At 45.5% G+C, this 535,590-nt stretch overlaps 6 protein-coding genes, 3 long non-coding RNA genes and 3 other non-coding genes across 24 annotated transcripts; 4 read left to right on the top strand and 8 right to left on the bottom strand.

Moving 5' to 3' along the window:
* Positions 1–52,133: 52,133 nt before the first annotated feature.
* Positions 52,134–52,260, bottom strand: LOC112578598. The gene has a single exon (XR_003102937.1). It is a non-coding gene; the product is annotated as a small nucleolar RNA SNORA31 (small nucleolar RNA).
* A 754-nt stretch (positions 52,261–53,014) lies between these two features.
* TPT1 (tumor protein, translationally-controlled 1) lies at positions 53,015–56,564 on the bottom strand. Its single transcript, XM_006072535.4, has 6 exons — positions 56,405–56,564; positions 56,112–56,185; positions 55,365–55,555; positions 54,904–55,009; positions 54,004–54,120; positions 53,015–53,236 (listed from the first exon to the last, which is right to left on the bottom strand). The coding sequence occupies exons 1-6, from the start codon at positions 56,430–56,432 to the stop codon at positions 53,234–53,236; spliced, it is 519 nt and encodes a 172-aa protein (XP_006072597.2). The 5' UTR covers positions 56,433–56,564; the 3' UTR covers positions 53,015–53,233.
* LOC112578597 lies at positions 53,306–53,437 on the bottom strand. Its single transcript, XR_003102936.1, has one exon. It is a non-coding gene; the product is annotated as a small nucleolar RNA SNORA31 (small nucleolar RNA).
* A 47,423-nt stretch (positions 56,565–103,987) lies between the features above and the next one.
* LOC123328840 lies at positions 103,988–106,527 on the bottom strand. Of its 2 annotated transcripts, XR_006543833.1 has the most exons (3): positions 106,188–106,294; positions 105,940–106,103; positions 103,988–105,201 (listed from the first exon to the last, which is right to left on the bottom strand). It is a non-coding gene; the product is annotated as an uncharacterized LOC123328840 (long non-coding RNA). The 2 variants fall into 2 exon arrangements; XR_006543832.1 differs by having other exon boundaries at positions 105,940–106,527.
* Positions 106,528–123,102: 16,575 nt separating this feature from the next.
* On the top strand, positions 123,103–150,778 carry SLC25A30 (solute carrier family 25 member 30). 2 transcript variants are annotated; one of them, XM_006072536.3, is made up of 10 exons: positions 123,103–123,256; positions 133,312–133,426; positions 135,303–135,450; positions 137,545–137,639; positions 138,647–138,732; positions 140,543–140,638; positions 141,297–141,421; positions 143,202–143,340; positions 144,959–145,039; positions 146,028–148,956. In XM_006072536.3, the coding sequence occupies exons 2-10, from the start codon at positions 133,363–133,365 to the stop codon at positions 146,067–146,069; spliced, it is 876 nt and encodes a 291-aa protein (XP_006072598.1). In that variant the 5' UTR covers positions 123,103–123,256; positions 133,312–133,362; the 3' UTR covers positions 146,070–148,956. The 2 variants fall into 2 exon arrangements, with proteins under 2 accessions (XP_006072598.1, XP_044782761.1); XM_044926826.1 differs by lacking the exons at positions 144,959–145,039; positions 146,028–148,956 and adding an exon at positions 148,976–150,778.
* Positions 150,779–165,477: 14,699 nt separating this feature from the next.
* COG3 (component of oligomeric golgi complex 3) lies at positions 165,478–226,910 on the top strand. 4 transcript variants are annotated; one of them, XM_044926823.2, is made up of 23 exons: positions 165,483–165,831; positions 175,399–175,545; positions 177,060–177,121; positions 178,088–178,253; positions 179,017–179,091; positions 180,150–180,242; positions 180,936–181,061; positions 183,837–183,917; positions 185,568–185,611; positions 186,080–186,206; positions 186,800–186,891; positions 188,018–188,157; positions 189,834–189,994; positions 194,093–194,204; positions 197,753–197,877; positions 202,468–202,557; positions 205,797–205,917; positions 208,371–208,459; positions 208,566–208,700; positions 214,677–214,752; positions 219,495–219,622; positions 220,571–220,669; positions 224,670–224,943. In XM_044926823.2, exons 1-23 carry the CDS (start codon positions 165,655–165,657, stop codon positions 224,844–224,846), a joined length of 2,643 nt encoding a protein of 880 aa, XP_044782758.1. In that variant the 5' UTR covers positions 165,483–165,654; the 3' UTR covers positions 224,847–224,943. The 4 variants fall into 4 exon arrangements, with proteins under 4 accessions (XP_044782759.1, XP_044782758.1, XP_006072603.2 ...); XM_006072541.4 differs by lacking the exon at positions 224,670–224,943 and adding an exon at positions 224,950–226,910 and having other exon boundaries at positions 165,492–165,831; XM_044926825.2 differs by lacking the exon at positions 165,483–165,831 and adding an exon at positions 174,533–174,943.
* Positions 226,911–231,347: 4,437 nt separating this feature from the next.
* Positions 231,348–370,223, top strand: CBY2 (chibby family member 2). 5 transcript variants are annotated; one of them, XM_044926822.1, is made up of 4 exons: positions 356,427–356,586; positions 356,857–356,937; positions 368,816–369,640; positions 369,812–370,223. In XM_044926822.1, exons 1-4 carry the CDS (start codon positions 356,512–356,514, stop codon positions 370,025–370,027), a joined length of 1,197 nt encoding a protein of 398 aa, XP_044782757.1. In that variant the 5' UTR covers positions 356,427–356,511; the 3' UTR covers positions 370,028–370,223. The 5 variants fall into 5 exon arrangements, with proteins under 5 accessions (XP_044782756.1, XP_044782757.1, XP_006072599.1 ...); XM_006072537.3 differs by having other exon boundaries at positions 368,816–370,223; XM_044926821.1 differs by lacking the exons at positions 356,427–356,586; positions 356,857–356,937 and adding an exon at positions 231,348–231,973 and having other exon boundaries at positions 368,816–370,223.
* Positions 236,690–313,147, bottom strand: ERICH6B (glutamate rich 6B). Its single transcript, XM_044926992.1, has 12 exons — positions 313,100–313,147; positions 302,710–302,761; positions 290,288–290,665; positions 279,563–279,699; positions 259,464–259,600; positions 257,107–257,174; positions 254,041–254,044; positions 251,979–252,138; positions 244,667–244,752; positions 244,360–244,512; positions 237,753–237,978; positions 236,690–237,004 (listed from the first exon to the last, which is right to left on the bottom strand). Exons 3-12 carry the CDS (start codon positions 290,616–290,618, stop codon positions 236,690–236,692), a joined length of 1,617 nt encoding a protein of 538 aa, XP_044782927.1. The 5' UTR covers positions 290,619–290,665; positions 302,710–302,761; positions 313,100–313,147.
* An 861-nt stretch (positions 370,224–371,084) lies between the features above and the next one.
* On the bottom strand, positions 371,085–371,822 carry LOC123328839. The gene is made up of 2 exons (XR_006543831.1): positions 371,702–371,822; positions 371,085–371,581 (listed from the first exon to the last, which is right to left on the bottom strand). It is a non-coding gene; the product is annotated as an uncharacterized LOC123328839 (long non-coding RNA).
* A 140-nt stretch (positions 371,823–371,962) lies between these two features.
* Positions 371,963–432,951, top strand: LOC123328837. Of its 4 annotated transcripts, none has more exons than XR_006543827.1 (4): positions 371,970–372,097; positions 421,938–422,037; positions 424,967–425,100; positions 432,592–432,951. It is a non-coding gene; the product is annotated as an uncharacterized LOC123328837 (long non-coding RNA). The 4 variants fall into 4 exon arrangements; XR_006543826.1 differs by lacking the exon at positions 371,970–372,097 and adding an exon at positions 388,040–388,058; XR_006543828.1 differs by lacking the exon at positions 421,938–422,037 and having other exon boundaries at positions 371,963–372,097.
* Positions 432,952–433,045: 94 nt separating this feature from the next.
* On the bottom strand, positions 433,046–506,314 carry SIAH3 (siah E3 ubiquitin protein ligase family member 3). Its single transcript, XM_006072543.3, has 2 exons — positions 505,739–506,314; positions 433,046–434,469 (listed from the first exon to the last, which is right to left on the bottom strand). The coding sequence occupies exons 1-2, from the start codon at positions 505,871–505,873 to the stop codon at positions 433,786–433,788; spliced, it is 819 nt and encodes a 272-aa protein (XP_006072605.1). The 5' UTR covers positions 505,874–506,314; the 3' UTR covers positions 433,046–433,785.
* Positions 481,676–481,747, bottom strand: TRNAC-ACA. Its single transcript has one exon. It is a non-coding gene; the product is annotated as a tRNA-Cys (tRNA).
* Positions 506,315–535,590: the final 29,276 nt, after the last annotated feature.

The raw sequence follows: 535,590 nt of genomic DNA, 5'->3' as shown, positions 1-535,590 counted from the left end.
TAATGAAAGTATAGCATTTGGGTGTGTACTAAGGTAGCAGTTTGTTTTGTTTTTTTCTTTTTCAGGATAGCGGTTTTCATCATTAGCCTACTTTACCCTAGTGACAGTGACATGAGAAGTGGAAAAAGTGGTCAGTTCTTTCTTTCCTGTTTTCTTCTTTTAAGAAAGCCTTTTCTAATTCGGGATGTACATCCCCCATCATAAGCTTCTCAAAGATGTTTAGCGCGCACTCAGCGAGCCTGTATTGACGGGTGTGTGACAAGGCTGCCCAGCACCTGAGGCGGCTGGGGTAGGCTGATGTGTGTAGACAGGCGGGTTAGTGCCAGCTCCTGGGGGATGCACGTGCTTCTTTTGTCTTTCTTCTTAATTAGTTTTAAATAAAAACAATACCTGTCCGTGGTATTACATAGCACAAAATGTTATTATATATTAGGCAATCCAAAAGCATATCCACGAATAAGATCACCAAAATGAAAGAAGCTTTAGCAAACTAAACACAATTAAGAATTTATTTTTACTTGTTCATTTTGTCAGCTGTTTCTGTATGCTTACAACCAAGAAGCAGCAAATGCCAAAATTTTTTAATGTTATGTAATTAAATCATGGAAATAATCTGTCCACTGAGGTAAATATTTTCCTGTATTATTTGATTTTTTAGCAGCAGAATGCTGAAGCTGAGTACCAGTGCATTAGATTTTTTGTCCTGGGATTCCCAGTGAAATAAAACTAAGGAAGGTTGTCCCCTCCCCTCTCCCACCTCCAGTTGTCTTATCCTGCCTTATTTTGCTGCAGTAACCAAACATTGTATCTCCATTACCTTCCTTTTTTTTTTTTTAAAGGTGTTTTTTGTTTGTTTGTTTTTGATGTGGGCCATTTTTTAAGTCTTACTGAATTTGTTATAGTATAGCTTCTGTTTCATGTTTTGGTTTTTTGACTGCAAGGCATGTGGGATCTTAGGTCCCGAGTCAGGGATCGAACCCACACCCCCTGCATAGGAGCTGTAACCGCTGCACCACCAGGGACATCCCTCCGTTACCTTTCAATTCCCAGCTGCTTCAGGCTCAGTGTAAGCAAGCAGATGGGTAATGGTGTGACATATCTGTATATAGCTGAGGATTCTGGGCACCTGTTACTTGCTTTGTTCACAGTATATGCTGCTGCTGCTGCTGCTGCTAAGTCGCTTCAGTCGTGTCCGACTCTGTGCGACCCCAGAGACCGCAGCCCACCAGGCTCCCACGTCCCTGGGATTCTCCAGGCAAGAACACTGGAGTGAGTTGCCGTTCTTCCCCCTAACCTTGTCTTCTTGGATGTATGACACCGCTCTGAAACAGACTTGTGTCTCCTCCACCTGCCTCTTGTGTCTGCAGGGGCCGCACCTACCACAACGTGCTGCCGGTAGAGTCGCCAGGGCGGCTTTGTCTCATCTAAAGCTGCGCTGTGGTTATTTTCTGCCAACTTGGTTCTTAAGCTTGTTTTACTTACCTTGTACCTTATCACACTGACACTATCTTACCTCTTAAATATTTATTATCTATTCAGTAGAATAGGTGGTAGACTCGTGCCATTCCTGATTAATTTTTTGAAATTGCTTTCTCATTTAGTACAAAAAGACAGCTGTTGGTCAAGAAGGAGATTCTCTCTTCCACCTAGGTTCCCTTTTTCTTTTATTTCAGGACCCTCTTGCTCTGATAAACATGGTTTTGGCAGCCAAAAATCCTAAACCCTTATAACCACTGTGAGATGGTGAGAGAGGAAGGCTGATGAGGGAGATATACACCGGGTAAGATGTCCGATCGTAAGACAACAGGAAGGCCATATGTAATCAGTGAGATTGTTAAACTCAACCAGTGCACACACTTTGGGGATATTTTAGCTGACAAAATGTAGTAAAGATTGTGGTTGCTTGGCATTGGAAAGATTTGAAATCACATGTTACCAGTAGCATCCAAAGTGATACATCTTTAAAAAATGAACCAGTTTAGCTCTATGGTATCAGAAGCAGCTCTCCTGGATTTCAGCAGAGGTACAGTTGTTCCTGATGGTCTGTGGTCACATTTTCTTTGAAGCTGTTTTCATCACCATTGGTACATATTAATGAAAATAAGAGGAAACAGTGCCTGGCAATGTATCAAATGCTCTAAAATACTATCTCGTTTAAAGAATTAGTACTGAGAAGTAGATGATGTCCATTTTATAGAACCATTTCCTGCCCGACATATTATCATGAGTACCAGTCCTTCTTTAGGAGAATTCTGCCCTTTTGGGATAAAGTGAATGCTAGAGTATACCTTCCCAGAAGCCCATGTGTCTCCCGCACTCCCCCTCGTCTTACCTCCAAACCAGGAGAAAGGCGATCAAAGTGGCGACCAGTGGTCTTTGGCATCCCCTGCCTGAATCCAGACACCCAGCCCTTCCTGACCCACAGAAAACGGTTACATCATCTCCTTTAAAGTCAGGCTCCTCTTGCTAACTTATAATCCCTGTTACACTGCAAGTGCCCACGTAGGGTGTGCAGCGTTAGAGTGGACTCCTCGAGCTCCATGGGCGTCCAGGATGAAGTGGAATGTGACGGGAGGACACTAGCTATGGCACCAGCTGGAAGGTAGCTGCCTTCGTTCAGACGTCACTTGCTGAGAGCTTGCCATTCAGCTCACTGTATTGGCCATTTTCCGTGGCATTTGTGTGATGGTCCAAGAGGTGACAAGCTGAGTATCTTTTTGGTTAGGTTTTCATTGCTTTGACAGTTCAGCACATGCTCCTAAGCCTAATATCTTTTTCATAGTATGTAAGAGGAGGGATCAGAGATCACTTGGTAGCATTACTCTTCTTCTCGTGCTCCCATGCTTGCTTCTTTTGCTTCCTTTCCTTTGAGCAGGTGCCACCATTGATTACACAGTAGCATAATGTAACACCCGACAGACCGACGGTATAAGTCTTTGATGGTTTATCATAAAATTAACAGCTTCTCTCTGATTTTGTTGGAAATCATCTAAATTAGAAAAGGACTTTTTCAATGCTGTAGCTTCCACTTTAAACTGTTTACTGAACTCTTGTTGTGTGCCAGACACTCCGCTAGGCATTTGACTCCTATGACTCGTGTAATCCTGACAACAGCCCTACAAAATGCAATTCGGGAGACCCAGTTCCATCCCTGGATGGGGAAGATTCCCTGGAGGAGGGCATGGCAACCCCCTCCAGTATTTTTGCCTGGAGAAGCCCACGGACAGGGAGCCTGGTGGGCTACAGTCGATGGGGTTGCAAAGAGTGGGACACAACTGAGCAACTAACACTTTCACTTTCTTTCAACTCATGTAATCCTGACAACAACCCTACAACATGTGTGTGTGTGCGTGTGCTAAGGTGCTTCAGTCCAAACCAACTTTTAATGAATTGTGTGTTAGGGGTTTGAGGTCCCAGTCATTTGTCACCACTGCAAATGCTAATCAATAAAGAAGATAGGGAATAAGAAATAAATAGGGTCCAATGACTCCTTTTTTGAAGCCCAATTACTCCTAGTTGGCCTGGAGGGCCTCCCTAAGAGCTGAGGCTGAAGTAGAGCTTTCTCTATTTATCCTTTTCCTCACTTTGTGATGACTAGCCGCCACTAGTGGAGAAGGCAGTGGCACCCCACTCCAGTCCTCTTGCCTGGAAAATCCCATGGACGGAGGAGCCTGGTGGGCTGCAGTACATGGGGTCGCTAGGAGTCTGACACGACTGAGCGACTTCACTTTCACTTTTCACTTTCATGCATTGGAGAAGGAAGTGGCAGCCCACTCCAGTGTTCTTGCCTGGAGAATCCCAGGGACGGGGGAGCCTGGTGGGCTGCCGTCTGTGGGGTCGCACAGCGTTGGACACGACTGAAGCGACTTAGCAGCAGCAGCAGCCGCCACTAGTGGGTGTTTGGCCTGGCTTACCGTTTGCAGGTGAAAAATCTGGAGTGGCCGGAAGAAGACATGCAAATGGCCAACAGGTGCATGAAAAAATACTCAGCACCACTACTCATCAGGGAGATGGGGGCCAGAGCCACAGTGTGCTGTCAGCTCGCACCCGCTAGGGTGGCGTCCTGAAGAAAGGCAGGAGGTAAGTGTTGGTGAGAATGTGGAGACAAGGCACCTCTTGTGCACTGTTGGTGGAATATACGCTGGTTCAGCCCTTATGGGAAACAATGCTGAGGTTCCTCAAAAAGTTAAAAATAGAACTACTGTATGATCTAGAAATCCCACTTCTGGGCGTGTATATACCCAAAGGAAATGAAGACAGGAGTTCAAAGAAATATGCGCACTCCCATGTTTATTGCAACATGATTCCCGACAGCCAAGAGATGGCAACAGCATAAGTGGCCATCAGTGGGTGAATGGATAGAGAAGATGTAGTATACGTATGTTATGCGATGGGATAGTATTCAGCCATGAGAAGAAAGAAATCCTGCCATTTTCAACGTGGATGGACCATGAGAGCATTGTGCTAAATAAGTCAGAGAGAGACAAATGCATATGCTGTCACATACCTGTGGAAGGTAAAAAGGCTAAACTAGTGAAAACAGAAAAGTGGTGCTTTCCAGAGGTTAAGGATGGGATAGGAGAGATGTTGCTGAAGGACACAAACTTGGAACTAGTAGTAAATAAGTCCTGAGGAGCACAATGAGTAAAGACAACACTGCTGTATTATTAACAGTAATCATCAAACTTGCTCAGAGACTAGATCTCACTTAAACCACAACAGAAGAAGTCATTATATTATAGAAGAGCTAACTATACTTCATTGGCAATTATATCACAATATATAAATTATAAAATCATGTTGTATTCCTTGATAGTGTTTCTGTATCAGATATATTTCAATTAAAAATAGTAAAGTCAAAACACCTGAGATTTCCAGAGGCAAGCACAGCCTATCATGCTCGCCCATGAACAGTAAATATCGGGACTCGAGAACAGAGAATGGAAACAGGATGAATACAGCTGTGTCTGAGCTGTCTGTCAACACTGTTAAGGAATCTTTGTTAATTCAGTGGAAATAGAAAAGGTGAGCTTTGCAGAAGTCACATATGATGGGATGCTAGGCATCCAAAAGAGTTCTCAAATGAATCCCTTCCTTAAGTCAGCCTACTGCGCAGTTCCCCCTCTAGACCACTGATGACCTTCTCCTCACCCCCGGGACACAGCTGAGACATTAAGGAGCATTCATTCAGCCATGTGTTCTCTTAACATTGTCACATGTGCATCTCCAAAGAGACCAGTATAGCATGAAGCTGCCAATAGCACTTCAGAAATAAATACTGGTTTCTCATCAGTGATGTTGAAAGGGAGACAGAAAATTCTATAGACAGACTTCTTGATGGTCCAGCGGTTAAGAATCTACTTGCCAATGCAGGGGACATGCATTGGATCCCTGGTCTGGGAAGATTCCACATGCCTTGGGGCAACTAAGCCCATGCACAACAACTACTGAGCCCAAATGCTGCAGCCACTGAAGCCCACACATCACAATGAAGAGCCCCCGTCCCCCCCGCTTGCTGCACCCAGAGATCCCACACAGCAACAAGGACCAAGAGCAGCCAAAATTAAAAAATTCTGTAGAGGAGTATATATTTATAAAATACAAATAAAATACTTATATTTAGACTGTATAAAGGTCTCTCAATAACAAAACAACCCAATTTAAAAGTGAGCATTGACTATACACATACACTTCACCAAGAAGCTACAAAGAAGCCCTTGAAAAGCTGCTCAACCTTGTTGGTCATTCAGTTCAGTTCAGTTCAGTTCAGTCGCTCAGTCATGTCCGAATCTTTGCGACCCCATAAATTGCAGCACGCCAGGCCTCCCTGTCCATCACCAACTCCTGGAGTTCACCCAAACTCATGTGCATCGAGTTGGTGATTCCATCCAGCCATCTCATCCTCTGTCATCCCCTTCTCCTCCTGCCCCCGATCCCTCCCAGCATCAGAGTCTTTTCCAATGAGTCAACTGTTCGCATGAGGTGGCCAAAGTACTAGAGTTTCAGCTTCAGCATCAGTCCTTCCAGTGAACACCCAGGACTGGTCTTGTATCTCCTTGCAGTCCAAGGGACTCACAAGAGTCTTCTCCAACACCACAGTTCAAAAGCATCAATTCTTTGGGGCTCAGCTTTCTTCACAGTCCAACTCTGACATCCATACATGAACACTGGAAAAACCATAGCCTTGACTAGACGGACCTTTGTTGGCAAAGTAATATCTCTGCTTTTTAATATGCTATCTAGGTTGGTCATAACTTTCCTTCCAAGGAGTAAGCGTCTTTTAATTTCATGGCTGCACTCACCATCTGCTGTGATTTTGGAGCCCAAAAAAATAAAGTCTGACATCTGTTTCCACTGTTCCCCATCTATTTCCCATGAAGTGTTGGGACCAGATGCCATTATCTTAGTTTTCTGAATGTTGAGCTTTAAGCCAACCTTTTCACTCTCCTCTCTTACTTTCATCAAGAGGCTTTTGAGTTCCTTTTCACTTTCTACCATACGGGTGGTGTCACCTGCATATCTGAGGTTATTGATATTTCTCCTGGCAATCTTGATTCCAGCTGTGCTTCTTCCAGTCCAGCGTTTCTCATGATGTACTCTGCATATACATTAAATAAGCAGGGTGACAATATACAGCCTTGACATACTCCTTTTCCTATTTGGAACCAGTCTGTTACTTCATGTCCAGTTCTAACTGTTGCTTCCTGACCTGCATATAGGTTTCTCAAGAGGCAGGTCAGGTGGTCTGGTATTCCTGTCTCAGAATTTTCCACAGTTTCTTGTGATCCACACAGTCAAAGGCTTTGGCATAGTCAAGGGAAATGCAAATTAAAACCACCACAAAATAATGTTACAAACCTACCAAGACGGCTAAAATTCTGGAGACCTGACAGCACCAAGTACTGACATGCACAGCACCTGAAATTCTCACATGAGAATCCCTCATGGGAATACAGAAGTATTTAGGCATGCTGAAAAACAGTATGGCATTTTTTTGGCAAGTTAATCATACCACCATATAGCCCAGCAATCTCAGTCCTAAGTATTTACCCAGGAAAATAATATGTACATACAAAACACCTGTACACAAATGTTTAAACAGATTTGATCCTAATTGCCAAAAACTGGAAACCACCCAAATGTCCACCAGCTGGTGACTAGATAAACTAGTGTAGACAGTGAATGAATACAGCTCACTCAGCAATGAAAGTAAAGGACTGAATGATACAGCCATTTGGGTGAATCTCTGATCCCTTGTGCCAAGTGAAAGAAGGAGTTGGTAGGGGGGTGATATACTATATGCTTCCAACTGTATGACATTCTGGAAACAGGAAAACTAGGGAGATAAAAATGGGCCAGTATTTGCCTGGTATTGAGGGTACATGAGGTTTACTACAAAGAGACACAAGGGAACTTTTGCAGTCATGGAAATTATGATCATGGTGGTGGTTACATGACTCTTAAAACATAATCTGCACATTTAAAAGGATGGATTTTACTGCATATAAAATATCCCTCAATACCCCTGGTTTTGGAAAATTAAGCAGGATGAAAACTAGGGAAAATATCCATCAACAAAGGAAGGTTAAACTTTGACTCATCTGTATTATGGAGTGTCTGCAACAGTTAAACCATGAGACACATAAATGCAGTGCCCTGGAGATAGCTCAGTATTCTCGAGAGTGAAAAGCGAGTTTCATAACAGTCTTCATAGTAAGATCTGTTTCTATTAAAAACGGAGCAAAATATGTATTTCTGCATGAGCACAGGTATATAAAGTCAGAAAACGCACTAAACTATTTTAACGGGGCAACCTCTAGGGAAGAGGGCAAGGGGGATTCTCTTCACATGCATACAGTCAGACCTGTCTTATCAGTGTTCATTGTACCGCACCCTTGTTTATAAGGAACTTGAGCAGCTGCAGATTTTGGTATCCAAGGAGGCTCCTGGAACCAGTCCTCAGAGGTGCTGAGGGATGGCTTTCCATCATGAGAGGGATGGTATTTTTATAATGATAGTATATAATGACGAATATTTGAATGTGTGTGTGTATATATATATATATGCTCATGCTCAGTCATGTCTGACTCTATGTGACCCCATGGACTGTAGCCCGCTAGGCTTCTCTGTCCAAGGAATTTTCAAGGTAAGAATACTGGAGTGGGTTGCCATTTCCTACTCCAGGGGATCTTCCCGACCCAGGGATCAAACCCATGTCTCCTGCATCTCCTGTGTTGTTAGTTGGTTTCTTTACCACTGCGCCACCTTGGAAATTCCTTGCTACACTGCATATATTTTAAAAGGAGAGCATACCTTTTATGAAATAACTTAAAAGATACTCCATTTATACCCCATTGGGTGTAGGGGTCAGAGAATACCTCAAGTCTCCCCGTCAAGGAAGAACCTCTCCCTCGAGGACTAAATGTGGGAGAGAGCCTGGGCTTCATCAGACTCTTACTGAATGTCACTTGTTGCGTCCTAGGTGCCACCTGAGCAGCTGCAGGGGGGGGAGCCGAGTGCGGCTTCAACCTCATCCTGCATTGCAAGCCCCAGGTATCTGTGGATCACTTCTGTCAGGGAAGGACCTGAGAATTAGGACAGTACCATTTAGAGTATTGGAGAGAGGTCTGCCCTATTGCCTTCACCGGTTCTCCTAGGATTAACAGAGGTCAGTTCCATCCCCCAAAGGGAAGAAAGTGCCCATTATGTGCAACAATGAAGGCCTTGAATTCAGTCCACTGGGAGAGGACCCACAAAGTTACTTATGCTTGCATGTGCTTGTTCAGTCTTGTCTGACTCTCTATGACCCCCATGGACTGTAGCCCACCAGGCCCCTCTGTCCATGGGAATTCCCAGGTAAGAATATTGGGGCAGTTTGCCATTTCCTACTCCAGGGGATTGTCCTGACCCAGGGATCAAGCCCTCGTCTCCTGCATTGGCGGGCAAATTCTTTACCACTGAGCCATCTGGTGGAGAAGGCAATGGCACTCCACTCTAGTACTTTTGCCTGGAAAATCCCGTGGATGGAGGAGCCTGGTAGGCTGCAGTCCATGCGGTCGCTAGAGTCGGACATGACTGAGCAACTTCACTTTGACTTTTTACTTTGATGCATCGGAGAAGGAAATGGCAACCCACTCCAGTGTTCTTGCCTGGAGAATCCCAGGGATGGGGAAGCCTGGTGGGCTGCCGTCTCTGGGGTCACACACAGTTGGACACGACTGAAGCGACTTAGCAGCAGCAGCAGAGCCATCTGGGAAGCCCATATGCCCACAGTACATTGGGAAGATGAGTGTCACTGAACAAAGAGAAACCTATCACTTCTTTAATTTGCTGAATGTTATGAGAAAGCAACTTTGAATGATTACTTCCTACCGTAGTAGGGAAGGTAGGAGATCTGTTTGGAAAGCAGAGCGAACTAAAGTAGATTCTCGACTGTCTCCATGGGACTGTGGAAAAGCTGAGGCTAGAGTTCGAGGCAGCTTGAGCTGACGCTCCAGCTAATGTCAGCCCCACAATGTGCACTTTCTCATGCCTCGGGGTGAGGAGCCCGATCCCTGCATTGAGCCCACTGTCTGAGAGGAGATCAAAGGACTCCTGCCGTGCTGGGCAAGCCAGGCTTCCCATGAACACAGGCAAATGGACGCGTTCGGATGCAGTTTCTGGAGGTTGTGAGCCCTTATTACTCACCCAGCTATGTATCTTCTTAGAAAATAAAACTCTTAAGTCACCCTCAGCACTGCCAAGTGAAACCTCAACAGCATGTCAGCCAGCTCCAAGACTGCATCCTGTTAACCATCTACACACAGATTTGTCCGAAGCCCACAGACCCATGCCTGCAGGCCTGGTACACTGAAACGGGAACACCGCTGTATGTGGATGTATCGAGTCTAATGCTGTTGCAGGCAGAAACCCAGTAACCAACTGGGAAGGGACACGAAAGAACACTTAGCTGTTGGGCCCAACTAGTTTCATGATCTCATGAAAAAAAATTGAGTGTGTCAGTCAATGCTCGGGGATCATGTGTGTTAGGAACAAACTTGGAGAGAGGACAGGAAGTCAAACCAGAGTTCACCTTCTCCATCATGTCTGATTACTTATTCTTGCCAGGTGCTTTCAGGTGGTCATCACAAGTGTTCTGGGGTGGAGAAACTTGTGGTTTAGGGACGTGGCTGCATGGAGACTGCTCAGTGGAAGTGGGTGTCTGTACTTGGTGAGAAGCTGGTCAAGTTGATCTCCGACGTCATGTCTGGCTTTAAGACTCGGTGTTTCTAAACCATGGGCCTGGCCGAGCTGGCCTGTCAGTCTCACCTGTCGTGAGACTGGAGAAGAGTTTACTGTTCTCATTCTGAGCTTCTGCCCATAGCACAGACCAGCTACAACACACACGCTGAGTTGTGCACATCGCCATCCTGCTGTGAACAGATGGCAAGGCTCTAGACAGGCGTGTGTGTTCCAGGAAAAGACCACTCGCTACCTGGCTTCGCAGCATCACCGGCCCCCCACTGTGGGCCCACCTGTCTCTGCACATCCTGCCTGCTCCTGGAAAGACTCTTCCATCCCCCAGCCCTCACCAGACTCCTCCCTACCCTGTGCTCTTGGGTTGTAAGAGGGAGAAATCCACTCGAGTTGGCTCAGAGGAAGCAAGAACAGCCCTCAGGGAGCGGGGTGGGGCATGCCCTTCTTCCCTCCATCTTGGGCCACAAGGTCTCTGCCTTTGGTCTGCCTGCCTCCTGAGCTCTGTGGGCTGCCCTGGCTCCAGAGGTCTGTGTACCCCCGGAAGTGCTGCTTGTACTTTGCTTTATCCTCCACTCCAGCCTCACTTTCCCACTACTTTTCGGCTCAGCTTCTCACAGCTGACTGACTGAACTCTGGGTCCTCTCTGCAGATTTCCTACAGAAGTCGGATTGCTGCCCGCTTACCCCTCATCTGACCAGCAGACAGAAGCATGTGTGTCAACAGAGCCCCCTCCCGTGCAGGGACGGGGGGCTTCCCAAGGAGGCAGGTCCACTAGCTGAGCATCTGTGAAAGGTGCCCTCTGCAAAACACTCAGGAACCCTGGGTCCCCGCTCCAGGGCATTCCTCTCTGTGGAGGAGAGCCTGTGCCTGGAGTCCCAGCTGAAGAGAGGGCACTGGGGACCATCCACCAGTGAGCCTCAGGTAATAGTGGAAACTCTGAGGAAAGCACTTTACAGTTTAAAATTCCTATGACTCCCACGTAAAGACAAAAGAACAGAGACTGCTCAACCGACGGAAGAGAAGGTGATGTGCTTACATGAAGATCCAGCTAATAAAGGACCATTTCACTTGCACTATCAGCAACAATTTTAAAGTATTTGAGTACTAGTTCTGAGAAGGTTAAGGTAATCCTTGTGTTCACACAAGGTCAGTTTTCATGCCAATCCCAAAGAAGGGCAATTCCAAGGAATGTTCAAACTACTGTATGGTTGAACTCGTTTCACTTGCTGGCAAGGTTATGCTCAAAATCCTTCAAGCTAGGCTTCAGCAGTGCGTGCACCAAGAACTTCCAGGTGTACGAACTGGCTTTAGAAAAGGCAGAGGAACCAGAGATCAAATTGCTAACATCTGTTGTAGAAGGCAGGGGAATTCTAAAAAAGCATCTGCTTCATTGACTACGCTAAAGCCTTTGATTGTGTGGATCACAACGAACCGTGGAAAATTCTTCAAGAGATAGGAATACCACACCACCTTACCTGCCTCCTGAAAAAACCTGTATCCAGGTCAAGAAGCAACAGTTACAACTGGACATGGAACGACAGACTGGTTCAAAATTGGGAAAGGAGTATGACAAGGCTGTATGTTGTCACCCTGCTTATATAACTTATATGCAGAGTATATTGCTGGGCTGGGTGAATCACAAGCTGGAATCAAAGTTTCCAGGAGAAATACCAACAACCTCAGATATGCAAATGATACCATTCTAATGGCAGAAAGTAAAGAGGAACTAAAAAGCCTCTTGATGAGGCTGAAAGAGGAGAGTGAAAAAGCTGGCTTAAAACTCAACATTCAGAAAACTAAGATCATGGCATCCGGTCCCATCACTTCATGTCAAGTAGATGGGAAAACAATGGAAACAATGAGAGACTTTGTTGGGCTCCAAAATCACTGTGAATGGTGATTGCTGCCATGAAATAAAAGATGCTTACTCCTTGAAAGAAAAGCTATGATAAACCTAGACAGCGTATTAAAAAGCAGAGACATCATTTAGCTGACAAAAGTCTGTATAGTCAAAACTATGGTTTCTCCAGTAGTCCTGTGCAGATGTGAGAGTTGAACCATAAAAAAGGCTGAGCACCAAAGAAGTGATACTTTTGAATTGTGGCGTTGGAGAAGACTCTTGAGAGTCCCTTGGACTGCAAGGAGATCAAAACAGTCAATCTTAAAGGAAATCAACCCTGAATATTCATTGGAAGGACCGATGCTGAAGCTGGAGCTCCAGTACTTTGGCCACAAGATGGGAAGAGCTGACTCATTGGAAAAGACCCTGATGCTGGGAAAGATTGAAGGTGGGAGGAGAAAGGGACGACAGAAATTGAGATGGTTGGATGGCATCACGGACTCGATGGGCATGAGTTTGAGCAAGGTCTGGGAAATAGTGGGAGGACAGAGTATCCTGTCATGCTGTCATCCAGGAAGTCTCAAAGAGTCAGACACGGCTTAGGGACCAAACAAGTGTGCACCGAAAAGTGCTTTGAAATCTCAATGTAACGGCTCTTTCTGTCCCTGTTCTACAGACACAAGGCACAGAGGTGAACCATCCCCAGCCCCATGGCCTCTCCAGCCCTGGATTCTCAAACCCACCTAGTCATTGTAGCAGTCTGAGTACAGGCTGGAAAAGTCCAGACAGGGCGTTTCAGAAGGGAGTGGGTTTATTAAGGACAGAGAGCAGGGACAATGAAGGTGCTGCAAATGCAGTGGATCGACCTGACCAGGGAGAGTCACGGGATGCTGTTAGAACAGCAGGCCAGCTCAAGGGAGAGCTGACACCTTTCGTGGGCTAGTAGCCAATTTTTATAGCTTCAAGACAAAGAAATTCCTATTGGAGGATGGCATTGGTTAGAGCACTATAGGGTGAGTACCGGGAGGGGCATTTTTGCCTGATTTGGGGTCAGGAACCAGTGAAAACAGTGTCAGACTTTATTTTGGGGGGCTCCAAAATCACTGCAGATGGTGACTGCAGCCATGAAATTAAAAGACGCTTACTCATTGGAAGGAAAGTTATGACCAACCTAGATTACTTTGCCAACAAAGACATTACTTTGCCAACAAAGGTTCGTCTAGTCAAGGCTATGGTTTTTCCTGTGGTCATGTATAGACATGAGAGTTGGACTGTGAGGAAGGCTGAGCGCTGAAGAATTGATGCTTTTGACCTGTGGTGTTGGAGAAGACTCTTGAGAGTCCCTTGGACTGCAAGGAGATCCAACCAGTCCATTCTGAAGGAGATCAGCCCTGGGATTTCTTTGGAAGAAATGATGCTAAAGCTCAAACTCCAGTACTTTGGCCACCTCATGTGAAGAGTTAACTCATTGGCAAAGACTCTGATGCTGGGAGGGATTGGGGGCAGGAGGAGAAGGGGAAAACAGAGGATGAGATGGCTGGATGGCATCACTGACTCGATGGACATGAGTCTGGGTGAACTCCAGGAGTTGGTGATGGACAGGGAGGCCTGGCGTGCTGCGATTCATGGGGTTGCAAAGAGGACATGACTGAGCGACTGAACTGAACCTTGCTAGTGATGATCAAGGGGCTTTTGACAATGGTTACAAAGGGTCTCAGTCAGTTTCAGAGGTGATCTTGGTTCTGGGCTCCGTGTCTGTGGCCTTGGTTCAAGTCCTCACACCTGTGACCTTGGGCGGGGACTCCATAGTCCTCAGAATCATTGGGGATGGGGATGACATGCCAGGTGCAGACTGCCGGGGGCTACCGGAGAACTGAGACAGACCCCTTGCAGTGGGGATGTTGCTTCATATTTTAATGAAGTTCCACAGTTCCTTCTAATGATCAGCCAGATCTGGAAACAGTTGCAGTCGTCAGAGTTTTCAACCCAGAAACAAATAAGGGTGGTTGTGCTCTCCTGGCCATGGAGGGCTTGAAGAGAAGTTTCCAGCTTTCCTGAGAGACCGCAGTGTTGTCTGCTCTGTAGGCATCACAACCTACCCTGAGGACCAGAGGAGGAGGCCACACTGACCAGAAGCCTCCTACGCTCACCTGAGGCCCCAAGAAGAGAATAGCACCGCCCCCCCCCTCCGGGCGCAAGGGTTGGGTGAGAGCGTACACTGCTTGTGGTCCAGTGTCTGCCCTGTAACATGTGTTCAAAAGTGTTTGTTGTTGAATCTCTGCTGACGCAGATGGTCAAGAACCTGCCTGCAGTTCAGGAGACCTGGGTTCGTACCCTGTGTTGGAAAGATCTCCTGGGAAAACAGATGGCGACCCGCTCCAGTATCCTTGCCTGGGAATTCCATGGACAGAGGAGTCTGGTGGGCTAAAGTCCATGGGGTCTCAAAGAGTCGGGCATGGCTGAGTGACTAACGCTTTCACACTTCCTGTTTCCAGAGATAGTGTCGCTAAATGACAGAGGTAACCTGCACTTGGCAGCTTTCATTTGTAGCCATTTCTCAGGAAGTGGCCAAAACCGTGAACAAGGGTGAAGAGCAGAAGACCTAGGGAATCCAGTATTGGATCATGGCAATCGCTTTTATCAAACAGGCAGAAGAGTAACTCCAGTTTGAGGTAAAACAAAGGTAAATATTGACTGGCCCTCAAGCCTTGCAATCTGGTGTGGAACCCTGTGGGTGCAGGTACCCCAGGGCCATGTCTCCCCAACCCCCAGCAGGGCCTCTGGAGTGGGCGAGTCGGTCCCCCAAGTCACTCCTGGGGGTGAGGTAAACAGTGCGGGGAGGAAATGCTTGTCTCCCCACTGCCCAGTGGGCATAACCTTATCCTCCACACACCAGTCATCTGGGAGTTTAGGTCCTTCAGTTCCTTCAGTGTCGGCTCTGACTTCCTCTTGACTCACGCAGCTAGGAGATGTGAGTACTAAGAACAGGTGGAGAAAACGCCTTTTCTTGGTCACTCCTTGGAAGGCAGGCACTTCCAGTCATACCCTTAAGTCCTAGACACCTTGGGGTCCACAGTGGTGAAGAATGGAAGGGGTGTGATGCTCAGAGTTCTCACTGGGTTGGTGCCGTAGTTGGCATTCGTGACACACAAGGAGACTTGGACACCTCTGAGCTGGGCAGTCCCTCACCTCAGTGGGTAGCAAGGAGCCTGGACACGTGTTTGTTTTGGTGCACCAGTTGGCTTCTCACACCCTGAACGAGTTCCATATGAGAACATTTTCATGGATGAGGTTTATAACATAAACCTTAGCTGGAAAAGTTATGTGCCGCCTTCCATCTTCACCATGAACCGAGTGCACAGCTCTGTTATTTATCCATGCAGAGACTGCACACCTACACAATCCACTTTGGGTTTGGAGAGGGCGGTTATGCTCATGAGGGCTAACTTGCCAAATCAATGTAAATCAGGTTGAATAGCAAAGCCAGCAGGCGGGCTGAAAACACGCGGACTGACCTCGGAGCTCAAATGGTGGGAAAGAGCGGGATCCGGTTGAGAGCCAGCAGCGGGGTCAGCCCAGGGTAAAGCATCCATCGAGAGAAACTGCCGAAGGCAGTCTGCAAGCCCCATCACTCAGGCCTGCAGGAGCCTCCACTAGTTTTCCTGGCACCTGGCACCATCCCCTCACTTGGCTGCAAAGAGATGTGATAATGGGGGCAGAAATAGCTCCTTCCTCTCGAGTGGGGAAGGAGAGAGGAAGGGGGAGGGGGTGTGCTGGCTGAGAATTTAGCGATTTCCTGAAGGCTTGGACTAAACCTGTGTAAAGGGAAGTCTGTGTGTGTGTGCACAGTTGCTCAATCATGTCCAACTCCTGGCAACCCTTTGGCTTCTCTGTCCATGGGAATTTTCAGGCAAGAATACCGGAGTGGGTTGCCCTTTTCCTCTTCCAGAGGATCATCCCAACCCAAGGATCAAACCCATGTCTCCTGTGTCTTCTGCATCCTGGAGTCTTGAATTTTGCCATTTGGTTCAGGACCCATTGTCCAAAATTTGAAAGAAATTAGAAGGATATATATAAATCAGACTGTGGAAGTATTCAAATTAATGATTAATGAGAGCATAGCTTCTAATTGCACTGCTTCAGTTGATCATGTATAGGCAATATGAACCACACCCATCCTCAGAAAATGTGTGAGGTCACTTCCCGTACAGATGAGAAGGGGATTGGAGAAAAGAGAGAAGAGGTTCTGGGGCAGAAACTCTGGCTCAAATTGCAGCCGTTTGGAACCAGTCTCTATCTTGCATTTCTCCCTTATAAAGGGTGGGATGTCCCTGATGGCTCAGATGGTAAAGAATCTGCCTGCAATGCAGTAAACCCAGGTTTGATCCCCAGCTTGGGAACCTGGGTTCCCTGGAGAAGGGAATGGCAACCCACTCTACTGTTCTTGCCTAGAGAACTCCACGGACAGAGGAGCCTAGTGGGCTACTGTCCATGGGGTTGCAAAGAGCGACTAACACTTTCACTTTCTTACAAAGGGTGCAGCACAGTGCCTACCTTCCATTGCTTCCTGTAAAGGGTAAAACACTGTAGTCTGTCAAAGAATATCCATATGTTAATTATTTTATTAGTGTGGGCCGTTTGGGTTACAAATGACAGAAAGTCAAACCAGCTTAAGGAAAAAAATAGGCATCTGCCCCATGGGCCCAAATATTAAGGATGGAAAAGCAGCGGTGTAATGATGTAGTTTATAGGCCCATTTTTTTTTTTTCTCTTTCCTCTTTGGCTGCACCTTGTGGCATGCAGGATCTTAGTTCCCCGACGTGGGGTTGAACCCGTGCTCCCTGCAGTGGAAGCACAGAGTGCTAACCACGAGACCACCAGGGAGGTCCCTATAGGCCTGTTTCCTGAATACTCATTCCATGATGTTATAATTTATTGGAGGCTTATCAGTAAGGAACTTAGCTGGCATTCTCCAGATGACTGCATTCTGATAGTGCAAGTACTGAGCTTACAGAACCTGGCAGTTCTGTACAGGCTGGCGGTCAGCATGTCCCCTGTGTCTCCTTTCTCAAATCTCCATGCTTTTACAGCCCTGACCTCCTGCTCCCCAGCATCACTCTGTGGGCAAACATGCTTAAGAGGACTCAGGAGAATTCTTCTTGTCGCTGCATTGAATTGCCTTCTTCAAGAAATGGAGTAACAAGTTCCAGGGAGACGTGAGAATTGTGAAGCAGTGGCAGTGCTAAAACTCCTAGGCCCTGGGGAAGAATTTGTGTGAACATGACTTCAGGAGAAGCTCAGGCTGCCTGGCCTGGTGGATCAGTGGTGGGGAAGGTGGAGGAAGGAGACCCCCAGGAGGGAGACCCCCAGGCTGCCGGGCAAGAAGCCATAAGCAGATTGCCCCTCCTTCCAGGTTGGCGCTTGGAGTCAGTGTTGGGCCCTTGTCTGGCACACTGCTTGTCACATGTGAGACATTTCATAAGTACTTGTTAAATGAGTAAACTGATGAAGTTGAGAATTAAGATGGAAATGGACAAGAAGAGTAGATCAGAGAGGTTCTGAAGAAAGAAAGAACCAGAATTAGTAACCTATATGGAGGATGAGCAAATTAAAAAGCAGAAACATTACTTTGCCAACAAAGGTCTGTCTAGTCAAGGCTATGGTTTTTCTGGTGGTCATGTATGGATGTGAGAGTTGGACTATAAAGAAAGCTGAGTGCCAAAGAATTGATGCTTTTGAACTGTGGTGTTGGAGAAGACTCTTGACAGTCCCTTGGACTGCAAGGAGATCCAACCAGTCCATCCTAAAGGAGATCAGTCCTGGGTGTTCATTGGAAAGATTGATGTTGAAGCTGAAACTCCAATCCTTTGGCCACCTGATGCGGAGACCTGACTCATTGGAAAGGACCCTGATGCTGGGAAAGATTGAGGGCAGGAGGAGAAGGGGATGACAGAGGATGAGATGGTTGGATGGCATCACCGACTCAACGGACATGAGTAGGGAGTTGGTGATGGACAGGGAGGCCTGGTGTGCTACAGTCCATGGGGTCACAAAGAGTCGGACACAACTGAGCGACTGAACTGAGTTGATGGAGGATAAGGGAGAAGAAAGATCCAAAACGAAATGATGATTTGGGTATTTTTATTTGTTTACTGAGGATTGGTAGGGAAAGGGCTTCCCAGGTGGCACTCATGGTGAAGAATCCACCTACCTATGCTGGAGACATAAGAGACACGGGTTCGATCCCTGGGTCGGGAAGAGCCCCTGGAGGAGGGCATGGCAACCCACTACAGTATTCTTGCTTGGAGAATCCCATGGACAGAGGAGCCTCGTGGGCTACAGTCCATAGGGTCAGAAAGAGTGGGACACAAACTGAAGCGACTGAGCATGCAGGCATGCACAACAGAGAAAAGCATTGACAATTCCCATTTGGACGTGGAGATTCCACACTGCAGTCAGGGCGCCCAAGTTGAAGGTTTGGTACTGAAGGCTGGGGGTCTGCAAGCAGCAGTCAGTGACATGGAGGTGACAGTTGCTGGAAGTGGGGGAGGTGAGCAGAGAGAGATGGGAAGAGTTTGGCAGGAAACTGATGTCATCAGACAGATGGTGGTGTTTGATGGTGTTTTCATGGAGAGAGATGGGAAGCCTGGGCCAGGTGGGAAGGGAGGGGAAGAATTCCCTCATGCCCTTAAGAAATAGCCCCTTGCTTCATGCCACGTCCCAAGCTGTGCCCAGGGCTGGTGGGCACATTCAGATCCACATAACCCACTTCTGCTCCAGAGTATTTCTGAGGTTTCTGGGAAGGACAAACCCTTGTCTTCCTTAATTTGACTTGAGGGACTGAGGCTTCTGCGTGTCCTGGGTGAGAGGGTATTGGGAGCCTTGGGTGGGTAAAAACGTAGAAGTCCAGTTTCAGTATTGTCCTGGTGCCCAGGTGGAAGGTTAATGCTTCCCTCTGCTGGAAGAGACCGAGACCCTCCACAGGGCCTCAGTTGCCTGCCCATCAGTCCCTGACCCGAAGGGGTCCAGGCGCCCGTGAGCAGCCACAAGCTGTGATCCGACAAAAGCCGCTCCTCCCTCCCTTCCGTGCCCTTCCTGCTCCCTGTGTCCAGCTCATCAGTGCTTTCTCCTTCAGTGTCTGCCCCCAGCTTCTGCTTCTCACCTGGCCCAGTGTCCCGCAAAACCCAGCTCCTCCCCATCACATCACATGAGTCCCTGAGCTCAGCCGCCTGGAGACACCTCCTGCTCAGAACCCCTCCGATTGGAAGTTACTGGAAATAATTTGTTCCACTTTTAAATTGATTTCTCACCCCTGTCAGTTAGGAATGCATGACCCAGGAGAGGCAAGACAGGGATAGGGGATTAAGAGGAACAAACGACTATGTATAAAATAAGCTACAAGGATATATTGTAGAGCACAGGGAATATAGCCAATATTTTAGGTGCAGTATAATCTATAAAAATAGTGAATCTGTGCTATGCACTTGAAACTATTTTAAGTATTGTGAATCAACTATACTTTAATTAAAGAAAGCATGTCCCTCGTAGAAAGTTGAGAAAGTATAGAAACATGTAAAAGAGGCAGAAAAAAAGACTGTCTATGAAATAAATTGTTGTTGTTGCTTAGTCTGTAAGTCGCGTTCCACTCTTTGGGACCCCATGGACTGTAGCCCACCAAACTCCTCTGTCCAAGGGATTTCCCAGGCAAGAATACTAGAGTGTGTTGCCATTTCCTTCTGCAGGAGATATTCTCCACCCAAGGACTGAACCCACATCCCCTGCATTGCAAGGTGGATTCTTGACCACTGAGCCACCAGGGAAGACCCATCTGCCAGTTCTTCTTGGCTCACCCCCCAGCCCTTCCTGGCCTTTTCTTGCTTTTCCTCTCTGACCTTGAACCTGGCCTGCTTGCTTCCCTGACTCCCTCCTTCATGCAGAGAAATTGATGACAAAAGTGAGAGGCCTCAGGAAGTTTATTTTACTTTTTTTCAAATGTACTTACAAAAGTATACTTTGCAGTGTGTATGTATACATATATTATATGTATACATATATTATATACACAAATAGACTCATAGCATACATACTCTTCTGCAAGTTGCCTTTTTTTACTTAATATACAGTGGGCATCTTTCCCTATTAGCTTCTAAAGCTCAGCCTCCTTTTCACAGCCTCATAGGATTTATAAGGATGTATTTATGATAAGCCTCATAGGATTTATGATGTTATTTAAATATTTTGCCTTTTTAGGTGTTCCAGGCTTGTGTTTCATTTTTTAAAATATTTTATGGGTTGATTTATTTGGCTGTGCTGCGTCTTACCTGCAGCACACGGTATCTTCAGTGCATTTGGGTTTCCGCTTTGCTGTGTAAACAGTTCTTCACTGAACCTCCTAGCCCATGGATCCTCATGTTCTGTAGCCAAACCTCTTTTAGGAGGCATCATCCTTGAATAAGGGACTAGCGTCTTTAGGAGGAGGGCTTCTCAGTTGGTGCTAGTGGTAAGGAATCCACCTACCAGTGAAGGAGACTCAGGTTCGATCCCTGAGTTGGGAAGAAGGAAATGGCAACCTACTCCAGTATTCTTGCATGGAAAATTCCACGGACAGAAGAGCCTGGAAAGCTACAGTTCATGGGGTTACAAAGAGTCGAACATGACTTAGCAACTGAACAACAGTTGATGTCCAGCCGCTATGTGTGTGTGTTGCTAAGCAATCAGCTAGCACAGAGAAGTCACAAGGAAAGCAAGAAGTCCCTAGACCATCCCCACCTCCTCCTCAATCTCTTTTTATCTAGACCATGACTTCTACAGGTTTTTGTTTTCCTAGAATTTAAAATTTCCCTTTGTTCTCCTCTCTGTCTTTACCCTCAAGTGTTTTCAAGTTTTCAGTCATGCTGATAATTCCGTAGAGTTCCTCTTTCCCATCTAGAACCATCAGTCATCTTTCTCCAAACTAGATCATCCTGCTGCCCCCCTGGGAGTTCTCATCACTTTTTGTTGTTTTCATCCTCAAGTAGCTTCCTAACAAAGGATATAAAGGAAGTAACTGTTCTCAGTCTGAAATATCGGAAAATGTCTTCACCCCCTGCTTCATTGGCTGGGGATAGAAGTCCAGGTTGAAGTCATTTTCTTCAGAAACAGTAGCACATTGAGCCATTTCAGTTTAGCACCCAGTATTGCTGGAAAGGCTGCATATATTTCCTCATAGGTAAACGCTTGGTAGCAAACAGTACGCAGTGTGTGTGTAGACTAGGAGGGCACAGGGCTCCAGATCAAGACTGCCTGACTTCCAGCCCCAGCTCTGTTACCGTTTGCTGCCCGAGTGATCTCAGTGCCCTTGTCTGTGGAATAGGACCGATCATAATACCTACTCAGAGGGCTGTTGGAAGGATTGAAGAGGAAGAGTGCTTAGGAGAATCTCTGGCACATATTAGAGCTCCTGGGACTAATCGTCATATTTTTCCTTATTGAAGCTTTGTATTTTCCTTTATCTTCAGTTTTCTGACATTTCACTAAATGTGACCTGTACTAGAACACATCAGACAATTCATATCTGATATACTGAAATACTTGATGTGACCTAAGATGGGTTTTTTAAATTTTTTGATGTTTACTGAACTCAACACTTGATATTGCGTTCAGTTTGACGATATCCCTATAATATATCTGTTATATTTCTTTGCTAATTTCATTTCCTCCATTTTCTCTGTTCTCTCTTTTTTGATCTACTATTAGAGATTGATTCCTAGATTGATTCTTTTAAGGGTTTAACCATTTCTCTCAATGTCCTACATTGCCTTTTTATATATATACAATTATTCATTTGGCTGCGCTGGGTCTTAGCCTGTGGCACGCAGGATCTTTTAGTTGAAGACTGTGGGATCTAGCTCCCCAACCAGCGCTCCAACCCAGGCCCCTTTCACTGGGAGTGGGGGGTCTTAGCCACTGGACCACCTGGAAGATTTCCTTATCTTTATTTTACAATCCTACAGGATAAGATTTTTTAATCACAGTTTTTCCATCTCTAAAAATTCTGAATATTGTAATTAGCCTCCAATTAAAATAATTAATTAAAAAAAAACTCTGGTGATTTTTCATATTGCTTAGCATCTTCTTGTTTCACAGATGCTCCCCCTTTGTGGCTTTCTCTTAGGATGCTAATTAGAGGGTATTGTTGCTGTCGTTCTTGTCTGTCCCCTGAATTCTGTCTGTTTTCTGTTTGTTGTGAAGTACATCTTTCTCTTTTGTGCTAAAGGTTTTCCTAATGATGATTGCTTATTTGTTCACATTTTTTGAACAAGGGAATTGCATGTTTGATAGGAGCTCTGTGTGTGTGGGCAGGATCTTTGAACTAACAGACTTCCCTTTGTGGCAAGCAGGTGGAAACCTGGCCATGGTTCTGGAGATCCTGAAATGCCAGCATGTGGAGAACCTAAATATGGGGCATCACCTGTTCTCACTGCCCCGATGTTCCCCAGAGTTTATTCAGTTTTTTTTAAGAGAAAAAATCCTATATAATGTCATGTTATGTTTCAGACAGATAGATCACAACTACCCTGGAAAGTAAATATTATCTAGTGTTTCACAGGGATACATTTAGCCTTGCTGCTGCTACTGCTAAGTCACTTCAGTCGTGTCCAACTCTGTGTGACCCCATAGACGGCAGCCTACAAGGCTCTGCCGTCCCTGGGATTCTCCAGGCAAGAACACTGGAGTGGGTTGCCATTTCCTTCTCCAATGCATGAAAGTGAAAAGTGAAAGTGAAGTCACTCAGTTGTGTCTGACCCTGAGCGACCCCATGGACTGCAGCCTTCCAGGCTCCTCCATCCATGGGATTTTCCAGGCAGGAATACTGGAGTGGGGTGCCATTGCTTTCTCCGACATTTAGCTTTAGAGAGGTTAAATAAAACATCCAGGGTCTCGCAGCCAATGTGAAGTGAAGGGAGAATTAAACTCAAGTCTCTCTAACTCCAAAAGTCATATGCTCCTAACCACGAGAGGTGGGTGGTTTTGGTGCAGCTTGGCTTACATCCCTCCCCGACAGATCGATCTTTGTTCTGGTCTTATACAGATATTGGAGGATCTTAGTGTTGAGAGAGTCACTTTGCTTTTTAGCCTCTATTCAGCCTTAATCTTTATCCTCAAGAGAAACAGCCAGATGATTCCCTGGATGTTTGTTAAACTTGACTTTCTTGACAAAAAGAAAGGCTCTTGACTTGGCATTACCCTTTCAGGCCCTCTCCCACTGAAAATGCAAAGCGCATTGCACTTAGGCACATCCTCTGAAGCTGAGGACGACTCTGTCGGAATTGTGGCAGCGCCACAGTGCGCCGGGGCCCATGGCAGAGCTCTCTGATGCCTGGGCACTGCCTCTGCTCTGGACGGAAGTGGAGGTGTTCTGCTGCATGCCTGGCAGAGCCTTTCTCTCTTGACTTTTTAATCCAAAGTGAAAGTGAAAGTTGCTCAGTCGTGTCCGACTCTTTGTGACCCCATGGACCATAACAGTCCATGGAATTCTCCAGGGCAGAATACTGGAGTGGGTAGCCTTTCCCTTCTCTAGGGGATCTTCCCAACCCAGGGATCAAACCCAGGTCTCCCGCATTGCAGGCAGATTCTTTACCAGCTGAGTCGCAGGGAGAGCCCAATGACATCCAAGGTTACCGTGAATTAGAACTGAGTTCTCAGCCATCCTCCAATTCTGAGGTTGCTTAGACTCCCTCTGCCTTAGAGCCCTTGTCTGTGAAAACAGAAAATAAGACTCATTCCAGGAACCATTTAGGGATGACCAGTGTCAGGTCATACAAGAAAAGTCTTGGGATTGTTTATTATGAAGCGAAGTGAACCAGTAACTCCCTGAATGAGCTTATTGAATTTTATTGTTTAATGTAACTTGTCATTTTCTAGACAGTCTGCATGCAGAAATCGATGAGAGCATTCTCAACTAGAAGGTAGAAAAGTTCTCCCTAATATGTCAGTTTCTACAGTTGTGAGATATGTATATCCTGTGTTTCTGTGTATACAGAGATATATATCCTGTAGATATATATATCCTATGTATGTGTATACATATATGTGTGTCTATATATGTGTGTCTGTGTGACACACATACACACCCAACACACACCTGTCTAGAAACTGTTTTTTGATCCACAAAGGAGAGGTCTTTATTCTCATAGGAAAATAAACTTCCAGTTTACCTTTAAAAATTGATTTAAGCATACATCTTAAGAACATTGACATTAAACATGTAAATGTGCATTTGAAAAGCTGTGTAAATATGCATTTTGGAAACAAAGTGAGTGGTAGTCAGCCTCCAAGAGGCTCTCCTGTGACCTCTTGGTATTCACACCCTTGGGTAGGTAGTCAGGCCCCTCCCACACTTGTATAATCTTTAAAATGTTGAGGAAATAATAGTGTATGACTTCCAAAGCTCAACCACAAAACATATCGTGACTTCTCCCTTACTTTCTGCTGGATCTCACTGTGGGGAAAACTAGATGCCTATTGAAAGTGAAAGTTGCTCAGTCGTGTCCGACTCTTCATGACCCCATAGAGTATGCAGTCCATGGAATTCTCCAGGCCAGAATACTGGAGTGGGTAGCCTTTCCCCTCTCCAGGGGATCTTCCCAACCCAGAGATTGAACCCAGGTCTCCCGCATTGCACATAGATTCTTTACCATCTGAGCCACTGGGGAAGCCCAAAAGCCTATTGGGGCACTCAGATAGCCCTGTGACGAGGTCCACAGGCAAGGGATTAAGGCTTCCTACCCACAGCCAAGAGAGCAAGCTGCTTGGAAGTGCATCTTCCAGCCCAGCCAGACATTCAGATAATTGCTGACTCAGCTCATATCTTGACAACAACAGTCTCATGAGAGAGCCCCCAAGCTAAAACTGTCTCAGTCGAATCTGAATTCTTAACCTATAGAAACTGCAAGATAATAAACGTTTATTGTTGTTTTAAAACACTAAATTTGGGGGTTCTTTATAACAAAGCAGTAGATAATACCGTGAGTCACAGTAAACAAGATGAAGAAAATTCTGATATATATTTGAAAATAAAAGGAACCCTTGTATTTATTCAAAACTCTTAACTTTTAGAACATATGGCAAAGTTCTCCTGATTAGGTAGAGTTGGTTTCACTCATTGTTCTTCTCTGTGAATGTACACATCTCCTCATTCATACTTCTCTATTCACTAGGCTGTAATTACACCTTTCCTGGGATAGTCATTGTCCACCTTTGCTGTAAGACACCTTGGAGGTAGACAAGTGGAGAGGGAGGGGGGAGGGAAATTCCTACTGATTGACAGCAAACCATAGCTGAGAACAAGGTCCAGACATTCTCGTCCACCAGTGAGCCAAGTCATCTTCCAGTTCCTACTCATGGTCCTAGGGTTATCAGCCCTGCTTTTCCAAGCCACTTTCCAGGAAGGAGACCCTCAGTGTTCAACCATCATGGGCTGAAGCTGTGTTTTAAACTGCAGCTTGCAGTTTGGTAGGAAGCAAGCTTGGGCGCCCTCTGGTGGCCTTCTGTCAAACTGTACCACCCAGACTTTTCTGGGCCCTTTATTTCTATTTTTTAATATTTACTGATTTCTCTTTGGCTGCACTGGGTCTTCCTTGCTGTGCGTGGGCTTTCTTTAGTTGCAGAGAGTGGGGGCTCCTCTCACCCCACTGTGGGGAGACGTGTGGGCTTCTTGTTGCAGTGGCCTCTCGCTGCAGAGCACGGGCTCTAGGACGCCGAGGCTTCAGGAGTTGCAGTTCCCAGGCTCTAGACACAGGCTCAATAATTGTGGCGCAGGGGCTTAGTCGCCTCGTGGCATGTGGGATCTTCCCCAACCAGGGATTGAACCCTTGTCCCCTCCATTGCAAGGCAGGCTCTTAACCACAGGGCCACCGGGGAAGCCCCTGGGCCCTTTATTTTTAAGCACCTTGGCCACATAGGAGTGAATTTAACCCATTTTCTATACATATATTATGTATACAGCAGCTGGAAGTGTGATTTTACCACATAGATAAAAATCTTACCTCCATCCTTTTGTTTTTTTAAACCAGTTGCAGACATTTCTCATTCCTTCCCACATTTATCTATACCTTTGTGGTGAAACTAATGGGTTATGGTTATTGGCTGTACAAATTGTAATAAAATCATAACAATCCTATTGCCCAGTCTATCTCCTGGGAAGTCTTGGAGAAGTGGTTGCAAAATTGATTAAATTTTTCCTGAGTGCTAGAATAGCAATGGTTGACTCAATTCGATTTCTGGTTTCAGAAGCGCCTGGCACAAGATTTCAGATATTAACTATCAGTTTGTTTACCCTCCCACCCTACACCCTTCAGTTCAGTTCAGTTGCTCAGTCGTGTCTGACTCTTTGCGACCCCATGAATCACAGCACACCAGGCCTCCCTGTCCATCACCAACTCCCGGAGTCACTCAAACTCATGTCCATCAAGTCGGTGATGCCATCCAGCCATCTCATCCTCTGTCGTCCCCTTCTCCTCCTGCCCCCAATCCCTCCCAGAATCAGGGTCTTTTCCAATGAGTCAACTCTTCGCATGAGGTGGCCAAAGTCCTGGAGTTTAAGCTTTAGCATCATTCCTTCCAAAGAACACTCAGGACTGATCTCCTTTAGAATAGACTGGTTGGATCTCCTTGCAGTCCAAGGGACTCTCAAGAGTCTCCTCCAACACCACCCTTACCAAGTCATTATTTTTCCTGCTTTTGCCTTTTTTGATGAAAGGGTAGGAAAAATATGGGCAAAATATAGTCAGAAGATACAAAAGAGTGATAACAGATATTGGTATGAAGAGCTTTACATAAGTAAAGACAATTCCGTGGTGAGGAACATGTGCTTTGCACAGTGATACTTAATATGTTGGGAAAGAATAAATTCATAATAAACATGTTAACCACTTTGACCATCTTAGAATGCCCACACCATAAATTGAGAACAGAATTAGACTGAACTTAATGTACCACCAGCTCCATTCCCACTCATTTCCAAAGGAATGTTAGGTAGCTTTCTGCAAAGATGTATTTGGAAGCAAAAACTACTTCTCCCTTCACTTAGCCTTCAGGCCTTTCAATTATGAGATGAGCGGCATCCATTTACTGTGTACCACCTGCCTTTTGTAAATGTTCACCTTAATGGTTTTTTATTAACACTTTATAACGCTACTGTTGCTAAGCAACAGGCCAAGTCCGAGCTCTTCTCCACCAGGCCATAAAAATATCTGCTTAGTTTTGGTTCCGAAGGCAAATATATTTTGACTGTATCCAAAAGGTGCTCTTCATGGTGGTTTTTCTCCTGACCTTCTCCTCTTTATTACCCTGAACCGCTACCAGCAGGGACTCCGCGAAGCTTCAACCCATCTCAGAGCCGCCGCCGCGCAGCAGGCGCCCCCTCCAGGCCACATCTCCCAGCATCCGCGGACTCGGGAGAGGGGCGAGTCAGGCAGGGCGGTTCAACTGCACGGCCAATTGTCTGTTCATTTTCGTTCTCCTGAGCCAAAGAGAACAGCCGTTTGAATTATACAATGACTGCAGCTGCGGCGGCCCACACTCTGTTATCAGAGATGGCCACTGCTGGTCAGAGCGCCCGGGAAATGGGCTGGAGAAGGAAGAGAAGGCGGGTAATGCTGACGGCTGCCTTTTTAAAAATCTGGACAAGTTCGAATACATTCTGCTAGGAAAAGGCAGTATAGGAGAAGCTAAAAGATGGGGGCGTCTCCCGAGCAGCTTTTGTCTTCTTCTTAAAAGCAGTGGCGCAGAGCCAGCTGCTGTCCCCCGGGGACCGCGCCGCGCCCTCCGTCTCTGTCTCCACCTCCCTCCCCGACGTTTCTCAGCCGAGAAACGCGCATTCGGGACGAGGGTACGGCTCCGGAGTCTTCGGGCCCCAGCCCCTCTCCTTCCTGCCGAAGGGGCGCTGGCGTGGCATCGCGGGGCAGGGAGGAGGCAAAGGCCGGGGGGCGCGGATCGTGGGGTCTGTGGCAAAGGCATTTCCCACGGCCGCCCGGTCCTCGGACAGAAGCGGTGCTCTTCCAGCGCCGTGCGTGTGGTTCTGAGCCCCGGTCTTGGAACTTTCTCCAGGATGATCTGCGGGCAGAGGGGAGAGGGCTCCAAACCACAGGTTCCACGAATAGCTTCTTAAACCTTTGTGATTTCCTAAGAGATGAGAGCTTTAGGGGCAGCTTTTGTTCAACAGCTCTCAAAATAGCTCCAGAGGATACAGGTGAACTGCGTTTTGGGTTTTGTTGCTGTTGTTTTGGTCTTGGCCGCCCCGCAGGACTTGAGGGATCTTGGTTCCCCCACCAGATATTGAACCCGTGTCCTCAGCAGTGAAAGTGCGGGCCTCCTAACCACTGGACCAACAGGGAATTCCTGAACTGTGTTTCTGGTATTCATTCTAAGTCGATTTCAACCGCACCTGACTTTATAGTAATGGGAATGACTTCTGTAAAGTTCCACAGGATGGGGGCTAGTTGCACCGCAGGGAGGAGGGATAGGGGGGTGTTAGGAAGAGATGCAGTTAAGAGTGTTGGAACTTTCAGCCTGCCCCCACCCCCCAGAGCACCAAGAACCACCAGGGATAGAAGAGGGGCTGGACGTTGAGTTCAGTCACCAGTGGCCAGGGACACCATCCATTATGCCTATGTAGTAAAGCCTCCATAAAAGCCCCAAATGACAGAGATTCCAGAAGCTTCCAGGTTGGGAACACATCCACATGCGGGGAGGTGGTGGCCCTGGAAGACGGCATGGACGCTCTGTGCCCTTTCCCACATACCTTGCCTTAGGCGCCTCTTCCATCCAGCTGTTCCCAAATGACAGTCTTCCCTGGTATCGTAGGGGGATTGGTACCAGTATCTCCGTGAATACCACAAGCCATGGATGCTCGAGCCCCTTAGGTAAAAGGGCCTGTATTTGTATATAACCTACACACATCCTCCCATGTTTAATTTTTTGAAAGATATATATTTAAATATTTATTTACTTATTTATTTGGCCCCTGGGATCTTCAGATCTTCACTGTGGCACATGGGATCTTTAGTTCTGGCATGCAGACTCTTCTGTTGTGGCATGTGGGATCCGGTTCCACAACCCAGGCCTCTTGCACTGAAAGTGGAGAGTCTTAGCCACTGGACCACCAGGGATGGTCCCCTCCCATATACTTTGAACCACCTCTGGATCACTTGTAATACTTAAAACAATGTAAATGCCATGTAAATAGTAGCCAGCACGCCACAAATTCAAGTTTTACTTTTTGGAACTTTCTGGATTCTTTTTCCTTTCTTGCGTGCAGAAGCTGTGGTTATGGAGCACTGACTTTAGAACAAGCTGGTAATCTTGAGGGCAAAACATTCTCCCGAGGTCTGTGTGCTGCTCTAGCAAATTAATCAAACCCAAAGCTGGGTGGTGGTGGTGGAACCTCTGATTTCTAGCCAATCCGTGACCTGCAGCAGTGCTTGGCATCCGAAGTGCTGAGGGGAGCAACCTTGCAGGACTGAGCCCTTAATCTTTGGAATCTGAGGTTTTCTCCAGGTAGATAGTGTCAGAAATGGGTTGAATGGTAGGACAACCAACTGGTGTTGCAAAATTGCTTAGAGAGAGGAAAAACCTACACACATCTAGCAGCAAGAGTATCAGAAGTGAAGTAGAGTACTGAGTGTAAAAGAGACACAGGAGTGTTTTTCCTTTCGGTTTTTTAATTCACTTTTCTATGAATTCATGCTGATTATATTTTACAAAGTTACTGGTTTACGACAGATTGGAAATGTAAAGAAATCAGCCCTTAACCTGCGATAGTTTGGGCAGCACTGGACTAGAGTCAGAACAATGCAAACCAAGATTTTTGTTTGATAGTTTACACTAGATTATTGGGGAAAGGAGAGAGGGAGAGAGAGCATGCACACACACTGATTAAAAGTTGGCTATTATGAAAGTTGTGATTTGCCCAAGGTGTGGAAATGTGGAAGGAGTATGAGCAGCAAGGGTGAGCAGGACTTAAAGTGGCAATTTAATGATAGTATTATCGGCTTCAGACTCTTGCCATGCACCCAGGACCTGGTACTATATTCAGATTAAAGTCTCAGCTGCTATTAAATAAATGAAGAACAAAATAATGGGGGGGAGAATTGAAGTTTTGTTTTTCTAATGCTTTCTCCTATAACCTGGAAGGTTATAGCTACTTTCAGATTTTTAAAAGAAATTGTTTATACACAAGGAAATGTTTTAAAGAAATCTAAGAAAGAGAAGGAAAGGCTAATGTAACAAGATGCGGCAGGGGGGCGTCGCTGTGTGATAACTCGCATTGGGATGGGTGACAGGTTTTGGGCTGTGTGCCTGACAACGCACCATGTCGTTATGCAATAAAAGACACCCTCCTCCAGGCCTCTCTCCTTCACCGACATACACAGCTACTGTGACTGCACAGAGCACACGGAGACACAGGGGTCCAGACACATTCCCAAGGCAAGACGACATTCAGTTAAAAAAAAAGACAATCCTTGTAACACAGGGAGCAGATGATCTTCTTGAAGACTGGAAAACCATGACTCGGGTCTCCTAGCCTGCCCGGGTCCAGGCTCACCACTCTGTAAGGGCAGCTAAGATTCTGAGATTCTGACCCATGTTATGTGAAATTATAACACGTGTGTAAAAAACCATTTCAATCCATAAAAGATGGTACAAATATGAGAAAGGTATTGGATGCCCCCTAACTGATGCTGTAAAAAGCTTCTGTGTGCTTTTTTCACCCCTCGCCCCAGAGTTACCTGCGGACTCCCAACACCCAGCCACGTACTAACAAGGTGGTCTCTTCTCATTCGAGTCCTGAGTTAGATGCGCTGAGCTATGCGCATGTGCTGCTATCATGGCACAGCCAGCTGACACCTTGTATGCGAACTGGCTTCCTTGGTGGCACTGTTAGCTGTTGGGCATCAGATTATGCTAAATTTCAGCCCCCAAGAAGCATGCCCAGGAGATCTAACATTTGAATAATAAAAAATTCAGAAAGTGAGAACTGAGAAAGTGGAAGGAAAAACACTTTTTTTTTTTTTCAAGAAAATCCCTAAGAAATTAAAAACATATGCAAGTTAAAATGACTAAGTGTCAGTCATGTACAAAGACTGAGGAAATTCAGAACACCAAAAACAAAGAGAAGATCCTAAAAACTGCAAGAGAGGAGAAGCAGCAGTTGGCATGCAAAGAAGTGACGATTAGAATGGCGACTTCTCGGTTGCAACACTGGAATCTAGAAGACAGTGGTTTTCTGGACAATGTCAAAAATCTGACAGATGATTCTTCCCAGTCTAGAAGTCCATACTTAGCCAAATTATCAATCATCAAATGTGAGAGGAGAGTACCCTTTGAAATAAGGGTATTTTATACAAGTAAAGTCTCAAAAAAAAATGTAACCTCCCAATAAGCCGTAAGAGAGCTACTTCACCAAGACAGAATTTAGGTGCATAGTGAAGGGAATCCAGGCTGAGGGCAGAAGTCTCCACGTGACCACAGGCAGCAGGTGTGGACACTGGCCTGGACTGGAGCAGGAAGGAAACAGGCTCCACGAGGGAGCCCTCCCAGAAAAAAAAAAAAACAAAAAACAGTGGGCCTAGTAGGTCCTGGAACACTTTGAGTTTTGAGAGGAAGTTCGCATTTCTTGCAGAGAGCTTAAAGGATGGATTAGTGATGACCTCCTAGAAAGCAAAGCAGCAGGGAATATGAGAATTACTAACTCCAGCTGCGAAGAAGCCTGAGCGCTGAAGAACTGATGCTTTTCAACTGTGGTGTTGGAGAAGACTCTTGAGAGTCCCTTGGACTGCAAGGAGATCCAACCAGTCCATTCTGGAGGAGATCAGCCCTGGGATTTCTTTGGAGGGAATGATGCTGAAGCTGAAACTCTAGTACTTTGGCCACCTCATGCGAAGAGTTGACTCATTGGAAAAGACCCTGATGCTGGGAGGGATTGGGGGCAGGAGGAGAAGGGGACGACAGAGGATGAGATGGCTGGATGGCATGACTGACTCGATGGACGTGAGTCTGAGTGAACTCCGGGAGTTGGTGATGGACAGGGAGGCCTGGCGTGCTGAGATTCATGGGGTCGCAAAGAGTCCGACACAACTGAGTGACTGAACTAAACTGACTGAACTCCAGCAAAAATTAAAGAAATGTTATTATATGGCTCCATTTGGAAAAGATACATAGCCATATCATGATTTGTTTTTTGCTTTTTCTTTTTGGCTGCCCCAGATCTTAGTTGTGGCATGTGAGATCCGCTTCCTCAACTAGGAATCAAACCTGGGTCCCCTGCATGGAGTCTTAACCACTGGACCACCAGGGAAGCCCCTCATGATTGTTAACGTAACTAGATTGTGAGAATATTGTATGGGAGGGTGGAGAGGGAGTAAAGACAGAGGTCAGATGGGAGTCGGGGACAGCAAGAAAGCTCAATCCTCATCTTCCAAGAAGAAAGTCAGAAGATAGTATCTAAACTCTGAAACTAAAAAAATCAAGAAACAGTAGTTGAGTAGTTGGCTGTTCAGCGGTTAGGCATCCGTGTGTCCACTGTAGGGGGCGCAGGTTCGATCCCCGTCAGGGAACTAAGAGGCTACATGCCAAAAGAAAGAAAAGCTACTGAGGGAACAGCTCATGAAGGACTTCCTAGGACACTGGAAACACGTTGGCTCTTCACTCTGGGAGATTTGTGAAGCCACCAGAGGATTTTAAGCAAAGAGGAGATGATCCAAGTTGTTCTAGAAAGATCAGGTGTTAAGATTGAACTGTAGATTGGTCAGTTTGGAAGCAGGGAAGTCAGTTAGCAGGCTCCTACGGTTATCCAGTCAAGAGCTTGGATCAAGCTGGTAACCATGCAGGTAATGAAAAGCAGACAAGTTCCGGATATATTTTGAAGGTAGAGTCCCTAGGATTTGCTAATAAACTGGATGTAGAATGTGAAAGAAAGAAAAGTCAAAGATGAAGCCAAGGTTTCATGCTGAACCACTGGAAAGATGAAGTTGTTCATTTGTTGAGATAGGGAAGGCTGTGGCTACAGGAGGCTGTGGGGGTGCTATTGCTGGGTAGGTGGTTGGATATACGGGTCTGAAATTCAAGGCAGAAGACATGGCTGGTGGTATAAATGTGGGAATCGTAGTTCTAATGATCAGAACCATTTCTTTGTCTTCTCCTGAAAGTGATAGTGTTAGTCACTCAGCCGTGTCCAACTCTTTTCTGACCCCCATGGACTGTAACCAACCAGGCTCTTCTGTCCATGGGATTCTCCAGGCATGATTACTGGAATGGGTTGCCATGCCCTTCTCCAGTGGATCTTCCCGACCCAGGGATCGAACTTGGGTCTCCCACATTGCAGGCAGGTTCTTTATCATCTGAGCCACCAGGGAAGCCTTGTCTTCTCCTGAAACGGTAAACAGTTACCAAAATAAGGCTGCAGAATAAACTAACCCCAAACTTAGTGGCCTAAAGCAACCACCATCTGCTTAGCTTAAGCTTCTGCAGATCAGCAGTTTCGGCCGAGCTTAGCTGGGCGGTTCTGGTCTTGTTTCATTTTGGCCAGGCTTTCTTGTGCATCTGCGTCAGCTGGCTGGTCAGCTGGCAGTTCTGGGATGATCTCGGCTATAAGGACTCACCGCTCCTCTGCCTGGTCTCTCCTCCAGCAGCCAGCCCTGGATGGTTCTGGTGGAGGCAGAGCTCCCGGAGAATAGAAGTGCTTAAGGCCTCTGGAAGCCTAAACTTAGTCCTGCCACACTGACGCTTCTGCCAATCTCCTGGTCAAAGCAAATCACAAGGCTGGAGGTGGAGAGGCAGGCAATAGACTTCATCTCTTGATGGAAGGAGCTACCAAGTCACAGAGGCAGGGGTCCAGAAGGACCAGTGGGACCATCATTCATTCGATTTACCACATGTCTCAACTCTAAAATGTTTTAATACTGGGGTGGGTTGCCATTTCCTACTCCAGGAGATCTTCCCCCACCCAGGGATCGAACCCACATCTCTTTCATTGCCTGCGTTGACAGGCAGGTTCTTTACCATTGGTGCCACCTGGGAAGTTGTTTTCAACTCAACCAGGTATATATGTATATATATCTTGGCCTCACTGTGACGCATGCAGAATCCTGGTACCCTGACCAAGACTCGAACCTGTGCCCCCTGCAGTGGAAGTGTGGAGTCCTAACCGCTGGACCACCGGGGAAGCCTCCAACCAAGCCATATTGAAGTCTGGAGATGTCTTTTCTCTCTAAGAAGGACTTAAAAAGATCTGCCTATGACAGACAGGAAATAAGTGAAGTTGGTCCAGTTTTTGGCTCCAGCTAGAATCTCAGTGGGAGGGAGGCAGGGTCCAAGAATATCAGGACACAGTGAAGTGGGAACATCTATTTTGAGGACCCAAGCATGAAGAGGAGGGAAACGACACTCTGCAACCACATCACAAGGCTTGCAGGAGCCATCAACCGCAGGCTGGGACTTCCCTGGTGGTCCAGTGGTTCAGAATCCGCCTGGCAATGCGAGGGACATGGGTTCAGTCCCTCATCAGGCAACTAAGAGCCCACATGCCAAGGAGCAGCTAAGCCCATGAGCCGCAACTAGAGCCTGTGCGCTGCAACGAAAGACCCCACGTGCTGCAACTAAAACCCGACGCAGCCAAGTAAACGCTTAAAAAAAAAAGCACAGGCTGGAAGACCCCACATATTGTCCATACCCTCACACAGCCCTTGCCTCTAGGAAGGGATGTGTGAGAAACATTCCAAAATGGTATCCAGTTTTGCCACTTTAATCATCCCATAAAACCTTATTAGCAGGTCGTGTCAGTGCCTGATAACCTGGTGGAAATTCCTTGTTTTTCCTGTCAGAAACCCTTCTTCCTGCAGCAGTCTAAGCCTGGATCTTCTTTGATCGCAGATTCTCAGAAGGGAGAGGACGATAGTATTGGTTGCTTGGATATTTTCAGCATCGGCCAACTAGGTGTTCCTTCTCCGTGTAGACAAAAACACAATCAGTCGATCTAAGAAAGAATTGGAAAGTTTTATTGAAGCCAAATTTGAGGATTATAATCCAGGAAGAGATTCTCAGAAAGCTCCAAGAACCGCCCTGCTCATTAGAAGTCAAGATGCAGTTCACATAAGCTTTTTGAGACCGAGGACCGTGCATCAAAGCGACGCATTATTGACAGTTTACACGATCCAGGTCTAATCACCGTCGAGGTGGGTCATGTGACCCCTTGGAAGATCAGGAAAGAATGTTATCTTTTAAGGCGTTGTCTTGTGTTAATGCTACAACACGGTTCTCTACGGTTGAGCAGGTATTTCTGTGGATGGTAGAGGTTTGGTCCAGGCACAAGGCAGATGCACAGTGCACAGCAGGGGGAAGAGAGGGGGCCAAAGGGCAGGATCTTTTCTGTTTAAATTTTTCTTGTCTTGCCACAGAATATGAATTTTATTTCACATCCTAATGTCCTGTCAAAGAAAAAATTAATCAGTCAGTCTAAAAAGAAGTGGAAATTCATTTTACAAAAGCCAAACCGAGGATTAGGACAACAAAACAACCTCTCAGAAAGTTCTGAGGACTGTTCTGCCTGTTGGAGGTCAAGTTATACAAGTTTTTGAGACAGAAGGCTGTATGCGTTATAGACCATTTACACAATCCAGATCACACTACAGAGCGGACTGGGTCAGGGGTCCTCGTGGCCCCTTACAAGACTAAGAAAGAAGGTTATCCCCTAAGAAGTTGTGACTTTTGTTGAGATTAAGGAAGGTTATCGTCTGAGGAGGTCTGGTTAATGTAAATGCACACTCGCACAAAAGGAGAGGGAGGAGGCCAGAACAGGCAGAGAACGGTTTTATGCTTAAATTCTTCTCACCTTGCCATGAAATACGAATCTTATTCCATCAGTCCTTGGACACATTTTCCACCCTCCACTCCACGGCCAGGCATCTGCGGGAAGGGCTGTGACCTGGCATTTCCAGCCCCAGGTACAACAGCACAGCCTTTCAGGCACGTTTCCAGCATTTCCTCCAGAAACAGACCAAAAGCGAAGGCATCACCCTTCAAGACTAAAACCAGCTTTGCATGTTTAATGTTCTGTTTTGGAAATGAGAAGAACACGAACACGCAGAGGCAAGATTCATACAGTACAGGAAGATGCTTGGCTCACCAACCCCTTCCCTTTGGCGGCACAATGTAGCTTGTGAGATCTTAGATCCCCCACCAGGGATCAAACCCGCACCCAAGACAGTGAAAGTACCGAGTCCTAACCACTGGAATCCCCAGCTCACCCATTTTAGATTTTTTTTTTTTTTTTTGCCCTACCATGCAGCAGGTGGAAATTCCCTGACCAGGGATCGAACATTTGCCCCTTGCAATGAAAGCTCAGAGTCATAACCACTGGACCTAAGGACCAGACTGCCAAGGAAGTCCCAGCTCACCCATTTTAAAGTGACATCTAACGACTTGTTAACGCTGAACGAGAATCTTAGAGTGGCTCAGACAAGTTTGAATAAAGACTCAGTGGCCTAAGGGCTCAGGAAGTATAGATGTATAGAAGATGGGAAGACCTAACCAGTCCATTCTAAAGGAGATCAGTCCTGGGTATTCTTTGGAAGGATTGATGCTGAGGCTGAAGCTCCAATACTTTGGCCACCTCATGTGAAGAGCTGACTTATTGGAAAAGACTCATGCTGGGAGGGACTCGGGGCAGGAGGAGAAGGGGACGACAGAGGATGAGATGGCTGGATGGCATCACTGACTCGATGGACGTGAGTCTGAGTGAACTCCGGGAGTCGGTGATGGACAGGGAGACCTGGCGTGCTGTGATTCATGGGGTCGCAAAGAGTCGGACACGACTGAGCGACTGAACTGAACTGAACTGAACTGAATCATCTCATCTTGAACTGCTGCTCTGTGGCTTTGGGGATCTGGGCATGCACTGGAGTCAGGACTCAGGGCTCCCCGTCCAGGGTTGAGTCCACAGGCCTGTGTTGTCAGCCGTCTCTCAAACCGCTGAATGCGTGATGGCAAGGAGATTTTGAGTGAAAATAAGTTTTGAGGACAGTAGTAGGCAATGCCCATGAGCTAAAACATACTTTTGAAACATTTTATCAGGGCTGTGTAAAAGAGAATGTTGGGACTTCCCTGGCAGTCCAGTGGTTAAGACTTCACCTTCTAGTGCAGGGGTTGCAGGTTCAATCCCTGGCCCAGGAGCTAGGATCCCAGGTGCCTTGTGACCAAAAAAAAAAAAAAAACCCAAAACATAAAACAGAAGCAATATTGTAACAAACTCAATAAAGACTAAAAATTAAAAAAAAATTTTTAAAGAGAATGTGAACAGGCATCCCATATTTTGCACCTGATTCACAGTAGAGACCGGTGTATAAGAATTTCCTGGGACCTCCCAGGCGGTCGAGTGGCTAGGACTCCTTGCTTTAACTGCCAAGGGCACACGTTCAATCCCTAGTTGGGCCATTTGGCATAACGGAAAAAAAAATTTTTTTCTCATGGTAAAGAGATTCCTATGATATCCTCCATTTATTGAACCATTTATTGAACCAGAGTATTAGTCTGCATTTTCTAGAGGAAGATACTAAGGCCTGGAGAAGTTAAGATGTTGCAGTTCCCACAGTTAGTACAGGTTGGGGTTTCAGTTAGAACCCAGATTTCAAGACATCAGCTCCGTGCTGTGCTCATCCTATATGCTTTCTTCCAGAATTTGAAATAATGACTTTTTTCTTAGGTTTGCCAAATGAATGCAAAACGGTATCATCTTCCATGTACTTTAGCAGGCCTAAAATGGAATTTCAGAAAAAAGAAGAAGGAAGGAAACCACATACGGCACAAATCAGATGCTGAAACATCTGGTGTGCAAAGTGAGAGAACAGTGTCACGGTGTATTAATAAGTTTCCTGCGTATGCAGCAGCGCCCGCGTCTGTGGGGAGCACAGCTGAAAGACAGGAGTTTCAGCTAGTAGAAAGTCCAGCCCAACATGAGTTATGTGTGTACTATTGTAAACTGCCCCCTCCCCCAAAAAATGTAAGTTTAAGCGCATTAAAATGTTAACATAGCCTGTGGAAAATGAGGCCAAGCCACCTGCAGAAATGCAAGGCTCTCAGGGCACGTTGGTCAAGAGGACTGTAGGTTGAGGGCCCTGAGCACTGAAGGGGGGAGCATTGGTGACTTCTCTCTTATTTATTATTTATCATTTTTGGTTGCGCTGGGTTTTCGTTGCCGTGGGAGGGCTTTCTCTAGTTGCAGCAAGCAGGAGCTACTCTTCATTGCAGTGTTTGGCTTCTCCTTGCGGTGGCTGCTCTTGCTGCAGAGCACGGGGCTCTAGGCTAGCAGACTTCAGTAGCTGTGGCTACAGGCTTAGTTGCTCTGTGGCATGTGGAATCCTCCCAGACCAGGGATCGAACCCATGTCCCCTGAATTGGCAGGCAGATTCTTATCCACTGGACCACCAGGGAAATCCTCTTTTTTTTTAATATTAATTTTTTTCCTTGGCTCTCCAGGTGTTGGTTGTGACATGCAGGGTCTTTAGTTGTGACATGTGAACTCTTAGTTGCGGCACATGGGATCTAGTTCCAGGGATCTAACCCAGGCCCCCTGCCTTGGGAGGGAGGAGTCTTAGCCACTGGACCACCAGGGAAGTCCCCAGTCGTTGACTTTTGAGACTTCTTTCTACTCTGGTGCTTTGTATTTTGTTCCGGCAAGAGGGTGGGAACTGTGAACTAGCTATGCTGGTTGTCTGCTGTTTGGTTATCTAGTGAAGTCATTCCCTGCCCATAGCTCCTGTTATAAGACTGGTTCTTCAGCCCCAAGCTGGTGACAGAATCTCCAGAAGGACTTTTTAAATGTAGACATTCTGATTAAGTAGGTGTGGCGTGGGGCTCAGCTTGTAAAACATTGAATTCATTTAATGAATAACATTCACATGAATCAAGGTTACAAAAAGTCCACAGTGAAGAGTCTCCTTCCTGGAGTGTTTCCGGTTTCCTTCCAGAGATTTCCTATCTTTGTGTATCCTTTGTGTGCTAAGTCACTTCAGTTGTGTCTGACTCTTTGCGACCCTATGGATTGTAGCCCACCAAGTTCCTCTATTCATGGGATTCTCCAGGCAAGAACACTGGAGTGGGTTGCCATGCCCTTCTCCAGGGGATCTTCCCAACCCAGGGGTCGAACCCGTGTCTCTTAATAGTCTCCTGCATTGGCAGGCAGGTACTTTACCTCTAGCACCACCTGAGAAGTCCTTTGTATCCTTTAGAGACATTCTATGCCCATACTGGCAAATAAGCTTTTTTTTTTCCTGAACACACTGTTCTGTACTTTGCTTTTTCACACAAAAATATTTTTTGAAGATTATTTCATAGCAGTACATGAAGACTTCTTCATTCTTATGATTGCATATCATTTCAATAAACAAATATTTCAACCTGCACAACACCTGCTGTGGGTGTGCATTCCCAAAATTCATCTGTGGAAATTCTAACCTCCAATGTGATGCTATTAGGAATGGGGCCATTGAGAAGTGATTAGGTCATAAGGCTGGACCCCTCATGAATGGGATTAGTGTCCTTACGAGAGACCCCAGAAAGCTCCCTCACCATCTTCCACCACGTGAGGACGCAGTGAGAAGATGGCCATCTCCAAACCAGGAAGTGGGCCCTCACCAGAACCCGATTATGCTCCAGCCTCCAGAACTATCAGAAACAACTGTGGCGGTCAAGCCGCCCGGTTTATGGTACTTTGTTATAGGAGCCCATGTGGACTGAGACAATGCCATGATTTATTCAAACAGCCCTCCATCACGATCACAAATGATACCTCAAAGAACAGCTTTCTATATATGCTAGTTCATTTGCAGTGATTATATAAGTAGAATAAACTGCTAGAAAGGAAGGTCATGGTCAGTGGTTATGTGCATCTGTGATGTGATGTGTTAGTTTCGGGGCTGCTTATTTCTGTTGTGTGCAGCCTCCACAACAGAGGAATAGCAAAGTGTTCTATTTGCAATCTGATGGGTCAGAAAGAATTATTGTTGCTGTTTTTAGTCTCTAGGTTGTGTCCAACTCTTTTGTGCCCCCATGGACTGTAGCCCACCAGGCTCCTCTGTCCATGGGATTCTTCAGACAAGAATACTGGAGTGGGTTGCCATTTCCTTCTCCAGGGGATCTTCCTCACCCAGGAATCAAACCTGCATCTGTGCATTGGCAAGTGGGCTCTTTACTAAGCCACCAAGGAAGCCCATCAGAAATAATATCAGAGTGCAGTTTTTACTTGTATTGCTTGTATTCTGAGTGAGGAGGAGTCTCTCTTCTGTGAACTCTCTGATTATACTCCTTGCCCATTTTCCTATAGAGTTGCTGTTCTTTTTCTATGAGTTTGCATGTTGGAAAACAATTCTTCAAGAATTTCATATTCCAGTTTGGTCTGGGTCTTCTGAGAAAAAGGCATATTTGGGTGTTTTTTTTTTAATTGAAGTTTAGTTGATTTACAGTGTTATGTTAGTTTCAGGTGTACAGCAAAGTGATTCATATATATTTTGTTCTTTTTCATATTTTTCCATATGGTTTATTACAAAATACTGAATATAGTTGCTGTGCTATATAGTAGGACTTTGTGGTTTATCTGTTTTATGTATGGTACATTGTATCTGCTAATCCCAAACTCCCAATTTATCCCTCCTCCTCCCCTTTCCCCTTTGGTAACCGTAAGTTTGTTTACTATGTTTGTGAGCCTGTTTCTGTTTTGTATATAAATTCATTTGCATTATTTTTTAGATTCCTCATATAATTTATATCATACAATGTCTGTCTTTGTCTGACTTACTTCACTCAGTATTATAATCTCTAGGTCCATCCATGTTGCTGCAAATGGCATTATTTCATTCTTTTTATGACTGAGTAATATTCCACTGTGGAGAAGGAAATGGCAACCCACTCCAGTGTTCTTGCCTGGAGAATCCCAGGGATGGGGGAGCCTGGTGGCTGCCATCTGTGGGGTCGCACAGAGTCGGACACGACTGAAGTGACTTAGCATAGCCTAGCATAGCATAGTATTCCACTGTGTGTATGTGTGTGTGTGTCTCTCTGTGTATACATTACATGGATAGGTTGATAGATAGATAGACCACATCTTCTTTATCCATTTATCTGTCAATGGACTTTTACTTTGCTTCCATATCGTGGCTATTGTAAATAGTGCTACTATGAACATTGGAGTGCATGTAAGTTTTGAATTCAAGTTTTCTCCAATATATGCCCAGGAGTGGGATTCCTGGGTCATATAGTAACTCTACTGTTAGATTTCTAAGGAACCGCCATATGTGCTGTGTTGTGCTTAGTCGCTCAGTTATGTCCAACTCTTTGTGACCCTGTGGACTATAACCCCCCAGGCTCCTCTGTCCTTAGGGATTCTCCAGGCAAGAATACTGGAGTGGGTTGCCATGCCCTCCTCCAGGGGATCTTCTCAGCCCAGGGATCAAACCAAGGTCTCCCACATTGCAGGCAGTTTCTCTACCATCTGAGCCACCAGGGAAGGCCCAGGAAACTGCCATACTGTTCTCTGTATTAGCTGCACCAATTTACATTCCCCACCAGAAGTGTAGGAGGGTTCCTTTTTCTCAACATTCTCTCCAGCATTTATTATTTGTAGACTTTTTAATGATGGCCATTCTGACCAGTTTGAGGTGATACCTCATTATAGTTTTTATTTGCATTTCTATAATAATTAGTGATGTTGAGCACCTTTTCATGTGCCTATTGACCATATGTATGTCTTCTTTGGAGAAATGTCTATTTAGGTCTTCTGCCCATTTTTAAATTTATTTATTTTTAATTATTAAGCTATATGAGCTGTTTGTGTATTTTGGAAATTAATTCCTTATCTGTCATATTGTTTGCAAATATTTTCTTCCAGTCCATAGGTTGTTGTATTTTCATTTTGTTTATGGTTTCCTTTGTTGTGCAAAAGCTTTTAAGTTTGATTAAGTCTCATTTGTATATTTTTGCTTTTATTTTTATTGCCTTGGGAGACTGACCTAAGGAAACATCAGTGTAATTTATGTCAGAGAATAGTGTACCTATATTTTATTGTAGGAGTTTCATGGTGTCATGTCTTATATTTAAGTCTTTAAGCAATTTTGAGTTTATTTTTGTGTATCATGTGAGAGAGTGTTCTAACTTCACTGATTTACATGAGGCTGTCCAGCTTTCTGAACACCACTTGCTGATGAGACTGTCTTTTCTCCATTGTATATTCTTGCCTCCTTTGTTGGAGATAAACTGACCATAGGTGTGTGGGCTTATTGTTTTTGTTTTTTTTTCTAATTCTGTTCCACTGATCCATATGTGTTTTTGTGCCAGTTCAATGCTGTTTTGATTACTGTAGCTTTGTAATATTGTCTAGGAGGGTTATGCCTCCAGCTGTGTTCCTTTTGCTCATGATTACTTTGGCAATTCTGGGCCTTTTATGGTTCTATATAAATTTTAGGATTATATATTCTAGTTCTGTGAAAAATGTCATGTAATTTGATAGAGATCACACTAAATCTGTAGATTACTTTGGGTAGTATGACCATTTTAACACAATTAATTCTTCCAGTCTCCAAGTGCATGAGATAGCTTTCCATTTCTCTGAATCATCTTCAAATTTGCAAAGAATATGTTTAAATAATAGACATCCTTGGAATGTAGAGACACGGTATCCCTCTGAAGAGATTTGGAGATGTAGCTCCTCAGAGATACCTTAAACTAGAGATATCTTCCCATTTCCTGCAGAGACTTGCCTACATTCCAGGTATGTAAGTAATGTGCTTATCCAGAGGGAAGGATGGGCAGATATGTTAGTAGCCTTGTAAGCTCCTAATGCTGTAGTGCACCCCACTGCAAGCGCTGGGACCATCTGGCCCTCACCATGTCACTCTGTTGGGGGTGGGGGATGGGACCCAATCTAAGATGCTGCTGTGGCCACTGTTTTTGCTGTGAGTGGTAGACCATTATCTCTAACCTAGAGGTCTTGTGTCTTTTTAAGTATTTTACTTATTTATCTGGCTATGCTGAATCTTAGTTGCAGCATGCAAACTCTTAGTTGCAGCATGTGGAATCTATTTCCCGACCAGGGAGCAAACCCGGGCCCTTGCATTGTGAGTGCAGAGTCTTAGCCGCTGGACCCCCAGGGAAGTCTTTTCATAAAATGTACATGGAACTGTGGTAGGCTAACTTGTTAGCTTGAAAACAGGGAAAGTTTAAGATTCTCTTCAGTTTCCGACTTAATATATAGAAACCCCTCTGTCTGTTATGTGGCATGCAAAGAGTTCCATCTGTATTTTGAAAAATCATACCAGGTAATTCTGAAGCACCAGCAGGGATGAGACAAGGGTGCTACATTTTTCAAGATTCAGCAAAATGCACATCTCCCACTGTGGACTCACCCGTGGGACATAACTTGGGGATCCAGAATGGGATAAGAAAAAGCCCGTCATGCAGTAGCCAATACAAAGAGCATAATCGTTAATTCTAGACACTAGGGGAAGCTAAGCATTCACACACGTGAGGTGCTCTGAAAAAGAAATATTTCACCATTAAGACAGAAGAGAAGCATTTTGCATTCTTTGCAATCAGGTACCTTCACCTTTGACTCCATTAGGGACCGCTGGGGCCAGCGGCTTGTGACGCAAGCACTTCAGCAAGAAGATACTGCTCTCCTACAGACCACACATTCTGGTCTGGTTATCCACTTTCCCAGACTTAGAGACTGCATTTGAAAACAGGAGCCACACAGAGAAATGTGGCTCAGAACACTCAGACACTGGTGAAAGCTCACTATTTACCCCATCAGCAAATCTGTACGGAATGCCATCGGCAAAGAAGGGAGACTGACAAAACCCCCTCCTTGATTTCAGGAATAACAGTGAAGCAAAGACAAGGAATTCAGTGACTGCAGTAAAGTGGAAGACAGTTACCTCACTGGAGCACAGAGGGTGGATGGAATGGTTGGAGGAATCAGTAAACTCTTCCAAGATAAAATGCAGTGAAATCTTCGAGAAAAGAACAAGACTTCATGCAGCGGGTCAGAATCACGCTGCCTGCGCTCCCCCTCGCAGCGGAGAGCGGATGGTAAAAAGAGGCAGGGAAGCTTGAACAGGTAAGCAAGTGGCCCAGCTGTGAAGGGTTTTGTACAGAATTTCATTATAAGTTTATATTGAAGGAAATGGTGGGTGGCTTCCTTAAAAAAACAGCTTTCCATTGGCATCTTCCCAAGTTCTACACCTAGATGCAAAGTGCATGCGTGCATGCTGAGTCGCTTCCATCAGGTCTGACTCTGCAACTCTATGGATTGTAGCCCGCCAGGCTCCTCTGTCCATGGGATTCTCCAGGCAAGAATACTGGAGTGGGTTGTCATGCCCTTCTCCAGGGGATCTTCCCAAACAGGGATCAAACCCGCATCTCGTATGTTTCCTGCATTGGCAGGTGGGTTCTTCACCACTAGAGCCACCTGAGAAGCCCTAGATACAAAGCAGAAAGAGTAAATGCAGTCCCCAGCTAGCAGGGTGGTTTTTTTTTTTTTTTTTTTTTTTTTTTACTGTAGATAACATTTTGTTGAATAGTTGAAATTTGTTAAGAAGGTAGATCTTAAGTGTCCACACCACAAAAAAATATGGTGACTCACCTGGCAATTTGGACACACCCACTTGGTGAATAACCCTGTGGGAATTCTCTATCAGTCATTCCATCAAACGGGTCATTCTCACAGCCTTAGCTATGACTGAGAAAAAAAACAGAAGTTGGTCTGGAATGGGAAAACTGCTCAACCCCTAAAACCCTCCTGTTCTTTGTAGGCGTCCACAGCTTTTCTCCCATATTGGAGAAGAGCCAAATGTCAGACTCCATCTGGTCAAAGCTCACACTTGCACTTTTAGTATACATGAGTGAATCTGATTATATATTGGCCAGCTGCCTACTATCTGCACAAGAGAACAAAATTCACTGGGACCAATAAGCCCCCTCCACTTCTGGCCATCTTACCCGGCTCCACCTACCTGGTTACCAGCTTCCAACAGAGCACACTCACCTCTCCCATCCCCCCGAGGCGTGAATGCAGGCAGATGGGGAGGGGGTGGAGGAAAAGGCTTCAGGCACAGGCACCCTGAGGGGATAGGAGAGAACATCCAGCAAACTTACAACAGGATTTTTTTTGCCTTTTATTTTATATTGGAGCATGTGCGTGCGTGCTCAGTTGCTAAGTCGTGTCTGCCTCTTGTGACCCTATGGGCTGTAGCCCTCTGTCCATGGAGATTCTCCAGGCAAGAATACTGGAGTGAGTTGCCATGCCCTCCTCCAGGGGATCTTCCCTACCCAGGGATCAAACTCGAATCTCCTGCAGGTGGACTCTTCACCACTGAACCACCTGGGGAGACCCAGTTAACAATGTGACAGTTTCAGGTGCACAGCAGAGCAGCGCAGCCATACGTATACACGGATCCATTCTCCCCAGACTCCCCGCCCATCCAGGCTGCCACGTAACACTGAGCAGAGGTCCCTGTGCTCAACAGTAGGTCCTTGTTGATTATCCATTTTAAATTTATCAAAGTGTACACGTCAATCTCAAACTCACTAAGAAATAGCTAGGGCATTTGACACGTCCCACAGGATATTGAGAGAGGAAGCTTAGCAATAGCTGGAAGGGGTTTTGCACAACTCTCCGCTCCATAAACCATAGGGCTAAATAACTCCCTCAGAAACACAAGCCTCCAGGATGCTCTTGGGATGCTAAAATCTCCGCTGCTCCCACATTCACACTCAAGCCTCCTCCTCTCTTGTCTGTGGAGCAGAGAACAGGTGGCACATTACTTAACCAACTTTCAAAAGCTTAGTCACTTTTGCTTTTAATAGATGCCAGCAGTTGGTACTTGCCATCCTGCTATTACAGCAACAACCAAGGGTGCTGCCACCCAGCCCATGTTCCACCTGACAAAACCCAACCACGTGGCCTCAATACAATGGAGGCTTTGGCAGGATGGGGTGCCTGCGAGGTGATGGAGAAAAACATTATAACGCACCACACCAAGAATTGTTGACTGGGCTTCCAATTTTGTGCTTGCCATCTGCTGATACACGCCATTCCTCCTGTGTGAGGCGGCACGAGGTGTAGTTTCCTTTTAACTTCATCTGCAATAACTGTCACCCTTTCACCTGCCAGTTTCCGCCCCCCAGGTTGAATATTAGTTTAGATATCGGACTCAAACTATAAATTGGCAGTTCTTGAGGGAGACTTCCAAATTACTCAAGAAGGAAATTACACATTTAGCTCTGTTTTGAATAGATGTCCACAAAATACCAACTTTCTCTGTGATTTGCCAAATTTCTACCAGCTGCTCAGGGAATGGTAGATTATGCACTTGGTGGAGTAATTTGATAACCCTGTCCTGTTGTCAAGACCATAGGCAAGCTGTGTTTGATAATAAGCTAGGGTTCTCCCGCTATCTTTAAACATGAGGAAAATCACCAAGTACACAACTGGATTTCTGGTGTCAAACAAAATGACAGAAACTCGGGACTAAGTAACATCTACTTGCTCTATGAGACTATTTAAAATACTGTAAACTTAAAAAAAAAATTTGTTTTAAATTAATTTCTATTAGAAAGTGAAAGTTGCTCAGTCGAGTCAGACTCTTTGCAACCCCATGGATATACAGTCCATGGAATTCTCCAGGCCAGAATACTGGAGTGGGTAGCCTTTCCCTTCTCCAGGGGATCTTCCCAACCCAGGGGTCGAACCCAGGCCTCCCGCATTGCAGGCGATTCTTTATCAACTGAGCCACAAGGGAAACCCAAGAATACTGGAATGGGTAACCTATCCCTTCTCCATTGGATCTTCCTGACCCAGGAATCGGACCAGGGTCTCCTGCATCACAGGTGGATTTTTTACCAACTGAGCTACCAGGGAAGCTGCCGATTTCTATTAGAGTATAGTTGATTTACAGTGTTTTTTCTGCTATACAGCAAAGTGAGTCAGTTATACATATGGCTTCCCTTGTAGCTCAGTTGGTAAAGAATCTGCCGACAGTGAAGGAGACCCAGGTTCGATACCTGGGTCGGGAAAATCCCCTGGGGAAGGAAGTGGCAACCCACTCCAGTATTCTTGCCTGGATAATCCCATGGAGAGGAGCCTGGCAGGCTAGTCCATGGGGTCGCAAGAGTCAGACACGACTTGGTGACTAAACCACCACCACTCTTTTTTTAGATTCTGTCCCAACATGGGTAATTAGAATATTGAGTAGACTTCTCTGTGCTATACAGTAGGTTCTTAGTAGCTATTTGATGTCAATCCCAATCTCCCGATTTATTCCTCCTGGCCTTTCCCCCTGGTAACTGTAAGTTTGTTTTTTGCACCTGTGACTGTTTTGAAAATAAGTTCATTTACACCATTTTTAAAGATTCCACATATAAGCAACGTCATGGTATTTGTCTATTAGTTCATTCAGTGTGATCATCTCTAGGTCCGTTCCTGTTGCTGCAAATGGCATTTCATTCTTTTTATGACTAATATTCCATCATGTATGTATAGATACACACACATATACATATATTATGACATCTTCTTTGTCCATTCACCCATGGATGGACATTTAGTTTCCTTCCATGTCTTTGCTATTGTAAATAGTGCTGCACTGGGGTGAACTATCTTTCCAAATTAGTTTTCTCTAGATATATGCCCAGGAGTGATATTGCTGGATCATAAAGTGAAAGTGAAAGTGAAGTCGCTCAGTCATGTCCGACTCTCTGTGACCCCATAGATGGTAGCCTACCAGGCTCTGCGGTCCATGGGATTTTCCAGGCAAGAATACTGGAGTGGGCTGCCATTTCCTTCTCCAGGGGATCTTCCCAACCCAGGGATCGAATCCGGGTCTCCTGCATTGCAGAGATGCTTTACCGGCTGAGCCACTAGGGAAGCACTGGATCATAAGGTAGATCTAATTTTAGTTTTTTAAGAAATAGTGCAATTTTTTTTTAAATTGTCTTGGCCACAATGCATAGCAATGTGGGATTTTAGTTCCCCAACCAGGGATCAAACTCTTGCTCCCTGCATTGGAAGTAGTCTTAACCACTGAACCACCAGGTAAGTTATAGTACCGTAATCTCTCGACAGGTGATTGTGGCCTTAGCCTTCTCCCAGTGAGCTACTCCTTTGGATATTTGCTTCTTTCTATAACCTTAACACTGCACTATTCTAAAGGAAAAGTCCTGGAGTAAAGGAGTTCAACATACACAAGTGAGTCGCCTGGTATGAGTTCTCATTTCTCCTAAATGGTGAGTCATATATGCAAACGCACAGCTAACGGTGCTCCCCCTCCCTGCTCTACCTCAAAGCTCAGAAAAGAGCACCACGCATATATAAAGGAAAGCAGATGTCAGGTGTGCCCTGGAGCAGGAGTGGGGAGGTCATTGAAGGAAAAACCTTTGAGCAAGCAGTTACTTTGGAAAGAATCCCAACCCCTCGCCCAGGCTCATAGTTGGCATTTTTCTCACTTAGTTGTATGGACTCCTGCTAAAACCACATCCACTTGAGGCTTTCAGTGCATTTTTAGCAGCACAAATCCACAATGTGCTGTGCTTAGTCACTCAGTTGTGTCTGACTTTTTGTGACTCCATGGACTGTAGCCCCCCAGGCTCCTCTGTCCGTGGGGATTCTTCAGGTAAGAACACTGGAGTGGGTTGCCATTTCCTACTCCAGGGGATCTTCCCGATCCAGGGATTGAACCCAGGTCTCCTGCATTGCAGGCCGACTCTTTAGCATTTGAGACACCAGGGAAGCCCTCAATGTACAAGCTCTCAAAAAATAAACTGAAACTTGCTGGTAGTTGAAAACATGCCCCCACAGTATCGGAAACCTGCTTTGGACAGCCAACAAGCATGCAGTCCACCAAGCCACCACTGAACCAAAGGACGGCCCTGAAGGACTTCAGTGGGATGAGTACACACTGCCAGCACTAGAATCATTTTAAACTATCTGCAAAACCCATCAAGTGGCTGTCACAGCAGCTGCTTTAATTCAGTGAAAGGTGCAGAGCATCTTTTTCTTGTGTATGCTAACGTCCTTTAGTCAAGGACTTTTCCTTTGGAATAATACAATGTTAAAGGTTATAAAAAGAACCAAATATCCCAAGTAGTGCACATTTTTATACAGTATCAAAAGAAAACTTTTTCAATGCAGTGATTTTTAAGTATCCTCCACAACCCCAGAGGGTCATAAATCTAGCCCCAAAGCAGCAAGTTTGGCCCTCAGTTCTTACGGACAAAGTCTGTGGTAACAGGCGCCAATTGCCACAAAATGAGCTTTTGCAAGAAAAGGCTTGTGGCCCATGAGGGGGTCATTAGCCAGACTTTCCTCATAGAATTCAGAGTTGTATGGTATGACCTAAATGCAAGTCACCAGTCAGTAAGATGTCGTGTCAGTTAATTCAAGTCCCCTGGTTTAAATTCTGTTACTGAGAGGGTTCTGGCTGCTAGCCCAGGTCGCAGCTCCAAGCACATGCACGCAGATGGTCAGAACTTTACAAGGAGGCTCTGTTATCAGGACTTTTTTCAAGTTGGTCGCGATGTTTGCTGCTCTTCTTGCAGTTTTGCCAGTGCAGTTGTAGTTATTGGTTAAGCCCTAAACCCTGCAGTTCAGATGGGATTTACATCAATGCAATATTTACCAGTGACCTAATTAGGTTCTTTTTAATATTTATATGGCTGCTCTGGGTCTTAGTTTCAGCATGTGGGATCTTTAGTTGTGGCATTCGAACTCCCATAAGACGTCTGGGCCACCAGGGAAGCCCACAATGTACAAGCTCTCAAAAAATAAATTAGCATTTGCTGGTAGTTGAAAACCTGCCCTCACAGTAGTGCTGACGCCACTTGCGGGCTCACCCCGCCACGGGTTGCATCCAGGCCCCCGCTGGGAGTGGCTCTTAGCCCCTGGGCCACCAGAGACGTCCCCTAATTAGATGTTAAGAAAATCATGTCTAATGGCTTAAATGAGTTACTTACGTATCTATAGTTGAAGCAGATGCACACGTAATAAAAACATGTGCTTCTTGCACGCTTACATCTCACGGGCAACGTGCTGCCTGTGAGTTTGCTGTTCTCTTGAGCCAATCTCAGGTTTCCTTCCCTACAGCTGAAACCCACCCCCTGCCAAGTCTACCGTTCTCAGTCCTCTTACTTGACTCATTTACAACAGGCAACCCTGTGGACTTGCTCCTTCCTAAAATGCTGTCCACTGAGCCTCCAGGCGGCCTCTCCCTTGGTTTTCCTACATCAAAGGCAGTTCCCTCATAATCACTTTGTAGGTTCATCATGTTGACCAGTCTCCGCTTTGGAGGGCTGAGTCCAACCTGAGTCCATCTAGGTGACCTCACTCCGTGTTTTAGCTTCAAATGTCATGCATTTGTCCCAGCAGACATCCTTCTAGACAACTTTGCTTTTAGAAAAGACGTAGCTACACTAGTACCTGATTCCACAAATCAAACAAAATCCAGAGAAAATTTCTATAGAAAAAATAGGTCACAACTGAAAACAGCATTCAGCATTTCTTTTGCAGTGAGCCCTCAAGAGACAGCATGCACCCCACAACTACTCAGCATCTCTGTATCAAGCTGCCATAGCACTGAGATATGAGCATCTGTGCTTATCTCCATTTATTCTGTGCATCCATTAACAAGATGCATCTGCCCTGAGTTTACTGCTTTGCTTTATACCATTTCTGCTAAGAAAGGTTTCATAGGAAGGCCCTACTTCAGAGCATGGGAAACCTGTATCTCTGGACAAATTCTCCAGCTCTCTTCCTGATTCACCTGAGTCAGCATCCCAGTCTAGCCTGTTCAAAACTGAACTCTTGATTTCCTGTACTGTCTTCCCTGTGTTAACTCCTTTCTTCTAGATGATCAGGACAAGACACTTGCTATCCCCCTTGTATCTTTCACCTCATTCAACACCTTAGCAAATCCTCTTCTCTAACTTTGAATCACCTGTACAACTACCACCTTAGACTAAGCCACTCTCTCTCATACTGTTATCACTGTTCTCTTTGCTTTTGCCTGGCCACCCAGCACCCGAAATGACCCTTTAGATCAGATCACATCACCCTGCCACACAAAGCCCTCTTGGGGCTTCGGTGTGATTTGGTTTCCTCTTTTCCTGTGCACTTCCTTCTCTAGCTCAGGTCTTCCTGCTATCTAGGGCCCAGCATCCTGGCCACCTTGTCCCCTGAACCCGTCAACCACCCTCTACTTCAATTTGCTACTCTTTTGCCTGGCATGCTTTGCTCCCAGATACCAACATAATCTCCACCTTCCTTTTCAGCTTCCTCTTACTAGACAGTGACACAAAACACATGCCTTCTGATGCGTACAGGAAGTACCTACCACCTGTTATCCTCGCAGTTATCTTGACCCAGATGACACGAACTAGAAACGATCCAAAATAAGCCTTCCTAGGCAACTCCAGTATTCTTGCCTGGAAAGCCCCATGGACGGAGAGCCTGGTGGGCTACAGTCCACTGGGTCGCAAAGAGTTGGACACAACTGAGCTACTAATAGCAACCCACTCCAGTACTCTTGCCTGGAAAGTCCCATGGGTGGAGAAGCCTGGTAGGCTACAGTCCATGGGGTCGCGAAGAGTCAGACACAACTGAGAGACTTCACTTTCACAGGCAACTACTTGGCTTCTCTTCACTCCTAGTCTGTGTATTGCTATTCCTGTTCCTTCAGCAGTCTCCATGCAAGCTCACGCTATCAGGTCACAGCTTATGCTACTTCTACCACGACGACTGTCACCTTCATAGCCCTGACCCCTGCCTGAACACTCTCCCACTAGTACATTTCAGAGGTAAGTGGCCTCCTGTATCACTGGCATGCTGTCTACACTATTTACAATAGAATCTTTAAAACTGCCCTCAGCATGACTGTGGTTTCCAATCATTTGGATTGTCACCAGGGGGCACTACCAACCTGAGGCTCTGCACCATACCATAGACTCCTCGTGTCCCTTGCTTGTAGGGTTCCAAGTTTGGCCCTGTGTTCCCCCATTCAATCTGGGCTGCCACAATCAGACAGGCAGAAAGCGCGAGGATGTTTTTCTTGCATCTGTAGTGGAAACCTTAGCAGACAGTACTGCTTCAGGTCTGTCAAATAGATGCGTTTTCACATTCTGATGCCCACACCTTTTTACAGATAAAACAGAACATTTGCTTTTCTCTCTGCCCACCAACTACTCCACAGTCCATTTATAATTTCATCTTTTAAAACAATGGCCCATAAATCTTTCCTATAAAGGGCCATGTGGGTACCACAAGGCTTGCAGGAGGCCTTTAGATCTGTCATAGTATTTTCTAGCAATGTCAGAACCAGCCAATACCACCCAATACAGGGCATGGTAGTGTCCTAGTAAAACTGGACACAAACTTTATTTTTTTCATGTCCCATAAGCTATTGTGAACCACTTAAAAAATATAAGCACCACCTTAGCCACAAAACAGGTGGTGGGCGAGCCAGTCTGTCAACCCTGTTCCAAGGAGTTTGACCAAATATTCCAGACGTCTAGGTTTCTCTAGAACTCAGCTCTAAAATAAGCTCAGACAGTACTTGGCTTCCAACTGTTAGTCTCTCTTTATTCTTTTGTAAACTCTTCCAGATTAACCACTTCCATTTGTAGGTGATGAAATGTGTGAGCAATCCACTTCAAATGTTGGTTGGCACTGTCATGAGCATGGTCTTTCCCTTTACTCCAAACTCAGTTACTTCTGATTCTTGTATATTCCAAGTCCCGGAAGTGGTTTCACTGTAGACGTTATCTGAAGGTGCTTTCTAGTGGTAGGCTACAACCAGACTCTAGCTGCTCCAGGAAGGCTACAAGGATGGATTTAGATATGACATATTAAACTAAGAGGCATTCTTTCCAATGAGTTTAAATGCGTTTTATTTTTAGACAACCTACATGACACGTTTTCTCAAAAACAATGCCTCCGCTCCAAATAAATCAACGTTCAAAACAAATGAAGAGCTCGAGATGACATCAGTCCCATCTGTCTAAGTCCTGGTGTTGTGTGGATGAAAAGCAGTGGCCAGCCAGTTATGACGACAGGTGATTGATCCAAAGTAACTGCCAACTTTGTTACTAGGAAAACAAGGGAAGAGGCCATTAACACACCTTTCTGGCATGAAAGATTCTCAGTTTCTAGGCTTCAGATGTACTCCCCTATTCAATCCGAGCTGCCACACACACGGACAGACAGAAAGCGCAGGGATGTTGCTTTTGCATCCTAGTGCAAACCAAAGGAACAACTGCAGATTGTTCAAGGTCTATCAGTGGATGCAGAACCACCCTTACAAATCAGAGAAGCCATTCTGAGAAGGCCCACCCACCCTATTCCAACAGAAACCTCACACATTCTTTGAATAATCCCTTTGGCAAAATATCTGTACTGTCCTTTGACATTTCTGGTCACTGCTGCCCCTGATCCTGTTTAGGGTAGATTGTTTTTGCACCAAGCAGCTTGTGGATTTTAGTTTCCCAACCTGGGACTAAACCCCGGCCCTTTGCAGTGGCAGCCCAGAGTCCTAACCACTGGACCACCAGGGAATTCCCTAGTGTAGCCTTAAATTTATCTTACTCCTAATTTACATGGAAGCCACTGAAAGCCAAGATAAATGAGTGGCTTCATTTCTCCTTTAGCAGTTCCTTGCGCAGCAGACATTCATTTAATTTTACTAAAGCAACTGGCCATCAGGTCAGCAGCCTGCTCTAAATTGTATTTACTAAAAGCTAGTAACATCATGGCCTTTCCAACCAGCCCCCAATTATCATTAAGTGGTTTATTTGCTAAAAGGTTGTAATACCTCCATTTTTACATGACTGATTTCAACACACTTCTTTATACTTACACATTTTTCCATCTCTAAACCATCCTTAAAGAAAATCATATATGGGGTTACACCATCCTCACGGTAGTCCAGCAGAGCAACCATGCCATCTGGATTCATGTTTTCACCAATAAAGAACTTAGGAAGCAAACAAATACCCAGAATTAGATTATACAGGAATGCATTATATCAAAACACGCAAAAAATCAAAGGATTCAGAACACCAATATCTAATCAAGGCACTATTTAGTCAGCAACTAATGAGTTCTAATGAGGAGGAAAATGCTCACTAATCAAACTTCGGGTCATGCAAAGTACTAATAACCAAATGTTAAGAGTTCAGAGCAATCCAGGGACACTGAGCTCCCTGGAAACCTAACCCCACACATCTCAGTCTAAACCCTACAAACAAGGCTGTTTACATAGTCAAGCACAGAGAACACAAGGCCCCCAATGAGAAGAGCACATCACATGAGAAGTTATCGTATGGCCAGAGGATGTGTGAAAACTGGAAAATCAAGAGAGCCAGGTTGTGTCAGTAAAACAAAGTCACTGGAGCTTCTCAACAGGACAAGCTCAGATCAGAAAGAGCTTCAGTGGCAACAAGAGACACTGGTGTTGTAAAAAGAAAACCAGAAGACTACTTCGGAGTACACAAGTAATTCCAAACAACTGGGAAATGTTGAGTCGAATAAGATTTTGGAAGCAGAAGACAAGATCTGGAAACATGCTTGCTTAGGAGCAGAGAAGGCAACTCCCTACAGCCCAGACTGCTGAAGTAAAATCTGTCCAGTATTTAAACTGTTCAAAACACAGAAAAATAACTCCAACTTAATTACATCAGAGGCTCATCAAGTAACTCATGTTTTGCTCAGTTAAAATTATACAATCCTTTGATCCAAATATTTTAAAGTTATTTACCTGATAGTTTTTGAAATTAGCAAGGATGTGCTTGATTTGTTCTGCAGCCCCTGTCATAAAAGGTTTTACTCTTTCTGGTCTCTGTTCTTCAAGTTTCCCTTTGATTCTAAAACATATTGACATATTAATCAGTTCTGAGTGAAGTTTCCATTCAATAAAAATTCCAAACTGAAACCAGCAAAATATCACGGGGATTACTCACTCATAGGAGGGATGTTTTAAGACTTCCTAACTTTGAATTTCACCTCAGCTTATTCTGTACCAAAGGACTATTCTAAAAAAAGTAAAACCACACTGCACCCTCCAGTATCCTCGTATTTATAGAAAAGCAGCCCCCCTTCTGAGCTCATCAATCGAAAAAAGCCTTTGACAAGCACGCCTGCTGTTAAAAATCTCAAAGGAAGTCAACCCCTAAATCCTACAGGATTTTCAGACATCAATTGGGTGTCAGTATCACTTACGACTTCATGTAATCTTTGATGTACTTCTTGTAGGCTTCTTTTGTGAAGCTGGTTTCCTGCAAGTGATGGTTCATGACAATATCGACACCAGTGATTACTGTGCTTTCGGTACCTTCGCCCTCGGGGCCTTCAGCGGAGGCATTTCCACCAATGAGCGAGTCATCGATGTTACCCTCTGTCCTACTGACCATCTGCATTAAGAAAAAGTTTAGTTGCTAACACATCCTCGATCTTACCATAAACGCATCGAAAAATTTATGCTGGCAGCTCATCAGTCATCCCTCAGCACTTAATTCTCGTTGAAAACCATGAACACTACGGGCGGGGGGGGCGGAATCTATGCCCTTCGTTCTCCTGAAACATATCAGTTCAACAACTCTTCGTTGGCCCAAACGGAATAAGGGTCATTTACAACACAGTGCAAGTTTTGCATGGGCTGTCGGGTTGCTGAGCAAAGAAAAACCGGGCAGACGCTAAAACGCTTGGGTCGCCCAAACCGGAGATAACCTGTCTGTCCCGGACCGCCTGGGAGGATGGGCGTCGAAGTGGCGGACCTATTTCCAGGCTCAGCTCCGCCTCCAGTTTTCTAGAAAAACCCGAGCCCGGAAACTGAGTCTCCTCCGCCAGGAGGCAACGGGGAGGATTGCACAACCTCGGGCGGGGGAGCGGCGGAAACCCGAGCCAGCCCGGCCTCGCCTCCCCCCTGCGCCGCGGCCACGGCCCCGGCGCCGGCCCCGGCCGACTCACCTTCCCCTCCACCTCCAGACACAGCCCGTCCGCGACCTCCCGGATCTTATAGATGTCGGAGAACATCTCGTCATCTGCTCGGGGACACAGACCCGCCCGTCACGAGGCGCCCGAGGCCCGAGCGGGCGCCATTTCCCGCGCCGCGCCGCCCCTCCCCGGGCGCCCCGGGCCCCGGCGCGCGCCCGTCCTCAGACCCACGACAGCGGCGGCGGCGGCGGCCGGCCTCCCGCCTCCACCCATATGCCGCCGCGTGCCCTGCGCGCCGTGTGAGGGGCAGTGCAGTCCCGACTCACGGCTAATGAGGTCCCGGTAGATGATCATGATGGCGACTGGAGGGAGGCGACAGCGGCGCTGGCTTAGCAGGAGCCCGGAGCTCAGAGCGAGCGCAGTGCGGCCTGAGCGGCGCTCGGGGGGAGGGGGGAGCGGGCGGAAAAGGCCGACTCTGCCGCTCCCCGACCTCATATAGAGGGCACGTCCCCCTACGTCATCGCGCGCGGCGCCTCCGGAAGCGCCGCGAGCGGTGACGCATCACGCAGAGCTGCGCGAGGGGCGGGGCCGCAGCGCGGGCTGTGCGGGAGGGGAGGGGCGCATCCGGGGACTTGGCCCCGGGGCGCAAGGCCACGCGTTCTCCCCGGGCTCGCCGGGCGGTCCTGGGAAAGGGGAAGGCAGAGGACGGGGTGGGGCGGAGGGAAAATGCCTGTTGGCGCGAGGGAGAGGAATGGTAGGTGAGGAGCGCGCGGGAAGAGGGAGGAGGAAAGCGCTCCCCAGCCCTGAGTGGTGGAGGCGGCGCCTCAGGGTCGGCCCTGGTAGGTGCCAGGCCCGGGTGGGGCTTAGATGAAATCTCAAGTTTCCGCCCCAGGCCTAGTGCCGCGCAAGCTCCGGCTGTTTCTGGGAACTGACATCGTCAGCTGCTGTGAAGGACTTTGCGTTTACGGAGGGTTCCCTTGACGATGAGGGCTGAGGACTTGGCTTGTGACCAGCCCCTGTGATCTCCGAGGACCTTACAGAACTTTTCAGCGCTTGTCCCAGGGCTGCCCCACTTCGAGTTTCCGGATTCCTTTGTGGGGCGGAGCCAAGTCCGGTCTGTGGGACCCGCTTCGGCCTGCCAGCCCCCTGGGAGTGATCGTAGGGGGCGTAGAGTCTGGAAGGGGGCTTGAGAAGAAAGGAAACTGTCAAGGAAGTTTGCACAGCTTTCCTATCTCTCAGTTTGGTCGCGTATTTGAAAGCTTGTGGTTCCTAAGGCAGCTAAAGAAGCTTCGTGTTTCTGTTTTGGGCTTAGTCTAGAATTAAGGCCTTTGAAAAAAAAGGATGGTTGTCACATTAAAGTGTAGTTGAAATAAATTAATTAAAAAAAATAAAGTGTAGTTGAGATAATAACCCAGGAGCTAGAAGGTAAACATACAAAGAAGGAGCTTTCCACCTGCCCAAATTTTATTCAGTTACTCGGTACTAAAAAAAAAAACAAACCGGTTTAGTGACGTTTGTGCTCTGCTGTGTCCCTAGCACAGAGGCCCCAGTTGTGAACAAGTTAAATCCAGTTCAATCCTCACAGAAAACTTCATTCTTGTAAATAAAAAATCAGGTAGTTGTAATAACAAGCTTCCCCATATGCAACAATAAAGCATTCCACAGAATAAGGGAGGGCAACTGTTGCGAAAGAGTAGGGCACAAGTCAGTGATGGAGGAGTCAAAGGAGCTGGAAAAAGGGATCCTCCCTGGAAGAAGGGGTCTGGGGCTGTACTGGACACCCCCAGGGAACCCTGCAGATACCTGAAAAAAAGCTAAAACTGTAATGAAGGGGATTTGAAAACAAATGGACATCTTGTGATAAATGGTCCACTAAGGATCGCTGAAACCTCTTGATTATTTCTGAGATGTGTGAATGGAACATTATTATCCCAGGCATATCACAAGTTAATTATTTTCCTCAACTTTAACTTTTCAAGTTATTCAGAACCATTCCCATCACTCTTACAGTACCGTCAAACATTTTTCCCTCTACTCCTTTTCTGGTTTTATGTTCAATTAAAAACTTCCCCCCTCGAGTTTTGTAAGACAACCACAGTGAAAAAGAGAACTGAAGAGATTAGAATCAAAGCACCCTAGCCTGAAATCTTTGGTTTTTCTGGTACTTGTCCTGTGGCTTTGGGAAAGTCAGACTCCCTAAGTCTGAGCATAGAATGCAATTTCTGTGAGTTAAAAGAGTTTGGGGAAGTTAAGATAATGAAAAATGACTAGCATCCTCAATAGGTTATCAGTAAATATTGGTTGAACTTGGGTGCATAATTCTTTCCAATTTTATTACTTTTCAAAATACTCCTGAAACTATTCCATTAACCCTATTTTATTTGGAAATATCTGGAGGATTTAGTCGATGTATACTGTACTAAAAGGATTCCTAGGTGACTCTGTCAAGAATCTGCCTGCCAATGCAGGAGACACAGGATAGATTCCTGAGTTGGGAAGATCCCCTGGAGCAGGAAATTGCAACCAACTCCAGTATTTTTGCTGGAAAAATCCCATGGATAGAAAAATCCCTGGCAGTCCTCAGGGTCGCAGAGTCTGACACTACTGAGCGACTGAGCACACATACTGTGCTAAAGACATTCTTCTATTAACTCACAACAGTCATAGTGGATTCCTGAAAGAATTCAACTTGTGTCCATAAAAGATTTCAATCCCAGGGTCATATTTGGTCATATTTGGACTTCCCTCGTGGCTCAGATGGTAAAGCGTCTGCCTACAATGCGGGAGACCCTAGTTCAATCCCTGGGTCGGGAAGATCCCCTGGAGAAGGAAATGGCAACCCACGCCAGTATTCTTGCCTGGAAAATCCCATGAACGGAGGAGCTTGGTAAACTATAGTCAGTCTGTCGTGTGGCAAAGAGTCGGACACGACTGAGCGACTTCACTTTCACTTTCATATTTGGTTCAGTTCAGTTCAGTTCAGTCGCTCAGTCATGTCTGACTCTTTGGGACCCCATGAATCGCAGCACGCCAGGCCTCCCTGTCCAACACCAACTCCCGGAGTTCACTCAAACTCAACGTCCATCGAGTCAGTGATGCCATCCAGCCATCTCATCCTCTGTCGTCCCCTTCTCCTCCTGCCCCCAATCCCTCCCAGCATCAGTCTTTTCCAATGAGTCAACTCTTCTCATGAGGTGGCCAAAGTACTGGAGTTTCAGCTTTAGCATCATTCCCTCCAAAGAAATCCCAGGGCTGATCTCCTTCAGAATGGATTGGTTGGATCTCCTTGCAGTCCAAGGGACTCTCAAGAGTCTTCTCCAACACCACAGTTCAAAAGCATCAATTCTTCATATTTGGTAGGTGGTCATGTATGGATGTGAGAGTTGGACTGTGAAGAAGGCTGAGCGCTGAAGAATTGATGCTGATTTAAATTTCAGAATATTTTCTAAACTCCATCTTATGGTCTACAAAATCTGTGTTGTACTTTGAAAATATCTGCTTAGAACACCAATGATACCAATAGTTTCAAGAAGATTAGGCACCACTTACAAGCCACTGACAAAACTGCGAGGATCTGACTTTTATTCCAGCTAATTGGCTTTTACTTAGGCATCATTTGAATGTTCTTATTACATTTCATTCCTTACAGCAGTGATTTCTAACAAATCTAAGATTGTCCCAAATTTTATAGTTTGGCATCTCTTGCAATTAAAGATATTTCAAAGATAATGTCTTTTGACCTCTTTACACAAGTACTCATGTGAAAAAAGCGGCTCACAGGGTCCTCATTTTTTAGCTAGGGATTGACTACATGGCTTAAGCACATAAGAGTTGATTCTCTCTTATTAAAAAAAAAATCAAGGGTATTGACAAAAAAAAAAAAATGCAGAACCTGAAAGTTAAGAATTAGGTTTTACTTGGCGAACTAAAGTGAGAACTTAAGCCTGGGACACAACCTCTCATAGAGCTTTGACAGTCTGCTCCAAAGAAGTAAGGGAGAAGCCAGGATCAGTTCAGTTCAGTCGCTCAGTTGTGTCCGATTCTTCGCAACCCCATGGCCTGCAGCACGCCAGGCTTCCCTGTCCATCACCAACTCCTGGAGTTTGCTCAAACTCATGTCCATCGAGTCGGTGATGCCATTGAACCATCTCATCCTCCCGGCATTTCACGTGATGTATTCTGCATATAAGTTAAATAAGCAGGACACAGGATAGGTAGGAGTTCTTGCAACAAAGACCAGGTAGTGGGAATATCAAAAGATTAGTGTTAGCTAAAGATAACCAAGTATCTCAAGTTAAGGTACTCTGCATATAAGTTAAATAAGCAGGAGCCAGGATAGATAAGAGTTCTTGGAACAAAGACCAGGTAGTAGGAACATCAAAAGATTAATGTTAGCTAAAGATAACCAAGTATCTCAAGTTAAGGTACTCTGCATATAAGTTAAATAAGCAGGAGCCAGGATAGATAGGAATTCTTGGAACAAATACCAGGTAGTAGAAACATCAAAAGATTAATGTTAGCTAAAGATAACCAAGTATCTGAAGTTAAGGCAAGGAGCTTTTGTTTGTATGGGAAGATGCAGGAGTCTGGGTTCACTGAAATCATTCCTTTAATACATACCTCAGCTATCTGGGGCCAGTCGCCGGCTTTCTCATCCTGAGTCTCCGCGGGGTATATCACTGGGTGGGGCGGTGGTGGGGCGGCGGGGTGGTGCTGCCGCTGCAGTGGCTGAGGGCTTGACAGCTGTTTGTCTCCATTCTGAGTTCACTCCAGGTTCACTGTCCAAGGTGGCTCTAGTGGCTTGATGACTGCAGCATCCTTTGATTACTGATGTGGCAGGCAACATTGTTGAGGGGTGCAGTCAGACTGAAATTATGAGGCCATGGTGGCTTCATAGGCATCGCAGACCCAGGCTCTTCCTTTCTTCTCCATCATCCATATGGTCTATAATAGGTGCTGGAACTCCAGCCATCACATCCATCTTGCAGGCAGCCAGTAGACAGGAATGGCCACAGGAGCACATCCTAGCTTATGTTTCTTTGCTTTAGGGCGGAACTGTCCAAAAGAACTTTATGTAACAATGGAAATATTCTGTATCTGCTGTGTCCAACACCACAGCCACTAGACCACAAGTGCACTTGAACTGTGGCTTGTGTGACTATGCAACTGCATATTTCCTTCTGTTTCACTTTAATTAAGTGTAAGTATCCATGGCTAGTAACTTTATTGGGCCACAGAGTTCTATAGTGAAAGCTCTGTGAGGTGGGGGACATCATTTTGCTAACCCCACCTATCAGAACAGAGCCTCACTTGATAATTCTTGATGAATAAATGGATGAGATGAAGCTTTCTTCATTTCTCTCTCTCTTTTTATAAATCATTTGTTTATTTTTGGCTGTGCTGGGTCTTCGTGGCTGTGCACAGGCTTTCTCTAGTTGTAGCGATCGGGGGCTACTCTCTAGTTTTGGTTCATGGGTTTCTCGTTGCGATGGCTCTTCTCGTGGGGAAGCATCGGCCCTAGGTGTGCGGGCTTCAGTAGTTGTGGCCTGTGGGCTCAGTAGCTGTAGCTCACAGGCTCAGTTATTTGTGGTTCATGGGCTTAGTTGCTCCACAGCATGTGGCACCAGCGGTGGAACCAATATCCCCTGTGTTGCAGGGCGGATTCTTAACCACTGGACCACCAGGGAAACCCTTCTTCATTTCTCTTAATTAGATTACGGCTAATTCCATTTCAGTTAATTAATTGGATTTTGCATATGTCCAAAACCTGGTATCACAGTGCTTTTCAAACTGAGAATTGAGAAACAATTTAGTGAGTAGTGACCAACTTTATTAAAAATGAAATAAGATACAAAAGAAAAGAGAATCACATGTAGTAAAGACGAGCATTGTTTCATGGAACTTTTGGTTTAAATTTATACGTGTGTATATGTATTGGATCTCAACATAAGATGTATTTTTTCATGTGGGTCTAGGCCCAAGAGATTTGAAATCCTTTGATTTAGGCAAATTTTCTCTTCAAATATATTTCTTGGCAGCATCAACTGTGCAATTTTAGTGGTACATGTCCCAAGATTTGGTGAACACTTATTTTTGACTCTGGCACCCTTTTGGACAGGGATCTTGTCGCCTTCTATTTTGTGAGATTCTTTATGCTTAACAAGAGAATACCAAGGCCAGCTCCTAGCAACATCTAGGTCTAGCTGAGAGTACAGATTCCTGTCCTCGTAAGTGAAAGCAAGTGACATAACTAGTGTAACTTCTATTGTTTGGGGTTTTTTTTAACTTTTTATTTTGTGTTGGAGTACAGTCGATTAACAATGTTGTGACAGTTTCAGGTGAACAGCAAAGGGACTCAGCCACAATCCATTGGTGTTTTTGATGAATGTAAAATGATCACTAAAATTTAAGATATTTTTAGGCATTTGGATATTTCTTTTTGCCTTGAAAAACAGAACTTGGTTCTGATTATAAAAATAATAATACACATTATAGAGTATTTATAAACCACAGAAGAAGCCACCTATAGCTATTAGTGACATGATAATATTCTCAGTTTGTAGATTTATAAAAAGGAGGGGTGGGTGGGTGGGATCCTACTGATGTTAAAGCAAGTTCTCTATCAGACTTAGGGCATAAGTCTCTTTTGTTTTAGACCTGCTCTAAGAGAAGAGATCTGTTAACAAGCCAATTCAAAGATCTCCTGGTTGAAACTACTTTTAATTATTTTTAGACTGGATTTTTGAAAATATCTAGTAAAACATTATTGGGCAAATAAGTGAGCTAAGTGGGTAATTCCAACTTTCCCATTCTTAATCTCTCTTAGGTCTATCAGAAAATTGTTCAAGTATTTTTTATTTATTATGAATATTTCCCCATATCAGTAGCTATCTATCTAAAATGTCATCTAAAATTATTATAAATAGTCCATCTGATGAATGTACTATAATTTATTTTTAAATTATACATCTACAAATTGGAAAACACAGAGATGCACAAAGAATTTTTAAAAATATATATTCAGGTACCCACATAACCACAATGAATAGTGGCTAACATTTTTCATATTTACTTAAAGTTTTTTTTTAAATATTACAGGTAAACTGAAGTCTTCTTTATCCACCTTTATCTCATTCCAGAGGCTCATCCACCCTCCTCACCAATACCCATTCAGGTAAAAACATCATCTATATCCACATTACTGTAAGAAAGGGATAAACAGAAATTGGAGGGTCTACTCCTTCCGTCTAGGGCCTAACTCAGCAGTTGCACAAGTCACTTCACACTGGTTGGAAAATTGATTAGGAGTTGAAAGAATAAGCAGTCTCAATCATAGCCATATTGGCATTTCTGTGTTCGGTGGCATGAGTGTGTACTCAGTCGCCTCTGTGCGACCCCATGGACTATAGCCCACCAAGCTCCTCTGTCCATGGGAATTTTTAGACAAGAATACTGGAGTGGGTTGTCATTTCCTCCTGGGAGTGGAAGGAGGATATAGGGCACAGAATAACGTCAGAGGAATATTTAACGGCTGTGAAATAGTGGCTGACTTTTCCCTCAGTTTCTCCATTTTGCCTCACAGATGTGTAAGCCCTTTTTCATTATGAATGAATGAATGAACATGAACAAATCAATAGTAGAGTTATTCCCATACTTATTTTCGCCTCCCTTCCAGATTACTAATTTGTTGGCCATCTTACTTCTCTTTTCTATATGATCTTTCCTTACCTGGTGCATCTGGCCTGTCTGCCCACCCCTTCCCATAATAGTCATGGAATTCGGTACTTAGTAGGAAACCCAATACAATTTTAGAAGATCAAAGAAAATTTAGGATTTTAAAATAAAGGGCCTGAAAGCAGTAAAATCTCATCGCTAGGACAAATCATATTACAAAGTAGTAGTATCACTATCGCCTCTAGGAAATGAATATATACCTGTTTGCATAAATATAACAATTTTTCAGATGTTTCATATTAAGTTACTAATAGTGATTACTATGGAGACTGTGGTTGGGGTTATGTGGAGAAGATTTAGAGTTTTATTTTTAATTTTATACCCAGTAGTACTGTTTGAATCTTTAACACGTGTATGTTACTTTTACAATTAAAATATTATAGTGCAGTGCTTCCCAAACTTTGGGAGTTTATATACTAAGAACAATTACAAGGGATTCCTGGTGGTCCAGTTGTTAGAACTCTTTCACTGCTGTGGCCCAGGTTCAACCCCTGCTCGGGGAACTAAAATCCTGAAAGCTGCATGGCACTGCCAAAAAAAAAAATTTCCAAGAAATTTGAATCTCAATATAAGTTTGCCAATAAACCCATTAAAAATATAACCATGACGTGGCCTATGATTGCCATTTCATAAATGAAAGGGCATAATCTCTAAGTAATGGGTAATCCTCTAAACTGAATACATTTAATTCGGTGAAAAATTCATTACGTTGTCCTTATTTTTCTCATTTTTTGCTTTGGATCTTTTAAAAACTTTTTAGTCTGGGTTTCTTCCTGTATTTTTATACTTGGCACAGATAGGGTGAGTGACTTGCTCAAGGACACACAGCCAGTGGATAGCAGAGGGGAGGAATCCAGGTTTATGGACTTCTGACTCTCCAGGGGGTCCTTTTGGTTGAATAAGCAAATGAATGCAGCCAGATACTTGGAATTCTGACATCAGAATTCAAGCTTTTTTAGAATGAATTAACCCAACACTTATGTTTAGGATATAAGCAACAATGAAAAAAAAGTGAAAATCCAAAAGAGGATGTTTTGGAGGCAGTATTTAATTGATGTAAATCATTTTTGAAATTTCTTGCAGAGTTGAGACAAACAGGGAAGAAAACAACAGTAGACCTCTTCATTAAGCTGTTGGCATGGCAACAGTAATTTTTCAAGACTGCCTTAGATGGAGTCACTGGAACGTTAACAATGAAAAGAAATTAATTTTTTCTTTAGAGTTCTTAGAGCATACTAAGGCATAGTAATTTATGACTGCTTTTAGAGCAATTCTATTTGAAATATCAGATATGTAAAAATGTAGTCAGAAGCCCAAGAACTAAAATTATGGAAATATATATAGCCCTATATATGATATAAATAAACAAATAAAAATCTATAATTTCAATATGTAAACTGAAATATAACATAAAATATAAATGTGTGTAATGTAAAATAGAAATATTATAAAAACAAATATATCATGTATGTTTCTATCCATATATTTCATATACAATATAAACATATTTATAGAAACATGAATGAACATGAATAGATAATTTTGTATTGGCCCATTTTTGTCCTACCCTGTATTGTGGATCCTTTAGTATAGATAGAGATATTAGAGATGTTGCTACCATTCTCAAAAACTGTCCCAAAATGACGAGAATTAGGTTTGTAACAAATAGCTTTATGGCGATGAGGAAATCATCACACATGCTAGTAAAGTAATGCTCAAAATTCTCCAAGCCAGGCTTCAACAGTACAAGAATCATGAACTTCTAGACGTTCAAGCTGGTTTTAGAAAAGGCAGAGGAACCAGAGATTAAATTGCCAATATCCAACGGGTCATTGAAAAAGCAAGAGAGTTCCAGAAAAACATCTATTTATACTTTATTGACTATGTGACTGTGTGGATCACAATAAACTGTGGAAAATTCTGAAAGAGATGGGAATACCAGACCACCTAACCTGCCTCTTGAGAAATCCCTATGCACGTCAAGAAGCAACAGTTAGAACTAGAAATGGAACAACAGACTGGTTTCAAATAGGAAAAGGAGTACGTCAAGGCTGTATATTGTCACCCTGCTTATTTAACTTTTATGCAGAGTACATCATGAGAAACGCTGCGCTGGATGAAGCACAAGCTGGAATCAAGATTGCCAGGAGAAATACCAATAACCTCAGATATGCAGATGACACCACCCTTATGGCAGAAAGTGAAGAAGAACTAAAGAGCCTCTTGATGAAAGTGAAAGAGGAGAGTGAAGAAGTTGGCTTAAAACTCAACATTCAGAAAACTAAGATCATGGCATCTGGTCCTATCACTTCATGGCAAATAGATGGGGAAACAGTGGAAACAGCGAGAGACTTTATTTTCTTGGGCTCCAAAATCACTGCAGATGGTGATTGCAGCCCTGAAATTAAAAGACGCTTACTCCTTGGAAGAAAACCTATGACCAACCTAGGCAGCATATTGAAAAGCAGAGACATTACTTTGCCAACAAAGGTCCATCTAGTCAAGGCTATCATTTTTCCAGTTGTCATGTATAGATGTGAGAGGTGGACTGTAAAGAAAGCTGAGTGCTGAAGAATTGATGCTTTTGAACTGTGGTGTTGGAGAAGACTCTTGAGAGTCTGTTGGACTGCAAGGAGATACAACCAGTCCATCCTAAAGGAAATCAGTCCTGGGTGTTCATTGGAAGGACTGATGTTGAAGCTGAAACTCCAATACTTTGGTGACTTGATGTGAAAAACTGACTCCTTTGAAAAGACCCTGATGCTGGGAAAGATTGAGGGCAGGAGGAGAAGGGGAGGACAGAGGATGAGGTGGTTGGATGGCATCACTGACTCAGTGGGAATGAGTTTGAGTAAACTCGGGGTGTTGGTGATGGACAGGGAGGCCTGGCGTGCTGCAGTCCGTGGGGTCGCAAATAGTCGGACACGACTGAGCTACTGAACTGAACTGAACTGATGAGGAAATATACTTCCAAGTAGTCTTTCTTATCACAATTCTGGGAAGGTGTCTCAGGAAAACAGCCTTGTGTTCTCCTTTACCCTCACACACAGTACTTCTGACACCATCTGTGTCTTTTTTTTTCCCCATACCAACCAATTCTCCAACACCAGCTGGATGTCCAGCAATTCAGTTCAGTTCTGACACTAACGGCCAGAATCCCACATGTTAAGGACCACAAGATTCAGATGCACTCTGCTTCAGTTGCCTGTTGTAAGCAGTAGGTCCCCAAGTTACCCCAAACTTCTGTGCAACTTGACAACTCATCAAAGCTTCCCTACAAAGGACTACAAATGATCTGCTCCTTGGATTCAATCATTTGTGAGAACAGCTCACAAAACGCAGAACAGTTTACTTAATTCTTGCTGATTTACCTACTCTCAAGAAAAGTATGAGACCTCATTGTCATCTTTATGACTCTAGACTGCAATGAGGCTCTCTAATTAGTAGTAGTAGCAACTGGTTGATATAGGATATCCCAGTCTTACTTTCTGGCTGAACTGGCCTTCAGTTGGGAACCTGTGGTCATTTGTTAAACACTAGAGCCTGTAGGCTGTAAAACAGTAGTTTTCATCCCTGGCTGTACATTAGAACTGCTTGGAAAACTTTTAAAAAATCTCAGTGCCCAGGCCATTCTCCAGATCAATGAAATTCAGTTCTCTGTGAGTGGGACACAGGCATCAGAATTCTTTTTTTTTTTGCTGTGCCTTATGGCTTGGAGGGATCTTAGTTCCCCAACCAGGGAGTGAAACCGTGCCCTCTGCAGTAGAAGCGTGGTGTCTTAACCACTGGATCGCCAGGGAATTCCCTGAAGAGATTTCAATAAGGATTTTTCAAAATAATAGTCAAGAAAAGCAATTTGATTCCTTTTAAAAGTGCAAGTGCCCGATAAAGGAAGCCAGAAAGAGAAAACAGCTAAGTGGTTTGGGGGCGTGCTATCTGCAATGTGACCATCCTGACCCCTCAGAGGAGAATTGCTCAACAGTCAATTTGGGGAGGCTGAGCCAACTTGGGAGGGCTGAACGATGAGAAAGACTGTGCCTCACTTAACTCTTTTCTCTGTCTCTGAAAAAGAAGCTACTAACTGTACAAATTAAAGGCACAGTTGGGCTCAGATGGTCACTTTCTCCCCCGGGCTTCCATGGCCACTGTGTTTAAATCTGTAATCTCTGATCTCTTAGAAACCCCCATTCTTCTGTTCTCTCTAATTTTTCTCTGTAACATTTATCAATAACCAACATACTGTTTATTTTATTTATTTTTAATTTAAATTTATTTACTTTTAATTGGAGGATAGTTGCTTTACAATATTGTATTGGTTGCTGCCACACATCAACATGAATCAGTCATAGGTATATGTATGTCCCCTCCCTCTTGAACCTCCCTCCCACCTCCCATTTATTTTTTTATCTTCTGCCTCCCTTCAAGACACCAGAGAGGTAGAGATTGCCGTTTTTGGTCATGGATATATCCCCAGTGCCTGGAACAGTGTCTTGTAGACAGCCAATCAATAATTGTTCAAAGAATGGACCTCAGATCAAGACTACTAATAGTGGGACTTCCCTGGTGGTCCAGTGGCTAAGACTCTGCAGTCCCAATGCAGGGGACCCTGGTTTGATCCCTGGTCAGAGAAGTAGATCTCTGTAGCAACTAAGACCCAGTACAACCAAATAAATATTTTTTAAAGACTAATAAGAGTAACTAATAAAGAGGAACTAAAAAGCCTCTTGATGAAAGTGAAAGAGGAGAGTGAAAAAGTTGGCTTAAGCTCAACATTCAGAAAACTAAGATCATGGCATCTGGTCCCATCACTTCATGGCAAATAGATGGGGAAACAGTGTCAGACTTTATTTTCTTGGGCTCCAAAATCACTGCAGATGGTGACTGCAGCCCTGAAATTAAAAGACGCTTATTCCTTGGAAGGAAAGTTATGACCAACCTAGATAGCATATTCAAAAGCAGAGACATTACTTTGCCAACAAAGGTCTGTCTAGTCAAGGTTATGGTTTTTCCAGTGGTCATGTATGGATGTCAGAGTTGGACTGTGAAGAAAGCTGAGTGCCAAAGAATTGATGCTTTTGAACTGTGGTGTTGGAGAAGACTCTTGAGAGTCCCTTGGACTTCAAGGAGATCCAACCAGTCCATTCTAAAGGAGATAGTCCTGGGTGTTCTTTGGAAGGACTGATGCTAAAGCTGAAACTCCAGTACTTTGGCCACCTCATGCGAAGAGTTGACTCATTGGAAAAGACTCTGATGCTGGGAGGGATTGGGGGCAGGAGGAGAAGGGGACGACAGAGGATGAGATGGCTGGATGGCATCACCTACTCGATGGATGTGAGTTTGAGTGAACTCCGGGAGTTGGTGATGGACAGGGAGGCCTGGTGTGCTGCAATTCATGGAGTTGCAAAGAGTCGGACATGACTGAACGACTGAACTGAAGAGTAACTAATATAGATTTATTCTTATATTCCAGCACAGCAACCCTATGAGGTGGTCACATTCGTGTAAGCAGCTTTTCTGAATCCCATTATCACCTGAAGTCTAGGTTTTTGGCAGTGCCACTGACAAAAGATGAAGGTGGAAGAACAGCAGCTAGGGGCTAGAAGAGGCTGTTTGGATAAGTTAACCTAGAAACGAGCTCTTCCTCTGAAGCAGGAAAAATGCTCTAAGACATACTATTCAGGAAAAAATGCAAGAGGTAGAAGAGTAGAACATGTACAGCAGAAAGCAAATTTAACACCCAGATGCGCTTAATACAGCCAGCACGTTGCTATAGATACATGCATGTATTTGCAAAAGTATAGGTGACAGCCTAGAAGGCTATGCAGCACATTGTTAGCAGTGGCCAAGCCTGGGAGGCAGCGGAGTGGAGGAGAAGCATGGTTACGGGGAACTTCAGTGCTCACTGTCATGCTTCGATTATACTGTATCACAAGAATGTTTTCCTATATAATTTCACCTCTACTTTATAAGACATTCTTTGTCTCATAGATACCAACCATAAGACAACAAGCAAAGTAGGAGGGGAAGTACTTATATTATTTATAGACAATGTGTTACAAAAATGCACTGCAGAAATAAGAAGCATACACACCTAGAAGAGTTAAGGGCTTTCTATTTCTGAATCACGCAGCGGGAGGTAATGGATTTTCAGTTCATTTAATAAGCAGAGTATGTGAGTGTGTGTGTGTGTGTATGTGTGTGCGTGCATGCGCATGAATGCACACTAGCATGATTTTGATCCAAAACACTGCCCCATAAATTACTTTGCTAAAAACAGCAGCAAGTACTTATTAGGGAGCAGTGAAGGAGGGTTGGGTGGAGGCTTGTCAACACACTGCAGGAGGAAGATAGCTTATCTTCAGCTTTCCATTCTTTCAAGCGAAAAGCACACTGGCTTGGGAATTAGAGATAATATAACTTGGAGAGTAGATTCATTTCTTTTCCTTACACTTTGCCCTGCTTGAGAAATTACCGGTGGCAGCTTGTAGAGCTCTGTGTAGCACGCAGCACCTTTCAAAATGAATGAGGCAATTGTTGCAAAAGGAAAATGAGCGTAAGACAAGATGAAGCCAGAGGTAAGTATGCTGTCAAACTGAGGGTCATTAAGCTCTGCACAGGTGTCAGAGGTGGCCTCCAAATTTGCCCAGGAGCTTTTAGCAACCAACAGGGTGGTGGTGGATATAATCAGTTATCAGTTATAAGATTCACTGTCATTTTGTATTAAAAGATCATTCTTTCTAGAAGAAACTTTTTTTTTTTTTTGCTCCATCAGGTCTTAGTTGTGGCATGTGGAATCTAGTTCCTTGACCAGGGATCAAACCCGGGTCCCTTGATAGGGAGCTCAGAGTCTTAATCACTGGACCACCGGGGAAGTCCCTAGAAGAAAACTTTTTTTTTTTAAGTGTCCAATAGGGACTTCCCCGGTGGTCCAGTGGTTAAGAATCCACCCTGCAACACAGGGGACATGAGTTCAGTCCCTAGTCGGAGAATGAAGATCCCGCTATACCATGGGGCAACTTGCAACCTCGCTGCAAGTACTGAGCCTGTGAACCGCAACCAGGGAGTCTGCGTGCCCCAGTGAAAGAGCGCTCGTGCTGCGACCGAGACCTGACGCAATCAAGCGGTGTCCAGTGATGAGACGCACAGAGCGTTTCTCCCATGAGCCCCCATCAGGAAATACCCCTGCAGCAAATCAGAAAGCGTAGTAATGGGTTACACATACAGTTATTTTTGTTTGTTCGTCTTGCCACATCACACGGTCTGTGGGATCTTAGTTCCCTGACCAAGGATTGAACCCAGTTTGGCAGTGAAAGCGTGGAGTCCTAACCACCGGACCGCCAGGGAATTCGCTGTGGCTTATTTCTTACGGTCTCCTTCAAAGCAGCCCTAATGTTCCAGCTCAATTCCGTAGCAGTAATTCTGCTAGCAGGCCGATCAAAGGGATCCTGCCTCTCAGCTTTCCGAGGTCTGGATTGATTCAAAGATAAAATTATTTTATGATCTGGAATGGACAGAATATTCTTCAAGCAATTTACCACACGTTGTTGTTTCTGTAACACATATGTCTGCTGGGGTCTCCGGTCCCCAGGAAACCCAGATACGGTTGGCGTGTACTCTCTGAGGAAATCCAAGACCCGCCCTGAGATTCCTAGTAATGTGTTTATTCTCCCAGTCACTGACAAAATGGGGGGAAAAAGAGAGAACATGACCTCCTAGCACTGCAACTGTGGATGTCCCTATGTCTAAAGTATCCTCAGCCACCAGCTTCAACTTCCCTTATCCAGTAGCTCAGACCAGCTCCTGGCTGTCCCTCTCCTCCTCCCTGCTTCCCATCTTCCCCATTAGGAGAAAAAAGAGAGAGAGGCAGCTTAGCTTAGCTGTCTCTTCTCCTTCTGCCAAGGTCTCTCACTTCTATTACAAGCTGATTGGTTGAAGTCTTTTCCCAAAGGCAGTTCTTCCAAGAGGAAAAACAAAAGTTATTAGCATCCGAGCTTTGGGGGAGACAAGTAGTATTAGCTTTTTATTTGTTCATTCAGCACATGTATATGGAGCGATTACTGTGTGCCTGGCTAGGTGTACCACCTGAACAGAACGGAGTCTGCCCTGAAGGAAAAGGGGAGCAGAGAGGAGATTAAACATGCAAATTTCAGGAGTGTCCCAGCCCTCTCTGTAGGGGAGGTCAGAATACCACCGACAGCATTTAACTCAGATAAAAGTCAATCAAAATCAATTCATGGGCATTCCCTGGCAGTCCTGCCAAGGGCATGGGTTCAGTCCCTGCTCACGACCCTCAAGCCGTTAGGCACGGCCAAAAAAAAAAAAAAAAAATCATTACAGAATACCAAAAGTGTCTGAAGATAACACTGAAAGCAAAGTTTATAACTTTTAGACTACCTTGAATTTAATAAGTGTCTTTCATTTACTTTTGGCTGCACTGGGTCTTCCTGCAGTGTGCGGGCTTTCTCTAGGTGCAACAAGCGGGCACTTCTCTGTAGTTGCGGTACACGGGCTTTTCACTGCGGTGGCTTCTCTTGTTGGAGTTCACAGGCACTAGAGCACAGGCTCAGCTGCACCGCAGTGTGGAACCTTCCTGGACCAGGGATCGAACCCATGTCCCACCCAGTGCAAGTGAATTCTTAACCACTGGACCACGAGGGAAGTCCTACAATTGTTTTTTAGCAGTGATCTAGAATTACTAATACGTATTTGATCATGTTGGGTGTTTGAAGGGGCACGAGTAATGGTGCCCTTCTCCCCCACTGGGGTTCAGCAGCAGTTAAGATATCAAATCAAGGAGTTAGGGAGACGGGACCAAAATGTCACCTTTGTTGCTGACAAAGGCCCAGTTGGAGGTCAGAGATTCTATCAGTCCAAGACTTCCTAATACTTAACCCCCAAATGAGGCCTGTAAACCACACTGCGTAGAGGAGAGAGGTCAGTCATGTCCAGCTGACAGATCCCTGGAGGTAGGGAGGGTGTGGGGGCGGAGGGGGGAGGAAGGCATGAGACTACCTATGTCCAATGGGTTCTTCCAAACTCACCAAGTGAGAGGGAGAGGCTGGGGCTAGAGGATTTCCTTGCCTTTTGGTCCCTTATAGGGCGCTTCCCTGGTGGCTCAGACAGTAAAGTGTCTGCCTGTAATGCAGGAGACCCAGGTTCGATTCCTGAGTTGGGAAGATCCCCTGGAGAAGGAAATGGCAATCCACTCCAGCACTCTTGCCTGGAAAATCCCATGGACAGAGGAGCCTGATAGGCTACAGTCCATGGGGTTGGACACGACTGAGCGACTTCACTTTCACTTTCAGGATGTTGGAGAAGGCAATGGCAGCCCACTCTAGGACTCTTGCCTGGAAAATCCCATGGACGGAGGAGCCTGGAGGGCTGCAGTCCATGGGGTCACTAAGAGTCGGGCACGACTGAGCGACTTCACTTTCACATTTCACTTTCATGCATTGGAGAAGGAAATGGCAACCCACTCCAGTGTTCTTGTCTGGAGAATCCCAGGGAAGGGGGAGCCTGGTGGTCTATGGGGTCACACAGAGTCGGACATGACTGAAGCGACTTAGCAGCAGTAGCAGGATGTCAGTGAAGTTAGGGTATCTGGTGCCTTATGTCAGGAATTTGACTTGTGAATTTAATTTGAATTGGTTTGAATAAGAATGCATGTGGGTCCGATCCCTGCTCAGGGCACTAATAATAGATCCCACATGCCGCAACTAAAGTTCCCGCATGCCACAATAAAGGCTCAAGATCCCCCTGCTGCACCTAAGACTGACACAGCCAAATGAATAAGTAAATATTGACAGATAAATAACTTTGTAAAAAGTAGTCAGGGAGGTGGCCTCTCGGGTGACTGTGCTGCATATGCTGGGACCAGTCAGGGGGATGGGCATTCTCATCCTTAGGGACAAATCTGCTCCAAGTGGCTGTGTACCTGCCAGGTGTGAGCCTGGGGTGACAAGAGGGTGAAAACAAGCAGGGTTCAGCGTTTGAGATAGGGCATGGATTATCTTAGGCTTCCCAGGTGGCGCTAGAGCTAAAGAACTCGCCTGCCAATGCAGGAGACGTAAGAGACGCAGGTTCGATCCCTGGGTTGGGAAGATCCCCTGGAGGAGGAAATGGCAGCCCACTCCAGTGTTCTTACCTGGAGAATCCCGTGGACAGAGGAGCCTGGCGGGCTACAGTCCATGGGGTCACAAAGAGTTGGACGTGACTGAGCGACTTAGCACAGCACAGCACATGGGCTATCTTAGGTCAAATCTGTGACTCTTATCCTTTATTCTCTTGGTTACCTGCTTGTATTTCCAGCTGCTTAGAGACCTTTTCTTGGCTATAGAAGGAATGCGTCCTGTTCAGAGAAAATAGATCCTGTCCTTGGTGTGCTGGGGGAAGTATAAGAGGGTTATGGGAGCCTCAGCCACAGGCTCCCATAAAAATTCACATTTAATCCTTGCCCATAGGCCCAGAGTCTGAAAGACATTAGCCAGAGTAAGAAAAACAAGGCTCCGTACCTATGAACGTTTTTTCTTTTTTTTGCCGCGCTGGTTCTTTGCTGCTGTGCTCAGGCTTTTCTCTGACCGCACTGCTCAGGCTCTAGGCATGTAGGCTTAGTAGCTGCAGAGCTCGGCTTACTGGTCCTGCGGACCAGGGATCAAACCAGTGTCCTCCACACTGCCAGGCGGATTTCCAACCACCAGACCACCAGGCAGGTCCCACCTACGAACATTTTAATTAACATTCATTTTAAGCATGCTGTGTGTATACCACGCGCTTCCCTGGTGGCTCAGTGGTAAAGAACCCGCTGCAGTGCGGGGAGCTGCAGGAGACCTGGGTTCAATCCCTGGGTTGGGAAGTTCCCCAGGAGGAGGGCACAGCAACCCACTCCAGTATTCTTGCCTGGAGAATCCTGTGGACAGAGGAGCCTGGCGGGCTACAGTCCATAGGGTCGCACAGAGCTGGACATGGCTCGGCCCATGTATACCACTGTGGTTCACAAGGTCTGGTCCCCAAGATCTTTCCAGGAGTCTACTATACCAAAACCATTGGAAAATAGTTATTTTTGGAAAAATAGTTATTTTTCATAAAATGCTATTTATCTTAATGTGTGAGTGAGTGAAAGTCGCTCAGTCGTGTCTGACTCTGTAACCCCATGGAATAGTCCATGGAATTCTCCAGGCCAGAATGCTGGAGTGGGTAGCTGCTCCCTTCTCCAGGGGATCTTCCCAACCCAGGGGTTGAACCCAGGTCTCCCACATTGCAGGTGGATTCTTTACCAGCTGAGCCACCAGGGAAACCCAGCCACCAGGGAAGCCCATCTTAACATGTAGTGGGCTTATTATTGTTATTTTAAATAAATACAGATTTTAAAATTTAAGCATCTAATATGGCAAATATCCAAAGACATAATCCACATAAACAAAAGCACTGAGTCCTCAATACTTTTTTTAATTGAAATGCAGTTGATTTACAGTATCATCTTAGTTTCAAGCGAATAGCATAGTGATTCAGTATTTTTGCAGATTATACTCCACTATAGATTATCACAAGATAATGACTATAATTCCCTGGGCTACACAGTATATTCTAGTTGCTTATCTATTTTATATATATTAGTTTGTATCTGTTAATCCCATATCCCTAATTTGTCCCCTCCCTCCTCCCTCTCCTGTTTGGTGACCACAGGTTTGTTTTCCTCAGTAATATTAAAAGTGTACAGAATTAAATTCAATGCACATTGGATCTTGGAACAGAAAAAGAGTATTAGTGGGAAAATTGATGAAATCCAAACAAAGTCAGTAGTTTAGTTAATAGTATTGTATCAATTCAATTTCTTAGCTTTGGTCAATGTATTGTGGTTACATGAGATATGCACATTAGAGAAAGTCGGATGAAGGGTATATGAGAACTCTTTGTACTATCTTTCTATTCTTCTGGAAACCTCGAATTACTTCAAAGTAAAAAGTTTTTGTAAAAAAAAAAGTGTAAAAGTATCTAAAGACCAAAAGTTTGAGAACCACTGATTTACCATATGCCAAGCCCTGTGTTAGGATCTGGAAATATAAAAATAGGTTAGTGATTACACTCACTAGCTATGTGCATACAGCAGGGTTTAATACTATCTGACTTGTGAGCAACTAGTCTTTTGTGTATGGACATGGTCTCACAACTCTTCTCGTTTCCCTTTTCACTTTGACTTCTAGGAAGCTCAGAGCCAAATGCGGGCTCATTTCCAGCAACAGGATCTTTTGGAATGCTTTTATGTTCTAATTTGTTCCTGCTTACACCCCATTTCCCTACTTTGATTTTCACTTTGTCCTGATTCCCTCACTTTGTATTTTGAGGATTTTTCTCATATGTATTTTAGTTGATGTACTCCCATACACCCCTCTGTAAGCCACATCGAACCTCTTTTGAAACGAGGCAGGACACTAACAGTAAACACTTAGGGTTAGAGTTCATGGCATTTTAAATCTCCTAAAAATGTGTTTTGTTTTTTTTTTTCTAAAAATGTATTTTAAAATCTTGAGAATGTGTTAGAAACCATCCCCATGGTTGATGAGATGACAACCTATTGCCACATATGCAAACAGCTACTAGAAGCAACAGAATTTAGTAGGTTACAAAGGTGGTACAAGCAAAGTAGGGATTCAGGAGGAGAGGCCCATTTCTGGCTTTATGGGAAAGGCGCAGCCCCACTAGTCCTTGAAGTATGGGTGGTCTATCATTGAAAAGGTAGGAAGGAGGACTCTCTTGGAGCTCCACTGGTTAAGACTTCACCTTCCAATTCAGGGGTTGAGGGTTCAATCCCTGTTCTGGGAACTAAGAACCCGCATGCCTGGTGGCCAAAAATCCAAAACATAAACAGAAGCAATATTGTAACAAATTCAATAAAGACTTTAAAAATAATCCATATTTAAAAAAACAGAAGAGGTAGGAATGGTGGGCTTGTTTAGATGTATATGTGCAGTGTTTATACATATATGAAATTTGAATACTCAAACATATACATATATATGGTGGCAGAAAAACCATGGCTGGAATATAGTTTCCTAGCCTTTTTGGCATTCTCATTCACTTTAAAACCAGTTGAGCTGTGATTACATCATTTTGTTCTTTCAGCTACTGCTATATCTGGATTTTATCTCCCTTTGTAAAGTATTCCAGATTTATCCTGGTTATCCAGTAACCAGTAGAAATGTTAAATGGGCACCTAAATGAATTCTAACTTCCTCTTAGAGGAAAAAGTGTCTCTAATTCTAATTTTATGGCAAACTTAAATAGAAAACACTGATTGGCAAGTGGCTTGAAGACAAATTGAAAACTTCATATTATCAATTCTAAAGTGAAAGAAAGTGAAAGTCACTCAGTTGTGTAGTCCATGGAACTCTCCAGGCAGGAATACTGAAGTGGGTAGCCTTTCCCTTCTCCAGGGGATCTTCCCACCCCAAGGATTGAACCCAGGTCTCCCGCATTGCAGGTGGATTCTTTACCAGCTGAGCCACGAGGAAATTATCAATTCTAGTGATTATTTTTGTTGTGTTTTTTCTATTTTTTATTTTTTGTGGGTTCTTTTGGTTGTTTGGTTGGTTGGTTGGTATTGGAATGGAGATAGGTTTTTGCTTTTTTTTTCTTTACATTTTCTTTATTTTTTGTTTTATCTTTAGGGCATGCATCTTTTTTAGAAAACATTTCTGATATTGGGGTGCATTTTATGGTATGTCATGGTATTGGCAGTATTTTTTTTTCTTAATGATACGTAAAATAATGATGCTTTTCATGACTGATAATGAAAACCAGTATTAATTCAAAGTAAAAAATGGACAAGGAAATGGCAGCCCACTCTAGTATTCTTGCCTGGAAAGTTCCATGGACAGAGGAGCCTGGTGGGCTACAGTCTATGGGGTCACAAAGAGTCGGACATGACTGTGATGCTGAGCACGAAAACGGAGAAAACTGTGGGTAAATTACCCAGGGCTGGTCGGCTGAAGGAAGACCATCCCTCACTGAATGGAGAGTAGAGGGGGCCAGACTTACAGAAGGAAATTAATCCCTTCAACTTCCACTTCTGGGCTTCACACTCAGACTCCCACCACATCAAAGACTGTGCCCAGCCCAGGAACTGGGGCCACCCTGCTAACGCTTTCTCTGCCTCTATAAACATTCTCCCCTCCCAGGCTACCTTGGCTCAGATCTGAAGAAATCCCTTCCCCTTTCCTTCAGCAAGACAAAGATCAACATTTTAAAAAGTAACGTGCAGTGGTTACAACAACTAGCTCCCAATAGGGGTTCCATGCCTGGTTGGGGAGCTAAGATCTTGCAGACGCCTGAAAAAAAAAAAGTAACTTAACCAGAAAACACGGAGAAGGCAATGGCACCCCACTCCAATACTCTTGCTTGGCAAATCCCATGGATGGAGGAGCCTGGTAGGCTGCAATCCATGGGGTTGCTAGAGTCGGACACGACTGAGCGACTTCACTTTCACTTTTCACTTTCATGCATTGGAGAAGGAAATGGCAACCAACTCCAGTGTTCTTGCCTGGAGAATCCCAGGGATGGGGGAGCCTGGTGGGCTGCCATCTATGGGGTCACACAGAGTCGGCCATGACTGAGGCAACTTAGCAGCAGCAGCAGCAGCAGCAACCAGAAAACAAGGGAAAAACAAATACAAAGAAAATACCACAAGGTAGGAACATGAATTTCCAAACTGACTTTACAACTTCCTTAGCCTCAGGGACCATAGGTAGACCTAATAGAGCTTGCTGGCACCTGCCTGCTGTCAGGGAGGGAAGTGTGCAGAGCAAGTTGTGGGCTAAGGTGGCTTTGGGTTGGCACCCGAACAGGCGCACTGGCATTCTGGTCCGCGCCCAAACCATGTGAGGCCTCCGCAGGGTCTGTTGCCAGCATGGGTCAAGATGCCTGTGTGTGCGCTAAGTCACTTCAACCGCATCCGACTCCTCTGTATAAGGACTATAACCCGCCAGGCTCCTCTGTCCATGGAATTCTCCAGACAAGAATACTGGAGTGGGCTGCTATGCCCTCCTCCAAGGGATCTTCCCGACCCAGGGATTGAACCCACATCTCTTACATCCCCGCTGCCTTTGTTCTTGAGGCCCTGGAGGAGTCGTCAGCTCCCCTGCTAGCCCCCTACATACCTCCCTGGCTCCCAGCTTACCCCCTCCGATCACCCTCCTCCCCACAGGATGCGCTCTCGAAAGGCCCCTTTTCACCCACCACTGCTTCTCCTGTGTCTCACTCACTGGCTGAACAAATGTGCCATCGCCGTGTCTCCCCATGGGCGTGGCTGTGTTTCCTCACCGGCTCTTGTCAACCAGAAGCAGGGATGACCTTACTGGTACTCACGTGGCCCGTGGTGGCTGCTCCCTCGCCTGGAACATCTTGGGGCAGGCTGCACTCTGGAGGGGGTTAGCACAGGCCTCCTGGGGCAGGAAGTGTGTTCCAGTGGAAAGAAAATGGGCTTCGGAGCCAGCCAGTGTCCTTTCAGATCCTGGCTCAGCCACTTACTAGTCACCTGACCCACGAAGCCTGTCCAAACTGGAGTTTCCTCCCCTGTCATGTAGGATGTAACTTTCCGGGTGTTGTAGGGCATGAGTGGCATCAAGCATGTGAAAGCATCTGCTTAACACCCAATTGGATGGCCATGCTATTATCAAAACACTGAAAATACGTTGGTGGAGATGCAGAGAAATTAGAACTCCTGTGCATTGCCAGGTAGAACATACAGTACGGCAGCCTCCGTAGAAGTCAGTATGGCAGCTTCTCAAAAAAAAAAAAATGAAGCACAGAATCACCATATAATTCAGCAATTCTATTTCTGGATGTATATCCAAAAGAATTGAAGGCAGGGACTTGAACAGACATTTGTATATCAGTGTCCACTGCAGCATTATTCAGAGTAGCCAAAAAGTAGAAACAGCCCCCGTGCCCGTGGACAGATGGACAGATAAAGAAACTGCGGTCTATAGATATAAAGGGATGTTATTTAGTTTCCAGAAGGAAGGACATTCTGACACACAGTAGATACAACACGGATGAAACTTGAAACCCTTATACCAAGGGAAGTAAGCCAATCACAAAAGGACAAGCTACACGATTCCACTTTTTTTTTTTTTAAGGAACTTGGCAAATTCATAGAGACAGAAAATAGAATAGAGGTTACCAGGTGCCAGGGGTAAGAGGGAATGAGCAGGTATTGTTTAGTCAGTATGGAGTTTCAATTTGGGATGATGAAAAAGTTTTAAAGATAGACAGGGTTGGGGACCTCCCTGGTGGTCCAGTGGTTAAGACTCCAAGCTTCCAATGCAAGGGGCTAAGTTTCAATCACTAATTGGAGAATTAAGATTCCTGAATGCCTCATGGCATGTCCAAAAAAAAAAAAAGAGGGGGTTGATGGTCGCACAACAATGTGAATGTCCTTAATGCCACAGTATTGTACACTTTAAAGTGGTTAAAATGGTCAGTTTTATGTTTTCCATAATTTCACACATACTCAACTACACAGTGCCTAAAGTTGTTCTGTGCATTTATCAAATGGTAGTTCCCTCCCTGTTTTTGTAAGTGAATCTGTATCTTGGCATCATCCACTGTTTTGTTATTTTGACTAGCATACAAATGGAACATCATCCAAAGGTGCTTCAGTAAAACTCAACTGTAAAGTGACAGACCCTGAGGGATCTTGAGTCCTGTGCTTTTTCATGTCTTTCTCCTTTCAGCTCAGTTCAGTTACTCAGTCATGTCCGACTCTTTGCGACCCCATGAACCGCAGTACGCCAGGCCTTCCTGTCCATCACCAACTCCGGGAGTTTACCCGAACTCATGTCCATTGAGTCGGTGATGCCATCCAACCGTCTCTTCCTCTGTCGTCCCCTTCTCCTCCCACCTTCAATCTTTCCCAGCATCAGGATCTTTTCAAATGAGTCAGCTCTTCACATGAGGTGGCCAAAGTATTGGAGTTTCAGCTTCAACATCAGTCCTTCCAATGAACACCCAGGACTGATCTCCTTTTGGATGGACTGGCTGGATCTCCTTGCAGTCCAAGGGACTCTCAAGAGTTTTATCCAACACCCACAGTTCAAAAGCATCAATTCTTTGGTGGTCAGCTTTCTTTATAGTCCAACTCTCACATCCATACATGACCACTGGAAAAACCATAGCCTTGTTCATTGGAAGGACTGATGCTGAAGCTGAAACTCCAATACTTTGGCCACCTGATGTGAAGAACTGACTCACTGGAAAAGACCCTGATGCTGGGAAAGATTGAAGGCAAGAGGAGAAGGGGATGACAGAGCATGAGATGGTTGGATGGCATCACTAACTCAATGGGCATGAGTTTGGGTAAACTCCTGGAGTTGGTGATGGACAGGAAGGCCTGGTGTACTGCGGTTCACAGGGTCGCAAAGAGTTGTATACGACTGAGCAACTGAACTGAACTGAAACTGACTAGACGGACCTCTGTTGGCAAAGTAATATCTCTGCTTTTGAATATGCCATCTAGGTTGGTCATAACTTTTCTTCCAAGGAGTAAGCGTCTTTTAATTTCATGGCTGCAGTCACCATCTGCAGTGATTTTGGAGCCCAAGTAAATGAACTCTCTCAGTATTTCCACTGTTTCCCCATCTATTTCCCATGAAGTGATAGGACCGGATGCCATGATCTTTGTTTTCTGAATGCTGAGCTTTAAGCCAACTTTCCCCCTCTCCCCTTTCACTTTCATCAAGAGGCTCTTTAGTTCTTCTTCACTTTCTGCCATAAGGGTGGTGTCATCTGCATATCTGAGGTTATTGGTATTTCTCCTGGCAATCTTGATTCCAGCTTGTGCTTCATCCAGCCCAACGTTTCTCATGAGGTACTCTGCATATAAGTTAAATAAGCATGGTGACAGGGTGACTTTCTCCCTTTAAGTTACATCTAAAGATCCCAAGTACAGCCAAATAAATAAATAAACAAATAAATATTAAAAGGAAGAAGAAGAAGCATCGTCCTTTTCTTTCCAAGCAACCTGCTTCAGGCTTTAGGAATCAAGGATGTTAGTTGCAGCCAATCCCATTAGCTAAATACTTCTTCCAGAGCCTCTGTAATCTCAGAGTTAATAAGCTAAGAGCATTGAAGGGGAATTCCATTTAAGTGCTAGTTAACTTATATGCAGAGTACATCATGAGAAATGCTGGACTGGAAGAAACACAACCTGGAGTCAAGATTGCCAGGAGAAATATCAATAACCTCAGATATGCAGATGACACCACCCTTATGGCAGAAAGTGAAGAGGAATTCAAAAGCCTCTTGATGAAAGTGAAAGTGGAGAGTGAAAAAGTTGGCTTAAAGCTCAACATTCAGAAAACGAAGGTCATGGCATCTGGTCCTATCACTTCATTGGAAATAGATGGGGAAACAGTGGAAATACTGAGAGAGTTCATTTACTTGGGCTCCAAAATCACTGCAGATGGTGACTGCAGCCATGAAATTAAAAGACGCTTACTCCTTGGAAGGAAAGTTATGACCAACCTAGATAGCATATTCAAAAGCAGAGACATTACTCTGCCAACAAAGGTTCATCTAGTCAAGGCTATGGTTTTTCCAGTGGTCATGTATGGATGTGAGAGTTGGACTGTGAGGAAGGCTGAGCGCCGAAGAATTGATGCTTTTGAACTGTGGTGTTGGAGGAGACTCTTGAGAGTCCCTTGGACTGCAAGGAGATCCAACCAGTCCATTCTGAAGGAGATCAGCCCTGGGATTTCTTTGGAAGGAATGATGCTGAAGCTGAAACTCCAGTACTTTGGCCACCTCATGCGAAGAGTTGACTCATTGGCAAAGACTCTGATGCTGGGAGGGATTGGGGGCAGGAGGAGAAGGGGACGACACAGGATGAGATGGCTGGATGGCATCACTGATTCGATGGACGTGAGTCTGAGTGAACTCCGGGAGTTGGTGATGGACAGGGAGGCCTGGCATGCTGCGATTCATGGGGTCACAAAGAGTTGGACACCACTGAGCAACTGATCTGATCTGTTCTTTCCATTGGGCTTACCTGGTGGCTCAGATGGTAAAGAATCTGCCTGTAAAGCAGGAGACCTGGGTTCAGTTCCTGGGTCGGGAAGATCCCCTGGAGAAGCGAAAGGCTACCCCCTCCAGTATTCTTGCCTAGAGAATCCCCATGGACAGAGGAGCCTGGTGGATTACAGTCCATGAGATCACAAAGAGTCGGACACAGCTGAGTGGCTAGGCACACAGCCTTTCCTTTCTATTAGGTCAATAAAAGGTAGGGTGGTATATACTTCGTGGGAATATTGGAACCTATAGCTTAGAGATTATTAAAACAGGCAAGGGGTAGCTATCCTTTTATTTACATTCTCTACAGTCTCCTCTCTTCTTCCTCCCTCCGTTTCTTCTCAGAGCGTGCCGTGGGTGAGACTTCCTACAACTCCCATCTTGCACCCATTAATTAGAATCGACTCAGCACTCGGCAGCCATGGCTGTTCTTGGATTCCAGGCCCAACACCACACCGGTGGAGTCACCAGGTGGAGTCTCCCTCTTGCGTCAGCAACAGGGAAGTTGATGAGTCAGGTCTAATTTCCTTTCCTGGATAATTAATGAGTAGAAAGGACTAGGATTCCAGTTCTTCGTGTCAGTTATGCATTCTCTTAAACAACCTAAATAAGGATTGGGAATTTCCCTAATGTAGAATCTGAAGAGTAGAAGCAACTTTTAATTTTTTAGAAATCTTTTTGTTCAAGAAAACAAAACATGCAGAAAAGTGCCTATTTTGTAAGTGTACAACCTAATCATTTTTCACAGAGCACCCAGATCTATTGAGAGATTGTCACCAGCCCTGCAAAGCCCCCTTTGTATTCCCAGAAGGGCCTCTGAGAGGTTATTTTATAGGTTCAGTCTGTCTTTTAAGTAGGCCCATGCCTGAATCCACCTACATAGACAGGCAAATACCCTCCCTTTTTACTTTATTGATTTCTATGTATAAAACCACACCTAATTCACTTAGGAAGTCCATACATGTTACTGTATCACATGTGCTTTTTGTGGTAGCGTAATTTTTTCTTCTGGGCTCCCCACCCCCATGATAATCCTGCCACCCTGCAGACACCCTCCTGATCACTTCCCAGGACAGCAACTAGAACAGTTTTGAGCCACCCCCAAAGTTGGGCCTCGTGCCCCATCCCTGTCAAGCATTTATCCTGCTTTTCTCTGTGAACCCTCCCCTGGTAACCACATCAGAGATGTGGCGAAGTGTCTTTTTATCAAAGGGCTCCAGTGAACACATTTTTTTTTTTTTTTGCCATGCTGCATGTCATATGGGATCTTAGTTCCTCAACCATGGGTTGAACCCAGGCCCTCCGTAGTAGAAGGGCAGAGTCTTTACCACTGGACCACGAGGGAAGTCCCTTAATGAATACATTTTAAATAAGAAATGGTAGAGTTTCTGTTTGGGATGATATGAAAGTACAGAAATGGATAGTGGCATTGGTTGTACAGTATTGTGGATTACTTAAAGACACTAAATTGTACAAATAAAAATGGTTACAAAGGTGAATTTTATTCTACGACTATTTTTACTAACATAAAAAAAGTCACCATTTTCAGCCCTCAAATTAATCCTATCCTGTCTCACCCCTGCCTTTTCCTTAAAGTAACCACTCTCCTGATTTTGTAGTGATTACGTTCTTACATTTTTTTATAGCTTTATCAGCCAAATGGCATCCTTACACGTAATAGTGTAGTCTTGCTAAAAGATTTGATGGGTCTTCTAATTTTTTGTTTTAACCTGTAAGTTCCCCTCTGTTCCTTTCTTCTTTTGTCTAATTCATCTGTTGGTGAATTCAGATCATTTGACCTTTTTCCTTCTATAACAATGTCTCAAATCAGTTTTGCTAGGGGGCTTCCCTGGTGGCTCAGTGGTAAAGAATCTGCCTTCAAAGCAGGAGACCTGGGTTTGATCCCTGGGTTGGGAAGATCCCCTAGAGAAGGGAATGGCAACCCACTCCCGTATTCGTGCCTAGAAAATTCCATGGACAGAGGAGCCTGGCAGGCTACAGTCCATGGGGTGGCAAAGAGTCGGACACGACTGAGCCACTAAGCACAACACAGCACCCACCCTAATGTGGAAAGTCTTGGCAGAGAGGACTACAGTCCTGGATCAAGATCAGGGCTTTCCCTTAATCCTCCCAGGCAGTACTGAGAGTTGTAGGAAGAGGCTAGAATCTCCCATCCTCTCCCTGGAGGGGAGGGTAGAAAAGTGGATCCCCAGGTCTGATCAGTCCCTCTTGCTGACACGGCATTTCACCTAGGCCTGCCTCTGGCCCCGCATCAGTTTCCTTTGAACCTGAGGAGGTTCTGACTCACCTGATGAGGTGGCAAAGCATCAGTCGTCCCAAGCAGGACCACACTCCTTCCCCGACCACCCTCTCACGTCTGCACCCACAGTTCAAACTGCTTCCTGCCTCCTAGGGGCGTCTCACTGCCTGTCCCAATCTATTCCCTGTCTGGCTTCTTTGGGTGATGTTGAGGGGGTGGGGGGCTGGGAGTCCTGAGCTATCTCAGCATCAAGCTATGAATGGAGAGCAGAATGTCCTATTTCAGAGGACAAGTTCACAGTTGATTTGTGTTATCCTGGTTTTTTTTTTTTTTTTTGCTTGTTTGTGTGCTAAATCCTTGATATTCAAAATGTGGCTCATTTTCCAGGCATCTCAGCATCACCTGGGAGCTAGTTAGAAATGGTGCATCTCTGTGCCCACCCCGGACCTCCCAAATCAGAGGCTGCATGTTAACAAGATCCCCAGGTGATTGATCTGCTCATTAAAATTTGAGAAACCAGTTCTACAATGAAATATACTTTTAAAATTAAGAACATGATAGACTTTTAAAAAGAGGTAGACTTCCCCAGTGAATTATTTACCCGATTTCTGGACTGTCAGGCCAGAGGCTGGAGATGTCTCTGCATAGAATTGCATCTCCCTGTATGATTTTTTGGAACTGAGGGTGAAGATTTACTTTCCTCCATTTACTATGGAGACAAAAAAACCTCTTAAACATTTAAGTCAGCAATTCTCAAGTCCCCCCAAAGGGCTGTGAAAGAGAAAAATGTTGCCCCTCCCAAAGCATATTAATTAACAATGAGATGATTATTATCATGGGACAATGGTTTCTGGGGAAAGATAATAAAGTAAAAAGAGAAGGGGGTGAAATCAGGGGCAGTGGCAAGGAAAGATTTAAAAAAAAGGAAAACTGCTGCAGGAAATGACAGCAAGGCTGTGACTAATGTAAGGCCTCAGCCCCACCCTCTGTGGGCACTCGAACCTGAGCTGGCACCCTGCCCATGCCTGCGTGTACCCTTCCTTGACCCAACAGGAGACTGAGGAGTTACACGAAAGTGTTGAGACAGCCTTCTACTTCAGGGCATGCCTCCTATTTCCTGGTACAGAGTGATGGACAGGCTTAGACAAGCCTACGGTGCCGCACGAGCTAGCCTAGACTTGGCGCTGACCTGAGTCTGGACCGATTCCTGCCCTTGTGGAAGGAACCAGGAAGGAGGTGTCTTCCTTTCTCAGAGGACAGTGAGCTCCGGGATGCTTTTGTTTTGGAATTTCATCCTTCCAACGGGCTCTCCTCAGGCACTGGCACACTCTCTCTCTCCCACCTCACCCCTTTCTTTTCTCAGATCCGGCCTCCAAAGGCTGGCGTTTCTGAAAGTTTGGTCCTTGGAATGCTTCTCTCCCCAGGGAGCACCACCCATTTCTAAACAGCGCCGATGAGGCTAAAAACAACACATTCATTTCCATTTCTAGCCAGGATGTCTCCTCTGAATTTCAGAATGAGGTCAGCGAAGAGTTCACTTTTACAGACATTAAGTTTGAGATGCCTGTGATTTTTTTTTTGTACTTGACTGTTCGTTAGGGGTATCACCGGCATCTCACACTCAGTGTGCACAAAGCTGAGCCCTCCTCACTCTCCCAGACACTCTTCCCCTTCCGTCTCAGCCTGTGCTCCACAGTCCGGCGTCCTGAGCGTGGACTGCCCCGTTCACGGCTTCTTCTCCTGGGCCCCACCCCTAGTCTGTCCCCAGTCTGGCCACTTCTGTGTCGAGTTCTCCCCCATCCTCCCTGCCGAGCGCCTTCGTCTCTGCCTGAACAACTGAACGTGTCTTCCATTCCATCCTCCTCTTCTCTTGCCTCCCTATCGCCTATTATCCATTTACCACAATCTTGTTAAAACACAAGACATCACTCAGAGCCCCTGCTTAAAAGCTTACAGAGATGTCTCATTGTATACATTTAGACTGGGGCTTCCCTTGTAGCTCAGTTGGTAAAGAATCTGCCTACAATGCAGGAGACCCGGGTTCCATTCCTGGGTCAGGAAGATCCCCTGGAGAAAAAAGGAAATGGCAACCCGCTCCAGTTATTCTTGCCTGGAGAATCCCATGGACAGAGGAGCCTGGCAGGCTACAGTCCATGGGGTTGCAAAGAGTTGAACAAGACTTAGTGACTAAACTACTATATACTTAGATAATAAAACCCAAGCTCCTTATCAATGCCCCAAAGACACTGTAGAATATTGAGGCTGAGTGAAGCTGTACCACGGGAGTTTAAATTCTCGGTTTGCTACCCAGTATCCATGGAAATATATACCTCATCTCAATTCATTCGCCTACCCACACCATTACTCAGAATGCCCCTGATTTCCTTTGAGAGCCTCAGAAAAGAACTCCTTAAGCCACCTGGAATCCCCTCCCTGGCTTTCAAGACTCATTCCTTCTCAAATTTCAGATCTTAGCTTCCAGTAAGCTCCAGAGAGAAGACATCCTTGGCCATCCTTCCTAGAATAAGGAGCTCTAAAAACCTAGCTCTTTCCTTTAGAGCATCCACACCATTTATAAGTAGATATTTAAGATTGTTTATTTGCTTAATACCTGTCGCCATCACTAGACTATAAACTCCACAAGCAGAGAGTTTGCTGCTGTTATCTTTTTTTTTTTTTTGGTCTTGTTTTGAGCTAAGAAGAGTGCTTGGTATTTACTAGGCATCTAATACTTGTTGGGGGAAATGAGTGAGTAAATGAATCAAGTCTGGGCAACTATTAGGGAAGCAATTCTTTACCCAGTGGTTCCCCAAACCACTGAATAAGCCATGTCTGTACTCACCTCCTCCACCCAAATGCGTGTGGATGGTACTCCTGGTGACTCAGATGGTAACTCCCACCTGGAACGCGGGAGACCTGGGTTTGATTCCTGGGTTGGGAAGATCCCCCAGAGGAGGACATGGCAACCCACTCCAGTATTCTTGCCTGAAGAATCCTCATGGACAGAGGAGCCTGGGGGGCTACAGTCCATGGGGTTGCAAAGAGTCGGGCACGACTGAGCGGCTAAGCACAGAACTGTTCTAACTAAAAGCAAACTCTTGTTCATTCATAAATAGAATATGGTCATTATGCATTTTCTTGATCAACGGCTATTAGTAGTACTCCCTCCACATCACGGGAGGGGACTGCATAACATTTTGTGATATTACAGAGACTGGGGAGCACACCTTGAGGCCTGGTGCACATCCCCCTGAAAGGAGCTGGTTGCACTTTAGGTCTTTATCGCGTGTCCAGCAGAGGGCGCTGCGGAGACACCGCTGCCGCGGGCGCAATAGCAGCCCTGAGGGAGGGGCGAGACGAGAGGAATGACGTCCTAAATGACAACGGTGGGAAGTGTTAGCAAGGTCCCTGGAGGCTTTCTAACTGCCAGGCAGCCAGGATCATGCAGTGGGTTTGGAGGCCAGCTGAGTTATTGGGATCCTGAGAGATTTTGAAAAAAACTTGATTTCTGAATGGCTGGTTAAGTAGGACCTGGGCAGGCTTCGGACCCTCTTGAAGATGTTCCATATGATTTTGATGATCAAGAGATTTGGGACCCACTGGTGGGAATTCCCCAGGGCCAGCTCGGGGAGAGGAAGGGGTGGGGAGGAGACAAACCCTGTTGCTTTTTAGCTGTGACCTTTCTGAGTACTCCACCCCAACCTGTAAAATGGAGGTAATAAAGATGGAGCAATAATGCATACTTTGTAAGGTTATTTTAAGGACCAAAGGACATCCAGGTGTAAAACTGCTAACAATAAGTGTCCAAAGTAAGATAGTCTGTGCTCTGGATCAAAGGCAGAAGAGAAGTTGTGGTCCCTCTGTTGGGTCTTTACATCCTTAGGGAAGAGAAGACCTGTGCAACCTAATAATTTGGAAACTGACTTAATATTTATTCTAGAACCTCCAGGCCCCCTCTGTTTCTGCCAATCTTTAGTTCTTCCATTTGTCCTCCAGAAGGCAGGCAAGAACAACCAAATGAGATAAATGACAATGCTTCTAGAAATTAAAAGAGATCTTATGCAGCATTTAATGTCCCCCTATGTTGCTCAGATTTCTCAACAGGTGCAGAGAGGTTGAGAATCTTACCCAAGGTCACGCAGCTGCTGAGCACAAAACCTGGGAGCCCTGAGAGCTTTCACCAGTATTCAGTGCTTTCTCAGGAAGGTTTGTGGTGAATCTCTCTGGGCCTTGCCTCTGTCCTCCAGAGAAGAGAAATCAGTGCTTCCTACATTCCTATTTCAGAGATAATAATGTACGCTCATTCTTACTGCCTTATCCAACAGATCCAACTTGCAACAAAAGAGGAATGATAGCAATAGTGATAATAATGCCATTGCTAAGGTGCCTGGCACCCTCCAAAAGCTGAGGAACACCATCTCCTGTAATCCTCATCTTATCCTTTTCATGCATTTATCAACAATCGGTCAAGAGTTCCAAGGGTGGGACTCCCGTGGTCCAGTGGTTAAGAATCCGCCTTGCAATGCAGGGGACATGGGTTTGATCCCTGGTCGGGGAACTAAGATCTCATGTGCCATAGAGCAGCTAAGCCCTCACACCACAACTTGAGAGGCTGTGTACCACAACTAGAGAAACTGGACCCCAACGAGAGATGACACAATGAGGATATCTAGTGCCACCACTAAGACCCAATACAGCCAAATACATTTTTTAAAATTAAAAAAAAAAAAAAAAGACTTCAAAGTGTTCCAGGCACTGGGGGTACCACAATGAGCAAACAGCTCCCTGCTCTGGTGGAGCCTGCATTCTGCTGAGAAGTGAGGGGGCTGACAAAGACAATCACACATGTAAGGTGGTTTCAGAGAGTGTTAAGAGCCTTGAGAAAAACAGTGATGTGATGGAAAGTGCCTGAGAACAAGGGAACTGAAACTTAGCAGGACCCTTCAGGGGAGGGGCCTCCCCACCTCCTGATTGTTTGTAGAAAAAGTCTTAAGTCTCCTGGGCCTTCTGGGAGTTCCAAAGGGCAGACTCAAGCAGTTACTAATTAGAGCAGTGAGAGAATGCAGAAACAAAGGGCAAGTGGTCCGGAAGGACAGTTCAGGGGTAAAACCAGGGCCTAGTTCGTCCTCCAGGGATACACAGAACAATCTGATTCAAATCTCTGAGTTGCTTTTCGGGGACTAAGGCCCCACCCGGGTGGAGAATGGTAACTACCTGCTGAGACCCCAGACTTGTTGGAACCAGAAGACTGGTTGGAATTGAGATTCCTGGTCACCTCACCACCACCAGAAGGAAGTCAGGCATCCGCAGCCCTCACCCCATATTTCGCCTTTAACAACTCTTCCTTGAAGCCGTCAAGGAGTTCGGGTCTTCTGACCTCAAGCCCCCTGTTGTCCTTGCTTCAGTTCAGTTCAGTCACTCAGTCATGTCCGACACTCTGCGACCCCATGGGCTGCAGCACGCCAGGCCTCCCTGCTCATCACCAACTCCTGAAGTTTACTCAAACTCATGTCCATTGAGTCGGTGATGCCATTCCGCCATCTCACCCTCTGTCGTCCCCTTCTCCTCCTGCCCCCAATCCCTCCCAGCATCAGGGTCTTTTCAAATGAATCAGCTCTTCGCATCAGGTGGCCAAAGTATTGGAGTTTCAGCTTCTGCATCAGTCCTTTCAATGAATATTCAGGACTGATTTCCTTTAGGATGGACTGGTTGGGTCTCCTTGCAGTCCAAGGGACTCTCAAGAGTCTTCTCCAACGCCATAGTTCAAGAGGATCAATTCTTCAGTGCTCAGCTTTCCTTATAGTCCAACTCTCACATCCATACATGACTTGGCACTGAGATAAACCTTTCTCTACTCCAAGCTCTGATATTTTGGTTTATATGGCCTCACTGTGCTTTAGGTACATGGAGGACTTGGATTCAATAACAGGACCGAAGGCTGGTGAGTCCAGAAAGGCGTCCAGAGGAGGTGACATTTGAGCAGAGCCCTGAACAGTGAGAAAGAGTCAGCCTCACTGAGGTCTGGGAGGACAGCTTTCTGGGCAGTGAACAAGGCAAGTCATCAGAAGCCCTGTGAGCAAGTTTGATGTGATCCATGAACTGGAAGGAGGTTGGGGAGTGCGGACAGAAACCGACAACAGCTGGAGGGGAGACCCATCTGGAGAAGGCCGGGCGGGCCGCTCCATTCTTGTCCAGCCTGCCTGTCCAGACCCTGCCCCAGGACTTCCCCAAAAGGAGGTGGTTATTTCCCCTCCCTTGGGAAGAATGTCAGGGAGGCAGGGTGGGCTTTGGGGGAGGGGCAAGGGAAAGGCCTTTGGAAAATAGTTGCCTAGCTTTAATAAGAGGTGAGGGTTTTTTTAATTTATAATTTTAATATATAAAATTATGATTTATAATCTTATGATTGATTGATTTATTTTTGGCTGCACTGGGCCTTCATTGCTTTGCTCAGGCTTTCTCTAGCTATGGTGGCTTCTGTTGTGGAGCACAGGCTCTGGGCACACGGGCTGCAGTCGTCGTGGCCCTGAGGCCCAGTAGTTGAGGCACACGGGCTTCATTGCTCCGAGGCACGTGGAACCTTCCTGGACCAGGGATCGAACCTGTGTCCCTTCCACTGGCAGGCGGAGTCTTATCCACTGTGCCACCAGGGAAGTCCAGAAGTGAGTATTGTTTAACTCATTTCACACCTGAGCCAGTGCAGGTTGAATGGTGGCTTCTGTTTCCTTCCGAACCATGCCTCTCATTTCCAGCGTCCATGCCATTCCGTAAACAAGAGGCTGACCTTCCTCTCAGCCCAACCCTGCCCCTCCCCTCTGTCACTGGCCCTCCTCCTCTCCTGTCTCTCGTCTCTCCTAGCTCAGGGCTGAGCTCTCCAGGGGACTCTGGTTGCTGACCTCATTGTGAGGGCTCTGTTCCTATTGGAATTAAAACCTACTTCCTTTTCTTAAAAGGAAAAAAAAGAAAAGATTAATTAATTCATTTAGCTGCGCTGATCTTAGTTGCAGTATACGGGTCTTCAGTTGCAGCGTTTGGGCTGTTAGTTGCTATATGCAGGATCTAGTTTCCTGAACAGGGATTGAACCTGGGCCCCTGCCTCGGGAGCTCTGAGTCTTAGCCACTGGACCACCAGGGAAGTCATGAAGCCCACTTCCTTTTGTGTACGCATCTACTGCTAGTCTATGCGGGGTCCCTCTCTCCTCTCTGTGTCCTGAGCGTCACCACCCGGCTTCCCGGTTGCCTGGGCTCACGCTTCCCCTTGAAGGCTTCCCGAGGGGCTGCTGGGAGGTGAGGAGGAGGACTTCCGGGGCAACATATCTAATGACACTACCAATCAGGACTGTATTTCACTCTGAATTCTGCAAGGAAGTGACAGCAGCTTTGGTCTCTACAGGAAAGAAAGGCAGACACTTCCCTCTCAGACTTGGTTGAGTGGTCGTGTCCCTCACACAGCAACCTCAGCCGGGGAGAGCACTTCCTCATCCAGTCATAGACCTGCGTGTGCTGTGCTTAGTCAGTCGGGTCTGACTCCCTGTGGCCCCGTGGACTGCAGCCCGCCACAAGCCCTACGGCGTGCCAAGCCCCAGGACTAGAAGTCAGTCTTTGAACTTCAGGGAATCACAGCTGAATAATAATGTCAGGCACAGTATGACATCACATAACGTTCCCACATGTTCCCTCACTTGATGTTCATAAGCAACTTTGGAGACAGGCGGGGTGGGTGTGTGTATGATGGTCTCCTGTGTGTTGTCTGAGGTCATAGCAGGCTCCTGGAAGGAGTGGGCTTAACCCAGGCCCCTCAGCTCCGTTTGTATTCCTCTGGAATCTTAATTCTTTTGACTTTAGAGTGGGTGAATTCAGGACATTAGGGGCTAGATTTATTTTTGGTTGTGCTGGGTCCTCATCGCTGCTCTTGGGCTTCCTCTAGCTGTGGCCAGTGGGGGCTGCTCTTCCTGCTGGCGCTCGGGTGCTCCCTGCAGTGGCCTCTCTCACTGCAGAGCTCTCAGGCTTCAGGAGTTGTGGTGCTCAGGCTCCCGCAGGTGCAGCTTAGTTGCTCAGCAGCCTGCGGAATCTTGCCGGACCAGGGATCGAACCCATGTCTCCTGCATTGGTAGGTGGATTCTTAACCACTGGACCACCAGGGAAGCCCAGGCGTTAGGTTTTCACATGAATTTCAGGGGCACCGGCATTCCATCTGTACCATCTCCCATCACTCCATTTCCAGCCTCCGGTCCCCTTGCTGTTTTCTCAAACACTCAAGCACACTTACCTCAGGACCTTTGCACTTCCTGTTGCCCGTGTCTCGAGTTCTTCGATGTCTTGTTCCCTTTGATCTTCTCCCAGATGTGTGCGGGCTGTGCTCTCATCTCATCCGGCCTCCTCTCAGACGTGCCGGGCCAGCTCATCTTAACATGGCAGCCCACCATTGTTTTCTCTCTCTTTACCCTGCCTTCCTGTTCTTTGTGCCGTGTCTCTCCTGACATCATTTCCTGGCGTGTTCCTTTATCATCTGTCTCCTCCTAAGCATAGTGTTAACATCAGGTCTGAGAGGGTAAGGATTTTGATTTGCTCCATGCTGTGTGCACCATGCCCAGTAAAGTACCTGTCATGTCAACAAAATTAACGTGTGTCAACAGAACAGAGGAGCACATGCATCATCGGTCTGGAAGAGTGTTTCAAAAAATATGTATTTGTTTATTTGGCCGTTTTGGGTCTTAGCTGTGGCATGCGGGATCTTTTGTTTTGACACACGGACTCTCTAGCTATGGTGCATGGGCTCAGTAGTTGCGGCGCTCGGGCTTAGTCACCCCGTAGCAAGTGGGGTCTTAGTTCCCGGCCAGGGATCTATCAAACCCGTGTCGCCTGCATTGCGAGGCGGATTCTTAATTGCTGGACCACCAGGCAAGTCCCTGAAATAATATATTTTTTGAAACTACAACTACAATGATGTCTTAAAACCAGTCTGCCATCGCAAGTATTTTTTTTATCCCATTCTACATATATTTAAATGGTTTGAATCAAGACTAAGATTTTATGAGAATGAAGTATTGAGGAAACAAGAGGTAGACAATTGCTTATCTGCAAGCAATTCCTTTTCTCGGAGCCTAATGAATTTCCCATAAGTCATAAAAACAGGTCATAAAGGAGATTAAGCATAATATTGCTGTGTGCATTAAGCTCCAATTTCTAATTAGAAACCACAGAAAGTGATTGTTTCAGAACCAGGTGGGCCTAGCCAGCACAAAAGGAAGTAGAGTCTGGGTAGGATAAACATCCTATCTAGATAAAATCAGGGCATCCAACTCCAGATTGGTCAAATTATTTAGGGAATTGCCAAATGTCTGTTTCATGCTGTGACAAAGACAAGCTCTCAAAGACTTCATTAAAAAAAAAAAAGAGTTATTTATTTGGCTGAACTGGGCCTTGGGACTTCCCCAGTGACTCAGTGGTAAAGAATCCATCCGTAGTGCAGGAGACAGGGGTTTGATCCCAGGCGGGAAGATGCCCTGGAGAAGGAAATGGTAACCCACTCCAGTATTCTTGCCTGGGAAATCCCATGGCCTGGCAGGCCGAGGGGTTGCAAAGAGTTGGACACGACTTAGCGACTAAATAACAACAACTGGGTCTTGGTTTTGACGCCCAGGATCTTTAGTTGCAGCATGTGGGACCTTGTTCCCTGACCCAGGATTGGATCCCATGCCACCAGGAGGACCCACAGTCCTGCTGACACCTCGATTTCAGCTGGGTGGACCTGATTGTAGACTTCCAACCTCCAGAAGGGTCAGAGGACACCTTTTTGCTTTTGTCTTTCTTTTATAGAGAGATTTTTTAATATGGGCCATTCAAAAAGTCATTATTGAATTTGTTACAATATTACTTCTGTTTTATGTTTTGGTTTCCTGGCTGAAAGGCATGCGAAATCTTAGCCCCCTGACCAGGGATGGAACCTACACTCCCTGCACTGGAAGGAGAAGTCTTAACCACTGGATCACCTGGGAAGTCCCTAAATTCATGTTGTTTTAAGCCACTAAGTTCGGGACAGCTTGTTACAGCGGCAATAGGAAATGAACGCAAGTGCTTTCTGGGGATTCCTGGCTTCTGAGGAGTGGGAGCCAGGGCATCTGAATTAGAACTGAGCTTCCTTGATAAGGTGCTGTGTGCACACTGGCCGCTGCCTTAGCAAAAAGCAGAACTGGAAGTTATTAGGAGTGGAAGCTCGGCGCAGTGAGGAGGGTGAAGCAAGGAGAAAGAGGTGCAGACTCCTCACTCTGAGACAGACCTGGTACCACCTGGCCTCTGTTCGCCAGTGAGCTGTGAAGAGGCACAGCAGGTCGTTCAGTGGCTCATCTGCTCAGATGTTGTTGTTCAATCGCTCAGTCATGTCCAACTCTTTGCGACCCCATGAGCTGCAGCACACCAGGCTTCTCTGTCCCTCACCATCTCTCGGAATTGGCCCAAGTTTATTGTCCACTGAATCAGTAATGCCATCCAACCATCTCATCCTCTGTTGCCCCCTTCTCTTCTTGCCCTCAACCTTTCCCAGCATCAGAGTTTTTTCCAATGAGTTGGCTCTTCGCATCACGTGGCCAAAGTCCTGGGGCTATATCCTCAACATCAGTCCTTCCAATGAGTATTCAGGGTTGATTTTCTTTAAGATTGACTAGTTTGAGCTCTTTGAAATCCAAGGGACTCTCAGTCTGCTCAGATAGAGGGTTGCCAAGAGCAAGGATGCTTCCTCAGAGTGGCCCACGGAGAGAGGAAGGAGGGAAAATGAGTCTGGCGGGCTCCCTCCTGTTTCCCATTCCCAACTGGTCAGGGCTCATCCATGCTGGGGTCGGGGTGAGGTTAGTGCCCTGGAACCTGGAGTTGATTCCATCCAGCCCCCAGAGGCTGCCTAGGACATCCTGTCCCCAAGCCTCAGCTTCTGCTGGTTCATTTACATCCAAGGATGAAATTCAGGTTCACACTGTTGGTTGGGTAAGCAATCACGAGAGTGAACAAAAGCTGGCGGCCTCTGGAGGCCCGGGCTCGGAACCCCCACAGCACACTTCCAGAACATTCCATGGGGCAGGCAGCCACAGGCCGGTCCAGAATCAGTGTCTGTGAAAATCGACTCCCTCTCTATGGGAGAAGCTGCAGAGAGCCTGGCTAGCAAGAAAGGAAGGATTGGGGCAGTTTGGGAAAAACCTAACCACGGGGGGTTAGCGGAGAAAAGGAGTGGAGGGCGGCGGGGCGGAAGATTCCGGAGCAGGGAGACTGGGAGCCACAGGTGCCGAAGGTTTGACCAGACCGGCCGTGATGCGGCGGAAGGCGGGCTGAAGCCGGGATCCGCATCACCCTGAGGCCCGGCGCTGAGTCAGGGCTCTCGGATTTTGTTCTGAAAGCAGCCGGGAGGCGCGAAGCCAAGGCAGGCCTGCAGGCTATCTGTGCTGAAAGCCCTTCCGATGGGCCGCAGAGAGTAGGTCAGGCCATCCCGGCGGGCCTCGAGAGTGGAGCCCGCAGCGCAGGTAGGAGATGACGGTGGCCTGATGGCAGGGTGGTGGAGAGGGACACAGTGGATGTGCGTGGGGACACGGAGGAGAGAGACCCGCCCCGACGCGGTGATGGGAGTGGGGGCGCCCATGGAGGCCTGGCGGACGCAAAGCAACGGGACTGAGGGCACGACGCTGGGCTGAGAAATGGGTGCCACGCCGGAACTTAAGGAAAGGAAGTAGAGAGGAGGATATTCAGACAAAGGAAGGCGCCCCACGCTGATGTGGACCGGCTGAAGCATGCCCTTCCTAGTTCATCTGAACACCAGGCTGATGATCAGCACTTCATTATCCTGTATGATCCCGGCAGGGAACGGGGGTGATTCCAACCCCCAAGCCCTCAGAAACCCCTCGCTGATGTTCTTTTTTTTTTTTTTTTTAATTTTATTTTATTTTTAAACTTTACATAATTGTATTAGTTTTGCCAAATATCAAAATGAATCCGCCACAGGTATACATGATGTTCTTGATGCTCCTGAGCACAGTCCATTTCCTTGTGTATTTGTGTGGCTCTAACAGGTTCCAAATAGGAAAAGGAGTGCGTCAAGGCTGTATATTGTCACCCTGCTTATTTAACTTATATGCAGAGTACATCATGAGAAACGCTGGGCTGGAAGAAGCACAAGCTGGAATCAAGATTGCCAGGAGAAATATCAATAACCTCAGATATGCAGATGACACCACCCTTATGGCAGAAAGTAAAGAGGAACTAAAAAGCCTCTTGATGAAAGTGAAAGAGGAGAGTGAAAAAGTTGGCTTAAAGCTCAACCTTCAGAAAATGAAGATCATGGCATCTGGTCCCATCACTTCATGGCAAATAGATGGGGAGACAGTGTCAGACTTTATTTTTGGGGGCTCCAAAATCACTACAGATGGTGACTGCAGCCATGAAATTAAAAGATGCTTACTCCTTGGAAGGAAAGTTATGACCAACCTAGACAGCATATTCAAAATCAGAGACATTACTTTGCCAACAAAGGTCCATCTAGTCAAGGCTATGGTTTTTCCAGTGCTCATGTATGGATGTGAGAGTTGGACTCTGAAGAAGGCTGAGCGCTGAAGAATTGATGCCTTTGAACTGTGGTGTTGGAGAAGACTCTTGAGAGTCCCTTGGACTGCAAGGAGATCCAACCAGTCCATTCTAAAGGAGATCAGTCCTGGGTGTTCTTTGGAAGGACTGATGCTGAGGCTGAAACTCCAATACTTTGGCCACCTCATATGAAGAGTTGACTGATTGGAAAAGACTCTGATGCTGGGAGGGATTGGGGGCAGGAGGAGAGGGGACGACAGAGGATGAGATGGCTGGATGGCATCACCAACTCGATGGGCATGAGTTTGAGTAAACTCCAGGAGTTGGTGATGGACAGGGAAGCCTGGTGTGCTGCGATTCATGGGGTTGCAAAGAGTAGGACACAACTGAGCGACTGAACTGAACTGAACTGAACAGGCCTTTGAAGAAAAGGTGGGGTGGGGCTTGGAGCAGGGGCCTTTGATGTGGTTCCTGCTCTGTAAGGCTTGAAAACAAACTCACAGGAGCCGCATCTATTAAAAACTCAGAATATCACTTCATATATGTCCAGTGAAAAATACAGAGTAGATGGGAAACTTTTCCTCACTGCCCAGAACATTCTCTCCCCCAAAGCAAAGCTATGCAGGAAGTTAAGTGATTATCTGCTGCTGCTGCTAAGTTGCTTCAGTCATGTCTGACTCTGATTATCTGGGCGCTTGGTAAATCCATCTCCTGAGCCTCAATTTCTCTAGAAATTTGTCTAGAAAATGGGGGTAATGATTCCTACCTCCCATGGGTGGTTACAAGGATTAAATGTATAGACATTTTATACACCTCAAGTCCAAGGGTCAATTGTGGAAATAACATTTTAAAACGGACTATATATAATCTTATAATTAATAACAATGTGAACAGATCTTTTAATTTTTAAATTAATTTGTTTTTGGCTGCACTGCATCTTTGTTGCTGCTCATGGGCATTCTCTGGTTGTGGAGAGCTGGCTTCTCATTGCAGTGACTTCTCTTGTTGCAGACCACTGGCTCTAGCGTGCACACAGGCTTCCGTAGTTGCAGCTGGCCGGCTGTAGAGCACAGGCTCAGTAGTTGAGGTACTTGGGCTTAGTTACTTCAAGGTGTGTGGGATCATCCCCAACCAGGGATCAAACTGATGTCCCCTGAATTGGCAGGTGAATCCTTAACCGCTGGACTGCCAGGGAAGTCCTAACTGAATTCTTGATAATTGGATCTGTTTAGTTCAGAAGTTAGAAAAATCCGATCCTTACTGCAATGGACCACATGTTCATGCCCCCTTCAAATTCATATGTTGAAACCCTAACCTCAGTGTGATGGTGTTAAAAATAAAATAAAAACTTAAACATATACACACACACACAAAATCAATGTGGTGTTGTTAGCATGTGGGAATTGATCAGGTCATGAGGGTGGAGCCCTTCTGAATGGGATGAGCACCCCTATAAAAGGGACCCTACAGAGCTCTCTTACCCTCTTTCTGCCATGTGGGAACACAAGAGGAGCTGGCGGTCTGTAACCCAGAAGATGGCTTCACCAAAAGCATGATCTCAGAGTTCCAGCCTCCAGAACTAAAAGAAATAAACATTTATTGCTTATAAGCCACCCAGTCCATGGTATTCTGTTGTTTATTTGCTGAACCGTGTCCGACTCTTTTAGAATGCTGTGGACTGTAGCCTGCCAGGCTCCTCTGTTGGGAATTCCCAGGCAAGAATACAGGAGCAAGTTGTTATTCCTTTCCCAGGGGATCTTCCTGACCCAGGGACCAAACTTAGTGGTCTTGGTCGCCTGCATTGCAGGCAAATTCTTTGCTGACTGAGCCACCAGGGAAGCCCCTGGTATTCTTCTAGAGCTTCCCAGGTGGCGCTAGTGTTATTGCAGGAAATGTAAGAGATGCAGGTTCCATCCCTGGGTTGGGAAGATCTCCTGGAGAAGGGCATGGCAACCCACTCCAGTATTCTTGCCTGGAGAAACCTGCGGACAGAGGAGCCTGGCAGGCTACAGTTCACAGCGTCACACAAAGAGTCGGACACGACTGAAGCGACGAACACGTGCGCAGGCAAATGAAGACAGTTACCAAGATGACTTCTAAAGTATCTAAAGCACACACTTAAGATACAGGGTGGTAAATGCAGTCACTCAAAGCTGTCCTATAAAATTCCCCTCGAGGCAACATTTTGCTTGCTGCAATGTTTGTATTCCTGGTATCAAGGCCTTTAAAACTGCTCTCACTTTGCTTTCTACTAATTCCCTGGAAATCTTTAAAAGCATAGCTTCATGAGATGAATTTCCCTGTAGCTTTTGCATTTTACTGCCTTTGTCAGCTCTAACTCTGTCCTTTTTCAAGGTCACCTCCCAATGAATAGCATCTCATGATCCCGTTTACAGTCCAAAGTGGTTATTCGGCCTCAGGACTTTTTCAGTTTGGAAGAATTACGCTCAGCAGATGTTCTTCAGTCATCCAGAATATCAGCCCAGGGAACCTTAATTCCAGTCAATTGCCCTCCCTGAATCTTGCTGTTTTTTCTCGAGCGTTCTGAGTTTGTCATGAAATGAGAAAGTTTACTAGAGGAACGTGTTTAAAGTCAGAGGAAAAACAGGTGCAGAGTAAGGATGAGTCTGGAGGGAGTTGAGGGGGAGAAAATTCTTTGGTAAAATTCTAGATTCTCTGTAAAACAGCAAGCATCATGGAGCAGCAATTAGTACAGGACGCAGTGCTCACTGATGGTAAAGTAAAACATGGGGATGCAATGGCAGGGGCTTCCCTGGTGGCTGAGCGGTTAAGAATCTGCCTGCCAATGTAGGGGACTTGGGTTCGATCCCCGGCTGGAAAAGATTCCACATGCCTTGGAGCAACTAAACCCTTGCACCACAACCACTGAGCCCCTCCTCTGGAGCCCACATGCTGCAACTGATGGAGCCTGCATGCCCTAGAGGCAGTGCTCCGAAGCAAGAGGAGCCACTGCATGGGAAGCCTGCAACTGGAGAGCAGCCCCCGACTCCCTGCAACTAGAGAAAAGCCCTCCCAGCAACAAAGACCCAATACAGCCAAAAATCAATACATTATTTTAAAAAGATGTGACATCAACTGTAGATTTGAGAGAGAAGCTTTCAGCTTACGAAAAGTTAAATAATACAAGAGAAATACCAAGCTAGGCTGAAGGTTGTTGCTATTTATTAGTGAAGTAATAGTATCCACAGTCATTCTTTTTTTACTTTTAGTATTTGTTTGGTTGCGTTGGGTCTTAGCTGGGCACATGGGATCTTTGATTTTCATTACAGCATGCAGGATATTTAGTTGCTGCATGCGAACACTTAGTTATGGCATGTGGAATCTAGCTCTCCAATCAGGGATTGAACCCAAACCCCCTTGAATTGAGAGCATGGAGTCTTAGCCACTGGACCACAGGGAAGTCCCCGACAGAGTCATTCTTTCACAATGTACTTGGTCCCAGCCGCTTGTATGTAACGGTGAACAAGCCACTAGGTGAGGCATCCTGGAGGACCGGCCATCCATTCCAACTCAAGGGAGAAGAGAGGGAAATGATGGTGTGAACAGAGCCACTGAAATCCAGTATCGAGTCATGGGACCGTGAGTCCGTCACTTGAGTTGTTTCTCCCAAAGCAATCAGCTGGGCTTGGATCCCTTCCATAGCTCACTTGAGCTTGTTAGAAGGCTTACTTTTTGATAGAGCAGCTCTGAACTCTCCCCCAGTTAGGTCAGTCACTTTTGCTTTCTGGTCAGATGAGGCCCTGTTGTGCTGGAACTTGGCACCACGTGCAGAATAAAGGTCAGGACAAGCCTGGGGCATGGTTCTGAAAAGCTGGAGGAGCCTGGGAGCTGATGCACTTGTGCTTGACCTGGGGCAGACCTGGGGCCTGTGCCATCACCGTGTGACCCAGGCTCACCTCTTTGCTGAACGATGATTAAAGGCACAACATCACCCATCTGATTAGGGACCCAACCGGCCCACAGCTCCACCACGCTTCCCATCTTTTGTGGAACCATGATGTCTAGTGGCTCAGACAGTAAAGAATCTGCCTGCAATGTGGGAGACCTGGGTTTGATCCCTGGATTGGGACGATCCCTTGGAGGAAGGCATGGCAACTCCACTCCAGTATTCTTGCCTGGAGAATTCCCATGGACAGAGGAGCCTTGAGGGCTGCAGTCCATGGGGTCACAAAGAGTTGGACACGACTGAGCGACTAAGCACTGTGTCTTCAACTCCTGGGCTGTTCCAGGTGATCTCAACTTCCATATGTCTCCGTCACTATTACTTGCCTTTTTCTTCCTCTCGGAGTCATCTTTTTATTCTTCTTTGGTTCTTCACTTCTTTCTCAGAAGTTAAGACTTTCCTGATGTCCCAGTGGGTAAGACTCTGAGCTCCCAATGCAGGGGGCCTGGGTTTGAACCTGCATGCCGCGACTAAGACCCAGTGCAGCCAAATAAGTAAATAGTGATAATTTTAAAAATAGGTAGGGCAAAAAAGAAGATAAGGCAGTGTCCTCCACCCCAGAGTTCCTCTCATTTGTCCTTTGGTAGGTGATGTGCTGGCCACTTGCTCCCAGGGCACTGGCCCCTCGCCGGCTCTCCAGCCTGTGTCAGCTGCCCCTGAGGCGAGTCCTTAACCACGGCTCATCTCCGTGTCCCTGGGAGCCCTCAGTCAGAACTAAGGACTTCGCTGCTGCTTGTGTAACTTCGGTTAGTCTACGTTCGTTTCTAGCCCTCACTTATTTCCTGAGTGCTGGTTCCATATGGGCTTCCCAGGTGGCGCTAACAGTAAAGAACCCGCCTACCAATTCAGGGGACAGAAGAGATGCAGGTTCGATCCCTGGGTGGGGAAGATCCCCTGGAGGAGGAAATGGCAACCCACTCCAGTATTCTTGCCTGGAGAATCCCATGGACGGAGCAGCGTGGTGGTCAGACACAAGGGAACCGACTTTGCATGCAGGTGGCATACATGCAGATCCACACAGCAAATTGACTCAGACACTTCAGGTGAAGTCTGTCAGGCAGCTCAGCATATCTCAAATGGAAGCATCTCCTTTGCCTCTAACCTCCCTCTTCCCCAGTCTCTGCTCTGAGTGGCACCACCAATTGGACACGAGCCAGGAACCCAAGAGTCTGTCTCACTTACCTCCCCTCCACCTCCATGGTGGGGCAGTCAAGTTCCAGGCCCTCTGCCTCCTTCACCTCCCCTATCCCACCATTGCTGTCTTAATTTAGCTTTTCAGCTGGGAAACCTGCATTGACCCTTCAGGACTCGGGCAGTTCAAGTGTCATCTCCCCCAGGAAGCTTTCCAAAAGCCAGTTCAGACTATTATGTAATTGTTAGGTTCTTTTTTTTTTCTTTCATCAGACCATAAATCTCTAAAGGCAAAGGCATTTTTCTTCCCCCTTGTACCCAGCATGGCATTTAGGGATGGCTCAGTACATGAATACGTGAGTATATAAATGACCAAGATGAGGAAATAATACTTATTTTCCATAGCTGCCCACAGGATTCATGGTCAAATAAGGACGTTTCCATTTTTACCTACCACTCTCCACAGGTTTTATAGTTATTTTCTTTTTCCCTAGGCATATTTTCTCTTGTTCTGTTTCATTCTCTGCTCTACTAAATACAAAGGGAAATAAGACTCAAGACTCAGGATATAAAGCAACTATATACTCCAATAAAAATTTAATTAAAAAAAGACTCAAAATAACACGCTAGTGACTGGAAATTCAATTCTAGTTTCCTGGACCAGAGAATTAAGTGAATATAAATCTTCAATGGAAGTTAAATTTGCAAACCACAATTAGACCAAATTAGCAATCAGAAGCCTCATTGTTCTCTACAGGAGAGTCTCTTTACATCCTCTCGGGGCTAGCTGTTTAAACACCACCTGTAGACGATATACCCTAATCCCTTCTTGTGGGATAGTTGGCTGTTATGGCTCATTTTAAGGTAAACTGTTGTTAGTGGGTGAGAGCAGATAATAAAATGTGAGCTTGGGAGACATTGATTATAGACAAGCCCTGATGGGATTCTTGTGATATCCTCACAGAAAATGGAGGCCGGAAAACAACTGTCAGCCTACTCTCGCGAATTTCCAGGTTGGCGTCACCAATTATAATTTACCTGTGTGTGTGTATTAGTCAGTCATGTCCAACACTTATTAATTACTCACATCACACCGTGTATCACATAGTCACAACTGGGAAAACCACCTAGCCATCACCAACATTTTTTCAAATGGAAAAAGAACAGTGGACATCACACACACACACACACACACACACACACCATCCTTAGTTTTTATTTTTCCATGAATTCTGATTAAAGGAAATATATTTGGGAAAAGGGCCATCCTGTTTGTTTATGTAGGACTTTTTTTTTTAAATTTGGAAAAGAGATGCTGAGTCAAAGTGTGCAGGTCATTCTCTTGGACAGATCAATGTGCTTCAGCCAAGGTCTAGTTATCCTCTTTAGGTAAGTAGGTGAAAGGGTCACAGTGGTAATATGGGTGCTTGTAGCTTTGGCTGTAGAATTTTCTCCAGGCTGCTGCAAAATCTAAATTAAGGCCAGGGGTTCCTGATTACTTCCCTGGTGGCTCAGACGGTAAAGCATCTGCTTGCAATGTAGGAGACCCAGGTTCAATCCCTGGGTCGGGAAGATCCCCTGGAGAAGGACATGGCAACCCACGCCAGTATTCTTGCTTGGAAAATCCCACGGAGGAGCCTGGTAGGCTACAGTCCATGGGGTCGAAAACAGTCGGACATGAATGAGCGACTTCACTTTCACTTTCCTGATCATATATTTAGAGGCTGCTGTCAATTTAAAACCCTTCTATGGTGCTAGTAGACAAGTCTGGCCTTTATCCAATCTGAAAGGAAGGCAGGTTCATGTGACTCAAACCATCAAGTGAGAACCGGCCTTGACCTGCGGGGAAGGACGGTAATGATGACAGAAACCCAACAGGACTCGTCAGTTTCAACAGAAGCCTGGGTGGGAGGCGTGGCTGCTGCTTGTTCTGCCTTCTGCAGAGGAATTTGTTAGTTAACCAGCATTGGTTGAGGGTCTGCTCCATTTAGAGCTCATGCTATGCGGACTGCGGAAACATGTGCTCTTCAGCTTATAAATACATTGAGCGTTTCAAAAAGGCAGTGTGTCTTAAAGCCTTTGTATCATTCTAGGAACCATCCACTAATTATTTTATGTAGGGTGCATTGGTTCTGTGATGGTTCTCTGTCACATTAGCAATGATAAAGTGTGCTTAACTGTGTTGACAATTCAGTTCTTTGCGTTCTGACTGCGTGAAACCACATCCAACAGCCGACACGAGCAGTGTCTGTGTAAGAGGCACAATCAGACATAAATTGTTCCGTTTCAGATGGTTCCGTTGAGCCTGGGCACTGACCTGTGCAGCGGCTGGGTCTCTGTCGCGCGTCTTCTTAGCAAAATCCAAAGTGATGTTTAAAACTGGAGACTATAGAATTTGTTAGAACTGGATGTATCTGTGGAATAAATAATGTGCAATTTTGAAAAGTTTACTTAAGGAAAATATAAATCTATAAGACATATTTTGTTACTCATTCTATATATATACTAGTAGGTACATTAGTGTTATCAGGTAGGAAATCTGCAAGTAACAGTATCTGCTCATAGGGGAGTTTCCCAGTGGTCCAGGGGTTAGGACTAGGGGCTTTCACTTCAGGGGCCCAGGTGTGATCCCTGGTCAGGGAATTAAGATCCCATAAGCTGCATGGGCTTCCCTGGTGGCTCAGATGGTGAAGAATCTGCCTGTGATGTGGGAGACCCAGGTTCCATCCCTGGGCCGGGAACATTCCCTGGAGAAGGGAATGGCTACCCACTCCAGTATTCTAGCTGGAGAATTCCACGGAGAGAATAGCCTGGTGGGCTGTAGCCCATGGGGTCACAAAGAGTTGGACAGGACTGAACGACTAACACTTTCACTTTTTCACTTCAAGCTACATGGAGCAGCCCTGAATAAATAAATCTTAATTAAAAAAAACACAGCTGTGTTCTTAACAATGATATTTTTCTCGTAGAACAAGAAGTCTGGAGATAAGAAGCTGCAGGCACTGGCATAGCTTCCCAACAATGCTAATAAGGACTCTGACTCTCTGTCTTCCTGTCCTGCTCCTCTTGGCCACATGGTCTTTTGTTTCCGAACTTGTCCCTTTGTGATCGTAAGATGACTGCCATAGCTCCGGGTACCGCGTCTGTCTTACCGGCGGGAACGTGGAGGAGGGCAGTCCTGTGGCCACTCTTCTTGGGCCTGGCCCTTTTGTAAAGAAGTAAAAGCTTCCTCAGACACTCTCCCTTCCCCGCAAGAGTGCCAGCTTTGTCTTGGCAGTTGGAACTTGGAACTTGGCCATGCTTGGCTGCAGAGGGCCTGGGAGAGGAAGTATTGACATTTTTTAGCTTCTGTAGCGGAGGGCTGGCAGTGCAGAGGAGGGGTAGGAAGAAGTGATCTTACCAGCAGTATCAGAGCTTTTTTATCAGAGCAGCTACCAGCTTTCCTTAGGGAAGCAGGGAGTGGCCAGGATCCTTTCAGTTGCTTCCTTTTGTGGCACTTAAATTGAATTCTACCCAGTTTGGGGCTTCCCAGGTGGCTCAGTGGAAGGTCTGGATCCCTAGTTCTAGTCTGCTTACTAAGCTGTGTCAAACTGGCCTTTTTGTGGGTGCAGGTGGGGATTGGAGCTGTTTTACTATTTATAAAGAATTATCTACCTTTCTACCTTCATTTGCTCAAAGCTAAAGCCCTACAAGTTTTCTACTTTGACTACCCACGAGTGGCTTTTAGGATCTTAGTTCCCCAACCAGCGATCGAACCTGGGCCCTTGGCAGTGGAAGCGTGGAGTCCTAACCACTGGACTGCCGGGGAATTCCCTTGATTTGACTTTTAGAAGCAGTATGTTTCAAATTTAGAATAAATTAATAAAACAGCAACAAATCCCACCCCCCTCCTATATTTTCATTGCTTTGATGGTATATATTCTAATCTTTTTTCCATTGAAGAAATTTTGGGTGAAATTCACCATATGTCCATAAGGTGATGGACAGGGAGGCGTGGCGTGCTGCAGTTCATGGGGTCGCAGAGTCAGACACGACTGAGCGACTGAACTGAACCATTTAAAAAGTGTATTTAGTGGCATTTAGTGCATTGGAGAAGGAAATGGCAACCCACTCCAGTGTTCTTGCCTGGAGAATCCCAGGGACGGGGAGCCTGGTAGGCTGCCGTCTATGGGGTCGCACAGAGTCGGACACGACTGAAGCGACTTAGCAGCAGCAGCAGTGTATTTAGAGTGCTGTGTAACCGTCACCTCTATTGAGACCCAGATGTGTTTCTGAACAAGTGAGCCCAAATGCTGGGGAAGATGTGGTCCTCTGTGCTGAAAAGACTGCCGATGCTGCCTGCAAGACACCCGCCACCCCTCCTACCCCCTGACCTGGGGGCTCTGGGCTCACAGACTTAACTTCACTATAGGCTTCACGTGCGAAAAAACAGTTGCTGGACTCCTGTCCCAGTTCTCAGAACCCTCTTGGCCTTGCCCTTTCACATGTCAAAGGTTGCAGTGAGAAGCTCTTTGTTTGCTGAGGATTGCTGTTTATGGCGGCTTAGATAACAGTTCAGTTCACACGAAAACAAACAAACGATGACCAACCCGAGTCGGGTACAAGGCCACGAATGGACTCGGGAGGGTGACCTGAAAGTAGAATCTCTCCTTTGACTCACCTGCTGGGAGAGGAATTTTCCAGGTTCAGTCCTTAAGATGAGTTATCAGAGGGCCAGGTCACAATTTATTTGTAGAGCCCCGTACCCTTCCTTGGCACCGTCACAGAATCAGCTCGTTGGATCCTTGCAGCAGTCGGATGGAGGAGGCTGGGCAGGTGTTGGCCTCTTACAGCATTGCCCTCTTCTGAGCACTTAGCTCCTCTAACTGTAGAGATAGAAAAGGAGGGCCACAGAGGCCCCTCTAATTACAGAATAACTCGGCAAGAGTAAGATTTGATTTGAATTTTTTTTGGCTGCACCATGCAGCTTGTGGGATCTTAGTTCCCTGATCAGGGATCGAACCTGCAGTGGAAATGCAGAGTCCTAACCACTGGACCACCGGGAATTCCCTGATTTGACTTTTATAACCAGTGTTTTTCAAACTGTTGAGTTTTCCATGTAGCGGATTATGAAAAAAAATGAAAGAAAATAGAATAATAAATGTCAGAGTGCATAATAATAATAAATAATAATAATAATAATAAATAATAATATAATAATAATAATAAATGTCGGAGTGCATTGCAGTCATAGTAAGTATTTTTTCCTGAAATGTTTGCCTCGCTGGTGTGTGTGTGTGTGTGTGTGTGTGTGTGTGTGTACTGGGTGATGATGCAAAATGTGTTTCCTGATGTGGGTTACAGTTTAACCAGAATGAAAGCCCTGGGCAGGAATGGCTGTGGTCCCTTCAGCACCACTCAGATTTGAACACTGCCAGCCTCAGGCCTTGCTCGCTGCCCTGACCCTCCAGGTCAGGATAGTGATGTCACGTGTGTGTGTTCAGAGTCCTGTGCTCTTTATCAAAAGCAAAAAGTGAGTGTCTGCCTCAAAGGCAAGTTCCAAGAACTGAAAACATGACTCTCACTGGTTGTACAACGTTTCGACTTTCCAGTGGTAAGAACAATGTCAGTCCCGGCTTTGCTGTCTCCATTTATTTTTTGAGTGTTCTTGAATATTTTAGGGCATTTCTACAGCTGCAGGCCAGCCTCCTGGCCCCAAGAAGCACACCGCAGGGAGCTCTGGCTAAAATTACCCCACGGAGGTCACCTGTTAACTTCCTTTATCCTGTGCCTCTCAGCATCAGGCAGCCTGGATCACTTACAATTCCTCAATTTCTTTTTCATGGAAAAAGCCATTTATTCCATCTGTTGGAGATTGCATTTGGTCCCTTTATCTTGCTTCTGGTACACTTAAGTCTGATAGTTTTCTTAGGCAGTGTCTACATGAAGGCACCCAGAAAGTTAGAGAGTAAAATATTTAGCTGAATAATTGGCTTAAACAATGCAGATAATTCCAAATTAAAGCCCACTGATTTTTTTTTTTTGCATGTTGCATTAGCTAGTTTCCATAATGTCCCATAGATATAACTTACCATAAAAGCAAATAAAAAGCCATTTTGGTTTCTGTTCCCATGTGTTTTTGAAACTGTATCATTCAAAAATTAATTGGAAGTACTGAGTATAAATCTTGCAGACAAAACCACTAAGAAATATGAGAAGCTTTAACTTTAGGGTCTTAGCTAGTTAGCTATACTGGTTTTATGGTGTGGTTTTTTTTTTTTTTTTTTTTTTTGGTAAATTTTCTGGCCACACTGCGAGGCTTACAGGATCTTAGTTGCCCCACCAGGGACTGAACCTGTGCCCCCTGCAGTGGAAGCATGGAGTCTTAACCACTGGACCGCCAGGGAAGTCTGGGCCCTTTGTGTATAACCTGAGTCATTTGTAATGATGGTCATAATAACAAGGGCAACAGTGATGTTGATTATATGTAGGGCACTGTGCTCACGATTTCATTTATTTCCTTTACTTCTTACAAAAACCCTCTGAAGAGAGTTTGTGCTTTTACTTCTAAGAGAACTGAGACTTATAAAAAGGATAAATGACTTTTCAAGTTCTCCCGAGTTGGATGCCAAATCCCCAAGCTGGATCTTTGTGGAGGGAGAGGAATTAGCCAGGAATGTGAACCCTTTCAGCTGTTTTCATAGAGATGTTCATCTGTTTTCTGTTCCCCCTGCTCCCTGTTCTGCCTGTCAACTCACCAGGTGCAGAAACTGGAGGGGAAAAACCTCAACACATTCCTGAGTGTTTATGGGGAGACTGGGAGAATGAAGGTCATTTCCCAAGGAGCAGACCCCAGAGACCCAGGCATGGACCTGCCTGAGATCCAGACCTGTGAGGGAAGAACAGAGGGCTTACTGGGGAGAGAGATTAGATGCAAATCCAGTTGACAGGGCTGGAAGATAGGGTGGTCAGGGAGTCAGCGAGCGTGGATGAGTGTCATATTGCTGCTATGACAAGTTACCACAAGCTTGGTACTATAAAACAATAAACAATTATTATCTTTTGTTCTAGAGGGCAGAAGTCTGGAATGGAACTCAGAAGGCAAAAATCAATTGATTGTCAGGGCTGTATGCTTTCTGATGACTCCAGGGGAAAAATCTGTTTTCTCGACTTTTCCAGCTTCTAGAGGCTGCCCACATTCCTTGGTTTAGGACTCCTTTTCATCTTCAGAGCCAACAATGGCAGGTTGAGTTCTTCTCATCAGATCACTCCAGCCTACATCCACAGTCGTATTATGTCTCTGACTTCTCTGCTTCCCTCCTTCACTTAGAAGGATACATGTGATTATGCTGCACCCATTCATTATCTTGGGTAATCCAAGATAACCTCCCCACCAAAAAGTCAGCTGATTAACAACCTTAATTCTATCTGTAATCTTAATGCTCCTTTGCCATGTACCTAACATAGTCACAGTTTCCAGGGATTAGGACACGGAGTTCTCTAGGGCTATTATGACTATCACGGTAGCCTCTTACATAAAAGCAACATTTGACCTGAAACTAAAAAAAAATGAGTTAATGTCAGGTTGTGAAAAGAGGGAGCAGGGCAGGTAGTAGTCCAAGCAGAGGTGACAGTCTGCGCAGATGAAAAAGAGCTTGGCGCCTCGGAAGAACCAGCATCATGCTGGCCTCCAAGGCCAGGGTAAAGACTTGGGGGGCTTGTGCTAAGGACGGTGGAGAGCTTTTAAAGGCTTTTGGGCAGCAGGAAGGCTTGATCCAGATCACTGTGCTCTATGGAGATAGATGAAGGAGGCAAGAGAGGACAGGAGAGGCTAGTGATTATCAAATACCTTCCTTCCTGGAAGATCATTCTGTTACGTAGGTAGAATAGGGAAGAGGAGTCCAAAATGGCGGTGGCTAAAAGACAAGGAAGGTCAAAGGAAGGTCCGAGGACCAGAGTGAAGACTTCAGGCAGAACAAACAACACTCCTGGCTAAGCCCAGTTTGCATAGGGCAGGCCCAGGTAGAGGAAAAAACATATAAAAAGAGGAGCCAAAGCGCTTTCTCACGGATTCTCTCTTTCCCGGGTGCGTGCGCGCGCTCTCTCTCTCTCTCTCCCCCTCCCCGCATACTCCTCCACTCTCTTCTCTTTGAGTCTTTGGGTTGACATGCCCTCACACTTCGAAGATGGATTCTCCTGCTATCTTCTAAATAAAATAGAGCTGTAACACTGATTTGCTTAAGAGCTATAACACGGTTTGTCCAAGACCTAAGAGCTGTGACGTGCTGAGGGCTTTAATGTCTGTCGCTCCAAATCTTTGTTGTGACAAGACAAAGAACCGAGGAACATACACTCGTGTGACAATTCCACCTAATTTGGACAGAGATTCACCAAAATCCATTTTGTTTTCCTGTGCTAAGTTGCTTTAGTCATGTCGGACTCTTTGTGACCCTATGAACTGTAGCCCACCAGGCTCCTCTGTCCGTGGGATTCTCCCGGCAAGAATACTGGAGCAGGTTGCCATTTCCTTTTCCAGTTTGTTTTCCTAGATGTACAGTTAAAGCACACTTCTCAGCATCCTGGTATTATTGGTGAGGCTTTGAGACTAATTCTTGCCCATAGACTGTGACCAGAGAGAGTAAGAGCAGGTGGGCCCCCTCTCTCTTCCTTTTCTACAGAGATCTTGGATGCCATCTATGAAGAGGGTTGCTTTGGGAGAAGGGAGGATCCTGGGTTCCTGAATGACACTATGTAGCACAGCCCCGTTATTATTCTGACTGTTGTATGTGAGAGGAAGCAATACTCTTCACTCTGTTACAGCACTGAGATACGGAATTATCTTTTGCAATAGTTAGCTAAGTCCAGCTAATAGACAACCCCTGCATGCTCAGTCACTCAGTCATGTCCAACTTTTTGGAACCCCATGGACTATAACCCACCTGCACCTCTGTCCATGGATTTTTCCAGCCAAGAATAATACTGGAGTGGGTTTCCATTTCCTCCTCCAGCGGATCTTCCTCACCCAGGGATCGAACCTGCATCACCTGGCATTGGTAGGTGGATTCTTTACCACTGAGTAAATGGTAGACTGCAAGTCCAGTAGACAACCAGACAGACAGACCAATAAATTAAGCAAAATAATTTTGAGTTTTAACAAGAGCTCTGAAGGAAATTAACGTGTGAAGTGATGGCGAATAATTAGGTGTTGCTCCCTCAGAAAGGATGGTCATGAGAAGCGTTTCTAATGAGGTGGCATTTGATCAGAAGCTTAGAAGATGAGAAACAGCGGCTCTGAACAGAGGGAGTGGAGATCTTTGTGGACAAAGAAATTAATAAATGTGATGACCCTGAATGAGGAGACACCGGCTGTGTTGCTAGGAGGAAAAAGGTGGCTACTGTGGCTGGAAGTCAAAGCACGGTCAGAAGCTCCCTGGGAAAGGATCCATGAAAAGGCTCCAGCCTTGGTGCCCCTCCCACAAGGGTCAGAGTGCTAGAAGCATGTCTCTGCTGGACCGTGTACTCACAGAGATAGTTCTCTCTTCCTAGCTATTGCCACCGGAGAAGGCAATGGCACCCCACTCCAGTATTCTTGCCTGGAGAATCCCAGGGACAGAGGAGCCTAGTGGGCTGCCGTCTATGGGGTTGCACAGAGTCGGACACAACTGAAGCGACTTAGCAGCAGCAGCAGCAGCAGCAGCAGCAGCTATTGCCACTGGCTGGAGCATAAGTAAGTTTGGTCAGAGGGAAAGCAGGGAGACTAGTTAAAGCAGAAGTCTCGATAAGACATTTTGGTGACTTTGACTAGGTTGCTGGCAGTGCCGATGGGGAGAAGTGACTAGATTTGAGATACGTTTTCTCACTTTTTTTAAGTTTTTTTTCTTGTGATGGAACTTTCTAAAAAATTAATTTCTCTTTGACTGCGCTGAGCCTTTGTTGCTGTGCTTGGGCTTTCTCTAGTTGCAGCGAGCGGGGGCTCCTCTCTACCTGTCGTGCGTGGGTTCTCTTTGCAGTGGCTTCTCTTGCAGAGCATGGGCTCTAGGGTGCTCAGGCATCAGTAGTTACGGTTCGCGGGCTCAGTAGTCTCAGCTCTCGGGTTCTAGAGTGTAGGTTCAGTAGTTGTAGTGCATGGGCTTAGCTGCCCTGCGGCATGCGGAATCTTTCCAGACCAGGGATGGAACCCACATCCCCTGCACTGGCAGCACAGATTCCTAACCACTGGACCACCAGGAAAGTCCGAGATGCATTTTAAAGACAGAGGTGACAGGAATTACAAAGCGGATGCTGCAAGTGAGAGCAAAGGAAAAATCGAGGATGACGTCTGGGTTTTCGGATAGATCTTGAATAGACAATGGTGACTTTTAATAAGAGAAAGACTAAAGAAGGGACAGGCTTCAGGGACAAAATTAAGAGAGCTCTTTGATTTTGTGATGGTTGATCATCTGCGTCAACTTGACTAGTCCTTGGGGTGCCAGATATTTGATTATTTATTGTGCTAGGTGTGTCTATGAGAGTGTTTCTGGATGCAGCTAACATTTGAAGCAGTCGACTGAGTGAAGGGAATTGCCCTCCTCAATGTAGGTGGGTTTCACCTAATCAGCTGAAGATTTGAAAAGAACAAAAAGCCTGAGTGAGAGAGAACTCTTTCTGCTTAACTGCTGTGTTTCCTTTTCCTGTCTTTGAGCTCGGACTGAAACATCGGCCCTTCTTGGATCTGCTGCTGCTGCTAAGTCACTTCAGTCGTGTTCGACTCTGTGCGACCCCATAGATGGCAGCCCACTAGGCTCCTCAAGTCAAGAACACTGGAGTGGGTTGCCATTTCCTTCTCCAGTGCAGGAAAGTAAAAAGTGAAAGTGAAGTCACTCAGTTGTGTCTGACTCTTCACGACCCCATGGACTGCAGCCCACCAGGGTCCTCCGTCCATGGGATTTTCCAGGCAAGAGTACTGGAGTGGGGTGCCATTGCCTTCTCCCTTCTTGGATCTAGAGCTTGTTAACTGCAGATCTTGGGACTTAGTCTTCATTAACTGTGTGAGCCAATTCCTTATAACAGATTTCTTTAGCTATCAATATATCTGTTTCTGAATCTCTACCTCCTGGTGGTCTTTTCTTTGGCGAACACTAATATAGATTTGATAGGTTTGAGGTGGCTATTTCCATCCGAGAGAAGGTATCCCATTGGTAGTTGGATATATGAGTCTGGAGTAGCAAATAAAGCAGGGCTAGAAATACAAACTTGGGATCATTGGTGGAATTTGGAGCCTCTGCTCAAGATGAGATCATTAGAGAGAGGGTTTGGTACGAGAAGAAAAGAGGCTCAGGATAGAGCCCAGATGCATTCTCATTCTTAGAGAGCTGGTAGAGAGAAGGAGCCAGTGAAGGAGATGGGGAATGGTTGGCCAATGAGGATGGATGAACCTTAGGAGTAGATTTCTTTCATTCAAAAGATTTTTTAATTTTTAAAATCAAAGTTGTACATTGTCATGGTTTTCAAAGCCAAGTTGTTCTACAAGAATTGCCATGAAAAATAATAGTGAGCAGCCCCATTACTGACCCCTCTTTCCCAGAAGCAACTACCTTCAACTGTTTCTTCTGGCATTTACTGCCTTCATTTCTCACAAGCTGGTTTATCTGCCATTTCTTAATTTTTCTGCTTGGATATGTATAGACTTCCTTCTTCTAAAGATTTACTCTCTACGCCCACCTACAGTCACCCTCACTCCCACTCACACACAGGTACTCACGTAGACACACAGGGTTCTTCACTATCCTCTAATTACAATTATACTGCTTGTTTTAGTTAAACCAATATATAGTGTTTTAATTATTCTGACTTTGTAAATGTTATTCATAGCTGAGCCATGTAGTATACTATGATTCAGTTCAGTTCAGTTCGCTCAGTTGTGTCCGACTCTTGCGACCCCATGGACTGCAGCACGTCTGGCCTCCATGTACATCATCAACTCCTGGAGCTTGCTCAAACTCATGTCCATTGAGTCGGTGATGCCATCCAACCATCTCATCCTCTGTCGTCCCTTTCTCCTCCTGCCTTCAATCTTTCCCAGCATCAGGGTCTTTTCCAAAGAGTCAGTTCTTCGCATCAGGTGGCCAAAGTGCTGGAATTTCAGCTTCAGCATCAGTCCTTCCAATGAATATTCAGGAATCATTTCCTATGATTATGTTTCCTTTTTTAAATATGACCTCTGGTTTTCCCTGGGATTAGTAATTGTCTACATTTAAGGGCTTCCCTGGCAGTCGTGTGGTTAGGACGCTGCGCTTCCACTGCCGGGGACAAGGGTTCAATCCCTGGAACTAAGATCCCACATACTGCTTGGCACACCTCCCCCCACCCCACTTCCAGAAAAAGAGAAAAGAAATAATTGTCTTCATTTAAAAGGTTTGGGGGGACTTCTGCCTATTTCTAATTCATCCCTAGACTCTCAGTTAGAAGTTAAAGCCTCCTATCAGTTTCACAAATGTCCGGTGACTAGCAGCCTCAGTTTTCCTCTGCAGCGTATTTCCAGGGTCTCCATGTATTCCTGCCCTAATCTAGGCTGGTTGCTGTTGTCCTGAGATTGATTTTCATGGTCATCTTAGGAAGCCCTTTCCCCACCTTCCTGTGTTAGAGCCCCTATTTCTTGGCCCACGTATTTTCCTTTATTAAACGTTTATTCCTTAGTTTTGAGGAAATATATCCTCTCTTAACTTTTCTGAAGACACATACATGAGAGGCCAGTTCTTTGAGACCTTTTGTGTCTGTAGCTTTAAAAGTTTTTTTGTTAGATATGATGTTACAGTTTGGCAATAATTTTCCCTCAAATTTAAGGCCTTGCTCCTGTTGTTTTCTAGTTTCCTGTACTGTTGTTGAGAAGTTATGATTATTCTCTTTAAATGTCACTTGCTTCTCTCTTTGTCTGTCTGTTTCTCTCTCTCTCCACCTAATCAGTCCCTAAAAGTTGAAATAGAGCACAAACAAATTGGGTTTGTTGGGGGACAGTGAGGAGGGATGAAGGTAGAGAAACTAAATTCCCAAAGAAAGACTTAGACTTGAAGTCCCTGCTACAAATCAGACACAGCTGCTCTATAAAAAGGGAACACGTAGCTGGAGTGTAGCTCACAGCTCTTCAAGATAATATTATCAAGGTCCTGATTCTTTTCATTATGCCATTATTCAGTTGACCTGAGCTAGTAAACCTGCTATTAGTTGGGCACCTTATATGATTACATAACCCCAAGAAGGTTTAGAATTAAATATAGCGATGGTGAACTAAATCAAACCCATAGTACTAATATTTTTAGTACCAACCTTAAAGTGTAAGACAATCTGCATGTGTCTGTTATTTATGCACCATGTCCATAATAAAAATAGCAGCTATACTCTAGGCAATCTGACAGATTACCTCTTGATTTCAATTTGACATGTGTAATTAATTTTATATTTATGATTTTAAAGTGACAGTGCAAGAGAATTTGTTCAAGTGTGTAAGCTGCATTGATTGTATTAAGAGAACTGTGGTATAGGCCTGTCCTCTGAGGTGGCAGGGGTCTTTGTGAGGGTCTCATGATAGTTCCTTCTGCTGCCATCAGCTGTTATGGGCTGTGCTCCTGTCCCTTTACCAAATGAACCCTGACAGGCTAAGGGCACAATAGCCAAAGCACAGTGGAGAATTGTGGAGAATGAAATATTTAAACGCAAATGTGCTAAAGGCTGGGGTAGAGATCAATCAGCACACTTCTTCTGTGAAGAATCAGGTTATAAATATTTTACTCTTTGCAGTCCAGGAGGCAAAACTGAGGCTGCTGCTGCTAAGTCGCTTCAGTTGTGTCCGACTCTGTGTGACCCCATAGATGGCAGCCCACCAGGCCCCGTCGTCGCTGGGATTCTCCAGGCAAGAACACTGGAGTGGGTTGCCATTTCCTCTTCCAATGCATGAAAGTGAAAAGTGAAAGTGAAGTCGCTCAGTCATGTCCAGCTCTTCGCGGCCCCATGGACTGCAGCCCACCAGGCTCCTCCGTCCATGGGATTTTCCAGGCAAGAGTACTGGAGTGGGTTGCCATTGCCTTCTCCAAAACTGAGGCTATAGCTATGAAAAAGGTAACCACTAAAAAGTGTAACAACTATTATTAGCTTGGCTGCTACTGCTAAGTCGCTTCAGTCGTGTCCGACTCTGTGCGACCCCAGAGACGGCAGCCCACCAGGCTCCCCTGTCCCCGGGATTTTCCAGACAAGAACACTGGAGTAGGTTGCCATTTCCTTCTCCAATGCATGAAAGTGAAAAGTGAAAGTGAAGTCACTCGGTCGTGTCCGACTCTTAACGACCCCATGGACTGCAGCCTACCAGGCTCCTCCGTCCATGGGATTTTCCAGGCAAGAGTCTTGGAGTGGGGTGCCATTGCCTTCTCCGATTATTAGCTCTAGGACTGTATAAAAACAGGCAACTTTCTGGATTTGGCCTACAAACCATACTTTGGAAATTTCTGGGCATAAAAATTAAAAGGATAATAAAAAGGAAATAGCAAATAGTTAAATACCTGAGATTCCTGGTATAACTCACTGGAATTCATATGAGATTCCTTGTACTGGAAGTATTTTTTCTACTGAATACTGAAACACAACTAGGGAAGCTTTGATCAAAGCCCACAACTGATACCAACTTGAGGAAGATGGGTGGACCATTTGAAAAAGGTATTTATCTTTCAGCCAGATCCCCAATTATACAAACTCTTCAAATGTATGTATATTCACTACCTACCGTTTCATGTGCTGTGCTGAGTACTAGAAATACAGCAGTGAGCAAGACTGGGTCCCTGCTAGAAGGAGCTCTGCGCTCTGGTTGGGAGAACTGGGACACGGGCACAAGCTATTGCTGCTGAAGTGCAGTACCTGTTGTGGTAGGCATGTGCATGGGGGCCTCTACTGTGTCTAGCGTTTAGGGATCAGGAGAGACTTCCTGGTGGAGCTTATGCCCAAAACTGAAGCCTGAAGGATGAGAGCATAGGAGCAAGAGAGGGAACTTGGCGGGTGCAGCTTAGCAAAGTTCGAGGCTCCAGAGGCGTGGGGAGCAACAGCACTCTCAGGGAGCCGCAGCTCATTCATATAAACACGCGGAGCCTTACGCAAAAGACGGGCTTTCCAAAGAGGACCTGTGGGACTTCCCCGGTGATCCAGTGGTTAAGACTCTGCGCTCCCAACACAGCGGGTGCAGTTCAGCTGCTGGTTGGGGAACTAAGAGCCCACCTGCCACCCTGTATGACCACCCCCCACCAGTCAATAAAAGAGCGCCTGTAACCAAGAAAAACATATGCCAAAAGCCACATTTCCAGGAACATAATTTCTCAAACCTCAGCACTATTGCCATTTTTGATAATTCTTTGTTGTGGGAGGCCTTTTCTGGGCATTGTACGGTGTTTCGCAGCATGGCTGGCCCCTACCCCATAGATGCCTGTAGTATCACTCAGTTGTGACAATCAAAAAACATCTCCAGACATTGCCTGTCTCCTGGGGGACAGATCTGCTGGTTAATAACCACTGCTGTGAGATATAAGGATAAAGAATTTTACCAGCTCATTCCAAGCATACCAGTTGGGAACACTGCCCATCCAGCTGATGTTGTTAGGAGTAGGTATGACTCATTACTGCTCCACTTTGCCAGGGGGCAAGGTGACCAAATGTCTCTGATGCAACCTCTTCCTCCTCCTCCTCCCACCACCAATCACTGAAGTCCACCCTGAAAGTGGTCTGATTCAGGCCTTTCATTCTGCATGGCACCAAGCATCTAAAAAACCCAAAGAGACTCCTTCCTGACAAGATGTAGGGTCACATGACAATGTATCAATATCGTTCCTGTAGTTTAAGGTCGTCTCACACACATTTATCAAATTCTAGCTGATTCCAAAGCATTTGTTCTTCCTTGTTACTACAGCAGTACAAGTGCGGCTGCCAAGGTGATGAAGGAAACCACGATGTGAGTGAGGAATGGCCCTTGCTGCCCAGCTCTTCATGGAGTCTGGCATAGCCCAAGTTACAGACTGTGGTGCTGGCTTGTTGAGGACCGTACTCTTCTCAACGGCGGCTAATAAAGGCCTGAATGGAAGTACAGCAAAGAGTCCAGCTACTTGAGGTGGACAGGCTTTAGAATGCAGGGTTGAGAGGCAGATGAAGAGGGGAGGACGGGGAACAGGAGTCCTGTGACTGGAAGCTCTAAGGACCACAAGGGAAAGGGCTTCTCTGTTAGGTTAAGAGGCTGTCCTTAATCCTGAAGACCCTGGGAAGCCAAGGAAGAATCTTAAGCTCACAAGTGACAGAGCCAGATAAATGTATTTATTTATTTTTATTTTTAAAGATTTATGTAATTTTGGCTGTGCTGAGTCTTCATTGCTGCAAGAGGACTTTCTCTAGTTGTGGCGAGTGGGGGCCACTCTTTGTTGGCGCGGTCGAGCTTCTCACTGCGGTGGCTTCTTTTATGGTGGAGCACCAGGTAGGCACGCGGGCTTCAGCAGTTGTGGCTCAAGGGCTTAGTTGCTCTGCGGCACGTGGCATCTTCCCAGACCAGGGGTCAAACTCGTGTCCCCTGTGTCGACAGGTGGATTCTCAATCACTAGACCACTAGGGAGGCCCCGCCAGATGAATTTAGAAGATGTTTCTACATCATTTACATTTTACAGAGTACATTTTTGCATGTCACTTAAGATTCTGTAAGGTAGGTGTTGTTTGTATTTGGCAGCTGAGGACTTAAAGTTGATTAATCAAGGTCAGAGAGCTAAAACAGTTGTGGCCAGGACTGAATAGAATTCAGGTCTCCATTTCCGCGTTGCCATCTCGTATTTTGACGGTAGTCAGATAAAACACACACACGAAGGGCCGTTATAGGGCAAATGTGAAAGCAAAGAATAGGTGGAAAATCTAGTTGTGTTTAGCAGTGACTGGCACTGAGTAGTTAGTACATTTGTTCCTAGACTTATTATAACTCATTTGTTATTCTTGTTTTTTTCTAAACTGGTTATGATGATGTCACCATGTTAGTATTCCCTAGAGCAATAATTTCCAACATGGGGATCCAGACCCTTGGGGGAACCCAAGGTTATTCAGAGGGTCCTCAATTCAATGTGAATTTTCTTGATAGATGCTGAAAATACTACCATTCATTTCATAGGGATTCCAGTATTTTTTTAAAATTTAGTTTACATTACAAAAGGATCTTTATACTTGAGAGGGATCTTCATGCTAAATATAAACGATATTATGTGTTATTACTAAAGATGATGTGCATATTAGCAGAGGCTGGTGGGGCATAGGGAAATAGTAGAGTTTGGCTATCTAAAAAATCTATAGGAAAGGGTGTGTCACACAATCGTGAGACTGGAAAGGACTTGGTGAGATGACAGTGGAGGTAGAAGAAGTCTCAGGAGAATGTGGTCCAGCTGACACTTCGAGTTTGAACTTCTAGCCTCAGAACTGTGAGAGAGTAAACCCCTGTGTTTTTTTTTTTTAAACTATATTGTTTGTGGTAATTTATTAAGGCAGCTCCAAGAAACGAATTCAGTGGCTCACAACCAGTGGGGACCAGAGATATGCCAACAGCCCTGTGAGGGAGCTTGAAAGAGGATATTCCTACAGCCGGTTGAGTTTGGAGGCAGATCTTCCCTCAGTCCAGTCTTGAGAGGACTGCAGTCCTTCCATAGTAAATACATTCTTGTGGGAAACCTGGAGCCAGACCTACCTACCTAAGCCCTTCTTGGATTTCTGATGCACAGAAACTGTGAAGTAATATATGTTTGTCGTTTAAAGCTGCAAAACGTAACCCTACAGCAATAGATAACAAATGAATGTATATTCTTAATTTTGGGGGAAGTGGGAGAATAAACAGGAAACTAAGGACAGTGGTTAGTGATAGGCAGTGAGTGGGAACAGAGTACAGGGAACAGGAAGCGGGTGTTCCTCTTCTGAAAACATTTGGAAGATTTGATTTTGAACCAAGCAAACGCTTTATACATTCAAAAATGAAAGCTAGATAAGAAAGATGAAAAAAGCAAACTAAAATTATGCAAATAAAAATAACAAACTTAACACTATATCACGGAGAAGGCAATGGTACCCCACTCCAGTACTCTTGCCTGGAAAATCCCATGGACGGAGGAGCCTGGTAGGCTGCAGTCCATGGGGTCCCTAAGAGTCAGACACGACTGAGCGACTTCACTTTCAGTTTTCACTTTCATGCATTGGAGAGGGAAAAGGCAACCCACTCCAGTGTTCTTGCCTGGAGAATCCCAGGGACGGGGGAGCCTGGTGGGCTGCCGTCTATGGGGTTGCACAGAGTCGGACACGACTAAAGCAACTTAGCAGCAGCAGCAGCAACACTATATCACAGTGTATCACACAGATAACACAACTATATTGCAAAGCAGATGAATTCAAGTAACTTTTGATCACCATCCTCTCACGGCACACCTTTGGAAAGAGATGTATTTACAAAGATAGAAAAAGTGCAAAGAAATCTTAAACTTAGGTTTGCTACTGGTGTTAGTATCAAAGTCACAGCTCTTTTGTCTCTATTGTAGGATAGAAGAAACCAGTAAATATATTGATGCTGACAAGAACCAGAGTTTTCCTGCATTTTTACATCTCCCCACCATGTTTACTGTTTTTGACATCATATTTTACATCTTTTTCTTAGTAACCAGGGTTTTTCACTGTGGGAGAAGAAAAATATAAAATGGAAAGAGGAAGGCTAGAATGAACCTCGAGATGCTGACTGTTTAATTGGAGGTAACAATATGAACTCATGATTTTAAAATATATCTGGGTAAAGAGTATACTGTTTAGTGTTTTATAGCTCTATGAATATATATGCACTTGGTCCACTGAAAGGGCCTAAAAGAAATAACATCTCAATAGCAATGAGCACCCTGGACACTAAGATCTGATTTTCCGAGTACCATTTCCTACTAAAAGGAACTAAAATTTCTCTGCATCAGGCAGAGAAAATGCAAGGAGAGCTAGGAGGTCCTATGTCAGAAAGCAAGATAGTGTTCAAAGATAGATTGATCGATAGGATGGGGACTTCCCTGGTTTCCAGGGACTAAGACTTGGCTGATCCCAATGCAGGGGGTCTGGGTTCTATTCCTGGTCAGGGAACTAGATCCCATAGGCTGCAACTGCAACCCAGCACAGCCAAATAAATAAATATTAAAAAATAAAAGAAAAAGATAACAGGATATACATAAGGAGGGGCTTTCACAGGTCACAAAAGGGAAATTCAAACACCACAAATAATATTGGTAGTTGGTTATAATAACTGGATTAAATTGAATTTTAAAGAACGCCAGAGTTCATGCTGTTATTCAAAAGAAGAGGAGACTTGTGAAGGGGAAGAGAAGGAGGAGAAAACAAAATACAGGTATCATCTGTTGTAGAGGGAGAGAGGATCTTTGTGGAGGACTGCCAGACCACCCTTGACCAAGTGATCAGGCTTGACATGGACACAGAAGGATACCGTGTCTCTGGATGGAAACAGACAGCATCACCTCTCACTTCTCTTACTAAAAAGTTTGACTTGCATCTAATTATAAACAATTCAATAACCCCATACTCTTAGAGTCTAATATTGGCCTGGACTTTTCAAATATGTCAAAGTAATGAAAGATTTTTTTCAGAGTACTGGAATTCCCTGGTTGCCTAGTGGTTAGGACTGGGTGTTTTCACTGTCGGCCTGCCAGGTTTGGATTCAGGGTTGGAATAACAAAGAACCGGCAAGCCAGCTTTAAAAAAAAAAAAAAAAAAGAATACTAGTGCTAGGGTAATCCTGGGTACATCTTGAACTGAAAAATAAAAAAAAAATGTGTGTGTGTTTGTGAGCTTTAGGGACAACAAAAGAAATTTAAATATTGACAGTATATTGGGTTTGACTGAAACGGTATTAAATTTCTTGCTTGTCCTGATGGTGAAGTATTTAGGGGGTGAAGCAGTGTTGTTGCAACATTCCAATAATTCAGGGTAAAAAAAAACCCTATACAGTGAAAGAGAACGCAAATATTGTGAAATGTTAGCATTAAATTTAGTGCAGAGTCTACTGTACAAGTCTTCGGTTGGTTTATAAATTTTACTTTAAAAAGCCGGGTTTTAAATAAAAAGGGAGCAAGTTTACTTCTCCTTGCAGAGGGCTCTTCCATGGCTCTTAAGTTTCTGTTTCCCTGCGGCGTCGATCTCGAGGCCGTAGGAGGCGTCACCACGACCGGGGCAGCTCCCACCCCTGCCAGATACGAGGCCCGGGGTCCAGCCTGTCTACAGCCTGGTGGCCCCCTGCTGCCTGAGACGCGGCCTGGGCGTGGCCTGTGCCGGGAGCGGCCAATAGGAGCCGAGCCGGCGGGCGGGGCCGCGCGCAGGCCTCTGGGCCGCCCCCGCCTCTTTGCTGCCTCTTTTCCAGCTCCCGCGCGGTCGCCGGTTCCGTCTGCTGCAGACCCCGGGACGGAGAAGTCGCAGGGCCGCCGCCGCCCGGTAAGTCCCTGGCCTTCCGGCCGCGGCAGCGCTGGTCACCCCTCCTCCGGCCCGCCCCCACCCACCGGCTCCGGACTCCCGGGCCCCTACGCGGCGGCGCTGCCTGGCCGGCCGCGGCCAGGAGGCTGGGGATCGGGGCCGGGTCCCGGAGAACCCCGGCGCGGGTGGGGCCTTCCCGGGGCTGCTTCTGCTCTCCGGCGCGCGTGCTGGGCTCGGCTTGGTGGGGCGCGAGGTTCCGGGGTGCGCCCCCCTCCTGGTGCTGCCGATGCTGCAGGAGGGCCGGTTCCTGGCTCTCATCACTCGGCGGCATGGGGGGTGATTTCTCTCCCAGTGTCACCGAGATCAGGTGTGACGCCCGTCTTGCATCCCGGCGTGTGCGCCCTTGCAGCCGCGGTGCGTTTCATCTGCTTCTGCATCGCTCACACCTGCGATTCATTCAGGAGCGTGCAACCGGGGCCGGGCGAGCTGCGTAGTCTGGGAAAGGGCCCTCTCCTTTGAGTTGCTCCTGGAACACGCCAAGTTGTTCACGTTTTCATGGACTGGTGGAAATTCATTTCCTCGGAAAGTTAATGTGGCTAAGGGTTTTAGCATAATTCTAGGTGTGATTAATTTCGGGTACAGCGGTTGCAGGGACATTGTTCCTGCGCAAGAATTGCTAAACGTGTCGTAGCCCTGCGAGAGTCTAGCTTCGTGCTCCTCCTGTTGCGAGAAAAGTTGAAAGGCGTAAAATTTGTTCTTGATTTTGCTGCTGCCAAGCTTTGTAACTCAGTTAATTCATATGAGATAAGATAGATTCCTAAGACTCTTAAAATCCCACGTTTCATGAATCTGATGAGCCTGTTTTTCGTCCTGTACCTTTAAAAAGAATGGGAAATAGGAAAAAACCGTGGAAGACAGCCCTGCGGGGAACAAAGATTTGTGAGCGCACCGAAGTTTAGAGACTGGATTGCGGTTGAAGATTGGGAACTGAAAAGGGAGCACTGTAATACTGAAAGAACTTACCCAGAGTTAATTATATAAGGGAAACTTGGAAAGCTTTCAGAAGTTCCGGCAGCAATTGCTGTATTTAATTACCTCTCTTTGCGGCTGTATAGATGCTGTAAGGGGAAGATAAATGCTAAAGTTATAGAAAATGTAATAGGTTATGTAACCTATCTTAAGTGTAGAGAGAATGCTTTGAATTCTTAATTTATATAGACATTTCCGCTCAGGAAACACTTTTGTTTATTAATAGTTAAGAAGTGTTTATATACCCCCTTAAGAAAATCATACATTTATTTTGAATATGTTGATTTCCTACCCTCCCACCCCCACCCCCACTTTTTATTGTATTCTTATTATTTGTGCCAATGTTTTTTTTAAACAGCCTTTGGAAAATAGTGTTTGGCTTTGTGGTACGTAGAGGAAGATCAGCTTTTCCCTCAGGGAGAGCTCAGTTTGAGTCCTTCATAGCTGTGTGACTTGGCAAAGTCACTTTCCCTCTCTGAGGCTGGCTGTCCTCAGTTGTGAAACGTGATGACCTATTGCATAAGGTCATGGAGATTAACCAAAACCTTTTATGTGGAAAACAGAGCAGTGCCTGACGTTAATACATGTCGTGTATTAATAATGACGGCCATTGTTAGTACTGTGTTCACAGCTCAGAGAAGTGGTCTCTGGCTTTTAGTTTAGCTAGAAGGCGCGGCCGGAAGAAGAGAGCAAAGTGATTAAGAGATCAACAGCCACTCCCCTTGCAGGACGCTAGAATTTTTGCAAGTTGTAAGTCCCTCCCTGAATCTCAGGCTGAACTACTGCTCAAACACTAGTGATTGCTAAGGGACACTTCAGTCTCCTTGACTGTGTTGGCCTTCAGTCTTGGCACTTGAGTAGAGTTGGGATTTCGCCAAAAATTGAACTAGCAAGTTAAGGAATGTGTGTGAGGAGAACCCCTCCAAAGAGAGCTCTAAAACAAAGAAATGGTTGAAATGCCGAACAGAGGTTTCCAGCCCCAGATAACTGAAGCCCAGTTAAAACTAGCCTTGGCCAGTATGCTTACTGGACCTACGGGCCCCTCTATTCCAATATTAACCAGAATCTCTTCTTGTTTGGATGCTTGCCCAATTACTGATGCTTTTGGTTGTTATTTAAGCCCAGTTATTCTTTCTTTGACTCTGCAAACAATAACCTGGGAAGGCACGGTAGTCTTAACTGCTCAGGCATGTACTTCTAGCTTTGGGAAAGGAAAAGAGAAGAGCCCAAAAGTTATTCTTACCCTACTTTTAGTTAACTTTTATTTTTTTATTTTTTGTGTAATAAAGTTTTATTAAAGGAGATAGAGAAAGCTTCTGACATAGGCATCAGAAGGGGGCAGAAAGAGTACCCTTAATTAACTTTTAAACATCTTATTAATAGTTGAATAGAAAGTACTTTCCTACAGTTTAACCAGAAACACCAGAGGAACTCTGGTTTGTGGAAGATAAGGTATTGTGAGGGTACATCTGAATGGGAACTCATGGGTGTGTGATCAAAACTGTGGGAGGCCACTCCACTGCAATGCGGCACCCTAGCTGAGTGTTTGCATATGAGTATAACCCAGAACCTCTGGGTTTTAACATTATAACTAAAAAACCTAAAACAACAACAACAACAACAACAACAACAAAAACCTAATATTAAAGCCGACAGAAAAAGAAAAGAGCCAAATCTCATTAAACTAGAAAACAAAAGTATTGACAGGAAACCAGAAGATTTAATGGGTGAGATGGCATGAAGTCATATACAATACAGTTTTTTAAAAGCATGTTTAATTAGAGATGAGAAGGTAAAATCCATCTCCCATACATTTTTGCTGACGTTTTAGAGGATATCTTTTGTACTTCTGTGTGTGTGTATATTTTGTATGTATGCATTTCTGCAAACACTGCTAAAAATCACCGCTAAGTAAGATGAATCAAAAGAACTGTCTGTAGTGTCATTGCTGCCTGATCCACTACATAAGTTATTTAAGTGAGAAGTATTCCAAGGCGTTATTTGCCATCACTGTTTGACTCACTGATGCATTGGGGATGCTCCTGAGGTCCTCATTCAGTGGGTGAGGCCCTAGTATCTGTACTTCTAAGAAGCTCCTCAGACAGGTTCAGTTCAGTTCAGTCACTCAGTTGTGTCCGATTCTTTGCGACCCCATGAACCGCAGCACGACAGGCCTCCCTGTCCATCACCAACTCCCGGAGTCCACCCAAACCCATGTGCATCGAGTCGGTGATGCCATCCAACCATCTCATCCTCTGTCGTCCCCTTCTCCTCCTGCCTTCAATCTTTCCCAGCATCAGGGTCTTTTCCAGTGAGTCCGTTCTTCACATCAGGTGGCCAAACTATTGGAGTTTCAGCTTCAGCATTAGTCCTTCCAATGAATATTCAGGACTGATCTCCTTCAGAATGGACTGGTTGGATCTCCTTGCAGTCCAACAGACTCTCAAGAGTCTTCTCCAACACCACAGTTCAAAAGCATCATTTCTTCGGTGCTCAGCTTTCTTTATAGTCCAACTCTCACATCCATACATGACCACTGGAAAAACCATAACTTGACTAGATGGACCTTTGTTGATAAAGTAATGTCTCTGCTTTTTAATATGCTGTCTAGGTTGGTCAAACTTTCCTTGCAAGGAGTAAGCATCTTTTAATTTCATGGCTGCAGTCACATCTGCAGTGATTTTGGAGCCCAGAAAAATAAAGTCAGCCACTGTTTCCACTGTTTCCCCATCTTTCTGCCCTGCAGTGATGGGACCGGATGCCATGATCTTCGTTTTCTGAATGTTGAGTTTTAAGCCAACCTTTTCACTCTCCTCTCTCACTTTCATCAAGAGGCTCTGTAGTTCTTCACTTTCTGCCATAAGGGTGGTGTCATCTGCATATCTGAGGTTATTAATATTTCCCCCAGCAGTTTTGATTCCAGCTTGTGCTTCCTCCAGCCCAGCATTTCTCATGATGTACTCTGCATAGAAGTTAAATAAGCAGGGTGACAATATACAGCCTTGCTGTACTCCTTTTCCTATTTGGAACCAGTCTGTTGTTCCATGTCCAGTTCTAAGTGTTGCTTCCTGACCTGCATACAGGTTTCTCAAGAGGTAGGTCAGGTGGTGGGATTCCCATCTCTTTCAGAATTTTCCACAGTTTGTTGTGATCCACACAATCAAAGGCTTTGGCATAGTCAATAAAGCAGAAATAGATGTTTTTCTGGAACTCTCTTGCTTTTTCCATGATCCATCGGATGTTGGCAATTTGATCTCTGGTTCCTCTGCCTTTTCTAAAACCAGCTTGAACATCTGGAAGTTCACAGTGCACGTATTGCTGACCTCAGACAGGTTGCTGCTGCTGCTGCTAAGTCACTTCAGTCGTGTCCAACTCTGTGCGACCCCATAGACGGCAGCCCACCAGGTTCCCCCATCCCCGGGATTCTCTAGGCAAGAACCCTGGAGTGGGTTGCCATTTCCTTCTCCAATGCATTAGGAGCTGCTAAAAAGGAGTCCTGTGTTCCACTTAGCACATATAGTGTCTGAGCCAAGAAAATAAGAATCATAGAGGCCGTGAGGGGTGGGGAATGGTTAATGATTTCCTTTTGGAGTTGTTAGTTACAGCAGGCAGGTAGTTAGGTGTGAGTAGAGAAATGGAGGCAGGGGCCAGGTGGCAGGAAATCAAGCATCTTGTTAACAGCGAGGGTCCCTAGGCAGATAAAGGAAAACAGGAACCTTTAGACTGACAGGAAACGACACCATTTTGGGTGATAAGGGTCGGAAAAGCAGACAAAGAAAGGTGGGAAAGATGGGAATCACCTGCATCCAAATGTAATCCTTTGCTCTCTGTGCTCTCTTTACAATAGGGCTTCCCTGTGGCTCAGTAGTTAAGAATCCGCCTGCCATTGCAGGAGATGCAGGTTCAATCCCAGGTGGGGAAGATCCCTTGGAGAAGGAAGTGGCAACCCACTCCAGTATTCCTGCCTGGAGAATTCCATGGACAGAGGAGCCTGGAGGGCTGCAGTCCATGGGGTCCCAAAGAGTCAGACATGACTGAGCAACTCAACAACAGCAAAGTCTTACAGTAAGAAGTACCCATCTTGCACTGATGCCATGACACTTCTGATCTGAGCTAAATCCCTAAGACAAAAATCCTTCTTCTCCTCAGGAAAATGGGGCTGGGATGAAAATCAGGGAATATGACCCCCAGGCTCGTCTTTCTCCAGTAAATATTGCGCTCCTTTATTTGTATGCTCCTCGTGACCAGCTTGCCAAAGAAACTGTGGGTGGTAGCTCTTCACCTGTAAGCCTACTCTCTCTCTTTGCTTAAATAAACTTTCACTTTACTTTCTTAATTTCTCTGCTTCATCTCCGAATTTTTTCGTTATGGAGAAAGAACCTCCAATTCACTGACCATGGGGTGATGGAATATTTTGGGACTAGATAGAGGCGCTGGTGGTGTAACTGTGAAGGTACTGAGTGCCACTGAGTTGTTTGCTCTGATGCTTTGTTTGTAGTATGTGAATTTTGCCTCAGTAAAAAAACTCTGGAAAAAAATAATACCATCTATATTGGAAAAATTAATTATCCCTATTCAGATGATCGAGAAATATCAATAACCTCAGATACACAGATGACACCACCCTTATGGCAGAAAGTGAAGAGGAACTGAAGAGCCTCTTGATGAAAGTGAAAGAGGAGAGTGAAAAAGCTTAAAGCTCAACATTCAGAAAACTAAGATCATGGCATCCGGTCCCATCACTTCATGGGAAATAGATGGGGAAACTGTGACAGACTTAATTTTCTTGGGCTCCAAAATCACTGCAGATGGTGACTGCAGCCATGAAATTAAAAGACGCTTGCTCCTTGGAAGAAAAGCTATGACCAACCTAGACAGCATATTAAAAAGCAGAGACATTACTTTGCTGACAGGTCTGTCTAGTCAAAGCTATGGTTTTTTCCAGTAGTCATGTATTGATGTGAGAGTTGGACCATAAAGAAAGCTGAGCGCCAAAGAATTGATGCTTTTGAACAGTGGTGCTGGAGAAGACTCTTGAGAGTTCCTTGGACTGCAAGGAAATCAAACCAGTCAATCCTAAAGGAAATCAGTCCTGAATATTCATTGGAAGACTGATGCCGAAGCTGAAACTCCAATACTTGTGTGGTCACCTGATGCAAAGAACTGACTCACTGGAAAAGACCCCAGTGCTGGGAATGATTGGGAGGATAAAGGCACGACAGGATGAGATGGTTGGATGGCATCACCGACTCAATGGACTTGAGTTTGAGCAAGCTCCAGGAGTTGGTGATGGACAGGGAAGCCTGATGTGCTACAGTCCATGGGGGGTTGCAAAGAGTTGCACACGACTGAGTGACTGAACTGTTTCAAATTGACTACCTTCTGAGTGTTGTTAGGAGCTTCCCTGCTGGCTCAGATGGTAAAAGCGTCTGCTTGCAGTACAGGAGACCCAGGTTTAATCCCTGGGTCGGGAAGATCCCCTGGAGAAGGAAATAGCAACCCACTCCAGTACTCTTGCCTGGAAAATTCCATGGATGGAGGAGCCTTGTAGGCTAGGGGTCTCAGAGTCGGACAAGTCTGTGCGACTTCACTTTCACTTGAGTATATATATTTCTAAGACTTTTCTCTTAAATTAAGCACATTTTTATTGTTTCTATGGTGTGTCTCATCAGTAGTATTCACAGCTGCTTAGTAGTATTTTCTCCTTAATTAAAACACCATCATTCCTTTTGATCATGTACAGCCTCAGGTAGTAGCAGAAAGAACATGAAACTTGGGATCAAGTTTGGGGGTTGTAGGTCCATTTCTGCCCCCTTGGCCATGTGGCTTTGGACAAGGAACATTCCTGAAACTGGCTTTCCTGGTCTGTTTTTCTGTCCTATCCCAAACTTCTTGTGGGGGGATCCATTGAAATCATTTATATTGAGCACTTTTGTAATGGCAATCTACAGTACTTCTGCATGTCATTGTTACGTGGTTATTGTTTTGTTTTTTAACTTGAAGCCAGCAAAATTCAAGAATGGGTTGAGGACAGTACATGGATTATTGGATTTATTATTAATGTGTTTTACAGTGTGTAACTTACAGTGTTAATCATTATCTTACTTATGACTTCAGTAAGGCTAAGAATTAGTTAAGTACAAATATAACTTTAAGGATGTTAGATGAGTTTTTGGGAGCAGTGCTTGTTCTTTGGTACAAAAATACATAAAACGTGTTTTGTTTTTGTTTTTTTAAAAACATGATGATTTTTAAGTTTCATGCTTAGGGAGCCTTCTACTTTACTCATCTCTTCAGTTCAGTTCAGTTCAGTCCGACTCTTTGCGACCCCGAGAATTGCAGCACTCCAGGCCTCCCTGTCCGTCACCAACTTCCGGAGTTCACTCAGACTCACGTCCATCGAGTCACTGATGCCATCCAGCCATCTCACCCTCTGTCGTCCCCTTCTCCTCCTGCCCCAAATCCCTCCCAGCATCAGAGTCTTTTCCAGTGAGTCAACTCTTCTCATGAGGTGGCCAAAGTACTGGAGTTTCAGCTTTAGCATCATTCCTTCCAAAGAAATCCCAGGGCTGATCTCCTTCAGAATGGACTGGTTGGATCTCCTTGCAGTCCAAGGGACTCTCAAGAGTCTTCTCCAACACCACAGTTCAAAAGCATCAATTCTTTGGTGCTCAGCCTTCTTCACAGTCCAACTCTCACATCCATACATGACCACAGGAAAAACCATAGCCTTGACTAGACGAACCTTTGTTGGTAAAGTAACATCTCTGCTTTTGCATATGCTATCTAGGTTGGTCATAACTTTCCTTCCAAGGAGTAAGAGTCTTTTAATTTCATGGCTGCAGTCACCATCTGCAGTGATTTTGGAGCCCCCCAAAATAAAGTCTGACACTGTTTCCACTGTGTCCCCATCTATTTCCCATGAAGTGATGGGACCAGATGCCATGATCTTTGTTTTCTGAATGTTGAGCTTTAAGCCAACTTTTTCACTCTCCTCTTTCACTTTCATCAAGAGGCTTTTTAGTTCCTCTTCACTCTCTGCCATAAGGGTGGTGTCATCTGCATATCTGAGGTTATTGGTATTTCTCCTGGCAATGTTGATTCCAGCTTGTGCTTCATCCAGCCCAGCATGTCTCATGATGTACTCTGCATATAAGTTAAATAAGCAGGGTGACAGTATACAGCCTTGCTGTACTCCTTTTCCTATTTGGAACCAGTTTGTTGTTCCATGTCCAGTTCTGACTGTTGCTTCCTGACCTGCATACAGATTTCTCAAGAGGCAGGTCAGGTGGTCTGGTATTCCCATCTCTTTCAGAATTTTCCACAGTTTATTGTGATCCACACAATCAAAGGCTTTGGCATAGTCAATAAAGCAGAAATAGATGTTTTTCTGGAACTCTCTTGCTTTTTCCATGATCCATCGGATGTTGGCAATTTGATCTCTGGTTCCTCTGCCTTTTCTAAAACCAGCTTGAACATCAGGAAGTTCACGGTTCACATATTGCTGAAGCCTGGCTTGGAGAATTTTGAGCATTACTTTACTAGCGTGTGAGATGAGAGCTAATGTCCATAAATGAGGAATAGATATCAGTTTATCAGTCTGCCAGGGTCCCCTTTGAGGTCCTGTGTTTTCTCTTGGTTTAAGCAAGCCGATTGGCCATCTTGTGAACTGACATTAGTAGTACTTGTGTTGGGTCTCCTGGGAAGTACAGACCTGGGGAAACTCCCTGGACCTACAAAGTAAAAACGTTGGGCATATTGCTTACCGATGACTATAGTAAATTACTGGCCAAAAAGGTCATTCCGGTTTTTCCATATCTTACGAGAAACGCCAATGAACTTTTTGGTCAACTGAATGCAATTTTACTTTAAACTGACAAGAATTAAAGTTGATAGCAGATACGCAGAAGTGGGGTAGTTTCCTTGTGTCTCCTTTTACTGGGCGCAAGCCCAGATTTGCCAGCTGAAATCCCATGAAGCTGCAGAACATATAATGAATGTGGGGGCTGGCTGTGGCAGGTGCGTGCGTGTAGCCTCAAAGCGGGGTGGAAGGCAGCCCTTGTGAGTGTCTGTTTTGTGTTAGTTTTTAAAAATATACTTAATTTTCACAATAGGCCTAAAAGCTGGGCATTTTATTTTGCTTAGCGAATAAAGGTATGGGCTCTACCTCTGACTGGTTGCCTTGGATGTTTCGACAATGAAGAGGATGGAGAATTGAAAAACCTAGAGGTTAATAACTGGAGCTTTATGAATGAGGAAGGAAGTGATGGGGCTCTCACCCCATAGTCGGCCTTGTTTCTTCATCCCAGGCCTCCTCACAGCTAGTAGCATAGTATGGGTAAGAGAAGAGAGGTAACTTTATAAACTGGAAGTATACTGTGGCCATGCTAGGTCAGGAATTATCATTTTAGCTTGTGACACTCACTGGGTTGCAACATCTCTCTACTTCTGTGAATCTGAAGGACTTCATTGCCTCCCAGGAGGGACTCACTAAGACAGTGGCAAGCCAATAGCAAATATTTATTGAGTGTTGAAGAACAGGTTGACGATAACACAGGCCACCCAGAAAATTGGCTTCATGTACCACACTATACACAGACATGCATTTCAAGGTATTATTTTATTGGATTATTTATGGCCTTGGTGAGAATTAAGGCCACGTATAAAGTGATTTGGGGTTCAGGAGATAGGGTGCTTTGCTTTATAAGGTGAGGATCACCTTGGGAATTGTGGGGGGTTTCCACAGTAGCATCTGGTGGCACCCTCATCTGACTCTGTGACCCCATGGACTGTAGCCCGCCAGGCTCCTCTGCCCATGGGATTCTCCAGGCAGGAATACTGGAGTGGGTTTCTGTGACCTCCTCCAGGGGACCTTCCCAACCCAGGGGTTGAACCTGGGTCTCCTGCATTTCAGGCAGATTTTTTTTTTTTTTTTTTTTTTAACCATCTGAGCTACCAGGAAAACCCATCTCCAAGTGAAACAGAAATTTAAAAAAGAAACTGCCTGTGTGAGAAGTTCTATTGAAACATCTTACTTTTGTGTCCAGGAAAAACCCCGTTGGAGGCTATGGTTCTGTGAACAACAGACAGCAGTGAGCATGTCGGCCCTGAACTGGAAGCCCTTCGTGTACGGAGGCCTGGCCTCCATCACCGCTGAGTGCGGTAAGTAAGGAGTGCGGTAAGTAAGGAGCCCAGAGTGGAGGCTGGCCAGCTGCCTGCTGCATACCACGAGGCTTAGACTTCTGGTCACGAAAATTGGATATTGAAAGACTTCTGGTGTGAATGTAGTTCAAGCACAGAATCTGAGATTTTGAAACACATCTTAGAATTTAAAATTTCTTTCTCCTCTTGGGAATCTTTTAAGACAAAATAGGGACTTTCTGGGTGGTCCACTGGTTGAGAACCCACCTTCCAATGCAGGGGACATCAGTTTGATCCTTGGTGTGGGGATTAAGATTCTATATGCCATGGGGCAGCTAAGCTCGCTTGTCACAAGGAAAGATCCGCATGACGCAACTGTGGTAAGACCCGATGTAGCCAAATAAATAAATACTAAAAAAAAAAAGTAAACAATGACTCTGACTGATTATTAGCAGTTTAGGGTTCAAAGTTCAGTGGGGAGAAGGTTGAACCAGTTGCCCTGACCGAAGCCTCATGAGTCATTGTTGACTGACATCTGTCCCCGTTCTCCTTGTCGTCCTTCCCACTCTGTCCCTGTGAACACATTTGACTATAAAGAGGTTTAGGGAGCCCCACCATCTTCCCAAGCCAGAGGTGAGCGACCGTCACCGCCTTGTCGTGTTCCCATCATGCTCATTGTCCACGTCCTGCTGATGACTTCATCAGCTCCATCTCCCAGCACATCCCGTTTGGTCCTTTGTTTATTCCTTGAATCATTCGTTCAATACATGGTGGTGATTGGTGAGAATTCCCTGGCGGTCCAGTGGTTAGGACTTCCTTCTTTCACTGTCTGCGGGACCTGGGTTGATCCCTGGTTAGGGAACTAAGATTCCACAAGCCTCCTGCTGTGGCCGAAAGAAAAACAAAACAGAATGAAACCCACATTGACTGAGATGCTGCTGTGTGCCAGGTTGCTAGGTGAGTCACTGCTGACCTGGGGTAGAGGCTGCACTTGAGGTGACCGCAGGAACTGGAGCCGATGGGTTGGGACACTGTAACCACTCACCCACCCACCCCTGCCTTCGGTTTCCTCGTGGACTCATTGACACAGTGACTCACAGTTACTGTGTTGGGGGTGTATATTTAGATGGACTCTCTCTTAGGTACCACACTAAACATTTTAGCCTATATTAAGAGTCACTTTTGGAGAAGGAAATGGCAACCCACTCCAGTCCTCTTGCCTGGAGAATCCCAGGGACGGAGGGGCCTGGCGGGCCATGGTCCATGGGGTCACAGAGGGTCGGACACAAATGAAGTGACCAAGCAGCAGCAGCAAGAATCACCTTTAGGCTGTAACACACAGTAAGAAACTCCTTTAGAAAAGCCATTTATCTCCATTCATATTGAACACAATATTAGCCTTCACATGTGTGAGAAATAGTAACTTTTATTTTGTTTTTATCATTTTATTATAATTATTTTTTGGCCATGCTGCACAGCTCGCGGGATCTTAGTTCCCCGACAGGGGTCTGAACCTGGGACGTAGCAGTGAAAGCACCGAGTCCTAACCACTGGACTGCCAGGGAATTCCCAGTAACTTAGATTTTAAAATGGATATCCTGTTTGTATAAAGCATTCCAAGTACCTACTTTAGACAGCAGTGCAGCCTCTTCACATCCTATGTAGAAAAAGATGGGAACATAAATACAAATATATGGAAAAGAAAAGAGTTAGGTGTTTTAAAAAAAAATCTTTTGATTCTTAATTTTTTTTTAAATAAGTGGAAGACTGCAAAGTATCAAATTCTTAATTCTGCTTCTTAGTCTGAATGTTTCCTCAGTAATAAGTCACTGTTTATCCTTTATTTAGTGGAATTTCTTTCTATTAAGTGAAATATTTCCTTCTGAAAAATTTTAAGGTACCTTTCCAATTGATTTAACCAAGACACGGCTCCAGATTCAAGGCCAGAAGAATGATGCAAACTTTAAAGAAATCAGGTATCGAGGAATGTTGCACGCATTAGTGAGGATAGGCAGAGAGGAAGGCCTGAAAGCGCTGTATTCAGGGTAAGTAGACGTTTCAAATGGACAGACTTCACACTGAGATTTCACAGAGAAAAAGTTCAAGTTCGGGGTGTATTTGAAAAGAGCAAGTAGCAATGGTTGATTTTTTTCGTTTCAGCTTTGCTTTCTACGTGTTTTGTATAGTGAATCTTGTGGTAAAACTTTTTACTGTAGTCAAATACAGATAATGGTACAAAAATTACGTTTGTTTTGAAACATTCTGTAGTTTATTTTTTTCCTCTTCCCCTTGGTTATTACCGAGCTTTTTACCATAACGAAAATGATGTTGTATTCTCCGTGGACAAGAATTGCAGTGAACAGCTTTTCTTTAGTCCAGCGTTTAGTGAACATTGTTCCGTAGGCTCTGGATAGGAAAGTGATTAAGAAGGGACCCTGCCTCTATCAGAGGCCCTGTAGGAGGTCATTCATTCGGATGATTTAAACGAAGGGAGATTTGATGAAAGGGGCTTCCCTGGTGGCTCAGCGGTAGAGGATCTGCCTGCAATGAAGGAGATCTGGGTTTGAATCCTGAGTCAGGAAGATCTCCTGGAGAAGGGATTGGCTACCCGGTGCAGTATTCTTGCCTGGAGAATCCCATGGACAGAGGAGCCTGGCAGGCTACAGTTCATGCGGTCACAAAGAGTTGGACACGACTGAGCGACTAACACTTTCACTTTAATAAAAGGGCTGCTTAAGGGTTAAGGGAACAATTGAAGGGTTACCTAGAAACGGGCAAAATGAGAAATTGTTACCCAGGCTGGGACCAAAGGAACAAAGAGAAAAGAATAGTGTTAGCAGAGCCTCCCAGAGCTGAAGCCTTGAAGGAGCCTGTAGGAGCAGTCGAGGGATGCTCTGCTAGTGCCTGGGGAGAGGAGGAAATCCTCTGCTTCTTCCTGTCCCTCCTGCCCTCCCTTCCACCTTCTACCTGCTGAGTCCTCCTGGAATCGGCTAGCAAGGGAGCCGGGTAGTAGTCCAGCAGCAGCTCCTGCCCTGAAGGAACTGTGTAGGGCAGAGCATCCACATAGCGTGTGACCTCACCCATGGAGGTGGTGGGAAAGGAGGAGACACGCTGATGTCTCTTCCGGTTCTGGCCAGTATGCAAATGGAGGTTCTGTTCCTTGGTCTAGGACCCAGAAGAGGAGAGCAGGTCGTTCGGAAGTGAGGGTAATTAGCTCAGTGTGAACTCTTGCTCTGGTGGTAGGTGTAGGGCGTGTGAGTTGAGAAATCTGGGAAGCAGGTGGAAATGCATCCTAGAATCAGGGTTGGAAACATGAGTTCAGGAGTCAGCAGTCTTTGGGCAGCTGAAGCCATGCGAGTAGATGAGCTCATCTGGTAAGTGTGTGGAGCCAGGAGAGAAGAGAGGAAGGACAGAATCCCTTGGCCCCCCAGAGGACAGAGGTAAGATGTGCAGAGAAAGGAAAGGAATGGAAGAGGCTTAGGGAGTAGATGATTGCAAGCAGGGCCAAGGGTGGACTGGAGCAGATACCACAAGGCGAAGGGGCTTCATAAGATGCTGATTGAAAACCATCATTTGATTTAGTAATTGAGATGTCCCCTGGGCCCATTTTGGTGGGGGTGGTATTGATGGAGAAGTTGGAGGGAAGCCCAATTGCAGCCTAAGAAGGAAGTGGTAAGTGTGGCAGGAGAGCCTGGGAGTGTGAATGCCAGGTGGTTCTGAGATTGGGGAGGGTCCCTGGAAGGAGAGGGAATAACTGGAATAGGGCCCCCAGGAAGGTGGGTGGTGAACTTCAGAGAAACCCTGGAGGGTGCTGACAGAGGCCAGATTTCATAGGGACTCTGTCCTGAGAAAGGAAAGCCCTCCACGATCAGGGAAACAGAACTCTGTGTTCACGTGTTCGTGATCGTTTTCACTGAGGATAAATGCAGTGCTGAGCTGTCACTTAGGGAGCTAATAACTTGCACACATTTGACTGAACCCGCTTGTGTTTTTGCTGGATTTTGAACTTTTAAGAGAAATCCATCTTCGTGTAGTTTGCAGAAGGCAGATAGCATGATTGTGTCTCTTGTGTGCATCCTCTAGAGGATTTTCAGTGACTCTTAAGAATTCCTATGTCCCTTTGTCCCTTGATTTGGCAGGATCGCCCCGGCAATGTTACGCCAGGCTTCCTATGGCACCATCAAGATAGGCACCTACCAGAGCTTGAAGCGGTTATTTGTCGAGCGTCCAGAAGGTGAGTGGGGAATCCTTTTTCCCCTTATGGACAGGAGGTGGGTTGTTTGTCTTTTTACTCAAGTGGTTTATGAACAGAGGAGAACTTTGGGCATAAAGTCTAAACAAATTCTGCCCAAAGCATGTCAGCATTAGCTGAATTTAGGAGGGTAACAGTTAAAAAGAGCAATTTACAAGCTTCTTAATGAGTTACTTCCACAACATCCAGACTAGGGAGTATGTCATTATAGTTCTAGCCTACTTAAAATTCTCTAAAATCCTAGGACTTATCACCTATTTTTCAGGAAAGCAGGCTATATTTCTTAGTGTTAAGAACTCTGATTTGATTTGATTTTATTGCTGGTTGATTCTTTGACTTTGTTTTAATCCATAGAAGTTCCTATATGTTTTCACAAAGGAATGAGCACCCGTCACTCTTGGGTGAGAGCAGTGAGCAGGAGCAAAGCCGCTTTAAAGTGCTTCAGTGTATTCCAAATAAGTATGGTGTGCTTGAAAGTTTTATCTCCACGTTATCTCATAGGGTATCTTCTGTTCTCTTACCATGGTGTACTACCTCATCTTATTTACAATAGTTACATTTACACACACGAGTGAATTGATGGGTGGTTACTCTTCCATGATAATTCACATTCCTTCTTAGGTATCAAGAAATTTTGCTATGGGACGTCCCTGGAGGTCCAGTAGTTACGACTTTCACTCATAGGACTTGGGTTCAGTCCCTAGTTGGACAAGTAGGATCCTGTAAGCCAAGTGGTGCAGCCAAAAAAAAAAACAAAAACAAAAACCCAGAATAAAAAGAAGTAATTAAAAAAAAATGAAGTTTTTCCTGAGAAAAATCTCTTCTGCCAACAAAATCCCAAATTCTTTTAAAATCACTTACTTTGTTAAGCATATATTTCTTTATTCTCCTAAGTGAACAAATGGTATGTAAGTGAATCTCGTTTGTATACACATTACTCACATGAAGAGTTCTGTATATGTGAAAAGTCGAATAATGTGTCTTTGCAGATGAAACCCTTCTGATAAATGTGATCTGTGGGATTCTCTCTGGAGTCATATCCTCAAGCATTGCTAATCCAACGGATGTTTTGAAGGTAGGCAGCCCTATATCTTGGGCTTCCCTCATAGCTCAGTTGGTAAAGAATCTGCCTGCAGTGCAGGAGACCTGGGTTTGATTCCTGGCTCGGGAAGATCCCCTGCAGAAGGAAATGGCCACCCACTCCAGTATTCTTGCCTGGAGAATTCCACGGACAGAGGAGCCTGGCATGCTACGGTCCGTAGGGTCGCAAGAGTCCGACACGACTTAGTGACTAAACCACCATCACAGCCCTATAACCTTCAGGCACACTCTGCTTTTTCTTAATGAGATCAACACTCAGATCATGAAAATTTGAGAATATAACACTGTGCATGTGCGAGTCTGTTTACAGTTTTAGTGCCGGGAAGCCTCTAACTTAGAAACCTGCATTAGGGGGTTTCCCACTGCTACAGGTGAGCTCACGAGTAGAGCCCCTTCTTGGAGACTGTGGTGATTTGGGAGGTTTTGGAGACTAACCGGAGAAAAACGTTTAGGCTTGGATGCATTTCACTTGTCACTGAAAATCTCCTGTGTTTTATTGGTTCATGAAAATAGGTGGACTGCAAGTTTTACACCAGTCGAGGCTACACACTGGTGACCCTTTCAGAAGGCGTTATGTTATCCATTAATCTGACTCCAGGAAATAATAAAGAAAATATTTACTTAACCATAAGTAGACATACCTTATTAGATGACCTTGCCAACAGTGCCAGGATACAGCCTTCTTAAATCCCTTGGGACTAATGAATTGAAATCAAAGTTAGGTGCGCGTCCTTGTTTGAACCGTCTCAAGTTTTCCCTTTCTTTCCCTCTGTCTCCTTCTCCCCGGTTATTGCAAGCAGCATTCATGGTGCTCCTGCTTTGTGCCAGTTGGTGCCCTGTGTGCTTAGAATCCAAGAATGACTAAGGCAAGGACCCCACCTGCAGTCTTCAGTCTAATAGAAGATTCTGATAACATCAAAGTTGTGCACGGCAGGGTTGCTGCAGTTACACAGGTGCAAAGAGAACTACCAGGCTCTGAGTTTACCCCGTGCTGGGGCTAGATCGCTAGAGAAAAGTTTCCGCACTCATTCACCTCTTACGTGTGCGGAGAGGCAGTTTCCTGCATTTTGTCTTATTTTCGAATGTTACCATGGCAGTAGCAATCACCATTAGAGTTAGAGGTAAATGTGTGTGCTCCCTCAGACAAAATAAGGTACCAGCTTTTAGTGAAAAGTCCCTCTTTATTTTTAAAAACGTGGAGAGCTACATCAAACGTTATTTTTATGTTGGCATCTCGGTCATGTGAATTCCATGGCTGTGGTAAAGTTCACTTGTAAGTTCAGAGTGTGATGGCGTCACATGGCTGTCCTTTGGCCGGCACGTCCGCATACCTTTCGGTTTGGCTGGAGGGAAATAATAGTGGCTTGGAGTAACTAATTTAAGAAGAGTGCTTGCCCATGCTTGATGCTGCCAGGCACACTGGATACTGATTAATTATGTGAAGTCTTTAGAATTAACACTCAGAGTCTCTCTTTCCTGCTTAATAACCTAGAGGAAAATATGCCATTTTCTTTCCATTTCAGAAGGCTATTAATAATAATAATTTTGTTTTGACATTTAATGAGCTACTACCTGCAATACTCTGGACTTTCCTCGATGCTTTTTGATGATTCCAAAGTGCCTAAGAACCAATCCACATAAACTTAAGCTAGCTTTATAGTAATATATATGGTACAGTTTTTTTCTTTTAATGGTTACTAAACAGCAGATTGATTTTTTTTTTTTTTTCTCCCTGAATTTGGGGAGAAACATGCTAGTTTCTCACATTAGTCTTTAATCTCTAGATACGGATGCAAGCTCAAAGCAGCACCCTTCAAGGAGGAATGATAGGCAACTTCATTAACATTTACCAGCAAGAGGGCACGAGAGGACTGTGGAAGGTGAGCTGACTTGGTTCTTCTTTAAAAAAAAAAAAGTTTTGTTTTCCCTATTTCCATTATTTTATCTAATCCAAATGGCATAATGCAGTAACTGAACAATGACATCTGCCCTTGAAGGGATCTTCTTCCTTAATTTCCTTAATTTGTAAAATGAAAACATGTCATGATTTTACATCAGGAATGTGTCATGATTTTATAGTAACTTTTGTGCAATTCACATGAAAGAAATGCTATGAAGGCTGAATTTTTGTTTTTTTTCTTTTTTAAGTTCTTAGGGAGAAGGGCTTACAGTTATCTTGGGTTTTTTCAGTGGTATGGTTTCATGGCTTCTCTGAAGACCGTTAATCAGGCGTTGGTATGGAATGCTATTTCCTAGTATTCTAGGGACTGTCAGTTCATAGAATGGATCCGAAAGGCGATCCAGTCCCATTCTCTCCGTACATCCGAGGAAACCGGAGGTGTTGAGCGGTGACTTGTCTTGGTGAAGGTCGTACAGTTAGTACCAGAATCAGAATTAGATTTTGGAGCTTCTGACTTCTTACCCTCTGCATTTTTCTACTCTGTCACTCTGCATTTCTACCCACCAGCAGGCAGACATAAAAACTGGCCATCGTTTGGGAGAGATGTCTGAATCTTCATTATTGATGTTTTTACCCAGGGCGTGTCCCTTACTGCTCAGAGGGCTGCTATTGTGGTCGGCGTGGAGCTGCCAGTCTACGACCTCACCAAGAAGCATCTGATTCTCTCAGGCCTGATGGGAGACACGGTGTATACCCATTTCCTGTATGTTTATGGATTTTTTTTTTTAATTAATGTTTTAGGTATGCATGACTTTAGAGTGGAAATTTGCTACAAATTTATAGACATTTTAAAGAAAGTTTATTATGAAAGTATTATATTCTCATATTTGAAAATTATGGTACAGAAGTAAAGCAGGAAAAGGTACAATAAGCCTTTATCCTTTTACTTAGGTAGCCATTGTTAACTGTTTGATATGTACCTTCAGGTTTTTCTATGCATGTGTAAGTACGTCTACAAAAATATATTGCTGTGTTGTGCTCAGGCGTGTCGACTTTTTACGACCATGTAGACTGTAGCCCGCCAGGCTCCTCTATCCATGGGATTCTCCGGGCAAGAATACTGGAGTGGGTTGCCATGCCCTACTCCAGGGGATCTTCCCAACCCAGGGATCTAACCTGAGTCTCCTGCATTGGCAGGTGGATTCTTTAGCACTGAGCCACCAGGAAAGCCCCACAAAAGTATTATTATATGTGCTTTATTATGCATCTATGATCGTATTTAGCATTCTTTTACTTTTATTTTTATATTTAAAGATTTTTTTCAACTTTATTGAGGTATAACTAGCAAGTAAAATTGTAAGATATTTAAAGTGCACAATGTGATTTGATACATATGTGAATTGTGAAATGATTACCCCCATCCAGTTAATTAACACATCCATCATTTTGTGTGTGAGAACAAAATTATTCTACTCTAGTAGCAAATTTAAATTATATATAATACTGTTATTCACCATAACCACCATATTATATATTAGACCCTCAGACCTTATTCATTTATTATTTTTAAAATTAATTATTTTGGAGTATAGTTGCTTTATAGGGCTTCCCAGGTGACTCAATGGTAAAGAATCCACCTGCCAATGCGGGAAACTCGGGTTCGATCCCTGGGTCAGAAAACTTCCCTGGAGAAGGAAATGACAACTCACTCCAGTACTCTTGCCTGGGAAATCCCATGGACAAAGGAGCCTGGGGTAGCAAAAGAGTCAGACCAGGACTGAATGACTAAACAACAGCAAGTTGCTTTATTAGACCCTCTTCATCTTAAAACTGAAAGTTTGTATGCCTTTCCCAACCTCTTCCCTATTTCCTCCAACCCCTAGCTCTCACAGTCACTTTTCCGCTGTTTCTATGACATTTGGCAACTTTGGAGACTGTTCTGATTCTTAAGCCTCAGCTGGACAGGGAGTGCCAATGACATCTCCTGGGTAAAGGCTAGTGAACCATGTACGTCTTACACTGCACAGGAAAGACCTTCACAACAAAGAATTATCTGTTCAGAGTGTTAGTAGCTGCGAAGCTGTGAAACCCGACTCTTGAGTTAGTTGATACCAGGACTGGTCTATGGTCCAGGTATCAGTTTAGTGGTACCATGGGCCCCCGGTGGGCATTATATTACAGTGAGGAAATCTTTTTCTCTGATCTCTTAGAACAGGGTAGTTATGATATGGCTAAAATTACTCTGATGTCTGTTTAGAGGTGAATAGATAGATACAATAGCTCATCCTTGGAAGATGTTCCTTGTATGTTTCTGTATTCCTTCCTGTTTCCATGACAGTCCAGAACCTCAAAGGTATTGTTAGCCGGGACTGGGATTTATAAGCCAGGATAAACAGTGCTGGTGTTTGGAAGTCTGTGTAGCGCTTTACATAGGGTCCTTATTCATGTGTATTCTGTCCAACGTTACCTGTTACACATTAACGTAATTGGGGGGAGGCTGTTTCCTGCCTTTGATATGCTTTTCTAATGGTCTCTTCTTACAGCTCAAGCTTCACCTGTGGGCTGGCGGGAGCCCTGGCCTCAAACCCTGTGGATGTGGTGAGAACGCGTATGATGAACCAGAGAGTCCTCCGAGATGGCAAATGCCCTGGCTACAAAGGTACCCTGGATTGCTTGTTACAGGTGAGTGGGGTTGTCTGTCTGTACCCTGTTGTGAGTTCTTTCTGTGGCGTCTTGGCTTCCATGTCATCCTCTGAAGAGTTTCTCTTCGTGATTTAAATACACAAGGGTTTGGAGCCCGATGAACCTCTGGTTCTGTCACTGGTAATCCTGTGACTCTGGTCCATGTACAGACAGTATGCACCTCAGTCTCCTCACAAGTGGCACAGTGATGCCACCCGTGTCACGGGATTATTATAAAAATCATTGCGCTAATACTGCCGAAATAGTTAGCATGGTGTCTGGAGTAATGTTAGGTAGAAATATTATATATGTTTATAATAAGTATAAGCATAATAATAAAGCCTTGTTCATAGAATATGATATATTAACATAAGGGACACTAGTGAGATAAGCACATTTACTTAGTCTTCAACATTCTGTGGATGGCTTCTGTCTGTGAAACTGCCCCCCAAATATGTGTATACATGTATGTATATTATTTTTTTTAATATATTTTATTTTTTAACTTTACAATATTGTATTGGTTTTGCCATATATCAACATGAATCCGCCACAGGTATACACGTGTTCCCCATCCTGAACCCTCCTCCCTCTTCCCTCCCCGTACCATCCCTCTGGGTCGTCCCAGTGCACCAGCCCCAAGCATCCAGTATCGTGCATCGAACCTGGACTGGCGATTCGTTTCATATATGATATTATACATGTTTTAATGCCATTCTGTATTATTTTCAAATTTATATTTATTTAATCAAAGAAGTATCTAAGTTTTGAGGGCTTAATATAACTAAGATGAGTGATGCCCTACAGCCTTGAGATGGTACAGAGTATTTGCCTAAAACAGGGGCTTTTATAAATACAAAATCTAAATGAATATTTAGAAATGAAAGTTCATTTTTCTTCTGTCTCTGCTCTGCTGTGAAGGGTGAGAAAATACTCATATTTTCTGTCATGGCAGTAGAACTGTGTCTGCTTCCAGAATATATCGCCTTCCTGTTGAGTCCAACTGGAATGAATATCCTTCATTCAGACATCTCTGAAAGGAACCCATGAATCTTCACCTTAATTCTCGGTTTAAATAACTGGGCCTACTGTTGATGAGTAGATGAAAGTTTGGGACTGTGTCTGCTACTGGACTGCCAGCAGCCAAAGATGAGGGACCACTTCTGTGGTTGCTGTTTTCCATCATGATGCTGGCATATGCCCCTAGACTTCAAAATGAAGCAAAGAAACTTAATGTTGTCCATCCAACCACGTGAAGTAAAGGTCCCCTGAATTATATCTTTATCACTGTCGCCTCCCTTTCTAATTTATGACCTGTTGTGAGTCCACATGGCAAGGAGGCAGTAGACTCTAGTTTGGAGTTAAATCTCACTTCTTCTTCATCCAGCTCCTGTTTGCTCTGGGTGTGGGATGGTTTGGTACAGAGCCCGAGTCCTCACCTAGGCAGGAAGCTTTAAAGAACAAAGAAAGGCAGTGGGCAATGATTTTGTAGATAGTCCTTCCAACAGAATTTTATTTTTAAGAAAAACAGACCAGTTCAGTTCAGTCTGGCTACTAATTAAGGCATATTTGACATAATTGGAAAGTTGGATGCTAACTTCTTTTTCCCTTCTAACAGACATGGAAGAATGAAGGGTTTTTTGCTCTATATAAAGGGTTTTGGCCAAATTGGTTGAGACTTGGTCCTTGGAATATTATTGTATCCTTTTCTGTTGCAGTAGATCTGAACAAAGATATACCTAAAGAGTGTTGTTTGCATAAACTATCGGGTTATTAATTATAATTAAAAGTAGATTTTTTTTCTCTTTTGAATTCTTCTCATTCAAGAAGTTAACTATTCAGTTTCTTTATACACAGGTAGAAAGTCTCTGTGCCAGCCTCTGTGAAACTTGGTTTAATGATGGTGTTCTTGAAAGCCAATGATATCAGTGAAAACCTTTATTTAGACTCTGCTCTAGGAGCTGAGTGTGTTTTTGATTTCAGAGAGAGAGAAGGACTTATTTATTTATTCTGTAAATCCCTGGCCACCCTTGGGCAGGATGTGGCTTGGCAGCTATGTTCTAGAATGCTCGAGAGTGCCCAATGATGGGAATTAGCTCCAGAATTATTTGCCTGATTAGCAGTTTGTCCTCCATGCCAAAGTGAGAGGCAGGAAAGAAACGACAGTTTATTAGGAATGAAAGGGCAGAATTATAAAGTAGGAGATGTTGGTTTCTACCACTTTTGTTCTACTTAAAAAAAAAAATGTTTATTTTTAACTGAAGGATAATTGCTTTACCACCCTTGTTCCTCATTATCTGTGCTTCCCTCGCATGGAAGCTTGCCTACCAGCCACCCTGGAGGAGAACTTCCCAGGGTTGCTGCCTTCTCTTACAGACTTCACTATTCTTATAGTCTTCCCCAACGTTAGAAAACTAGCAGTGTGGATGTACTCCCAGAGGCTGTTGCAGCTGATGCAAGGGATTTGTGTGCCTCCACTGCGGTCTGTCTCTTCCAGGCCGATCTTGGGAAGGTTCCCGGGGAACTCTTTTGGGGTGGTTGAGGATGGAGCCCTCGTGTTTCATCATGCCCCCGCACATGGTCTGCCCAGACATGTTTGTTAGGAGGCGTGTGCTATTCGTGGTTCTGTTTTGATACGTCAGGGTTAAGATGGCATAAAATGTCAGCCTTAACTAATACACCTGCAGTTCTTTGTGACCTATGAGCAGCTGAAGAAACTGGATTTATGACAAGTCAAGACTGCATGAGACATCCTCTGAAAACGCTCACTTCTGAAATAGCGAAGCCTCCTGTCTTTCCCACTGCTTCTCACTGCTTGGCCTGACACAGATTAAGGTGTGAGCAACAGGTGAGGGCTGGGTTAGCTTCGATCGCTGTGCCCCGGCATCGGACACTCTGCACCAAACGTTTAACGGCCTCGACTGTAACATCCAGACACTAGTCCTTACCATTCAAGTGCCCTTCGACATCAAAGATAACAGGAAATGCATGTTTCTTGCTAAAGAAAACTTGCATGAAGGTCAGGAACTGTGGACCGTTTCCTTCAGGCGAAGAATAACTCCTGGTGCACCTCAGCTCATAGCCAAGACTCCCAGACTGTTCTGAAGAAGCTCTTTGGAACTGTGGGATGGAACATTTCAGACGGTGTTACTGTTCCTGAGCTTTTGGGGGGCTTTGGCTTCGTGTCTGCTGAAGAAATTCACACATGGAGACGTGGTGTACCCCAAGTATAAACAGGGCAGGATAGAGATCGCTGGAACATTCACTGCTTTGTAACTTCCTATTTTGGCAGGATCTTTCACTTATAATAAGTGACTTTTAAGCCTTTGACCACTAGACCTTTGTGAGGAATTGTTACAAAGTATTACCATCTGAACTCATGATGGTGTGAGAGGTTGGCTTGGGAGGTAGCAAAGTCTGTGTTGTGGGAGGTGTGTTTAAGCAACTTGGGTTCTGTCCTAGTTAATGGTAGTACTGGGTTGGCCAGAACCTTTGCTCAGGTCGTAAGAGCGTGGGGAAAATCCGAACGAACTTTTTGGCCAAGCCAATAATTTGTGATATTAGCAAAGTTTCTATGTCCCAGTCTGTACAATGGGGATAATCACATGTATTGATACTGAGTGTCAGGTGAAGAAAAGAGTAGCTCCTACTACTGGCCTTGTAGCATAAGTGTCTTTACATCATGATGTCCTATAGCCATAATTCCAGAATAAATAGATCCTGTGTGTGAAGAGAGTCATTTTATTGTGGACTTCTCCCAAGGGAGGTCCTGTGATAAAACTCTTGTGAAAGAAAGAGGCTAACGTTCTATTGTTTCTCTTAGTGAAATGTAGCAAGTTAATCGAAAAGTTGATTTTTTCAGATTTCCCAGGTTTTACTTTAGTTTTGGTCATGTTTGTTAAAATATTTCCTGTCTTGGACTTCCTTATCAGTTTGGATGGAAAATCCTTGCTTGAAATTTGAAAAGCAATATTTTTGTATACCTAGAGTCTGATAAGAGGTATATAATAGCTTCCTTCTTTTCTTCTAAAGACAGGATATCATTCTTCTTTCTCGTCTTTTATCTTACTCTTTTCAAAATAAAAAATGACTCTGAGAGAGTCCCAGGACCTTTATACTTCTAGAAGACATCCCTAGGAAAGGAAATATATTCAGCATTCACTTGGGTAGCATTGGTTCTACCCTTAGAGTGTGCTCAGTTGTGTCTGACTCTTAACTACCCCATGGACTGTATCCCGCCAGGCTCCTCTGTCCATGGGATTCTCCAGGCAAGAATACTGGAGTGGGTTGCCATTTCCTCCTCCAGGGGATCCCCCCGACCCAGGGGTCGAACCTGTGTCTCTTGTGTCGGCAGGCAGATTCTTGACTGCTGCGCCACCTGGGAAGCCCTGTGAGAGTACCAGTAAATACGTACTCACTGGGGCTCCAGGACAGTCACCTCTGGGGTATATGTAGGTTCCCAGTCCGTCCAGCCCCTGGACTGCTTCCTCCTTCAAAGCAGAATAGAAGGCACGCAGATTTTTCTATGGGATTGGGCAGTTTTTCCTCCCTGTCTCTCTCACCTTGCCTTCTATATTAATGCTGACTTTGAAAATAAGATTTTGTGAAGCAGGATTTCTGTTCCAAAAGGAAGAGCTAAGGCAAGAAAGGAGGCGGTCAGAGGGGCAGGTAGGTGTTGATTGCTTCAAGATTCAGATGGAAGTCTAGTTCTCGCTGACCAGCTCTGGGTATGATACTAGAGAGCTGAGCCCCTTCAGGCCTCATCCCTCGTACTGAACCATATCTTTAGAGAGGAGACTTCTCTTCTTACCAGAACATTCCATTGATGTAAGGGCTTTCTATAGAAAGGCTTTCACTTTTGGGTTCCTTGAGTTTAAAGGATAACTTTTTATGAGCCACTCTTTGTTTTTCTCCCTTAATGTGGAAAACACTGTAAGTATACATATAATTCCTAAAACAGTAGAAGTGAGTTCATTTTGAAGACCATGAAAAGACTGAATGTCACGTAATATTCATTATATCAGTTTATTCAAATATGTACATGTTCATACCAGGATGAAAAGAAAACCAAATCCCTCTGTAAAAGGTAAGCACATTTTAAAGACATGTTGTATTTCTTCAGTGCAGACTTATTATAAATACCTTATAGAATAGTCTTAACCTGTTTTGATTTTTTTTTTTTTTCTGTTCCCTGAAAGAGTTATGCAGTTATTGAAGCTTCTAACCAAGGAAGAACTTGAAGGACTGGGAGACTTGGTCCCCTTGTCTCTGGGGCTATGACTATAAGTTCCCTCCCTCCACTCCCTTGGATATTGTTAAATGTAGCAAAGGGATTTTTAGCTTTTATAACCCAAATGAAGAAAGTGGATTTTTTTGTTTGTTTGCTTGTGGATTTGTGTAATCATTGATGGCTAAGTTTGGCTGATTGTGATATAAAGAATGGCTTCTGTTTTCTGTATTTATTCATGCACCAGAAATAGTGTATATTAGTATATAAAGACTATAAATGTTTTCATAAGCCTTTATATTTTGAGCTCTTTATTTAAACATTGTTGGAAAATGTGGCATAAACCTTGTCATTATTTAATAAACTGTGGTAATATGTGATAATAAAAATGATTTATGGTGATTTCAGATGCATAGAAACATTTGAACAAAAACAAGCTCTGAAACGTCCAGGAAGCTGGAGTAGATCTGGCGTCCGTGAAGCGGCTGCAGACATTTCTCTCTGCTTAGAGAAGTTGTCGAGATCATCTTACTAATTGCCTGGAGACGTGTGTGGCCTCCCAGTCTGCAGCTCCGCAGAGGCCAGTGAATTTGGCTCATTGGGTTTGCTGGGCAAGGCAGCTTTGAGATAATGGAACACAGGTGGGATGCCATCAGGGCCTTGAAATTTCAGGACCCCTCAGTCCTTCTTCCAATGCCTGGTGTTGGCAGGATCCTTGGTTAACTGTTGGCTAGACGGACACCTCTAGTTGGGTATAAAACAACCAGGGGATGAAATGCAAACCTGGTTCATTATTTTTTTTACTTGAAAATATTTTCTAGGTGCCTGTCTTAACATTTGAATTAAACACGGTGGTCTGTTGAAAAAACAGAATTGGCAAAAAAAGAGAGCCTTGTGGTCTCTGGTCCCCTACCTAAGAAATCAGATGACACACCTTTATGTGATCGAGTTCACATGAAGGTCAGCGGGAAGAGCTGGCTGCTGGTGAACCTTAAATGCTTGGAGAGTTCACATCCCACTGGATCCAGGCACCTGTTAGACACACTGGGCGTGGAATCCAGGCTATCTATTTTTAAAGGCACAGCTGATGCCTTATATAGGAAACAAGTTAAGATGTAGACTTCTATAGGTATATCATGAACTCAACACTTAGAGGAAAAAGCATAAACTTACGTCAGTAGGGAATGGTTGTAAAGGCTGTGGATTAGGCTTCTCCAGAGAAAAGTGGACCAGTGGGATGAGTGTGTGTGCCCGTGCGTGATTTATTTTAAGGAATATGCTTATGTAATTGTGGGAGGCTGGCAAGTCTAAAACCTGTAGGGCAGTTGCGCAGGACAGAAGACTGGAAACTCAGGCAGGGTTTCTATTTGTCTTTTTTTTTCCTTTGGCTGTGCCATGCAGCTTGAGGCAGTGAATACACTGGACTGCCAGGGACCTCCCTCTGTTTTAGTCTTGAGTTTCTCTGGGAAACCAGTTTTTCCCTCCTAAGATCTCTAACTGATTGAATGGGGCCCACCCATATTATGGAGTGTAATTCTTTTTTTACATGCTTTTAAAAAATTTAATTTTTTGGCTTTGTTCCTGTACGCAGGGTGTTTCTAGTCTCAATGAGGGGGAGCTTCTCGTTGTGGTGGTTTCTCCTGTTGCGAAGCACAGGCTCCAGGGCTTACGGGCTTCAATATTGTGAGTCCTGGGCTGTGGCGCTTGGGCCCAGTAGATGTAGAATACAGACTGAGCTACCCCTCGGCGTGTGAGATCTCTGAGCAGGAATAGAACCATGATCCCTGCATTGGCAGGCAGATTCCTGACCAGGGAAGGCCAATATGGAGTGTTATCTTAATGTCAACTGATTGTAGATATTATCCACAGCTGCACATAATTTCATGGCAACATCTAGACTAGCACTTGCCATACATCTGGGCACTGTAGCAAGGTCAAATTGACACAAAATTTAATCATCACAGGGTAGAAAATTACTGATATTTTCTTTATGCATAATTGTATTGGTTGGTTTGAAAACTCATGTTTTGCCATTTAAAGAAAAATCTTAAAAAGGACTAATTTGGAATACAAATGTTCAAAGTACATATACGTGAAGGGAATTGGGGGAAGTGAGAGTTGCAGTGTGTGTAGCAGACTATTTGCATTTTAACTGTGTTTGTAAAGTATACCTAATGTTTGTCAAACATAAAATTGAGCTGAAAGGTTAAATGGGAAACTTGTTTATTTCAGTTTTAACTACTTCTTATTCCTCAGTAAACTTAGTACTTTTGTAATTTAAAAGTTTTTTAACTTTTCTTTTTTGGACAGTGGGGAAAACCTAGAAGAGTGTATCATGTACATACTTAGTCTGTAAACACCAGAATATGTTAATACAATTTTTAGACTCCCCCTGACATAATGATTTTCATATTATATGCAGTTTCATTGTATTATATGGTAGAGCGACCACTACATTTTCATTTAAGAGGTTTTGCTTCATCAATTATAATCTTGCAAATAGATTTCTAAAACACCCCACAATTCTCTATGGAAACAGAAACTGACAAAATGTAAGCTGTTACCTTTCTCCACTGAATGTATGCGTGAGAATCCCAGTGATTCTCGACTTAAAAGTAGTCTGCATCTAACAGTTAATGCCAGGGTTATGAACATCCAAGAACTGCTTCATTTTGAATTGCGTCACTACTTTACCTCTTTTTTGGTGCAGGGGAGAGAGGGCTGTGTGACACGCAGGATCTTAGTTCCCTGACCAGGGATCAAACCCGTGCCACCTGCAATGGAAGTGTGGCATCCTAACCACTGGACCACCAGGGAATTCCTGCATCATTATTTTATTTAAATATTTATTTCATTTTTTATTTATATGGCTGCACCGGGCCTTAGTTATGGCATGGAAGATCTTTAGTAGCAGCATGAATGCATGCTTAATTGCTAAGTCTGTCCAACTCTTTGCGACTCTGTGGACCATAACCCACCAGGCTCCTCTGTCCAAGGGATTCTCCAGGCAAGAATACTGGAGTGGGTTGCTGTGCCCTCCTGCAGAGGATCTTCCCAACCCAGGGATCGATGCCATCTCTTGCGTCTCCTGCACTGTCAGGGGGGTTCTTTACCACGAGTGCCACCTGTCTTAACTGTGGCATGTGGAATCTAGTTCCCTGACCAAGGATGGAATCTGGCCCCCAGCATTGGGAGTGTGGGGTCTCAGCCACTGGACCACCAGAGAAGTCCCCCTGCATCACTATTTTAATTCGCTCTACTACTTGGTGCTGTTTTAACACAATAATTTGCAGAGTGTTTGCGTGCCTGTGTGCTCAGTCATGTCCACCTCTGCGACCCCATGGACTGTAGCCCACCAGTCCCCTCTGTCCATGGAATTTTCCAGGCATGAATACTGGAGTGGCTTGCCATTTCCTACTGCAAATTTGCAGAGTAGATCATACCAAAAATACTTGCCATGTTAAATGGAAGCAACCTGCGAAGGTTTGTTCATCACTTCTGGGACTCTTATGTGGTAAACATTATCTTAAGGTCGCCAAGGAGTCTGAGAATTGGGGTAAGAGCGTTGTGTGTGCTATTTCTTACTGAGCTCTTTATTTACCCAGTTTCTCTTATGACACAGATGAAATGTGTTAGTGTTCAGTTCAATTGCGGTAAAATATGCATTTAAAAACTTGCCATTTTAATCATTTTTAAGTGTATAGTTCTGTGGCATTAAGTGTACCATCATCCATCCCCATAACTGTCCCATCTGAACTCTGTACCCACTAAATAAGTCCGCATTTTCTCCCTTCCTCCCAAACCTGGGAACCCCTGTTCTATTTTCAGTCTCTAGGAGGTCTTCCATGTTTTTCAATTTTGCTTCCTTTTAAAAGCCGAGCAATTATTTTGTTATGCACATATGCCATGGTTTGCTTATTCATTGATCCATCAGTGAGTACTTGGGCTGTTTGCATGTTTGAGCTATTATAAATCATACTGCTATAAATATGAATGTAGTAATGTTTCTCTGAGACTCTGCTTTCAGTCCTTTTGATTTTATACCCAGAAGTGGAATTGCTGGATCATATGGTAATTGTATTTTTAATTTTTTTAAGAACTCCATACTGTTTGCCCTAAGGGCTGTACTATTTGACATTCTGACCAACAGTGCCAAAGGGTTCCACTTGATCCACATCCTTGCTAACACTTCTTGTTTTCTTTTCTTTTTTTTTTAATGGTAACTATCCTAATGGATGTGAGGTGTTATCTCATTGTAGTTTTGATTTGCATTTCCCTAATAATTAGTGGCGGAGAAGGCAATGGCACCCCACTCCAGTACTCTTGCCTGGAAAATCCCATGGATGGAGGAGCCTGCCAGTCCATGGGATCACTGAAAGTTGGACACGACTGAGTGACTTCACTTTCACTTTTCACTTTCATGCATTGGAGAAGGAAATGGCAATCCACTCCAGTGTTCTTGCCTGGAGAATCCCAGGGATGGTGGAGCCTAGTGGGCTGCCGCCTATGGGGTCGCACAGAGTCGGACACGACTGAAGCGACTTAGCAGCAGCAATAATTAGTGGTGTTGAGTATCTTTTTTTTGCTGTTCTTGTTGTCCATTTGTATATCTTTGGATAAATGTCTATTCAAGTTCTTTACTTGTGTTTGAATTGGATTGTTCAGTCTTTTTGTTGAGTTTTGGCAGTTCTCTATATGATTCTAGATATTAATCCCTTATGAGATATATGATATGCAAATCTTTTCTCCCATTCTGTGGGTTGCCTTTTTACTCTTTGATAGTGCCTTTTGCTACACATTATAAAACCTAATGAAGTCCAGTTTGCTTCTAAGGGCTTTATTGCTTTATGGTCTTACATTTAGGTCCTTGGTCTATTTTGAGATAATTTTTGTATATGGTGTTAGATAAGGGTCCAACTTCCTTTTTGTGTGTGTGGATATTCAGTTTCCCCAATACCATTGAAAAGACTGTCCTTTCTCCATTGAATAGTTTTGTCAAAAATCATTTCAGTATATATGTGAGGATATATTTCTGTATCTTCATGGGTCTATCTATGCCAGTTCCACAGTTTTGATTACTGTGGGTTTGTATTCAGATTTGAAATCAGGAAATGTGAATCCTGCAGTTTTATTGTTGTTTTTCAAGATTGTTTTGGCTTATTTGGGTCCTTTGAGGCTCCATATGAATTTTAGGATGGGTTTTTCTGTTTTGCAAAAACCATCATTGGGATTTTGATAAGATTGCATTGAACCTGTAGATTTCTTTGGGTAGTATTGATATTTTAATAATATTAAGACTTAAAAGCCATGAACATGGGATGTATTTCCATTTATTTGTGCTTTACTTTCATTTGTCTCTAAGTATTTCTCATTTCCCTTGTGACTTCTTTACTGATACATTGTTTGAGAGTGTGTTGTTTAATTTCCACAATTTTGTGAGTTTTCCAGTTTTCCTTTAGTTATGAATTTCTGACTTTATCTCATTGTGACCAGAGACCCTTCACAGAGACTCAAGCAAGAAGCAACCTGAAGTTCTTCTCTAAGAGTGATGAAAGAGGACTTCCTTGGTCCAGTGGTTAAGAATCTGCCTGCCAATGCAGGCGGCACGGGTTTGATTCCCGGTCAGGGAAGAGTCCACGTGCCACGGGGCAACTAAGCCAGTGCGCCACAACCCCTGTGCCTGAGCTCTAGAGCCCGCGAGCTGCAGCTCCTGAAGCCCTTGTGCCCAGAGCCTGTGCTCTGCAACTAAAGAAGCCGCTGAGTGAGAAGCCTGCCTGCCGCAACTAAAGAAAGCCCAGCTGGAGCAAGGAGGACCCAGCACAGCCAAAAATAAGAAATGCTTTTTTAAAAAGAGTGATAGAAGAGACTGTGGAGTTTGAATCAGGCCTGGAAAGGGTCCAGCAATTTGGTTATAACTACAAATGGCTGAGTGCTCCTCCATTCTCAACCAGGGAGGTCTGTCTTTTTTAGGGAGTTCTTTTCTGCATCCTGGGTGAGATCCAGCCTACCTTGTACTTCCCCTTGTTAAAGGATGATTTTCAGGAAAATGTAAAAGCATGATTCGTACAAATATAAATTAATGAAACGAAAAGAGTGAAGCAAACAGGGAAGAAATCTCAAAAAGTGCCCAAGCAAATTAAAAATATAACCAGATTTTTAGAAAATTACAATATTTTGGAAATCTTCATGACTGAAGAACATCATTAGACTTAAATAGGTAGGCAATTTGCCTTTAAATCCTGATGCGACTTCTTTCCCCCAGGGTTCCTAATTAAAAAAAATTTTAGCTAGTTTAAAAAAATTAATTCAATGAGAGGGAATTAGTTCAGTACTGAGAGTTTGAAGCCTATACTTGTATTGATTCATTTTTAAAGAGCAATAAAGTTTGTATAAGATTAAAAAATAGACAATTCTTTGAAGAGAGCAATGGTAAACTGTAAAACAGATCTTAAGAAATTTCTCTGTATACAGCTTGAGACAAGGAGATGGGAAATATGAAAGGTTAAGAGACTTGGGGGATAGAATGAAAAGGTTGTATTTGGACAAGTTCCCATCAAGAAGCAGACTTTATGTCAAGACTCGAATGAAGTTAAAGAGACTGACCATGGTTGTTAGAAAACCTAGATATGAGCAGTGGTGGGAAACGGTTACCACCCCTAAACTTGAAGAAGCAAGGCTGGGAAATCAAGTTATTTTTTAGCACCATAATGTAATAATGCTTTTTATTCCATTTCTTTAAATTTTATTACTAGTAAACATGCAGTTCATAGCTTTTTGAGGTTGAAATCTTGGCAAGTAGTTATGTCTTTATTCAAAATATGCCTTGATTCTAAATTGGAAGCTGGGGGACCGTATGTCTGATCTAAGAAAGCAATTCTGTTGTGAAATAAAGCCTAACTTACTATTTAAGTAAATTGTCCAGATTTAAAGTGATTTATACAGATCACTGATGTAAGAATGAGAAACTGATACAGTGAGTAAGCAAAGAAATAATTTGAAAAGGCAAACATCTTCAAATACTTGTTGAAGCTATAAAAACCAACACTAAGAGAAGTGATTCTCATAATAAATTAAGGATTGTGTAGGAAGAAATTCAACAGTTTCAAATTACCATGCTCTGAAAAATGCAAGAGGGAGTTGCAGACAGGCGGGTGCCATAAGAATATTTTCTTTCAAATGATCTCATCTTGTTACTTCATTGTAAGCCATGGAGTGAATGCATAAATCTGAGAAGCCTTATGTTTAATCCATGCTCCTCACCGATGCTATGATTTAATGTTTTGGCACTTAAGCTTCACCTACTGGGTAAAGTAAGGAGCAGATGAGAGGTGCCTGATGCTACAGCATCGGCTGTTTTTGCAATGTTACATTATTGGCTGGGATCTTTGGCAGTGGTCAGATTTTAGTCACCGAGTGGGGCTGACCGAGGCGAGACCTTGAGGTAGACCGGAAGGAGGTCTTGGGATCGGTATCTCCCATCTCCTCCACGTTCTCCTCCCATCCTTGATCTGGAACACCCGTGACTCTTGTCCCGTGGACAGTTTTCCATTTCCAGGGGTCTATTCTAAGACATTAACGCATGAAAAGTCTTAAGCAAAGATACAGCTTTAGAATGTTTAGTTCCAGACTTTTATAGCACGTAATAGGGACGTTCACCATTATCTATGTCTTTAGAGCAGCAGGATATAATGTGTGGCATTTTTTTTTTCTTCGATTTTTTGCTACGATGCCTGGCAAGCAGGATTTTAGTTGTGTGATCAGGGATCGAACACATGCCCCCTGCTATGAAAGTGTGGAGTCTAAGCCACTGGACCATCAGGGAAGTTGCTATGTGGTGTTTCTGGAACCAAAGCCTTTGATCAGTGTTTTTAGTGTGTTTTTGTTTCATATACATATATGTATATATTTTTTCTGAATCATCAGCATGATTGTCTTAGGATTGCCACATGATTTCAGCTTCTACCCCACCTCCCTCGCTATTTTAATTAAGCTATAGAAGAACAGGGATTGATTTATATGCAAATGGTATGTACAAGCTAGATTTAGAAAAGGCAGAGGAACCAGAGTTTGAATTGCCAACGTCTGCTGGATCATAGAAAAAGCTAGAGAATTCCAGAAAAACATCTGCTTCATTGACTGTGCTAAAGCCTTTGAGTGTGTGAATCACAACAAACTGGAAAATTCTTAAAGAGATGGGAATACCGGACCACCTTACCTGCCTCCTGAGAAATCTGTATTTCTCAGGAGGTCAAGAAGCAACAGAACCAGACATGGAACAACAGACTGGTTCCAAATTGGGAAAGGAGTACATCAAGGCTGTATATTGTCACTCTGTTTATTTAACTTATGTGCAGAGTACATCATGCGAAATGGCGGACTGGATGAACCACAAACCAGAGGCTTGTGGAACGAACCTTCCAAAGAGACCCCAGGCTGGGATGCTGATGCTCTCCGGCGGGGATCTGGGTCGTGGCCGCCTTGGATCCAGCTTCTGTGGCAAGGACGGGAGTATCCCCAGGCAGCCTGGTACAGATACATGCGGTCCTAGTCGCTGTTCCAGCCCAGAAAGGAGCGGGCCCTGCATGGCTGTTGCGGTGTTAGGGCGAGCCGGCCACTGGCGCTCGAGCCCCCGCAGCACCCGCCCACCTGCCGCGGCCACCCGGAGGCGCATGTGCAGACTTGGAGGAAGGGAAGGAAGGGAAGCCAGACCACAGAAACCACGGGCAGCCCTGGCTGGCCCTGGAGGCTCACCCACAGTTGTTCTTTAGCAAGCTCACAACCCAGTAAGGAAGTCGGGGCAGGGGGACATGAAGCAAAAGTGGCAAAATTTTTTTCTCCTCCTTCCCCTGTTTCAAGTTTACAGTTCGAGTCAACAAAATGCCAGTCACATTTAATAAAAATCTGCAGATGAAAATTTTAAAATGCAGGATCTAGGTTATTTCAGGTGAATATCTGCCTGTTATACCATGACATAATCATGAAGGTTATTTAATTTGAAAAAGAAGAGATGTGTTTTTGCTTTTTGGTTGTTTTGTTTTTAATCATCAAAAACAAACAAAACATCCCTCATTTACCAACAGGCTGTTCATTTTAAAACAGAAGGCTGGAGAGCGTATTTCCACCCAGGGGAGTCCTCCAAAGGTGACCAGTACCCCCTCTCTCCACATCCAGCGGAGAGGAGAAGGAAGGGATCTACTTTGGGAGGTGGGGACAACCACTTTAGACCTGTGTCAGGGTTCGGTTATTTTAGATTTACTGCTAGTACATATTTACATGTTTTACACCATAACCTACTGGTCCCTGGCAGGGAGTCACAAGCTGAATGAGCACCACATGGGGAATTAATACCAGCAGAGGCCAGTGGAGGTGGCTTCCAATTCTTGGTCAATCCCCTGAGGTCCAAGTCCCTCTAGCTTTCCTTTCTTTCCTCTACAGTTGGCCCAGCTATTGCTCAATTTCCAGGCTGCTATGGTGTTTATGCTCAGAGAAGGCAGTGGCAACCCACTCCAGTGTCCTTGCCTGGAGAATCCCAGGGACAGGGGAGCCTGGTGGGCTGCCGTCTGTGGGGTCGCACAGAGTCGGACACAACTGAAGCGACTTAGCAGCAGCGGCAGCAGTGGTGTTTATGCTCACGTTCTTAATTTCAGAAAACAGTCACACATCCCTTTCTGGAAACTTCCTTTCCTTTACTCTTTTCTGAAAGACTCCTCAAACCATGGCCACGCTGTGCCTTGTAGGAACCCCAAGGACTGAACTCGTGACCCCTGCAGTGGAAGCGTGGAGTCTTAGCCAGTGAACATCAGGGAATTCCCGGCAATATATATATCCCACAACCTAACTCGTCTCTGCTTCCTTATGGCAGGTCCCCAAATAGTTGCACATATGTGTAGAACTTTATGGGTTCTCAATGGAACACTAATTAGGGACTTCTCTGGTGGTCAAGTGATTAGGACTCCATGCTTTCACTGCCAAGAGCGTGGGTTCAATCCCTGGTCACGGAACTAAGATCCTACAGCACAACCAAAACAAAAAGACAAAAGACGCTGCCTGTTCTTAACTACTCCTCCCGTTAAGAAGGGGGTCAGTCCCTTCCTTGAATCTGGCCTGACTAAAGTGACTTGCTTGGCAGAGTGCAGCAGAAATGACCTTCTGTGACTTCTGATGCAAGGTCAGAAGAAGCTGGAACAATCTCTTCAAGCCTTGAGTCACATCCAAATACTCTGAGGTCTTCACATATGAGTGGCCTAATGGAGAGACCCTGTGGCTCCAGACATGGTGAACAGAGAGGAGTCTTTTCTGATATGCCCTCTAGAAATTCCTGACCTGCAAGATTATGAAAGATAATGAAGCAGTGGTTCATGTAGGGCATGATTTTGGGGTTAGTTTGTTAAGTAGCAATAGATAATAGGAACTAAACCATTCCCTCTGTTGAAAAATATTTAAACTGTGTCCATTTTTTTCCCACAAAATTATCTTATGTATGTACTTTTTGTGTTTAATATGTAAAAATTTCTCAGGATAGATTCTCTCATATAAAATTCCTGGATCAAAGGGCTGTCTTCTCTTTACATTTCTCTGGCCTGTGCTTTGATAGGAGTTGGCAAGTTTCCCTCTAGAAAAGAGTGTATAAAAGTGGCCTTTTCCTTCAACTTCCCAAATGTCTTTGAGGTCTCACCTCATCATCCTGTGTTTCATTTATTTACATCTAAATGGGAGAAAAACCTGCCTTCCTTACAGGGTTTCGATCAAGAGGTCAAAAGGGAAATTTGAATAACTTTATAAATGAAAATGTCATCTACAACGGTATGGGATCTTGGTCACTTGGGGATGAGACTCCCGTGATCTCATCTTTGTCATTTTCCCAAGATCAGTTCAGTTCAGTCATTCAGTCATGTCTGACTCTTTGCGACCCCATGGACTGCAGCATGCCAGGCTTCCCTCTCCATCACCAACTCCTGGAACTTGCTCAAACTCAGGTCCATTGAGTCAGTTTACCATCCAACCATCTCATCCTCTGTTGTCTCCTTCTCTTCCTGCCTTAAATCTTTCTCAGCATCAGGATCTTTTCTAATGAGCCAGTTTTTTGCATCAGGTGGCCAAAGTATTGGAGCTTCAGCTTCAGCATCGGTCCTTCCAATGAATATTCAGGACTGATTTCCTTTAGGATGGACTGGTTGGATCTCCTTGCAGTCCAAGGGACTCTCAAGAGTCTTCTCCAACACCAAGATAGCCTATGCAGCCCTGTCTTCTCATTTCTCTCTCATGCATGCACATTGTGTGAATACATAGTGTGTGCATGTGTGTGTGTTCAGTTGTGTCTGACTGTTTACAACCCCATGGACTGTAGCCCGCCAGGGTCCTCTGTCAATGAGATTTCCCAGGTAAGAATACTAGAGGCTGCCGTTTCCTTCTCCATGTGAATACATATGTGTGCTTTATACCTACATGCATATATACACATATATGGGATATAAGTTTATCAATTTGAGTGATTTTATGGGAACACTTATCAATACTTGAATCAAATAAATATATTGTTAAAAATTGCAGTAGAGAGAGTTCCCTGGTGGTCTAGTGGCTAGGATTTGGCTCTTTCACTATTGTGACTTGGGTTCAGTCCCTGGTTGGGCAACTGTGATCCTGCAAGCTGTGAGGTGAGGGGCGCCACCCCCCAAAAACAAAATTACGGTAGCAAAGCTTGTCATGGCATCTAGTAATTACGGTAGCAAAGCTTGTCATGGCATCTAGTGCATCTGGGAATAGGCTAATCATCAGTTGGAAATAGGAAGAAATTTGACTTGTGATATAGAGTATAAAAGTGGATCCATTATAGGAAATTTGTACTCTTTCTGGAGGTGGGGGGCCACTAGATAGTATTTGCTCATACAGAAAAGAACACTAGAGTATGAAGCAGAATTCAGCATATTGTATTCCACACTCTCCACTGAATTTTGAGCAACTAGTGCATTGTTCCGGAGAAGGCAATGGCACCCCACTCTAGTACTCTTGCCTGGAAAATCCCATGGATGCAGGAGCCTGGTAGGCTGCAGTCCGTGGGGTCGCTAGGAGTCGGACACGACTGAGCGGCTTCCCTTTCACTTTTCACTTTCATGCGTTGGAGAAGGAAATGGCAATCCACTTCAGTGTTCTTGCCTGGAGAATCCCAGGAATGGGGAAGCCTGGTGGGCTGCCGTCTCGGGGGTCGCACAGAGTCGGACACGACTGAAGCGACTTAGCTGCAGCAGCAGCAGTGCATTGTTCAAATGTATATACTGTGCCAGTGTTCTGCATTGAAAATACCCCAGGAACACTGCGGTTACTGTTGCATTGCCCTCGTCTCTCCCCCAGCCTGCAGGGCCAGCTGGTGACTGCTGGATCTCTGCTGTCTTCTCTTAGCTCCAGTTCTTCAATTCCAGAATAGTCCAGTCATTATTGTGTTGGATATCTACCCTTCTCGCCTCTCATTTGCTCTCACAGCAGCTGATTAAAGATTCAGCCCTTGTGTAAATCATTTCTTTTTTTTAATTTTTTTTAAATTTTTATTTTATTTTTAAACTTTACATAATTGTATTAGTTTTGCCAAATATCAAAATGAATCCGCCACAGGTATACATGTGTTCCCCATCCTGAACCCTCCTCCCTCCTCCCTCCCCATACCATCCGTCTGGGTCGTCCCAGTGCACCAGCCCCAAGCATCCAGTATCGTGCATCGAACCTGGACTGGCAACTCGTTTCATACATGATATTTTACATGTTTCAATGCCATTCTCCCAAATCTTCCCACCCTCTCCCTCTCCCACAGAGTCCATAAGACTGTTCTATACATCAGTGTCTCTTTTGCTGTCTCGTACACAGGATTATTGTTACCATCTTTCTAAATTCCATATATATGCATTAGTATACTGTATTGGTGTTTCTCTTTCTGGCTTACTTCACTCTGTATAATAGGCTCCAGTTTCATCCACCTCATTAGAACTGATTCAAATGTTTTCTTTTTAATGGCTGAGTAATACTCCATTGTGTATATGTACCATGGCTTTCTTATCCATTCATCTGCTGATGGACATCTAGGTTGCTTCCATGTCCTGGCTATCATAAACAGTGCTGCGATGAACATTGGGGTACACGTGTCTCTTACCTTTCTGGTTTCCTCAGTGTGTATGCCCAACAGTGGGATTGCTGGATCATAAGGCAGTTCTATTTCCAGTTTTTTAAGGAATCTCCACACTGTTCTCCATGTGTAAATCATTTCTGTGAGTACCAAAACATGCACTGCATTGCTGTAGCAATGTGAATCACCAGTTGGTAAATTATATTTTAAGAAATTTAGCATAATATTTAAATGAAAGTAGCATGATTATGGAGAAGGCAATGGCACCCCACTCCAGTACTCTTGCCTGGCAAATCCCATGGACGGAGGAGCCTGGTAGGCTGCAGTCCATGCGGTTGCGAAGAGTTGGACATGACTGAGCGACTTCCCTTTCACTTTTCACTTTCATGCATTGGAGAAGGAAATGGCAACCCACTCCAGTGTTCTTGCCTGGAGAATCCCAGGGACGGGGGAGCCTGGTGGACTGCCGTCTATGGGGTCTCACAGAGTCGGACACAACTGAAGTGACTTGGCAGCAGCAGCAGCATGATTATGGGGCTTCCCTGGTGGCTCAGCGGTAAAGAATCTACCTGCAGGAGGCTCGGGTTTGATCCCTGGGTTGGGAATGTCCCTTGGAGAAGGAAATTGCAACCCACTCCAGTATTCTTGCCTGGAGGATCCCATGGACAGAGGAGCCTGGTGGGCTACAGTCCACTGGGTCGCAAAGAGTCGGTCACAACTTAGTGACTAAACAACAACCACAATAACAAAGCATGATTATGGGTTTAGGAAAATCTGCAATATAAACACATTTGTGAGAGAAGATGCCTCTGAAGGAGGATTTGGCCTCTGAAGGATAATCCTTGGTGAAGAATTATCATTGCAAAACTCAACAGGATAAACTTCATTTCTGATATTTTTGAAATCAGCCTGGCCTGAAAAGGAGGAAGTGTGTTTTAGGTATACTAATTAAACAAACAAAAAACCCCTTAACTTAGATGTAAAACTCACTGAAAAAAAAAGGAAAAGAAAGTAATTATTAATAATTCTAACCATCTGTGAATATTTGGGGAGTGTTTCCTTTGGTCAACAGTATGATACACTGTTTCATTCTCAGTTTTATTATTTCTTCAAAGAGATACACATTTGCTACAACACAAGAATTTTAACTCTTTAAAATATTTATATATTTATTTGGCTGTAGTGGGTGTTAGCTGTGGCATGTAGGATATGCTAAGTGTGGAATCTTAACTACTAGACCACCAGGCAAGTTTTAACTCTTGACTTTGATATAATTTTCAATTTAGTTCAGTCACTCAGTCATGTCCGACTCTTTATGACCCCATGAACGGCAGCACACCAGGCCTCCCTGTCCACCACCAACTCCCGGAGTCCTCCCAAACCTATGTCCATTGTGTCAGTGATGCCATTTTAGACTTTAGAAAACTGCAAAAGTGCTACAGAGTTCAGATGTGCCCTTCATCCAGCTTCACCTTGTGTTACCATCTTATATAACCACATTATGTACAACAATCAAAGCTGGGAAATTACTTTGGTACACTACTGTTATCTAAACCATAGGGCTTATTTTTTTCTATAGTTTTCCCTTTTTTGTCCCAAGATCCAATCCAGGCTCCCACATTGCATCTACTTGTCAAGTCTCTCTCATCCCCTAAATGTAACAATTCCTCAGTCTTCCTTCTCATTTGTGACTTTGACTGTTTTTGTTGTTTTTTGATTTTGACACTTTTGAAGACTACTGGTGAGCAGTTTTGTAGGATGTCTGTCAATTTGAGTTTGATGTTTTCTCATAATGAGAATGTGGTTTTGCATTTCTGGCAAGAATATCACAAAAGTGATACTATGTCCTTCTTCATCTATCACATTAGGAGTTTCATGGTGATGATGTTGACCTTGATCACTTGGTTAAGGGGCTGTCTTCCAGGTTTCTCCACTGTAGTTTTTACAGCCACCCTCACCTCCCCCCATGAATAAATATCTTTGAGAGATCCTTTGATACTATGCAAATTTCTGTATCTCCTCAAACTTTGACCCACTAATTTTAGCATCCTTAGATTTTTCCCTGCTTTTTAATTATTGCTGTGATATCCTTAATGATTTTTCCCCTCGGTCTTTCTACATTTGTTGGTTGAAATTCTTTAGTAAAGTGGAATCTTTTCTCCCCTATTTATTTATATCAGTGTGAACTCTTAGGTATTTATTTTATTCTATAGGTTACGGTCAAATACTATCATTTATTTTGTTGCTGAAAATAAATGGCAGAACAGCTTTCCAATTACACATCTGTGTCGTGAATTATTGATCCAATTCTTCAATGCTGGATATTTGAGTGGTTATTTGATACTATTTATGATGTCTGATATGCAGATGACACCACCCTTAAGACAGAAAGTGAAGAGGAACTAAAAAGCCTCTTGATGAAAGTGAAAGAGGAGAGTTAAAAAGTTGGCTGAAAGCTCAACATTCAAAAAACGAAGATCATGGCATCTGGTCCCATCACTTCATGGCAAATAGATGGGGAAACAGTGGAAACAGTGTCAGACTTTATTTTTTGGGCTCCAAGATCACGGCAGATGGTGATTCCAGCCATGAAATTAAAAGACGCTTACTCCTTGGAAGGAAAGTTACGACCAACCTAGACAGCATATTCAAAAGCAGAGACATTACTTTGCCAACAAAGGTCCGTTTAGTTAAGGCTATGGTTTTTCCAGTAGTCATGTATGGATGTGAGAGTTGCACTGTGAAGAAAGCTGAGCGCCGAAGAATTGATGCTTTTGAACTGTGGTGTTGGAGAAGACTCGTGAGAGTCCCTTGGACTGCAAGGAGATCCAACCAGTCCATTCTAAAGGAGATCAGTCCTGGGTGTTCTTTGGAAGGAATGATGCTAAAGCTGAAACTCCAGTACTTTGGCCACCTCATGTGAAGAGTTGACTCGTTGGAAAAGACCCTGATGCTGGGAGGGATTGGGGGCAGGAGGAAAAAGGGACGACAGAGGATGAGATGGCTGGATACCATCACGGACTCCATGGACTTGAGTTTGAGTGAACTCCGGGAGTTGGTGTTGGACAGGGAGGCCTGGTGTGCTGCGATTCATGGGGTCACAAAGAGTTGGACATGACTGAGCGACTGAACTGAACTGAATGATGTCTGATCGGAGAAGGCAATGGCAACCCACTCCAGTATTCTTGGCCTGGAGAATCCCAGGGACGGGGAGCCTGATGGGCTGCCGTCTATGAGGTCACACAGAGTCAGACACGACTGAAGCGACTTAGCAGCAGCAGTAGCAGCATGATGTCTGATTTTGGAGGAGGACCCGGCAACCCACTCCAGTATTCTTGCCTGAAGAATCCCCATGGACAGAGGAGCCTGGCAGGCTACAGTCCATGGAGTTGTAAAGAGTCGGACACGACTGAAGCGACTTAGCGTGCATGATGTCTGATATACCTAAGCCTTTGAGTTTTTATGTTTTCATAAATTAGGTTTCTAACAGCGGAATTTTGAATGTTGGAAAAGTTGTGGTAACTCAACACGCCAACACGGAAATCATAATCCACAGTTTAAGGTGCTGTGAGCTGAGAGAGGTAGCAGATCCTGGAGCTCAGTAAGGCCCCTGCCAGCAGGGTCACGGAACACAGTTGTCAATAACGACACGTAACAATAAAGTTATTGATGTTGAGATAGGGACTTCCTGTAGGGGCAAGTCTATTTCCGTTAGGGCCTAGAGCCTTCGTCTTGTCGGTCTACATCCCAACCGGAAACACTTGTACCCCGTCGAAAGCCACGTCGGTCCTGGACTCAGTCCCGCCCACGCAGGGGAAGGAATCGCTTCCGGAGTCAGGGTGTTCTGGCTCGCCCCGCCCCGCCGCCGGTGCCGCGCTGGACGCCTCAGCGCTCCCGGAAGTGGCCCGGGCCTCTCTGTGTCTCTCTCGGGGTCCCCACCTCCCCGCTGCTGCTGCGGGCCACGGGGGAGGCGGCGATGGCGGAGGCGGCTCTGCTGCTGTCGCTGCCAGAGGCAGCGGCGGAGCGGGACGCTCGGGAGAAGCTGGCTCTGTGGGATGGGAGAGCGGACACGACGGCGCCGCTGACCGACCGGCAGACGGACTCGGTGCTGGCGTTGAAGGCGGCTGCCGAGGCCCTGCCCGTGCCGGCCGAGGTGAGGCGACGGCGGGAGCCGGGCTGGGTCAGCTCCGTGGGCGCGTCCGCCGACGCCCGCCCTGCAGACCCCCGCCCAGGGTCTCTGCCCTCCTTCCCGGGCGCGGGGACGGCTCCAGTGGGCGAGGCCGCTCCCCTTCCCGGGCTGTCAGGCCTCTCGCTGCCCGGGACCGCCGGCGCTGCCCCGCGGCGCGGGCCGGTTGGCCGGGAGCTTTGCCCCGGGTGTCCCTGGGGTCACCGAGCCCCAATCCTGCCGCCCACCCTCTCCCGGAAGGAGAGCGCGGTGAACCCGAAGTGTTTCGCTTTTAGGACAGCCTCCTGTTGGTGTTTGCCACCTTAATGAATAACCCGGCTTCCTTTTTCCCTAGGGGCGCCTGGGGAAGACCAGAGTTAGTCCGGGGTGACAGTTTTCATTCATCGCACGTTGATCTGTTGAGCTCTCGAATCAAGTGCAGGTCGTGTTTATATTTGACTTACAGCAGAGCAATAAAAATGTTTTTCTTTGGAAGCTAGGTCAGTACATTATTAGATAATGCTGATTTTCGGTTTTAGTGTCCACGTTTCTAATTCCAACTACCAGTTTGGGATGCTATGCATTTTACTTCCTGTGTGATTCAGTTCAATTAATTCTAATAGCAAGAACTACGTTTCGTGAGTTGGTCAGACGTTTGACAAACTTTTTCTGGTTTTGGGGGCCAGGTTCAGAAGGTCATTTTATTTGCACCCATAGTTACTTTTGATGTTGGAAGCCTTGTTTTCACACGTTGGTGTCCAAAGGCAGGTGGAGTTTAGCGATTTAAGCTTTTAGAGGGTAAGAACTTTGAAAGTTCTCACTTAAACTGCCTCATGCTTTGCAGTAAAATACAGGTGTTCTTTCTTGGGTTTCTCTGTCCACCTGTATAAGTCTGTGCTGAAAGTGGGTTTGAAATAAATGAAGAAGCAAGTAGAAATTTGCTTTGGCGTTGCCATCAAAGCCTTTTGTGCTCGGGGAATAGAAGTTTGCTCTGTAAATATTTCAGTCTGTTTATACTTGGATCTGGCCTGTTACCAAAGCAGTATGCTTGGACATCACAGTACCTTTGGCAGACTGTGTTCCATAAGAAAAGTGACCCAACTTGTTTCTGTTGTCTTGGGTCACAAAGTTTTATTCCCATTAAGCATGAGGGAGAGGGGTTGGAGAGAAGTAAATGGAATCTCTTCATTTTCATCCTGTTGTGTGATATTCTTGCAATATAATGCCTACTGTTAGTAGGCAGTCATTTAACATATATTATGTGCCTAACTGAGGGCCAGGAATTGAGGACGGAAAGGTAAGAAAGACAAGATCCCTGCCTCATGGAGCTTACATATTATGGTGATTATGAATATGTAAAAAAAGAGCGAAGAAGGTAAGTTCAAGTGGTGGTCCAGGATATAGAGGAAATAAAACAGGATGGTATGACACCAAGGAATGAGGTATGTATGCCCTTTCAGATAAGATGCCTTCCATCTTATCTGAAACTAAGTAGAGAACTCATGTTGGAAAACAAGAAGCCAGCGTTGTAAAGACAAGAAAAGTAATCTAGCTGGAGGAAAAGGCAATGTAAAGTCCTGGGTAGGTAGAGTCTGACAAGATCATAGGTTCAGTGAGGGTCTTCTGCTGTGTGCAGTCTTAGTGTTGGCTTCCTGTGAGAATCAGATACCACCTTGTCATTTACCCATCCTGAAACCTGTGAGGGGGATTTCTCATTGCTCGTCTGCTTTCAGCAGCCCTCTTTTCCCTTCATATGTCTGATGGGGACTCTTGTATGTGCATGTGTGTGCTCAGTCTCATCTGACTCTTTGGGACCCCGTGACTGTAGCCCGCCAGGCTCCTCTGTCCATGGGATTCTCCAGGCAAGAACACTGGAGTGGGCTGCCATATCCTCCTCCAGGGGATCTTCCTGACCCAGGGATTGAACCTGGGTCTCCTGCATTGGCAGGTAGATTCTTTACCACTGAACCACCAGGGAAGACTGAAATTGAATTTGTTAACCCTATTGTCACTCTTTTAACATTGGCAGTGAGAAAGAATGCCTCAGTTTTTATTTTGTCCAACCAGGGTATCTGTAAAGGATTTTCTGTAGTATTTTCCAGTTTTCAGAAAATAAATTGTTTCCTGAACAGCAGGAACTGAGCAAGTTAGTTGACTAGCAAGAGACCAGCTGCTGCTGCTAAGTCGCTTCAGTCGTGTCTGACTCTTAGTGACCCCATGGACTATAGCCTACCAGGCTCCTCCATCCATGGGATTTTCCAGGCAAGAGTACTGGAGTGGGTTGCCGTTGCCTTCTACGAAGAGACCAGCTAACTTTCAATAAATATCATAAAGCTGTTAATAACTTTCTTTTCTATGAAAGTGAACTAGTCTTTTCTTGGAAAGGAGTTACACTTTTTAAGTTGGTGTTAAATAAGAAAATTTGTGGTAGAGTGTTAGGTAGACTGGTTTCTTGTAGCTAGAGTGTATTTTTTAGTCATGAGAGCCTTTTTCTTTCTGCCGAGTTTAGTCATTCTGGATAAAATGCCGAGATGATTTACCCTAAAAGTTACCTGTAATTGACGGTTAGAGGTGTTTTCCTAAAGGTTTTGTGACCTTAGATTGATACTTCTCTGAAACTGTTTTCTTCTTTATAAAATGGGGATGACATGTGCCCCTCAGGGTATGTGAGAAGTAAATCATGTATGCGCATACAGCGAGCTGCCTGTCAGTATTGTATTATGTATGTGCTTTTCTCCCCAAATGATGTGTACCGTGGAAGAACAGGCTAGGGTCTTACGATCTTGAGCTGATGTAGTGTCACTCAGACCAGAGGTTAGAAAAGAAGGAGTTAGGTGCCTTGAGGAAGGTTCTGAGTCTCCATCTGTACCTCTTCAATGATTTGCTCCAAGCAGAGTTGATAATGTCAGGTTTCATTTAGGGAATAAATTCATTACATTGATTACAAAAGTGATTTTCTCTAGCCCAAAACTGCGCAAGAAAAGTTTGGAGAGAAAGGCATATTTGCTTATTTTTTCCTGGCCCCGCTCAGCTGGTCAGGCAAGGCTTGATAATTTGTAATTAGCATTTGATATGTCAGTGTCCCCGTTCACATACAGTAGCTCTCCTCCAGGCTCGTTCCTCTCTGGTGGTGGATGTCTTCTCCATCCGGACACTGGGACGGTGCATGCGGACCAGAGGTGTCCAGTCGTCTGCTCTCCAGGAGTGAAAGAGCGGCCAGAACAGGAGAGTCGGTGACGCCAGCACACCCTTCTTGATTTCCTCTTCTGTTCCAGGTGCTTTGAGGAGAGAAGACAGCTGGGCAGATGTACCTAATGAGGACATCTTTTGAGAACTTTTCTAAAAACGTATTTCTTCATTGTTTCTTTGGGTGCACCAGGTCTTAGCTGTGGCACGTGGGATCTAACTCCTTGACCAGGGCTTGACCCCCGGTCCCCTCCGTTGGGAGTCAGGAGTCTTAGTCAAGGGACCACCAGCGAAGTCCCTCATAACCTCTTAGAAAGCAACTAGTTTTGTGATTCTAAAAACTTCTTAGAAGTGGTTGCAATGCGGCTTCTAGCTTGTTTGGTTTGAGAGAAAATGGTTTTGTATTAGAACGAGGCAACAGGACAGGAAGGCACCTTCTGCTTCTGATATTTAAAAGTCCTTGTGGTTGGAAAGTAGTCATTTGTGCATGAAGTGATCGAGTAGAATGCTCCTTCATAATTCAGATTATCTCATTCACTCACAACGTCCAGATTACAGATTATATTTGGAGTAACTGTGTAGTACCTTCTCAAGTAGATAGAGTTTTCATATGATTTTATTTTCTAAAGTATATTAGAGGATGCATTCTTGTTCACAGTGGCAGCCAGAGCACACATGTATGATGCCACCGGGTCCTTTTGACACGACAGTGTTGAGGGCGTGGCACACCCAGAAAAAGTGGTTTCAGTAAACCTGCATCTAAGACTTAATTACCTGACAACACGAATTGTGACAGTCTATAAAAGAGATGGTATATAGGTAACAGAATTTGAGAGTAAATATAGAAGGAATATTAAGGGTATTAATCTCACTGTACACCGTGGGAGTCAGTAGATAAGACCTTAAATTGATGAATTCAAACACAGTGCTGTTAATCTGTGTTTTCGAGTTATGGAATAACCAACAAAAATACTGGAAACAGTGAACTTTTTAACTCTTCTGATGATCTGGAATAAAAATGTGAATAATTTTTATAAAAGAAAGTTGATACAAATTACAGATAATCTCTTTGGTTCCTTCTGCTTTTAAAAGTTCTCCATTTAACCCTCAAATTCCTTAGAAATATTTCTCAAATTATAAGCATTGGTATGTACCTCAGAGAAGAATTGAAAGGGCAGAGAAGGGAAGAGGGCAACTTGATTTTCATGTAATCATTCTAAACTGCTGGACTTGTAAAATAATGCCCTTGTTATAATTTAATGAAAAGAGTTGTGAATTTGAAGTAAGAAAATAAATTCCATCTTTTTCTTACACTCTGTTGAAAATGCTGCATATCAAATGAAAAAGGCAAAGATGTATATATTATACTGCTATTTGGGTTTTAAAAAAAAGGTAAAACTTAAAAAAAAAAAAAAAAGGTTTTAAAACTTCCTTTGTATATGCATGAACTGTCTTAGAAAAGCTTCATGAGAAGCTAGTTAACATTAGTAGCTCCTGGGGAGGGAACTGGGTGGCTGGGGAATGGGTCCTTGGGAAGAAGATGTTTCCTATCATTTTGAATTTTGTTTTCTTAACGTCCCCCTCAACCCTCAGCTGCTGGCGTGCCTGGAGGCGCCCTTCTTTTTCTGGATTTCTAGCTGCTTGATGACACTGGGACCTCGGCCCTCTGGTGGAATATAGTTCATAGATTGTGTTTTTCTTACTATAAGAGTGCAGCTGCGCTCTGTCTAGCCTTTTTATTTCAGCCTAGCCTTCATGTGCTTTCTTACTTTCTGCCTTTTTTTTTTTTTTTTCTCAAATCTGTGCCTGATCCACATCTCCCTCCCTTTACCTTCTTGTGTGTGTGTGCGTTGCTCAGTCGTGTCTGACTCTTTGCAACCCCATGGACTGTAGCTGCCAGGCTCCTCTGTCCATGGAATTCTCCAGGCAAGAATACTGGAGTGGATTGCCATTTCCTTCTCCAGGGGATCTTCCCGACCCATGGATCGAACCCAGGTCTCCTGCATAAGGTCTCCTGCATTGCAGGTAGATGTTTTACCAGTCTGAGCTTCTTAGATAACGTATAAACTGCTGGGAAAATTATGTGTTTGAATGTTGTCATGATCTGTTCATAAATAACTGATAAAGGTCATTTACAGACTATTCTGTTTCCGAGAAGCAGTTTAATTCTGATATATAAACGTACTTACTCCGTAAAGGGAACCCTCTTGCACTGTTGACGGGAATGCAAATTGGTGCAACCACTATGGACAACAGTATGGGGGTTTCTTAAAAGACTAAAAATAGAACTACCATATGATCCAGCAATCCCACTCCTGGGTATACACCAGCAAAAAACTCTTAATTTGAAAAGATACATGCACCCTGGTATTCATAGCACCACTACTTAATAACCAAGACACAGGAGCAACTTAAATGTCCATCAGCAGATGAATGAACTAAAGAGATTTGGCATATATACAATGGACTAGTATGTAGCCTGGAGAAGGCAATGGCACCCCACTCTTGCCTGGAAAATCCCATGGACGGAGGAGCCTGGTAGGCTGCAGTCCATGGGGTCGCTAAGAGTCAGACACAACTGAGCGACTTCACTTTGACTTTTCACTTTCATGCATTGGAGAAGGAAATGGCAACCCACTCCAGTGTTCTTGCCTGGAGAATCCCAGGGACGGGGAGCCTGGTGGGCTGCCATCTGTGGGGTCGCACAGAGTCGGACACGACTGAAGCGGCTTAGCAGCAGCAGCAGCAGCAGTATGTAGCCATAAAAAAGATTGAACTAATGCCATTTGCAGCAACATGGATGAACTAGAAATTATCATACTAAGTCAGGTGAGTCAGACAAAAACAAATACGACATATGTAGAGTCTAAAAAATGATACAAATACTTATTTACAAAACAGGCAGATTGACAAACATAGAAAACAAACTGGTTACCAAAGGCGGAAGGTGGGGAGGGGATAACTAAGGAGTTTGGGATTAACAGGTATTTACTACTGTATATAAAATAGATGAACAACAAGGTTCTTTGTATAGCACAGAGAACTATATTCAGTACCTTGTAATAGCCTGTAGCAGGAAAGAATCTGAAGAACAATTTGTGTTTGTATATAGCTGAACCACTTTGCTGTACATCAAAAGTTAACACAGCATTGTAAATCAACTGTACTTCAATACAAATTAATAAGTTTGTTTACTCTGTGCTCATCAGTAGCGGTGTTGATAATAGTAATGTGATAAGAGCAGCAGCTCCGATCGCTTGGTTCGCTGTCTGGCGGGCCTCGTGCCCCGTGCGTGGACTGCCGGCCCCGGTGGCGCCTCCCCGGGGAGGCAGCGGTTGTGGTGACTGGAGCGGCTGCACAGAGCGTGAGCAGGCGCTCTTAGCCCCCTCTGTCCTCAGAACCGCTGGTGGCAGCAGACAGCTGCTGGCCACACTTTAAACTCAAGGTAGAGTCTCAGCAGATTCCAGAAACTTAGTTCTTAGTCCTTTTATATGCAGAGATTGTGTCGCCATTCAGCATGAGTTTATATGAACAGGTGATGCACTTAATACATATTTACATACATCCAGGACCCTCCTGGCTCTTGAGTCAGACTCATTTGTGGGGAGATTGAGGATCAGTCTCCTTCCTGAACTTTTTTTTTTTTCCTCTGTGCAGCTTCCCAGGGATCCAAGAAGTCTGTTTTCTCACACTTGTGTTTTCTTGTTTTTGCAGTGGTCCCATACAGATAATTTAATTTCTATATTGAATGAATGAAAAATGCTCAGTTGTGTCTGACTCTTGGTAAGGACTGTAGCCGCCAGGCTCCTCTGTCCCTGGAATTTGCCAGGCAAGAATGCTGGAGTAGGTTGCCATTTCGTTCTCTAGGGGATCTTTACGACCCAGGAATCAAACGTGTGTCTCCTACATCTCCTTCATTCAGTTCAGTTCAGTTTAGTCACTCAGTCGTGACCGACTCTTTGCAACCCCATGAACCACAGCACTCCAGGCCTCCCTGTCCATCACCAACTCCTGGAGTCCACCTAAACCCATGTCCATTGAGTCGGTGATGCCATCCAACCATCTCATCCTCTGTCATCCCCTTCTCCTGCCCTCAGTCTTTCCCAGCATCAGGGTCTTTTCCAGTGAGTCAGCTCTTCGCATCAGGTGGCCAAAGTATTGGAGTTTCAGCTTCAGCATCAGTCCTTCCAGTGAACACCCAGGACTGATCTCCTTTAGGATGGACTGGTTGGCTCTCCTTGCAGTCCAACAGACTCTCTCAAGAGTCTTCTCCAACACCACAGTTCAGAAGCATCAATTCTTCAGCACTCAGCTTTCTTTATAGTCCAACTCTCACATCCATACATGACCACTGGAAAAACCATAACCTTGACTAGACGGACCTTTGTTGGCAAAGTAATGTCTCTGCTTTTTAATATGCTGTCTAGGTTGGCCATAACTTTCCTTCCAAGGAGTAAGCGTCTTTTAATTTCATGGCTACAGTCACCATCTGCAGTGATTTTGGAGCCCAGAAAAATAAAGTCAGCCACTGTTTACCCATCTGTCTGCCATGAAGTGATGAGACTGAATGCCATGATCTTAGTTTTCTGAATGTTGAGCTTTAAGCCAACTTTTTCACTTTCCTCTTTGACTTTCATTAAGAGGCTCTTTAGTTCTTCTTCTCTTTCTGCCATTAGGGTGGTGTCATCTGCGTATCTGAGGTTATTGATATTTCTGCCGGCAATCTTGATTCCAGCTTGTGCTTCCTCCAGCTGTGTTTCTCATGATGTACTCTGCATATAAGTTAAATAAGCAGGGTGACAATATACAACCTTGACGTACTCCTTTTCCTATTTGGAACCAGTCTGTTGTTCCATGTCCAGTTCTGCATTAGCAGGTGGATTTCTTGACCACTGCCACCTGGGAAGTCCGTCATTAACTTAGAAATACTTAGATATTAAGTAACTTGCCCATTGTAACACAGCTCATAAGTGAGCAGGAGCAGGGAATTCCCTAGTGGTCCAGTTATTAGGACTTCATGCTTTCACGGCTGAGGATGCGGGTTCGATCCCTGGTGGGAGACCTAGGCTTCCGAAAGCTGCATGGCTGGAAAAATAGGGAGCAGGAGCAGGGTTCAAGGCAGGCTGTGCTATAAAGTGCTTTATTTACCATGGCTGAGAGGACAGCCCCACATGAACCTGGGTACAAAATCCCCTACATTTAAAGGGTCATATTTCTAAATTAATGATGGTGCATTTTGTATCTCCCTTATTTTACTTTAGCTTTGAAAAGAAAATACTGCCTTCAGATGAAATTTCTGTATCTAGAGAAATAGGAAGCAATTTCCTAAAACCTTGGATTAAGGTCTTTTATTGCTAGACTTCAGATGTCATGCCCTAAGGGCTGAAAACTGGGGTTGAAAAGAAACAGTTGGGGCTTTTTTACCTTCCCCAGCAATCACACTCCATGCCCTCCCCGCCCCCCCCCCCCCGCCCCCCCCCCCAGGCCTTTTAGGTCTAAAAACAGCCTGCCTGTGTGACTCTAGGTAAATGAACACCGGGACTATCTTTAGTAATGGAGAACTAGACAGTATTCTGGGTCTGATGGCATCAAAGTGAGGCGCTCAGGACTCTGATGGGACACTCTGAAATTCTTTCTCTTCAGTTGTAATTTCAGAATCGGTCAGCCGGAAGATGTGGGTGAAGCCTGTCAGCTGTGTGGAGGTAGTGGCAGGAGGTGCAGCTGTGGCCCTTGATTTCTGGGTGCGCTTTGTCTTCTGCTGGTTGGGTTAAGGAGGTCAGTCTTTGGTGCTGATGCCTGAGAGGGCCTGCTGCTTTCGTTAGCACACAGGCTTTGCCTTTGGTGCTAGTTTACCAGAGGCTCCAGTAGGAGAATGTGTGCAAATTAGTACAGATTCACCACCAGTTTTCAAAAGGTAAGCCTAAAACTTTACTAGTGGGATATTGGTATCCTGTTGACATTTTGAGACTAGCATTTAATATGTGTGTGTGTGTGCTCAGTTGCTCAGTCGTGTCTGGCTCTTGGTGACCCCAAGGACTGTAGCCTGCCAGGGTCCTCTGTCCATGGAATTTTCCAGGCAAGAATTCTGGAGTGGGTTGCCATTTCCTCCTGCAGAGGATCTTTCCAACCCAGAGATTGAACACACATCTTTTGTGTCTCCTGTGTTGGGAGGCAGATTCTTTATGGCTATGTCACCATAGAGAGAGCCTAACTATAAGTGTTAGTATTATATGGCACTTACTAACCTTAGATGATTTAATGGAAAACATTTCTTCTCTTTCACACACACTGAGATGGACTACCAGTCTTGAGTTAAGTTCAGAGAATTTTCAGTTTATTTGAATCTCTTTGTGGCTCTTTTTTTTCAAGCTCCCTATTGAAGATTTATGCAGTTTAACCTCCCAGTCACTGCCCATTGCACAGACTTCAGTGGTGCCCGAATCTACAGAAGACATTCTTTTGAAGGGATTCATGTCCTTAGAAATGGAAGAAGAAAGAATCGAAACTGCACAGCAGGTGAATGGCAGCTTTTTCTTCTAAGAATATTGTTTTAAATGTTTCAAGAGAGGGCTAATAAAAAAAGGCCCTAATTAAAACTTTTGATCTTTTAAAATTGTAGGTAAAATCTTTCTAGAATTTTTGTGTGTGTGTGTGGGAGAAGGATGTATTATATGCAGCAAGTAAGTAAAACACCAGGGATCTTCCCCAAAGCAGTATCTCTTTCTAGAACAGTCTTGATTTTGTGATTTTTGTTAGTGGTGGCTATTTCTTAAGTGTCTTAAGTGAACCTGTTGCCCAGTTTTATTTGCAGTACAGATAAAAATACGATATTCCAAGTCTGGATGTTGATAGAGTATTATTATATTTATTAAGGTTTTGATATCTTATGCCTTTTTGACCTCCTCCCAGTGCGTGTCTGTATTAATGTGTGCCCCCCCACCCCAGCATGCGTGTGTGCTCACATGGACATACACAGACCTGCCCCCACTTGTTGCTAGGTAATTTCTTTCTTAAAAACCTCAGTATTCGCTTTAGATGGAAGCTTATGGTTATTTTTCAGTAATTTAACATATGTAATCTGTTGTTTTTTTGCTTATATTTACTTGTTCCCAACTATAAATTTAAATCAACTATAACTTCAGTTAAAAAAAAAAATCAAAGCTGAGGCGGTTACCAGGTGAAACATGGAGCGAACGTGCTGAGCTGCACACACTTAGTCTGGAAAGGCAGTGCTGCAGAGTGGTGAAAAGCTCTCGCTCTTGAGTTAGGCCAACTTGGATCTGAAAGTCACCTCCATCTCTTTATCATCAGGGTTCAGTGAACGAAAGCCAAGGTACTTGGCAAGTGTAATATCTTGGGAGAATAAAGCATACCTTTGACTTCAGATCCTACCTGACAACTATAGAAGATAATCTTGCACCATGTCTGTGAATTTATTTGGAGTATTTGAGAAAAAAATCTGGATTAAATTTGCACTTGCATATCTCTCTTTAAATTAAAAAAATCTAATACATTGAGTTATAATTTACATATAATGAAAATGTACTCATTTTAAGTATACAACTTGATGGTGGGCCCAGAATTCAAATCCAGGTTTAGTTGATGCAAAAGCTATGTTTTTAAACCACTCCTTTATATTATTTCTGAGCTTATATTCTCACAATTATTATTAGATAACATTAATATTAATATTTACCCAAAGCCTTATGTTACCTACTCATATTAGGCAAATTAACAGGTAGGCAATAGCCTCTTGGGAAGAAATATTTATTCCTGTTAACACATATTGTCTTGTTAATACTCTTTATTATTTGACTCTGAACGTGGCCAGTGTTTTTAAGATACTTTGCTTTCCCTCGCATATAGACACTGACCATGCAATTAAATTATCATCTCCTGGCTTAAAACTTTTAATGTCTGAGTCCCAAACAATACGACTTAGTGTCTGCCCTTCTGACTTGCTGTTTAGCGTGTAGCCACTCTTTATTTTGTTGTAGTTTTATTGACAGCGTAATACTCTATTTTTCCAGTTTTTCTCATGGTTTGCAAAGCTACAAACTCAGATGGATCAGGACGAAGGAACTAAATATAGGTATGTGGCTCTCATTTGTTGGCTATCCTGATTTTTAGATCATCTGAAGCGTTTCTGTGTCTTTAGATAAAATTAAGGTACAAAGAAAACTTGAACAGCCACATGTTCTTTAAGGATAGGTAGAGAAGATGTAGGTCATGACAACTGGTAGTGGGAGTTGCGTGATTAAAAGAAAAGTCAGTTAGCAGGTTAGAAGGGAGACACTGATTTTTAGAGAACTTGAAATGGAGTGGGAGTTGTCAGGAACCCTGCTGTCTTTTCTTCAGAGGCAGAGACCCAGGAGACTGGGGTGGCCGGCTGGGCTGCGCGGGTGCTGTGGTGTTTGTTTGTGTGTATTGGCGGCATGGAGGAAGTGACTTATGATCTCTAGCTGATTTGCCGGCTCTGAGTTGAACATTTGCATTCATTTAACATTAAGTGACAACTGTTGCTAGGCACTGTATTAGGCTCTTTTATGTATGATTCCATTTAGTCTTCATAGCAGCATTATCCCCATTTTACAAATAACTGAACTGGGGCCTGGAAATATTGAATCCTTGCGTAATGTTATGGAGACTTGGGCAGAGCTGGGACTTGGGCTCACGTCTTCCAAGTCCAGAATTCTTCCCTTGACTTTGTCCCTCAAAGGCAGACTTGACCTGAGGGATGGACCTGCTTGATGACTTTGGTGTCCCAGTCTTTGAGAGCTGAGCCCATGATTTATTGACCTGCATGTGAAAAGCCAGTTATGGCTGCAAGGCTGATGCCTTTTGTTGCTCATAGTTTCAGTCATTTTCCTCCTTAAGCATTGAAACAGTTTGTGACATAGTTTTTGCTACATTTCTGAATTAGTAAATGTTTGTGACTAGGTCAGACTTTCCTTCTGAAATGCAAGCATTTGGGGGAAAAACAAGATTTTGTTGTTTATTGTCTGTGCTTATTGGGGGAAAATATTATTGCCAATCCCCTTTTGGTTCTGTTTTCTAGACAGATGAGGGATTACTTGTCTGGGTTTCAGGAGCAGTGTGATGCTATATTGAATGATGTAAACAGTGCTCTTCAGCATCTGGAATCATTGCAGAAACAGTATCTTTTTGTGTCCAATAAGACAGGAACCCTACATGAAGCCTGTGAACAGCTCCTGAAAGAGCAGGTAATTTGGAAGAAGAGAGAATGTCAGTGACTGTATTTAATATTTTTAAATAGATGAATATAATTTAATTCTGATTTCCTTAATTTTGAACACTGCTCAGTAAGAGATTTGCATTTGTAAGCATACAAATGGTTACTTTGACAGCCTGCTTTTAAGCTTGTGGGAGCAGGGGCCCTGGCAAGCTCTCGTATGTTTTGAGCTGTTAGGTCTCAGTACAGTTTCAGAGTGAAGAGGATATATTTGTTTGCTCTGTCTGCTTTTTATTATTGACACTTTATTTTTGGCCACGCTGCGTGGCTTGCAAGATGTTCCCTGACCAGGGATTGAACCCCAGCCTTGGCAGTGAAAGCACTGAGTCCTAACCACTGGACCACCCGGGAATTCCCTGTTGACACTTGAAGCAAGGGGTAGTGATTGTAGTAATCGTGGGGTTTATGAAAGGATGGGCAGGTCTAGATTGCACTTAAACTTGTGACTTAAAGATAGAATATTTAAGGTACTATATTTATCTCAGATTTCTCTGTGTGTATTTTGTATGATTTTTAAAAGGCAGTGCTTTGTTATTTTGTAAAAAGGTCTTATATAATTTACTGTAAGAATCATTGCTTATTTTAGCCCATTATTGCAGAAATCTTTGGGCATTATATATATCTAATATAAACCTGTATGACTGATATAAACCTCTTCAATGTAATTTTGAAACTGGAGTGTTGATTCTTATATTCTTGTAGTAATTGATTTTTCTCTTTTAAAAAACTGCAAGTCGGAACTTGTTGATCTGGCAGAAAACATTCAACAAAAACTTTCCTATTTTAATGAATTGGAAACTATTAACACAGTAAGCATTGTTTTTTTATCTATTTCCCCCTCCTGAGTATAATCTTTAAGCTTATAAATTGGCTTGAGTGGTATTTTTAACTTAACAGTTTGCTTGTTGTTAAGGTATTCCTATTTGTGGCTGATAGACATACCATTACCAGTTCAGATTTTTTCCACATATGATTTAAATAATAGTCCTTTTTATATTGTATTATAGTTATTAAAATCTCTTTTTTGGTTAACTCTTAATAGTGTCTTATTTGCAAGCTGTGATGTTTATAAGAAGAAATATTCCATTTTAAATGTTTCTGTGGTTGTGTTTCTATAATATTAATTAAAGCATTTCTTAAACTAATCTCATGTTTAGTTTGAGGAAAAGTATAGCCCTCTTAAAGCATTCTTGTATCCCCAAGAGATCGTCATAATAAGGACTGCTGTGTAAATTATATTTTTCGGTGCTCTGGCTCATAAATTAATTATAATAATTGCATACACATCATGTTATTAAAATTATTAAAAGTAATCTTAATTATTAAAGTTCTTTGAGAGAGAAATAAAAACGGTAGCCAGTTAACAGTGGAATACATTGACAAACTATTTGTATATCAAGATTAGAAATAATTGATTTTATATTTTATATGTATTATATAGCTTTATATATTTTAATATATATTGTCTATTACATTAAATATTAAATATCATGTTTATATTATGTTACCTCTATTTATACTCATATTACTTGTATATGTTTACTTATATTTTACTTTCATAGTATGACTGCTAAACATAATGTTTTAACTTTAAGAAAATCACCACTCTTTGAAATGTGAAAATTTATGTTTTAAAGTACTAGAAAATGAAAAATCTAGGTTCTTGATGTATTACTTTAATTTAACTGTACAATGGAGGATAAAATGTTTGCTAATTCATGAAGAGCTCCATTAAAGCTCATTAGGAATAAACTGAATTCAATCCATATAATTTTTAATTTGTCCTCTATTGTATTGTTACACATGGGCTGCATTTGAGGCTATTTTTTGACTCTTAAAATGTAAAATATTTTTTTTTCCCTTAAAGAAATTGAATTCTCCCACGTTGTCTGTGAATAGTGAAGGATTTATACCTATGCTGGCCAAGTTAGATGATTGTATAACGTACATATCATCTCATGTAAGTCATGGTATTTCTGTATGTTCTAAAGAAATCTTGACATCTCTCTTACATCACTTCTTATGCAATAATTATTTCTTCCTAAGGGAAAATACATATCTGTAATATACTTGAAGTAAAATTGTGGTAAATTCTTATTCACTTTCCGTAGTGATGTAAAAAAGTGTTGTACTTTCAGCTGCTATGGAAGCCCCTGAAGTAGAAAAAGGGTCTGGCTGACACAGCTTTATCCCATCTAAGAGGGCTAGTGATTTGTTTAGACTGTTGACTTCCTGTTTTGCTAGGTACTTCATTGGAAACAAAATTATTACTTGGCAGGGGAAATGAAAGGACAAGCCCTTTGGTGTAATCACCATCTCTTTCTTTCCACTGAAGATTTATAACTGTATTTATTTCACCCAACTCCAATCCTTTTCCTAGTTGGGCCTCACATATTAGCCTTGAGTTCTGTGAGGTACTGAAAATATATTTTGCTAAAAATGGCTAATATTTATTGAGCCTTGCTTTGTGTCAGGCACAGGGAATTTGGCTATGACCAAGACAGTCATAGTATTTGTCTTCAAGGAGGGTATGACCTACATAAGACCTGCCTTTGAACTTTCCGTATAGCTTTGCATAAAGGTTGGTTTTCATTAAATGTTTGCTTTGTTAATGTTTCTTTCATATTTATAAATCTTTCCATTTCCTTTACAGCCGAATTTTAAAGATTATCCTGTATATTTACTGAAGTTTAAGCAGTGTCTTTCTAAAGCTTTGCACCTCATGAAGACATACACTGTGAACACACTACAGAACCTCACAAATCAGTTATTAAAAAGGGTGAGTTAACTGGTGAGGTTGGGGGGGTTTTTTTTGATTCGTTTATTTTCCATAACCTTAGTCTGAATACATAGAAGAACTATACAGAAAAGATCTTCATGACCCAGATAATCACAATGGTGATTAACCTGGAGTGCAAAGTCAAGTGGGCCTTAGGAAGCATCGCTATGAATAAAGCTAGTGGAGGTGATGGAATTTCAGTTGAGCTATTTCAAATCCTAAAAGATGATGCTGTGAAAGTGCTGTACTCAATATGCCAGCAAATTTGGAAAACTAAGCAGTGGCCACAGAACTGGAAAAGGTCAGTCTTCATTCTAACCCCAAAGAAAGGCAATGCCAAAGAATGCTCAAACTACTGCACAATTGCACTCATTGTATACGCTAGTAAAGTAATGCTCAAAATTCTTCAAGCCAGGCTTCAACAGTATGTGAACTTTGAACTTCCAGATGTTCAAGCTGGATTTAGAAAAGGCAGAGGAACCAGAGATCAAAGTGCCAACATCTGTTGAATCATTGGAAAAGCATGAGAGTTCCAGGAAAACATCTGCTTCTGCTTTATTGACTACACCAAACCTTTGACTGTGTGGATCACAACAAACTGGAAAATTCTGAAAGAGATGGGAATACCAGACCACCTGACCTGCCTCCTGAGACATCTGTATGCAGGTCAAGAAGCAACAGAATTGGACATGGAACAACAGACTGGTTCCAAATCGGGAAAGGAGTATGTCAAGGCTGTATATTGTCATCCTGCTTATTTAACTTATATGCAGAGTACATCATGAGAAATGCTGGGCTGGAGGAAGCACAAGCTGGAATCAAGATTGCCAGGAGAAATATCAGTAACCTCAGATATGCAGATGACACCACCCTTATGGCAGAAAGTGAAGAGGAACTAAAGAGTCTCTTGATGAAAGTGAAAGAGGAGAGTGAAAAAGTTGGCTTAAAACTCAACATTCAGAAAACGAAGATCATGGCATCCGGTCCCATCACTTCATGGCAAATAGGTGGGGAAGCAATGGAAATAGTGACAGAGTTTATTTTTTTGGGCTCCGCAGTCACTGCAGATGGTGACTGCAGCCTTGAAATTAAGACACTTGACCAACCTAGATAGCATATTAAAAAAGCAGGGACTTTAGTTTGCCAGCAAAGGTCCATCTAGTCAAAGCTATGGTCTGTCCAGTAGTCATGTATGGATGTGAGAGTTGGACTGTGAAGAAAGCTGAGCGCCGAAGAATTGATGCTTTTGAACTGTGGTGTTGGAGAAGACTCTTGAGAGTCCCTTGAACTACAAGGAGATTGGACTGGTCAATCCTAAAGGAAATCAGTCCTGAATGTTCATTGGAAGGACTGATGCTGAAGCTGAAACTCCAGTACTTTGGCTACATAATGGGAAGAACTGACTCATTGGAAAAGACCCTGATGCTGGGAAAGATTGAAGGCAGGAAGAGAAGGGGATAACGGAAGATGAGATGGTTGGATGGCATCACTGACTCAATGAACATGAGTTTGAGCAGGCTTCAGGAGTTGTTGAAGGACAGGGAGGCCTGGCGTGCTGCAGTCCATGGGGTTGCCAAGAGTCATACATGACTGAGCGACTGAACTGAACTGACTGAGTTCTGTTTTTTAATCTATTGTTAAATAAGAATATACATTGCAACTTCATTTATAACAAGAAAAATGGCCATATATATTTGTCTGTCACAGTTTTATTTTCAAAGAATACATGAGAGTGTGAGAAATAATTCAGTACTATATGATAAATAATAAAAAAGATTCAGACTATTTCTCACTTAAACTTTTTCTTTTTAAAGAAAATATTAGGAAATACATCAAAATGATAAAAGTGGTTCTGAGTGGTGGAATTATATACGATGGGTGATTTGAATATTTTTCTTTATAAATGATGGGTTATTTAATTTTCTCTATTTAGGAACTTTATGATTGTTGAATGCCTCCTAAATGCTTGGCATTGGACTGGGAACTGTACAGTAGTCAAAGGAGATGACAAGGTCCCTGCCCTCGTGGTGCTTATATTCAGGAGAAACAATCAGTAAAGGAATAAATTAATCAATTAAAGATTGTGGTAGATGCCAGGTGGAAAATTAGCTGAGTGTTAGGTTAGAAAATAAGAGTGGAGCTAGATAGGATGGTCATTGAGCACGTTTCTTTCCTAAAAAAAAAAAAAAACCTTAAAGGTAATACATTTTATTTTTTAAGCTTACTTTCTAAAAATATGGGATATTTTCTTGAGCTTTCAGTTCAGAGCTACTGATTTTTGTATTGCATTTCATCATTCACATTGCTCTTAGCTTACGGAACAGATTGTATGATTTTTCTATTTTGCAAAATTTTTAATTTTGAAAACTAATACGTCGTGGTACTTACAATGTGTTAGTGCTTTATATCTGAGCTCTGTAAAACGTTTGTGCATATGTTTTGTCTCCATTTAATGGATGTCCTGTATCTCAGAGAGGTTAAATAATTTGACCAATGTTCTACAGTCCGTAAATGGCTGTGAATCTGAATTCAGTCCTTTTTACCGCCAAAATTCTTGAAACATAGGATAAATTTTAATTATGAAAAGGAGAGAGATGGCAGCTCCACACAATTATTTTATATGTAGCAATAACAATATTTAGTCTTTCTCTCTGTAAGCTTTTGGTTGGTATATAGGCCAAGCAGGAGCCATATGACATGGTTTGTGTTATATTTTCTGAATAATTTTTTGTTTGCTAATTACCTGCCTTCTCTGTCTTCCACCTGTGTCTTTAGGATCCTTCATCTGTACCTAATGCAGACAATGCCTTTACACTATTTTATGTGAAATTTCGAGCTGCTGCCCCCAAAGTCAGAGTAAGTCTATTGACATAAAAAAGATACTGCTATGAAATTTATTTAGCCAGCCCTTTGGAAATGCTAATGTATGTTAGGTCCATTGCTTATACCAGGAAAATGAGCATGAGTGAATGGTAGGCTTTGTCCTTCCACATTACAGCAGTATATGTTGAGGGGCTTTAAGCCCGCAGAGCAGGAAACACCTAGCTCTTCTGTGATGCTCAGGGAAGGTTTCCAGATGAAGCTGATATTTGAGCTTAAAAAGCTTGAATATAGAGAGGACTTGGGGGATTGATAAGGATGTTTTTTTACAGAGAGAGCAACATGTACAAGGAAGGTACTAGAAGCATAAAAGACATGTCTTTGGGGAGAACCTCATGTAATTTGTTGATGCTAGAACACAGACTTTAGTCGAGTGTGATGAGAAGTGAGAATGGTGGCAGAGACCATCTCACGAAGGGTGTTCCATGTGATGCTAGTTCAGGAAAAGCAGAGAACCAGTACAATATTTTAAACCAGTGTCATCCCAGATACAGCTGACTGGAGCTAGGATGTGTATCTTTTTTTTATTGTTGTGAAGTTTCTAGAAAGAGTGGTCTACTTTTGCTGACTTTGACCCCACTCTCTTCCTTGTATCCATCTTGAAAGTAAGTGGAAAGGAGTTTTTGTTTCTCAAAGCAGGAACTTAGTCTTGTTTAGAGAAGATACAGCAGCTGTTGATAGTTTGAGGTTTAGATTGTGCCAGGGTGGTTGCTTGTTAGTCAATTAACAGTGACAGTTTTGATTAGAAAAAATGGTGTAGGCTTGAGGGCTCAGTGGTGAGTGGTATTTTTGGTCTGTTAGAAATTGACTAAGTAAGGTGCAGTAGTCAGTGTTTTTCAGAATTTGGTGAGACAGGTGATACTGCTGATGGAATGTATTAATACTTAATTTCTTCCTCAAAAACATTTTAGCAGAATGGAACAAAAGTCTCTAAAAATATTTATCTTTTCTGACCAGTGCTGGGAGTCCCCAACTGGGAATATTATTGTATCAGCTTTCCAAGGTCAGAAATGGAATCTCAGTGACGTGGGCTTGTTCTCCGGACTCAGACAGCTACTGGGAGTCAGCACTTAAACCCTCTAGTTTCACTTCAAGACCCAGAGCTCTTAACCACTGGGCTGATATTCTTAGAAAACAACCTTGATGACTAGCAATAGAAGAATGTCTGACTAAGAGTGCATCCACTCAGCAGGATATCAAGTAGCCATGTAAAGTAATGTTTTAAATAGTATTTATGATGATGACTCACGGGCTGTTTACTAAGTGCCAGGCGGGAGGCTAAGGCTTTTCAAACATTTTCATCTGATAACAGAAATTATTTAATAAAAGGAAAGTGTTTTAAAATATTAGTTTTTCAAAAGCAGATTGTAAAGCTGAATATATAGTATAATTCCAGTTTTGTTTAAAAAGGAAAATAACTGTGTACATACAAACACAGAAAGAGAATATTCTAAAATACTGTGATTTTTTTTTTTTTTAATTTTTGCGTTTTAGGTGATTTTTATGTTTCAGTTTTTTTGTATTCCCAGATTTTCTAACATGAGCTTCTGTTACTGTTACAATCAGAAAGTAATTAAAAGTATAACTAAAACAGATGAAGTTAGTGAGCTTTTCTTTCTTCCACAGACTCTCATCGAACAGATAGAACAACGATCTGAAAAAATACCTGAGTGAGTACCCACAGGTTCTTCAGTTTCCAAATTACCTTCCTTGAAGTGCTATTTTTCCAAGTTTGCTGTGTCCTTGATGTTTTCTTAGCAATTACCTGTGTGCTATACCAGCCTTTTCTTGTGGCACACAGCTCAGTTTGGGGAGCAAGGTCATAGACCTGACTTTATGAGTCTACAAAGCATTCTTTTCCCATATAGCCGGATTTTCTTCTCATTGAGGTAGATGTAGGACCACTACTCCTGGAAGATGAATCTTTCTTTAAAAGATAAAGGTTTTATTAGATCATTGTGATTTGTTTGCTTTTTCTTTATATACATAAATATTTCTAGTTTTTAAATGTGGGCAAGTGAGCAGCAACCATATATAACCTTGGAGGCTTGACACCCTATTTTGGGATTTAGAATCAGATTTAATTTACCTACCTGGAATCAGAAGTTTATGCTCCAGTCTCATTTGCTTTTCATCAGATACCAACAACTGCTAACTGACATCCACCAGTGTTACCTTGATCAGCGGGAACTCCTTTTGGGCCCCAGTATTACTTGTACTGTAACAGAGTTGACCAGCCAGAATAACAGGGACCACTGTGCCTTGGTAAGTTTCTGCTTGTTGTGGTTTAATGTTAAACCTTCTCTTAAGCTGTTCTGACACCCTAGAAACTACACGTGGGTAAATAAGTTTTGGTCCCCCCATCAACAACCTTACAGAATCTTTCAGTTATGACAAATCTCACTTAGTAATTAGCATTCATTTGGGCAAAATATTCTAATTTTGATCTATTTTTGAGCATGTGATGATTTACAAATAAGTATTGTTTTTTGAAAGATGAAGTTTCAGAGTTGGTGGATTTATGTAGACAGTTTAATCTTAGCTTTTGCTGCAGAAGTGCTTTTTTATTTAGTGTGATTTTAATTCAGACTGTAGGAAAGTACATAAAGATTCTTTTTTTAAATACCCCCCTTTGAACTGGAAGAGCACTTTTCATTGTCATAAGTTTAGAAAATGTAAGAAAATAAAAGTCATCCATATCCCCATTATGCCGAAAACCGTTTTCTGTTATTTAGGAAGTTGTTTTATGAATTATCTATGCATTGTCTCTTTGTAAATAAAAGTGTGCTTTACTTCATCGGTGCTGGCTGGAGTCGTCATGCGCCTTTAACCATAGGTGGTGTGTGCTTGTTCCACAGGTTCGCAGTGGCTGTGCCTTTATGGTTCACGTGTGCCAGGATGAGCACCAGCTGTACAATGAATTTTTCACAAAACCAACGTCAAAATTAGAGTACGTGGTACATAGACTCCAATTCTTGTTTTTAAGATTTAATTTGCTAATGGCTTATTACATTATAGTAGTACTCTAAAATTAACTAAGGCGTGTTTTAATTTTTGTGGGTATATGAACAGAATTGTTGGATGAGACAGTGGCTATTTACTTTGAAATAAATTTGCAGCTTAAAGGCCACTATGCTTTCATATTTTTATAATTATGGAAACAGTAAGTTACAAGAGTAAGAATCCTGTATAGGCAGCTATTTTGGTATATGGAGCCATTGATCTCCACTAAGTATAATAATTCTTTCTAGTTAAAAAAATTCTATGATTCTAACTCATGAGAGATGCTTAAAAATGTAGATACTATTTAAAATCCTTTTTCTTATTTTTCTCAAAGTGTCTTTCAAATCCACTGTTAGTCACTTCTGGGTTCTTCATATTGGCGATTTTGACTCATAAGAATCCCAAGATTATGACTGTCATAATGGGGAAGAACCAAACACATCTTACGGTTTTGGTGAAAGACTATATATATATAGAAGAGTATGGTTGACAATGTAAAGACTATAGACAGACTCACTTTTTTCTTTTCAAATGTTTAAAATTGTCAAAATACTTGGTGCATGTCCAGAACACTTTGAGTTTTGTTTATCTAAATCTGTATGTATTCAAGAGTTTTGAACCAGTCTTTCCTGGGAAAAATGTCACCATTTGATTCATAGTGGTGTAGGTTATTTTATAGTGTAGGAAAATTAAAAAATAATTATTTTATAGTGTAGGTTATTTATGGTGTAGGAAAATTAAGTCTACTGAAATATTTTATTGTTTTTGAAAGGACATGCACAAGATTATTGCTATATAAGTAAAAATTATAATAAATTGACTTTCAGCTGGGGCCAGCTAATTTGTTGACTGTGAGGATTGCTTATTCTGAGCTTTTTTATAGATTCTAGCAAAAACAGTTAAGAGGATTACTTTCAGCCCTTCACTTCTCATTATTTAATGTTCCCGCATATTATTTTCCAGTATATTTTCATTATTTTTATTGGCTGGAAGTAATTAAGGATGACTTTTAAACTATTAGAAAATACTGAAAGGATTACTATTGGTAACCATGTTTCATTCTTTCATTTTAGCGAACTTTTGGAGAAACTGTGTGTGTCCTTGTATGATGTCTTCAGGCCATTGATCATTCATGTTATTCACTTAGAAACTCTATCGGAACTTTGTGGGATTCTTAAAAATGAGGTGCTTGAAGATCATGTACAGAATAATGGTAAATGATAAGTAGAAATGATCATTTCAAAGATTATTTTTAAAAAATATTTATTTAGTTGCACTGGGTCTTTGTTGTGGCATGTGGGATCTAGTTCCCTGACCAGGGGTCAAGCTCAGGCCCCCTGCATTGGGAGCACAGAGTCTTAGCCACTGGACCACCAAGGAAGTGTCCTGAAAGTGAAGGTGAAGTCGCTCAGTTGTGTCCGACTCTTTGCGACCCTGTAGACTGTAGCCCGCTAGGCTCCTCTGTCCATGGGATTCTCCAGGCAAGAATACTGGAGTGGGTTGCCATTTCCTTCTCCAGGGTATCTTCCCAACCCAGGGATCGAACCCCAGTCTTCTGCATTGGAGGCAGACGCTTTATCCTCTGAGCCACCAGGGAAGCTGACCACCAAGGAAGTGTCCCGAAAGGTGGTTTTAAATTATATCTGTGACTCAGTGAATTTGAAAAAGATTATCCATTCCCCACCCCGTCACTGCTGCTGCTGCTAAGTCGCTTCAGTCGTGTCCAACTCTGTGCGACCCCATAGATGGCCGCCCACCAGGCTCCCCTGTCCCTGGGATTCTCCAGGCAAGAACACTGGAGTGGGCTGCCATTTCCTTCTCCAATGTGTGAAAGTGAAGTCGCTCAGTCGTGTCTGACTCCTAGCAACCCCATGGACTGCAGCCTACCAGGCTTCTCCATCCATGGGATTTTCCAGGCAAGAGTACTGGAGTGGGGTGCCATCGCCACCCCCCCACATCCCTATACAAATTTAATATATTTAAAACTTTGGTTGATTGATGCCTTGTCTCTTTTTGAACCACTTTATCCTGTGATTATAATAATAATGGGGAAATAATTTTAAAGTCTGTATAAAATTAGTAATAAAATAATTGCGGTTACTGTTCTTTCTGGCATCTGAAATCCAGAGAGAACCAACCATTAGTTTTGTTTGGGCATTTCTAGTACACTGTTGGGGCTTCCCAGGTGGCTCAGTGGTAAAGGATCTTCCTGCAATGCAGCAGGCCCGGGATCAGGAAGACCCCCTGGAGAAGGAAATGGCAACCCACTCCAGTATTCCTGCCTGGAAAATTCCATGGACAGAGGAGCCTGGCAGGCTACAGTCCACTCTGGGGTCACAAAAATTCGGACACGACTGAGCACACACGCCTGACTAGGGATTGAAGCTGGACCCTTGGTAGTGAGAGTGCAAGAGTCCTAACCACTGAGCCTCTGAGGAATTCCCTCATTTTATTTTTTAAACTCATTTTTCCTTGTAAGAATGTTAGCAAGTCGTTTAGTATCTGTGGAACTCAATTTATATGTAAAATGGGGATTAACTCAGTTAACAAGTTGCTTTAGCCATCTCTCAGGATTGGTATGAAGCTAAATGGTATAAAGCTATAGCTTTTAAAAATCAAAGAGCATTTTAAAACTTAGATTTTATTATTTATATTAATACTAGAAGTTATTTCACAGAGTCTCAGGAAGAAGATCTAAGGGCAAATTTATTTCCCAACTTTAAATCTGAGGAAATTGGAAGACAGTTATTTCAAAATAGAATATAACCAGTCCCTGAAGCAAGACTGGTTTTTCCTGTTGTAGACAATTTTGTAATGTTTTTGCGTGTTTAAAGAAAGTATTTTCTAAATCTAAAGGAATGGGTGATTGCACTTTTGTTTTTAAATCAGCTGAACAGCTGGGGGCATTTGCAGCTGGCGTAAAGCAGATGCTAGAAGATGTACAGGAGCGGCTTGTCTACCGGACCCACATCTACATTCAGACAGACATCACGGGCTACAAACCAGCTCCTGGAGATCTAGCGTATCCTGATAAGTTAGTTATGATGGAGGTGGGTCTTCATGTTGGATCTTTCACCCACCCCCACACATTTGGATATTTTATACCAAACATGGTGAAGATAGGATATTTCTTTTTAATTCTCATTCAGGATGCAAAATCAAGGGAAACTTGACGTGAAATCTTAGGAAATAATGTTTTAAAAAAACTGAACAGAAATGATTGGTTGGAGTGTTCTTTTTTTTGTCCTTCCTTTAAGTTGTATTTTATAAACATTCTGTTCAGTTATCTCTTCTTTTCCATTATGCATTCTGTTTTTAAGTTGAATTTGTGTTTTCTTTTTTTTTTTTGTAAGTGGCATCAGTTCAGTCACTCAGTTGTGTCCAACTCTTTGCGACTCCATGGACTGCAGCACACCAGGCTTCCCTGTCAGTCACCAACTCCCGGAGCTTACCCAAACTCATGTCCATTCAGTTGGTGATGACATCCAACCATCTCATCCTCTGTCATCCCCTTCTCTTGCCTTCAATCATTCCGAGCATCAGGGTCTTTTCCAATGAGTCAGTTCTTCCCATCAGGTGGCCATAGTATAGAAGCTTCAGCTTCAGCATCAGTCCTTCCAATGAATATTCAGGACTGATTTCCTTTAGGATGGACTGGTTGGAACTCCTTGCAGTCCAAGGGACTCTCAAGAGTCTTCTTCAACACCACAGTTCAAAAGCATCTTCCTCGGCGCTCAGCTTTCTTTGTAGTCCAACTCTCACATCCATACATGACTACTGGAAAAACCATAACTTTGACTAGACGAACCTTTATTGGTAAAGTAATGTCTCTGCTTTTTAATATGCTGTCTAGGTTTGTCATAGCTTTTCTTCCAAGGAGCAAGTGTCTTTTAATTTCATGGCTGCAGTCATCTCTGCAGTGATTTTGGAGCCCCCCAAAATAGTCTGTCACTGTTTCCATTGTTTCCCCCTCTATTTGCCATGAAGTGATGGGACTGGATGCCATGAACTTGGTTTTCTGCATGTTGAGTTTTAAGCCAACTTTTTCACTTTTCTCTTTCACTTTCATTAAGAGGCTCTTTAGTTCTTCTTCGCTTTGTGCCATAAGGGTGGTGTCATCTGCATATCTGAGGTTATTGATATTTCTCTCGGCAATCTTGATTTCATCCAGGCCAGCATGTTGCATGATGTACTCTGCATATAAGTTTAAATAAGCAGCGTGACAATATACAACTTTGATGTACTCCTTTGGAACCAGTCTGTTGTTCCATGTCTGATTCTAACTGTTGCTTCTTGACCTGCATACAGATTTCTCAGGAGGCAGGTCAGGTGCTCTGGTATTCCCTTCTTTTTAAGAAGTTTCCATAGTTGGCTCCTAAGCCCAGCCCGGTTGGTCAGGTCCCTGAACTCTTCCACCAGTTTTGGGCAGCTCCTGCTCCGCAGGGTCTGCACACTGCTCCCAGGTGTCCTGCAGCAGTTTTGTACCAAACTTCCTGGCTTCTCACCCTGGCCCTCCTGTGACAATGAGACTCTGCAGCTGCCAGCCAGGCCTGTTTCCAGACCCTCCTCGGGTCAGACCTCTGTGTTGACTGTGGCCTTGAAGGTGATTCCAGGTTAGCTACCCCGCTGGATGCAGTGACGGGAGCTTCTGACCCTCCTAGAGGAGGAGGCGCCCGTGTTCGGAGTAATGCACAATGAAGCAAAGTAGGTAAAAGCAGGAAGGCAAGGAAGCAAGCTTGCGGGCTGAGACCCCCTCAGCCTGACCGTGTTTCTCACCTTGTGCCTTTAGATCTGCCCGTTGTTTGTAAGTGACATAGAAGAGGATTAGTAACATATGAGCCACCAGAGTGGATGGTCATATAACCATGTGTCATGGTCTCTTAGTAAAAACCCTGGAGGTTGTGTCTACTCAAAACTACACAGTTGCTGCTGCTGCTGCTAAGTCGCTTCAGTCGTATCCGACTCTGTGCGACCCCATAGACGGCAACCCAGCAGGCTCCCTCGTCCCTGGGATTCTCCAGGCAAGGACACTGGAGTGGGTTGCCATTTCCTTCTCCAATGCATGAAAGTGAAAAGTGAAAGTGAAGTCACTCAGTCATGTCTGACTATTAGCAACCCCATGGACTGCAGCCTACCGGGCTCCTCTGTCCATGGGATTTGCCAGGCAAGAGTACTGGAGTGGGGTGCCATTGCCTTCTCCAAACTACACAGTACTCGTCTCCAATTTATGGTCTGAAGACTTAGGTACATCTCACTAATCTTTCAGTTACAAATGTATTTTCATTTCCTTTGAGTGCTGGACAGAGTTTAAATAATGCCTAGGGTATTAGTGCTAAAACAGAATTAGAACCTGGAGCTTCTTATTTTTATTGATTCATTTTTTTGAATGACAAAGTCAAGTATACTGCTGCAGGTTACAGCAGTGGAGACAGGACATGGGAAGGCGCAGGGTGGGCGAGTTGGTGGTGTCGCCAACTGTTCTGGGAAGTTAGTGACGGCAACCCTGGGCCTTGGCCTGTGCTGAGCTCTCAGCACGCTGGGAAGTCAGCCAGTCGGTGCACCTTGGACCTGCCGGTCACCCCCTCACGGGCCAGGCCCACAGTAAAGCTGGAGGCACAGCCCAAAGCTCTAGGCAGCATGTCCCTCCTGCCCATGGGGTCACCAGCACAGGTCAGAGCACAGAGGAGGGCACTGCGGAGATGACCTCTGCTGGGGCGCATAGCCTCAGGAAGGTGTCTACCTGGTGAAGGAGCAGCCTGTGCCTTCTTGGTGGGGACCTTCAGCAGTGCCAGCTTCTTGGGCAGACTGGTGTTAGTGGGTCTGCTTCTAAGCCTGATGCAGGGACTTGTGCTCGCTTTCTCCTTCCTCCCTTTCTTCCCTTGTCTCCTTGTGAATATCAGTTTTTGTTTTCTAGATAGAGTACCTGTTTTAATAATTCTGTCTGATAGGATTTCAGGTGATTAAGTTTACTATGTACTCCCCATGCCCCCACCTTGGACTTCCCAGGTGGCACTAGTGGTAAAGAACCCTCCTGCCAGTGCAGGAGATGTAAGCCATGTGGGTTCAGTTCCTGGGTCGGGAAGACCCCCTGGAAGAGCACGTAGCAGTCCACTCCAGTATTCTTGCATGGAGAATCCCATGGACAGAGGAGCCTGGTGGGCTACAGTCCATGGGGTCACAAAGAGCTTGACATGACTGAAGCGGCTTAGCACACACGTATAGCCCCTCCCAGTTTAATTTAGTGGTACATTTGATACGTTTATTCCGTAATCACATGGCCAGTGTCTTGAGTCTTTTCTTGTGTAGACCTCTTGGTTTAGACCTCTTGGATACCGCTTTCAGTGAATCTACTTGTTTTCTTTTGGTGAGGGTCCGGGGGTATAGCATGGTCTGGCTGTTACATCTCTGTGCCCTTTGGGGATTAGCTATACTTTTTTTTTTTTTTTTTAATACTTTCTGATTTGTGCATGCAGAATGAAAGGACAGGCCTGGTTGATTTGGAGCCTGTCTCCTGAATCTGGCCATTTCTTTTTTGTCAGTAGCTGAATGTCTTTCAGGCCTTCATTTCTGTGTATTTCTGCCTGTATAACCAATGTAACTTGGTAGGATTTTCACTGCCCCCTTAGTAGTTAGTGATGTGTATATTTGATGATATTTTTTAAGCAGTGAAGAAGAGCCAGATAGTTTCCAGTCCATAAGATAATTTTTAAAAATCTGTTAAAAAAAAGACCAAACTGTAGCTGTTCTCATGCACATAAAGAGAAAACCATGGTGTGAGTTAGCTAACACTTGATACAAGCATGTCTGACATCCACAGTGTATCCAATCTTAAATCTGAGTATTTTGTTTCTAAATATAAAGTTGAAAATTAAGCTTCTAATCTGAGCCTTGTATATTTGACTCTTTAGCACATACCTTGTAATGGTTCTGAAATTAGTGGTTCAGGAAAGTCTGTGTTTGCTTTTATGAAAATAGAGACACTGCCAGTTTAACTCTTCATTTCTATGTGCTGTTTTGGCATGGTTCTCTTAAGTAGTCCATTTATTCATCAATTAGGATATATATTTTTTACTTTATAGAAACATTGCGTTCGTGTTGCTAGACACAGCTAAAAACTACTTTTAATGTTCTCTGATTTCTTTATACAGCAAATTGCTCAGAGTTTAAAAGATGAACAGAAGAAGTTACCACCTTCAGAAGCTTCGTTTTCAGATGTTCGGTTAGAAGAAGCAGAGCCTCCTAATAGTCTAACAAAATCTGGTATGTTATGCTGTCTTTAACTTCCATTATTTAATTCATTCATTTAATAAACTTATATTGAGGACTTGCCGTGTCTCAGGCATGAAAAACTGTTTATGGCTTTGAGGAGCCCACACTTTAGTCGGGGGAGATGGGCATGCCACAGGCATTAAGCAAGAAGTTCCGGGGTGACAGGATAAAGATACGCACAGGACTCTCTAGGACCGTGGAAGGACCATGGAAGAATTGTGAAGGGGAATGAGCTTTGCATGCAGAAAGGCAGGTTCAGTCAGAGCTGTGGAATCTGAAAGCTGTCGTGTGGATGAGTATGAGAGAGCCAGGTGGAATAAGGTTGTTTAAGAAAGAGCAGCATGGAGGCCTGCAGACAGGAGTGGAACACCGTAGATGCTTGGAGAGGTCATGTGGTTTGGGGGGTTCGGCACCAGTTATTTATAGGGAAGGAGCAGCTGAAACGGGCCAGAGTGTGGTAGGTGTCAGGTGATACTCTCATGGACTTGGAAATTCCAGCTACTTGTACCATGACTTTTGCATTTTGTAAATGTGCCTGGACTGGGGTGAAAAATCGACAGAAATGTATGGGATAGCTTGAACTAGGGTGCATTGTATGCAAGGAGCAAAATTGTCTAGAGTCACCCTGGATAACTCATGAGTTATCCGTGCCCCCTATGTTGGCAGGTGGATTCTTAAACACTGGACCACCAGGGAAGTCCAGGGTGGCGTTTTAATGTGTCACATTTATGATTCACATAATAGTCCTCTTGGACTGCACTGCTCTAGAGCTATAAAGAGGAAGACTGGTTTAGAGATAAAGACTGAGGCGTCATTGACACTTTGGAATTGTATAAGATCACCCAGGACAGAGAGTAGCAGGATAGTGGTGGAAGTCTGGGGAGAGACTCGTAACAGGGGCTGACATTAGGAGCAGATGGAGGGAGTGGACCGGTACCAGGTTGGCAGGGAAAGAACAGCCAGAGGGGTGGGAAGCAGGAAGAGAGGGTGTGATGAAGTCAGAGAGGAGGGCTTGGCAGAGTGGTTTGAGTAAAGAGCTAAGAAATAAGAAATCTGAGGACATCGTGGCCAGAAAGTGGGATACCGAGTTTTAATAATTAAGAGGTAGAATAGTTCGGAGTAGTAAAGTCTGTAGAAATTAATAAGAAAGTAATTCTGAAAGAAAGTTCAACTATCTGGACTAGGGGTGCAGGAATGGAAGCAAAGGTCTTTGGAGTTGAGAAGGTCAGGGACAACCACGTGGGTTATCCATATGGTTACTGATGTTATTCAGAATGGAGGTGGAATTGGGAATGGAAACCGGGACTCTGAGTCTTGGCAAGGGGAGCAAAAGAAAAAGAGTAATACTTTCCCTGGTCTTCTGGTATGTCAGAAGTACATATGAGATGCCTCTAAAGTGAGGACTTTAAATGATGTGATGTTCGTGTAGTAGGAGTAGTGAAGAAGTGAAAATGTTAGTCGCTCAGTCGTGTCCGACTCTGACCCCACAGACTGTAGCCCTCCAGGCTCCTCTGTCCGTGGGATTCTCCGGGCAAGAATACTGGAGTGGCCTGCCTTTCCCTTCTCCAGGGGATCTTCCCGACCCAGGGATCGAACCCGGGTCTCCTGCATTGCGGGCAGATTCTTTGCCATCTGAGCCACCAGGGAAGCCCAGTAGGAGTAGATGTCAGGGCAAATTGGCAAATTGGCGGAGGGTCCATCCTGTGAAGAGGCTGATTATCAGTATCTTTAATAAGCGTAGCCCTTAATCGCCATGTCGAGCAAGTGAGGGCAACTGAGGCTCACGGAGGAGGAGACGAGCAGGCGCGGGAGCTGCCCTGCAGTTGGTTTGCGCTGCTCCTCAGAAGGGGCAGCCGGTAGGCCCTGGACTTGGCTGTATAAGGAACTTTCCCCATCCGCCGCTTCAACTATTAACTGTTCTCAGGAAAATGAAAAAAGGAACAAATAAATTGACTTCTGGCATTAAGCTACTTAAACACATTTATTTCACTAAACTTTAACTTGGGAGTACTTTTTGGGCTCTTTCATTTTGAAGGAGGAATCCTGCAGATAGCCTGATTCTCAGCAAAACTATGGATACTTAATCTCCTAAATATTCCATCATATAATTTGTCTAGTTCATTCTTTCTCCTTAAGAAATTTTATATAAAGTAGATATCCTAGTTTAAAGTAAGGCAGAGCTTTTTAAAATTTTATAAGTATCACATGTTTTTGAAAAAAAAAAAAAAAAAAAAATAAGCTTACAGAACAAAAGAGAAAGCACCCATCCTCAATGTTGCCCTCAGCCCTTTCCTGCATAAATCCACTCCACGGCTTCCTGGTCTCCTTTTGAGCATATGCGGATCTGGCTGTTTTAAAATGTTTTTTATTTTTTTGGCTGCACTGCATGGCTTGCGGGATCCTTAGTTCCCCAACCAGGGTTCAAACCCAGGCCCCCTGCAGTGGAAGCACAGAGTCCTAAGCACTGGACCGCCAGGGAATTCCCTATAGCTCTTTTTTAAAAAAATGAATTCTGTTTTGCTTGGCTATACTTTTACTTTTTTATTATTAAAAAAAATTCAAATACACAGAAACATGGAATGATACAATGAACACCTATGCCTGCCACCTGGATTTAAGACTTAACATTTTATCATGTTGTATCTATAGTTTTGCTAATTGTTTTAAAGTGAGTTATTGACATGATTGCAACTTTACCTTTGAGTATTTTAGCATCTCTCCCCCCACCCCCCAAAATGGGACATCTTTCATGTAACTATAAACCATTGTTGCAATGAAAATTTTGGTAATGTTTCCTGATGTGTTCTAATACGCAGCCCGCATTTCAGTCTGCCCTTCTTGTCTCAGAGGTCTCAGCTCCACTTTGACGGCTCATCCGAATTCTGGTCCCTCCACCTGGGTGACCGTGCTTCTCTCACAGAAGTGTTTCTGTGCAGCTGTGCAGCCACATTCCTCTCATTCTCCTCTTCACACTTGCTGGCAGCTCCCTTTTCTGACTTGGGGAGGGTGGGGTGGGGCGGGGGGCTGGACACACAGCTCTGGTCACTTGGGCACTGGATATACTGTGTGGGCCTGAAAGTGGTACAGTTCTGCACGTGGAAGGCTGTCAGGCAAACGAGCTTTGATTAATCTTCCTGTTTAAAGTGCTTTGTTTTCTTGTCACTCCCCTTCCACCCTGACTTGTGTCCACATGACTATGTTTAGATCTGTCTCCTTTTTATTGGGTGCGTGGTATTCTGTAATGTGTGTATACTGCTCATGTAGTTCATAAAGATAATTGATTCCAGTGTGGAGAAGGCAACTTGGGCTGCATGTGGGTGGCTGGAATGTACGGATGTGGGTATTCAAGTGTGTTCTCGGTCAGTGTGTTAAATCTCACTTGTCACTGATGGAGATTCTTTTGACATTCTCGATTAGAAACGAGGCTAGAGAAAATGGATGCCTCCAGCCTTTGATAGGTAACAAAAACTAACCGTGTATAATTGCTGTGCATGTAAGACAGACCTGTGAAATGTCTTCTTTTCCACTTGGGGTTTTAGGTTCATCTGAATCTCTCAATCCTAGACCGCAGACCACGATTTCTCCAGCAGATCTTCATGGAATGTGGTACCCTACAGTTCGACGAACTCTTGTCTGTCTCTCCAAATTGTACAGATGTATAGACGTATGTCTGTCAGTCAATCCTTGTATCTTTACTGTAAATTGCTTGCTCTGTGACGTAAAATATTTTTTAATTTAAATTTTATTTTAAGATCTGGATGCAATATATTTTGCTTGGTATTAGATGCAAATAATAAGATTTTTATATACAGAGGTAACTTTAAGATCAATTTAACTTAGAGATTCTTAACCTGAGTGTTTTGTAGGCCCTCAGAATCCTCTCATGGGCTTTGGGTAGTCTCTGAACACCTTGAAGTTGTGGGTAAAATTTCGTCTATATTTTTGTAGTTGTCTTTTTGAGAAAAAGACATATAACTTTTATTGTTTCTGAAAGCCTGTGGCTTTTATTGTTTCTCATGGCTAAAAACACATTTAAAACTGTTGATTAGTTCATCTGTCTTTAGTCTATAGATGAAGAAAAAGATGCAGGAAAGTTAATATGTCCAATGTCACATACATATATTTCGTATAATATACATTTAGTACTGAATGCAACTACTTTTGTACTCAGTTTAAATCAACTTCTTTAACAAGTGTTTCTTCTTACACAGATTACATGTGTTACTAACCATGGACTAATTATTTGCTGAAATTAGCAGTACCCTTTTAGTTTTTTTAGCCTCAACTTATACTGCACATTTATTTTAGGTGGCATTTATTTTAAGCATTTCAGTTTAACAGTTTGTCAATCACTGAATGACCAGTTGTCTACATTTATTTACTGTTAGTGTTAAAACCCAAAAAAATGGTTTATAAAATCAGTGACTTTAATTCACTTTTCAAAAATTAATTTGATCATTACAACTTAAATAGCATATGAAGAGAGAAGTGATCAAATACAGAAAGAAAAGAAAAGAAAGTGAAGTCACTCAGTCATGTCCAACTCTTTGCGACCCCATGGACTGTAACCTACCAGGCTCCTCTGTCCGTGGGATTTTCCAGGCAAGAGTACTGGAGTGGGGTGCCATTTCCTTCTCCAGGGGATCTTCCCAACCCAGGGATTGAACCCGGGTCTCTGTGTTGCAGGCAGATGCTTTACCATCTGAGCCATCAGGGAAGACTACAATGATCATGTAATTAATTGTTCAGAAACCACTGTATGTTAAGAGTGTGGTTTAGAAGGGAACGTGTGTATCCCCTGCCACTCTGGAGATCCTCTGTGCTCACCATCCTCTGGCCTGAGCGGGATTGCACAGCAGACTCATGGAATTTACTGGAGAGCTCACTACTTGGTATCTATGTTAAACTGCATCATTCCTGGAGTTTGTGCTCAGAGATTCTGGAATTGAACCAGAAAGCGCCTTTTACTCCATTCTGGGACTTCTAGGGGTGAGGCCAGGTCTCTTGTACAGAGTTGGATTCTCAGCCATTTTGCCCAGCTGCTGAGATATCTCCCAGAGGGAGACTTGGATATTGGCAGCCCTTCTTCCCCAGGTCCTCCCAGTAGATGTATTGAATGATAGTGTTAGGCTGGGATTCAGAAACTTCCTACAGTGGAGCCAGGATCCCAGGGGAAATACGTGGGGCCACATTGCACATAGACCCCATTGTCATCACAGACCCTGGGGAAGTCTCTTAGGTGCTTAGCGGGAATTTTAGGCAGACAGTAGGTAGGCCCACAAACGACACTGTGCCTGTTTTTATTTTATGCCCTAGGCCTGCCCATTACATTTTCACCTAGCTTGCATTCAAATCTTATCCCTCTCCATCTGACCAATCAAAGGTAAAGAAAGACATGAGTAGGAAGAAGAGAGGGTCTCAATCGAAGCTGTCTTCCTAAGGCAGGCAGGGTGAGTGACCTAGCAAGTTCAGTTCAGTCACTCAGTCGTGTCTGACTCTTTGCGACCCCGTGGACTGCAGCATGCCAGGCTTCCCTGTCCATCACCAACTCCTGGAGTTTACTCAAACTCATGTCCATTGAGTCAGTGATGCCATCCAACCATCTTATCCTCTGTCATCCCCTTCTCCTCCCACCTTCAATCTTGCCCAATATCAGGGTCTTTTCAAATGAGTCAGTTCTTCACATCAGATGGCCAAAGTATTGGAGTTTCAGCTTCAGCATCACTTCTTCCAATAAATATTCAGGACCGATTTCCTTTAGGATGTACTGATTGGATCTCCTTGGAGTCCAGGGGACTCTGAAGAGTCTTCTCCAACACCACAGTTCAAAAGCATCAATTCTTCGGCGCTCAGCCTTCTTTATAGTCCAACTCTCACATCCAGACATGACTACTGGAAAAACCATAGCTTTGACTAGATGTACCTTTGTTGGCAAAATAATGTCTACTTTTTAATATGCTGTCTAGGTTTATCATAACTTTTCTTCCAAGGAGCAAGTGTTTTTTAATTTCATTGGCTGCAGTTGCCATCTACAGTGATTTTGGAGCCCAGGAAAATAAAGTCTGTCACTGTTTCCATTGTTTCCCCATCTATTTGCCATGAAGTGATGGGACCAGATGCCGTGATCTTAGGTTTTTGAATGTTGAGTTTTAAGCCAACTTTTTCACTCTCCTCTTTCACTTTCATCAAGAGGCTTTTTAGTTCTTTGCTTCTGCCATAAGGGTGGTGTCATCTGCATATCTGAGGTTATTAATATTTCTCCCGGCAATCTTGATTCCAGCTTGTGCTTCATCCAGGCCAGCATTTCTCATTATGTACTCTGCATATAAGTTAAATAAACATGGTAACAATATACCTTGAGGTACTCCTTTTCCTATTTGGAACTAGTCTGTTGTTCTATGTCCAGTTCTAACTATTGCTTCTTGACCTGCATACAGATTTTTCAAGAGGCAGGTCAGGTGGTCTGTTATTCCCATCTCTTCAGAATTTTCCAGAGTTTGTTGTGGTCCACACAGTCAAAGGCTTTGGCATAGTCAATAAAGCAGAAGTAGATGTTTTCCTGGAACTCTCTTGCATTTTCTATGATCCAGCAGATGTTGGCAATTTGATCTCTGGTTACTCTGCCTTTTCTAAAACCAGCTTGAACATCAGGAAGTTCACGGTTCACATACTGTTGAAACCTGGCTTGGAGAATTTTGAACATTACTTTACTAGTGTGTGAGATGAGTGCAATTGTGTGGTAGTTTGAGCATTCTTTGGCGTTGCCTTTCTTTGGGATTGGAATGAAAACTACCTTTTCCTGTCCTGTGGCCACTGTTGAGTTTTCCAAATATGTTGGCATATTGAGTGCAGCACTTTCACAGCATCATCTTTCAGGATTTGAAATAGCTCAACTGGAATTCCATCAGCTCCCTAGCTTTGTTCGTAGTGATGCTTCCTAAGGCCCACTTGACTTTGCATTCCAGGATGTCTGGCTCTATGTGAGTGATCACACCATCGTGATTATCTGGGTCATGAAGATCTTTTTTGTACAGTTCTTCTGTGTAGTCTTGCCACCTCTTCTTAATATTTTCTGCTTCTGTTAGGTCCATACCATTTCTGTCCTTTATCGAGCCCATCTTTGCATGAAATGTGCCCTTGGTATCTCGAATTTTCTTGAAGAGATCTCTAGTCTTTCCCATTCTGTTGTTTTCCTCTATTTCTTTGCATTGATCACTGAGGAAAGGTTTCTTATCTCACCTTGCTATTCTTTGGAACTCTGCATTCAAATGGGTATATCTTGACCTAGCAAGAGACAGCCTTAATCTTGTCGCACTGTGCAGTAGCCTCATGAGAAACAGAAGAGAAGGTAGCAGTACAAAAAGAGAATAAATCATTACGCACGAGACTAGAGCCCAGGATGGTGGCCTGGTAATAAATATTTTGCTCAAACACATCCTTATCAGTTCCGTTTCAGGTGGAGTAGAGGCAGAGAGGAAGCAGGGGGGCTGACAGGAATCTGTGCACACACCTCACCTCTGGGAAGATACGGCAGTGGCAGAATTAAATTAATCCTACTTCACCTTCTGTTTTGTAACCTGATTTTGTTTTTAATTAATTATATTCTTGTACAAGAATTTTATCACTTCCTGTTCAGCATCCTTTGATTTCATGTACAGTGTTCCATAATTTAGATTTACTAGTATTTTGTCAGCTGCTTATCATTGAACATTTATTTCCAGATTTTTTGTTGTTGTTGTTGTTGCTTTAAATAATATTATGAAAAGAGCCATAAGTATGAATCTTAGAATACAGTACTGATATTACTTGGGATATGTTTTTAGAAGTGGATTTACTGAGGCTTTGTTTTAAAGTTGGTTTTGTATGTTTAAAAAACAGCCTATATCATGAGATCGTACTGGAGAGAGAGCTTCCCAAGGTCGGGTCGCATCTGCCTTGGGCACCTGCCACTGTGCTTCCAGGACCAGCACAGAGCCCGGCACGAAATAGGTGCTCAGGAAATAGTGTTGAATGGTCACGTGAGAGTTTCAAGAGGTGCAGATTAGGAAATTGTGCTGGTCTAGAAAGCTTGTGTGGCAATAGGAAAATCTGGGAGGAGTATCTGTTCAGTTCAGTTGCTCAGTCGTGTCCGACTCTTTGCAATTGGTAGTAATAAATTCATCAGATGAGGGCAAGCAAGCTGTACTCACAGCCTACAAATTTCTTTTGCTTTGTTTGAAGTGCTACAGGGGATGTTTCTCTTTTGTTTCACCAGAGGGCAGTGTTCCAAGGACTATCACAGGAAGCCTTGTCGGCCTGCATTCAGTCACTGCTTGGAGCGTCAGAGTCCATCAGCAAAACCAAGGTTTGATGAAGTGTTAGATGAAATCTGATCATCTATAATACTATTGTGGAATGCAGCGTTTATATACAGGCACAGAAATTTAAAGCCATTTTGGCAGTAGCATTTATTTTTTTAATGTGATTTAATTTTGAGGCCCTTTGAGAGGAGGTAGTACTTCATTTTAGTGCTAAAGACTACGCTATATAAGAGAGTGCCAGCTTTGCTGAAGTACCAAAGGTGATACTTAGGTTATAAATTCTGTGGGATAAAGGTTTCTTGTTCTAGCCTTAGTAGCAGGAAGGTACTGGACTGCTCTTTCCCTGGAATACCGAAACTGTTTTCAAGGAATGGTAGCAATCTGTCATCATCCCTACAATGACATTCCAAATAGTTGAATGGCCTCACTTGGAGGAATCAGTCAGTCAGTTTGGAAGATAAGAGTTGTGGCCCATGGATTATGTGACTAGAAGGAGTTGACATGATTTTGTAACTTACACTTTTTATTCAAGAAGAAGGGATCTGGTGCTGACGGCTGTTGGCATGTGCTTCTCCCACAACCCCTGAGATTTTTTTTTTTCCAGAAAGTATGGTTCAGGATGCTGCTCTGTTTAACTCTCCACCTAAAATACCTATTGCTCACCAACAGGGAGGAAGTTGTGGGACTGTTTCCAGCCGAAATTTCATAGCTCATGGGAGTTTTCAGACTTTGTGAACCTTTCTAGACTTCCAGATTTATAAACTTGGTTTCTAACTTAAAGGTTTTAGATAAACTAAAAACAGAAACCTCCTCACGGAAGAATGTGGGATCCTAGACAAGCTGGAAAAAGCTCTGCCTTTGTGACCACTGTATGTTCCCATTCATGGGATTGAGACTTGAAGGGAAATTCTGACACGGGAACTAGAAGAGAATGGAAAGTTAAGTTATAGACAGGCAGGTTGAAATTTAAAACATATTTCCCAGCCTGAGCTTTCATGTTCTTTTGTTACAGAGGGGATTAGGAACCACGTCTAACACTAGACACATGTTTAAGTAAATTGTGGTATATTCCATACAGTGGAATATACAGATGTTAAATTCCAGAAAAGGGAATGATAAAATTTAACATAAATATGTTAAGGTAAAAACAAGGCGCAGGATACGAAGCAGATGATAACTATGTAATTAATACATTCATTGAAGAAAGTAGTGATGAAAGGTTGGGGTGACTGCAGATGACTCTTGTTTCTTCTCACACTTGTCTGTATTTTCCACAGTTTATACAGTGAGCATGTATTTCTTAGATTATCAGAGGGAAAACAATGACATAATTTAAAAAATTCATGTGCTTATATCCTCTTGTACCTCTGTCCTCATTTTAAAGGGACGAATGAAAGCCCTTTTTTTTCATTATTTGGCCTTTTCCCCACACAACCTGTAAGGCCATCCTCACATAAGGCCATTGTCTAACTCTGTTTCCTTCATATTTTAAGGTGCTTAAATATATATGAGGAGACCTTCAATTTAGTAAGAATTAGCCAATTTATTTTCACAACTAAGTTAGTGTGCTTTTCATCTTTCAACTTTTGGAAAAGTGATCAATGAAAATGGCTTAATGTGTTGAGACTTTCTTAAGGAAAGAAATTTTCTTCCATACTAAAATTGAGCACCTAGTGTATCAGTACACTAACATGATACTATTTGCTGAATCACAGTAGCTTCAGCAAAGTAAATCTGATCTATATGGTACTGTTTTCTCCTTTGGAGCTGTTAGTTCTTTTGAAGATAGAGCAATTATTCAAAGCGGATAGCATTTCCTACTTACCCGGTACTCTGTGTCCCAGAGTGCAAAGTGAGTTTCCAGCAGATAAATCATACATGTTGATTTGTGTCTATTCAGGAGGGTGGGAAGGAGAGAGAGAACAGAGAGCAGTCACTTTAATAACCTCTTTAAAGCTTATACAGTGCACCTTGTTTTACTGTGCTTTGCTTTATTGTGCTTCACAGATAACTGGGGTTTTGTTTCTGTGTTTTTTTACAAACTGAAGATTTGTGGCAGCCCTGCGTCAAACACGTCTGTTGGCACCATGTTCCCAACAGCATTTGCTCACTTAGTGTGTTTGTATCACATTTTGGCAGTTCAGTGTTTCAAACTTTTTCATTATTATGTTTGTTGTGGTGATTGGTGATCAGGGATCTTTCTTATTACTGACTTGCTGTAGGCTCAAATGATGGTTATTTAAAAATACTTGATTGCTAAAGATGGTTAATATTTTTAGCAATAAGTATTTTAAAATTAAGGTATGTACTTTGTTTCTTTAAACATAATCCTGTTGGCCACATAATAGTATGGTGTAAATGTAACCAAAAAATTTGTGTGACTCGCTTTGTTGCGATAATCACTTTATTGCAGTGGTCTGGAACCAAACCCGGTGTGTCTCCAAGATGTGCCTGTATTAGTTACTGAAAGACATTATTCTTTTCCTAATGCAGAATAAGTTCATTGAAAATATTTTCAAAGTAAGTCTGTCTTGGGTAGCAGCAAGAAGGAGCAAACATAGCCTTGCTCTTCTTAATATACAGACTCTTCTGAAATGAGAGCTATGGTGATTCACTATTTGGGGAACTGGGTCAGAGCTTTGAGAACTGAGCTTGAATCACAAAACTCTTGAGGATGTGTCCTGAGAGGGTAAAAGGAAATGCGGGAGTGTCTGCACTTCCTGTGTGGGGTGTAGGTAGTCCGTTCTCCATTGCTGGAAGGGTAATCCAAAATGACCACCCCAAATCTTTTTATATTTGGAGGCTCCTTTTGTACTTTTATATAAATACCAATATTTCTGATATTCTGAATATTGAAACCACTTTGACCAAACAGTGAAAGCTATGTTACTGAGAGAAACTAGGAAGCTGTGAGAGATGGAACTCTGCTTCCTGTGCTGTGCTGATCTTGGGCCATATCGTCTCTTCTCTTTCTGCACCAGGTTAGAATAGACTTGACTTCTGTTTCTAACTGTGTTGTTACGACCTTTTGTCTGGTTTACTTCCTTGGGTTTGCTAAGTAGAGTAGATGATAGTAAAAGTTTGAAGTAAGATTTTTCCAGATAGTTTCAACCTGAAAATATGGTTGAGTTCATCGCACAACAGAGGAGTATTAGTACCATGTAGTTATGCTAAAGGCAAGTGACCTAGATGGATTAATGTCGAATTAGTAGCAAATGTGTTATATGTATTTCTATTTTTACTTAATCTGTGATAATATCCATTTTTCTGTCTTACAATTTAGACTCAGATTGATGGACAACTTTTCTTAATAAAGCACCTTTTGATTCTTCGTGAACAAATCGCTCCATTTCACACTGAATTCACCATTAAGGAAATTTCCCTGGACCTCAAGAAAACTAGAGGTACTTCATTGCCCTGGCTGGCACAGTTGGGTGTGTTTGACCTGTCCAAGTGTGGCAGCACAGGTTTATAGGTTTATTTTATGTTCATCTGCAATTTTTTATTTTGCATGCTGTGCTTGCTGAGCATGTTGCTTATTCATACTAAGCTAAGCTGACAACATCCTAGTTATATCTAACTTGCTGTGTTTTCTTTATGGAGAGAACTATATTTGAGCATTGCAACTTGCAGTGGAGCATGACTTCTCTTAGACTCTGCCACGTATTACCATAACCAGTTAAAAAATGAAAGATCATTGTAATAACTACTTAAGAGTGTCAGCTAACTGGAATTATTTTAGACATTGGGTTTGTCAATTCACAGAAACTCAGGAAGCCACCTGGGTAGAATCAGAAGAGTGAGTCAGGTTCTGTTCCTGGTCCATCATTTCCTGGTTCTTGTGATTTTAAACGTGTGTTTTAGCTTCCGTACCCTGCGTAAAATGAGCAGAATTAACCCATCATGATGCTTTCACCAGATTATCAAGATCATTAAGAGTGAAAGTGAATGAAAATATATATTAAAGTGTTTTTGTAAGCTTAAGGTGCTTAAATAAACTTGTTGTATTATTAAATCAGCTGGTTAAGTAATCGCATCGATAGAATCTTGAATTGGTAATAGACATTGAATCATCTTGAGATAGGTGCGTCATCCATACTAATGATTTGTTTCTGACTGAATTAGCAAGTGATGATTTCTAAAAGATTACAGTAGTTATTTTTTAAGATGCTGATCTTGAACAGTTAAAGGATATACCATCAATTTCCATCTCCCTTACTTACAAATTTATCTAAACTTTATCTTTTCTTAACCATTTCCAAGAGAATTAAGCTCTAATGCCTTAAGCCATCCATTTATGAAATGAATGGATTTCTCCCTTGTGCATTGGGAGAATTGAGAAAATTCATAGCCATTAAGATTACTTTTTGTATTCCATGGTTTAGAGGGTCTCCAAATATAGGATTTCCAAGAGGAACAAGTTACTTTCCTAATGACTGCTTATAAAATAGTGGACTTGCTGTAACATCACTTGGAATCAAAGTGAGTCATATTAAAACAGCTTATTCTTTTTCTTTTCCTAATGCACTTTCCTTTTCACTGTAGAGAATACCTTTTGGTTCTGGTGGAATCTGGATAGTAAGCCTGTATGTTATTCAACTGCTTTGTAAATTTTTTTTTTTCATAATAGCAGCCAGATTTCCTGACTTTTGCCTTTATAGAATGCATCATTTTTAAATTTTTTAATTTTAATTTCTTCTCATCAGAGGCTTCCATTACCCAAACATTCTGGTTGATTTCCTCCTTTCCTTTCAGTGTGACATGTGGGAATAGCACCCTAACCTTGAGGAATGCCAGGCACTGATTGTCCTTATTTTATTCTAAGGATGAGGTGAAGCAGGACTGATCTATTTTCTTTCATATTTTTTCTAATTCATAACCTGTTGCTACTTTGTTCTACTATAGATCCACTGAGGTGTGAGAAAATAAAGTGTTAATTTTGGCAAATTTTGGTTTAAAATATGTTTTCCCTACAACATAATGAAGGTTCTGTAATCCTGCTGTATGATCACCTACAGTTTTTCAGGTTTCCTGTAGAAAGGACAGCAGAAATGAAGAGTCATTTACTAAAGAATACTGAATTCAGAATATTGAATCTGATAGGGGATTTGTTTTCAGTTAAATCAGTTCACAGTCGAGGCCGGGAGTACAGTGTGGTGTGTGTATGTACTTTTAAATCCAGGCTAGAAGCACTTCATGCTGTGCTTTCTCCAGCCTGGCAAGGCAAAGCAAAGTAATGGGCTTTTCTGACTATCACTTAATACTTGCTGTCTGTACTTTTAAGCCTCTTAACCTCTCACTACTAACGTTATATCTTATTGCATTTGAACATCAATGAGACCTGTTAGTACTTTGCACAGATTCTAGTTAGTCTGGAGGTTAAGGGGTAAATATGTCCTTTTGGTGTTTTTTTTCCTTTTTTTCTGGCTGACATATTAATTTATTCTCTCTGCTTTGAATGAATAAATTTCTGTGCCAGCCAGATCTTAAACAAAAGAAGCTGGGTAAGTATATGAATCTTTTTTTTTTTTTTTTCCAAAGAAAATCTTATTTAGCATCATTAAAGCTGTGAAATTGTAAGGTGTTAATTACCATTTATCCTTTTTTCTTTCTTCCTAAAAATAAACAATTGCGGTTAATAGCCATTTTGCAATTCTGAGTTCTAGAAAATAATTATGCGTGAGTACTGTAGCTATCATGGGCACTGACCTCACCCACTCATGGAGGTGACTTGGAAATGAAAGCGCTTTTGCTCTGTGGTGATAGAGAACAAGTGTATGTTTACACACTAAAATAGTTACGTGACTTCTCTGTTGAAACTGTACATGTTCACTGGATGAGTAATTTTGTTCCACAGATGCAGCATTTAAAATCCTGAATCCTATGACTGTTCCAAGATTTTTTAGGCTGAATAGCAACAATGCCTTGATAGAGTTCTTGTTGGAGGTGAGGAGTCTGTTTTCTTGGTGGTGGGAGAGAAACGACATTCTTTGCATGTCTGGTAATTTCTAGGCACATAAAAACAGGAGGAAATTGTCATCTTCTTTTTAAGGGTACTCCTGAGATAAGAGAACATTACCTCGACTCTAAAAAAGACGTAGACCGCCACCTGAAATCAGCCTGTGAGCAGTTTATTCAGCAGCAGACCAGGCTGTTCATAGAGCCGCTGGAGGAGTTCCTGACAAAGGTACAGACCTTGCTGCATGTTTGGGAAAGTAACTTTGAATTCTTCCCTAGATTGCAATTTGAATTGCCTTCTTGTGAAATCCTTGACAGAAGGAAATAGTAAACCAAGGTCTTAACAATCCTAAGAAATCACCGTGTTTCCTCTTATGGAAGCTTTTTGGTTTGGACTTTTAGGTAGGCATGCAGAATTCTTCAGTTTTAAAAGGAGGTGTGAGGATTGGAAATCTAGTTACAGCAGGCTCTGGTTAGCTCTGTTCTCCACAGTGTAGATGTCTGCATGTGCTCTGGGACTCTCGCTTAGATTAGGACCTTCATGGCAGTAGTCCCAGACCTATGTATGAGGGTTTCCCATTACCTAAATGAGTTTTTTTCCTCTTGTTTTACATGCTGTTCCTACCTTTCATTTTGTATGGATAATTGAGAATTGAAGATTCTATATCATTGCATTGTTAATCACCAGATATATAGATTTACAATAATCTGTCTATCTCTCTGTCTCCCAGCTAAAATCCATAAACTGGCAAATGCCAGCAAAGAAAAAAATCAGATCATGGCAGTTTTGACTTTCTTTTTTCAATAATTGTTTGTAAAGATGTTTAAAAAGTCTTGAAATTAATTTATTAATCTCTACTATCTGTCCAGACTTGAATTTGCGGACATTTAAAAAAAAAAAAAAAATGACAGCCTTTTCTCTCAAATTTGCTTACCTAAGTCTTAAATGGGGAGACAGGGTGTATCTAGGAAATGACAGGAGGCAGCTCAGGAGATTGTTCGTTGGTAACGTGTTGCTGGGTCCTGTGATAAAGACAGAAGATACTAGTTTTTAAAAATAAGAAATGATACCAAAAAAAAAAAAAGGCAAATATAGAAAGGGTAAACTATTTTTTTTATGATTGGGGTATATTACTTGTTTGGTGGATTTTAGCCTGTTCAAGAATTTGGAATGTGTGCTTTTTTTTTCTCACTACATAAATTTAAAAGGAGTGTGGTGTAAATGTTTTCTACCAGCTTTTGATTTTTAAAAAATGGTGCTAGTATTGATATTTTGTAAGTTACAAATAAGTCATCATAGTTTTTACTAAAACTGCCCTCATGGACAACTAGTTTGTAGATTGTAGTATGTGTTTTGGGAGAGCATCCACATTAATACTGGTGGGAAATGCTAGAGATGAATATTTTACAGTAACAGAGCAACAGAACGAATCTTCTGATGTAAGCAAGTTGGTTATAATGAAATCTTGGCTTAAAGGGTTTTTTCCTAGAAAAACAGAGTTTTCCTAGAAGTCAAAAGAATGAAAATTTACTGATGGCAGTTGTCCAAGTTGACCTGAATATAAGTTTGGTATATTTAATATGTGCTAAGTCGCTTCAATTGTGTCCGACTCTCTGCGACCCTATGGACTGTAGTCTGCCAGGCTCCTCTGTCCATGGGATTCTCCAGGCAAGAATACTGGGGTGGGTTGCCATGCCCTCCTCCAGGGGGTCTTCCTGACCCAGGGATCGAACCCACGGCTGTTACATCTCCTACTTTGATAGGCTGGTTCTTTACCATTAGTGCCACCTGGGAATCTGGTTTAACTTTGTGCATTTTGGAAGATTCTGGACACTGAACATTCTTTAAAATTGAGACATTTAGGTAGAAAATATGTATCCAAGTCTGAATTATAGCATAGCTCTGCCTGGACATGCCACACACTGCAGCAGGGACCCCGTGCAGCTGGTCATGCAGCTCTGTTTATACTCCTCTCACTGTGGGGCGGGGGAGGCAGAGGTCTCCCTCACTCCCGCCACCAGCTCAGTCTGTGTTGCCCTTCCTTGGTTCATTCGCAGTTGTCTTGATTTTCCTTTTACAACCCTGGTCCCTCACTACTCTTCACTGTTTAGTGAGGCTCTTTAGTAGATACTTCAGCTTAGAGGACCCAGCATCCCTTCTACGTTATCTTATTCCAAATTGGAGAAGACTCTGATGTCGGTAAGATTGAGGACAGGAGGAGAAGGGGTGACAGAGGATGAGATGGTTGGATGGTATCATTGACTCAGTAGACATAAGACTGAGCAAACTCCTGGAGGTGGTGAAGGACTGGGAAGCCTGGTGAGCTGCAATCTATGGGGTTGCAAAGCATCTATGGGGTCGCAGAGAGTCAGACGTGTTCAGATGTGACTGAACAACTGAAAAACAACAAATTCCAAATTTAGGTTTCTTCCCTTGTCCTCTTGGCATAGAGTGGGTCAAAGGCGAAGATATATAGACACACAGGCAACTCACATGCACTGTGCACACTAGAGGTCATACAGACGCTTGTGATCATTTAAGACATTGTTTCTTAGAATTTGTGGACCAAACATTTTTCATGTTTCACCAAGTCAGCATTACTAGTACTCTGAATAGCAGAGACAGAGTAAATGATTTTAAAACTTTAAAAGGATTTTCTTTGAAAGTAATTCTGCAGGTGCAGAATCTTACACTTTACCCTTTTATTATAATTGCCATTGTAAGGCAGGCGGTTCTTGTGCCTTGATAAATGACTGCGAGAAAAACAGTACTCATCCATGTAGAAAGGAAACAGTATTTCACCTTTCATTTGGATGTATGCTTGTAGGTCTCAGTATTTACTATTTGGATGTAAGCCTCATTAGCAAGATGTCCTCAGCTTGTTTCTGAGTTTGGACTGATTTTAAAAATATATATGGATTTGCCATAAAACAAACTGTGAGAGTCTGTAGAAAACATTTTTAGGTTGTCAGAAGATTTTATTTTTTTGGACCTGAAGACTCCAGGTGTGATTCCGATCCCCTTCACCTGTTGTAAATTGGCTTGCTTTATTGTATATGTAGCTCTTTGCTTGAACTCTCTTTGTTGAAATGCTTTGTTTTCATTAACTCTCCTTACATCCCCTCTACCTAGAGTAGGTAAATCATCTTCATTTCAGACTGAGAAATTCAACCTTAGCAGTGTGACCCATTACACATGAGATGAACATTTCTATGGCATTTTTAATCTATCTGGTGTAAACATCCTTCCTGATTTTTTTTGGGTCACAATTAATAAAATTTTATTTTATAAAATAATGAAATTTCTTGAGAATGATAAAGTTCTAGAAGAACTTTGCCTTGTTTTCTGCTTCTTGAAAAATAGCCTTTTCTCTCAGCATCATTTGAGTGGTCCTAGGGAGTGCAGTGGGCTTCCCTGGAGGTCAGTCGGTAGAGAATCTGCCTGCAATGTAGGAGACTGCCTGCAATTCAGAAGACCTGGGTTTGATCCCTGGATTAGAAAGATCCTCTGGAGAAGGAAATGGCAACCCACCCCAGTATTCTTGCCTGGGAAATCCCATGGATAGAGGATCCTAGTGGGCTACAGTCCATGGGGTCACAAAGAGTCAGACATGAGTGAGTAACTGAGCATGCACGCAGGGAGTGTAAAACTGTTTCCAAGTTTTGAGGGGTAGAGGTTCATACAAAAACTTTTGGGTCAGATTTTTTCCAAAACTAAAACACTGTCCATACTTTTTCATTGTTCTTGAATTTCATCATGTTGAATATTGTTTGAAGCTGACTCCTAAGTAGGGCTTGGGGTAGTCATAAGGGCAGTTGAGAGAGCACAGCATTTCGAGGCGAGGACGCTGAGCTGCCAACCCGCATTCTGTGCCTCCTGACCAAGATGGGCGCATGCGCTCACCTTCTCCAAGCCTTGTTTCTGATCCCTACAGAAGAGCGCTGTCATATCCCTCCTTCTTACTTATAGTTGGTACGAGGACCCTGGTGGCTCAGATGATAAAAAATCTGCCTACAATGCTGGATACCTGGGTTTGATCCCTGTGTCAGTTTGGGAAGGGAAAGGCTGCCCCCTCCAGTATTCTTGCCTGGAGAATCCCATGGACAGAGGAGCCTGGCAGGCTACAGTCCTTGGGGTTGCAGAGTCAGACACGACTGAGCAACTTTCACTATACTCTATATAGTGATATATATATATACATATATCACTATATATATCAGGACCAGAAGATCAAAAATAGCAAAGTACTTTCTAAGTACTTGCAGAAATGTTAGTTTATGTGACAAATATGAAGTGAAGATTTTGCTTTTGCAAAAAAATCTGAATGAAAGTATTTTATAGGAAGTATAATTTCAAGGTTTATAGCTAAGCTGAAAAGTGTTTCCCGTGGTAGGACCAGTTTATGCTAAAAACTCAGACTTTAAGTTAGCAGATTTCATTTCCTCTCAAGCAATTTGCTAAAGTATTGCAAGTTTACTCTTAATGTTCCCTCTTAAGTATTATTAATTTCCTCAGTAACAGTATAAATTAAATTTTTTTCTGACATAATGTTGTAATAGAATTTGACCTATAAGTTTCATTTCTGTTCTTAAGGTGTTATAACCTAATGGGAAACCAAGATGGATATGATGTAAACATGAAGATGTGTACAGCAGTGTCATTATGAGACAGTGGGCCTGTCTTCATCCTGTGGGGTTTTAAAAAAGATGCGGCTATTGGGGAAGCTGTTTGAGGAAAATGCTCCTTGAGGTCTAACTTAAAGACAAGTGTTGGGTTGGCCAAAAAGTTCATTCAGGTTTTTCCGTAAGATGTTAATGGGAAAACCGAAACGAATTTTATGGCCAACCTAATTAATTATCTAGCTAGTAAATAGAGGTGAAATATACCAGTCTGTATTTGCTTTTAATATAAAAATAGTTCTGTGTAGTATATGTCGTTATGAAATTGGTTAAATTCTGGAACAGGCAGTGCACCAACAGGCTGGCATTACTATTGAAGTGTAAAAGTTGGATACAGAAGAATGTTCAGTCAGGACTTAGATTTAAGTGGAAAAAAACAGTTTTCAGAGCACTGTGTTCCTGCTTTTGTAAATGTAGACACATTAATATGTTTCTATTTACGTTGGGAAATATTGGGGATAATATACACTAAACACGAGCATGTTTTTCTTTTAGCATTGTCTGATCCCTAGACAGTGACTCACTTTTAAAAGCAGCGTTTCACAGTAAACATAAAGCCATATAGAGGAATTGAGTGACAGTGGAAAGGGGCGATTTTATACACATGACAGCATGAGCCAAGGACCTAGAAGTAGTTTCAGGAATGTGAACTTGGTAGAAACAGAGGGCTCAAGAGGCCTGGGTTAACGTTATATCCTGTCTGTGCTCATGCTCTGCCTGCATATTTATGTGGCCTTCTTTATGAGAAATCGAAAGAGTTGGTGTTGAAGTCTTTCTAATGAGACTGTCTACTGAGGCCAGGTCATGGCCTGGACCTTTGGCACTTAGCAGTCCATTTCTAAAAAGATGTTTTATGAATTTCTGTCTTTCACACTTCCCAGCTCCACCTTAGCCCCACTGTGGTCTGCCATCTTAAGAACATTCTTGTCCAAAATGCATGGTTTTGCTTCTCTGCACTGGTGCTGAGGAATGAGGAGAGAAGTGACTAGAGGGTGGGCATCCACTTCCATCCCTCTCACACTGGTTGGTCAAGGGTGCTTTTTGATGCTATCTGAAAACTCTTTTTTTTTTTTTAAATAACATTCTCTCTGCCTATAATGAAGGAAAGGACCCTGTAGATACATAAAGGGGATTTTGTCCAGCTCCTGTGACATTTTTCTGATAACATAGGAAAATAATTTAAAGTTACCTAACAGTCCACTTAAAGAGAGATCAGTTTTGTGTTGATGTTTCTCTCAGTCTTCATTCTTGTCTTCCTGAAATGTTTCAGGCAGAATGCCTCAGGACATTGGTGTGGTTTTCTTTTTGCAAAACAGTGGTATGCCTTGAAATCACGAAAGAAGTTTTGCTAAAATATTTTATTGGTTGTAAAGGACTATGGGAAATGATTCATTTTCTCTTAGAGCTGTACATTTGGTTATTGTTATTTTCATAGGTTTGAATTGTGTCACATCTTTTGAGAGCAGTTCTAGTTTAATTTGTCATCAGTGAAATGAAACTTTTTTCCTTTTGTCTCCTCTACTAGGTTTCAGCATTAAAAACAATGGCCAGTCAGGGAGGACCTAAGTATACGCTGTCTCAGCAGCCTTGGGCACAACCAGGTATCCGCATTTTACTATTTGGGATTTCCCTTTTAGGATGTCGGTTAATTTGCATTTATATAGTCATGCTCTGACAGCTTGGAGTTGGTTTCCTACTCCTGCTGTGGTTTAGGTTAATGCAAGATCCAGTTTGGAGTTGACAGGTCTTAATTTAGCCAACACTACTTGTATTTCAACAAGCATTCCAAGTCAAAGGAAGAATTAAAAAAAATACACACACATATTAAAATAAAAATATACACGCGCACACCCAGTTAAAAATAAAATGTGGCTTAAATGAGAATGCTTTGAGTGCGCTAGTTTTTGTATACCTGCTTTTCACTGTCTTAGAACTCGGATGAAAATACAGTGCTTGATAGTATGAAATTAATGGAGAGTATGCTACTGTTTCCAAGTATTATATGAAGAAATATTGGACATTATTACATTTTATACAAGTTACATTCTCTTTAACGTTTTAGAGTGTTTGAAAAAACATTGTAAAAGTTGTTTGGGAGTTGTCAGGCAATGTCATTGATTGGCAGAAATGCTTGAGATGTTTCCTGTCTTAACTCTTTCCTAAATGTAAATTTTTTTGTGCTAGAAGGTTTTTTCCCTTCTTTGGCATTAGATAGTAGACATTGAAAATCAAGACTAGTTTTGTGGGTTATTTTTAGTCCATTTTGTGACAGTTTAAGTTGTCATTCAACCAGAGTAAATCACTTTGTTAGATTATATATTTCTGGCCGTTCCTTGGCTCATGTTGTGATAGAGATCCCTTGAAAGAGAAGAGCACGATGGCGAAGCAATCAGTGTTTTAATTATGGGTAAGCTGTGTGCAAGTTGGTAGGAAGCGATTTGCTTATAGCGAGAAAGCCGAAGGATGATTCCATCTTAGCAGTTGTAAAAGATTGACTGTCTGTAGACACTTAAACTAGAATTAGGTCTTTAACACGATTGGCTTTCCATAGTGAAAGAATGTATGTCTGTCGGGTACTTATTTCTTTTGGGAAAAAGAATTGAGGCCATTCTGAAATTTTCAGTTATTCTTATTAGTGCCTCAGGTTAGTCTGAAGTTGAATTAGAACAGAGAAGAGTGAGAGTAGCTCTGTGTCTCTTAGGAAGATTTGTGAAGCATAGAGAATTATCACTTGTATTTGAACGAAAGGCAGGATTTTATGCCAAAAATTTGTCACGGGAACTTTTATAGGTTTGCATTGATTTGTTTTATTTTGCAAATAAACTTTGTGACACACTTTAGTCCTTTGTTCACTGCGGTAGAGACAGTGAGTGGTATACTGGGTTTATTATTTTAGACCTTGTGTTGTATATGAGATTGAAGTCTTCGCCATCTTACCAAAGGACAGAGAACATCCTTCGTGTAGTAGTACATTCTGTCAAGAGACAGAAAACCAACCTTTTACAGACAGTACTGGCAATTCTAACTATAGTCAGCCTGGTGGCAACCACTTGTTCTGACCCCTCAGGGTCAGCAGCAGGCTTGTCAATCTGTAACTCAGCACCAGTTCTAGAAGGAATTCTGATTGTCTTTGGATTAACTGGGCTTTTGTCTCAAGGTTTCAGTTACTTGCAGAGCTTATTTAGAAATAGGAGCTGATTTTATTTTGAATGTTAATGTAGATGAAACTCTTGGGTGCAATAAATTTTTCTTAAAATAGATAGAAACCAACAAATTGGCATGGGCATACTTAGTACAGCTAAGCCTAGGGGCTTGATGTATAATGAATGTGTTTTCTTTCTGCTCTGAAAAGCTTCTCTTTTGCTCCAAGTAGGGGCTGTCCTTGTTCAGGTGGAACCCTGGGGGAGTCTCGGTGCTGAGGGTGTGGCGCTCTTCAGCAGCACTACCGATGTCGTTAGTAACGCAGGGTAGAGGAAGGGAAAAGGAGCCAACAGGAGGACGAGATGAAGTCAGGCGTACTGTTTTTGTCATTTAATCACGTTTCTTTCTGTGTGAGGAGATGCTGGCCAGTGTTAGCAGTGATACCTCAGTTTGCCTAGTTGTATCTTCCGCCCCCTTTGGCCACAGGGAGCTATGGAGTTGCTGTCTCTTGATCTGTAACAGGAGAAACCCACACTGAAATGTCAAAGATTTTTGAGCCTTTGGGGAGGGAGCACCAAGAACAGTCTAGGAACTTGTCGTGGACCCCTGGAACCCAGGGTTAATGTGGTACATGCAGACTTGATCCCATTCTTGGGGTCAATTCATGATAAACTCATGAGATTGAGCTATAATTAGGATGCCAGTTTGTTATTTCACTCTGGGAGATAAACCTTCTTAAGAATTAGGGTACTTTATTTACTGAGCTCCACATATAACTGTAGTTGTCCAGGCCTCTGAAAACTGACCAGTGACCCCTCAAGTGTGTTAGTGATAAGAGGGCCAGAGCCTACGGAATTCACTGTCTTAAAGGAGTTTTCATCTGTTCATGAAAAACATGCAGTCCTTCGATTGTTGCTTCTTTCTTCTTGTGGGCACAGGCACTTTCTTGCCCTGCTCATCTATGACCCTCCTCAACTGAAAAACCTTTAATGTGGTATGAAAGTGGAAATGTGGAGAAGTATAAAATTAGAAGTAGTTCTGTTTTCCACCTCCAAACTAGTTCTCGCGAAGGTAACCGCTGTTCACAGCTGCTTCCCGAACATGTGTGTTCTAGCACATATGGACTTGAAACATGTTACACAAGTAAGATTATACTACTGTTACTTGAAAAACCTGGTAACCACTTTTTAGGTAACAAGTTTTAGCTCAACACTCACCAGGTTTCCCTTTTGGTAAGTGTTGAGCTAAAAGACACCAAAAAGGCAAAGATCAGGAGAAGGAAGGAGGTATTACTTGCAGCAAGAAAGAGCACCAGGGATCTTACCCCAGAGCACCATCTCCCCAGACAGCAAAATTGGGGAAGTTTTAAGCCAAGGGTACACGTATTCATGAAGGGGCTTGAGCAGAGGGGCTTCAGCATTGAACTGGGGCGGTGGTCTACAGAATCTAAGCTTTCATTGATTGAAGTCATGAGGGGCAGCATCATCATTCCAGCCTCCACCTGGTGTGGGCCTTACTTCCTGCAGACCTCAAAGACATGTATCAGATTGTTCTCTGTATCCCTTGAGGACAAGGCTAGTGTTTTGTCACTGAACCGTTGTTTTTTGACTGCTTCTCCTTTCCTCCTGCATTCCCTCACTTCCCCTAAGATCATCCATTACTGAGACCTGTTCAGGGACAAGCATTGTGGCTGGGCTTAGATCACAAAATGACTTAGGACAAAATGGCTTCCCTTATGTCAAGAAAACCATGCTTGGTTCTCTTTCTCCAGCGACCTCCTACCCAATCTGCTTACAAAATATCCCCTCCCTGCCCCTTTTTAAAAAAACACTTACTCGGTACCTTAGAGCCCCTTCTAGATCAGCGTATCCAGCTCTACCCATTTTAAGTAATGGACACATATATCACTAGAGCACAATTTCTTTAATAATTCTATTAATATTTAAATTACTTTTAGTTTTTCCTTACACTCTTTAATAAACACACATATCTTGGTGGTATTTTGTGAGCATGTCTATAAGGTAAATCTTCAGCAGTACAAACATTAAATATTAAAGAGTATGTGTATTTTCAGTTTTGCTAGACATTACCCAGTATCCCGTCCAAGAAGTTGAACCAATTCATACTGTACTCCCATCAACAGTGGATGAAGGGGAATTCCCTGGTGGTCCAGTAGTTAAAATGGGCTTCCCAGGTGGCTCAGTGGTAAAGAACCCACCTACCAATGCAAGAGACACAGATTTGATCCTGGGTTGGGAAGATCAACCCACTCCAGTGTTCTTGCCTAGAGAATCCCATGGAGAGAGGCACCTGGTGGGCTACATGGGGTCACGGAGAGTTGGACATGACTTAGCAACTAAAGCAGCAGCAGACATCCAGTAGTTAGGTCTCCACGGTCAGTGCCGCATGGCATGGCCAAAAATAATAGTGCATGGGGGGGCTGTTTCCCCACACCCCCGCCAAACGTGCATATGCACAGTCTTAGTGATTGTAACCAATCTGAAATATTTCAGTTGTTTTAATAGGCATTTCCTTAATTATGAGTGAGGTCAACCATCTTTGTAATGATTAATCAGTCTTTTCCTTTCTAGCTTTCTAGGTAATTTTCTCTTTTAAATACTTCATACAGATTACTGCTGTTCTTTTCCATTTGTACTTCTTTTGAGACACTACATCTGGGCTATTAACTATTTCAGTTACCATTTTCTGGAATTCTGTTCCTTTTCTGATAATATAGTATAAGAACATAACAAATGGATTTTTAGTTACCATTTAATACATGTGGGCATTTTCTGAATGATCTCATAAGACGGAGAGCATCTCTTACTGTGAGTCAGTAAGAGTCACAGTGAATAAGTCCATTCATTATGAAGTAACTCTTTCTCTGCAGATGACTTCCAATTTTACCTTACCTCTTGTCTCCAAATTCCAAAGGCACCATACTACCGTCCCTGTGAATGTCCTGAGCCGTGCTGGGGGAATTCTTTTCTGTTTAGCCTTTGCCGTTAGAATTTTATATATCTAAATACTTAATGAATGTTTATGGGCTTGTGATTAAACTGATAAATAAACAAAAGTGAAAAAAATTCTTTGAAGAAATAGCCGTCTTTTGCTGTTTTTCTCTCCTTTTATTATCTTCTGAATTAAAATGGAAGTACTTCTGTTTTTGTTTGTGATACTAAGGAGGCTAATTTCCTTCCAGCAAAGGTCAGCGACCTTGTGGCAAGTGCCTACAAGGCAATAAAAGCAAAGCTGCCCCTGACATTGAGGAGCATGTCCTTGTACCTATCCAACAAGGACACTGAGTTCATCCTGTTTAAACCAGTCAGGGTAAGTTTCACGATGATCTGTTTGAATGTTGGCTGGTCTTTTCAAGTATGCTTGCCTCGCCTAGCATTTTCCTCTTCCTGTAAACATTTGGAAATGTTGATCTACTATTCTAGTGCAGTCGATTAAAAAAACCACTGGGATTCTTGAAAGACTTAACAAAGCTTGCATCTGTCTGATTCTGCCCACCTCCCCGTCCCAGCCCTCATTTTGTCTTAATTTTTTGTGGTTACCTATGGCACAAAGATAATTTCTGCCAAAAAGTAGAAATTAGTAAATGAGTAAATAAGTAATCAGACCTCTGTGTGAGATGTGGCCCAACACTTGAGAGAACAGTATCTCAGGAACTATGCCCCATTTTACTGGTGAGTGGAGAAGGAAATGGCAACCCACTCCAGTGTTCTTGCCTGGAGAATCCCAGGGATGGGGGAGCCTGGTGGGCTGCCGTCTATGGGGTCGCACAGAGTCGGACATGACTGAAGCGACTTAGCAGCAGTAGCAGCAGCAGTGGAAATAAATGGCTTGCAGCGACCCCCAAGGGATTAAACGCCAGAGCAAATTTAGGTCACTGCTTCCAGCTCTGTGTTGAGCTCACATCTTTACCCAAGGCATTGGTTGATTTTTAAAGTATAATTTATGTGTCTGGGAACGTCATTATCTTTTGTGGAAGAAATTGCTGCTGAAGACTCTTATTATTCTCTGGAGGGGACAAGGCTGGCAAGAGTTTAGTTTTTTCCAGGCAATACTATCTGATAAGTCTTATTAGTTAGGTTGTGCTGGTATGTGAAATGTTAAGGACCAGTTACATGTCTTTGGTAATCCCCTGGAAGATACGTCTCCTCCACTTGTTTTGGCAAATAGTAGTATTTAACTTCCTTGGTTCTTCATGTTTAAGGAGGCTGAATCTGTTTTCAGCGACTCATAATACAATTGCCTTTTCTTCTTTCTAAGAATAATATTCAGCAAGTCTTCCAGAAGTTCCACGTCTTGTTAAAGGAAGAGTTTAGCCCTGAAGATGTTCAAATCATTGCTTGTCCTTCAATGGAACAGGTAGGTAATCTGTGTTACTTTTATAACCTTTTAGTTATCTTACTTGAGTAGATAGGATCCTTTGAGTTACCATATTTTGTTGTAATTTTTAAAATCGTACATTATTCTGATGAGCATTGCCAAATGTGCTCTCCCATGTTTGGCAGTGGTGTTCAAATTTTCAGTTGCTTCTTTTTTGTTTTTTGGCCACACTTTGTGGCACATGGGGTCTTAGTTCCCCAACCAGGGATCAAACCTGGCCCCTTGCCATGGAAGCATGGAGTCTTAACCACTGGACCGCCAGGGAAGTCCCCTCAGTTGCCTTTTAATGCTTTCTGATAATTGAAAGTTGCTCTGTTTAAGATAAACTCTTTGTGGAAGACTCAAATAGTGGTATTTAGGTTGCTGCGTAGTTTTGTTTGCAGTATGTATGATAAGAGGCCCATGTTTCAAAGATGTTAGAAAGAAGTCCTCTTTTTCTTTTCTTCCTAAATTAAAAAAAACTGAATAGAGAGCTCAGCCTGTGTTTACTGTCATCATTCTGTTCTGTCAGCAAACTTTTATTGAGTAGAAGTAGACTGGCGCCACAGAGGGTATTTTGTTTATGGTTTTAAGAATCATTGAGGAGTTGAGTATATGGTAAGGACTAGAGAGGAGAGCAGTAAGGTTGGTGAGCGTCTGATTGGTTTGCGTTGAACCTGCAGGGAGAGAGACTGGAGGCAGTGAGTGTGGTCAGTCTTTGAGGAGTTCTACTGTGCAGAGAGAGAAGAGATTGGGTGGTAACTGGAGGAGAAGTGGGGTCATTTTTAAATTGAGGTATAATTCATATACCATAAAATTCATCTTTTTAATTCAGAGTTTTTGGTATATCCACTAAGTCCTGGAACAATCACCGCTGTCTAATTTCAGAGCATCTTCATCCCACCCCAGAGAAACCCCTGTCCTTTAGCAGATTCTTCATTCTCCCCTCTTCTGCTGCTGCTGCTGCTGCTAAGTTGCTTCAGTTGTGTCCAACTCTGTGAGACCCCAAAGACGGCAGCCCACCAGGCTCCCCCATCCCTGGGATTCTCCAGGCAAGAACACTGGAGTGGGTTGCCATTTCCTTCTCCAATGCATGAAAGTGAAAAGTGAAAGTGAAGTCACTCAGCCGTGTCCAACTCTTAGCGACCCCATGGACTGCAGCCCACCAGGCTCCTCCGTCCATGGGATTTACCAGGCAAGAGTACTGGAGTGGGGTGCCATTGCCTTCTCCGCTCCCCTCTTCTAATCCACTTTTGTCTCTATGATTCGCCTAGTCTGGATAGTGCATTAAATGGAATCATGCAATTCATGGCCTTTGAAGACTGGCTTCTTTGTCTTAGCATCATGTTTTCAAGGCTCATCTATGCTGGCGCTTGCATCAGAACTTCATTCTTACGGCTGTATGAGTTTCTTATTTTTCAAAGATAAGGTGTCTTTGTAGTTCTAGGGTCGTGTACAATCAAGATACTTTTTTATACGTCATCTGAAGTAATTAGGGAGTGGCTGTAGTGGTTGCTGTGGAACATGGCAGACAAGGAGCAGGAGGAGCTGAGGGAAAGAGAGGGAGAAGGCGGGAGGAACCCGGGCTGTAGGTCCTGGTCGAGTCAGGATTGCGGAGCGGGCGGACGAGAGGGAAGACGAGCTGGAAGGTGGTTGTGGGGTCGCGGTGTGAGCTGTGACAGCAGGGAGCGGCTGCAGTGAGGGGTTACACGGAGCTGGCAGGTGCCCGCGGCCTGAGGAGCTGACGAGGTTGGCGAAAGAGGAGGGCGTTGGAGGAAAGGAGCGCAGAACTGAGAGGCCTCCACCCTGGAAGGTTAGCTGTCAGGGTGTTGAAATCACCAAGAATACTCGCAGGAGTAGTTTTAGAAAAAAATGACAGCGTTCTGAGACCTGCAAAAAGTGCCCGGCCAGGTGACAGCCGAGGAGTGGTTGGTGGAGGAGTGAAGCGTGGCCTGGTCTGAAAACCAGAGCTGGGGAGGGTGGCGGGAGAGGGAAGGAGAATGGTCCGGGAATGACAGTGAGGGGCAGAGGGGACTCTGGTCCCGCCTCCAGTCCCGGTGATCTTGGGCAAGCGGAAGAGAAGCAGCCATCACCCGAGAAGGCTGTGGAGGAGGCCTGTCCTGGTGAGGGGAGGGCGCCGGGCTGCCGGCCAGAGGGCTGGGCTGTGAGGTGGGAATGAGCCCCAGAGGGGTGACTTGGGCCTGGGCTGCCTGTGGTGGGTAAAGGTGTGAGGGGAGGAGGGTCTGGCGAGAACACGCAGAGCTCCTGGGTTCCCACGTAAGTCCTGCCCGTGAGCTGTGTGCTTTAGTGTGTGTGCGTGTGTCTGTAAATTCCAGGTTTTATCATGGTCACCCACACTGTGTGCGACTCAGTTGCTTTGCTCTTCTTCTCTCTTCTGTTGGTGAACCACTGAATTATTCTCACAACAGTGAACCAATGGGTTGCAACCAGTAGTTTGAAAAACACTAAGAGAACCCATCCTCCTCACTGTTCCTTGATCCTCTTTCAGAACCGTTTCATTTTCTAGATAATAATAACAGCTGCTATTAGTGACTGCTGATGACCCTATGTGCAAGACAGCAAAAGAGACACAGATGTAAAGAGCAGACTTTTGGACTCTGGGAGAAGGAAAGGGTGGGAAGATTTGAGAGAAGGGCATTGAAACATACATATTACCATATGTAAAATAGATGACCAGTGCAGGTTCAGTGCATGAAACAGACTCTCAAAGCCGGGGCTCTGGGACCACCCAGAGGGATGGGGTGGGGAGGGAGGTGGGAGGGGGGTTCAGGATGGGGGGTTCAGGATGGGGGGACACGTGCACCCATGGGTGATTCATGTCAATGAATGGCAAAACCACCACAATATTGTAATTAGCCTCCAATTAAATTAATTTGCTTTTTAAAAAAGGAAGGGACAGTTATAGTTGCCAGTAGATCTCATAAATGTGCAATGTGCATACTTAATAGTAAATAAAATGCAAAAAAAAACAAAAAAACAAAACCCAAAAAACACTTGCGTTTAGAAGGACGCACTGCCAGGCTCAGTCAGCCACAGGTCTCTCCAGGGCCAGGGCGGCAGACCTGCAGAGCTCAGGCTGCTGCGTTCCTGCCGGTAACAGGGGCGACTTCTCTGGTTTCCCCGGGCCGGCTCTGTGTCACGTTCTCCTTTACAGAGGGGGCAGGGGGCTCCCGAATCTGCCAGGCCTGTTCTTGTGCAGTGAAGAATCACTTAAAGAATTCCTAGCATACAACTCTCTGCACAGCACACTCTGCATAGAGAAAGATGAAGTTGGTTATTTACAGGGGTCCCCAACCTTTGGGATCTAATGCCTGATGATCTGAGGTGGAAGTGATGTAATAATAATACAAATAAAGTGCACAATAAATATAATTCAAGTGAATCATCCGCAAACTGTCCCCACCCCCAGTCCATGGAAAAATTATCTTCCACGAAATCAGTCCCTGGTGCCAAGAAGTTTGGGGACCTCTGAGAGCTATTTGCCAACAAGGGTCCATCTAGTCAAGGCTATGGTTTTTCCTGTGGTCATGTATGGAGGTGAGAGTTGGACTGTGAAGAAAGCTGAGCACCAAAGAATTGATGCTTTTGAACTGTGGTGTTGGAGAAGACTCTTGAGAGTCCCTTGGACTGCAAGGAGATCCAACCAGTCCATCCTAAAGGAGACCAGTCCTGGGATTTCTTTGGAAAGAATGATGCTAAAGCTGAAACTCCAGTACTTTGGTCACCTCATGTGAAGAGTTGACTCATTGGAAAAGACTCTGATGCTGGGAGGGATTGGGGGCAGGAGGAGCAGGGGACAACAGAGGATGGGATGGCTGGATGGCATCACTGACTCGATGGACATGAGTCTGAGTGAACTCCGGAAGTTGGTGATGGACAGGGAGGCCTGGCATGCTGCGATTCATGGGGTTGAAAAGAGTTGGACATGACTGAGCGACTGAACTGAACTGAACTGAGAGTTATTTCTGTTTTTTGTCAGTGTTGGTGTCTAGTTTTTTCCTGTCTTCCTCATCGGATTCTGAACGAGTTAAGGGTCCAGGTTTGGCCGTACCTCCTCACAGGACCCCACAATACACGGTGCCCCAGGGGCTGCTTCGGGAGTCAGACCATCACGGGTCCAGGTTCTACTTTACAGCCAGGTTTATTGGTCTCTTAAAAATTTTCGACTTGCCCTTTTCTGGTTGTGAGAACCTGAACACCTTTTCTTGAGTACGGTATTGCACAGCGGAACTAACACAGCCTTTCTCTTTGCTTTTCAGCTGAACCTCCTACTGTCTGTTTCTAAATAACTTGGCCCATTGGGCTGTGCGTATAGATGGCCGGCTGGCAGGAACGGGCTGCCAGGTCCGGAGGCTGCAGGACACCGGGGAATTGGACGAGGGACGTCCCCAGAACCACACGGCCGCCGCTCAGGGCTGATCACAGAACGAAATGGAAGCAAAGTGTGCAATGACTTGTGTTTCCCTTTTAAAAACATCAAAATGCCAAAGATAAGCTATATAGTCTATGAGTGCTGATAACTGCCTCACTTAAATGGTCGCAAGGAGTGTAAGTTTTTAAGAGGAGAAACTTACGGAGGGCACACAGGGAAATGGTTCTTAAGAAAAATTCAGTGAAAATAGGTTAAAGTAAATACCGCAAAGAGCTTTACGGAAATACAGCTAATTAGGAAACTTCTAAGAGTAAGGTTTGTTAGAGCAAGAAACACTGCAGTCCTTTTAACCACTGAGCATTCCACAGTGACTATTTTTTTTTTTTTTACTTCCAGAAATGTTATTTCTACACTTTATTTATAATGTTTCTCCTCTCGCTTTGAAGTTTAGTTTGGAGTAGATTGGCTGCTTCTGGCTGCTTTCCTGGGGATTCAGGGTGTTCTCTTCCTGCGTGTTTGATGTGAGGTAGTTTCAAGATGCAAGGGCCTCGTGTAAGGTCCCAGAACCTGTACTGTGAATGGCTTCAGTACAGAGCATTCAAAGCAGGCCGGGGCTGCAGCCTCCTCATGGTGGATACGTGCGTATCTTTAATGAGAATCTTCATGGTACAGTGGGCAGTGTTTGTGAAGGGGGGGTACCAATTAGGGCGTCTTCAGGCTGGCACACCGAGGCGGCCAGGAAGCCTGATGAATTAGCAGGTTGCATGCACGATGCTTAGGGTTACCAGCTTTCTGCACATCGCCTTCCATTTCCATAGTTCTTTGGAAAGCGAGCACTTTTTATGTCCGGAACGTTCACAGCGGCTGTGCCGCGGGTGGGCCTTGTGGATCGGCAGCCTGCGACAGCGGAATACAGTTTACTCACAAACTGGTGAAGACCGCCCATGCCTTGAAATGGACTGCCTGATATCAGGGATCATCAGATTAATCACGCACATCTCTTGAGTTTGCCTACAAATACCTGTTTCCTGATTGAATTGGTTTTGCCTCTGATGTTACAGTAAATGTCACCTGCTTTTTGGTTCACAGTGAATTTTGAGTTACTCAGACACTAGTTTAGAGATAGAACGCTAACAAGGGCTCTGGAACGCAGCCAGCAGACCGCACTCTGTGAGACTAGTATTCTTCATCCACTTCAAGTAGACTCCCGCCATGTGCGGGTAGTTTACACACCCTGATGTCTGTCATTTTAAAGGGTCACTTGCTTTTCACCTCAGTGTAACTTGGTGATGGATGTTGCTTGATAGACCTTAGTACTCTGTATATTTTGGGAAGGTAGAAGGTAAAGAGGGGCCATATTCATTCTTTGATAGGAAATGAATGAATTAGGAAGATTCTACTCACTTCTACTTACTATTTTAAATATGTTTAATGAAATAAACTGTAAAATATCCAGTTTTGTATATTATATGTACATTTGATTTTTAAATAGCCTTTCCAAAGAAATGAGGGCATGATTATTGTACAGTACTATGGCTGATTTCATTTGATGTACAGAGCAGAGGATGTTCTTAAGGATAAAAATATTCGATGGCACTCATTCTTGTGCTTTGAATCTTTTATTTCTGAAACACTCAAAGACCTTACTGAGTAGGTAATAGTGATCCAGCCTGTTTGCTAAATGACTGTTTGTTTAAATCTGTACAGTTTAAAGTGTTCACTTATACAAAGAGTGTACATACTTTCAAATAATTAATTTAAAATGCTTTATATTATTTGGCTAGAAATTGCTGTTTTTAATAAATGTGAATTTTTTCAGAAATAAAGATTTTTGCTTCCTACTTTGTCCTCATGAGTCTGTGTGTGGATCCTTTTAAAGGAATTTTTTTAACTAGGATTTTTATTGTTGATTCACACGCGGTTGTGAGAAGTCATATAGACCGAGCCTGTGTACCTGGTCTGGATTTCTCCCAGTGGTCCCTCTTGCAGAACGGTAACACATATCACAAGCTGAGTATTGACGGTGGTACTCTCCACCAGTGTAAATCCCATTTCCCCCATTTTACTGGTATTGCGTGGGTTCTTTTGGCAAGATGATTATTGTGGAAAGACATTTTTGAAACATTTAATGCCTCATTAGTTGAAAGATAATTTTTCTTCATTTGCAAAACTGCCAGTTTCCAGAGTACCGTCAGCACATATAGTTGTGTTGAACTTTAGCATTATTGAAGTCACAAGAAAAACAAGTCTTGTATTTTTACAACCCCGTATCTAAATTCTTCTCTGCTGTTAAGAAGGAACAAAGAGTAGTCAGCCTTAGTTTTTAAAAAGAGGCCATTTGTCAGAGGAGCCTGCGGGTATTGGTGGAGGGAAGGCTGCTTCTCAGAAAGCAGGAGCTTCATTGCTTCCTCTCGGGAGCACTTTTTTCTGGTGGTGGTTCTTCCACCAGCTTGTCTGTCTGCTGCCCCTCAGCCCCCTGGAAAGGAGGCAGCTGCTGGACACGTGGTAAAGGGGCATCCGCTACATAGGCATCCAATAAATACATATTTGGGATTTTAAAAACCATTCCTAGTTAAAATATGTTCACTATTAGACATTTCTACAGTGTTTGAATTTTAACATAAAATGTGAAAGTTTGGTAAATGAAACTTGAAAGGTAAACTGCTGTAAATGTTTGCATATTGCTTCCAGATTTTTTCTATGTATATTCTAAATATTTTTTCTTACAATATTGGGCTCTTTTATACTTTTTTAATCAGGTGAGTTTTACTTTTTGATATTGGTTGTGCTCTGTGGCTTGCAGAATCTTAGTTCCCTGAACAAGGATTGAACCTGGGCCCTGGCAGTGAAAGCACCTAACAGCTGAACCACCAGGGAATTCCAGTCAGGTAAGGTTTAATTATCAGTTATTAGTGGTGTTTGTTACTGTTCATTCACTGAGTCGGGTCCAACTCTTTGCGACCCCAGGAACTGCGGCACGCCAGGCTTCTCTGTTCACCATCTCCCGGAGCTTGCTCAAACTCATGTCCATTGAGTCACTGATGCCATCCAATCATCTCATCCTCTGTCGTCCCTATGCCTCCTGCCCTCAGTGTTTACAGATAGGCATAGTCTCATCTCAGTGTTTACAGATAAGATCCCTGGGTTGGGAAGATCCCCTGGAGAAGGGAAAGGCTACCCACTCCAGTATTCTGGCCTGGAGAATTCCATAGACTCTATAGTCCATGGGGTCAGGTCACAAAGAGTCAGACATGACTGGGCGACTTTCACGTTCATTTGCTGAACTATTTGAAAGTAAGTTGCGGGCATCATGACATTTTACCCCTAAATACTTAAGTATCCATCTCCAAACAGTTGGCACAGTCTCCTACATAACCCTAATACCAATATCACACTTTTAAAAAATCAGTAGTGTCTCCTATGTAGTCCATATTTCACTTTTCTCAGTTGTTACCCAAAATGTTTCATAGCTTTTTCTTACCCAAGTGCTTACATGTTACTTGGTTGTTACATCTCTTTAGTCTCTTTTAATGTAGAAATTCTTAAGGTTTCTGTTTGCTTGTTTTCATGGCATTGGCATTGACTTTTTTTTTTTTAATAAATCTATCTCAAGAGTTGGACACGACTTAGTGACTAAACCACCACCAGGTTAGTTATAGAATGGACCAGAGTTGATGTCCCTGCGCCTCCTCATTGCTTAATTCAGAATACCCAACCGTTGCAGAATACATTGTTCTCAAGTATGTGGGACATTTGCCAAGAAAGACATGTGCTGGGACATAAAACAACAAAACAGAAAACCCAAACACGATCTACAACAGTAGTTCTCAGTAAGATGACCCCTGCCCCTGCCACCAAGAACACATTGGGCAACATCGAAAGACGTTTTTGGTTGTCATGACTGGTGTGTATGTGTGCATAGGGGTAGAGGTTTAATTGGTTTCTATTAATAGCTGGAGAAGCAACTGCTGCGTCACTTCAGTGGTGTCCGACTCTGTGCAACCCCATAGACGGCAGCCCCTGTCCCTGGGATTCTCCAGGCAAGAACACTGGAGTGGGTTGCCATTTCCTCCTCCAATGCATGAAAGTGAAAAGTGAAAGTGAAGTCGCTCAGTTGTGTCCGACTCTAGCGACCCCATGGACTGCAGCCTACCAGGCTCCTCCGTCCATGGGATTTTCTAGGCAAAAGTACTGGAGTGGGGTGCTATTGAATGGCCAAATATTTTATAATGCATAGGCCAGCCTCCTACAACACACCGTTATCCAATGTGGAGAGCGGTGGAGTTGCAGAACCCTGGGATATACACAGCAGCCCCCAATCTCCAGCACTTGCTGTTCCCTCACCTGTTTTCATACCAACAAATGGTGTCTTTTGCTAGTTTATTGTCTGTCTTCCGCACTGCAGGTTGTAAGCTGCTCTGTTGTGTTGACGGCTTTGTACCTGGTGCCTAGAATAGATCCTGCAGTAGATGCTCAGTAAGTACCAGTTGAAAGAATCCCCGTGGACCCAAGTCACATAGCCTTCCCTTCCCCGTCCCATTCCTACCAAGTCCTGCCTGTCCTCTACCCCTCCTTCCTCCCTCCTTTATTCCCTCCCTTCCTCTATTTATCATGCCATTGCCCTGAGTCAAGACCCTCATTTTCAATATTCCTTGCTGGGAATATTGAGGTATTTTTACTACCAGAACCTAGGCTTACTAACGCTCTCCTTTCCCTTTGCGTACAACTCCTGACAGCACGCAGGCTGTTCAGACCCCTGCGCATCTATGTGTCCAGCCCCATCTCCTTACTGCTCATGCTCTGTATCCATCAGGGTCCTGGAGTGTAAGCATCAGAAGGCATCATGTCTGACTGGAGCAGGAGAGGGCTCTATTGGAAATGCGGGTGTGGGGGACAGACCAGAAGCCGGAGGACCAGAGGAATGAGAAGAGGAAGCTTTAGAGGTGCAGAGGTTTTGTTGTTTCCAAAGCAGGAAGTGTTGGTGCACTGCCTTGGCAGTGTCCTGGCCTTGGCGTGACTGCAGCTGCTTCCGTCTTGGCCAAGCTGACTCTGTGTGTGTGTGTGTGTGTGTGTGTGTGTGTGTGATTCTCCGTGCTTCATTAATCCTGGAGCAGGGAGAAGGAAGATCCTGTGTGTCAGTATCCATGGAGTGCCTCTCACCTCCAAATTCACCCCCTCTTGGCCCTGCTTTGCGATTCTGGAGCCGGGCCCAGAGAACATTTCTCCACCGCCAGCTGGTGCAGAGTGAGGCTCTGTAGCGTGCTGATGCTGTGCCGCCAGGCACAGGGGAAGGGGGTCTCTTTCCTTCCACACTGTCCTGGCAGTGGTGTGGGGCGGGGGTGGGGGGAGGTCAGGGGGCACTTGCTGTCTCGTGAGTTCTCCTGCTATCCAAGCAGCAAGTGTCTGCGAACCAGCTCGTTGTTGCAGATGTAGTTGCCTAAGACACTGTAAAGAGGCGGGTCCCTCATCCAGCATGACTGGTGTCCTTGTAAAAAGGGGAAATTAAACAAACATTTACTTGGCCGTGACGGCTCTTAGTTGCAGCACGCGGGCTCTCTAGTTGTGGCTCATAGGCTTATTAGTTGCTCCTTGGCATGTGGGATCTTAGTTCCCAGACCAGGGGTCGAACCCACATCCTGTGCGTTGCAAGGCCGATTCTTAACCAGTGGGCCATCAGGGAAGTCCCTGGAAAGGGGAAATTTGATCCAGAGGTGCACACATAGGGAGAAGGCCATATGAAGACTGCCAGAGACAAAGGAACTCCTAGAAGCTAGGAGATGGGCCTGGGCTACATTCTTTCCACACCCTTGATCTTGGACTTCTGACTTCCAGAACTGAGACGATCAGTTTCTGTTGTGTAAGCCACCCAGCGTGTGGTCCTTTGCCACAGCAGCTCTAGCAAGCTAACACAGAGGGTGGGGCTGGGTTTTTCTAGTTCCCGGTCACCTGGCTGCTTTCACTACATTCTTCATCGGTTAGGGGCCTCACTTTTCCTTATGAAGTAGTCCCTGGCTGCTGGGCTATTCTGTCTGGTCCATGATAACACTCACACAGAGCAACAGCTGCAAGAGAAGTCAGAAATGCAAAAAATCTCTGTGAAATATTGCATCTAAGTAAGTGCTGGCAACAAGATATTTTAATGGTTAAAGATTTTTTTAATATTTATTATTCATTTATTTGGCTGTTCTGGGTCTTAGTTGCAGCATGTTTGACCCAGTTCCCAGACCAGGGACTGAACCCAGGAACCCCAGCGTTGGGAGCTCAGAGTCCTAGCCACTGGACCACCCAGGGAAGTCCCTAAAGATTTTGAAGAAATATTTATTTATCTGTTGGGCTGTGCTGGGTCTTAGTTGTGGCACACGGGATCTTTAGTAGCAGCATGCGGGATCTTGTTCTCTGATCAGAGATAGAACCCGGGACTCCTGCATCGGGAGTGCAAAGTCTTAGCCACTGGACCACCAGGGAAGTCAGAATATTTTAAAACAGGGAGCTGACCAAGCCCAATGCCTCTTTGAGACCACCTGTTGACAATCTCTGCATTAATGGGGTGAGTCACGCTTTTGGGCTTCTTGGAAGGAGCAGGACCAGGGGAGGCACTGGCTGATGATCCTAAGCGCTCACAGCTGGGAAGCCCCACTCCGAGCACTTCCCCAACACCATCTGTTCTCATCCTCTAGCTGCGAGCTGTGTTCTGTGGTTGCCCTCCTGTTAGGAGGGAATGGAGTCCCAGAGGGGCTCCCTGCGTTGGTTGAGGTCACACAGCTGGCATGTGGTGGTGCTAAGACCCCCACCAGGACCATCGGCTTCCATGGCACATGTGGGAGAAACGTCGGGGCTTTGAGATGTGGGCAGGCCTGGAGGATTTATTTGCTGCTGAGACTCGACCCCAGAGCTTCTGTCTCCAGCGCCTGGTAAGAGAAGGGGCCCCTGCCCACACCCATCAAAGGTGTAAACCAACAAGCTCCGTAAATGTGGAGGTTGGACCGTGACGCTTCGCTCCCCACAGTGGTCACTGGCATTGTTTGTGGCTTACCGCCTGGCAGCAAAGTAACTGTAGTACTAGCTGGTGATGCTACGTGCCAATAAGATGTGAGAGTCAGAGGGGAAGTGACCGGTAGGGCCCGCTGCTACCAGCCCGACCACCCCGGACCCACCCCAGGCACACAGTTGTCTGGGTTTGGAGTGAGGATGGGACTTTGGTGAGGATTTGGAGGCAGGAGAGCCCAGCTGCAAAAGTAGGGTTTGTGTGTCTGTTCACAGCAGGGATTGGCTAGTTGCTAGGCTGAGCCAGGAAGAAGGGGTTTCCCACACTCTTTTGGTTCAGGCTGCAGTTGGGGTCATTCTGGAAAGTCTGCAGTGTCTCAGGGACGTAGAAAAGGCATGCTGTACAGGACCACCCAGCTCCCAAACCCCCCTTTTCTAGAAACGACTGCCTCTCCCCATCAGATCAGATCAGATCAGATCAGTTGCTCAGTCGTGTCCGACTCTTGGCAACCCCATGAATCGCAGCATGCCAGGCCTCCCTGTCCATGACCAACTCCTGGAGTTCACTGAGACTCACGTCCATCGAGTCAGTGATGCCATCCAGCCATCTCATCCTCTGTCGGCCCCTTCTCCTCTTGCCCCCAATCCCTCCCAGCATCAGAGTCTTTTCCAATGAGTCAACTCTTCACATGAGGTGGCCAAAGTACTGGAGTTTCAGCTTTAGCATCATTCCTTCCAAAGAAATCCCAGGGCTGATCTCCTTCAGAATGGACTGGTTGGATCTCCTTGCAGTCCAAGAGACTCTCAAGAGTCTTCTCCAACACCACAGTTCAAAAGCATCAAGTCTTCGGCGCTCAGCTTTCTTCACAGTCCAACTCTCACATCCATACATGACCACAGGAAAAACCATAGCCTGACTAGACGAACCTTTGTTGGCAAAGTCATGTCTCTGCTTTTGAATATGCTATCTAGGTTGGTCATAACTTTCCTTCTAAGGAGTAAGCGTCTTTTAATTTCATGGCTGCAGTCACCATCTGTAGTGATTTTGGAGCCCAGAAAAATAAAGTCTGGCACTGTTTCCACTGTTTACCCATCTATTTCCCATGAAGTGATGGGACCGGATGCCATGATCTTCGTTTTCTGAATGTTGAGCTTTAAGTCAACTTTTTCACTCTCCACTTTACTTTCATCAAGAGACTTTGAGTTCCTCTTCACTTTGTGCCATAAGGGTGGTGTCATCTGCATATCTGAAGTTATTGATATTTCTCCCGGCAATCTTGATTCCAGCTTGTGTTTCTTCCAGTCCAGCGTTTCTCATGATGTACTCTGCATAGAAGTTAAATAAGCAGGGTGACAATATACAGCCTTGACGTACTCCTTTTCCTATTTGGAACCAGTCTGTTGTTCCATGTCCAGTTCTAACTGTTGCTTCCTGACCTGCATACAAATTTCTCAAGAGGCAGATCAGGTGGTCTGGTATTCCCATCTCTTTCAGAATTTTCCACAGTTTATTATGATCCACACAGTCAAAGGCTTTGGCATAGTCAATAAAGCAGAAATAGATGTTTTTCTGGAACTCTCTTGCTTTTTCCATGATCCAGCGGATGTTGGCAATTTGATGTCTGGTTCCTCTGCCTTTTCTAAAACCAGCTTGAACATCAGGAAGTTCACGGTTCACATATTGCTGAAGCCTGGCTTGGAGAATTTTGAGCATTACTTTACTAGCATGTGAGATAAGTGCAATTGTGCGGTAGTTTGAGCATTCTTTGGCATTGCCTTTCTTTGGGATTGGAATGAAAACTGACCTTTTCCAGTCCTGTGGCCACTGCTGAGTTTTCCAAATTTGCTGGCATATTGAGTGCAGCACTTTCACAGCATCATCTTTCAGGATTTGGAATAGCTCAACTGGAATTCCATCACCTCCACTAGCTTTGTTCGTAGTGATGCTTTCTAAGGCCCACTTGACTTCACATTCCAGGATGTCTGGCTCTAGGTCAGTGATCACACCATCATGATTATCTGGGTCATGAAGATCTTTTTTGTACAGTTCTTCTGTGTATTCTTGCCATCTCTTCTTAATATCTTCTGCTTCTGTTAGGTCCATACCATTTCTGTCCTTTATCGAGCCCATCTTTGCATGAAATGTTCCTTTGGTATCTCTAATTTTCTTGAAGAGATCCCTAGTCTTTCCCATTCTGTTGTTTTCCTCTATTTCTTTGCATTGATAGCTGAAGAAGGCTTTCTTATCTCTTCTTGCTATTTTTTGGAATTCTGCACTCAGATGTTTATATCTTTCCTTTTCTCCTTTGCTTTTCACTTCTCTTCTTTTCACAGCTATTTGTAAGGCCTCCCCAGACAGCCATTTTGCTTTTTTGCATTTCTTTTCCATGGGGATGGTCTTGATCCCTGTCTCCTGTACGATGTCATGAACCTCATTCCATAGTTCATCAGGCACTCTATCTATCAGATCTAGGCCTTTAAATCTATTTCTCACTTCCACTGTATAATCATAAGGGATTTGATTTAGGTCATACCTGAATGGTCTAGTGGTTTTCCCTACTTTCTTCAATTTCAGTCTGAATTTGGCAATAAGGAGTTCATGGTCTGAGCCACAGTCAGCTCCTGGTCTTGTTTTGCTGACTGTATAGAGCTTCTCCATCTTTGGCTGCAAAGAATATAATCAATCTGATTTCGGTGTTGACCATCTGGTGATGTCCATGTATAGAGTCTTCTCTTGTGTTGTTGGAAGAGGGTGTTTGTTATGACCAGTGCATTTTCTTGGCAAAACTCTATTAGTCTTTGCCCTGCTTCATTCTGTATTCCAAGGCCAAATTTGCCTGTTACTCCAGGTGTTTCTTGACTTCCTACTTTTGCATTCCAGTCCCCTATAATGAAAAGGACATCTTTTTTGGGTGTTAGTTCTAAAAGGTCTTGTAGGTCTTCATAGAACTGTTCAGCTTCTTCAGTGTTACTGGTTGGGCATAGACTTGGATTACTGTGATATTGAATGGTTTGCCTTGGAAACGAACAGAGATCATTCTGTCATTTTTGAGATTGCATCCAAGTACTGCCTTTTGGACTCTTTTGTTGACCATGATGGCCACTCCATTTCTTCTGAGGGATTCCTGCCCGCAGTAGTAGATATAATGGTCATCTGAGTTAAATTCACCCATTCCAGTCCATTTCAGTTCGCTGATTCCTAGAATGTCGACATTCACTCTTGCCATCTCTTGTTTGATCACTTCCAATTTGCCTTGATTCATGGACCTGACATTCCAGGTTCCTATGCAATACTGCTCTTTACAGCGTGGGACCTTACTTCTATCACCAGTCACATCCACAGCTGGGTATTCTTTCTGCTTTGGCTCCATCCCTTCATTCTTTCTGGAGTTATTTCTCCACTGATCTCCAGTAGCATATTGGGCACCTACTGACCTGGGGAGTTTCTCTTTCAGTATCCTATCATTTTGCCTTTTCATACTGTTCATGGGGTTCTCAAGGCAAGAATACTGAAGTGGTTTGCCATTCCCTTCTCCAGTGGACCACATTCTGTCAGATCTCTCCACCATGACCCACCCATCTTGGGTTGCCCCACGGGCATGGCTTAGTTTCATTGAGTTAGACAAGGCTGTGGTCCTAGTGTGATTAGATTGACTAGTTTTCTGTGAGTATGGTTTCAGTGTGTTTGCCCTCTGATGCCCTCTTGCAACACCTACCATCTTACTTGGGTTTCTCTTACCTTGGGCGTGGGGTGTCTCTTCATGGCTGCTCCAGCAAAGTGCCCCTCCCCATGCTTGACATCAACTAGGAGCTATGGTTAGAAGACATAACCCCGCCCTCCCTAGCACACTGGATTGAACCAAGAGTGACCTAATCAAGCCAGGCCAATCGGAGACCACTGGAGTCTTTGAGAAAGATCAGGAGACAAAGCCACACAAACTGAGATGCCTAGAAAGCACGTCTTTGGAATAAGATGAGTGTCGCTGAGCTGAGAATGATAGTCCTGGCTCTGGAGGCCTCCCACACACCAGTCCTTTCTGGACCGGAGACCCACTGCACCTTCCACCCAGATCACACATTTCCCATTTTGCTTTACTTATTCGAGTTGGTAACTGTTACCAGTGACCAAAAGGGGCCCAGAGATTGAAGAGGCTTTGATTGTGGGTCCTTTTGGGCTTCCCCGCTCCCCCCCAGTTGAGGGACTGGCTGCAGGCTGGTACTGCTTTACTGAGTGAGTGTCCCTCTGACTTGGCAGGGGCGGAAGAGGGGGTGTTTGTGAGGCTACTGTTTCTAGACCCATTTTACAGGTGAGGAAACCGAGGGAGGAGACTACATGCCCAAGGTCACACAGTCAACAATGGGTGGAGCTAGGCTTTGAGATAGTCTGTGTCTTGAGTCAACCCAAGGACTAGGAAGAACTTCTGCATTCAAATGACCAGTAGAAGCCAGCGGGACAGGTGTTGACATGTATTCTCTGAAACAATTTGCCTCTGACACCCTCAGGGCACATTCTTAAGTCTTCTGTGCCCAGCCACAGATGCTGTCAGCCCTGTCTCTGCCCCCTACCCCCCCAAACTCTGCCCCACCAAACCAAGGAGCTGTGGTAGGTACCAAATTACAAACCAGCTCTCATGAGATACAGCCTAGGGCTTTGGGGGTTTCCTAGGGGCTTCTGACCACTCCACCTCCCCCAGACATTCAGCACCTGCCAAAGCCCATCTGGGACAACTGGGTGATGGCTTGAGCTTGGTGGGAGCAAGCTCCAGCTCGGACCTGTGTCGCCTTGTTGGCAACATCTTGACGCACCAAATGAAGTTTTCCAAGTCGGGGATGGTCAACAGCCTCAGGATCCTACTCATTTTCCCCAGAAGGATCTGGATCTTCTGAGCCGTGGGACTGACTTCCATCTCCAGGACTGATTTCTTTCTCATTTCGCTCAGCACCTCCAGGGTAATGTACTGGGGGAATTCACAGAAGGCTGGGTGAGGATTAATGTTGTCCAGATACCACGTGTCCCCCACGGCAGGACTGGGACCCTGTGGGCAGAGTCTTCTTGGACCCTTCCAGGACCGAGTCTCTCCAGGGTAAACCTGAGTGCCCAGTCCTGCCACCAGTGACGTTTCTTCTGCTTCCCCAAGACACTTGACCCGTGCCTCTGGACACACAGGCTACGGTGATTGGGCTGAGGCCACATGCCAACCTGACCCCAAACCAAAGGCTGTGCCCTCCTGGGGGCGTCTGGCTGCTCCCCACGGACTCCCTAGCGCAGCAGAAGACAGCCCTGCCACAGCCAGGGGGCCAATGTCTGCCCGTGAGCCCCACCTCCATCTGGGGCTCCCCTGGGGCCTGTCCAGGATGAGGATGTCAGCTTCCTCAGCTCTGAATCTCAGGGTGTTCGGATGTTAGCTGATTGCCTCTTTTTTGTTTACATACGTCATGTTGGTTTCTGCCATACAACGTGAATTGGCTGTCAGTGTCCCCTCCCTCTTGAACTTCCCTCCCACCCTCCGCATCCCACCCCTCTAGGAAATGATGGCCTTTGTACATGCTCACACGTCGGTCCCTGAAGCTGGCCTCGTTTCCCTTGGGGCCGGGCTGAGGCAGAACATTGCCCGGAGACCAGGGCGTGGACCACCCCCAGCCTGCAGTGGCCCAGGAGCAGGCGGTTCCCCGCCTGGCAGACAAGGTGGGGAGTTGGGACCGAACCTTGTACTTGGTGCCCAGGTTTAAGCAAATGTGCTTCTTGTGGTGGGTGAAGTGGAAGATGATCTTGTCCTGGCTCCTGATTTGCACCTCGACGTACTGGTTGATTTTCAGGGAGATAGGCTGGATGGGGGGCGCGTGCACGTGGAGGCTGAGATCCCACCAGTTCCAGGCCTTCTGGTACTCATCTTTGGCGAAGTAGTAGCCCAGGTTTTGGCTTAGGCTCAACCTAGACCAAGAAGGCATCAGGCAGCCATGGCGCTGGGCCCGGGGTGGGAGGGGCTGGCGGCGTGGCCTCCCCTGGCAATGCCGGCCTGCCCTTCCCCGTCTCCCGCCTGGCCCCACCCCCAGAACCAGGCTAGGTGGAGCCCTTCAGCCCCGGCCTGCCCCTAGCCCCTCACACCCAGTCGCTCTGGGTCATGTGTGCTTTTGACCTCCTCAAGGCTTTGCCATGCTGTTCCCTCTCCCTGGAGAAAGTGTTCCTTCCAGCCTGTGTGGTACAGTGGGTTCTAAGTCTCGGCTTAAATGTCACCTCCTCCGAGAAGCCCTTCTTGACCAGCCCCTCTGGGTCCCAGTATGACAATTCAGCCTTAGTTAGGTTTCTTCGTATAATTTACTAATACACATTAATTCTCATTATTTGCTATAATTAGATTCCATAAAGTTGCCTCAAACACAGAATTAGCAAATAGTAAACCATTGCTCCCCAGGGAAAGAGGTGTGTGTATATACATTATGGGGACTTCCCACGTGGCTCAGTGGTAAAGAACCCGCCTGCCAATGCAGGAGACGCAGCAGACGCGGGTTCCATCCGTGGGTCGGGAAGATCCCCTGGAGGAGGAAATGGCAACCCACGCCAGTATTCTTGCCTGGAGAGTCCCATGGACAGAAGAGCCTGGCGGGCTACATTTATGAGGTCGTAAAAGAGTCAGACATGACTGGGCAAGCGCCGCAGCACCACATACATGGATACGCTCACGTCCTAGACACACCCCATCCTGGATCCCCCCAGCCCCAGGGCTGGACTTCCCAGCACCACCTGCCCTTCCCCTCCCGGCTCCATCCTCTGTTTCCCGTGTTAAGAGCTGCATCAAGAAAGCAGAGCAGCTGGGAACGTGCGCACCAGGCAACTCAAATTCTGCCCTGTGCACATTTGTGACTCGATGTGACATGTGTATACAGGCATCCTTCCCCTGGAAGCAACGGTTCAGCGTTTGCTAGTTCATGTCCTGGAGACTTGACAGAACTGAACTATCTTGAATAATGAGAATTGGCCATCCTTGCTTATCATCCGTCCTTCCCACTAATATGGAAACATAATTGGAAGTCCGGAGTGCAGGGTCCCCATCCGTGTGGCTCCCGGGTGGATGCTGTCCTCGCACGGTGCCTGGTGCCCACGTAACCAGCCGTGGGTGAGTGTGGACTGGTGGGTTCCTCCCTCTCCCAGCCCAAGCCCTGCTCTCCTATGAGCATCCTCTCCTTGCATTTCAAGCCCATCATATATCTGTCTGCCCCAGCTTCTGCTTTTCACATCCCACCAGGTCTGTCCTGAGAACCGGTGCAGAAGGTTTTCTCGGGAACTGAACACAGAAGGGGAGAGAATCTGAGCCCTGGGCTAGTCAGGAGAAGGCGGGCTTTGGGGGAGCCTGGGTCACTCAGATCACCTGCCAGGCCTCATCCAAGCTGTCCAGGGACCTTTAAATTAGGCTCAGAGGGAGAGGCCGGCTCAGACCTGCTCAGGGCAGCCTCGGTCACCTTCTGGTCAGTCCCCAACACTAAGTCCTCCTGTTGCTTCCAACTCCCATTGAGCCAAGTGCAAACTATTAAGTCCTTTCACCGTTGAGCCCAGCCTGTCGACCACTCCCCTCTTCACCTAGCCGAGAAGCTGTGATGCGTGTAATGAATTAGAAAAAACCTAGACTTTTGTAAAGCAATTATCCTCCAATTAAAAAAACAACAGAAAAAGACAAAACAACCCGGACTCTTGAGTCAGACTTTCTAGGTTCATAGCCTGACTTGGTCACTTGCAAGCTGTGTGACTCTGGGCCAGTTACTTAAACTCTCTGTGCCTCAGCTTCAGTGGTAAAATGCAGATAATAACAGTATGTTGCTCATGGGGTATTTGTGAGGATGAAGCACCTGTACAGAGAAGGTCCCTCTCCAGCCCCGCCCCAGACAGACAGAATCTGAATCTTGAGGTAGTGGGCAGGGAACAGCCTTTCCCCAGCTCTCAGCGCCACCCTTCCCCCTGGGTTTGGGTGTGCTGCCCTAAGATGTGCTTTCTCTTGCAAACTTTATTTGATCATTGAAAATAATGCTTTAGTTCAAGCCGAGTCAAAAATTCCATAAAATCTCTTTCCTGTGACTTTATGTATGACTCGGGGCAAATGACTTATCATTTTTTCTCCACCTAAGTTAAAAAAATAAAGTCAGCCACTGTTTCAACTGTTTCCCCATCTATTTCCCATGAAGTGATGGGACCAGATGCCATGATCTTAGTTTTCTGAATGTTGAGCTTTAAGCCAACTTTTTCACCCTCCTCTTTCACTTTCATCAAGAGGCTTTTGAGTTCCTCTTCACTTTCTGCCATAAGGGTGGTGTCATCTGCATATCTGAGGCTATTGATATTTCTCCCCGCAATCTTGATTCCAGCTTGTGCTTCTTCCAGCCCAGCCTTTCTCATGATGTACTCTGCATAGAAGTTAAATAAGCAGGGTGACAATATACAGCCTTGACGTACTCCTTTTCCTATTTGGAACCAGTCTGTTGTTCCATGTCCAGTTCTAACTGTTGCTTCCTGACCTGCGTACAGGTTTCTCAAGAGGCAGGTCGGGTGGTCTGGTATTCATGGGAAATAGATGGGGAAACAGTGGAAACAGTGTCAGACTTTATTTTTGGGGGCTCCAAAATCACTGCAGATGGTGATTGCAGCCATGAAATTAAAAGATGCTTACTCCCTGGAAGGAAAGTTATGACTGACCTAGACAGCACATTAAAAAGCAGAGATATTACTTTGCCAACAAAGGTCTGTCTAGTCAAGGCTATGGTTTTTCCAGTGGTCATGTGTGGATGTGAGAGTTGGACTGTGAAGAAAGCTGAGTGCCAAAGAATTGATGCTTTTGAACCGTTGTGCTGGAGAAGACTCTTGCGAGTCCCTTGGACTGCAAGGAGATCCAACCAGTCCATCCTAAAGGAGACCGTCCCTGGTGTTCATTGGAAGGACTGATGCTAAGGCTGAAACTCCAGTACTTTGGCCACCTCATGCGAAGAGTTGACTCATTGGAAAAGACTCTGATGCTGGGAGGGATTGGGGGCAGGAGGAGAAGGGGACGACAGAGGATGAGATGGCTCGATGGCATCACTGACTTGATGGGCATGAGTTTGGGTGAACTCCAGGAGTTGGTGATGGACAGGGAGGCCTGGTGTGCTGCGATTCATGGGGTCGCAAAGAGTAGGACATGACTGAGCGACTGAACTCAAGTTTCCTTATCAAGAAAATAAAAGCAGATTTTCCTCACGGTCTCTTCTGTTTCCAAAATTTAATGATATTTAGGAGAAGAGCCCCTACTGTGTGTAGCAGATACTGCTGGAGATAAAGTTTCTTGCTCCCATTCCTTGGTGCTTCTTGTATGCAGTACTTTCTTCTCACTTTTAGACAGCAAAGTCTTTCTTTTAAAAACACTTTTCTTGTTGACATACCGTTGATTTAAAATATTTGTGTTACACTGAGGAAATCAGAATTGAAAGAGACACGTGTACCCCAGTGTTCATCACAGCACTGTTTATGATAGCCAGGACATGGAAGCAACCTAGATGTCCATCAGCAGACGAATGGATAAGGAAGCTGTGGTACATATACACAATGGAGTATTACTCAGCTAATAAAAAGAATACATTTGAATCAGTTTTAATGAGGTGGATGAAACTGGAGCCTATTATACAGAGTGAAGTAAGCCAGAAAGAAAAACACCAATACAGTATACTAACGCATATATATGGAATTTAGAAAGATGGTATTGATGACCCTATGTGTGAGACAGCAAAAGAGACACAGATGTATAGAACAGACTTTTGGACTCTGTGGGAGAAGGCGAGGGTGGGATGATTTGAGAGAATAGCATTGGAACATATATATTACCATATGTAAAACAGATTGCCAGTCCAGGTTCGATGCATGAGACAGGGTGCTTGGGGCTGATGCACTGGGATGACGCTGAGGGATGGGATGGGGAGGGAGGTGAGGGGGATTCAGGATGGGGAACATGGACACCCATGGCTGATTCATGTCAATGTGTGGCAAAACCCACTACAATATTGTAAAGTAATTAGCCTCCAATTAAAATAAATAAATTAAAAAAATATTGTGTTAGTTTCAGGTATATATATATAGCAAAGTGACTCAGTTTTATATACAGATTCTTCCATCATAGGTTATTACGAGATATTAAATACAGTTCCTTGTGCTATACAGTACGTCCTTGTTTATTTTATGTATGGCGGTGTGTATCTGTTACTACAAGAGTTGTAATTTGTCCTACCCTTTCCCCTTTGGCAACCATAAGTTTGTTCTCTTTGTCTGTGAGTATGTTTCTGTTTTGTACATAAATTCATTTGTATTATCTTTTTAGAATCCACATATAAGTGATATATAATATTTGTCTTTCTCTGACTTAGTATGATAATCTCTAGGTCCATCCACGTTGCTGCAAATGGAATTATTTCATTCTCTTCTATGGTTGAGTAATATTCCACTGTATATATATATATACATATATATATATACACATGTATATACACACACACACACACACACTACATCTTCTTTATCCATTCATCTGTTGATGGACTTCTTTTTGGATTAGGTTTTTCACCTTTTCTGGACATATGACCAGGAGTGGGACTGCTGGATCATACGGTAGCTCTATTTTTCATTTTTTAGGAACCTCCATACTGTTTTCCATCGTGGCTGCACCAGTTTATATCCCCACCGACAATGTAGGAGGTTCCCTTTTCTCCACACCCTCTCCAGCATTTATTATTTGTAGACTTTTTAATGATGGCTATTCTGACTGATGTTAGGTGATATCTCACTGTACTTTTGATTTGCATTTCTCTAATAATAAGTGATGTTGAGCATCTTTTCATGTGCCTGTTATCCTTCTGTAGATCTTCTTTGAAATGTCTGTTTAAGGCTTCTGCCCATTTTTTTTTTTTTTTTTTTGGTTAGGTTGTTTGTTTTTTTTATATTAAATTACATGAGCTGTTTGTATATTTTGGAAACTAAACTCTTGTTGGTTTTATCATTTGCAAATATTTTCTCCCAGTCCATGGATTGTCTTTTCATTTTGCTTATGATTTCCTTTGCTGTGTAAAAGCTTTCAAGTTTTATTAGGCCCCGTTTGTTAATTTTTGCTTTAATTTCTTTTGCCTTGGGAGACTGATCTAAGAAAATATTGTGGTGATTTATGTCAGAGAAGGTATTGCCTATGTTCTCTTCCAGGAATTTTGTGGTGTCATGTCTTATATTTAGGTCTTTAAGCCATTTCGAGTTTATTTTTGTATATGTTGTGATGTTGTGTTCTAACTTCGTTGATTAATATGAGGCTTGTCCAGCTTTTCCAACACCACTCGCTGAATAGACTGTCTTTTCTCCATTGTATAGTCTTGCCTCCCTTGTTGAAGATTAATTGTAGATGTGTGGGTTTATTTCTGGGCTCTCTGTTCAGTCCCAATGATCCATATGTCTGCTTTTGTGCCAGGACCACACCATTTTAATTACTGTAGCTTTGTAATATTATAGACATCAATTTCTATACAAATGGCCCTCTAGGAAGAGCAGATACACCTAAGAACAAAGTAGTCAACTAGCAAATGGTATTGAAAACTCATAACAGGGAAAATATTCCTAAAGACCAAGGCCTGGAAGGTGCAAATATTTCTTTGGAATTAAAATTTGGCCTTAACTATCAAGAAGTATAAAGTTGGCTCAAGAGAATAGGCATTCTCCACTTTGTGACCACTAGAACAGAAGGCAAGGGAGCAATCCTGAAAAGACAGAGTTCTTACACCAAAGAGATGGAGAAAAGTTCTAAAGTGACTGAATTACCTTGAATGGGTAAGATGAGGTTCCCTTCCATTACCAGAAACGGGAACATAACAGCCAAGTTAGTTACAATGAAATTTTTAGAAGTTATGTTTTTAAAATACAATACATGTACCTCCAGTGCACTAACCATACCTTTCTCTCTGCGGCACCTGGAACAGAGCGGGCACTGGGTCTTTCTAAGGTCATTCTCGTGAAGTTTGATTCTTAAGTGAGAGGAGACGAAACCCAAAGCTTACTCCAGCTTTTGAGTCTGTGACTGCTATGTCCTGGAGGGGAAGCAATGGTGCAGAAAGGCTGGGGCACCATCCGAGGTCAGGGACCAGTCTTACAGGCTCATCACGACACCCAGCTCCCCACGTATGGGTTGGATGGATGAATTCTAAGTGAATGAGTGAGAGAAAGGCTTACCCAGAAAGAGGATGGCTGTGCAGACTGGGAATCAAAACCTTAATCACAGTGCTTCTCCGCAGGGAGGGGTGTTTGGGACTCATGCCCCAGGCTTACCAGATGTCTCCATTATCATCATGGAAGGTGGCATGGCCAGAGTTGTTGATAAGGGCCCGGATGCACGTTTTTGCACTGTCTTCCAGAATGATGTACGTGAACTTGCCCTCTTTTATACTGAGGATGAGCATAGCCAGGTGTCCCGATGGGTAACTGGGAGATGGTTAAGGCACAAGTAGTCCCTTGGGGTCCCCTGCAGAAGGCAGAGAGCTCTGCAGAGCGATGCAGGCCCCAATAAAACCCATGCCCCGGCCCAGAAACACAAACTTTCCTGGCATCGTATTTGTCCCTGTGTTCCAGTGGATACTATATCTGGCCTGATCCATCAGGAAAGAGAATTTGGAAGATAATCTCATCGGGGTAGAGACTTATTTTTCCATCACCTTGAAGTACCTAGGGAGAAGAGAGAAGCCTGTGTTGTCACCAGAAGGCTTGACATGGGTCTATTTACTCTCTGATTCCTCCATGCCACCCACCCATCACTCCCCCACCCATCAGCACCACCAACTTGCTGGGGATTCCAGAAGGGAACCTTCGCAGGGGCCTGGTTTACCTGTCTCGGTGTTGAGGAAGCTGAAATGGACCACTCTGTGTTTGTGTGTGCAGGTTTTAAACTATCATTTCAATCTCATGGTTATCAGTTATATTAATTTCACAGGGCTACCACAGCAAAGTACTGGGAAATTTTAAATTGCAGAAATTTATTCTTTCACAGCCGTGGAGGCCAGAAGTCTAAAATCAAGAGGTCGGAAGGGTCAGTACTTTCTAGAGGCTCAGAGGAAGAATCTATTCCATGCTTTCTCCCAGCTTTGGTGATGACCTGCTGTCCTTACTCTTCTTGGTTTGTGTATGCAGTGTTCCGACATCCGACTCCATCTTCCCTGAGTCTCAGTCTTCACTGTCCTTCATAAGGACACCAGTCATACTGGGTTAGGGGCCCACCCCACTCCAGCATGACCTCATCTGAACTAATTACCAATTTCCCAACAATGTCATAATCTGCGTCAGTGGGGTTTAGGATTTAAACATATCTAGGGAGGCACAGTTTCACTGATAACATTAGTATATTCAGGTATTGTATCTCTGTTTGAATCAGTTTTAGTGAATTCTATTTTTCTGGGAAATTATTTATTTTATGTAAATTTTCAAATTTTTTGTCATAAAATTTCGTGATATAATATTTTCAAAACCCCTCTACTGTCTCTAAGTTGGGCTTCCCAGGTGGCTCAGTGGTAAAGAATCTGCCTGCCAATGCAGGAGATGTAGGAGACGTGGGTTTGATCTCTGGGTGGGGAAGATCCCCCGGAGGAGGAATTGGCAACCCACTCCAGTATTCTCTCCTGGAGAATCCCATGGACAGAGGAGCCTGAAGGGCTACAGTCCCAAGAGTCAGACACGACTGAGCATTCACACATGCACGTCTCTTAGTCATGCCCTTGTCTTCATTCTTTATAGCATGTATATGTTTTCTTTTTTCTTTTTTCCCGGATCATTTGCCTGGAGATTTGCTTATTTTACTCATTTTTTTCAAAGACCCAGCCTTTTGGTTTGCTCGTTCTAATATTTTTTTGTTTTCCAGTGTATCAATTTTTGTTCCCAGCATTATTTTCTACATACGGCTGCTTTCTGTGGGTTTTCTATGTTAGACTATGTATTTTTCTTCTAATTCCTTGAATTGAACGTTGAGCTCATTGATTTCCATCTTGCTGCTTCTTCACGACCCTCTTCTCCTCTTCTTTAAGACAGGCATTTACAGCTATAACATTTCTCTCAAAATTTTAGCTCTTTCCTCCAAGTGTAGATACTCACCCTTCATTTCATTCTGAGTATTTTAAATTGCCAGTATTCTTTCCTCTTTGACACACAGGTTATTTACAGGTGTGTTTTTGAGTTTGCAAATGTACGAGTTGCTTTTGGCTACGTTGTTAATATTACCAATTAAAATCCACAGGGTTGGGCCTTCCCAGGTGGTCCAGAGGTTAAGAACCCACCTTCCAATGCAGGGGAGGCAGGTTCGATCCCTGGTCGGGGAACTAGGATTCCACACGACTCAGGGCAATTAGGCCTGCAAACTGCAACCAAGACCCGACACAGCCAAAAATTTATACAGAAATACTAAAAAAAATCTGCAGGGGTAAGACAGCAGAGTACATATGGTATCAGCTTCCCACCCACACCTCCACCTTTGGCTATGCTGAGTCTCACTTGTGGCGTGTTGGATCCAGTTCCCCGACCAGGGATTGAACCCTGGTTCCCTGCATTGGCAGTGAGGAGGAGTCTTAGCCACAGGACCACCAGGAAAGTCCTGGTATCAGCTCTTCAGTGTTTGCAAAGTGTTCTGTGGTTAAATGCATCACCATTTTCTGTAGCTACTTCACTTGTGCCTGGGAAGGATGTGTGTCCTCCAGGGGCCTTGAGTCCCCGTCAGACATTAAAAGGCAAGCCTTTTTCTCCTGCTTCCCACACCCCACTCACTCTCACTATTCTCGTTTTCCAGTTTCTGTTTCCGGTATTACCTCCCTTACTTTCTCATATACCCTTCTATGTGTGTATGTGTGCTCAGTCGTGTCCGACTCTTTGCTACCCCATGGACTGTAGCCGGACTCTTTGCTACCCCATGGACTGTAGCCGGCCAGGCTCCTCTGTTTGCGGGATTTTCCAGGCAAGAATACTGGAGTGGATCGCCATTTCCTTCTCCAATATACTCTTACATACTGTAGATTTAAATACTGTACATATATACTTCTGCATTTAAATACTATACATTTAAAAGGACTTTTTTTTTCTTTTTACATTTTATTTGAATTCCCCAGGTGTTTGTAGCAGGATGCCTTTTCTGGCCATGTTTTATCCTGCATTACTCTAGCTAGGTGTGGCTCAGACAGTAAAAAGCCTGCTTACAATGCAGGAGACGTGGGTTCAATCCATGGGTTGAGAAGATCCCCTGGAGAAGGAAATGGCAACCCACGCCAGTATTCTTGCCTGGAAAATCCCATGGACCGAGGAGCCTGGTAGGCTACAGTCCATGGAGTCGCAAAGAGTTGGACACGACTGAGCGACTTCAGAGGAGAGGAGGTGTTAGATCAGTGGTTTCAAGCTCTGATTTTTAATGACTGAAGAATCCTTCACTCAAGAGAGCTCACTGCAGAGTGCCAAAATCTGAGACAATGAAAGAAAAAGGTGCAGCTGGTTGATGAGCTGCTGTGGACTCCGCAGGGCGTGGCCTTCAGTGCCCAGGAACCGCTTCACCAGGTGATGATGAAGATCCTGTAACTGACTGTCCCCACATCCAGCGTTTGCGCTCAGCACGTGACTTCCACAACACAGTGACCCTATAGGAGGCGCTATCATTTCCCCCGTTTAAGAGAGGCGCCTCCACTAGATGGCGCTAGTGGTAAAGAATCGGCCAGCCAATGCAGGAGACACAGGAGACTCCGGCCTGATCCCTAGGATGGGGAAGATCCCCTGGAATAAGAAATGGCAACCCGCTCCAGTATTCTTGCCAGGAAAATCCCACGAACAGAGGAGCCTGGCGGGCTACAGTCCATGGGGTTGCAAAGACTCAGACATGACTGAGTGACCTACACAAGGCTATCCAATGAAAGGGGAGCCAGACTCCCACAGTCTGTCCCTGCCACACCCCAGCCAGCAGGCTCATCCTTGCAAACGCACCCTCCAGCCATTAAGCTCCCAGCCACCTTGCGCATTTACTCTACAAATCACTGCTCTCTCTCTTTTTTTTACCCTAAAGAAAGCACTCTATAAGTACATCTGTGGTTGGTTTCTTCCTTAGACCTGGTAAGAAGCTTCTAGATTTTGCTCATGGGGGAGGATTTTATATTTTAGGTCTTATTTTCATAAAGCCACCCGAAGCCAGAATTTCTCGATACACTTTCTTCTCATCAAATTCACTTGTCATGGAATGACATTTTCCTAAAAACAAGAAGCCACGGGCAAAGAAAAATCCCTGACACAGAGATAGAGTCGTTCCATTTTCCCTCACTGGGAAATATACCACACAAAGCCAAAAGGAGGAATCTAAGAATTCTGGCCTGAGCAACTGAGAAAAAGCTGTATTATCACTTAGTAAATTGGAGAACACATGAGAAACTAACATTTATGTAACATCATGCAGGTTTTACAGCACCTCTGCATATAATGTAGACTTAGCTTTTTCCAACGATTTTGTGGGATAAGTATGGTCTTATTATCTTCAGTTTACAATTCAAGAGAGCAAGACCCAGAAAAACATACATGATGGTCTTAAGCACAGAAGTGTTATTAGTCAGGGCTACTTAAAAAATATGCCCAGTCAGACAGCTTCTCGCCACCTCTGCCACCAGCCTAGTAGAGATGCACGTCATCTCTTACCTGCATTAATACCTGGCTTCCAGCCAAACTTTCTGCCTTTACTCTTGCCCCCTTAAGCCTGTTCTCCATAGAGCAGCCAGAAAAATTCTTCTAGAGCTTAAGCCAGATGATGTTCCCCCTGCTGTAGCCCGTCCAGTGGCTCCACAGCATCCTTTGGATAAAACCAGGACCCACAAGGCTCTACCTGACCTAGACACCGAGCTCATTTCCCATCCCTTTCTCACTTGCTCACCACCGTCCTTGAGGCTAGGGGCCTCAGGGCCTTTGCGTGTGTTAGCTCTGCCTAGGACACTCCTCCTCCAAGTCTCTAGTGGCTCGCTTCCTCTTTTCGTGCCTGCCTAGGCTCAAATGGCACTTCTGTGATTGCACTAAAAGCATGACAGTTACTCCTTTCTCAGCCCAGCAACTCTAGAGCCCCTCATCCTGCTTGCCTTCCTGCGGCACCTAACAATACCTGCCTTGTCACTGAACAGAATTTTGTGCATTGACTGTTCAGTCACTCAGTCGTGTCCGACTCTCTGTGACCCCATGGACCGCAGCACACCAGGCCTCCCTGTCCATCACCAACTCCTGGAGTTTACCCAAACTCATGTCCATTGAGTCAGTGACGCCATCCAGCCATCTTATCCTCCGTCACGTTGGCTGTGTGCTCAACTAAAATGTAAGTTCCCTGGCTCCCAAGGCTTTGTTTGTTCACCCTTGTGGCTCCAGCACCTAGAAGAGGGCCTGGGGCACTGTACGTTCTCAGTATATATTTACAGAAAGCAGAGAGTCTATCACATCTTCCTACTTCCCCCTTGAGTGCCTTTTTTTTTGAACTCTGGACCTTACTAGCTCATGTGACTAATTGAGACTAGTTTTCACTCATGGCTTTATAGTGTCCATCTTTATAAATGTACCATGTGATTGACTTTTACAGATAGGCTTTATTTTTTAGAGCAGGTCCCAGCAAAATTGAGTAGAAAATACAGAGATTTCCCATAAATTCTCTGCACCCCCACACACATGCACAGCCTCCCCTCACTATCAGCATCCCACACCATGGTGTACATTTGTACAAAGAATCTACACTGCATATCACCATTACCCAGACTCCATAGTTTACACTGGGGTTCATTCCTGGTATTCTACATTCTGTGGGTTTATACAGATATATAATGACATATAGTCTTCCCTGGGGGCTCAGCTGTAAAGAATCCACCTGCAATGCAGGAGACACAGGTTCAATCCCTGTGTCGGGAAGATCCCCTGGAGAGGGAAATGGCAGCCCACTCCAGTATTCTTGCCTGGAGAATTCCATGGACAGAGGAGCCTGGTGGGCTACAGTCCATGGGGTCTCAAAGGGTCAGACATGGCTTAGTGACTAAATAATAATAATAATGACATATATCTACTGTTACAATACAGAATGTATGCATGGCCCTGAAAGCCCTCTATGCTCCTCCTGTTCATCCTTCTTCCCAAATACCTGCCAACCACTGGGTCTTTTTACTGCCGCCATGGTTTTGCCTTTCCCATACTGTCATTTAATTGGAATCATACAATATGTAGCCTTTTTGGATTGGCTTCCTAGACTTAGTGATACAAATTTAAGTTTCCTCCATGTCTTTTCATGGCTTGATAGTTCATTTCTTTTCGGCACTAATATTCCGTTGTATGGATGTACCACAGTTCACATACACATTCACCATGCAATTGCTTTTTGATATAGATTTTAAATTTGTTAAGGGAGGGACCTACATATTATAGATTTACTTTCCTCTACTCCCAATTCCAACCATTTGCTTACTGTAGGCCCTGCAAAGAGAAGTGTTTCAATGACAATGACCCCAGTTAAAGTCCTGGCCAATCTGTGATAAACCACACACTCAGCTGTGCCTTGTGTATATGGGACATATTTGTCTCATTTGTGTTCACATTGTGTATTGGTCCTGACAGCTCTCTGAGGATACGTGTATATGTCCCACCTGAACCACCCCCAGCCCCCACACCCCCAGTTCAGTTCAGTTGCTCAGTCGTGTCTGACTCTTTGTGACCCCATGGACTGTAGCATGCCAGACTTCCGTGTCTATCACCACCTCCCGGAGCTTGCGCAAACTCATGTCCTTTGAATCAGTGATGCCATCCAACCATCTCATTCTCTGTCATCCCCTTCTCCTCCTGCCTTCAATCTTTCCCAGCATCAAGGTCTTTTCCAATGAGTCAGTTCTTCACATCAAGTGGCCAAAGTATTGGAGTTTCAGCTTCAGCATCAGTTCTTCCAATGAATATTCAGGACTGATTTCCTTTAGGATGGACTGGTTGGATCTCCTTGCAGTCCAACGGACTCTCAAGAGTCTCCTCCAACACCACAGTTCAAAAGCATCAATTCTTTGGCACTCAGCATTCTTTATAGTCCAACTCTTACATCCATACATGACTACTGGAAAAACCATAGCTTTAACTAGATGGACCTTTGTCAGTAAACTAATATCTCTGCTTTTTAATATGCTGTTTAGGTTGGTCATAACTTTTCTTCCAAGGAGCAAGAGTCTTTTAATTTCATGGCTGCAGTCACCATCTGTGCAGATTTTGGAGCCCAAGAAAATAAAGTCTGTCACTGTTTCCACTGTTTTCCCATCTATTTGCCATGAAGTGATGGGACCGGATGCCATGATCTTAGTTTTCTGAATGTTGAGTTTTAAGCCAACTTTCTCACTCTCCTTCTTTCACTTTCATCAAGAGGCTCTGCAGTTCCTCTTCACTTTCTGCCATAAGGGTGGTGTCATCTGCATATCTGAGGTTATTGATGTTTCACCCAGCAATCTTGATTCCAGCTTGAGCTTCATCCAGCCCGGCATTTTGCATGATGTACTCTGCATATAAGTTAAATAAGCAGGGTGACAGTATACATCCTTGACATACTCCTTTCCCAATTTGGAACCAGTCTGTTGTTCTATGTCTGATTCTAACTGTTGTTTCTTGACCTGCATACAGATTTCTCAAGAGGCAGATCAGGTGGTCTGGTATTCCCATCTCTTTCAGAATTTTCCACAGTTTATTGTGATCCACACAGTCAAAGCCCATGGCATAGTCAATAAAGCAGAAGTAGATGTTTTTCTGGAACTCTTTTGCTGTTTTGATGATCCAATGGATGTTGGCAATTTGATCTTTGGTTCTTCTGCCTTTTCTAAATCCAGTAGATCCCCACCCCCAACGCCAAACAAACAAAAAAAACCCTGGACAAAATGCAAACACCAGGGCATTACCTTAATCTTGCTGTTGATCCAGTCCGTATCTAGTGCTAACGTCTTTGTACGGCGAACAACATGACGAGGTTTTTTGACTTCTTTCTCTGGCTCTACCTCCTCCTCCTCGTCTTGTGGTGGTATATTACATAAGTGAAACGTGAACGTGCTCTCTGCAGTCCTTTGGCTAAATATGGCTTTGGTAGAAAACAGAAAGAAAACTTAGATCTATTTCTCTCAAGGAACCCAAAGAGAGTTTGAGGAGTTGGGATATTGACCATATTTCCCCAAGCTCTCTCATTTTTTCCCATTCATTCTTTCATTCCGCACACAATTATTAAGGGCCTGTGAGGTGCCAGCTCAGTGTCAGATGCCTGACACCATGGTGAATGCCACCCAGTCCAGACTTGGGGATGCGAGGGGTGACACACCAGCCACGTGCCAGGAACAAGTGAGGCTGCTGAGTCTGGTAATTGAGAAAAACAGGCTAAAGTGGGAGTCATTAAAAAAAAAAGGAAACATGCCTTAAGCATGCTGCTACTGCTAAGTCGCTTCAGTTGTGTCCGACTCTGTGCGACCCCATAGACGGCAGCCCACCAGGCTCCCCCATCCCTGGGATTCTCCAGGCAAGAACACTGGAGTGGGTTGCCATTTCCTTCTCCAATGCATGAAAGTGAAAAGTGAAAGTGAAGTCGCTCAGTTGTGTCTGGCTCTTAGCGACCCCATGGACCGCAGCCCACCAGGCTCCTCCATCCATGGGATTTTCCAGGCAAGAGTACTGGAGTGGGGTGCCATTGCCTTAAGCATGCTATTTTAACTTAAAACACAAATGTATACTAACAGTATTTTAAAATTTTATTTTTAATTGGAGGACATTGCTTTCCAATGTTTGTTAGTTTCTGCTGTACAACAAAGTGAATCAGCTATATGTATACATATATTCCCTCCCTGTTGAGCCTCCCTCCCACACCCTCGTCCCACCACTCTAGGTCATCACAGAGCACTGAGCTGAGCTTGCTGTGCTGTATTAGCAGGCTCCCATTAGCTAGCTATTTTATACGTGGTAGCTAACACACCAATTTTAACTGCAGGACTCTGTGATCACGTTTGCTCAAACCCCATTCATAATTTATCATCTATCACTTTCAACTTCGGCAATTTCTACATAGTCTGAGTGCAGGATTGTAGACTTGAAAAAAAAAATCTGTATATCCCCCAGCCTTTTGTGTATGTTTGGTGCATGCCTAGTTCTAAGCAGTATTTGTAAAGCTACTTTCTTTTTTTTTTTCAAAGCTACTTTCTTATTGAATCTTCTCAAAAGTATTCCACTTAGTTTTCACAGCAGCAGCAGGTTTTTTTTTAGTCTTCATTTCGGTCCATTTTTATAACTATTGAATTTTGGAGTAAGCCAGCAAGGACTACTTGCCTGGAAAATCCCATGGGTGGAGGAGCCTGGTAGGCTGCAGTCCGTGGGGTCGCTAAGAGTCAGACACGACTGAGCGACTTCACTTTCACTTTTCACTTTCATGCATTGGAGAAGGAAACGGCAATCCATTCCAGTGTTCTTGCCTGGAGAATCCCAGGGACGGGGGAACCTGGTGAGCTGCCGTCTATGGGGTCACACAGAGTCAGACATGACTGAAGTGACTTAGCAGCAGCAGCAAGGACTCTTCCCCGGGGGTTGATCACCAGGGGGCGCCGCAGTGGGACGCGTGCAGTCGGTATCAGCCAGGATGCTCTTACCCGCAAGGGAGCCGCTCCCTCCGTAACTAGATTTGGGGGAAGGCAGTTAAGAGAGCCTGGTTGTCCCACCATTGGGTCCAGCCCAGCGTTGGAGGAGGTGTTGGAGAGGACATGACAGCTTGTTGACCCAGGAGCTGGACGGGGCATGGAAGTCTCCCCACCTGCTACCCGGTCCTTGGAATGTACGTTCTGCCCACTGTTCCCACACTGAGAACCCTTTGCAAGGATGCAGCTTCGCGGGCACTGTGTTGTTGAGCCCACCTGGATGGATGCATCCCTGAAGCCAGGTAAGGCCTCCATTTAAACTGTAAGAGTCTGGCCAGTGGAGGTGGAAATCTACAACTCTTGTGCCGCTGGAGACATGCACACGTCGGGTGTAAGTTCTCTTGCTTTTTAAACCTGCCGCCTACAGTTTGGAGGGGACTGCCTCTCAGGTCTTTCCTTGCCCTCTGCTTCTTGTTGTTCAGTTGCTCAGTCATGTCCAACTCTTTGCGACCTCATGGACTGCAGCACGCCCTGGCCTTCACTGTCTCCCGGAGTTTACTCAGATTCGTGTCCCTGGAGTCGGTATGCTATCTTACAGCGGCTGATTTAGAATTTCGCCCCAGGAACTCTGAGGTTGCCAACACAGAGGGCAAGATGCCATCGGAGCTCACAGGGACCCTATCCAGGCCTGGAGGTTGTGCACAGAGTGGAAATTGTCTCTAATTTGCCAGGTGGAATTCCTAGCATAAGTGCTGCGTGGTTGAAGGCTAACATGAGACCAGCTTAGTAATAATGGGTGACTCTGGAGAGATAGACAGCGCTAGGTCATTCCTTTATTCACTCACTCAGGAAATATCCATTGTGTTCACGTATGCCCAAAGCTGTCCTAGGTACCAGGGGTGGTACAGAGCCTGCTGCCCGGTCTAGTAGGGGCGATGGATGCTACACAAGTGAACAGGTGAAAACTTTACCTGCTGGTGGCTAGGCGTGCCCCAAAGAAATGGTAAGCAGATGAGAAGAATGGAAAATGATTGTGCGTGTGTGTGCACACTGGTTTGTAAAGGGTAGCCAAATAAACAGTTTCTAGAAGGTGACTTTTAAGCAGAGACCTGAATAAAGTGAGGGAGTAAGTCACAAGGATATTGGCGTGCAGAGTGCTCTAGCCAGAGGACTGCATGTTCAAAGGCCCTGTGGCAGGGAGGGCTGCTCATGTGATGAATAACAGAAAAGCCAGTGTGTCTGGAATGGACAAGAGCGAGGGCCTTTGAAGCCACGTGGGGAAAACGTGGAATTTCCCTGGAGGTGGTGGAGGGCCAGGGAAGTGTTTTGAAAAGATTTTGCTGGAAAGAATGTGAAGAAAGGACTGAGAAAGGAGAGGATGGAAGTCAGGGACACTGGGGCAATGAAGGTGTCTGAGGTGGTGTCGGTGATGTCGGAGAGGTGTGGTGGGGCTTGGGGAGAGGAGAACACGGCTGTGTGCCCCTGAGGAACGGGAGGAGGCTGCTCCTTGGAGTTCAGAGAGGAGCTTGTCCTCAGTGAGATGAGGAGAGAGGTGGGCGGGGGCAGAGTCGATGAGAGCGCTTTGTGAGAGGTTTGGACGCGGGCCTCAGTCTCCCTCGGAGGAGCCCTCCTCCGGTGCTTCCTTCCAGAGTGGAGGCGATTTGTGCGGGGGGAGGCGGATGTGAGCCCGGCTGCTCTTCCTGAGGGTCAGTCAGAAATGAACAGAGAGCGTTCCTGAAATGGTCATGGTAACAAGAGACATGGATATGCTCATTTTTTTCCTCTGTCAGAAGGCTAGAATCACGGATTTTTTGGTTTGTGCTGTATAACCAGCTCTGTCTTTAATGGGGGAGGTGTTAGGCTGCCTGTTTGAGCCTCAGTTTGCTTAAAGTGGGGTCAGGCTGGCTGCAGAGACCCATCAGGTTCCTCTGAAGTGATGTTGCTTGGAGGCTGCTGCCTGGAGACGGCTGCAGGCCTGTGTCCTTCACACGGGGAGCTTTGGGGCCTGGTGGCTCAAGACACGAGCTGTGTAGTATCTCCCACTTCTTTTCACGCACAGGAGAGGCTATATAATTTCAAAATGCAGGTATCCTTGTTTTAAAATTATTCAAGATTTCAGGGACTTCCCTGGTGGTGCAGTGGTTAAGACACTGCCCTCCCAGTGCAGGGGGCATGGGTTTGATCCTTGGTCAGGGAACTAGAACCCCGCATGTTAGGCAACCAAAATAAATTAATGAAGGATTTCAAGACAGTGGCAGCCGAGCATTAAAAGCAAGCACAGGGCCCTAAGTGTGGGGGCCTGTGTACCTGCGGGGCCTGCACAGCTCACATGCCTGTGAAGCCATCCTTGGCTTGGAAATAGGAGGGTTCAGAGACAAGGGGCTGCCCACAGCAGTCGTTCTATAGGAGTTAGGTCAGGGGCATATACTTACTGGTATGGAGATGGGCGCACTTCTTGAGAGGGAACCTGGGGCTTTGTCCTGGCTCAGCAAGAAAGAGCGCCGTGATGCCTTGAGGAGGTGTGTCAGCTCTGGCTGTCGTTGCCAATTCTATGTCAGTGGGATCTGGTCATCTGAAAGATGTTCCAGCTGGTGGTTTGGAGTTTCTGAATTAAGTAGCCTGGTAGCTTAGGCTCTTGGCTCAGAGTTTTTGATTAGACCCCCAAAGCTGGCAAAGTCCATGATTGGCAAGTCTTAACAGCTGGACCTCCAATGCCTTTCAGTCCAGTTCAGTTGCTCAGTTGTGTCCAACTCTTTGTGACCCCATGGACTGCAGCACGCCAGGCCTCCCTGTCCATCACCAACTCCCAGAGTTTACTCAAACCCATGTCCATTGAGTCGGTGATGCCATCCAACCATCTCATCCTCTGTGGTTGCCTTCTCCTCCCGCCTTCAATCTTTCCCAGAGTGAGGGTGTTTTCAGATGAGTCAGTTCTTCTCCTCAGGTGGCCAAAGTATTGGAGTTTCAGCTTCAGCATCAGTCCTTCCAGTAAATATTCAGGACTGATTTCCTTTAGGATGCCTTTAGTATCTGGTAAGGGGCTATTTCTTTCTTAAACTTTGTGTTAATGACTCTTAGAACCTCCCCCAGTACAGGTTAGACGCCTTCTTGTGTGGTCCCATAGTATCCCCTTCCCACCAAATCATTAACTATTTTATATGCAAATTGCCTGCTTTCCTGTTTATCTTTGCCTCCTGCCCTCCCTGCCACCCTCATCACAATCAAAGGATAAGCCCCTTGAAGTCCCACACCGTGTTTGGCTTGCTCAGTATTTTAATCCCTGGCAGCTGAGACTTTACTGGCCCAGTGGATGCTCAAGTGAGGGAACGAGCATTTCTGTCTCCTTGAAGGACACAGGGGAAGGTGGAAGGAGAAGCACCCAGGAGAACCAGGTGATGGGATGGAAAGTGGGGAGAGGAGCTCTTACTTTCACGTTTCCTCATAATCCAGAGGATCGTCTCCTTGTATTTTTCAAAATTTTTCTTCAACCTGGAAGGAAGGGGAATCGTCTTTAAAAGCTGAGACCGAATTCGTGTTTACATGTCATGCTACGCGACAGACAGAGCTGGGGCCGGCTCCATCGTTTCCTAGGTGGAGACTCGGTGGAAGGTTCTGCCTTTGCAGCCGGCTTTCTTCCAGTCTGTGCTCAGGAATAAAGGGCCAGCACTTGGTGCTGTGCGTCCCTCCTGGCCTTTAACTGGCTTTCAGCCTGGGCACCTGGGCTGACCCCAGATCTTTCCAAATGAATTCAGTGGGGTTCCTCTTGGGAATGAAGCCAGGGTCGGGAGATCCAAAGCCAGCCAAAGCTGACTCTATGAGTTCAGCTCATGCAGGCTGTTTGTTCTGTGGCTTGAGCACATTTCAGTAAAGCCTTATTCGGAAATAGCTTAGAGAAACAGTATTATTTGTGAACCTGAAACTCCTTTGCACTGAGTAGGAAAATTTCAGATAAACTCACTCAAAAATGACTCACCATTAAAGCCACATTAAGGCACAGCTCTTCAAAATGATCAAGCCTTCAACCCTCCTTTCATGTCAATATACAAAACGAGTCATCCTGGCATTTCAATGGCTGGGACTGTTTTCCTGCCAAATAAGGGTGGTCTCCGGAGAGACAGCAGCCTTTCCTGGTCCTCAGATCAGAGACCTTTTGAAAGGGAATCTGCCGGAAGGAGGGAGCTTCCAAGGCTTAATTGGATCTGAGCAGAGGGGCTTTGACACGGCAGATTTTAAGTTGTCGCTTCCGAGTCCTCGAAGAGAGTGTAATAATTTAACCCCGAGCAACCTCAGGAAGCAAATACTATCTGCTGGAAAGGGCTGGACTGTTTTGCCTGGAGGAAAGGAGGTTTAGTGTCTGTACTTTAGAAGCTATTTGCAAGTTGAGAATGAGCTCCTCGTGGCCCATTTGTGCCAAGGGTTCCTTGTTTTATTTGCAAGCACTGTGAATGGAATTGAAGCAGTTACCTCGCCTACCATCACTTGTAAAAGAACAAGGAGGAAGAGGGTGGGGTGAAGCCTGTCCAGGCTGACAGCAGGATGCCAGGTGCATGCAAGAGTTAGATTCCACTGGGGGGATCCCTCCAGAGGCACCCAGTGCCCTTTGGAGAAGGTTCTTTCCTTGGTTCTTTGCTCGGCTTTGCAAGCTAATGGAATCCTTACTAGCCTTGCTAGTAAGGGTATGCAGTATTGTACAGACCAGCACCCAATAGGTGCGTTCCCTGGGTGCAGTTAGGTTAGAATGAGCCTTGGTTATGGGCTTAAACGAGAAAGAAGTGGAGAAAATGTAACCTAGCATGTAGGATAACCTACAACGGTGTTATTTGGGATTTTTTTTTTTCTTGTTTTATGAGGATCTGAAAACTTGGGTGTTCTTTGTATTTTGCATTGTGTATTTAGCCTTCCCTTTTCCTAGAGAAGCCTTAAGGGTCTCTGGCCCCAGGACTCTATTGAGCCCAAAGCAGAAGTTGCTGGCAGTCAGTCTCTCCCTGATTTTTTGGGAGTCTTCATTCAGCAAGGAGGTTATGCATGGCACCCCATCCCCCACAGCCTGTTCCTTGGAGCCCCTGCCAGAGAGTGCCTCGGATGCCTGACCATGTACCTTGTTCACCAAGGCTTCTGACAGCTGGATAAGTGAAAATCCAGGCTTCCTTGTACCACAGGCTGGACGTACAGATGGGGTTCTGGAACATTTTGTGACTGGGGTCATGCCAACTAGAAAGATTTGGTGCCAGCAGCCATCTGCAATAACTTTATCGCTCCCCAAGCCCCTGCCATGAATCCCAGGTCAGTGATGCTTGGGGCTTATCCCCCTCAAGGAGCATGGAGAAGCAATGGCTAGCCTAGGATGAAGCTAAGGAATTTCTTGGGAAGATGCCCATGAGCTTGATCTCCCCACTGTCCCTTCTCGTCAAAGGCTCAGGGGTCTGAGCCTTGCCTCCCAGACTTCTGTACAAGTTCACAGTCCCTTCAAGACTTTTTCTTGCCTGGGATTTCCAGCCTGTGTCCCTGCTCACCTTTGATGCTATCTTGCACATCCCCTGTTCATAGATTTCTTTGCCTTTGAGTTTTGGTAGCCGGATCATCCTGTCCCCTGACCCCTACCCTTGTCCTGTGTCTGGCTGTGCCAGCTCTTTGACACAAGGAAGCTTCTAGACCCTGGCCTTCCTCGTGCTCTCGTGGCCCAGTTAATACTTTTCTCTGCCGCTAGCTTTGGTCTACCTCCACCCAGTGACCAGCACCTTCCCAGTGACTACCAGTTCCATCCCTCTTGTCACTTACAGAATTCCCAGTTTCCTTCTGGTTTCACCCTCCAGATGACCAGTCAGGGGAATGGTAATATCCTCCTCCAGTTCGTCGTGAACAGCCATTTCATTGAGCACGGTCCTGAACACCGACTGATAGGAGGTGGTCGAAACCTGCAAAAGAGTTAATCTTTAATGTATATAAATCTTCTTCATCTACCTCTATTTAACTTTGCATATTTCTTCTTGCTTTCTTTTCCTCTCAAAATATTTGTTAGTTTTGTTTTCATTGCTTTATTCCCCACTTGGCACCTTGCTTTCGTTTTATTTTCCAGTTTGTGCTTTAGTTAGTTTTGTTCTTAACTGGTAAATATAATTTTTGATTTCCTTTGTTTGCCAGGTCAATCTACTGTATTTTATTTTTGTTGGACTGCTTTAACTTTGCTTATGGGTGTATATATATGTGTGTATATATATGTGTGTATATTCCATTATTTTAATTATTATTTGCCTGATTTTGTGACTGCCATTTGTCTGGGGTTCATCTTTGGTTTCTTGGTTTTGGGTATTTGTTTTAATCTCACTTAATGCCATAACAAACCACTTGTGGAATCCTCTTTCCTGACCAGAGATCAAGCCCTGGGCCTTTGGAGTGGGAGCACTGACTCGAAGACCCTAGACCACCAGAGAACTAACCCTAGAGAGTATCAAATAGTGAGAACTCACGCAAAGGAAACCACTTGAAAACAAGTCCCGGCATCACCCAACCACCAGTAGCACCCTGTGCACCCTCATCTAAACAACAAACAAAACAAAAATACAAACCCAGTCATCAGCAGACAGGATTACCACCTCACTCAGCCTTGCCCATCAGAGGAAAAACAAACAAACAAAAAACAACACAAATTTCACCCTGTACGAAGCTTCAGATCAGATCAGATCAGATCAGCCACTCAGTCGTGTCCGACTCTTTGCGACCCCATGAATCGCAGCACACCAGGCCTCCCTGTCCATCACCAACTCCCAGAGTTCACTCAGACTCACGTTCATTGAGTCAGTGATGCCATCCAACCATCTCATCCTCTGTCGTCCCCTTCTCCTCCTGCCCCCAATCCCTCCCAGCATCAGAGTCTTTTCCAATGAGTCAACTCTTCACATGAGGTGGCCAAAGTACTGGAGTTTCAGCTTTAGCATCATTCCTTCCAAAGAAATCCCAGGGATGATCTCCTTCAGAATGGACTGGTTGCATCTCCTTGCAGTCCAAGGGACTCTCAAGAGTCTTCTCTAACACCATAGTTCAAAAGCATCAATTCTTCGGCGCTCAGCCTTCTTCACGGTCCAACTCTCACATCCATACATGACCACAGGAAAAACCATAGCCTTGACTAGACGAACCTCTGTTGGCAAAGTAATGTCTCTGCTTTTGAATATGCTATCTAGGTTGGTCATAAATTTCCTTCCAAGGAGTAAGTGTCTTTTAATTTCATGGCTGCAGTCACCATCTGCAGTGATTTTGGAGCCCAAGTAAATAAACTCTCTCACTATTTCCACTGTTTCCCCATCTATTTCCCATGAAGTGGTGGGACTGGATGCCATGATCTTCGTTTTCTGAATGTTGAGCTTTAAGCCAAGTTTTTCACTCTCCGCTTTCACTTTCATCAAGAGGCTTTTGAGTTCCTCTTCACTTTCTGCCATAAGGGTGGTGTCATCTGCATATCTGAGGTTATTGATATTTCTCCCGGCAATCTTGATTCCAGCTTGTGTTTCTTCCAGTCCAGCGTTTCTCATGATGTACTCTGCATAGAAGTTAAATAAACAGGGTGACAATATACAGCCTTGATGAACTCCTTTTCCTATTTGGAACCAGTCTGTTGTTCCATGTGCAGTTCTAACTGTTGCTTCCTGACCTGCATACAAATTTCTCAAGAGGCAGATCAGGTGGTCTGGTATTCCCATCTCTTTCAGAATTTTCCACAGTTTATTACACAACCACTGGACCAACCTTACAAGGGCAGAAACCAAAAAAAGAAAGAATTCAACCTTGAAGTCTGGGAAAAGGAGACCTCAAACACAATAAGTTAAAAAAAAATAATGAAAAGGGTGAGAAATACTACACAAATGAAGAAACAAATTAGAAACACAGAGGTCCAAATAAATGAAGAGGAAATAGGCAAACTACCTGAAAAAGAATTCAGAATAATGATAGTAAAGATGATCAAAAGCCTTGAAAACAAAATGGAGAAAATGCAAGAATCAATTATCAAAGACCTAGAAGAGTTAAAGAATAAACATACAGAGACAAACAACACAATTATTGAAATTAAAAATACTTTGGAAGGAATCAGTAACAGAATATCTGAAGCAGAAGAACAACTCACTGAGCTGGAAGATAAAGTGGTGGAAATAACTTCTGAAGAGCAGAATAAAGAAAAAAGAATGAAAAGAACTGAGGATAGTCTCAGAGACCTCTGGGACAATATCAAATGCACCAACATTCAAATTATAGGGGTCCCAGAAGAAGAAGGGAAAAAGAAAGGGTATGAGAAAATTTTTGAAGAGATTATAGTTGAAAATTTCCCCAACATGGAAAAGGAAATAGTCAAGTCCAAGAGGCACAAAGAGTCCCATACAGGATAAACCCAAGGAGAAACATGCCAAGACACATACTAAGTGAACTAACAAAGACTAAACACAAAGAAAGAATATTAAAAGCAGCAAGGGAAAAGCAACAAGTAACATACAAGGGAAACCCCATATATTATCTTTCAGCAGAAACTGCAGGCCAGAAGGGAAAGGCAGGATATATTTAAAGTACTGAAAGGGAAACATCTACAACCAAGATTATTGTACCCAGCAAGGATCTCATTCAGAATTGATGGAGAAATAAAAAGCATTTCAGACAAGCAAAAGTTAAGAGAATTCAGTATCACTAAACCAGCTTTACAACAATTGTTAAAGGGACTTATGTAGTCAAGAAATACAACAGAAGGAAAAAGATCTACAAAATCAGTTCAGTCGCTCAGTCGTGTCCGACTCTTTGTGACCCCATGAACTGCAGCACGCCAGGCCTCCCTGTCCATCACCAACTCCCAGAGTTTTCCCAAACCCATGTCCATTGAGTCGGTGATGCCATCCAACCATCTCATCCTCTGTCATCCCCTTCACATCCTGCCCTCAATCTTTCCCAGCATCAGGGTCTTTTCAAATGAGTCAGCTCTTCACATCAGGTGGCCAAAGTACTGGAGTTTCAGCTTCAATATCAGTCCTTCCAGTGAACACCAGGACTGATCTCCTTTAGAATAGACTGGTTGGATCTTCTTGCAGTCCAAGGGACTCTCAAGAGTCTTCTCCAACACCATAGTTCAAAAGCATCAATTCTTCGTCTTTCAGCTTTCTTCACTGTCCAACTCTCACATCAATACATGACTACTGGAAAAACCATAGCCTTGACTAGACGGACCTTTGTTGGCAAAGTAATGTCTCTGCTTTTCAATATGCTGTCTGGGTTGGTCATAACTTTCCTTCCAAGGAGTAAGCGTCTTTTAATTTCATGGTTGCAATCACCATCTGCAGTGATTCTGGAGCCCCCCCAAATTAACCCTAAACAATTAAGAAAATGGCAATAGGAACATCTATATCAATAATTACTTTAAATGTAAATGGATTAAATGCTCCAACCAGAAGACACAGACTGGCTGCTGCTGCTGCTAAGTCACTTCAGTCGTGTCCGACTCTGTGCAACCCCATAGACGGCAGCCCACCAGGCTCCCCCGTCCCTGGGATTCTCCATGCAAGAACACTGGAGTGGGTTGCCATTTCCTTCTCCAATGCATGAAAGTGAAAAGTGAAAGTGAAGTCGCTCAGTCGTGTCCGACTCTTTGCAACTCCATGGACTGCACCCTACCAGGCTCCTCTGCCCATGGGATTTTCCAGGTAAGAATACTGGAGTGGGTTGCCATTGCCTTCTCCGATAGACTGGCTGAATGGATACAAAAACAAGACCCATATATATGCTATCTACAAGAAACCCACTTCAGACCTAAAGACACATATAGACTGAAAGTGAGAGGATGGAAAAATATATTCCATGCAAATGGGAAGCAAAAGAAAGCTGGAGTAGCAACCCTCAGATCAGACAAAATAGACCTTAAAATAAAGAAGATTACAAGAGATAAGGAAGGGCACTACATAATGATCAGGAGATCAATCCAAGAGGAAACCTGCAAAGGGACCGCAGAATGAAATAGCCTGAAATCTGATTCCCTAATGTGCCAGATGAGATTTCAACATGTTATTGGAAGAAGACAGTGGGAACAGTAGGATGACTAGCAAGATTTGTTCTGAAGACTGTCTGCATATTGGTCACACCCTCTTCTCATTCCTTAGTTCCCTTAAGAATATTTTTTTTAATAGTAGCATACCAAGAAATCTTTTGAGAGCATAAAATTACCTCCTTCTTCCAAATGTAGAGAAGGCTCTAGAACCTAAAATTGCATCCATGGCTTGAGAGCATAAGGCTTTTTTAGTTCCTGGAATGACCAAGCTCTCAGTGGTTGGTTATTTATCATATCATAAATAACCGTGAAGGATTCGAGTCTTCAGGAAAACAGGGTAGTACCTAGCATTTTCTGGTAGTGCATAATTCTGTCTTTAAGGATTCTTCCAAAGTAATGACACTGCAAGCTACCTTTTCATTTTGTAGATTTGTTCATTCTATCTCAAGTCTGTGAGGTTAGCCTGGACTGACCCATAGGTTGGTCTTCACAAGAGTTTCTTTTTTCGGCTCCCTTTTGGTAGAAGGTGAAGCGTGACTTGGTGTCCAGAAGAACTGCAGGTTGTCACATCGCCCTGCTCACTACAGGTTGAGGTTGTTATGGAGGTTGTTCTGCGTCTGATAATGTACAGTCTGCCATTCACTTATAAGCCTCCTAAAGTAAGCAGTGGGGGCAAGGGGGGCAGCTTCCCTGGTGGCTCAGCAGTAAAGAAGCCACCTGCCAATGCAGGAGACGTGGGTTCGACCCCTGGGTTGGGAAGTTCCCTTGGAGAAGGAAGTGGCAACCCACTCCAGCATCCTTGCCTGGAAAATTCCATGGACAGAGGACCGTGGCAGTCTACAATTCATGGGGTTGCAAAAGAGGCAGACATGACTTAGCAACTAACAACTACACCAAAAGGAAGCAGGTGACCCACATATCCAAAGTTGCAGTGACCTGGGGCAGATACAAGAATGGAGCTTGCGTTGGCTGGTTTTTCCAGGTTGGGGAAAAGCTGGGGTGTCTCATGACTGACTTGCTTGATTTTCAGCCGCACCTCTTCTCATTGCTGCTGCTACTGCTACTGCTAAGTTGCTTCAGTCGTGTCTGACTCTGTGTGACCCCATAGACGGCAGCCCACCAGGCTCCCCCGTCCCTGGGATTCTCCAGGCAAGAACACTGGAGTGGGTTGCCATTTCCTTCTCCAATGCATGAAAGTGAAAAGTGAAGTTGCTCAGTTGTGTCCAACTCTTAGTGACCTCATGGACTGCAGCCTACCAGGTTCCTCCGTCCATGGGATTTTCCAGGCAATAGTACTTGAGTGGGGTGCCATTGCCTTCATTGCTGGTGTTCAATTAATTAAACACAGAGGCCGTCAGACTGAGGACTCACTAAGGCCATGGTGCCCCAAGTAAGCAAACAAAAACCTAAGCCTGTAAATGCCTCAAGCCTAAGAGATCAAAATCCAAGGACAACCACTCACAAGCAGCTTTAAGCTTTAAGCCAGTCAGTCAATGATTTCCTTGTTCTGCTTCTGCCTTTTCTGTCTCTCCTCAGCTCCTGTTGGCCGAGGGCTCTTAGCCACTTCCGGTCTGGTACTGCCTGATTCTAATCATGAAAGTGAAAGTGAACTTGCTCAGTCATGTCCGACTCTTTGCAACCCCATGGACTGTAGCCTACCAGGCTCCTCTGTCCATGGGATTTTCCAGGCCATACTACTGGAGGGGATTGCCATTTCCTTCTCCAGGGGATCTTCCCGACCCAGGGATCGAACTCAGGTCTCCCACATTGTAGACAGACTCTTTACTGTCTGAGCCACACACAGGCTCAGATAAACTCTTCAGATTTTTAATAGGCCTCAGTTTATCTTTTCACACTGGAGTGTATCAGTGCTTCAGGGCAGATTGAGGTGAAGGCTTGTGGTCCCAAAATTTCTGCCTCTTAATTCTTTATTGTGGACCATTCCTCCCTTGAGTTGGAGCAATGACCCAATTGCCCAGGCTGATCTTTCACGAGTCCTTTTTTTATTTTTTATTTTATTTTTGGCTGTGCTGGGTCTTTGTTGCTGCCTGAGGGCTTTCTCTAGTTTCTGCCAGCAGGGGCTACTCTCTAGTTGCTATGTGCAGGCTTCTCAGTGTGGTGGCTTTTCTTGTAGAGTGTGGGCTCAATCGTTGCAGCTTGGTAGTTGTCGCGCTTGGGCTGGGTTGCCCCGAGGCATGTGAGATCTGTCAGATGCCACCGTCAGAATAACCACGGTGTAGGTTGATGGCTGCCTCCAAGTCAAAGGACCTCAGCGACGTCTCTCCTGTGGGAACTTCAGTGGCTTCTGGTGCTCCCCCTCCCAAAGGCCTCGGAAGTCCACACAGACAAGTCTTTCAGCTGCAGGTATCCTGTGGCATTGACTCCATTCCTTCTGTCCTGCTCTGGCCCTGTTTGGGCACATCTGCCGCCTATGGGATTTCTTGGAGAAATGGTGCTTTTCAGGTTTTACTGTAGCTCGGCCACAAGTGCTGCCCCGTCACTCACCTAAGTGTCTGATCTTTGGAGGCCAGGTGGTGTAGACAGCAGGGGGTCGTGCCCCCCCTCTCTGTGCCATACTTTGTCACCTGAGCAAGTCCCTGAGATGGCAAGGCAAGGTGTTTGTGACTGGGGCTCACGTACACAGGCCGCGTGTCACCCAGAAGCCTCCCAGCATCCTCTCTCATCCAGAACCTCACACGGCTCCATGGGAGGTGTTCCCTTGGCTTACGGCTGCAGCCCCACCAGACACACAGAACCTCAGTTGACAGGTGCACTGAAGGTTTTTGAAAATTTTGCTTCTAGTTAAAACAATTCCTTTCGATTTCAATTCTTGCTAAAAAAATCTCTCTAAAATGCCTGAGTTTACATTCCTGTCTTAGTATATTCAGTGCCATGAATCTAAGTTCACGTAATCCCTTCTCCACCGTCTGACATGGTAGTTCAGTATTTGAAAAACCAGTAGGTTTTTTTCTTATTAAAACGGGCTTCTCTGGTGGCTCTGATGGTAAAGGATGTGCTGCAATGTAGGACACCTGGGTTCAATCCCTGGGTGGGGAAGATTCCCTGGAGGAGGGCATGGCAGCTCACTCCAGAATTCTTGCCTGGAGAATCGCCATGGACAAGGAGCCTGGTGGGCTATAGTCCATGGGGTTGCAAAGAGTTGGGCACGGCTGAGCAAAAATACTTTTGCTTCTTATTAATATAAGTGTATAGAAGCATGTCTGGAAAGTAAGGAATTTAGGGTTAAATAAGAACTGAAATCAGAGAATTTTTTTCAATTTAAAGTAAGAGCAAAAACTAAATGCCTCGGTTATTCCTCGCCGTCCCCCCCGCCTCCCCGCCCCCAGCCTTTTTAAGTTCAGGAAAATGTATCTGCTTAATTTTGAGTTTCAGAGACACAAGCTCTCACTTTTGTGATTGTAGTTAGTACCTACAATCCTGAGAAAATTTCTCAGCTATAGTGGAAAGGATATATAACTTGAATAAACAGGTGTTGGAAGCCTTGGAGGTAAGTTGACACAGGAAATTATAGCCACCAAGCTGCATTAGCAGGCAAAACATTTGTGCAGTAAAGACAGTACAAAACTTTCTGTAGATGTAAAACTATTCAAGTTTTTGGAGCTTCCCATGGTGTTTCTAGTTATTGGATACAGCTGGGAAAGGACTGCCATTAAACTTCCAGGGCTGGTTCTGTGCTGCTTTGAAAAGTGTGGGGGCAGGACTCAGATCTGTGGGCTATGCTCCATTGCTCTTTGTTGCGGGGTTTGCACTGAGGATGCTGTTGTCTGAAGTTTCCATCTTCTGGGCTGCTCCATGCCTGGTCCTTCAGTTGGAGATGGTAGGCTTTTTTGGGGGGCTTTGGTCTATGCTTTTTGGCGTTTCTGATTGTGGTCTTTTCAGGAGGAAGCAAACAGAAAACTCAGAAACTCACCGCCATGTTGTTCCTTGGATCTCACAGTCCCTTGACAGTCTGCCTTCTTTTCTCTGTCTTTTAAAAGCTCCTTGTGTTTGTTTATATATAATGTCTAGAATTTTAAGTGGTGTGTATATGTGTGTTAGTCGCTCGGTCGTGTCTGACTCTTTGCAATCTCATAGACTGCAGCCCACCAGGCTCCTCTGTCCATGGAATTCTCCAGGCAAGAACACTGGAGCAGGTTGCCATTCTCTTCTCCAGGGGATCTTCCCCACCCAGGGATCAAACCCAGATCTCCTGAATTGTGGGCAGATTCTTTACTGTCTGAGCCACCATTGCTTAGCAGGAAAATTACATCTAGTCCATGTTTCCAGGATCTAACCTCATTTTTACACAAGGTTTCTACAAAGAGCGGTTTGCCCTGATCTATTAATAAGTATCTGGGTAGCTTGTGTGTTTTGTTTTTAACTTTGCTGCCTTCAAAAGCAATCTAGAGGGGGTTTTATTCATGTTACTGAATGCAGGGCCTTGTGGTGTCATCCTCGGCTTTCTTTTGACCCTCTTTGGATTAACGCATGTCATTTACACTTCAGCCTGTTTTAAGAGAAGCTCTCTTGGGCTGTGATAACAGCGGAGCAACGCTGTGACTCCCGGGGCTCAAGACGCAATGTCTAGCTGGCCCCCGGGCCACCCTACCCCAACGTTCAGAGCCAGTGTTCCCAGTTTTCAACCCAGCTTACTTCATCTTTGAAGACCTCATCACCTTCCAGTGTGCCAATGGGGTCTTTTAATACACGATCCCAAAAGTTCTCTTTGTAATCAAACTCCATGGCTTTCAATGGTGGAAGGCACGGCCAAAGGAGAGGCATTTGGAAAAGGAGCCAAAACAACAAACAAACAAAGACAAAAAGAGAAACAGATTTATGGCATTTACACTTGACCTTTTAACTACAAATGCATAGGTCATCAATAAGACTTTAAATTCATCAAACCACTTAAAATTTGACTTGGAGACATTAGTAAAACAGGAATGAAAGGGTATCTCAGTGGCAGATTTAGGAAAGTGTGTGTTTCTGGTGGTCAGGGAAGGTGCATCTGACAAAGTGACATTTGAGTGAGTCCTGCACGAAGCAAGGGAGTGAGCAGGCAGATGGCTGGGGAAGACCACCCCTGGCAGGGGGCAGAGGAGGTGCAAAGGCCCTGAGGTGGGAGGGAGTGGGAGCATGTTGAGGTATCTGACAAACTGCAGGAGGCGCAGGATGTGTGGAGGGGAGTGAGAGTGAGGTGAGCTGGGAGGGCCAAGGCCAGCTCATGGAGGACCTAGTAGGCCCCGGGGAGGAATTTAGATCTTATTCCCAGAGAGATTTATTCTGAGTGTGATTTTCTCTTGGAAATCCTGAGAAATATTCCCATCTCCTGTCAGTTTTGTCAAAAATTGCCCATCTCCAGAATTGTAGATGGTTCATAATTGCTAATTAAAGCGTAAGAGAGAATCCCCAAGCTAGTGAGCTAAAAAAAAAAAAAAAGTCTCTGGGAGATAGCAGATGCCTTTGTTCTCAAGGTCAACCACAGCCTGGTGACGGTGGGCCAGGAGAGGGGCTGGAGACCTCCAGTGTGGACGGGGTGCAAATTGAATGGAGGAACGGATAATTACAACTTGGGCCTGGATTCCCCGCTCCGGGAAAGGTGTGGATCCTGAGGCGGAGCTGGGGGGACAGGGCTCGTACACGATGATTGGATCCCCGGGGAAATTATGGTGGCCTCTGTCTTGGCTCCAGGATGACACCAGCCCCTGCTTGCTGGGCCATCCAGAAAGCCCTGAACATCTACCGGGAGTGGCGCTGGGTTGCCTGAGTCTGTCTGATGTATGTCCCTGTTGGGTCTCTGGGGGTGGAGGGGGCATTCTTTGTGATTTCCATACATGATATCTCTGCACTGCCTCTGGACTTTAGTTCAGTAACGGAAACGCTGACTCCTCTGGGCCTCTGGAGGGATGGTGAGCTCCACCCAGCTGGATCTGCCTGTCCTGACATCAGGCCAGGGGCCTCTCTGCCTGCACACCTCCCACCCCAGCCTTGGCTTGTTCCTGGTGGAAACCTGCCTCGTTGCAGGGGCCCCTGTGTGGCCAGAGTACCCCCTTGCCCCCACGCTGTTAGTTCTTTCCCGCCAAGTCCTTCCAAGCACACACCCTCTCCACTGAGGGGCTCACAACTGGCAAAGGCAGGGGCCCTTCCGGCTACATTCCAGAACACTGCGTCCCCAGGCTGTCCACCTGGGCTGTGGCTTGGAGAAGTTTCTTCTTGTTGAGAAAACCTGACGAGAACCCACGGGGATTCAGGCAAGCCCTTAGGAGAAGTAGTGGAGGAGCTGATAGAATGTGAGTCTGGGGAGGCCAGGTGCAGAGCCCCCGAGCAAGATTCTCTGAGGACGTGCCTGCCGGCCACGGAGGAGAGGAGCCTGCCTCTGACCCTGCTAGCTCAGCAGCCCCCTGTGATTTGTCAGTGCCGTCTTTTAATAGGCTTTATTGAATAATAGACACTTAATTTGAGGGGGGGTGAAAAAGAAGTGTTTGTCAAGGGAAGAAGGGGACTTGGCAGGCCGGAATTGGGATCAGCCATGTTCAGAGCCATTTGTTTCCTCGAAATCATTAACCTTACTAATGCCGTCTATGGGGTCGCACAGAGTCGGACACGACTGAAGTGACTTAGCAGCAGCATCAACCGGCCCCCGTCTACATGTCAAGACAAGCCCAGTCAATCCTCAGTAACGCAGCCTTAACTGGGGCAGGAGGAGAAGGAAGAGCTTTAGTCCTAATTAACTTTCCCTTTGGGGATTTCTGTCAACCTCTACCTTTGTTCTAGTGGGATTATCTTCCCTCGAAGTCTCTCCTATGGGAGGCCTGGGGAGGCGGGGGAGGTGTCAGGCCAGGTTCCCGAGTGGTGGCCCTGTTACCAGGGCCTTCCCAGCGGGTCTCTCAGCCCTCTGCACCCTGGGCCCCTCATCCATGTAGCGGACTTCAGGGCGGCTCAGGGGACCAGCGCCAACGCGACGAAGCCGGGCACACAGCACTCCCTGGAGTGGGACCTCTCTCCCGGACTGATTACCAACAAGTCTTAACTCCTCTCCTCCCAGTCAAAAGCTCACCTCTGACAGCTGTTTTTTTCCTGACAGAAGGATGCCTCCTGAATTTGGGGTGGATATTGGAGTCCTGTGTGTTTGCTGGGCAGGCCAGATCCCCACGTTCTAAACCAGGACACGGAGGAGAGAAGCAGTAGGTGACTGCCCCCGGGCCGGCTCGGAGAAGTGGGCACAGGGTGAAACTCGGGCCTCTTGTCTGCTTCTCCACCCTGCCTGTAGGAGCTGCTGCTGGGAGCTTGTGAGAAACGCGGACCCTCAGGCCCCTGGACTCAGGGTCTGCGTTTTAACACAAGGCCTGGGTGAATGCTCTGCACATGAAGGTCTGAGCAGCACTAGCCTACCCTGGCTCTCTCCTCTCTGGAAATGGAATAAGATCCAGAAGATTCTAGAGTGAGAGTTTGTTTGATAAGCCTCCTGTGCAGGTTACCCTGCTCCTTCCTGCCCCCATCCCAGCAATTCACCATCGCTCCATTGTTTCTATTCAATAAAAGGGTGTGTGCGTGCTAAGTCGCTTCAGTCGTGTCCCACTCTTTGTGATCGCATGGACTGTAGCCTGCCAGGCTCCTCTGTCCATGGGATTCTCCAGGTTGGAATACCGGAGTGGTTTACCACACCTGCCTCCAAACCATAGACTAGGTCTGGTTAATTGTAGGACTTTGGTGGAGCGATGTGTACAAGTTAGGATTCTGCCACCAAAACCCAACCTGCTCCCCTGTCCTTCTCCCTCAGATGATTCAGCTGTCCCCTCCTTTAATAAAAACTGAATCAGGCTCTAAGGGTACCATTTGAGGGCTCTAACTCATTCCCTGCCAAAGTGCCATGGAATGAGTCTGTCTGGAAGGACCCATGCATCCCAGTTAAGCCCTGCTGCCCAGACTTCAGAGAAGCTAGTAATTGACTGGCTGGCCCCTCTTGAAATGTGGGTGTCCCTATACAGACCTTGGGTAGAGAGATGGACTTCTGGGCTGTTCCCAGGCCATTCTTTCTCACTCCCAAGACTCTCTTTCTATCTCCCCTCTTCAGTTAAGGTCAGGGAAGCACATCCAGGTTCGTGGACTGTGTGCCCAGCACTTCCCTCGATTCTCTCTAGGACTCAGCACTGGCCAGACCAGCAAGGCACCCGCCCACCCGGGGGGCACCATTCCCAGACACTCTGCAGGGAGCAGGAATCTTTGGTTAGGTTCTGTGGGACTCACCGTTTTCTGCCATTTGGGGTTCTTCACTGGGAACAAAGGCTGAAAACAAATAGGAAAAATGATTAATAGGAGGTGGAATGGTGAACTCTTCACCCTTAAATGTCTGGAGAGACCAGGACGGAGACTGCATATTCTAGGATAAGAGGCTCCCGTGATTTTCAGCTGTTGGAGCGGTAGCTTATGCTCAGCACACATCGAGTCCCCTCCATTGGTTCATGGTTCATCTTTTCCATTAGAGTTTACGTTCTGAGAGGGTAGGATAGCTTTGTCCATATGAAGATGGACATACCACTGCTGAGTACATGGTAGGTACACAATAAATATAATTTCATACACAGAAGATGTCATGGAACAAATTGAGTATGGGTAATCCATTATCATCCTTTCTAACTCTAGTGGTAAATAGTATTCCCTCCCCTTTCAAAACTCAATTTTAACTCACAATTAAAAGCATTTTACCCTTTGGTGAAGTTTCTTCCCTGAGCCTTGACATCAAGTTCTAGAAATAAGGCTTTGGCCCACTGACCTTAATGAAGGCTGCCCTAGTCTAAAATGATCGCACGAGGACTCTCTTTGGCTTGGGACATGCTAATTCTGTGCTTCTCACCATCTCATAGATGGACCTGAAGCTTCCACGAGTCATTTAAAATCATTGTAAAATTATAAAGTTAAAATGATACCTTGTGACTCAGACTTGAAGGTGGCCAGCATCATTGTTGATTCTTCGTCTCTTAGAGATCTTGATTTTGAAAGTACTGTTAAAAGACAGACGATGATGGCCATTGACAGGTTTAACCTTATACTTTTCAGTGGGTTCATACTGGACAGTTAGGGTCTGAGGTTCTTTCTTAGCACCCAAAGTTGATCCACAGAGGAGAAAACTTGGGTTGGAGGCCACTGCTGGTACATACTGCATGCTTCCTCTGCCCAATTCCTCCTCTTAGCTTTGCTGCCTTACTCTGGGGCTGCAGTAAACAGTGGCTGGGAAATGCAGGCCCTCTTCTTGTCTGGTCAGTTAGGGTCCCCAGGACAGAGGGAATGGCTGGGGAGACCTGAGGGATATTTCTCCTTCTATAGGGACCACAGAGCCAAGTGGCTTCCAGGCCGTGTAGGCTTATAATGGGGTGCTCCTGTTGCTGTAGGAAGTGCGTGTCTCTGGTGTTCTGTGGTCAACGGCTTCCAGAGAGGAGCAGAATGAGGGCCAGTGGGGAGGCCCTGGGGCCTGGCTAGTACAGATGAGTTATGCCACAAGAGGCTACTGTAGTTTTTGAGAACTTTCCTGAAGTTCTTGGTTGAAAGTGGAAGTGTTAGTTGCTTGGTCATATCTGACTCTGCAACCCCATGAACTGTAGCCTGCTAGGCTCCTCTGTCCATGGGATTTCCCAGGCAAGACTACTGGAGCGGATTGCCATTCCCTTCTCCAGGGGATCTTCCTGACTCAGGATCAAACTCTGGTCTCCCGCATTGCAGGCAGATTCATTACCATCTGAGCCAATGTTTTCTAGAATTTTGTGATCCCTGCTCTCTCTCACACACACACCCACACACCCACACACCACACACACACACACACACCACACACACAAACACCACACACACCATTCCATTCCTAATAGCAGGGAGGAGCAGGCCCATGATAGGAAAGCCGAGGCAAGCTGCACCCACCTCTGCTTCCCTGCTCATGGGAGCATTAGGATTTGAGCCCTTTCTGTGGACATGGATCTTGTCTATGAAGGCAAAGCCTCCCTGACGAGGGCAGGATCCATGCTGCCAGCCCATCAGCTAAGACTGAGCCCTCCAGAGACCGAGAGCTCTCTGACTACCGAAAAGTGAAAGTGAAATCGCTCAGTTGTGTCTGACTCTCTGCGACCCCATGGACTGTAGCCCACCAGGCTCCTAGGTCCAGGGGATTCTCCAAGAGTACTAGAGTGGGTTGCCATTTCCTTCTCCAGAGGATCTTCCCGACCCAGGGATCGAACCCGGGTCTCCCGCATTGTAGGCAGATGCTTTACCGTCTGAGCCACCAGGGAAGTAGTTCTCTGACTACTAAGAACATGCATTCTACCGTGCATGGCTCTGGCTGTCAGGACCCATTTCCTTTTCTTAACCAGTTTTCCTCAAGCTGCCTTGTTCTAGCCCTTCTGTGCAGGTGGGTAGGCCAGGTCTCGTTTTCTCGTTTTGTGTGGCAGCTCATCAGATATTCGAAGGCACTTATTCTGTCTCAGACTCATGTGTCTTCCAGACTTAACAGCCTCGTTTGCTTTAGCAGTTCTCTGTGGTGATGTTACCTCCAGGCCGGCCTCATACCAGCTTCTCCTCTGAGTCCCAGCTAGTCCACTTCTGGTCCCCATGGAGGGTGGAATGCTTCTAAGTGAGCAGCGCCCTGGGCTGCTCTTGTGCAGGCTGGAGCAGGACTCATCTCCCTCTACATACCCTTGTAGTTGTTTCTGCTTATATCAACCTTCTGGCCGTCACATCAGTCATCCTGTTGACTTATGGAGCCTGTGGTTGAGTAAATCTAGAGCAGACAGGGCTCCCCCACCTTGTCCTTCTCCTTTCTGTATTTGTGGGCCTACAAGCAGGGTCTAATCTAAAGGAGCATTCTATTTTATTTAGCCAGTCCTGATCCAGTGTTTCTGGCTGTCAAGATCTTTCAGAATCTGATCACATTATCATCATGACTCAACCGCTTCCAGTTGTGTACAGATATCAGTATTCCTCCTACATCTGTATCTGAGTCTATGATAAAATATTGTGCTGGACGGAGCCCCGTGGCCCCCAACTGGAAAACGGATGGACTCGATCCTTAAACAGACTCTTTGGATGCTTATTCCACAGTGCTCATGCTGTTGTGATCATGATGCTCCCACCTCGTGTTTGTCTACCTTGTCTATAGGAACATCAGGAAGGCTCTGAAAATGAAACATGTTTTGGAACTCAGGCCTCCTGCTTTACCACAGCTCCTGATCTAATGACCTTGTCAAAAAGTGACATAAGAGCCAGCATCACTTGATCTGTTCTTTTTTCTTAAAGTGTTTATTTATGGCCATACAGCGTCTTTGTTGCTGCACGGGCTTTGCTCTAGTCTCGGCTGGCGTGGGCCGCACTTCGTGGCGGCCGCGTGTGGGCTGCTCATGGCGGTGGCTTCTCTTGTTGCAGAGCACAGGCTCTAGGCGGGCAGGCTTCAGTAGCTGCGGCTCATGGACTTCATTGCCCCTCAGCATGTGGGGTCTTCCCGGACCAGGGATGGAACCTGTGTCCCCTGCATTGGCAGGCAGATTATTAACCACTGGACCACCAGGGAAGTCCTTGATCGGTTCTTACTGATCCTGTGATGGCTCCTCCTGGTCATTTTGCTCTCAATATTTGGCCCAGGTTGATCTTAGGCTGTTCTCCATGTGTATGAATGTCTGCATACAACTCCCTGCCTACCAAGACCGTCTCTTGAGGGAAGGGTGCACCCTCTCATCATCATGATCGGGAGTCTGATGAGGACTCAACAGCAATTTCACAAGCATGTAACAAATATTTATAGGCGCTTATTTTGTGTTGGGGGGGCACCAAGTTTTGAGGATTTCTACCAGCGGGGATATAATGCTCTGTGTTAGAATTTCTGGTATACTTTGTTTATGATCCTGCTCTGTGCTTGGCGGTGTAGACACCTGGGGCCATAAATAGTCGTTCCGGTCCTCCTCCAGCCTGCTTCATCACCCAAGCCATGAGGCATTTCTGGTGCTTTAGCATTCCTTCCGTGTCAGACCTGCCACTCTCTGTAGTAATAGGTTTCAAGGATTTATTTATCTGGGTGTTATACCTCCATGTTTGTTTCAAAGTGCTGTTTATAGAGTCCATGTAAAATGCTGTCTCTGGTGCCTGGGGTTGAATTTGTTGTTCAGTCACTAAGTCCTGTCTGACTCTGTGACCCTGGGACTATAGCATTGCCAGGCTCCTCTGTCTTCCACTATCTCCCAGAGGTTGCTCAGATTCATGTCCACTGAGTCAGTGATGCCATCCAACTGTCTCATCCTCTGCTGCCCCCTTCTCCTTTTTGAGTCTTTCCCAGCATCAAAGTTTTTTTCCAATGAGTCAGCTCTTCTCATGAGTTGGCCAAAGGATTGGAGCTTCAGCATCAGTCCTTCCCATGAATATTCAGGGTTGGTTTCCTGTAGGATTGACTGGTTTGATCTTCTTGCTGTCCAGGGGACTCTCAACAGTCTTCTCCAACACCACAATTTGAAAGCATCAATTCTTCAGTGCTCAGCCTTCTTTATGGTCCAAATCTCACATCCATACATGACTACTGGAAAAACCATAGCTTTGACTATACAGACCTATGTCGGAAAAATGATGCCTCTGCTTTTTAATATGCTGTCTAGGTCACAGCTTTTCTTCCAAGGAGCAAGTGTCTTAATTTCAGGCTGTAGTCACTGTCTGCAGTGATTTTGGAGCCCAAGAAAATAAAGTCTGTCACTATTTCCATTGTCTCCCCATCTATTTGCCATGAAGTGATGGGACTAGATGCCATGACCTTAGTGTTTTGAATGGTGAGTTTCAGCTCCATGGAGAGTATGGGGTTGAATAGTCCCATAATAAAAAGAGGCTTTAAAGTAGGAATCTATCACCCATGAAACCCATTCTGCCCTAGAGCTTCGCTGGTTCTCACTCTTGTGCTGAGAATCTTCTGGGGATCTTGTTAAGGATGCAGGCAGGGATTGTTAAGAAAGCCTGGGAATCTGCATCTTTACAGGCAGTGGGTGCTGGGGATGCCCAGTCCTGGACCCTGAGCACCATCACCGCCAACACTCACCTCCGCTCACCCCTGGGAACCCTCTGCCCCCGACAAAACCAGCACTTTGAGTTGCTTTAGCCTCAGTTGTGTTTCTCCAACTAGTGGATGGGCGGCTTTTGCCCTGGGCCAATCAGATTTTTTTTTTGCATCTGCTATGCTCAGGAACCCTTAGTATCCTGTCCTCCAGCTACAGGGGGACTGGCTTTTCTTCATGGCGGGGGTACGTCTCCATCACACACGGAGCATCTTCCCTGTGTCACTCTCCTCCACCTTCTCCTAACTAGATTTGACCTCCTGTTTGGAGCTCCATGCTTCTGGGGTTCCCCTTGCACCCCACTCCCCATCGCTTCCTTTTCACTCTTCACTCTTTCAGAGAAGTCTCTTAATGAGCCTCTTTGCTCCATTCCACTGGCCAGACACAATCATGTAGCTATTGCCAGTAAAATCTGTCCAGTTATTATTTTAACACCCTCCAAAAGATTGATTGTAAACCATGGGCAGAAGGGAAAAGAAAAACCTTCGTAAATTTTAGGAAATTGCTGACTTTTCTTGTGTTCCAATCTCGGCTGTAGCCACCACCCCTCATGTCTCTGTAGGAGCCTGGGGTGTGACCTTGACCCTGGCTTAGAGGCTCAATACTCCACACCTTCGGTCCAGGCCACCAGCATCACAGGATCTGATCAGTAGGTATTGCTGTGGGTGGCCAGACTTGTGCTAAACACTAAACACACGCGGGGGACTTCCCTGGTGGCCCAGTGGTTAAGATGGCACACTTCACTGCAGGGGGCACCCCAGTTCCATCCCTGGTTGGGGAAACTAAGATCCCACACGTCATGCGGTGTCATCACAAAGGAACTCAGTAGTGGAAAGAGACTTGGCTGGAAAACATGCCCCTACAGTCCAAATGCACAGAGCACTTAAAACCTAAATTAGATCCAGACGTGACTGGCTCTATAATTAAGCCTGGAGACCAAAAGGATCGTGAATGAATATGACAAATGAAACATTGATTTCCAGAGGGCCTCCCTCTGAAGGAAGGTGCCCCGTGGAGTGAACAGGCTCTGGTGCTCCCCTCCCCCACCTCAGCCTCCCTCTGTCTCCTTTTCCTATCCCACCACCTTTCAAGCTTAGCATTGGCACTTTACAGGCGATTACCCAGTAAATGACTTCCAGAATCCTGCTTATGAATATTTAGATAAGTGCTCAGATTTTTTTTCCCAGCCATCACGCTTACTGACTCTGAAATGGTTCCAGTTTTCGGGGCTCCATCAGAGCACAAACCCTGACACAAACCCCACATGCACCGACTTAGCCTGTAAAATCCTCCCCATCGTGTGCTGGCAGCTAGCACCCTGGAACTCCTGGCTTGTGTGGGCTTGCCTCCACTGCCCCTTCTCCCTCATAGGGTTTCTGGCTTCTAATTTCATTTAAGCCACATTTGAACTACAAAATCGAGCAGGCACGGATGGGGGCAGGGAAGTGAGGTACCGGTCAGGAATCTAATTCACTGCTGCCATGACTACAGATGTGAAACTAATGTGTGAATCTGTGATGGATCAATCTCACTAAGGCTGGGTTTAAATTATTAATCATGGTGAGAGAAGATGCTGTTCAGGGGTGCATTCCCAGGATCCTAGGGCAAAGGGCCTTTGGGCTTAACTGGGCTGAGAATTAAGATCCTCAGTGCAATCTTGCCAAACTGTCTCTTGCTGCTGCTGCTGCTAAGTCGCTTCAGTCGTGCTGTCTCTTGAGTGTCTCCTAATTGTGGCCACACAAATTCCTGCTATGGATGGTCTTGGCTTGTTCTGAACCAGGGCGGGCTTTGACCGCACGCTCGGACGGAGATTCTGGGGTGGGTCCCAGTCCTCTCACCACGTGATTATTTAGAGATGGGCTCTGTCCCCGGGGAACTGGCCTGTAATCTGGGAAGGAAATGGTCTGTGTCCCCGCGGGAAATAGGGCCTGTGTTCAAGTGGAACAAGAACAGAAAAACGAATGAAGGGGGGGAGATGGGAGAAGGTGTTTGTCTTAGCACTCTGCTGATGCTCTTTCTCTGAGGGGGGTCTAGGATGAAGGGAAGCGGGGGGTCACAGGGACAGGATGGCCCAGGAAGCAGTATGCATCATCAATCTGACTGGTGATGCTCCAGCCTAGATGTTCCACCTCCATGGGACATCTGCGAGGCCACGTCTCCCCGGCACCCCTGGAGCCTGGCCTCGAGGTGGATGTGGGGTGCGGGGTCCCTTACCCATCTTGCTTTCATACATCCACTCCGTCTGTGTACTCTGGTCCTGGGAGGGTGGAAACTCTCCCTCGTGCTTCACAAATGATGTAGATGGCATCGTGTCCTCGAGAAGAGGCCTGCTGCTGGCAGATTCAGGGGATGGGAGGAGGGACAGTGAAGAAGGTGGTTACCCGAGGGATGCCAGCCACAGATGGTCCACCTCCAGGCAGGGGCCGGGTTAGAAACCCCACGGCTGCTGCCTGTGGGGAGGTTGGGGTGGTGACGGCTGCTCCCTGGCCCACGCAGACTTCCACCCATCCCAGGACCATCACAGGGGAATGGAAAATAGCCCTGTGGGCCATTCTGGGTGCCAGCTGCTGCTTCACTTAGAGTGAAAGAGTCTGCAGACGCCTTCAAAGGCCAGCAGGCCAGGCTTCCATAATAGACAGTCCAACCTTCCAGAACATTCTCTGCCCCTGCCAGCTCACCACCCTGCTCATTCCAGTCGCCCTTCCCGCCTCATGGCTGCCTCAGGCAAACCAGAGCAGTGCTTCAAGTCAAGCACTGGGGTCTGTGCCTGCCAGTCCACCCACTGCACACACCATTTTCAGGGAAGGTTTTGCAGGGCCCGAGGACAGGCCCTCGGGTGTCAGGCGCAGACCCTGCTGCCGGGGAGCTCGGGATCGAAAAGGGGCCCCAGCACCCTGCCCCGCACCGTGCCCTTCCTCAGGAATCTCTGCTGAGTAGGCAGGAAACCACATCAGAGGGATGAGAGGGGCTTTTGACCCTGAAGTCCTGTCATGTCGACTGGCCCCCTTGGCAGAGACAGGCATGAGGGAAATGCCCAGCTGATAAGGGGGGCAGTGACTATGGATGGTAGAAAGAAAGTAGATTTTGGGGTCGGCTGGTCCAAGTTGGAGTCTTGGCTCTTTGGAGTAGAGTGGCGTAACCTTGGGTAAGCCCCTTGACTTCTCCATGCCTTGGTTTCCACACCATTTTTTTTTTCAATTGGAGGATAATTGCTTTACTATGCTGTGTTGGTTTCTGCTGTCCAACATCGCGACTCAGCCAGAAGTATACATATATCGCCTCCCTCTTGAACTCCCCCCCACCCCACCCAACCCCTCCCGCTAGACAGTCACAGAGTGCCAGGCTGGGCTCCTTGTGTTACAGGGCAGCTTCCCGCATGGTAACCAAGTGGTGAAAACCATAATTCAAAGAGACGCCCATACCCCGGTGTTCCGCACTTTTTAGAGAATCATACTTCCCCCCCGCACCAGATCTCCATAGGTGAGGACAAAATGAGAGTGGGCAGTGTTGGCTCTTAGAGGCAGTGTTGTTTTTAGAGGGAAAGTAAGAAGTTCAATGGCCCTTCACGAGATGGGCTGGTTCCTTGTGGGGCTCAGGGTTCCCTGATGCAGGGAAGTCCCCACGGGAACGCCGTTCTCCCTTCAGCATCTGCGGGCGTTACAGGCAGATTTGTGCCACCTCCTGGGGCCTGGGGGCAGGTCTGTGCTGGCCCATGGGCCCGGGCAGAGTGGCTGTGTTCTCAGGGTGTGCTACTGGGTAGGGGCCCCGGGGCAAGCGGTAAGATGTGCGGGTTTCAGTCAAGTGACCACAGGGGTCGAGAACTAGTGGAGAAGGGCGAGCTTTTCCAGCAGGTGTCAAGTCTTGCCCTGCTCCAGGCCTCGAGTCCACATCAGGGGACTCCTCTGAGCTCAGTGTCTTATCCTGCTGGTGGGATGTTGCTGGGACTCAAGGAGATAATATAAGTCCCTGTGGACAGACCATGAGAAGTCAAAGCGGCCGGCTGACCAGCACCAGGATTGTGCTTGAGGTCACAGAGGGCCACTCTAGTCATGCTCATTCTCATGCACACTTGCCCTCCCTGCCACGCCTGCCCAGGGCTGGAACCATGCAGGGTCCTCTGGGGTGCCTGCCAGGGATCTGCTGTGACCTCAGCACCTGGGAAACCAGACTGCGTTGCCAAACACCAGCGCCCTGCTTTATCAGCAATGCAGGGATGCGGGACGGGGTCCCTGGTCCTAGATTCCACCATGTCCGCTCCTGCAGCTGCCTCACAGTGGGGACGGGGCCTGGTGTGTGCCCGGGCACCTTCACGGCAGGCGTGCAGAAGTGCGTGGGCTGGGGGCCCGTGCTTTCCTGCTTACGAGGAACCCAGGAAACACTTGACTTGAGTCTGTGCCCCCTCCCCGCTGACCTTAGCAAACACACACCCATGGGACACTTCTTGGCCAAACGGGTTTATGGAGATTTCAGTCTCTCAGCAGCCTTAGGTGAGGAAAATCCAGGGCCTCTCTGAGCACCCATGCTCAGCCTTGGACCCTGGGGAGCCAAACTGAACTGCCTGGAGGCAGACCCAGGGGAGGCCTGGGGCTCCCCCACCAGGCCTGGGAACAGAAGCACACTCAGCAGCAGTACAGCTGAAAGACCGGACAGGTGCTTGTGCTGAGAACAAAGCTGACCAGGAATCCTGCTCCTTGTTCTACATGTGTTAAGTTTTCTACGTGGTGGCTCTTGGGGAGCAGAATGAAGGCTAACAGTGACCCACAGCCCTTACTGCACCTACCCCAGGTGGTAACCACGGCTCCACTGCGCCCCCATGAGTTCAGTTCAGTTCAGTCGCTCAGTCGTGTCTGACTCTTTGTGACCCCATGAACTGCAGCACGCCAGGCCTCCCTGTCCATCACCAATTCCTGGAGTCCCCCCAAACCCATATCCATTGAGTTGGTGATGCCATTCAACCATCTCATCCTCTGTCGTCCCCTTCTCCTCCTGTTCTCAATCTTTCCCAGCATCAGGGTCTTTTCCAATGAGTCAGCTCTTTGCATCAGGTGGCCAAAGTATTGGAGTTTCAGCTTCAGCATCAGTCCTTCCAATGAATATTCAGGACTGATCTTCTTTAGGATGGACTAGTTGGATCACCTTACAGTCCAAGGGACTCTCAAGAGTCTTCTCCAACACCACAGTTCAAAAACATCAATTCTTCAGCACTCAGCTTTCTTTATAGTCCAACTCTCACATCCATACATGACCATTGGAAAAACCATAGCCTTGACTAGACGGACCTTTGTTGGCAAAGTAATGTCTCTGCTTTTCAATATGCCATCTAGGTTGGTCATAACTTTCCTTCCAAGGAGTAAGCGTCTTCTAATTTCATGGCTGCAATCACCACCTGCAGTGATTTTGGAGCCCAGAAGAATAAAGTCATCCACTGTTTCCCCATCTATTTGCCATGAAGTGATGGGACCAGATGTGATGATCTTAGTTTTCTGAATGTTGAAGTACTTGTTTAATCCTCATCACAGCCCGACCCCAGGTTGCACAATGGTAAAGAATCTGCCTGCCAATGCAGGTAGACCTAGGAGACTCAGGTTCCATCTCTGGGTCAGGAAGATCCCCTGGAGGAGGAAATGGCAACCCACTCCAGTATTCTTGCCTAGGAAATCCCCTGGACAGAGGATCCCTGGCATCCCAGGCTGCAGTCTGTGAGGTCACAAAGATTCGGACACAACTGAGTGTGCGTGAGCACACACACACAGATACACACAGCCCTGGGGAAGCAGAAACTCTTCCTGTCCCCATTTTACATATGGGAACACCAAGGCAGAAGATAAAGTGGCTGCCCTGCAGCACACAGCTTGCTGGGTGGAGCAGCTGAGATCCACGCCCAGGCAGCCTGGCTCTGTTCTCCATCACAGCCTGACCGGTCACTTCACTGTCAGGCCCCTTCAGCATCATATTGCTTGCTTCTGTGAGTGTCAGTGGCTGAAGTGGAGGGGATTCCAGAAAGCACTCCCTCTGTGGATTGGCATAGTGGGGTGGTCCTGGCAGATGCTGAGCCTCTGAAAGTGTGAAGCATGATACAGAGGGGCTGGTGGAGGGTGGGAGTGGGGAGCCGACCTCACCAGGTGGAGGGGGTGCCCCTGTACTGAGCCCTGGGTCCTCAAGTTATGTCCTATGTCTTCCCTGCACAGTACAGCAGGTTTCATTCCTGCTTCTCAGTGTAACCCAGCCAGCCTTGCGCTTTCTTTGTATCTAGTGTCCACCCACTTCCTCGCTGGAGGTCAGTGACCGCCTTCCCCCAGTCATCCTTTGGGGTGGATGTAGGGGATGAAGACTGTGAACCAGAGCTCACGTGTCCCCTGCCCCACAGGGGTGTCTACAGAGTGGAGCACACAGAGGCTTCTGTCCACGGCTCTCGCAGTGACCATCTAGTGTGGGTCAAGCCCTGTGGCAGGAGTTCCACGAATACTCACTGCACGATCATTTGGAGCTTGGAATATGCCTGAGCGAGGAAGATGGCAACTTCCTTGTGGCGTTCACGCACCTCTTCACTATGAGCGATGCCCAGGGCCCTTGGCCGTCTTTCCTACGCTAACCTCCTTTCTAGACTCACTGGCCCCTGCTCTTTCCATAGTTCTGGGTGCCCAGGGCTCTGGATCCTGGGGCTCATCTCTCAGCTTGTGAGTGGCTTGAGTGGCAACGGGGAATAGTATTGGGCGGTCCTTTGTGTGTGACTTCTAGGAGACCGCCCCTGAACCCCTCCTTCTCGGAGGTCCTGCTCCCTGCACCCCTACCCACTCTCACCCCTGCTCCCAGTCTTTGGGACTGCAAAGGCTACGAAGCATCAGCCCTCAGCATGAATTTACACCCTGATTTATCAGGAAAAAAAACCCCAAAAAACTTTTACCTTGCTCTAAGACCAGGCAGGGTTTGTGAAGAATGAGCCTTGAAGTCTGTTGGAAAAAATAAAAGAAAGACAATGTTAGGGAAAAAAGGGAAACTTTCTTTCTGTTAAAAAACCTGTCATTAATTATGTGATGCTCGGTTTGAGGTAGAGAAGCCCTGATTTACAGAATTTTTCTATTTTTGCCTTTTTTTTTTTTTTTTTGGTGTTCTCTCTCTTAATCGTTTCCTTTAGAAATCATGAGGTTAAAATTTTTATAAAATTAGAACTCAAGAAGGTAATTTTCATGAAATTGTGGATTTGGGACATTCAAGTTTGCTTTGTTCATCTTTCGGGTTATCATAGAGTCCCTCCTCTGTCATAGGATGAAGGATATTTTTTTTCTATACAGGAAAGAGGGCTGAGGTTCAGAGGACATAAATATTTTAAAAAATGATATTTAATTTTACAAGTTCTATTTGTGTCATTTAATCACCTGACTAGTGTGTTTGAATGATATGACATCAAGAATTTCAGGTACAATTGGGATAAAATAGAGCATCAGTTCTAGTAATAGAGGATGGCCCAGTGGAAGTGTAAAGAAATCAGAATCAGAAAACTTGAATGAGAAACTTAAATGTTCAACACTTATCCATAGTTCACCCATGAGATAGACTATTACTGAGGAATATTACTTGGCTATTAAAATGATGTCTGCAGGGACTTCCCTGGTGGGCCAGCGGTTAAGAGACCCCCTTCTAGTGCAGGGGGTGTGAGTTCGATCCCTGGTCGGGGGGCTAAGATCCCACCCCCCCACACCATAACTAGAGAAGACTGCCTGGCGCAGTGGAAGATCCCGCGTGACACAATCGAGACCTGACACAGCCAAAATAAATAACAATAATAAATCAATACTAAAAAATAAAATGATGGCTACAAATATTAAGCAATATGGGCAAAGGTGAAGGTCACAGGACTAAGTAACAAAAGTAAAATATAAGCTTGTATATACAGCGTATTTGAAATGGTAAAATTAAGACAAAGCAAGGACCACCACCACCAGCAAGCAAAAGATGAGAGCAGGAGGGACAGAATAAAAGTTGCTAAAATGTGAATCAGCCTTATTTATGTTTGGATGTTGGTAGGTTGGGTGATGTCTTCCTACTTTTCACATTTTCCACGAGAAAAGAAACAGAAGTAGATTTTGCTTCATTTTATGTTACTCCTCTCAAGTTAAAATATGCATATAATTTATTAAAAAGCAGAAACAAAGGATGAAAGGAGGGAAGGAAGGAGAAAAAGAGAAGCGATTAGAAGAGAAAGAGAAGGCTTGGGAGCGTCTCCTGACTCTTAGTTATTTTCCATGACCTTGGAGAAGTCACATACCCTCTCTCAGACGCCAGGATCCTCATTTGTAAAGGGAGGAGGGTGGTAAAGAGTGACTGAAGACTTGACGGAAACAGAGACTGAAATGAACACTATACACCCTATGTCGCTGGACTCTATTCCTAACCTTCAGGACAAGACAGCCGTAGAAGATGATGCTGTTTGTATTGGAGTAGCGTGGAGGCTGGGGGAACTAGGGACCCAGCATCTCTCCCCAGTAGTGGCTGACTCAAGGCACCCTGATTGGGAAGCTCTGGCTTATTTGTGAACTTTGCTGCTTGACAAGTTGTCTGTCTCCCCTGTCTCTGCCTTATCAGTGTATCGCAAGCCTTTCTTTTTAAATACACAGAATTGCTAGGTTCTCCATTTAGATATGGTCCCTGGGATGCCAACTCTCACCTGGAAACAGCAACCAAATTATAGTTTTTAAGTCAAACAGCATTCAGAGCCACCAAAGAGGAGCTAGCAAGAGGCAAGAAAATCAAATCCTGTGGATTGTGTGTCTCAAAATGTCATTAAGTAGAAACATTATGAATCAGTGTCCTGTGACATCTCTACAGCATCATTTGCCACAGAGCAGAGTTCATCTTTAGGAAGGTCTTCCCAGGCGGCGCTAGTGGTAAAGAACCCGTCCGCCAATGCAGGAGATGTGAGAGAATCAGGGTCCATCCCAGGGTTGGTAAGATCCCCTGGAGGAGGGCATGGCAACCCACTCCAGTATTCTTGCCTGGAGAATACCATGGACAGAGGAGCATATCATAGGAAGGTCTTAGGTTCTAAATGAACAAAAGGGACCATGTTGTGCGGTGGTTTCCTGTTCTATGACAGCACGTCAGAAATGCAGATTGTATTTCTTCCTTCTAGAACCTTCCTGCACCTTGTGAGATCAGACATGCCTTTTTGCACCTGGCAATGGTGTGGTGTGGGAGTGCTTTCAAAGCATTTTCAGAATGAAAATGAAAGAACATTGCCACAGTTACAGGGTATTTCTTCACATGGCCAAAGTGAAACCTGGAATAGGTAATCCACATGCCCAAGGTCCAAGGCCCACCCTTGTGCTGGATCTTCTAACTCTGACACCCCCGGGTTCATACCCATGCTTCACAAAAATGATTTGGAACCTCCCAGTTCAAATCCGGGGAGATCCGTCACACATGACTATTGACTATTCAGCGACAGTTGATGCTGCATTGATATCATCCAATTTTATTGGATTTTCTCACAAACCATGGAGAAAATCATTTCTAAAGAAGAGAGGGGATGGGGGTCATTGGTCTTCTACTACGCTGATTGGTCCAGGGCAATGGGAGTCTGTGAAATTGACCTGCCTGCAGAGTAGTTGGGGGGCATAGATCCCTCCCACACCCTAGTTCATTGCATCTTCTCTCGTCTTTCTGTTATGTCCATTTTACAAAAGAGAGCAATGTGGCCAGGGGATGTTACCTACCCATCACAAGTCAGTGGTAAAGGGAATGATAATATATTATAATAATAATACCTAATACTTACATAGGTTATATGCTTAAAATGCTATATGCCTGGCATAGCTCATAATGCTTTACATAATTTAACCCCTTTAATCTTCACATAAGGTAGGTCTAGTGTTATCCCTACGGGCCTTCCTGGTAGCTCAGCTGGTAAAGAATCTGCCTGCAATGCAGGAGACCCTGGTTGAATTCCTGGGTCACGAAGATCCCCTGGAGAAGGGATAGGCTACCCACTGCAGTGTTCTTGGGCTTTCCTGGTAGCTCAGATGGTAAAGAATCCACCTACAATGTGGTAGACCTGGGTTGGGAATATCCCCTGGAGAAGGGATAGGCTACCCACTGCAGTGTTCTTGGGCTTTCCTGGTAGCTCAGATGGTAAAGAATCCACCTACAATGTGGTAGACCTGGGTTGGGAATATCCCCTGGAGAAGGGATAGGCTACCTACTCCAGTATTCTTGCCTGGAGAATTCCATGGACAGAGGAGCCTGGTGGGCTATAGTCCGTGGGTTCACAAAGAATTGGACATGACTGAGCAACTTTCAGTGTTATCCCTAATTTACAGCTAAGAAAACTAAGAGCAGTTAAGTGACTTGCCCAAACCCATGCAAGATAAATGGGAGAGAACTGGTGTTCACACCTATGCAGTCAAGCTCCTGAGAGAGGAAGAAAAAAGTGCTCTTTGTGACAGGTTCCCATCTGCCACCAAATCAATAAATGGCATCAGGCTCCTTCCTCCTCTCCTGATGCTGCGGCAGACATCACTAGTAGATCATGGCACTCTCTTCTTCTGAGGCTAGATGAGGTATCACATCCATGTCATGACAGTGCTTCACCACTAACCTCTAATGATCCATCCATTAGCCTGTGATATGGAAGCCTATTTGTCATTGTGGGTTCATTTTATGGACACTGATTAATTCACAATACTGTTTTAAAAATAAATATGAGTGATTGGGATTGACATATACAAACTACTATATATAAAATAGTTAATTAATAAGGACCTACTGGATAGCACAGTGAACTCAAAACTCTGTAATGGCCTATATGGAAAAGAATCTAAAAAAGAGTAGACATACGTGTATGTATAACTGATTCACTTTGCAGTATACCTGAAATTAACACAACATTGTAAATCAACTATACTCCACCATAAAAATTAAAAATCAAAATGAAAACCAAAAAAAAACAAGGAAAAATGTGTTTGTGTATGTGTGTGTCTATGTATACACCTGGCTTTGTGAAATAAATGAAATTGAACTTGATCCAATTTGCATTTACTGAACATCTGTTATGAGTCAGGAAAGCACTCTTGTTTGACACTGAGATTCAAAAGAAAGGATAAACAGTTACATCTTTAAGGTATTGGGGAGAAATTCTACATAAAGAAATCTTGATGTAAAGTCTTTCGAAAATGAAAGATCCTCTTGTAAACCCTTTTAACTTAATCTGTTTTGTACAGTCTGGCTTGGTACCCTGAGTTTTCATAGACTAAGATATGCTTGCATGTGCCTTTAAAGGCATTCTAGTATTCTCCTACAGTTTTTTTTTTTTCAGTGCCTCGCCAATATTTGCTAGCAGGGCATTTATTTTCAAAGCTTTTGCTTTATACACAGTTTCATTCACTTGACAGCATTCTATTTGTCCTACTCTGGTGGGTAATATATTTACGAAGGTCCGACACGTAGCGGGGACACGTGAAGAATGCTTGATTCATACTGTGCAAAAGAAATGGCTTGAATGCTGTTTTTCAGTATTAGAATTACCCTTGGTACTTGAAGAACAGGGCTGTTAGGATCCTGAGAGGGAGCTCAGCGGTGCAGACACACAGAAGAGAGAATTTCCCAGCAAGAGGAACGACCTCTCCAAGGTACTAACTGCTGAGGGCAGTACGGATGTATTGATAGGGTGAGACATCTGTCATGATTTGATGGATAGGATGTAAAGGTGAAACACCTGTGTGGCTGCCGAAACCACCCAGCTTTTAGGATGTGGGTTGTGCGCAGTCAGATTGGGATTTAAAGATTCAAGCTGCCTGAGATGGTTGCTTGTTCCACGAAAATAGTTCTATTTCTAGGTCAGCATTAAGGTGATGCAGATGACCTGGATGTTTAACTTTCTGTTTCTGGTTGGATATGTCCATGCAGTCATAACATCAAGGGAAGACACTGTGTGGCCTGTGAATAAATGCATGTTACCCACTTGGAGCAATAGCACAAGGAGACCACTGCCAATGACAAAACCCAACTTAAGGAAAAGTTGCCAACTGCAGAAACAGTATGGGAAAAATGTGAGCCTTAGGATAAGAGAAATCACTCCAAAGTTAAATATCCACCAGCAGGGTAAGATGATGCCTTCCAGGGTCTGAATGGGCACCCAGGGAAGCATCCCAGTCTTTGTTGACTTGGTAACACATTATGGAAATGTGTTCTAGAAAATAAGTAGAGCTCATTAATAAAATTTAGCTATAAGGATATTTATCAACATGCTGTTTTAAAAGGTAACAGAAGACAGAAGCAATAAATGATTAATAATAGGAAACCAATTAAAAATATTATGGTTTGGTGAAGTCCCTGGCAGTCCAGTGGTCAGGATTCGGTGCTTTCACTGCCAGGGGTGTGGGTTCAGCCCCTAGTCAGGGAACTAAGATCCTGCAAGTCGTACAGTGGGGCCAAAAAAAATTACGGTTTAAAATATAATACAATGTGATGTAGCCATTAAAATGATTTGTGGAAAATTGAAAGTGTGAAATGATACTCCTATAAATATGTAATATTTATATGTAATTATGATATAGAAGGGGCTTCCCTGGTAGCTCAGCTGGTAAAGAATCCACTTGCAATGCAGGAGACCCCAGTTTGATTCCTAGGTCGGGAAGATCCCCTGGAGAAGGGATAGGCTACCCACTCCAGTATTCTTGGGCTTCCCTGGTGGCTCAGATGGTAAAGAATTTGCATGCAATGCAGGAGAGCTGGGTTCAGTCCTGCAGCTGGGAAGATCCCCTGGAGGAGGGCGTGGCAACCCACTCCAGTATTTTTGTCTGGAGAATCCCCATGGACAGAGGAGCCTGGGGGGCTACATCCATAGGGTCACAAAGTGAACACAACTGAGCGATTAAGCACAGCACAGCACATGATATAGAAGTAAATATGCCTTAAAGGGCAGGTTACAAGCACTATACAGTGTCTGGGGAGGACATAATCAAGGTGCGAAAGTGATTATCATCTCTGGATGGGAGTGAATTTTTCAGAAATTAAAAAAAAATTTTATTTTGGCTACACAGCATGTGGCCTCTTAGTTCTCCAACCAAGGATTGAACCCATGGCCCCTGTAGTGGAGGTGTGGAATCTTAGCCAGTGGACCACTGCAGAAGACCCTGAATAACAGTGATTTTTGCTTTTTCTTTTTTCTTTTTACTTGTATACAGTTTCTCAAATTTCCACCATGCACATGTATTACTTGTGCAACAAGGAAAGGAAAAGATACAAATTAGGGGGTGTGTTCTGTTTGGTTTTGCTTTTTATGAACAGAGGCTTCCCATTGGATCATCAGGTCTCCCTGTCTGCTTGGTAGGCTCAGGGCTTGGGGGCACAGCTATTGAAGTCGTGAGTAGGTTGATCAAAAATGATTCATGAGGCTGTTGGCATGGTGAGTAGGACTGATCATTTGCTCTTTGGCTGTAACTCAAGCCTGTTCTTTTTTTTCCCGGGACTTGTGATGAGCTAGAACCACCATCTACGGGATGTCCTCCCCAAATACTCACCTGCTTCCAGAAACTTCTCATACAGAAACATTTTCCCTTCCAGGAGCTCTTTCTTCGGCAGATCCTTATGGCCCCGATAATCCTGTTCATACGGATAATCCTGATACTCGTTTCCTTTCAGGTAATTTGCCTCCTCCTCCAGGTAGTGGTCTTTCTCCGGAGTCTCATCCTCTTCAGGAAGTAAAAGTCCTTCCGTTAAACTCTGCTCATCTCCCTTAGTACCTTCTTTCTTCGAGGAGAAGGTCTGCGTGTGGTGTTGGAAAGTTGTGGAAGGATGAGGAGGTGGTGTTCCTGATGGCTCAAGATTTTCAGCAGACATGCTGGGAGGCATTTAGCAGATGAAAGCCTTCTGCAGCAGTCAGTCACTACTGCATCATCCTGGCAACCGAGGAAGGAATAAAACCCCGTTAGTCAGTAATGACCTACCGCAGATCGTGCACTCATTTCATTCAATGGTCTCGGGATGGCCCTTGGAGAGTGTAGATCAGTATCTGGTGGCCCATGAAAAGGCACAAAGAGAGGAGACAGAGGGTTTACCCTCTGGGAGCTGGTTGGAGAGAGCCCACAGCTAAAGGCATCACCTTTGAAATGACATGAAGTCAACCAGGAGGGCTGCAAAGTGAGGGAGGGATTGGTGTTTGGTGGCGCCATCATTAGACGACTTGCTTATTCATTAAGAAATACTATTGCTACAATAATCAGAACACAGACTTGTCTCCCAGGAGTTTCAAACTGGGGAGAAAAACAGACAGTCAGAAACAGATTTCCATACAGAGTGACAAGCACAGGGGAAGAGGTGCAGGCAGGGCGGTCTGGATACCGTGAGCGGGGCCTTGGTCCATGGCTGGACGTCTGCCAAGGTCCCTATGGTTGGACGTCTGCCAGGCACGTTCCCCAGGCTGTAGCCTCTGCTGGAAGCACCACCCCCTTGGCAAAGTCAGTTTACTCAGCAAACACTTTTTTCCTCCCCAGATTTAACATAACTGTGAGCACCTACATCTGTCCAGGGGGGTCTTCCATGTTCTACCCTAGGCTCCATCTGTACCTTCTATAGTTCCATGAAAGTAATGATTTTGCTATATTAAACAGTTTCTACATCTGCCTTTCCAACAGAATGTAAACTTCTTGAGGGTAGGAAGGATTAACTCTCCTCTTAAAAAAGTATTTCTTTAAAAAAATAATTTTATTCTTACCTTTGTCTGTGCCACATGGCATGTAGGATTTTCGTTTCCTGACCAGGGATCGAACCCCCAGCTCCTGCATTGGAAGCACGGGGTCTGAACCACTGGACCCCCAGGGAAGCCCCAGGAAGGACTGATTCTTGTTTGCAAATCTATTTTGGATCCTTCCTCTCTCCTCTGACCCGCCGTGACTGCTTGCAGCTAACTGCGCCGTCTCTAGTCTGGGTTACTGCTGCACGCTCCTAACTGGCTTTCCTGTCACTGGTGCTGATGCCCTACAGTCATTCTCCACCAGGAGTATTCTTGGAAAAATATAAACCATGTCAGGACATCCACAGCTTCACAGTCCCCCGATTGCTTTCTCTTGCACTGAGAATAAAACGCGAACCCCACTCCAGGGGGGCTTCTCTGGTGGCTCAGAGGGTAGAGCGTCTGCCTGCAATGTGGGAGACCCAGGTTCGATCCCTGGGTCGGGAAGGTCCCCTGGAGAAGGAAATGGCAACCCTCTCCAGTATCCTTGCCTGGAGAATCCCATGGACGGAGGTAGACTACAGTCCACGGGGTCGCAAAGAGTCAGACATGACTGAGCGACTTCACTTTCACTTTCCACTCCAGGGCTCCCAGGGCTGGCCAGTCTCTCTGACCTCTCTTACTGTTCCTTCTTGACTCTCCCACCCTGTTATTCTCTTGTAGAGCGCTTACCCTATTTCTATTTATGGTTCTGTTTCCATGTTTACTTGTTCAGCCTTTCTTTTCCACTAGACCCTAAGTGTTTCAATGACAGTGACCTTGTATAGCCTGTTCCCCACTCTCTCTCCAATAGTTGGCTCAGTGCCTGATGAATAATAAAAGGTCCCCAAAGTAAATGATCAGTGACTGAATGAAGGACCAAGAATAGATATCTCTAGAACAGGGCATCCCCAAATTTAAAAAATGTTAGTAAATACTCTGCATAATGGGATAAGCTGCAGGTAACAGACCCGAAATCTTCCTGTCTGCTCTAAGCACTTTAGAGAGAAATTTCTTTGCCTGTCTTTCCCAAGATATCTGATTGGGAAGCTCTCTTCTAGGGAACCAGCCAGTCGAGATCATGAGGCTAACTCTCTAGCATACGTGCAACATGATGCCTGAGATGAGGGGTGTGATGTGCAAAGACATTCCTAGTGAGAAAGGCTGGACCTGGGGCCTTTTACTACAGTGGTTGTACTTGGAAAAATGTCTCCTCGAACAGAATACAAAGAAACCATAAGGGACTAAAAATAACCGTGAGCCTGTGCAGTTGGGGCAAATGATGAACCCTGAGAGAACAGAAGGCTAAAACCTAACTTCCACTTCTGAGATGCCGGGGTAGGCAGACCATGGGGGTAGGCAGACCACGCAAGTCACCCCTCCAACCGGTCCCACTGATCGGCTCCCACCCTCACCCCATTTAAGGGACCAACTTGCCCCCGTCTCAGGGGGCTGCAAGGGCACCTGTTACTTGCTTTGGCTCCCTAGTACTAGCTGCAGCACAAGTCCCAGTAAAGCCTTGCCTGAATTTCTCATCTGGCCTCATCAACTGCTATTGATTAAAGAATCCAGGACTTCCATGGTGGTCCAGTGGTTAAGGAATTGCCTGCCAATGCAGGGGGTGTGGGTTCCATCCCTGGTCTGGAAAGATTCCGCATGCTGAGAGGCAGCTAAGCCTGTGGGCCACAACTACTGAGCCTGTGCTCTAGAGCCCTGCTCCCCAACAGGAGGAACCACTGCACGGAGCAGCCCTCGCGCCGCACTTGGAGAGTAACCCACACTTGGCCAAACCTAGAGAAAGCCCACACGCAGCCATGGAGACCCAGGGCAACGAAATATAATAAATAATTCAAAAAATAAAGAATCCAAGAACCCAGGTTGATATCAATAATGGGCCATATTTGTGCACCCCCAGGGTTGCTAGAGCCCCTGGATTACTGGATTCCCATAGGATTCGCCTGGGGGTGGGGTGAGGAACATATAGAGGTGCGCTGCCCAGACTTCTTTTCCAAGAAGGACTAGCTGTCCACCTGTGGGATAGTTGGTCAACAGCCAGCCCCCCAGCCCCCAGCTCCTTTAAGGTCTGTCTCAGCTGCCGGGGGCCACCTTCCAGAAGCCACTCCCTTCTTGGGGCTGCCTGCATCTGGTGATGAAACAGAAAGAAGGCGGGCGTATGAAAGTCCAGGCAAGCCCAGGCAGGACACCGCTGAGAGATCATAGGCCCCTCTGCCCCCAACCCCGCTTCCTCAGTTGGGTCAGGGTTGCCAAGCCTGCTCCACGGCACTGTCCCCCTTAGCCTCTCCTGTATCCCTGCCGGTCCTTTCTCAGGGGTTGGTCCCAAAGGCACATTTAGCATCTCAGCCTGGTTGCCTTTCAGCAGTTTACATCTTACCTTCTATTTCCAGAGAACCCAGCTGTGACAGGCAGCTTCATAAAATGTAAATCCAGAAAAGAACTGATTGTGAGATCCAAGGAGAAGGGAAAGGCCTGGTGGATCGCTTGATGGTTTAAAGGGTGGGAAGGTGGGGAGTAACTGGACCTGCCCTGGCAGGGGTGACGAGGCAGGAAAAGTCAAGACAGAGCCAGGGTGGCGGACTTCAACACCCATATTGAGCATCTTGTGCTGGGTGGTGACCTGGAAGGCGGTGTGATTCTGGTGACTCTGGTACAGGAGGGTTCTTGCGGCCACTCGCCAGACAGTTAGGAAGTAGAGCCTGGGAGCTCGGCCCGCAGTTGACTTGCTCTCTCTCCATCACTTTATAGGCCTGTGTGCGTGTTCTTTCACGTAGGTTATCTCATCTGCTTTTTGGAGGTGGTGACTGTGGAGGATGTTGCATTTGTGGCAAAGGCTGAGCTGTGGGAAAGCTTTGGGGTTTATATCTCTGTCTCTGGGAGCCTCTTCTGTTTTAAAGGAGCCTCTCCAGCCTTATTTTGACGTACAACCTAAATGCATCACCTGTTATGATGTAGAAGCTGCATTAAGTGTTAGCTGTCCAGGTCAAACTCCTGCTTGCTCCTGAGGCCTGTAAGCCACGGGGACAAGGAAGGGGTGGGAGAACCGTGAGAGCCCACGGAGAGGGGGTTCTGTCCCAGCCGAGCCCTGGGAGCGGTGAAGGTGCACACCCAGGCACCAGCCACTCCATCAAAGGCCTTGTGCTTCGGAGACCCTCCTGACGTTCATATTTTTTAGCTGCTTAAGATAAAAGATCAAAACCAGCCAGTCCCCTGGACAGCCCAGAAGGCATTTATCAACAGCACACTGTCACTCATGGTTAAGAGTCTTCTCTCTCTGTTTTCTCATCAGGCCTTGTAAAAAATGCTCCAGTCAGCCGCAATCTCATTCCAGAGGTCAGAAAAGAAACTGCTTTCTCGACACTGTCCCTTTAATTCTCCTAGAAATTTATAAGAAAAGCTGTCGGGCAGAAATAGATGGTAATGGCAACCAGACATCCAGTGTCTGAGACAGACATCTCGGTTTTGACTTGGGATTTAGATCTTGACTCATTTTGACCCTGGTTTCTGAGCGATTGCGGGTTAATTTCTGTGGTCACAACACAAAAGATCGGCTTTATAGGGGCTGCTTATAATCAGCTGATTATAGCTCGTTCTTCCTTAGATCAGCTTTACAAAAAGGTTGCCTCAATCAAAGGAGGCTGCCAGACTTATTTTATTCAAGTTAAATAATTTTTTTAAACAATTAGAGCAAATATTTAGAATTGGCAGAATTCACCAAAAGACAAGGGTTCTGGCTTGTCCTGGAAATAGGTGTCTCAGGGACCCTGGGCTGGCTTCCCCTTGCGGGGACAGTAATGTGGAGTGGAGGCTGCCCTCTCTGAATGAGACGGGTCTCCTTTTCTGCTTCTGTCCATGTCGCTACCTTGATTCCCAGGCAGGCTTATCATTGCATGTATCCTATTGTTTTCTGGTAAGAAAGCCTAGTTCTCTGTCTCTAGCAGAAAATAGAGCCACGTTGCCATCCAAAGCAGGAAAACAAAAGCTCCCAAGAGGTCTACTCTTTCTCACACTATCCTCCTTGGCTTGATCTTTCTGGCAGGTGGAGCGTGGGGCCTTCAACTGGAGGCTGTTTGGTGGCAGAGGGTACAGCGTTTGCACAGTTCACGGCTGCACGCCTACCCCCAGCATGGCGTTTTGGGCACGTGGTTGCTACTCAGTGATCCCTGCTGAATGAATGCATGGGTGATCAAAGAAAAGCTGTAATAATGTGCTACGTGCTTTGCCCAGTATCCTTACTGAGGAATGTGCTTATTTAGTGAAGAGGGGAACACTTGATGCCAGCGGTCAACATGGAACCATAGAAATCTCGTAGATTTCTATCTGCGTGACCCCTTCCACATCGCGCTGTGAGTCAGAGGCCAACTGAATTCCCTATGGTGAGGTTTTCTTTGGATCTCATCTGTCATTCTGAGGGGCTAAGGCCAGGATTCCTGAAATATTCTTACTTGAAATAAAGAGGAAGACACGAGTAACTAAAACAAAGAGACAAGACAGAGCAAGCACTCTTTCTTTACAGGGCTGATTGGATGACTAGACTGAAAAGAGGAAGACGAGTGACCTAGGAAGGGCTCCATGTTCTGGTTGTGGGGTCAGCAAGGTCTCTCCTCTGGTTTCCATGGTTGGAGGAGGTTGCTGCTCCTGAGTTGTTCTTTGTCCCTCCCACTGGGGCTGTGGCCCAGCTGACATGCTGAAAGGCTTCATGCTTTGGAAACCAAGTGTGGCCAGAGGGCCAGCCTTGCAGTAGGGCAGGAAACCAGCTGTGCCGTAAGGACCGGGCTCTGCCCACCTCCTGAGGCCCTCTGTGACGCCCTGGGTGAAGATCAGGAAATCTAAGGTTCTGATTGAGGGCAAGAGGAGAAGCGGGTGACAGAGGATGAGATGGTTGGATGGCATCACTGACTCAATGGACATGAGTTTGAACAAACTCCGGGAGATGGTAAAGGACAGCGAAAACTGGTGTGCTGCTGTCCATGGGGTCACAGAGTCAGACACAACTGAGCGAATGAACAACAGCAACAAGGTCCTGCTCTGACGCCTTGGCCAGCGCAGCTGTCCTTCCCTCATGCCTCCTCCTGGCCCCTCCTCTGCCCTCCAGGGAAGCAGCCCAGGGACCTCATTTGACCCCTGGCTTCTCAGCACCAAAGGGCAGTCCTTTGTCACCACCATGGCCTGCTTTCACATCTCAAAGGGAAGGAAGGCTCCCCCTCCTTCCTGACACGCAGGGCACATGATGGCCCTGCCCCAGTGACCCTGAGTGCCCTCTGGCCCCTCCGAAGGGTCTCACCAGGGGCCTGGGTTCCCTTGCTTGACCTCCCTTGCCCCAGGTTCCATGCCCTCTGGGTCCAACCACCACCCCTCCCCTGGCTCCAGCAATGGGGTGCTGCTCAGTGCCTTGGCCAAGTCCCTGGTCAGTAATTCAACACTGCTTCTGAGGCACCTGCTCTAGACCGTCAGGACAGGAGAGGTCTGTGTGAGAATGAAAGGGGAAGGCAAGCAAGATTGAAAACTCACCTTGAGAAAGAGAAGGTTAGGATTGGGGCTCCGTTTCCTGGGGTTAAATCCCAGCTTGGCCACTTACAAGCTGTATGATTTTGACTGAGGTTCTTACCTCTCCTGTGACTTAAGTTTCCTCATATTGGGCACAGTAATAGTACCAACTTCCTGTGAGGATTCAGTGAGGCAGTATGTACACGTGTAAGTAGCGGCAGGCACAAACATGAGCTGTGTTGTTACTTGTGTGCGCATGGTCAGTCATGTCTGACTCTTTGTGACCCCATGGACTGTAGCCCGCCAGGCTCCTCTGTTCATGGGATTCTCCAGGTAAGAATACTGGAGTGGGTTGCCATATCCTTCTCCAGGGGATCTTCCTGACCCAGGGTTCGAACCTTCATCTCTTGAGTCTCCTGAATTGGCAGGCAGATTCTTTACCACTCCACCACCCAGGAAGCTCATGTTTTATTATTGCACACTTATTCCTAACCAGCTCTGAGGGTGTGTGTGACTGGATGTGTTTGTAAGTGTGTATATGTGTGAGTGTGTCTTGTGTGTCCTGCTAAGACTTTAAATAGTTCAAGGTACAGAGAGAGGAAAAAGACTGCTTCCTGGTACTGATGGAAGCCTAGGTGGTGGTGTTCAGTCGCACAGTCATGTCTGACTCTTTGTGACCTCACGGACTGCAGCACGCCAGGCTTCCTTCACCATCTCCTGGAGCTTGCTCAAACTCATGTCCTTTGAATCAATGATGCCATCCAACCATCTCGTCCTCTGTCGTCCCCTTCTCCTCCTGCCTTCAATCTTTCCCAGTGTCAGGGTCTTTTCTAAGAGTCAGCTCTTCGTATCAGGTGGCCAAACTATTGGAGCTTCAATTTCAGCATCAGTCCCTCCCATGAATATTCAGTGTTGATTTCCGGAGGTTTAGATATTCAGGTCTGCCCATCCTTCAGTTCAGCTCCTAGTGGCTGGGCCCCGGGGGAGGTGATGGCCCACGGGGAGTGACCGCGGTGAGTGAGTGCCCTCATCCTTAGGAGACCAGACCCCTCTTTACGAAGCTGCTTAGCCCAAGGGAATTCTGTGGTGCTGTTTTATCTGTCAGTACAGAACCTCTCTCCCCATGGGTCAGTCTGTTTTCCGACTCTCAGCCCTGCTTTCAGCCATTATTGTAAAACAGCCTGGATGAGGCTGCTCATTCAGTCTCCGACAGCCTGGTTTGGAAGTCCTGGCGTTGAATCAGAGCCTTCTTCACTTTGACTCCCTCCCCCTCATCGGCCCTTTTCAGTCCTGGGGGAGCCTCAGTGAAGAGCTCTCACTCCTCCACTGCGCAGCCGCTCAAGGGTCTGAGGGAGCGACCAGACCTTCTCCCAGGACTCCAGGCTCAGCCCTCCAGCTGCATTTTCAGCACCTCCACTCACCGCCTAACAGACATCTGAGACTCTCGCGTCCAAACTGGGATCCTGCTCTTCCTCCCTGGACCTCTTGACTGACGACAAAGCCTTTGGGGTCATGTGACACTTTTCTGTCTTTCCCTCCCTACATCAGCCCACCAAAGGACCTCCCCACTTCTCACCCTCCCTGAGTCCCGTCACTTCCCCTGCCGACCCGAGCCACCATCACATCTTGCCTGGGTTACTGAGGTGGCCTCTAGCATGTCTGTTCTTCACAGGGTAGCCAGCTTGCAAGACACAAATCACATCATCTCACTCCCCCCTACACACATCCCTTTGAGGGCTCCCATCTCTTAGATTAAAAGCCGAGATCTGAGATTTCCTTGGTGGTCCAGTGGCTAAGTACAGGGGGCCTGGGTTCATTCCCTGGTCAGGGAACTAGATCCCACATGGCCACAACTAAAGATCCTATGCGCTGCAGCTAAGACCCCATGCAGCCAAATAAATAAATACATTAGAAAAAAAAAAAGCCAAGGCCCTTTCAGGGCCTGTGCGGTCCTTCCTGACTGGCCCTCCACGCCTCCCATCTCCTTCCCACTTCTCTCCCCCTCTCCCCGTTCACCCCTGCCACGCTGGTCTCAGGGCTGTCCCACCCGAGGCCCTTGCTCTCCCTGTCCCGTGGGCCTGCTCCCCAGGTATCTGCCTGGCTCACAACCCCTCACCTCCTTCCCACTGCTGCCTCAGTGAGGCCTGTCCCCACCGTCCTGCTTACTGTCACCCGCCCCATCACGGCATTTCCCGTCTCCCTTAAGCTTATCCACTTTCCCTTTTTCCCAGAGCACATATCACTTCCCTAACATTTTGTTGTTCAGTCACTCAGTCGTGTCCGACTCTTTGCAACCCCATGGACTGCAGCACATCAGGCTTCCCTGTCCTTCACCATCTCCCAGAGTTCGCTCCCTAACATACTAAGTGCTTTATTCACTAGTCACCGGGCGTTGTCTATCTCCTCTCACTAGGATGTAAGCTCCCGGAGGGCAGGGATCTTTCTTTTCTTCACTGACCAGCCCGCGCCTAGAACCATTACCGTGGTAGGTAATGCTGTGTATTTACTGAATGGAGGAGTTCCTTCCAGAGCTCTCAGCCGGTGTGGTTTCTAGGTCCTCCTCCACAGTCTTGGCTGTCCGCTGCCGTGCTGTTAGGGTGTCAAGAACTCCGGCTTGAGCGTGAGGCCACCTCCCCGCACTGCGTGGGGGTCTGAGACCACTTAACCCTGGGGGCCCTGGAGCGCCATCTCCAAAAAAGGGCAGGGCGTTCCTTTGCTTTTTAACTGGGATCTCACATTTTCTCCAGCTCCTCCCAGTAAGTTTTTATTGGGCTGCCGGCCATTTCCTATTAATCGTGTCCTCTTCAAATCATGGACACAAATGTTAAACCAGAGAGTGTTGAGGACGGGGCCCTGAGACCACCCCCTCTGCTCTGCGACTCTCCCTCTTAGCTCCTTGAGGCCCCTCCTTCTTGGCTCTCAGAACCCCGCCCCTTGACTCTTGAGGCCACGCCCCCGACCCTTGAGGCCCAACCCCCTCAATTTTCTACTGTCCCCCTTCTCTTTGGCTTCCTGAGACTTCCGCCCTCCTCGAGGTCCACCCCCTTCTTTAAGGGGTGGGTGGAGCAGTCCTGCCCTCCATGACCTGCTCTTCCAGGAATCCACACAGCCTGTCAGTTCTCCCAGATGCTTCCCAACCATCACAGGACATGTCCTGGAATTCTGCCCAGCACCAGTAACAAAACCACCAGGACTGTAAGTTTTCACCTCTGCCTTCTCTCCTTTTACTTAAATCAGGAAAATGTTCTCCTCTTTTTACATTTGGGGTTCTACTCTGTCTTGTCTAGGCTTCACCGATTTGTATAATACTTTGAGTTGTATTATATGTATTATGTATACATATGTATGTATTATATGTTTGTAACAAATGTGCCATATTGAATGTATTCATCATAGCTGTCTTGTGCAGCAAACGCTATTCTCTGCATTTACAGATGACACCACTGAGGCTCAGAGAAAGCAAAGGTCTTAGTTAAAGTTAGACAATTAATAAGTGGCCAAGCTCGGACTTGAACCCGTATCTCCCGTCCCCAAGTATGGTGTTCTTTTACAATATGGGCTGCTGTGTGGGCAGAAAGGCTTGCGTTGTTTGGAAGGCGAGCTCTTAGCGCACTAGTCTGTAAAGAGTCTGCCTGCAAAGCAGGAGACCCAGTTGGATCCCTCGGTCAGGAAGATCCCCTGGAGGAGGAAGTGGCAACCCACTCCAGTGTTCTTGCCTGGAGAACCCCAGGGACAGAGGAGCCTGGAGGGCTGTAGTCTATGGGGTGGCAAAGAGTCAGACGCGACTCAGCTATTAATGCTTTCACTTTTCCTTCTCAAAGCCTCCTCCTCGGCTGTAGTTAAATATGCGTATTCTCCATGATCCAGGAAGGAGAGTGAGGAGAGGGAGGGAGGGGAAAGCTGGCTTTCTGTCGTTTACTGAGCACTTACTATGTACCCAGAACAAAGTATTTTACTTTTATTTTTAAACTTCAAGATTCACAAAAATCTGGTAAAGTATTATTATCCTATTTTTCAACGAAGAAAACCAGACCTTGTAGAGATTGGTAACTGGCTTAAGCCATGGTTCCTAAGCACCAGATTTGGGATTCAGACTACATCCGCTCAGTTCCAAGTCTAAACCGCCCTGTACCAGAGGGGATTAGCAAGAGATGTCATCTTTCCAGTCTTTACAACTCAGGTTCTTAGCAGTTCCTTCAAATATTCCGAGAACAAAGAAACTATTTAAAAGAACAAAGAAATAATCTTTAGAGTTTCTAATTGCTAAAAGGAAATTCATTCAGATGAAAAGACATCCTTAATTAAAAGCTTACTGGACTCATTTTCAAGAGTCATATAGAATGGCTTTGAATTAACCTCCCTCAGGCTGTCAGTATGGTGTGAAACAAAGCAGGTAACTGTTATAACCGATGATGTATTCTTTTCAGATGGTTCAACTTAGCGTCTCAGTAGAAGCATGTATTTTGAGTGTGCCCCAGCAGAGTGCTAAGACACCTGTGTTCTCAACATGTTTGAGCACATGTATTCAGTTTCACTTTTCCCTTTCATGCATTGGAGAAGGAAATGGCAACCCACTCCAGTGTTCTGCCTGGAGAATCCCAGGGACGGGGGAGCCTGGTGGGCTGCCGTCTATGGGGTCGCACAGAGTCGGACACGACTGAAGCGACTTAGCAGCAGCATAGGCCTCCTTTGCAGTGGTAAAGAATCCGCCTGCAATGCAGGAGACCTGGGTTCAATCCCTGAGTCGGGAAGATCCTCTGGAGAAGGGAATGGAAACCCACTCCAGTACTCTTGCCTGGAGAACTCCATGGACAGAGGAGCCTGGTGGGCTACAGTCCATGGGGTCACAAAGAGTCAGACACGACTGAGACTAACATACACACATAGGCTGCCTTCTGGGGCAGCAAGTGGCAGGAGAAATAGTTCTGTCTTGGCTGAGCTCCAAACTGAATATGTGATTTTGAACATGTTCCTGGCTCCTCCCATATATTTGTCTAGGCTTCTTTTCTCACTTCTAATGTTAATGGATTGACCTACAAGAGATCTAGGTTCCTTCCTGCCCTCTGTTTCTAAAGGTTATCTCTTATTCAAAACCCCTGGGGCCAGTGTGTTGTGGAATTCAGATTTTTTTCTAATTTCAGCTGACCTTAGGGTGAATATATCACAGATGTATAACAACCTACTGTAGTGAATCTTATTAGTATTTCTGTAGCAAGACACATAATTGTTCACAATAAGTGGGATAAAAACAAACTTTAAGTAGCCCCACATCAGTTCAAGTTGGATTTTGCTTCCAGGATCAGGAAGATTCCCCTGGAGTAGGAAATGGCTTCAGTATTCTTGCCTGGAAAATTCCATGGGCAGAGGAACCTGGCAGGCTACAGTCCCTGGTGTCACAAAGTCAGACATGACTGAGTGACTTTAGAACCTTCTGGATTATAGGTGTTGTGCATAAGGGTTTGTAATCCTATGTCTGTGTTTCTTCAGATGCCCTGTGGATGGTCACATCTAGGCTTTATGTAATGTTATGCCCTTGATGGGAAACAATGTGTTTAAAATACAGTTCATTTCATGGAGATGCATTTTGCCATGGTTGTTTCTGGGATAACAGTATGGCCCACAGGGAGGATAGTAAGGATTATTTGCAATCATGATTATGCAGCCTTCGAGATCTAGAAGACGCAGTTGCAGTTATTAATACATCTAGATATGCTCATGGGCAATACTTACGATGTCAGGGAGTGAACTGAGTCCAAGCCAAGAGATTCTTCAACAGTAACAGCTGGGGAAAAAAAAAAGTTTTCTGGTTAGCACTTTCTTTAAAGAATATTTATTTATTTATTTTTAAAGTAAAATCTCAGTTTATTGACTTCATCCAACAGATATTTGAGACATTATGTTGAGGAGTGTAACTAATAGGGATAAGAAATGAGTAAGACGTGGTTTCTGCTCTTCAGAATAATATAGGTGAACTCTAAAAGCAGTTAAATACAACTGTATGAAACTTTCATGAAATAGCAGCCATATGTAAGTAACATACTTCAGATAACAGGAGGGTCCTATGAGATCTCAGAAGAATGATCTACTCAATCCAGTGGAGGAGGGACTATATATACCCTGGTGGCTCAGACGATAAAGAATCTGCCTATGATGCAGGAGACCAGGGTTTGATCCCTGGGTTGGGAAGATCCCCTGGAGGAGGGAATGACTACCCTAAAGAATATTTATTTATTGGCTGTGCCGGGTCTCAGTTGCTACATTCAAGCTCTTAGTTGCGGCATGTGGGATCTAGTTCCCTAACCAAGGGTTGAACCTAGGTCCCCTGCCTTACAAGTGTGGAGTCTTAGCCGCTGGACCACCAGGGGAGTCCCTCTGGTTAGCTCTTAGTTATCCAGAAAATTAGCCAGAGAACACCTTGTTTCTTAAGAATACTGGATAGTAGATATTTTTCCTAGGCTAAGATGAAATGGAATTTGTTTTTGAAGTACATGATTTTTGCTTAATCTTTCTTGGTCAATAGCTTTTCCTGGGTGTTCCCTATGGAAATCCCTGAATTTCCTCCATGGAAATCGAACCAAGCAACCCTCACTTATGTATCTCCCCTGCCGTTCCTCACCCACGTCCTGTCACTAAATGGTCTGACCAATCTGAGCATCAAAGCTCCCCAGGTACTGCAGAGAACTCACAGGGATGCTGCAGTGGATTTAAAAGTTTTGAGGAAAACAGCCATACTCAGCATCTGCTGGATATTGTATGAACTAGTGATTTAGATTTGGGCTTCCCTGCTGGCTCAGATGGTAAAGAATCTGCCTGCAATGCAAGAGTCCTGGGTTCGATCTCTGGGTTGGGAATATCCCCTGGAGAAGGGAAAGGTTACCCACTCCAGTATTCTGGCCTGGAGAATTCCATGGACTGTATAGTCCATGGGGTCGCAAAGAGTTGGACACGACTGAGCGACTTTCACTTTCACTTTTTTAGGTTACACTGCGTTCCTTTCAATTGATGGCATATTTTGTAAAGCTGGAGTTTGGGCAATTGTTGAGATACAAAGCAAATCCCATGCAAAAATCAGCGTGGAACAGGAAATGAGGGTGGCCACATGCAACCTGACTCCAAGACTGGAGTCATGCAGTGCCTGATAGACACACACATTCCATTAGGCAGGCATCGTGGCTACTTAAGACTGAAGTAAAAGCATTATTTTTTTCTTTCAATTTTTGTGTATTAAGTTTCAACATAAATATACATTCATATGACAATAAAAATGTAACACAAGTGTTTATTAAATTCCTTGGAGATAAGTAATAAATGAAAATCATTGTAGGTTTCTTTTTGCTTAGGGGGCATTGTGAAAAATTCACTGAAATATTAAGAGTGTTGTGAACTGAGAAAGTTTGGGAACCTGTGGTATAATTCATGCAGTTGCTCAGATTGAGTCTTCTCTCTTTCATCCTCCTAAGCCTGCTGATCAACCAGTAAGTCCTCTCCATGCCATCTTCCAAAAAATGTCCTGAATCCATTCTTCCTTCCATCACCACTGTGATCACTCCTGTCTAATACACCATCTTCTACAGTGGCCTCCCTGTTTTGGCTCTTGCTTTCCAAGAATTCATTCTTCAGAGGTGATTGTTTTTAACACATAAATTAGATCATGTCTTTTTTTTTTTTTTGGTATTCCAATAAAACTTTATATATGAATGCAGGGCCATAGTTTGCCAATGCCTCAGCTGGGGAATTAGTCAATAAACTTATAGAGCTAATGAATGGTACATTATGTGTTCATTAAGATTTAGTAATGAATATATTGAAAAACATGAGAAAAGGTTTAGTAAAAAAAAAAAAGCAAGATACAAAAGCATATAAACAGGTATGATCATGGCTGTAAATAACACATAAAGTATATAATAGAAAGATTACAAAATAAATTACTAACTGTGGTTATGGGCTTCCCTGGCAGTTCAGCTGGTAAAGAATTGGCCTGCAATGGAGGAGACCCCAGTTCGATTCCTGGGTTGGGAAGATTCCCCTGGAGAAGAGTCAGGCTACCCACTCCAGTATTCTTGGGCTTCCCTGATGGCTCAGACTGTAAAGAATCTGTCAAGGCTATGGTTTTTCCTGTGGTCATGTATGGATGTGAGAGTTGGACTGTGAAGAAGGCTGAGCGCCGAAGAATTGATGCTTTTGAACTGTGGTGTTGGAGAAGACGCTTGAGAGTCCCTTGGACTGCAAGGAGATTCAACCAGTCCATTCTTAAGGAGATCAGCCTTGGGATTTCTTTGGAAGGAATGATGCTAAAGCTGAAACTCCAGTACTTTGGCCACCTCATGTGAAGAGTTGACTCATTGGAAAAGACTCTGATGCTGGGAGGGATTGGGGGCAGGAGGAGAAGGGGATGACAGAGGATGAGATGGCTGGATGGCATCACTGACTCGATGGACATGAGTCTGAGTGAACTCCGGGAGTCGGTGATGGACAGGGAGGCCTGGTGTGCTGCGGTTCATGGGGTTGCAAAGAGTTGGACACGACTGAGTGACTGAACTGAACTGAACTGAAACACACTGATATAGAAAATACATTGTGCAAACTAGGTATTGTAATCAGGGGTTTCCTGTATTCTAGGTTGTGTATATTCCTATACTGTTCAGCCAGGAATTGTATCTGCAGCTCTTGCTACCCAAGATATACAGAGACAACAGATAGTGACCTTATATGAACTCCTTTTTTCTTAGCAATATTAGCAGCACTGGTTTATCACATGTGATTATATTGAGTTGGTCTCAATGAGGCAACTCATTATTCCACTTGTTATTCTTCACAACAGGCAAGTCTTTCAACCTATTCCTTTTCTTTCATTAAGAAATCGACATAAACATATATAAAGAAACATTTCTACGACTACAGCATTAAACCCAAAGTGGGAATGCCATTGTCCAGCCTAGATTCGCTGATGTGTTTTCTCAGACAACACTAAATCCGGGAAGGGCCCGTGGTAAAGCAGCAATAGATGTGGAATTATTCAGCATCTCCAGCAAACGGCAGTGGGGATTAAACAGAGCTTTCTTTAATAAGATTAATTCTGAAACACTAAGAGCGGTTTGGCATATCCCCAAAGATACAAGGCATTTGTATCTATATAAGATTAAGGGAGCTTTCACACAAAGCAATTTTATTTTTCAGCATCAAAGAGATGCTTCCGAGGGGTGGCTGGAAGGAGGCACACTGCAGCAAACGCAGGCAGCACAAAAGCTTCTTTGTATGACAGACAGTTTGTTCAGCCAGGAATTGTATCTGCAGCTTTGCTACCCAGGATGTACCGAGTATTGTTCTTCGAATCACAGGATTACAGGGAAGGCAGGGCTGGGGGTTAGGAATCTGGTCGACAAACTCCCCAGACAGGTGGCTATGCAGTGATAACCTTGGATTTCCAGGAGTGGAGTTCAGTGCTTCTTGAGGCAGACTGTTGGACAGCGCTTATAAATAATAAATCATGACAATGATGCTGGTAATAACAATGATAAGAAAGATCACCACAATAAGTGGTGGAATTATTCAGCCACCATTTCTACGTGCCAGGCACTGCATTTAGCACGTAACAAATGACACAGACTTCTGCTGCGAAATCTTTCTCCCTCGGGCTTTCAACCAGCGCCCCTCCCCCGCCCCAGGTCTGTCATCTGATGATCCACAGTGGCTGCATATATTTGAAGATAGCTTTTATGTTCCTTTACCTTTTTTTTTTTTTTTGGTGCTAAACTTAGGTTTATTTTTGGAAGCTGATGCAGGCATTTATATGGATCAGTATTAAATTTCATCTTGCTGACTTTGCCTCCCGCTTCAAGGCTGCTCAAACATTTGTGAATCTGATTCTATCATCCCGTGCATTAACCAGACCTTATAACATTTGCTACTGAGAGGGATAAGCTTCCAAGGCTCCCTCCTATCCTTCTCCCTTTCTTCTTTGCTTCTTTCTTTCTGCAGACACTTACTGAGGACTTTCTATGTGCCAGACACTGTTGGGCACGGCGGCTGCAGTGTTGCAGAGGGCACACCTTGAGGGAGACCTTGAGAAAGCTTTGTGCTTAAGCCGGGAGACAGAAAAACAAATTATATACAGTGTGATTATGTTATGAATGAAAGAGGGGGAGGGGGATTTTAGCAGGAGTCGGAAGAGTAATTATCTGTCAGTGGGGAAACAGGGAGCTAGGAGGGTGCCAGGACCACCTCTGGCTTCTGGAGTGTGGGGTCCATTGGGGCCATGGGCCGTCCTGGTGTATTAATAACTCAACGCTAGCCAGAGCATATCTCAGGGCCGGGGACGGGGGACGGCGTTAGCTAACATAGGGAAGTGGAAAGAGAATTGAAAGAAATGGAAAGAGGATGGAGGTGGGGAGCACCTACTTCTGGAGTGTGTGCATGCCAAGTTGCTTCAGTCGCGGCTGACTCTTTGCAGCCTCACGGACTGTAGCCCACCAGGCTCCTCTGTCCATGGAATTCTCCAGGCAAGAATACTGGAGCAGATTGCCATGCCTTTCCCCAGGGGATCTTCTGGACCCAGGGATTGAAACTGCGTCTCCTGTATTGGCAGGTGGAACCTTTACCGCTGAGCCACCCCGGAAGCCCTGCTTACAGAGGGGGCTGGGCTTTTATGTCCAGTGTTACAGCCTTTGCTCTTCTCTGCTACTGCCTGCTCAGTGGGCTCCTCCCCGCTCTACTCCAGGCAGGCCTCCCCAAAGGATGAAGTTCAGCTGTCTTGGCTAGAGGGGCTAAGTTTCATATGGTGGACTAGAGAATCAGGGTGCATTTAAGTAATTGCTTTATTGATTTTAAACTTTTTATTTTATATTGGAGTATATAGTTGATTGGGGCTTCCCTGGTGGCCCAGACAGTAAAGAATCTACCTGCAATGCAGGTGACCTGGGTTCGATTTCTGGGTCGGGAAGATCCCCTGGGGAAGGAAATGGCAACCCACTCCAGTATTCTTGCCTGGAGAATTCCATGGACTGAGGAGCCTGGTGGGCTACAGTCCATGGGGTCGCAAAGAGTCAGACATGACTGGGTGACTAACACTTACTTAGTTGATTAACAATGTGTTAGTTTCAGCAAAGTGATTCAGTTCTATATATCCATGTATCTATTCGTTCTCAAATTCTTTTCTCATTTAGTTGTTACATAATATTGAGTGGAGTTCTTAGGAGCATTAATTTATCTGGCTGCTCCAGGTCTTAGTTGTGGCATGTGGGATCCAATTCCCTGACCTGGAATCAAACCTGGGGCTCCCTGCATTGGGAGTGTGGATTCTTAGCCATAGGACTATCAGGGACGTCCCCTTGGGGACATTTTAGATTTCAATTAGAAACTGGAGAGGGACAGAATGAGAGAGGAAGGTTGTCACATGTGACCTGAAAATGCCCAGTTAGTCGCTAGGAATGCTGATAAGACCAAGGGCAAAGGGAAACTTTTGTTAATGGCTGCTCGCAGGGTTTTTCCATGAGTAATTCTCTGGTCGTTTAGAGGCTAACCCCGATGTGAAGACTAGAACCTCAGGCATCCAGGCAGAGGGTCTTGTCTGCACATGTTGCAGACCCTGGGATGGTGCTGGGCACCTGCAGGGTGCTGTGTTAGGAATTTTGTAAGACAGAGAGTAGCTGACCTTGGTAGACCCATCATCCCAGGTTGGACATGCATCCTTGTTCAAAGAGGGATACCTCTGAGGCAGTGAGCTCCTCCAAGGGAAGAAACCTCTGTAGCCAAAAGGCGACAGGGTCCTGAGAACAAGTGGGTTCTGAATCTGTGCCAGCCGCCATCTAGGAGCTAGCTCTGCGCCCCTACCTGGGCCTCCTAGAATCCCCAAAGCCTGTAGAAAGCCTCTTGCACACACTGATTTGATTAGGGCTGCAGGACTCCACCTGTTGCTGAGGGTTCGGAAAATTATGACCTGGGTGAGGACTGCGGATGGTGTTTATTTTCTTGCATAGACTGACCATGAATGTGGTTGGAGTAGCCCCAGAGCCCTATGTGTGTGACCATAGCTGGGAACTAATGTAAAGCTGGGGCTTCCCTGGTGGCTCAGACAGTAAAGCATCTGCCTACAATGCAGGAGACCCAGATTCGATCCCTGGGTCAGGAGGATCCCCTGGAGAAGGGAATGGCTACCCACTCCAGTATTCTTGCCTGGAGAATTCCATGGACAGAGGAGCCTGGTGGGCTGAGTCCATGGGGTTGCAAAGAGTCGGACATAACTGAGCGATTAACACTTTCACTTTCAATGTAAAGCTAAAGTTGATCATACCCACTGGTGGAAGCAGGACTGGGGATCTTTGATGATTTGGAGCTGAGAGGCAGGCTCCGGACTTGGGGAGTGCTGCCTAAACACTCCTTTCTTCTGAAAGGCTAAGACATCAATCTAAGAGGGCACAGTGGACTTCCCTGGTGGTCCAGTGGTTAAGAATCTGCCTGCCAATGCAGGAGATGCGGGTTCAATCCCCGATCCAGGAAGATTCCACATGTCTCGGGACAACTAAACCCATGTGCTGCATCTCCTGAAGTCCGGGCGCCCTAGAGCCTGTGCTCCACAACAAGAGAAGCCACCGCAATGAGAAGCCTTTGCATTGCAGCTAGAGAGTAGCCCCCACTTGCCACAACTAGAGAAAGCCCACATGTAGCAACGATGATCCAGCAGAGCCAAAAATAAACACATAAATAAATAATTTGAAAAAGTAAATAAAAGAGCTCTGGTGCCTGGCTCCACATTTAGAGTTTGGAGGGATTACATATTAAAAATGAATAAACTCTGTTTTTAAACCAGCACCTCCTACTTTTGATGGGACAGGAAGAGCACAGGCAAACATTTCTAGAGTCAGAGATTGTGAGTCACATAAGGCTGAAGTCAAGAGGCCAGGTAAAGCCCTAAGGCAGGATGAGACCAGCCAGTCCTGGGTGGAAGACTAGTGGCTGAGATCATTGGTGGAGGACTGGAAGGGGTGAGGAACTAGCTGCGGAAGTCCTCCCTAGCAATAAAAATACATCAGCGAAGATGTGACGGCAGGGCTCCACTGTCTCATGGTTCAAGAAAGGCCTGGAGATTCAATAGGAAATAGAGATCTCCTTCCCAGAGGAGACTGGAGGGAAGTCTGGTTCTCGAACAGTCCTATGTATTTATTCAGAACTCTACCTGGAGGGCTCATATCTTTCTTGTCAGTCCTTCAGGTGCCCAGAAGGAGGCCCTGTTAACATTTGCATTGCAGGCAGAGTCTTTAACCATCTGAGCCACCAGGGAAACCTGTATTATTTATCATCAGGGAGTCAGTTCAGGAAGAGGCCAGGCCGTTGGGCTAGCCGTGGAGCAGCTGGTCAGATGGGCGCTGCAGGCCTCTCTCAGAGCCCAGGCCACAGGGCCGTGTGCGGGGCAGCCCTCCTGCCTGCTTCCTCCCTGCTCCTGTGTCCCAGTCTTTTCTTGGTCTCCTGCTCATAGTCCTGCTTTATTTTCTGGAGAACGCTGTATACACATTCAAGAACTCTTCACAGAGGGGGATTTCTCTGGGGGATTCCAGCCTTGCTTCTGGATTTTCTTATCACTGGAAAGGAAGTCTATTCATCCTTTAAAACTTAACTCAGAGTCGCCTCCTTGGTGAGGATGTGCAGACTCTTCTGGAAAAAAGTCTGTCCTCTTCCCCCCCCACAGCTCTCTCAGCCCTTCTTTTCTTGCTGTCTGCATGCTTGTTTGCATGTGGGCTTCCCAGGTGGCTCAGCAATAAAGAATCTGCCTGCCAACGCAGGAGACACAGGAGATGTGGGTTCAGTCCCTGGGTGGGGAGGGGCCCCTGGAGGAGGAAATGGCAACCCACTCCAGTATTCTTGCCTGGAAAATCCCATGGACAGAGGAGACAGAGGAGCCTGGCGGGTTACAGTTCATGGGGTCCCAAAGAGTAGGACCTCACTGAGTGACTGAGCAGTAGCTCAGAGCCTGCATGTGGCAGGATTTCAATTGGAGTCTGTGCACTGAATGGATGAGCCATATAAGAAGAAAGGTACACAGGAGACTGCTTATCAAGTTTCAGAATTTGGGGACTTCCCTGGTGGTCCAGTGGTTAAGTATCTGTCTTCCAATGCAGGGGCCTCCAGTTCGATCCCTGGTCATGGAACGAAGAACCCACGTGCCGTGGGGCAACTAGACCCGAGGGCTGCAACTAAGACCTGATGAAGCCAAAACTAACTATTTCTAATACAGTTTCTGATTTGGAATTTTCAGGTCCCCACCCACTTCGTTTTGTTTCATGTCATGGAGAAAAAACCCAAGATGGGTTGTGGGTGGGCTCAGACTGCAAAGATGCAGCTGATGAAGAGGATGGGACCCTTGGGTGTAGCTTAGGGGTTGCCAACCAAGGCTTGGAAGCCTTTGTTGTTGTCGTTCAGTTGCTCAGTCGTGTCCAACTCTTTGCAACACCATGGATTGCAGCATGCCAGGCCTCCCTGTCCTTCACCATCTCCCGGAGCTTGCTCAAACTCATGGCCATTGAGTCAGTGATGCCATCCAGCCATCTCATCCTCTGTCATCCCCTTCTCTTCCTGCCTTCAATCGTTCCCAGCATCCGGGTCTTGTCTAATGAGTCAGCTCTTCTCATTATGTGGCCAAAGTATTGGAGTTTCAGCATCAGTCTTTCCCAGGAATATTCAGGATTGATTTCCTTTAGAATTGACTGGTTTTATCTCCTTGCAATCCAAGGGACTCTCAAGAGTCTTTTCCAACACCACAGTTCAAAAGCATCGGTTCTTTGGTGCTCAGCCTTCTTTATGGTCCAACTCTCACATCCATACATGACTACTGGGAAAACCATAGCTTTGACTAAATGGGCCTTTGTTGGCAAAGTAATATCTCTGCTTTTGCACATCTCTGCTTTTTGGAAGCCTCAGCCGGAGCTAGCTGGAGCGCCAGGAGAAGTTTCATTTCTATAAAGAATCCGGGGTATTCTCTGGTGCTGTGCAAATACAAGGCTTTCTTGTTGCTGTTGTTACCATCTTCCATAGCTGTTTATAACCTCTCTGACTAACGGGCAGGATTCTTGGCTGATAGTGAATTCCATGTGTCTGGGCTGACTGGGATCCACGTGAAAAAGTGCCAGGGGACAAACACTGAAGTCAAAAAGTGAAAGTCACCCCCCCCTTAGACTGATCAGTGCCGTTTTCAGCAGTATAGACACCCAGTGCACTCATTATAACATAATTTCTTAAGGCCTTTTGTAAAGAAATAGAGTTTCCAGTGCATTCAGGTTTGAACTTTCAGAGAAGGTGACCTTGTGACGACAGGTAGAGGAGAGCCTGTGGAATACTAGCCCCAGCCACTCCGGGCCATCGCTCTGGAAGGCTAGGGCTGCTGTTTCTGTCCTATTTTATTTTTTTAATTAATTTACTTTTTTATTGAAGGATAATTGCTTTACAGAATTTTGTTTTCTGTCAAACCTCACCATGAATCAGCCATAGGTGTCCTATTTTAGAGGAGGGGACCCAGGGGTGGGGGAAGAAACACAGGGAAACTGAGTCATTTGCTTTGGGTCACAGGAGTTGATGTGTACTCAAGGCTGCAATTTGGGATATGGGGAATTCTTTTCCTGCTTAATTGACTGGTCCATGAAGGCTGAAAACAGTATAACACACCCAGCACTTTCCCCTGAACTCAGGGCCAGGGCTGTCTGGAGTGGGAGGGATCCAGCCCTCCTTTATTTGCAGAAGTATCTGACAGCATAGAGGATGCGATGGTTGGGTGACGTCACTGATTCAGTGGCCATGAACCTGGACAAAGTCCAGGATATAGTGAGGGACAAGGAAGCCTGGCCTGCTGCAGTCCAGCGACTTTGGGGGCGCAAAAAGTCGGATACGACTTAACAAGGGAACAGCGACGATTGACCGCACACCGCGGTTCACAAAGGGGAGAAGCACAGCATAGCTGGGAGGAGAAAGGCCAAGGGAGGGAGAGCAGAGAAAGGAAAAGGCACAAAGCTGTCAGCGCGCTGTCGCTTCTTCGTCCCCCACCCCTGGACTCTGCTCTCCACTCCCTGGCGGGGCTACACGGGGAGGAATCGGGTCTGTCTGAGCGCGCGGGACGGCGGATGCTCGCAGCTCTTACCCGAGCCGGGCGGCCGCGCGGGTCCCGCGCAGGATCCCGGCACCGGAGTGTGTTTGGTCCCGTTACCATGGTTACAGTGGCGCGCGCGCGCGCGCGCGCGCGCGCGCGCCGCCCCCCACCCCCCCCCTTCTCCCCGGCGCCCCTGGAAGCGGCGCTGGGGCTCCGGGAGTCAGGAACCTCTGGACCTGCTCTCCGCGTCTCTCTCCCACGCCTCCCCTGGCGAGGGAGATCTTGGGGCTCAACGGCAGGAGGTTTCCTTACGATCCGCGTCACGGTCACCTGCATCGGGTGTTCCCCGAAGTGGGAACTGGGGACCACAGGCTCCAGCACCTGGAGTCGCTGGCGCCTGCCAGGCCAGACTCCCGACCCACCCACCCAGGGCTCCCAGGCAGTGGAGGGGCGGCAAACACTGGGCAGAGTTTTATTTTGTTCTTTTATTTATTTAATGGTAGGTAATTTTTATAACCTCTATGAAAACCCTGGAGCATCCTTTCCCGGATCCTGGGCCCGATGCTGAGCTTGTGGGTGGGTGGTAGCTAAGATGGAGAGAGGCAGGGTCTGAGGCTCCCGGAGCTGAGACCCTTTAGCTGGTCAGGTGTGTGAGGCTGCAGGCTGGGCTGACAGGGTGGTGAGTGCACGAGGCATCCTGAGTGAACCCTCCAGGGCTGGCCCTCAGGACAGACACCCCTAGGCACGCTGGAGGGCTGCTCCTTTGCTCTCTCGGAGGCGGTACTGTTGGAGAGGGAGGGGGCAAAGGAGGAGATGGAGTCGTGGTGCCTGGACTTGGTCTGAGGTCAAGGGCAGGAGTGTGACAAGGAAGCTCACCTTCTCTGGCCGCTCTGAGTGGACTCTGGATGTGCATAGAGGCCCAAGAGGCCAGGTTGAAAGCCATTTATTTATTAAAATTTTATTCTCATTTAGAAAAAAAAAAGATTACTTATTTATTTAATTTTTTTGGCTGTGGTGGGTCTTTGTTGCTGCTTGCAGGCTTTCTCTAGGTCTGGCGATCCAGGCCTACTCCCCCATGTGGTGTGTGGGCTTCTTCTTGCCATGGCTTTTCTCTTGTTGCAGAGGACCGGCTCTAGAGCGCCAGCTCAGTAGTTGTGGCACACTGGGCTTACTTGCCCTCGTGGCATGTGGGATCTTCCCAAAGCAGGGATCGAACTGGCGTCCCTTGCGTTGCAAGGTGGATTCTCAACCACTGGACTACCTGGGAAGCCCTGAGATCTACTTCTGAGTAGGCATTTCTGGCCAGTTGTCCCAAGAGTCGGGAGAAAAGAACCCAGATCTTTGAGGTCCCGGTAATTTTCTGTGAAATCTTTTCCCATTTGGAGTAAATATTCCCTTTTGCTCCTCAATTCATATTCAGAATCTTTCATGCTTTTTCTCAAAGAGGGACCACCGGATTGTGTAAGCCCCACGTATCCACCAAACCTGAAGACTCCCGAGTACCCCCATGCATCTCAGGAGTGTTTCTTCATGTTGTCTCTTGGGGGCCGGTGCCAGGCTCTTGGGAAGGGGGTGGGAAAGACGGACAAAGAGGATCCAGGGGAAGAGGCTTGGGACACAGAGAACTTGGTTGGTTCTTGGTGGTTTTTCCTCTGTTCAGTGGTCCCATAGGAAGTAAGCAAGTGGAAGATGACCAGATGGCAGTTTCTGCCTCCCCCCAACCCTGCCCCCAATGTGGATGGAGAAGGTTGAAGACAGGCAGAGAGAGGCCAAGCCCATACTAGTACCAGGGGGCAACAGCAGGATTCTCAGTGAGTTGGGGAGGAGTGTAGGAAGGAAATAGAAAGACAGAGGATGCTACCAGCTCTCCAAGAAGCTTTTGTGTGTGTGTGTGGGTGTGTGTGTGTGTGTGGCATGTATTTGATTTACAGTGTTGTGCCAAAGAACTCTTATATTTGGTTCCCAAGAATCTCTTGAAATACAAAGGAAAAATTTGAGGCTAGGTTATTAAAACAATTTTTGCTATGTGTGTTTGTGGGGAACTGGCCAAAGTCTGTTTTTGAGATTTATATCTCTCAGTTATACTCTGGTACTGTCAAGAGTTGGCTTGGGGGAACTTTTGTAGCTCCCCCTTTGTTCAGTCACTCAGTCGTGTCTGACACCTTTTGACCCCATGGACTGCAGCATGCCTCACGTCCCTGTCCTTCACTGGCTCCCAGAGTTTGCTCAAACTCATGTGCATTGATTCAGTGATGCCATCCAACTGTCTCATCCTCTGTTCCCCCTTCTCCTCCTGCCCTCAATCTTTCCCAGCATCAGGGTCTTTTCCAATGAGTTGACTTTACATCAGGTGGCCATAGTATAGGAGCTTCAGCTTCAGCATGTCCTTCCAATTAATATTGAGGGTTGATTTCCTTTAGGATTAATTGGTTGGATCTTCTTTCAGTCCAGGGGACTCTCAAGAGTCTTCTCCAACACCACAGTTCAAAAGCATCAATTCTTCGGTGCTCAGCTTTCTTTATAGTCCAACTCTCACATCCATACATGACTATTGGAAAAACCATAACTTTGACTATACAGACCTTTATTGGCAAAGTGATGTCTTTGCTTTTTAATAAGCTGTCTAGGTTTGTCATAACTTTTATTCCAAGGAACAAGCATCTTTTAATTTCAAGCCTGCAGCCACCATCTGTAGTGATTTTCTAGACCAAGAAAATAAAGTCTGTCACTGTTTCCATTTTTTTCCCCTCTCCCTCTCTCCCCCCCACCCCCAATAATCTCCACCAACCTCACCTGAATTTAAGTCAAAAGTGTATGTGGTTTGCAAACACAGCTTCAAAACACAGCTTCTAGCACAGTGTGCCTAACAGTCCATAGCCGCTAAAATCCATGTCGTACAGAAATTTCAGTGTCTGTTCCCCAGTCTGATGCCAGGAACCTTGGATGCATCCTGGTAAGGCTGTCCACCAGGTGGTGCTGATGGGTTTTGTTTTTACTTTTTTTTTTTTTAATGCTGATTGATTCATTTCTTTGTTAGTATTGATATTTTACTGGATACCTGCTGCTGCTAAGTCACTTCAGTCGTGTCCAACTCTGTGCGACCCCATAGACGGCAGCCCACCAGGCTCCCCCGTCCCTGGAATTCTTCAGGCAAGAACACTGGAGTGGGTTGCCATTTCCTTCTCCAATGCATGAAAGGGAAAAGTGAAAGTGAAGTTGCTCAGTCGTGTCCAACTCTTCGCGACCCCATGGACTGCAGCCCACCAGGCTCCTCTGTCCATGGGATTTTCCAGACAAGAGTACTGGAGTGGGGTGCCATTGCCTTCTCCAGGATACCTGCTATGAGCTAGTATTGTGTTAGGAGGTACTGGGAATACAGACTGAACGAGACTAAGTCCCTGGTTCCAAGGAATTTTTAAAGGTTATGATTTTTATACTTTCAAAGACAAAACTCAACTGTGATGTAAGTTTCCCTTTTTATGTTGCAGGTATATACTCTTGATAGTTCTGCTACATTTCTGACATTCCCCGCCCCCACCGCCCCTGGCCCCGCCCCGTGCAGAATGGGTGTGGCTTGGAGGAACTATAGACACTGTTATTTGGCTGGGGACAGGATTAACTTATATGTGTCTGTGTTTCCTGTCTGAGAGCCACCATTCTTCCAGGAGAACACTACATTTTAACTTGGAGGATTCTAAACACCAGCTTATCATTCCAAGATCTCAGCTTGTGATTCATTTGCCCATTTGAGTAAATTAACAGCTTCTTTTTGGGAAAAAAAAAATTATTCATTTGTTTATTTTTGGCTGTGCTGCATCTTTGTTACTGCTTGGACTTTCCTCTAGTTGTGGCGAGGGGGGCTCCTCTCTAGTTTCGGGGTGCAGACTTCTCATTGCGGCGGCGTCTCTTGTTGCAGAGTGCGGGCTGTAAGCACGCAGCCTCCAGCAGCTGCAGCACGTGGCTCAGTCGTTGCGGCTCCCGGGCTCTGGCGCTCATGCTCAGTGGTTATGGCACACGGGCTTTGTTGCTCCTCGGCATGTGGGATCTTCCTGGACCAGGGAGGGAACCTATGTCTCCTGCATTGGCAGGAGGATTAATCTTTACCACTAAGCCACCAGGGAAGCCCCACAGCTCCTTTCAAAGAAAAATTCTGGTAGGTCGTTCGGATATCCTGGTCACCTGTCTCCAAATAAAGTGAGGTGGGCCTTGATCTGGGTCGACTTGATCAGACACTTTTGCTTTTCACAGCAAAATGTCTGCTACTTGACCATCTGCCCCAGAGAATAAGAACAACCAAAGAGTTCACGCTTGCCAAAGGTACATCTGAAGTCATAGTTGAGAGCGAGACTGGCAAAAGTCCGTGGGAACTGCCCATTCCTTCAGCTTTGTAAGCTCCATCTTTGCTCAAAGTTAGATTCCCAAAGGCAGCATCTTTGAGGACGTTTACTGCACTAACTTGGCTGCTTCTGCAAATGCCTTCACTTAGCCGTGATTGAAGATGTTGACTTTTATTGCGGACTGATATAAAAGTGGTCATAAAACAAATGTTTCTGTACTTTGGGCAGAAATAACTGTTACAGACCTCATTCGCTTTACCACACTATGTCCTTTACGTCAGAGTCCATGACAGTCCCAGACTCACCAGACCCTCTGCTTGTGTCGACCTTTCCACTTGTGTGTCCAGCAGGCGTATCCCGTTTCACAAGGTCAAGGCCAAACTCCCGTCCTCCCCCACGGTCTGCACCTCCCTCAGTCTTTGTCGGCTCTGCAAACAGCAGTTCCACCGCTCAGCCAAGCATCTCAGAACCATCCTGGCCATTTACTTTCTGCCTCACCTCCCGTGTAACCTGGTATGAAGTCCTGCCTTTGCCTTCAACACACATCCAGAGTCTGATCGTTTCTCACCACCTTCTGTTGTCTGGAAATTTCACAAACTTCTCTTTGTAAAAATGAATTGATTTTCGGCTGCTCCGGGTCTTCATTGCTGCTCGTGGGCTTTGTCTCGTTGCCTTGAGCAGGGGCTGCTCTCTAGTTGCGGTGCGTGGGCTTCTCATTGCGGTGGCTTCTCTTGTGGTGGAGCACGGGCTCTAGGGCTCTCGGGCTTCAGTAGTTTTGGCGCGTGGGCTCAGCAGTCGCAGCTCCCAGGTTCTAGAGCACAGTCTCAATAGTTGTGGTGCACAGGCTTAGTTGCTCTGTCATGTGGAATCTTCCTGGACCAGGGATCGAACTCGTGTCCCCTGCATTGGCAGGTGGATTCTTAACCACTGGACCACCAGGGAAGTCCCACACACCTCTTAACTGGTCTGTCTACTTCTGTGTTTTGTTCCCCTCCATCTACACTCGACACAGCATCCAGAATGAGCCTTTAAAATATTAGGTCATGGCTCTTCTCTGCCCAAAATCTTCTCAGGACTTCCTGTCTTGTCAGAAGGGGAAAAAAATCCCCCAAGCTCTCCAATTTTAGTCCCTCTCTTCCCAGCTCTGAGTCATGTCCTGACTTTCATCACGGGGCTCACCCTGGTTCCATGCGCTCCCATCGCAGGGTCTCTATCCGGAAGACTCTTCCCCAGAGAGCCATGAGACCCCTCCCTCTTCCCTTTCCTGTCTTTCCTCAAATGTCGCCTCCTCAGTGAGAGGTTTCCTGACCATCCTGTTAAAGCTGCGGGTCACTGTCTGAGCTCTCTGTCTCCTCTGTTCCAGTTTCATTTTTCTCCATAGCACTTATCACTGTCTGACACACTCTATATATATTGTGTGTGTGTGTATTTTAAGTTTTTGGCCATGCCTTGAAGCGTGTGGGATTTTAGTTCCCCGACCAGGGATTGAACCCATGCCCTGTGATTGGGAGCTCGGAGTCTTAACCACTGGACCGTCACCCAAGTCCCTCTAATGTGATGTTTATTGTCTGTCTCATTCAGCTGGACGATAAGCTTCCTGAGGGCAGGAATTTATATCTGTTTGCTCTTCTTTGTACACTTCTGTATCCCACTCGGTGAACACTGGCCTGGGATGTAGGACGTACTCAATAAGTACTTACTGAATGAATGATGAGTTTCTAGTAGAATTAGTGTCAGAGAAAAAGTATCTTTTGCATTTCCTTAAACAATATGATTGCTGCTACTCATTGTACTTTACTTTTCAGTTTTGCTCCCAGATTCAAAGTTGAATGTAAAGGGAGTTACCATGACTGTCTCACCTCTGGTCTCTGACTCAGTCATCCTCCCCCTCTACATGGGGTTTCAACGCCTTCACTTTTAACTTTTATTCAAACAACTTTGTCCGTATCTGTATCTGTGAGTATTCAAGGAACTTTTTGGCTTCCAGTAAATATTTGTCAAGTAAATGCGTGGTGTGCATTAATTCTTTTTGAAAGTAAGTGGGCTATAAGTACTGAATTATTGATGATCTCTGTTATGACTAAAAAGTGATGGGATAGAAAGAAGCAAGTGGTGGTCACGAGAGGACAGGCTGGTGAAGAAGGCATTGCAGGTGCCCCATGGCTGGGGTGCGTGTAGGATTTATCCTCCTGACTGGGACAGTGAGAGGCAGGAGGGGACTCATTTTCCTGGGACAGCTGGCATAAACTGAGACTGTCCTGGCAAACTAGGACAAATGATCACTTTAGCAATGGTTACTATTTATTGAAGTGTAAATATTTAGTATAGGCTCACGTTCAGAGAAGTAAGCGTAAGTGAAATGGGTTCCTTTGGCAGGATCAACAAAAGCCACCATGAGGCCACGTTCCTCGGTGTCAGAAAAGAGTGTGATGAACAGGCTGATTTTTGTTGCTATTGTACTTCTCTCCTCAACACTGACTTTGGTGGAGCAGTTTTAAAACCTGGGAAAGAGGATGCACCAAACGCCACAGGATACAAGGAGATGAAACAGAGGGTACCAAACCGAGCCACTCCCTGGGCCCTGGCCAAGCCCAGCTCCACTCAGTCTGCGGCTTGTCCACCCTGAAGCAGGACGGAGGTGAGCTGATGGCGAGACCCCTGCCTTCTGTCCCCCTTGGCTCCCCATACCCAGCTCCTGTCCTCTCCAGCCTCCCAGCCCCCAAGTCACTCATTCAGGGAATTCCTGAGGTTCCTGGTGTCAATAAGAGCACCCAGAGCCTAAGTGCGGATTTTGGAGATAACATTTTATTGCTTCCTGGCACCTGCCTGTCCCTCCTCGTGGAACCAAGAGAAATTCGGTTAACAGTTTGTTTTCCACAAAAATCAGACCAGGGACAGGTGATTGCAAGTGGATGCATGGAAAATCCATTTTAACACCTCTGTAGGTGTTACAGGGGGCTTCTCGGGGGCTCAGTGGTAAAGAATCCACCTGCCAATGCAAGAGACGTTGGTTCGATCCCTGGGTTGGGAAGGTCCACTGGGGAGAAAGAAATGGCAGTCCACTCCAGTATTCTTGCCTGGGGAGTCCCATGGACAGAGCAGCTACAGTCAATGGGGTCACAAAAGAGCCAGACACAACTGAGCGACTAAACACCATCACACCACACACCAGGAGTTATGGTTCAAGGGAACACTCTCCAGTTGCTAAGGGCACCTATCCTTTGTCAAGCTAGACATCACCTTCTTCCTGTTTCAGAGAATCCAGGCCCTGGGGGCCTTAGTTGAGTAAGACCTCCACGGGTCCCATTTAGCACACCCTGTCTTGTGATAGCTAATAGTTCGTTTCTAATTTTTTTTAATTGAAGTGTTATTAACTTACCATGTTGTGTTAATTTCAAGTATACAGCAAAATGATTAAGTTATATGGATATAGGGGTTTCCTTGGTAGCTCAGATGATAAAGAATCCACTTGCAACGCAGGAGTGAAAGTCACTCAGTCGTGTCCAGCTCTTTGTGACCCCATGGATTATAGAGTCCATGGAATTCTCCAGGCCAGAATACTGGAGTGGGTAGCTGTTCCCTTCTCCAGGGGATCTTCCCAACCCAGGGATTGAGCCCAGGTCTCCCTCATTGCAGGTGGATTCTTTACCAGCTGAGCCACATCCCTGGGTCAGGAAGATCCCCTGGAGGAGGGCATGGCAACACCCACTCCCAGCATTCTGGCCTGGAGAATTCCATGGACAGGGGAGCCTGATGGGCTATAGTCTGTGAGGCTGCAATGAGTCGGACACAACTGAGAGACTAACACACACACACACACACACACATTTAGATATAGATATTCTTTTCCAGACTCCTTTCCATTATAGTTTTTTACAAGTTCTTGATTCTTGTGCTTATTTGGATTTCTACCTTCTACAATGGCAACTCATTTCCGCGCCCCGCCCCCCGCCCCCCAGAAGACAACAGAGCTAAGAAAAAAGTTTTGAAAATCCTGCCTTTTTATATATGGACAATCAACTTTTCCTCTCCCGGAGCAATGTTTCCCTTGTTCCTTCTCTAACTAGAGAATTGAAGAGTGTCCTCCACGTCAGACAGCTCTCATGTGCCTTTTGTATGCATTCTAGATATAGAGAGTTGCACCCCGGGGGAGCAGAGGTCAGGGAGAGAGCTCCAGGCTTAGATGTATCCGAAGAACAGACACAGCAGCACATTGCTAACTTGACTCTGCCGTACAGAGCCCTTAACTACCATTGGGGTGTCACGGGAAGGAAGTTACCACCAAAGAATAGCTTGTGTGCATGCTAAGTCACCCAGTCATGTCTGACTCTGCGATTCCATGGACTGTAGCCCGCCAGGTTCCTCTGTCTATGGAACTTTTCAGGTGACAATACTGGAGTGGGTTGCCATTTCCTCCTCCAGGGGATCTTCCCCATCTAGGAACTGAACCCACGTCTCTTGAGCCTCGTTCATTGGCAGGCGGATTCTTTACTACTGCGCCACCTGGGAAGCCCGTATGGGGACAGGGCCTTAGTCAAAGAACACTCTGTGGAGGGAGGGGACATATGTATACTTATGACTGATTCATGTTGTTTTATGGCAGAAACCAACATGACATTGTAAAGCAATTATCCTTCAATTAAAAATAAATTAAAAAAAAAAAACACATTGCAAGAGTCATTGGCACAAAGTCCCTTGAATGGGATAAACAGATGTCAGCTCTAAGAACACTGCTTCTCATGTGTTCTTAGAGTTCTTAGAGTAGACAGACTCATGGGATTCCTGGTCTGAAGCAAGCCTGGGCACTGTCCCATTCTCCTGACCCTCTGCTGCCACCCCAGATGGACCAAGTCCCTTTGAAGGCACGAGTGACACCATGATTGACAAGGAACACAGCCAGGCTGCCACACTGCTGGGTGGCAGCAGGCAGCAAACCTTCCAAACGCTTCTTCCTCAGACTTTTGGGAAGATCTCCCTGGAAACTGCTAGAAGAAATCTCTTTTGGCCATACCTGTTTGCTGCAGGGCTCCTGGTTCTTCATAGTGATTTGGGTGGGGGTAGACATCACCGGGTAGCTCAAACGGTAAAGAATCTGCCTGCAGTGCAGGAGACGTGGGTTCAGTTCCTGGGTCGGGCAGATAGATCCCCTGGAGAAGGAAATGGCAACCCACTCCGGTATTTTTGCCTGGAGTATCCCATGGACAGAGGAGCCTGGTGGGCTCCATTCCACGGGGTCACAAAGAGTCAAGACACAACTGAGTGATTAACACTTTCACTTTCAGATGTCACAGCATCTGTTTTATCAGCACAAATGGTTTAACTGCATCCAGGGATGGAGAGAAATTTGCACAGGTTTCCTCCCCTGGAAAAACTGAGAGAAGGAAATCTTGTCTGTTAGGAATCTAGAAATGTTTGTTCTTCAAAGTAAAGCTTTACTGTAATGAAGGAACAATGTGGGTTTCCTGTAAAAATTCTTACTTTTGATCCACAGTCAAGAGGATTCTTAGCTATAAGGACCATAGCTTTATTATCTTGCACCATCTTCAGACTTTGAAGAAGACATGGCAATCCACTCCAGTATTCTCGCCTGGAAAATTCCTTGGACCAAGGAGCCCGGCGGGCTACAGTCCATGTGATCACAAAGAGTTGGCCATGACTGAGCGACTGAGCACATCCTAAGCCTCAAGTTCGGTTAAATCTCTGTTAAGGGACTTCCCTGGTGGTCCTGTGGTTAAGAATCTACCTGCCAATGCAGGGGACACAGGTTCAATCCCTGGTCTGGGAACTAAGATTACACGTGCTGTGGGACAGCTAAGCCTATGTGCCGCAACCTGGAGCCCACACCCTAGAACCCAGGCTCCACAAGACAAGCAACTGCAATGAGAAGCCCGCAAATTATTATTATTTAAAGAAAAGCCCTATTCAATTGAGGACAGTCTATGGCAGGGCTGAGCGTGGATCTGAGAGTGGTCTTCTCAAGGTGGGGGTAAATGGAAGGCCCTTGGAACCTGGTTGTTCTGTCTGTCTACTTGCTTGTTGGTCCACCTGGGTGAATAGTGAACCGCAGTGTAAAATAAAGAGCATTTGAATTATTATCTCACAATGTGAACAGTTTTTATAACCCATTCTAGGGGATGATGAACTCATCAAGGGAAGAAAGTTGCCTGGCTGTGAGAGAGCCGGGCTGCGATTGGGTGTCTGTTTCAATGATTTATAGTCCCTTTTAATGCAGTTGGGATTGGGAGCAAAGGTCAGAGTGGGTCTTTGAGGAGACATAGGAGAGTGGATTTTAGATATAAATTATGCAACCCTTAAAGTTCAACACAGATACAAACTGAGCGGCTCTTTCATGGTGTTTGGGGTTATGACTGATTTGTGGTCTGCTTATGAATGGAGATAGGTCACCTTCCAGTTCTGAAACTATTTTTTCACATTAGGACACCCATAATTAATTAGGAGTTCATGCAGTGAGGTCATGAATGGGATTGCTTGGTGCTTTGACCCCCTAAATCTGTGTTCCTGCCCACAGGGCCCCAGTGATAGATCTCTTTCAGAGTTCACAGAGGAATTATGAGGGCTTGTCTCCGAGTCCAGCACGAAACACTTTTATGGCACCATTAAAACTGGGGCGTGTTCAAGTTGCAGCCAGGAAGCTTCTTTTGTCTAAGATAAATCATACGGCATATTTTATTTCAATCTGAGATTTAACTTTGAGATTCCTGGGTGAGGCTTTTGTTTTTCAAATATTTTGGATAGAATTGGTTTACTTTTCCATGAGAGGGTAAGAAAGAATTCTAAGCAGCTCAGCCTTCACCCAGTCGAGCTAATCAAATGAAGGAAGACTTTGATTCATTTGATTCATCGCTGTTTGACAGCTGGAAGTAATTCACCTCCTGGTTACTGATTTGCACCCCTCTCTGATGATAGCATGGATACCCCAGAGCTTTAGCTTGAGATGTGTCTGAAATCCTGGAGGAAGCCCCAGGAGCCAGGGTTGTTACTTTTACATGAGGTGTTTGATGCTAAACATAAATACTCTGAGGGGTTGGGCTCTGGGAAAGGGGAGATTTTATTTTGAAGCCCCAGAGGCTGGCTTTCTACATCCCATTAGAGGGAAAGTCACCGCAGGGGACTCTGCCAACACTTGTTCCCTGCTCCAGGCCTGTGGGGTTGGTGCTGTTGCCTCATAGAGAACCCTCGTTTCTAGTCTCTGAGTGGCAGTGCCTACATGTTCCAACCATTTGTTCCTGAAATGTGAGATTTCATACTAAAGTGTTCCAGGGCGGATCGGCGTACCCCAGGGCATAATCATCCCGTAATGCAGTGGACTTCTTGTGATTTTCAGAGTCTACCATTAGGATTTGCAGGTTCAGTGTGATCTAAAGGTTTTAAATCAAAATCCTTTCTTCGTGTGGTTGTCTTCCAGAAAATGCTGCAGGATTTTTTTTTCTCTTCAGCATCAAAGGAATTTGTCTCTTCTTATAACCCACCTGCACCCACCCCTTTCCTCTTCTTGTCCACTTGCTCCCCTTTCTTGCTTCATGACTCTTGTGAGCACTTTTTTCTCCTCCTTCTGTACAGGAGAAATGGACCAAGTCAGGGAGAGCTGGAGGGAAGGAGGGTCTGGGAATAATAGCTCCTATCTACTGGGTACTTTGAGCTGAGAGGCACTGTAGGGTCCTGTCACTAAAATTTGTTGAGCAGAAGTGACGGCCATCCCTGGGTTCAACAGGGAGCTTGGACTCCTTTGAGGGTAACGCAATGGAGAGTGAACTGGTTCAAGCTTGGCCAAGAGTGACCTTGGGTCAGCCTGGGGCACCCAGCCGTATCGCACTACGGCGCCCCCTAGTGGATGCAAGACTGACCCGAGCGGTAGGAAAGGAATGTCTACTCCTTGAGAATCTCCCTGCTTGGGTGTGCTCAGTCACTCAGTTGAGTCCGACTCTTTGTGACCCCACGAACAGTAGCCCACCAGGCTCCTTTGTCCATGGGACTCTCCAGACAAGAGTACTGGAGAGTGTTGCCATTTCCTTCTTGGTGAGATGTTTTCACTTATGTGATCTCAGTCTTCACAGTATGTTCAAAGTGGGTAATATTTCTTCCATTTTACTCATGAGAAATTGGAAACTAAGGTGAAATAAGTTGCCAGTGGCTAAGCTATGGCTACATTTTTTTTAAAAAAGTAAACTCTATGCCCTTTTTTTTTTTTAATTATTTTTACCACTCTGGATCTTCATCGCTTTCTCCAGTTGCAGTGAGTGGGGCGTCGCTCTGTTGCAGAGCGTGGACTTCAGTAGTTGTGGTGCGCAGGCTTAGTTGCCCCGAGGCATGTGGAATGTTCCCGGACCAGGGATTGAACCCATGTACCCTGCATTGGCGGGTGGATTCTTAACCACTGGACCCCTGGGAAGTCCCTGTGAACACATTTGAACTGAGGACACTGGTGCCTTTAAACCATGGTGACTGGTCCTCATTCTGGGTGAGTGAATTCTCTGAGAAATCGGTACTTTTTGCTGGTTTTGGGAATTTCTGCTGTGGCGAGGTAGAGCATGTTTATACCAAAACCATTCCTAGGCATCAGCTCCTGATCCTGTTGTTTCGTATCATCTATTCTTATCCCAAAGTAGTTTCTCATAGACAGAAAATTAAGACGCATAAGTACTTCTTGTGGTTTGGGGTAATGGTTCCAATGGAGGTGTTCTAGTGATGGGCATGGATGGAATGGTATGTGTAACTTTAGCACTTTTTTATATTCCACTCAGATGTTTACCATCTTTAAAAGTAAAGAACTGGGGACTTTCCGGGAAGGTGGTAACTGCTCTCCATCTCCAGCTTGAGCTCTTCTTCCCTTTGTGATGGGGCAGGTCTTCAGCTCCATGTGAGTGAGGCCTCAGTTGGGGCCTGCGAAGTCTTCACAGCCCACTTATGACCTGGGGGAGCATCTCAGAACAAATCATTAATGATCAGGAAGGAACACGAGTATTGGGACTCTTGTGAGTAGATGTGTACCCATCTTCTGAAAAGATCAAGAAAATACTGCATGAAAGGTTGTAGAATGGGATTTAGCAGCTTGGATGAAAATCCCAGATAACAATGGCACATTCTTTCAAGAACTTTCTGGATGGTAGAGAAAATAATATCAGGTGGGAAAATCTGGACATTGACAATTTTGAGTTGATAGGTAGTTTAGGGTATATGAACTCTGCATGAGAAAAGAGGTTAGAAGTTTCCACCTAATTTAATGTGCTTCATTGTACATGCTCACTCGTATCTGATGACAGATACAAGTTGTCACAGCTCGTATCTGTTGTGACAACAGGGTCCTACTGTAGAGCACAAGGAACTATATTCAATATCCTGTGATAAACCATAATGGAAAAGAATACTAAAAAATGTGCATATACATATAACCCAGGTCTCCTGCATTGCAGGCAGATTCTTTACCATCTGAGCCAGTGGAACCCAGCAATAAAAAAACAATTATGATCAAGTAGGGTTTAGCTAAAGAGAGCAAAGATAATGAAATATAAAGGAAATGAATCAGTGTAATTCATTACATCAATGAAGGTCATATTAATTAATGTTGAAAAGCCTTTCAATGAAATTCAGCATCCTTTCTAGACAAAAATGATGTGTAATTGGCTTAGAATATCTCACAAATTCTGAGGTTGGCTAGTCCTGACCTATTCCCAGTCTCCATTGTTGGGACTGGTTCCATTATTGAGGCTGGATTTGTTAAATAACTATTTTCTTGCAGTTAGAAGTTGCCATATGACTTCATGTTACCTGAAGTCAGATGAAAGTTTTCTGATAAAGCTTTTGCGAATCTGAAATAAAGGGGTCCGTACAGTTGGTATTGTCCCTTCCCTGTTGTTTTAGCCTTGAACATGTCTGTGATGTCTGCAGCTAGGGCAGCCATTCTGCAACCATGAGACAGCAAGCATGCACAATAGACCAGACTAGCTGCAAATATTTCAGTCCCAACTTTCCTGAGCTGCTAAATGAATACCCATCATTGTCTGCCTCTACATATCATTATTGTATCTACGTCTACTGACTTGGAGAATGAAATAAATTGCCATAGGAATCATCCCCAGTGAATTAACCCTTCCTGTATCTCCAACCATGTGTGAGCCCTCTCACTTTGACACTGGACCAGTCATGTGACTCACTTTGACCAATGGGACAAATGATGCAAGCAGATGCTTGCATCTGTGCATTGGGCTCTTCGAATGCTGCCACCATGTGAAGAAATCTGCTGGACACTGTTGCTGAGCTGATAACCAGCCCAAATGCCAACAAGTGGGTGAGACCACTTGGCCTGTTCAGCTGCTTAATGACTGTATTCCTATAAGGGACTGTAGGTGAGACCAGCAGAAGAACTGTCCAGCTGAGCCTTGCCCAAGTAGCTGACCTGTGGAATCACAGGGAAATAAATGGTTGCTATTTTGAGGCAGAGGTGAGCAAACCTTTACTTAAAGGGCCAGATGGAACATAGTTTAGGCTTGTGATCTCTGTCATAGCTACTCATTTCTCATGTTGTAAGACATGAGCAACTGTGGACAGTACAGAAATGAATGGATGTGGCTGTGCTCCAATATGTTTATTTACAAAGGCAGGTGACTGGCTCACAGCTGGAGTTCGGCAGGCCCATGCTGAATTATTCAGCTGTAGAGCGATTGCTGTAGTCGTGTACGGATGTGAGAGTTGGACCGAAAGAAGGCAGAGTGCCAAAGAGTTGATGCTTTTGAACTGTGGTGTTGGAGAAGACTCCCTTGGACCAAAAGGAGATCAAACCAGTCAATCCTAAAGGAGATCAGTCCTGGGTGTTCATTGGAAGGACTGATGTTGAAGCTGAAACTCCAATACTTTGGCCAACTGATGCAAAGAGCCGACTCATTGGAAAAGACTCTGAGGCTGGGAAGGACTGGGGGCAGGAGGAGAAGGGGATGACAGAGGATGAGATGGTTGGATGGCATCATCAACTCAATGGACTTGAGTTTGAGCAAGCTCTGGGAGATGCTGAAGGACAGGGAGGCCTGGTGTGCTGCAGTCCATGGGGTCGCAAAGAGTGAGACACGACTGTGCAGCTGAGCAACGATGACAAACAACATAGCAATTGTTAACTGACCCCGAGGGACGTCCATACCACTGTCAAATGAAAGTCAAATTACAGAATTATGTATAGAATATGAGTCTCTTTGGGCAAAAAAACTCCAAAGAAAACCCAGAAAATTCCATATATATGTATATATATATATACACACATTTATATGTGTGTATATATATATATATATATAAAACCCCCCTTCCAGAAAGAATATACACCAGCTTCCGGGCTCTGGATTCCTCAGAGTGGTGGTTGTTGGACATCGGCATGGAGAAGGAGGGATATGCAGAGATGAATAAGTTTTCATACGGTTTCGTTTCATGTATTACAATGAGCATGCTTGCACGCCTCCGCGCTCAGTCACTTTAGTCGAGTCTCTTTGCGACCCCATGGACTGTAGCCCGCCAAGCTCTTCTGTCCATGGGATTCTCCAGGCAAGAATACTGGCATGGGTTGCCATGCCCTCCTCCGGGGGATCGTCCTGATCCAAGGATTGAACCCACATCTCCTGCACTGCAGGTGGATTCTTTACCGCTGAGCCACTGGGAAGCCCACAAGGAGCATATGACTTGTGAATTTGGGGAAAAAATAAGGAAAAAATGAGAAATAATTAAACGTCTCAAAATTCCTCTTTGGTGTGATAGAGGACCACCCAGAGCTGAAGAGGCCATTCAAAGACCTTTGGCTCTGTCCACAGCCATGACTAGAGGGTGCTGGCATTCCCCGGGGCAGGAATGAAGCGGTTGGTGCTGGTAGGAAGCACGTACGTGCTAAGGAAGGTGGGTGAATTTTCTGTTTGAATCCCTTTTCTAGACTTGGCTTTTCTGAAGGCAGAACAGAGGCCTAAAAGTCATGGTCAGTGCCTAGTGGCCCAGACACCTAAGAATTTATCGGGGCCATCAGCCCAGATTCCTCTGACTGAACCACTTTGTGTCAAGCCTCAGCTCTTGGCCAGCTGTGGTCTTCAGGGCATTGCCTGCTGCTGCTGCTAAGTCACTTCAGTCGTGTCCGACTCCGCGCGACCCCATAGACGGCAGCCCACCAGGCTCCCGCGTCCCTGGGATTCTCCAGGCAAGAACACTGGAGTGGGTTGTCATTTCCTTCTCCAATGCATGAAAGTGAAAAGTGAAAATGAAGTCGCTCAGTCGTGTCCGACTCTTTGGGACCCCATGGACTGCAGCCTACCAGGCTTCTCCGTCCATGGGATTTTCCAGGCAAGAGTCCTGGAGTGGGGTGCCATTGCCTTCTCCGCAGGGCATTGCCACAACACCCCAAACAGCAAGGCCTTCTGATGAGCTCTTGCAACCTCTATCCGTGAGCTGTGGGATCCTCTGCTACAAACCAGTCCTCAGGAGAATGTGAAATTTTTCCTTTTCTCTACAGAAAACCCTTCTTGATCCATCATTCCAGCTGTTGTGAGCAGGAAATCATTTACAAGAAGGAATGCTAAACGGAAAAGCAATTTTAAGAAGAAGTGTTTAAAAGCCTCCACCAGCAGTTCCCTGCCTGGCCAGTGAGTGAGGGCAGGGAATATGAGATGAGCCCTGTGGAATGTTCTGGTGAATCCTGTGACCTTGAACACTTAGCCATCCCCTCACATAAAAGCCAGCAGAACCAATCTGAAAGAAGTTGCTGTCAGCCCCAGATGACTGAGAATTTGAACTTATGGGGAAATCACATACTAATGGGTGGAGGAGTTAAGTTTGACTGATTCTAATAGTATTTCACCTATATTATATATATCTCATAACACGTATGTGCACAGCTTATACTTAAACACAGTGTTTTAGCTTTTCCAAAGCAGTTTGATATCTAATTATATCATTAAAATCAGCATGTAGACTTACTGATCACTGCTTAAGTGAAACTTTGGTTTAGTTTTAGCTTGTAGGTGAAAATAGTTTCATTGATTAATGGCGTCATCATGCTGATGTAATAATGAGTTTTGAAGAACGGACAGTGGAGGCATATGTTCCCTGGCTCCAGGCCATAGAGGTGCAACACGGGCACTGGTTTTGCAAATGCCAGCCTGGCAGCCACAGTGGTGGGGGAGAGGAACCCACCTCCTGCTGCTGCCCTCTGTGAACCAAAAGCAAGGATCAGGAATAAAATGCAGAGCAAATTAGAACTATCAAACTCAGCCACCTTTAAAGGACATGCAACTGTAATCTCTTGGAGACTTATTTAGTTTTAGTGTTTTGTTTTAGGTGCTTCCCTTGTGGCTCAGCTGGTAGAGAATCCGCCTGCAATGCGGGAGACCTGGGTTTGACCCCTGGGTTGGGAAGATCCCCTGGAGAAGGGAAAGGTTACCCACTCCAGTGTTCTGGCCTGGAGAATCCCATGGACTGTATAGTCCATGGGGGTTGCAAAGAGTTGGACACGATGACGTTTTGTTTTACTGTTTATTTTTAAAGAAAAAAAAATACCACCACAAGTAAATAGGACTTGATACACCAAAACCAAGTTTCAAGAGTTGATTTGGAGGGACTTCCCTGGTGATCCAGCAGTTAAGACTTTGTTGTTCCATTGCAGTGGACCTTGGTTTGATTCCTGGTCGGGGAAATAGGATGCCACATGCCACATGGCCAAAATACGAACAACAAAAGCAAAACTAGAAGCATTGAAAATCTTAAGGAAAAAAAAAAGAGTTGATTGGAAACCATTCTCCCCCCATGTGGCAGGGAGTTTGGGAAGAAGTGCTCCTGAAGCCCCTCCCAGCCCTATTGCCATTGTTTCTTTGATGGTGAAGACCACCATGTCAGCACGCCCCAGGAGTCCCTGTTACCGAGTGGGATGGCCTGTATCACAGCTCAGCTGAGCCGTGTCTTGGCTGTAAGACTGGCTTATGCACTGCCTTGGAAAGCCAGGAGGACTTCAGTTCTGGGATTTTGGACACAGGAGGGACTCTGGAATTCATCTTGCCCCACCTGTGCTAGAGAAGAAAGAATACCACCGCAAGTAAATAGGATCGGTACAACAAAGCCAGGTTTCAGGAGTTGGTTTGGAGAAACTTCCCTGGTGATCCACCTGCATTAGGAGGCAACAACCTTTTCCATGTTTTGCTAGGACAGGTGACAAGAACAGTAGCCAAAGTTGGAGAAATGCAGTCCTTGTTGTGGGTGCATGTATATGATCGTGTTGTAGAGGGGGTGGTGGGAAGCGGGGGAGAAGGGTGCCCCTCTGGGAGAAGACGGGTTTTTGAGGGGACTTGGCACGTGCTTTGGTCTTGACTTGCCTTTGCCAGCATTGGGTTGGGGGAGAGGCAGAGAGAGGGCAGAAGGCAGCTTTGGTAACAAGCCCATCAACCTCCCTAATGCACGCATCTCCTATAGTAAGCACCTCCGTGTGTCTGTCTGCCTTGACTTGCTGGCTTCAGGGAGTCAGTGCTGGGAGGGGAGGCCTCTATTCTCAGGCAGGAAGTGTAGGAAGTTCAGATGGGATCGGAGGTGGGCTCTTACTGACCACGGGCAAGGGACTTTCTGTTTCTCTCCTCTCATCCGTTAAAATGACAGTGACATGCTCCTAGGATCAGAGACGATTCAGTTATATCTTCATGTGAACCAGAGTATTACCGGCACCTCACAATCCAAGTATTTAGTAAGCCACTTTGTACATTCATTGGTTCTCACCGAGTGTTTCCTGAGCTCCGTCTTGGGCATCGGCTTTCAGATCAGGGCCAACTGCTGCCCTGCAGAGTTTATGACCAGCGGTGTCAGTGTTTCCTCAAAGTAGCTGGGAGAACATTCCCCGGAGACGTGCTCCTGGTTTAAGTGGTTGGATGAATTGTAATGAGCCTGATCATGTGGACCAGCGAGGTGGCAGCCCTCAAGGACAGGCCAGGGGGTGGATGTAACTAAGAGCAGCGTGTTGTTACTCAAATACTGTGTTTGGGGACCACCAATCCCTGGGCCAGTTATCCCGGTCAGTGAGGCTGTACTTCCCATGTGAAGGCGCCCTTCCTACGTTAACGCTTATTCCAGCGTCACCCAGTCACAGAGCACTGATGACAGTCATTCATTAGTCCCCTGAGAGGGCTCTTCCTTGTCTCGAGCTGCGTTGCAGAGAACGGGACTCGAGCTGCCGACCGGGGAGAGCAGACACATAACCACTCAGCTTGTATTAGCAGAGAGCGGGGAAAGTGACAAGTCTGCAGTTGCTGTTCTTACAGAGATGATGAGCTGTCTTGAAGCAGCGATTTGGCTACAAGAGAGCCCACAAGACTCCAAGCAAATTTGTCACTTTGTGTTCCCCTCCTTTTTTGCTAAGTGTTAATGCAAGTTTGCAGTTGAATTTCAGATATTCTGAAATGGTGTTTCTTTCTTGGCATTCATTGATGCCACACTGAAAGCAGAGTGTTAAGTACAGTATATTTTTCTTTTGCACCCAAAATGAATCTTGGAACTACATCCTCGCGTACATCTTTCTTCAGTTATTCTCTTGCTTTGGCTTCCCAGTCCCCTGACCCAGACACCATCCCATCTCATTTAGCTCCTGAAGCTTCTGTTTATCCACTGCCATTGCTCCAGCATGGCTTCCCAGGTGGTACAGTGGTAGAGAATCCGCCTGCCGATGCAGGAGATGCAGGAGATGCGGATTCGATCCCTGGGTCAGGAAGATTCCCTGGAGGAGAAAATGGCCACCCACTCCAGTATGCTTGCCTGGAGAATCCCATGGATAGAGAATCTCATGGACAGAGGAGCCTGGTGGGCAACTGTCCATGGGGTCGAAAAGAGTCAGACGTGACTGAGCACAGTGAAGCAACTGCTCCAACATGACCATGAGAACTGCACTTGGACTTTTAAAATAGGAGGCAGACGTGTTTTTTTGGAGTCAAGTAAATCATGTCTGATTTTAGGATCTGTCCTGGCATTCCTTAGGGTCAGAAAAGACTTCAAAGAAAATATTCAAAAGAGGGGAACTTGAGAAGAAATCAGAAGATATCTTTTAGAAATATGCTCTTAAAATGCTGCCAGCTGGAAAGGGTAGTTTTCAGATCACAGGAGGAATCGGAGCTGTCCGAAGGAAGAATCTGCCTGTGGAATTCTGACCGATCTCAAAAAGATGTAGTGAGAGCCGTAGGATCGGAGAAGGGTGATCGGTCCCCACCAGGAGTCAGGTGACAAAGCTTTGGAGCCTGATGTCTCCTTGAGATAGATAATGCAGGGTTCCAGACGCTGTGGTCTTAAAAGGGTCATAAAAAGCCCTGACAGCTTGATGGATGTGGACATCACATATATATATATATATATATATATATATATATATATATATTTTCCAAAATACAGAATGGGATCCTATAAAAGCATTTCCTAAGTAGGAAAAGATGATCTTTGCATGGATGGACTGAAGCCCTCTGGGCCCCGTGTCACTTGCTGCCGGCTGTCCCTACCATATGCGTGTTTTCTGGTTGTGCTCTCGGGTGTTTCTTTTTGTTTAGGTTTGTTTATTGTTTGGCTGTGGTGGGTCTTCATTGCTGCACGTGGGCTTTCTCTAGTTGTGGCGGTCGAGGGCTGCTCTTCGTAACAGCGAGCGGGCTTCTCATGGTGGTGGCCCCTCTCGTTTCAGGGCACCGGCTGCAGGCCCAGCGACATGGGCTCGGCAGTTGCCGCTCCTGGGCTCTAGAGCGCAAGCGCAGTGGTTGCGGTGCATGGACTTAGTTGCTCCTTGGCACGTGGGAACTTGCTGCACCAGGGATCGAACCCATGTCCTCTGCATCGGCAGGCGGATTCTTAATCACTGGACTACCAGGGAAGCCCCTATTAGATGTTTCAGGCTTCCTTTTCATGGCAATGATGTATTGTTTTCAGCCTTTTCTGCATTTTGAGAACTTTTTTTTGTTTTTTAATCTCAATATTGGAGCTAGTGGTAAACATGTCCCCCCCGCCCCCCAGCACAGAAGCCAAACTCATGAGCCCAGCTGCAGCTCCAGTCAAAGGTCAAGCAGGTGCCCAAGTTTCGAGTATTTCTCAAAAAGCCTCCAGCAGTTCCCCGCTGCTGTCAATAATGGTAATTATAATTATAGAGCCAGTCCCCTGAGGAGCTCAAAGCACTTTCTGGATGCTGCGGCATTGATCCTCGTAACACGAGTGTAACAGGGGAAGGAGCAAGCATTGTCATCTCTTTATAGATGGAAAACGTCACCGAGGGAGGCAGAAATGATTGTCTGTTCACATGGAGCAGGTTACGATGTTGAGGTTTTATGGATTCAGTTGTGTGCGCTAATTGCTGGGCTAAAATGCAGCCCCTCCCCACCCCCGCCCCAATCAGCCTTTGCCCCGAAGGATGTCAGCACAAGCCTATCACAAGGGCTTTGCTCCATAAGCGTTAGTGATAGTAGCTCAGTTGCGTCCAACTCTTTGGGATCCCATGGACTGTAACCCACCAGGCTCTGTCCATGGATTTCTCCAGGCAAGAATACTGGAGTGGGTTGCCATTCCCTTCTCCAGGAGATCTTCCCGACCCAGGGGTCTAACCCAGGTCTCCCGCATTGCAGGCAGATTCTTTACCATCTGAGCCACCAGGGAATTTGCTCCATAATGCAAAGTCATTTAAAGATAATTTAGTTCTTTTTCTTTTATTTCTATTTTTACCAAACAAGTGATAGAGCAGCTTGTTGTAAAAGTTATATCTAAGTAAAGATAAAAGAACAAAGGCCAAATATCATGTAATGGGCGTAGGGGGGGAGCAGCAATGGGATGGGGGTAAGAGAGTGGTGCTGGAAGGTGTGTGTCAAAACCAGTTAGTGCCACTGAACTTAGCATTTAGCTGTGGGATTCCTGGCAGCCAAGGCTAAAAAGGAAAGCTAGAAGACGTATGAAGGTTGTGCGCACGCTTGTGCTCAGTTGCCAAGTCGTGTCTGACTCTTTGTGACTTCATGGACTGTAGCCTGCCAGGCTCCTCCGTCTGTGGGATTTCCCAGGCAAGAACACTGGAGTGGGTTGTCATTTCTTTCTTCAGGGGATCTTCCCCAGCCATGGATCAATTCTTTACTGCAGGCGGATTCTTTACTGCTGAACCACTGGAGAAGCCCATGCTGCTGCTGCTGCTGCTGCTGAATCGCTTCAGTCGTGTCCAACTCTGTATGACCCCATAGATGGCAGCCCACCAGGCTCCCCCATCCCTGGGATTCTCTAGGCAAGAACACTGGAGTGGGTTGCCATTTCCTTCTCCAAAGCATGAAAGTGAAAAGTGAAAGTGAAGTCGCTCAGTCGTGTCCGACTCTTCTCTATATAATATGATGAAATACACTGTGATGCAAGAAGAATTTAGGAATGTGAGCTCAGTCAGATAAGTTAGCCTAGGAATAAAGGTTTCATTCTGCATCTTATGAAGGAGCATCTTGAGGCTAGATCACAAAGAGTGGCTGCGCACGCCACACACCACGCACATGCATACACTCGCCCACCTTCATGTTTCTGTACTTAAATGTTGAAGGTGAAATGTGGTTAAAATTCGCATCAAGGGCAAACTTGAAAGGGGCAATGGAATTAGAAGGCTGTAAAGTGGCCATTTGGTGGTTGACAGGTGAAGGCAGTGGCGGAAGTATTTTGCCAGCTTCCATCTTTCTGCAATATTCCATGATGAACCATGGATTCTTCTTAACACCCATTCGTTCAGTTTCCTTCTCCCTGACCTGCAAATCGCTTGCTTGTATAGAATCTCTGAACGTGAATGACCCTGGGGGCAGTTATATCAACATATACCCTAAGGGCAAGCTCTGATTTCCAAATAAGTACAAATTCCAGAAAGGACTCCTTGCTCATCGTTGCTGCAAAGTAACCGAGTCTCCAAACTCTCTGTAAATTGGAGGTTCTTTACACAGTGTTTGTGAAAGAGGTAGCTGGGTATTTCTCTTTCTTCCTTGTGTTCTTAGTATAAACTGAGAATAACTGTGAGGGTTATGCTTTTAGAGGCTTAGCTTTTTTGGTTCTAGAAAATGGATGAGGATGTATAGTCCAAACAAAACATTGGTGTTCCCAAAGTGTTCAGAGATCTCGAACATTCTTTCAAACATCATCTTCATGAGCAATGTCCCCTCCATTAAATCCTGCCCATGGGGGTGTGTATGTGTGTGTGTGTTTGTGTGTGTGTGTGTGAGAGAGAGAGAGGGAGAATGTGACAGCTAGAAACAGAGCAGAAAAGGAAAAGATTGGTTAATGTCACCTTAGATAATAGTGCCTCTGAAGCCACTTGCGGCCTTTTTAACCAGGGGTAAAAAACAACTTGATTTCAATATTATTGATATTATTTCTGGCTCTTGAAGACCTATGAAATGAAAACTAAGCTTTAAAAGCTTTGCAGTTAATTGCTGCTGAGTTAAGCATTTTTTTTTAAACACCTTTGTGCTGACGCATAATTTAGAAAATCGATCAGGGAGATGAGGAATAAAAATATGGGTCTAAAATATTCCTGGTTAATTACACACTGCTGTAATAAACTCTGAATGGCCCAGAGCACCATGGAGAGGGGCCGAGGCGCGTGTGGAGGGTGGCCAGAGAGCTGGCGTCACAAAGCAGGGAAAACAGAGCAGAGCAAAGGGCCCCGTCTGCCCTGACGAAGGGTTTCTTATTCGAAATTAGTCCTGGCATAATGTTTCCTTTAAGCACTGAGCCTGCCAAAGTGTGGGGAGAGCCAGTGATTTTAGAATTGGAGGCGGTATTTATGCCTCTCGTGAGTGAACAGGCACCGTGCTGGTAAATAAGGCCAAGTCTCACGCCTGGCCCTTGACAATGTTATAAAGGATGGGAATTGGCCCCCTGCTTCCGCCCCACCCCTTCCCTCCAAATCGGCCCCTTTGCATTCGGCTCTCAGGTTTCTCCACTCAACAGGGCATGTCTTGATAGCAGACCATCACACCTTTCGTGTTGCCGCTCAGAAGTCAATAAAGAGGCAAACATGGTGGGAAGGAAAGTTTGTTTTATTTCAGAGGCTGGCAACTGGGGCAGGGAAGGGCGGGCTCCTGTCCAAAGGCCTGCTCCCTCCCTGACAACCAGGGGCAAGAGCTTTCATAGACAGAGGGAGGGGGCTCCACCCAGAAACAGCACAGTCAGCTCTGACCGTTGTCTTGAAATTGGTCGTGAGGTGGTCTGATCAGTGTTGTCTTGATGGTTTTAGTTAGTCTTCAGTTCCGGGGTTGGTTTTTCCCTATTTCTTTGAGGCCAATTCTCAAAACTGGGGCAGCTTATGTCATGGCTATAGTCTGGTCCTCATGTAGTTAATGTCTTCCACCTGGTGGGGGTTTTAGTGTCTATAAGACAGCTCACAGGACGTGGCTCAGAATATTATCTATAACCCTTGAGAAGGAACTAAAGTGAAAGTGAAGTCGCTCAGTTGTGTCCGACTCTTAGCGACCCCATGGACTACAGCCCACCAGGCCCTCCGTCCATGGGATTTTCCAGGCAAGAGTACTGGAGTGGGGTGCCATTGCCTTCTCCGTTAACAGCGGCTAGGCATGTTATATTTACTTGGAGCTGGAATACTTGGTGACAGCCTTAGTGCCCTCGGACACGGCGTGCTTGGCCAGCTCCCCAGGTAGCAGCAAGCGCATGGCGGTCTGGATCTCCCTGGATGTGATAGTCGAGAGCTTGTTGTAATGCATCAGGCGCGATGCCTCGCCAGCAATGCGCTCAAAAATGTCGTTGACGAAGGAGTTCATGATTCCCATGGCCTTGGACGAGATGCTGGTGTCTGGATGGACTTGCTTCAGCACCTTGTACACGTACATGGAGTAGCTCTCCTTTCAGCTGCGCTTGCGCTTCTTGCCGTCCTTCTGGGCCTTGGTCACAGCTTTTTTAGAGCCCTTTTTAGGGGCAGGAGAAGACTTAGCCGGTTCAGGCATGTCTATAATGACAACACCCAACAACACAGAAAGATCTTGAACTAAAGGTCCTTGATTTTGCCTCATTACTAAACTATTATTCTTTGGTCTTGTTTGACTGTTTTTCGTTGTTTCTGCATTTTCTCACTTCCCTGATTAAACTTACTTGCTTGGCTAAAGATTTTCCACAGACGAAAGGCTGGCTGAGGACACGGGGGACAAAGACCATAGCGTCCTGCTCTGTTTCACGTAGTGTAAATTTAAGCCTGTGTTTTTCTTCCCAAAGAGGGCGATAACACTCCTAAGAGCACCAGAATTTGTTCTTGGAGGGAGGGGGGCAAAAAAAAAACCCCTTGTACTTTTTATGTATAAAGCTCAGTTAGATATACAATGCATGAACAGATTCATTGTATCTGTATATCTGTGGCATTAAAATTCTATAAATGGGGGGCAATTAGGGAAAAAATGTTTAAGGCTCAGGAATGGGAGGAGGTGAGATCATGAAGATAAGCCAGGAAAACCCTTCCATCCATTGAAGAGCTTTGGCCTAAGTCAAAGGAAGCAGCCGTTTCCCAGATGGCCAGTTCTTTGGCAAGACTCTTTGCCAGTCAGTCCTTCTTTCGGGGGTCAGGAGGCTGAAGAAATTTATTCAGAACCATTGCGTTGTCTCAGACACCCGTGTGTTGGGGGTGGGGTGGGTAGGGTGAAAAGTAGACTTCCTTGTGCAAGGAGTCATTCCTGCCCAGGAAATGAAAAATTTCAGAATCATCTGAGAGGCATTAGGAAGAAAAGAAGCAAGAGGAGAAAGCAGAGGAGGAGGAGACGAGGAGGAGGAAGAAAAAGCTGCTGCAGAAGCGGCTGTGACTTAGAGGAATTTGCTTTCCTTTGAGGATCACGTCCTCTTCTTTCTTGGTTTTCTGTGATTGAACATATTTGGCTGATAAAGAAGACTGCTTTTATCAGAACAGAAAGGTGAGAGGTAAATTCTTGCCACCGGTGGTTTCCCTTGCTGGAGTTTAAGCCCATCCCTTTCACTGCCTGGCAAAATCCAGTTCTGGGATACTTCAGAAAACAGCGTAAAGCTTCTTCCCTTCCCTGCCTTTGGCATCTTCTGTCTAGTTGGGTCCTTACTTTGTTCTCAGTCCTTTCTTTTGGCTGAATGAGCTTCCTGGTGCCCGATCTTGTGTCTGCCACCAGCCAGGGACAGTCAGCGAGTTTTGATAGGTCTTGCAGATGAATAATCAGCTCTCTTATCACCATCAGGGCATCCGAGCAGCACAGCGTTCTTCTAAGGATTAATTTAGCGCTAAACTTTAAAAAGTGAAGGAAGAAATGTACAGGAAATGACTAACCCATAGCTCGAATTCCCTACCTGGTAAATTGCTGAAACAATCAATGGCACAGTATGGAAGCCTCCTTGGGAAGTGAAGGAGATAAATGTGTTGCAGTTCCGTAATGGAGGGGATGGGGTCTGCAGATGGAGGCCCTTCTCAAGGGGGACATGGAGGGGCTGCCATGGTAACCTTGGCAGTGTACTCCTTGGCTCTTGCAAGTAGGTCTGGAATGTATTGGGCTAATTGGTTGGAAAAAGCAAAGGGAAGGGTCCCCTGTGGATTGTCTGGGGGTTTTCTCCCGTGGGTCACATGAATAGAAATCCATACATGTTTGGGCTACATGAATTTTTTATTGATAACAATAGTGAGTTAGAAGAGTCCCTGCTGGCCAATGAGGATCAGACTCGATTCAAACATGAATCAGGTGTGTTCAAGGCCTTAGTCCTGTCTCCGTTTTGGCCATGAATCCTTTATAGTGTCCTAAGTTTATGGTATGATTTTAATAATACTGGACATTAAAGGCTTTAAGTTTGCATGATTAATTACACTGACCTTGGTTTATACTAACTAATTCATCTATGCCGGCTGGCGTGACACCTGGCAGTGGTCAGTCATATAAAGATAACGGTGGACAGATGGCCAGACACTATGGCCCATGCATCTATGTGGATCAGAGCTTGGAGAGAACTTGTTTTTCTTCTCAGATCTCAAGTAGCATGTCTTAACCCAGGGATCGAACCCAGGTCTCCCAGATTGCAGGCAGATGCTTTACTGTCTGAGCCACCAGGGAAGCCGCTTTTAGAGATAGGTAGGTTCAATTAGGCATTCTCAGATCCTATGTTGGATAGGGTCTGGGTCTTTGAGGGCGACAGCTGAATGACAGGGATGGATCCCGTCGGGCACACTGTCAAAAGAGGAAGCTGCCGCCATCACTGCCTTCAAAGCCAGAAAAGTGAAAAGTGGAAGTGTTAGTCACTCAGTGTCTGACTCTTTGAGACTCCTTGGATTGTAACCTGCCACACTCCTCTGTCCATAGAACCCAAACCTGGGTCTCCCACACTGCAGGCAAACTCTTTACTGTCTGAGCCACCAGGGTAGCCCCAAAGCCAGAAAACCTAGCTTCAAATCTTAGAACTACCGCATTTTCTTTGAATGACCTTGGACAAGATGTTGCTTCTCTTATCCTGAGTTTCCCCCTCCTTTATTAAATGGAGATTAATTCTACCACTCTTAAGAATGAGATCTTGTATTTGCATGTTATCTTGGCATATCATATCACGTTATTTCTCAAGAGACACGGACTGCGTCCTGGTTAAGGAATTAGCAACACTGGTTCTCAGGCAAGTAAGTGATGCTGAAGGTCTCATAGAGGAAGAGGTCTGTGTCTCTTTTCTTGCACTGACTTCAGGAATCTCTGTGCTGAATGAGGCATCCTCTGGCATTCCTCATCTTTCTAGTGACCTGGCAGAGATGATCCTGAAGTAGTTTGTGTCATTTCTACCCACAGAGTTGGACAGAGCTCAGTCACCTGGCCTCACTGTGGCTCAGAGGGCGTGGGAAGTGCAGTCCCTGGCTGGGAAGTCACTTCCCAGAGACATCTACACTCCATGGTGGGCGGGAACACAGTTCTTTGGTGATCTGTAAGCTGTCCTTGATACAGGTAGTAAATGCAGAAGATCCTGGTATGTGGAGGAGAAGAGTCACAGGATAATAGGAATTAAGGAAAAAGGAGGAAAAAAGTGTTGGTGACCCTACCAAAAACATCTTGCTACACTAAGTAAACAGAGCTGTCTGTCTTCAGAAACTGGCCTCTTGGCTGCTCTCATAAATAAGGGCTTGTATTTATTTTATTTTTTGGCTGTGCCATGCAACATGTGGGATCTTAGTTCCCAGACCTGGGATCAAACCAACAATGTCCTTGGTGGAAGTGCAGAGTCTTAACCACTGGACTGCCAGGGAAGTCCCAATAACTACTTTTTTTTCTTTTGTTTATCTTAAAAAAATTTTTTTTTAACACCAAAAACATTTTGTGTTTGGGTGTGGCCAATTAACAATGTTATGGTAGTTTCAGGTGAACAGCAAAGGGACTCAGCCATACATAGACATGTATCTATTCTCCCCTGAAGCCCGCTCCCATCTAGGCTGGCACATGACACTGAGCAGAGTTCCATGTGCTGTATAATAGGTCTTTGTAACTACTTTTAAAGTCAACTCTCCAGGAATAGTTAAAAATCACTTGGCAACCATTTGATTTCTCATTCATGGTGAGTGTTTCATTGCAGTTTGGGCTGTATCTACTGCATGCTGCAGTCCATGGGGTTGCAGAGAGTCAGATGCGACTGGGCGACGGAGTGGCTGAACAGACACTAGGCCATATCTGTGAAAGTGTTAGTCGCTCAGCCGTGTTCAATTCTGTGCGACCCCATGACTCTCCAGGCTCCTCTGTCCATGAGATTCTCCAGGCAAGAATACTGGAGTGGGTTGCCGTTTTATTCTCCAGGGGATCTTCCCAACCCAGGGATCAAACCCAGGTCTCCCGCATGGTGGGCAGATTCTTTACTGTCTGAGCCACCAGGGAAGCCCTGAGGATATTCCAGTAGAAAAAGGAATTTTGACTCTGATAGGGTTTGTAAGGTAAGCAGATTTTTCTTCCTATCATCATTCGGGAAATTGGTGGAAGACATTTAAGAGCCTCGGTTCAAGGTTACGTGGCAAACTCACACACTGTCAGGGAGCCTGAGTCTCGCCATGCCAACCACAGCCCCGGGGACCCATTTACTATGTGGATAAACCTGGACTTTACTTTCCCGCTCCAACATCTGCAGTCAAAGGAAGTCTTTTTTTAAAAAAAATAATTCTTTTTTTTAAACTTATTTATTTGGCTGCATCGGATCTTAATTGCAGCACTCAGGATCTTTCACTGTGGCTCCTGGACTCTGTAGTTTGGCATGCAGGCTTAGTCGCCCCTCGGCATGTGGGAGTTTAGTTCCCTGACCAGGGATTGAACTGTGTCCCCTACATTTCAAAGCAGATTCTTAACCACTGGATCACCAGGGAAGTCCCAAAGGAAGTCCTTTTGTTACTCTGGCTGTGTTAGTAAAGAAATGCCTTCTGCTCCCCCTGCCGCTCTGCCCACACTTCTTTTAATATTGAGTTGTGTTACTTTTGTGGAAAACAATTTGCCGTTTATCTGTGCAGTGTGATGGGAAATTCTGAGCTGCTTCGCCCATGTAAGTCCCTAGGAATATGTGGTTGGAGCCAGGACCTGCAGACATACGTGTGGTCCAGGCTGAGTATACGCCCCTTCTGTTTTCCCTTCTCCTGGGCCCAGTGTTCATAAATAACATTCTGTATTCCTGGACATAATACTTTTCTTCATGCCCTCCTCCCTTTTAAAGAGTTGAGTTAAAATGGAATTTTCCTTAATGATAGTAGGTAAAAGCAGTTTCACAGAATCAATTTCAATTTTAAGAGCACCTTGAGAATTACCAGGAATTGTGAGTTTTATTGTATTGAATTAATAGGCATTTCTGAAGCCAAGAGTCTAGAGTTCAGACTGTCAATTTTTCCCCCTTCTGGCTTCACTTCAAAAATCATAACAGAAAGCCTGATCTTAAAATGAAACTTCTGAATGACGTGCCTTGCCAGTGGATGGTCCTCATGGAAATAAATTTAAATAAATAAATTTATCCATGAGAGCCTGCAATCATTTCAAGTTGAGGGTCTAGATTTGTATACAAAGTTTTCAAGGCATCAGGTCTTTTTGAGCTATTGCTTCTATTTTCTACTTAGTGGGTAAAGGGACAATCACGTTCCAGTGCAAAAAACTTATCCCTAGACTCAGCTGTCCTAAGGATTAGCACTTGAGGATAGAAAGTGACACAGTTCTCTCTTTGACTGATAAGGGCTGCCCCAGACCTGACACTGTAATAGTGTAAAATGCAGTCCCTTTACAGAAGATTCTTAGGGTGATTTGGCCTTGTGGGCTCGAATTTATGGTGAGAAGGAATTTTGTGACCTGCCTTTGCATTTTCAAGGTCATTTGTGTGTCTTATAAAGTCAGAGATTTCAAACTTGGCTGTGCATTGGAATCATATAAGGAATTTAAAAAAGCATCGGTTGTTTAAATTCCACCCCTCTATTTTGTTTAGCTGCTGTGTGGTGTCCGACTCTTTTGCGATCCCAGGGACCATAGCCCGCCAGGCTCCTCTGTCCATGGGATTTCCCAGGCAAGGATACTGAAGTGCGTTGCCATTTCCTTCTCTACCACCCCTATATGCTAACTCTGAATTTCAGGGAAAGGGGGTTGTCTCTGCAGGATTCCCGTGTTTTATTTATTTATTTTTTGTATTTGGCTGTGCTGATGCTTCATTGCCGCGCTCGGGCTTTCTCTGTTTTTGGTGAGCAGGGCTGGGGGAGGCTGCTCTTTGTCGTGGTGCACAGGCTTCTCGTTGCAGTGGCTTCTCTTGTTGCAGAGTGTGGGCTATAGGGTGTGCGGGTTTCAGTCGTTGCGGCTTGTGGGCTTGGTTGCCCCGAGTCTTGTGGAATCTTCCCAGACCAGGGATCGAACCCACGTCCTCTGCATTGGCAGGCGGTTCGTAACCACTGGACCACCAGTGGTTAAGTCCTCACATATTTTTAAAAATGTGCCTTGAGTAGACTCTGATGTAATTGGTTCCTTCTGTTTGGGAATCACGTGGGTTATCCTGTGTGTTCCTTAGGTCCAGGCGCTGCTCTTCTCTTTGCTCCAGGATGCCGACTCCATGAAGGAGCTCTCTTGCTGTCTGGATTTGATCAGTGGGACAGGAGACGGGAGGCAGGAAGGTGGTGCAGGAGGGCATCCTTTCTCCTGACTCCCCTGTGGCATCTCCTTGGGCTGGCTGTGGCCTGTGTTGAAGGTACTGCTCCTCTCCCAGTGGCAGTCTTCCACACTGTCTTCCATGTTCTCATAGTCACTCCCTCCCCTCGCCTCCTTGGGCCTTGGGCTGGGAGCCTTGGCCTACGAGCAGCCCAAAGGGACTGCACGGTGTCCTAGGGTGTCCCTACACCCTGCCCACCATCTTGCAAACATTAGGTCATTCTGAAAAAGTGAAAGTTGCTCAGTCACGTCCAACTCTTTGTGACCCCATGGACTGTAGCCTGCCAGGCTCCTCTGTCCATGGAATTCTCCAGAGAAGAATACTGGAGTGGGTTGCCATTCCTTTCTCCAGGGGATCTTGCCAACCCAGGGATGGAACCCAGGTCTCCCATATCACAGGCAGATTCTTTACCCCCTGAGCCACCAGGGAAGCCCTGAAGTCATTCTGAACTTACCTTAAATTTGGGGGGTCGCCTGATTTCTGCTGGAACCCTGCATGGTATAGGAATCACTAGAAAACTTGACTTTCCAAGTCAGCTCTCCTGTTCTGAAAGAGCTACTGCTTCTTTAAAGGTGCCTGAGAGAGCCCAGACTGGGCTGACAGTGGAAGGACCAGAGAGAAATCCGGTTCCCCCAATCTAGAGCAGGAGGCAGTGCTGCAATGACTGGGGAGTCATGAAGCCACCGCTTCCTCTTAGGGGCTTGGAGATGGTTCCTTTACCCTTAGGGAGACTCGTCTCAGTGAATGGTGTCTTTGCTTCTTGGAAAAACATCCAGTGTCACATTCTCATCGGAGAAGGGAAGTGTCCTGAGAGAAGGCTGGACTTTCCCAAGCAGTTATGGGGTGATGGTGGTTGGTGGACAGTGGTTCTCGTGCATCAGGGAGAGTGGGTTTGAGGATGATGTGGTCTAGTCTCACATAAATCACTCACCCGCAAATGAACACGTGGCTTAAGACGATATCTGCAGTGATCGTGGGTAGAAGGTAAGAATAAGTGCACAAGAAGTGGCAATGACAGTCCCACTTCTAGAACTAGATATCATTTTTAATTTGAATTATTTTCATTAAGACATTTTTTGGGTAGCAGTTTAAGAGTCAGTTTAACATTCTTTGGAAGGACTGACGCTGAAGCTGAAGCTCTAATACTTTGACCACCTGATGCAAGGAGTTGTCTCATTAGAAAAGACCCTGATGCTGGGAAATATTGAGGGCAGGAGGAGAAGGGGGCGACAAAGGATGAGATGGTTGGATGGCATCACTGACTCAATGGACATGAGTTTGAGCAAGCTCTGGGAGATAGTGAAGAACAGGGAAGCCTGGCATGCTGCAGTTCATGGGGTTGCAAAGAGTCAAACACGACTGAGCGACTGAGCAATGAAGACTCAGAGGAAAATTAGGGGGAAGGGACACAGATTTCCCCTATGACCTTTGCCCTCACATATGTCCAGCCCCACCCCTAGCAACGTTCCCCACTGGAGTGGTGTGTTTGTTAGTACTGATGAACCTATGTAGACCCATCATAATTACTCAAAGCCCGTAGTTTAAGGGTCATTCTTGATGTTGTACAGTCTATGAGTTTGGACACATGTATAATGGTATATGCTTATCATTATTGTATCCTGCAGAGTATTAATATTTTAATTGTTCTAAAAACCCTCTGTGCTCCATCTATTCAACTCCTGTACCTCGTGCCCACTAATAAGTACTGGTATTTTTTGCTATCTACAAAGTTTTGCTTTTCCAGAATACCATATGCTTGGAATCATATGATACATAGCCTTTTAAATTGGCTTCTTTCATTTAGTAATATGCATTTAAGCTTCCTCCATATCTTTTCATGACTTGATTGCTCATTTCTTTCTGGTGCTTATACCCACTGTAGTATCCTTGCCTGGGAAATCCCATGGACAGAGGAGCCTGGGGGGCTACAGTCCATGGGCTCACAAAGAGTCAGACACGACTGAGTGACTAGACAACAATATGCATTCAGCACTAAATAATATATAATATAAAGTATCTGGAAATATCATAGTTTGTTTATCCAACCACCTACTAAACAACACCATGGTGGCCTCAACTCTTTTAGTGAAGTTACTATGTAGTTGCACAAATACAAATTTATACCCACTATTACTAACGATGACCTTCACCTGAACTATGGTATGTCTTGGAATACTATCTAATAAGGGTATAAAGCCAACAAGATAGGAAAAAACAGACAGTAAAGATCTTTTTTTATATTGACTTAAAATAATGTCCTATTCAATGTAACATCTTAAAAATTTTTAATTAGTATAATGGAAAGTGCTTAAAAGCATCCTTTGAGGTTTCTTACTTGGTTGTGAAAAAAATAAAAGAGGCATACTGCTGGAGGAAATACTTGTTCTTCCCACGGCAATAAATACAGCTGAAATAATACATGGGAAAATACAGTGACAAGGCTTTTAATACCATTTACACACTGACAAGTTTCAAATTTATATTTCCATTCCAAATGCCTCTCTTGTAACTCCAGACTCTTCTTATAAGTGGCTGGTTTCTTGACACCTTCCCTTGAATGTAATCTTCCTCAATTTAGCATGTCTAAACTGAATTCTTAATCTCCGTTCCTTGCCCCACCCCCAGTCTTCTTCCCCCTTGTAAATTACCACCACATTTTCTGCAGTGCTTTGATTAAAAGCCCTAGCTCCTTTCTCCCTTGCCCTATATCCAAACCCATCAGCAGGTCTCTTTGGTTCTTTATTTGGACTCTTACAATTTTCTTACCCTCTTATCATGACCTTTGAGACCATCTCTTGTTTGGACAATTGAAATTGGTCCCCTGTTCCTGCCTTGCCACATTGCAGTCTATACTCCATGGGTGGCCACAGAAATCTTTTAAAACTTAAGTTAGATCTTGCCACACTGCTGAACACCCTCCAGGGGCTTCCTATCCTGGTTGGGGAAAAAATCCTCTGACCTCTGGTCCTCTTGTCTTCCTGCACTCACTGGCTTGAGGCACACAGACCTTATGGTTCAGCCACACCAATCAGGCTCCTACCCCAGGGCCTTTGCCCCTGATGCTCCTCTGCCAACTGCTCTTCTTCCAGATACTCCATGGCTTAACCACAATGCCTTTGCTCAAATGTCACCTTCTCAAGGAAGTCTTCCTCATCACCTGAAAAGGCTCACTCTGCCACTTGCTATCCCAATATCCTGTTGAACTTTTCTTTGGAGTGCTTACCCTGACATGTACTTGTTTTTTGTTTTTTGTTTTTTTTTTTTTTTTGCTTACCATCTGTTTTCCTGCACAGGCATACAGCTCCGTGAGAACTTAATTTTGTGCCTTACTTTTTCAGCACCTAGCACAGTGACTGACTCAGAGCACGTGCTCAATAAATCCTTTCTGAATGACTGAATGAAATGAATATTCATTCCTTAGCCAGCAAAACTGCTGATAGATGCAGAGAAAACTTTGAAGAAAGTAGTATTGAAACAAATCAAGTAGTGTTTGTTATACAGCTGAGGGAAGTACAGATACAGCTTCTCCTTCAATAATAAAGCATACAAACAGCTATTCTTTTGTGAACCAATTATAGGATGACAAGTCAGAAAAGATGTCATCTCAGCTGTAAATAACTTTACTAGAAATATTGTTCTGATGGAACAATTGTTTAAAATAACATTTGATGGAGCATCTGCTTTAGAATATGAAGAGGATGAGGGGTAAGTGTACAGGGATAGCATCACTCATGCAATTTATTCACCAGGTGGTAATTCACAGTCAAAGCAAAGCAATCAAACCCAAGACATGCACAATGAACTAGATGATATCATGGATGCAATTGATCTGATTTTTACAAGTGGGAGAGATGTACAAAATGCCAGGATCTTTGCAGTTATTTTGTAGCAAGATGGAGAGTGATCATAAAAATCACTTGTGTCTCAGAGATTTTGCAGTTGTCTCTTTTTACAGAAGAACAGTGTTCTAAATTTGCTAACCTTTTCTTGTGGTGACAAGTGGTTGTTAACTGTGTGATAGGAGCCATTTTTTAAAAGATTAAGAAACAGTTTTTGCCTTCATGGAAGTGACAGTGTTTTAAGAATAAGTAAGAGAGTTTAGAGTGTTTTTTTATTGTTTGTTTGTTTGGTTTTTTTTTTAGTAAAACCTCATTCAATGAACATTTGGGATGCAAATTTTAGCAATAAACTTTGCATTATTTGGGGATAGGACTGAATACTAAATATTGCTATTTAGAAATTGCTGTCAATACTGTAAATATTTTTCCATTTGGATCAGTAGACCATTGTGAGGTACCCTTTTCATTGAGGACAGTCATTAAGTCCAAAAACAAAAGTAAACTGAACTTAGAATCTGACTTTTAGCTTACTACGTTAAACCAAGACTTTAAGAAGGAATCACATTTAAAAAAAATTTACACTGTGCTCAATAAAAGTATTACTATCTAATTTTTTGTAAAAACAAAAATTATTTTGTGTTTTTAATGAATAAGATAAAATAGCATTCTTATAGAAGTTATTTTCTTTGTTTATCCTGTAAACTTTCAATTTTGAGTGTGTTTTATCACATGCATGCCTTAATAATATGTAAGAAAAAGCATCAAATTTATAAATTAAGAAATACACCTTTAGGGGTTTGCACTGGAGGTATATTTTTGGTAGGATTTACTATGAAAAGATTTTGTAGCCCACTGGCTATAGATTACCAATGTTCGTATGTAATTCCCTGGTACAGTATTCAAAATAGTCTGGGTCAAATTTGTGAGAAGATCTGAAGAATATTTAGTGCCCAGGGTTTGTCTTGGCGCAGTAGGGGCACTCAGGGCATTTAACCTGATGGAAACGCTGGTTTATAAACAGTGATCAGATATGACTGAACTTTATTAATAGGCACATACTGCATGCCAGACACTGCACAGGGCGCTCATACCCACCTTATTTCACGATGACAGCAAACCGTTCCTTCAGTTCAGTTCAGCCGCTCAGTCGTATCTGACTGCGACCCCAGGGACTGCAGCACATCAGACTTCCCTGTCCATCACCAACTCCTGGAGCTTGCTCAAGCTCATGTCCATGAGTATACTAATAATGAGTAATAATTATTAATAATGATTTCATGTGAGATACTCTTCAGCTGATTCCTCTGGGGACAGAGGATGGAAGAGGGATGCTATTCTGATAGGGAAGGGAGAAGGTGAAGGAGCACAGGGTGTATGTGAAGTTGAATGTTCCCATCCTAAATTATCAGCATAAATCTGAAAGTCATTGAATTAGAAATGGACAGAGCAATATTGTCTGCCATTTGCTGAAGTAGAAGGTAAAAATCAAGAAATAAAATGCATTTTTTGTTCCAAAAAATGATTTCAGTTCACCTGAACTTTTTTGTGAATTATTTTATATTTTTTAATTGTGGTGAAATACACGTAACTTCAAGTTTAGCATCTTAATAATTTTAAGTGTGCAGTTCACTGGCTTTGAGAGCATTCATACTGCTGTACAACCATCAGCACCATTCACTTCCAGAACGCTCTCCGTCCTGCAAAACTGAACCTTTGTATCCGTTAAACCAAAGTTTTTCTTTACTCCCTCAGAATTATAACTTTTAAAAACTTTTATTTTTATTTATTTAATTTATTCTTGAAGTTCAGTTGGTTTACAATATTGTATTGGTTTCAGCCACCCGAACTTGTCAATCAACACAGTTACCTATCACTATTGTGGGTGAAGCCTGCCCACCACTGTTCTGAAGTCTTTCATCTCCTACTTTATCTAGTGTGGCCCTCCCCACAACTCCAAATTTTAAAGACTATCACATCTATTCTATTGCCAAAGAAACTGAGGCTTAGCAAAAGTAAGTGGCAGAGGTCACACCGCCAGCTCGGAGTGGAAAAGGGGTCTTAGGCAGGTGCTGACTTCACTTTTTCAATTACCCAGTGAGAAGGCGAGTGTTTCTCTGACATGGTCACCTTTAGAGGTTGGCCTTCTGTATGGTGTTGCCAGCCTGATCTCAGACCCACGTTTCAGACGTCTGAACACGTTAAAACTCACTGAGGGAGCTGAGCAGATGGAGCCCTTGTTACTTCTTGAAGAGACACTATAATCAATTTATTTGGCACAATTTAGAGATCACATGCTATTTGTTAAACATTTCATTATCATCAGGGAACAACTAATGGATACTTAGTTGAAGGGGTTGCACATTTAACTAATTTGATGATTTCAAAATTTTGCTTAGACTGAAATGTACAGAATCACATAAATTACTTTTGAAAGTGAAAATGTTAGTCACTCAGTTGTGTCTGACTCTTTGTGACCCCAAGAACTAGCCCGCCAGGCTCCTCTGTCCATGGGATTCTCCAGGCAAGCATACTGGAGTGGGTAAGTCGTTCCCTTCTCCAGGGTATCTTCCCAACCCAGGGACTGAACCCATGTCTCCTTTGTTTTTTTTTTTTTTTTTAATATATTTATTTTAATTGGAGGCTAATTACTTTACAATATTGTATTGGTTTCACCATACATTCACATGAATCCGCCATGGGTGTACACATGTTCCCCATCCTGAATCCCCCCTCACCTCCCTCCCCATCCCATCCCTCTGGGTCATCCCAGTGCACCAGCCCTGAGCACCCTGTCTCATGCATCAAACCTGGACTGGTGATCTGTTTCACATATGGTAACATGTTTCAATGCCATTCTCCCAAATCATCCCACCCTCACCTTCTCCCACAGAGTCCAAAAGACTGTTCTATACATCTGTGTCTCTTTTGCTGTCTCTCATATAGGATTATTGTTGCCATCTTTCTAAATTCCATATATATGCGTTAGTATACTGTATTGGTGTTTTTCTTTCTGGCTTACTTCACTCTGTATAATAGGCTCCAGTTTCATCCACCTCATTAGAACTGACTCAAATGTACTCTTTTTAATGGCTGAGTAATATTCCATTGTGTATATGTACCACAGCTTTCTTATCCATTCATCTGCCCATGGACATCTAGGTTGCTTCCATGTCCTGGCTATTATAAACAGTGCTGCGATGAACATTGGGGTACACGTGTCTCTTTCAATTCTGGTTTCCTCGGTGTGTATGCCCAGAAGTGGGATTGCTGGGTCATATGGCAGTTCTATTTCCAGTTTTTTAAGGAATCTCCACACTGTTCTCCATAGTGGCTGTACTAGTTTGCATTCCCACCAACAGTGTAAGAGGGTTCCCTTTTCTCCACACCCTCTCCAGCATTTACTGCTTGTAGACTTTTGGATAGCAGCCATTCTGACTGGCGTGAGATGGTACCTCATTGTGGTTTTGATTTGCATTTCTCTGATAATGAGTGATGTTGAGCATCTTTTCTTGTGTTTGTTAGCCATCTGTATGTCTTCTTTGGAGAAATGTCTGTTTATGAACCTGTGTCTCCTGCACTGGCAGGCAGATTCTTTACTGCTGAGCCACCAGGGAAGCCTACCCTCCTCAGCGAAAGTAACAGACCTTCCCCAGCACATCATGCAGTTTGGAGAGGACAGGCGTCATGTAATTCACTTCACCCATGCAACGCCTCATCTCTTTCTCGACAAATGAGAAGGAGAGGAAGGTCAGCACATACCCCTGTGCACTTCTGATTCCTGGGCCGAGAGCTGCAGTTTCTGTGGCTCTCTGGAGGAAGCACGGGGGCCCCATGCTCTCTATGGACCCTCCTGCTTGTTGAATTTCCCTGCGATTCATCAACAGGCAAGTTGCAGACGTGCGAAGCCCGTGTGTGTGCTTGCCCTTTGCTTTGTGTCTGCTCTACCTGTCTGCTTAGATTAGAAACCCACGAGGCATGGCTACCTCCGTGTTCTGGGCCGCGCCCACCAGTTGTGGATGCTCATGGCACGTGGATGATTGATGATGGTGTTAATCTGAGTAATAACAAGGCACGTGGAGCACAGGCTCAAGGAAGCTTTTCAGTACTGGGTTATGGATGCGTGTCCCCTACTGAGGCAGAAGGGACCCGTCACAGGCAACTGCAGATGCCGGTACCAGGATGCCCAGCTCGAAATGCTCTTCCCTTAAAAGCAAAAGGCAAATCAAGCAAGCAAAGAAACAAGCCCCCAGGCAAGCTGTAGTGTCAAGCAGGTTTTAACAGCAGCACCAGTTGAGTGTCAGCTGCTTTGAGATTATAAATCGAAGGGAGCAAGGTAATTTTCTATGAAGGCGCCAAAACAATGATTATTGAGAGCTTACTGTCAGCTTCTTTGCATCGGTACTCTCAAATTAATTGTAATTTCCTCATTTTGGAGATGAGGAAACAGGGCTTCTGAGATGTGGGGTCACTTGCCCAGGTCACATAGCGATACAGACTGAATATTTGCATCCCTTCAAAATTCGTATTTTGAAGCCCTCATCCACAGTGTGATGGTTATTTCGAGGTTTGGCCTTTGGAAGGTAATTAGGTTTGGATGAAGTATTAAGGATGGGATTAGTGTGCTTATAAAAGAGAGAGACCAGAACACACACACACACACACACACACTCTGTCTCTCTCTCTTTTTCTCTCTCTCCTCCACGTGATGACACAGTGAGAAGGTGGCCATCTGCAAACCTGGAAACGGGCCTTATCAGGAACTGAACCTGCCAGCACCTTAATTCTGAACTTCCCAGTCTCAAAAACTGTATGAAATAATTGTCAGTCATTAGGTCATCCAGCCTGTGGATGTGATAGCAGACAGAGCTGACTAAGATCCGTAGTAAATAACTATTTCTGGGCCCCCAGATTTGTACCCAGGTCCGCAGTGGCCAGTGGCCATGACCTTGCTATCTTGCAGCCTTCTTTATTCTTATCAGAACTTTTTGTTTGGGTTCAGTAAAAGAAGTTCTTTTCACGCTAATGTGGCAGGTCAGTCCATGTGCCTATTTGCTTGCCTTCCTTCCCTCAGCACTCCCCCTCCTAGGACTAGGTGGGAAGGGGCTTTGACCAGATAACAGTGGATAAGGAGTCTCCCAGAATCTGGAGACAATGCGTGTTTGTTGTCTTAAGCCATTCGGTTCATGGTCCTTTGTTTGGGCGTCTCTAGGAGACGCATACAGCTGCCTCTCTGTTTAGTCTTCCCAGCTCAGCCTCTAATGTGGATATGAAGGTGCTTCCGTGAGGTGTGTGTATAAGGGAAAACTGACTTGTGTTTTCAGGCGGTATGAAAGTTAATCACTTACAGAAACACTTGGAGCAACAGAAAAGAGCCAGTGTTGATGAGGGTGTGGACAATTGGGGAACACTTCTGCACTGTAGCTCAGCTGGTAAAGAATCCACCTGCAATGTAGGAGATCTCAGTTCGATTCTTGGGTTGGGAAGATCCGCTGGCTACCCACTCCAGCATTCTTGGGCTTCCCTGGTGGCTCAGCTGATAAAGAATCCTCCTGCAATACGGGAGACCTGGGTTCGATCCCTGGGTTGGGAAGATCCATGGGGTGGCAAAGAGTCAGACGTGACCAAGTGACTTTCACTTCACTGCACTGCTGCGGGAAGTAATGGTGTAGCTGCAATGGAAAACAGTATGGAAGTTCCTTAAAAAATTAAAAATTAAATCATGTATGATCCAGCAATCCTACGTATGGGCTTATATCCAGAAGAAATAAAAGCAGACTCTCAAAGAGATATTTATACCCTTGTGTTCATTGCAGCATTATTCACAATAGTCAAAACGGGGGAAGTCCCAGATGTTCATCAGCTAATGAACGGATAAAGGAAATGTGGTACATGAACACAAAGACATATTATGTTGCTTAAAAAAGGGAGATCCTGTCACATGTTCCCAAACAGAGGTGTCTAGAAGGTGTTGTGCTAAATTAAATAAGCCAGTCACAAAAGGACAAATATGGTAAGATTCCGGTTATATAAGGTACCTAAAGTAATTGAAAGCACAGTAATAGGGACTTCCCTAGCAGTTCAGTGGTTAGGACTCCTCACTTCCACTGCAGGGGCACGTTTTCAATCCTGGTTGGGGAACTAAGATCCTACATGTTGTCTGGTGTTCCCACCCGCCGCCTCACCACCTGCCCCCGCCGACAAAATCATAGAAGTAGAACGTAGAGATGGTTTCTAAGGGTTGAGGGGAGGCAGGAGTGGGAGGAAGTGCTTAATGGTCCTAGAAGTTTAGTTTTGCAAGATGAAAAGATTCCATCGATCCATTGCACAGCAATGTGGATGGATATTCTTGACACTCCCGGGCTGTACGCTTGAAAATATTTAAGATAGAAAATTTAATGTTATGTGTTTGTTATGTTGTTATATGTATGTTTGTTATATATATGTTGTTATATGTGTGTGTTATATGTCTGTAACCACAAATAAAATACAAGTTAAAAGAAGAAACCCCGGGAGAAATTCTCATTGAAAATAAGACATTTTTTGATAATGATAATGGGATTAACTACCCTCTTGGCTTTTGCATATGTATGTCTTTGATTTTCTTGTACATTGGATTTTCTTAAAGCGAGGCTTATGTGTGACTAAGGGGTGGGAGCTTTCGGTGGGTTGTTTCGGTGGCCCTGATCCATCATTCTCTTCATGTGTGTGGTATAATAACATGGGTTTGGAGCTTTCTGCCTAACAGGAGACTTGAAATACATAAGAGTGTTCCCACTGACAGCCTCCAGGGACAAATGATTTGACAGAACGGAGGCCAGGAGACTAGACTGCTCGTTTCATGAAGCCCAGGTGTCAACAGTTGCTACATGTGATCTAATAAAAATATGTATTTGGTCTTGGTCCCCAGTTCCTGGCACAGAGTAACTAAAACTTTTGAGATTCCTTGAGTGACAGTATGTTTTATTATTCAATCTTCAAAGGCCAATGAAATAATCAATCATGACCATGTAATGAAACCTCCGTAAAAACCTCTAAATGACAGGGTTTGGAGAGCTTCCGCGTTGGGGAAACGCAGGGAGATGCCCGAAGTGTGGTTTGCCCTGATGAGTATGGAAGCTCCGCCTTCCTCTCCCCTCATATGTTGCTTTAAACATCTCTTGCGTTTGGCTTTTCCTGAGCTGTATCTTTTATTTTATTTTTTAAAAAGCCCTGTAATTGTAAGTAAAGTGTTTTCCTAAGTTCTTTGAGCTTTTCTAGCCAATGATCGAAATTAAGGATTGGGTTGTGGAAACCCCTGATGTATAGCTGTTAGTTGAAGTTCTGGTGGTCCAGTTTCTTGCAGAGAATTCCATGGACAGGTGCCTGGCAGGCTACAGTCCATGGAGTGGCAAAGAGTCGGACACAACTGAGCAACTAAGCATGAGTCTGAGTGTGAGACTGGTAGCCCAAGGGGCTTCCCAGGTGGCGTTAGTGGTAAAGAACCCACCTGTCAATGCAGGAGACAGAAGAGATGCGGGTTTGATCCCTGAATCGGGAAGATCCCCAGAGGAGGGCATGGCAACCCACTCCAATATTCTTGCCTCAGGCAAGAGCTGGGATTTCCCCCAGGACAGAGGAGCCTGGCAGGCTTAGAGTCCATAGGGTCACACAGAGTCAGACATGACTGAAGTGACTCAGCATGCATGCATTGGTGGCCCAAGACTCCTGACTGGCATCTGAGGTGGGGGCAGTTCTGTGGGGACTGCGCCCTTTAACTTGGGGGATCCGGCATTAACGTCAGGTAGGGTGCGTCAGAATTGAATTGTAGGACCTCCAATGGGTGTCAGAGAACTGAAGAATGGGTTGGTGTCAGAAAACATCTCAGACTCCATTTGTTTTTCTCTTGGTCTGGGAAGAGTTCAATTTGGATTTCTTCCTTCTTGAGTAATCCAAGTAGCAAATGCCACCTCTGGAGAGAGGAAAGGGGTCTCAGTCCAGCCTGGCAGTGGAGATGCAAATGTCAGCCAGGATGACCAAACAGGGGTGCAGTGTTTGGGCTATTGTGTGTCACACCAACCCTGACCGGCCACGTGGACACAACCAGATGCCTGACCAGCAGACCCCTCATTCCCACCTGCGATGCTCAGAGAGAGACCATGAGCCTTGAGAAAGACCGTATTGTTTTGTGATGTCACCTCTGGAATGTTCTGAGTGTTTTGGTGACCAGCTTCTGCACAGGACCTATACCTGGCACCTAACATTGGTATGGCTTTTTCCTTGAGCTAGGAATAGTAATGAGAAAAGGCAGTAGCTAAAGACTTTCAGAAGGCTCTGTCATCAACTGTAAGACGTGTCTTAATTTCTGTTCAGAGATTGATGAAGCATCTTATACCATCTTCACATTCTCCTAACGTACATAATTAACAGGAGGGGAGAAGTGGATAGTAGGAAGTCCTGTGTTTCACAGTTGAGCGGCTGAGGCTCAGACGATGGGCTGGAAAACAGAAATCTGCCTATTTTCTCTTTTCCACAGCACTCGAGGCCAAATTTTACAAGAAAAAGAGATACCAGATCTGAAAGCCTAGAAATTCCCATCAATGTGGTTCTACCTCAGGTAGGGATGAACACAGAAGGCTGTAACCTCTCAGTTTTGGCCAGAATAACCCCCCTCTTTCCAAGCCCTAGCAAGATACTGCAGGACAACGGTAGCCAGGGCCTCAGATTCTAGCTGTAGGTCAGCTGCCAGCCAGCTGTGCGCTGGGGGCAGGCCACTTAGTCACTCGAGGTTTTGGGTTTCCTGTCAAATGAGGGGGTGGGTTCAGTGATCTGATAAGACCGTCCAGCCCGACAGCTAGAAGTTTCTGTAACAGTCTTTTCAAAATTAGATCGTTTGGAGCTTCTTTACCACCAGGGGGCGCTAGTGGTAAAGAATCCGCCTACCAATGCGAGAGACGTAAGAGACGTGGGTTCGATCCCTGGGTGGGGAAGATCCGCTGGCGGAGGAAATGGCAACCCACTCCAGTGTTCTTGCCTGGAGAATCTCATGGACAGAGGAGCCTAACGGGCTACAATCCAGAGGGTTGCAAAGAGTCGGACACGACTGAAGTGACTTAGCACACACGCACGTTGTGCCAGTACTCTGGACTTCTGGGGAGAGAATTAGAACTGGGACTTGGGATCAAGGGCATAGGACTGAACCCATGAACCTGGGCATGGACCAAGGAGTATGGGGTCCTGTGGAGGGGCCAGGAGGATTAGGGCCTGCCGTGTACCAGAGACAGAGCGTAAGGGGGATGAGCCTGAGGGGGTCAGAATGGAGGCCAGTGAACGGGTGACAGGCTGGACATTCTCAGTTCTCTTCCTGCTAAGCAGCCGTTTCCCGGGAGGGGTCCTCCTGATTGGATTGTTTCTACTGCTATGTCACAAAGGGGGCAGCCTTGCTTCTCCAGAGTCACCTAAGGCCCTGGTGGAAGATCATGGCGGTGCAGCCAGAGGGGCTGAAATGTAGGGTGGAGGAATCCAATGCAGAGGTAACGATCTGAAAGCTCTGTCCAGGGATGTGTGGGAAGAGGGTTGACTCCCCAGTGGGGTCTTGGAGGCATGAAATTAGAGGACACCCTGCTGCCTGTGCCACACACAGGCAGATGAGCCTCAAGGGTACAACCGGAGGGGCACAAGTCCTGAGTCAGGCTCCAGACCCCTGCCAGGATGCGCTGGGCACACTCTGGGGGAAGAGTGTTCAGTCACTTAGTCATGTCCGACTCTATGGACTGTAGCCCTGCCAGGCTCCTCTGTCCATGGGATTCTCCAGGCAAGAGTACTGGAGTGGGTTGCCATTTCCTTCTCTTTGGGGGTAAAGGGGCACCTGTGCGTTTAGATGATCTGAGCAGGCTGTGAGAGGGATCAGTGTGCTGACTGGACCTCCCCAAAGGAGAGGCTTACGGCTGGTGGCAGGAGAAGGATTGATCTGAGTAACACGGGGAGGAAAGGAGACTGACTGAGCGCTGATTTGGTCACGATGGGGCCCTGGGCCATGCAGAGCAAGGGAGAGATTGTAAAGGACCGGGAACTGGGAACCGCAGCAAGGCCACTGGTAATGGCGGAGCTGGAGTTAGAGGCTTGAAGCCAGGTCAGTGCCCACGTCCTCTGCCACAAGCTGGGCACATGCCACCTGCTTCTTCCCTGGCTTTTAGGAGAGGGTGCCTCCCCGCCCCCCATCTTAACTGCCAAGCCCTGGAGCTCCCTGCACGAATCTGCCACATTCTGCTTCGTTCTGGTTCTGAGACTGAGTCCATTTGTTTCAAGAAGGAATTGCAGGAGCAGCTCTGTGTCTCCAGAAAGTGCCTCTGCCCTCCCCCCCCACCCCCCCAGCTCCCAACCCTGCCTGAACGCTTCTCATTTGCATTGCAAATGTCTATGATTCTCTATTTGTTATCACCCTTAGGTCTTTTCGGGTCTTACTGATTTCCAGTTTTCCTTCCTCACAGTAAATATTTGTGTTTTCTAATCTGTTTCTCTCCAGCGCATTAACTTGCCAGCCTTCCCAAGTTACTTCCTTCCCAAGTTCTCTGCACGCTGCCCCCCACCTCCCTTGCCCCTCAGTTCCTTTTGTACATAACGGTTCAGTTCTCCCCAGCATTCCCGTTTTCCCTGTGAGCGCTCTCTGTGAATCTCATAAAGGCTCTGTTTCCTGCGAGATTGTTAGTGAAGGCTCCTCCCCAGGTCAGAATGGGGTCCTATCGCCCCTCCAGGGCTCCTCCTTGTCCCTCCCTGTTGCCGTTTCTCAATCCCCTTTGTTTGGGTTTGTTCTTTAGAAGCTATGGAATCTGTGGCCGACAATGCCTGTAGCTCTGCCAGTTTGAAAAAGTGTTAGGAGGAAGATTTCAGAAGATTCTGTGTTAAACAATTAGCTAAAACCACCACACACGACGAGAGAGGACATCTTTAGCCTCTTTGCTGTTAGTGTTAGGATTATCCTCTGCAAATTATCCTCTTATCTGTTAGCATTTATTAAAACCAACATTGACTTTCTCATGGCACTGAGGAGTGGAGTTGATTTAAGCATATGATCGTGATACTCAGCCTTGTCACCTGATCTGAAAATTAGTGGCAGATCTGGAGAATCCCAGGGACGGGGGAGCCTGGTGGGCTGCCATCTATGGGGTCACACAGAGTCGGACACGACTGAAGCAACTTAGCAGCAGCAGCAGCACCTGCCTTTCCTTCCAGCATATTCTGGGTCTCAGCTTCCCCAGGCTTGAAACGTAACCCCAGAGGGCTGAATGTTCTCTGACCATAACCCTCAGTAATGCTGGCAAAAGCGGGGCTTTAAAAAAAACCTGGTCAACAGACTTGGAGTCTGCTGAGGGCATTCGGACATCCTTCTGGTCTGTGGTGACCATACTTCTCTGTAAGTGCAGAGAATCTCAGTGCCTGGCAACTAAACTGGCGAGTAGTGTCCAGTTCTGTTCCCCAACTCTTCAGATGGGAGGCCAGCAACCTCGAAAGCTCCATCCCCGAAGGTCCTGTTCCTTAGACACCCCTTAGGTTCAGAAATACGCTTCGGTCTCATCACCTCCCCTCTGCCCTTAGCCCTACCCCCATTTCCAGCCGCCATCCCTCCTATGTGGTCTCCATTTGCCACACACGAGGCTGGTGATCTGACCGGGGCATGTGGTTGGTGATTTCATACATTTTCCTTCCAGGACCACGTGTATTTTAAAAAGGGATGCTGGGGAGAAGGATAAAGAGTGAAAAGTGAAAGTGTTAGTCGCTCAGTCATGTTTGCTACTCGGCAACCCCATGGACCTTCGGAGAAGGCAATGGCACCCCACTCCAGTACTCTTGCCTGGAAAATCCCATGGACAGAGGAGCCTGGTAGGCTGCAGTCCATGGGGTCGCTAAGAGTCGGACACGACTCAGCGACTTCACTTTCAACTTTTCACTTTAGTGCATTGGAGAAGGAAATGGCAATCCTCTCCAGTGTTGTTGCCTGGAGAATCCCAGGGACAGAGGAGCCTGGTGGGCTGCCGTCTATGGGGTTGCACAGAGTCGGACACGACTGAAGTGACTTAGCAGCAGCTGCAGCAGCAGCAACCCCATGGACCTTAGCACACCAGGCTCCTCTGTCCATGGGATTGTCCGGGCAAGACTACTGGAGTGGGTTGCCATTCCCTTCTCCAGGGGATCTTCCCGACTCAGGGATGGAACCCGGGTCTCCTGCATTGCAGGCAGATTCTTTACCGTCTGAGCCACCAGGGAAGCCCAGGCCTGATGGTAAGGATGGAGCTCAACCACAGGCGGGATTCAGGCGTCTGAGCGGGAGCTCTCGGTACCCAGGGCCCTTCCTGCATCCTTAGCACTATGCACCTTCCTTAGGTCACAGCCGGGAGCACTTTGCTCCCGAGGGCAGCGTCTCTGGGTCACCTTCCTAACAAAGGTGACCCGATGGAAGGTGTGATGAGCCCCACGGCCACTCGTCTCCCCTCCTGCTTCCTTCCTGTATCCTGTTCTTCCATGAAGAAGCCCCCCACTTCTCCTCTCCCACCTATGAGGGCATGTCCTACATGTCAAAGAAGAAACTGTCCTTTCTTTCTTGAAAACCAGGCCAGGCTGTGCTGGGGGTTTGGGTCATGCTGCCGGAGACCCCACCTCCGAGGTTGAGGAGAACTTTGAGGGGTGTTCCAGGGGCTTTTAATTGGCCCAGACCTCTGGTTTAGGGCTCAGTGACCCCAAGGGCAGATTAGTTTGGCCCATGAAACCAAGCCTGTGATACCACTGGTTGAGGAGACCTACTGAGGAGCTGGCTTCAGACGTCAGCTAAGGGGGCCTGGGATTTGGTACCTCAAGCACCTTGAGTGCTTGCAGACGCTCGCTTTTTGTCAAGTTCTTTCATAAAGAAAGACAGTTAGGATTTGCTCTAATGTTTTAGGCCAGGAATGGTTAAGCTTTACCAGGAGAACTGGCCCTCTGTTTGGTCTTGATGACACCTTAGTAACCACTTTCTTGGCCTCTCACAGTAACCCCTGGCAGTAGACAGAGCAGCTACACTGAGGTGACTTTCAGAGAAGCTAAATGACTTTCACAGGAGCAGCCAAAGTGGGACTTTTAAGCCCAAAGCTATTGGGAATTTGAGGCCTCTACCCTCATTGGATTATAGGTTCAAGATGGTGACATGGACAACCAGCAAGCTTGTGTACAGAGGGCAGCTTCTTTTAAGGGCTATGTAGGTGGGTGTGGGTGGAAGCCCTGTGATGCAACTGCTCTGCAATTTAAAATGTGAATTGAAATGTGGATATGACTTTACAAAATAGACTAAAAATATTAAGGCAAACGAGATCACCACTTTGGAGGGCCCAAAATAGTATGATGTAACAGTGTTGTGTGCTGCTGCTAAGTCGCTTCAGTCGTGTCAGACTCTGTGCGACCCCATGGATGGCAGCCCACCAGGCTTCCCCGTCCCTGGGATTCTCCAGGCAAGAACACTGGAGTGGGTTGCCATTTCCTTCTCCAATGCATGAAAGTGAAAGTGAAGTCATGCCCGACTCTTCGCGACCCCATGGACTGCAGCCCACCAGGCTCCTCCGTCCATGGGAGTTTCTAGGCCAGAGTACTGGAGTGGGGTGCCATTGCCTTCTCCGACAGTGTTGTGTAGTCAACCTAATATCTCCTCCTCACCCTTCAGTGAGCTTTGGTTGATGAGTGCATTGGCAAGGACTCATTATACCTCTCATTATACCGCCACTGTCTGTGAAACGTGTTGCTCTGATTTCCAAAACTAGGGATGTCAAAAGAGTAAGGGGCAGGTGACTGTGCTAAGAGAATGACAGTTTATTCATCTGGGGAGAAGATGGGAAGAAAGCCACTGCAAAGTAATGAAAACACAACACGTGCAGAATAAAATATTGGAGCGTTGTGAAGAGCTAGAGTGAGCATGCAGTTTGGAGTCAGATATCCTGATTTTAAATCTTTGCTGGCTACGTGAGCTTCAGTAGACCCATGGTAGCTCTTTTCAGTAAGATGTTACGTATAAATATGGAAATCAGTTAGCGTATCATCACATAGTAGTCATTCCGTGTTACTTCCTTTACCTTGCTCCGTACAATTGAAGGGAATGCTAAGCAACTTCTCTTCTGAATGCACAGTCACTATTCTTGCATGTCTGAAGCTCCCTATAAACAAAGAAGATGTCACATATTCTCCTTTTATTTTTGAGCTCAACAAAACCTCTGAAACAAATAGGGCAGATGTTAGCCAAATGGCTGTGGATGGTTGCACAGGTTCTGCACTGCAACACCAGTTGTGACTGGCATCCTCTAGAGTTGGACATCGTACAGCTTGCACAAACATAGAGGGTGTCTCCGAATCATGCTAGCGCCCACATTTTCTAGATATGGAAACTGAGGCAGAGAAGTCAAGTGCTTTTGTAAAGGCCATGAACTTACAGCACAGAGCTGAGACTCTAGTTTCATGACGTCCAGTCCTCTGTGCCCTGTACTTTACTATCAGAATTAAAGGTTTTACCCCAAGAAATAGTTGGTGCTAATGCATTGATTTTCAAATTGATTGGAAGTTCCTTCAGGGCAGGTCTGAGAACAAATGCCCAATTAGTGTTAGTTGATTCATTGACATAAAAGTGGAGGAAGATTTGGTGCAAGAATGTTTAAAGTAGGAATTGATTAGGGTGAGGAGTTTGCATGAGGCCAAGAAAGAGATTTCCTTTGCGGACTAGGTCCAGTTAGGTCTGATTGGAATCAGGGAAATATGGGAAAGAAAGAATTTGTCTTGGTTCAGCATCTTCCCAGAGTTTAAGCATGATTCTTGGTATATCTGAAATGCCTGTATATTTGTTGTTTTTCTTTACATCCTCTCGTTTTCATAAAGAGAAAAGAAGTTGCTCTATGTTGGCTTATCCTAATCCTATCCATAGGATTGTGGGTTTGATAAAAATAGCTATATTTTCCTAATACCCATTAAAATAAATACATGACTATCACATTTTTAAAATAAGTGTTTTACCTAAGAAGCTAGGCCATGAAACGATGCTAGACTTGGCCACCTTCTGGGTCCTGTGTGGGAGAAGAGGAAGAATAGAAAGACTTAGTCATAAGAGGAGGGTTTGTTCTCTTGGTTGAGAAGGTAAAGGAGACCTATTAGTCCATCAGTGCTTTCTGGATTAGGTTACCAGGCATGAAACAAAGACAGCACAGGGTCTGCTTGGGAAGTGTTGGCCACGTAAGGAAGGGGACTCGATGTAAGCCAGGTTGATAAAAGAGGACTGCTGGGGTCACGGCAATGCCAGTTTACAAACTTAGATCCCTTGCACCAGAGAAAGTTAGACAAGAGGGTGTTTAGAGATAATGCCACTGACCTTTCCATCACACAGAAGTGAAGACCAAGATCAGAGGGTGAGAGGATGTGACCGAGGCCACGCAATGGTATGCATAAGGACAAGGGCCAAATACCCAGACTGTCCACTGCTAGGGATCTGCCACCCCTGTGTTAAGCTTTCTACTTAGTGCCTTTATGTTGAGGGGATAGTTGGAAATCCCTCAGCTATCCAGTTCAGGATGTGGATATAAAATGCAGACAGCTGACTAAGTGGATACTTTTTTTTTTTTTAAGTGGATAATTTTAAGGCCGTAAAGGATACTGTGAATAGGTATAAAGCACCAGTGATTTCTCTTTGGTTGTTCAGTTGGATCAAAAAGAGTATCTTTCCGATAAAAGTCAATTGTAAAAAAGAAATGAGACAGTTGGGAGAATTTGAATCAGTATTTGTTGACATTAAGGGATCACTGTTAAATTTTAAAGGGAAGATAATGGTATTGTGGTTTTGTTTAAAAAATGCACATTGACTTATTTATGGATAAAATAACACCATGTCTATGCTTTGAAATAACCCAGTGGCAGAAGAGTGGTTCTGAAATTGGATGATGTTACAGATGAAACAAGTGTGGCCTTGAGTTGATAACTGCTGAAGCTGGGTGATGGATACATGGAGATGTACTAGACTATCCTCTCTATTTTTGTATACATTTGAAATTTTCCATAATAAAAAGTCCCCAAGTACTGAAAGCCCTTTGCTAAATTCATGGAGATTTCCCATATGTGTGCTTCACATAAGTAAGTTCAGGGAGCCAGAACTGGATTTGTGACTGAGTAAGTAGAACTTGAGCTGGTTATTTAACTTCTCTGAGTTTCAGTCTATCCATCTGTAAAATGGGAATAATAGTAACACCTTATTAAATCAGTGTTGTGAGGATTAAATGAATTCAGTGGATGGTTCACTCAGCCTGGGGTCTAGCACAAAACTTCCCTTTCTTTTTCATGATGGAAATATAAATCATTGACTAAAACTACATTTTCCATAATAACATCCTCCAGAGCAGGATGTTACTCCTGAGATGGAGCCCTCTATTGCCTCACCCTTTGAGGATGAAGATGACCTCTGACTCCTTATTCACTCTGGGATCAAGGCACCTTCAATTTACAAGAAATGGTCTGGGCTCTTCACAGTGGGATTCATGCAGATCACAGGTTCAGCCCCAAGAGCCAGGGTGCTTCTCCAGTTGAGAAAGATGAAAACTACTGAAGCTGGATTTATTAAAGTAAATAATGTGCTGATCACAGAATGTCCCTGCACCCTTGCTCTCTGGAAGATTAAGCACATCCTTACAAAGTTAATGACATGTGCTTATTGCAAAGTTAATAGCATAGAACTATGCCTTCTATTTATCTAGCTCTTTAGGTCTTAAAGAATTCTAGCCAACTTTATACACTCTACAAATTATATATCTCTATATATGCTTATATATATATATCAATATATATAATGCAAATAACCTGACTTGTTTTCTATCTTCTCTATCTGTAAAATTGTGAAAATAACCTAAGAAATGAGAAATTAATATTTGGAGAGCATTGCGATGTACTTGGATGAAATGCTTTTGGTGTATTTAGAAGCAGCTCCCGTTATCTTATTTTTATTTAAATTCATTGCTGCAATTGTTACCTCTTCTCCAGGAGGCATCCCACCTGTTCATTGCTTTATGAATCATCTCAGAATTCCCCCATTAGTGAAATCTCCTTTTCTCGATAACAATACCTTACATTTCTATGGCACCTGGCAGTTTTAAAAACACTTTTGCATTCATTATCTCTTTTCAGTCCTCGTAACGGTGCTGTGAACTAAGCAGGGCACATGGTATTATTTCCATTTTACAGGTACCATTTGCTGACTTTCGATGTGGGAAGGTGCTTTTAAGATCACAGAGTCTGACTCTCTTTTGTACTAGTGAAAATCTGGGTCTCAGAGAAGGTGAGCGAGTTCTCTAGTTTCATGCTATTAGCAAGAGAACTAGGATAAGCATCTGTGTGATTCCCGTCTTGACCTCTGGGCCTAGTTTAGCCCTGGCGTAACCCTCAGAGAATTCCATGGACAGAGGAGCCTGGTGGGCTACAGTCTATGGGGTTGCAAAGAGTTGGCCTCGACTGAGTGACGAACACTGCAACCCTCAGAGCAGTTCTGACCACTGGAAGCCAGAATTGCCCAGGGGAGCTGGTTAGAAAACCAGATGGATGACTGAATGTATGAATCAGTCTTGTAAGCAGAGGCTCCAAAATCTGCATTTAAAACGCACTGAGATGACTCTGTATGGAAAGGTGCGACTGCTCCTGGCTTGTCGGAGGTAAGCTCTGTGACTCTGATCCTCTTTTTATGGGGTGGTTTCGAGGTGCATGGCCACCCTCATGAATTCCCCCTTAGGAATCCCTTGGCATCCTTTGATGTCTTCACTACCACATGTTCAGCTCCCATGGTCAGTGACACGACTGTGGCGGTGCCTTTCCTTTCCAAAATTATCAGCAGGACTCTGTTTTGAGCCTAGCACTGTGTGTGTCGGTGTTTAAGGAGCTGCTATCAGGACAAACTCAGGGGTAGGGAAGAGTGAAGGATGAGCCCGAATAGGGCCAGGGAGAAGGTGGGACTTAGCAATGGCCCTGCCGTCTTGGATAATTTGAGTGACTGTTAGGGTGATGCCAGTTGTGGGTCCACCTGGGGTAGCAGGAGGATGATGTTTATTCTTCTTGTAGGATGACAGAAGTGTGCGAGAGCCCCAGCTTAGTGCTTTCATACATTATCTCTTAATTCTGAAGTATTTCTTTGCAGCAAGGCAGTAGGTGCAGTTCCTCCAGTTTGAAAGCATGGTAACTCACATAACTTGTCCATATTCTTGTAACTGATCAGATAACTGGGTCAGGACTCAGAGGTGGTTGACTCCCAACATTAATGCCTTTAAAACCTCCATGCTATATTGTTGATTCTTATTATGCACAGATTCCATGTTTGTGAATTTGCCTAAATTTTTTTCATTGAAATTAGTTTGCAACCTCCAAATCAATACTTGTGGCACTTTTGTGGTCTACCATGGACACTCACAGAAGGGTGAATGATTTGAATTACCTGATGCACACGTTTCCAGTTTAGGCGCCTTCTTGTTTCAGCTCTGACTATAAAACAGTGTCCTTTCCACGGTTTGTTTCGTGTCACTGTTTTCACACTCTTGTACTCTTTGTTGGTGATCTCACTTTCTAAAATGGCCCTCAAGCATACTGCTGAAGTGCTGTCTTCAGTTCAGTTCACTTCAGTCGCTCAATCGTGTCTGACTCTTTGCGACCCCATGAATCGCAGCACGCCAGGCCTCCCTGTCCATCACCAACACCCGGAGTTCACCCAGACTCACATCCATCGAGTCAGTGATGCCATCCAGCCATCTCATCCTCTGTCATCCCCTTCTCCTCCTGCCCCCAATCCCTCCCAGCATCAGAGTCTTTTCCAATGAGTCAACTCTTCGCATGAGGTGGCCAAAGTACTGGAGTTTCAGCTTTAGCATCATTCCTTCCAAAGAAATCCCAGGGCTGATCTTCAGAATGGACTGGTTGGATCTCCTTGCAGTCCAAGGGACTCTCAGGAGTCTTCTCCAACACCACAGTTCAAAAGCATCAATTCTTTGGCGCTCAGCCTTCTTCACAGTCCAACTCTCACATCCATACATGACCACAGGAAAAACCATAGCCTTGACTAGACGAACCTTTGTTGGCAAAGTCATGTCTCTGCTTTTGAATATGCTATCTAGGTTGGACATAACTTTCCTTCAAGTGTCTTTTAATTTCATGGCTGCAGTCACCATCTACAGTGATTGTGGAGCCCAAAAAAATAAAGTCTGACACTGTTTCCACTGTTTCCCTATTTCCCATGAAGTGATAGGAGCTGATGCCATGACCTTCGTTTTCTGAATGTTGAGCTTTAAGCCAAGTTTTTCACTCTCCACTTTCACTTTCATCAAGAGGCTTTTGAGTTCCTTTTCACTTTCTGCCATAAGGGTGGTGTCATCTGCATATCTGAGGTGATTGATATTTCTCCCGGCAATCTTGATTCCAGCTTGTGTTTCTTCCAGTCCAGCGTTTCCCATGATGTACTCTGCATAGAAGTTAAATAAGCAGGGTGACCATATACAGCCTTGACGTACTCCTTTTCCTATTTGGAACCAGTCTGCTGTTCCATGTCCAGTTCTAACTGTTGCTTCCTGACCTGCATACAAATTTCTCAAGAGGCAGGTCAGGTGGTCTGGTATTCCCATCTCTTTCAGAATTGTCCATAGTTTATTGTGATCCACACAGTCAAAGGCTTTGGCATAATCAATAAAGCGAAATAGATGTTTTTCTGGGACTCTCTTGCTTTTTCCATGATCCAGCGGATGTTGGCAATTTGATCTCTGGTTCCTCTGCCTTTTCTAAAACCAGCTTGAACATCTGGAAGTTCACAGTTCACATATTGCTGAAGCCTGGCTTGGAGGATTTTGAGCACTACTTTACTAGCGTGTGAGATGTGTGCAATTGTGCGGTAGTTTAGCACAAGAAGGCAGTGATATCCCTTATGGAGAAAACACCTGTGTTAGGTAAGCTTCCTTCCCGCATGAGTTACAGTGCTGTTGGCCCCAAGTTCAAGGTTAATGAATCAAAATGCATTTTAAATAAGGTGTCTTTCAACAGAAGAAAAAGTTGCCTATTGATCAGTTGAGGAAAACGTGGGCCGCTGGAAGTTGGCAGGAACCTAACGCTGTATGTCTCCCCTGAGTCCTGGTTCAGTATTAGCTAATTCTGTATCTGCTGGGACATTATAGAATAGAAGCTGGAGAAGGGAATGGCAACCCGCTCCAGTATTCTTGCCTGGAGAATCCCATGGACAGAGGAGCCTGGCAGGCTGTAGTCCACGGGGTCGCAAGAGTCAGACCCAACTGAGCGACTAAACCACCACCATAGAATAGAGCCTCCGCAAATAACGGGGCCAAGTGCAAAAGCACCCTCGGTGGCTGGTCCAAACTCCCAGACGGGATTTCTTGTGGGGTCTCGGACCTCTTAAGTGGCCAGCCGGCCTCGGGTGCAGTCAGCCTCTCTTTGCTAACCCTGGGCTTCCCTGTTCTTTCCCACAGAGGGGCACAGCCGAGCCCTTCCTGAGGCTCCACAACTTGTACCCCACCCCTCGCTGTGCCCGGCAGGCTGCCCTGCCCAGGCTGAGCCGTCGTGTGGTCAGCCAGCACTCCTACCCACTCAACCGCTTCTCGTCGGTGCCCCTGGACCCCATGGAGCGCCCCACGTCGCAGGCGGACCTGGAGCTGGATTACAACCCGCCGCGGGTGCAGCTCAGCGACGAGATGTTCGTCTTCCAGGACGGGCGCTGGGTCAGCGAGAACTGCCGGCTGCAGTCGCCCTACTTCTCCCCATCCTCGTCCTTCCACCACAAGCTGCACCACAAGAGGCTGGCCAAGGAGTGCCTGCTGCAGGAGAACAAGACGCTGCGCGAGGAGAACAGGGCGCTGCGCGAGGAGAACCGCATGCTCCGCAAGGAGAACAAGATCCTGCAGGTCTTCTGGGAGGAGCACCAGGCCGCGCTGGGCCGCAACGACAGCCGGGCCTCGTCGCCGCTGCTGCACAAGGACAACGCCTCGTCCCTGGAGGCGATGAAGAAGGAGCCGGCGCTGCAGGCGCACCGCGGCCGGGAGAACAGCACCCTGCAGCTCCTCCGCGAGGAGAACCGGGCCCTGCAGCAGCTGCTGGAGCAGAGGAAGGCCTACTGGGCTCAGCCCGATGAGAAGACCGCCTCGACCGAGGAGATCAAGCCCATCTCCTCGCCCCACGAGGAGCCCCACGGGCTGCTGCCGGACCCGGGCCCCGGCCTCCCCTCCCCCTTCGAGGAGCCCAAGGGCCTCCCGGCCCCGCCGGACGACTCCAAGACCCTCCGGGCCCTGCGGGAGATGGTGAGCACCCTGTCTGCGCAGCCCGGGGAGGAGGTGGGCAAGGGGGGCCCGGGCCTCCCCGACGGCAGCCAGTCCCTGGAGCTGCTGCGGGAGATGAACCAGGCGCTGCAGGCCCTGCGGGAGGAGAACCAGAGCCTGCAGGTCCTCCGGGACGAGAACCGGCTCCTGCAGGAGGAGAACCGGGCCCTGCACGCGCTGCGCGAGGAGCACAGGCTCTTCCAGGAGGAGAACAAGGCGCTGTGGGAGAACAACAAGCTGAAGCTGCAGCAGAAGCTGGTCATCGACACGGTAACCGAGGTCACTGCCCGGATGGAGATGCTCATCGAGGAGCTGTACGCCTTCATGCCGGCCAAAACCAAGGACCCCAAGAAGCCCAGCAGGGTCTGAGGCTCCCCCCTCCCCAGGCGCACCGAGGCACCGGGCTGGGGCGCCCCCACCACATAACGCCCACCTTCCCTATGGGCGCCTGGCCTGCCCCTACCAGCTGGTGCCCAGTGCAAGAACAGAATGAGCGGCCTGGTCAATTCAGAGAAGTAATAAAGACCTGAGGAGGCTGGGGCCTAACTACATGGGCTCCTCTGCATTCTTTTGTGGTTTTTATGTTTTGTTTTGTTTTGTTTTTCTTGTTTTGAGCATTTGCAGGCTCCCTGGTAGCTCAGCTGGTAAAGAATCCGCCTGCAGTGCAGGAGACCCTGGTTCGATCCCTGGGTCAGGAGGATCCCCTGGAGAAGGGAACAGCTACCCACTCCAGTTTTCTTGCCTGGAGAATCCCGTAGACAGAGGAGCCTGGTGGGCTGTAGTCCATGGGGTCACAAAGAGTTGGACCTGACTGAGTGACTGAGCATGGCACAGGGTCACAGCAAAATGAAGCACAAAGTACAGAGAATTCTCATACATCCCCTCTTGCACACCCCCCACAGCCTCCCGGACTATCACCCTCCCCTCCCCTCCCCCAGAAGGTACTCTGGTTACAGTTGATGAAGCTCCATTGACCCATGCCTATCACCCAAAGCCATGGCTTACATGGGGGTTCATGCTGGGTGTCGTACATTCTATGGTTTGGGTAAAGCGTGTAATGACATGTATCCACAGAGCATATTCACTTCCTTACAACCCCTTTGTGCTCTGCTCATTCATCTTACCCTACCTCTCACCCCTGGCAACCACTGATCTTTTTACTGTTCCCCACGGTTTTGCCTTTTCCAGAATGTCATGTAGTTGGAATCGTACAGTAGGCAGGCTCTTCAGCAGCAGGCGTTTAAGGCTCTTCCGTGTCTTTTCATGTCTTGATCGCTCATTTCTTGTTAATGCTGAATGCTGTTCTGTTGTCTGAATGTACCGCAGTGTGTTCATCCATTCACCCACTGAAGGACTTCTTGGCTACCTCCAAGTTTTGGCAGTTATGAATCTGGCTGCTCTTTCTTTTTTTTCTCCTGTCTCCTTCCTCAGCCTCCTTTATCATCTGTTTTTCTCCTCTGTTTCCTCCCTTTTTCCTTCTTTGTTTCCCTCCTCTTTCTCCTGTCTTTCTTGCTCTCTCATCACCTAGCATTGATGAGGCCATAGAGTGGGGGATGGGCTGTGGAGCTCAAGGCCAGGACTTCTCAGCTGGGCTGCTGGCAACAGTGGGCTGGATAACTCCTTGTCCAGGGCTGCCCTGTGTATTATAGGGCATTTAGCAGCAGCCCTGGCCTTGACTCACTAGATGCCAGTAATAGCCACCTGACCCCCAGCTGTGACAACCATTTCCAGTCATTGTCAAATGTTCCCCAGGGCACAGAACCCCAGCCCTACCCCCAACATTGCTCTAGGTTTCTCAGAGTATCTTCCTTGAAACAGCAGCTCTTGAAATGCTCTGAGAAAATGAAGGTTTCCATGATGGGGGGAGACAGTCCTCTTGGGCAGACTCATAGTCACATGCCAACTGAAAGGGTCTGAGAGGTCCTGCAAAGAAAAAACCTGCTTATTTTCAGTGGACCCAGAACTGGCCAATTGTATCTGACATTGAGATCTCTGTGTGACCCTGCCAATCACCTAGTTTGGGAAGGGCTGCGCTGTGCTCACCTCCCTGTCCCCAGGTGCCCTCAGCTCACTTGCAGATCCCGCCTCCCAGTTGGATGTAAAGCGAGGGATCTGGTTAGCCGGCTGCCTGGAGGGAGGCACAGAGACTCAAGCTCGGCGTCCTGGACTCTGACTCCCGTTGTGAAATTGGACATACTTTAGAACCAAAAGGCTGAAAGGTGCCCTCCGGGGGACTACAGGGGAAGCCAGAAAGAGGTTCCCAAACTCTTCTGTATGGTAGTCTCACCTGGGGGCGTTCTTTGAAAAAATACTGATGCCTCGACACCACCTGCAGACGTTCTATCTTAATCGGTCTTGGGTAGGCCTGGGCTTTGTGAGGGTTAAAAGCTCTCCAGGTGGATCCAGTATGCAGCGCGGTTGAGGAATCACCGTGGTAAGGTGAGCAAAGCTGCCTGATTCTCCGTAGAATGCTCATTTCCTAGTCGTTGGGTGTAGGTGAGCAGGCTTATGTGACGGAGAGTTTACCCACTCTGCTGATGGAAAACCAATGACCGTTGTGAGCTGAGACTGCAACGTCCTCAATCCTGATCTTTTGTTCACACTGGCTCAATTTCTGAGCTTTGAGCAGATTCCAGAAGGTGAGCTGGAGGTGGCGGCCCGTTCCTGCAGAGCTCCTCGCCCATCTCTTTTCACTTGCTGTGACCCCTGTATCCTCGGCGGCACCCGTAAGATAGGTGTCATGGTCCATACGCAGGTTGGAAAAGAATTTCCAGACATGAGGCAGAATGGGAGGAAAATGCAGTTTATTTGAGTGGGAGACACTGAACAGCAGGCTGGCTCAAGGGAGAGCTGAACCCTTTTGCAAGCTAGTACCCAATTTTTATAGCCTCAAGACAGAGAAATTCCTACTGGAATGGTGGCATTAGGTGATTGTTTAGGACGCGATAGCATGGATAATAGGATGGGTATTTCTTTTACCTAATATGGGATCTGGGAACTGGCCAGTTTAGGTCTGGAGGCTCAGGGCAACAGTTGCTATGGGGCTTGGTCAGTTTCAGAGATTTTTGTCCTGTGACCTTGGTATAGGGCTCCACAATAGGCATTTATCGTTCCTCCTGTAGCTCTGAAACTAACACACTATGTGATTTTCCAGAGTTTAGCCAGGAAGAGCCAAACTAGGACTTCAGCACAGACCTAAAGACGGTGGATCTCAAACTCCTGTTAGATCACGTTGCTAAGTAAACCTGGTCTCCAAAAATGAAGTTTAAAAATGGTTTGGGTACCTGTTTTCCAGAGTTAGGGATTTGAGTCTTATCCAAAATAGCTTTATCAGAAATTCCAAATGAGGGAGAAGAGAGTATTTTCTCTCTCCAGGCGGTGACAACATGTCCAACCCCCTATACAAGGGTGGAGGGTGACTGCCGGGCACTCAGAGGCCGGGTCATTCATTCCCCTCTTGCCACCAAAATCTGATAAACAGGAAGTTGTTGCTGATGGGCCTCTGGGCCTTTGCAGTTTTTTCCTCCTGAATTTGGTAAATGCATCATGCTGGGTGTCATAAAATACTGGACTTTAAGTCAGTGTTCTAACCCCAGGGTGTAGGGCTTTTTTCATTTTTGTTTTTCGATGAAACCGAATTGATTTCTGCGATTCTAGACAACTGGATGACATGCTCTCTCCATGTTTGTGTTATGAACATTTAACTTGGATTCAGCTACCTAACGGCAGTCAGTAGGTAGCAAGCTGAGGGAGCTCAGAGGACGTAATACTATTTAACACTGTCAACTTTCTCTGTCATGCAGAATCTAAATGGGTGAAAAATTAGCAAGACAAACCATAAGATATCATTTTTATGGAGTGGGGGAGATTCACTTCAAAACCATGTTTCATTGTATAGTGCAATCTGTCACAGATTAACTAATATCCAGTGGCTGCTAAGCTCCTGGAGAACAGAGTGAAATTTCATTCTTTGTGGAGAGCTTACTTTAAGCATCTTTGCTCCTTTTTCAACTCTTCTGTATCTGCCTTCTGGTCCAACTTGAAGCCCTTTCTCAAATAGCCAAGGCTGGTTTCTCTTTGCAGGTCAAGTCTTGGTTTCAACTCTCCCTGGTGGCTCAGATAGTAAAGTGTCTGTCTACAATTCAGGAGACACAGGTTCGATTCCTGGGTTGGAAAGATTCCCCTGGAGAAAGAATGGCAACCCACTCCAGTATGCTGACCTGGAAAATGACGGAGGAGCCTGGTTGGCTACAGTCCCTGGGGTCGCAAAGAGTCGCGCACGACTGAACGACTTCGCTTTCACTTTCTGAGCTTGCCTTTAGAGAGCTAAGCATTCCACCTTTCCTTGCATCTCCCATGTAGCCCCTGGCTTGGCTGGCTGGTACCCTTGGTGACTGGAATCAGCTAGAATCCTCTAGAATTGCCTGAGTTCTGGCCATCAGCCTATTTCGTGCTTGTTAGTTGAAAGTCGGGTCCAATAGGACACTCATAACCTAAAACTACTAATTTAGTGGAAACTAAAGAATTAGAATGACTTTTTTTTTCTTCCCCAGTAGGAAAATCTGTATGTAAGAATGAGTTTTGCAGTGTCGACAGTAGGAATCAGAATCAGCAATTCTGGAGAAAATCTGGTAGTCCTTTGTATGTGTATTTGTATGTGTATGTTCGGTTCTTGAACACTTCCCTTTTCTAAGGACTTTTCCTAAAATGGCGTGACTTCCACCTGCCTGTCAGGAATGCTTGCAGGAGGTAGGTCAGGCAGTTTGGGAGCCCTGGGAGTTGGGTGCATTGGGACACAGTGTCGGATGGAGGAAGTTGGAGGCCCTTACTAATAACCATCCCTGTATGATCTGATTGTCCTCTTGAGTTGAATTTCTGGTTCATCAGATGAGAAATGGCTTCTACTGAGAAACCAGTCAGTTTTAGAATATGCTAGATATGCCAAGAGCAGCTACTGGAAACTGCATTCTTTCTGGTCATAATTTTGAGCCCCTGAGGTGTTTGCAGCAGACAGAATGTATGTGGTTGGAATTGCCCACTGCCCTCCTCATTTTTTATTTATTTATTTTTTTGGCCATGCTGCATGTGGGATCTCAGTTCCATGACCAGGAGTTGGACCCACTCCCCGACTAGGGAAGTCCCCCACCCTCCTCATTCACATGCAAGTCTTCTCCAGCTTGACCTCTTATCAGTGTCTCTGCGTAAACAGTTCTTTCCAGATTCCTTACCCTCTTTGTTCACTCAAACAATGGCCTTTGTAACCAAGAACAAAGTTAGGAGCAGGTGACAGATTATTTTTGATGCTGTCAAGACAAGTGGGTGTTTAATTCTGACATTTTCTCTCTCTAAGCGCGTCTTTATTCTTTACAAATAGGGTGATTTAGAGTGCCCCATCAGAAGTCCATGCACCATGGAAACACTGAGTCCTAATCCCTTTTCAGAAATTGGTCAGTTATCACTCAAGAACGCTATAAGGGGAATAGAACTTCCTGGTTGCCAGTCACTTTTCGTGGACCTGTGGTTGGGTCGTCCTCAGTTTTCCCCTTTCCGTCACTCATTCAGCTAGTCACCAGGCCCCATGGGTATTCTCTCCTATGTAGCCCTTGAATCCTGCTTCTCTCTGTTCCCAGGGGTGTAATCCCAGTCCTGGCCACGTCGCCCCCTGGGTGACCACTCCAACTCTGACTTTATCTCTCTGTTGCCGAGGTTGCTTTAAGTCCGTTCTTCCTGTTGCAACCAGACTGATTTTCTCATATATGGGAATGCTGTTTCCTCATTTAAAATTCATCACTGGCTTCCCACAGTCTTTAGGACACAATAAAACATCACTATGGGTCTCTGGCTTAAGTGTGGAAATGAGTTTATATTCTTCTGAATATTCTGACTTCAGTTAACACATCACTGCTTCTCAGGGACCCCACTGGGCTCCTTTAGAATCCAACATAATTTAATCAAACGCCTGCCTCCTCTCTTGGAGGTTATATCCAGAGAGGAGAGGTTCCTTTTTCTGGGAAGGACAGGCAGAGTTCTAGGGAGGTTGTACTCAAAGTAATAACGGAAGATGGAGATGCCTGTGTTGCCCGGTATTTGTAATGCATCTTCCTGGGTCATGAGTGGGCCACCGGGAGTCAAAGCCCAGTAACCTCTCCCCTTCGTCTTTACTCTGAAAAGCTGGGTACCAGCACCGTGGGCTTCAGAGTCAGACTGCTGGGTGTCTATCTCAGCTCCCGCACTTACAGTGTGACTTTGGGCAAGCCGCTTAACCTTTCTGTGTCATGGTTTCTTCTAGAGAAAATCATGACACCTGCTATATCAGATAACTCTTGTTGCATCATAAACCCATTCCAAAATTTCATAGCTGCTGAACCACTTCTTTGGTTAGGCTGGTTTCAGCCGGGCAGTTCTGGTTGTAGCTCAGCTCACCCACACACCTTGCTTGGCTGGCAGATTGTTAGGTGGCTCTGCTTCCAGGGATGATCTGTCAGTTCCAACCCTTTGTTTCTTCGGCACGTGGTCTCTCATCCTCCAGCAGGTTAACCCAAGCATCGTCTCACAGCAGAGGCCCGATAGAGAGAAAGCAAGGCCTCTTGAAATCTAGGCTTGCAACTGGTCCACCCTTACTTCTACTGACCACGTTCTGTAGGTGGAAACAAGTCACAAGGCCAGCCCACATTCAAGGGATGGAAATGCATTTCCCCTCTTGATGGCAGGAGCTCTGACAGACGAGGAGGCAGGGGAGCATTTGGTTGGGACCCCAGTGCACTTCATCTGCTAAACATCCACTATATACCTTATAGGCTGTTGTGCAAATCAGGTGAGACGGTACATGCAAAGTGCTTATTAGAATACAGACTATGTTGGAAGCACTCAATATGTTTTACCCATTATTATAATAATATTTTTTTGGTGTATCTTTAAAAATGCAGAAATTAGAGCAATTCATAGAAAACTACCTCAAATACTTTTGAGGATTTTTTTAGTTGGTTTAGCATGATTTTTGGTGGTCCTGGAAGAGCTGTCTCAATTCAGCATCTGAGCTCCTCTTTATGCTCTTAAACACAGATTTATTGCGAGGACTGGATAAGTTAATGTATACAAAATGGTGAACTTAGTGTCTGGAATGTAATAAACACTAAGTAATGGTATCTATGATTATTATATTATGGCAACAAGGTTAATGATTTGGAAGAGAATCACCCAGCCCCACTTGGCTTGCTAAAATAAATGCAAGTTGGCATAAACGTGATGCTGAGAAATCTAATAGGTGATCAATGCCTGAAGCAGAAGCAGAATAAAGTGGAAATTTTCTCACATACACATAGAGAACAAATATGGTAATTCCCTATACCTCCATTATGCATCTTCTGTAGATCAATCAGCCCATCTTCATTTACTGCCCTGATTTTTTTTTTGAGGGGGGGTAGAGTTTTTCAACACAAATCCTGGATGTCACACAATTGTTTCAGGATGTATCACTGGTAGACATTTTTAATATAATTCAGGCTTCCCTGGTGGCTCATCTGGTAAAGAATCCACCTGCAATGCGGGAGACCTGGGTTTGAGCCCTGGGTTGGGAATATCCCCTGAGAAGGGAAAGGCTGCCCACTCCAGTATTCTGGCCTGGAGAATTCCATGGACTGTATAGTCTATGGGGTCACAAAGAGTCGGACACGACTGAGCGACTTTCACTTCACTTCACCATGTTATAATCACACCTATCCAAATTAACTATAATGCCTGAATATCATCTAATATCTGATTCATAATAAAATGGCTCCTATTACCTGTTTGATCCAAACAAGATCCATACATTACATTTGTTGTTACATAAGAAACACTGTGGCTCAGCTGGTAAAGAATCCGCCTGCAATGCGGGAGACCCGGGTTCCATCCCTGGGTCAGGAAGATCCCCTGGAGAAGGAATACGCTACCCACTCCAGCATTCTTGCCTGGAGAATTCCATGGACTGTATAGTCCCTGGGGTCGCAAAGAACTGGACACAACTGAGCGATTTTCACTTTCACTTTCAAGAAACATAAGTTTGGTTTATAGGAGGGGAATTTTTTTTTTTGCAGTTCCTGGAGCATCCAGAATTGGCTAGTGCTATTTGAGGTCTGTCTTCCCAGGTGGTGCAGTGATGAAGAAGCTGTCTGCAATGCAGCAGACACAGGTTTGATCCCTGGGTCGGGAAGATCCCCTGGAGAAGGAAATGGTAACCCACTCCAGTATTCTTGCCTAGGAAATCCCATGGACAGAGAAGCCTGGTGGGTTACAGTCCATGGGGTTGCAGAAGAGTTGGACACGGTGACTAAAGAGCAAACAACATTCAAGGTCCAGCCTTCCAGGGACATGAAAAGGGCCTGTTGGATCCGGGGTAGATGTAGCAGTGTAGCTTTATGAACTGTTTTGAGCATCTCCAAGAAACATTGATGTTGCCATTTGGTGTGTTTAAAGCCACCCCGATTTAGAAGTATTCAGAGATGTGCTCCCTAGAGCTATACAGTGTGATGAATTGACAACGCTTAAGTGGCTAGCTTTATGAATCTCAACGTCATCTGGAAGATTTGAGACCCACACTGTTATCCTGAGACCTGAAGTCTTGGGAAGAATGGAAGCAAAGAAGCTGCTTATGCTGACAAGGCCCCTTGCAGCGTTCTAAGATCTGACAGATGGAGAGGTGGCCCCAAGCTAAAGAGAGTTTAATATCAGGCTGTCACACAGGAAGCCAAGTTTCTTAAAATTTTTTGTTTTTAAATTCTATCTCTTTCAGAGTATTGGCTGTGATAATCAGATAGGAATTGGGGAAGGAAGAGAGGATGCCAAAGGGCCTCAGTGTTTTCTTTGCTTGTCTGAAGTCGGAAGTCTTAAAAAAGCAAACAAGCAAGCCCTCTCGTTCTCTTTGTGTGATGTGATTAAGGGGAAAAATCTTAATCTTCTGGACAAAGTAGATTTGTGCATTTACACATTTGTTCAATATCCAGGCTAGAAACCAGAAAGCTAGACCATGTTTTCTCCCTTCTTCCCTGCTTGTAGTAAATCACCTAATTAGGCCAGTTTTTATTCCTTAGTATTTCTTGAACTTGGCCCTTACTCTTTATCTGTGAGACCACTGACCCAGCTCCTGTCCTCATCAGATGATGCCTAATCTCTTGTGGTCGGATCCTCAGTAAATCCTTTCTGTGCTGTAGCCAGAGTGTGTGCTCGGTTACTGAGTCGTGTCCAACTCTTTGTGACCCCGTGGACTGTAGCCCGCCAGGCTCCTTTGTCTATGGAATTCTCCAGGCAAGAACACTGGAGTGGGTTGCCATTTCCTCCTCCAAGGGATCTTCCCAACCCAGGGATCGAACCTGAGTCTCTTCTGTCTCCTGCATTGGCAGATGGATCCTTTACCGCTAGCATCACCTAGGAAGCCCCTGTAGTCAGAGTGAGCCATTTAAACTACAATCCTGGCTATTTCTTAAGCCTCCTTCAGAGCTTTTAGTGGGTCCTTATTTCTTAAAGTGGTTCCTACCACCAGTATGCTGGGTTGTATTACATGTGTGCAGAAATATTGATCTCTTTGGCTCCAAGGATGGCCTAGTCGTGAGCAGCCTCATTTATTTACCCCTATACAGCCCATGGAATTCTCCAGATCAGAAAACTGGAGTGGGTAGCCATTCTCTTCTCCAGGAGATCTTCCCAACCCAGGGATCAGACCCAGGTCTCCCGCATTGCAGGCAGATAGATTCTTTACCAGCTGAGCTAGCAGAGAAGCCCTGTATTTCACACAGATGTCATTTACTGCATGTGTGTGCATGCTAAGTCCCTTCAGTCATGTCTGACTCTGTGACCCTATGGACTGTAGCCCATACCATGATGCAAAAAAACTTATGAAATAAAATTCAAGCTTCTGTCTTCAGTTCCTATCTTGGTATCATTCTTTGCCCACACAGTTCTCTGTACCTGAAACATTCTTTTGTATCTTGTATGCCTTTGTATCTTGCAATTCTCAATCACCCTCTAAGACTCAACTCAAGAATCATCTGTGTTAGGAAGCCTTCTTGGAAATTCAAGTTTAGGCCAATGACCATCTTTTGTATCCTCACTGAACCCTTGGCCATGAGTTTTTGTTGTTGTTGTTTCCTTAAATGTTTTGGCCAAGCTACACAGTTTGTGGGATTTTAGCTCCCTAATCAGGGCCCTAAGCAGTGAGAGCTTGGAGTCCTAACTAACTACTGGACCACCAGGGAATCCCCCACGAATATCCCTTCATCAAATCATTCACCATACTACCATGTGGTTTGATTTTGTATCTGTCTCTCCTCCCAGCCTGAGAATTCCTTCAAGACAATTCTAATCATCTAAGAATTCCTCCTGCTTCGCTTGGTGTCTGGCACACAGTAGGTGCTCAGTGAATAAGCAACTCATGAGACAACTCGGAAGAGAGGTTCAGCACACGTTCATCTGCTGACAGTGTAGCTAAAAACCAGAAGCTTTCCTGCCCTTTGCTAATGAGGTCTGATCTCGAGTCCCCCAGCACTGGATTATGTCAAGTCCAAAATATCAGAATGCTGAAGTCAGTGGCATCAAAAGCTGATATGGTTGAACACTCTTCTCTGATCTCAGCAGTCTTATTGTGTTTAACAGCAGCAGATGAGAAACAAGCCACGCAAGGAGGAGGGCAGAGAAGTGAGAATTGCTACATCAGACAGGAAACCCCCCAACGCTGAGACACAGTGGGGTGTCTGTCGTCACCTCTGAGAGTTTCGTGTTATTTTAGTTAAGGTTTGTAGACTATTAGCTGGCAGAAAATAATCACTTCCTAGATTACATATGTGTAAAGAGACTGGTATGGAGTCCAGATTAGAGAACGTTGCTGCTAGTTGGAGAGACAATGTATAAAAGTCTCACATCTTGGTTTTTTTTTTCTTTTTTAAGCATTCTATTTATTTATTTTTGGCTGTGCTGGATCTTTGTTGCTGCACGCGGACTTTCTCTAGTTGTGGTGAGCCAGGGCTGCTCTCTAGTTGCTGTGTGTGGGCTTCTCTTTCTGGTGGCTTCCCTTGTTGCAGAGCACAGGCTCTAGGGTCTGTTGGGCTTACTTGCCCCTCAGGATGCAGAATCCTCCTGGACCAGGGATCAAACCTGTATCCCCTGCATTGGCAGGCAGATTCTCAGCCACTTGACCACCAGGGAAGTCCCACGTCTTGATTTTGAACACACGCATACATACATACACACGAGTTTGGAGGACGTGCTCCCTTTAGAAATCTGACTTGTGAAGCCCAGCACCTGCAGAAGTAGGGCTCTGTGTCCTGAGGTCTTCACGATGGAGATGTTCTCCATGGACAGCCTTACTAGTACAGCATGGTTGAGTCACAGTGGCCTCTTTACTTTCCTGATCTTTCTTAGTAGAGCAAAGGTCAATGAGGGAGGCAGTGATGCTCTGGGTATTTGAGTCACAAAGAGGACAGAGAAAGTACAGCAGTGAGTTTTGATGAAGGGGCCCTCTTGGTAGGGAGGAGTTAGCATACCTGGCTGAGTGTCATATACTGCGGGATGGTATAACCAGAGAGCATAGCCATACACCATCTGCTCAGTTCAGCAAGGGAACATGTGTCATCACAGTCTAACTCATCTTCCTGATCTTGGGGGCTCCAATGTTGTTGATATTTAGTTGCTAAGTGATGTTTGACTCGTTGCAACCCCATGGACTGTAGCCTGCCAGGCTCCTCTGTCTATGGGATTTTCTAAGCAAGAATACTAGTGGATTGCCATTTCCTTCTCCAGGGGATCTTCCTGCCCCAGGGATCAAACCTGTGTCTCCTACATTGGCAATTAGACTCTTAACTGCTGAGTCACCAAGGAACCAGGCTTTGCTAATGTTCAAACTAGGCATTCTCCAACTTAACAAATATTACTATCCAAGAATTGGTATACTGCATTGTACTGAAAAAAAAAAACAAAACTGTTTTAAACAGAGCAAGTGGCCCTATGACAAAAAATATTATTATGGATACGATGGGGAAAATAACCAGAAATCTTACTCTAAGCTAAGTCTTACTCCAAGCTACTAGCATTCTTCTTTCTGCGTGTCTGTGAATAAGATAGAGACTGCCCAGTGGCTGTAACTGACATCTCTCAATATGAAAACAGTTTTGGAGATTATGTGTATGTATAGCTGTGTTAAGTTTTCGTTCATCATAATGAGCTGGAGTACAGTGTACACATAAGGTATATACATATCTATACACATATTTTGGGTTTTTTATTTATTTTTAATTGAAGGATAATTGCTTTGCAGTATTGCATTGGTTTCTACCAAACATTAGCATGAATCAGCCATAGGTTTATCCATGTCCGCTCCCACTTGAACCTCCCTCCCACCTCTCTCCCCATCCCACTCCTCTAGATTGTTATCAGCCTTGGTTTGAATTCCCTGAGTCATACAGCAAATTCCCACTGGCTATCTACTTTACATATGGTAATGTAAGTTTCCATGTTACTCTCTCCTTACCTCCCACCCTCTCCTTCTCCACCCCCACAAACATTTTATATGTGTGTGTGTATATATATATTTTCCAAGAAAAATGAAAAACATTTAAAAAATATCCAAAACAAAGAAGAGGAACTGATCAAAATATACATTGTGAGTGAGAAAGGCATATATGCGCTAGTGAGGCATATATCAATGAGCTTATATTTATTCAGTTATTCAATCATTCATCAAATATTTTCTAAATGCCTAAGTCTGTTCCAGCTTTGTTATAGGGACTGGAGTTTCACTGAGGAGAAGGGTAGTCATGGAGCTTATATTCCAGTGGAGAAACAAACAAACAAGCAATCATATAAAGCAGGGTGATCTTGTGTGTATTCAGTTATGTTCAACTCTTTGCGATCCCATGGACAATAGCCTGCCAGTCTCCTCTGTCCATGAAAATTTCCAGGAAAGAATACTCAAATGAATTGCCATTTCCTACTTTAAGTGATCTTCAGTTCAGTTTAGTTCAGTCGCTCATTCGTGTCTGACTCTTTGCAACCCCATGAATCGCAGCACGCCAGGCCTCCCTGTCCATCACCATCTCCCAGAGTTCACTCAAACTCACGTCCATTGAGTCGGTGGTGCCATCCAGCCATCTCATCCTCTGTCGTCCCCTTTTTCTCCTGCCCCCAATCCCTCCCACCATCAGAGTCTTTTCCAGTGAGTCAACTCTTCGCATGAAGTGGCCAAAGTATTGGAGTTTCAGCTTTAGCATCATTCCCTCCAAAGAACACCCAGGTCTGATCTCCTTCAGAATGGACTGGTTGGATCTCCTTGCAGTCCAAGGGACTCTCAGGAGTCTTCTCCAACACCACAGTTCAAAAGCATCAATTCTTCGGTGCTCAGCTTTCTTCACAGTCCAACTCTCACATCCATACATGACTACTGGAAAAACCATAGCCTTGACTAGACGGACCTTTGTTGGCAAAGTAACGTCTCTGCTTTCGCATATGCTATCTAGGTTGGTCATAACTTTCCTTCCAAGGAGTAAGCGTCTTTTAATTTCATGGCTGCAGTCACCATCTGCAGTGATTTTGGAGCCCCCAAAAATAAAGTCTGACACTGTTTCCCCATCTATTTGCCATGAAGTGATGGGACCGGATGCCATGATCTTTGTTTTCTGAATGTTGAGCTTTAAGCCAACTTTCTCACTCTCTCACTTTCATCAAGAGGCTTTTGAGTTCCTCTTCACTTTCTGCCATAAGGGTGGTGTCATCTGCATATCTGAGGTGATTGATATTTCTCCCGGCAATCTTGATTCCAGCTTGTGCTTCCTCCAGCCCAGCATTTCTCATGATGTACTCTGCATAGAAGTTAAATAAGCAGGGTGACCATATACAGCCTTGACGTACTCCTTTTCCTATTTGGAACCAGTCTGTTGTTCCATGTCCAGTTCTAACTGTTGCTTCCTGACCTGCATATAGGTTTCTCAAGACCTAGTGCTAAATGCTATGGAGTAAGAAATAGGAAATGAGCTAGTGGACTTGAAGATTGTGTATGGTTTGAGACAGTATTGTCAGGAAAGGCCTCTTTGAGACTTCTTAAATAAAGTGTAGGATGTGATGTTCTTTATTGTTATCCCCTGTTTATATATGATGTGTATACTGATGAGTTAGGAAGGTGTGATATTGATGTGATGTTTATATGATATGATATGTGGTGTGAAATTGATGTGATATGTGATATGATTATATGATGTGATGTAGTATGTGATGTGATGTTTATATGATGTGGTATGTGATGTGATGTTTATATGATGCGGTATGTGATGTGATGTTTATATGATGTGATGTGGTATGTGACATGATGTGCTATTGGCTGTGATACGTTTGCTGATGCCTTGTGAAGGTGTGGAGAGAGGAAGCACTCTATTACCCTAGTGTCAGCCTGTTGGCGATTCTGGCGTATGATCTTCACAAGTGCGTCTCGCCCCCCCAACCCCTTTAGGTGGGACAGGATGGCTAGAGGGGGCTGCAGTTGAGTATTTCCCTTCCCCAAGATAGGCTGGGCTCTGGTAAAACCCCAGCAGGTTAGGTGCTGGCAAAACAGTCCCTCCTGAGGGCAGACCTCCTTAAGAAGAACAGAATGTTCTAGTGTATTTCATAGTGGCTACCTCTCCCTTCTCCCTGCTGGAAGTGGGAGAGGATTTTTCTTTGATCTTCACCAGGAAAATCTGCAGGAGCTCCTGAAACTCAGGAAAGGGTGAGGGTTCCCCCAAGACTGGCTCCCTCTCAGAGTCATCCACTCAGATCCTCCAGCGACTCATCAGTTATGGCTCAGAGATTCCTCTCTCAGCACTGGTTCTCAAGGGCATTTCTGCTCCAGTAAGTTGTGGTTCTCTGTTATCCTCTCTCTGTCTCTGCAGTTCAGGGGCAGTGGTTTTCCCTGCAACCTCAGTTATTGGCAGACACAGAAGAGTTGTTGGTTTTCAGATTGTAAAGTTTTTCCTTGTAAGGACGGACAGCTTCCAAGGTCCTCATGTGCTGACTGGAAAGCAGACTGAAAGGCCCCTTTGAGATGTCCGAGCTGAGATCAGAATGCAGAGGAGGAGCTGCAGAGTTAGAGATGGGCAGGGGCCACTTCTCCTGGCAGGGGAATAGCATATTCAGAGGCCCTGAGGCAGAACGCCAGTGTGGCTGAGCTGAGCATCCAGGCAGAAGGTGAGTGGAGGCGGGCTCAGAATGGAGGCAGGGGATGGCAGGCAAAAACGTGAGCCAAACAAGCAGAATGGAAGAGGACTCCTTGCTGATGGGAATTGCCCATTCCAGTAAAGGAGCTTGTGCACAGCATGGGTAAAATCTGATTTTGAGGAAGGCAAAGAACAGTCCCTGGCTCAGCCTCAGTGGGGAGGACAATCAGGACTGAATTCTGGGAGGATGGGGCGGGGAGGGGTCACGTCCCCTCTCGCCTCCTCCCACAGAAGAGCCCGCTGTGGCCCAGGAGATTGGTCAGATGACTCCACAGGGCTGGGATCCTTCAAGCAATGGCATCATGGCCCTCAGAATAATCCCCCCTGTTGTGTGGTTGATGGGGGTGGAGAAAGATGATGAGGCTGCATGGGAGCCATGGGCCCTGCCCACAAACTCCCCCTGCCTGCATTTCACCTCTCAGAGCATCCTAGACAGAGACCTTTGGTTCCCAGGGCTCTTGGAATCTGTTGAAATTGTCTTTATGGTGATTTGATTGTCTTGCTGGCAGAGCATGTTTTCCTGACCTCGACGAGGTACTCCAGAGAAAGTTAGATGCATTTCAAAATCTGGGTTTATACAAAAAAGTAGGCAAGCAATTGCTAGGTAAATTCCATCCCCATGAAGATCAAATGCAGATTTTTTTTTCAGACAAGAAAACTGTTTTAGTCCCAAAGAGTGGTTTTCTTTTTCTTTCTGAATCATTTGAATAATGGCCTGGGTGATGCATCTCACATCTCCTACTTGTCTCCTGGAGACTGATATAGCCTTAAATGTGCTGAGTGACAAGTCTTCCATCATCCACCTATAGAAATCCTTGCGCAGTCTAATTTTAGTTCTTACAGTCATGACTTTGCCCAAGCTTGCCTTTTCTCATTTTAATTCCATTATTTCTTGATCCCATTAATCCCCTCTGTTATGTTAAACCTTTTCTCCAGTATCTTAGGAAATTGTGACTTGCTCTCTTAAGGTCCTGGTGCTATGGCACCCCACTCCAGTACTCTTGCCTGGAAAATCCCATGGACGGAGGAGCCTGGTAGGCTGCAGTCCATGGGGTCATGAAGAGTCGGACATGACTGAGTGACTTCCCTTTCACTTTTCACCTTCCTGCATTGGAGAAGGAAATGGCAACCCACTCCAGTGTTCTTGCCTGGAGAATCCCAGGGACGGGGGAGCCTGGTGGGCTGCTGTCTATGGGGTCGCACAGAATTGGACATGACTGAAGCGACTTAGCAGCAGCAGCAGCTAGATATTTTATATCTCAGGATCCACCCTCCCAATCTGGGGTCACAGGAATATTGGTATTTGCTCCCCACAGTCTTCCCACCATGGGCTTCCCTGGTTGCTCAGACGTTAAAGAGTCTGCCTGCCATGTGGGAGACCCAGGTTCCATTAGGAAGATCCCCTGGAGAAGGGAATGGCAACCCACTCCAGTATTCTTGCCTAGAGAATCCCCTGGACAGAGGAGCCTGGAGGGCTACAGTCTACAGGGTCACAAAGAGTCAGATAGAACTAAACGACTAACACACTTTCTTCCCACCATAGGCATGTGGGTTTGGTAGGGAAGCATGCCACAAAGAATACTGGGCTGCCACCTGGGGGACAGCTGTCCAAGTGTGTGTCTAAAATCTGAAAGCTCAAGAGGGGAAAATTCTTCCTGGTCTTTTCCAGGTTCTGGTGGCTCCAGGTGCTTCTTGGCTTGTGACTTCATCACCCCGATCTCTGCCTCCGTCTTTTCATGGTGCTCTCCTCTGTGTCTGTGTCTCCTCTTCGGTTTCTCATATTATTGTTCAGTCCCTCGGTTGTGTCCGAATCTTTGGGACCCCATGGACTGCAGCACGCCAGGCTCCCCTGTCCTTCACCATATTCCAGGGTTTGCTCAAACTCACGTGCATTGAGTCAATGATACCATCCAACCATCTTGCCCTCTGTTAGCCCCTTCTCCTGCCTTCGATCTTTCCCAGCATCAGGGTCTTTTCTAAGGAGTCAGTTCTTTGCATCAAGTGGCCAAAGTATTGGAGCTTCAGCTTCAGCATCTGTCCTTCCAGTGAATATTCATTGGGTTGATTTCCTTTAGGAATCTCTGGTTTGATCTTCTTGCTGTTCAAGGGACTCTCAAGAGTCTTCTCCAACACCACAGTTCTGAAGCATCAATTCTTCGGCCCTCAGCCTTCTATGTATTGTAAGGACTTGTTATTGTATGTAGGAGCCCTCTGGGTAATCCAGGAAGATTTTCTCCTGGGATCCTAACTTAATTATAAAGACTCCTTTTCGAAATAAGGTCACCTTCACAGTTTCTGGGGGTTAGAACACATACATATATTTTTGGGGGGCCACCATCCAACCTACTGCAGTGGTCATCTCTCTCTTTTTTTCTCATTCACTCAAGTTGCTGCCTTGGCCTGAAATCGACACCGTTAGAAACACAACTGAGATTTAAGCACTGTATCTCTTGTTGTTGTTGTTGTTTAGTCACTCAGTCGTGTCCAACTCTTTTGCAACCCCACGGACTATAGCCCACCAGGCTCTTCTGTCCATGGGATTCTCCAGGCAAGAATACTGGAGTGGGTTGCTATTTACTTCTTCAGGGGATCTTCCTGACCCAGGGATTGGACCCAGGTGTCCTGTAATGGCAGGTGGATTCTTTACCACTGAGCCACCTGGGAAGCCCATGAGGGCTCCTAATGAAAAGTTAACTATCTCTGCAAAAGGCCGCCTGAACTTTTAGTGCCCACTAGCAGAGGATGGAGAGCAGGATCCTCAGGGAAAGGGACCGATGAGGCCAATTTTAGTAAAGCAGTAAGAGGCAGGAATGGTCTGACACGTGGAGCACTACAGGGTGAAGGACTGGAGCACGTTTAGCTGAAGACCGTGGGTCCCCCACAGACGGACTCATGGAAAGGCACCCGAGTGAGAAGTCAGAGTCTGACCTTTCCTCAGTTTGTATCTTGTGCAGAGCTCACCTTCCTGGACACCCTGGGGAAACTGAGCATCTTCCTGCTCTCATCTGTTAGTTTCTGGGTCATCCTAGAGCGAGTGTGGAGTCCGCAGTGGAACTGAGTTAGGCTTTTAAGAGTGAACGGATGTCGATAGCCACTTATCCCATCCTGAAACACAGGTCCACATGGGTCTTATGCCTAGAGAGTGGAAGAATCTATAGAACCCCCACCCCCGCCAGCCACCACCCCACCAGGTGAGTATTTCTCCTTCTGCATTTGGTTGTCTCTAATAAGCTCAGTGAAGTTTAGGAATGTTTCCTATATACAGATCTTTCTGTTAGAACTGAAGTTTATTTAGGTAACCAGATGACATCACAAAACCCCAAATTTGTAGAGATCCCAGTGGTGTATATTGCTTGTTCCCCAGGGGGTATGACTTTGACCTATTCTGTAATGAGTAAATGAATGAACGGATAAATAAATAATTTACATCAACCTTTCCTATAAGGATTTTTTGTTTGCCCAAGGTAAGAATCAAGGTTAGCAAATACAGCCCTGGGTAATAGAAGTCTCATTTTTAAGCCTCATCTGATTTCTGTTCTGGGAACCTCAGGTCTGCTAGGAGAACTCTCTGTGCTGTTTGCTCCAAGAGACTGTGCACAGCAGGGTAAGTGCCTTGTGTTCTGCAGACACACAGACTGAGTTCACATTCTGGTTACTTGATTTAATGCACTAGGGGGTTGGGGGCTAATTACTTACCTTTTCTAGGACTCGATTCTCTCATCTGTAAAGGATGGTAAGGGCCAGTGATAATTGCTCTCTTTCAAGGATTGAACCGGAGAAGGCAATGGCACCCCACTCCAGTACTCTTGCCTGGAAAATCCCATGGACGGAGGAGCCTGGTAGGTTGCAATCCATGGGGTCGCTAAGAGTCAGACACGACTGAGCAACTTCACTTTCACTTTTCACTTTAGCGCATTGGAGAAGGAAATGGCAACCCACTCCAGTGTTCTTGCCTGGAGAATCCCAGGGACGGGGGAGCCTGGTAGGCTGCCGTCCATGGGGTCACACAGAGTCGGACACGACTGAAGTGACTTAGCAGCAGCAGCAAGGATTGAACAAAGCACATTGAAAGAGCTTGAGTTTTCAGGAAGTGTTCATTGCTGTGACTTCTCTCAGGGGCAATGCCATCCACTAGGGAGCTGGTGCAGATCAGATGGGTTGGAAAGACAAGGAAGTATTTGGTCAGCACACTGCCATTGGGCTGGGGTCAGGTAAGGAGATGACAGGTCCTTACTGAGGATTCAGTTCTCTCCCCTTGAGTATTTACTGCCTGTATCCCTCCAGGCTCTGAATCTGTCTTGCTATGATCAGCTCTCCCTGGAAACCAGCTTTCTGTGCACAGGTATTACAATGAAATTCATCATTAGATTTGCTCCAGGCTCCCCAAGCACACAGTATGGTTCATTGGTAATTATGTGTGTTGTTTGGAGTGTGAGGCATTAAGAAATTGAAATGCCATAAACTTTACAGACCTGAAGGTGAGATTATCCATGACTGTAATGGTTTCCAAATGCAAATTGAATGTCTTTCTTTTGATGCCAAATGGTGGCAAGAAATGAACATGGATCTTTGATCCTTTGCCAGTGTCTGGAGAGATGATGAGGTCTCTGGGATGGGAGAATAGATCCTCATCAAGACTTCTGGCTTGAGGAAGCTGTTTAATCTCCATTCTCAGCGGCTGTGGCTTTGAGGCAGCTGTGACTGAAGGGTCCCAAGTGCTATTGAAAACAGCTCATCAGTTCAGACAAAGCTGATTATGTAAATTGTGCATTAAGATGCAGCTCCAATTTAATTTTACTCTGTAAATAAATATCCCATTAACATCCATCTGTTGAAAGTCAGGTAAGACCGTTCTCTAAGACTGTATAGCTAGGACCTCAGCGAGTGCTCCATAAATACTGACAGGGAGGGATTAGGATGTCCAGATTCACTCTGTAGAACTTTATTATCATTATTTTTCTTTAAATGGCACGTCAGCTCTAAAATCAATTTAGAGCAAGTAGAAGCTCTGACTGGTTGAGAGAGATACTCCATCTATTTCTGGCCCTGCTCTTTCGAGGGTACACGAACGCTTTCTCTGATTGCTGTCACCGAGATCAATAATAATTATGGCTCACCAATTCTCTCCCAAAATAAAAACATTTCAGCTGATGAGAAGTGAGCACTAAATTAGCTCCGGCTCTTTTTGCTGCAGGGCAGTTTTCCCAGCCAGAAATGCCATTTGTGAGAGTTGTATTTATGGAATGGGTCCTACTTCCCGCTCAGAGTGGGCGGGGGAGGGGCGGGTGGCAGAAAACCCCATCCGACCTCTGGAACCGAACCAGAATTGGCAGTGGGGTAGCAGGAGTGAGACAGCCTGCCTCCAGACAGCTGCCCTCTTTTCTCAGCCCCATCACTGCCCTTGGCCCTGGAGCTCCAGAAAAAGCTTTGCTACTTCCATGGTGGCCTCTTAGTATCAGGAACTTCCAATAATTCTTGGCCATTATCTGCTAAGATTTTGGTGGGAATGAATTGCTGCCATAAGGATCAGTAAGAACCTGTTGTGTTTGTGGATGCTGCTGCTGGTGGTGGTGGTGATGTTTGTGGGAAAGAGGTAGGGATCAGGATGAGCATAGGGCTAGGAAATCGTGCGGGGATGACCCACTGTGGGCTACACACTCTAACCCCAAGGCACTGTTTTCCAAACTGATGGTCACTTTTCCAGGAAAAGTGAGCATTACAGCTGCCTGGGGCACCTTGGAGGGTGTGAAGCAGAGGTCCTTCAATCAAGGCTACTAGGTCCAAGTCCACCAGCATAAATAGTGCTTTTGTGTATATTACAAAAAAGACCCCTCTGAAGAGAAAAATTTCAAAAAGGTTCCCAGCTGATGAAGCCCTGAATCAAGGCCTGGGGATTTAGGAGAAGAAGGTACCTACCTCTCTGAAATATGACCCTTCTTCCCCAAGTGTGAGGAATGGGCATCTGTTCCACATTTTGTACCACAGGGATGAAACTGAAGCTAGTTCCTACCCTTTTCTTCTTCCCATCTTGAAGGTAGATGTGATGCTGGAGCTAAAGCAGCCATCTTACAACCATGAGGCAATGTGCCAACTTGCTTTGGAAGGTGAAAGGAAAGATGAGTAGAGGCCGGGTCCTTAATGCCATTGTTGAATCACTATACTAGCCCTGGACTCACTATCCCTGAGCCTCTTTGTATGTGAAAAAGAACTTTCCTATTTTGAAGCACTGTGAATTAAATATTCTGTTGTAGCTAAGACACCTGTCATGGAAGCAGGGAATGAGGGCAGTAGCAGGTAGGTGAATGGTAAGGGAATCTAGACTTCTGACTCTTGGCAAGTTTGTCTTTGTAAACATCACTCACCCCTCCTGTACAACTCGACTTTGTGATCCCTCTTCCACATGTTCACTGAAGACCAGAGTTCACCCTGAGGTGGCATGACGCCCTCCTCAGAATTCCCTTCAGTTGTTCATCTCAGGATCATGCTTCCCTGCACTATCACTGTGGGTCCTGATTGAACCAAGGATACAGGTTGAATGTGGCCTTCTGGTGATGGTCTGCCCTGGAAGTAAAACACCAGGGGTGGTTCCATGGGCAGGGTGGGGCTGAAAGCATGCCAGCCCAGGTGGATGCAACACAGAGAAGCCAACAACCCAGATGTTAACAATCCCTACAGAAAAGTGAAAGGCAAAGTTGCTCAGTTGAGTCTCACTCTTTGCGACTTCATGGGCTGCACATTCCATATTTCCAGGCCAGATTACTGGAGTGGGTAGCCTTTCCCTTCTCCAGAGGCTCTTTCCAACCCAGGGATCAAACCCAGGTCTCCTGCATTGCAGGCGGATTCTTTACCAGCTGAGCCACAAGGAAAGCCCAAGAATACTGGAGCGGGTAGCCTATCCCTTCTCCACGGGATCTTCCCGACCTAGGAATCGAACTGGGGTCTCCTGCATTGCAGGCGGATTCTTTACCAGCTGAGCCACAAGGAAAGCCCAAGAATACTGGAGCGGGTAGCCTATCCCTTCTCCACGGGATCTTCCCGACCTAGGAATCGAACTGGGGTCTCCTGCATTGCAGGTGGATTCTTTACCAACTGAGCTATCAGGGAAACCCATATAAGATCCATGCAGCTCGTTTGACACCGGTGTGTCTGAAGTGTCACTGGGCAAAACAAGTGTTTCATGTCCTAAGTCCTCTTCTGTAGAAAATAAACAGGTGTGTGTGTGTGTGTGTGTGTGTGCGCGTGCACATGTTTTTACACATGTGCAAAGATGAGTAAGACAAGACTTGGCATGAGAAACGTCTCCCCTGTGTCCCTTTCCTACGGCTTGTCCTAACCCCACCTCCACCCTGGCTGACTCCCAGTGTCTTCATCCTTCTTGTATTGATCAGAATAGACTGGGTCATGCTGCAGTACTGAGCAAAGCCAATCTTAGTTGCTTAGATAAGAAAAGGTTTATTTCTTGCTTATGTTGCACGTGCTTTGAGGGTAGCTGGAGGGCTCTCTCGTCATCATTGTCATTCCCACCTCAGGACCCTGGTCATCAGGAGTAACCTTATCTGGCAAAGTCCCAGTCCCCACAGAAGAGGAGAGAAAAACTCTAAGGCGGTGCTGTCCAAGAGAAATATAATTCGAGCTGCATATATATATATTTTTAGAAGCCACATTAAAAAGGCAAAATGAAGGTGATTCAGATGAAATTAATTTTGATAATGTCTTTTATTTAACCCCATGTTATAATTTCCCCGTAAGTATTTTATGCTTACAGCACATCTCAGTTCGGACCAGCCACATTTCCAGTGCTCAGTAAGCACACTTGGCTGGTGGCTGCCATATTGGGCAGTGCAGCTTCAGGGTTTCACTCTAGTGATTGGTCTAGAAGTGACCACTGCACATTCTTCTGCTTCCAACCCATTGGGTAAAACTTGTCACATGGCTCCATGTGACAAGCCTTCCCTACCCCTTAACACAAAGGAGTGGGAATATTTGACATAGCAGTTATAACCAGCAAGCCTACCTCGGCCACCACCGTCCTTCATTGGGCCATCCCACTGGGTGGTGCCTGCTCTGGTATGAATGTCTTCTGGGCCAGCACTCTGTTTTGGCTTCACTCCATTTCTTGCTTGGCCAAGGAATGGAAGGCAGATATGCCAAATCTTGCGGATGACCCAGAAGATATCACCAGGATCACATTTTTTTTTTTTTAATGTAAGAAATTCTTGGAAGCTTAGAACCCAGTGAAATCATCCCAACTAGCCAACCTTAACCTGCATACTAAAAATGGAGGTAATTGGGCGGGCCAGAGGCCCGAGTTTTATGAAGCAAGGGAAGGTATTCATGGAACAAAAGGATCTTTTCATCCTTTAAGTTTGCCAGTACGTTAACTTCCTTTTTGGCTACATTGTTGCTGTGCCCCCAAGCATCCCACCCCCACCACAGGAGGAGGCAGGAACAGGTTGACTGCCTACTATATTCTACATAATATGGGGTGATCTATGGGTACCAATTTTTTTTTATACTAGAGGCTCTTAGAGGTCTGGACCATGACTTATTATTGAATCTCTAGTACTGCATGGTACATTATAGATGCTCAATACATATCCGAATGAATGAATTTTATGTTAACTTTCACAAAACCATTTTCTGAGATGTTTATATTTTTAATGGCACCATTAAATGAATGGGAGTGAATTAAGTGAACGGGAGTCAGAATTGGCCCTCCTGTCAGCCGTGCAGGTGTTATTGAAGAACATGCAGGTAGTCATTGGCATGGCCTCTCCTTGAGAGTCTTTCAAGTAGGCAGATGAACATGTAAAATGTCTAGAATATGTAGATGAATGTTGCTTTATTAAAAAAAAAACTTGTTTATTTTTAAATTGGAGTATAATTGCTTTGCAATGTTGTGTTTCTGCTGTATACCAGTGTGAATCAGCTCTACATATACATACGCCCCTTCCCTCCGAAGCCTCCCCCCGCCCGCATCCCACCCATCTAGGTCATCACCGATCACCTAGCTGAGCGCCCTGGCAGTTCGGCAGCTTCCCGCCACACACGGGCAGCTTCCCGCTTACACACGGTCGTGTGTTTACGTCAATTCTACTCTCTCAGTTTGTTCCACCCCCTTCTTCCCTGCCTGTGCCCACAAGTCTGTTCTCTACATCTGTGATTCTATTCCTGCTCTGTCAATAGGTTCATCAGTACCTATTTATATAGATGCCGTATATATACACGCATTAATAAGATGTATATTACTTTAATTGTAGATTTTCATTACTATTCAGGTATGGTGAGGCCAGCAGCTCGGGGGACAGTTACTAGTGAAAAGATAGCTGGTTACTCACAGTTCCCAGGAGGAGGGGGACCTGCCATGCTATGTAGGGTGAGGGGGGAAACAGCAGAAGGAATGAGGGGGTATGTGGGCAAAAGCCCTTACTGGGGTTTTTGCTGGAAATGCTGGCAGAGTAAGCAGGTTAGTGTTGGCTAGTTCAGATGATTTCATTGAGTCTAGCGGGCAAGTACTGTCTTTATTTGTCTGGTACCTGATCCCGGGGGGTTAAGGCTCAGTGTGTGACAGCCCAGTAGAGATGGTGGGAGTGTGGGCTCTGGATTGGTTAGTTTGTTATTGTGTGTGTGTTAGTCGCTCAGTCATGTCTGACTCTTTGTGAACCTATGGGCTGTAGCCTTCCAGGCTCCTCTGTCCATGGGATTTTCCAGGCAAGAACACTGGAGTGGGTTGCCATTCCCTTCTCCAGGGTATCTTCCCTACCTAGGGATTGAACCTGGGGCTCCTGCATTGAAGGCAGATTCTTCCCCACTGTTACTATTTTAACATTTATATTAAAATAGTTATTTGGCCGCACCGGGTCTTAGTTGTGACTTGCGACATCTTCAATCTTTGTCGCAGCCTGCGGGATCTTTAGTTGTGGCTAACTTTTATTTATAGTTGTGGCACATGGGATCTAGTTCCTCGACCAGGGATTGAACTCAGGCCCCGTGCATTGGGGAACATGGGGTCTTAGCCATTGGACAAGCAGGGAAGTCCCTGGATTGGTTGGTTTGCATATAAAAGGCGCACTTGCAAGCAAGTGTTTTTATTATCTCTAGGAACTGACTAGCCCTGGGACGGGTGGTCACTTTAGGGTCAGCAAGACCCCAGATGTCAAAGCATCAGAAATACAGAAAATAAAAAGACACAATGAATACATACATAAATGATTCGGCGGAGTTGAAAAGTGCCATTTTAGTCTCTCAGGGTCTAATAGAAAACTGGAGCTTAATATACCCTTTCCTTGTAAGTTTTCAAAAGTGGTTTTTATCCCTCATCTGGGGGATTGAAGAGGGAGAATGTAAGTCTGGAGGTGAGAGACCTGAGCTGTATTTGTGCATCTGAGCCACTGAAGTGAATTCCCTAGCATTCCCAGGAGGATCTTGGGAAGAATTTTCTGAATCTTTGGATTAAAAGCAACAGAGTTGTGTTCCCCTGAAGAGGAGAAATGTTATTGGATGTACGTGGGTGTGTGCTAAGTCTCTGCGATCGTGTCGGACTCTTTGCGACCCTATGGATTGTAGCCCACCAGGCTCCTCTGTCCGTGAGATTCTCCAAACTAGAATACTGGATTGCATGGCCGTGCCCTTCTCCAGGGGATCTTCCTGACCCAGGGATTGAACCCACGTCTCTTACATCGCCTGCATTGGCAAGCAGGTTCCTTACCACTAGCGCCACCTGGGAAGCCCTATTGGATGTACATTTCACCTCAATCCCTCTGACTTAAAATAAGTAAGCAGAGTCCTCTAGACTTTCCAGGCACAAAATAAAGGTTAGTGTATTTTCTTCCTTTTTCAGTGTAACCTGTAGAGCAGATTCACATTTGTGCAAGAGACCTAGATTGGAGGAGTTGAGTGGAACCGAGGGTGCAGGCATGGTTGTCTGCCAAAGCTTCCTGGTACAGTTCTGGCTGCCAGGCCTCCACGTGCTCAGAGCCGAGCCATGGGTCCTTAGCCCCTCCGAGAGCAGCTGGAGAGCCAGCGAGAGAAGCTCAGTGTTCTCCCAGCGCTTATGTTGGTGAGCACGCCAAGCTCTGGGAGTTCCTCCAAGCGTAGTAGATGCTTTGGTGTTTGGTGACAGCTACTTGGAAAGTCAAGTGGGACTGAGCATTACCTGAAAAATGTCAGTGCACCATTTGCTTCTCTCTTGAGTTTCCTTCCCTACAACTCTTAAAACCGTTATCATTCAGCAAAATGGAGCCCTGAGTCCAATTAGAAGTTAAACATGCAGCCTCCGTCTCAAAGGGTCTGAACTTTTCAATCTGTCCCAATATTCATGGGGGCCTGTGAATGCTAGGCAGCAAGGAGAACTCTTCAAATGATGGTCACTGGAGCCAAAAACAGTAGCCACTTCTGGCCAACAGCCCAATAGTGAACACCGACATTGTGAATCGTGGAAACCCCCAGGCTGGTACATGTGTATTGTTGATGGTTGCACAGTGCTTACAGGGAGGCCTGCCAAGGCCTTGCCACCTAAAGGATTATAGCGGAATGGCTAGCAAATTCTTAGGGACTGAAAAAAATATGTTTAAAATCTGTGTTTTCACTTAAAAACGTGTTTTATAGTTGAAAAAAGCCTTTATATGCTTCCTCAGATTTATCTTTCTCATAAAATATTCACTAATGGCAGGGAAAAATGGACTAATGATAATATTAACAACAAGTTGATAATATATATATTATCTATCTGTATAATACACATATATTATCGATAGGTAGATACGGTACTTACTGTGTGCCAGTTATTCTTCCAAACCCTTCACTTCTACCAATTCATGAATTCCTTTCACCAATCCTATTAGTAGATAGTAGTATGATTTTCTCTTTGTGGATGAAAACAACTAAGATTACACAATTTGCCCATGGCCTGTAAGTGAGGTGGGGTTGGGCTCTGAACCCAAGAAGTTGATCCTGAGTGCATTTTTGCAGCCCTGACCCTGGGTTAAAGTGGGGGGCATAGAGGGAAGGGCAGGTCCACCTTTGCCCCACAGTCTGTATTGATGTTTATTGAGTATCTCTGCAGAGAGTTGTTGTATATATCACGTATTGAAAGTCATGCCTTCTAGAATCATGAGAGGGCCTGTAAACTCAAATAGGCTTCAGCAAGGCTTTAAGATCATCATATTGCAGCATTCCATGAATAGAGGTTTATCTGGGGACACCAAAAGTCTTAGGGGTCCATAATTCCTTAAAGGTGATGCCAGCAAAGCTTTCCTACCATCTCAAAGTTTCCAGTTCCCTTGCTTGTTCCTGACTCAAAAGCTTGGTTGCTGAGTTAATCAGAATAAGCTAGAGTATGCGGAGGTAACAAAACTTCCAAATCTCAGTGGCTTTAACCAATAAAGCTTTATTTTTCATGCATGACCTATGGGCATGGGCATGTAGTTAGATACTCAAATGCCTAACGTAGGTTGCCAAGGGGTCTCTGCAGCTATTCAGGAACTCCGGATGTCAAGAGCAGTTGAAGTTGACAGTTGCCACACCAGAGGAATGCTTTCCTGGTGCCTCAGGCAGTAAAGAATCTGCCTGCAATGCAGGAGACCTGGGTTCGATCCCCAGGAGAAGGAAATGGCAGCCACTCCAGTATTCTTGCCTGGAGAATCACATAAACAGAAGAGTCTGGTGGGCTACAGTCCATGAGGTTGCAGAGTCAGATACAATTGAGTGACTAACAGTTTCACTTTCACTTTTTCCACACGAGAGGAAAAGAATGCCCTGGAAGTTCTTACATCTGCAATTACAGTTTCTGCCTGGAAGAAACATATTCATGGGCTGGAACTGGTCTCATGGCCCCACCAACCACAGGAGACCAGACAGTGCAATTCCTATATGTGCTGAAGGAGGGCGCAGAGAGCAAGCTATCATTGGCAAACAGCATTAATGACCTCCATAAGGCTCGGTCTCAGCCACTGTGAGAAAGAGGATTTCAGAAAGCCACCCGTACCCTAATCAGAATCTGCCTAGATCTTGGTAGCACAGTGAACAGGGATCAGTGCCAAGCTTTACTGAGTCTGACTTAAATACATTAGATTAGAAAGCATTCAATTTAGCCAGTTGTTTTCTTGACTTCTGCGACTGTTCCATCCATTTTTCTCTGCTTTCCTCCCCACCTCCTCCCCCATCCACCTGCCAGGTTCCAAGATTATACCAGTGATGCTGTCCAGTTGGTCCGAGGCAAGGCTTCAGGGCAGATTTAATTCATAGTGATTTAAAGGGTTGCATGAAACCATGATTGCAGAGGGTGAAGAATAAGAATGTATTTGTAAACGCGGTCTGTGCCCTCCGTTGATTAAGCACTCACCAGAGGCAGCTCTGTGGGGCTCCCTCCCTTCCCCTCATGAGATAGAGTCATTTCATTTCTGCACTATTTTTCGTGTGTGTAAGATAAGCGCGCTTCAGCACACGGAAACTTGCCATCACATTTGATTCTGGATTGACCTGGAGCAGAGGAAGTGAGAGGCCTGTCACGGCTTCTCAGTTTGACTGCTTGTGGGAGAAATACTGGTTGCAAAGGCGGTTGATCTGGGTGTGTTCTCCACAAGGAAAGAGAGGAGAGAGGGGATGGATTTTGGAGTCACACAAACCTGGGTTCAGATTTCAGTGGTTTCACTTATTAATCTGTCATCTTGGGCAGATTTGTTTCTTCACCCTTAAAAAAACTCATTGTCAACCAATCTCTTTAATCAGGCCTGAAAGGAGGAAGGCAGGAGGCCGCTATGACCTTGTCTCTGATTCTGACATATTAGGGACTATAGGTAGAGAAGGCAATGGCAACCCACCCCAGTACTCTTGCCTGGAAAATCCCATGGATGGAGGAGCCTGGTCGGCTGCAGTCCGTGGGGTCGCTGAGGGTCGGACACAACTGAGCGACTTCACTTTCACTTTTCACTTTCATGCATTGGAGAAGGAAATGGCAACCCACTCCAGTGTTCTTGCCTGGAGAATCCCAGGGACGGGGGAGCCTGGTGGGCTGCCGTCTATGGTGTCGCACAGAGTCAGACGCCACTGAAGCGACTTAGCAGCAGCAGCAGGGACTATAGGGTTGTGGCTCAGACGGTAAAGGATCCACCTGCAATGTGGGAGACCTGGGTTCGACCCCTGGATCAGGAAGATCCCCCGAGAAGGAAATGGCAACCCACTCCAGTACTCTTGGCTGGAGAACTCCATGAACAGAGGAGCCTGAAGGTCTACAGTCCATGGGGTGGTAAAGAGTCAGACACGACTAAGCTACTTTCACTTTCAGGGACTGTAGGATTGTTACATCCATAGGGTTCTGCTTAGGTCCAGTACATTGAGCCCAGGAGACATAAGTTTACATGAAATTGTCACCCCTATCCCTTCAAAGAACCATAGTTAACATATTTCAACATATGGTTCGTATTTAGGAGGTGAGAAAAAATAGAGCTCTCTAGTAAAAAGATCTTTCTAGGAGAGATATGTGAAAGTCGTCTGGGGTGGGGTGGGAACTGATTTTATCAGGTTATTAAGCATAAGCAGCCTGATTAAAAAACTTAGAGCATCTGAATGCATCAAAAGTAGGACAGAAAAGAGTAGTGAAAGTGAAAGTCATTGAGTCGTGTCCGACTCTGTGACCCCATGGACTGTACCATTCATGGAATTCTCCAGGCCAGAATACTGGAATGGGTAGCCGTTCCCTTCTCCAGGGGATCTTCCCAACCCAGGGATTGAACCCGGGTCTCCTGCATTGCAGGTGGATTCTTTACCAGCTGAGCCACAAGGGAAGCCCATCTGGGAAAAAGTGGGAAAAGTAGGAAAGTCCAACCAAATTGGCTGCTTTTATTCCTTCATTATTGATGCAGTACTAGGTGAATATATTCTGTTGCATTTTCCAGAAAATGAATTTAAACCATGTTTGTTGTTTTCTGTTTCATTAGAGTGAAAAGTAGAGCAATATGTGGTTGGAATAGAACTCATGAGTTCTGAGTAGATCACAAATCACTAGTATCATAAACGAATATCAAAGCAAAGGCTTTCTCTTAAATTCTGTTGACTGCTCCATGTCTAATCCTGGGGATCTGGTGGCTTCCCTGCTCATTCCCATCTGTGGCTACAGTGATGAGTTATTAGAGTCTGAAACTCCCTGACTAAAGATAACTCAATGAATCAGACTCCCTGGAGATGTGATCCGGGACTCTGAATTTTTATAAGTTCCCCAAGCACTGATGTTTGAAAACCATTGACATGGAGTCCACATAAGAAATCATTCCTAAACTCCATTATCAGCAATGAGAACCATGCCACCTTTGAAGGCTTATGAAAACTGGAGGTGGAGTGTTCTAGAGCTTGACCATGAACAGAGAGCTTTCTGAAGTTCCAGCTGGTACCCAATTCCTCCTTATTTATGCTCAGAACTCCAATAAGCATCCTGAATAACAAGCCATTTGTTAGGGATTTTCTGCTTTCAGGTTACATTAGTTTATTGACTTTTTGAGTGACTTTTCATAGATTTCTCCTTAAATTTTCATAGGCTTATGTCTTTACCCCTAACTGTGGATGACTGACCCTCTTGGCTGTGCCTTGGCACTTCTTGGTGTTTACTCCACTGCCCAGCACATAATCTGTGCTCTGCGGAGATCTATGGATTCCTTGATTGGGGTTCAACTCGGGTGTCAGGTTGGTTAAGGTGTTTAGGATGCCTTGAAGGAAATAGCCACGTCTGAGTCTCCTGCTCCATCCATCCCGTGCCTGAAGCAGAACTGCTGCATGGCAGGCGGCCATGCTGATGGATTGATGGATTGACCTTAGACCTGCTATCTTGTTTTGATCAGTACCTTCATATCTTTAGGAAAAGCTGCTCCTGCTGGCAGCCACCTGTGAACATTCAGGCATTTAGGAATGGCTGTGTCCAAGGTGGTTCCTCTGAAAGTTAATGTTAACACCATCTGGCTGCCTACCTGCTACCTCCTCTTGGATGTGCAGTGGGCATCTCTAACTCCCCACGCCCCAAACAGAGCTCCTCATCTGCTCTCCATTCTGCTCCGTTCTCATTCTCCCCATCTGGGGTAATGAAAACCCCATGCTTCCAGAGGCTCCGGTCCAAAACTTAGGAGCCCTCTTCTATGCCACTTTTCCTGTATCTCATCCCCATCTGTAGTACATTCTGTTCATTCAACAAAATGCATCCAGAATCTGACCGCATCTCAGCACCTGCCCAGAAAGCACTCTGGTCTCGGCCACTGTCTTGTCTCTGCTGTGGCCTCATGAATGGTTTCCTTGATTCCACCCTCACCCCCTCCAGTCCATTCTCAGTACTCCACACTCGGTACAGCGGCCGAAGTGACAATATGACAACTGAAGGTACGTTATCTGACTCTGCTACTAAAACCCTACAATTCCTTGCTTTCCTATTTTGCCCAGAATAAAAGCTAGACTCCATAAGTGGGCCCTTTTATACCTCTGTGACCGTTTTCAGTTTCTTGCTCAATCTTCTCCAGTGACGCTGGCGTCCTTGCTGTTCTACAGTCATGTCTGCCCCCCACCCTGGCCCCCACCCCAGAGGTGGTGGTTCTCTCTGCCTGGAGTGCCTTTGTGCCCCATGGATCACTTCTTTGCTTCCTTCGCATTCTTGTTCAGATACCATCTTCACGGTGATTCCCTCCCTCACCCCTCAGGGTAACACTTTACCATCCCACCAGCACTTGCTTGCAGTCTTAATTTTCCCATAGTGTTGACCTCATTTTAGCATTATTTATAAATTATCTGGGCTGCCCTGGTGGCTTAGTGGTAAAGAACCTGCCTTGGTAAAGTCAATTGGTAAAGCCAGTGTGGGAGACTCAGGTTTGATCCCTGGGTCGGGAATATCCCCTGGAAAAGGAAATGGCAACTCACCCCAGTATTCTTACCTGGATTGTCCACGGACAGAGGAGCCTGGCAGGCTACAGTCCGTGGGTCACAGAGAATCAGACACAGCTGAGCGATTATCACTTTCACTTTTTTTTTGACTCGTGGGTCTTACCTTTTCCCACCATTAATGAAAGCTGGGCAGGGATTTTTGTCTGTTTCAGTCACTGATATAGTGCTTAGATTATCTAGTAAATTGTTGAGGAGGGAAGAGAGGAAGGAAGGAAGGAAAGAAGAACAGATTCCATTTTCTTAGAAGCCCTAAATATTAGATCAGGGTTGTTAAGCTGAAATCAATATAAGTCCACATTGCGTGGGGAGAAGCACCAAGTTATCGGTAAAGGAGGTATGTCTCGCACTCTGGTTGTTTCTGATTGAGCTCTGCATGAGCGGTCTGCAGCGACTGCTCAGATTGATTAAATGGCTTCCTGTCCAATCAACTCCCCATCAGTTACCTGCTGTGTTCTCGCCTGTCCACCGTATTGAATGGTACACCCCTCCCTCTGGCTCCTTGTCAGGCTTTCAGAGCCATGGGTTTGGGGACGTGGAGTTCCAGGGAGGATGGAAGGAGACTGTATCCTATAGAAGTTGAGACAGTCTCCTTACTGGTGGCCAAGGGTCCCCGCTGTAAGTGTCCCCTGGAAGCCAAGGACTTCTTACAGGTACTGAATGATGCTAACACGATGCAGAAGCTTTTAACCCAACATGCCTGACCTGGGAGTCACTGCTGCCTGTGGTGAGGAGACAGACTGAAGAAGATGTGGGTGGCTGGGAAGCTGTTACAGCTCATCAGCCATGTCCTGTATTAGCATTCAACAGCAGGGCTGGGTGTTCGTGGGGGAGAGTCTGTGTCATTACCAGGCCCGTGGTTTCCTATGAAAATGGTCCTTCAAGGTCTCTTACAGGGTGATTAAAGGTGAACAGATCCCACTGAGCTCTTCCACCATCAGTAACTCACTCTCTTGGGTGGGGTCCAAGTAGAGCCATGTGGTGCTGGAAGCCATGACATCCTCATGGGCTGAGTTATTAAAAGTCTTTTTAAAAGACCGATAAAAGTTATTAAAAGACTTTTAATAAAAGTTACTAAAAGTCCTCAACGTGGTTCCAAAAGGCAAGGGCCACATGTGAGGGTGGTCCCTCTCGTTGAAAGTGATTGTCGTGGTTTCATAGCACAGTCACAGGTCAATTGAGTCCCCCAATGGAAGGTGGGGGTCTATGTCCTCTCCCTTGAATCTGGGGGGGCTCTGTGACTGCGGCATACTAGCAGCGAAAGGTGAAGATGTGCCCCGTGACTTCCAGAGTTAGACTGTTAACTGTCATGCAGCTTCCACCTTGTTCATGAAAACACTCACTCTTGGAGCCCTGGGCTCCTCTGTCCATGGGATTTCCCAGGGAAGAATACTGCAGTGAGTTGCCAGTTCCTTCTTCAGGGGATCTTCCTGACCCAGGGATCAAACTAGTTTATCTCCAGCATTGGCAACTGGATTTTTTACCTTTGCACCACCTGGGAAGCCCGGGCCATTGTGTAGAGTCTGGCTAGCCTGAGACTGCCATACCGGAGTGGCCACACGGGGGACAAACTCGTCCTCAGGTCTTCCTGACCAGGCCCCAGACCTGTGAGCCAAGAAGCCCCCCAAAAGTGGGTCCTCCAGACATCAGGCTGCAGAGGACCTTCTGTGCTGTGACCTTTCTGAATTCCTGTCATATAGAATCCTTGAGCGTAATCACGTGATGTTTTAAGTTTTGGGATCGTTTCACAGCAATATATACATAACAAGAACAACAGCATATGGGCGAAATAACAGCTTTGGAGTCAGTTATACGTAAGTTCAAACGCCCACTCCTACTCAGATAGCTTTGTGACCTTGGACAGGGCCTGATACAGCTTTATTTTTTTGGCTGCACTGAGTCTTAGTTGCAGCATGCGGAATCTTTAGTTGTGGCTCGGGAGCTCTTAGTTATGGCATGTGGGATCTAGTTCCCCGACAAGAGAGCGAACCTGAGTCCCCCTGCATGGGGAGCTCAGAGTCTTAGCCACTGGATCGCCTGGGACCACCTCCCTCTGACACAGTTTTAAAGTGGGGAGAAGATCACCTATATTTCAGGCTGATGTGAGGATTAAATGAGGTAACACATGTATAATGCCTCTCATGCATTAGGCTTTTGGAGAAAAAAAAAAATCTTAGTTTCCTTCCTCCCTTCCCTTCCACCAGGGGCAGAACGAAACAGTGAGACCTAGCTTTGCCTGTGTTGGCAATGCGAGGTTATTCAATGCATATTGTGATACAGGGTGGGTCACTCTGCATTAGAGCTGTCAGATCACTTGTCCCCCCACCCCGTCTACCTTCCGCAGCTCCTTTAGGCATGGCTTGCTCTTTACAAACATGAGCTAGCCCAGGGCTTGGCTCAAATACTTGCTCCATGAAAGTGAAAGTCACTCAGTTGTGTCGGACTCTTTGTGACCCCATGGACTATATGGTCCACGCAATTCTCCAGGCCAGAAGACTGTAGTGGGTAGCCTTTCCCTTCTCCAGGGGATCTTCCTGACCCAGGAATCGAACTGGGGGTCTCCTGCATTGCAGGCAGATTCTTTACCAACTGAGCTAACAGGGAAGCCCACTTGCTCATAAATGTTGGCAGGTAAATGTATTGAAGAAATATCTATAGGCAGAACCTTTATATAATGGTTTCATTGTAGGATAGAAGTGTATGAAGAATCATAATTCCAAGAATTAAAACTGATTTTTAAAAGTCAAATTCTAGCACTTGACTCCCAGGGAACAAATCCTGGTTCTATTCCTCATTAGCTGTGTGACCTTAGCTGAGTTGCAGAACCTCCCTGTGCCTACGTTTCTCCACCTGCAAAGTGGTTCCTACCTAGGAGGTTTGCTATGGTGAATACATACTGTGCACAACGCCTGGCTGGCTCACAGTAACAATGTAATCATCACAAAGTATATAGTCCATGGACCAGGCAAATCCACAACATCTATGAGCTAGTTGTTAATAGAAATGTGGGACTCTCAGACATTGACAGGGACCAATCAAATCAGAATCTGCATTTTAACAAAATCTCCAGGTGATTCATGTGCCTATTAAAACTTGAGAAAGACTGCTTGGGTAAGTGTTAGCTATTATTGTGGTGTGGAAAAGAATTGTCATGCATAGGGAAACCATCTTCCTAAAAACTGGGCTGCCGCAACCTGCAGGGCTCTGGGGATTAGACCAGGTGTAGGGCAATGCCAAGGGCTGCCGCACACCGGTTCAGCAGCGGCTTCTCCACCGCCCCCTCCCGCTATGCTCCATCCTTCAGCATTTCCTCTTCTGGCTCCCAGGCCAGTGCACATCTTGCCAGGTGGCTCCTGGTTTCTTCCTGGGTCTGATTCCTCTCTAAGGTTCAAGTGTGGTCCATTGTCCAGTGCTTGTTCCAGGTAGAGGGAAATGGTGTCATGTGCCTTATCACATGTCATGGACATTTACACTGTCAGAGGTATCCTCCTTTGTTACAAGCATCAGTTCAGTTCAGTTGCTCAGTCGTTGTCCGACTCTTTGTGACCCCATGGACCACAGCATGCCAGGCTTCCCTGTTCATCACCAACTCCCAGAGCTTGCTCAAACTCATGTCCATCAAGTCGGTGATGCCATCCAATATCTCATCCTCTGTCGTCCCCTTCTCCTCCCACCTTCAATCTTTCCCAGCATCAGGGTCTTTTCCAAGGAGTCAGTTCTTCGCATCAGGTGGCCAAAATATTGGAGCATTATGTTACAAAGTATTATGTTACAAGCATAAGCGCACCTATAATTTTATCTTAAACCAGCAACCCATTAAAAAATGTATTCCTTTGTGTAAAGCCACAAGGCTCATGACACCATTTCCCTTTACCTGGAACAAGCCCTGGACAATGAGCCACACTTGAACCTCAGAGAGGAATCAGACCCAGGAAGAAACCAGGAGCCACCTGGCAAGGCTTCCCTGGTGGCTCAGACGGTAAAGTGTCTGCCTACAATGCAGGAGACCCGGGTTTGATTCCCTGAGTCGGGAAGATCCTCTGGAGAAGGAAATGGCAACTCACTCCAGTACTCTTGCTTGGAAAACCCCATGGATGGAGGAACGTGGCAGGCTGCAGTCCATGGGGTTGCAAAGAATCGGACACAACTGTTACTCCACTTTCACTTTAGACAGTCTCACAGTTAACATGTCTGCCACTCTTGGGCAAAAATAGTGATCGTGGCCTATTTGTGAACAGGTTCTTTTAGTAACACATACCTCTCTGACTACCTGCATTGCAGTGGAGACAGTTATTCATTCACACAGTTTTTTTTTAGAATGAAGATAATCATTTCTTGTAAAATTACTGCAGGCTCACTTCTCATTCAAACTTGGTTAATGCCTTTCGTGAGTCTGTTGAATCGGATACTTTTGAAAGCGTATCCTCTATTGTATTTCCATTAATATTGTCCACTAGTTTAGTTGCCCTGGAATGTTGTAATACCTTTGTGCAGTGAATGCAAGAAGCAGCAATGGAGATTTCCCTGGTAGTCCAGCAGCTGAGACTCCTTGCTCCCCATGCAGGGGGCCTGGGTTCAATCCCTGGTTGGAGAACTAGATCCCACATCTGCATCTAAGATCCTGCATGCCACAAGTAAGACTGAAGATCTCAGGCCGAAACGAAGACCCGGAGCAGCCAAAGAAATAGATAAATTATTGAAAAAAAAAGCATTGATGTTGAATGACTGAGAGTAAATATTCTCGTATTTTGCACCACCTTGTCCCACTTCCACACTTCATTAACTCTTTGTTATGTTAGTTGCTCAGTCATGTCCAACTCTTTGTGATCCCACGGACTGTAGCCCTGCTTCTCTCTCCATGGAACTCTCCAGGCAAGAATACTGGAGTGGGTAGTGTTTTGCCGAAAGTTTTCACTTTTGTCTCAGGTTCAAAGGATTTGTTAACAAAATAAGCTGCTCATTCTATACAAATAAATAATATCAATATTTATTAGAGAATTATCTAGTTTACTTTCAATATACTAACATTAAAAGAAAAGAGAAATAGGAACAGCAGAGGATACATCACCAAACTGGGTTTTGACCAACATCTAGACTCAGACAGCCCTGGGGAGTCCCGTGACACCACGCATTGGAGTCCCAGTTGGGAAAGGTCCCAGGCAACGTATTTGCTCTGTGGGTGAGACTTCAGAGATGGCAGTTCGGGTTCCTGCTTATAATCCCAGGATTTAAACTGATATCCCTATCAATCTGTGAGAAAATTGCAGCTCTGGTTTCATGTTAATGATGTTTGTTTTGTCTTGTAAAACATGGAATGTTGTTAAGCCCGGGGCTTGGTTGGTTGGCCAGGGCCCCTCCAGGGGCTCAACAGTTTCAAGATTTGTCCCCTATCTTATTTGCAGTGCCCCTGTGGCTAAGCTGGTAAAGAATCCGTCTGCAATGCGGGAGACCTGGGTTCGATCCCTGGGATGGGAAGATCCCCTGGAGAAAGGAAAGGCTACTCACCACCAGTATTCTGGCCTGGAGAATTCCATGGACTGTATAGTCTATGGGGTCACAAAGAGTCGGACTCGACTGAGTGACTTGCACTTTCATTTTCAAGTCTTGCACTCACAGCAGGCAGTCAGGGCAGCATCCAGACAGGTTAGAAGCAAGGCCAGAGGCTGCTCTGCTTTGTCTCTGAAGCCTAAACAAGGTCATTTATTTAATTTCCCTAACAGCCATTCCCTTCTCCAGGGGATCTTCCCTATCCAGAAATCAAACCCAGTTCTCCCGCATTGCAGGCAGAGTCTTTACCAGGTGAGCCACCAGGGAAGCCCTAACTCTCTGCTGCTGCTGCTGCTGCTAAGACGCTTCAGTCATGTCCGACTCTCTGCAACCCCATAGATGGCAGCCCACCAGGTTCCCCTGTCCCTGGGATTCTCCACGCAAGAATACTGGAGTGAGTTGCCATTTCCTTCTCCAATGCATGAAAGTGAAAAGTGAAAGTGAAGTTGCTCAGTCGTGTCCGACTCCTAGTGACCCCATGGATTGCAGTCCACCAGGCTCTTCCATCTATGGGATTTTCCAGGCTAGAACTCAGCAATAAAAGCAGGACAGCCTTTGAGAACATGCTGGGCAAATAGGAAGTCAGGGGATTCTGCAGTAGGGGTCCTTGGGCCCCTGGGTTGTCATCTGACTGATAAGGACCACCCAGAGCTGGGGATGCAGTTTCTTCGATGGCGTGGTGGTGGATGGGTTACTTCCCCAGGAGCTGCAAGCCGGCTGCAGCCACTGCAGTTCTCAGGACTCTGTGACCAGGCTGGGAGCCTGGGGGATATTGTGCAGTCCCCTACACCCCATCCCCTCCCTGCCCCGTGGACTCCCCCTTGCCTCCTCTGTCTTTAAGACACTGCAGATGCCAGGTGTGAAGTGGTTTGGAACAAAAAGGGAGGAAGACGTGACAGCCTCATGGAGTCACCTGTGCTCCTATCTCCTCCTCCTCCCGCAGTGGCCGGCAGAGCAATCGGCATTCTTTATGTCCCCAAACGGAGTCATTCAAATTTGCAAAGCCTCTGTCCCAGCCCTCGGAAGTCCGAAGGTTTTCCCTAACCAAGTGATCTCCCCCAGTACAGAGGTTATTGTTTTAATGCAATGAAAAATGCAGTGACATCAAGGGCTCACAATAGCCCCATCTTTCAGCCTTTCAAGCCCTCCTGCTAGCATATTTAGTAAACGAATAGAGTAATCAGGGAACACAAGGCAGGCTGCTCTATTTTCAGGTTATTATGGAGTCGGCACTGTTTACTTTCTTATTACAGTTTTCCAATTAGTGGGAAAGCAATGGCAGTAGCCCAGCTCGGGGTCTCCAGGGAGATGCCTGAAATTTTACATGGGACTGAAAGGGGTGGCGGGAGTTGTCAGGGCTGCAGACTTGTGCTAATCTTCCCTTTTCACCAAGGGATTAGGGGGAGGGTTGTGGATTTGAAATTTTAATCAGAGGAGCTGCTGGAACTTTTCCTCACGGTTTCTGAGTCATGCCTGTGGCTCCTTCCCTCTTTGATGGAACAGGTCACTGGATCCTTTGTGCTCAGGATCTAGGATTATCAAGGGCTTTCTGGAATTGGCAGCCTTGAGGTCAGCTGTTTCTGGCTCTAAGTCCGATGAACCTTTCCTCCACTCCAGGTTCTGTGCCCCGCGTCCCTCCGTGAGTGTGGTGGAGAACACCGTACTTAGCTGGGTGCCTCAGCTGCTCCAGCCAGTCTGGCTGCCCTTACCGCCTGTGTCCATCCTCTTCCTGCAGTGATGTATCTCCTCCCTGTCAGGCTACTATTAATCTGTCAATAGATCCATGCTTCTTAAAAAAAGTAGAGTATGTTGAGATCTGATTATAAGAGCAATTCATTTTGTGTATATGTGTGCTTAGTCATGTCCAACTCTTTGTGACCCCATGGACTGTAGCCTGCCAGGCTCCTCTGTCCATGGGATCCTCCAGGCAAGAATACTGGAGTGGGTTGCCATTTCCTTCTCCAGGGGATCTTCCTGACCCAGGGATCAAACTCTGTTCTCCCGCATTGCAGGTAGATTCTTTACCTTCTGAGCCACCTGGGAATCCCAATTCATTTTAGAAAATGCCGATAACATAGAATATAATATAATCCACCATATAGCTCGCTGGCCTCAAAGTTGATCTTTTTTGCTCCTTAAGCAAAGATTTTCATATATACATATTCAGTTATTTTCCTCACTTGACAGTGTCCCATGAGCTTTTCTTCACGTCATTAAGTTTTTCTACAGCATTATTTTAAGTGGCAGAATGCTGCTGCTGCTGCTGCTAAGTCGCTTCAGTCACGTCCAACTCTGTGCAACCCCATAGACGGCAGCCCACCAGGCTTCTGCAGCTCCTCTGTCCATGGGATTCTCCAGGCGAGAGTGCTGGAGTGGGTTGCCATTGCCTTCTCCAAAGTGGCAGAATAGTATTTATTATATGGATATCTTGTTACTGTTTTATTAGTAAAATCAATTCCGTGTTTTGAGTCATTTTAGAGGCTTCTAAGATTTCTCTCATATAAACTGTGCAGTGATGAATGTCTTTGCACGTATCTATTATTATTTCCTTGAGGTAACTTCTTCGAAGCAGAATTGCTGAGTTAAGGTGCATATTTTGGAGAGTTTTGAGTAACATTGACATTTCATTCTCCATAAATATTGTTCGAATTTCCTTTGGCCTAGTAAGCAGTTGTATGGTTGCAACTGCTCCCTAGTTCACCAGGATAAGCCTATAAGTTCCTAAAGGGTGGAAACCACACCTCCTCCTTTGGTCCCTACACCAGATGTGGGACTAGGTCTCTTGTCCATGCCTAGATAATCAAGGCTGGGCCAGGTGAGGAACTCAGTCTCAGGGCTGTACAGAGTGTCAGATCACACCTGGTCTTTATTTATGGTACTGATACTTTTCAGCATGGAATTTGGGGGCTTCAATTTTGATTACAAAAATATTGCATTAAAATATTATCTCAATTATTAATTTTTGGCATTCCCTTGAGTTTTGTCCCCACAGTGAATGCCTCACTCTCCTCACCCTATTCCTCCCCTGTGCCGGCTTTCAGGGTCTTCTCTAACACACTGCCGCCTGCAGTGGAGGCCTTGATCGTGCGGTCCTCCGTGAGCTGACCAGCAGCTGAGCGGTTAGCTGTGCCTCTCTGGGTCTCTATCTGCAGCCATCAGTGTGTCCCGTCCCTCGTGGATGGCGGTGATGAAAACGATGGCTCCAAGGTTGGGGTCATCTTTGACCCACGCTTCCCTCGTGGGTGTCTGCTGGTTCAGGAGGAAGAATGATTCAGGGCAAGAGAACGCGAGCCATGCTTCTCCATTCCAGGCTTCCCGTGAGCCGAGGTTTAATGCTGGCCAGCAGGCTCAGACGCTTTCCAGTCATTCTCCCTTCCTTCCCCTGCTTTCTAAATCCTCAGGCATCCTGCCCCATAGTCTCAATTATTTAATGGTGGGCTTCCCCGTTGGCTCAGTGGTAAAGAATTTGCCTGTCAATGCAGGAGATGTGAGTTCAATCCCTGAGAAGGGAAGATCCCCTGGAGAAGGAAATGGCAACCCACTTCAGTTTTCTTACCTGGAGAATCCAATGGACAGAGGAGCCTGGCAGGTGACAGTTCCTGGGGCCATAAAGGGTTGGTCACAACTGAGCATGGATGTAATAAGTATGATAATGATAATAATAGACACTGTTATCAAGCCCTTACTGTGTACTCAAGAGAACGCAGCCAGGAGGAGATGGGGTCCTCATTTAAATGTGTCACCTGACTATGGCAAAGTGATTGCAGATCATAGTGATTGTAGTTCTGGACTGAGTCCTACTGCATGTAAAATCTAATTTGGCCATTTTCAAGGTGGATGTGTGTGTGTGTGCTCAGTTGCTCAGTCATGTCTGACTCTTTGCAACCCCATGGACTGGAGCCCACCAGACTCCTCTGTCCGTGGGATTTTCTAGGCAAGAGTACTGGAGCGGGTTGACATTTCCTTCTCCATCAAGGTGAGTGACTTGGGGCTAATGACATAAGCCTCTGAACTCCCCTCCCATCCAGGCTACCACATAACATTGAGTAGAGTTTCTGTGCTATCCAGTAGGTACCTGTTGGTTATCCATTTTAAATATAGCAGTGTGTACATGACCACCCGAAACTCCCTAACTGTGTTTTCCCTTCTTCCTTCCCTCTGGTAACCATAAATTCTCTGTGAGACTATTTCTGTAAATAAGTTCATTTGTATCTTTTCTTTTTGGGTTCCACATATACAGGATATCACACAATATTTCTCTTTCTCTGTATGACTTACTTCACTCAGTGTGACAGTCTCTAGGTCCAGCTTTTTCAAAGGTAGCACATGTTAATTGAGCTCCTGCTATATGCTGAGCCATGTGCAGACTTGAGGAAAGGTTAGTCATTGCCTTCCTGTTCACAAATGGAGACAGAGACATTTGTGAATAGCTGGAATCAAAGAGGACCTGAGTGGGAGCTGTGACGCAGACACAGAGACGACAGGAGAAGTGAGGCCAACGTGGGGAAAGGTGGCCACACCCTGGCTCTCAACCCCTAGGCCATCTGTCTTGCTTCTTCCCCACTAACATCACGCTAATATTGTGCAAGTATCAGGTGATCATGGCCTTTAAGGGAGTTGGAACTTAGATAACTGGCAACCTGAGCAAGTTATAGGAAAGGGAGGCTTTTAACTTGTTCAGAAACATCACTGTTGGCAATAACCGTATTCCTTTTTCAGCTCTTTAAAATATCCATCTCCTCCCACTGCAGTGGAAGACTTGTAACAACAGAGATTCTGCCTACCTTGTTCTCCATGGTAGATATTCCCATGAAATCTGAAGACCTATACATGCAGTCAGGCAGCTCGTTTCAATTCTGTAAATAAGTATTGATTTTCTGCTACGTGCCAGACCCAGTGTTGGGCCCTGGGGATGCTTTGGTGAACAGACACAGACCGGGGAAGACAAATACAAAGCAAAGCACCACAAGTGTGGTGAGGGTTAGGGAGCGACAGATCGCAGGCTGTGCTGGCGGAGGAGTTTGATGTAGTGTGAGCCTTACATTCCATCAGAGGTGCCAGGGGAGGCGTCCCTGAGGCTCCGAGAGGAGTGAGAATTACCCAGATAACTGGAGACGAGTGGGCAGGAGGGAGAGCTTTCCAGGCAGAGGCGACAGGGAGGAGACTAAGAAGAGAGGGAGCACCGTGCAGGTTCTAGAGCAGAGAAGATGCTCAGAGCTGTTGGAGGACGGTGGGGGTTGGGGGGAGAGGGGTGACATGAGGAGGGGGCAAGGGGGGACAATGGGGACAGAGCCGACCGAGACAGACGGGAAAGCAGGCAGGGGAAGGATGGGGACCAGGGCGGGGTGACCTTGGAGGCCCGCCTGGGGGTACCTGGCACTGCATGCAGGGCACTACAGGTGCTTGAATTGCAATGTTGCTTAGACCTGACTGCAGGGCGTGTTTCCCCGGGGGGCCTGAAGCTCACCGTGGAGTGAGGAGTGTGGATTTCATGCTTGGCCACTTGGCTGGAAGAGCCCTGACAGGAGAATCACCCTGACTCCACAGGACCACCACCGGGAGGGGCTTCTGGGGCAGGAACGGTGGTGGTGGTGGGTCGCTGAGGAGCAGGGCCTGCAAGCTGAAGCGGCCTGCCAGTTGCCTGTAACTGGGAAGGGTTAATTTTGAATTTATGCTGAACCTGCTACTGGGACTTTAACCCTCCTTTTCCTCTTTTATTATTGTGAGCATACATACTGGCCTGTGAAACTAACGCGTCCCCCTGCCCGAGGCTTGCCATTCTAGGGGACATTTGCAAGGATCGAAAAGCCTTAACTTTGTTTCCTCCCCTCACCACTCCCTTCAATTCTTATCCATAAAAGAATCTGGCAACCAGACCCCGACAAGATGGTTATTTTGAGGCACCAGCCTGCCATCTTCTTGGTCAGCCGGCTCCCAAATAAAGTCCCTTCCTCATCCTGACACTTCTGTCTCAGATTCATCAGCTTTTCTTGCGAGGCAAGCAGAGCAAGCTTGGACTCGGTAACATGCCCTTTTAAGAAAGTGCTGCATTTATTTCTCTTCGTTTTACTGCTATTTGCCTTTAATTTCAGTTAGACTAGCAGGACAGAAATGTCTGAGGCTTTTCGCTAAGACCCGCAGTTCGCCTTGTTAACAGGGCTACGGACACGTCCCTCCCTCTCTTGGGTCTCTCCTAACAGATGGTCTTTGTCCAGGAATGCTTTGCATTCTGGCAAGATTTGGCTATTTCAGCTGAACTCAAGAAGCGTTTTGAGTTCTCGAGCACGCACTATGTCAAAGGGGGGATACCAATGTATCAATAAATGAGACAGTCCTGGCCCAGGGGACCACACCTTTGAACCGTGGTGCAGCGGGGAGGAACTGGGTGCTCTGATGGGTTTGAGCAAAGTGCTTAGACGAGTGGGGGGCCTGGGGGCAGGGAAGGATGCCTTGAGGGGTGAATCCCACGCTGGTGCTTGGGGGAGCGACAGGCAGTTGAAGTGGAGGGAACAGCATAAGCGAAGGCCCAGAGGAGTCAGCCTGTTGCAGAGAAGAAGCCAATTCTGACTCCATGTTGGAACTGCTTCCTGGATTTGCTTTGCTTTGCTTTTGTTATTATAATCATACATAACAGCCTGCCTCAGCGAACCCTGCCCCTCTGCCTGACTGTAAACTAAAGTGCCTTTGTTCAGAACCCTGTCCACCTGTAGGTGGCAGGAAGGAAGAGATTAACACACTCCCTGCCATTTTAGGAGATATTTGCTAGATTAATGACCTTTCTACTTTGCTTCCTAACCTCCCCCCATCTCTGATCTATAAAAGAACCTGGCATCCAGACCCCATAAGATGGTTATTTTGAGGCACTAGCCTGCCATGTTCATGGTCAGTGGGCTCCCTGACAAAAGTCTTTCCTTGCCTCAGTACCTCATCTCTCAGATTCATTGGCCTGTTGGGCATCAAGCAGAGCGAGCTTGGACTTGGTGACAGACACACCCCAGTGTCTGAAGCTTAGAACATGTGGAGGGACACAGCCTGAGACGTGGCAGTGACCCCTCTGTGATAGCTTTACATGCCACGGTCAGGAGTTAAAATCGCCTCTCATGACAGTGGGGAGGTGTTGAAGGAAGGTAAGTGACTCACTCTGACTATATTAACCATCACCTTTCTGATCAAAAGGAGGATTGGAGAGGTAAGAAGTTGGAGATATGACGAGGTAGGGAACGGATGAAAATTTTAGTATCTAGGTAGGCAATTGGAAAGGATCAGTGGGACTGGAAGGGAAAGATTAAACACTTGCTCTACAAGAGAGCAGTGTTTATCAACCCACCTGAAATGAAGCTCATAAATAGTCCAACCAAGCTACTTTCTTAATTTCAGAAATTGTAACACACTAAGTGTAATATGAGCATCCCTGATGGCTCATAAGTAAAGAATCTGCCTGCAGAACAGGAGACGCAAGAGATGTGGGTTCAGTCCCTAGGTCTGGAGGATCCCCTGGAGAAGGAAATGCCAACCCACTTCAGTATTCTTGCCTGGAGAATCCCATTGACGGAGGAGCCTGGCGGGCTACAGTCCATGGGGTCGCAAAGAGTCTGAGACAACAGACTGATTAAACACACACGCACAAGTGTAGTATATGGGAGAAACACCACGACAGTCATTTATATCAAACAACATGCGTTTCAGTGTGAAGCAGTCCAATATTCTCACCCACACTATCATCACTGCAGAGGTAACTGATGTTGCCAAATGCAGATACAACATAATGTAAAGTTGGACCTCTTTATGTGCGATTTGAATCCCTTGAGGGAATGCAGGAAATGCAGGACAGTTCCTGGAGAGCCAGTGATGTAGGGGAAGAATCAAGTGAACACCAAGGTGGACTGAAAAAGTCAGGGGAGGATAAGGGAAGCTGTGAAGACGCCGCTGGGTTTCTAGTCCAGGTGACTGAGAGAGAGAGGTTAGAAACTCGGGAATGGCAGGTTCAATGATGGTGCTCCTGTGCAGGTAGAAGAAGCAGGTCAGGGTAAAAGCGAGGTGTGAGACACTGAGTGGATCTCTCTGGGTAGGGCTCAGGAATTTCCCAGAAATCCACGAGCCACCCACCCACGACACCAACTGAGGCAGAGAGTTTGAATAAAACAAGAGGCGGCTGCATTTGGCAATAGAGGTAGTTTGTGATGAGAGCGAGCTGAGATAGTACAGTAGTGAGGGATGAAGCCAGAACACACAGAAAGGATGACATTAGTGGTTAAAGAAGTAGCAGCTGCAGGTTTTAAGAACTGTTGCAACGAGTGGAGAGTGGGAAAGTAGCTTGGATACAGAATGTGTATGTTGTGTGTATGGAGTTTAGAAATGGGTGGGGAAAGAGAGATAGGGATAGATAAGGTAACTTACTATTGTATTTACCATGTGGAGAATTATACCCTAGCCAACATTTTATAAAATTTGTTGAATTAATAAAATACAATATCAAAGCTTTTTTTCCCTTAAGAAATTTCAAAGGCATCTGGCCCAGTGTTCCTGGTGCATATCATTGCCACTTTATCATTGTCAGTTAAATCTAGGCATTGACTGGCTTTCCAGTAAAACAGAGGTACCTGGTTAAAGAACACATTGGCAATTTAATTATTGTTTTCTAATGACCAGGCTAAATGCTTACCTGGTGGTTCAGCAGTAAAGAACCTGCCTGCCAATGCAGGAAGCTTGGGTTCAGTCCCCGGGTCAGGAAGATCCCCTGGAGAAGGAATTGGCAACCTACTCCGGTATTCTTGCCTGGAAAATTCCATGGACAGAGGAGCCAGGTGGGCTACAGTCCATGGGATGGCAAGGAGTCGGACATGACTTAGTGACTAAACAACAGCAGCAAATGACCAGGCCAAGGCACCTCCTGGAATTGGTAGGAGATCTGTTGGGCTAAGGCTCCTTAAGGAGGCAGATCACAGGTAATTTTCCATTTGGACATGGACCAAAAAGAAAAAAAAGTGATATTTTTTTTAAAGGTCATCTGCCTTGTACAAGGAAAAATGCCTGTGTAGGTTTTAGTCATTTGATTAGAATATGTAGAGGCTGATCTTTGAGTTCAGTGAGCCCTTGGTAGGAAAATTCTTATAATTCCCTTTGACATCTCTGACTTACTGGGCTGATTCCCTGGCTTTTCTCCCAATGGTTCCTATTCACCCAATTGTTTCCTACAACTGAATCAGGCTGTCGTTTTGACAGTAAACTCCAGGATGAGGCGAGTTTTCAAATTTGGTGTTTTCTTCCCTAATGTGCTTTTCATTGATTCCGAGAGTGGCTGGAACAACAGTGGCTGGTTTATAATTCCCAGGCAGGGACTGAGATGGTCTTGGGAGCTGCCGTGTGAGAACGTTGTCTCCCTTTGTATAAAGATGGCTTAGATTTCTTCACAGCTTCTTTTCCCGCGGCAGCTCAGAAAGTGTAAATGGGGTGGGGGATGGGGTGTGTGTCGAATGGAAAGGTTTTGTAATTTCAAGGCAACCTAACAAAACAGATCCTTCAGAATGTGGCAGCCTAGTCCCGGGCACAAGAATTGCCTCCTCTTCCTGCGTCTGTAGCCTTTTGCATTACCCTGTCACTAGCAGAAAATAGGATTTCTCACCTACAGATGGAGAAGAGAGACGAGGCTAGCCAGAACATTAGGTAGAAATTACTTGTCAAGTTTGATCAATTCAGAGAAAATCCAAATCCCCTTTGAAAACGCACAGTTGATTTTTGAAGATGAGCAGGGGATGTCCTTATAGATCCATTGTTTGGCTAAATTGTCTGCATATGCAGCAAGTTTGCTAAATGAATGATGCATTTGCATCTAAATGGTCCATAAGTAATTTGATTCTGCTCCAGACAGGGTAATAAACAAGCCCCCTCCCCACTGTTGGCCTTGTGAGCCGGGTGTGTGCCTGGACTCCTGTCTTATTGCTTGGATTGTGCTCTTATTTGACAAGGCACCGGGGAAGAAGTACATGAATCTATTAAGGGGAACCAATCTCCATTATGCGCTGAGATTTGAGGGAACGGGCAGAGAAATCTTTCATAATGTACAGCTTTTGGCCTCCGGCTCTCTGAGCAAAAATTAGAAAAAAAAAAAAAAATCAAAGTTGCTGCCACTGTAGCAAATCCTCTCTGCGCGCTGGGGACAGTGAGGCGTTAATTACCATCTGCATGCTGCTTTTTATGAGAGCGTTAAGTACCCGTGCCTCCTGTCCAGCACCTGAGTGAGTATTTATAGCTCACATGCAAACGTGGGATCCATGATCTGCGTTTGAGTTGGGATACTCTGAGGACATTAGCTACTAAGTGGACACAGCCAGGTATTCAGATCACAAGCTTTCCCTCCGTGTCCAAACTGATGAGTTCCAGCTCTTAATATGGAAGGCAGGGGGCTTAACGCCAGTTGCCAGTTTCCGTCTTGCAGTTATGTCATGCCTGTTATGTCAAAACCGTGACTCTTTATGGCCTCTTTTCATGAGATTTGTGATGTTCCATTCTTTTAAAGGCTCCAAGGGGATAGTACACCTTGATTTAAGAAAGCTCAGTATATTAATCCAGCTTCACTGGAGAGAAATATAGAAGGATGGTTATTCACTTTGCAGAAGGATCTACAATGGAATTCTTTAAGTTGTAAATATTATATGGGGCGCTTAGCTTGTGATTTAGTTCATCATTTCAGGAAGAGGTCTACTGGCACAATGCACTCTACTTCTGGGATTTTGGTGTTTCTTTCTTAAGATGATTCACCCCTTGCTTCCCAGCCCACAGCAGCATCGGGACAAGCCAGAACTCAGGCGATCATCCCAGCGGTAGCTGCTTCAAATCCACAGATTTGATCCTAGAACTCTAAGCCTCTCATCCTTTATGGTGACAGGTTGTATAAGTTGGCTCATGTAGTACAGATTCTAATTGCTTTTAGTTTGCTTTGTGGAGCTAGAGAGTCTGAAAGCTAAGACCAATTCTGCCCAGTTTCCCTGGCGTTAAGACCTTCTCCTATGATTTAGGGATTAGATCTCCTGGCAAGTACAGTGGTAGGGATGTCTGATCCTAGTAGGGGAGAAAAATACTGTCCCACTACCATCACTGACTCAATGATGTGAGTTTGAGCAAACTCTAGGAGATGGTGAAGGACAGGGAAGCCTGGTGTGCTGCAGTCCACAGGGTTGCAAAGAGTCAGAAACAACTTAGCAACTCAATAACTACTGAGTTCTTGGCTTCTGAGTTCTTGGCTAAGACTCCTGTAATAAAACACAGATGCACACAAGAAACAAACAGGAGTTTATTAACATGTCCACCTCATGTATATGTGAGAGACACCTGGAGAAAATGAGTAACTCAAAGAAGTGGCTTAGAATTCAGGCTTGGACTTCCCTCCTAGTCCAGCAGTTAAGAATCTGCCTGCTGATGTGGGGACATGGGTTCAGTCCCTGGTCCGGGAAGATTCCACATGCTGTGGGGGCAACTGAGCCCACATGCTGAAACTCCCGAAGCCCTCAAGCCTCAAAGCCCATGCTCCATGACAAGAGTGGCCCACCCACTGCAACTAGAGAGGAGCCCCTGTTTGCCGCAACTAGAGAAAGCCCGTGTGGCAATGAAGACCCAACACAGCCAAAAATTAATTAATTAATTAAAAAAAAGAATTCAGGCTTAAATATCATCTTAACAGGGACAGGAGAGGAGGATGAAGTCCTCCTGTTAATGGGAGGAAAAATTGACTTCTAGGAAAGTTGAATGGACCCTTAGAAGAACAGATAGGAAAGACGATAGTTTGTGATGAAGTTTGTCTGAGTGAGGTACTGACTTCCCTTCTCTCCTGTGATGCAGTCCATCTTCCCTGGTTGGTGAAATTCCTAGGGAGATGATTTATGACAGTGGACTTCTGGAAAATCTCTTTAGGTAGATATGGGGAGTTCAGAAAAAGCGTTCTCCGTGTATTTGCTATTTTCCAAGTGCCTAGGGCTCAATATAATCAATATGTCAAAGTGGCATGTTTTGGGGTGCTGTGTCCTGAACTCCCACAGTCACATTTTGGGGAGCCATATTCTGCTACCCTGGAGGCAGCCGTGGCCGAGTCTCTGACCCCAGCATCCAGTGTCCTGGCATCAAGGTGTTGAGAAGCAGAAGTCGACGCAGTGGTATTTCTGCCAGAAAAATTTGGTGCTATATATAGCTAGGTAGTTTTCGCTGTCTGCTCGGTCCCCAACTCTATGACTCTCTGGCCCTCCTGTGAACTACCTCATATATTTTCTGCTTAAACTAGCTACAGTAGATTTATTGGCCACAACCAGAAAGCTTTACTGATACACTCCCTGATTCCTGTGTGTCCTGGGTGGTTCGCACTCTGGGCTATGGTGCACTGCTCAGCTCCAGAGGACACCATTCACATGGGCTGAACCCTTTCCCTCGTGAACTGCTCTGGTCTTGCAAGCCTCTCATGGGTGTCTCAGCTCTGCTGCTCCTGCTGCCTTAGTTTGGGCCTCACTCCACAGCTTGTACTGTAGCCACCCAAGCATGAAGGGAAAATTTTCTACATAGATGACAAGTCTATCAGCTCTCATGACCTTCTCCAAGGGATTAAAACTCTTTAAGGCTATAGTTGCTTCTGTCCAGACACTTAGGACAAAATATTCCAGGGGCTGGGTGTATTAATCATGAGTTGTATTTTCAATATTTTATGATGTTTTGACATGTTGGGGACTTGAGGACCCCAGAGAGGGACAGCCCCTCTGAAGGTTAAATGAGTCATTCCTTAAGAGAGTAGACAAGGTCCCTGAGAGCATGCCTTTGATGTGTAAATCAACCAATCCTGAATCCACAATACTTTGGCCACCTGATATGAAGAGCTGACTCATTGGACTAGACACTGGGAAAGATTGAGGGCAGGAGGAGAGGGGGCGGCAGAGGATGAGATGGTTGGATGGCATCACTGACTTGATGGACATGAGTTTGAGCAAACTCTGGGAGATGGTGAAGGCCAGGGAGGCCTGGCGTGCTGCAGTCCATGGGGCCACAGAGAGTCCGACATGACTGAGCGACTGAACAACCACAACCTTCCTCCTTTTATCAGACCACCTGCCCTAAATCACCCCAGGGGACAATAACCTCGAGGAGTCCGCTGAGATTCAAATACCCAATCCTCAACCCGCTCAGCTGCGTCTTCCACCTCACCCAGCCCTTCTCAGGAAAAGCACAACAGTGGCTTTTGCCATGTTGCTTCACCCTCATTCCTGTCTCCTGTCCGCCCTGATGTTTCCTTGTGTGGCTCTGGGTAACGCGGGGACCCCCCTCCTCTTGGAAATTTTTACATAATAAACTTTTCACTCACAGGTATTTGTCCCTGTGTCTACCATCTTATCATATCTGATTAAAACAAATCCTGGGCAATTGAAAACACTGGGAAAGAAAGTATTTGAGCAGCGCTACATGGTATCACGGGCTTCCCACCTGGCTCAGCAGGAAAGACTTCATCTGCAATCAGGAGACGCGAGAGTGCATGACTGAACGTCGCTCGGTCATGTCCGACTCTTTGCGACACCATGGACTATACAGTCCATGGAATTCTCCAGGCCAGAAGACTGGCATGGGTAGCCTTTCCCTTCTCCAGGGGATCTTCCCAACCCAGGGATCAAACCTGGGTCTCCTGCGTTGCAGGCGGATTCTTTACTAACTGAGCTATCAGGGAAGCTGAGATGAAAGAGACACGGGTGCGATTCCTGGGTCTGGAAGGTCCCTTGGAGGAGGAAATGGCAACCCTCTTCAGTGTTTTTGCCTGGAAAATTCCATAGAGAGAGGAGCTTGGTGGGCTATAGTCCATAGGGTTGCAACGAGTATGACATGACTGAGCACACACGCATAGTATCATATTCCAAAGTCTTTATTCCTTATGATGAACTAGACTCCTCAAGACAGAACCCTTGTATTTTGTCTTCTGCCTCAGGGAAGTTACGTGAAGGATTCCCCATCAGCGCATTCCCTCTCATTGTTGGGTCACTGACCATCAGACACAAAGTCTCCCTTATCGTTTATTTCAGAGAACCTAAGAACTAACATGAGTAAGGCTCTCTGTGACCTTCTAGAATCTCTAGCTCTTCTAGAATTTTGGAGGTGAATGTGTAGATTAAGATTCTAATAGGACTGTACATCTGGAAGAAAGCTCAAAACACCTGTAGAATTTATAGTTACCAAGTCCCTAAACAATTACAGAATCTTAGAGTGATAAAGGACCGTAGGAATTACCTAGATTCCTCCTCTGTGACTCTCTTCATCATTCAGTGCTTGCTTATTTATTTTTCTACTGCACTGGGTTTTCATTGTGGCATGCAGGCTCCTGGTGATACACAGACTCACTAGTTGTGGCTCACAGGCTTAGTTGCCCCACGGCATAGGGATCTTAGTTCCCCAAACAGGGATTGAACCCATGTCCCCTGCGTTGGAAGGTAGATTCTTAATCGATGGACCACCAAGGAAGTCCCTATTCAGTGCTTCTTCATCCAACCCTCTTCCTGTTGAATGAATCCCTTCTGCCATTTCTGATGGTCAGTGACCCATCCATTTGATCATCCCATTGCATGTGTGTTTAAGTGAATTGTTGTGTATTCTAGTGCGGAAGTTGATGAACTACAGCCCATCGGACAAATCCAGTCTGCTGCCTGTTTTTGTAAATTGAGTTTTATTGGAGGACAGCCATGCTCATTCATTCAGGTGTGTTCTAAGGCTGCTTTCACACCACAATCAGATCAGATCAGATCAGTCTCTCAGTCGTGTCCGACTCTTTGCGACCCCATGAATTGCAGCACGCCAGGCCTCCCTGTCCATCACCAACTCCCGGAGTTCACTCAGACTCACGTCCATCGAGTCAGTGATGCCATCCAGCCATCCCATCCTCTGTCGTCCCCTTCTCCTGCCTCCAATCCCTCCCAGCATCAGGGTCTTTTCCAATGAATCAACTCTTTGCATGAGGTGGCCAAAGTACTGGAGTTTCAGCTTTAGCATCATTCCTTCCAAAGAAATCCCAGGGCTGATCTCCTTGCAGTCCAAGGGACTCTCAAGAGTCTTCTCCAACACCACAGTTCAAAAGCATCAATTCTTTGGCGCTCAGCCTTCTTCACAGTCCAACTCTCATATCCATACATGACCACAGGAAAAACCATAGCCTTGACTAGACGGACCTTTGTTGGCAAAGTAATGTCTCTGCTTTTGAATATGCTATCTAGGTTGGTCATAACTTTCCTTCCAAGGAGTAAAGCGTCTTTTAATTTCATGGCTACAGTCACCATCTGTAGTGATTTTGGAACCCAGAAAAATAAAGTCTGACACTGTTTCCACTGTTTCCCCATCTATTTCCTATGAAGTGGTGGGACCGGATGCCATGATCTTCATTTTCTGAATGTTGAGCTTTAAGCCAACTTTTTCACTCTCCACTTTCACTTTCATCAAGAGGCTTTTGAGTTCCTCTTCACTTTCTGCCATAAGGGTGGTGTCATCTGCATATCTGAGGTTATTGATATTTCTCCTGGCAATCTTGATTCCAGCTTGTGTTTCTTCCAGTCCAGCGTTTCTCATGATGTGCTCAGCATATAAGTCAAATAAGCAGGGTGACAATATACAGCCTTGACGAACTCCTTTTCCTATTTGGAACCAGTCTGTTGTTCCATGTCCAGTTCTAACTGTTGCTTCCTGACCTGTATACAAATTTCTCAAGAGGCAGATCAGGTGGTCTGGTATTCCCATCTCTTGAAGAATTTTCCACAGTTTATTATAGCAGAACTAAATAGTTGCCCTAGAGAACATATGGTCTGTAAAATCTCTAGTATTTACTATCTGGCTCTTGTCCTAGCAGATAGAATGGGCTAGAATCTTGGACATTATTTACAAGTTCTGCAGGAACAATGCCAAGGTATTTCTCCATGAAGCATTTTTTAATCATAATAGCTTCCATCAAGTTCCTCCTCAAACCATGTCAGTTAAAGTCTTCATCATTTTGTTAGCTCTTTATTCTTCAAGGCTGTTGCGAGAGGATGGTCCGTGAATTGCTCATGTTTCTATACGTCTAGGCCTTAAGAGCCAATTTGCTCTAGAGCTGTCTTTTGAGGAATGTTAATGTAAATGTGGAGACAATGACTCCTTCTAGAACAAATTTATTCACGTTCCTGGGTAGTAAAAATAGAACCATTCCCTCTTCAGAGAGACTTGCTTATATTCCAGGGTAATAAGGGTTCCCTGGTGGCTCCAATGGTAAAGAATCTTTCTCAATGCGGGAGACTCAGGTTCAATCCCTGGGTTGGGAAGATCCCCTGGAGAAGGGAATTGCAATCCACTCCATTATTCTTGCCTGGAGAATCCCGTGGACAGAAGTGCCTGGCTGGGGGCTATAGTCCTTGGGCTTGCAAAGAGTTGGACATGACTGAAACACACAGGGTAATAAAAATAATCTCTCCAGAAAGGAAGATGGGCAGACTTCCTAACAACCCCACCTAAGATCAGAGTCTCCTAATCTCAGGGTCCCTCTCCCTAATGCTCCCCAACTCTGTGCTCAGGCAACACCTGTTCATCGTCCTATTGGAACTGGGGCTCAGGAAACCTGAACTCAAACATTCTTCTTGCTGTAAATAATAAATTGTCTAGGGACGTCCCTGGTGGTCCAGTGGTTAGGAATCTGCCTTCCAATGATAGGGACACGGGTTTGATCCCTCTTCGGAGAACTAAGCTCCCACCTGCCTCGGGGCAACTAAATCAGTGCACCACAACTAGAGAGAACCCCACGCACGGCAACGTAAGATCCCGCACGTGGCAACCAAGACCCATTGCAGCCAAAGAAAAACGTCCAAGTCCATCTGGGCTCATGGTCTTCTTCTGACCAGAATTATGGATGCATGTCATCTAAACCAACCAAATGCCACTGGGCTGCTGCTTAGAAACTGCTGGGCCATTAGACAGTTGCTTGATGCACATGTAAATGTATTTATTTTGTCTCGTTGAGTTCACTACGAGGTTCCTGAGGGCAGGGACCAAACTGTTCTTCCCTTTGTATCCTCCAGTAAGCCCAACACCTGTAAACACTACTATTTTGTTGCTCTTGCTGTAGGCTCTCATACATCCTGTCCTGAAGTGCTCTTCTTGATGGCTGCCTGAAGATGTGGGACTGTTTCTAAATTGCCATGGCTTCCGTGTGCCCAGTTGCCTCAAGACTCTGGGCTCTCAAGACACCCCAGGCTTTGTTAAACAATGGAGGCGAGTTCCAGTCCCATCAGTACCCACCCGGAGGGCAGCCCACCGTGAATGCAGGAGCAGAGCCTAGGGAATAGCCCCACCAGCCCTGCTGCCAGAGAGTTGGCCATACATTTGTTTCCCCCCTTAGGGGCAGAATGAGCGAAGGGAGACACTGCCAATGAGAGCTTGCTGTGGTTGGTAACCCGCACCCACGATAGAATAAATGCACTTTATGGACTCGTTCCTCTTAGGTTTGCCAGATTTAGCAAATACCCTAATATTTTTATTTTGCTAAGTGGTCCTACTCTCTGCACTCTCCCCTCTAGAGCCCATTCCCCAACTGAGCCTTGCCCTCAGGGTGTGGCCACATCACTAAAGCGGACCCAGTGATAATGGTTTTCCTGATTCTCCTTTTTCACAGAGCCTCGCTCCAGGGCTGGTGAAGATGTAGATCTGAATGTTTAGAGGATGGACCTAGACTTCCAGGAGACCTTCCCTGAGTTTTGCTGGCTGCCTTGATCTTCTGTCATTGTTTGCAGGAAGCAGGATCACCAGGTAGGTGGTGGGCTCAGCTTTTGAATGATCTGGAAGCATTTCCATTGCAGGAATGGGGACCCCTTCCAGGGCCTGAGGGTGGGATCAAACACTCAGAAATGAATGATCAGAGGAGACACATGTGCTGACAAAGCAAAAGACTTTATTGGGAAGGGGCGCCCCGGTGGAGAGCAGCGGGGCAAGGGAACCCAGCTGTCACATGGCTCACAGTCTTGGGCTTTATGGTAATGCAGTTGGCTTCTGGGTCGTCTCTGGCCAATCATCTTGCTGGTTGCCCATGTGTGGTCTGAATCAGAGTCCTTCTCAGCCAAGGTGGATTCCAGCGTGAGAGTTTCTGGGAGGTTGGTAGGATGTACCATCTCCTCCCTCCTCCTTTTGACCCTCTCCAATTCTCTGGTGAGTTTTGGCTGTAGCATCGCATTCTTTATCGGGACCTCCTGTTGTGAGACAACTCAGGCAAGCAGTTTATTTTCATGCCCAGCCAAGGCAGCCAGTTTCACTCAACAGTTCTCTAACATTTCGATATATTGAGGTGCTTGATTTCCTGTTGATTGTGTTTTGTTTTTTAAATCTGTAATTGCCAGGATTATAGAAATCAAGAAATGTCTATCTCTGTGTGTTAACAAAAGTTGATACAGAACCTAGGAAGAGGCAGGGAGAGGGGAAGATGGCATTACCTCCTGGATGGGTGATAATCCACGTCCCCAGCTTTGATCCTTAATAGATGCTTTTTCCATGGGCCCTCTTGCAGAGGGTGTACAGAGTATACCTTGTCTACCTCTAGGCTACTAAGAAACTAGTTCAGTGATTTCCTTTCCTCTCGCCCCATAGGCAACACTTACGTGGGGCTTAGCTCTGAGCCGCTGCTGAAAATGGCCTGATAATTCACATCCCCCGTGGACGGCCCTGGAACAGTGACACCTGCTCATGCGTCCTGGGGGAGATTTGCAGGATAAATAAATGACTCCCTGGGGATTTGAGAGGTAACTCCCTGTCAGGGCTAGGGGCAGAGATTTTAATATGAATTACCATCCCAGCCTGGCAGGGGTGTATAGGATGAGCCGCTTATGTGCTCATGGGGAGGATTTACACAGTCCCTTCACTGGCACCAGGCTGTCCGAGTTGTCACCGCGTGGCACTCGGCACTGGGGGCCCTTCCATGCTGGCTTCCGTCCGCCAGCCCCGGCCACAGCTCCAGCATCACGGCTGGTGGCCTCCAGTGTCCTGCCTGCCCAGCTCTCTTCTCTCCCTCCTCTGTGCCTGTCACCCACCACCTCTGCCTCCAAGGGACAGGAGAACAGAGTTCCCTCCACTGCTGCTCCAGGGAACCCCCGCCTGACTCCTCTCCTCTCTGGACTCTGTTAGTTTCCTGTTCCCCCATCCGAATGTAACCGGTCCCTTCCCGTCAGCTTCTTTCCTGCCTTCCTCCTTCTCGAGGAAGGACCAGCTTGCTTCTTCAGAAGGTTTTATCTGCTCCTTTGTTTTCTGTGGCCCCTGTTACCACCAGTGTGCTCAGCTCTGGATTTGAGAATCCAATCATCGGTCACATAACCCTTGCAGAATCCCGTGGGGGAAAGAGTGTTAAAATCAGAATCCTGGGTTCCACTCTGAGTCTCCTGAATGAGAATCTCTGGTTTCTGGATCTCAGAAATCAAGTTCTGTTGATCACTCTTTATGTACACACACACACACACACACACATATATATATATACACACTTAATTTATATATATATACACACTTAATTTATATATATATATATATATATATATTTTATATATATATACACTTATTTTTGACTCTGTCAGGTCTTCGTTGCTGCTCAGGCTTTTCTCTAGTTGCAGCGATCAGGGGCTTCTCTCTAGTTGCAGCTCGTGGGCTTATCATTGCTGTGGCTTCTCTTTTGTGGAGCATGGGCTCCAGGCGTGAAAGTTTGGGTAATTGTGGCGTGCTGGCTTAGTTGTTCGGCAGCATGTGGGAGCTTCACGGACCAGAGATCAAACCCGTGTTCTGTGCAGGCCGGGCGGAATCTATACCCCTGGCCTGCCAAGGAAGCCCTGTTGATCATTCTTAAGCACACTGGAGTTTGGGAAATAAAGCTCTGCATCCCAGGGAGGGTTCAGGGCTGGACCTCCCTCCCTGGCTGAATTTCTTGACAGATGAGTGTCCCCCTTCTTTCAGTGGAGTCTTTCTCTGGCACTCAGCAACCTTATTGTGCATCTTTAGCGTATTTTGAGGGCAATGGAAAGTATTTGGGACACCACAGGGTGCAGAACTGTTCCAAGAGAGGCCATGGCCTGACAACTAACTTGGTTCATGAATATTCATGCTGGTCCTGTGGTCAGTTTTGATCACTCAGCTCAATTCAAGGCGCTCTCTATAAGCCTCTGTGAGAGCAGGAAGCAGGTTCTGGGAAGAAGGACATAAGGAAGAAGATGGAGGTTAAGATGAATTGACAGGCAATAGGATTAAAATTCTTGCTCAATCCTGATCTTGCGAGTAACTAACAGTGGCCTGAAATTAAAGAATTAAACCATGAAGGCTCCCTTGACAACTGATCTGATAGGCCCAGAAGTAAATTTCAGGGACCCTGCTGTCAGACAGAGGCAGGGAAGAGCTCAGATAAGGGGTGCTGGGAGGAAGGGGGTGGGCAGTGATGGCCATCGGGCAAGGCTGTGGTCCCTCTTCTCAAGGCAGCACCAGAGGCTGAAATAGTCCTGGGGGCACATTAGTTGTCAGGGCTTTTATTCACCTTCAGAAATACTTTCCTCCTTGCATCTAACTATGACTTTGAAATGGAGGCAGAAAAATGAAACGGGGAGAAAGATAATGAAACATAGGTCAAATGTGGCAGCTGGTGAGTTTCTGATAATTGCACTTTCCCGTATAGCATTTCATTTCCATTCCCTGAAGTCGCACAGAACCCTGTGGGGAGGAAAAAACTCCAGCAACAAACAATAACAACAAGCAACTCTGAAGGGTTCAAGGAAACAATATCAAATGCAATTTAATGACATTTTTCATGGGAGACAGGGTAGAGATAAAGTGATATTCTAAGCCTGCTTCTTCTAACATCATAAGAAAGCCTAGAAAATAACGTAAACATCAATTTAGGTCAAGTAAAATGATCCTTGATTTCCTTTCTGTCTCTCTCATCTCAGTACCCCAAAAAGAGGTTAAAAAGGGGAGAGGAATATTTATAGTATAGTATTCTATATACTATACTATATTAGAAAAGGCAAACTCTAAGCCTTGTAGGTAACCTATGTAGTAATCTGATTTGGGGGAAAAAATAAATGCTTATCTACAACAGATTGTTTGGATCTTATAACAGTGAAGTTTTTCTTGGCTGGCTGTTCTCCAGGTTAACACAGTAGAGAGCTCAGCAATTCTTAAGGAAATCTTCAGAACAAATCATCTGAAGGTCTAACAATCTACTGGGAAACTCTGCTCTTGATGCTGTTTGTAGCTGAACTTTAATCAAAGCATAATTCTTTGATGTCGCAACCATGATCCCTTCCCCTTCCACCAGAAACTGCATCCAAGTGGAAGCTTCAACAAGCCTAACTTCTTTCCCTTACACTGAAGCCACTGGGATCAGAATCACTGATTCACTATTGGCTTTGGAGATTCTGCCTCTTACCAGGTACTTAGCCTGGAGATTCACTGTGACTTTTATCCTAGTGGGAACCAGGCCTTAATGTGAAAAGCGTGCTGGCCTGGGTGGACTGTGAATGGTGAATGGGGTCCTTGTTGGGTTGCAGTGAAGTAGCCAGATTAAGCTAGATTAGCGCTCGGCTCCATTCTTCATGTAACATCCCCTGACCTGTTCCCTCTCAGTCCCTCAGCTTCGTGGATGAGGGTCCTGTTTTTGCATTCACACATGTTATGCCATGTTATAGTCACTGCCCACTGTTGGATATTTCCAGTCTCTTGTTGCAAAGTGAAATATTTCTTTAGGCTTTGGTCTACATGTGGAGTAAGAAAGATGACCAATGAGAACAAGTAACGAGAGACTGTACTTTTGTAGAGTTTGGTCTTCTCTTTTGGCCTGGGATTGCCAACAGGCTGATTTTGTGAGGCATAATTTTTCCATGAAAGTCATCAGATAGAACTTTCCACACTAACTACAATAGGGAAGGATCTAGAATCGGGAAAAGAATGCCCTGGAAGCTGCTTTAAAGCCTCAGACTCCCTTCTGCAAAACAATTTGCGCCTTCCCAATAATTTGCTATTTGGCTGGCTTGGCTGTCATTTCTGTCCTGTCACTGTGGCCACTGGGATCTTATTTCTCCTTCCAAAATCCCCTTTCCCCATCCTGATGTATGCATCAGAACTGTCCATGCAGTGATAATGCTGGTAAATGTTTAATGATTAGTTCTTCAAGTGGGAAACACCTTGGCTTATCGCACTGCCAATTTCCATGGTGTAAACGCTGCCACCAAGGCCAGGTTCAAGCTGTTCCCGTGAGATCACCAAACATGGGGATGGTAGCACAGCATTATATAGAATGTTCACCAGACGTGTGTGATCAAGGTAAACAATCTCAAGAGCATGGAAAATAAGAGTAGTGAAATAATTAGGAAGTGAAGAGTTTCGAGTATTTATTACTCTTGTTTTAATAGAACTTAATTGTAAATTTATATAATTTAATTTTTAATCATGGCTATGCTTAACAGTTTGTAAAATTCCTAAAAAATTTAACAACTGTTACACAAGCCAGCTCTAACATACCACTCTGTCTTGGTCTGGGAAAAGATGGAGTAAAGGGAGAGATGAAAGGGTGTATTTAATACTAAAGTACTAAAAGGCCTCCATGCCATTCAGACTTTATGCCTGGCCCTTCTGAGCCGTGGGTCCATAAATTCCTAGAAATGACATAGTTGGTATTGGTCCGAAGCCGGGACTTTGGAGCAAGACACATTGAATTCCAGTCCCCGCTGTACCATTTGCTAGCTCTGTGACCTTAAACAGTGTCTAACCCCTCTTTGCTTAGGTTTCTCATGGGTGAAATAATAGTACCTGCTTTATAAGGTTGTGCGTGTCCGTGCTAAGTCGCTTCAGTCATGTCTGACCCTTTGCGACCCTACGGACTGTAGCACGCTAGGCTCCTCTGTCCATGGGATTCTCCAGACAAGAATACTGGAGTGGGCTGCCATTTCCTTCTCCAGGGGATCTTCCTGACCCAGGGATTAAACTGGCATCTCTTACATCTTCTGCATTGGCAGGCGGATTCTTTACCATAGTGCCACCTGGGAAGCCCTCATACAGTTGTAATGGAGATTAAATAAGGCAATATGCTCAAAGTACTTAGCCCACTAAGTTACATAATAAACCCTCAATAAGTGGTAGCCATGAGTACCATTGTGATTAACCTGATCAATTTCTAAAAGGTCCATAGTCTCCACAGGTGGTGATGGGATCTACCCTAGATGCAAGTTCATGCAGAGAAGGATAATTAAGGCAATCTTCTTCCTTGCATGGTCTGATTCCATTGTACACGGACCATTTATGTAAACTCAGCCTCTAGGCTGGGATGTCCTTCTCACCACACTTCCTGCTTGAAGATCACATGCTGGTAACTCATTTCTTGCTGTGAAGGGCTGCTGTCTTCCTAGGCCTACTTTAAAATGCAAATAAAACTGGTCCCCCACATCTGTGGGTTCTGACTTGACTGTACTGAGCCATTTTATATGAGGTACTTGAGCATCCATTGATTTTGATATCTGGAGGTTGGTGGCGGGTGGGGGGCTTATCCTGACACCCCTGAAGATATAGAGGGCTGATTGTACTGTTTAGAAAGTGGGTAATAAGTTTGCACCTAGGTGCGCAAGTGGCAGTCAGATCCCAGGGCTCTACATTGAGCTGACTCCTGGGAATCTAAAAACGACGAGCCTGAAGTGGGTGATGGGATACAGAGTAGGGCCGAGGCCACTGAGGACCCCACTCTTTGGTTCCCCATCCCTGCCATGTCCCTCCCCACACTTCCAGGTTGACCAGTTTTTTGAGCTGAGATGCCTCTAAAATCAAAGCCACTTCACACTCTGTGTCCCTGCTCCCCCAGGTCCTGGAACCAAGACCCAGTGGACCCTGGGGCCCACAGTCCACAGATGTGGTGGGAATCCCTGTTTTTAGTTTGCTCCTTTTTCTTCCATTCTTAACGCATGGCTATCGAGACAAAGGCCTTCTTGGGACCATCATAGATGGGTGACAATAACACATCTCTACCCTGTAGTCTAAACCATTTCTGGGAACCAAAAATATCAGTTCCTGTCTGGGCTCACTTATTCATAATACGGTCTTGTGTGCACTAATAATAATCTAACGTTATTCTCAGTTTGGCTCACGTAACTTGGCACTACAGGAAGGCAGAGATGATGTCTGCAGGAGCCCTAAGGCCCTGTGGACAGTAATTAGACTCTTGCTGAGGTTTGGTTTGTTTATCTTGGGCACCTGTGATGCTACATAAATGTTTCAAAGTGGTGGAGGACCAGGAACCAGAGAAGGCGTGCAGCTTCCGGAGGCAACAGACTTACAGCCAAGTGGGGAGGGTCTTAGGTTCTGGGGAAGGGCCTGGGGGTAAAGGAAGGAGCCCGTCTCTCCCCACATGAGCTAACCGGTCTTGGCTTGTTCTCTTCTTGGCGGGAGATGCTGGCGCCTTGTAGGATGCTGTGACGGTGCTGAGAGAAAGGAACACACGACTCTTTCCTTGGGGCTGCAGAGCTGGCGTCTGCCTCCATCAGTAACACGATGTTTATTAGCCTTCTTAGGGCTCTTAGAGAATAAAACTCCAGCTCCCGGGCCCCAGCGGTTACTGTGTAAGTAGAGGGGGCTGTGTTATGCTCTCCTCTATGGTCTGGCACCGCCCTTTTGGAGCTGGAGCTGGAGGTTAACAGCACAGGTGACCACAGGGTTGTTGGGGGAAGGTTGCTCTTGTGTTTCAAGATCAGTTATTTTTGGCTGAGAAAAGATGGCTGATGCCCAGCCAGGGCAGACGGCCTGAAACTGTCCTCAGTGGGAGGCCTGCCAGGACCCAGCCGAGATGGCCGAGGTGAGGGAACAGGGCTGAGAGCAACGTCTGGTTGGCGAAAGGTCCACTAGTGAGCATCATGTGGGGCTCAGGGGGCCCATGCTTCTGGTGCAGATGGGGAGTGGCCAAGGAGAGAACGAAGATGACAGAAGGAGGTAGGAGAGGACCTCCTAGGAAGACTTACAGGTGTTCAGCTTCCTTTAGAAGAGATGACATTGACTAAACGCGCTTACTTTCTTCAGAAACCCGAGAGACTTCCACAACAAGACATTGGCATATTATTCTGACGGCTGAATTAAGAGAAAGCTGAATTAAGAGAAAGCCACTGCACCCGCAGGCAGTGTGGATTTTTGTGGCCTCTTCACTCACCCTGCAGCAGAGTGGTGGATGCAGACTGACCAGTGACAGCATCTGTGTGCTGAATGGGGCCCTCAGCATGTTTTATGTATTTATTTTTTCAGCTGCATCGTGTGGCTTGTGGGAATCTTAGTTTCCTGAGCAGGAATCGAACCCGTGCTTCTGGCATTGGAAGCACAGAGTCTTAACCGCTGGACCACCGGGGCATTTTAGAAGTAAGGAAAGGAAGGAGGACTCTCCCAGGTGTCTGAGTGATGGGGCCAGGCCTCCGGGCCAGAGGGCCAGCTGCACCCTCTGAGTTCCTTGTGTCTGCTGCTGAATCATGGTTCTGAACTGTCCAGAGCAGAGGAATCCTTGCTGGATACAAAAGCACTCCACCCTGAGGGAAAACACTGATGGATTTTATAACTTGATAATAAAGCTCTCTCTGGGGAGAATGCCCTCCCAGAGGTGGGAGATTAATTATATCTTTTGCTTTTTTTGGCTGCTTCTCTTCCCCTGTGTCTTACCCATTCTTTTCTATGACTTGCTCAACGAAGGGCAAAGAGGTTTTCTAGAAAGCACCAAACCCTTGAGGCCTTTGATTTCAGAGCAGGAAAAAAATGGCCCCGGGCTGAGGGCAAGCTCACAGGAGCCTGCCAAAAGAGGGTTCAACCTCTTGCCTGCTCCCCTGAACCCCAGGATCAACCCAGAGGACACACGGCATGATGGTACCTCCAGCCCCGCACCCTGGAGGAGACGCCGTCTCGTGTCCAAGCAGCGTGGTCCCCGAGGTTCCTGGGAAAGTGGCAGAGCTGTGTCTAGCTGGTCTGCAATACACACCCCTGAGCTGGCCAGGCCCCCTTCCGTAATCTGCTGTCTCCACACCCTTAGGAGTTAGCTCAGTCTGAAATAGACTAAAAGGAGGAGGGGGAAATGATGTGGACACTCAGTCTCCTTTCAACCCCAAGAGTCTGCCTCGTGACCTCGGTGACTGCAGGAGGGAAGGGAACTGCGGGTGGCGAGCAATCACCATTCTGATGGAATGTAAAACTACATTCTGTAAAACTACACCAACAAACCAGGACAAACGTCACACCAAGGTCTTGCATCACAGGATGTTTACATAATATAATGCCCATGGCAGACAGATACCAAATACCACAAAGTACCTGAGACAAAAAAACAGAAAGGAAGGAAGGAGGGGAGGAGGGAGAAGAATAGAAAGGAGCCCGGAGTCCTGGCACGCAGAGATCTGAGGGCCCAGGCAGTTTCTTGGTAGAGGGGTGGCCGCACGTGAGTGTCCAGTGGCCTCTGTGTCACATCTCAGCCTCTGAAGAGCAGATCTCCTCGGCCACAGAGATGGCAATCCCGATGGCCAGGCTGCCATTGTCGGAGAAGTGCTGGGCCAGCGAGGTGTTAATGACGAGGCAGTCCCCGTTGGTGATGACCGAGTCCACGCACTCCAGGACAGACCGGGGTGTGGCCTCCCACTTGAGACACCGGTGGTTTCTGTTGAGCTCCAGGCGATAGGTGAAGCTGTCAGCCTGGGTGGGGGTCCCGATCAGCATCATGGTGGCGAAGAACTGGGGGTGCCCTGCGTGCCTCTCCTGTTTCCTGAGCACCAGCAGGAAGTGATGGCCGAAGCAGGAGTGGATGATGAGCCAGTCGGCCGGCGCCGGGAGGTGCATGTCCGTGGCCAGGAAGACAATGTCGGCCCCCTGGAGGATGTCCACCCTGTGCATCTGCCGCAGGTGGGGCACCACCACCTCTAGGTGGCCCTCCCACTGGCAGGAGAACAAGGGGCACAGGCAGGGCATCACCTGCGCGGCGGGCGGCCCCGCCTCCTGGTGGTGCAGGTGGTGGGGCCGGGCGTGGTGGCAGAGGCGGTGACGGGGCTGGAGCGGGCAGTGGTGTTGGCAGTGGCGGTGGGGGGCATGCGGAAGCGGGTAGCTGCTGGGCTCCGGGGCGCTCTGAGTGACGGCGTGTCTGCTGGACACATACTGTAAGAGACGGAGAAGAGCCTTAGTGGGTTCGTGGCTGTGAGATTAGCCTCTCTGGCTGAGGACCACCCACCGCCCCCCCCTCCACCAACCCCCAGGTTCAGAGTGTGGAAAGCAAACTCTTCAATACAGGTGATGACGTGCAGTTGCTCAGTCTGACTCTTTGAGAGCCCGTGGACTGTAGCCCACCAGGCTCCTATGTCCATGGGATTTTCCAGGCATCAATACTGGAGTGGGTTGCCCTTTCCCTCTCCAACTGATACAGGTAGACAAAAGCTTTATTTCGTGGAAAAAAAAAAGAGAGAGAGAGAACCGCCAGACTGTTTTCTGAAATGGCAGCACATTTTACATTCCCGTCAGCCAAGTAAGAGGGTTCCGATTTCTCCATGTCCTTGTCAACACTTATTATTATCTGTTTTGACAAATAGGTTAATGAGACTGAATTCATTGTTTTGCATGTTTTGCCAAATTTAGATGCTGAAACATCTGTACATCTGCGTGTCATTTCAGTAGAGAATGTAAATTTACCCAATTGAAAAGAGAACCTCCTTCAAAAGATTCCTCCTGCAAGAAGAAACTTTTCAAATGTATTAGTATATTACAAAAAAAAAAAAAAAAACTTAAAAAAAATGAGGGACATGGTGGATGTCTTGGGTGGTTGAGATTCTGGAAACTCAGTCCAAGAAAATGCAATATTTATGCCTTTCTGATTCTTTAATAAGATACTCAAACAGGCAATTTTCCCCTTTGAATAGCATGCATTATGATGGTCATAAGTAACAAAGAAATCAATTTTTCTGTTCTTTTTTGATATTGTTGATATTTTTGTGCAGGGACTGGAGGTCAATGGATTCCCCCCCCCCCCCATTTTATCATTACTGATATTTTTAGAATAAAATTTCGGTAAATACTGATTTGTCCTTCCAGTGCTGCCAGGGATTGGTACTATCTGGGGTGCCCTTCTGGGTTGTAAAACAACCATGGCACGCAGAGCTCACTGTGTGCCACTGGACTGTGGTCCCCAGGAAGGGCGTCTCAGCTGTGACTCCTGGGACTTGGCTCTACCAGGCACACTTCTGACCTGCTTTAGACTCATTGTTAAAGAACAACTTGCCAGGGGCTCACCACCAGGCTTCCTAGGTGGCACTGGTGGTAAAGAACCCACCTGCCGACGCAGGGACACGTTAAGAGATGCGGATTGATCACTGGGTTGGGAAGATCCCCTGGAGAAGGGCATGGCCACCCACTCCAGTATTCTTGCCTGGAGAATCCCATGGACAGAGCCTGGTGTGCTACCGTCCATAAGGTTACAAAGAGTTGGACACGACTGAAGTGACTCAGCAAGCACACACGCAGTATTGATATAAAATCAAAGGAAGGAGGGAGTTAGGAAGAAACACCAGAGCCTCCCTTTCTCCCCTCCCTCCAGCCTCCTGCCAGTGCCTCCTGTTGGCTGAATGTAATCAGAAGGAAGCCTGGGAGATGCACTCAGCCAGGGTCAGCTCCCCTTGGAAATGTGCTTGTGAAGAGGGAATGTCCACCTGCATGCAGATGTCTCAGTTCTCTCCTTTGTGATGTTCCTTGATCCCACCATGCTGGGCTTCCTCAGCTGGGCTTTGATAAGGCCGGTGAGGGGGAGGTAGGGAGGGCTGATACCTGTCCACAATCATTAAGCCGTCTGATGAAAATGTATATACCAGCTGACACATGCACCGCCTGGGCACGGGCTGAGAATACTGAACAGGGTACGATCCCTGCTCCCTTCTCAGCGGCTCACTGTGCTTAGTGTAACATAACACAGTGCAAGGATGCAGGATGCCGGGAGGGACTCTGAGCGTGCAGATTAGGGGCAGTAGCTGTTCTGGTCAGTGCAAAGCGCTGTCTACCCTTGGTGAAGCAGGAAGGGCGATGCTCTAACAAAACGGGCAAAAGGTTTGTGAGTAACAGGTTCCAAGGAGCTGGATCTGAAAGAACATGGGATGTTTAAGAAATGAGAAGTTCCAAGTGGCTGTTGCTAGGGGATCTGGCAGAGATGGCGAGGAGCAGGGCCAGAGAGCAGTCGGACCATGTTGCCAAAAAGTGGGCAGGGAGGTGGCACCCAGCCCTAGGGGCAATCGGTAGGAGGGCCCAAGGGCTTTAGGGAGCCGCCTCAGGCAGTGCGATGCCCCAAGCCCAGCGGTAGAGCTCGCACTCAAGATGGGACCACAGTGGAGTCCTGGCACTTGTCCAACCCCTGGACTCGAGCCATGATCGTTCCAGGGAGACTCTCCCCTTCCTTCCTTCTGGCCTCATCTTCCCCTGGCCTTCCCATTGTTTAATTGCTGCAGGGTAACAAAGCCGCCAGGGGTGTATTCCAGAGTGAATGACTATGCAAATACATCGTAAACTCGCAGAGACTCCTGCGCTTGCTTACTCTGCCCTGGGAAGGCGCTGAGAATAAACACAGCCTTAATCTTTTATTTCTTCCTGCTCCTTCTCCTGATGCAATATATGTTTCATTTATATACACGATCTTCGGGGTGAGCGAGGTCACAGGGCCGCTGGCTGGGAGAAGGGATTCTTTTAATTGGCAAAATGCTAATCGTTTTGGAAAATGAATTCTAATCTTCCCATCTCATACAGTGGATGTGTGAGTAATTACTTTCCTTCGCTAAACTGTTAATGCAACATTAGTGATTACACTAATTAAAACTAATGAACTCTTCCAGGCTGATAAACCCCTCAGTCAGTCCGAGGACGCCTTCCTTCCATTGGCTGTCCTTAACTTGCCATTTGGAAGAGAGATCTTGAATTAACCTTTAGAATAATTCGCAAAATTGGGTTTAGAAATGTTAGGCTTTATGGACTGGGTATAATTCTCTCCGCAAGGATTAGTGAGACCATTTCCACTGAGGGTGTAATTGAATTTAAAGACATCTTCCTTAATTTCATCAGCCACACTCCCATGGTTGGTAATGGCTATCCCTCCAAATCCTGGTGTCCAAAGAGGAAACCTGCCCCTGGAAACACCATGTGACCTTTTCTCCAGCCTCTGCTCCCTCTGATCTGTGAGCTCATTTGGAGGACTGCTCTGTCCTTCTGCCTGATTCCAGGAACAATACTATGCTAATGGAGGCATTTCAGCTGAAGGTGGGTTTTGCACCCAATTTCAAATGACAGTCATGGGTTTTGAGTTTGCTCATGTCCTTATTTATGAGAGTTAATGAAGTGAAGCTTTCAGTACTTTCAGCAATGCTATCGATGTATTTCACACACAGGAGAGAAGATGGGGAGGATTTATATTTCAGGGCAGGTATCAGAACGTTGGAAAAGACCCCGATGCTGGGAAAGAGTGTAAGCAAAAGGAGGGAGGGGGTGGCAGAGGATGAGATGGCTAGGTAGTATCGCCAACTCAATGAACATGAATTTGAGTGAACTCCGGAAGATAGTGGAGGACAGAGAAGCCTGGTGGGCTGCAGTCTATCAGGCCACAGAGAGTCGGACATGACCTCGAGACTGAACAACAACAGTAACAACCACCAGAATGCTGGAAAACAGTCATGGCCAGAACCTAGCCCGGCATCAGGTCTGCAAAGACGGAAGAGTAATTGTATCTGCTCCAGGTCCCACCCTGTAGTGTTTAAAAATCCCCTCTGTTTCTGGGAAGGATGCTCAAGGCTGAAGGTTTAGTGTTTCCCATTCCATTTTCTCGCCTCCCCTCTTCTCAAAACCTAACATGAGTGTGCATGTGCACACGAAACCCAGGAGGACTCTGGAAAAGCTTCTGCCAAACAGTCAAGAAATGAGTTACGCTGAGATAGAAAACAACGAAGGCGCTTTTATTTCCACTAGACTGTCTTCCTTCAAAAATGTGTCTTATGCTGCTTTTCCCCAGACTGTTATACTTAGAACACTGAATGAATGAGATCTTCATGTGGGCAGCATGATAATGTCTGTAATTTTCTTTAAAATGCTTCAGTTGAGAGATTGTGATAGAAATGTGTACATTTTTAACCTACACTCCAGGGGCTGTCAATTCCCTAATCAGGAATTCACACTTCGAGGTGATCACCTAACATTTTATCCGAAAGGCCACACTTCAGAGATAATGACTACAGTTGCCTCGCTTAGTATCCATATTTCTGATCTACACCAGATGCTGCTAATTAACATTTCCACAGAGGTTTCCATTGGTGAAATTAGTAGTTTGTTAATCAGCATAATAGATGTACTAAGATTGTTTAAAACATTTCAGAATAATTCTGTACTTTAAGGATGAACCCAGGAGTTTGTTCCATAACTATTTCTGAATCTAGCCACTGAGTCAAGGACTTCCCATGGTCTGATGCCATCTCTAAGAATATCAGAATTTTTTTCTTATTAGATCACTACATACATACAAACTTTTCTTGCTGGCAGTCAAAATTATATAAATTGAGCAAGGAGACATTGGTTAGCAAATACACAGAAACTTTTGAGTCCTGAGCTATATATGCCATGTGTGAGTGTGTGCTAAGTCACTTCAGTCATGTCCGACTCTTTGCAGCTCCACAGACTGCAGCCCTCTGTCCATGGGATTCTCCAGGCAAGAATCCTGGAGTGGGTTGCCATGCTCTTCTCCAGGGGATCTTCCCAACCCAGGGACTGAACTTGCATCTCTTACATCGGCAGATGGGTTCTTTACTACTAGTACCACCCAGGAAGCCCCATATATGCCATAACTAATTAGAGAAGAGGGAAACGAGTTATTATTGTGAAAAGAGGAAGATAAAAATTTGGGTGGATCAATTTTAAAACCCAAGGTCTGTGGGTGAAAAGGGGTGAAAGGTGTCCATACAGGTGTCTATACAGGTACTGTTCCTATGGTCTCAAAAATCTCCTGACCAAGCTGATCATCTTATAAATCCAGACCCTGGCTGTGTGAGAGCCTGGGAAGAAATATGTGGACAACACTGTGAAAGCAAAAATATAACTCAGTCCTCAAGCACTCTGGGCCTTTCTTGAGTTCCTGGATCCTGGCCCATGGCCGCCCAGCAGGTGTCGACCATGGTCCCAACTGGTCTTGTGTCTTTGAGACCATCTGCCCTAGTAAGACAGAGATGCTCCCTCTCTCCTTGACCTGCGAAGTCAAGCAGCAGTTAAGATCTGTCTATACAGTTCACTACTGCATTTATTTCAACTGTGATTTGGAAAAATCACAGGGTGGGTGGCTTTCTCTCTTTAGGTAGCTTGGAAGTCAAAGAGGGTAGGGATTGTGTTGACTTTGCTCCCTGCCTGGTCTGGTGATGGGCAAAGCTAGCATTGTGCAGTGTCTGGCATCTGCAGACTCTCAGTGAGTATTTGCTGCTTGAGTGAATGGATGAATGAGTGGTTCATATCTGGAGCAGTTCCTGGAGCGTATCCATGCAAAGGCCACTGGCCTTCAGTCAGAGGCTCTGTCCTCTACCCTTCCTTCCTGTAGAAATACGTGGGTGTGTATGTGTGTGCACACGGGTGAGCATGAGTTGATAGCTGTGGGCTCATGGTGGTTCCATGGTGGTCTCCTGGTGGTTCCTCCCCCAGAATTCGAGAGTGACGGGACACTGGGACCCCATTTACGTCCAGGCACTGGTTCGTGTCCAGCTGCCCTTACAGGAAGTACAATAACAGTGCTGAAGAAGCAACTTCTCCTGCCAGTTAGGCACTCTCTTTGCTTTTACTTTTTACAGCGATTACTTCCCGAGTCTCAGCATCCTCTTTATTCATAGCAGATGATTTCTTACCATCTGGGAAGGATGGTCTGGTGGACTGTCGCCCACCTGTTAGACTGATCTGGACCCACTTTCCCCACTAGGACCAGTGACCTAACAGAAGGCTGGATGCCCCCATACCGCCTCATTCGTTTCCTGTCAACAATCACCAGGAAGCAAATTCAACCCAAGATTACAGGCCTGCCCCCCTCTGCTCCCTCCCCTTTAAGATGAGGGCCTACTGGGTTGTGCCCTCGCACCCTGAACTGGCCCTTCTAGGCCGCACTCCAGATAACAGGGGTCCTAGAATTCCCTCGGAGAAGGCAATGGCACCCCACTTCAGTACTCTTGCCTAGAAAATCCCATGGACGGAGGAGCCTGGTAGGCTGCAGTCCATGAGGTCGCTAAGAGTCAGACATGACTGAGCGACTTCACTTTCACTTTTCCCTTTCCTGCATTGGAGAAGGAAATGGCAACCCACTCCAGTGTTCTTGCCTGGAGAATCCCAGGGAAGGGGAAGCCTGGTGGGCTGCCGTCTATGAGGTCACACAGAGTCGGACACGACTGAAGCTACTTAGCAGCTCAGCAGTAGAATTCCCTACCCAAGGACTCTTGCCTCAGCTTCCAGGAGCCCGAGCTATTTCTAGGAACCAGTACCCAGAATGCGGGCAACGGCAGACGTGAGGTGTGGCCAGTGGGGGACTAGTTGGAGTTTGGATGGGTGGGCCGGGGGTGTGCACTTGCCTCTGCCTTGGGACTCATCGCAATGCAAGACGAAGCCTCAGGAAGAAGAAAGTGAGACATGCTGCTGGCCGGTGACTGCAGTCTCCGGGTCATCTCAAAGGGTTAATTATTAAAGCAGGAGGGTACGACGTATTTGAAGAGTCGCTTCCCTTGATTTTTAGCCTCGAGGTATCCAGATAGGCAGCGTGTGGGCCTCCACCGGCTCTTTGGCCTCCAGCCCCCGCGAACGTTAGGGGCGGGTCTGCGGTCAAACCGCTCAGCGGAGGAATCCCGCACCAGTGGCGGAGGGATCACTATTTCTTCTCTGACTCCTCCTGCTTCATCCGTGGGCTTTTGAGCATACTGATGAGTTTTATGAGTCTTATAGATGAAAGACCTTTCCTTAAAAGCAACTTTTTGAGTCATCAGACTTTTATATCTGCAGCCAGCAAGTGAATCCCAGGGCCTCTAGGGAGCCGTTGATAGGTTAAGATTTAATTACCTAAAGACTGTAAGCATCTGCATCGGATGACTTCAGGACCCAGGGGTGACTCCAGGGCAGGGCCTAGCCTGCCAGGAACACAATCTCAGCCAATCTGAACAACCGCAGGTTGTGGGCAACGGTTTTGCTCGTGTGCCTGGTGTTGCAATAGGTAGGATCAGGGCTGGGGGTGGGTTGCTAAAAACAGTTACACATGCAAAAGCAAACTTCAGCAGCACCTGTGTTGGCAGGCTGTGAGTGGGTGGCAGTTAGTCCTGGGTGGTCTGAGACATGCTGATGGCCAGGCTGCTCCAAGACCTCATGCCACCCTTGTTTGTGTGATTCTTTAAAGACATCTTGACCAGACATTCCATAAGTTCAGCTCTCTCCAGCTGGACTCGCTACCCTCCCCATCGCCCACCTACAATACACGCTGCTACTACTACTAAGTCGCTTCAGTCGTGTCCAACTCTGTGCGACCCCACAGACAGCAGCCCACCAGGCTCCGCCGTCCCTGGGATTCTCCAGGCAAGAACACTGGAGTGGGTTGCCATTTCCTTCTCCAATGCTTGAAAGCAAAAAGTGAAAGTGAAGTCGCTCAGTCGAGTCCAACTCCTAGCTACCCCATGGACTGCAGCCTACCAGGCCCTCTGTCCATGGGATTTTCCAGGCAAGAGTACTGGAGTGGGTTGCCATTGCCTTCTCCCACAATACATGCTATGGCCTGGCTAAGTTGTATCCTCCTTCCAGTGTTCTGTGCTGACCAGTGCAGGTCTGTCTGCCCTGTGTTCCTTTGTGACACAGGATACACTGAACATCCAATTTTGCTGCGGGACTGTGATGTGAACTCAGGTTCCTGAACATTGCATCTTTTCTTCCCTGCTGTATCCTCAGTGTTGGCAGAGCTTGGAACATGTTTGGTACCCAAGAAATATTCCTAGAGATGCTGAATGAGTGACTCTTCCCCACTGAGCTCTCACCCTAATACAGTCCAGCCACTCACCATCTGGCTGCCGCCAATCTAAGGCAAGTCAGCCTCACTGCCTTTCTGGGCTAATGTGACAGCCTCCTAACTAGTTGTATTGAGTTGAAAGGTGACCCCCAAAAGATAGGTCTACATCCTAACTCCTGGAACTGTAAATGTGACTTTCTGTGAGAAAAGGGTCTTTGCAGATCTAAATAAATGAAGGATTTCAAGAGGAGATCACCCTGGATTATCCAGAGAGGCCTTAAATCCAATGATAAGTGTTCTTGGGAGAGACAGAAGAGAAGAAGACATAGACACAGAAGAGGAAGCCATATGAGGATGGAGGTGGAGGTTGGAGTGGGGCTGCCACAAGCCAGGGAACACCTGGAGCATCAGAACCAGAAGAGGCAAGGAAAGGTTCTCTCCTAGAGCCTGCAGAGGGAGCGTGGACCTGTTGACAACTCGATTCTAGCATTTTGGCCTCTGGAACCATTGAAAATAAAGTTCTAGTATTTTGAGCCACCAAATTTGTGGTAATTTGCAGGGCAGTCCTAAGAAATGAATACACAAGTCTTCCTGCATCCATTCTTGGCCTCATACAGACCGTAACTTTTGTCACAAAATCTTTTAATGGTCTTCCATCACTGTCAGGATGAAACACAAACTCCTATGTGTGCCATCAAGAACCAGCATACTCTAGAAGATGTACAGGTGGCCAGTAAGCACGTGCAAAAATGTTTAGCCTCACGAATTCTTAGAGAAATGATAATCAGTGAAATCACATTGGTCAGAATGGCCATCATGAAAAAAGTCTACAAATAATAAATGCTGGAGAGGGTGTGAAGAAAAGGGAGCCTCCTACATTCTTAGAATTTAAATTGGTGCAGCCACTATGGAAACAGTATGGAGATTCCTTTAAAAACTAAAAATAGAGCTACCATAGGATTCAGCAATCTTGCTCCAGGGCATATATCCAGAAAAGATGAAAACTCTAATTCAAAAACACACCTGTAGCCCAATGTTCATAGCATCACTGTCTACAATAGCCATGACATGGAAGCAGCTTAAATGTCTATAGACAGATGAGTGGATAAAAAAGATGTGGTATATATATATAAACACATTAAATATATAGGGGAATATTACTCAGTCATAAAAAGTGAAATAATGCCATCTACAACATAGATGGAGCCAGATATTACTATACCAAGGGAAGTCAGACAAATATATGATATCACGTATATATACAATCTAAAAATGTGATACAAATGCACTTATTTATAAAACAGAAATAGACTCACAGACATAGAAGACAAACTTATGGTTACCAAAGAGGAAAGAGAGGAGGAGGGATAAACTGGGGATTTGGGATTAACAGATACACACTACTGTATATAAAATAGATAAACACCCAGGACCTGCTATATAGCACAGGAACTATATTCAATACTCACAATAACCTACAATGGAAAAGACTGTGAAAAAGAATATATATATATATATATATATATATATATATATATATATTCTTATATGCATAACACAATCACTTTGCTGTAAACCTAAAACTAACACAGCGTTGTAAATCACCTATACTTCAAAGAACAAAATCCCACATTCTCTGCATCATCTTTTTTTTCTCTGCATCCTATTTGCTACTCAGCCTAGGCACATTGACCTCTTACTGTTTTTTTGAGCACGCTATCTACACACTTGCCCCAGGGTTTTCTGTCTATTCCCACTTGTCTATTCCCCTTACTTGAAACAATCCCACATACCCACGTGGCTCACTGTCACACTTCATTCACATCTCTGTCCCACAGCTGCCTCTACTCTGAGGCTGTCCTTCACTTAACTGTTAAAGAAACCCTCTCAATCCCCTTACTCTGCTTTAGTTCAATTCCTAGTATTTTTCAGTTCTATACAACTATACATTATAGTATATGTAGGTCATACATTTTTTTTTGTATACTGTCAGTATTCCCTACTGCAATGTAAGTTTCTTGGGACTAGGAATTTGGCTGTGTTCACTGTTGTATCTCTAGAACATTATCAGGTACCTTAAAGAGCTCAATAACTGTTTTTGTTTGTTTTTGAATGAATGGTTACATTCCTTTGGGACTTAAACTTTTCCATCTGGGTTGGGAAGATCACCTGGAGAGAGAAATGGCAACCCACTCCAGTATTCTTGCCTGGGGAATCACATGGACAGAGGAGCCTGGGGGAGTGGTGTGTACAGTCCGTGGGATCACAAAAGAGTCAGACACAACTGACCGGCTAAACAACAACAATGATGACTTTCAGGCCTGTCTCATCCTGGCTCCCAGCCCGTCTCCAAATCTCCCAGCGCTGAGGAATTCATGCCTACACATCTGCATTCCTCTGAATCTTCCAGGTCCAAGATGATAGAAGCAAGGGTTTCCTCTCTGTCTGCTTAGGACCTCTGCTCAAAATTCTGGTTTCCTCCCTGAGGCTTGCTTTAGGATGACTGGGACAGGGAATGGCCTCGCTGTCAGGAAACGTCTACAGCCAGACGTGGATGTAGCCAGTCTTTCCCAGAATGATTGTCAGCTCAGTATCCCTGGGCTAACACCAGAGCTGCATAAATCTAGAGCAGAGAACCAGGTCATTTCACATACAAAAAAAAAAAAAAAAAATCCATCTTCCAACAGCACACTTAATTCCCAATAATCATTTTTAGCAAATTGGGCCTTCCGATAAGCCTGCCCCTAAAATAGGAAGCGTGTCGTTTGACCAAGGGTGGATGGAAAGATAGTGCTGCAGGGAAAAAGAAAACATTTTTGAAGGCATACCCGCCAGGGTATGAATCCTGGCTTTGCTATTAAAAGCTCTGAGGCTGTGGGCTCATTAATTAACCTCTCCATTCTTGTTTCTTCCTTTATAAGTTGGGAATTGTAATATCTCATAAGGCTGGAGTAAGGACTGAATGAAATATAAAATATTGGGTTGGCCAAAAAGTTCGTTCGGTTTTATCCATAAGCTGTTGCAGAAAAGTCCAAGTGAATTTTCTGGCCAACTCAACACATTGTATAGTGCCTAAGCCAGAGTAAGAAGATATTATTGTCATTATTGCCATCATCACTATTATTATCATGGTTATTGAATAGCTAGCTGCTGAAGATGTAAGCTAAGGAAATTCACTCTACATAATTTCTAGACTCATAACTGAATTGGATGGAATCATAAAAACACCAAAACCTTTCCAGATGCCCCCTCAAACCTCCCTGACAGCTCTCACTCCAGACCAGTATTTGCACTCGTAGAAAGCCTTTTACTCAATATTTTCATCTCGTCACTAGCCAATGGATGCTGGCTGCAATGTACAGAGTAACTTACTACATGTAGAGAGCCTAGTTTAGTGCCTGAAACATAGGAGGTACTCAATAACTGATCGTTATTATCTTCATTATCATCATCTACTTGGACAGTAAGGAGATCAAACCAGTCCATCCTAAAGGAAATCCACCCTGAATATTCATTAGAAGGCCTGATGCTGAAGCTGAAGCTCCAATACTTTGGCCACCTGATGCGAAGAGCTGACTCATTGGAAAAGACCCTGATGCTGGGAAAGATTGAGGGTAGGAGGAGAAGGGGGCGACAGAAGATGAGATGGTTGGATGGCATCACTGACTCAGTGGACATGAGTTTGAGTAGACTCTGGGAGATGGGGAAGGACAGGGAAGCCTGGTGTGCTCTGGTCCATGGGTTTGCAAAGAGTTGGACATGACTGAGCAACTGAACATCATCATCTACTAGCATTTTGGGCAGTGCAAAGCTGCTGGAAAGTTCAGGCAATTCTATGAGCAGGTGTGCATTGGTCCCCCCAGCTTCTTAGAAGCTCATCTCTTTCTCCTCCATTGATCGAGCATTTCTCCTAGGGCCTCTCACCCATGGTGGCCAGGCCTAAGGGGCATTATGTAATGCAGTGCCCTCCCCTAAGACAGGCTCTCCCTGCTTAAGAGAGCCTCTTCCACCCTTCCTGTGCCTTTTTTTTTTTTTTTGGCTGCACCTTGAGGCATGTGGGATCTTAGTCCCTCGACCAGGGATCAAACCTACAACCCCTACATCAGAAGCATGGAATCTTAACTACTGGACTGCCAAGGAAGTCCCTTTCTACGTCTTTAAAATATGTTTCCTGAGAGAAGATTGCCCTGTGTGTCTGCTTCCTGGAGCCTCATGCCTACACTACCCACAGCTTACCTGGTATACGGCTATTAATATATAGTTGACAAATGAAAATTTGGTAAAGGCAATAATATTCATGTTGATCTGAACCATCATTTTAAATGACCTCTAAGCATCTGCTATGTGGAAGAGTTCCTGAATAAACAAAGGCATGCCCACACTGGGATGGCTGAAATGAAACAGATCAACAGTACCATGTGTGGGCAAGGAAGTGGAGCGGGTAAAACCTCAGACACTGCTAATGGGAGTATAAATTGGTCCAGTCACGTTGGGCCACTTTTAGGGCAGTATCTGCTACAGCTAAATACAAGCCAGCCACTTTGACTCAGCACCTCGACCCCTCAGCATTCATCTGTTGGGAAACAGTTCTCTGTTGAACTCTTGCATTTCTGTACACCTGGCAAGCCAGGCATTCAATGTCCTTTGTTTCAGACTAAGTTTTCAAGGATGTTTGCATACTGAACAGCCTTGAGATAGAGAGATACTCTTTCACTCTGGAGCAAAAGACAGATTTGCTTACAGCCTTGGGACTCAGATGGGGCTTCCCTGATAGCTCAGTTGGTAAAGAATCCACCTGCAGTGTGGGAGACCTGGGTTCGATCCCTGGGTTGGGAAGATCCCCTGGAAAAGGGAAAGGCTACCCACTCCAGTATTCTGGCCTGGAGAATTCCATGGACTGTATAGTATATGGGGTCGCAAAAAGTCAGACACCACTGAGCAACTTTCACGTTCTTTGGGACTCAGATATTGTATCTCCCTCTAGAACTAAGGGCAAGCATACTTACTGTCCATTACAAAAAATTGGTTGGGAATACTTCCTGGTGGTCCAGTAAGACTCTGTGCTCCCAATGCAGGGGGCCTGGGTTTGATCCCTGGTCAGGGAACTAGATCCCACATGCCACAACTGAGAGTTCGCGTGCCGCAACTAAAGATCTTGGATGCTGCAACGATCAGAGATCCCACGTGCCACAACAAAGTCCTGCTACAGCCAAATAAATCAATAAAAATAATTATTTTTTTAAAAATTAGAACTCCCTGAGCATTTGTAAGGCACCCTGCTGTGGGTGGGTGTCATTTGGCCTTCTCTGTGTTAATTACTCTTTGAGGATTGAGTCTCAAGGAACTGGTGCAAAAATGCAAATATTCTGGCTGCTGCTGTTGCTGTGAGTGGGAAACTGCCTGTCATCTCTGACCCAGGAGTGTTGTGTCTTCTGCCAGCCTCAGTGAAACAGGTAGGCTACTTTGTGAGCCAACCAGTTGAGTAAAATCTCAGACTCCTTTTGGTTACATTGAGCCCCTGACAGAAGTGAGCAAAGTAAGATCAGCAAACATACACACAGATATTTATAGAAGGATTAATTCACAGTAGCTAGAAATCTAAAAACCACTAAGTGTGCTTTCAATGGATACACTACTGTATAAGCTGGGATGCTATCTGGCTGTCACAAGACAGTGAAAGACTGCTACACATATGGATCCATTTCAGAAACGTCTTGGTTAACAGAAGCTAGACACAGAGGAGTACATCCTGAACGATCCCATGTGTATGAAGTTGAAAAACATGTACAGTTGACCTCTGGTGAGAGGTTTGTGTGGGGGCGCATTGACCAGGAAGAGACGTGAGGGAATCTCTGGGAGGGGGCGGGGCTGGAAGTGTTTCAGTAGTTGCTGCTGCTGCTGCTAAGTCGCTTCAGTCGTGTCCGACTCTGTGCGACCCCATAGACGGCAGCCCACCAGGCTCCTCTGTCCCTGGGATTCTCCAGGCAAGAACACTGGAGTGGGTTGCCATTTCCTTCTCCAATGCAGGAAAGTGAAAAGTGAAAGTGAAGTCGCTCAGTTGTGTCCGACTCTTTGTGACCCCATGGACTGCAGCCTACCAGGCTCCTCCGCCCATGGGATTTTCCAGGCAAGAGTACTGGAGTGGGGTGCCATTGCCTTCTCCGTTAGTAGTTAGTTGGATCAAAATCTGTTATGTACTAGAGATTTGTGTACTTTACTGCACGCTATGCATGAAAAAACATAAACCAAGCAACACATAGAAAAGAAGAAAGAAGGACTTCCCTGGTAGTCCAGTGGTTGAGAATCCGCCTGCCAACACAGGGGCCATGGGTTCCGTCTCCGGTCCGGGAAGATCCCACACGCTGCAGAGCAACTAAGCCCGTGCGCCACAACTACTGGGCCTGCGCCCTGGAGCCCAAACTCTGCAGCTAGAGAAGCCCGCCCACTGCAACTGGAGAGTAGCCCCCGCTCGCTGCCACTAGAGAAAGCCCGTGCGAAGCAGTGAAGACCCAGCTCAGCCAGAAATAAATAAATTAATACGTTTTTTTAAAAAAGAATCTTACCGTTAAGATTTTTAATACGGATTTTTAATCCGTATTAAAAAAGAATGAAGAAGGAGACTGGGGGAATGGGGGTGGATGGCTCTTGTCTCCAGGTCACTGTTAAATGGGCATATTGTATGGTCCTTAAGGCAGAAAACTTTTTTTTTATGTTCCCACGTGTTCATTTGCTCCTCTGTGGATCTTGGTGCCCTGTGATGCTAGTAACTAGGGCGACTGGAGGACAAGGGTGGGAGTTAGAGCAGGGCCAGGCGCTGGGCATCCACGGGGAGTGAGAGTCCCTTGGGTTTGGAAGATGGGGTCAGACTGACACTTCCGGGGAGACTGGAAATTAGAGGAAAGGATTGAAGGGATGCACAGCCATGCCTGGAATGGGGCAGGGCCAGCCCTTTGGTCGTGGGAGCAGAAGACACTTTCTTGAGTCTAGATGAGGGGCTAAGGACTGAGACTAACACCAGGGCAGGACCGAGAACTAGAGGAGACCCGCCTCTGGCTATGGGCTGAGAGCTGTGTGTCTCCTCTCTCTGGGGCGAGGCCCCCTCACCCCTGCTGACGGCTCAGACTGAATCCCCTTGAGCAAGGTAGGGACAGGTGTTTTATTGACTCTAAAGCTCTCCCAGTCGCTGGGTACATATTTAATAAAAATTTCAGGCTTAAGGGGGCGACTTGGGAAGGTAGGAAGGAGAATTGCTGCCTGCTGGGCTTGGAGGGTGAGCAGTCCGGCCAGTCCCTAATAACTCCTTCATCCAATATTTATCTCTGAGTTATTACGGTCACCATGCGTCTCTAAGGAACATGATTATTAGTGTCCATGAAGATAATTAGTCCGATATACTTCAAGGCGGTTGAAAGCGTCCCCATAATTGTATTTCTTTCTAGAATTCACCGTGGCTGCATTTCAACATTGGTCCCGTTTTGGTCCCATTTCCTTCACTTTCTCCCAGAGTCTCAAACACTCCATCTCCTAAGGGGAAGGTGATCATGGGGCCCCAGACTCCAGCTGGGCCCTCTGCAGGCTATGCTGGTTGAACCCTGCACAGCACCTGCAGTGTGGGTCCCCTCTAGGGTCACCCCAGGAAGGGGGCTTGGCTGGCTTTCTATCGCCCCATCATTCCCCTCGCTCTTAGGGGATGTTCTAGAAGGGCAAGCGCATGCCTTGCACTTGTGTGAACCTCCCATAGCATCCCCGGCAGTTCCATCAGCAGAAAAACTCCCCTTTCACTACTCCACTGAGAGGGGGCTAGACCTGTCTAGCTCAAACACCACAGCATGCATGCGAATGACCTGGGCATCTTGGGAAAAAGCAGACTGACTCAGCCGGCATATGTGGGACTGAGATTCCTGGATTTCAAAGCTGCTGGGTCATGGACCACAGTTTGAGGAGCAAGGGGCTAGACGCACTCTTCCTGTCAGCTTAGATCCTACTGGGCATCTCTTGGACTCAAATAGATGGTTCTCAATGGTCTCAGACTTTCTCTTAACTCTCTGGTTCTTTAACAAACTTCGAGGGCACCTTTATAACAGGCTCCCCTCTTCTGGAGGATAATGACTTGATCTGTCAGTCATGTGGGGTCCCCAGTATCCAGGCAGAGCCTGGTAACATGGACTTGCTTCCCAGGAGGGGCAGAGGGGGAAGAAGGGAGTTTTTAAGCACAGAGTGGGAAGTTGGTTTATCTTCTTTATTTTCACAGTATTTAAATTCATTTTTTAGGAGCGAGTTTAGCTTTAATTAATAAATTCTTCACTTTTTTATAGCTGCCTGTAATTTCCCACTATTTAGTTTAATTGGGTTTTCATATTCAGAATTTAGAAGCCGCTTCCTCCTCCGAGTTTTAACATAAATGAACAAATATCACCCTCTCCAGCAGCGTCTGTTGATTTCCATGCTGTTCTGCTGTCTCATTTCTTGTCGTTCAGTTGCTAAGTCGTGTCTGACTCTTTGCAGCCTCATAAGCTGCAACACGCCAGGCTTCCCTGTCCATCACCAATTCCCAGAGCTTGCTGCTGTCACATAGGGAATTCGTTTATTCACTCAATCATTCAACAAATCTATATTAAGCAATTAGTGTGTACCGTGGGAGGTACACAGGACAATGTAGTTCCCATCTTCTCAGAGCTGACTTTCTGAGCAATGGGATCACGTGCTCATAGGTGTCAGGCAGGGATTTGTAGAATGAGCAGGGTGTGCTCTGTGTGGTGTCTTGTAGAGAGAAGCTGAGGGCAAACCGCCCTGTCCTTTCTGCGTCCTCCTCTGTTAATGTCAAACCCAATGGTGGGGCTGGGGTGCTTCCCTGGCTCAAGCAGTAAAGAATCTCCCTGCAATGCAGAAGATGCGAGAAACTTGGGTTCGATCCCTGGGTGGGGAAGATTCCCTGGAGGAAGGCATGGCAACCCACTCCAGTATTCTTGCCTGGAGAATCCATGGACAGACAAGCCTGGCGGGCTACATTCCATGGGGTTGCAAAGAGTCAGACATCACTGAGCTATTGAGCATGCGCACACTGAGAGAATGGGGGGGAAGAAAAGCGAAGAGGGCAAGGAAGGTGGCTTGGGTTGGGATGAGGAAGAAGCTAGAATCCATGTAGACTCTGAGGTCTGATCTCTGTATAAATTCCTTGCAGGAAGCCAGGTTTGGAAGGACTTTATCCTCCTCCCCAGCCCTTCCCCTGTACCACCACGGCCAAAAAATTATTCCACGAATCTAACATCCAAGAAAATTTCAGAAGGGAGATAATTTGATGATGGCAGGAAGGCCTTCCTCCATAAAACATAGGAATGACAAGTCCTCGATCCTAGCCCTGCCAATGTGCCAGCCTTGTGATGAAGAGTCAGAGTGAGCGAAAGTCTCTTCAGTTTCTCCCCATTACCGGAACTTGGCATATCCACAGCATTTGAACTTGGCCAAGCAGTTAACAGTAATTTCCTGGCTAATCGTCACAAATCTTTGCAGACAGATCTCGAAGTGAAACTTAAATGTCCTTGTGAAGGCTTAGAAAGGAACCGAGGTGTAGAGTGGAAACCCCACCCCACCCCCTCTGCCCACCATGTGTGATGGGGAGTGGGTAGCCATCAAGACTCCTGCAGAAATGCGATGTGGTCCCAGCTCTTCCACTCCTTCCAAAACCAGAAGCAACTCTTTTCGTTTTTTTTCCAGGCCTTCATTTCCATGATTGTAAAATGAGAAAGTTGGCACCTGCCCCTTAACTGGAGGATGTGAAGGAGATGTTATGTTAGAATGTGTTTTAAACAGTGAAATCCATTTGGAAGAAAGTGTTATATGAATGCAAATCAGGCAGGGGCATACCCCCACTTAATTGTTCTGGCAGACATCTGCCAAGGACCCGTGCAAAGCGCCTTACACGCATCACCTCACTGAATCCTCCTCTGGGCTCCAGGACGTGGGAACAATTATCACTGGCAATTTGCATCCCGGGAAACTAGAGCAGCAGAAAGAAGGATCTTTCAAGACTTTGGGGTTAGCAGTAGTGAAGCTGGGTTTCGATCCTTGGGAATCCGGCTTCCGAGCAGGGGAACTGAGCCCACCCAGGGGTTCCTGCTCGCTCGGTGTGCAACTGAAGCTCAATTATCTGCCTGTGGATTATCTGCAGCTCATATTTCATTTTATTCCAAGCTGACTCTTTCTCGCCATCCAGTTCAGCTCATTAGTTGGCAGGGGAGCTCAGGGACTTAAAAGTAATCCTAATATTAAGTAAAGAGCAAAGCCTAATTAGGAAGATAAATCTTCTGGGGAAAAAAATGTATGTAACATATTCCAGAGTCAAACCTGGGTGCTTTTTCCCATCTTCTAGATGATCTACACCGCTCACCACTGTCCTCTTTTTCTAGCCCAGATAACTATGGGTTGATGATGGATCTTTTTTTTTTTAATGGATTTTTTTTTCTGATGAAAAGGAAATGTATCCTGGTCAAAGAAATTTCATAAAATTCTGCACAGTATAAAGAAGAAAATAGAAAACTCAGAAGACCACCGTCCTGTCAGTAGCGCTATTAATGTTTTGGTGGGTGCTTTTTTTCAATGCCTTTTAAACGTAAATACCTAAACATTGTATGTATGCCTGGTGGGCTAAAGTTCACTGGATCTTGAAGAGTTGGACATGACTTAGCGACAGAGCATGCACGTATTCTGTGCATGATCTTGTACACATTTTTCCCCCATTTGAGAGCTTATGGAACGATACATGTCAAAATATGCTGATTGACACCATCATTTTTATTGGCTCCAGTGATCTCAGAGAACTCATGGAGAACTCATGTGGAGGTGGCATAATTGGTTTCGTTCAGATCTGGCGAAGAGAGACACAGTTGCATGTATTCAATCATGACTGAGTCATTCAGCAGACCTGCCAGATCCTGGCATAAAAAGAAAACTAAGATTCAGTTCAGATCCTCAGAGAGTTCACTGTCTTGTCTCAGAGTCTCTGGATCTTTCTCTTTTGTGGCCCAACCTGCTTGTCCTCTGTTGTCCCCTCTGTCCTTGTCCACAGAGTCCAAGAAGTAGCTCTGTCCCTGGAAGCAGCCAGGCCTTATTCACTGCCCTTCCCCCTACTCCATTCCCTTCCCCCCTTTTGCCTCTGGGTTTAACAGTAGCATAAAACTAATTTATGGCTCTTGCCAGGAAGAGGACAAATTTTCATCTCAGCCCGTCATGCGAAAAGCTCCAGCACAAAATGAATAATTGGTGACCCATGCTACCTATTAGAGATTGTGCTGGGGTCACCTCGTTTGTTGTTTTAACACAAGAAATTAAGGGCCCTGGCAAGGGTTTCCACGGGGACTGAATTGGTAATGAGGTAGAACGTTGTCTTTGTGGGTGACCTCTCCCAGTGCCATGATCACAGCGGGGGTGGGGTGGGGAAACTCGGGCCTTGCTTCCGCAACCATCCCACGAGAAGGGCTGACTCTGCCTGTACCCACTTCTGCCTGTAGGCTCAGGGCCATTTCCCCCGAGGGTCCTTATCAACCAGCACAGGTAGGGTGTGCTAGACACGGTGTGATGAGTTGAATGGGACGTAGACAGAGATGTTGCTGTTTCAACCATCAGGGGGTTTGCCAGCACAAGCCATATGTGAAGCCATATGTTTCTACAATATAAGAGAGTGTGGAGTGATGCAGGCTGCCTTCCCTGCAGGATCAAATGGCTTGAGTTGTAGGAAAAGCCTTGTGCAGGGGGTGACCCTTAAAATGGGCCAGAAACGAGAGGTGAGAGCTGGGTGGTGGAGAGGTGGGAAGAGAGAACTCCCGGAGGCCAGGGAACAGCTTGAGCTCAGTGAGGAGCTAGTCTTTTCATGGGCGGGTGAGGCCTTAGCAGAATAATGAGAAATAAACGTGTGACAACATTACCAAGAGCTTTGAAAGTAAGTTGGGGGTTGGGAGGGGTGGCATGGGGGTTCACGTTGGACTGGTTCCGTATCCTGGGTACATGATCAGGATACACAGGGTAGACTGAGTGTGCCATGCTAAGTGACTGGAAATCATGATGGAAATAAATTGTGTGTGTAGGGCTTCTCACCCAGCAGGGGCTCAACAGATATTTAATAACATGTTACATTATTCATTGCTTTGCCGTCTCTTCAGTGAAGAACTATTGCCTCGAACCATCACTTTAGCATTTTAAAAGTGTTTTCATACTTAGTGTCTCATGTAGTCATGAATATAGGGAAGGTCAGGTGCACTGGTCACCCCATTGATGACATTTGCTGGTATTCTGTATGTTCCAGGCATTGGTCTAGACAGTAAGCGTCAGAGAGGCAGAGCTTTGGTGGAGATTCTGCCTGTTTATGCTGACTCTGGAAGAGACGGGGAGCGGGAGGGGAAGATACTTTAAATGGAAATTGGGATATGTAAAAGAATCAACCAGAAAATGGGTTTTAAAAAACAAAGAGTTTAAGGTTCAATGAAGTGGCAGAATGACAGGAGTATAGTTTTTTTCCCACGGCCCAGTGACGCAGGTGCTGAGTTTACAGAGTGAAATGGGGTGAGCCAGGGCAGGAACTGTTGAGGAACTTTTGCCTCTTGGATTATGGTCCTTGAGCTAGAAGGAGGGTGGGAAAATCTTCAGGATTATTAGGGTAATTCTCAGACAAATATTCATACACTAGACTGGGGGTCACTTTGGCTGCCACCGTTCGTGTTTTAGGAGAGGGATGGGGATGCTCTAGGAGGATGCACTATTTTAGAACAGAGAGCAGTGGCCTCGGTGAGCCTCATGCAAGTGCCACGCTAGCTGTAGTTATGCATTCAGCACATGCTGTCCCAGGTGCTGCGGTGGGTAGAGAATCCACCTGCAATGAAGGAGATGCGAGAGACATGGTTCCAAGGACAGAGGATCCTGGTGGGTGACAATCCACAGGGTCCCAAAGAGTCGGACATGACTAAGCATGCATGCTGTCTCCAGTTGTTTGCATGGAAGCAAGCGAAGGAAGACAGAACCAGGAGTTCTGGGTTGAAGCAGCCTTGCACCAGAAAGCTTGCTCACTAGCATGTGAGCCACAGTAATGTTATCTCCTAAGTAGTTTGAAAGTGGGGACTGTGCTTTATACAACTCTGACTTGCTTGGGTCACTGATAGGTATGTTCGGTTTGGTTCATTTCAGTGGCTCAGTTGTTTCCGACTCTTTGCGACCCCATGGACTGCAGCCTGCCAGTCCTCCCTATCCATCACCAACTCCCAGAGTTTACTCAAACTCATGTCCCTCAAGTTGGTGAGACCATCCAACCATCTCATTCTCTGTCATCCCCTTCTCCTCCCACCTTCAATCTTTCCCAGCATCAGGGTATTTTAAAATGACTCAGTTCTTCACATCAGGTGGCCAAAGTATTGGACTTTCAGCCTCAGCATCAGTCCTTCCAATGAATATTTAGGTTTGATTTCCTTTATGATTGACAGGTTTGATTTCCTTGCAGTCCAAGGGACTCTCAAGAGTCTTCTCCAATGCCACAGTTCAAAAGCATCATTTCTTCGGCACTTAGTTTTCTTTATGGTCCAGTTCTCTTTCCATGCATGACTACTGGAAAAACCATAGCTTTGACTAGATGGAACTTTGTTGGCAAAGTAATGTCTCTGCTTTGTAATATGCCATCTAGGTTGGTCAGAGCTTTTCTGCCAAGGACCAAGCATCTTTTAATTTCATGGTTGCAGTCACCATCTGCAGTGATTTTGGAGCCCAAGAAAATAAAGTCTGTCACTGTTTCCATTGTTTCCCCATCTATTTCCCACGAAGTGGTGGGACCAGATGCCATGATCTTACTTTTCTGAATGTTGAGTTTTCAGTTCAGTTCAGTTCAGTCTCTCAGTTGTGTCTGGCTCTTTGCTACCCCATGAATCGCAGCACGCCAGGCCTCCCTGTCCATCACAAACTCCCGGAGTTCACCCAGACTCACGTCCCTCGAGTCAGAGATGCCGTCCAGCCATCCCATCCTCTGTTGTCCCCTGCTCCTCCTGCCCCCAATCCCTCCCAGCATCAGAGTCTTTTCCAATGAGTCAACTCTTCGCATGAGGTGGCCAAAGTACTGGAGTTTCAGCTTTAGCATCATTCCTTCCAAAGAAATCCCAGGGCTGATCTCCTTCAGAATGGACTGGTTGGATCTCCTTGCAGTCCAAGGGACTCTCAAGAGTCTTCTCCAACACCACAGTTCAAAAGCATCAATTCTTTGGCACTCAGCCTTCTTCACAGTCCAACTCTCACATCCATACATGACCACAGGAAAAACCATAGCCTTGACTAGACGAAACTTTGTTGGCAAAGTAATGTCTCTGCTTTTGAATATGCTATCTAGGTTGGTCATAACTTTCCTTCCAAGGAATAAGCGTCTTTTAATTTCATGGCTGCAGTCACCATCTGCAGTGATTTTGGAGCCCAGAAAAATAAAGTCTGACACTGTTTCCACTGTTTCCCCATCTATTTGCCATGAAGTGATGGCACCGGATGCCATGATCTTCGTTTTCTGAATGTTGAGCTTTAAGCCAAGTTTTTCACTCTCCACTTTCACTTTCAGCAAGAGGCTCTTTAGTTCTTCTTCACTTTGTGCCATAAGGGTGGTGTCATCTGCATATCTGAGGCTATTGATATTTCTCCCGGCAATCTTGATTCCAGCTTGTGTTTCTTCCAGTCCAGCGTTTCTCATGATGTACTCAGCATATAAGTTAAATAAGCAGGGTGACAATATACAGCCTTGAAGTACTCCTTTCCCAATTTGGAACCAGTCTGTTGTTCCATGTCTGGTTCTAACTGTTGCTTCTTGACCTGCATACAGATTTCTCAGGAAGCAGGTCAGGTGGTCTGGTATTCCCATCTCTCAGAATTTTCCACAGTTTGTTGTGATTTACACAATCAAAGGTTTTGGCATAATCAATAAAGCAGAAGTAGATCTTTTTCTGGAACTCTTTTGCTTTTTGTATGATCCAATGGATGTTGGCAATTTGATCTCTGGTTCTTCTGCCTTTTCTAAATCCAGCTTGAAAATCTGGAAGTTCATGGTTCACATACTGTTGAAGTGCTTGGAGAATTTTGAGCATTACTTTGCTAGCGTGTGAGATTAGTGTGATCATGCAGTAGTTTGAGCATTCTTTGGCATTGCCTTTCTTTGGGATTGGAAGGAAAACTGACCTTTTCCAGTCCTGTGGCCACTGCTGAGTTTTCCAAATTTGCTGGCATATGAGTGCAGCACTTTCACAGCATCATCTTTTAGGATTTGAAATACCTTAACTTGAATTCCATCACCTCCACTAGCTTTGTTTGTAGTGATGCTTTCTAAGGCCCGCTTGACTTCTCATTCCAGGATGTCTGGCTCTAGGTGAGTGATCACATCATTGTGGTTGTCTATATCATGAAGATCTTTTTCATATAGTTCTTCTGTGTATTCTTGCCATCTCTTCTTAATATCTTCTGCTTCTGTTAGGTCCATACCATTTCTGTCCTTTATGGAGCCTATCTTTGCATGAAATGTTCCCTTGGTATCTCAAAAATTTTTGAAGAGATCTCTAGTCTTTCCTATTCTATTGTTTTCCTCTGTTTCTTTGCATTGATCACTGAGGAAGGCTTTCTTATCTCTCCTTGCTATTCTTTGGAACTCTGTATTCAAATGTGTATATCTTTTCTTTTCTCCTTTGCCTTTAGCTCCTCTTTTCACAGCTATTTGTAAGCCCTCCTCAGACAGCCGTTTTGCCTTTTTGCATTTCTTTTTCTTGGGGATCATCTTGATCATTGCCTCCTTTACTATGTCATGAACCTTCGTCCATAGTTCTTTACGCACTGTGTCTATCAGATTTAATCCCTTGAATCTATCTGTCATGTCTACTGTAAAAGTGTAAGGGATTTGATTTAGGTCATACTGAATGGTCTAGTGGTTTTTCCCTACTTTCTTCAATATAAGTCTGAATTTGGCAATAAGGAGTTCGTGATCTGAGCCACAGTCAGCTCCTGGTCTTGTTTTTGCTGACTGTATAGAGCTTTTCCATCTTTGGCTGCAAAAACATAGTCAGTCTGATTTTGGTGTTGACCATCTGATCATGTCCATGTGTAGAGTCTTCTCTTGTGTTGTTGGAAGAGGATGTTTGCCATGTAGAAGGTATGTGCTAAGTCACTTCAGTTGTGTCCAACTCTGTGACCCCATAGACGGCAGCCCACTAGGCTCCCCCGTCCCTGGGATTCTCCAGGCAAGAACACTGGAGTGGGTTGCCATTTCCTTCTCCAATGCAGCAAAGTGAAAAGTGAAAGTGAAGTTGCTCAGTCGTGCCCGATCCTCAGTGACCCCATGGACTGCAGCCTTCCAGGCTCCTTCATCCATGGGATTTTCCAGGCAAGAGTACTGGAGTGAGGTGCCATTGCCTTCTCCTAGAAGGTATGTAGAAGTGATCAAAGAGTGTCTGTCGATTTGCCTAAAGCTGGAGTGTATGGATTTTGTTTTCTTCATTAACTCATCACACTTTATCAGCCATCTTCCATGAGCTAGGAGCTGTGATACATCCTGACGATACGTCTATCATCATTTACGTCTGCCCCTAAAGAGAGCACAGTCTAATGGAGGGACAGGCTGGAAAACAGACACGGCAATACATCCGTGGGCAGTGCTGTGTTAGAAACAAGCCGAGGGAGGGGTGGGAGCAGAGGGGAGACAGGGAGAGAGGTCCAGCCAGGGAACGTCTCATGGAGGAGGTGACAGCTGAGCCCAGCCTTGACTGACAAGTGGGGACTGTCCTGGCAAAGGGCAGGCTATGAGGAGACAGCAAGGACATTCAGGTAGGCAAGAAACTAGGACATGTCAACAGAGTTCAAGGCTACAGACAGTTCCACCAGTCTGGGAGGTGGAGGTGGTCAAGGTGATTGGGGATGGAGAGAAATAACACAGAAGAGTCCTTGGAACACATGGATGCCCTGCTAAGGAGTTTGGATCTCATCATAAAGGCTTTAGTAGGGCCACTAAAGGATTTTAAAAGAGAGGGAAAAGAGGCTGACATAAACTAATTTATTACTAAAAGTTTGCCATGTGGGTGGGTTGGGATGTGAAGAGGGATATAAGGTTCAGTCAGTTTAGTTCAGTTTAGTCGCTCAGTCATGTCCGACTCTTTGTGACCCCATGATTGCAGCATGCCAGGCCTCCCTGCCCATCACCAACTCCCGGAGTTCACCCAGACTCACTTCCATCGAGTCAGAGATGCCATCAAGCCATCTCATCCTCTGTAATCCCCTTCTCCTCCTGCCCCCAGTCCCTCCCAGCATCAGAGTCTTTTCCAATGAGTCAACTCTTTGCATGAGGTGGCCAAAGTACTGGAGTTTCAGCGTTAGCATCAGTCCTTCCAAAGAAATCCCAGGGCTGATCTCCTTCAGAATGGACTGGTTGGATCTCCTTGCAGTCCAAGGGACTCTCAAGAGTCTTCTCCAACACCACAGTTCAAAAGCATCAATTCTTTGGTGCTCAGCCTTCTTCACAGTCCAACTCTCACATCCATACATGACCACAGGAAAAACCATAGCCTTGACTAGACGAAACTTTGTTGGCAAAGTAATGTCTCTGCTTTTGAATATGCTATCTAGGTTGGTCATAACTTTCCTTCCAAGGAGTAAGTGTCTTTTAATTTCATGGCTGCAGTCACCATCTGCAGTGATTTTGGAGCCAAAACAATAAAGTCTGACCCTGTTTCCACTGTTTCCCCATCTATTTCCCATGAAGTGATGGGAACGGATGCCATGATCTTCGTTTTCTGAATGTTGAGCTTTAAGCCAAGTTTTTCACTCTCCACTTTCACTTTCATCAAGAGGCTTTTGAGTTCCTCTTCACTTTGTGCCATAAGGGTGGTGTCATCTGCATATCTGAGGTTATTGATATTTCTCCCAGCAATCTTGATTCCAGCTTGTGTTTCTTCCAGGCCAGCGTTTCTCATGATGTGCTCAGCATATAAGTCAAATAAGCAGGGTGACAATATACAGCCTTGACATACTCCTTTTCCTATTTGGAACCAGTCTGTTGTTCCATGTCCAGTTCTAACTATTGCTTCCTGACCTGCATACAAATTTCTCATAGTAGCAGTTAAAAATGTGTATTTTTATCCAATTACACACATTCCTTTTTAGAGATGCATATAGTTGGACACTGAAAACAGATGAATTCCTATAAAGTAAATTGTGGTTGAAACTTTTACAAATAGAATGGTTTTACATATTACATCTTTAAAAATAAAATCACTTTACATGTTATTTAGGTGAGTTCATTATTACCATTCCTATATTACTATATTAATGTTGTTATAAGTATATATGAATTAAAACAAATCTATCTCTAAAAAGCAAAGACTCCTTTTCCATTGCATATACTCTAAGGCTGTGATGTCATACATTTAAGTTTTATGTACAATATCAGATTTTTTTTATAGTTTTCTTTTGATCTCATTTTATTTTTTTAAAATATTTTTTGTGGGCTTCCCAGGTAGTGCAATTTTTTCTTTAAAACTCTTTTAAAAAAAATTTTATTTTTCAATTGGTGGAAAATTGCTTTATTATTTTGTGTTGGTTTCTGCCATACAACAGTGTAATCAGTCATAATTATATATATATATATATATCCCTTCCCTCCTGAACCCCTCCCCTCCTGCCATCCCACTGCACAGGTCATCACGGAGCACTGAGCTGAGCTCCCTGTGCTGCATAGCAGCTTCCCACTGGTTATCATGTTCACACATGGTAGTGTGTATATGTCAATGCCACTTTCTCAATTCACCGAACTTCACCTTCCTCTGCCATGTCCCCAAGTCCATTCTTTGCTAGGTTCATCAGTACCATTTCTCTAGATGTAGAGAACCAAGTTGCAAAAAAATTTCAGAGATTTCCCATGTACCATGAATGCAGCTTCATCTATTGCTAACAACTCATACAACCATCTTGCAGTGATCAAAATCAGGCAAATAAAATTGGTGCAATACTCTTAACCACTTACAGATCTTTTTCAAATTTAGGAATACGTTATTTTTACTTCCTAAGTCTTGATTGCCATGTGTTTGTTCAGGGAATCACTCACAGGGAATGAGGGAAAATGAGAAGAACGTTCACAAGAATGAGAGGAAAACGGCTCTTGACTTGATGGGACATGGATCGTGTGCTGTGTGGAGATCCTGGGTTGAGCGAGCAGGGTCTAACTTCTTGTTTCACATTCAAATTGATCCACCAGGGCTGGAGTCCAAAGGTGAGACACACAGAGGGGCCTCCTTTCTCCCAGGAATACCTTGGGTCATTACTAAGGACCGTGGACAAATATGAAATGAGAATAAACTCAGAAAGGAAATTTGTAAAAATTATAAAATTACTTCAGCCTATGCAAATATAGGGGAGTTCCGGGTGGCTTGTGGTTAAGAATCTGCCTGCCAAGCAGGAGATTCAGGTTCGATCCCTGGGTCAGGAAGATCCCCTGGAGGAGGAAATGGCAACCCACTCCAGTATTTCTGCCTGGGAAATCCCATGGACAGAGGAGCCTGGAGGGCTATAGTCCACGGGGGTCACAGAGAGTCGGACATGACTGAGTGATGTATGTGTACGTTCCCTGGAAGAGATGAGTTCACACAAGTGAACCTCAGAGATGGCAAATCTGAAAAGCAGTAGAGGAAGCTGCTGTTCCTCTCTCACACCCTCCGAAGATATAACCCCCAGGCCCAGACAGCTCCACACACGACTGCCGCCAAATCTTTACCAAACAGATGATCCTCAGCATATCTAAATGGTTAAGCAGTCCAAAAAGAAATCTGATTTTTTTAAAAAAGCCCACCAAAATACTAATTATAAAATTTAATTAAGACAACATAAAAAGAGAGCTTAGACTAATCTCACTTATGAATACTGATGTAAAATTGTAATAAAATGATACAACTAGAGTATGGCAGCAGCATATGGAAAGAATAATATCCCTTGGCTAAGAAGGGTTCATACCAGGGATGCAAGACTGATGGCAATATTAGAAAGCCATTAATATGATTTACCATATAAGTAGATCAAAAGGAATCATGTAACTATATTCCTTGATGTTGTAAAGATATTTGATAAAGCAAAAAAAAATGAGAGACACTATCTACAAATCATATATCCAATAAGGGGCTTATATCCAGAATATATAAGGAACTCTTACAATGTAACAAGAAGACAAGTAACCCAACTAAGAAATGGGGTAAGGCTTTGAAGGGCTTCCCTTGTGGCTAGGCTGGTAAAGAATCCGCCTGCCATGTGGAAGAGTTGGGTTCGATCCCTGGGAAGATCCCCTGGAAAAGAGAAAGGCTACCCACTCCAGTGTTCTGGCCTGGAGAATTCCATGGACTGTATAGAGTGGCAAAGAGTCGGGCACAACTTAGCATGTTTCACTTTCACTTTCTTCTGAAGATGCATTTCTCAAAAGAAGTTATATAGCCAACAAGCAAGTAAAAAGATGTTCAATGTCATGAGCTTTTAGGGAAATACAGTTCTAAACCACAATGAGATACTTCTTCATACCCCCTAAGATGGCTAAAATTAAAAAAACAAACAAAAAAGGTAACAAGAATTGGTGAGGATGTGGAGAAACTGGAATCCTCATACACTGTGGGTGGAAATGTAGAATGGTACAGCCAGAAAACATTCTGGCTGCTCCTCAGAGCATTAAACGTACAATAACCACATGACCCAAACACATATGGATTGCTTTAGTGGATTTAGTTGAGCAGAAAGTTACCATTGCGTGTCTTTAGAGTTAAGGATCTCCCAACTCTTCTAATGAGTTATTTATTTATCTGGTGGCACGTGGGCTCTTCATTGGCAGCGCACAGACTGTCTCTTTATAAAGGGCAGGCTTAGTTGCACTGAGGCATGTGGGATCTTAGTTCCCTCACCAGGAATCAAACCCATAGCCCCTGCATTGGCAGGTGGATTCTTAACCACTGGACCACCAGGGAAATCCTCTGAGTTTTAGACTCTGCATCTGCGTTCATCCATAGAGGCACAGGAGTGAGCGGAGAGCTATGGACCTGGAGAAGACAGCATGTGTAAAAAAATCAGGACATGTGGTAGGGGTGTTTAGGAAATTCTCAAGTACTGGAAATCAGGGTTTGATTCTCTGTTTTGGTTTTTCAAATTTTTTGATTGTCTAGAGGAGATTGAAGAAAATAATGGAGAACATGTTTTTCTTTTTAAATTAGACTGTAATTGCTTTACAGTGTGGCATTAGTTCCTGCTGTACAATAACATAAACCAGCTCTGTGTATCCATATAGCCCCTCTCTCTTGGGCCTCCCTCCCACCCCACTGGGTCATCACAGGGCACCCTGTGCTGAGCAGCAGCTTTCCACTAGCTGGCTATTTTATACATGATACTGTATATATGTTAATGCCACTCTCTCAGTCTGTCCCATCCTTTCCTTCCCAAGAAAATGTTAATAAGGCAAATTACATTTTAAAATGCATTGGGTATAGAGCTGTTAGTTTGTGTTAAATAGTGCAAAAAATTGAGGAAACACTCTTTTAGTGTATTCTAAAATTGTTATCTGATTAAGCCAAGGGGTCATTCACACACTGAAGTGTGAGTGATACTCTGACATGTACCTTTGCTGGTTTACTTTCATCTTGTTAACATGAAAGAACCTCTCGACCAGCACTCACAGGGAAATCATACACATTCACCGGCTCAGTGGCGATGTCTCATGATGACCTGGTCTTGTCAAGTGATGCTCAAATTGTAACTATAGGTTGGCTGTGGGTACAAGAGTCCAGCAAAACCTATGAAGGCATTCTGTGTGGCTATATGGAATTTAAGATTAAGAATATTGTGTATTTTACTATTTTTTTAGACTGGTCGCAGGTAGTTTATATCAGTAAAGTTTATAGTAAACTTATGTATGTGTGTATATATACTTTTTACCCCAGAGAGCTGATTGCTAAACTTTGATCAGAACATCATGTCAGGGAATTCCATGGCAATCCAGTGGTTAGAAGCCCCTGCAGGGGGCATGGTTCAATCCCTGGTTCAGGGATCTAAGATGTCACAAGCCATCCTTTGTGGTCAAAAAAAAAGAAAAAAAGAACACCACTTCTTAGGCCCCTCAAAATGTGGACAAAACTCTGGGCAAAAGTGGGGAATCTTCAACTTGGCTAAGATTGTTTCCACTCTTGGTGGAATGGGAAGCCACGATGTAAATTCAGTTATAGAGAAAAGAATGTTGTATTTCTTACACTTCTCAAATTATGAACATGTTTACAATCTGTACCTATTTCTCTCCTGAAAGGTCTTAGTTGATTAAGAAGCTTCTGAGGCTGCAGTGCCCTGTGTTTCTGCCTTCAGTGGCATGTTCCCACACGGGGGATGAGCTGGCTTCCAACCCCGTTGGAACAATATTGATGGTCTGCTTTCGGTCCTGACACATAAGAGAAGTCGATGAGGGTCACTGAGTCCTGAAGCGGACATAAATCCTGAGGCTGCCTCACATAACCCTTGAACTTTCAGCAGCTGCTGCCTTAAAGTAATTGGCTGAGTTGTTGGGAGTGAGGGTGGAGGGAATTGGGGATGCTGGGGGCTCTATAGAACCGAGACCTTTAAATGGACTCCATAATTTCCATTCCACACTTAAGGCTGCCCTGGAAATTTATAGACTATGGTTTGGAAATCATTACAAGTACTGGACATGTTTTTTGTGCCTGCAGATCAGTGGAATGAACATCTCTGAATGTTCTAACAAATGCCCTAGATAAATCAGATGTGCCCAGTAGAGATGGAGAGCCATGTCTCTCAGGGGTTTTTCCAGGCATGACTCCTGATTGTGGGAAGTTCAGCTGCTTCAAGACTGTAAGGAAAGTCTCAGCCAAGAGCATCAGTCCTTTTGGGCCATGTTCCTCTACCCTGGGTTAGACTCAAGTTGGGGGACACTGGACTTAAAAGTGCCCAAGGGGCTTCCCTGAAAGAGTCCTACCTTCATACTGACCTTGTAAAATGTTTAAAATATATTAATTTTTTTAAAAGCAAGGTAAGACCATATATGGATAATGCTATTTAATGCTCTTATTGTAAAAATACAGTCAAACATATTGCATTAATATTTTACTGGAAGCACAAATACCAGAATTGTGGTGATCACTGGGTGGGATTGATTATAGGCAATTTTTTTTCTCTTGGTGGTTTTCTATATTTTATTAGCATCCTTACAGAGCATGTGCTGGTTTTGTCATTAGAAAAATAAATGCTATTTTTAAAAAAAATGTGTGTCACAGGGAAAGAAGGATAAAGAGAAAAAGAGGGAGAGAAATGAAACAAAACATAAACAGGAAAAAAAAAAAACAAACCTGCTTCCATTTAGAACTCCTTTAAGCAGCTAGGTCCAGGGCGGTCACTTAGCTGTGAGCCCCCTGTTGGAGCCAGTCCTGACCCATAGCCCAAAGTTCCTAAACCACTGCGAAGTCCTGGGGTGACAGCTGAAGGCGCAATTCACAAGGGCGGCTAAGAAGCCATCAGCTTGGATCACAAGTGGCCCACAGCCAGCGTTCTGGACCTCCCAGGAAACCAGGCTCTACAAGGATAGCTGGTAGAGATGCCAGCCCCTCCAGTTGCTCAACTCAACACCCTCCTTTCAACGAAAGAAAGAGACCACCAGCTTCAGCTGTGTCCCATGTCCATTAGGGACGCTGTGCAGTGGCTAGCTGGCTGAACGGGTGAATGCACTTCTGTTTTGCACAGGAGAGGAGACTGCTTCCACTCAGGGCGTGGGTGAGGAATGGTTTGCACCAGAATCGCACATATATCTCGGCTCTTGCACGTGTTGTCAGGCTGATGTACTGCTGCCGCAAACCACTCTGGATACTTAAAATCCAGGAGGCATTTTTCAAACTCTGCTTCCAGTAGCTGGTATGTGGGGGCTTAGACACGGGGTATTGATGTGTCCTGGAATCAGAGCAAATCGCTCTCAGAAAATAGAAAAGTACTGCAACCCACGAAGGACTGGAATTTTAGCCCAGCGTTTGCGTGGAGCCTGTCAATTTCTCACTTCTAGGCTCAGAGTCGGAGGCCAACATTTAGAGAACTATGTGCTGCTCTATTCATGTGGATGATAGAAATCTAGAGTTGATGCTCTTCCAAAATGATTATTTTGAACAGATTCTTCTGCTAAAATTTGACTGTAAGTTGTCACTACTGATTCACTTACAGGCATCTCTGGAGATGTGAAGCAGCAAACTTTACAAACTTCCCTGGACTCCCTGGTTCATTGTCTTTAGAGTGAGGGTCTGCATGTACAGCCTGAAAGAGCCTAGAATAGACTCTCCGGAAACCAGGCACAGAGCTGGAAAGAAAGAAAACCCACAGCTCACTTGTCCGTATCTTTCTGCTTGCCTTCCACAGGAATATGGTGAGGAACTATTCCATTATGCTCAGGGGCAGTAAAATAGGGAAGGAAGTTAAGAGCACGAATTTTGGAGACATGGATTTGAGTCCTGGTTTAGCTGTTCATTTGCTGTGCAACCTAGGGAAAATTACTTAACCTCTCTGAGCTTCCTATGTAAAACCAAGACAGTAAGAGAATTCTGTCATAGGGTGATTTTAAGAAAAAGAGAAAGTCCTGTACCATAGCACATTGTCTGGGACAGAAGAGTTGCTAGTCAGTATTGGTAGTGGTCATGATGGTAGCGATGCTGCTTGTGGTGAAGGTGTTTGGAACTTAAAGGCAGGGCTAATTAGAGGGGGTGAAGGGTGGTGGACGGGGGTACTCTGGCCAGGAGGGAGGCAATGAACAGGAGAGAAATTAATGTTTTCAGCCTAACTAGATTTTGAAAACTCTGTAATTGTGCTTTGTTTATAGGACAAATAGATGTTCTGGAAGTATTTTTAGAGCCTTCTGAATGACACCTCCTATGGGTGACTTTTCTTTTTTAATTTCTGGAAACCACTATCAGGGTCTTAGGGCTATGAAACTGTGGTCCTGGCATACTTCCTGTCCTGACGTTCCTTGCAAACAAGAAATAACTACTTCTGTTGTCACCTGCTCCAATTTCTCTTTACAAGGGTTCCCTGGGCCGTCCTATCCTGGAGCTTGCTGTTCTTGGTTTAACTTCCGTTTCTCATGTCCATCAGCCTCTACTTACGTAGGACTCGGAGGTCGTTTAGGGGAAGGTCATGCAAAGGGAAGGTGCTCTGTCTCTGGGGAGCCAGGGAACGTCTAACCTGGTCCTGCTGTGTGGATGGCTCTGCGTTGGGGTCCTATGGGAAGGCTCTGTCTGGACATTCAGAGATTCCTCAGCTGTCAGTTTGAGAGAGTTAGATCATTTGGAGAAGGACAGCTCACCTGGGAAGGGCTAGATCTCCTGGGAGAGATGGATCATCTGGGCATGGATGCCAGGGACACATTCAGAGAACAGGAGCCAGGCTCATGCTGTGCGCTCTTTTTAGCCTGGAGTCACTCAACCAGAGCACAGCTCCCAGCACAGGTGGAGATGAGAAGAAGCAAGGGGGCCACATCGAGCAGACCAAGGACTTTGAGGAGGAGCTGCCAGTGGGCTCCCAAGCTGCTCCATGCAGAAGCGTGACCTGAGGTTGATCGTACAGGCCAGGCTTGGAGATGGGTCCCAAGCTCACTAGTTTTCCCAGGGCGTTCACTTTCAGGATCTCTTTTTGTCCTCACCTATGCCCCAGGATCGTTGATTCAATGGACATGAGTTTGAGCAAATTCTGGGAGATAGTGGAGGACCAGGAAGCCTGGCATGCTGCAGCCCAAGAGGTTGTGAAGAGTCGGACATGGCTGAGCAACTGAACAACAGTAACACCCCAGAAAAGAGGATGGACAACCCCCGAGCCCATTTTACACAACCTGGACAGGGCAGAGTGACGGTCCCATTCCTAGTTTAACCTTTTTTTTTTTTTCCCACCTGAAAGAGGTTAAAAACAGTGCCTGCTGAAGAATTCCTCAAGGACTTTGTTAACCGCATCCCATTACTCTTCACAGTCATTCGGAGCAGTGGGTGGCTAATATTACATGATTATAATGATCATTATCCTGACATAGAATCTCTGGGAACCTGCGGCACAGCTTTCTTACTGCCATACTTTTCTGTGGCACATATTGGGGGCATGAGTGTGTGTATGTATATGTATGCATGCGTGCGTGCTAAGCTGCTCAGTCGTATCCTACTCTTTGTGGCCCTATGGACTGTAGCCCATACAGTCCAGGCTCCTCTGTCCATGCGATTCTCCAGGCAAGAAAACTGGAGTGGGTTGCCTTCCCTTCCTCCAGGGGATCTTCCCGACCCGGGCATCGAGCCTGTGTCTCTTACATCTCCTGCATTGGCAGGCAGGTTCTTTACCACTAGTGCCCCCCTGGGAAGCCCATGTATATGTATAGATATATCGATACATAGATAGGTAGGTCCTGTTGGTTCTGCAAGGAGATCCAACCAGTCCATCCTAAAGGAAATCAGTCCTGAATGTTCATTGGAAGGACTGATGCTGAAGCTGAAACTCCAGCACTTTGATCACTGGATGCGAAGAACTGACTCACTGAAAAAGACCCCAGTGCTGGGAAAGATTGAAGGTGGGAGGAGAAGGGGATGACAGAGGACGAGATGGGTGGATGGCATCACTGACTCGATGGAGATGAGTTTGGTGATGGACAGAGAAGCCTGTGCTGCAGTCCATGGGGCTGCAAAGAGTCAGACATGACTGAGCAACTGAACGAAACTGATTGGTTCTGTTCTCTGGAGAACCCTGATTAATATATGTGGTGTATTTTTATAATGATAAAATATCATTATCTTTAGGTTCATTTGAAAGTGTTACATCTTATCTACCAGGAAACACCATGCTTTCTGGCTTTTTCTGTTGATCACAGGTGTTCTCAGTATGATCCCAGAGGGCTTGGTAGGAAAAAAAAGTACAGCCCTGAATTCCATTCCTGCCCCAGCCCACTGAGTCTCTAGAGTCTAGACAAGTCAATTAACTTCCTGGGAATCAGTTTCTTCATCTGTCACACAGCTGACGGCAGCAGTTAAGGTGCCATGGCAGCTCAGGGAGCCTCATAATAAGAATGACAACAGGTACTACTTAAAAGAACTCTTTCCAGGAGCCAGGCCTCCCATGAAGCATGCCATATGCATCCTCTCATTTCATTCTCACAACAAAGCCACAAGTTAGGAATCATCATCAACCCCGTTCTAGAGATGAGGAACCTGAGGCACAGAGAAACGTAACTGCATCGCCCAGGTTCACACAGGAGGTTGGAGGCAGGAGTGAAGCCCAGGCTAGACCTTCCTGCTAGACCTGCATTGAGACCGAGGACCGCGGTTGGAGCCCCCTCTGTGCATGCTAGGTCGCTTCAGTCCCGGACCGTAGCCCGCCAGGCTCTTCTGTCCATGGGATTCTCCAGGCCAGAATACTGGAGTAGGTTGCCATGCCCTCTTCCAGGGGATCTTCCCAACCCAGGGGTTGAACCCAGCTCTCCCGCATTGCAGGAAGATTCTTTGCCATCTGAGCCACCAGGGAAACCCGAGAATAATGGAACGGGTAGCCTATCCTTTCTCCATTGGAACTTCCCGACCTAGGAATCGAACCCGAGTCTCTTATGCCTCCTGCAGGCAGGTTCTTTACCACTACGCCACCTGGGAAGCCCCCTCTCGTTTGTGTCTATTCTGCACCACCCCATCACTCTGCTCCACCCCATCACTCTGCACCACCCCACCACTCTGCTCCAGGGGAAAGAAAAGCCACAGGAAGGGTGCCCTGGGGTCTGGCAAACTGCTGGCCCCTAGTTCTACCAGACTCTCTATCTCAGGATCCTGGTGACCAGACCAGACTGGCATAAAGACAGTGAAGTGAGGCTTATCTAGTGTTCATATCCCAGCAGAAGGAAGGGAGCCCCGTATTTCCACTAACATGTGGAGTGGGAAATTATGTGTATGTGTCTATTTTTTAAAGTGTTGTTATAAATTAGAACAGCTGAGTCATAAAAACCCTGCAGGAACAGCATTCATCCGGATGTAAATGTCAACAAAACCCCCAGGACAGCAGCCCTCTGGGGTGCACCCTCTGATTACTCTTGCTCTGAGCAGTCACGGAGCACCTCCTCACCTTTGCTTGCCTCGCCTCACCGAGATGCTGAAGGCTCACAGGGCTGCTCTCTTCAAAGCATAGAGGTGTGGGATGTGGGCTTCCATCTGCCGCAGGCCCACAGATATTAGGGGCAGGTCTGCTCAATGGCGATGGTGCCTAGTGATTCTTAAGTCCTTCCGCGTAGCCACTTCCCTGCTTCTCACCTCTTTCCCTGAGTAACCTGGGGAGAACAGACTCTCTACCAGGGCTGCTTCTGTGAGAGTCTCTGGGTTCCCTGAGGCTTCTCTTTCCCCTCCTCTCCCAGATCCTGGGGTCCTTAGAGCAGCCTCACTGGGGAATAGCCAGCTGTGGGGCTTTCTTCTAACATGCTGCTGCCTATCCTGTTTCCTGGGGGGCCCATCCCTGCCCCCTGGGCCTTTGCACCGCATATGCTGTCTTCCTGGAAAGTCCTCTCCTCCCCAAACTCTCCCAGCCAGGCTCTGTTGCTCCTCCTGTGTGTTCCCCCCTGTGCCTTGTACACCAGTCGCTCAGTCATATCCTACCACTTTGTGACCCCATGGACTGTAGCCCTCCAGGCTCCTCTGTCCATGGGGATTCTCCAGGCAAGAATAGTGGAGTGGGTTGCCTTGTCCTCCTCCAGGGGATTTTCCTGGCCCAGGGATCAAACTCGCTTTTTCTGCATTGGCAGGCGGATTCTCTACCATGAGCCACCAGGGAAGCTCTCTAATTAATGACACAAAGATGCAAATTACAAGCACGCGTTATTTTAGTGGCTCTGTAGCCCTCTTAATTTTATCATCACCTAGATAGGACCCCCAGGAAATACCTGTTTGTGATGATTCGGTTGATAATCAATGACGTGGGGCAGAAAAGCAACGAAGGGGAGGATGTGCAGCTCAGCAAGCTGGGTAGAAGAGAGAGCAGAACAAATGTGCCCTGTGAGATGCCTGGAGGTTCTTCTTCACGTGCCAGATTGATGTCTGGTTCTTATCTTTCAGTACCACCCTCCAGGATGCCGGGCTAAGGGCCTGGGGAGGGGGCAGAGTGATTTATGGGGGCCATCAGCAGTGGTTACAGGGAATGCATCATACCTGTGTGCTCTTTGCTGGGACTACATGCTTCTGCTCTTGGAGCATCTGTCCCCAGCTGCAGGGGACGCGTGGGAACCAGGGCATCTTGGAGCAGTCCGGGTCCTGGAGTTGCCAGTCCAGGCTCCCCGGCATTAGTTCTGAGAGCCTTCCAGCTACTCACTACTTTCTGAAGACACTGAGGTCTCGACTCAGATCTGTCTATTATCCTGCTCCTGTAATTGGGGAACCATGGGCAGAAAAATTGCAGTCTTTTCGGAATGTGATTTGGGGACTTGTTTTTCAACTCTGTTGTAAATTTCTTAGAGGGGAATATGTGTATTTGTGCTAAGTCGCTTCAGTCATGTCTGACTCTTTGCAACCCTATGGCCTGTAGCCCACCAGGCTCCTATGTCCATGGGATTCTCCAGGCAGGAATACTGGAGTGGGTTGCCATGCCCTCCTCCAGGGGATCTTCCTGTCCCAGGGATCAAACCCACGTCTCTTAAGTCTCCTGCATTGGCAGATGGGTTCTTTGCCAATAACACCACCTGGGAAGCCCAGAGGTTTTTTAAATATATTACCCCGTAATCACTCATCACTTTTTCAAAGTGTAGGCAGACCTCAGAGAGATTGCAAGTTCAGTTCCAGGCAGGCGTGATAAAGAGAATATTGCAATAAAGCAAGTCACACACAGTTTTAAATTTCCCAGTGCATATAAAAGTTTACACTATACTGTAGTCTATTAAGTGTGCATTAGCATTATGTCTAAAAAAGCAATGTACATACCTTAATTTAAAAATGATTTATGGCCGAAAAAGTACCAACCATCCTCTGATAATTCAGGGTTGCCACAAAGCTTCAAACCTTCCATTTGTAAACAACACAATATCTGTGCAGCATACTAAAACGAGGCATGCCTGTATAGTAGGCAGCATATTGGATCACATGGAAGCACCCTGAGTTAAATGGGTTTGTTTTATAACTAAATAAACTGCATTTGAACTTGAATCTTTTCTGATCTAAGCTTTAAATCTGAATTATTACTCAAGAGTGATTAATGCCATGGAAAAGTGAGCTCAAGTTTTCATTATCAAGTGTGCACACAGAAAGAAAGAGAGAGAATGGAGGGGGCAAAATTTATTAATTAATATTTATAAGAATTGCCTCTGGGATGTAAGATTATGGGCCATTTAAATTTTTAATATTTTTATTGCCAGATTTTGAAAACGAACGTGTATTTTTCGTACAATCAGGAAAATGTTATTTTTAGAAGAGTCAGTATCCTCAGTACAGTTGACACATATTTGTTGTGTGAGAGCGGGGTGTGCACAGATATGGGGGATGGACACTCATCCTTACTCTGAAACAAGAGGAGCTGGTCTGAAAGCTACTGTGCTCTCCAGCTCCACCTCCTGCCCCCATGGCCTCTATCCCAGCCTTAAATAGTACCTCCGTGCAGTTCTGTTTATTTCCTTTATTAAAGAGCAAATGGAGGCTGCAGGTCACCTGGTCCTCGTGGACGTCTATGCTCGAGAAGCCCGAGGGATTCTTTTAATCCTCAGGGCAGACAGCTTCTCCTTTGGTTTAACTGGTCCCTTCTGCTGTTGATGTTCAGTCACTGACTTGTGTCCAACTCTTTGTGACCCCATGGGCTGTAGCCCACCAGTCTCCTCTGTCCATGGGATTCCCCAGGCAAGAATACTGAACTGGGCTGCCATTTCTTCTTCCAGGGGGTCTTCCTGACTCAGGGATTAAACCCTCATCTCCTGCATCAGCGGGTGGATTCTTTACCACTGAGCCACCAGAGAAGCCCTGCTGCTGTAGCTTCAAGCTATTAGCTCTTCTTTGAACCTCAGTTGAAGGTGGGCACCGTAGTCCATAATGGTGTTGGGTCTACTTGCATAATAACAGAATCACAACTCATATTTGCAGGAAGCTTCTGAGTGGCGGTTTCTCTTTGCTCAGATGATTTGCCTGGGGAGCTTTTACTGCCCCACCCACCCCCGCCTGCTGACTTAATCAGTCTGGGGTGCCCCCCCACTTCTGGAGGCTTGTGAAGGCTCCCTAGGTGATTCTGATAGACAGCCAGTGCTAAGAAGTGCTGCTTCCAAGTTTTTAAAGCACTGGTCTACTATTTTAGCTGATCCTCAGAACCGCTAGAGGCAAGGCAAGTCTGCCCCAGTTTCTGAGGTAAGTCTTTTTATAGCCACTTCTTTAGAAACCTTAAGTCTCGTGTTCTACCTCTGGAGTTTTTCCAATTTTTTTTTCTTTTGTGAAACCTACGGTTGATATGCCTTCAGCTTTAAAATACTCCAATTACCTGAATGTTAACTCTCAGCTCTAGAGAGCTTGGTCTGTTCTGTGATTCCCCCCAAGCACTGGCAAGACTTTAGCCTCAGTCTTTTACTATCCATAAAATTAAAAAATGCTTGCTCCTTGGAAGAAAAGCTATGACAAACCTAGATAACATATTCAAAAGCAGAGATATCACTTTGCCAACAAAGGTGGTTTTTCCAATAGTCATGTACAGATGTGAGAGTTGGACCATAAAGAAGGCTGAGTGAAGATGTTTTCAAATTGTGGTGCTGAAGAAGACTCGTGAGAGTCCCTTGGACTGCAAGGAGATCCAACCAGTCCATTCTAAAGGGAATCAACCCTGAATATTCATTGGAAGGACTGATGCTGAAGTTGAAGCTCCAAAACTTTGTCCACCTGATGCGAAGAACTGGCTCATGGGAAAAGACCCTGATGCTGGGAAAGATTGAAGGAGGGAGGAGAAGGGGGCAACAGAGGATGACATGGGTGGATGGCATCACCAACTCAGTGAACATGAATTTGAGCAAACTCCGGGAGATAGTGAAGGACAAGGAAGCCTGGCATGCTGCAGTCCATGGGATCACAGAGAGTCAGACATGACTTAGCAACTGAACTACAACTTTTACTATCCAAAGACACCAGGAAGCTTTTCCTACTCCGCTCCACCCACATTATCCTTCCCTACCCTTAAGACAAGAGGTCCTCAGATGCACATGCCTTCAGCACAAGCAGATACTGTGAAAATGTTCGTCTGGTGGTTTAATCCCATTGACCCACAGTGGCGAGGGGAGAGGGGTACGTGACATTGGTTTGTATCAGGAGTGTGTCCACCCCACCTGTCACCTTGGGTGCCTCTCTTCCTGCTCTGAGCCTCAGTCTATCCCTCTGAAATGTCATCAGGATGTTGTTTTGCTGGCCTACATAGTAGACCCTACAAAGTTCAAAGACACGTTTTCTTCCGTTTCATCTCCGCTCGCTGTAACTTAGGGCAATTTTTACATCCCGTTTTACGAACCAGGCAGATTTGACTTAGAGAGGTTTAAGTGACTTGTTCAAAATCACACAAATAGAAACCGGCAGAACTTGATTTTGAAGTCAATTCCTATTAGTTCCAAGCCCTTAATTCATCTCACTGTGCCATATTAAGTTCCCTGAACACGTCAATTATGTTCTCCGCCCCCGAGGGTTGTCAGTGGGATTGAGTGTGATAAGGCCCAGGAGCAGGCAGGGCACCTGGCCCTTCTTGCAGTCACTAAAGCATTGTTATTAATAAAAAGAGCAACAGTGACCATGGCCCCTGCCATGCATTGTCTTTCGCACACCTTCCTTCTCTCCCATCTCTATATGGTCAAAGGTTCTGGGCCTGATCTCATCTAATTAAAGCGGAATCTCTGGGGGTGGTGCCCAGGTTTGGGCATGTTTCCCCCCTTCTTTTAAAGGTTGCTAGCTGAGTCTACCATGCAGGCAGGGTTGGAAACCACTTGATAAAATCCCTCTGGAACCCTAGACTACATCACACAGAGCCTGGAATGTAAAGGAAGTGGGGTTGTGGATTTGTAAAAATAGTACACCGGAACTGGAAAATCCAGCTTTAAATCCTGCTCTACCACTTATTAGAGAAAAGGACTTATTCTCTCTGAGCCTCAGATTCCTCACTTAAAAAAAAACAAAAATAGAAAACAGGCTGTCCTCTCGTGTCTGTAGGGCTGGGCTGAGAAATTGAGAGACGTAGCCTGTGCAGGCGTGCTCACGTCCTTGAGTGCCAGTATGTGGTACCCGGTTGGGCGCTAGGATGGCATCACTAAATATTTAGTGATTTCACAAGATCTTGCCTACCCATCTATTCTTCACCCTTAAAGATGAAGCCAGGAGAAATAAATAAGAAATATAATTGCGCCTCACACTTCAGGACTCCCCAGGCAGCTCGCATTAATAGGTCTCTTCTGCTGTCGTCTAAGTGCTAATAATTCCTGGGCGTTTTGATGGTAGCACTTTCTCCCCGAGATGAATTGACCCCAGCTAAGAGCCCAGCTCCTTCCCAAATCTCATTACAATCAGCCTTGATGGCAGACAGGCTTCAGAATGTAACAAAATTAGAGCTTTTAAATCATTATCTCAACTCTAGGAGCATCACATTAATAAATGGGAAGGAAGATGATGGAGAAAGGCAGAGAAGGGATTGCAGCCTCCATAACAGAGCCTCACATCACACTGCTCATCATTAAACACAGGAAGGGGAACTGATTTCACCAAAGCCCGGAGCCTCGCTCCCAGCCAAGTCACAGTGATGTGCTTAGCGCTAAATCTGAACTGACCTTTTCACACCTTTGTAAATTAGTGCTCTAGCTGACTCGCTTCTCCCAGTTCACTTTCCTACTGAAGGTTATGGTGTGTGCGTGCTAAATCACTTCAGTTATGTCCGACTCTGTGCAACCCTATGGACTGTAGCCCACCAGGCTCCTCTGCCCATGGGATTCTCCAGGCAAGACTACTGGAGTGGGTTACCACGCCCTCTTCCAGGGGATCTTCCCAACCCAGGCATCGAACCCTAGTCTCTGAGGTCTCCTGCATTGTCAGGCAGGTTCTTTATCACTAGCGCCACCTGGGAAGGTAATGGTAGGGGGAAAAGAAAAAGTCAGTGTCTTTCATGAAACACCTTGGTGAACAGTAAGTGACTTAGGAGGCAGCCCTTTCTGTTGCTGCAATGACTTTCCCTGTCGCTGCTTTCTGGAGCTTCTGAGCCTCTCATCACCTGTCCATTTATTCTACTACCATCAGTGCACACCTGTCACAGGTGAAGTACCAGGTAGACCCTGCAGAGCATCTGAAGATCCTACTTATCTCCCAGGTAGACTGAGTTTCCCACCACTCAGCCCCCTCCCAAGTGTGTATCCTCGACATTTCTTTTCTGGATATTTTTGATGCTTCTAGAGGGCCTTCTGCCAGCATTCTCTTTCTTGAGTTGAAGACATCTCTTTCCACTCCTGGCCCCCCACCCAGAGACAGGTATTGGAGAACCTTCTTCTTCCCCCAGGTCACACCTGCCCCAGCCACACACAGCCTCTGTGGGCTTTGTCATTATCCTGGTTTGTCCATAGGATGGCCCTCCCCGCTGCTCCCTCCTCACTCCTGGACCCAGCTTTCCTCCAGAGGCTCCCCACACATGCAGACAAAACCCAGGACACTCAGGGGTCCCTGCCTTCCTCGCTCAGGCTCCCAACACCCCACCCCTGAAGCTTTCTTTCTTGGTTTCTTCTTAGTCTTTCCCCCAAAGATGTTTTGCCTCAAGCCTTGCAGGGCTGGTTCTGGAAACTTTCTCTTCATTTAAATTTGAACTCACATGCTATTTGTTTCGGAGAAGGCAATGGCACCCCACTCCAGTACTCTTGCCTGGAAAATCCCATGGATGGAGGAGCCTGGTGGGCTACAGTCCATGGGGTCGCTAAGAGTCTGACACGACTGAAGCGGCTTAGTAGCAGCAGCTATTTGTTTAAAGAAGGGGTGACTCAATTCGTTGTTGTTGTTCAATCCCTAAGTCGTGTCTGACTCTGTGACCCCATGGACTGCCGCACACCAGGCTTCCCTATTCTTCACTATCTCCTGGAGTTTGTTCAGACTCATGTTCATTTAGTTGATGATGCCATCCTACGATCTTATCCTCTTTCACCCCCTTCTGTTCTTGCCCTTAATCTTTCCCAGTACCAAGGTCTTTTCCAATGAGTCAACTCTCCATATCAGGTGGCTAAAGTATTGGAGCTTCGGCTTCAGCATCAGTCCTTCCAATGCATATTCAGGGTTGATTTCCTCTAGGATGGACTGGTTTGATCTCCCTGCTGCTTAATACATTTGTTTATTTACGTGAATTTTATTTTTCTTCCTCCATGGACTAGATTGAGATCAGCCTTGTGAGATCAAGAACCTGTTTATCTTATTCATTAATATGTCCCCAGAGCCTAGGACAATGCTTGGTACATTCTATGTGTTAAATAAATATTTTAATGAATGGATGGATGGCTCAATCAATCGCCTTCTCTACAAGCCCTCCTTGACTCTCCAAGTTATATTATTACAGGAACTCTGTGCTTTCTCTTATCACTCTCCTCCTGTCTGTGTTGCAGCCTTTATTAGCCATTAGTTGACTGTACCAAAATCAGAGTTCTTAGCCGTTGACATCCTTAAATACATTTGCTCAAATCGGAACAATGAATTTGCCTTCCAGGAGTTTACCGTCCCACAGGAGGGGAGAGGCATCCTCAGAAAGACCTCAGTCCTCTGTGTGAGTTGTAAGTGCCCAAAAGGGAAGAGGTGATGGGCCACAGGGCCACAGGCCATGCCTGGCTGCCCACAGTCCTGGGGTAACAGACACCCCCAGATTGATACCGAGGCCAACCATAGCCTCAAGTTTCCCTCAAACTGTTTCTGGGAGACATACATGTGGACTGGGATGAACTCTGGGCGCTAGATTTGTCCATGGAGTAACCAGCAGCCTTAAGACATAATACCAGTTTGTTTTCTTCATGGTTAATAGTAATTCATGGCAGCTGAATGGCCATTTACAACTCGGAGCCAAGCACTGTTCTTGTCTCCATGCCCTGGCCATTCTGGGCAGCTGCGTGGACAGCTCTGGTCAATGAAATTCAAGGGCTGCTGTTTGGAGGGGGGTATTCTGAGAAAGCTTTCGCTTCCCCTTCTGGGTGCACTGTCACTCCTTCTCCTATTTGTCTTGAGTGAAGTCAAGATGGCTGGAGCAACAGAAGCATATTGCAACTATGAGGCGATACCCTGACACAAAGGGCAAGAGAATCACAGAGAGACCAAAACTGACATTTGAGAACCAAAACTAATGCTGCAAACTACCTACCCTTAGGCTTTGTTGTGTGAGAAAAATAGACCTATATTTCTTCAAGCTACTTCAGTTCAGTTCAGTCGCTCAGTCGTGTCGGACTCTTTGTGACCCCATGGGCTGCAGCGCACCAGGCTTCCCTGTCCATCACCAACTCCCGGAGCCTGCTCAAACTCATGTCCATCGAGTCAGTGATGCCATCCAACCATCTCATCCTCTGTCACCCCCCTTCTCCTCCTGCCTTCAATCTTTCCCAGCATCAGGGTTTTTCCAATGAGTCAGTTCTTCGCATCAGGTGGCCAAAGTACTAGAGCTTCAGCTTCAGCATCTGTCCTTCCAATGAATATTCAGGACTGATTGCCTTTACAATTGACTGGTTTGAGAGTCCCCTGGACTGCAAGGTGATCAAACCAGTCAGGCTACTTACTGATGCTTAATTATTCTATTATTTGTTAATGGGTAGGGAACTATACAGACATGTCTAGTCCAGGCCTGGAGCTGATCCAGAAGGTCACGGAATTCTCAGAGGGATTGGGAAAAGCACTAGACAGCAGAGGATGAAACCAAGAACTGGCAGCTTACTCCTGGGACAGACACCCAAGTCCCATCGGCTTCAGGAGATACCTAAGCTCCTGGCTTCATCTTGCTCTGGTTAAAAAGCAGCAGTAGGGTGCTCTCGGGTCTGACTACATGAAACCAAAGTGATATTCCCCTTCCAACTCATTGCCACCTCTCTAAACACAACTTTTTGTTTTATCAGTCTTTGCAACCGTGATAAAGCCCTCTTTCCTTCCAGAGTCCTTTGCCACCCCTTCACTCAAGGCTGGCTTCATGGGCATCAGAAATGTCCAGGCACACAGGGCTCTGCACTTAACATGGTCTCGGCCTTGATTTAATGCACTACTGTCCCTTGTGTGAAATTCTTAAGTTAAAATTTTTTTATTCTATTAATATTTAAAGTATGGTTTATTTACAATATAATATTGGTTTCAGGTGTAGTGCATAGTGCTCCAGTATTTTTTTTATTTACAGATTATACTTGATTAAAATTTATTACAAGATAATGGCTATAATTCCCCCTCTTATGAATCTTTGTTGCTTGTGTGGGAGGGAGGCACAGGAGAGAGGGACTGTATGTACACCTAGGGCTGATTCACTTTGTTGTACAGCAGAAACTAACAGGACATGGTAAAGCAACTACACTCCAATAATAAAATGTGAAAAATAGAAATTCTTAATTTTTTAACATAGGGTTCTAGATTTTGACTTTGATCTGTGTCTCGAACGTGATGTAACCAGTCCTGCCTCCGCTTACAGTCTTCGGCTTTGGGCCATGTCTTAGCTCTCTGAGCCTCATTTTCCTCATCTGTACAATGAGAATAATCCTCACTCCTTTGCCTGGTTGTTGGTGGACTTCATGAGACATTAGCGGAGCAGCTCCACCATGCCTGGCCTGCTCGAGTGCCCCGTTCTAGTTCCTTGTCTGCCTGAGGAACTACAGGGGTTGTAGTTCCTACTGGGGTTGATTGCACCCGTGTCCATCTCCAATGCTGAAGTTCACTTTCCTGGTTCGTCGTTTAGGAGTTTGATGCCAGGTAAGCTCTTTGAGGGTTGAGACCCTCTTTATTTCCTCCATGGCACCTGGGATGGTCCTTTGTCCTTGGCATCACCTGGTAAGGTTTTGATGATGTATAGGTGCTGTTCTGGAAGCTTCTAGGACTCTAGGAGAAGCCTACTTCTCCTTTAGAAGTTGAATTTAGAGAAGAGCAGAATTTAACAGCAGTATTACAAAGAAGTGGCTTCTCTGGGGGCTCAGTGGTAAAGAACCCACATGCCAATGGAGGAGATGTGGGTTCAGTCTCTGGGTTGGGAAAATACCCTGGAGAAGGAAATGGCAACGCACTCTAGTATTCTTGCCTGGGGAATCCCAGGGACAGAGGAGCCTGGCGGGCTACCGTCTGTGGGATCACAGAGTCGGACATGACTTAGTGACTGAGCACACACACACACACTCACACACACATAACAAAGAAGGCATAGTTGATATTTTGTGAGACTCCAATTGCTATCCTCGCTTGGCTGACCTAATATAAAACAGTCAGAATCTCCTCTCTACCTCCTCTGAGCTTCCGAGTGGAAGTAGATCAGAGCTGAGACATTACCACAAGGAATGAAATGCGGCCAGGACCAGGCCTCTTTCGGGCCGGGGTGAACTCCACCGCAAGAGCAATAAAGGTCTTTGTCAATAAGCCCGTTTCCATAGCGGGCTCTAGTTTCCCTGAGGATTGAATTCCAGTCGTGCCCCAGATGCCTGATGGCCAAGGGGCAACCTGCTTGCCAGGCAGAAGAGTCGGCACCTAGCCGCAAGTGTGGTTTCCAAGAAATCAGTCAGTGAAAATGAGTGGTATTGACGGACTAGTTAGATGAAGGAGAGTTTTGTACAGAAATAACTCATTTTGTTGCATTTAGAAAAAATATACCTTCAACAAATCTGTTTAAAGTTTTAAGCATTTTAATAAGCACCAGCTGACATAGCTGATGCACAAGCAGTTAATGTAGCTGATATAATTTGATAACCACCGGTGATGAAGCACTCTTGAGGCGCACCTCCGCCCTCCCCCGCAGTGTCGTGAGGTAAGGAGTTGACCTTACCCACTACGCAGTGAGTAAATTAAGGTTTTTGTTTTTGTATGTGTTACTTTTCCCATTTAATTTTTTGAAAGTTGATATGCCTTATTTTGATTTTTAGTCAATAAATTTTCTTTTCCTCTTTTTGGCTGCATAACAAGCAGGATCTTAGTTCCCCAACCAGGGATCGAACCCATGCCCCCTGCAGTGGGGGCATACAGTCTTAACCTCTGGACTACCAGGGAAAGAAAGAAAAGTTGCTCAGTCATGTCTGACTCTTTGCAACCCCATGGACTGTAGCCTACCAGGCTCTTCCATCCATAGGATTTTCCAGGCAAGAATACTGGAGTGGGTTACCATTTCCTTCTCCAGGGGATCTTCCCAACCCAGGGATTGAACCTGGGTCTCCTGCATTGTAGGCAGACGCTTTACCATCTAAGCCACCAGGGAAGCCCCAGTAAACTCAGATTTAAGAGGATAAGTAAATTGCCGGAGGGCATGGAGCCGGCTAGCCCCAGGCTGCTTGACTTCCCAACTGCTCCTGTGTGAAGTACATTCATCTCAAGTGCGAGGCTTGGGAAATGTTAATATGCGCAGGACCCAGTAACCGCCACTCTAATCAAGATGTGGAACACTTTCAGCATTCTGGAAGCTTCTGTCAATACCCCTCACCCCCACTGCTCCCAGTAATTCCTCCTCTGACATAAATTAGTTGGAGGCAAAACAGTCTTGCTGCTTACTTTGCCTGCATTTGGTCCTCAGAGAAGACAAGAGGTGCTTCTGTCTCTTAGCCCTGCTAATAAAATCCATATGTATCATATGTGTTCATGCTAAGCCACTTCAGTCGTGTCTGACTTTCTGCGACCCTATGGACTGTAGCCCTCCAGGCTCCTCTGTCCATGGGATTCTCCAGGCAAGAATATTGGAGTGGGTTGCCATTCTCTTCTCCAGGGGATCTTCCCGACTCAGGGTCACATGTGTTCAATTATATGTAAAATCCCCAGAGTAAAAAGTACCTTGTATTTCTAGAGGCTTCTGTGTCCAAGTCAGAGCCCCGCACTTCATGATGCCCATATCCCAGTGGTAAGGACTTCCTTCCTGTCTCGCTGAGGCACAGGCCTACCCTTGACATCAGGGAGACCCTGGGCAAGGGTCAAGGAGAGGCCCACAGACCTTTCGTTTTTGGCTGTGTTGGGGCTTAGTTGCATCTTGGGTTTGGTAGTTTCAGCGTGCAGGCTTAGTTGTGACATCTAGTTCTCCAGCCAGGGATCAAACCCAAATCCCCTGCATTTCAAGGTGGATTCTTAACCACTGGACCACCAGGGAAGTCCCAGTCATTTGACTAGATGTTTCAGAGTTACAGCTAAGCCTGTTAGAGTACTCCCCTCCCCCCATCTTAATAAGTAAAACTTTTCATAACACCAGGCTTGAATTTAGAGCACCCAGACTCCTTGGAATTCTGAAACATGGCAGTAGAGTGTCAGCTGTGACTAGGTTGGGCAGCCTGCCGGCTCTTTTCCTATTTCTGGCTCCATCCCATATCTGATGTGTGTATGTGGCCACCCCAGCCGGTCCACCTAAGTTCTGTCCACAAAAAGGAAGCCTTGACCGGGCCTCCCGGCCTACCCTCAAGCACGCTGGTGGCATGGGGCATCTTTGGAAAGACAGATCTGTGAGAGACCAGCTCTGGATGTCCAGAGAGTGGCCTGGAAGGGAAGATACGAGCTTCAGGGAGGAGCATTCATTTGGGGCTGCAACTCCCTCACCCCCACAGGTCTGGACACAGCCTGGGGAGGCCCAGGTGGAACCTGCAGAACTCAGAGCTTAAAATGCCCTTTTGTCTAATCCCAGGGTGGTTCTACAAAATTAAGGCCATTTGTCTCAATCAAGAGACAGTTCTTGTCCTTCTCAAATTCACCCTGAATAGTTGGGTTTTTAGCCACTGGACCACCAGGGAAATCCCTGAAATGGATATCGATAGCAGGCACTGTGGACAAGGGCTTGCCTGGTGGCTCAGCTGGTAAAGAATCTGCCTGCGATGCAGGAGACCCCAGTTCGATACCTGGGTTGGGAAGAACCCCTGGAGAAGGGATAGGCTACCCACTCCAGTATTCTCGGGCTTCCCTGGCGGCTCAGACAGCAAAGAATCTACTTGCAATGCAGGACACCTGGGTTCGATCCCTGGGTTGGGACAATCCCTTGGAGGAGAGCATGACAACTCACTCTAGTATTCTTGCCTGGAGAATCCTCATGGACAGAGGAGCCTGGCGGGCTACAGTCCGTGGGGTCGCAAAGAACTGGACATGACTGAGTGACTAAGCACAGCACAGCAGCAGTGGACAAGGCAGAAAAAGTCTCTGCTCTCAAGGGGTTTACATTCTAACGAGAAGGTAGTGATACCATAGATACATAAAGAAATAAATGCTTCAAATTATTTCAGACAGACTTAAGTGCTGTGGATGATGAATCATGAGCTAGAGATGAAGGAGGGAATAGGGAGTGCGTTCGAGGCTCTGAAGACCTGCCAAGGGTTCCACTCCCACCAGGGCCTTCAGGCTCTTGTTCAGTGGGTCCAGCAAACCATCCTGGGTCTTTTCTGGAACTGAACATTGCCTGCCATGACCATGATTCTACAGGGTGCTTATAGCCCTTCAAGAAATTAGGACAAAATAGGTAGGTTGCCTTGAGTCCTGTTTAAAACAAAGAGGGCTAAGCAGACAAATAAAAGCATGAGGACGGGGCTAATTCATCCCAATAATACTGTCCACCCACATTGTGATTTAAAGATCAAAAAACACTTTGCCAGGTATTTTCTTGTTTGCTCCTCACCTAAGCCATTGAATTTGGCGGGGTAAGTACCGCAGTCCATCCCAAGATTTGCAGGATGGGACAGATTGAGAAAAAAGAGACCCGCTGAAGGTCAAGCTGAAGCACCAGGGATGGACCTGTCTCCGGTCCAGGCGCCCGCTCCCTCTTCCCCCACACGGTGGTGACTCTCCCCTGTCTTGCTGCCCTCAACCTGCTCAGGGCTTCAGGAAGGAGCTCAGCCAGGCTTTTAATAATCAATCAACTGTTTTCCTGAGGCATCCACACAGACTTTTGGCTAGTCTTCTCAGAAGCTGTTCTCGCAAAATGCTTTCTGATTTTTCGCCCAATCAGTAGTGAGCTTTGAAAAAAAAAAAAAAAGCCCTTCCATTCTCTTTTTCTGCACCAGCCAGCCTGGCAAGGCCTATTTCATTTCTGAGATTCAAATTGGAAACTGCCTTCTGTTCTCATTAGTTTGGGTTGTAGTGGTCATTACATCCTAAACAATTAATCCCTGAATGCCAATTTCTTACTAGAATTATCCTGGACTCAACAACTGGTTTTCTTAGCAGCAAGGCAGAAGCAATTATTCCTGGCTTTTGTAACTAAACATGCTGTGCTTGGCACTTTACAATGTTTTCATCATTGAGTTATCAACATTTATCTCTATCAGGGGAAAGGGAAGGCTGTCCAGTTACGAAGGTCTGGCAATCACATAGACCTGTTTACCGGTATCTGTGCGGCTCCGTTCACTTGCTCAGATGCAGAAGGAAGCCCCTCAGGCCCTAGGCCCTGTGCCTGAGTCTGGGCCCATCTGAGAGGTAACAGAAAACCAAGGGGGAGAGGTGGTCTACTTCTGAGGTCTCAGGTTACAGGCTGTGCTCTCAGGTTACGTGGGAACTCAGGGCCCATGGCCGGTAGACAGTGTCCTCGAGCTCGCGGAGACCGTCTGCTTGGGTTCTCAGATTCTTTTCTGAGGAAGCTTCCCTTCTAAAGCTGGGCCACTTGGAGTCAACCCAGGAGTCTGATGGGGTCTGTGGGATTCCCCTGTCCAGTAGGACAGACAGAGCTATACCGGGACCATCAGGGAGCTCAGCCCACCCTGGACTGGGAGAGGCCTGAGTACCTTCCTGTGCACTGACCCACACTTAGGTCTTCTGGAGGGTGGTGTGATGGGAGACATTGGGGCAGCCCTGGGGCCGGGTCCTGAGGTCATGCTCCTGGCTCCACCCCTCACTGCTGCGTGACTGTGGGCACACTGCTTACCCTCTCCCTGCCTCATTCCTCATCTGTTAAGCAGTGATGGTTATCACTGTATTTCACAGGGTAATTTTGCAGATTAAGTGAGTTAATATTTGTCATTAGAACAGCATGCCTGGCTCATAGTAAATAGCCATTAAGTGTGCATTTAAAAACAAAAAGGAATTTTCCTTTAACATCTAAAGGAGATTTTTAATGTTCTTTTGTCCCCTTTAGACAGAATATAAAGACAGACAGCCTAAACCACAAGGCCTGCTGGTTGCATTTGAATGCACCAACAAACCAACCCTAAACTTATGGTCTTTTTTTTTTTCAATTGGAGTGTAATACAAAGTTGTATTAGTTTCTGCTGTACAACGAAGTGCATCGGTTATATGTGTACAGACATCCCCTCCCTCAGGGACCTCCCTGCCCCACCCATCTGGGTCCTCACAGAGCACTGTGCTGCCCTCCCTGTGCTGTATCGCAGGCTCCCACTAGCTGTCTTACATGCGGTATGTATATATTTCAGTGATATCCTCCCACTTCGTCCAACCCTCCCCTTCCCTGCCATGTCCACATGTCTCTTTTCTGCATCTACATCTCTATTCCTGCCCTGCAAATAGGTTCATCTATACCCTTTTTTTTTTTCTAGATTCCACATATATGCGTTAATACACGGTATTTCTTTTTCTTTTCCTGACTTACTTCACTCTGTATGACAGACTCTAGGTGCATCCACATCTCTACAACTAACCCAGTTTCATTCCTTTATATGGCTGAGTAATATTCCATTGTATATCAGTGAGGTGGGTGAGGCAGGTTTGATTCTCCCTGGGGAGAGGTGGTGTGGGCTGCTCCCTGCTGCTGTGCGTCCCTGATACCAGCCAGTTGCCTGGAATTTTGCTGGTTGTCTATTTGCCTGCCTGCATATACCCACATGACCTCAGAGAGCAAGAAAAAATTGCATTTGTCATCTTTCCTTTTTAATTGTTTAGTAGAAACTGTGCAGACAGCTGCTATTCCAAGGGTCTTCCCAGTTGGTACAGTGGTAAAGAATCTGCCTGCCAATGCAGGAGATGCAAGAGATGCAGGTTTGATCACTGGGTCGGGAAGATCCCCTGGAGAAGGGCATGGCAACCCACTCCAGTATTCTTGCCTGGAAAATCCCATGGACAGAGGAGCCTGGTGGGCTACAGTCTGTAGGGTCACAAAGAGTCAGACATGACTAAGCACGCTCATGCACACACACACACACACACACACACTGCTGTCCCAATGCCTGCTTCAGGAACAGAGGAACAGCAGATTCTAGTGCCCCCTGGACCGCCCAGGCGTCCTGATGTTGCAAAGCTTCATGTTTGTGTGGAGCTGTGCCCCTTGCCCTCCTAATAGTGGCTCTGCCCGGGGTCTTCCCACTTCAACATGGAAAAAACATCCTCCCAGCAAACCCTTGGGAACTCTCAGGTGTCAGAGAACCCATCGTAATAATTCCATACCCAGATAACAAAATGGAGATGCAGAGAATGTGAAGGACTCATCCGTTGACTTTGGATAAATTAGTTGAGTCATTCCCATCTTGAAAATTTCTGCCTTCCCTGCAGGACAAGTCTCTCCCTTTCATAATCTCAAGCTTTTTCTCAATCCTAGAGAGTTCCCTCTAACGTATTATTCAAATATGAACTATTTCCATGTTAAATACATAGAAAAACATGAAAAGAGGAAGGGAAGAAGGCAAAAGAAATCAACCTCCAAGAGGACACTCCTATGTGTTGGGCACTGATCTAGGTGCTTTTGCGTGTTTTTGACACATTTAATCCTCCACCAGCTTCACATTTTTTGTCTTCTTATAGTCATTTGCCTAGAGTCACATAGGTATGAATATTGGAACTAAATCTGAAGCCATATCTGAGTCCAAAGGCCATGATCTTTCTAGTACACTGAGAGGTGCTTAAGACACATTGGTAGAATTTCACTTTTCTACTAAATTTCCGTCACTCACGATAAATGGGTTAAGCTTGTATGGTTAACTATTCACATCCTCCATTTTACTTCTGTCTTATTCACCTGTTCATGCCACCATTTGGCTTAAACGGTCTCAAACCCTTTGGAAAAGAGGCCACGTGAGGAAGAGGTGAGCGGTACAGCCGTCTCTGCGCACCAGGGTCGCCCAGCAGGGAGGCACTGGGCAAATGTCACCTCTCACCTGCCAGATGGCGACGCCAAGGTTAAGTGACTCGCTCCAGACCCCACGGGCGCGGAGCCCGACCGCTAGCGCAGCCTCTCGGCTCTGAGGAAACCTCCTCGGCCGAGCATTTTCAGGAGCCCTGGTGAGTGCCTGGGAGCGCCCCTTTCCACTCTCATTTCTTGTGGTTCTTGGAGAGCCTCAGGTGCCCAGCACTGGCTTTGGCAGGTGCACCGAGAAGGGTCCACTTGGCATTTCTTTAACTACCATAAACAGATGTAGCACTTGGGCCTCAAGAGGCAGCTTCTGGCTTTTTTTTTGTCTTTTATTATTTATTTGTTTGTTTTAACTGAACTGTAGTTGATTGACAGTATTGTGTTAGCTTCAGGTATACAGCAAAGTGACTCAGTTACATATACATATATTCTTTTTCAAATTCTTTTTTAATTATAGCTTATTACAAGGTAATGCGTATAGTTCCCTCTGCTATACAGTAAATCCTTGTTCTTTATCTATTTTATATATAGTTGTGTTAATCCCATGCATGCTTGTGTGCTAAGTCCATTCAGTCATGATTGACTCTTTGCGACCCCATGGACTGTAGCCTGCCAGGCTTCTCTGGAAGGAATCCAGGAATCCAGTCCATGAGGATTCTCCAGGCAAGAATACTGGGGTGAGCTGCCATGCCCTCCTCCAGGGGACATTCCTGACCCAGGGATCCAGTTTGTGTCTCTTATGTCTCCTGCATTGGCAGGCAGGTTCTTTACCACTGGTGCTGCCTGGGAAGCCCTGTTAATCCCATACCCCTAATTTATCCCTACCCATCTCCTTTCCCCTTTGGTTACCATAAATTTGCTTGTTTTCTATGTCTGAGTCTATTGCCATTTTATAAATACATTTGTTTCTATTACTTTTTAGATTCCACATATCAGTTCAGTTCAGTCGCTCAGTCGTATCTGACTCTTTGTGACCCCATGGACTGCAGCACACCAGGCCTCCCTGTTCATTGCCAACTCCCAGAGTTTACCCAAACTCATGTCCATTGAATGGGTGATGCCATCCAACCATCTCATCCTCTGTCGTCCCCTTCTCCTCCTGCCTTCAATCTTTCCCAGCATCAGGGTCTTTTCAAATGACTCAATTCTTCGAATCAGGTGGCCAAAGTACTGGAGTTTCAGCTTCAGCATCAGTCCTTCCAATGACTATTCAGGACTGATCTCCTTCAGGATGGACTGGTTGGATCTCCTTGCAGTCCAAGGGAGTCTCAAGAGTCTTCTCCAACACCACAGTTCAAAAGCATCAAATCTTCGGCACTCAACTTTCTTTATAGTCCAACTCTCACATCCATACGTGACTACTGGAAAAATCTTAGCTTTGATGACATGGACCTTTGTTGGCAAAGCAATGTCTCTGCTTTTTAATATGCTGTCTAGGTTGGTGATAACTTTTCTTCCAAGGAACAAGCGTCTTTTAATTTCATGGCTACAATCACCATCTGCAGTGATTTTGGAGCCCAAAAAAATAAAGTCAGCCACTGTTTCCACTGTTTCCCCATCTATTTGCCATGAAGTGGTGGGATAAGATGCCATGATCTTAGTTTTCTGAATGTTGAGTGTTAAGCCAAGTTTTCACTCTCCTCTTCCACTTTTATCAAGAGGCTCTTTAGTTCTTCTTCACTTTCTGCCATAAGGGTGGTGTCATCTGCATATCTGAGCCCAGGGTTTCTCATGATGTACTCTGCATATAAGTTAAATAAGCAGGGTGACAATATACAGCCTTGACGTACTCCTTTCCCTGTTTGGAACCAGTTTGTTTTTCCATGTCCAGTTCTAACTGTTGCTTCCTGACCTGCATACAGATTTCTCAAGAACAGGTGCAGGTCAGGTGGTCTGGTATTCCTATCTCTTTAAGAATTTTCCAGAGTTTGTTGTGGTCCACACAATCAAAGGCTTTGGCATAGTCAATAAAGCAGAAGTAGATATTTTTCTGGAACTGTCTTGCTTTTTTAATGATCCAACAGATGTTGGCAATTTGATCTCTGGTTCCTCTGCCTTTTCTAAAACCAGCTTGAACATCTGGAAGTTTATGGTTCACATATTGCTGAAGCCTGGCTTGGAGAATTTTGAGCATTACTTTACTAGCATGTGAGATGAGTGCAATTGTGCAGTAGTTTGAGCATTCTCTGGCATTGCCTTTCTTTGGGATTGGAATGAAAACTGACCTTTTCCAGTCCTGTGGCCACTGCTGAGTTTTCCAAATTGCTGGCATATCGAGTGCAGCACTTCCACAGCATCATCTTTCAGGATTTGAAATAGCTCATCTGGAATTCCATCACCTCCACTAGCTCTGTTCGTAGTGATGCTTCCTAAGGCCCACTTGATCTCGAATTCAAGAATGTCTGGCTCTAGGTTGATGATCACACCATCATGATTATCTGGGTCATGAAGATCTTTTTTGTATAGTTCTTCTGTGTATCCTTGCCACCTCCTCTTAATATCTTCTGCTTCTGTTAGGTCCATACCATTTCTGTCCTTTATCGAGCCCATCTGTACATGAAATTTTCCCTTGGTGTCTCTAATTTTCTTGAAGAGATCTCTATCTTTCCCATTCTATTGTTTTCCTCATTTCTTTGCATTGATCACTGAGGAAGGCTTTCTTATCTCTCCTTGCCGTTCTTTGGAACTCTGCGTTCAAATGGGTATACCTTTCCTTTTCTCCTTTGCTTTTCCCTTCTCTTCTTTTCACAGCTATTTGTAAGGCCTCCTCAGACAACCATTTTGCCTTTTTGCATTTCTTTTTCTTGGGGATGGTCTTGGTCCCTGCCTCCTGTACAATGTCATGAACCTCTGTCCATAGTTCTTCTGGCACTCTGTCTATCAGGTCTAATCCCTTGACTCTATTTCCCACTTCCACTTTATAATCGTAGGGATTTGATTTAGGTCATACCTGAATGGTCTAGTGGTTTTCCCCACTTTCTTCAATTTAAGTCTGAATTTGGCAATAAGGAGGTCATGGTCTGAGCCACTGTCAGCTCCTGGTCTTGTTTTTGCTGACTGTATAGAGCTTCTCCACCTTTGGCTGCAAAGAATATAATCCATCTGATTTCGGTTTTGACCATCAGTGATGTCCATGTGTAGAATCTTCTCTTGTTTTGTTGGAACAGGGTGTTTGCTAGATTCCACATATAAATGATATCATATAATAGTAATATTTGTCTTTGTCTGACTTGGCATTCAGTATGATCACCTCTAGGTCCATCCATGTTGCTGTAAATGGTAATATTTCATTGTTTTTTTATGGCTGAGTAATGATGCTTTTGAACTGTGGTGTTGGAGAAGAGTCTTGAGAGTCCCATGGACTGCAAGGAGATCCAACCAGTCCATTCTAAAGGAGATCAGTCCTGGGTGTTCTTTGGAAGGACTGATGCTAAAGCTGAAACTCCAGGACTTTGGCCACCTCATGCGAAGAGTTGACTCATTGGAAAAGACCCTGATGCTGGGAGGGATTGGGGGCAGGAGGAAAGGGGGACGACAGAGGATGAGATGGCTGGATGGCATCACTGACTCTATGGATGTGAGTCTGAGTGAACTCCGGGAATTGGTGATGGACAGGTAGGCCTGGCATGCTGCAATTCATGGGGTCGCAAAGAGTCAGACATGACTGAGCAACTGAACTAACTGAATATTCTATTGCCTATATATACCACATCTACTTTATCCACTCATCTGTTGATGGACACTTAGGTTGCTTACATGTCTTGGATCCTGTAAACAGTGCCGTTCTGAACATTGGGGTGTGTATATCTTTTCAAATTAAAGTTTTTGTCTTTTCCAGATACTATATATTCAGGAGTGGGATTGCTGGATTCTATGGCAGTTCTAGTTTTAGTTTTTTAAGAAACTTCCATACTATTTTCTATAGTAGTTGTACCAATTCACATTCCTACCAACAGTGTAAGAGAGTTCCCTTTTTTCCACACCCATCTGGTATTTATTGATCTAGACTTTCCCATGATGGCCATTCTGACTGGTGTGACATCGTACCTCACCGTAGTTTTGACTTCCGTTTCTCTAATGACTAGCATTGTGGACCATCTTTTCATGTGCCTCTTGGCCGTCTGTATGTCTTTTTTGGAGAAATGTCTATTTAGGTCATCTGCCTATTTTTTGATTGGGTTGTTTGTTTTTTTGATACAGTTGTATGGACTGTTCATATATTTTAGGAATTAAGTGCTTGTCAGTTACACTGTTTGCAAATATTTTCTCCCCATCCATGAGTTGCCTTTTTATTTTGTGGATGGTTTCTTTTGCTATGCAAAAGCTTTTAAGTGTGATTAGGTCCCATTTGTTGCTTTTACTTTTGCAAGTAAAAAGAGACTTATGTAAGACAATATTGGTACAATTTATGTCAGAGAAAACTTTGTGTTCTAGGATTTTTAAGATGTCATGGTTAAATATAAGCCACGTTGAGTTTATTTGTGTGTATAGTATGTGGGTTATTCTAACTTCATTGGGCTACATGAGGTTGTCTAGGTTTCTCAGCATCACTTGGTGAAGAGACTGTCTCTTTTTTGGCTCCACTGTGCAGCTTGTGGGATCTCAGTTCTCCGACCAGGGATCAAACCTGTGCCCTGCAGTGGAGGTGCAGAGTCTTAGCCACTGGACCACAGGGGAAGTCCTGAAGAGAGCTGACTTTTCAGTGGGGCAGCTTCTTCATGTGCTCATCAGCCCTCCTGCTTATGGGGGGATGGGGCTGGGGGCGGGGGTGTGCAGGGCTGGGGGCAGCCGCGGTGCTTCAGGGCCAGGCCCCTGCCCACTGTGGTCCTCCAGGTGGTCAGCCCGAGGGCCGCAGAGATGCATAGGCATCACGGGGGCTGGGAATGGCGGTGATGGCACATGGCTCCAGTCTGAGGCACTTTCCTCCCAGAATTCCTTTAGCTCCTTCATGTCAGCGTCCCCCGTGAGCCCTCTGCAGCCTCTGTGAGTTTCCCCAGATGTCAGGGCTGCTGCTTGAGGTGACTCTGGGGATTGACTACCTTGGTGACCTCCCTCCACAGTGCCTGGCTGAGCGTTTTCCTCAGAAGTCAGTATAGACACTGCCCTGCACGGCTCCAGCTTGTATACTGGGAACAAAGACCGCAAGCATCACTCCGCCCTTCTGCCATAAGCCCACCTCTAACCCGATGCCTCCCTCAACTCAGTTCTTCTCACAGCAGCTTTGGAAAGAAGAAACGTTTGAATAGCATCAGGAAAAGGGCTGACCAGAAGTCAAGGTAGAGGCTGAGTTAAATTAGATAGAAAATGGTCATTAAAAGTTCGCTCCTCTTTGATTTGAGTTTAAAAAAATAAATTTGATAATAAAGTATGGCTGCTAATGGGAAAGAACATTTCAAAGTTCTGTGGATCTCTGAGAGAGCAGGTGTGACAGGGTAAGAGCCTCATTCTCTTGAAGTATGTTTTTGATTTTGAATAAAAAGCTTTCTTTCTTTTCTTCTCAGAGAAAAAGTGCCCTGTTTAATGATATCCGAGTGCTTAGAGAGTGTTTGCATTCTGACACGGTCGAGTAGTTCCCATTGTCATTGAGAAGCAAGTGAGGTATTGACAAGACAATCACGTGGCCCAGATTTAGGGGTCAGTGCTGGGGCTCAGTGGTAAAGGAAGCTGCCTGCCAATGCAGGAGATGTAAGAGACACGGGTTCAGTCCCTGTGTCGGAGAAGATCCCCTGGAGAAGGAAATGGCAATCGCCTCCAGTATTCTTGCCTGGAAAATCCCATGGACAGAGGAGCCTGGCGGGCTACAGTCTATGGGATTGCAGAGTCGGACACGACTTAGTGACTGAGCACACAAACACACACACATAACAAAGAAAGCATAGTCATTATTTCGTGAGACTCAAATTGCTATCCTGGTTTGTCTGACCTAATATCAAACAGTCCATAGGGTCAGGAAGAGTCGGACAAGACTGAGCCACTGAGCACGCACGCCAGTTTCAGACACTCTGTCCTCCTCCAATCATGCAATCCATTTGAAAAAAATGATCATGGGACACGAACTTCCTTTTCTGCAGATAATTTTGAGTCGAGCACTTAGGTAAAGTTGTTGCCAAGATTTCCTTCAAGTATTGTATGCAAATTGTAATTTTTAAAAATCTGTGTGTATTTATTATTTATTTGGCTGCGTGGAGTCTTAGCTGTAGCGTGCTGGATCTTCCCTGCGTCATGTGGAATCTTTTGAGGCAGCGCATGGACTCTCTAGTTGTGGTGTTCGGGCTTCAGTAGTTGAAGGTACTGGGGCTTAGTTGTTCCTCGGCATGCGGGATCTTAGTTTCCTGACCAGGGATTGAACCTGCATCTTCTACATTGGAAGGCAGATTCTTAACCACTGGACCACCAGGGAAGTCCCCCAAAGTCATAGTTGTTATCAAGCCTGATTTGGAAGGCTAGGCTCTTTGTAGAAGCTTCCAAGTAGGTGGTCTGTGACGGAGCGGGAGAGACAGCTTAACACAGAGGTTAAAAGCACCAATTAAACTCTACCACTCATTGGATGCACCCTTGGACAAGTTACTTAATTTCTCTGTACCTCAGCTTCCCCCCATGTGGTTTGGAGATAGACTGTCAGCATGGTTTTGAGAATTTTTAAAAAGGCAATTTGGGTAAATCACTTAGCATGGCACTTGGCACTTAGGAAGTGCTCAATAAATATATGTTAATTAGGAAACATATACACATATGTGGACTTCCCTGTGGCTCAGACAGTAGAGAATCTGCCTGCAATGCCGGAGACCCAGGTTTGATCCGTGGGATTGGGAAGATCCTCTGGAGAAGGGATTGGCAATCCACTGCAGTATTCTTGGCTGGAGAATTCCATGGACAGAGGACCCTGGCAGGTTACAGTCCATGGGGTCACAAAGAGTCAGACATGACTGAGCAACTAACACTACTACTACACACGTATGTAGTTTTAACTTGGGTTCCCCAAAGAAGAGCCTGAGAGAAGGACTTCATACAGTGGTTTCTTTGGGAAGAGATTCCAGGAGGCAGGAGGAAGGGACAGAGTCGCTGCCATTGGCCACAGGGTCCATCCCACGGGGCAGCCCAGGGAATCCTAGAGCAAGCCTCCCAGGATCGTCCCCCAAGAGCTGGGGCATCAGTGTATGTTTAATGTCTGTACATACAATGAGCCAGGATCTCAGCTCAGTATTTTTAAATGAAATACAATACACTCAACATTAGTCTTATGGCCAGTTGTTTGTTGTGAAATAGGAATGCTGAGGGATGACATACGAAGAAATTTTTTAAAGCACAGGATTTTTTTTTAAAGGATTCCTTTTTTTATAATTGTATTTATTTTTGACTGAGCTGGGTCTTAGCTATTGCGCAGGCTTTTCTCCAGTTGCAGTGACTGGGGGCTATGCTCTAGTTGACATGCGAGGGTTGTCATCGCGGTGGCTTCTCTTGCTGCAGAGCACGGGCTCTGGGGCTCTTCAGCTTCAGCAGCTGCAGCGCATGGGCTCAGTAGTTGTGGCTCCCAGGCTCTAGAGCACAGGATCAATAGCTGTGGTGCATGGGCTTAGTTGCTCCATGACATGTCGGATCTTCCCTGATCAGGAATCAAACCCGAGCCTCCTGCCTTGGCAGGCGGATTCTTTACCACTGAACCACCAGGGAAGCCCCCAAGCACAGGATTTTAATTTTAAATGGTTTCACTGCACAAGAATTGTGTATCACTGAGCAAGCTTTTTTCCTTTCCTCTGCTTTGATGGAATGATAATAATATACTATTTCCTAGGGAGAATTAAATGCATAGCATTTAACACAGTTCCTGGACATAGCATGCCTGCCATAAATGGTAGCTATTTTGTGGTTGTGCTGATCATTAATGTTATTATTGTGTGCATAACTGGGACAGCAGAAAAGCACAGCCTGTGGATTTCAGGATATGCAGCCAGCTTAGCCTAAGTCACAATATACCTGTAATTTATAGACAGGGAACACAAGGTTCTGAGTGGCTTTCTGCCTTGGACTTCCTGGCACATCCTTGGCAAAGTCGTAGGAATTAGATCTGAGGGACCGTGGCGTCTGGCTACAAAGCTGGGCAGATGGCTAGACTAGCTGGCCCATCTTTTGTAAAATCTTGTATTGATCTGGATTCGGTTCAGTCTCTGTGGAGCCTTCCTAATGCCATGCTCACCCTCCCCAAAATAGTCACAGTGGCCTTTCCCCACCATAGAGGACACTCTCCAGTTTTGTCCTGGGGGCCCCTCCCCCTTCCACAGTCCAGTCTCTTCCAGCTGGAGTTCCTGGTACTGCCTGGATACAGCCCTGCAGCACACAGCTCCCTCCTAATCACAGGTTCGTGATTAAAAATACATTAAAGGACCGAGAAATGATTAAGAGATACAGCGTCTTGCAAGTAAAACTGACATTTCCAGTTAGACCACAATTCTAAATGATCCACAGGGACCCTATTCATCTGCTAAAAACATCGGGCTGATCACAGATTGGTTTCTGATGGTGCTTTCATCCAGGGCCCCAGGTCAAGATGAAAACGTCACCTTTTGTAGCAGAACTTGACCCCCCCTGCTATCTGAAAGTCTGGGGTTATGGCTTTGTGGCTTGGGTGATTTCACTTACAGCCTCATCCCAGTCCTTTGCTGTGTATTTGGGCCAGCAGTAGAGATGCGAGGAACACTGCCTTTTTAATGCCCCATGTTTACCTGCCTAGTTGTTACCTTGCCAAGGTCCTAAGGACAAGGACCCCCTGGGAAGATGCCCAGCATGTGTGGCTCACATTAGAGAGGCAGCATCTTTATCCAACGCCCCAGCCCCCAGCAGTGTGGTAGCTTACATAGAGCAGTGGGCCCTGCCCTGCCTCAGTTGTGACCCTGGGCATCACCCCTTTGGGTCTCATCTGTTTGAACCAGGACCTGGACTCTGTCTGGTTCCCTGAGCTTGAACCCGTTGTCGTTTAGTCGCTAAGTCATGTCTGACTCTCTTCGACTCCATGGACTGTAGCCCGCCAGGCTCCTCTGTCCATGGGATTCTCCAGGCAAGAATGCTGGGGTGGGCTGCCATTCCCTCCTCTAGGGGATCTTCCCAACCCAGGGGTCAAACCATGTCTCCTGCATTGGCAGGCAGATTCTTTACCACTGAGCCACCTGGGAAGCCTGAGCTTGAACCTACTATGCTTCAAAATCTTGGTCAGTCAACAGACAGATCCTTTTACTGCTGACCCTCCCCTCTCTTTCCCCCAGCATCCAGTCTGAGAAGTTTGATCACTTGTCCAAGTTGGGCAGAAGAATCTTGGTACATCTTGTGCATCAGGAACATCTCTAAGGAGCTCCACTTACTAGTGATGCCAGCTACCATTTATGGAGTATGTACAAGGTGCTGGGTGCTGTACGAAGCAGTTTATCTACATTATATTTCACCTTCATGATAAGCATTTTAATAGTTGAGGAAATGTGGGTTCTGGGAGGTCAAAGAGGTTACTCAAGGGAACTGACATCACTGGATCCAAACCCATCTAGGTCTGAGTCCAAAGCCTCAACTAGAATGTTCCTCTTTTCTCTCCCATCTCTCCCTTTACCTCTTTCCTGAGGCTGGAGGTCAGTGACAGTTTGGGTGGGGAAGAGAGATCCCTTCTTTCCTCCACAGGGGTGCTGGGGACCCCATCAACTGGGCTTTACACCCTCTGATCTTGCATTGCTATTCAGAGACCACTCAGGGTCCAAAAAGGTTGGCATCTCAGAATTGCCATGGACCGTGTGTGTGTGTGTGTGTGTGTGTGTGTGTGTGTGTGTGTAGAAACTCAGGTGGCGTAAGGAAGAGCCCAGCCCTGTGGCCTTTCTTGGTGCTTTTTATAGACTTGCCTGATGGTAGGATCCAGGAAATTCTTTCTTGGCTTAGAAAGGCCAGAGCCTCTCTCTCCCTTGATTTCAGGGGCTACAGGTGGCTCAGTGGTAAATCAGCTTGCCCGTGGTGGCTCTATGGTGGCTGGTGGCTCAGCCTGCCAATGCAGGAGACTCAGTTTCCATCCCTGGGTCAGGAAGATCCCCTGGAGGAGGAATGGCAGCCCACTCCAGTATCCTTGCCTGGAGAACCCCATGGACAGAGGAGCCTGGCGGACTACAAGTCCACGGGGTCTCAAAGAGCCAGACATGACTTAGCAACTCAATAAGAACACCAAGCTTCTGTTAAGCATCAACCATCCCACCTAGCTCACAGGGAAGGGACTTCCTCAAGGCAGAATGAACTGCAGGCAGAGAGAAAATGAATGTCCAGTTTCCCAGGGAGCCTGCAGGTTTTGCCCGCTTACCTCTCCCCGCCCTGTTGCATCTCTCAATGGTGTCACTCAGCCTCACACCCTCACCCCGATCAGATGTCCCTCACAGACCCGCTGGCCCTTGTGCTTACTCGGCTGCCGCTAATGAAAAGAAAGCATGCATAAGTCATGAGGACCCTTCTCCGGCGAGAGGAGAGGGGACCTTGTGGCAGGGCTCCTGGCTCTGCGGATGTTGGGCACCAGGGCACACGTGCCAGCCCGTGTCCCACCTGGCACGCCCATCCTCCCCCAATCCAGCCCCTCGCCCACTGCACTTCCAGGCCCGGAACTCAAGCAGGGCTCAGGGTTTTCTTTGAAGTTAGGCAATAAGGACAAATCTGACTTTTACGTAAGGCAAGAAATTGTTCTATTCAAAACTCTCTTGAAGGCCAAGGGCAATTCACAAGTACTAAGGAACAGCAGGCCCCGAGGCCCGAAGGAAGGGAGGGGCGGTGGAGGAAAACAGAAGGTGGAGTGGTGGGGAGACTGACTCCAGCTTCCGAGGAGCGGCTTTTAGCTTTTATCGTAATGACCCGTGTTGACAATAACGGCTGCTATTTACCGACTCTGTCCTCCACGGCAGACGTTTTCCTTCTGTGAGCTCGTTTACTCCTTGCAGCCCCATCGAAGGTGGGCGTTCTTTCCTGCTTTTTATAGAGAAGGAAATGAAGCCTCTGAGAGGCGAAGTCATTTGTTCAAAGTCACCCGTGGGCCACTGGAACAGTCTGGATTTGAGCTCAGCTCTTTCTGCCCCAAAGCCTGTGTGTTTTCGCTACACCCCCTGCTTCACCCCCGTATTGATCTGGTGGATTTACAAACTGTGTGCCAAGGGTGAGATCTAATGCTCTATGCTTCTGACAGTGTATCTCTTTATCATTTGATTTTTAAAGTCTGATGTGCAGGCATCCATGTAGATTATATTATTTTTAAAAGAATTTGAAACAGGAAAGAAAATTTATGGAAGGGATAGGGGAGTAAGGAAGGATGGTGATAAAGAGGACTTCCCAGGTGGTGCTAGTGGTAAAGAACCTGCATGCCGATGCAGGAAACATAATGAGATGTGGATTTGATCCCTGGGTCAGGGAGATCTCCTAGGGAAGGGAATGGCAATCCTCTCCAGTATTCTTGCCCAGAGAATCTTATGGACAGAGGAGCCTGATGGGCTGCAGTCCATGGGGTCGCAGAGAGTCGAACACAAATGAATTGACTTAGCACTCCATGAGGTGATGAAGAGGGCCTGATTTGCTAACGAAATGTGGGTCTGATAAAGGGGAGATGACAGGGTGTGTGGGGCAGCCCATGCGGTCACACTGGCTGGTCTAGGACTGATGGGGTACAGGAAGGGGGTCCTGCAATTTCCAGCTCCCACAGCATGCACTCAAGCAAGGGGTGTTTAGTTTGGACTAACTGGAAGGCAGCCTGGGGCAGCCAGGGATCTAGGTCTGACCTTTGGTGACCTAACTTCTGGTTCCAATTCTGTCACAAAATAGATTGAGTCTGCAAGAGGGAAGTAGTGGGTTGAATAAAGATATTCACATCTTAGTGCCTGGAACCTGAATTACCTTAAAGAGCAACAGAGTGAATATTATATGACCAAAGGTGTGATTAGCCTTGCCTTGTGGCTCAGATGACAAAGAATCCGCCTGCAGTATAGGAGACCCAGGTTTGATCCCTGGGTCAGGAAAGATTCCCTAAAGAAGGAAATGGCAACCCATTTCAGTATTCTTGCCTGGGGAATTCCATGAACAGAGGAGCATGGCAGGCTATAGTCCATGGGGTTCCAGAGTTGGACATGACTGAGGGACTAAAGCTTTCAAAGTGTGATTAAATTAAGGATCTTGCAATGAAAACTAATCCTGGATTGTCCAGGTAGGGACAATCCAGATAGGCCCTCAATACGGTCACCTGTGTCCTTATGATATGGACACACAGAGGTGAGAAGGAGGCCATGTGACCCCAGAGGCAGAGGTGGAGAGATGAGGCCACAAGCCAAGGAACACAGGGAACCCTCAGAAGCCAGATGAGCAAGGAACAGATTCTTCCCTGGAAACTTGGAGGGAGCCTGGCCTTGCTGGCACCTTGATTTTGGACCTACAGCCTCCTGATTTCTTTGAGAAATAGATTTCTCTGATTTTGTGCCTCCCCATTTGTGGTAATTTGTTACAGAAGCTGTAGGAAATACAAGTCATTTCCCTCTCTCACCTCAGTTTCCTTGACTGTAGACTAAGAAGATTCAGCCTCCCAGTTCTGACATTCTCCCCATCATTCTCTGAGCTGGAGATCCCCATGGGAGGGTGGGGCTCCATTCTCTGGGGTGGGACCCTTTCCACGTGACACCTTGTGTCTAAACAGGCCAGCTTTCCCCTCTGGGGAGCACAGCTGGTTGAGTCCAGATGACTTTTTTGTTGTTGCTCAGCCACCAAGTCGTGTCCAACTCTTTGCAACCCCAAGGACTGCAGCACGCCAGGCCTCCCAGTCCCTCACCATCTCTGGGAGTTTTGCCCAAGTTCATGCCCATTGAATCAGTGATGCCATCCAACCATCGCATCCTCTGTGATTTTGCCAGGAGTCAGTTCATTTTTTTCTTATTGTTAATTGCTAGAAAAATATTCTGCCTTACCCCAGGGAAGCCATCCAAAAAATTCTGACCTCTCTGTGAATTTCAAAGAAAGCGTTCAGTCCCTGTTTTCTCCTTGCTTCCAAACAGTCCCTGCCGCTTGAGGGACTGTGGTGAAGGGAGGGCCACAAAATTTGCTCCGGGGGGCTACCAGAGAAAGGCAGTGCCGAGGTCGTGGGCTCACCTCACCTCCACACCAGCTTCAGCTTCCCCTGCCCTCCCCATCACAGCACACCGCTACCCAAATGGCCGCCCGGAGCCTCCAGTTATGTGACTCGGGAGCCTCATTTACAATCACCATTAACCAGAAAAGCCGCATGACTGCTCTGTGCCTGCAGAGCCAAGTGTCATACAGTATTCACAGAAACCAAAGGACTGGAGGCGGCGGCACGGGAAAGCCTTTAGACTGAAGCTCAGAGAGTGACTCAGGGACCAGCTTCAGTCCCCTCTTATCCTCCTCCACTGGTCTCCCCATCCCCCCCATTCCCTCCCTACCACCCCCATCTAAGGCGCTAATAGAGCCTCCAGCCTGGACAGCAAAGGAAGATGCTGAATGTCCAGGGAATGGGGGATGGGACCCTCAGAGGTGGCTGTGTCAGGAAGAGCTGAGAAACCCACACGCCGGCTACTAAACCATCTTGAACTGCCGGAAACTAGGCATTCAGGCTGAACACTCCAAGGCCGCCTTTACATCTCTAAAAACAACATCCAGGTCTTTAGCTTCCCTTCGGCTGCCTGCCGTGCTGTGTCAGTTAGTGAAAGCCCTGAGGCCGGAACGGGATTTCCAAAGGTTTCCTGAACAGTCGAGGCGCTCGAGGTGAGGTTTGCCTTGGTTCTCCCTTAATGATACCCTCCCCCAACTCCATGCAGCCCCTACCCCATCCCCACCGTCACTCAGCACACATCCATCCATATGGCTTGGTCTCAGAATGAGAGGCAGGTGGATGCTGCAAGTCCTGGTACTAAAATGCCCTAATTTTAGGTTTAGTGTCTGCTAGGCTTCCCAGGTGGCGCCAGTGGTAAAGGATCCACCTGCTAGTGCAGGAGATGCAAGAGATCTGGGTTTGATCCCTGGGTCGGGAAGAGCCCCTGGAGGAGGGCATGGCAACCCACTCCAGTATTCTTGTCTGGAGAATTCCATGGGCAGAGGAGCCTGGTGGGGTCACAACTGAAGCAACTTAGCATGCACGGGCACTTAAAGCCCACACTGTCCTGTATGTCCCTCCCACTGTGTGTGTGCGCATGGCTCTGAGTGTGTGTATGTGTGTGTCTGTCTATAGATAGACTCAAGGTTAACGGGTTACAACAGAAAAGGGCTCTGGGGATTGGACCCACTGGATGGAGGCATGAATAGCCTCCCAGGAGCGGTAGGGAGGTTAGGGCCTTTGGGAAGTTTGCCAGAAAGCCTTTTGCAAGACTTGTTTCAGAACCTGGTTTATCAAGCGCTGTGGTTACAGGAAGTCTCCTAGCCAGCCCCGGCTTAGCGCCAGTCTGCTTGGGAAGTGCTGAGCTCTGACCCCAGAGGGGCTCTGGCGGCCACTGCAGACCCTTCCCTGGAGAGGCCGGGGTGCACAGACTGGCCAGTCCACTCTTCAAAGGGCACCGCTGGAGACAGGGCAGGAGCAGAGAGGGCTGCCGGGGCAGGGCATTGTCCAAGCAGCGAGTGTGGATGGGAGAGGAGCCAGGAGAGAAAGGCTTTCTTGGTTTGGAAATAAGCGAAGGACCGGAGGGAGAAAGTGGTGCTAAATCAGGACATGAGCCTGCACCCTGCTCGGTGCAGCCCCTGGGCCACATTTCAGTGACCTCCATGAGCGAGGAAGCAGACGGCAGCCAGGCAAGATCATCAGCTCCTTGGCGGTCGCTTTCCACGGGCTGGGACGGAGAACTGGGGAGCCTGATCTCTTCAAGGAGCCACCTCTACAGGCAGAGACAGACAGACACAGGGCAACACAGGGTGCCGTCTGCAGTCCACGGAGCCAGCTCTGCAACGGATTCTTCTTGAAGAAGGAGAACCTCTTATTTCAGGCCAGCGACTCTAAACACCCCTTTTAAGAAGGGTGGGCTTAAGGAGTGTAATGGGTTTAACTGGGTTGTCTGCATTCCCCAGGCAGGCCTTTGCCTCCACTTAAAGGCAAGCTTCTAGAACAAGCTTGCTTGAGAGAATCCTAGGTTGCTGAGTAAATTGCCATAATGAGATTGAGAATGAAGGTGACCTATAGAAGCATGGTAAATACATGGTTTTCTCTGCTCAGTAAGTGATTTTTGATTATAATTCAGCACTTGCCTCAGGTCCCGAAGTACTGCTAGCATTCTCAGGAAAGAACAGGAAAGAACAAAGTGCAAAAATGCTTCCACAAAGAAAAACACAGGCTTCCCAGTTCCTCTTGGAAGCAACACACAACCTAGAAACTTGAAAGCGAGGTTGCGGTCTCTGTGTCCGTGGTCACCACGTCATGTACCGGCCTGTCGTACAAAGTGTGGGGAAGCACCGCAGATCAATAGCCATCCTGGTTTAACGTGGCCACGACTTTTGTTTTTTTTTCTTTAAGAAAAGACTTTTTCTTCCTACGTGGATTGCAGCTTTTTACATCCAAGGCATATTTCCATGGCCTGTCTGTGGAAAGGAATGGTTGGAAGGAGCACTTTCTTTTGAGGTTTTATACCCTTCTTAATATCCATGATGGAGCAGCAGTGTTCCTAGAGAATTGTGCCTTTAAAAGCTCCAAGAAAAGCTCCAAGCTGTTAGCTCTCAGGTTGGAGAAGCAGGTAGAACTTACCTGCTGGGCCACCTGGAGCATGGATGAGACTTTCACAGAGACATCCTGGGCTGCAGAGGTCTGTCTGTACCTGGCACAGCCTCTGTAAATGCTGTGTGTCCTGTCGTACCCCCTGGTAACATAAGCATCCCTCAGTTTGGTTTGTTTATCTGTGAGGACACTTATCTGAGCAGAATCTCTAAGTGGCTTTTTATGGGAAATAAAAAGTCAAATAAGTATGTACATGACAAAGTGAGCCATGGAAAATAGCCTCTAAAAGCACATGTCACCTATTTTTATATTCATGCTTATATAGTTTCTAAGTTGGCTGAAGGCTTTAAGTAATAACTTTTGAAATTCCTAATGGAACCCTACAAATGACATGCAATAATATAATTTGGGGGGTGGAGGGGAGTGTTAATAAAGCCCATCTACCCTGAGTATCCCTTCACAGCCTCACAGAGCCACGGAGGAGGCAGGCTAGAGATTCATTGGTTCATTCTGAAGATGAAAAAGGGAAGGCTCAGAGACACTGAGTCATTCAAGGTCACAGAGCTGGTCAGCACTGACCTAAGGTCTCCAGCCCTGACTCTGGAATCCTGGGTTTGGGCAGCAGGACTGCCTGTCAAAATCCAGGCTGACATCACAGAAACAAGCACAGATGACTTTCAGCCCATCCCCTACCAAGATCTTAGCACCCTGTTTCCCCTCCATCATCAGCTGTAGCCAACGAACCATATAAATTGAAACTTTGGAAACACTAAGTCTCATAAACAATTTGTAAAAGTTTTAAAATGCAAAGCAGGAATAAACAGAATTTCTTGCCACAGGGAAGAAACGAATGTAAAGTGACAAAACAATGGGAGTTTGAAGGCGGTCTCAAAAGTAGTCATAAAATGGAATTCAGAATCATATTTTAATACGTACATCATACACTGACTTTGCCAAGGATGACTGGGGGTGAATTCCCATTTATAAAAGTAAGCCATGAAGGGAAAAAGAAATAGGGGAATGAGGGGGAGAGGGGAGGGTGGAGCGAGAGATGGGGGGAAAGAGAGCAGGAGAGAGGCAGAGCAGTTGAGATGGTGTTCATCACAGCTTGGATCCTGCAGAAAATCACTTCCTAGGTCCGGAGCACCATAGTGCTCTCAAGGTAGTCCATCACCCTTCCATCCAGGAAGGGCCTTGGCATATGGCCCCAGGGGCTCCGGGCCGCTGGCCCTCCTGGGGACTTCCAGGAATTGTTGGGGGTAGGGGTGCGAGGAGGTACCCATTAGCACTGGCCTGCAGGGCTCCAGTTGAAGAGAGTCTGACTGCAGGAGTGTATAAAGTGATGAGCAACAAGCAATAAGACCTGCCCCACAGCAGTGGTCAGAATGACAGATCTATGCTCGCAGAGACTTCCTTTGCTTAGCGGCACAGATGCCCTTTCCCCCCACCTCCCCTTCTTCTCTCAGCCTCGGGTATAATGAGAGCAACTCCCAAACGAGTCCATCGTTTATTCTGGGACGGAGCCCAGGCGGCTGCGACTTTCACACTGGGGTGCGGGGGAGTTCAGCTGCATCCTCGCACCGCCCCCTACCGCCCCCACTGCCCGTCTTCCCTCCTCCCCTAGCCTAGCGGCTCTCGGTTCATTTCCCCCTCATCTTGGCGGGGGATGCGGAGCGGTCCCTCGAGCCCGTGTTGAGGCTGTCCTCTTAAAGGGCGCTGACCTAAAGAGATGTGAGGGCCGCAGCGCCTGCAGTGATCCCAGCGGTGGCGGCTCTGAGCGGGGTTCATTACAATGCTACTGAAACAATCTGCCTGCTCCCGTCCTCGATACACCAGGCGCATCGCGCATCCAGCTCTCAGGATGCAAAGAAGACGAGCTTCTACCGACACCCCAGTCCCACGCCCCCAAGGCTGAGTCTGAGCACAGGGAAAACACACTTTGCAGAAAGCGCCCCCTCCCCAGCTCCCAGACCCCTGTCTGGTGTGGGAGGTTTGGGTCCCGTCTCGCGACCGCCCAGCCCAGCTACTTCAGGAGCAACCAGAGGGGCTTCAGAAATCCGTGTACTTCCTGCCTGCCTTTCCAGCACACGGGACAGCCTGCAATGTGGGTAACTTTTCAAACCCTCTCTCCTAAACACTTGCCCACAAGTATTTGGGAGAAGGAGGGGGACGCCCCCTACTCCCTCCAACACCCTCACTTCTGACACACACACAACCCCACCTCTGACTCCTAGGCTGACAGCGTGGGGTAAAAGAAATAGACGCTGACTCTAGTCTCCCCCGCCAGGCAGGGAAACACACGCCGTCGCGAGAGCATCCACACACCCAGAGAGGGAGAAGGAGCCCAGCGCGGGCTCCGGGTGCCCAACACCGTCTTGTGTAGCAGAGGGATGACCTTTGCCTGGAGCGCCCCGGGCTCCGTGGGAGGGTCCCTGACGCCACTGCCCGCCCCCCCCCCCCCCCCCCTGCCGAGGAAGGACTTGAACCCGAGCCACGGGAACATCAAACGGTAGCCAGCCACTCACCTTTAGGTTGTGCGTGGGGTTTACAACGCAGACAAGTTGCCCGGCGGCGGCGAACACCCGTTTAGCCTTGTTGTGCTGAAAGCGGAGGTGAATGAGATCTAACACAGCCCCAAAGCACTGGGTGAAGAAAAGCATCACAACTTTTTTGGGGGGATGATTGGCACAGGAAGGTGGCGGAGGAAGCCGTTAAGTCCTTGGGCTCTGGAAGGCGCGCAGCCTCTGAGACACTCGCTCCAGCCTGGCTTAGCATGCCTTCATATTCATCATCAAAATAAGACGGTTAGAATCTTGCAGCAGTGAGGCGGCCAATCAAAAGGACAGAAATGTTATCCTTGAGGTGCAGAGACAGCCAATAACAAATGCCTCCTCTACCGAAACTCCCTGATGAATTGAGCCTGGCAGAGAATGTATTATTGAACATTACCATAGATCAGCACATTGCATTTATCTTGTGATTACAGCCAACCATACATAATGCCGGGGAGATAGGCTGACAAAATTGATTGCTTAATGTGTCTCATTTATTAATTGACTTAATTTAACATGAGAGCCTTTCTTAATGTGCTGGCAAAAACGTGAAGCATTTAAACCGCCAAATAGTAAAACACCCCGCTCCAAAGTAGGCAGATGGATAAGGCAGATCGTGGCTCCGATTCACCAGAGCTGCTTGGGAGAAAATCAAATATTACAAGACTCCTCCGATTCCAGATAAGGATTTGGCAGCGGCAGAATCGTGCATCTTTCAATCTTGAGCTCTGACTCTCTCTGCGATTTGGATTTCAGCCGCTTGATAAATCTTACTCTCCAGTCTTTATCAAAGAGAAAAGCATTCCTGACAAATGCATTTGGAGTTGGAGGGGGGAAAATGTGTATGTATATCCGTAATACTGTAATTACTGAAGCCTGAAAGTATTAAAGCTTAAAAGTGTACAGTGTATGCTTCTAAAAATAATGAAATCCCTGGTGCATGAATGCACACACACAGGGAAAAGCTACACGGAGAGGAGAGCAGCTTGTAAATCAGCAAAATAATTACAGATGCGGAGGGCTTTTGCTTGTCATTCATTTGCATATTGGTGGGCAGCAAATTGCTAATTAACCACTAGTTTGTTGGAGACATTAAAATAGAGATTAAGAGCACACATACCACAATACCACATCGTTTGCTTGTCTCTGTGAATGCCAGCAGCGCATTTCTGTGCTGGAGCAGGCAGAGGGCATTCCAGTCCTCAGACTGCGCTCCGTCTCTCTCCAGAACCGGGCTGCTGGGGGTGCTTAAGCCCACCTACTTGTTCTGGGAGAAAGGCTGTGAGTAGTACATGAGGAGTCTTAGAGTTTGGGGCAGACTAGCTCTGATGACTTGGTCATTCTCTGGGGCTCACGCAGGAGAGTGGCGTGTTCTGTGTTTCCCATCCTCTCTGGCTGTTTCTCCGGTGGGAAGTCAGCCTGCACCCAGCGAGCCTGGGTGAGTATCTAGTGTGAATTACACCCAGAGTGTGAGAGCACATTGCTTCTTCCTGAATGGCTCTCGCTGCACTCCGGCTGCCGTGCTTGGGTTGTGATGTAGGCAAAGCTTACACATAGCTGGGACAGTGACGTCTGTGACCTGGTAAGGCAATTAAACCAGCTACTGATTAAAGTATAGAGAGAAAAAAAAATGTGTGGGTTTCCTGAAACCAGGACAAAACCCAGGTGTTCATTTTCAATTGAGTTTGAAACCAAACCAATGTTTTCAGAAATGAATAAGCCAAGCGCCCATTAAAATGGAAACTGTACTTTCTAAAATAATTGCACTGGCACAAAGTTAGAAGATGACAACATTTGAACTGATTAGAACCTCATCAATGTGATACTTTTATAGGATATGAGTCCCTGGACCAACGTGTTCATTATGTGGTCAGGTGCTCCAGTCATGTCTGACTCTGCGACTCCATGGACTGCAGCCTGCCAGACTCCTCTGTCCCTGGGATTTTCCCGGCAAGAGTACTGGAGTGGGTTGCCATGCCCTCTTCCAGGAAATCTTCCTGACCCAGGGATTGAACCTGCATCTCCTGCATTGCAGGCAAATTCTTTCCTGCTGAGCCACAGGGGAAGCCCCGTTCATTGTACGATTCATAAATAAGAGTTGCTGGTCTATACTGCTGGAGTTCTTTTTCTATGGTTTTCATTTTCCAGAACAAGCTTTTAGCAGGAAAACCTTCAGTATTCTTTTATTGTCTTCCTTAAAAATATAAAAATAAAAGTTAGCATATACTCCCATAGATTCCTTAAAGACACAGTTCGTAATTCAGAAGGTCCAAACTTTCTCTTTCTACATCCTTTGTTAGAATGGAACTATTATGCAGTTTGTTTCTCCCTTTGGGTAACCTCAGACAGGTTTCTTGAAACCTCACTGAGGCTCAGTTCCCACTCCTGTAGCATAGGGATAATAGCAACTTATTTCTCTCTCAAGGTTACTGGGAAGACTAAGATATGATGTATCTGGAAGAATCCAGCCCAGTGCCTGATTCAAAGCAGCCTCTCAATTCTTGAGCCTATTGAGTGTCTTTAGTGGAAGAGTGATTATTTCCATAATGTTTTTCCTTTCTGCTCTGTGAATTATTTCCCCCCATGGATGTTCACCCATGGGAGCACTGGGCATGATAAGAACAGACTTGACTCTCGCTATGTTCTTTTTTTCTCTAGCTGGGTCTTTGTTGCTGCACACAGACTTCCTCTAGTGGCGAGTGGGGTCTCCTCTCTAGTTGTGGTGCATGGGCTTCCTATTGCTGTGACTTCTCTTGATGTGCAGCACAGTCCCTAGAGGGCGGGCTTAGCTGTTGTGGAGCATGGACTTGGTTTCTCGGAGGCAGGTGGGATCTTCCTAGATCAGGGATTAAACTGGTGTTCCCTGCATTGCAAGACAGATTCTTAACCACTGGACCACCAGGGAAGCCCTTGCTACGTTCTTAAGTGTATTGCTGCTGCCAAGTCGCTTCGGTCGTGTCCGACTCTGTGTAACCCCATAGACGGCAGCCCACCAGGCTCCCCCGTCCCTGGGATTCTCCAAGCAAGAACACTGGAGTGGGTTGCCATCTCCTTCTCCAAAGCATGAAAGTGAAGTCGCTCCAGTCGTGTCCAACTCTTAGCGACCCCATGGATTGCAGCCTACCAGGCTTCTCCATCCATGGGATTTTCCAGGCAAGAGTACTGGAGTGGGGTGCCATTGCCTTCTCCCTTAAGTGTATTACTTGATATCAACTGGACATTGGGCTTGGGAATGAGGCCTGAAGGGCTAAGGAGTGCATATTGAAATCAGTGACTGACTAAGCAGTGCCACAGATCTGCTAGTAAGGATGCTTTTTCTTAACCTGACCTCTTGTTCTAACTCTCTACCCCCAAACTGGTTTGCATCACTCTATTTTTGAATATTAAGCTTATCCATCTGTTCTCAGAATCAGTCCTCAAAATAATCATCCATTGGGAAATGTCTGAAGCTAACCCTGGTAACAGATTCTCATGGTTGATGTGCCCAAAATATGGTGGCACAAACAAGCTTTCAAGTAAAGATTTAGAGCTGTTTTGCCTCTTGCCACTAAGTTGGCCCCTCGGCAGCAGCCACACCAACCCTCTCCTGCTGTACTGTAATGCCTAAGGTTTCCCCTTCACCTCCTTAGCAACCAGTTTTACATTTAATCTGGACCAGAAAGTCTCAGAGATTGGTAATTAGACAAATTTGACTTGGAAGCCTACATTGCTACTTACTGCTACTTTGGGCAGATTATGTGATCTCACTGATGCTTAGTTTTGTTTGTAAAAGTGAAGCTAATGACTCCCTTGAAAAGTAGTTTAAAGATGAAGCGAGATAATATAAGTAAAATAACCAGCCCAATGACTGGTTTTAATAATAACTTTAGTGAGAAGGTATTATCATTATTATCATCTTCCCATCAAAATTATTTTTGTCCAAGTCAACCCAAAGTTCTGGTGAGCATGTGGAACAACCAAAATTCTCATGCCCTGCTGGAAACCACTTTGGAAAACTGCTTGGAACCATCTAGTAAAGCCAAACATATGGCTACCCTACAATCCTGAAAGGTGAAAGGGTTAGTCACTCAGTAAAAGAGTTGGTCTGACTCTTTGCGACCCCGTGGACTGTAGCCTGCCGGGCTCCTCTGTCCATGGGATTCTCCAGGAAAGAATACTGGAGTGGGCTGCCATGCCCTCCTCCAGGGGATCTTCCTAACCCAGAGATCAAACCCAGGTCTCCTGCATTGTGGGCAGACTCTACCGTCTGAGCCACCAGGGAATCTGATGATGACCAGCAAACCCCCAGAAGCCAAGGGAAAGGCGTGGGACAGATTCTCCCTCACAGACTCCAGGAGGAACTGACCCTGAGGGCATGTCGACCTCAGACTTCTCAGACATTTCCAGAACTGTTCTATAGATGCCTGCCGTGAAAGCCAGTCAGATTGTGATACTTTGTTATGGCAGCCCAAGAGAACAATACAATGGGTATATTCATTTGGTGGAAATTCTTTAGGCTGTGAAAAAAAAAAAAAAAGTATTTAACTATTTATTTTGGGCGGTGCTGGGTCTTTGTTGTGGCTTTTCTCCAGTTGTGGCCAGTGGGGAACACTCTCCGTTGGGGTGCACAGGCTTCTCACTGCGGTGGCTCCTCTTGTTTCAGAGCTCGGGCTCTAGGCGCGCGGGCTTCAGTAGTTGCAACGCATGGGCTCAGTAGTTGTCGTGCATGGGCTTCATTGCTTCACAGCATGTGGGATCTTCCAGGACCAGGGATCGAACTCTTGTCCCCGGCATTGGCAGGCAGATTCTTATCCACTGTACCACCAGGGAAGTCGGGCTATGAACTAATGATCAGTGCATTTTTCTGTATGTGAGATATTTGCCCCAAATACATTGAAATAACATGTGGATGAGCAAATAATCGAATTTTGAAGTACTGGAATATTCATAAAGATTTTAAAAGACTATTGAAGTAATCAGAAAGGAAAATACTTGATTACATAAAATGCTAAACTCTACATCAAAATAATGTCTAACAACTAACATTGAAAAAACTCAAAATATTGAGGGATATATTTGTAGCAGTTATAACAACAACAGATTCATAAATGAATGATAAATGTTCAATAGAACTAGAAATCAGAGAAGTGCATGAAGCAAGATAGCATCTTTTATGTGTCAAATTGGCACTTCTTATTTTTAAACAATCATATTCAGGGCTGGTAAATCTTAATTGAGATTGACATTCTCCTCTGCTGCTGATGAGACTAATAATAACAAACATTTAAATTCTTGATAGAGGGCTTCCCTGGTGGCTCAGTGGTAAAGAACCCGCCTGCCAAGGCGGGAGACATGGGTTCAAACCCTAGTTGTGGAAGATCCCACATATCCCACATACCAGGGAACAGCTAAGCGCGTGTTCCACAACTACTGAGCCTGTGTTCTAGACCCCTGGCACTGCAGCTACTGAAGCCTGCTTGCCCTGGAGCCTGTGCTCGGCAACAAGAGGGGTCCCAGAGGGAGAAGCCCACTCACTGCAACAAAGAGTAGCGCCCACCTGCTGTAACAAGAGAAAATCCCACACAGCAGCAAAGACCCAGCACAACCAAAATTAAATAAGTAAAATGTTTAAAAAACTATTTAAATGCTCGGTAGATATCAGGCAGTATGCTAAATAGTTGGCCTGTGAGGTCAAGTACCTCTACAGTGAAATATCTTATTTTCCTCTTCACAACAACCCCATCAGATATTTAAAAAGAAGTAAATTGGCAGAAGTACCACACAGAAGTACCAAAAAAGATGCCCTTTTCATCACAGGGGACTGGAATGCAAAAGTAGGAAGTCAAGAGATACCTGGAGTAACAGGCAAATTTGGTCTTGAGTACAAAATGAAGCAGGGCACAGGCTAACAGAGTTTTGCCAAGAGAACACACTGGTCATAGCAAACACCCTCTTCCAATATCGTAAGAGAAGACTCTACACATGGACATCACCAGATGGTCAATATCAAAATCAGATTGATTATATTCCTTGGAGCTAAAGATGGAGAAGCTCTATACATTTAGCAAAAATAAGACCAGGAGTTGACTGGCTCAGATCATGAACTCTTTATTGCCAAATTCAGACTTAAATTGAAGAAAGTAGGGAAAACCACTAGATCATTCAGGTATGACCTAAATCAAACCCCTCACGATTATAAAGTGGAAGTGACAAATAGATTCAAGGGATTAGACCTGATAGACAGAGTGCCAGAAGAACTATGGACAGAGGTTCATGACATTGTACAGGAGGCAGGGATCAAGACCATCCCCAAGGGGGGGAAAAATGCAAAAAGGCAAAATGGTTGTCTGAGGAGGCCTTACAAATAGCTGTGAAAAGAAGAGAAGGGAAAAGCAAAGGAAAAAAGGAAAGGTATACCCATTTGAATGCAGAGTTCCAAAGAATAGCAAGGAGAGATAAGAAAGCCTTCCTCAGTGATCAGTGCAAAGAAATAGAGGAAAACAATAGAATGGGAAAGACTAGAGATCTATTCAAGAAAATTAGACATACCAAGGGAACATTTCATGCAAAGATAGGCTCAATAAAGGACAGAAATGGTATGGACCTAACAGAAGCAGATGATATTAAGAAGAGGTGGAAAGAATACACAGAAGAACTATACAAAAAAGATCTTCATGTCCCAGATAATCATGATGGTATGATCACCAACCTAGAGCCAGACATTCTGGAATGCGAAGTCAAGTGGGCCTTAGGAAGCATCACTACAAACAAAACTAGTGGAGGTGACGGAATTCCAGTTAAGCTCTTTCAAATCCTAAAAGATGATGCCGTGGAAGTGCTGTACTCAATATGCCAGCAAATTTGGAAAACTCAGCAGTGGCCACAGGACTGGAAAAGGTCAGTTTTCATTCCAATCCCAAAGAAAGGCAATGCCAAAGAATGCTCCAACTACTGCACAATTGCACTCATCTCACATGCTAATAAAGTAATACTCAAAATTCTCCAAGTCAGGTTTCAACAGTATGTGAACCAAGAACTTCCAGATGTTCAAGCTGGTTTTAGAAAAGGCAGAGGAACCAGAGATCAATTGTTGGGATCATGGAAAAAGCAAGAGAATTCCAGAAAAATATCTACTTCTGCTTTATTGACTATGCCAAAGCCTTTGATTGTGTGGACCACAACAAACTCTGGAAAATTCTTAAAGAGATGGGAATATCAGACCACCTGATCTGCCTCCTGAGAAATCTGTATACAGGTCAAAAAGCAACAGTTCGAACTGAACATGGAAAAACAGACTGGTCCCAAATAGGAAAAGGAGTATGTCAAGGCTGTATATTGTCACCCTGCTTATTTAACTTATATGCAGAGTACATCATGCGAAATGCCAGGCTGGCTGAAGCACAAGCTAGAATCAAGATTGCCAGGAGAAATATCAATAACCTCAGATATGCAGATGACACCAACGTTATAGCAGATAGCAAAGAAGAACTAAAGAGCCTCTTGAGAAAAGTGAAAAAGGAGAGTGAAAAAGTTGGCTTAAAACTCAACATTCAGAAAATTAATATCATGGCACCAGTTCCATCACTTCATGGCAAATAGATGGGGAAACAATGGAAAGAGCGCCAGACTTTATTTTCTTGGGCTCCAAAATCACTGTAGATGGTGACTGCAGCTGTGAAATTAAAAGACGCTTGCTCCTTGGAAGGAAAATTATGACCAACCTAGACAGCATATTACAAAGCAGAGACATTACTTTGCCAACAAAGGTCTGTCTAGTCAAAGCTATGGTTTTTCCAGTAGTCATGTACGGATGTCAAATTGGACTATAAAGATAGCTGAGCACTGAAGAATTGATGCTTTTGAACTGTGGTGTTGGAGAAGACTCTTGAGAGTCCCTTGGACTTCAAGGAGATCCAACCCGTCCCTCCTAAAGGAAATCAGTCCTGAATATTCATTGGAGGACTGATGCTGAGGCTGAGACTCCAATACTTTGGCCACCTGATGTGAAGAAGTGACTCATTTGAAAAGACCCTGATGCTGGGAAAGATTGAAGGCAGGAGGAGAAGGGGACAACAGAGGATGAGGTGGTTGGATGGCATAACCAACTCAATGAACATGAGTTTGAGCAAACTTCGAGAGTTGGTGATGGACAGGGAAGCCTGGTGTGCTGCAGTCCATGGGGTCGCAAAGAGTTGGACACAACTGAGCAGCCGAACTGAACTGAACCACATGGATTGGATTGAAAGGGGCCAAATTAGTATAAAATTGATAAGAAGCCTTTGGACCCTGAGCTCCTATTGGTAGGAAGCAAACTGAGAAAACTTTTGAGCAGAAAACATGGGCTACCCTTTATGAAAAAGAAAAGATGACCTCCAGGGTGGAAACAAGAGCTCAGAGGCTGGAGTTAAAAGTTGTGGAGACTCATTTTCAGACCTGGCCTAGACAAGGAACTTTCACCATAGAAAGTGATAGCCATGACTCTGTATGATTTTTGAGGCTTGATTACCCAAGGCATTGCCATTCATACCTTGCATTTTTTACCAGCTCACTTTGAGAGAAGCCAGAAATCATGCTTTCTGGACCCTCCAGACCCTGAGAAACTTAGACCCAGACCCTGCAGCTAAGCTACTTATGATTTGCTGATCCACAGATACTGTGATACATATTTGTGTTTGTTGTGGCTTTGAACCATTCAGATCAGATCAGATCAGTTGCTCAGTCGTGTCCAACTCTTTGCGACCCCATGAATCACAGCACACCAGGCCTCCCTGTCCATCACCAACTCCCGGAATTCACTCAGACTCACGTCCATCGAGTCAGTGATGCCATCCAGCCATCTCATCCTCTGTCATCCCCTTCTCCTCCTGCCCCCAATCCCTCCCAGCATCAGAGTCTTTTCCAATGAGTCAACTCTTCGCATGAGGTGGCCAAAGTACTGGAATTTCAGCTTTAGCATCAGTCCTTCCAAAGAAATCCCAGGGCTGATCTCCTTCAGAATGGACTGGTTGGATCTCCTTGCAGTCCAAGGGACTCTCAAGAGTCTTCTCCAACACCACAGTTCAAAAGCATCAATTCTTTGGCGCTCAGCCTTCTTCATTAGTTTTGGGTTAATTCAATGTGTGTGTATTGTTGATGAAGCAAATGACTAATTATGGTGGTGTCATTGATGTAAGAGAAAGGAACCACAGGTATAAGATTGATGAGGTCTAAAAAATACTGTAATCTTGAATTCAAATGGCAATCATTGGAAGGGTGTATTTTATGTTAAGGAGCAGGCAGAGCAGGAGGAGGAGAGAAGGATGAGGAGGGGGAGGGGAAAGCCAAAGCAAAGTTCCTTAATTCTGTCCACAGAAAAGACCTTGAAAATGAATACCTTAAAACCCAGCTTCTATATAAAATTTCCCACTTAAAAGCAAACAAACTGGATGTGTTTAAAGAAATGGCTAGCTCTAGATCTGGAACAGAAAATGTTTAAGATGAGCCTGGAACATCCCATAACAACAGGAAGTAAGGATGCAGTTTTTAAAAAGCACTAGGAAAAAAAGCTAGGATCTGTTTAAGGATTTAGAAAGCAAAGTGAAGAGGCTCCCACTGGCTGAAGATGGGACTGTTGGCACATGATTAAGAATAATAACTGCAAGGGGCTGAAACACATCAAATATGTTTAAATCCACGCATTCATAATGATGCTAGAAAAACTAATTAGTTCCATTTGCATGGTGCTTGGCACTTAATTCATTATTTTGATAACTGGCAAATAAAGGGAATAAATTACACATTTATCCTGCCTTCTATGAGCTATGCCTCAATATAATTAGAGTCAATGAAGAGAAGTTTCTCTTTATAACTTCAGTTAACGAATGTAGAAATAGTGGGAAAGTGAGAATATTCATCTGTTTGAAATTCCTAATGAAATAATGAATCTGGGCAGTGATCATCTTTGGCTTCTGACATCACAGAAGGACAACCAGGTATTGGGTACCTCCTGGGAAGTGTCAACAAAGCAGTCCTACCAAAGGACTCAAACTTGGAGATGTAGCTGACATTTTTTAGAGAATATAGGGGACAGAAGAACATGATCAATGACAAAATAGAATATGATAAATGACAAAATGGGGAGGTCCTATTAGCAAAATCCAGGTCATTGGAAACTCTACAGGAAAAATGACCAGTTTATTTAATAAATAAAACAGTGCTTAGAGAGAGAAGGATGGTAGAAAGGAGAGAGAGAGAGACATCATGTTTCAAATAGTTTTTTAAATGTGCAAAAATGCCCAATGTATATTAAATTGGGAAATCAGGATATAAAATTATAAAACAAAGCCATCTGATTTTTTTAAGAAACATACAGCATGAGAGAAAAAATGTTCAGAAAACAAAGTGTTTTGTAGCAGGATTATTGGTAATTTTGGAATATTGTTCTGTATTTTTCCAATCTGTTTTAAGACACAAGTATAATTGTCCTAATCACTGTCCTTCTTGGAATAAGGACAAATAGATAAATTAGTAAAAGCATGTCTATAGAGAGGGAAGGGGACAGCGTACTAACACGTTTTTTTCACGTGGCGGCCCTATGCTGTCCATTGAGATTCTCTTCTGTAAGAAAGAACACTGGCATATCCCACTGGATTGCAATGTGTTGGTGGGTCCCCTCTCACCAGCAACAGGTATATATTTTATTAAGGGTCCTTTGGGAAAGACTTGAATTCAAATGAACCACCAGGCCTTCTAACTCTGAGATGGGTGTGAGAAGTAAGCCCTGACTGTTGAGGAAGGTCAGTATCTGAATTATGAAGCCTGACTTTCAGCAGATGACGAACAGGAAAAGGAAACAAACTGCCTTGACACGACCCGGGTTGGGTACAGCTGGTTCAGAAGCAACAAGCTTATTCTGTAATGTTGCCAAGGCAACAGCAGCTGCTTCTGACATTGCTGAGGGTGGGAGGAGGGAGCAAAGAGGAGCAATGAAGAGGCAGAATGATTCTGTACATCTTTCCTAGGAAAACAGGAAAGAAGCCTGTAAGATATTGACTATTTTCTGGGTGAACGTGCTTCCATAATGCTTAAAGTGTCATCAGGGAAAGGCAAATGGTGTTTTTCATATTACATGCCTTGAACCGAATAGGAGCCCCGTGCCTCTTGTAATATTGTCATTTTCCCTTCTGTGACTCCTAACAGCAGTGGACAGGGCTTTCTTACAGCGCTGTCCCCTTGAGTGTGAAAGCACATCGATGCTTTCTTGTGGCAGTTACTGCAGCATCTGTTCACGTGGCAGAAAGATGCTTATTATGTTTCGACTGTGTCTGGATTTGCAAGGGAAGAAGAGAGGAAAGGAATGGCCTTGGTTCGCCTCCTCCTCTTCTCCTCCCCTTGGCTCCTGCCTCCAGATCTTTCTACCTGTAAAGGAGGAGGATGAAGCAAGGACAACGTGACAGTGAGGAGGGAGAGGGAGCAGCAGGTCTGGGAAGTGTGCTAGAGATATTTTTAGCTGAGGGCAAAACAGACAACAGTCTACGTGGCCACGAGGCAGCCCGCGTGGGGACACCGGGAGCCTGGGAAGAGCTGAGTTAGGGGCAAGGTAACGGGGGCTGGAGACCAGCTCCGCATCTAATGGCCTTAGCAGGAGATCGGAGCTGGAGATGAAGACAGAGCTCTGGAGAAGCTCAATGGCATATGTTGAGCATCAAAATTGTTCTCAAACTGGAGAAACACTCAGCTTGGTTGCCCGGGCTCAGGGAAGGATCCTCTTTCCTGCCTGAACCTCATTTCATGTGTTTAGAACCTGAAGCAAACAGTCTCTGGGTAGCTCTCACCGGCTCAGAAACAAAGATAATTTAGACCCCTGCCTGTATCCAGTTGGGACTGAATTTTTTTTTTTTCCAAATGCAACTGCTTTTACGACATGGCAGGATGTTCCAGAGGTCAAAAGCCTGAACTTGAGAGTCAGGCAAATCAGGGGAACCTGAATCTGACCCTCCAAGCCTGCCGCTTTCGGCTGCTTATCCGTTACTCATTATGCATTATTTCATTGGAGTCACATTTACAAGGTAAATGCAGGTAACCCAGCCTCCCCAGGCCTTAGCTTCCTCTCTTTTGGTGGGCTGCGAGGGCCGACTTCCTACTGGCATCCTGTGAATTTGGGGGCACAGTGCTTGGGACTTTCCTGTATTGTCATTCTCATTTGTCTTTGAACATATCTTTGAAAAGTGGGAAGGAATGGAGTTCACCTGTGTTTGCTTCTTGGATTTGAAAGTGACACTAGATTAGGTAGAAACCCTGATCAGAAAGTTCTGTCCTGGGACTTCCCTGATGGTCAAGTGGTTAGGAATCTGCCTTCCAATGCAGGGGATGCGAGTTCGATCCCTAGTGGGGAACTAAGATCCCATGTGCTGTGGGGCAGCTACGCCTGCACAGCACAGCTAGAGAGAAGCCTGTGCCACAACCAAGACCTGATGAAAAGCGAGAGTGAAAGTTGCTCAGTCGTGTCCGACTCTTTGCAACCCCATGGACTATACAGTCTATGAAATTCTCCAGGCCAAAATACTGAAGTGGGTAGCCATTCCCTTCTCCAGGGGATCTTCCCGACCCAGGAATTGAACCAGGGACTCCTGCATTGTGAGTGGATTCTTTACCAGCTGAGCTACCAGGGAAGCCCTGATGCAGCCAAATAAATAAATATTTTAAAAAAGGAAAAAAAGAAAGTTCTGTTACAAGTTGGCAATGGACTTGTATTAAAGTTCTCTAGAGAAACAGAATCAGCAGATTTTATATATAAATATATATAATGTAATATTATATATTACATAATATAATATATATATTACTTATTCTGTCTCATATAGAGCTATAATTATATAATATGTATCTATAATCTCTATGTATTATATAGAGAGAGAGACAGCAAGGGGCCGGGGGTGGAATTTATTTTAAAGAATTGGCTCATACATTATGGATGCAGGCAAGTTCAAAATCTTCAGGCAGGCCAGCAGACTAGAACCTAGGGAAGACCCGATGCTGCAATTTTAAGTCCACAGGCAGAATTTCCTCTTCGTCAAGGAGATCAGTTTTTTCTATAAGGCCTTCACCTAATTGGATGAAGCCTGCCCACATTATAGAGGGTAATTTGCTTTACTCAAAGACTGCTGATTTAAATGTGAAACTCATCAAAAAATACTTTCACAGAATTATGTAGAGCTATGTTTGACCAAATATCTGAGTACCATGACCTAGCCAAGTTGACAGATAGAATTGACCATGACAGGACCCCCTTTCACCCTGTCCAAACACAGGTACCGCCTCACAAGCCAGTAACCATGACCCCAAAGAGTCACTCACGCAATAAGTAAGTTCCATGAAGGTAGCTAATTTCATGGCATCTGCAGAAGAGCTGGGACCAGCTATTTTATTTTTTCTTTATTTGTGCTGTACCCTTCTTTAGGAGAGAAAAAAAAAATCAAAACACAGCAAAAGTTGATAGCAGGAATTATGTCAAAAAGGTAATTTTCACCACAGGTCCTGGGGTTAATATGTATTTATTCCAAATATTGTAAACATTAAGGGAAAGAGGGCAATATTTAAAGGGAGCTCTAGACTGGGGACCAGAGATTCAACACTCTACCCTACCATTAGGCAAATGTCCTAATTCACAGTGAGGTGGATAATTATACCTGCACCAAATCAGGGAGCAGAGAGGCCTTACCACGGTCATCTATACCAAAGTGCACAGATATCAATTATACTTGAGTCTGGAAAGGCTTGAAAGCTGAAACCTTGCTGTATGAACAGAAAGTGTTGCTGCTTTTAACACTGCAAGTAAGGGAAGAGGGAACCAAGCCACCTATCTCTGAGCCTGACACCTCACTCTTTTCTCTCGAGTGAAATCCCGCTATGTCCTGACAGCAGTCTCAGCTGTTCCTCTTGTGGCTGCCGGCCCACCTCTCTTTGTTTGGTGCCCACAAGTGGTACAGAGCTCTTTCTGTAAGCTGCTGTCAGGAAGGGTGCACGTCCTAGCTGGGAGTTCAAAGGGCTAAGGTTTTAATCAGGATTTTCAAAGTACCTCTCATGCATTGAGGGGCAAAGACTCTTCGACACTTGCTAAAAGTGTAAATTGGTACAAATCCTGGGGTACAGTTTGGAAATTTCTAGCAAGTGCCTCAAAAATGTGTATGTACCTAGTAATTCCATTCTAAGGACTTTATTCTTAAGAATGTAACAGACAAGTATGCAAATATAAGTACAGGGATACTCATTAGTATCATACTCATTTGACTGAAGCGACTTAGCAGCAGCAGCAGCAGCAGCATTAGTTTTAAAAGTGAAATACTGCAAGCAACCTGAATATCCAGTGATATCCAGGGGTTCCCAGGAGGCACTAGTGGTAAAGAATCCACTTGCCAGTGCAGGACACACAAGAGATGTGGGTTCCATCCCTGAGTTGGGAAGGTCCCCTGGAGTAGGAAATGGCACCCCACTCCAGTATTCTTGCTTAGAAAATTCCATGGACAGAGGACCTGGTGGGCTATGGTTCAGGGGATCACAAAGAATTGGACATAGCTGAGTGACTGAACACCACCATCCAGGACTGCATAGATGAATTATCATCCATTTTGAGAGTAGAATATTATTTAACCATTAAAAATAATAAAATGATCATGTGTATATAAAAATATTCATGATACATTAAGGGGAAAAGTAAGTCATAAAATATTAACTATAACTATAAGGGGAAAAGTAAGTCATAAAATATTAACTATAACTATAATCTATTAACTATAGATTTAATTCCATTAAAATATATACACAGATATATGAAAAAGTTTTGATGATGTCTTAGTTCATTTGGGCTGCTATAACAAAATACCATAGACAAGGTGGCTTATAGCAATAGAAATTTTTTTTCTCATAGTTCTGGAGGCTGGGAAGTCCAAGTTAAAGGCATGGGCATGTTCAGTGTCTGCTGAAGACCCACTTCCTGATTTGAAGATGGAAGTCTTTTACATACTGTTTCCTCACATGATGGAAGGGAGGAGGGAGCTCTGTGAGGTCTCTTTTATAACGACACTAAACTCATTCATGAGGGCTCCACCCTCATGACCTAATCACTTCCCAAATGTCCTGCCTCCTAATCCTATGACATTGGAGGTTAGCATTTCAATGTATTTGGGGGGAGACATACACATTCAATCTATAGCAATGGATATATACCAAAATATTTACTGTCATTTTCTGAGTAATAGAATGTAGAATTAATAGAATTCAACCAATAGAATGGTTGATTAACTCTTTTTAGTATCTGTATTTTCTATATTGAATGTATCAGTTCAGTTTAGTCGCTCAGTTGTGTCTGACTCTTTGTGACCTCATGGACTGCAGCACACCAGGCTTCCTTGTCTTTCAACAACTCCTGGAGCTTGTTCAAACTCATGTCCATCAAGTCAGTGATGCCATGCAATCATCTCATTGTCTGTCGTTCCCTTCTTCTCCTGCCTTCAATCTTTCCCAGCATCAGGGTCTTTTCCAGTGAGTCAGTTCTTTGCATCAGGTGGCCAAAGTATTGGAGGTTCAGTTTCAGCCCTTCCCATGAGTATTCAGAGTTGATTTCCTCTAGGATTGACTAGTTTGATCTCCTTGCAGTCCAAGGGACTCTCACAAGTCTTCTCCAGTTCAAAAGCATCATTCTTCAGCACTCAGCTTTCTTTATGGTCCAACTCTTACATCCATGCATGACCACTGGAGAAACCATAGCTTTCACTAGACGGACCTTTGTTGGCAAACTAATGTCTCTGCTTTTTAATATGCTGTCTAGGTTGGTCATAACTTTTCTTCCAAGGAACAAGCATCTTTTAATTTCATGGTTGCAGTCACCATCTGCAGTGATTTTGGAGCTCAAGAAAATAAAGTCTGTCACTGTTTCCATTGTTTCCCCATCTATGTGCCATGAAGTGATGGGACTGGATGCCATGATCTTTGTTTTTTTTAGGTCAGCCTTTTCACTCTCTTCTTCCACTTTCATCAAGAGGCTTTTTAGTTCCTCTTCACTTTCTGCCGTAAGGGTGGTGTTATCTGCATATCTGAGATTACTGATATTTCTCCCGGAAATCTTGATTCCAGCTTGTGCTTCATCCAGCCCAGCGTTTCTCATGATGTACTCTGCATATAAGTTAAATAAGCAGGGTGACAATATACAGCCTTGACGTACTGCTTTCCCAGTTGGAACCAGTCTGTTGTTCCATGTCCAGTTCTAACTGTTGCTTCTTTACCCACATACAGATTTCTCAGGAGACAGGTCAGGTGGTCTGGTATTCCCATCTATTTAAGAATTTTCCACAGTTTGTTGTGATCCACAGAGTCAAAGTCTTTAGCCTAGTCAATGAAGCAGAAGTAGATGTTTTTCTGGAATTTTCTTGCTTTTTCTATGATCTAACAGATGTTGTTGGCAGTTTGAGCTCTGGGTCCTCTGCCTTTTCTAAATATTGAGTATATGGTTACTTACATAACTAAGAATATAAAGGGGGAAAATGCCTTTCCTATGTGCCCTCTGGTCTGCTCATCTTTGGTTAGAAGGGTGAGTGCTGTGTATTTCTAGGCCCATTAGGACATCTGGGGAGGAAAATTGTTCTTGGCATTATTTGTTATTTTTCACCTTCCACTGGCATTTTAACATCAATGTTGATAATAAGCTCTCAGACCGATATTCTCTGTGCTGTCAAAAAGAAAATTCTAGCAGACACCAACACTGCATAGCTCTTTCTAACAAGTCTAGATCATGAACCATTTCAAGGTAAAGCAGTCATTTAATTCCATAAGAGCACCATATTGTCACAAAGACTGTAGTTCCTTGAGGTTGTTAACAAAAGTTCATCAAGAAGTTTCTGGGGTTAATGGTAAAAACCAGAAGTCAGGAACATAAACAAAGGTGACACTGAGGAACCTTGATAGGGGTGTGTGTGTGTGTGTGTGTGTTTCTGTGAGCAGTGTTGATAATCTTTCTTCTACTTGGCCAACCATGTGAGCTGATATTTTAAATGTATGTAATGGCAGGACTTGAAATGATGCTATTTCTTGATAACACTGGGGCATTTCACCGAGTGCTCTTTTACCTTGAGATATGCAGGTAACCCAAGAAACAGCCAGCACTCTTCAGATTGGACACTGCAGAAATGCCAGTGTATAATCATATTACCCTGTTCTTTTACACTGTTGACCTGTAATCAGAGACTTAGTCTCCTGACTGCACGTATGTTAGGACACTTGAAGAAGTTTCAGGCTTTGAGATCCTGAAACACCAAGCAGAAGGCTCAAATCATTCTGTTTCTTGAAGAAGCAGCAAGTCATGAGTCAAGATGGAGGGAGAAGAGGGTTGCAGGTAAGAAGATGAGTGTACACCCCTGGATCTGCAGCGTCAGATCAGCTCAGGAGGCAGGTGCTCAGTGTTCTGAATGGCCTCTTGCTTCTCCCCATTCTCATGCAACCACAGAGATGACAGATTCTTCTCTTGCCACATCTCTACCACCTCAGAACTCCTGCTAGTCTTTACTTGCATTTCTCTCAGGGTATGTACCTTATCCTGCCTTGTGTTATAGTAAAATATGAAGACTTCATAGACTCTTAGTAAATTGCAAGCTCCCTGAGAGCACTGACAGTTTCTACATTGGCTTACTGTTGATGATGCCCAGATAACTCAGTAAAAAAAAAAAAAAAAGAATGAATGAATAGATAGTAGCCCTCAAAATTTATTCACTTCCATTGACAGAAAGAACACAAAGTTGATGGTCTTTAGGAAAAAAGAAAGCTGACTTTTCAATCTCCTAATGGTTCAGTGGTTGTGTGTGATTCTTCCTTCTCAGAGAAGACTTGGCTCTGATATCCCTGACGTCACCACTTTGATGCTTTCTTACACTTCCCCTTCCAACAAAGAAGGTGAATTTATTAATAGCAATGCAATCCAAGGGGTTCATTATTCAAGGGCCTGTTCTTATCTGGGACTCAGCCTGGTCACTTTCTTTTTGAATGCCACTGGTGACAAGCTGTCCAATGGTGGATCAGGTTTTGCCGGGAGCCGGCATATTGCATATTGAGTGCATATTGCATATTGAGTGCAGCACTTTCCACAGCATCATCTTTCAGGATCTGGAATAGCTCAACAGGAATTTTATCACTGCCAGGAGCCAGCGTGAGGAACTCCGCCCATGACAAAGGTCATGAGGAAGGAGGCTCGGCATACGCAAAGGCGGGATCGAGCCTCAGGAGTCCCCCTGGAAATTCTCGAGCATCTACCCCCAAACCAGAGTCTGCCTACTTTCTGCTTTGTACTTTCACCTACACTTCTGACTTTACGGGGGGCTGTCCCCCACTACCTCTCTCTGAAAAAAGAATTAGCTTACAGCTCCAGTTAATTCCTGAGTGTGACAGTGTTTAACCTACAAACTCCTTTGGAAATCCTCTAGCCTGCCTGAATAGGTTTTTCCGGCCACATGTGATTGTTCAGAGCCTCCCAACTGTGAGAGGCAGGAGATGTTCTAAACTGTCTAAACACAGATTCTTTTGAGTAGTTAAAAGATTGATTAGAAATTGTATTGGTGAAGGGTTTTTCACTTGTTGGGCCAATGTTTGCTGCTAAGCCTCCATACTCCTTACCTACTGTGTCCTTGGCAGTGTATTGATTGATATAATGGGTGTATAGAAATGTAAAATGCAGCTTTGTCCAATGCTTTTTTGGAGGCTGGTGCCTGACTTTGGAATAATCACCTTTAGAGAAAAATAAGTTTCTTAAAATGTTAACAGGCCTCCGGGCCAGAAGATGATATCAATCACCTGAACTTTTGCATATGATAAATTTGAAAGCCTGGCTTAGATTAGAACCAGGAACTGCTGTCCTCGCATGACTCCACACCTTCCCCCATTATCCTCTATGCATAACTTAAGGTATAAAAACTACTTTGGAAAATAAAGTGCGGGCCTTGTTCACTGAAACTTGGTCTCCCCATGTCACTCTCTCTCTCTCAAATTCTGGCTGAGTCTCCATCTGGAGCGCGGAACCCACCATGCTTGCTAATTATGCCTGGGCTTTTAAGATCCGACCGGGGAGGCCTCAGTGTCTCCTCTCCTTCGGGAGAACGGAAGGACGCCTGCGGCCTACGTAAGTGGTGCAAACTTCTTCTCTTGAAGTTTTATTGGTCTCCCGCGTAAACCAAGCTACTCAGCCTCTTTTCTCCACTGAATTTTCCTACTGAGCTATCCTCATTCTATTACTCTTTGTATCCTTAATTAAAGTGTAATTAAGCAGTTGTTTCCTGACCCTCGCCTATGCCGTCTCTTCTTCGAATACCCTGGATCAGCCGGGGCTGGACCCCGGCAAGGTTTAGTCTTTCCACCTACAGTCTAGGAAGTGGGTTCATCAAACTACTCCATAGATATATATTATTTAACTATTACATGCACTTCATGGCAAATAGTTGGGTAAAAGGTGGAAACAGTGACAGGTTTTATTTCTTGGACTCCAAAATCACTGTGGACAGTGACTGCAGCCGTGAAATTAAAAAACATAGCTCCTTGGAAGAAAAGCTATGACCAACCTCGATAGCATACTAAAAAGCAGAGACATCACTTTGCTGACAAAGGTCTGTCTAGTCAAAGCTATGGTTTTTCCAGTGGTCACGTTCGAATGTGAGAGTGGGACCATAAAGGATGCTGAGTGTGGAAGAACTGATGCTTTCAAATTGTGGTGTTGGAGAAGACTCTTGAGAGTCCCTTGGACTGCAAGGAGATCAAACCAGTCAATCCTAAAGGAAATCAATCCTGAATAGTCATTGGAAGGACTGATGCTGAAGTTGAAGCTCCAATCCCTTGGCCACCTCATGAGAAGAGCTGATTCATTGGGAAAAACACCTGATGCTGGGAAAGATTGAGGGAAAGAGAAGAAGGGGTAAACAAAGGATGAAATGGTTGGATGGCATATCAGACTCAGGGAACATGAGTTTGAGCAAATTCTGGGAGACTGTGAAGGACAAGGAAGCCTGGCGTGATGCAGTCCATGGGATCACAGAGAGTCAGACATGACTTAGCAACTGAACTACAACTTTTACTATCCAAAAACAACAGGAAGCTTTTCCTACTCCCCTCCACCCACATTATCCTTCCCTACCCTTAAGGCAAGAGGTCCTCAGATGCACATGCCTTCAGCACAAGCAGATACCGTGAAAATGTTCGTCTGGTGGTTTAATCCCATCGACCCACAGTGGTGAGGGGAGAGGGGTGCGTGACAACAGAGGATGAGATGGTTGGATAGCATCTCTGAATCAATGGACACAAATTTGAGCAAACTTCAGGAGTTAGTGAAGGACAAGGGAGACTGGTATGCTGCAGTTCATGGGGTTGCAAAGAGCTGGACATGACTTAGCGACTGAACAACAATTACATGCACAACCCTGAAAAGGTACAATACTCATAGGATTTTTGGACTGAGTAGGAAAGTAAAGTGGCTTTTCATAGAGTACATGGAGTAGTCTAAACCACTTAATCCAACCCTGTTACAGAAAAGACTGTACCAAACCATTCCAAGGCATCCTCATCACCAACATCCCCTCTTCTTCCTTCTCCTTTCTCCCCCTTCCCCTCCCTCTTCCTTCCCATTCCTCCTCCTCCCCTCCTCCCCCTCCTCTTCCCCTTCCAATCATCAGCCACAACCATCACCAAAAGCCCTGTGTACTAAGTATTATGCTCAGTGTGGAAAATGAAGCCCGGGAACCATTGGATCAATATATATGCATTTGTAGAACAGTCTTTCATGGTGTCATTTTACATGGTGGACTGAAAGAGACTTCATCTTCCCTTTCTAATGGTATCCTGGGATTCTGTCACTTCTTTGAAGGAGGTGCTAATAATGGTAATAAGCATGTACAGTGATTTGCTGGCCCCATGCCCCTCTCCCTGTCTCCAGGTTCACAGGAGCATGGCCAGAAGCCAACTCTGGGTGTTTTTGTTAAAGGTGGCCACAGCCTCCCCACTGAGAGCTCCCAGGAGAGGGAGGCTGCCTCTGTAATCAGGTAGCTGCCCCAACTTGAGCTCCTCCAAGAAATATGAGCTGCAAATGTTATTATATGCATTAGCCCTTCCTTCCTTACTCCTATGGTACCTGTAGGTCTTTCTTCAGTGAGGGAGCTCCACTCTCCCTCACCTCAGAGTTAAATGGAGCCTTGTGCTTGCTGCATGCTAAGTCACTTCAGTCATGCCCAACTTTTTGGGACCCCATGGGCTGTAGCCCTCCAGGCTCCTCTGTCCATGGAATTCTCCAGGCAAGAAAACTCGAGTGGGTTGCCATGCCCTCCTCCAGGGCATCTTCCCAATCCAGGGACTGAACCTGTGTCTCTTATGTCTCCTGAATTGGCAGGTGGGTTCTTTACCTCTAGCGCCACCTGGAAAGCCCATAATGGAACCTCCAGTGCCCCCAAATCACTGGGTCAAATCCTCCAGAAATAATTAAAAAAATGTTTCCAGGAGTGAGTGCTATCTGGCAAGGAATTCATTCACTTTCTGGAGCTCCTCATTTCCTTCCATTGTGTTAATTCTCCCAACTCAATAGCCTCATCCCCCGCCCAGCCCCTGCACACATTTCCCTCTCCTCCCCCACCCCAGGGAAGAAACTGATTGATGCTGAAGTCACAATCCATCCAATTTTGTGATGGTCTTGGTACTCCAGACAATTGCCCTGCAGCAGCCACTGGCCGTCCTCAGCCTGTGGCAGAACAACCACAGTTTCAGCAGGCTCATTTAGAGCTGCAAGGAGGTCGGAGGTGTGTGCTAGGTGTGTGTTTAGGAGTTTGCGCCACGTGTCTTGGATAAACGCCAAGGTCAGGAAGTCTATAGAGGGTTTCCCTCGTACTTCCTCTTTGATCTGTTTAAATCTGCCTTTGTACCACCTGCAGAGGGGCTGCTCCAGCCTGTTGGCATCACTCCCTTGCACAGTCTGTCTTCACTCAACGCTTATTTATTATTCAATTATTAGAGTTATTGGATGTGCTCATGGCTTATTACCCTCTGGGTGCATTTACAAGTAGGATAGGAAAAACACACTGCAGTTTAATTTCTGTTGTTACCAAGAAGCCTGTACTTACTGTGAAACCTCATCTTCGTGTCATAAAGCTTTTATGGCATATTTATCTTCTCAAACCTCGATTTTCCTTTTAGGGGCTACCTAAAATGTATATATGCATTCTCCATACAAAGTAGGTTAGAAGCAAGCCCTACTGATCAACAAGCTGGGCAAAGAGCCAAGAGCCCCAGCTGTTGGGGAGAGGAGCCTGTGAGCTAAAACCTGCTCCCTGAAGGTGATACCTGGTTCTTGATCATGTCCACATTTGCTTCACAGACTGTGTTTCCATCCCTTTCTGGTCTTTCTCCAAAGCTTGTTCTCTCTCTTCTCTGTGATGTGTGGACAAACACCTGTGCATACAAGTGCGTGCACACACACACGTACACACACACACACACAGCAGCCTGCTATCCACAACACAAACAAAGACGTATCAACAGTTTTCTGGGGACAGTGGGAACATGTTTAATGTGATCATTGCAGACCACCCTTGTGGATTCTTTCAGAGGAGAGAAGGTTGCTAATTTTCTCTCTTCCTGTAAACCCTTTTGCAGAAGGAAGGCCAAGAATATATGGACTGTATCCGGGGCTGGTCTGCTTCTCTGCACATGATAAAAGATTCATAAAGCACCAAGAATGCAGACCGTTTCTTCCCAGGTGACTCAGTGGTAAAGACTCCACCTGCCAATGCAGGAGACGCCGTTTCGATCCCTGGGTCTGGAAGATCCCCTTAGAGGAAAGGGCAACCCACACAAGTATTCTTGCCTGGAGAATCCCATGGACAGAGGAGCCTGGCGGGCTACAGTCCATGGCGTCACAAAAGAGTCGGCCACAACTGAGCAGCTGAGCACACGTGCCTGAGTGCGGACCCTTTCTGCTTCCTGATGCGGAAGAGGAATGCTCGAGTGAAAGGGGCCTGGGAATCAAGTGTTATTATTCTGGCTATAAATGTTCAGTGATTGTCAAGAACACAAGGGAACATGAGAGATCTGTCGTTCCTTCTTTCCCACTTTCTCTCATTCATGTCATTGTCTTAGGGTAGCTAGTCCATCCTAATGGTTAGGCAGCATACCCCTATGACTCGGCGCCCTGGCATCACTGCAGAACCATCTGGAGCCCACGTGATGTCTTTGCCTCCTAACAGCTCATGTCACAGGTCCAGACCCTGTCTCCCCACCGGGTATTTACCAGAATTTGTGCTCTACCTTCTCAAGTTCCCTGCAGGACCAGGGCAGCATGTAGCTCTGACCTCTCCTGGCAGTAACATGTGGACGCTTTATCCAGTCAGGGTTTCAAGGCTCGAAAGGAATGTGTCCCAAAGTACTTACAAGCAACCAGAGCCTGACACGCTCTGGTCACTCTCTGGAGAACAACCTGGGACCGGCCAAGGCAGCTTCTGTTGTTGTTCAGTCACTAAGTTGTATCTGACTCTGCAATCCCATGGCCTGCAGCACACTGGGCTTCCCTGTCCTTCCCTCTCTCTCAGAGCTTGCTCAAACTCATGTCCATTGAATCAGTGATGCTATCAAACCATTTCATCCTCTGTCACTCCCTTCTCCTCCTGCCCTCAATCTTCCCCTGCATCAGTTTTTTCCATTCCATTGTGTTGGCTTTTCGCATCAGGTGGCCAAAGGATTGGAGCTTCAGATTCAACATCAGTCCTTCCAATGAATATTTAGGGTTTATTTCCTTTAGGATTGACTGGTCTGATCTCCCTGCTGTCCAAGGGACTCTCAAGAGTCTTCTCCAGCACCACAGTTCAAAAGCATCGATTCTCTGGTGCTCAGCCTTCTTTATGGCCCAACTCGCAGATCTGTACATGACTACTGGAAAAACCATAGCTTTGAGTATACAGACCTTAGTCGGCAAGTGATGTCTCTGCTTTAACTAGAGGCCATCTGAAATAGTCCATATGTTGGACTTGGCTGGATGGGCTGGAGTCCCCAGAGAGAGCATTACATAGGCTTCCATTCTGGCCTTTGAGGGAGTCACTGTGTCTGAACCTGGAGCTATAGGAAAGTCAGAGGGCAGCAGGGCCTTCACTCCAGTGATCCCCAAAGCCATAAGCCCAGAGGCATCTGGTCTCCTTAAAGCAAATGTGCAATTCACGTGGACCTGAGTTAGGGGGTTTGGCTTGTTCTGCCTGGGGTCCTGCTCAGCCAGCAAGAGCAACACTAGCTCTGAAGCCCTGAAGAGGAACATTCAGAGTAATTTAGACACTAAAAGAGTGTTTGCTGGTTGTCCATTGATTTCCTACTGCTGCTCTGTTATCTGGGGAGCCAGAAGCGCTTTCTCCCTCAAAACCCTCCCTCCATATAATTTGCCAACCTCAACAGGACAGCACCTGAACAAAATGCTCTTCCGCGGGAGGCTGTGTTAGTGCGTCATTTTCATCTCAGCATCCCTCTTCCTTTAGAGGTGCCCACAGCAATTCTCACTCCCTCCTGCCTCTCTAAATAGTTTCTATTGCCCATTTCCTGATGATGTACTTAGGTTTGTCCCTTGAAAAACACTGTTATTCCACCCCAGAAATACAGCCCCCCAAACTGTTGCATCTGGTTGTTTTTTTATTCTTTTTTTGCATCCAGCCTTTTTTTTTTTTTTTTTTTTTTCCCTTCGCTGTTTGAATCAGAGGTCAAGGGCGTCTGATGCTGCAGTACAATAACCAGCAATCACTTATTGGACTAGCTCCCTGGGAGAAAAGCTTTGCCCGTTGAATTGCAAATGGCTGATCAAAAGCAGTAAATCTTTTCCAACAATAAGGTCTGGCTTTGCCACGTTGGGCTTTGCCAAATATTTCAAATAGCCTTTCTGGTCTAAGCAAGGTGGGGTGTTGGTATTTATCATTAGTCAAAGGCAGTGTTCTTAAACTACAGGTCCTGATCCACTCCCTGCATGCTCAGTGACTTCAGTCGTGTCTGACTCTTTGCCCACTGTCCCTGCCAGGATCCTCTGTCTGTGGGATTTCCCAAGCAAGAGTACTGGAGTGCTTCAGGAGATCTGCCCGATCCAAGGACTGAACCCTCATCTCCTGCATTGGCAGGTGAATTCTTTACAACTAAACCACCAGGGAAGCCCCATGATCCTCTAGGGGGATCTAAAATCAGTTGAGTAGCTTACAGTGGCAACCCACTCCAGTATTCTTGCCTGCAAAATCCCATGGACAGCAGAGCCTGGCAGGCTAAAGTTCATGGAGTCACAAAAGAGTGGGACACAATTTAGTGACTAAACAGCAACATTTTACAACTAGCATTACAAAATAGAATTGGGGGAATTCCCTGGTGGTCCATGGTTTTTATTCCACACTTCCATTGTAGAGGGCATGGATCAATACCTGGTGAGAGAACTAAGATCTCTCAAGCCATGTGGTACAACCAAAAAAAAAAAAAAAAAAAAAAAAAAGAGAGACAGAGAGAGAAAGAATTGAACCAAGTAGAATAAAATAAACATATGAATACACCTCATGTAATATATAATAAAAGTAGAGTTCTCTGGAAAATTTTTGTTCTAGTATATATTTATACACACCTAGGTCTATAAATCAGAGAAGGCAATGGCACCCCACTCCAGTACTCTTGCCTGGAAAATCTCATGGATGGAGGAGTCTGATAGGCTGCAGTCCATGGGGTCGCTAAGAGTCAGACATGACTAAGCGACTTCACTTTCACTTTTCACTTTCACTCTTTACTTTCATGCATCGGAGAAGGAAATGGCAACCCGCTCCAGTGTTCTTGCCTGGAGAATCCCAGGGACAGGGGAGCCTGGTGGGCTGCCGTCTATGGGGTCGCACAGAGTTGGACACGACTGAAGCGACTTAGCAGCAGGTCTATAAATGTGTGTACTGAAAAGTCAAAGTGAAAGTCCCTCTGCTGCTGCTGCTGCTGCTGCTAAGTCGCTTCAGTCGTGTCCGACTCCGTGCGACCCCATAGACGGCAGCCCATCAGGTCCACCATCCCTGGGATTCTCCAGGCAAGAACACTGGAGCGGGTTGCCATTTCCTTCTCCGATGCATGAAAGTGAAAAGTGAAAGTGAAGTCACTCAGTCATGTCTGACTCTTAGCGACCTCATGGACTGCAGCCTACCAGGCTCCTCCCTCCATGGGATTTTCCAGGCAAGAGTACTGGAGTGGGGTGCCATTGCCTTCTCCGAAAGTCGCTCAGTTGTGTCCAACTCTTTGCAACCCCATGGACTGTATAGGCCAGAATACTGGAGTGGGTAGCCTTTTCCCTCTCCAGGGGATCTTCCCAACCCATGATCAAACCCAGATCTTCTGCACTGCAGGCAAATTTTTTACCAGCTGAGCCACAAGGGAAGCTCAAGAATACTGGAGTGAGTAGCCTATCCCTTCTCCAGCGGATCTTCCTGACCCAGGAATTGAACTGGTGTCTCCTGTATAGCAGGCAGATTCTTTACCAACTGAGCTATCAGGGAAGCCTGAGGTAAGACCTAAAATGTATTCCCTTTAAAAAAAAAATAATTTATTTTATTTTTTATTTGACAGTGTCAGGTCTTTGTTGTAGCACTTGGAATCTTCGTTGGCAGTGCACAGATTCTGTAGTTGAGGTTCAAAAGCTTAGTTTATCCCAGTCATGTGGGATCTTCGTTTCCCCACCAGGGATTGAATTAGCGTCCCCTGCATTGCAAGGCAGATTTTCAACCACTGAACCACCAGGGAAATCCCCTATTTCTGGTTTTTTTTTTTTTAATCTTTATTTTTATTGTGAAATATATAAAACTCCCAGCTATATATATACAATTCATATTTTTAATTTATTTTTTATTGAAGGAAAATTGCTTTACAGAATTTTGTTGTTTTCTGTCTAACCTCAACCTGAATCAGCCACAGGTATACATATATCCCCTCCCTTTTGAACTTCCCTCCCATCTCCCTCCCCATCCCACCCCTCTAGGTGGATACAGAGCCCCTGTTTGAGTTTCCTGAGCCATACAGTAAATTCCCATTGGCTATCTATTCTACATATGGTAATGTAAGTTTCCATGTTACTCTTTCCATACATCTCACCCTCTCCTCCCCTTTCCCCATGTCCAAAGTCTATTCTCTATGTTTCTCCATTGCTGCCCTGTAAATAAAATCTTCAGAACCATTTTTCTAGATTCTGTATATGTGCATTAGAATATGATATTTATCTTTCTTTTTCTGACTCACTTCACTCTATAATAGATTCTAGGTTCATCCACCTCATCAGAACTGACTCAAATGTGTTCCTTTTTATGGCTGAGTAATATTCCATTGTGTGTATGTACCACAACTTCTTTATCCATTCATTTGTCGATGGACATGTAGGTTGCTTCCATGTTCTAGCTATTGTAAATAGTGCTGCAACAAACAATGGGATACTTGTGTCTTTTTCAACCCTGATTTCCTCAGGAGTGGGGAATCCCTAGGAGTGGGATTGCTGGGTCATATGGTGGTTTTATTCCTAGTTTTTAAAGGAATCTCCATACAGTCTTCTCTAGTGGCTGTATCAATTTACATTCCCACCAAGAATGCAAGAGTGTTCCCTTTTCTCCACACCCTCTCCAGCATTTATTGTTTGTAGACTTTTTGGTGATGGCCATTCTAATGCCAAGAGTTGACTCATTGGAAAAGACTCTGATGCTGGGAGGGATTGGGGGCAGGAGGAGAAGGGGATGACAGAGGATGAGATGGCTGGATGGCATCACTGACTCAATGGACTTGAGTCTGAGTGAACTCCGGGAGTTGGTGATGGACAGAGAGGCCTGGCGTGCTGCGATTCATGGGGTCACAAAGAGTCGGACACGACTGAGTGACTGAACTGAACTGAACTGATTCTGACTGGTGTGAGGTGATATCTCATTGTGGTTTTCATTTGCATTTCTCTAATAATGAGCAATGTTGAGCATCTTTTCATGTGTTTGTTAGCCATCTGTACGTCTTCTTTGGAGAAATGTCTGTTTAGGTCTTTTTCCCACTTTTTGATTGGGTTGTTTGTTTTCCTGGTATTGAGTTGTATGAGCTGCTTGTATATTTTGGAAATTAATCCTTTGTCAGTTGTTTCATTTGCTATTTTCTCCCATTCTGAGGGTTGTCTTTTCACCTTGCCTATAGTTTCCTTTGCTGTGCAAAAGCTTTAACTTAAGTTTAATCAGGTCCCACTTGTTTACTTTTGTTTTTATTTCCATTACTCTAGAAGGTGGGTCATAAAGGATCTTGCTTTGATTTATGTCATTATGAGTTTTATAGTTTCTGTCTTACATTTAGGTCTTTAATCCATTTTGAGTTTATCTTTGTGTATGGTGTTAGGAAGTATTCAAATTTCATTCTTTTACATGTAGCTGTCCACTTTTCCCAGCACCATTTATTGAAGAGCCTGTCTTTACCCCATTGTATATTCTTGCCTCCTCTGTCAAAAATAAGGCACCCATAGGTGCATGGGTTTATTTTGGGGCTTTCTATCTTGTTCCATTGGTCTATATTTCTATTTTGTGCCAGTACCATATTGTCTTGATGACTGTAGCTTTGTAGTATAATCTGAAGTCAGGAAGATTGACTCCTCCAGCTCCATTCTTCTTTCTCAAGACTGCTTTGGCTATTTGGGGTCTTTTGTGTATCCATATGAATTGTGGAATTTTTTGCTCTAGTTCTATGAAAAATGTTATTAGTAATTTGATAGGGATCGCAGTGAATCTGTAGATTGTGTTTGGTAGTATAGTCATTTTCACAATATTGATTCTTCCTACCCAGGAACATGGAATATCTCCCCATCTGTTTATGTCATCTTTGATTTCTTTCATTAGTGTCTTACAATTTTCTGTGTACAGTTCTTTTGTCTCCTTAGGTAAGTTTATTCCTAGGTATTTAATTCTTTTTGTTACAATGGTGAATGGGATTGATTCCTTAATTTCTCTTTCTGATTTTTCATTGTTAATATATAGAAATGCAAGTGATTTCTGTATATTGATTTTGTATCCTCCAAGTTTGCTAAATTCACTGATTAGCTCTAGTAATTTTCTGATACTATCTTTAGGGTTTTCTATGTACAGTATCATATCATCTGCAAACAGTGAGAGCTTTACTTCTTTTCCGATCTGGATTCCTTTTATTTCTTTTTCTTCTCTGATTGCTGAAGCTAGGACTTCCAGAACTGTGTTGAATAATAGTGGGGAAAGTGGGCACCCTTGTCTTAATCCTGATCTTAGGGGGAATATTTTCAGTTTTTCACCATTGAGAATAATGTTTGCTGTAGGCTTATCATATATGGCTTTTACTATGTTGAGGTCAGGTCCTTCTATGCCCATTTTTTGAAGAGAATTAATCATAAATGGATGCTAAATTTTGTCAAAGGCTTTTTCTGCATCTATTGAGATTATCATATGGTTTTTATTTTTCAATTTGTTAATATGGTATATCACATTGATTGATTTGGGTATATTGAAGAATCATTGCATTCCTGGAATAAACCCAATTTGATCATGGTGTATGAGCTTTTTGATGTGTTGCTGAATTCTGTTTGCTAAAATTTTGTTGAGGATTTTTGCATTGATGTTCATCAGTGATATTGGTCTGTAGTTTTCTTTTTTTGCGTAGTCTTTGTCTGGTTTTGGTATCAGGGTGATAGTTGCCTTATAGAATGAGTTTGAAGTATTCCTTCCTCTGCAATTTTTTGAAAGAGTTTTAGAAGGATAGGCATTAGCTCTTCTCTAAATGTTTGATAGTATTATCCTGTGCAGCCATCTGGTCCTGGGCTTTTGTTTTTGGGGAGATTTTTGATC

This window comes from Bubalus bubalis, chromosome 13, assembly GCF_019923935.1.
Source record: "Bubalus bubalis isolate 160015118507 breed Murrah chromosome 13, NDDB_SH_1, whole genome shotgun sequence".
In the NCBI taxonomy this organism is placed as follows: Eukaryota; Metazoa; Chordata; class Mammalia; order Artiodactyla; family Bovidae; genus Bubalus; species Bubalus bubalis.
Note: the sequence above shows the minus strand (reverse complement) of the source record. Positions and strands in the feature narration are given on the sequence as shown.

Coding starts and splice junctions, on each gene's coding strand:
- TPT1 (XM_006072535.4), bottom strand. CDS start 56,432: ATGATCATCTACCGGGACCTCATTAGCC. Junction 55,556..56,111: donor GTCTGGAGGTGGAGGGGAAG/GTGAGTCGGCCG, acceptor TTCTTAATGCAG/ATGGTCAGTAGGACAGAGGG. Junction 55,010..55,364: donor ATCAAAGATTACATGAAGTC/GTAAGTGATACT, acceptor AATATGTTTTAG/AATCAAAGGGAAACTTGAAG.
- SLC25A30 (XM_006072536.3), top strand. CDS start 133,363: ATGTCGGCCCTGAACTGGAAGCCCTTCGTGTACGGAGGCCTGGCCTCC. Junction 135,451..137,544: donor CTGAAAGCGCTGTATTCAGG/GTAAGTAGACGT, acceptor TTGATTTGGCAG/GATCGCCCCGGCAATGTTAC. Junction 140,639..141,296: donor GCACGAGAGGACTGTGGAAG/GTGAGCTGACTT, acceptor GTTTTTACCCAG/GGCGTGTCCCTTACTGCTCA.
- COG3 (XM_044926823.2), top strand. CDS start 165,655: ATGGCGGAGGCGGCTCTGCTGCTGTCGCTGCCAGAGGCAGCGGCGGAG. Junction 186,207..186,799: donor ACAGGGACCACTGTGCCTTG/GTAAGTTTCTGC, acceptor CTTGTTCCACAG/GTTCGCAGTGGCTGTGCCTT. Junction 205,918..208,370: donor GGACCTCAAGAAAACTAGAG/GTACTTCATTGC, acceptor TTTGTTCCACAG/ATGCAGCATTTAAAATCCTG.
- ERICH6B (XM_044926992.1), bottom strand. CDS start 290,618: ATGCCTCCCAGCATGTCTGCTGAAAATCTTGAGCCATCAGGAACACCA. Junction 279,700..290,287: donor TGAGAAGTTTCTGGAAGCAG/GTGAGTATTTGG, acceptor CTGCCTACTCAG/CAGAGATTCCTGAGGAAGGG. Junction 257,175..259,463: donor AGAAGGAAACTGGGAATTCT/GTAAGTGACAAG, acceptor CCTTCCTTCCAG/GTTGAAGAAAAATTTTGAAA.
- CBY2 (XM_006072537.3), top strand. CDS start 356,512: ATGTCACCTCTGGAATGTTCTGAGTGTTTTGGTGACCAGCTTCTGCAC. Junction 356,587..356,856: donor ATACCTGGCACCTAACATTG/GTATGGCTTTTT, acceptor TCTTTTCCACAG/CACTCGAGGCCAAATTTTAC. Junction 356,938..368,815: donor TCAATGTGGTTCTACCTCAG/GTAGGGATGAAC, acceptor TCTTTCCCACAG/AGGGGCACAGCCGAGCCCTT.
- SIAH3 (XM_006072543.3), bottom strand. CDS start 505,873: ATGCTTTTCTTCACCCAGTGCTTTGGGGCTGTGTTAGATCTCATTCAC. Junction 434,470..505,738: donor ACCCCACGCACAACCTAAAG/GTGAGTGGCTGG, acceptor CGTCTCTTACAG/TATGTGTCCAGCAGACACGC.